The 576,716-nt window shown below is 41.8% G+C and overlaps 4 protein-coding genes, 2 long non-coding RNA genes and 1 pseudogene across 10 annotated transcripts in view; 1 reads left to right on the top strand and 6 right to left on the bottom strand.

Annotated features, from left to right (window-relative positions):
* Positions 1-7,060, bottom strand: part of LOC116659764 — an 18,758-nt gene extending 11,698 nt beyond the window's left edge. Inside the window, exon 1 of the long non-coding RNA XR_004315103.1 lies at positions 6,955-7,060. This is a non-coding gene — a long non-coding RNA (uncharacterized LOC116659764). The remainder of the gene's footprint in view (positions 1-6,954) is intronic.
* A 20,489-nt stretch (positions 7,061-27,549) lies between these two features.
* F2R (coagulation factor II thrombin receptor) lies at positions 27,550-41,137 on the bottom strand. 2 transcript variants are annotated; one of them, XM_032474558.1, is made up of 2 exons: positions 40,781-41,137; positions 27,550-30,729 (listed from the first exon to the last, which is right to left on the bottom strand). In XM_032474558.1, exon 2 carries the CDS (start codon positions 30,680-30,682, stop codon positions 29,534-29,536), a length of 1,149 nt encoding a protein of 382 aa, XP_032330449.1. In that variant the 5' UTR covers positions 30,683-30,729; positions 40,781-41,137; the 3' UTR covers positions 27,550-29,533. The 2 variants fall into 2 exon arrangements, with proteins under 2 accessions (XP_032330449.1, XP_032330440.1); XM_032474549.1 differs by having other exon boundaries at positions 40,777-41,002.
* A 10,484-nt stretch (positions 41,138-51,621) lies between these two features.
* Positions 51,622-315,643, bottom strand: IQGAP2 (IQ motif containing GTPase activating protein 2). The gene is made up of 36 exons (XM_006186715.3): positions 315,298-315,643; positions 271,749-271,848; positions 182,113-182,269; positions 174,513-174,590; positions 170,893-170,969; positions 158,546-158,613; positions 157,814-157,927; positions 156,977-157,155; positions 154,789-154,876; positions 147,461-147,624; positions 144,210-144,370; positions 139,024-139,148; positions 131,121-131,284; positions 116,390-116,480; positions 111,234-111,401; positions 108,764-108,906; positions 106,798-106,968; positions 101,037-101,120; positions 99,822-99,893; positions 99,098-99,167; positions 95,279-95,487; positions 87,322-87,471; positions 84,286-84,449; positions 82,154-82,378; positions 80,548-80,688; positions 80,112-80,196; positions 79,456-79,688; positions 77,235-77,367; positions 73,085-73,187; positions 72,385-72,526; positions 63,572-63,659; positions 60,953-61,165; positions 59,002-59,162; positions 57,327-57,464; positions 56,145-56,253; positions 51,622-52,570 (listed from the first exon to the last, which is right to left on the bottom strand). The coding sequence occupies exons 1-36, from the start codon at positions 315,341-315,343 to the stop codon at positions 52,457-52,459; spliced, it is 4,728 nt and encodes a 1,575-aa protein (XP_006186777.2). The 5' UTR covers positions 315,344-315,643; the 3' UTR covers positions 51,622-52,456.
* F2RL2 (coagulation factor II thrombin receptor like 2) lies at positions 119,788-154,441 on the top strand. 3 transcript variants are annotated; one of them, XM_032474523.1, is made up of 4 exons: positions 119,788-120,039; positions 124,059-124,897; positions 130,042-130,162; positions 149,176-149,477. In XM_032474523.1, exons 1-4 carry the CDS (start codon positions 119,976-119,978, stop codon positions 149,460-149,462), a joined length of 1,311 nt encoding a protein of 436 aa, XP_032330414.1. In that variant the 5' UTR covers positions 119,788-119,975; the 3' UTR covers positions 149,463-149,477. The 3 variants fall into 3 exon arrangements, with proteins under 3 accessions (XP_032330414.1, XP_032330422.1, XP_006186776.2); XM_032474531.1 differs by lacking the exon at positions 149,176-149,477 and adding an exon at positions 130,408-130,780 and having other exon boundaries at positions 119,790-120,039; XM_006186714.3 differs by lacking the exon at positions 149,176-149,477 and adding an exon at positions 154,189-154,441 and having other exon boundaries at positions 119,792-120,039.
* An 11,769-nt stretch (positions 315,644-327,412) lies between the features above and the next one.
* Positions 327,413-549,565, bottom strand: SV2C (synaptic vesicle glycoprotein 2C). Of its 2 annotated transcripts, none has more exons than XM_032474507.1 (13): positions 549,179-549,565; positions 502,962-503,643; positions 459,236-459,416; positions 445,437-445,588; positions 391,804-391,937; positions 391,236-391,325; positions 387,210-387,320; positions 386,672-386,760; positions 383,565-383,714; positions 380,556-380,689; positions 378,816-379,019; positions 378,199-378,358; positions 327,413-327,512 (listed from the first exon to the last, which is right to left on the bottom strand). In XM_032474507.1, the coding sequence occupies exons 2-13, from the start codon at positions 503,539-503,541 to the stop codon at positions 327,497-327,499; spliced, it is 2,001 nt and encodes a 666-aa protein (XP_032330398.1). In that variant the 5' UTR covers positions 503,542-503,643; positions 549,179-549,565; the 3' UTR covers positions 327,413-327,496. The 2 variants fall into 2 exon arrangements, with proteins under 2 accessions (XP_032330398.1, XP_032330387.1); XM_032474496.1 differs by lacking the exon at positions 327,413-327,512 and adding an exon at positions 352,947-360,993.
* Positions 470,942-489,643, bottom strand: LOC116661832. The gene is made up of 3 exons (XR_004317817.1): positions 489,633-489,643; positions 481,182-481,185; positions 470,942-471,036 (listed from the first exon to the last, which is right to left on the bottom strand). It is a non-coding gene; the product is annotated as an uncharacterized LOC116661832 (long non-coding RNA).
* A 4,028-nt stretch (positions 549,566-553,593) lies between the features above and the next one.
* LOC116659985 lies at positions 553,594-564,122 on the bottom strand (annotated as a pseudogene).
* Between the last annotated feature and the right edge of the window lie 12,594 nt (positions 564,123-576,716).

Raw genomic sequence — 576,716 nt, 5'->3', positions numbered from 1 at the left:
TCTCACTATGTCACATCTGTGTAGGTGACTTCAAGGTGCACTCAAGACCCCACAATGTCACCCGTTTCCTTATGGGAAGTCATAAAGACTTCAAAGCAAAATTTAATTTTATTCCATTAAAAAGCCAGCATAAGCTATGCATGTGATTTGGTGATTTTCATAACTGTGCTGTGAAATCAAATAAACAAAAAACTATAATTCATTGAGCTAAATAATTAAAGATAATGACCGTAATAACTTCAAAGATGGATTAACAAGTCAAATTGCCTGTAGTTAGCCATAACTCAACCATTACATACAAATTTTTAAAATATCAAAGCAGGGTGGGGTGTAGATGGAGTAGGACGACCCCCGAGGTGAGTAGGGGCTCACCTCCTCCCAGGAGCACACCAAAATTATAACTACTTACAGAGCAACTATCTGTAAGAATGACCTGAAGTCTAGCAGAAAAGATTTTCCGCAACTAAAGATATAATGAAAGCACACGATGAGAGGGTAGGAGGGGCAGAGACGCAGCAGAGTCAGGATCCATCCCCCTGGGGTAGACAACCCACAAACGGGAGGGAAATCACAACTGCAGAAGTGCTCCCCCAGGAGTGAGGGGTCCAGTCCCCACACAGGGCTCCCCAGCATGGGGGCCCTGCATTGGAAAGATGAACCCCTACGATGCCTGGCTTTGAAGGCCAGTGGGGCTTCCATACAAGAGAGCCAGAGGACTGTAGGAAACACTGTACTCTTGAAGGGCATGTGCAAAATCTCACACACTCCCAGTCCCAGTGCAGAGGCAATAATTTGAAAGGAAACTGAACCAGACTCACTTGCTGATCTTGGAGCGCCCCCCAGAGAGACAGGAGGCAACAGGGACTCATCACGGGGACATAAATGCTGCCGGCAGCAATTTGGGGGCGCTTGTTCTACCAAGAGGACATAGAGCTGGCAGGCACCATGTTGGAGTCCTCCCTCTAAACTATTAGTGCCAGGAGCTTCCCTGCTCACCAGTGGGCTGGCACTAACCCTGGGGCCCCCATGGACCACTCAGCCATCCATCCTGGGACCTAGTATGGTGGCTGCTTGCTCACTGGCGCAGCCCACCAGCAAGCCAGCAGCCAGCATACTAGGAGGGCCACACAGCCAAATGGCTAGGGGCCAGCCCCACCTACCAGCACCCCCACTGGAGTCACCCCTGCACAACAGAAGGGCCCCTACGGCCCACATGGGGTACTCCTGGAGCATACAGCTCTGGTGACCAGAGGGGCTGTGCTGCTAGGCCTCTAGGATGCTTCCTACATAAGGCCACCTCTCCAAGTGCTTATATCTCCAGGAAACATAACCTAATACATAAAACCTAATATATAACCTAATACATAAAAATAAACATAGTGAATTAGGCAAAATGAGGAGACAGAAGAATATGCTCCAAACAATGGAACAAGACAAAATTCCAGAAGAACTAAGTGAAGATAAGGAATATACCTGATAAAGAGCTCAAGATAATGGTCACAAAGATGCTCAGTGAACTTGGGAGAAGAATGAATGAACACAGTAAGAATTTTAACAAAGAGAAAATATAAAGAAGAACAAAACACAGCTGAAAAATACAATAACTGAAATTCAAAATGCACTAGAAGGAATCAACAGTAGATGAGATGATACAGAGGAATGGATAAGCAAACTGGAAGACAGAATAGTGGAAATCACTGAAGCTGAACAGGAAAAAGAAAAAAGAATTTAAAAAAGTGAGGATAGTTTAAGAGAGCTCTGAGATGACAGCAAGCATACTCACATTCACATTATGGGGGTCCCAGAAGGAGAAGAGAGAGAAAAAGGGGCAGAGAACTTATCTGAAGATAGAGTAACTGAAAACTTCCCTAACCTGAAGAAGGAAACAGACACTAGATCCAAGAAGTAGAGTTCCAAACAAGATAAACCCGGAGTTCCAAACAAGATAATCCCAAAGTCCACACCAAGACACAATATATTTAAAATGGCAAGAATCAAAGATAAACATATGGTTCAAGATAGGACCATATAATTTAATTTCCCTCATGTTAGGATTATTCATTTCTTGCACAGATTTTTTTTTTTTTTTTTGGAGTTTCTAACTGCATCTCTAAATGAAAGAAAAAAACATGCCTTTGCCACTGGTTTTTTGCCCTCCCACCCCCCCCAGCCCCGCCGCCCCTGCGGCTTATTATGCTGCCTACAATCCAGCCTTTTTTTCTTGATGGTGTTCTTCTTGCAGTCCAAAGACTTTCTTAAGAATCTGCATAGCTCTCATTCTGGCTTGGTTCCTCCACTGCTTGTAGCTCATATCTACTTTCCCTTTGGGTTTCTCTCCTTTTTACCGGAGTACATCCTCAAGTAACCTCTTACAAAAGGGTATGTAGCAAACAAACTTTATCTGCATTCTGAAAGTGTCTTTATTTGCCTTAATTTTTGACAGATGTTTTGGATGAAAGGGAATTCTAGATCCTAAATGATTCTCCTACGGCATTTGGAAAATCTTGCCTTTTGGGATTCTGTTTTCAGCCTCTTTCTCAATTTCCTCCTTCCCAAGTGCAGACTCCAGTCCAAAACCTTTCTGGACAACTGTCAGGCAGAGAAAATTGACCCCCAGCTGCCCGGAGCCCCTCGTGCACAGAACCCTGCATTCTGTTCTGTCCGCATGTTCATGGCCTCTTACTATCGCCCAGAAATTTATTGAACTCTCTCAGTTGCAGATGCCCAACCCATCCCTCATTTTGACTATAAATTTACACTCAATTCTTTATCACTTAAATAGAATCTCAGGAAAGAAGGATGACAAAGAGTACATACTCAGATCACCTTCTTGAATCAGAACTTCACATAAATTTGTTTCTTTCTTGCCCTTTTCATCCTCAAAAAAATGATCAGAGCTGTACTTATCTCTGATTTGCTAAATACACAGAAACTAATGACACCATGTTTATATAGCAGTTTTGCAAACTTAGCTAGGTCCTTGAGATTTCAGAATTACTGAATAATTATCTGATGATTAAGGCTGTAAAAGAAGTATACGAGGAGGGAGTGCCTCCCACAAGTCAGAGGACACAGCCCTGATTATTTTTCAGAACAAGCATTTATTAATCTGCAAGCTTCCTGTAAACTGCACTCGTTATAGAAAAACCATTGTTCCCGTTTCTGATAAATTCATAATTCCCAAGAGGAAAACAGATACCAGCATTTATATTTACCACCAACCAAAGTGCAAAGCCAGTGAGGAATAAATAATGCCAATTAGCCAAGTCTTTATGATTCACAGGACCCTTTCATCGTCAATTCTGATGATTTGTTCGTCTGGACAAAAGTTTTGTCTCAGTAAGCGTGGTCATCGTGACTATAAAAGGATGGCAATGTTTAGTCCCCCCCAGAGGGTACTTTGGACTTACCTTTTTTGCAGAACTGAGGATTGTTCCAATTTTTATATTATTTCAGCATGGAATCTTATTTGAGATCAATGATGTTGGCCACCATGTAACAGCTACAAATAATATTATAAGGACTACACATATTATAAAAGGTAATGAGTAACAGTACTCTGAACCTAACATTAGCAAGGTCCACAGATGATTTAGCAGAGGTTTGCTGCTTTTCTGTAAGAATACCTGAATATCATGTTTTCATATTGATAATAACATTTTAAGAACAATATAATATATGCATATTGTGGCTGATTGGATGACCACATTAAAAATTTTTTTGGTGGGGGAGGTAACTTGGCTTTTATTTTGAGGAGGGGAGCATGGAGGAAGTAATTAGGCTTATTTATTTATTTTAATGGAGGTACTGGGGATTGAACCCAGGACCTCGTGCATGCTGCACATTTTGTACCACTGAGCTATCCCCTCCCCTCCTTACATTTTAATTGAGTTCTGCCCAGAGGCTGCTGAGTCCACATTTCTCTTTGTGTTTGGATTTTGGGCTCCAAACTGTGTTTGGAATGAATAAGAGAAGAGCCAAGGGGAACTTAATAAGGTGATGATGAGATTACGCCAAATGATGCCAGGGCAGGCTGCATGAATGAAGGCTTGGATGTGGTTCCAATAGAGGGAAAAGGGTGAGAGAGAATGGTCACCACATGGCCCTTTGTGGTACCGATGTGCTGAACTCAAACAAGAACCTGCACCATGGCAGCCAATACCCAGAACATTACCTCTTGTCAGGAATAGAGGCCCTGGGTCAGACTCCCAGGTTCAAAGCTTGGCTCTGTCCTCCCTCAGATGAACTTCCTCAGGAAATTTATTTAACCCCCCTGGGCCCACTGCCTTTCTTAGTGATATGGGAATAATAGTAGTACTTACCGCTAGAGCTATTTTGGGGTTAAATAAAGTCATTTCAATTGCTCTGGCTAGGAACTCAGAAAATATATCAGCAACTATTATACTTAGTACTCAAAGTGGAAATTCAGTGTCAGTTAAAATCCATCTCATCTGACATGTTACATCAACATTGTTAAATTGAATTAGGCCGGGTTATTTTAGTTTTGTTTGTGTTTAATTTGTGCGTTTGTTTTTATAGTTGGATAAGCATAAGATATTTATACTTACTTTTGTGAAAGTACCATTGTAATAAAAATAATTCCAGCAAACATTTTAGGTGCCTTTCTCAAGATTTTCTAGAAACTCTGATCTTTATATATATATTTTAGATTATTTTTTAAAATTGAAGTATGACTCAGTTACAATGTGTCAATTTCAGGTGTGCAGCATAATGTTTCAGTCATATACAGACACACGTATATTCGTTTTCATATTCTTTCTCATTATAGGTTACTGCAAGCTAGTGAATATAGTTCCCTGTGCTATACAGAAGAAACTTGTTTTTTTGTGGTCTATATTTATAACATGTGTTTTGTAAGAAGAGATCTTGTTATTCTTTTCCTTTAAAGTTGTTTTTTTTTTTTTTTTTAGGAAGAAATTAGCCATTGCTGGGTTGTTATTTAGGGGAGTGGACTGTGAGCTTGTTTAGGGGATCTGGAAGTGGAGGGCTGGTTCTGGGCCTGGTGGGCAGCAGATGCTTGAAGCTCCTCTGATCCTGCCCCTCAGTGCATACAGTGGGGAGCTAGGAGACCAGTGGGGAAGGGGGCTTTTGGTACAAAACCAGACTTCGCATTGACAATGACTGGTGCTGACCCCTTAGGACTGAGGGGGCACCCCTGGAATTCCTGGACCTATCCAGGAGAGGGATCTGGAAAGACAGACTTTCTCATTCCAAGTAGGGTGGGACCACCAGGTCATATTAGTTAATTATTAAATAAATACAGTGAAGCTGGAAATATACATTGTGCATCCACTAAATTTTCTGTTGATGACCCTTCTTCCTTAGGAAGCTGAGTTGGGGACAGGAAGTGGATTTGTCCAGGAGTAGCTGGGCCACTACTGCAAGGACCCCTTTTGCACATGGTGCTGCCTCCTGGTGGTGAAGGCAAGACTCATCCCATCCACGAGTTCAGAGGTGGCAATGCAGCCCCAGCCCTGCCTTGTCACAGCAGGGAATCTCACCTTCTGTTATTCTTGTTAGACCCTTGTAACCATTAACAGCCTCACTATAAATTAATTAGGAGGGTTCAGATGAAGTGGAAAAGCTCATTGCTTCTTTGGGACCGTGAGTATTGCATTGTTAAGAGAGGGTGGAAAAAAGTGGGCTGAGTGACAAGGAAATTCTTTGAATTGTCTGGGGGAAAGACTATTTTTTGTTTGTTTGTTTTAAATCAGTGAAAGGTACAAGTGCTGTCAGACACCAGTCAAGGAACACAGCTGATATAAGCTTTGCTGGGCTCAGTGTGGAAAAACTGAAAATCTGAAAATGGCCTGCGGTACCCAGGTTGTAATACCCCTGGGACACGTGCATGTCTTTCTCCTTTGGAGAATTCTCCTCTGTGAGTGGGAAGGCTGATCTTCAGACAGTCATTCTGCTACTTTGCTCATTTGTGTGGCATCTTGGGTACTGTTCAGGGTCTCAATACCAGAATGCGTGGCACATTTTAAAGCCTGTGTTCACTACAGCAGTCCTCAGACAAGAATCCCCCCTCCACGCACACCTCACGTGGCTCCGGACCAACTCTAGCAAGGTCCTTTGTACTAGGAAAGACAACCAAGTAGGTGAAGGTGAATCTCTCCCTCACCCTCCACCCACTAAACGAATAAACCTTGGTTCTGGCTAGTTGCCAACAGTTGCAAATTCCCCAGTTGGGAATCTTTTGCCAAGAATCTTGTCTCCTGTCATTTCAACCGGGGGTGGGGGTGCAAGGGACTTGCATGTCAGTAGCTTTCAACAGCAGGGTGTGCAGGGAGACAGAGGGAGACCCAGGCCCCTGTGCGTCCTCCCTGAGAACCTGACAGAGGTTAGTCTGACACCCAGACTAACCTCTGGGGCGTTCAGCCACAGAAGTCCAGGCCAGACCAGAGGCCAAGGGCAGACCACTGGCCCTCCAGGGAAGCCAGCTCATTCAAATGCTATGTAAATGTTCCCTAAAAGAAACTGACCCCAGGCATGAGATTCTTTCCTAAGTCAGGGGATCTGCAAAGTGGTTTAGAGCAAGCCAAGTAGCGTCAGACTTGAATAGATGACCTTTTGAAGAACTGCAATTTGGGGGACAGAAACTCATTGCTTTGAAAACAAATCTTAGCAGAATTTTCCATGTCAGAGCCATCTTCCCTGGGCCCAAGTCCATCAGATGTGTAACTTGAAACACTGTCCCCATCCTAACACAGATCAGGTGGGGAGTGACTAACAGCTCGGGCCATCAGTTTCAGCACAAGCTGCACAATAGCATGGTGCAAGCTCTTTGTGGACATCCCCTAGTAGATGGGATGCTGGATTCTTTAGGGTCTTTGTCATTTGTTTCCCAGAGGAACAGACAACTTGGGAGTTGACCAAGTGCAAAGCGTGTGAAGTGTTCTGTAAAATAAACCCTCCAAACCCAGGACTCACCTGTCAGGAGCTTGGCCCCACCTCACAGAAGTTGCTGTCCTTCTCGCTTCCTCTCTCCCTTCCTGCCGTCCTTGTTTCCTTCCTGCCTCCCTTCCTTCTTTCCAGGTGGTTTAAGAAAGTCTTAGAGGAAACACAAAGGAGGATGAAATAAGTCACATCCTTTAGCAGGTGCTTCTTGATCTGACCCTAAACCCTCTGCCTCTGAACGGGAGTGAGATGCAGCTGACTTCTAGGTCATTCTGACACCAGTCACCCCCGACGGCCTCAGTCAGGGGCCTCTTCAGAGAACACTCTAACTTAGTGGGCATATATGTGCTCCTCCGGTTCCCTAAGCAGGAGGTAGTCTCCTTATTATGGGGTCTCAAAAAATCAAGTCACTCAGCAGTATCTGAAAACATAAAAATGTGTACACCCAGGAATATTACATTGGCTCAAATTTTTACATTCTTTTAATGTTGAAAGTGTAGTTTTAAAATCCATTTTAAAAAAGGCTTTGCAAAGGCAATTCTAGGGGAGCTCCTGCTGTCGATGGGAAGGTGGCTTAGCTTCCTTGAAAACGGGCCCAATTCTGTTTACAGGACAAGTGTGAAACAGAGCAAACACTGGACCCGTCACGCTGGCATATCTGTCACTGATTGGTTACAGGAGGCCTTGAATTGTCAAAGCTCCCTGTTAAAGGGGACTCTGCTCTTGTGGATGTGTGAAGTCAGGGCTCCCTCCATCCTGTAAGTGTACCCAGCAGGATCTGGGGAGAGGCTGACCTCTCGCCATCTGGTGGACACTCGTTAATTCCACTGTCCCTGCTGCTGGGAAGAGTGAAGAGAGCAGGGACCGTGGTGCTCACCTCTGGACGCCCACGGAGATGTTCACATTTGTGCTCATGTCTACATGGTGCTCAACCCCGGACACCTCTGGACACCCATGATCCTCATCCAACCTTGGCCCTCACCCCTCGCCCTCTCTTTCTGTTTGAGATGAATGGACATACCTGCTTGTGTAGGCATTCAACATAGCGCTGGTCTCTCTCCTTGGGTTTTGGTGGCAGTAGGATCCGGAAATCCTTGGCTTTTTTGTGCATCTTTGAAGCTACAAGGCTTAAAGACAATCATGACAGAAGTTGGATTCAGTCTTTCAAAGATGAAACTGGAAGAAAGCTACAAAAGTACAGCCTTTACATCTACTCCGTGCACCATCTGGAGGAAGAGAGGATGTCTCTTCCTTTCAAATCCAGGAAACTTCTTTCTCAGTGGTTTCTAGGATACCCTCCCTTGTGCATCACTGGCCCAACTCAGGGCACGTGCCCATTCCTGAATAACCCCTGGGTCCAGCGGATGGCATGACTTTTAGACTTCTCAGGCCCACTCCAGGGTCTGGGGGTGGGGTCAGCCTTCTTTGAATCACACAGGCTGCATGGGGTGGACATAGCTTCATGAAACTTGGTAAAAATCAGGGGCCTGTTAGGAACAGAAAAAAGAAGAATGCATGTTGGGCTGTGACTGGAGTTATCCACCATAATCTTAGATCTCCTTTCCAGAAAAATTTTTCTGGTGTTTCTTATCCTACTGGGCACTGACAATACTGACGGGAATATTTATTGTATCTTACTGTCTGCCCAGGCTGCATTTTACAGATACCTTCTCATTTTAATCCTGAAAACAGTGTGGTGAGTGCCTGTATTACGGTCCCCACCTTATGAATCAGGATGCCAAGGCTCAACGGACTTCAGTGACTTGCCGAAAAAGGCAGGACTAGTCAAGGTGGAGACGAACTTCAAAGTCTGGTTCCTGGGGATGTGAAGAACATCGAACCACTGCTCACCTCATGCCAGCAGAGCCTCGCAGCTCATCGATTCTTCCTGGCTGTTGACCTTATACCTCAATTCCTCTTCGACAACCCCCCATGGCCACAGTGCCACCTTGCCATGTCCCCAGACAGCTTCACCTCTGGAACTTGGGATTCTTTCTTATTTTAATTTTTACTTTATTTTACTTGGGGGGGAGTAATTAGGTTTTTATTTACTTGCTTCATTTTTTTAATGGAGTTCCTGGGGCCTGAACCCAGCACCTTGGGCATGCTGAGCATGTGCTCTGCCACTGAGCTGTCTCCTCCCCTCTTTTGTGACTCTTTCTTTTGCCTTCTTTGTTCACACCCTCTGGTGTTTGGCTTTGTCCTTTCCTGCTCCCCCATGAAAGCTCCTCTTGACCCGCTTTACTGCCCGTGTCCCTTGTCTCCCACCCATCTTCCTAACCTGCCAGCCCCCCTGCTTCTTTTCCTTCTCTAACTTGCTCGGACTCCATGGCAACCACTTCACTTACGTGCTCATCAACCCTTCCATTTCCTCACACTCAGTACCCCGGGACTGCCCCTAGCCTTGCTAATTCCCACCCAGGAATCCATCCTACCCAAAATTCCCACGCTGGGGTTTCTTTCTTAATGCCTGGGGAGAAAAGTCTTAATTCCTGTTTCTAGCCCAGCTGGACACCTGGGGCTCTTGTCAACCATGCCTGGTACCCAGGCTCTCCATGAACCCCTCCCACAGTAGATGACTGGACTACAGAAGGGTCCTCCTGTCTTACTGATGAAGGGGCCCTCAGGGAGAAGCCATCACTGAGTAGAGGTCCCCCTTTTACCCACACACTCACCAGGCAGGAGCTGGGGGCAGGGCAGGCTTGGCTGAGGAAAGGCCTGAGGCCGTGATGATGGCAGATTGCCCACTGAGGAACACGGCAAGCAGATTCTGTGGTGGAGTGAGGGTGGAATTTCCAGGAGAAATGACAAAAATTAACACCAGGAGAGAAACTCCTACATGAGGTCACTAATCTTGTGGCTGAGTTGGTGGTGAAAGCTGTGAGGCTTGGGGCCAAAATGGGGCCCTGGGAGAGGTCAGAAAACCAGAACAGCCAAGAATGAGGAAGACTGGAAGGGGAGAGAGGTGATGGAGGCTCAGAGAAATTCTGGAAGCAGAGTGAGGAAGCCTGCGGCATCTTCCCAGGCCTGGGCCTGTGCGGGCAGTTCCATTCAAGGGCAGGAGCAGACAGTGGTCCATCCTAAAGTCCCCTCTGGACGACCCTCAGTGTTTACCTTTCCTCCCACAGTCTTCCCGATTTCTCACTTCTTCAAAGCTCCTCCTTTCCCGGGTTTTCATTCCTTTTCTTTTCACAAAACTGTTCGGAGCTTTTTTTGTCCTAAAATACATTATAAACTAAATTCAACTCGGTCTCATTTTCCAGCACCTCTGATCCTTCCCTTCAGGGTGGGGAACCTCCTTCTCTCGACCCTCCCCTTTCTGTTCCTACCTCCCACGCCGCTGGGGACATCACACCCTAGTCCCCTGGCCCAATCCGCTGCCTTTTTCTGGATGGCATGGTGCCCGGGCCCTTAAAGCTTTTGGCACCCTCTCTTGGAAACCTGTCCCCCTCAGTCTTTATCACACCACTGTCTTCTGGTTTGCCTCCTTCCTCATTGGTTACTAGTCTCCTTTACGAAGTCTCCTCTTCCTTCTCCTGGCCCTTAAATGTGAATGTCCCCCCACCCCCAGTTCTGGCCTGTTATTCTCTCTTTTCGCTCCACATTCTCCCCCAGTGCCATCCCACCCACGTCTGTGGTTTTAACTCTCCCATATGCTAATGGCTCCCTAAATCTATGAGCTTTGGCCCTGGAGTTGGGATCAGTATGCAAAATTTAAAGGAACTGAGTGATCATGATAAACACTATGTCTGTAAACATATCATAAAAAAGTAAAATTATGCATAAAAATTCATGATGAATAAAATATCAGAATTTAAATAAAGACAGGATCAAGTATATGGAGCCACACTGGAACCTGAAACAAAAGGAAAAATCCATAATAATGATCTCCAAACACACTGTTAGTCCCTCCCCTAGATTAGTGGGTCTCAATCATGGCTGTGGGTTAGGATCCCCCCTTTTTTCCAGTTTTATTTTTTTTGAGATAAAATTCACCATTTTCAAGAGTACAATTCACTGGTTTTTAGTATATTCATACTGTTGCACAACCAGCACTGCTAATTTCAGAATATTTCTGTCACCCCAGAAAGAAACTCCATGCCCATTACCCTCTCGCTCCACTGATTTACTCTCTGTCTCTGTGGATTTACCTATTCTGGGTATTTCATGTAAATGGAATTACAAAAAACGTCACTCAGCATAATGTTTTCAAGGTTTGGCCATGTGGCAGTATAAATGAGCACTTCATTCCTTTTTATTGCTAAATATGGTCCATTACATGGATATATTGGGGAGATTTTTAAAAAATAGTGATGCCTGAGCTCTGTCCTCAGTGATTCTGATTCCATTCATCTGAGGTGGGGCCCAGACACCTTTTTGTTTTTCTTTTAAAAGATCTACTGCTCCCCCAGGCCAGCCAGTGTGGAGGACCACCGCCCTGGACGGTGATCCAAGACTTTCGTCCTCAGAACTCCTATGGGAACTGTCATATACCTCTCTACAATCACATTTGTCACTTATTGGGAAGATGACTTATGTGCCTTTCTTTCCCACTAGACACTGAGTTTTCAAGTGTGCCAGACATCATGTCTTATCCTTTCCTGTCTCTCTCCAGGGCTTTGGTCTGTGCCTGGTCCGTGGTAGGTGAACAAATAAACTCACTGAATAAAAAGAGTGGATGAATGATGAACTGTGGACTTCACTGCCTTGCTAAATGGTACGCTGAGTGTGTAACATTTCCTGTGTGACCAAGAATCATGATGACAAACATATACTGTACAGATTGTGATGTGCTAACGCCCCCCACGGGCCACCCAAGTTAAGAGCAATATTTATTATCTATCTTCTGCCACCATTGTAACCTGCTGGTGGCATCAGCTAGGAAGAACAGAAGATTTCCAGTGAGAACCAGATAAGCAAGATTGAAAAACTTAAACAGATAAACAAGGACCTACTATATAGCACAGGAAATTATATCCAATAGCTTATAATAACCTATAATGAAAAGAATATGAAAAAGAATATATATATGTATAACTGAATCACTACTCCAGAAACTAACACAACATTATGAATCAACTATACTTCAATTAGAAAAAAATAAGGTACACTGGAATTTGACACAACATTGTAAAATTATTATAAATCAATAAAAAATGTTAAAAAAAAAGTAAAAAAAAACTATACTTCAATTAAAAAAAATAAGGTACACTGGAATTTGACACAACATTGTAAAATTATTATAAATCAAGAAAAAAATGTTTAAAAAAAAGGAACAAAAGCCATGAGAAACACACACACACATAAAAGGAAAAGCTGAGTTATATGCAATGAAATCTAAGTGACCAGACTGTTCTAAAGATGATTCCTACCTTTTTTCTCAAGTGAAGGGCTTTGTAAGAGCTATGGAAGTTATTTGGGTTTGACGGATGGCAGAATTCTTTGTATTTTTCTTAGGTTTCATTTTAGAAATCTGACTAGAGGGTAAAAACGAACAAGCTGCCCATCTGTTGATCTTGTACACATCCCATCATTTGAAAGACGCTGCCTCGGATGGTGAGCTGGGTGTGAAGCCGTGGCTGAGGAGTCTCCCGGTTGCCCCATGACTAACCGTGCCTTCTACCCTGTCCTCAGAGCAGGCTGACTCTGGGTTAGTGGCCGAGCTGCCGCGTGCAGCGTTGACTCTTCATCTTCAATATGACTCATGACTTTGTTCCAAAACAAAATAGCCACCTCAGTCCTGCAGAAGAACACCGCATACCCTTATTCCGTTACTATGAAATTAAATCCTCCTCTGCTCTATCTCAATTCCTTCTAATAAAATTTGAGCTCCTCATACTTGCTTTTCCTTATAAGTTAGTCTAATGATCTTCTGCAACCTCAACTTGAAACTGTCAAGTCTTCTTAATTAACCACTAGACCAAAAAAAAAAAAAGGGGGGCGGAGTCTCAGAAAGATAAGAATGAGATATTACTCTTCCTCACAGCTGCAAGAGAGACACCAATTCAATATCTCCAAACTAATACTAAGACCATTATCCCCAAAATGTCAAACTGACACCATTCACAGAGGACCAGTCTTGCTCCCCTGTTCCCTGTAAAGATGTAGTGACTATTTGTAAGTGTTACCAATGAGGGAGTCTTATGAAATAGTCTGACTTCAGAAATTTTTGCCAGGGCTTATGAAAGAAATCATTAATCTCTAAATAGAGGTTTGTAATTGGTTGTCTTACTTGGTAATTTGCTGCCCTGGGAATGATGTTGTAATTGATGCCTCTGTTTTCTAAATGGTCTAAAGATGCCTGTAAGATCTATTTGCCAAATTTGAGTAGTCTCACTCCCATGTCCCTCTCCTTCCACATGAGTGGAGGTAACAGAAACCTGTGACTCTGCTACATTTCTTACGTGACTAGAGTGTGAGGGTCTAGGTCTCATTTAAGTGAATTCTTGTGGCTGCCTGTGGAGTCTGATCCCGTGAATTCCCAGAAGCCCACAGCTCCACCTCTTGCTTTTCAGAGTTAACTCTAGTGATTATCTAACATGCATCTTCACAACTTAGGTGTGTCCTTCCTGCTTTGCCTTTGATAAAGCCAGGCTCTCTTTAGGTGGCCTCTTTGGCTCCCTCACAAGTTTCTGCAGGGACTGTGTGAGGTGGCAGTTCCTGCCTGTGTCTCCGTCAAGAAGGCAAACGTATCCTGTATGAGGAATCCCTTTGCCACATCAGAAGTAAGACCTCATACTTGTCCCAAAGTCACTTGTCCAACAGCACAATGATCAGCCAAGTTTCAAGGAAGAGGCAGAAACGGCTTAGGAGGAGCCAGGTGACACAAAGCCTTTCAGAACCTTCATAGGACATCCCTTGGCTGTTTTGGCATCTTTTTCCTTTTATGATCATAATTCCAACAAACTTGATTATCTGTCTGATTTCCAGCTCCCAGCAGACTAGAGTCTGTTGGGGAGAAGGAACGGAGCTGCAGGAGGCAGGCACACCACCATGCCCGCCTACAGGTAAAGGGGAAGAGACAATAGAAAGGCAGAGGAGAGGGCACAGCTCAGTGGTAGAGCACGTGTTTCACATGCACAAGGTCCTGGGTTCAATCCCAGTACTTCCATCAAAATAAACAAGTAAATAAATAAGCCTAATTACCCCCCAAGATAAAGACCTCAAAATAAGATATTTTTTAAAAAGAACTATAATAAGAAGCACATGCAAAAGCTCAGAAGTTCCAAAAGCCGACAAGCTTGCTGTTGAAAGCAAATCACTCTACCACCCCCATAACAGCTGTAACAGAGAAGGTTAAAATAACTGACACTCTTATGATGCCGCTTAGCCATGAGGACAGGATTAAATTATGTTCTATGCACTGTGTCAAAATATTTCAGGAGGGCTAAAGTGAGTTTGGGGATTCATAAAATGCAGCAGATGGTGTCAGTGCCCTGCTCACATTTTCTGAGCCTCACTGAGTCATTATCTTCTGGCTGACTTCCAACTGTCCATGTGGTCCTGCTCAGAAGTTGAAAAGTGACAGGGAATTAACTCCCCCTCACCCCAGGAGCTGCAGTCAAACAGTAATGCTCAGATGCTGGTGTATAAATATATCAGCTCCCTTGCCCTTCAAGCAGAATCATTTACACCATCTCCCAGAGTTTCCCCACTGGTTTAAGCTCCAGGAACCCTCTGGAGTAACTAGGTTCCTAGTGTACCCTTTGGTGGTTCCCATCTCCCTCCTCCATCATTTCCCCACTTCCCTGGAAGTGCTCCCCGGACTTTCCGGATAAACTGTTTGTACTCACACGCAGTCTCAGGCTCTGTTTCCAGAAAAATCTACACTAACATAGAAAGTTAGGCTTCAATTATGTGAATGTTCATGAATTTGAAACAAGATTTTTTTTCTCCAATGTTGCACAAAAATGAAGTGTATGTAAAAAGACCACCCACTTTTTCCCTGCTTGTTTGCATTCTCTATTTCTTCCTTAATATATGCATGTATTTTACCCTCTTCCCTCTTTCCTCCCCTCTGTCTTCCAGCAATTCAGCTCAGATTACCTAGGGACAACCAGGCATTTTCCTTTCAGTTCTCCCAGGCCTCGTATCAAACAGTAATTTTTAAAAACCAGCCAGGTCCACTGCATTCAGGTGTCTCCTAAAGTTTAGCAAAATGGCCCCCAAACCTCAAGCCCCCTTCACAAGAAAGACTGAACAAACCTTCCCTGGGCAGACTTTTCCTCTCTTGTCTGTGAGAATCTTGGTTTTCGGGTGTCGGCTGGATGGAGATCAGAGCCCTGAGGCTCCTGGTGCTGAGCTGCAGGCCATCCATCCCCCTGGGGGATGCAGGAAAGCAGGAGGCCACCGGGGGTGCACACCCTTTGGTCCTGGGCCCAGTTCTGTGCAGCAGAAGCCTCGGTGGGCCCACTCGTCCCATCTCGGGCTCGCAAAGCCAAGTAAAAGCCGTGGTCATCACCCCGGAGAGAGAGGCTCAGGCTTCCGCTGTGCTGTATGCCTCTTCTCCTTCTCAGGGCAGCAGCCACAGTCGCCAGCAGAGCACACAGTCTTCATGGCATCTCCAGCTTGCTCGGTACTGAGAATCACCTGGAGCACTTCTCGGCACACAGCTTCCAGATGCTGCTCATTCAGCATCTCGAGAGAAGCCCGGGCATCGCTGTGCTTCACAAGACCCACAGGTGATCCATATGGGCAGGCTCACTAAGGAAACAACGGGGAGCAGAGAGGCAGGAGCAGCTTCCAGGTAGACAGCACCCAGCTGGTCAGCTCTGTTCCCTCTCACTGACAGCCCTTATACCCAGAATGTAGAGAAGGGAAGGCATTCCTAGCATGGGGGCTTGCCACAGCCTGTGATGGTTCTGAGACCCCAAGGAGGCTCTAATCCAAACAAGATGTGTCTAAAATGACCCTCACAGCCCAGGCAGACCTTGTAAGTGGCATTTCCTCTTGGGTTTGCTATAGAGCAATGGTTCCCAGTTGAGCAGAGAGTAGGAGTGAGGAGGCAGAGGACTGGAAAAAGTAGAATTTAAGAACTCTTCTTCATTAGGAATTTCTTTGATTTGTTTTTCATCAAAGAGAACTTATTTAGACATTTCTGGAATGTTAAAAGGGTGTGAGATCTTAATGTTTCTCAAAATGGCATACAAGGGTGAAATGTTTGCAGCTGACTGGGATAAACCAAGTCCGACTGGCTGAGGGCAGTTCTGGAAGAGCGGGACCTCCTGACACCCAAGCCCTGCACTCTGCTCCTGACTCACCTTCTCCAGCCCATTTCCTTCCACCATCTTTCTAAAACTCAGATCATGTAAGTCAACACTCTGCTCAGAGTCACTGAATGGCTCACTGCTGCCCCTGAGATAAATTCCGATGACTATAAATCTCAAGATCCCTCTTTGGCCTCAGCCCAGCTTTACCTCCTGACTGCTCACCATGAGCCCTTTGTTTTTGCACAGGAGTCAGGCTACTGGAGTTCTCAGAACACAGTAGATATGATCCCACCTCTGAACCTGTGCCCTTGCTGTGCCTTTCCACCATTTCTGTCCCTGGAGAGCCCCAACTCATCCTTTGAATACCTTTCCATTAAGTCCCGCTCATCTGCCTGGCAGAATACACTGTTTTTGAAATGAGACATGTTTGTTGAGAAGTCCGTGCATAGTCTTGGTGAGAGGCGGTGGGGTCTGAGAGCCAGCAGAACCTTGGCCTGTTCCTGCCCCTGGATGGGCACAACTGGTTGGGGCATCCTTTTTTTTTTTTTTTTTCCTTCCTTCTTTCCTTTCTTCCTATTAAGGTAAAATATACAAAACATAAATTTTATCATTTAAAATGTTTAGTTCAGTGGCAATAAGTACATTCACATTGTTGTGCAACCATCACCACCAACCATCCACAGAACTTTTTCATCTTGCAAAACTGAAACTCGATACCCATGAAACAATAACTTCTCATTCCTCCATCCCCTATCCCCAGCCCCTGGCAGCCACTGCTCTGCTTTTTGTCTCTATGAATTTGACTATTCTAGGTACGTCACATTAATGGAATCACATGGTATTTGTCATTTATGTCTGGCTTATTCCTCTTAGAATAACATTTTCCATGTTGTAACATAAATTAGAATTTCATTTCTTTTCTAGGCTGCATAATATTCTACTGTCTGTATATGCTGCATTTTGTTTTTCTGTTCACTTGCTGATGGATGTTTAGTTGTTTCCACGTTTTGGCTACTGTGGCTAATGCTGCCATAGACATAGGTCATACAAATACCTGTTTGAGCCCCTGCTTTCAGTTCTTTTGGGTATTATAGTCCCACCAAGGAGTGGAATTGCTGGATCATACAGTACTTCTCTGTATGATTTTTTGAGGACCCACCATACTGTTTTCTATAGCTGCTATACATTCCCACCAACAATGCACTAGGGTTTTCATACCTCCATGTCCTTGCATTTTAATTTTGTTATTGTGTTATTTTAAATAACATTTGCTTTCTCTTTTTTTGATTACAGCTATTCTAATGGGTATGAAGTAATATCTCGTCATGTTTAGATTTGAATTTTCCTATTGATTAATGATGTCAAATCTTTCTTTTTTGAAATATCCATTTTATTGAGGTATATTTTATTTTATTTTATTTTTTAATACTTTATTTTTTGCCTTTTTTGGGGGTATGTCTGGTAATTAGGCTTATTTATTTATTTATTCATTTTTAACATAGGTACTGGGGATTGGATCCAGGACCTCATGCACACTAAGCATGTTCTCTACCACAGAGCTATACCCTCCCCCAGAAGGAAGTTATGTTTTAAAGCAAGCCTTCTCTTCTTGAAATGCTTTCAACACTTTCAGTGTAAATCACTAGAATTTTGGCCAAGAAACACATACCATAAGGGTTTCTCACCGTTTACTGTTCCTAAGAAATCACTAAAGGTACTTTTTTTTGTTTTGAGGGATAAAACTGTTTTAAAATTTATGTATATGTAGTGTTCATTTTTCTAAGAACAGTTTAGAGCTTTAGATCTTTAAACTTATATAATTATCAAAGGAGTAAAGCCAACCACAAAATAAGAATCAACAGAATATACAGTAATCCAGTCATAAAGGACAGTCAAATGTGCTTACACATATTCAAGAAATCAATCATCTAAGCTGTAAGTAATAAGTAGTTCACTGAGGTGTAATTTATGTACACTAGATGGTACCCATATTAAGTGAACAGTTCAATGGATTTTGACAAATATATACACACCCACGTAACTACCACCATAATCAAAACACATAACATTGCTATCACCCTCTCTTGACCCTTTACTCCACTTCCAATTCCAGGCAACCTCTGTCACTATATATTAGTTTCATTTCCTAGAATTCCATATAAATGGAGTCATTCAACATACACTTTTCTGTATCTGGCTTCTTCCACTCCACATAGTATGTCTGCGATTCATTCACGTTGATGAGTATATCACTAGCGTATTCCTTCTTATTGCCAAGTGGCATTCCGTTGGATGGATACATCACAGCTTGTTTTTCCATTCATCTATTGATAGACATTTGGGTTGTTTCTAGTTTTAAGGCTGTTATGAAAGAAGCTATTATAAACATTCTTGTATAAGTCTATGTGTGGAATATGCTTTCATTTTTCTCAAGCAAATACCTAGGAGTAGAATTGCAAGATCATCAGGCAGGTGTGCATTTAACGTTATAAGAAACTGTGGAACTTTTTTCCAAAGAGACGGTGCCATTTTATATACACGTGCCAGCAGCAAAATGGAGGAGAGTTTCAATCGCTGCGCGTCCTTGTCAGGGCATCCTTCCTTCCATCTGAAAATCCCTCTGACTTCCTCTGGCTGAGCTCAGAGGGTCACCCACGATGGGTCCTCAACTATGTCTATGGGCACCAGTGGCAAATATAAAGGGAAAGGACAAAGTGGGGAAGAAAATGTGTGCAGCATTATATGTGTAAGTTTGTATGTGTCTCAGAACACGGAGAGGGCTGGTAGCCCCAATCTGATGTCAGCGGGCAACAATTTACACAAAAGAGACCTGTCCCATCAAGTACTAGGATATGGCAAAATCTTATCTCCAAACCTATAAAACAGGTTTCAACCTGTTAAGTGCATTTCTAGACTCAACGATCTATGGCTGGTCACTAAATATCACTAAGTCCTACCTCTTACTTCCTAGAGAAGAGAAATGCTCCATTCTTCTGGCTACAACATGCCAACCAGGAGGACTAAATGGGGTTGGGCCAAGAAATGTTAAATGTCTGAACAATTCCATATGCATATTAAAGTATTTGAAAATTCTAGTTAAAACTTTTTTTTTTTTTAAATCTGAATGAGGCTACTGAGAGCATCCGAGACAGAAATATCCTAAGGAAACAATTTCAGTTACTAAAGTAAGCAAAATAGCAACTGAAATTAAATTAAACGGGAAGCAGAAACCAGTATCACCCCTGACATTTGTTTCCTAAACCTTTCTTAAAGGTCACTTGGCAAGCATGACTCCTTGGATTTTAAAAATCCAAAGATTAGACTCAGTACTGAAACACTACAAATAATCTCAAAAAAACATGTGGACACAGAAGGGTGAAAACCATCCTTAATCACACCACTTTTCCCGAAGTGGCCTGTTAGTACATCAGCACCTTTGTTGGAGGAAGTCAGATACTGAAGAGCAAATTTTCAATTAAAATAATGCTCTTCTTTGGTAGCACTTGAAGTGTTGTATTTCACATTTCCTTAAATATTCCCCTGGGGTCCCCTCATGGCACAGATGACAGCGGTAAGGCAAGGCACGTGCTGACTGAGCAGAGTCTAGGATCCAGGCCTTTGAGACGTTTTTATAATCCCTTCTGTTGACGTTAAAAAATAAACAGCTGAGAGGGGAGGGTATAGCTCAGTGGTGGAGTGGGTGCTTAGCATGCATGAGGTCCTGGGTTCACTCCCCAGTACCTCCATTAAAATAAATAAATAAGCCTAATTACTCCCCCCAAAAAAGAAAATTAAAAAAAAAAAAGCAACTGAAAGATCTTCAGAAATCATGGCTATGTTGTTATAAAAGTACAATACTCAGAGGCTAAGCTGTTTCTTTAAAGATCATTATTACACTGTGCTTTTGGACACTCAGTGCAGTAGATTTCAGTGGCCTCTATTCTATGTCACTCCCTGAGCCACACCTCTGCCCTGTGAGGCTGAAATTCCTCTCACTAAAGAGGCAGTGCCTATTTCTCCATCTCCTAGAGTCTGGGCTGGCCTTGTGTCTTGCTTTGAATGTGACTATCGAGTGGATGTGCCATTTCCGATCCTTGACCTCATGATATCCTGTGTGTTTCCTCTTTTCTTGCTCCTCTGCTTTTGCAGCGAGAAGGTACCAGGACCAGCATGCTTGAAGGGGGAGACACCTCCGGAGCACATTATGTCACCCCAGTCATCCCAGCCGAGGCTTTTCTAAATCAGCTAAGAGATGCCCAGATAGGTCAGCAGAATGACCTAGTTGACTACCCCAGAGCATGAAAAATAAATGCTTGTTATTATGCACCTCTGAGGTTTAGTGTGGTTTTGTTATGTACCAATACCTGGCTGATATTTCTACATCACAGGAGTTCTTAAAAATCACAGATACAGTTTAAAAATAAAATGGCCTATTGTGCACTCTCCTTTTGTCCCCTAAAACTGAAAATGGGTTTCTAGATTTTTCTAGAAAATATACCTAACACCATACTCAGGAGGCTGCTAAGTGTGGTTACCTCTGAGGAGAGGTCAGGGGTTGAGGGGAATTTTCACCGTACATCCTTTTGTTCTTTGGAAATTTGAAACATATGATTATTACCTATTCAAAAAATGCATTAAAAATCCTACTTGAATACAGAGCATTAAGTTGTATCTCTAAAGGAGAAGGCACACATTTCTAAACACAAAGGGCATAGTTAGTGATAGAGACAACTATTTGTAAGGTGAAATCTTTCAGTGGATATATCAGATCTTTAGAGTCAATATCTAGGGGAAACATATCTACAGAATCTTAATACTCCAATAACTTTGCAGATAGACATGCTAATCTACAGTAAAATTCTGAAGAACTTCAGCATCTTAACAGATAAACTGTGGTTTCCTGCTTGCTAACCACAAAATGAGCTGGGTTAGAGATTTCTTTTAAATGCTATTTCTCTGGTTCTCAAAGTTTTGTGTGCATAAGAATCATCCAGCCTCCTGTTCAAAATGTAGGTGGTTTAAATCCCTACAGAGATTGACTGTAGGTGTGGGGTAGGGCCGAGAAATCTGCTTTATAACAAGCAGCTCAGAAAATTTGGCAGAGACTTCATTTTGAGAAACATTCAACATAGTCACTACTGTGTGTTTCTACCAAGTACTCATGCTGCCTTCATTGTACAGAAGTAACAGGTGTGTGAGTGCCTGATTCGTTCTCCCCAAATAGGAGATCATTTAATTTGATAACTATATTTAAAAAAGGAATAAGTGAGATTAAGGAACCAGCAACTTGGATCAAGGAAGGCAGAAGTAAGGGAAAGAAATAAAGCCCCAGTATTTTTTTTACAGGAGCTTGTGGAAGAATTAATCAGATTGTTCAAATATTAGATAATAATATGTGGGTTACAGACATAAATTAATTTTAAGGATAAAAGGACTAACAGTTATTCAACGAAATCAGTCAAAATTAAGTTTTCTGCTTTGTTATGAACAGATGACAATGAGCAGTCCTTTTGATAGAAGTATAAAGTCAATCAGAGGAAAAAATCCAGCTCTGGTTATAAGTCTTAACAAAATGCTGTACTGAACATTCTGGTAGCAGATGGGGGCAAATAAAGACATTTTTGTAGATTCACCGACATAGAAAACACTCTGTGGTTACCAGAGGGGAAAGAGGGGAAGGGATAGATTATAAGATTGGGATTAACAGACACGCACTACTGTATATAAAATGGATAAACAACAAGGACCTACTGCATAGCGTAGGGAACTATATTCAATAACTTGTAGTGAGTTGTAATGAAAAGAATCTGAAAAAAAATATATCTGTATAACTGAATCGCTTTGCTGTACACCTGAGACTAACACTGTGAACAGACCACACTTCAATAGAAAATAAGAATTAAAGGTAAAAAAAAAAAAAAAAAGAGGGAGAGAGAGAGAGACATTTCTGGCTTCAGAGTCTGGCTAGTTAAAAATGTTTTTATGTTTTCAAGTTTTAGAGAATTACAGGGTTCCTCGAGATGATTTAGGAAGAATCTTGAACAGGGCAAATGTAGGCAGAGAATCTGAGAATTTTCTAACACTTTCATCTCCTGCTTGAATAACACATTGAGGCATGAAATACAAATTGTGGCTAGGAGGTGCTCAAGGTGCCTGTTCAAAAATGAGAGCAGAGGTAGGCTGTGCACCTTCGCATCTTGGGAAGAGAATAAAGAATGTGGTGTCAGAACTTGTTTGTTTTTCTATTTGAATATTTGATTTTTGTTTTGTTTTAATGTGGATAGCTTTTTTGTTAGAGAAGTAGTCATACTCAGGAAAGAGGAAATACGTAAAAGGGAACCAGCTGCCCTACACTCCAGGTTAAATGCTTGTATTTTCTCCACTAGCCTTTGCTAATGAACCTCAGATGAGTCCTTTCTCCTCCCATATTGCTGGTTTCATACTACGTGCACATAATTGTGTCTTACTTTTAAAAAAATTAAGTATGATAAACACTTATCAGTGCCATTATGTATACTTAATACAGATCATTTAAAATGAGTGGAAAAGTCTTTGGAAGCAGTCCTCCAGGGTAGATCATCTAGGTGGTTTCCAGTCTTTAACTAACACACAAATAAGGATGCTATTAAAAAACTAGAAGTCTATTGCTTTTTTGTTATTTGAAATTATTTCTTGAAAATAGATTCCCAGAAGTCATACAACTGGGTCCAAGGTCGTGTGCATTTTAAGGGTGATGACACTTTGTCAAATTGCTCTCCTAAAAGGGGGAGGGTATAACTCAATGGTAGAGCGCATGCTTAGTGTGCATGAGGTCCTGGGTTCAATCCCCAAAACTTCGGTTAAAATAAATAAACAAATAAACCTAATTACCTCCCCCCACCAACAAAACAAACAAACAAAACTGCTCCCCTAAAGCTTGTCCACCAGAATTCTCTCACCCTTGCTGGTACTTAGACTTTCTTTCCATCCTTCCTTATATGGCTGTTTATAGCTGCAACAGAAAGAAATCACTGCTAATTAGATGGATGCCAGTGCTATCTTGTTCCAAACTGCAGCTATCTAGTTACTGCTGAGATGCAACGCTTTAGCCATACAAATTGTAGTTCCTCTGTCACCATTTAGTAGTTTTGTAAAAAATCAACTTGTAGGAGGGCGTCTGTAATGAAGACTTTACTCCAGGTTGACTGTATGTGCTGCAAATAGGCGTCCCCAGAGCTGACTTCCTAAATCTTTGTTTTCTCCCAGGCACAAGCGGAGTCATGACTCCCCTCAGGATGACCCCTCGGCTGACTCACTTCCCTGAGGATTTCCAAGGCGGCTCATTCCAGCACCATCAAGATCCAGACTCCTGATGCTGACTGGCAGCCCAAGCATGTCCCCGAGGTCACCATTTTTCAGCCAGAGCCAGACCCAGACCCAGACACAAGAAACACATCACAGCTGCTCTCTGGTAGCCAGGCCCTGCTGCTGTCTGCCGGGCACTATCTTTACAAAGGAGAGTCGGGAGTCGCCACTCTAAACCCCCAGCCTCTTGTGAGCCAGTTTTATGTACGAGATTAGAGCCTTTTAAGCTATCTTTCCCCTTAGAAAAGAACCCACATACTGTATAGCGCAGAAATATATACAAGATCTTGTGGTAGTTCACAGCAAAAAAAAGAATGTGACAATGAATATATGTATGTTCATGTATAACTGAAAAATTGTGCTCTACACTGGAATTTGACACAACATTGTAAAATGACTATGACTCAATAAAAAATGTGAAAATAAATAAATAAATAAAATAAACACACACACACACACACACACAAATGAATAAACATCAAAAAAAAAAAAAAACCCACAAGGGGAGAAAATACACAGCGAGATAGAGATCACCTAAAACAAATTTTGATTAAGCACTTATGCTTCTGCTACATTAAGAAAATGCCCCGGAAAATGATTTTAAGGATATGAGAATCGAAACTCTGAGTTTCTGGACCTCTGAGCTGGCCCAGTTTTGCCTCAGGGCCATCTCTGAGGGCCCTGCTACTCAAAGTGTGGTCCGAGCATCCGCACTGTCAACATGGCCTGGGGACTTGACAGACTTGCAGCCCTGGCCCCAGACCTACTGCACGAGTCTGCAGTCGACCAAGACCCCCCAGATAATCTGAATGCTTGTTAAATTTGAGAGGCGCTCTCTTAAAGCAGTGGTATCAGCTCTGCCTTGTACATTCGAATCTCCTGAGGAGCTTGAATACAATGTGGATGTCCGGGCCCCGCCTCAAAGAATCTGAGTCAGAGGGCCAGGACTGGGCACCAGACTTGTTTAGAAGCTCCCCAGAGCTTCTTTGTGCAGTCAGAGATGAGGACTGACACTAAAGTTTCTAAAACTTCCTTCTAACAAGGCAGAGTTGATAAAACTCTAAAATTTGAGGTCTTCAAATTCTATGTTTCTTAAGTATTACAAATTATGATTAAACCCCACAACCAGTTGGCTCCTGGAAGAGAAAACATTAAATATATATACACACACGCACACGTGCACACACTCACACACACATTGGAACTGGCCAGTTTCAAGAGCAACTAGATATCTCGAGATAAGAAAGTAAGCATCAAACCCACACAGAACAATCGAGGTCTTGCTGTCAAATGCTTCTCAGTATTGGCAATCCCCGCCTTGGTCGTGTTTTCATTCCCCAGCATTGGTCACACAGCAGCACGCTGAGATGACCTAATTTTGCGGTTGTTAAGATGGGCACAACGGCCGCACTGGCGCGGCCACCACCCGATGTGTTCAGGCTGCATAAATGCAGCTCTCTCTCCAGTGTTCCTGAGTCATTTCTTGAAGTGATGACCAGCCAGCTGGGTAGAAACACACTGTGTTATCTGAATTCCAAGATGCTGCTGAATCTGACCTCTGGTTTTCTGTTTCCAGAAGACCAGTGGGCAGCCCCCATGACAAGAAGCATGGAGTTTACTGTTCTCTTTATAGAGACGCCGCCACGGGTGTGTCACAGCAGCTGGCTGGAACCCCGCCCTCACACAAAGCTTCCCGACCGCTAGGCCACCCTGGACTCAGCCGTGAGGCTGCCAGAAGCCGTAGGTGGTGGCCTGTAGCTGTGAACCAACTGTTTACCTTTGTGCCTTATAATTATGGCCCATTTCCATGTCTCTTTGAAGGCAACAAAGTTGGGAAATCTTGCCTAAGGGCAGAGTTCTCAAACTTTGAGACCTTAATACACTTAAAAATTATGAGGACCCCAAAGAGGTTTTGTTTATGTTGGTTATATCCAGTGATGTGCTGGCATCACCTTGCACCAGCTCATGAGAATTCAGTATTCAGGAATTTTTCAAGCCAACTGTTCAACCGTTAGAAGCTTGAAACTGGCAACAGAGGGAATATTACACTACGGAAATCGGCAAATGCTATACATCAGAGCCTTTTTTCTTTCTCTGGAGGTTAAGTTTAGCAGCAAACCCCTGATTATATTTACCATATTAAACATTAAAATGGAGAATTTTTGAAAATATTTCTTCCATTAAAAATAAGAATAAACCAGGGGGGAGGGTATAGCTCTGTGGTAGAGTGCGTATTTAGCATGCACAGGTCCTCGGTTCAATCTCCAGTACCTCCATTTTTTAAAAAATGAAGAAATAAAAAACCTAATTATCCCCCCAAAATAAAAATAAGAACCACATATATATACACACACACACACACCCCCATACACCAAATACGGTTTACCATATTTGTCACACAAAGAATTTTTCCCCCAAACAAGAATTTAATAGAAAGTTGCCTTAGTCTTTATTTCTGCAAATCTCTTTAATAGCTGGCTTAATAGGAGAGTCAGATTTTCGTTACCTACTTCTGTGTTTAATTTGTTGTGCTATCACATGTCACCCAGCCTCTGGAAGATGTAACTACATGAATCAGACCAAAAAAGGGCAAACTATCTTACTGTTTTAAGATGGTTCTGATCTCATACATCTCCGGAAAGGGTCTCAAGGACTCTGAGACCCACTGAATTGGAGCATTTCTCCTCTCCACCTGATTGCAGCTTGCTTAACTGAACCTCCTTCATAAAACACACTCAGATCACCCCGTGGTTAATTGTTGTCCACATACGTTTGGTCTAGTAATTGTGAAAGGAGTAGCCACACAGCAATGCCAGTTCTGCTAGGAAACTACTGTTGATGACTATTTTCCCAGTTCATTTCCCTATGGCACCAAGGGGAAGAGAAGCCACTGTGGAAGGCTGAGGCCTCAGAAAAAAGCTTGGTCATAAACACTGCTTCATTTTTTCCATTTACTCTCAGAACTCAAGACTCCCTGAAGGACATACCAAAATTTTTCTTAATTTTTTAAATTCAGAAGTTATAACCTAAAATTTTCCATATGTATATTTAACAATCAAGCATTCCATTTCCTTTTAAAATCCTGTTTTTCACTTGGTGGAAAAAAAATCAAACTTTTTTGTGTTAAGAGAATTCAAGCGTTTTTTTTGATTTCAAATATATTTTGAAAAATAACAAGAGAAGAGCTTAAAGGTCACTTTCTGGTAAGAGTGGGGATCCTATTCGTGGTGGCCATATGCTAGGTTGACTTCATTCAGTATTTCTAGTCTTGAAACACTGGGGAGAGTCCAGGCCTCAGAAACTTAGGCTTATGTATTAACTTTAAAATTCTGTGTGCTAACAGAATTCTTGTTTAATTGAAATAACGTCTCTATTGATTATGAATCTAAAAATACGTTACCAGAATTTTTTATTGATTTTCATCTCTCAGAGGTAATTTTGCTTTTAATCCTCTTCCCCAGGGAGTGTTAGATGGCAAAGGACTGTCACTCAAAGGCAGCCCTTCCTTGAGTTTCAACATTTGTGTCTTCCTGGCTCAGACATTTGTTTCTCTCCTCACTAGGGAAAAGCTGCAGAGTCTATCCACGATGCTTATCACCCAGGAATCTGAACATTTTCTCAGTGATAGAATCTTGAATTTTCCTAAGAAGGGATTAAAAAAAAAAAACAAACCTGAAAGACACAGAAAGCTAACTACCCACTGCCTTTGGTAGAAATTGTGATTTTTCCCCTACATCTGTTCTTCCAGTTCCATTCTCCACACCCCAAGCAGCTAACCATCATGAACTACATCACCCAGGTTCCCCTGACCGCTGCGTGGTGGTTAAAATCAGGAGCAACAGGAGGCAAGAGATCAGAGGGTGGGAGGAGAGGAGGTCTGTATTCCTTCCCCCACCAGCTCGGAGCCTGGGGTGGTAACAGCTTCCCCTAATTGCTAGACCCTGGGGCGCATCACCAGTTCTAGTTGGTTCCCTTAACCCTGGCCACCCTTCTGCAAGTGCTCTTCAGCTAAATCCTTAAACTGGCCTTCCTGCTATGCTCTAAAGATACAATACAATTTTATTCCCAAAAGATACCAAGCAGACTTTCAGGTTTATTAATACAGGTTACATACATTTTTTAAAAAAGAACGTTAAAAACAGTGACATAATATTTTGTAAGTACATACTGATAATATAGTAATGATAGTCTTATTAAGTCAGAGGTATTTTAATATAAAAGAATGAATAAACAGTGACAGTATATTTCCACTGAGTTGGATAAAATGAATACAGTAACTAAATTAATGCAGTCAATGTTAGCTTCTACTTATAACACATACATAGATGTAAATTATTCCATGGCTGTTGGAAACAGTTTGCTCTTTTCAATAGGTAAGTATTTGCCTTTTTGTCTGTTTAAAATGCCAACATTTTTTCATAAGGAAAAAAGATCTATTTCAACCTAATTTTCAAATTATTTTGTCAAATACATGAGGGTATTCTGTACTTGACACTCATCATGGGGTTGAAAAATGCTTTTAAAATCATCTCATTAAATCTTAAGAAAAGTGGATGGGAAATACCGAGTAAGTTTCCTGGATTTCAAAGCCAACTCCATTTTCTTCTATCATTTCTAATCAGACTGATGTAATCGATTCGCCTTTAAAAATTTGATTTGAGCAATGTATTGATAAAGCATTTGTAAGTAAATAGTGTCCAACTAAGACAGATTTTCTTAAAAGTCCAATTAGGACTTATTTTTAAAAACACACTTCCTGTACTGTATTATGTTCTCAACTCAAGTTATAACCATAGGAAGCAGTAACCCAAATATTCAAACATCTTCACCTGCCAGGCCTTGATTATGTGCAACTTGCTTGGTGACATCTGGCTGAAAACTCTTCTTTACATAATGACGTGTTTCCTTTACACGTATCACACTCTAAGTATCTATCTACTTTGTTCTTCTGAAGAGCAGGTTTCAGTTTTACTCAATTCCACTCGCCCAGCACCCATCCGAGTGCCCAGAGCACAGGAGGGGTGTGTTTGCTGCAGGGGTGTTTCCATCTGAGAACGGTCTTTGTAGCATAACTCCTGGAAGTGAACAGGGCCTTCTTTCTCCATTCTTAAAACAGGCAGAGAAATCTTTTATAGTCATTATCTCTTGACATAGCACATCCTACTTCGCCAGCTTCTAATGAGCATGATAAGTTCATGGCCAGCCTTTGAGGGAATCCCAGGAGGAGACAGCGAACATGTGGTCCTGATCCCTCTGCTCTCTGAACTGGCCCAGTCTTGTCCCTACCGCTTGGAGTCCTCCATCCAGGGGCAGGTTGCTTTGAAAGCCAACCTAAGGTCACTGGTGAGACCTCTGCTCATTCTTGGTTTACACATATGGTGTGTAAAACAGGAAAATGCTACCCACAGCATATGTTTTCATCTGTTTTAATATTTTTAGGTTTCAAACTTTGATATGTTTCAAATGAAAAACAGCAAAACTTCTACACACAGACAGGACTAAGTCTCAGCCCTCAATAACTTAAACATCGCCGTTGAACAATTTCAAAATACACTTATTTGCAAAAGCTATGTAAGTCCATACGACAGAACACCTCACTATTGACGGACATCTGCAGAATTTCAGGGCTAAACTTCACCAAACTAAACTTTGCATATTAAATCAGAAAGCCAGAGTTTATTTCCATTATCTCTGGTGGAAAAAAAAGAGGGTTTCAAAGTGCCTATTCTATACTGCACTGCAAACAATACAAGTGTGTATACACACACACACACACACACACACACACACACCCCTATAATAAGGCATCTAAATACATCAAAAAGCAACATTCAGTTCTTGTTGTAGCACTGGCAATGTTCTCTCGGAACATTCCTGTTATGTTTTCCTGTAACTAACAAATATGTATGCTTAATGGCTCTAGTAAGGAGGCATGCAAATCATACATCCGTTGTTTTAGATGGTACAGTAAATACTTTTTTTTGGCAGGGACTAAATAGAATCCTCAGGTTATTTGCTTTTTTCACCTTTTCTTTTTAACTCACTGTCGGTCCCCTTTCCTAAGTTAGCAGCTTCTTGTACATGCTGCTATTCAGGTTACTAGAGCAGGTATCCACTTTACTTGCCATCAGCTGACCGCTGCTGTTGTAACTGCTGGGATCCGAACTTTCTTTGCAGCATAAGATGCTGTAGAGGTACCTCTGGCACTCGGAGGAAGCGTAATAGTAAATCAAGGGGTCAATGCAGCAGCTGATGCTGCTGACACAGACACAGAGGAGGTAGGCGAAGTAGGCAGCCTCCGTCATGGAGTTACGGGAAAGGAATGCATAATGGAGAATCAGAAGGATGTTGGTGGGTCCGAAGCAAATGATGAAGATGCAGAAAACGGCAGCCGACAAGAACAATGCCCGGGACTTCTTGGTCTGGTTGGCCACCGTGGAAGAGCTAAGACAGTGAATGATGGACACGTAACAGACTGTGGAAATGGTCAACGGCACGAAAAAGAAGACAGCAGAGAAGGCGGAGAAGTAATAGGCGTAGAAGCCCTCGAGCAGCGTTTCGTTGAGCACGTCGTGACACGTGGTGATGTTGAGCCCCGGCACCTGGCTGGTCTGCTCCTTGAGCAGCAGAGGCACCACTCCCGCGATGGCCATGGCCCAGATGGCCAGACACGTGAAGGAAGCCCGCCCCAGAGTACGCCAGGACAGCGACTGGATGGGATACACCACAGCCAGAAACCGGTCAATGCTGATGACCGTCATGAGCATGATGGAGGCATACATGTTACAGTAGAACGCTGCAGTGACGAAGCGACACATCGCAGACCCAAAACTCCAGTCACTTCCGGAAAAGTAGTAGCTGATCTTAAATGGGAGCACAGACACGAAGAGCACGTCTGCTGTGGCCAAGTGCAGCATGTACACCACAGCCGGCTTCTTGACCTTCATCTTCAAGACGAACACGACAATGGCCATGATGTTTAGAGGAAGGCTTACTACGAACACGCCGGTGTAGACGGAGGGGATGAAGAGAGTCAGCCAGGTGCTGGTCAGATAGCCCAAGGCATCATTTGAGATGAACACGTGGGGTAATTTTTGAGGAGGATTGCTTTGATTGACGGAGCTTGATCTCCCTTCAGTGAACTCACTCTCATTTCTTTCCTCCTCATCCCTCAGTGGGATTGGTTCGAATCCACTGGGTAAATTCATGAGAAAAAATGACCGGACACGGAAAGTACTATTTGTTGTTTCTGGCTCTGAAAAATAAAATTAAAAACATGAATGAAAATGGCAAAAGGGACAAGGAGAGAGTACATTTTACTTTTGCTTTCTGTTTTCTTCCTAGGAGAGCAGATGGTAAAGAGCAGGAGATGTGCAAAGGATTACAGACTTTGTCAGGGGATTAGCTAACTCGGAGTTTTGTTTTGGCACAAGCAAATATTTTTCAAACTCTGCTCCCTGGAGGGACAGAGGTGAATGACATACTTTCCAAGTTCAACCCTGCAGACATCAGGACAGGCTGATGCAGAGGAAAAAAAGCCGTGACGTCTTTTCTATATGAGCCACTGTCTCTATACACAAACCACTCCTAGGCTATTTGACGTCTCTGTCCTCCATAGGCCTTCATGCATACATTTTCTCCATTTAGTTTGTGGCCATCCCTTGAAACTCATCCTTCCCAGTGGAAAAACCCACATAGACAGTTGAGGGGACTTCATTTATGTTATAAAGCTAGAGGCAAAATCGTGTGGGACCAGGGGTCCCATTTCCATGACCATTATGCATGTGACAGGAGCTTTCCTTACTATCTTTAGGGTGTTTACACAGGAGAATGACCCAAATCTCTCATCATATTTGGGTCCAAACTGCAGTCCCTCTGGTTATCTTCTAAATATAACTGCTAGGTACCTACCACTTTAGTCATCTTCCTGTTCCTTCCCCAGCAGGTCAGTGGAGAAGCAGATGCTCTAGGCCAGTGGCCTTCTTCAGCTCAGCTCCAAAGTGCTACGTGCATTGAGGGAGATGCCAGGCCAACCAAGCTCTTTTGAGTAGCAACCCAGGAGTTTAAAATAAAGGCTCAGAGGCAAAAGAGTCCTTCTTTTCTCACCCTCCTCCACCAAAAACACACATTTGTAATGTTCATCAAAGAAAGGCAACACTGAGCCACTGGAACTCAACCAGCTTTCCTTTCCCGGGAGTTTTGCTAACGTTCTGTCACGGAGGAGACTTGGACAAAGAGCCTTCACTGGGCCTCGGGAATTGGAGGAACCAGGGGAGAAGCCACAGGGGGAAAAGGATGAGGTTTCTATCACTGGGGGTGTTGACCACAAACGCTGGACCCACAGGCCACTCAGAAGTGGTGCTGTAAGTGGTGTAGTGAATGCTGGCTGGAAATTGGGTCAGTATAGTGCATTTTTAAGGCCTTTGGTTTTATTTTTCAGTAGTGAAGGCTTTCTGCAAACAAAAACTGACCCAAAGAAGCATTACACGATAAGAGAGAGATTTCTGATTCCATAAGGTCCTACCAGACCTGACCACCCTCTCGACAGAAATCACAAACTCTGGGTCCCTTTCCTCCCCCAAATCAATGACCTAAAGGCATTTAGGTTCACAGGGTGGTACTGGGGAGGGGAGGGATGGATCGTGAAAGAAAGGATGGCAACTGATAGGTTTCTTGTTTTCAGTGGCTTTTAGCTTAAGGCCAAAGTCAGTGCCACAAAAGATGGCTGAAACTCAGATCGAAAACCAGTCTCAGGGGCCTGAAGGATCAACCAGAGGGCCGAGGTCAGGGCCACCGACGTCCCTGGAAGGCGAGGAGAGGATCCCAGGAAAGAAGAAGAGAGGGAGAGGGAGCCCTGAATTCCAGCGTAAGCTCTGCCCCTGGCTCTGCCGATGCTAGGCCTGGCTAGGGCCTGCGTGCTTAGGGAGGGTGCGGAGCAGCTCTGCTAAACTTAAAAGAACTGAAGGGATAACTGAGCTTTTTGCTCAGAGAGGGAGAGGTTGCAGTTTCAGTTTGAGTCCAACCAAATTAGCTGCCTGCTAAAGCAATAACACCAAAATTCAAAATCACCCAATATAGAAAGAATCAGGCAAGTATGATCCATCTCAAGAAAAAAGGACAGTCAATGGAAACCAATCCCAAGAGGACCCGGATGTCAGAATTAACAGATAAGCATTTTAAAAGATGTGGTGCAACTATACTCCTGCGAAGTGAAGAAAATATTTCATTGAAATGAATGAAAAAAATAGAAAAAAAGCAATGAAACAAACCAATGGAAATTCTAGCTAGAAAATAAAATGCATTTTTCCAAAATGAAGAGCAACGCTAGGGAAGCACCAATGAGAGATGATAGAAGGCTCGGATGACCTCAGCAAGGTCATGAGTGGGTCCCCTGAGGTGAAGGGGTGGCCCGACAGACCCGTCACAGGACAAGGACAAACATGTGCAGTGGTGAGCCTCTGAGTGCACATACACACATCTAGACTGTTTCCCAGGGTGAGGAAGCGTTTCTGCTTCATCTTGGAGTCTCCAGTACCTCGCCCTGCACTTAAATTGGCTTTTCATCACAGATTTGCATTCTAATCCTGGCTCTACCAGGAGTCACTTAACCCCTCTGAACTCAGTCTCAGCATCATTAAAATGGGATCCCAGTGTCTGTCTGGCCTACAAATCTGGCAACTGGGAGCATCACATGTGAAATAGGACATATGTTCACTTTGTAAACTTCAAAAATCAATCAGTGTAAGAAATGATTATCCTTCCCCTCCCACTTCAATGTAGCTTGCTTTTTGCTCACTCTCAATGATTTTCTTTTATTTTTTAAATTTTAAAAGTTTTTTTCTAATTTTTTTCTTTTTCGGGGGAGGGGTTAGGTTTATTTATTTATTTATTTTTAATAGAGGTACTGGGGATTGAACCCAGGACCTTGTACATGCTAAGCAGGCACTCTACCACTGAGCTATAACCTTCCTGCCCTGTTATTTTAAATTAAAATGGAATCTGTATTCCTCTTCCCTCCCTAAACATTTAGCAATGTTTAGTTTTCCAGAGTGACACGGGACATGAGGGGCCTGTAAGGTACCTAGTCCCAGTGTTCAGAGCCGTAAATCAAATTTCACATTCACAGCCTTTTCTGCAAGTATTGCTTCCTTCCCCTTGCGACGCATCTAATTCACTCTGCATCGTGACCCTGGCACGTGGAGGCCCAACACTGGTACAGCGGCCCCAGTGGGAGGTGAGGCTACCCTTGAGGTCATGATGAATGTGTGGGAGCCGAAGAAGAGAATGAATGGGTTCTGGCATTTTCAGACCACAGAGATATGCATCCTCGAAAGCGCTGACCCACAGGAACCTTAAAATAATGCCCAACTCTCTGCTGCAGCTTTGGGAACCTGGTCAGATTAAGGACTCCCATCATGCACGGAGGGGAGAAAAGCACACGCGCACACACACGTGTTCACACAGTGGGGCGTCAAGACATTCCTGAGAGGAGTGACACCACTTGAAAACTACTGAACATTCATCACTAAGCTCTCAGAGGCTATCACTTGATCTGAAAGGCTTGACTCTAGTTAGTACTTTGGGAATAAGTATTTGTTTTCCAAAATTTCCTCCCTGGCTAGGCCTTCTTGGGCAGTACGGTGTTTAAGGTCAGAAGCGCTATACCCACTGGAATAGGAAATTTTTCTAGGCTGGAGCCCAGGAAGAATGCATAATCCCGTGATTAAATGTCATCGCCTAAGGTGTCACCTTTTCTTGCCACCACAGGTTTGGTATTTTGGCTTTTAAGAAATTAAAGAACAACAGTAAATTTTGTTTGTTTATTTAAATATATACCAGCATCAAAGAAAGAACAAAACCAATTCCAGGTGATTAAATGTATCTAACTAGCTCAAGCCCCTCAGGCTGAAATTTGAGTTTGGGTATCTTGCTTTTCCTCTGGTCCGAGCACAACTCATAGGTCAAGGAGAATGTGTACAAAAGGCTCTTGTAACTCATCTTCTGTGTTTTTATTGTTAAGCTGTGGTTTCAAAAAAAAAAAAAAAAAAAAGCTCAGGTCCTAAAATTGGTTCTTATGCTTCTTGTTAAGTTTCACCTAATTTAGGTATCTCCAAATGGCTTTAGAGTACTTCTGTTATTGAATATACCACATGGCTAATGAGTTTAAATGTGGACTAACTCTGGAGATTTTTAAAAATTAGTACGTCAGGCACAGTGCTTTCTCTGACGTTGATGAGATCTGGTCTGGAAGCAGAGTGGTGACCAGATGGTCTTTCCAGGTCCCACGTGATCCTGGGATACATACCATGTCAGCGTCCCACCACTTGCCAGCCTTGTTTCTGACTCAGAGGTCTGCCCTAGAGGACTCATGCTTTTGGGGAATTAATAAACTGGAAGTCCTAGGACCTTGTCCACATTCACACACCCAGCAGGATAGCTGTACCCTGCACTTCGCCGTGAGTGAATCAGCATTAGGGGCTAAAGAGAAATAAAGAAGAGGATGGTGGGAAGATGATACATACCAACTCCATCAAGTGGAAAACAGTAGCGTTACTGGAATCCACTGCTTCAAATGCAAATGCTTGCCACGGAAAGAAATGTTCTTTAAAGAAATGGCTGGTTACAGATTGCAGGGTGGGGGAGGAAATACACCAGATGGGCCTTGAATGTCTTTAAAGAACATTAGGGTCAGTTCGCAAACACTCTGAAGTCAATCCAAAGGGGCTCCCCATTGGCCGAAGATCATTAAAAGAACAATGATGGGAATGAATGGAAACACTAGAAACATGTCATAAATGTTAAGATCCACGAGTTCATAATGACGCTCAAAGGAAAGTAAAACTTTTTTGTCACCTTTAGAGGAAATGTAGGGTCTGAAAATCAGTAAATAAAGGAAAGATTCAAGCATTTATCTTGCCTTTTCTAGTACATATTTCAGGGAAACCAGTCAATGAGGGAAGTTTCTTTAGAAAGCAATTCCAGGTTATAAGCACAGGAACACTAACAGATTTAGAAACACCTCTTAAAGCTCTTAGTGAAAGAATGAATTTAGCTCAATGATCATCAGTGGCTGTGAAAACCATTGGGTGAAAGGATGGGTGATGGGGAACTTTCTAATGGCTGGATGAAGCTGACAACACGCGAGTCCGCTGAGTAACCTTAAGATCTCAAAAATAGAGACAACTGGAGGTGATGGAACAGGAAGAACATAGCAGCACTGCTGAGGAAGTCTTGCAAAAAAAACCCAAATTTGAATCAGGGTTAGCTCCCATGATGTACCACAGTACAGTAAACGCAGAGGAAAGAAGGGCATGGTGGGCACCCTACAAGATGCAGCTGGCCAGGCCCAGGATGCAGGGAAGTCTAGAAGACCAATGACAGAGTTTCTTTGATAAACAGACTTTAAAAAAGAGAAGGGAAGCCATTACAGATTAAAAGAGATTTAAGAGCTATAGCAGCCTGATGCAATGGTGGGCGTTGTTTGATTCTGATTCAAATAAACCGACTGTAAAAAGCATTAAGAGACAGTGAAATGTGAACACTGACTGAATAGTACATGGCACTAAGAAATTGTTCAGGTGTTCATCATGGTATTGTGGTTGTGTGAAAAAAAGAGTTCTTATCTCTAAGGATATGTACCAATGTATTTATGGATGAAATGATATAGTGTCTGGGATTTGCTCTAAAACTGTCCATTTGGGGAGGAGGAAAGTGAGGGCATAGATAAAACAGGCTATAAAGGGTAACTGTACTGTTCACTTTTGGATATGTTTGAAAATCTCCATAATGAAAAGTGAAAAAAAAAAAGAACAAATATTTTATGCACATTTACTTGCCACTAGAAACAAAGGACAATGGTTTTTGTTTTGTCTTAGTTTTGAAGGGGAAAAAGTTCTTGAACATTTGTGTCAACATAGTTTTACACTGAGAGAATTGATTTGATACCAAATCCTCAAAGGCTTTTCTGGAATATGGAAGAGTTGGTGTTTAAAGAACACTTAACATTTGTTGAGCACCTACTATGTGCCAGCTACTTCGCTTACCTTACCTCCTGTAACTCTAACATTTTTACGAGATAGGCCCCTCATTTTATGGACAACATGGAAGCACAGAGAGGCTAAGTAAGTAATCCACAGTCACCCAGCTAGAAAGTGGAGGAAGCAGGACCTGAACCCAGATCTGCCTGGGTCTAAAACTCATACCCTTTGAAACACATACCACATAACCCTGTCTCTTTAAAAAAACTTGTGAATTCAGGACCTAAAAGAGTACTTTTTTTTCCTCTGAGTATTTCACTTAACAATGAATCTGCCCACCCTTTTTAACTAGAGCAGGCAGCACACGGCCACACGGACACACAAGTGAAGCTGATGACCGGCACAGCTGTTGCTTGGGAACTCAGGAGTCCTGCTGACCTTGGCTTCACACCCACCACATGCCAGCAACCCAGTCCTCACAGACAGGACGGATGTACTAGAGACACATTCAAGGACAAAACCGAGAAAAAAATCTTCAAAATACTGTTGGAGATGAGGCAGAAGCAAGAGCAAGTGAACAAAAATCTATGTTGTGGAAAAGCCAGAATTAAAGATAAAATAAATACAGAATTAAGAAGAGGTTGCCAGTGTCTAAGGCTCCTCTCCCATCCCATGGCCTGGAGCAGGGACTCAGCAGAAGGCGCAGGAAGGCAAGTCTGGGAGGAGGCGAGGAGAGGGCAGGTTACAGGAAGTAAAGACAATCAGAAAATCTAAATGTCGGTGCACCTGAGGCCAGAGCAGGCACTGAGAAGTGTGTGGGCCCCTCCTGAAGGCAGGGCCTGACGCGTGGGGTCGGAACACTGACGCGAGGGCCTCTCTGGGGAGGACTCTGAGTCCCCCCTGTGCTCCAGGCCTGTTCTCCACCACGTTCCCAGCCCAGGCCCCAGCTCCCTGCAAATGCTGCCGTCTACTCTCCCAGACCCTAAGTTAAAAGGAAAACTAACTCACAGTAAAGGGTTTTAATAATCACCAACCCCTCTGGAACCAAGCTGTCTCCATCCCCAACCCCACCCAAGTCCTACTGCAGATTGTAACGTGAACTCAAACAAAGTCTGTTTTAGATATAATACAAACCATCACAAACAGCACTTCCTGGAAAGCAGGACTCTTCCCGTAAAGCCAATAAGGCCCTCAGGTCTGCTGCCTGCGGAGCAATGCACTGCACCTGCTGTACTAGGTTTTAAATGATGGCAGAGACTTGACAGTGGTTATGAAATCAACGTACAGGACTGTGAGGAGCATTAAAAAAATGGAATGTGCAGAAAACATTGGTGCGCATAGCACGCGGTAAAGGTGAGCACTGGTTGATGAAACCTGTTTCTGTACACTGCAGACCAGGCGTATTTACCGCACACACATTCACTATTGTGTCGTCATGTAAAGCGCATCTCTTACAGGTCCTACTGCTGGTTAGCAAAGAAGAAAATACTGGAAACATCCCTTTACAAGACCATAATACCTGATTTCTAACCCACCATAGACTTGAAGTATAAATAGATTAGATTAGATTACATCCTTCCCTAAAGTTCAATAAATGTGTTTTGAAGTGCAAATTATAGATTATTCCTGTTATTTCCAACAGCAAGTTCTTTTGATAGCAAATAAATGTATAAAGGCCTGTAGAGCCTTTCAAGTGGTGAGACATCATTGGATGCCTTGGGATGGAGGAAAAGGAGGTGTAACTTCATGGGTTTTTCTAAGTACCGTCACAGGGTCAGTGTGGGAGAGGGTGTTTGGGGGAAGCTCAGCCTAGAAAGAAAGAGAGAAAGAGCTATATATTCTGACAGTTTCAGGCATAAGCAAGAGAGGGTGGAAGGCAGAATGAAAGAAACCACAAAACAAGGAAACAGAAAATTCTCATCGTTGAAACTGAATCCTCGATACTAGCATCGTAGTCAAAATAAACCAAGGCCGGGTTCCTAGTGAGGCTCCTGGGGTATCTTGGGGAGTATCCTGTAGCAAACCCAGGGTCCTGGTGACTCCATGGTCTCAGTGGAATTCCAGAGCAGGCTCAGCTGAGTTCCAGTTTGCCAGGGTGACAAGGATTGGGGTGACCTGACTGAGGGAGGAGAGAAGGGGCAGAAAAGAGCACAGGGCAGACAACCAGCCAGAAGCACTTTGGAAAAGGAGCCAACTCAGAGCTGCTGAGAAACACTGGTCCACGCAGACATGAAGGGCTGGGAAATGCTGAGCCAGAGAGATGGAGGGAGGGCTGGAATGGCCACTAGCAGAGACGCCATGGGAAGACTCCTGAGAAATGGCAAATGCCTCAAAAACTGCCCTCAAAAAGAGGAGCAATGGTCACATTGGCAGAGAGCTGACCATCATGATATGTCCTATAAAGATAAAGAGCCACATCCACTAAGGAAGGAAGGAAGGAAGGAATGAAATAATGAGTGGATGAGAAAGAGAGAGAAGCAAGAAAGGAAAGGTGGAAGGAATTCAGATAGAGACTGCAGTAGAAAATTACTTGCTGACTCATAAGAAATTTGACTTCCAGGGGTTTCTGGTGGCCTTAAAGCAGCATCACTGTCCAGTTTTGTGTCTTCTGTTGGGCTTCAGACCACAGTCTCCCAGTAACAGCCAATTAATTGGCTCGGGCTTTGACACAGACTATGACACTTGACACGCATTCCTTTTCTTCTCTCCCTCCCAAAGTGGTCCCAGCATCCAGCATAGATAAATCAGCCAATGTTATTCAGCTATCTTTCTGTCTACACCAGTGCTGTACATCTTAGGATGCACCATTCAGGTTGATGAGGCAGTAAGAAGTGTGGCAGAAACAAGTCTTCACTTGCTAAAAGAGGCCAAAAATCTTTCCCGGGGGGGCCACTGTGAGGAAAGGTGATGACCATAGATGCCACATTTGTATAAACCTATTCTCTACCCCACCATCCAAATTGCAACCAAAAGTTTGTGTTCTTAAGAGCTTGTCCCACAATAAAATTACTAAGTGATATCTGACATCAGTGTCACCATACACTGATGGAGTTCTCCATGCATCCCCAGACACCCCAGGAGATAAGGCTCACATTATCCAGACACAGGCCAGCAGTTGCTGCAGAACTCTGGGCTCCTGTGTGGGGCTCTGAATTTTCCCAGAAGCATCACCTCAAAACTCACCCTGAGCAAAGACAGAGAATAGAGAAAAGGATGTCTCTATCACCTCTTAATTTCCATGCGCCCACACTCTGGTGTGAAAACAACAGTGTACACACTCTTTCACAGATGAGAAAAACACCTAGAATTTGTTTGTGTGAAAAAAAGGGGGTGCTGAAAGCTTAAAAAGTACGATCGCTATAAAGAAATAAAAACATTTTCTCCCTCACTTTCTAAATAGCATCTTTAAAAACAACCTCTCTGCTCTGCTTTTCTTAGGGAGGTTGGAAAATACATTTATTTATTTGCTCAAATAGCCGGATACTTAAAAATACTACACTATTAGTAATAACTGTATTCTAGGTGAGCAACCTCTTCCTGGCACCAGATCAAAAACTGAAATGCTGAAATTCCATAGGGTCTGAGAGAGTTCTGAGGCAGGGATCTCTTAACTCACTGGGAAGACGAGGGTCCAGATAACAAACAAACAAAGCCTCCCAGCCGCCACGACTGCCTCGTGGCCACCCGGTTATCGCCCTGCGCCCGGCTCCATGAGCAGCTCCCGCACACAAGGCCCGTGCCAGGGGCCGCTGCTGCTGATTTTCTACTAAACGTGCCAAGCAACCAAGCTTTTCGCTACACCACTTTTTTCGCCTGTAAAACGTGCAAGAAAAACAATTCAAACAAAACAAAACTTAAGCGGGAGCTCGGTTCCCCACCTCATCTTGAAAAGACCGGAACGTTTGTTGGTGGAGCAACGTGAAACCCTTTCTTTTTGGGGTAGTTCTGGAAGAAACAGGCCACACAGTGACAACAAATGCAACGAGGAACCTCAGGCTTCGCCCAAGAAAATCCGACCCACTCCTCCTCCATATCCAGCACTGCCACAGGCCGGCTGCATCCTCCAAAACCGAGCGCAAAGGGACATCAGCTGGGCCCCAAGTCGGGTGGGACGGGCACCCCACCTGGATATGAATGGGGGAGGCTCTGATCTCAGCCCAAACGTCTGTCTGGCTCCCAGACGACGCGGTGGCAGAAGGTGCGGTTAGGGGCACCCACTGGGTCCCCGCGCGTTGTCCCTTATCCTCCAGCTTCCCCATTCTGGCCGGGGCCCCTGCTGCGGGCTCGAGGGAAGGCTGGGAGGAAATGCCGGCGGCAGCTCTTACCTGCCTTTTGGCCTGGGGTGCGGGCCGACAGCAGAGGGCCGCAAAGACTGAGCCCCGCGGCGACCACCAGCAGCCACCGCGGCCCCATTGTCCGGGGGCTCGGCGCGCTCGGCGCGGCGCTGCTGCGGGAGTCTGGCCGCGCCGCCGGGAGGCTCGGGCTGCAAGCTGTCCCTCCTCGCGCGGGGTCCAGCGAGGGGCCGGGCCGGGCCGGGCGGGCAGAGAGCTCGCTGCCGCTGGGCAGGAAGAGACGGCTCGGTGTCGCCCGGCGGCTCGGCGAGTCTGGCGGCGCTGCGCAGGACAAGGGGCGCTGGGCGCGGGGCGCGGGCGGGGGCGGGGCGCGCGGGCGCCGGGCCGGAAAGGGCGCCCCCCAGCGCCAAGGTGCGCCTCCACACGGCCGCCGCCCGCCAGTCCCGTCGCTAGGCTGACCTCCCGGCTCCGCCACCTGGCCGCCCGCCCAGCGCCCCAGTTGAAGGCCACTGCCCCGCGGGGGAACCCAAGAAAGACGTTGTTTCCTTGGTCTTCGCCTTTGATCTGCGAAGCTATCAGTAACTGATTCTGGTGTGGTCCTTGGAACGGGCCGCTCGGCCTCTCCTTATTCTCCCGGGGAGCAAAGACGTTAGCAGAGAACCTTGGATCAGGGATGCGCCCCAGGAGCCCTCCCTGCCCCCAGGGCCAGGCACTGGACCTCAGGCCCAGCGCTGCGGCCCTTTATCTTTGAAAGTGACTTCTGTTTTGTCATTTGAGAATAGTGGATTGAAACGTTTACACTGTAGCGACAGAGTTGTCCGCTGATGAGAAGGGGCTTCCAGGTTTGAGCAGAATTCTTAGTATTTCTCATTCGCTTCTCTTTATTTCGCCACTTCGATATTTCATACGTGGAGCACATATTTCATCGACAAGCTGACTGCGAGTGGAACTAATCATCTGGTACCAAGAGCAGCTGCTTCTCCCTCGTGCTCCGGCACGGCTGCAACTTTTTCCCTTTAACAAGAGCTCTCAGCTCAGCCGCGCGCTGGAACTACCTGCGCGGCTTTGTCCAGGAGGTGAGCGGACTAGGTGTTCCCTACGCCCCGCGCAGTACTGGGCGCCTCCTGCGAAAGGGATGCCCGGAGAGCGAAGTGCCCAGGTTAACTCGTAAGGGCGCTCACACTTCCCCGTACCTGTTAACAGAGTGGCCGAATTCAAGTCAGGCCAGGGAACACTCGAGCCTGTGGCTAAGGGCCCCCTGGAGGGCAGCGGCGCTGAAGCTCCGCAAGGAGGCTGATTATTTTGCTTAGAGAGCATTATCTAGTGAGCACGTCTTTCAGACCGCAAAGGGAAATAGGTCCCCTCAACTGAACATTTCTGGGAAAGTTTACCCGCAGCCCCTTCTCCTCCCAGATGTGGGGGTGTGTCCTGCACCCTGTGGCTGATAAACTGTTACTGAGAGTCACTGGTCATGGAATTGAGACGAACACGGACGATGTCATTCCCTTCAACCAGTGGAGAAAATACAGAAGAGACCATTTCCTTCTTATTTCCCTCATTATCGTCAGAGCACAGAAGTTGCTCATTTACAGAATAATCCAATTAAATGACTGCTATTAAAAAAATTTCCCTCTTCATTCTCCAAGGAAAACATAACCAAGAGTAGATGTGAACTATTAAGATTATTTATTTCTCCACTCTCTATTAACATTCTATTTATATTTTATCAACCCTAAGATGCCTCTGATTTTAAAACATTATTTGAATTTATGTACCACGAACAAGAAAAAAATGCTGCCAATTAAATCATTGCTTGTAAGAAACATCTCAATTTCAGGATTGTTTAAACATGAGGAAAGGACACCTTGAGACAGGAGGGAAGGGGGCAGGGCACAGCCACTCGAGGAATGACAGCAATTTAACACCAAAATAGTAGAAGATTCACCAAAATGGTGGAAGATTCAACTCCTAGTTGGCTTTGAGGATTAAGAGGTTTGACTTCTAGGAGAACTTGAGCTTCATTATATGCTCATTGTAACAGCGTGATAAGTAACATGTCCACAGGCGCGTGACAGTCCCAAGGATAACCGCAAAAGGCCAAAGAATGGGCAGTGGCCCAGTTCCTGGGAATCCCAGCCTCCTCCCCAGAGTAGTTGAAATGGTCCCACTTGTAGGCGTGTGAAGCTGCTGAGCCCATAAAAACTGACACCACCACTCCTAGCGCCCTTTTCTTCACTCCCTCCTCTTTGGAGATGACCCACACTCTGTCTATGGAGTGTGTACCTACTTTTATTTTAACCTAAGCACCCAATTCCCACACCTCTTTCCTTGCCTTTCTCTTGCCTTACACTCTATGCAGTATGTTTCTCTCTAAATAAATCTGCCTTTACTCAACTGTGGCTCAAGCTTGAATTCTTTCCTGTGTGAAGCCAGGGACCCACACGTGGCGGGCATGTCCCAGGGGCTAAACCTAGACCCCCTCCTCAAGCCTGACATCCATTTTCCTGCATCATCTCAGAATCAATGAAATAGAGTGTAAAGTATAAAAGTAATTAATACATGTGGCAAAATATTATAATGGTTCAAGAATACAAAATGAAAAGTAAAAGCCTTCCCTTCTAAGAACCCCATCTCCATAATGACCACTGTTAAAAGTTTCTATCCATCATTCAAGAAATTGTAATCACATACAAGTATATACATATATATAGCCTTAAGATAAAAAATGGAATAATACTCTGACCACATTTTTAAATTTTGTGTTTCATTGGTGGAAAATGTTTTTTAACCATTTTATAAAACTAAAGTTTAAAAGGATTTTTTTTTTTTGCTTAGTTCTTAAAACAGAATGTACCTCTATTGATGGAAAGAGGCTGCTGAAAAAATGCAATGCTTAAATTCTTTTTGCATATTACCTAAAGTACCCTTTAGAGTGGGGCTGAAATACAATGAGCAAGTGAGGAGAATGGAACAGAATGAGGTATTTCTTCTTCACTTCAGTGTTTTCTAAAGATTGTGGATTGCTAACTGAACAGCCACCAAAAACTGAACTTACCTTCAAAAACTTTAGCATGCTCAAGTGCAGATTCCTGGACCCCATCTCAGACCTATGAAATCAGATTCTACATTTTTACAAGCACCCTCAGGTGATGGTAGTGTCTGAGGGTTTCCAGACCAAAGTTTTGAGTAACAACGTTCTAAGACGGGGTTCTCAAACTTTAGCATAGACCAGAATGATCTGGGAGACTTGTTAAACCCCAGTGCTAAGCTTCATCGCCAGAGTTCTACATTCGGTCAATCTGGGATACAGGCTGAAAATTAGCATTTTAAACCAGTTCCCAGATGACGCGCTGAGGCCACTGTGGACACACTTTGAAAACCACTGCCCTGAGAGGGAAAAAGAGCTGAACAAGATTCCATATAGTTTGTATTACTTTCTTTAATTTACACAATGTTTCAAACACAGAAAACTCCAGGGCCTAATACAACACCTATGGCATTACAAAAAAAAAAATTTATTTATATATATATCTTATATAGTCTAAGCTTTCTTGCTACCCTTTTTAGATTCCATTCTTTTTTCCTGTCTGAAAGAGTAACGTTCTCATCCACATTTTTGCACTTTTAGTACATTTGTGTTTCCTCCCAATTTGTTTTATTTTTAGTATTGCTTTGTATGTTTTAATATTTACACAAAGTAACATACTCTAGGAATACTTCTGCAGTTTACATTTTTTTAAGATTTACCTGTTTGATACATGTATATCTATTTTTTAAACTATAATATTTCCTTGTAATATATATCACATTTTATTCTTCTCAAGCTATTTTATCTAAGTTTTATCCCCACTTTTATTACCAACATAACTTATTTTTGCTTTATTTTCCCTTAATGAATCTGACCAAAGGTTGGAAATGATCATTTCCATATGTACATCTTTTTGTTTTGTTGCTTTTATCATTAATTTTTAATTTTTATTTTTTAACATTTTTTATTGATTTATAATCATTTTACAATGCTGTGTCAAATTATCATTTATTTTTAATGTCTTTAATTTTCATACAGGCTTTTGATTATTTCCTTCCACTTTCTTAGAATTTACTCTTAATTCCCCTAACCATTTGAACTGATTGCTTAGCTTGTTAATTTTCATTTTTTCTCCCTGAAATGACCACTTCAGCTGCATTTTATAAATTTTGAAATGTACATATATGCAATTCTGGTCTAAATATTTTGTCAACTTCATTCTATCTTTTTCAATACCTAAGTTATTTAAATTTTTGACTGGCTTTTTGTGTGTGTGTGATTAATGTCTAATTTTGTGTTAGAGTCTATTGGTGCTCTGTTTTCTCTACATAAGTTTTTTATAATTTTTGTGTGCTCTTTAGAGTTTGTTGAAAAAGATAACAATGTCTCTACTTCATTTGTTCCATGTCACCCATACCTAAACCTTTTTGTTGACAGTTTTAGAGCATATTACCTAAAGTACCCTTTAGAGTGGGGCAGGTTCCCTGGAGTAGAAAATCCACCTAACCGGCGATGGCTACCCAACATGTTAATATTCCTCAGAAATGAAATCTCATGATTGCAGCATCATTCATACTGGAACCACTCGATACTGGCTCCCATCTTTCATTCTCTCTGTTTGAACTTGTCTGGCACCAACAGTATGAGCCATTAGCTATCCTCTCATAGTGTTGGTGGTATTTAGTAGTATTTTAAAGCAAATGCATTATCCAAATTGGTGAAAGTTTTAATCCCTAGATCCCCTGAAAGCAGTTTCAATTTAAACCCGTTAGATGACCTGCCTGCTTTCGCTCTTCCGTTACCACTCCTCTGTTTGAAGCCCTCCAAAGACAACACTATACCCCAAGAACTTGCTTTAATAATTTCCTTTCGGAAATTATATGAAATGAAATCAAGTTGTATTCGAATCCAACAGATTCTGTGCAGATATCTCCACATTTGTTTTTTTCAGCAAACAGCAGGTCTGTAATCAAGTTACAGGCTAACCAACAGGAGTTCTGTTTCCGCCTTTTGTTGATAAAAACCTGCGTTGGTATTTTGGGTTTAGAAGTAAAGTTAATCTTTTGTAATGGTTCAACAATCCATTTCCACTAATTATACCATGGACAAAATGGGAGAGTATCCCTGTGGTTTGGGGTGCTAAGAAAAGGTCAAATTCAGTACCTGTTAAAAAGAAAACAAAAACTTGTTTAAGTTACATAAGGTAAACCCAGTATCTTTCACTTCTCATATTTGTTCATTTCTTTCTGTGTTAGTCAGGGTTCTCTGGAGAAACAGAACCAATAGGATACACACACACACACACACACACTCTCTCACATATATAAGAATAGATTTTGGGTGGAGGGTATAGCTTAGTGGTAGACTGCATGCTTAGCATGCATGAGGTTCTGGGTTCAATCCCCAGCAGTTCCTCAATAAGAAATAAACCTAATTATCCCCGCCCCCCAAAACGCTAAAAATGAAAAAGAAGATTTATTGTAAGAATTGGCTTACTTGCTTACGGAGGCCAAGAAGTCCCACCATCTGCTGTTTGAAAGCTGGAGAATAGGAAAGCAGTGGTATAATTAATTAATTGAGTCCAAAGGCCTGAGAACCAGGGGAACTGATGGTGTAGCTCCCAGTCCAAGGACCCCTGAGAATTGGGGAGCTGATGGTGGAAGTCCCAGAGTCTGAAGGCTTGAGAACCAGGAACTCTGGTGTCCCATGAAAGGGGAAGATAAATAAATGTTCCAGCTCAAGGAGAGAGAATTCCCCTTTCCTGCATCTTTGTTCTATTTGGGCCCTCAACACATTCGATGATGCTTGCTCACGTTGGTAAGGGTGATCTTCTTTACTCATTTTGCAGGTTCAAATGATTATCTTTTCTGGAAATACCCTCACAGATATACCCAAAAATAATGTCATACTGGTTTCTGGGCATCCCTTAGCCAGGTCAAGTTGACACATAAAATTAACCTTCATACCTTCCAGTATATTTTACCTAAGAGATTTTATACTCTAAGGAAACAACAGTGAGGCACTCTAGAAAATCAATGTGAGCTATTTGGAGAGAGCATATGCATTGTTAAACTGAGAAAATCAGCAACTGTCCCAATCATACAAAGGCCAACCTAAAGTCATTACTGGGATTCCTGAGAGGCAGAGGTGGTGAAACAGAGCAGGACCCTGTGGGGGTCCTCCCTGGGACAAATCCCTTCTGTGTCCCCTGTTTCTTGTTTGTAGGAAATAGGCTTCATTCAGCCTGCTTGACCTTCCCTGAGTTCCAAAGGGCAGATTCAAACAGTTGCTAATCAGGGAAGGGAGGGAATGCAGAGACAAGGGAGAAACAGTCAAGAAAAAACAGTGCAGCCTTGGGGCAGAGTCCTGGTTCCTCCTCAAGGGATACACATAAAATATCTGTGAGTTCTTCTGCAGGAACCAAGGCTCCCACCTAGGTGGGGGATGGTAACTTCAGGCTGAGCACAAGATTCCTGAGCACCGCCCTCTTACCTCAGCACCAGCCAATCAGAAGAACGTCACACACCCGGCAGCCCCCACCCCACATTTTGTCTATAAAAACTTTCCCCGAAAACCATAGGGAGTTTGGAGTTTCTGAACGTGAGCTTCCCGTTCTCCTTGCTTGGTCTTGCAGTAAACTTTTCTCTGCTCCATACTCTAACATTTCGATTTGTTTGGCCTCACTGGGCCTCGAGCACATGAACTTGTGTTCAGAAAGAGTGGGGTCTGTCCCCTCAACCCACTGCCGGACCCCCCGTGGGGCCACCACCTCCACACCATTAACAAGGCACTGGCGGGCTCTACACCTACAGCAGTCTGTCCTTGCAGCTCAGAGGGCTCTAGCGTCACCTGTTACTAAGTCCTAGTTTCTGTAACAGAGGTGATGGATTTTTCTAAGTGCTGATCAGCAGTTAGACCACCCAATACTCACCAGAACCTCTCAAAATATAGACAACTTTCACCATTCAGAGTTGTGTGGTTTGCCTCTCGGAATGTGTGAGGACTACCACAAATCCTTACTTAACCACAGCCCAAGTCATAAAAATTACATCATGAACCTCTAATTAGGGCCCAACCACACACAGATATACCAACATACACATTACGGTTCTGGTCTTTCAGTGACAGAAGGGAGATGTGTATTAAACATCAAAATTCAAATGAGTAAATTTGAGATCTAATTGGCCTTATTCAAAGATTCAGGAATTAGGCAGCATCTCACTAACCATTAGGAGGGCACTCCAAGAGGGTTTTTCCAGGTAAGAGGAGGGTGGGGGCAAGAAGTTATTGGCAAAAGAAAAGAAAGGATTGTTTCAAGTCAGGTCATCTTTTTTTAGGGGAAGGGAGCCACAGTGGCCTTTGTCAGGCAGGTTACCTCAGGGTGGATCAGGAAATTTAAGACTATCTTAAAGGTTACATTTTGGGGAGGGGTTAAAACTGCTATATCAAGTCTTGGTTGCTGTCGGGGGAGGGGAGGCGTGGGGCGGGGGATGAATCCATTTTGGGCGTGTAATTTTTTTTTCAACATGTGTCATGCCAGACAAAGACCTCAGTGATTTGGTCTTTTCTCTACAGCACAAACTTCTAGAATACTAAAGTACGCACAGGCTTTCCCTCTCTTGGAGACCACTAGAGCACATCCTTTGAGAGTTGCCTGAGTCCTGTTAAGTACTTTTTGCCTTTTGTAAGTTCCAGGCACCAAAAAAGTGGAGTTTGGGGGAGCTTGGTTCCTCTCAACTTTCCAGAACGAAGACCATTTTTATAACGGTGGAAACATGATCAAACATATATCAAAGTACAGGAGTCAGCGATGCAAAAATCAAGTTATCCTTTCAATTGCTAAGTCTTTTAAAAGCAAAAAGAAATTTTTTTTTCTTATTCATGAGTGGGAAAGCAGCCCCGGGGAGGGAGCTGATGAAGGGGGGCAGTGTGTGCCACCCCAGACTGGCCTCTTTGGCGAAGCCTTATTCTGAGGAATTGCAGACCTAGGAGCAGCTCTGAGAACAGAAACCAAGTTACCCTTTGTGAGGGAAATTCACGTGAGAAAGGGGGCTTGGCAGGAAGAGCACTCTTTCTAAAGACCACTTTTTTTTTTTTCACTCCCTGAGAACTGCCCGCACCCCAACCCCTCAGCATCTTTGTCTTCAGCTGAAGGTAGTGTTTAAGGTAGTGGCTTGGGCCACGTGGGGGAGTTTTACTCAGTTTTCCTGGGCATCGCCTGTGTGTACATGCAGCATCCCTGTTAAGCAACTATTTGTTTTTTCCTCCTGTTAATCTTTAATTCCAGGGGGCCTCGATCAAGAACTCAAAGGTACGGGGAAAATTAAATTATTCTGCCTTTCCTACTACAGTGGCTCAGGGTTATAAAGAACAACTGTCCTCTGGCTTGGGTGAGGGGGTGGTTCAGTCCTCCAGGGAGAGGCACAGGCCTTGGCTGCAGCAATCTTTGTGCCCAGGCCCCCGCTGGCTTCTGGTCCAAGCTCCTTGTCCTCCTTACGTGGCTTCTTCTCAGGATCACTCATTCATGTCCCTTAAAGAGCTCAGACCAGTAGGGATTGGCAGTATCTTCAACAATAACCTTGTCCTGTGGGCCAACAGAGAGGAAGGACTGACAGCTTTCCTTGGGGGTGCTGGCGTGGTATAAAGACCTTTATCCATGCAAGTAACACTCACGCCTTCACTCAGTGTGGGAATTAGTTAAGACAAGCCCCTTTTAGAGACACTGAGAAAGGCTGGTTTTTGCCTCCAAACATCTTTCCCTAATTTTGGCTCCTCCTGTACATTTCCACTAAAAGCCTTTTCTGGACCACGAAGAGGGAAGCTTAACTTACCTCCTACCGCCTGTCGGTTCCTGTTGCTCGCCTAGTGCTAGCTGTAGGGAAGTGGGAGGTTTATTCTCAAGGTGAAGCTTAACTGTATGTTAATTTGATTCCTTTCCCAGAAATCTGTAGTAAGGGGAATGCATTTAAAAAAAAAAATCACATCTATAAACTGTTGAGACAACAAGCATTGTTTCAAGGTATTTACCTCTGTCAAAAATATGTATAGCCTGAAATAATCATGAGCCGATTCTACTTTTTAAACTTTGAATTTTCCAAATTCTGTCAGTCTTACCTTAAAGTTCATTGTGCCCGAAGAGCACAAGCTAACACAGCTTACTAGTACTTGGTAATCCCCATGGAAAATATAAGTCTGTTGAATGAACAGAATACAAAGTGCTGGGTTCGGGGGGTCCCTAGCCTGAGAGTTTGGATCACACTGTTAAGGTAGAGACAGCTGATCGGTCCCCAAGAACCATTGCTTCCTTTCTTTAGGTAATAGAACCACCCCCCTCTCTACCCCACGGTTTAACCAGGCACAGGACTGCCTAGTTAGGGATCTTACTTCCCCTGCCTCTCTTGATGCTAGTTGTGGCCGCATAAGTTTTGACTAAGGGGATGGAAATAGAAATGACATAAGGAACTTGAAACAAGATGACTTGCTCTGGACTTCTTTCCCTCTTCCTGCTGGCCAGGAATCAGTGACAAGGACAGAGCAACTGGCCAGCTGGGATCCCTGGATAACCCTGTGGGACTGCTCACTTACCTCTGAGAAAACAACCTTCTCCCTTGTTTCAGCAACAGGGTTTTGGATCTTTTGGTCACAGCAGCTGCCTCTTGAAGGGAGCAGAATTTGCCACCCCCAAACTATGCCTCTCTGGTATAAGGATTACTGCGAGCTGGTTATTTCTGACAAATAGCAGACATAGCAGAAGCTCAGAAAAGCAAGTAAAGTTACCCTTTTGTAAAAAAAAGACATCGACATTTGTAAGGGAAATCTCCAACTGTTCAGGGTATATCTCTCTCTGTACCAGGAAGAGAAGGATGACTAAATCCCTACAAAATTATCAGTGGAGAAGTCAGAGACTTCCATCTGCATAACCATATCCGCATTTACTGTGCTTTGCCTGATTACCTCCTACAACTGCTCCCCCAGCCCCCCACATCTTTTGTCTTTAGCTGGAGATATTACTTAGGGTGGTATCTTGGGCCATTTAGGGGAGTTACTAAGTTTTTCCTGTGTGTCTCCCATGGATATACGAGATATATGAGTTATTAAGCCTCTCTCTGTTTTTCTCCTGTTAATCTTTTATTATGGGGGTGGGAGCACTCAGTCAAGAACCTAGAAAGGTAGAGGGAAAATTATTTTTCCTCCCCATAAACTCTATACCTTAACCAGTACAGCTACAGATGTATTACAGTCAACCCTTGAACAATGGGGTTGGGGGGTGTGGTGGGGGGACGGAGTTAGAAGCACCACCCCCGACCTTCTGCACAAAAATCTTGAGTATAACTTTTGACTCCCCTAAAATTTAACTATTAATAGCCTACTGTTGACCTGAAGTCTTAACAATAACAGACACACTTGATTAATACATATTTTGTGTATCATATATTATATACTGTATTCTTACAATAAAGTAAGCTAGAGAAAAGGATTATTAAGAAAATCATACGGAAAAGACATTTATAGTACTGCACTGTATTTATCAATACTGTAAATTTATTGTCTGTTTACAAAATAATTCATGTCTGTCAGTACTGACTTCAGTATTGTCTTACATGATACAAAACACTGTAGGTGTTATACATATTATTAAAACTAGCTATCAAAAGTGAAAAGATGTAAAAAAAGAAATTCATGTTTCTTCACAGTTATTTATTAAAAAAAAAAATCCACATATAAGTGGACCTGCACAGCCCAAACCCGCGTTGGTCAAGGGTCAACTGCACTTCTTTTCCCCAAAAGCCCCACCAAGAACCTTCTCTCCACTAAATGATTCGGATTTATTCAGACAACTTAAAAGTCAATTGAACGTAATTCAGTAACATTTATTTTACATAAAACAAATTTTTCAAAGAATACATTTAAAAAGCATCCAGATACTGATTTTATTGCATTACAAAAAAATTGAGAGGCACAATTGAAATATTCCAATAAATTGTGAGGGGTGGAAGTGGGGGCCTATGATCACTATCCACATTGTTCCTTAGTCACTTAAAGGCTCTGGGGACAAGAGTCTCTTTCATGAGGCAGTAGTGCACTTTATTTAGTAGGAATAAATCACATAAAATATATACTTTTATACAGAAAATGTTACTGTTTTGTCATTTTCAATTACTTATAAAAACTTCATTTTGAATTGCACAAAAGCTCTCTTTAAAATCGATAACTCCCAGAAGGCAGGGCTTAGAACCAAGTGTCTATCTAAATAATTCATTACAAATAATTCAGTTTCCATTTCTCCACAGATTAAAAAAAAAAATCTATGAAGAGTTACATTATTCAAATGGGACATTTAAAATTTTTTTCATAGGAAAATAGGTTTACACATTTGTCCCTAGTCAGCTAAAAGTTATTTTCTCCCTACTTTAAAACCAATCACGGAATGTCCAACGTTTTAAATCAGAGTACCTATACCAGAGTATAACGCGGCCATGTTTACATTAATTCATCTTGTGTTTCATTCTACTGCAGTATCAGATTATCAAAAAGGCACATGGGTACATTCTTCAGAACAGTTTTGGTCTTTAAAAAAAAACACACGTTTATAAGCAGTGATTTCAATCATGTTTAAAAACAAAAATACTAAACAGATTCAATTCCTAATCCACGTGATAGAGAATCCATGATTGTGCAGGCACTTCACTTCCCATAGAATTTCTTATTCAGCAGGTATATGAGAAGGTTTACATTCACTTTAACCTTGTCAAACATTTTCATTACAGCTACTCCTTCATATTGCATCTGAAGTAAATCCTGAAATTGTAAGGAACATCAATCAAATCTCCAATCTGGCATTTTGCCCATTTAAAACACACTCTAGAAGAATCTGTTCACAAAAATACGGTTCAACTGATCCAACGAGGTGGGGGGGTTCTTAAATTTCAGTATGCCCCAGAATCACCTTGTTTGAAAAAACAGGCTAGTTAAAAGAGATTGCTGGGCCCCACCCCCGGGAAGCTCTGATTTTGTCTCCCTAGGGTAGGGCCCAAGAGTCTGCATTTTAACAAGTTCCCAAGTGATGGTGCTATTGTTGGTCTGGATGCCGTACTTGGAGAATTATCTACCTCGATGAAAGAAAAAAGATTTTTAGAATTGATAAGGACTGTATGGAAGAGAATCATTACCATTAAGTTAATATTAGATATAGAATTCTAAGTTTAATTTTTAATTGAAAAACTCAGAACATACATGTCACAGCAAGATGAGGTATATCCTTTAGAATACCCAGTGTTTAGTTCTAAAGTGAAGCAAGACAATTCATTGGGGAGCAAAAAGAGTATGAGAGCTCCTATTTATTTTTATTTTTTCCTCACTCCTTACACATTTACATTTTGTATATATTTTATAACGTACATTTTGAATAAAGTGGTAAGAGCATGTATACTTTATAAATTAAAAAGTACATACAAATTGGGTGACATGATCTGCTATTCACTGATAAAACTGTGAGATCGAAATTTGGAGACCACTGTGCAAAGCACCCCCTTCTGATCTAGACTACTTCCGTTCCGGTATCGAGAACAAGCCCTCATTCTCAAGTAAGTTTATCATTCTGTGTTTCATTGCTGCTGTATAAACAGAAGGAAATAAACTCTCCTGCTAAAATTAATAACTGGGTCACACTAGCCATACTTAAGAGACTAAGTAGCAACATTTTACAATAACATGGGACAGGAGGCCTTTCCCAAAGACATCATTTCTGAACTGCCCTAGACTAATGTCCAGGTTTCATTTTCCCGTTTCTAGCTCTGGAAACTTCTTGCTTCTTTTTTGCCCCTTGCTTCTTAATGACTATGCCTTGTGTCTATAGTAAGCAAGGCCGTCTGCAGAAGCTGGAGTCATCTTTGAGGGAAATTTGGCTCTTGCCAGATTCTTCCTCCTCCTCCTCGATTATCTCCAATTGCTCTCAACTAAACCCCTACATTATTTAGATATGCTTCTGGGATGGAAATTCCAAGGGAATTGAAGATATTTCATCAAGAATGCTTTTGCCTATTAAAGTGTAATGGAGATTCACTTTGCCTTTGAGAAAGGCAACATCCGTAAAGTCTCTTGGAAAAGAACAAAGCCAATATGGTTTAAGCTGAGAAGGAATGGTGTATAGAAGGGAATTAGCTGGGCCCCCAATGTGGGGGACAGAGGAACTAATGCACTTGGGGTTGGAAGACCAGATTTGAGCCTCCGCTCCACCATTTGCTATCTTACAACCTTGCAACATCATGTAACTTCTCTGAAGTTCTGTTTTCTTCTGTGTAAATTGGGGCTAACATGGCCAAGAGCATAGGAGATCAAGGAAAATGCAAACCCTTTGTAAGCCATCCTTGTCTTGTCAAGACCAACTGGAATCCCGTGAGAGAGGCAGTGGAGTAGAGTGATGAAGGGTTTGGACTCCAGCTGCCCCTTCTATAATGTGCTCTCTGAACCCCAGCTTTTCCTCTGGGACAGGAAGAATGCCAAGCCTGAAGCCCTTGATAAACACTGGCCATTATTTGTACAAGCAGAACATCTTCAGGTAAGTTACACCTTCCTGTTGTGCATATGCTATAGGATAGAATTAGGATGTCATCTGCAGGAACTGAGGAAAGAGTAGGCTGAGGAAAACCTAGAAATATAATGTCAGAAGGAAGGAATCTCCCTTTGTCCTGTTAGAAACAGAATCCTTGACTCACCCTAAGACCTGGCCATCACATTTCTCTTTGGTAATTCACTCCATAATATAATTATCTGAAAGCCGTGTGTGTAAACAGAAGTCTGACTTGGTGTCTAACAGCTACTATATGCAGGGCTGGCTCAGTGGGCATTCGACCTGCACTTAGTTCAATGCTCTTGAAATTTTCACCAATTTCAAACAAGGGGCCCTGCATTTTCATTTTGCACTGAGCCCTGCAAATTATGTAGCTGGTCCTAATGATACGTTAATGGCGTAAAAAGTCTGGAGCATATGAGCCACCTGCATACAGTTAAGGAGTAATATTTCACAATTGTGAGTCTAAATGAATGGTGTGAATAGCTAATCCTACTGCCAATCTTGAACAAAGGAGCAAGTGAAGCTTGGTATTTGCACGAGGGTTAAAAGAAGTCCGATGGAATTCCTGATGCCTCTCTAAACAGGTGTCTCCTGGTCCCTGTGACTCATCTCTTCAGTTGATGTTGATTGGCCTTGGCTCATTTCCTTCCTGGCAGTCACATGATATGTCTTTGCTGGAGAAGAACAACTAACCGAAGTGTATCACCACAAGCACATTCTCTTCTCTGCCCATATTTATCTAAGTGTTATAAAAGGTAACTCAAGACTTTCAGTTAAGTTTTTAGATGGATACACTTAGTGATATTTAAAATAAGTTAGGAAACAATACTGTTTACTTAAGTATACTTTTCATAATTACATACATGGTATCTTCAGTTTTCTCTCTGAACTCTAATTTAGGTTCATTTAGCTCCTTTTTTTTTTTTTTTGAAGCTGACAAGGAATGCTAGACAGAAAAGAAGGGCCTTGCTATTTTATCCCAGGGGGTGGGGGTGTAACTTCAGAAGTCTCAGCCACAGGCTAAGCAGGAAGTGAGGCTAGAACTTACATCACGCCCAGAGCCTTATCATGATGATTCATGCAGACACATGCAGAGGCCATTTTACAAGTAGTTTGGGGCCCAGGAAAATAGGTGTTATTTCCATTTAAAACCTTTTTTTTCTCTTTTTTAAAATGGAGGTACTGGGGATTGAACCTAGGACTTTATGCATGCTAAACATATGCTCTACCACTGAGCTATACCCTCCCCACAAAAAACCACATAAAACAGAAAGACTCAGTTACTTCTCTAAATTGATCTTGCGCTAAGGATTAAAAAATTGAGTGTAGGTAAACATTTGCTTGCACCTTCTATTTTTTTTTTTTTTGGTGGCACATAAACTGTTTTCCCAATTTTTGTTTAAGTATATTTGGCTTAAATGTAGTTCTTATGAGAAAATAGCAATAATTCAGACTGCAAACACCATTTTTTCTATTTACTGATATCTGTGATCCCAAATATTTAACAAATGAAGTTAAGAAACTGATGTAAAAGTAATTCTAGGAAGGAAGAAAGAAAGCAGGAGAAATGAAATCAGGAAAGTTCCAATTCTGGGCACATGCTGTCTTAGAAAGAAATGCAATTTCCTAATAAAAGGAAACTTTCTGGCTTTTACTTAATAGCTCTGAATACTTTTTATGTATATGATTCTTTAAGCTTCAAAATGGAAACATGGCTTAGAAAAACTGAGTGCTATGGTTTACCATCTAAAATGTCTCCTATTATAAAAGTCGCCCCAATTCGCAGAAATCCCAGTTTACCTGAATATTGAGCTGCACCTTTTCCATCTCAACACCCAGGAATTTTGATCTGACGTCGAAGATGCCCACATCTTCAGTAGATATGATATCAAATGTAACATTTTTAAACCTAGTGAAGAAAGGAACACTTACACATGCAGAACTGCAAATACAGACTTAAAGCTGAAACATATTAATGGAATCCTAAGTTACCATTCTTAGTGAACAGCCTGCTAGGAAAATCCTAAGGAAGTTACCCAAAACCTCCATCATCTTTCCCCGACTGGACTCACTGGAGCATGGTTTAATGCCTTCTACTGAGATCTGTAGCTCACAGAGCACTGAATTAGGTGCTTTATTACCAAAGAAAAGCAAACTATGGTCCTTGCTCTTGAACAGCATAGCATATAGTTGGAAATATATGAGATTCACAGACTGTGAGAATTAAATATTGAACCTATACTGCTGATGGGCCAGTTAAGTATTTTCGATGATTACTTTTACAGAAACTTCAAAGAGGAAGGAGCATTTTCTCTGAGTCGGTGTAAGGCAAGAGAAGGTTTAAAGGGATAAACGGAAGAGAAGCCAGGCCCTGGGGGAAGCAGGGGTTACAGAGGAGACACACCGTGACTCCGGCTTCCATGAAAGACAAGGGAGTGATGGGGCACAGGGCTGATGGTCCCTTTAAAACAGAGAACCCATTAGTGCCTGGTGTGAGTCTCGGGAGGAGGGTTGCTCCTTCACCTTAAATGCATGTGGTCAGAGCACAGTGCCGGAGTGGCCCTGAGCCAGGCATTGGCACAGTCTGTGGCCTTCCAATTAGAAGGGTACTGTTGTGCAGTTGTAAATAACTCTCATCTAGCGAGACCAAAAGGCAGCCTTTCATTCTCACAGCTATGACTCAGTTCTTCTGGAGGGAGAGGGGAGGCCGGCAAATCCAAACACACTGGATGAGCCACACTGAAACACCATCCCTTGATCAGCACGTCACACGACCAGCAGCAGCAGATTCTCAAGGCCTGATGGGAAGACTAGAGATCATACTTCACGTGTTCTCCCCTGTCATCCGTGACCAAGGGGAAGCCCTGAGAGGCCAAATGAAGCTCTCTTCAAAGGCCACAGGGCACTGAAGACATGTGAGTCAGATCTGATGTGAGCGACCAGAGGGCGCGGGGGTTTGTGCAGATCCCGGGTGGCACTCACTGGTTTGTCTGGAGGTCGTCTATATCCAGGAGGACACCCTTCTCATGCAGCTTTGCTGCCGTGTACCTCACCGGCTTCGCTCGCTTCGCCCCTTTGGGTTCTCCTTTCCCATCGAGTTTGATTGATCTCCGAGTGTTTCTGACAAAATATGAACAAACCATCTGTCGTGATGACGGCAAACCCCGATGTTCCTGGCGGTGCGATAACCATGCCCAGAGGGCACAGCACCGGCACAACTGGCCCCCACTGCATCAAACGTGCAACTTTTTACTGTGTGACAGATGGTGACAACTTTCCCTATGCAGTGGAACCTCACTCCTGAACTGTTTAAGGAAAAGCTATTTTGAATGTGACTCAACTTTGAATTATAGACTAGTATTTTTCATAAAACTTGAACTCCGTTTTCTCAGGTATATTGAACCATGTGGTTCTACTAAGTCATTTTCCAAGCAGCTTTGGTGCAGTGACATGAACTGTGCACATACTCCTAAGTAAAGGTATCACTAGGAGCGCTCTAATTTAACAAATACTATGTGGCCATCCCTGCCCTAAGTGCTTTTGAAATACTGCCTTGCATTTACAAAATTAACATTTCCATAGTGTTTTTTAAAAATTATTTTTGGTTTTTATTTTGGGGGGGTAATTGGGTTCACTTATTTATTCATTTATTATTATTTTTTTTTAATGGAGGCACTGAGGATTGAATCCAGGACCTCGTGCATGCTAAGTATGCACTCTAAGCTATACCCTCCCCCATTCACACAGTGATGTGAAATAAATTTCTTTCTTCTGTACTATTTCATTTAGCTCTCGTAACAACAGTTGTGAGGCTGATACTCCTAATTCCCTTTTAAAGATTGAGGCTTCAGACAAGTTCACTGGACTGGTTCAAGATCACACAACAAAACAAAGACTCGAAATCCAGCTCACCTGACGGCAGCATTTGTAAAGTGCCTTGAAGTTCTTGCAATAAATATGTAAAGAGAGCCCCTAACAACCTTACTTCTACTAACTATTAGCTCGATCGACTTCTTTGCTCCCAGGGATAGCGTAAAAATAATTCACAAGGCTGCAAGCAAATGAATTAAAATTCAGAACTAGTGGGGTCCAGATAAATGAGGTTTAAATTTGGTTATTTTCCTTATCAAATCTTCTATGATTAATGCAGTTGATTTTTCCACACAGCACCATTTCCTGTTGTCAATTGGACTACAGGGATTACATGAAAATATTGCATTACATATTTAAATAGGTAATTAAATTTTGATCAGTATTGACCTTAGTCTAGTGATAAGAATAATTATGAACAAAGAATACTCATTAAAAGTGGCTATACTGTGTATAAAAAATATCTGTAATATGTATGCTAATGGATAATAGAGTACTGAAAACATTTTGTCTTTTGCATCAATAATGATTCTTAAAAACCACTAAGCAATTTAAAATGATTAAGCCGCACTGTGCAATAGCAAATATCTGGCATTATGTAACATTATCAAGTATATAAAATATTTGTTTATTGTAAACATCCCCAAGGGTAGCTGATTCTAGTTTTTGGTTATATAATGAAGCAAAAAATTTGCCACCAAATCCAACCTGACAGCCCAGGACTGTAAAAGGTTTGATACCCCATATAAATCATGACATTACAAAAGAACATATGATTTTAACTTACTTTCTTTTTAAGTTGTCTAAACAAGTCTTTATGTAGGTGTCATAATAATTAATTTGCTCCTCAAAAAATGCTGCCTTCTTGTTAAGTGCATTCAGGGTCTGCTGCAGTTTGGCCAATTCAGCTTTTCGAAGCTTTCGATGGATTCTTTGATTTCGAATATCCTAAAACAACAAGTAAAGGCCATGGTGTGAGATTTAACCAGGAGTTTGTTTTATAATATGGTCCATTTGGGACAAGAAGAATATCTAGTGTTAAATCACTGTTTGTGACTGTTAACGTGTAGTTTATTTTAGTCACTTCACTTTAATCTCTCAACACCAAAGTGTCCCCTTCCTTTTTACTTCAGAGGTGGGAGTGTCCCTATTTCACTTCAAGAGAGGTGCTAAGGTTTACTGTTTTCTTGATGGAAAAGCAAAGAAGCAATTTTAGAGTACCATTCAATTCATTTAAAGAGAAACAGGGTTTTAAAGGAGGGTAATAACTCAGTAGCAGAGTGCATGCTTAGCATGCACGAGGTCTTGGGTTCAATCCCCAGTACCTCCATTAAAAAATTAAAAAAAAAAAAAAAAAAAGAGAAAGTGTTTTAAAAAGGGCACAAGGAAGACAATTTTGTCTGAATATTCTGAACATTCTACTTTGAAGAATACTTTATCCTGAGAAGGTTTACATTTCATCACTGCATTTTAGAAATAAATTAAAAAAAATACATGTTTTAATCTGAAAAATATTTCTCAAGATTTACGAAAAATAACTGGGGTCTCAAGACTGATGGAAAAAATTCAACACTGATAACTAATACTTGGATTTAAATGACGTTCCTTGAACATGAGGTTAACCAAATTGCTTAAAGCTTACAAGAGACATGTTATATTTAAACTTCCAGACATATGATTCTTTTTCTGTAATTTGAATTGTAAATTACGAAAAGGTTTAATTTAAGAAAATGGTGCCTATTTAATATTATTTTTCTCTGTGAAGAAATTAAAAACTATTCCTCTAGGAATCTAAAGACAGATAGACACACCCTTCTTAAATAAAAATTCTTCATTAAGTAGAATCTTTTGGGCGGATACTTTCATAATAGCTTTTTTCTCTTTCTGAAACAAAAGCATCAATTTCTCTACTACATATTCCCAAAGAGAAATATTTTCCACCCGAGAGCTATAGAAAGAAATGCTACTTCCCTTGAGTCACGCAGGCCGGGAGGAACAAACCTCCTGCCGGAGCTGACCCTAACTTTCCATGGAAGAATGAAGCTGTGTACATTTCTCTCCCAGAAGGTGAGAAAATTTATTTTTTTCTGGTCACATAACTGCCCTTAACCTCCAGATCCATTTAAATTTGCATGTTTGGATGAAAAGAATGAATTTTTTTTTAACCCAAAATATATACTTCCTTATCCTTGGCAAGCAGATCTAGCCTTTTCCTGTGATGCTTCCTTGCACTAATGTGATATTCTTTTCTCAGGAAGTTTCTCAACTGTAAAAATACCAGATGAGAAAACAGAAACTAACTTTAAGTCTGAGCTGTATTCAAGCTAAACTGCTTAGAGGCAAATTCAGGGAAATAGAGTTACCATCTCAGCGGCATGCCCTGTGGGCGACTGGACAATATGACAACTAACAACTCAAGACAGAACTCTCCTAAAAGTGTCATCTTTAAAACTAGTAGGTATTGCTTCAAGCAACAGACGCAACTCCTCTATTCCATTTCCTAAGCATTGATGTCTGGTGCATTTCAACTCTCCTAATGACTTGTGGGAGTTGTGATTATTTTCTATTAAAAGTCATCAACTGCTGTGAAACCTTAAAAAAATCTGTAATATTGAGGAAGGCAGGAATCATGCGTCTCCAACTATGAATCTCTCATGCCACCTCGTGAGTCCCAGCGCGTGACCAATGATTAGAACACCTCTGCTAAGCGAAAAAGAAAGAATCCTCTTTCCAACAACCTTGGCAATCTCATTGAGAATGTCCTGGTATTTATTTTTGGATGACACGTGTCCAGTCTGTTCCAATGTCCGAAGATTCCTCTGGATTTTCCTCTTCTTCTGCTCGAGGGGCAGCTGCGCATCTTCAGCCATGGACTGGCTATGGTTCGCGTCTTCAGGAGTCCTTGAATCGATAATGGCGCGGCTTACCATGTCTGCGGCATGATCTATCTCCTGGAAAGGGAATATTGAGATGTTCATTCGTCTCTGATTTCCTGTCCTCTATTCAGAAGCTGCACAAGGCAAGTTAATGTCAAAATGAAAGGAGTCCTCGAGCCAAAGTTCAGAGCCCAGAATCACAATACGTTCTTCTTGGGTTTTGAAGTAGGTCTTTGGTAAGGAATTACTTCGTCTTTCAGATAAATACAGCAGTGGGGGCAGGCATTGCTCAAAGTATGAGCAAAATTCTAAATAGCTACTTTATTCCTAGGGTGACAAGTCACCGTAGTAACAGACATATTACAAGGAATAACTGCTATCTTATAATTCCCAGGAAAGGAAGGATTTCAGCTTTGGAGAGGATAGTCCAGCTGAGAAGATTAAAACTAGATTATCCACTAAAACATGGCCATGACCGTCCTGAGCATCCAGACCCAACTACACTCTCACACATCAGCCATATTTGCGGAGCTCCGTAAGCTATGAAAGCAGTCCTTTTGGGTAGTCCTTTTGTTCCCACAAGGGAATCATTCTCATACTACCAACTCTGAAAAACCTGCGAGGTTTCTTTGAACCAAAAGGAATAAAGTGTATTCTAGCACATAATAAGTTTTCCAAAAAAATGATGAGTAAATGAATGAATCGACAGTTTGGACAGCTTGTTCAAAGCTGTCTAGACTGGACTAAATCGTACTAGACGATTGATACCACAAAGTCTAAGGACACACATATGATTAGACACAGGACAGACAGACCAACATTATGGACATGGGAACAGTTTACCAGGTCAGTAGTAAACACTAACAATAGCAGCCAATGTTACTGAGCACTTAATACGTATCAGATATTATTCTACCTATTTAACATGTTTTAACTCAGTTATTCTTTTTTTTTTTAACTCAGTTATTCTTGAGTTGGGTACTATTACTATTATTCCCACTTTACAGCTGAGGAAACTGAGGCACAGACATATTTCTAAGTGCCTAGAGTTAGAGAACTAGGAGGTACAGCGCTATACTTGATCTCTGAAGTCTGTACTCTTAGGGATTATGCTACATTTGGGGGAAAATAAAATATTCAATAAGGACTAAAATTTCCCTACTCAATTAGTACAAGTCACTTAAAAATATTCAAACTGTACAATGGAATACTATTCAGCCATAAAAACCGACAACATAACGCTATTTGCAGCAACATGGATGTTCCTGGAGAATGTAAATTCTAAGTGAAGTAAGCCAGAAAGAGAAACAAAAATACCATATGAGATCGCTCATATGTGGAATCTAAAACAAACCAAATGAAACCAAAACAAAACATAAATACAAAACAGAAACAGACTCATAGACATAGAATACAAATTTGTGGTTGCCAAGGGGGACGGGGGGTGGGAAGGGACAGACTGGGATTTTAAAATGCAGAATAGATAAACAAGATTATACTGTATAGCACAGGGAAATATATACAAGATCTTGTGGTAGCTCACAGTGAAAAAAAATGTGACAATGAATATATGTATGTTCATGTATAACTGAAAAATTGTGCTCTACACTGGAATTTGACACAAATTGTAAAATGACTATAACTCATTTAAAAATGTTAAAAAATATTCAAACATTAACAAACTTCAGATAACCTGACATTTTATACAGAATTTTAAAAAAATTAAACACCATGACAGGATGATTTCTTGGCAAACAATTAAATTAAGAATGATTCAGGAAAATTATGTGTAGGCCTGGTATGAAGTAACTAAATAGATAATTTCGTTAGCATTTGTCTAGGCAGTGGCAGTTATTGAAACTGAAGCAAAACACTGAAATTAATTCAGAACAAACGACGTAATGATTCATTTTAAAGGATGCTGGTAAGAAATTTAATGGAAGACTGTTAGAAAACTTTACTTACACCAGGATAATGGTGCTCTGACCTAATGGACTCCAGATGGTAGCTTCTAAAGCACTTGGAAACAGTTTTAACATGTGAGACATTTCTTCATTTCTTCAAATTAGCAAATACATAAAATATGGAAGGTATTTTTCTACATCCTGTCGACCACAACGATCTCTTATGTGACTTATCTGCCCAACCACTGGGCAATATGTACAGTCTCCATTTTTAGGTCATCCATTCTTTTCATCCCTTATTTCCTAACTCAGTGTTCAAAGCTTATGATGAACATTCAGAACTTTGAAAGACCCAGAACAATCTAGCTAGTCTAGGACAAAATCATTCAGCATAAACTCAGTGCTGCATTTCTCTATTTCATTCCTGGTGACAGTCCATGGATTTTATGTATAGCTGAACTCGGGTGAATTCCTTACGTCCAAACTGAGATAACAGTAAATATCTGGCATGAAGGTTCATTAATAAAATCCACTCATACCTAAGGGGCTTATTATTTTACACTCTAAGGCCAACTACCTGTTTTGTAGTTGCTGGTGTCTCCAAGATGTCCATCAACGTGCTCCCTGGTTGATTCCGGATCACATCAATGATCAGCTTTTTGGTTCTTACAAAATGGAGAAAGAAGAGACAGGCTTTCAGACAGCAGTCTTGATGCACAAAGATCTGTTTCTCCCGAGAGGGTGCACAAACACATACAAAGATGAAACTTCAAAGAGAACCCCTTAAAATTAAACTGTCTCGCAGAATGTCTGCTGTAAGGCTCCTGAAAGTTTGTGAATGCTTGATAATCAAATTCTGGGTTTTATATACTTGGTGTTGTCAGGTTATACCATCAGTAACATGGACACAAGTACATGTCGTAAGATTCCTTACCTAAGCACCTTTTCTTGTTTTTCGACTGAGAGCACTTTTTGACCAGCAGGAGGGACTGTATCACCTGAGACTGTGGAGGATGCAGGAATGATATCTAATGTCCCCTTTTCCTGACTTCAAAAACATTTAAACTTCTGAGCCTATTTAAAACATCATAAGCCTTTCCTGCTCTGAGAAAGCTAGGGAACACTGTGAGGGCCACTGGGGAGTACAAGTCCCGTGTGGGCTGTGGAGTTTTGGCTGCTGCCTGACACAGCAGCCAGGAGGATGGGCGTTCAGGAACCTCAGGTCTGGTGGAGAGACTGACCCATCGGCATGGGTCCTTGTCTTCAGATGGGAGCGAACAGGAGAGCTGCTCAGGAACAAGAGCTGGAAACCCGCCCCCGTTAGTGCTAAAACCACCCATTTTTTCATATGTGTTCTTTACGGTAATCAGCCACCCCTTCCTATTCAAAGATCAGGTTACGTAACTATGTGAGAAGATTTTAACATAAAAGGCAAAGAAAGGGTCAAGTGTGCTCACTTTTACATAAGAGGGAACATTATTGGACATTGCATCCCTTCCTGAAAAAGGGAAACATACACAGAAGTTGCCTTAAATTACAAACAGGTCTAACCAACGTCTGAAGTTTCACTCTCATTGTGTTTAACCTCGGTTCTTTCCAAGGTATTATGTGACATCACTGGATGATGAATTTCTTCCTCAACTCCAGCAGGAAATGTTCACATGGCACGAAAATTGGAAAATTGAAACAAACCATCGTTCGTGTTTTGAAGCATCAGGGCAACTGCTCCCTCATGACAAAAGGAAACTGTCAAAGTTATGCCAAATATATTATTTTTGAAAATAAGATACGATCCAGTAAACCATGTGTAAACATTGTTTTTCTCCTTACTTGCTGCATGTCTGTATGAGAAGAATGATCACAACCATTTCCTCTGACCCTGACCCTTCCCTGCCAGGGGCTTATGGGCTGTCTGGGAACGCACAGAGAAATGCTCCCCCGAGAGTCAAAGGTGGGCACTACGGCTCAGTACAGCCACGTGGGAGATGGCACTGTTTCCCGAGACGGCTGCGGCTTAGACAGCCAAGTATGGTTTCCTTCCCACACAACTCCCTCCTCCAGTCATCACTACAAATGCATTAAACAGGAACAGTGAGTTAAAAATAAAAAGCTTTGGGTGATTAAAAAAGATGTAAACACAGTGACTGTCTCTTATTTGCAACAATATTCTAGAAACAACTTAACGATACATGCTTCCAGGAAACTCCCAGCTGGACTCTTTAAGCGAAGCTATCTGATGACCGAAATGACCAGGGTCACGAAAGTGTGTCCTGTCAGGGACAGAGAATGTCCGTTTGTTCAGGGGTGGCTAGGGACCAACTGCTCATAAAGCCTTTCTCTTGAATTTCGACTTTATGTCAGGCATCCACCTGGAATCCACTGCCAAAGTTCCACCTGAGACGTCTTACATGTAAGTAAGCATCCAGCCTCAAGGCAGGGAATTCACCACCTCGTCCTGCAGGATGCCTGATGGTTGAGGACAGTGGGGTCAGAAAGATCTAAGGTAGAATCGGGGCTCCCGTTATTACTGAGTGTGTGGACTGGTACAAATTACATAGTCCCTACAGGTCGTTTTTTTTTTTTTTTTTCCATTTATATAATGGGAAGCTCTCAGAAGACTGATGTGACGACTGAATAAAAGGTGCACATAAAGCCTCTCACTAGGGCCTGACACGTGGTCGGCACTCTCGTGGTCACTAAAGCTGTGCTGCCCAAGATGGCAGCCACTGGACACAGGTGGCCAGCGAGCACTCAAGACACCGCTGGTCCAAACTGAGATGCGCTGGAAGTGCAAAACACACAGCACGTTTGGAAGGCTTAGTACGAACAAATGAATGTACAATATACCCAATATATCACTAACAAGTTTTTATACTGATTACATTTCACAATGACAACATTTTGGATATACAGGGGTAAATAAATCTATTAGAATTAAGTTCACCTGTTTCTCTTTAAAACATGGCTTCTAGAGAATTTAAAGTGACTCGTGTGGCTCACATTAAATCTCTTTTGGAGAGCGCAGCATTGGAAAGTCCAATTTTAAATGGGAAGCTCACTCTGAGAGGCCAGCCTTCCATCCAAGGGCAGTCCACTCACGGGACCTGCTGAGCCACAGGACTTCAGCACTGAGGGGGACCTTTGGGAAACATTCCCATCTCTGGTTTTCCAAACGAGGCAACTACAACCTAAGAGGTTCAATGGTTACACAAGGTCACACTCTATTTTCTAGACTTGCAGAAAGCATGCTGACTTCCCTTTCCACGTCATCAGCCTCCCATGAACCTACAGAGAGTGCTACAGTTGTGTCTCCAGTCCGTCTTCTATTACCCTTCTTTCTTCCAAGTGAAACCCCTCAGTTCCTTAAATGTCTTCACAATAGGATTTATTTTAATTAAAAAAATTTTTTTAATGGACGTACTAGGGATTGAACCCAGGACCTTGTACATGCTAAACACACGCTCTACCACTGAGCTATACCCTCCCTGCAACAATAGGATTTAAACAGAGTTTCTAGTCCTCCTCACATATCAGTTTTCCAAAGACTTTAAGACATGTCCCTTCCCCACCACAATGCAAACACAATATTCTAGGTATGATCTGACCAGCATAGATCAACTGGTTGGAATTTTGGCTCTGTGGCTGAATCTGTTAAGACAGACTGATCAAACCAAGGACTCTGCCACCTTCCCTCAATGAGGAAAGTTAAGGGGGGAAAAAAAAAGAACTACACCAGGGAGTTTATTCATCATAGTTGTGCTCAAATCCCACTGTCAGTAAATGAGATCACATGGTGCTTGTAAACTGGTGTAGCCCCTTAGGTTTGGCCATTTCACTCACAGGGTGTCTGTTATCACACTCTGAGGAGGGTCATTCCTGAGTCTCCCCCTCTGCCACCTGCCTTCCGTACAGTGTGCTCGAGGCTGAAAAGGAATTAGTGTTTGTGGAAGCTAAAACATACTTCCAATTGTTTAAAATTCGAATAACACGATTACGCATTTTTATCACCAGACCTCAAATATCCCCTTAGCTATGAATGCTCATTCCAGTCTGGATGAAAAGCAAAGAAATCTTCCAGATGGGATGATGGATGCCTAAACTGAATTATGTGCTACAAAAAAATTCTTAAGAGATGATGACTTAAGCACTCAGGCAGCTAAATACGATTAAAAACCACAAATATGACCTTCTACCTACACACATACTTCTGTAGAAAAACAAGCTTAATTAAGGCCATACGGATCACATATTTTACGCTGAATCATAAATTACAATGAGAGAGACTAATGGTTGTATAGTTCTTTATAATTTATCAGGTGTCACTGTGAGAGTTCATTTACTCATCATGGTCCTCCCTCCCCTTTCTCTCTCCCCTCTTCTCCGGGGGATGGATGAGGAAGCTAATGGATAAATGATTTGCTTAGAGTTCAGTGGCTAAGGTGTGAGATTGGGGCTGTAATCCCAGGTCTTCCTAGGACGCCTCCATCAGGCTTTATTTTGTTTGTTCTTTTAATACCACCATGCTTGGTAGTATTGGCAAAATAGCAATAGCCCAGACTGAGGCTCTCTAGCCCATGAACCTAGCGAAATGACACAAAGAAAATGTTTCTTCCCTATTCCAGGATGTGACTTCACATCCCTCACCTCTCTAAGTCATCCCTTCTCTTTGGTCTGGAAAGATGCCCCAGCATCAGTTATGCAGTAACTGCTCTATCGTTCCCATTGTTTATTCTAAGACTCCTAAGGGTACAAAGAGCACTGACCTTGCCCCCAAGTTGTAAAACCTTGTGATCAAGAGTGTAGACCCAGAAAGATTTAAGATGCTCTGGGTTTGAATCTGGGCCCCACTTCCTAACTGTACTACCAGGAGAGGGTTTTTGTCTGCTCTGTGCCCAGTTTCCTCATACGTAAAATGGAGGTGATAACCTCTACCTCTTGGAGTTGCTGAGAGTATTACATGACCTACATGTTACTATATTTGTTAGCTATACTATTATCTACATCCACATCTGTATCTTTATCTTCGTGTATAGCTGTGTCTATAGGACAGGCCCTGGCACATGGTAAGCACTACACAGGTGTTGGCTAGAGTTATCATCTTCATCCTCATCTAATTATGAATTTCATAAGAATTATGAAACTAGCATGGAATCGAATTTACAAGCATAAGGGTTAACAGTGCCCCAAATTCTGCTCCTGCAGGAACCCTCATGAAGATGAATTAGTCATCATTAGAAAGCTAGTGATTTTGTAATTAATAAGAGGTGGGCATTTCTCAAAGTTAAAAACACAATCTCTTTAACAAGGAGGTGAAACAGTTTGACAGAGAAAAGTCAGGTATTTTCATGTCTCAATAACTCTGCATCCCATGATTGTCTACTTCATAGTAACTTCTGAAAAGCACTGTCAGTTTGGTTCTCTAGAACCAAAGAGTCTCAAAAACTATATTGCATGTTTTAGTTAGGAATTGGGTGTATTAGTTTGGAAGAAAGTCATCCCTAGTCAACCTGAGTTTTCAAATCAGTATTTCTAAGGGTGTATTAATGGATATCAATGGCATTGTGGATTTAAAGCATGTCAGTAACTAGGTACTTGCTTCCCCTAATTTTAGACTTTAATTTTCTCACCCAAAGATAGAGACTTAGTCTAGACAGCCTCCAAGCTCTCTGTCAATGACACATTTTATAATTTTCTGTTAGCATCAAGATTTTGAAATATATATTTAAGGTGTACTGTATCTGGAAGTAAGTCTTGCCTCACATCATGGAGCAAACTCTACTGACTCTTTGGGCGACACCCAAATTCCACTTTCAGGAAAGGCTACTTGGTCAATCTTCATTTCAAGTTGTTATCCACAATGATCACTGGGCTGCTTGGGGAAGGAGTCTGCCAACAGCAGGATCTCAAAGTATGCCCAGAGGAAGCTTTCTAGGCCTCAGAGGCCTATGAAAGCAGTGAATTATCAAATCTATTAAAACCGTGGCTCCAAAGCCTTTTTTGTGTAAATGGAAAAGTTGATCCTCCAGTTCACGTGGAATGGCAAGGAACGCAAGGAGCCAAAAGTATTGTGAAAAAGAACAAGTTGGAGGGCTCATACTTCCTAATTTCAAAACTTGCTGCAAAGCTATAGCGATAAATACGGTGTGGTACTAGTGTAAGGACAGATCAGTGCAATAGAATTGACAGTCTAGGAAATTACACGTGTATGGCAAATTGGCTTTTGACAAGCGTGCCTCGACCATTTAATAGAGAAAGAATAGTCTCTTTAAGGAACAGTAAGTGGACAACTGGACACCCACTCGCAAAAGAGTGTTGTTGGGCCGTGACCTTACACTATACACAAAAATCAGCTCAAAAGGGATCATGGACCTAAATGTAAAAGTGGAAACTACAGAACACTTAGAAAAAACAGAGGAGTAAATCCTCATGATCTTGGATTGGGCAATGAATTCTTACATATGACACCAAAAGCACAAGAAACAACAAAAAATAGGTAAACTGGACTTCACTAAGTTAAAAAATGTTTCTACAGAAAAGGATATTCCCAAGAAAATAAAAAGACAACCCAGAAAACGGGTGAAAATATCTGCAAATCATCTAACATGTTTGACATCATGTGTCAAAACACATAAAGAACTCTTACAACTCTGCAACAAAAAGACAAACAACCCAATTAAAACATGGGCTAAAGCCTTGAATAAACATTTCTACAAAGAAGATATGCAGATGGCTAACAAGCACATGGAAAGACACTCAACATCATTAATCATCAGGAAGATGCAAATCAAAACCAGTGAGACACTACTTCATACCTACTAGGATGGCTGTAACAAAAAAACAAAACAGAAAATAAATTTTGGTAAATCATGGAAAAATTGAAACTCTCATACCTTGTTGGTAGGAGAAGCCAAACTCAAAAGGCCACATACTGTATGATTCCAATTATATGAAATTTCCAGAATAGGCAAGTTCATGGAGACACAAAGCAGGTGACTGATTGCCAGGACTGGGGAGCGGGGCCTGAAAAGATGCCCCAGGGGCATTGAGGAATGACAGCTTAATGGGTATGGGGTTACTTTTGGGGTGCTGAAAATGTTCTGGAACTAGGCAGTAGTGACACTTGCACAACATTCTGGAGATACTAAATGCCACTATATTGTATACGTTAAAAGGTCAGAATGGTACATTTTATATTGTGTGCATTTTACCACAAAATACAAAAGTAAATAGATAAACAAAATCCCTGGCTGGCTCGGGATGGTATGCTGATGAAAGAAGGAGACAGTGTTTGCTTCCAGCACACAGCTGGGGGGAGATGGGGGACAGACACAGAGGGTCTGAAGCAGATAGGACAAGGTACCAGGTCTCCCTGGCTAAGACACATTGCTGCCCAACATGTCTGACCTTCATGGTGTTGCTTTTAAAATGTGAATTCCAACAATCTGCAGAACCATAGAGAACATGAGACTTGCTCACATTCAGAAGTAAGTATAAATACATATGATGTTCAGACTACTTGGTATTTTAGACTACTCAATTGTGATCTTCATTATTTAAAAAATTTTTTTTTTGTGGGAGGGGAAGGTAATTAGATTTATTTGTTTATTATTTTTTATCAAACGGAGTGACTGGGATCGAACCCATGATGTGCATGTTAAGCATGTGTTCTACCACTGAGCTATACCCTCCCCACCTTCATTCATTATTAATGCAGACATTTGACTTGGCTGCATTTCGAAAATGGTGTTCAAATAACAGACAAAACGAATTATGAAAAAAATTTCTTCCCATTACCTCTAAAGGACAAAGCTTATGAGATCATAGGACACTCAGCCTAATTTAATTTGCATGGTGGAACCACACAATCTGTATTTCCAGTTACTTTGGTAATTGGCACACGCTCTGAAGAACCCAGGGAGCTGCTTTTACAGTTTCCCCCCTTTTCTCTGCTGCCCTGCCCTGGGTTGGCGCTCTGCAAGTTCAATCTGGCTTGGTCATCAGTTGTCTAAACGAACTGCCTGAACTCTTATGAGGCCAAGGTTGTGTAGGAGTCCTGCAGGCTGTTCTGGGTCCCACAGGTGAGCTCTGCTCTCCATCAGACTCCAGACCTCTGGAAGGTGGGGACCATTAATGGCTTGCCCAGTGCTGTATCCCCAGCCTCAAGCGCAGTGCCCTAGACACAGAGTAGATACTCAAATATTTGGCTACATGAACGAAGGAGCCTTAGAGATCATCTGAGTACAAAATAAACAAGCCTAATAGAAGAAGCACATATTGCAACACAGCACACTAAGTCCCCCTCCACATTTTTTTTTTTTTTAACCATTTTTCAAGAGTGAATATGTCGAAACGTGGGGAAAAAATCAACGAGAAATGAGTGCCATCTGAAGCATGTCAGTGGCAGAACAGAAAGCTCCTGTCACAAATGAAAACAGCCTCAGAACTCAGGACATGCAGCTTGGAAGTCATGTGTCAAGTATGATGTAAATACTTATTTCCTTTTGTCCGCATTTCCCACCTCACCCCAACATGCAGCTGTCCTAATGTGCTAATGCACATCCTTTTGTTTATGTTAGTCCTTAAAACCTGTATTGTTTGGTGAGCAGCTGTTTTTGGTTCATGGGGTTTTGATTTACTGGTGACGGATCATTTTTTCCTTACTCTGTGTATAAAGGACTGACTGTGGAATATCTGGAGGCCTTGACAAAAAAGAATACAGTATTGATTAAAAGTGTGAATGCTTCATTTGAAATCTTTGAGGGCAGGAAGTAGGGTATAAATAAAGTCAAACTTGGTCAAGATATCCAGGCTTAGTTTAATAGGAAAGAAGTCTAATAAATTAGATAACAGCATTACGTCTTACCATGTGTGCCTTTTGTACCAGAAAATAAATTTGGTTCAAGGTATTTCCCTCACTAACCTTTGGACCACTCTGAAACAAATATTTCCCTTCAGTTACCTGAGGACTTTCACAGGCTGAGTCAGTCACTTCATTTCTTTCTTTCTTTCCTTTTTTTTTTTTTTTTGCAGGGTATGGGGCTGTTACGTTTGTTTGTTTGTTTGTTTGGGGTTGAAAGCAGGACCTCCTGCATGCTAAGCACGTGCTCTACCACTGAGCTGTACCCTCCCCCCACCATCACTTCACTTCTTAAAGGAATCAAATTACTACAAGGAAAACAAAAACAAGACAAGCTTTAGGAAGTATGATAATATTTAGTTCCTTCTTAAATTATAAAGAGTCTATTATCCTTTGGTTAGATGTCTGATGGATAAATATATTTCAATGTTTAGATATTTTTAAATGAAGCATTTCAGGATGTAGCCTTATCTGAATTTGCATGGTTTAAGACGCAGGATTAGAGACATGCGTTCTCTAAACCCCCAACTTACTTGATCATGAGGCTCTGGCCGTCTATCGCTTCACCATCCCCTAAGTCGTACTTGCTTGTCAAGAAAAGGGAAATCTCTGTCTTGGCAAGTTGATTTAGTGTGTTTACCTTGTCAGGGTCATTGGGGTCCACAGCTCCTTCCCCTGTAGAAAACAATACATGTTATTCTTCTTCCAATTCACTGATTGTGATGGTGGCATCAACCATGGAAGATAAAGGTTCTGAAGGAAATACAGGCTCAGCAGTTGAACAGGAGATCATGGTCTTCAGAAGACACTACATTCCAATATACTTAAAGTGGTTTTAAAATCTCTGATTTACATGTGAAAATCACATGGGGCACAGGTATTCAAAATTTGAAAAAATTACTAAAAGAGAGAAATGCTAATAAAAGAAAACTTTGGAGAACATAGCAAGGAACTTCTAATAAATTTTGCTCTTTTTCTTTCTTTATGATTGACAAATCCTTTATGATCTATCAAGAGCTTCAAGAATATCAAATTGTTGTATAATCCACGAAACTAAGAATTACAGAACCCTTCCTGTAGGAAGAGGCTAGTGTAGTTATTAGCCTTTAAATAAGCCTAAGTATTAAAATAAAGAAATTTTTTTTGCTCTAGGATAGGAAAACCAACCAAGCAGTCAAGCAACCAACCAACCAAATACAAACCAGAGGGTAAGCAGAAGGAAGAAGCCCTTACCAAGAAAAGACTCCACATTAGGTACCTCTCCCAGCAATTCCAACAGTTCATTCAGTAAGTCATTCTTTTCAGGTGCAATGGCATCCTGGTGTTCCAACAGGAGCTTTATATAGAGAGCAACACACATAAAAAGAAATCAATCCACATAGGCTACCATGTTTAAATAGTGAATGTTTATTGAACAAATACTGTTTCTGATATGTTTTTATTTTTAATTGTAGTAAAATACACATAACAAAATCTACCATATTAACCATTAAAAATTTTTTTAAACTTTTTTTTGAGGGGGAGGTAATTAGGTTTACTTATTTATTTAATGGAGGCACCAGGGACTGAACCAAGGACCTTGTGCATCCTAAGCACACACTCTTACCACTGAGCTATACCCTCCCCCCCATCTTAACCATTTTTAAGTGCAAAATTCAGTAGTGTTGTACATTAACATTGTTATGCAACCAGTCCACGTAACTCATTTATCTTGCAAAACTGAAACTCTATATCCACTAAACAACTCCCCATTCCACCATTCTATTTTTTTCTCTTGAAATGTGGCTACTCCAGATATACCATATAAGTGGAATCATACAGTATTTGTCTTTTTGTATCTGGTTTATTCACTTGACATAGTGTCCTCAAGGTTCATCCTTTTGTAGCTTATGTAAGGATTTCACTTCTTTTTAAGGCTGAATAGTATTCCATCGTATGTATATGCCACATGTTGTTTATCCATTCATCTGTCAACTCGGGTTGTTTCCACCTTTTGACTACTGTACAATGCTGCAATGCACATGAGGATACAAATATCTCTTTGACTGCTTGTTCTTTTGAGTATATACCGAGAACTGGATCTGCTTTAATTTTTTTGAGAAACTATCATACTATTTTCCAGAGCAGCTGTACCATTTAACATTCCCATAGTATAAAAAGGGTTTTAATTTCTCTGTATCTTTGCCAACAGATTTTCTGGTTTTTGCTTTTATAGCAGCCACCATAATGGGTGTGAGGTGGTATCTCGTGTTTTTTCTTCCCCGTCTAAATCAAATGGTAGATTTATTGGCTGTCTCTGTTATACAATGAGGAACAATCATTATGGTTTTGATTTGGATTTCTCTAGTCATTAGTGATGCTGAGCATCTTTTCATATGCTTGACAGCCATTTCTACATCTTCTTAGGAGAAACATCTATTCAAGTCTCTAGTTCATTTTAAAATTGTTGCTGATGTTGAATTGTGGTAGTTCTTTACATATTCTGGATATTAACCCCTTATCACAATATGATTTGCAAATATTCCTCCTATTCCATAGGCTGTCACTATGTTGATTATGTCCTTTGATGTACAGCTGTTCATTTTAAAATCAGATTATTTATCTTATCATTAAATTGTAGGTTTTCTTTATATAGTCTGGATACAGGTCCTTTAACAGATATATTATTTGCAGTTATTTTCTCCCATTCCCTTGGTTGTCTTTTCAATTTCTTGACGGCAATGTTTACAGCACAAAAGTTTTTAATTTTGATGAGGTCCAATGTATCTGTTTTTCTTTTGCTGCTTGTACATTTGGTGTCATATCTAAGAAACTAATGCCTAATCCAGAGTCAAAAATATTTACTCCTTTATTTTCTTCTAAGAGTTTTGTAGTTTGAGCTCTTTCATTTAGGTCTCTGATCCATTTCGAGTTTATTTCTGCATAGGGTGGAAGGAAGAGGTCCATCTTTATTCTTGGCCATGTGGATTTCCAGTTGTCCCAACACAGTTTGCTGAAAAGACTATTCTTTTCCTATTGAACTGTTCTAGTACTTGTCAAAAACGAACTGACCATGTATTTGAAGATTCCTCAATTCTCAGTTCTATCCCAGTATGTATATCCTTACACCAGAACCACACTGCCTTGATTAGTTCCTTCTCCATTCTCTTCTGATTTTAAGATTAGTGAAGGAGACAGTATCTGTTTAATGTTGAATTTCCCTTAACATTTGCTGATACTTACTAAGGATTTTAAGAAAAAAGGAGGAAACCTCAGACGCATAGCTTTAAGGAAGCAATTCTATTCAATTACTGTTTCTATTATATTTACTTTAAATGTTTCTGTCCATTGTAAAGCATGCTAGTTTTGTTTTTCTACTGTGGTTAGAAGTATTTTTTTTTAAAGCAAAGATATCACACACTTTTTTTTTTTTAAAGGAAAGGTGATTTAAAGAAAGATGTTACATAAATAATAGAGACGATACAAAGACACAGTGAAATCTAGTCCACAGGTTATTTTGGGTGAAGGTAAGTTAGAGACAAGAAAGCAAGATGGATGAATTTATGTTCCTGTTCTCTGCAGAGATGGGACAGCTGACTTGACTGTTGTCCTGGAAAGGGCTGACTCAGGCAGCCAGCTTCTCCTTTGACATGTTCCTTAGAGGACAAGGGACAAGCATGTGGCCATGGGCTTGGCAGGTCGTGCTGTGGCCAGACTTGTGTCTGCATGTGAACGCCTCCTTGCTTGAGACAGACAATAAACAGGGCAGTCTTTCCCTGCAATTGCATTTCTCCCGTGTTATTACATCTGCTTCCAACCTAACACATGAAGGAATTCCAAATCGGTTACAAGTTATGTTTCCCAGGGCTGGATTCTGTTTTCAATTCTTGTTAACAAAAGGAACAGACCATTTCTCCTTAAAGAGTAATAGCCTAATTTAATACAGTCACACTGTCTCTCTGCTCTCCTTGGGAAAGATTCTCTTTCTAGAAGAGAACTTACCACAGCTTTTCCTGCACGAGGCTGTTGCCCTCAGCACATGTGTGGCCAACATGGGGACATTTTTTTGAGACGGATAATTTGCCATAAAAATAGATAAATGGGTTGTTGCTCAAAGATGAAGGAGTCTACTTGTTCATTAGAAAATTATTTTTGCAAATAGTGCAATGCTATGATTTTGATTGTTTATACAGACAGAAAACAAATACAGCCTCTTTATTTAACCAACCAACTCATCCCCTCAGCTGGTCACTCAGACCTGCCTTCGTTTCGGGTCACTCAAAATACTGATAGAGAGCTTGTTGCAAATGTTACGAAGGTTACCTGTCCCAACCCTGAAAGAGGGAAATCAAAAGCAGATCCAATCTTTCTTCCAAACCCATATTCAAGCTTTAGTTTCTTAGAAGAGCTTAATAATGAAGCTGGAAATTTTGAGCAGCCTATTTGCTACATGTTCGTATACCTGATTTGGTGGGAGCAGGAGCAGGGCAGGACCTTTGAGAGGTGTGTATTTGTTACGCTTTCCCCTAGTTGTGTGTATAATCGGAAGCTAGGTGTAGCCTTAACCAGGGCTTCTTGACCTTTAGTGTGTATCTGAGTCACCTGGGATCTTGCCAGAATGCAGGTTCTGATTTGGGAGGTCTGGGGCAGACCTCTAACACGTCCTCTTAGTTTAGAGATCCAGAACTATTCTTGAAAAGGTTACATTTTTAAGCACCTAGATGTTTCAGGCAATAAGTTTCAACTGGTCTTAGACAAACAAACAAACAAACAACCTCTCAACGCTGAGAAAACTGCCTGCCCCCCAAACGCACTTAATACAGGCTAATGGTCGGTGGTGGTGATGTGTGAACCGGAGGGAGACGTTATGACACAGCACAGCCTGAAACTGTCAGCGTCTAGGAAACGGGGGTTTCCAGAAAGACAGAAGGAGTTCTTAGCTGGTGACTACTGTTGGGTGCCTTCTTTTCCCCAACCTGGAGCAGACTGTTTATTCCCGCTCTTTATGCCCAGATATTAGAAAAGACAGAACATTCTCATTCCTCCAGAAAATTACTGGAAAAGCAAAGAGAATTCCTGAAAGGGGGAGAACAGACTGTGAGGGTCCGGGCAGGGTGGCCTTGGTGGGTGGGGAAAGTACTGAGGCTCCCTCTGCTCAGGGCTTAAACTGCACATTCACCATCTGACTGTGAGTGGATTATGCAAGAAGTAACCTTTCCTCATTTGGGGAAAGGAGATTTATTAATGCATAAAAGTCAAGGAACAAATCATCAAATTTTGTTTAGGGTTAAAAATATTCATACGAACACATGCTTACAGTAATCCCTGTAGAAACTAAACATTTTCAAAAGCAGATGTCTGGACCCTGGGTCCACTGCCGAGACCCTCCTCCAGCCCCACTTACTGAATGGGTGCTGATGATTTCTTCAATTGAAATATAAATGACCGGCTTGCTGACTGTCACCACATCTGTGTATTTATCCATATTAAACTTTTCTTCTGGTTCAGGGACATCACATGCTTCTTTGAAATATTTCCTAAAAAAGGAGGGGAGAAAAAGTCTTAAGACAGAGTCAAAATTGTGAGTTAAACCGCTTTATCAAAACAGTCAGGGAATCTTCAGTGATGGCCAGTGCTTTGCTCTACCCTACATCTCAGGGGACTTGTTACAGCATCTTCCGGGCTGGCTCCAGACTGCGGAAGCCAAGTCCCCGTTTCCAGATGTTGGACCCAGGTCCTCAGACAGTAAGGGCCTCAGGCCCTGTGACTGACTCAGTGTAATCAAACTATGGGCAGGTCATTGAAAAAAAAAAAAAGAAACTATTTAAAAAAAAATAGCCCCTGAAAGTTAAACAAAAATGTCGACTGATGCTCCTTGATCTAAGAATCCAGTCTTTTCAGAGAAAACAATCCAAAAAGCAATTATCAAGTGTGCTACTTTAATTGGCACAAACTCCTAGGCCTTCAATATCCTAACAACCTTTCAGAGCTTCTGTTACCAATTTGACAAAAATTCAAGTTAAGCCTCTTCTACTCTTAGTTGATCCAGACAACAGTTGCGGGCTGGAAAGACTGTTTAGACTAGACACAAACACATGGAACAACACTTTCCTCCAGTGCTCAGACTCTCAAAAGTCTGCTATTTTCAGCTACAGCAAATTTAGAGATAGAGAAAAGACAGGTATGTTGTGATCACGGCTTAGGGGGAGAATCCTTTGCACAGCCAGAGTAGGTATTTTATTCTATAAATCTGTAAATGTTTCATAAACCTGAAATTATCCTGGGTCTATTACCTAAGGACACCCAAGGCTTGTACACCACAAAGAGCTCTGTCTTCCCACCCTAGGGCTGGGGAAGGTTAAATGGTGGTCATGGTCCCACGTGACAACTAGTCTTCCTGCACTGTTTGGGCTATGATCTTTCTTTTTTCTTTTCTTTGTTTTTTTTTTTTCCTTTGGGCTATGATCTTTCATGGGTTGCTGAGGAACACAAAGGATAAATTTGAGTGGGAAGAGGGAAAAAGAAAGGTAGTATTTAAGAGATGAAGGGGGCTTTTGGTTTTGTTTCCTTTTATGTGAAGAAGACTTGGAAACAGGTGTTGGGTGGGAATAATCTGAGAAAAAAAGAAGTAAAAAGAGCTTCTAATAGCAGATATCTGCAAGAAATGGATGTTACTTTTTTAGTCAGTGAGAAGACCTAAAATGAGCAGCTTGAGGAATCAAAACTTCCCTGAGTGAGAGGATTGGGGGAAATTTTCTCACAAGAGATCACAAATTCCAAACAGAGATTCATGATCATGAACTACATTCGTCAGGAGATAAATCACTCATCCAGAGGAAAACTGACGAATGGGAAATTATCATTTCCGGGGTGGCGTGAAAAGGGCCACACTGATGTCACACTTGTATGACTTACTGACTGAAGTGGGAAAGAGAATACAACTGGCAAGGTGACTGTGCCCCCTCAGGGTGCCTCAGGGTGAGAGAATCCCCCTGTGAGACTGCCTCCCCCCATGTCCCCGTGGAATGATCAGTTGACACAATTCAGAAAACATATGACGTCAACAGACTTACTTTACATGTCTATTTAAGAGATGTTTGAGAATAAAACAGAACATACTCATACCCAATCCTCAACAAATATAAAAGCTGGATTTTCCCAGCCTCTCAAAACCAAATACTCAGTTTCCTAGTACCGTCTGATGCAGATCAGGCAAGCTTTTCCTCAGTGGACAAGTGCTTAAAAACCAAACCAAACCCTCTTTTTAAGTTCAGAAAGCAGAAGCTAGCTATTTTGATATTGTAATTCTAAGTACTATACGCCTATAGCACAGCAAAAAGAATAAATATTTCATTTTGTCAACAGTAGAAATCACACATATGGGGATGACTCAATGGAACAGGGGCACTGGGGGCAGGGGTGGAGGAGGGGACAGGGAACACCAGACAGAAGTAACCTAGCCTCCTCCTCCCTCCCCCTTCCTCTTTGGTGCCAACCAGTAGGAGAAACGCATGCAACCCCCCGAGATTCCTGCCCGCACCCCCAGCTCCAGCTCTCGACACAGAACACACATCATTCGCGCCCGCCATCTTGTACATTTCTCCAAAGGGAATGAGCCCTCGCACCTGAACTTCTGATACGTCTCTGATAAATAACTGTTCATAGATGAGAGATGCTCGTTTTCTCCTTCGAAGAGCTTGTTGGAGGCTGCGTGCTGAAGAACCTTGGCCACGGATCCCAAGTTTCTCCTCTGGTCAGAATTCACCTGCCCCCCGGCCGTCATGTCGATGATATCAAAGCCGTCTGGGGCTACGATGGCTGGGTTCATGTACCGGTAGTACAGGAGGTTTCCAACAATCTGGAGTGACGCAGAAGAAAAGACTATTTTTAAGAGAGAAAACTCAAGACTTTGGAGGGTTTTTAAAACGTGAATATTAATTGACGTTTCCCAAGAAAGCAAATTATTTTCTGATTCCTAACAAGGAGTTAAGTAAAGTCAGTGAATATAATCATACATGACTAACATAGTTAATAAAATTATTTTTGATAAAAATATGCCATTGCCCCCAAAATGCTCTAATATAAAGAATCTCAATAATGGGTACGATCTCCAAATTAACCTCAGGATAATCAACAATCTTGATAGCCATTAGAAACAGAAGACCTGTAGCTTAGTATAAACAGTCATACAAGGGGAAACATTTTACAAAATCGGTGTGCTGGTAATTTTGGCTCATACCCCCAAAAGAAGCTACGGTGAGATTCACCCTTTAAAATCTACCTTTAATAGCTCATCTTCTGTTGCATCGGGAAATTTCTCATGGATCGAATTCTTCAGTACTTTGGCTATATACCTCAATCCATAACTACATGGAAAACAGATGACAAAAGAAAATAATGGAAAAGGCTAAGTGAGGAAGAAACACGCAGCAACTGTTGCAGTCAACTAAAGCCGAGCAGTTTCCCTAAAAACCAAACACAAAATGAGATGGTAACGGAATCACAGGACCGCCATGGATGACAGTAACTGAGTACTGTTTTATACTGTTCCCTCCCCGGAGAACAGTCATGAATTAAAAATGCCAAAGTCAGCAAATTTTCAAACTAATAAGTGCAATATAAGGGAGAACTCCTATCTTCACTACCGGGGTTTATTTTACATAACATTTCAAGAGCTTTCAGCAAAGAATGTTACAGTTGTGACATGTACGACTTACGGCAGTAGATCCAGGGAGGAAATGATAGAATTCAGGACTTTGTCTGTGACCCTTCTCAGGTTCTCGGTGGATGCCTCCAGTTTGTTTCTCACTTCTGGGTAAGTCAGAGCTTGCTCTGTGGTCACGTCGTAAGGCAGCTTGCTGAAAACACAACACACAGGGGCTTCCAGTGAATTGGGGGCTTAGGTACAAGAATCTGTATCCTTGCCAAGCTGGTTCTATGGTCAAGCTCTGTATTGTGAACGGGACTTTGCCCACCGACTCCAATGATAAAATATTAGCTGGGGGTGTGAGGGGTGGAGACCCTGCATGCCCACATGGAATCCTCTGGCACCAGTGAAGCCAGGAGACTCCAGTCTCCATCTGGGCTCTTCTGGCAAAATAACAGGCAGACCCAGGTAACGTAGACCCAGCTAACTTTCTCTCCCTTTTTTTAATTATAAAAAGCAATATGATTTGCAGATACTAACTACTATCTATAAAATAGATAAACAACAAGCTTCTATTGTATAGCACAGGGAACTATATTCAATATCTTGTAGTAACCTATAATGAAAAGGAATATATGTATGTATATGTATGACTGAACTATAATGCTGTATGCCAAAAATTGATATAACATTGTAAATGGACTATACTTCAATTAAAAAAGAGCAATATGTTCTTTACTATAAAAGTTGCATAGAAACAAACAAGAAAACAACACTGACCCAGATAGAACCACTTTCCCTATCTTACTGCATTATACCTTTCTAGGTCCTTCTCTATGCATGTCTGCATATTCAGGCCTCACACATTCCTGGGTGTAATGCAGTTTGTATATATACACATCCCATACAGATCTTACGTGTATGTGTGTATATATGCTCAATTTTTTAAAAATAGAAAATAAGTTACTGTACCAAACTAAAACTGAAACCTATACCATAATATTTTCCCCAGGCCAACGAATATATTTCTATACCACCATTCCAAATAGCTGCTTACTACTCAAATATGTGTTATACAAACATTTATTTAACAGATTCCCCAAAGCTAAATATTTTGACTTTCCCCAGTGTTTGCTATTACAAACAGCACTGTGACAACCACCCATGCAATTCTCTGTGCATATCTTAATTACTTCACAAGGCATCCTTTTGCAGGAACTGAAAAGCTGGGATGGCTTAGATCTACAAACCACCACCCAGAAGAAGTCAGTCCCATCTGGCTTGTGTATGCTCACATGTTCAAGTTAATCACTTGGTAAAATGTGAACAAGTAGGTATTATCAGGTGAAGAGAAAGTGTGTACTATTTCTAGGTCTAGGGTTAGGAACACACAAAGAAAAACCATGGGAGAGGACTCTGGAAGTTATGGCTTTGGGAATCAACTGGTACCAAAATTTGAAAACACTAAGTACTGTCAAGATGAGCAGGAGTCCAAGAACGTGGTCTGCGTGGATAAGTTAGAGGGAGGGAAAGATATCTTGGATTGAAAGCTGACTTCATAGAGTCAATTCTGTTCTTTTAACAGAGCTTAACAGAGTTTAAGAGTATGTATAAATACACACGTGTAAAAAAGATCATGAAACGACTGAAAACCAGCGTCTCCCTGGCTTTGCTACCTTGCTTCTCCAGTCTGTGTTTCTAGCTGATTCACCCAGGCCTTGTACACCTCCACAGGGCTCGTGTTGATGATCAGGGCCTTGTCATCGATGGTCTCCTTCAGCACCGGAGCCAGGAGCTGGCGCAGCGTGTTCTGCCCACGGGCACCTCTGTTGAAGCTGACCACCATCTTGATGACTGTCGGGTTCCCAGTAACTATGTCCTGGACCTGGTCCACCTTTGATCTAGAAAAAGCCCAAACCAAATCAAATGGTTTGACTCTATGTATAGAGTTTTCAACAGTGTATATTCTCTCTGGCTGGCGAAGGCTTTGTGGGGCTGTATTTTTCTCCAAAGGAGATTTCAAAGATGGTGTGTTTTAAAAGGAAGCTGTCATTTGTAAGATGAATGGTTCTTATTCAAGAAACTGAAGGATCTAAAAACAAGTTCTCAGCTTTAATTTCAATCAAGAAGGCAGAAATGAACTAAAAATGGATCAAGACTAAAGATAATACTGGGTGACATGGTATAAGTTTCGCGCCCCCTCTTGTTACCAGATTTCAAAATAACTTTCTTGATTGAACGAATTCTTTCAAGTCCCACTTCAAATTCACTGCAGTGTGACGTCTAGCGACATCACGTCGCCGGGAGAGCTCTCCTTGGCTTCCGATTGCCAACTCTGTGACCTTCCCTCCGCTCCTCCTGTCCTCTCCATGCAAACTCTCACCCTCCTCCAGCTGGACCGCCCTCTCCCTTACCCACCTCCTTTCCCGTTAGGGTCTGACAGTGCTGTATTCTCGTCCTTGTCTGATCTGGTCATCCTTTTGTTCCCTTCACTGGCCTCAATCCCAACATTTTAATTGTTTTCCTTCACTTCCTCCTACATGCTCTCCCCTCAGATTTCATTCACACACACAGCTTCAACTACCAACTTTCAGGAATCTATCCTCTGATCTCAATGTCTAATTCCTGTCTCCTTCCTGGGAGTTAGTCTTGAATTTCCAATGTTCTGCTGGAGAGATCCACACAGTCTATACCTGTAACTCAAACTCAGTGTGCTGGAAATCTAAATCTCAGTCTCTGAACTGTCGCTCCAATTTATGCTGTTCATACACAGCCAGCAGATCAGCTTTCTCAAAACGTGGAGTGGTCGTGTCAGTAAACCCTCCTCAAATCCCCTTCACCACTTCCCAGGAAGCAACGGGAACCTCAGCACTTGGGCCCGGACGCAGTGTCTCCCATGATCCGGCCCAACCCATCTTTCCAGCCTCACTTCCGGGGGTGCCGCTAGTTAAGTCACTCTTGGCTGGACTAATCTACCTTCTTTCTCGCACCCAGGCCCATGCTGTTTCTATCACCATTCTGCTTAATTTCTCTTTTCTGTTTCTTTTTATAAAAACGGTAGATATTCTTCAAGGTGTTGGGTCAATTGCCTTCTTTTCCATAAAATCTTTATCGACTGACCTCGTTGGAACTTTTCTTTCCATCCCTCTGATCTGTTCCACTGTGCACATCATTCCTTTAGCACTTACCTTGTTCTACTGCATAGCATTGCTGTTTCTCATGCTGCCTTATACACACCCTGAAGGCAGAGCTAATATTAGCCTGGCTAACAGCTTGAGACCCATAGGACTAGCATCGCTTAAGGTATGAGGAAGTCAGGAAGGTGGTTAAGATCCATCTGGTTGGCTAAGGGCATCTTCTCATGTCCCCCTCACCTCCCCACATTCATTATAACTACTGACACATTTTTTTATATTAACTGAGTCAGAAAATAAATTAGCAAAAAGCAGCGTAAGTTCCAGGGAGAAGGAAAGACTACGTAGCAGAAATCATTACCCTTATCTGTTTATGGCTTTATTTCCCACATAAGTCTACTTAAGTCAAATTTTCTCACTGACTTTCAAAAAGCTTTGTATACCTGCAAAATCAGAAGTGAATTTAGCAGTAGAAAAGGTATCACTGGCGGGAGAAAGCTGTACCTGAATATTTTTATATTGATGTAGAAGGTTCTCAAGAAATTTTATGTATTTCGGTACATACAAATAACTTCAAAGGATAATTTTTAAATTATTTTAGTAAATCGGAGATAGCCACCACTAACAAAAGGATCTACTCATTGGTAGCCTTGCATATGTACTGACGTACGTACTTTATTTCTTCCTCCAGAGCAGTTTGAAAAAGCTTGAGGAGTAGATACTCTTCTCGCTGATTGGATGCATAGTTGTACAGTGTGAAAATCACAGTGTCCATAAATTTGGTTGACTTGTTCTGTGGCATCTGGAAGATCAGCTTAGCCAGGTACAACGGGTTGGTCTAAAGGAAAGAGGGAAGAAGAACCACCCCCCAAACTGTATGTTAATAAATTATTAAAGCAGAGAAGAGCACCCAGTTCCCCGCTCTTCAAGGACTCACTGTGTACAAAGCATATAGTATCTGGCACACACTAAGACTGTAGAAGGTAGCAGCTAATATGAGTACCATACCACAGGAAGTTGTATTAGAAAGTTATGGTAAGATTTACATTTTATATACTATATAATGACACATGAGATGAAGTATGTACACTTTACACCAGTCACCATTTGGAGCCACATGTTAAAATTTATCGTAGAGACACAGAAGAGAGAGGGGGTGGCCGAGAGATCTGGTATCCGAAGAGACAGGTAAGAATAGACCAAGGGCCCAGCTACATAGACTGCTCAAAGAGGATCAATGAGTGAAGAGAAGGAAACACATCCCATAGTCTGAGAGTAGAAAGGAAAAGAAAAGGACACATTTACACTTGGAGACAGTAGATGGCCATGATGTTTTAGAAGTAGTGAGCTGGGGAGATGAAGAGAGGGGTGAAGGTCAGGCTAACTGATGAGGGAAATGCTAACTGATAAGAAAAAAAAAAAAAGGACAATTTAATACTAACTACTATATGTAAAGTAGATAACCAACAAGTTTCTTCTGTACAGCACAGGGAACTATGTTCAATAGCTTGTAGTAACCTATAATGAAAAAGATATGAAAAGGAATATATGTATGTCTATGTATGACTGAAACATTATGCTGTACACCAGAAACTGACACATTATAACTGACTATATTTCAATTAAAAAAAATAAAAGGACAATTTAAAAGCCTTGAGAGCTCTGCTGAGGATGGTCGAAGAGAGGTAGCACCAGGCTTCGTGGGAATGTGGTTTTTCTCCAATAGCTACACCAAGCAGATGGAGATGAGAAGAGAAAGAACAGTATTTACATTACAGAGAAATTTCACAGTCTGGCTCTTCATTTTCTGATGAGGAAAAAAAAATTTCCTTACATGGAAACCGGTATTTATCTAATATACTCAAGCAGTTTGGCTTTAAAGTTTTTAAGAAAACCCAAATTCTAGTTTCATTTACCACTTGGATTTACTTTCAAGTTCGTAATGAATGGCTGAAATTTTATGATGCAGCAGCTCAGGACAACTTTTTCCTTAGACTTCCGGGGTGATTCCTTCCCCACACTAAGCATGTGGGATTATGAGAAAGGAAAATTACCCTAAAGCTGAAGAAGCCCACTCCTTATTCCTCTCAGATGACCATTTTAGGCTCATCCTGAAGAGACAAGCCCACAACAAAATCTACACTAGCTGACCTGCTGCTTCGGCTAACATTTCCAAGGGCGAGAGGGCTCCACACTGTTTCCTCACTGGTCTTGGGTTAACGTCATCAAAGAAGAGAGAAGAAAAGGTGAAGAAAAATACATGATTTCCTGACACTTCACTCGGTACAATGGTCATGCCCTGGTTCTATCCGTTTTGGATTGCTGAGGGACTAAAACTTGGTGGAATTACTCTAAGCACACCCTTGTGCTTTTTCTCCTTTCCGTTAGTGAGCCTCCACTTACATAACAGGGTAAACAATAGAAATCTGAGGCTGATGACTAAATTTTCACTTTCCCAAGTGACACAAATTCAATCAAAATGCAACACTAGAATACTAAATCCTAAGAAGCTTCATATAGTCAGAAGTTCATGGAAATCAAAAATGATAAATGCTGAAGATTAAACTTCCAACTGGTGGATGACTACTAACCTCATTTCAGCGGGGGAAAAAAAAAGCCTTCCCTGCCTAGCGGGAGCCCCCTTTCTTTCTGGAAAAGTAGCTGTTGTTAAGCAGCGGATTCAACAGACAAGTCTAAGTTTCAACATTTTTCCTTCTATGCTGCCACATCGTGGACATCTGGGGCACTACACCTGTTTTCCAATCTATTCCAAGTAGAGAATTCTCACGTCTACCAAAATTAATGTCTCTTCTCCCAGCGGGACTTAGCCACATCTCGTTTGTGGTTTGGGTAACGTGTTCTCTGTGCACCTAATGCCAGTGATGTCCTCAAGCAAGGATTCAAGCATCTCCAGGCTTTCATGAAATCACTGACAGCAAGGGGGGGGGGGGGAACGATGCCTGACTTTCAAAAAAGAACTGCTGATCCAGCTCTTTTGGGAAAGTTTTCCTGCTGAAGGGGAAACTTTGTTTCTACCTCTCACTATCGCTTCCTCTGTCTCCGTTGGGACTCATTGTCTGGGCTGGTAGGGCAGATGAGGTCAGTCAGTAATCAAACAAAACACAAACCGATCAGAGTCCAGCTGTAACCAGTTCAACTTAGTTCTCACTCACACTCTGGAAGCAGTGGAAAATTACTGTTCATTTGGATCATAGTGATGCCACGGAAATAATGAAATAAAAAAATAAATCATATTTCCCTAATTCAAACTCTTTTCAAAAGAAGGGCAGGCTGGTTCTGGTACAGACCTGTTTTTCATATACTTTAATTTTTTCATGGGTGACAGCTCACGTTCCTATTAGATTTATACTGTTTTTGCAGATAATTGTAGTATAATGTAGTCACGAAGGGCATGAATAAAGTCAGAAGTCAAACCACCGGGCTTCCTTGCTTTGCCATTTACTGGCTGTCTCTCAGTTTTCTCATATGTGATATGGGAATAACAGTAAGAATTATTTTCTGATGGTTCCCAAGTAGTAAGAATTAAATGAGATACTGTATGTAAAGCATCTAGACTAGCACTTGGTACTTAGTAGATGCTCAGAACACGTAAACTATTATAGCTTTAGCCTGGGAGAAGATCCTTTGTAAACCACGGACATGGAACACAGCATTTACCCAACACTCACAGTGAAAGAAATTGTTCTCACCTGTAAAAGATAGAAAAGCTGCTGATACGTTTCCAGTGTTTTTCTCCTCTCCTTACTCAAACTTTTGATCCCCTGGTTGTCAGTGTTATTCAGTATTTCCATTTCTCCACCTTTTTTCTTATTCAGTTTCGTTCTGTGTGAAATTACATCCTGGAAAAAATTTTATGAAATTACTACTTTTAACTCTAGTACTCAACTTCCTCCCCTCACAGACACCCTGAGACACACATTGTTGGAAAGACTGATTTTCCACATTTCCCTCATGAAAAAACAGAGGGGAGGACATCAAACAAATTAAGGAAATCCAGCTTGCAGGTGAATATTGTGTTCTCCAAAGCTGCGCACACTTGCCCTTAAGATGTAACAGAGGTCCCAAGACAATTCAATAGGGAGAGGATAGTCTTCTCAGCAAATGATTCTAGGACCACTGGATATCCAGGTTCAATGGAAAGAGGTCAGGCCCCTACCTCAACCCATAAACAAAAATTAACTCAAAAGAGATCAAAGAACCAAATGTAAAAGCTAAAACTGTAAAAGTCTTGAAAGGAAACCTAGGCAAAAATAGTTGTGATCCTGGATTAAGCAACGGCTACTTTTGGGGGTGTGTTTCATAGTCTATTTAATCACATTCCTCTTGATGGACAATTAGTTTCTTTACATTTTATTACTATTTCAAAGAGCGTGTAGTGAACCTTCTTGTATATGCATCTTTGTGCATGTGGGCACTGGTTTCTTAGATAAGACACCAAAAGCTCTCGTGACAAAAGAAAAAAATAGATAAGGAGGATTTCATAAAATTAAAACCTTTGTGCTTCAAAGAACATTATCAATAAAGTGAAAGACAGCCCACAGAATGAGAGAAAACATTTGCAAATCATTTATTGGATAAGAGGTTCGTATCCACAATGTACTTTAAAGAACTTCTACATCTCAAAAATAAAAAGACAAACCACCCAATAAAAAATGAGCAAAGAATTAAAAAAAATTTTGTATCTAAGTGAGTGAGTCTGAATGTCTCACTCACCTCATCCTATTCAGGCTTTATTTCATTTTTTCTTTTTTGGGGGGAGAAGGCTAATTAGGTTTACTTATTTTACTCATTTATTTTTCAACAGAGGTACTGGGGATTGAACCCAGGACCTCATACATGCTAAGCATGCGCTCTACCACTGAGCTATATCTTCCCCACCTAGGCAAAGGATTTGAATAGACATTTTTCCACAGAGGATCTACAAATGGCTAATAAACACATGAAGAGACACTCAACACTATTAGTTATTTGGCAGTTCCTCAAAAGTTAAACACCAGTTACTATATGACCCAGCAATTTTGCTCTTAGGTATATACCCAAGAGAACTGAAAACATGTGTCCACACAAAAACATGTGCATGAACGCTCACTGCAGAATTACTCATACTAGCTGAAAAGAGGAAACAACTCAAATGTCCATCAACTGATAAATGGACAAAAAAAAGTGGTATATCCACATAATGGAATGCTATTTCTCAATAAACAGGAATAAAGATGACTGGATAAAGATGTGGTATATTTATACAATGGAATACTATTCAGCCATAAAAATCAACAACATAACGCCATTTGCAGCTACGTGGATGTTCCTGGAGAATGTCATTCTAAGTGAAATAAGCCAGAAAGAGAAAGAAAAATACCACGAGATGGCTCATATGTGCTAAAACAAAACAAAGCAAAACAAAACATAAATACAAAACATAAACAGACTCATAGACATAGAATACAAACTCGTGGTTGCCAAGGGAGTGGGGGGTGGGAAGGGACAGACTGGAACTTTCAAAATGTAGAATAGATAAACAAGATTATACTGTATAGCACAGGGAAATGTATACAAGACCTTGTGGTAGCTCACAGCAGAAAAAAAAATGTGGCAATGAATATGTGTATGTTCACGTATAACTGAAAAATTGTGCTCTACACTGGAATTTGACATAACATTGTAAAATGACTATAACTCAATAAAAAATGTTACAAAAAAATGAACAAAGTCTAAAATAGCCTGCATGGAAAGCAGTGTCTTCCAGGCATAGCCAAGTATTGCTTTAAAAAAGACATGAACCTTGGAGAAGAATTTGAGAATATGTGGAGAGTGTACTGATGATAGACGGTAACTGACAGAAAGTGGAAGAGTAGATTCAAATTATGGTATGCTCAGTGAAGTATGTGGTTAAACTTCTGTACAATCACCACGTATTAGTTATGTCCTTGGGCAATGTACTTAACCTACCTGTGTCTTAAAATCCTCATTGCAAAATTAGGATAAAGAGAGCTGCTTTGTAAAAAAAAAAGAATAAAGTACTAATTCATGCTACAGCTTGGGTGAACCTCAGAAACACTATGCTAAGTATAAGAAGCTGGTCACAGCAGACCACATACTGTGTGATTTTATCGAGACGAAATATCCAGAAGAGGCAAATCTACAAAGACAGAAAGGAGATTAAAGTTTGCTGTGACTGGGAGTTGGAGTGGATGGGCAGTGACTATTAATTAATATGGGTGTTTTTTCTTTAGTTTTTAAAATTGAAGTGTTATTCACATACTATAAAATTCATCCTTTTAAAGAATACAATTCAGTGCTGTCCAGTATAGTCACGAGGTTGTGCAACCATCACCACGATCTCATTCCGGAACACTGTCTTTGGGGTTTCTTTTTTGGGATGAATGCTCTGGAGTCAGAGAGAAGTGATGGTTGCACAATTTTGGGAATATATTCAACACCACTAAGTTGTAACCTTTAAGAGATGAATCATATCTTTTCAACTGATAAAAGCAATCGCAAAAAAAATCTGCAGTGTAGAAATTAATTAGAGATGGATTATTTAACAAAATTAAGTTTTGCTTCCTGCCCCTCCCCCATCATGCCCCTTTAACCATTTATAGGGAATCTTGGAAAATGGGTGGCTGAAAACATTGTCAAGGGGTTACCTCAGGCTACTGTGTCCCCTTCAGGGGCTTAAAGGGTCATGAACAAGAGTAGGTCCTTTACGAGGACATGTCTACCAAACATTTTTATGGAGACCCACAGTAAAAAATATAGTTGAGGTCTTTATTTGATACACACTCCCCCACACACTTACTGCTGGGACACACTCGTATTTTCAGTTGGCTTTCATTCTATTCCTTTTGTTGTTGTTGTTGTTGTTTTGGTGGGGGGAGGAGGTAATTCGGTTTATTAACTTATTAATTTTAATGGAGGTACTAGGGATTGAACCCAGGACTTCACCCATGTTAAGCACACACTCTACCACCGAGCTGTACCCTCCCCACCCCCTATTCTATTCCATTTTTAAAGACTGCCGACGTGACACACTAAACTGGCTTCATGACCCGCTAATGGTACATGACTGACATGAAAGCCACGGCTTTAGAATGCCTCCTCTGCTCCTTAACACTGGGACACTGCCCCACAGAGCAGGTGCAAGAAAGTGGTTTTTCCTACAGCTTCTTCCATCTGCTTCCCTGAGCTCTTAGCCCGCCCTGTTTGCAGCCAGTATCAGGATGCTCTACCACTGCTCCTGACTGGGGGCCTGCCAGGCACTGCAGGCAACACACGCTTTGCTGTCCATGTACTGTTGGCCATCGGGCATCCCCGCCCCCTGTCCACCAAATGCCAGCGGGGTTCTCCTAGTCATTTTCACAACAAAAAAGGTGCCTGTCCCCATTTCTAACTATCCCCGGGGCTGAGAACTGCTGTATAGGACAAGCTCGAAATCTGCCTGCCTCCAGCAGCCCCTTCTCCTATAGCTGGGGTCAGCCCATGCGTAGGGGAAAAACCCCTGGAGCCCCGAGGTTAGACAGTTCCACGTGGTTGCTTATATCCATTGCCTTCTGGGTCTATGACTTCATTCTCTCTCATTCTCAGCTTAGAGAGGCAACCTTGACTTCATTGACTTCTGTTCCCCTGTTTATTGAGATGAAGAGGGGAATCTGATTTGCCTTTCTATAGAAATTTTTAAAAGGTGACATTTCCCCCCTTATTTCACAAGTATGTAAAGTACATTCAAGATGAAGAAAGGAAGTGTAGTTATCTCCAGATGGAGTTGAAGGAGAAGCCTAGGCAGCCAGTGGCCTGACAGCCTTAGCTACAAGAAGTCCGAAGCTATCACTAGACTACCCAGCTTACAGTTCCACTGAACCCAGGTGTCTCCTCTTCAAATAACTGGTGACATGGAGATCATTCAGTTCCCTCAAATGCATGGAATACATTGATTATCTTGATATTAAATATATAGAGGAAAAAACTTGGTATTTTCAACCTCCCCATCAGTGCTCCTCTGCCTAACTATTTTCAATGGAAGTTGCTCTGGAAACTGGAGACTTTTCCTTCGTTTTGCTGTAGACTTCATCTTTAGGATAATGCTTTGTGACATACACAGAAGACGAGAACATGGGGTGCCAAGAAAGCTCTGGCGCAGAACAAAATTCCTTTGCATTATTAATAGATTTGGTGAAGACGGGACAGGAAGGGTCATGGAGGAAAGGAAATAGCAGAGTCAAATGCTGAGCCCTGGAGGGGAAGGCGGGAGGGGAAAGCGAGCAGCTGTGCAGAGGGAACAGTCTGTCTACTGGAGATCTGAGGGCAGAGCCACGCACTTGAACGTGCTAAGTCTGTCTTCCCTCTTTCCCGTGAAAGGACACCTGGCTCACAGAAGCTCTGGTGTGAACGGAGGTTTGCTTTGGGAGTCTTGAAAGGGACAAAGGCCAACCCACACAGGGGTTCCAAAGAGAGGCACATGCTTTTTATTAATAGAAATTTAGTGTCCTCTATTTTTATCTATAAATTTTGAACATTTGAGGAATACCGGTTTGAAGGAGCAACAGTATTTAACTTGTTCATAATATTCCCGCATCTCGATGTTGCCCTAATTGCCACCATCTTTCCCCACCCAGGGTAACAGGGTATCTGCATGCAGGTAGTATGCTACAGTATACACACTTTTGGAGAAGGTGTGGACTGGTACAAATGGCTTGGGCTTTGGGGTCATAAAAGTATGGGTATCTGCAAAGCATGATAAGCTTTTGACCTTGCTCTCCAAGACTCAGCTTCCTTAAAACCTATAAAGTGGGCTAAAGAATAGCATTCACTGAGTTGCTGTGAAGATTAAAAACAATCCATGAAAAACACTAGCACATTTTCCAGCAAGAAAACAAGGCTCAGAGAGGTTAAGGAGCATGCCCAAGGAACATGCTAATATAAGCAGTGAAGTGGTGAAATTAAGAAAATTACATGAATTTCAGTTCTGGGTTTCGGGCAGCGCCAGCCTGCAAGTCTGCACTTACATGACACGTCACACTCATCAGTGGGAATTTTAGCAATTCAAGATTAACTTCAATTTCTACTTAGGTTTTCCCTCAAGCTAGTTTGCGTCTATACCTTTCTTCCTCCCTAGTCCTCCAAGAAACTTCGACTTCAACTACTGTCTCTGTTTCTAAACCTTTCCTTTTGCCTAAAACCAGCATTAGCCACCTCACTCGCCCCCTAACTGTCTGAGGTCTCTAGAAGGAATGCCAGCTTTAAAGAACTGTAAGACACACAGTTACTAGAGAGACCTAGATTTGCGAAGAACTAAGATACTTCTTTTTAAAATCTTTTTATTCATTTAACTTTTTAAAGGGGGGAGGTAATTAGGCTTGTTTGTTTGTTTGTTTATTTAAATGGAGGTACTGGGGATTGAATCCAGGACCTCAAGAGTGCTAAGCAGGCACTCTCCCCCTGAGCTATACCCTCCCCTCAATAATCTTTTTTTCCCACTTAACACATGCTGGTTGTTTAAAACATAAGTTTCCAGAAGATTAATTCTATCATGCAAAGAAAAATCACTTAATTTTTTTTCCTTTTAGCTTAAGAGTATCTATTTTTTATAATAAAGGAACTCAAACTGTTTTACTTACTATTTTCTTCTCCATTATACTGCAAACCTTTCCCCGTTCTTAAATATTCTTCAGAAAAGTTATTTTTAGTGGCTGTGTAACATAGACATTAGGCTGTTCTACTGTCCTCTGTTGTTTTTTGGGTTTGGGTTGTTTCCCATTATTTCACTACTATAAATAAAGCTTCATCTGCACTGTTCTTATCATCAAACCAAAAATGCTGCTATCAATGATAAGACCAAAGAGTACACATTTGATAATCATTAGTTTAACTTCTAATCAGTGTTTGATAAATACTTGGTGCTTGAAAATATGAGTTAAAAAATTAACTTTGTTTCACAAAGCTCTCAGTAATGCTTTAAAAACATCTTTAACATTCATAAAGATCTGAAAATCTGCCACAAACTATATATTTCTACTATTTACTCTTTTGCAACTAAGCCTTTATTTTAAAAGGCAAGGCATTTCCTGTTTACAACTTTATGGAAGGAGGGCAAAACAGCTGTTTAAGGCTATAAAAGGCATTCTCTGAAGGACCTTCTGGAATACGTTATACTTTAAATGTTTTCATGTGTGTCAAAGAATACAAATGCTTATTCTTTTTCGGTTAATGGAGGTACTGGGGATTGAACCCAGGACCTCATGCATGCTAACCATACAGTCTACCACTGAGCTATATTCCCAACCCCCTACAAACACATTTATTTAAAAAAAGACTGAAGTACTATTGTTTTTTTGGATTAAAAAAAAATGAAAGTAAGGTTAAATGCAGAACATTCAAATTGTAGTTTTATTTCTTAATGTTTAGAAAAGATGATCATTTCCTCGGCAAGGAAATAATGACTCCTTATTTTCTCTGCATTGTTTGCTGGTATCTGTGTGAGGACTGGAGACAAGGGTCTCTTAGCTGGTAGCCTCCCATGCCTGCCCATCTCCTAGTTTTCCAGAACCTCACCGGAAGTTGGCTTTCTACCTCTGACCCAGGGAGGTCTTCTCCAAATATCCAGAAGGTCAGCTTCCCCCACCCTGACCTATCAGTTCTCTGAAAGTTGACGTGGCATAGGAACAGAGACGTAGAGAGAGGTTTTACCCTAGAAATCTCCCCTTCTTGGGTAAAAATGACTTTTCACGTGGTTTTAGGGACCTCTGACATCGGCAGGTTTCTCATAATATAAAACTACTGCATTATTTATTTAGGGGCTGTTATTTGGGAAACGCCACCCTGTAGGGGTCATTCTGGAAATGTGTGTGGGGAGGTTAACATCTTATTGATTGGAGGGAGTGGGGGATGAGAGATGCTCTACTGTCCTGCTGTTTGTAGGATGGTCCTGTGTACATAATTGTCTACATCTTGCATGGCTGGATTTCTTAATGTCCTGCTGGTCATTTATGCAGGTCAAAATTCTGTATGTAATTGCTTGAGCCTAGAATCTAACCATTTTACACATAAGCACAATATATATCCCTTACAATTTTAGTATAAACTTAATTTCCTAGGACAGCAGTTCCATGTCAAGTGGCAGGGGTGGGGGGAAGACCACACTTGGCTTATTCTGAATGTCACAAAGAGCTGGTCTTCACTTTGGAAAATGAACTTGTGGGCAGTTCCACCATCCACCTGACTGGGCTCACCTGAAACTCCGTCAGCGGGTATTCTGTGAAGAGGCCCAAATCTCGGGTGACTTCATCACACCCTCTTACCGTTGTGGGCCCATGTATTTTCATATTGAAATAGGCATTTTTTACTACAAATTAATTTCTTTTTATTTCTCTTTTCTATTTATAGAAGGGCTTTAGTCTTGTTATGAAGATACAGATGTAAGTAGGTTTTATTTCATGTAAATTTCCCTTCTGGATGGTACCAAACGTTATAAAAGGGGGGCATAGAATTTTGCAGCTCTTAGAACCATTCAGTGGTAATAAAAATGGTAAACAGACTTTGGACCACTCCTTCTGGACTCCAGGTGAGCTGAGCTGAGCCCAGGATATTGTGGGCAAATAGATGAGCATCTTCTCTGTTCTAAGAGCCAAGAGTCCCACGAACCCCACTGACCTCCAGCGTGATCCTGTTCTTCACCAGGAGCCCAATCTTAATGTCCATCAGGTTCAGGTCTTTCTCAAGCTGCTGATTGCCCCTGATCTTGGTCACCACCTCTTCCCTTAATCGTGCTACCTCCAGCTCCTCCTGGAAATCCAAGTCACTTTGGTCCAACAGGTGTACAAATTTGCGGATTACTGTTAATGGTGGGTTTTCGGAGCCAACTGCAAGGAAAGGAAAGGCATGCTTTAACTGGATATGTTTGAAATGATCATCAATAGGAAAGAAACCAGGTCTTTCAATAAAGCATCGCCAGAAAAATATAGCAATGGAAGTACCTGGTCTCCAGGGTGAATCATTGTGACTCATGTAAAATCTGGACAAGGAAACTGATCATATAAATAAATGCACGCCTCTGATAACGTCTGGCCTCACTATTTCCCCAGTATCTAACACTCGTTTATCAGCTCTCTCTTTCACTGCTCCCAGGACGCACGCACCGAGGAGATAGTTCTATCTGTCTGTGACTTATGGATGAGGAACCTGGGAAAGAATGCTAATGTGAGTTGTCTTGGCTCTGAGAGCTTGTGGCCGAGCCAGATAAGAGATTTCTGTTCTTGTTGCAGGAAGCAGAAAGTGTTTTTTCTCAGCTCAAAAACCTTGGGGAAGGAGCAGGAACTAGGTGAAAGGTGAATTAGAAAAGGTCAGTGAGGGGAGAACTATGAGGCCCAAGAGGAGCCAACGGAATGACCACTGGAACACATGTTCTACTTGGCAGAAATAAAGCACGTTTAGAAATTGAAACTAGGTCACTGTCCTTTCATCATGGACAAGGAAGGCACTCAAGAGCCAAGAGACCAGGCTCAGTGGCTGTAGAAGTGTATCCGTATCAATTCTACAAGGGCTTTCCCTAGTGCTTTCAACTCTAATGATGCTTTAATCCCCTGGCACTCTGACTTGGGGGGAAAATTTTTTTTAAGGTGTTTAGTGAGATCTACTCTGGGTAAACTCTAAAAATAAACTATCTGAACCTTCAGTGATGAATGATTAGATACAGTGATACAAAGATGACTTGAGAGAGCCCAGTCCAGTGGTGGTAACCTCAATAACCATCCTCTCCTTTACCTCGAAGGCCCTACTCAAGCTTCCTTTTACTTCCAGTTTGGCTCTGCGGTGTTCTGACTCTCCAGGAATAAAGAGTTCAGCTGACAACACAGACAATGAACAGCATGAAGCCAGCAGGAACAACCAAATCTAGAGTCATCGGTAGTACTGATGTGCCACTTCTGATGGTCTTTCTTGGCAGTGGTCAAGGAAAAGCCTTAGGAAGCTTCAGAGATTCAGTTCTGCCTCCAGGCTGCAGAATCTATGAGATAATAATACCTCATTTCCACTAGATTCCAAGTTATCTTGGGTCACACATGGACCATTTGTTTCCTGATCCATGGAGCATGTGTGAATTTATTTTCCTTCTACTTCAGCAAGGATATTGCTGGTGACATAACCACTTCAGAAACAGCCTAAGCCACACACCGTTCCTGTAGCTCATTCATGCAGCACAGCTGAGACCATCTCATCTGTGTCTAAAGTTCTCTCCCCTGCTCCTAAGGACTGTGTATCCTTTTATGTGCTAGTAGGCCTGGTAGAAACAAATTAATATTTTAGCTTTACTAATCATTCTGACTCCAATTTAGTCGTTCCTCTATCAACAGTCAGCTTTTTGACATCTTTGTGATACCTTCGCACCACTTTGTGGTCCTTTCATTTCAGGGAATTGCACGACTTTACAGTCAGCCCTTAAAAGCAGCCACGTTACAGCTCCAGCAACTTCCAAACCTGAATACGTTCAATGCCCTTCCAGAAGGAATGGGTGAAAATGGATGACGACAGACTAAGAAAAGTGATCTATTTTTCAGCTTAAATAAATGCCTTAGTTTTATGACTCCATGTCTTAGTTTTATGCTTAGTTTTCTCAGTTCAGCTTAAAGATGCTGAACTGAGAACGAGGTGAGAATTTACAGCTCGGTCACCACAAAGCCACCCTATTTGCTAAAGCCCAGAGCAGCTCTGATCAAACTTATTCACTAACATAGTTTCCATCTGCCTTTTACGTTTTAACAGGGAATCACCTAGATTTCTTAATTGGAATTTCTTTTATCTTTGTAACTAAATACATTTCTAAAAAAAGTAAGCGAGTGACAAGCATCACCACAGGTAACCACAAAAACACGCCTCCTGGAAGGAAATGAAAAGCAGCCCTGTGTTCATCCGGAAGATTTACCCTTAAATTACCTATTTTAGTAATGTTAGGGCTCAGAAAACAAACCCTCTATTCAGCCTCCTTGCAAAATATTGAAGACATCTGCACCTGACAGATGAAGCCCATCAATTCCAAAGTGGAGCCGCGTGGCCTTGAAAGACCAGTGACCTTTCCTCAGTTTGTGTGCTGAATTCTGGAATCTAGTGGAACGAGGTGTGTCCAGTGGATTCCACAGGCTCAAGGCAGAACCTGGCCTCTGAGGCTTCCTGAGACTTTTCTTTACCAAGTAGCAGGGAAGAGGTTTCCTGGGCCATACACTTCACCCTATAACTCAGACAGGGTTTAGAAAATAAAGGGTGTGGGCAGAACTACTTACGAGGCACTGTGCTAGGAATAGTACTAAACAGTTCTTATTTCTTCCAAGGAATAAAAATATGAAACAAGGCAGTCAGAGAGAACATAATGCCACTTTCATCACGAAAATACACAATGTGTGTGTGGTTTTTTTTTGCCCTCTCAAAACTAATCTTGAATGATCTAAATACGTTAAGAATTTGAGCAGTACTAATAAACCTATCAGCAAGCTCTGCTACACTTAATCTAGGACACACCCTTTATCACACATTCATGTGATAATTAGAATATTAAAAATCAAGCATATAAAGAATGATCTTCACTACGCAATAAAAAAAAAAAATAACAAACATATGCAGAGTTGGGACTGAAAAAGAGCACAAAATGTGAATGCTATTTCTGGGTGATTTTTCTTTTATTTTGCTGTTTTCAAACTTTCTATAAGTGGCATATACTAGTATTATAAGAAAGAAAAATTTAAAAACCATAGGTACTGTGAGAAGTCCAGAGTGAAATTACAGGAAGATGTCTGTAAGTTATCTTTACGAGATGAAATGATGTGCTTTTCCCCTTCTTACTCGTATTTCCAAATTTCTTATATGACTGTTTTATTCTTAAAACGAGAGGAAAAAATCATCGGCCACTAATACATTAAACAGTATTCAAATACATGTTTATTTTCTAGCTAACTCTTAGGGGTTAGATTCCTGAGTTTAGCTCAAATTTAATATAAAAATATCAGCATTTATGCTGACTCCATTTTTTTCTAATTGAGGTAGTCAATTTACAATGTTGTGTTAGTTTCAGGTGTATGACAAAGTGGTTTGGTTATATATATGTATGTGATATACATACTCTTTTTCAGATTCCTTTCCATTATAGGTTTATTACAAGATAGTTTCCTTTGCTATATAGTAGGACCTTGTTGGTCCATTTTATATATAGTAGTGTGTCTCTGTTAATCCCAAACTCCTAATTTATCCCCCTCCCAAGTCCATTCTTTTTGAAGAAGTCCTATCTACTCCACTTAGACAGAAAGGCCCATCTCCTGTCATCCCGTTGTGTACTGGTTCAGAACCTGAGGCCTGAGATGGTCAAAACCTATTGGAAATCATGGGCATCTTCTATCCTTGGAGCAGCCACTGAAGTGACTCAGATGGAGAGAACGTGTCCTTGCCGGGTTTATAAGGGCTACTTTGTTTCAGAATGCTCCCACTTACCCAGTGTTTTGTAGTCATCTCTAGCTTTGTTTGCTCTCAACAGAGACTGTATTTTCACAATTTCATTGCTCTGCAAAAGAATAAGACCAGTCATGACCTTCCAGAGTTCCATCTACTCCACTACTTTAAAATTTAGACCTATTGAAGAACAGACACTATTTAGAACTGACAGTATTTAGAAATGGCGTTTTCAATGTTTATTTTTGCATTCCCTTTGAAGAAAGGGTCAGATAAGTTAGCTAAAAGTATAACCAGGATTGCAAAGGGACTGTTTAAATAAAGACGTCTAAAAAGGGAACAGAATTTTACCACCAAACATAGATGGTCCAATCTATGTCCACATATCTGTTCTTTAAAGATCTTGAAAAAATTCCTCTTTTGGGCTTCTATTTAAATTACTCAGTTAGCAACAATAAAAACTTTATGAGCCAGTTTTGGAACAGCCTTCATTAGAATCTTTTCTCTTTGGCATCACTAGGCTCACACCACTTTTCCCTCATGCCTTTCCTATCCAGTCTTGGATGGTACAATCTCACTCTGAATATAAGTTATGAATAAAAAAATGCGAGAAGCCTCCAAAAATTACCGTATTGAGTTTTACAACCTGTACTTTCCTCCTAGTGTTCGATTCTACCATTTAAAAATCATTTGATGCTAACATTCAACAAAGTATTCATTTAGTTCATTCTCAGTCAGGAGAAAAATCCACACATGTGTCTCTTACATGATCTCTGAAATACTGCAGTCGTGAGAGGTAATTCTTTCGTGCTGTTACCATCCGGAACCAGGACTGAATCTAAAAACCAGTCACACAGAGAAATCAGAGCTAATTATCAAACAACTTTTAATATCACTTTATGCAGTCTTTCTAAAAAAAATAGCATTATTTTATTTGATTGAAAAAAGTAAAAATTAGCAGCCTACCTGAATAGTAAACATCTAACGCCCAATATTCATCTCCTACTTCTTTCCTTGCTTTTTCTCCTAGGGGTTCAGAACTTTTTACATGCAATGGTGGGGAAGGTAATATGGCTCTTTGTACCATTTTGCTTTAATCTTAATAAGTAGAAGCCAAGCAGGTAAAGCATTTTGCTAAGAGTTGCAATGGGTCAGGGATCAAACTAAACTAAGACCAGGGTTGCTCTCAACATCCCTTAAATGCACCCAATATTCTTCAGGTCTTTCCAGGAAAATATTTCAAGAGGTCTCATGAGGGACCAACTGTGACCCACAGTTTTCTGAGAGAAGAGGCATGTGTTTCATGGTGAGCACAGGACATCTTTTCATTCAGGAGCTAATAATGCACAATGGGGTCTAGACCATGTCATCTCGGTCTTCACAGTTTCAAGTCTTAATGAATCTCATCTATTCCCATCTCTCTTCAGCCCTCCTCTTCTTTCATCTGGATTTCCAAGTTGTTACAAGTTCACAGCTGTACAGTCCTTTGGATTTCGGCTCTGGGAGCGTGGGCACCACAGTGCCTGTTCTTTCTCTAAGCTCGGAGCAGCCCGCCTCAGGGGAAGCTGGGTCAGACGGCCCACCACCCACATACAGCCCCTAACTGTCTCCACCTCCTCTTGTCACCTGGTTTGCATTTGCCTTACAACTAAGGTTTGCACTGTTGAATTTGAGCATTCTAAATATTATTAGCGAATATGACAGGAGGAACATAAAATAAAGCTGGGTTTCCCCTAGATTTTAACTAATCAACTGGGACTTTTTAGAGAAAGGTCATTTATTATAAAGGACCAGAGATAATACATATGTTTTAATGGACTTGTTGAAAGATGATCAGTTAAGTGCGTAGTGGAGGTAAAACTCAAACCCAGGACTTGCTTCTGACTTCAAGGCTCATACAGAGTCTGTCTTCCAGAAGCAAAATGAAAATGAAGGGAAAAGTTTATGTCAAGCACTTGCTCAGGTAAGAAAGGGTGTTTACCTTCACGACAGAAGGAGTATTATCAATGAACATTTGTCGCCTGCGCATGTATGACGCCCGTTGTTTATGTCCTTTCCAAAAAGCCTGTGGAAAATAGAGTTATGGAATTACTTACGTGCAGCTGTTTGTTTTAGAAAGTGCAAGGACAGAGAGACACTGAGCTGGCACACTGTCGGGGACCCTCCCCTTCCAAATCTCATCACCTCTTGGGGGTGGACATTAAACTGGGCAGAACGCACTAGCTCACGGGTGAGGCTTCTCCCAAGTTGGGGAAAGGAATTACCAGGTGGAAGCCCAGTTTCTGGTTCAGAAGCTTAATTTTACCAAGGCCCTGGGTGATAAAGAAGTAATAATAAAATGGAATTGCCCTGAAACATACCAAGAGATGAGCAGGGTAATGATGGAACTGGGTAACAATATGCTTCAAAATAATGACTAATAAGTAAGTATCTTTACTCCACCAAGGGGCCCACTGTGAGCCCACCTAAAAATGAAGATGCTCTACTGACTTGTGACCCTCACAGGAGTGCTGTGATTGAGCTTTTATTATTTCATCTATTTTACATAAAATTTAATGATGCTTCATCCAACAGAGCTTTACTAGATTATCACCATTAAAGAGAGTACTGATAGGAAACATTTGGAAAACGTGGACACAAACTGATATCTTTAGAATGATCAAATCCATAGTTATGTTTATTCCAATTCACTTTTGAGAACTTTTTATTGAAACATAGCTTTGTAACTCACTCTAATCCCCTGATTTTGTCTTTCAAGTTAGAAAAGAAATGCAAGTTCTATGTTAAAAAGGACAAACATGAAATTTAGTTATTTTTATAAATTAAAAAATTATAAATTTCTTTTTATGTCTGCATCTATCAATCTGCCTCAATCCTTCTTCTTAAAAAAATCTGTGGAATTTTATTACCATTTGAAAAATTATACACTTTTTAGTAATGATTCAAAATAGTCAGGTTGGAATAAAAGTGATCAACTGAGCACTTGCTCCAGAGTTCCCCTCTCAATTTAAATCCCTAGAAATGACAAAAATGCTTTAAAAAAAACCCCTTAGTTTTGAGATAATTACAAACTCCCAGTAAGCTGCAAAAAAATAACACACTGAGTTCCATGTACCCTTCACCCAGCTTTCCCCAGTGAAAACATCTTAACGAATATGCTTCTAAAGCAATCCATCATAGTGCTGGAAAATCAGAAGGCGTATGGGCCCAAAACTATGAGGGATCCTGGAAGAGAGAAGGCAGGTTGAAAACCAGCTTAGATGGGGAGTGGGGTTTGGAAAAATTACAAACAAGTACAGCCTGTTTTTTGAGGGCATTTAGTAGCATCAAGGTGGAAATTATTTAGCCTTTCATCCAGTGTTTCTAATTTTCAACATATTTAGCCTAAGGAGATACAAGCACCTGTGTAGAAAAACAATATATAAGGATTTTTCTTGCAGCATTGTTTGTAATAACAAAAATGTGTAGAGAACAGAATATTTACAAATAGAGCAACAGTGATAAACTGAGATTGCACTCATACTGATGGCAATTTAACTAGTGCCGTATTTGTCCTGTTGGGTCTCGATGGCGATTCACGTGTTTCTGTGGCTGACACTGTTTTAAAGCACAGAGGTGCACATGTGCAAATAGTATTATACACCCCATTTCTCAATCCAAACTGAAAGGCAAACCAGGAATTAGGACTAACCCAGGTTCTCATTCCACTTTTTTGGAATTATCTCAATTCCAGAAACGCTATTAATCTCTATTAGCTGAGAGTCACAAAGACTCCAGACAAGTAGTCTGTCACAGTAACACACGATGCAATGCTGAAGCAGTTTTGCACTGGTAGAAAGAAGCCTCCCGTCTATTCTGTACTGTTTTCAATGTACTAAGGATTTAGGGCTCACCAACAGCCAATGGTACTTTCGTGAAGATTACACTTTATGTTCCATCTCTTTATCGATTATGTAGATTTTTCTGGAATCTACACATATTTTATTGTTACCTTTCCAAACTAAGGCAACTTGGCTGGGTTTAGGTTTTTGGTCTACAGAAGCAGAATATTACATGCTTATTTTATTTGTCAAAATTTAACATTCTTGTTAGAAACTAAGTTTTAATTCCATCAGGACTGGCTTTTCTTATTCTGAGCTAACAACTGAACTCCTGTGCAAGGCCCAGAGATTGCAGGCTCTTCTAATTAGAGGCTCTTTATTAATACCAATTATAGGTATAAAGTTGGGAGGAAGGAGCAATTGATAAAATGCAAAAGGAGACAAACTTCTAAACCATAAAGCCATTTAGAAGTAACATTTTATAGCTAATTACAGACAGAAGGCATTTACAAAAACATCAGTCTCTTGACTGGTATGAGAACCTGACAGAAAATTTATAATAGCCATCTTTTTGTTTTGTTTTTTGTTACCATAAATTACCGTTTTCTGTGTAATGCACCTACAACAAAGGAGAACTGGGGGAACATATCTCAAAATTACGAACGTTATTTATGACAAACCCACAGCCAACATAACACTCAGCAGTGAAAAGCTGAAAGCTTTCCCACTAAAATCTGGAACAAGACAAGGATGCTAATTCTCATCACTCCTATACGATATGGTATTGGAAGTCCTAGCCGCAGCAGTCAGACAAGAAAAAAGAAATAAAAGGGATCTAGGAAATGCGGCTTGCTAAACTGGTTGCTTTGCTTGAAAATTGGGCACCCAGGCTAGTAATATTCAAATTACTATCTTTTGAAGCACAAATTCTTCTATGATCTCTGTTAGCCAAGAAAACCCTAAGCATTTATCTCTTTTCCCTCTCTGCTTAAAGGTACAATCTCACGACCTGCAAGAGCAGTCAGCTACGCTGTGATGAAGAACTGTCACATAAAGTCACCCCTTCCTCCCAGCCCCAGACTACGCTGGGGCTCCCAGCAATATGCCCTTGCTTCAGAGAAGCGCGTTTCTTTTTCTTTGCCCAGATGCTTGTGGCACTCTTTAATTCGGAGTTCAATAATTTAGTAATTCCCAGGGCTAAGTTTGGGTGTTTATCACTACTATGTTTTTTCCTACCAAGTGGCATTTCAGCTTTCTTCAGTTCAAGAAGAAGAAAAAATACTGTAGCTAACTATTTTTTCCTATTTTGATTTTTCTGATCTCTTTCTGTGCCATACCAACCACCTCAAGGTTGGCTCCCCGCTACCTGCGCTCTGAGTCACCGTCTCTATCACCTCATCATTTCTAACACGTGTTGGGCACTTACTAATAGCTGCGTATTGGGCAAAGGCTGTTAGGTGAATTACCCCATTTAACCCCAACCACCCTGCAATAAAATAGGCATTATCATTTTCAGATGAGAAAATGTATTTTCAATCATCTATTCTTTTCCTTTGTTATCTGTGTGATTTTTCTCAAGTTCTCCATGTGTTTCAATTACTTTCGGTGTCTGTTCTGCATTCTGCAGTTACAAGTTCACTGACATTCTATGATGTCATTATTTCTCTTCCTCTCTTTAGCTGTCAGTCATCTTTTCATTTTATTGTGCTGTCTTGTTTCATTAAGTTCACGTGTCTTGTTAGATTTCTTAAAAGCACAAAGCAGTTTCAGTATAAAATTTTCTTCTGTCTTCTGGAATAAGAGTTTTTTTTTTTAATTTCTATTTTTTGGAGAGAGGAGGTAAGGGGTACTGGGGATTGAACCCCAGGACTTTGTGCATGCTAAGCATGTACTCTACCACTGAGCTATAGCCTCCCCTCCTGGAATGAGGGTATTATTAAGTGTTTACTTCATTTATATTTTATAACTTATATCCACTTTTTTGATATAAAATTTTCTTTTTTTGCTGAGATTTCTTTTCTGGCTTACTTCTTAAATGTAGGCCATTTTATCAGGGCCTTCTTACTGTTCAGAAGCAATCCGGCTATACAGATTCTCTTTGACATCCTTCCGTGTTTACTTGGGAAGCTTTTGAATTGTCCCCTAAGCACCTGAGACAGAGTATTGGTTGCTGATGACTATTTTCTATGGACCATATCCAATTTCTTGGGAGGAGACCGAGGGTGGGAACCTGGTGGAGCTGGGGTGTGGATGCCCTCAGCCTGGGAGCTTTCTCTCTGAATCTGCTAAGACTACTGTGTCTGGGGCTGGTCAGCCAGCTAAGAAGTTTGAGTTGTTCCATGGAGGGGAACAGCTGTGAAATCTTCAGATTTCATGTCATTCTCTTAATTCAGAGTGAGCCAGCCACTTTGGCAAAAACTGAGATTAGCCTGATTCCCTTCGGCTGATGGTCTTTCGGTTTTCTGGGTCAGCCCACATTCACCTTCAGGCTACAGCCTGCCTTTAGACCCCATGCCCTCCTTGTTAGAAACCTGTCAGAAGACTGGGAAAAAGAAGGCATCACAGGGTGACTTCAGAGTGCGATGGCTTCCTCTTCAATCCTGCTTCGTCCACGGAGGTGGGGGAAAAAGGCTCCATGTCACTGTTTCTGTCCTTACCCCAGCTCTCTTGTGACCTCAGCCCTGGGTCCTAATATCAGGCAGATTTTATGCTGGTGGGCCCTTCGGAGGATCCCAACTCTAACACCGCTCTGGGCAGACTGGAGAGCTTGAGGTTGGTCCACGTTGTGTCTCACTGGCTGACACTCTCCAGATTTTGTGCAAAAGTAGAGCCTTTGCATCAGGGTAGAAGACTATTTTTAGGATTTTGTTCACTTCCTGTGTGTTCTGCCTACCATCTATTTAAGGAAGGAATAAACTGGAAAACTTACTGGTTCACCTAGAAAAATCCTTTGACTGTCAGGTTTATAGAAGAAATTCCTTTTATAAAATTAATCATTCCTGCCTTATAACATTTTAAGCTCTGAGCAAATTTAGACACTTGAGCACCTATCATATGCAGGACACAAGAATACAAAAGTTTAAAAAACTCATTTTCTGCCCTGCACAAAATTAGTTAGGTGGGGAAGCAGGTAAGTACACCAATGGTCACAAAAGAGAAGCTCTTCAACTTAAAGACTTTCTATTTAGGAGATTTCATGGTTCCTGGCCAAAGCAGAAACCCATCGAATTCTGCTCATCAAACAGTATCTCTTTGGAAGCACAGAAAAGGACAAACACCTGGCCTTTTGCAAACCAACAACTGGTTGGTAGAGATGTTGGAAGGAAAACAGAAGAGAGACATCTACAGTTTGGCAAGTTCCCTTCCTGCCAACCGGAACATCTGGACAAGCCATGTAAGCTGCAGAACAACTCACAACAAAAAGGATGGGAATGAGGATGTCTCTTGCAGGCCTGAATGAAGAATGAGAGATTTTATAAGGGAGAAGGTACTCTTGGAGATGCTACATCTATTTCATTAACTCTTCTGTTCTTTAGAAACTCAGACACCCTTCAACATTGATTAAGTGCTAAAAAAACACAATTTGTAAAGCACCTGAGGTCAGAGAGTACATGACACAAGGATCTCAAGCTTTTTAGAGAAACATGATTTCAACTCTGATCTCAGATGTTCCTCCAGCTCCAGCTATTCACAGTGCCCTGAATACTTTCCAAAAGACCACAGGTAAAAAAAAAAATCATTTAGCATCTTGCCCATCTCACAGTCTTTACTTAAAGCAGACTTCAGGGGCACTGATTAAGGACAAAATCTGCAGTCAGATTTGTTTCTTAGAATGCTGGTAGCTGAATGTCCTATTATCAAATAATACAATTTCGGGGAACATGACAGTTTTCTGTAAAGAGTGGTAGGTGATTCACATACCTGTATTTTGACCACATGTTCCTCTTGTTCATACAAAAATGATTTCCTAGCTTCAAACTCTTTCCTAAGGAGGGGTCCTGAGCTTGTGGCTTGAAAGCGAAGAAGCGTATCTTCGGTTGCAGACCACATCTTCTCACGGATGTAATCTGTTGTGACTTCCTCAATAATGTCCTGGCAAGAGATATTTCTTATGTTACACTTCACACAACGGGCGAAAGGAGCGTATAGAACAGCTTCTGGAAATGTTATCTTTCAGGAAATGACATGGAGAGCTCATTCTGGCCTGCTGTACAAACAGATCTGACCAGAGCAGAGGGATGAATGGGCTTAGCTTCTTTCTAGCGACATGGTTTTGGAATCCTCTGAGCTCTGTGCTGAGATGGTTTGAGAATGCAATTGAATGGTCTCCGGATGTGGAAGCGGAGGGGATGGATAATGCTGGCAGGGACCAGGAGTGAGGAATGCGAAAGGGACAAGGATGGTTACAGTTAAGAATAGGCACCGCCTCCTCCCTGTCCCACAGTGCCCCTGAAGATCTCAGGCTTCTCTGCCCCCTTTCTTGCCGTGGACAGAGGAGGCAGACCCCTGCACCGAGTTGAGGAAAACTCAAATTTAGGGGAAAATAAAAGACTTGGAGCAGAAGAAAGGGGGTGGGAGAGGAAAGACAAGCGCTATTGTAGGCAGACAGGGAAACCTAGATGAAAGGGGGAAGAAAAAGGAAGAAAGGGGATTGTGAGACGTCTTCATGTAGATAATGAACTGGGTTTATTTTTACGTTCTGTGAGAGATGCAAGCAAAGACTGGACTCACTGCTATGGCTGATGCCTCTTATTTAGTGCGATTGGATTCAAAGGATGGGTAATTTAAACAATCGAAAGTGAAATCATATAAAAGATGCATAAATATCATTAAGAGAAGACATATGTACATTCTCAAAATCAGTAATTTTAGACTGTGTGGAATATATATGTATTTTTTTTTAACAGCATAGACTCTCCACTTTTTATTAATCCTGATCCTCCATTTCACAAAGTTATACCGAGGGCATCTTTAGATGTCACGTGAGCAATTTTTGGCTCTGAATTTTAACTCTTCAATGCTGCTTCTTCATAGTTTCAGAAATCTTTGCAACAACAGGATATGCTTTTTAAATATTGGCCATAATTTTATTTTTCAACAAAGAAGCACTAATAGTTCATTGCCACAATGCCACTTTCCTGTAAGATGTGGGAACTTTGAATCTGTGAAATTAGTTAATAAATATGTTTTTCACTATCTTCTTGTCATTCAGGATGTCTGTGGTATTGTCAGCCCCAAGCCACAGTTTTTCCTCCGAGTTTTAGCACTGGTGATTCTGTCTCTTTGATGCTGGTGACTTTGAATGGTTCTATAAGATCTACATTTGTGTGTTCTGTTTTTTTCAAAACAGAACTCAATTATTAGAAGTATCTTTTCTTTAAACACACTACAAAGCCTGGATCCATTTTCACATCTTCTGGGTACAACTTCTGGTCTCAAGTCCAAAGCAATCTAGGCGAACATTCCTTCAAGAGTATTTCTCCCTGGGAAGCATTATTCACTTTTAAAGGATCTACATATCTTTGTTGTAGGCTGAGGTGGGGAGAAAGAAATGACATTTTGAATATTGATAACCAAGGAATCAACACTAAGTGAGCTTTTGTGTCAGGGAAAACCTAAAGATTGATTTCTCAGGATAATCTGCTATTTAAATAAGCTGCAAAAGCTTTCCTCCCCTCTTTCTGTTTGGTGTTGCTACATTATATGGAAAACATTCTAGAAGTTAGTAACCAGGCAGCTGCCTCCAAATGTAGTTCCTCAAGACTTGACTCCATATCCAATCTTTAAGCAAATTAGTTCTTCCCATCAATTCCCTGATTCAAAAACAGAAGAGCAATCACACTTATCTTCATATAGTACACTTTTCCATCAAACACCAACCTCCTACCTCAATTTCTTTCCCCATGAGCCATGATTCTTTCGGCAAGTAGGATTCAGGTGCGACCCAGGAACCCTCTTTTGCATCGATGTTGTAGTAGTAATCATATTTCTCCCGCATGGTGAATTTGAGCCATGAACCTTCAGTAGACACTGAAGAAAAAATTTGTTCAATTCTAGAGAGGAACATTGATCTCTTTGACATTAATGTAGTTTCTTCAATATAAAATAACTGAATGAATATGTTTTTTACCAGGCATTCAGAGAGTCTAAGTTAAAATAATCAGAAATGACTCATTAAAATGGAATGAGTTCTATGTATTCAGTGGCATGTCTCTGCTAAGCCAAAGAAAAAGGAAGAGAGAGTCATGTCTAATGTTAGCTCTGGATCTCAAACTTTTCAGGATAGGAATCACAAATGGTCAACAAGAAGGAAAAGCAGACAAGGAATGGATATCCCAGGTAGATATGAACAGCACCACAAGTAGAAGAGAGCAATGAGGAAGAACCCTCTAGAAATACTAGTCTACTAGAAAATATACTGCATAGTCAAATTAGGATGATCACAAGTAATCATTTTATTTTTAATCACCAGTAGTTGTCATATTCACAAAGGCTTTCAGAAGAATGAACACCCTTTTTAAGGCAGCTCTCTCACTGGGAAGGAAAAAAGGCAAATAAAATGGTATTGGCTGTACACATTTGTGAGTATACTCCAAACGTCTGACTGGCACACCTTAAAAGAGTAAATTTTATACTTTTTCTCAATAAGAAAATCAACTGTATTTCCCTGTTAGCAAACAAAAACAAAAACAAAAACAAAAACAAAAACCAAAAAACAAAAAACAACCAACTCCAAAATGAAATTCAGAAAACAGTATTTACAATGGCATCAAAAACCATAAAACACTTAGGAAGAAATTCAACTAATGAAATGCAAGCTCTATACACTGAAAACTACAAAACATTGTTGACCGAGAATTAAAGAAGACCTAATTATAAGGAAAGACATGCCATGTACATGGATCAGAAGACTTAATACTGCGAGGTGGGGTAGAGCTCAGTGGTAGAGCTAAGATGGCAGTATGCCTCAAATTGAGCTAAAGATTCAACACAATCCTTAACAAAGTCCCAGCTGACTTAAAAAAAAAAAAGAATCTAAGGTATCTCTCTGGTTTCTGAATTGGGTATCTAGGGACAGTTTTACGCCACTGACAAAACAGGGCACACAGGAAGAAAAGGAGACAAATTTAGGGAAGAGAAGATAAACTAAGTTTCAGCCAGGATGGATTTGAAATCATGATGGGTTGTCTCTAGGAAGTCGCTCCCTGCATTAACACAGGTATGCAATTCTTTACTCATAACGGATGAGATGTGAGGGAGCAAACAGGGCCTTGAGGGTGACCAGATGCCAAGTAAGAGAGAATGGCCAGTAGCCTTGTTTGCGTACATTAACAGGAAATCTGCTGACTTGAGGGGTGGAATTCCCAAGTTAGAAATACATCAGACTAATTGAAAAATAAATACATAGGGTACTTTTGGACAAATTTCCAATTGAACCAAAAAAAGATTTTTTTCTTTCATTCCACTTCTAAGGCTCTATACCGTCAAAGCAGTTTCTTAAAGATGAAAAGTACTATGTAAATGACCTATGACACAAACACACATCAGCCTAGCAGTCAGGAGACACCTTGATCCCTGACACTAGGGCATAGCAAGTGCTCAATAAAAATCTGTTAAAGAAATGATGGATTGTCTCTGCCAAAAATTCATCCTTTTGGGTTTGTTATTTTCTCCCTCTGTCCAAAATCTCATAAATGTAAGTTTCTAAGTCTGAAAAAAAGGGGGGGGGATGCAGGAGTTTAAACTCATAATCTAAAAGATACTCTATAGAGCTAACATTTCATGATCTGCCATTGGATTGAGTACTTGCCAAGATTATTGAGCTAATCCCTAGGAGGCCAATTCATGGCACTTTATTTTGTATTTTCAAAATTATTCTTTACTCCTACTTAATATTTTACAATCATGTATCATTTGTTTCAAAAAGGATTGAGAGAAATATTAGTGTAAAAATCAGGGGAAGGGTATAGCTCAGTGATAGAGTGTGTGCTTAGCATGCCCAAGGTCCTGGGTTTAATTCCCAGTACCTCCACTGAAAAAAATTTAAAAATTAAAAAATCAGTTCTTATCACTGGAGGTATGGATCAACAGCAAGACCTACGGAAAGCACAGTGTTCTTTATTGTTGTATTTTCTCAAGTCTATGCCACCCACACAAAGCCACCAAGTGAATCATAGCTTTTAAAAACAAATAAAAGAGGCATCTAAAAAAATTTCCTTTGCTACAGAAGATAAAACATATTTCAGAAATGTTCATTTAAAAGCAATATTTGTCTTAAAATTAAGAAAATACAATGCCACAGAAACCATCATATTCAAAATTATATTTAGTTGGTGTTAAATGATGAAGGAGCTTACCACTTTCAGATTTTTGCTTTTTTGCCTTCACAAGGGCATCATAGTACCTGTCAGCACATTCAGGGATTATGTCATTTGGATTATCAACGGCAGGCTTCAAAACAGACAAAATATCACTTTGTTTTTCCTTCTCCAAAAACTGATTAACATCAACGACCAGTGTAACCCCTGGGTAACGAAAAAGAAATGTTTCTGTTTATGGTTATCTTGTGCTCACCCTAGAGGCATGCAAAGATATAAGTCAACCTTTTAGGAACGCACTGGTATTAAACCTGTTGACCCTTTGAGAGTATGTACTACATATGCCCGAGACAGTCACCAAGTGTTCAGGCTGTGGGAAAAATGTATTTCCTCAGAAGTATAGTTTATCCAAAATCGCATTATTTCCTGGTGACCCTTGTGTGGTATCAAGGCAGTAGGACTTGCCTACTACAGTGATCTGTGAAATGGGGTGGACACACACTGACAACAGATATGCAGCCCTTATGCAAGTCACTAATCAGTACTGGAAAACCAGCTTTACAAAGACATGTATTTATTTTAGAACAAGTGCAATGCTATCTAAGCCATGGAAATGCTGGCATTCTCTTGTATAGTGCTAGTATACTTTGCAAGATTGTCGTTAGCAACCCAAACGAATGTTCTAGAAAGACAACAGGCACAGCTGGTGGAACTGTGCAGTGGAGTCCAGAAACTTAATTCTGGAGCCAATTTAGACACAGAAAGCATGTTATCCTATTTCAGATCTCTGCGTCTCCTCATAAATAAAACCGCATTGGACTCTTGGTTGCCTGTGGTCAATTTTTTATTATCTACTTTTCCAGGTAAGAATATTCTGGCCCAACCAATGGAACCTACTGTCTACACAACCTGTAAATGTACTGAGTTCAAAAGGTAGAACAAAAAATGGAAGAAACCAGGTTAAAGTACTTTTGAGATGAAAAAAAATCTCGATGAAGAGAGATGGGTATTTTTCTTTCTTTTTTTTTTTCTTGAACAGACACGTCATACTCTACCATACAAATGCTAAATAGTATATTATTATCATCCAATTATGTTCACACATGCATAGAACTGTGAAGGCTGATGTGTTAAGTAAAAGAGAGTTTGACTTTCAACAGCCATGAGCCCAAGTCATGTAAATCTGGAGGATCACGTAAAGACTTTCCGTGGCCAACTCCAGGTGCTGCTGAACAAGTTACAGTGCTAAGTTCTTTCATTTATAGAAGTTACTAGGAATGAGTGAGCTGCCCCCCTTTTCCTCTTCTCCAGGAAAGCTTTGCAGAGTGAGAAAAATACAGTACTGACGTTTGAGAAGTCTGTGGTCTGAGAGAAGTGGAAGAACATGCAAACAACAAAGAATTCTCACATCGATTACATCTGATAGCTTCATCTAACCCAGTTAAATGCTATTTTCCTTAAAAGATGGGTATTATAAAAGCATGCGTTTCTTGCAAACGTATGTGTCAATGTGCAAGGAGTGGGTCCACGGGTTAATTTTCCAGATAGCTGAAGTTTACTCCTTTATGTACCAGCCTTCATCTTAATAGAATCATGTTCCAGGAAAATCTAAAGCCCTGGAAAGACCCCTAACAGAACAGTTTACATCCTACTCATCATTTTACCCACAGTCCCTGGTACGTAATAGGTGCTTAATGTTTGCTGAGAGCTGCCAGAAGAGTACTTCATGTCATGAAAATTAACTGTGCTCTAAGACAGTGAGTGATCATTTAAGGACTATGGAGGTGTTTGGGCTACTTGGCTCCTGCACTAAATGGTCTCAAATTCCTCTTTTTAGTTTTCCTCTAATGTCATTGTCAGCTACCAATTCTTGCTCCTGTTTGAGTGCCTGCATGGGGCAACCCAAACATCTAACTTCTTTGCTAAATCATAGCTTCTGATGGACTCTGAGTTGGGAAGAGACACAACCAACAGATTAGCCTTAGGCCTAAAACAAGAATAAAGGGGCTCAAAGCATCTGTCCAAGAGGTCTGCAATGAGCTGAGAAAACCAGTTCCGTGGACAGGCTTTGAGACATCTATTTTGATGGCTTTTCTGCTTAATCTATGGGTTGTGATTAAGTTCCAGACAATGGAGGATATCAGACAAATGATATCCAGAAAGTTTCTGCTAAGGAGCAAATTAAGAAACCTATCCCAAATCTCCTAAGAGGCCCTGCAAAATGTATGCTTTACATCTTAATCCACATACCAGCAGGGTTTCTCTAAGGCATGCATCCTCTAAAGAGGTGACATAAGCCCCAGTAGGGCAAAACCTGGTTCTCAGGAGGAGAGAGTAAAAAAATCTTTCTGCATATAAAAGCTCAGATCTACACATGGCACATAAACTGGTCCACGATATATCTGTGGTATTAAGATTTCATGGTGAAGATCAATTAGGGGAAAAAAAACCAAAAAGATTCCTCAGGGTGCAATAGTGAAAAATGGTTGAAAAACATTGCTCTAAGGAGTCAACTGTGGAGACAAACCTACTTTAAGAAAGTAAGATGCTTCAGTGAAAATGGACATTGGGCCAAAATGAAGGAGTCTTGAGTTACTCTGCCCTTCTAAATCTTGCCTCTAGTAAAATATATGAGCCAACACATTTTCTTTTATCAACTTATCTGGGAGTGGGTTTGATACTTGCAACATGTGACCAGAATCTGTTTTCAAGTCTTCATACAAAGGATGAAGAATGCTTTTAAAAGGAAGACTCAATTCCTTGTTGCAAAAACTGGAAGAGTCTCATCTCAGTTTAAGAATATAGGGTTTTACCTTTAGAGCATCTTTTTGTTGTTATATATCATAGAAGATAGTGTATCAACTCTTTCCAGGGAGAGGACAGAGGTAGAAGAAAGGATCTTTAATGCTCAAGTGTGGAGTACAAAATCACATATATTTGAAAAAATCTCTTATATTCATAGTAAATAGAACTGTGAGTCTCAACACAATCAACTTAACATTCACAGGCCAAATATGAAAAGAACACAGAATAAAAGGAATAAAATAACATCTAAACTGGTTTGAGCTCTAAGAGAAAAAGTTGTAAACATTTTAGGCTATTCAAGTGTCTATATAACAATCTAATTTCTTAAAAGAGTTTCTTCAAACTATGGCTGTCTTCAGTTTTACATATAAATTTAAATCTCTTGTGCACACAGCTCAATTTTACTTTATTTTTTCTTAAGGATTAGAATGTTACAACAGAAAGACTTCAAAAATCCTAAGGGTATAAAAAATCAGGTTGGAGAAATACACATATTTTTCCAGGCTAAGGAAATCAAAACCAGATGTTCCTCACAGATGCCTCCAACATTTAAAAGCACAGCTTTGGAGCAAGACTAGGCATCTCAACAGCATTCTATGACCTGATACAACAGGATCGATAATAATGACATCATGAATGGACAGGTTAATGAACTATGCTTTTAGGAATCTTGTTTTAATTTATGTAGGTTATTTCTACATGTAGGGTGTTAGCATATCCATCTTGAAGCTATTTTAGATTGCCCTGGGAAGTTTCTTATTATTCCTCTATGAAAACAGATGCTTAAAAAAAAAAAACCAGAACTATTTCAGCCAACGTGGGGATTCTGCCAATTGCTGAGTGTGTCTATTCCATTTATGGGTTCTGGACCTGGGGAAATAATCTTAGGGTGAGTTTGAGGACCCACTAGACCTATGGTGAGATGGATCTGAGCAACACCTCATTGATTGCCTGATCTTCATAAGCCCTCACTCTGACTGGTGGACCACAGCGAAGTTTTGGGTCTCCTGGAATTAGTGTCAGTTCAGAGCCAGTGCCCAGTAATCTCTGAAAAGTCAGATTATGTCCTTTCCCCCAAGCACAGTCACCAGAGTAAACAGTCACAGGTCTCTTTGGGGGAAGCCTGGGAGAAAGATGAAGAGTGTAAATGTTGGTCATGTAGCAGAGTCCTATCCCAGTGGGACTCAGCTCAGCGCTCTCTTCATTTAAGGGGTTCTGGGTCTGCAAACAGCTGAAGTCTGGGAATTGATGGAGGGGCCATGATTTTCTGTTCTTTATGATTCAAGATATACTTCTATTCACTTGACCTCAAACTCTTCTTCCATGTGTACAAATCAAGTAGCAATTTAGTAGACTATTTATTTCACTCCTAGGAAAATCAGGATCAATCAGCAAATTCCACAGGACTCTGTGAGTCAGATTATTCTGATAACTGCTTTGACTCTGCTGTCCATTACAGGAACCATACCCACTTGTCTTTGGTGATTAAGTGCTGCCACCTGCCCTCCACCAGCCTGCCCTACAGACTTTGGACTTGCTAGCCTCTCCACAATTGAATGAGTCAATTCCTTAAAATAAATCTTCACCTTTCTTTCTTCATATATATGTGTGTATAGATAGATACTACATATGGTCTATATTTTCCAGAGAAACAGAAAATACATATATATATATATATACACACATACATAAAGCTACATACGTAATTCCGGTTTTTTTTTTTAAGAGAAAAATATGTATGTAGTTCTTTTTCTCTGGAAAACTCTGACTATCATAATGGAAGGCATAGAGGAGAACACAGGCATTTATTAAGCAGAATAATCTAGTTTTCTAAGAATCAAGACAAAAAAAAACTTGATCAAATTATACATTAAGAGTTTGGAAATTATTTTTTGCTTTCTGGATTTTGTTCAGCAATCATCTTGATTTTGAGATCTCAGCAAAAATCTCAGATTTTTGAACTGCAAAAAGTAGTGAAACTAGTAAATCTAATTTTTGTATAAATACGCATTCAAAAACAAGGTCATAGTGTATAGCACAGGGAACAACATTCAATATCTTATGATAACATAAATTGAAAAATATGAAAAGGAATATATATATATATATTCATGTGTGTGTGTGTATAAAACTGAATCACTATGCTTTACATCAGAAACTAACACAAGATTGTAAACTGAATATACTTCAATAAAATTAAATAAATAAATAAAAAGCAAAATGGAAAAAATATGCATTCAAGAAGTAAAGTTGGTAAGAGGCTCCCTATCTTTTCAGAAGTTGAAAACTGCATACTTTTCAAAGGTTATGAATTCAAATAAATATTCAGACATAACCAGATACAAGCAAGGCAAGTTGGAGCACAGCCAGCAAGGGGGGCAGGGGCTTACATTGTTTTGCTTTGTCCTTGTCCTTGTTGGCCTCATTGACCGCATGTTGTATCTCATCCAGCCAAAGAATTTTAGAAGCACTTTGAGGGTCCTGAGAATATTGTCATGAAATAAGAGAAAAAATAGTGAATGATGACGAAACAAAATTGATAACTGCTTTTCAGCAGCCATTTTACTATAATTTTCCCAAAGTCTTATTAGCAACTACCAAGCACTGCCACATATAGAACAAGCTACTGATGAAACAGACTCCAAGTCGGACCACTTCTCCCTTCTCCAGCGCCACCCCATCAGTCCAGCCCACCAGCGTCTCTCACTAGACAGCTGCATCCAGCTCCTATTTCCTTTTGTTGCTTCCAAGTTTGCCTCCTACCATGGTGGTCCTCTAAGAGAACCAGGTGATCTCTTCAAGATGGACATCTCATCACATCACTCCTTGGCTTCAACTCCTTCAAAGGTTTTCCCCTAGAGTTGGAAGGAAACAACACTCCCTTCCCATGGACTGTGGGGATCCAATGATCTAGCCCTGTTGAGCCTTCTGCCTTTACCTCAGTCTTTTGCACTCCCTGTCCCAGACCTTCACACCAGCCTCCTTCAGATCAAAACATTCTACCCGAGCTGTGTGGCCGCTATTTTTTTTCTTTTGTCACCTCCTCCAAAAAAAGCCTTCCCTGCTACCCTGGTCAATCAAATACTCTCTCCCCCAACCACTCAGTAACTGTGGTTCCCAAGATGGCCCAGTGTTCCACAGAATACTTTCAACCTGTGGGAAACAATGCTACTTGACATGGATTAGACACTGGGACGAAAATAAAAACAAAAACATCTGAACAGAAACATGGTGATTACCCTCAAGGAGCTAACATTTTATTAGAAGAGACAGATGCATTAAAACATAATTATTATACAATGTGATCAGAGCAATATTAGTTGTAGATACATGATCTAGAAATAGCCAAGAAGGGATTAATTTATAGTTAGGGGTATTGAGTTGCAGGGGGAGAAAAGACTAGCTAAGGATAGCTTCAGAAAGGAAGTGATAGCAGCAATCAAAAGATACTGAATTATCTTTACTATTTTTGACTTTTGTGTTGATTCTGATAATCTTACTCCAAATGTGGTACTGGCATATAATGTAATTAAAAAGGACTTCCAGACAACTCCATTTCATATAAACTTGCCTCAGATTATAAGTAGAATTTTTTATCAGTAGAAATTCAGTATATTTAGAGAAGATGAAATAGTCCATTAAAAAAAGGAAACATTCACATATTTGTAGGAATAAGTGTTATGTACGATAGCCCAAAGCAAGACTATGATGAACAGAAGGTAGGTCACTGGAGCCCTGGAGAATCAGCTCCATCATTTAGCACTCAATATGGATGGGGGGCAGGAAGGAGAAACAGCACTCCCCAGCTTCCCCGGCAGGCTTCAACTTTATTTCCCTCAGAGCCTATCAGGAGATGGTATACAAAAAAGGCTCTGAAAATGAGATAAAATATCTTCCTGTAAACTCTGGGCTCACAGAGACCATTGGGGAAGGCTTGGCTCCTGCTTCCACAATCACCTCTAGCTAGATCTGCCACATGGGAACCACCAGCTGTTAGTACGATTCTCCATTTCTTGGGAGAATGAATACGGAAGGTTCAAAGAGGAAGCAAGATGGGAAACTGAAGACAAGAGGAGGAAAGAAGAGACAAGGGAGCAGGAAGTCTATTTCCTCTGTTCCTAAGCCAAAGAGAACCCAAACACTCCCCAAGGGACAGCCTAAAAATCACGCTCCACACAAGTTCATGTCTGTCTTTCTCAGTTTTTTTGAAGGGTATATACCAGATTCCTTCATAACTTATCACTGGAGAAGATGCACCCTATAAACTTTCACCCAGATGAGAAGAAAGTTACAATCCCACCTCAAAGCAGAAAGTATCCGTTTTGTAAGCCAAACCCAAGAGAGGCTTTGCAAATCAAATGAATTTAAGTCAAGAGTTTAAATCATGACTCACTGAGCTGAAGGTTGCTAGAGGTATACGCCAAACCAAGGGTAAAAATCAAGTCCTACCAGTGTGTAAGGTCCCCCTTTCAGTTGCTCTCTAAAAGCCTGGGAATAGTACATTTATGGGATGGCCACGGCTATACCGCCAGCTAAACATGAATTACAAACAGGCCAAGGCAACGAACTAGGCATTCTGTAAATCAAGTAAGAAATTCCTGAATTTAGATGATTCCTTGAAAATTTTAACTGAAAAAAGTACACTCTCTTCAGTATTTTGTGTTTTTTTGGGGTTACTATTTCTATAATAAAATAACATTCTATCTCAGTTTGTCCTACCATGTATTATTTGGCTGAAGTATTAAACAGTGACTTTTGATTGTGAAACTCTTGGTGTGATGAAATTTAATCAAGATGTGAAAAGTTCACACATCAATTCCTTCCAGCCTTATTCCTTATTCTTAAATCTTGTGAAATTTGCATTTTCTGATTCTTGCTGCATTTTATAGTCAACAGGCTATTGGGTGTTCTGGCTTAGTGTTTGTTTTGTTAATTACAGGAAAATTTGTTACAATGCAGTTTTTTAAACTACATTATTAAATTATATTCTCCAGAATATAACTACTTTTAAAAGCTTATATGCTACATGACAAAGTGAATGTGCTTACCATTACTGAGTTGTACACTTAATAATAGTTAACACAGTAAATTTTATGTTATATATATTTTGCTACAATTAAGAAAAAAAGCTTATGGTAAACCTGCTCACCAAAACCCATGGGATAAAGGGAATCACCTGCGTTTTAATGTTGTTTTATGATTTTAGTTTAATCAAATAGTGTTTTTTTTGCAGGAGGTGATTCTGACTCTATAGGATTGTTGAATGGCTCAGAATATATTGAGCTGTGGCAAAACAAAACACTATGAAATCAAGTTTTGGTCAAGCACTGATGACAAATTTAGACCAATGTGACACTGATAGAGAATATTCAAAGTAATCAAGTGCTTAAAATAATTTTAACTTTAAAAAAAAGTTTCCTTTCCATGATTCACTGAATCTACAATTATGTAATGAGTTTAGGAATTAAGATTTGAAATAGCTGGGAGGATAAAGGGAAGGGTAATTTCTGACAGCTCAGTTACTAAATAGAAATTATACTCTGGAACTTCATTTTTAAAACGGGTGAAAATGAGATATGGGACAGACTCAAATCGAACCGCAGCTCAGCGTCTGTTCCCAGCTTACTTCTGTAAAGGACTATTCTGGGCATTCATCCAACACACGTAAATATAGTGGGTGGGAATTACAGCATCAACCCAGAATGGACTACGAGGGCTGGGTAAGAGTTAAGTGACTTTTTCCGGGGCTAATTTAACATGCTCAGAGGCTCAGCCTGAGTCATGCGCACTGAAACATGAGTGCTGTCACACCCTTTCCCTGCAGAGGACGCGGGCAAGTTTCCTGTCTGCAGAGCACACAGGAGAACACACTTGTCCAGAGGGAACCAGGTTTCCATTTGGTGCCAACACATGAACTGAGGTGAAACCGTACTTCCTAATTTTATACATTTGAGAAACAGGACTCAGATCATCAAGATGAAAGCTGTCATCTTCGCAGCAGTTGGAACACTGCTCCTGTCGTGCACTTCTTTTCAAAGCGGTAAGCTCTTGTCTCACGGGGCAGAATGGGGGTGCTGGTGTGTGTCACAGGAGTCACCTGAACATTTCACACAGGCTGCACCCTAACAGGCAGAGTCTGATTCTAGTTATTAAAAGGTGGACTCCTGGAAGTGAACAGATATAGTTTGTCCATTCTGTTCAAATCTTGTCAGAGACGGAGTGTTCTCTGCTGATATTTAAACATTTGTGGCAGAGTCAAGACTTCAGGGCTCTACAATTAGGCCACGAATCCATTTTCTTTATAAGGTTTTGATTTTCTGAAAATTTCCTCTGATTTGGCCAAGATAACATTTTTTCAAGAGATTAAAAAAAAAATCCTCTGTTTATACCTCCTGGTGAGGCACACATGGGGGAAACAAGAGTACTTCCCAAAAGACAGAGGAGTCTGCTTTCAATAATAGTGATGCTAATGAATTAATAATTCCCCAAAGAACTATGTGTTTCCTGTCACTCAATAAAATGTTAGCCTGGGGGTAGGGGGTGGTATAGCTCAAGTGGTAGAACACATGCCTAGCATGCACAAGGTCCTGGGTTCAATGCCCAGTACCTCCTCTTAAAAAAAGAAAGTTAGCCTGTAACTTTGTGCTTGCTCCAAAATTAACCAATTTGGGACAGGGGTGTCCACAAACCTGGGGTTCTACTCCAGCCAACTTTGTTAGGAGCTGGAGAGAAGGGACGAGAGAACAATGGATGGGGTGAGGGGATCAAAATTAAACAAAAAACAACCTCTACACAGGAACGCTGTTTACACTGCTAGTTGGAATTGTGGAGGTGACACTAAGAGTAGTGTAACTCGTGTGGGATTTACCGGTAGTATAAAAGAGTGCTCTTTCTGGGAGCGGATGAACCAAAATGAAGCAGAAAAGCAAAAGAAAAGAGGGTTGCGGAGGCAGTTCCTTTAAGGTGCTGGTGGGGTCTGGGGAAGTGAAAAAGGTGGGGACGGGTTTAAAGGTGGCAAAGTGAAAGGTGGTGAATTTGCTCTCTTTGAGAGGGTTTGGGGAGAAATGTGAACAAGAACCCATTATCTAGGGGCTGAAGGCTGTACCCTCTGGATTAGTCCCTCTCCAAGGCCTTTTCCCAGGCTGGAAAACATTTCAGAAACATCATGTAAAATGGAACTCTGTATAAAAAAATTCAAATAAATAAGTTATATATATATATATATATAAAATTTAACAATGAGTACTATTGGAGGAAAACCAGCCTCTAAGGAATAAAAGACTTATTCAAGCTGACTCACATCCAGAATTCTCATGAAAATGGAATCAAGCCTTGTTCACAGTCACTATGTAGCATGTTTGGAGGCATGATGTCTTGCTCAACCACTTGGATTTTCGGAAAACTGACAAACATCTGGTTTCAACAGCTCTCTTACCAGATCTTGAAGGGAAATAGCATGTTCTTCAGTCGCTGTTTTCCAGCTTTGTGCCTGTCTGTAAAGGCACTTCTCTGGGTGATGTCAGATGCAAGAATTTTCCAAAATGCAAAAGTGAACAGAAGGATTTGTGTGGCTGAACTCAAATGTCACACAACACGCCTTCCAAGTTCACACTGAAACACAGGCACAGGGGAGTATCACTTCCCAGACTTTTCTTTCCTTTTCTTTAATCTTTCCTCCCTTAAACGACACTGCAACACCTCCTCATCCTGGCTTGTTCAGGGAACACTCTCCCTCTGTGTTACACCCCGAATTCAGCTTTGCAACATCAAGGTTATGAGGGAGGCTTCGATTTCACCTGGGGGCGAACTGGGAGAGATTAAAGCAGGAAGAGAAACTGGCTTTGAATAGAAGAACCCTGCTACTAAACATTAACCTCAAGTATTCACTTGAATACTTGAGGAACTCAGAGGTCACACAGAAAGCCGTAACTGGCAGACGGCAGCATTTTAAATCCTTAACTACTGGGTTTGTATTCAACGCAAAAGCCTATCTCAAGGTAACATTAGAAATTTGAGAGAATCTGCTTTCTCTCCACATCAAGGATTAATTTATGGAAAATTACGTAAAGATCAACAGGTTTGAGTATTAAGGTTTATCTTGTTTTTGAAACTGATCTTTCAAGAATTAGGATTATTAGTGTCAACATGCCACGTGATGCCAAATACTTATGGCGTGTAGTTGTGTTTCTATCCTTTTTAAAAGATTTCCAACTTATTAGATCACTTTATTGGTTTCTTCTTCTGATTTTTCTTCCTTTGTCCCCTTTCCCCTTAAAATCTGGCATTTCCCCTCAAGCCTGCGTATGAGTTCTTTGTCTCACATCTCTCCAAGGCCATTCAACTACTCCCACTAAATTAAACTCCGGTCTCTCCACAGACTAAAAAATCCCTACCTCTCATTTGGGTTCCTGACATGCTGGTCTCCTTATTTAAGTCTTCTAACCCATCATGGGACATTTTACATACTAGTAGCTCACCAGCAACTCGAGCTCAGGAGCACTCAAAACTGAGACCTTTAGCTTCTCCCTATGTGGCCCCCCCAACCCCCTGCCCCGTCCTCCTCTCCCCCAAGTCATCTAGAGCACAGCCCTCCAAGTCACTTTGGCTTCCTGTTTCTCCCGCACCGTCTCCATAGCCAGTTGGATGCCAAGTCCCTTTGAGTCTCCATTACAGAGTCTCATGTGTTCCTCTTCACCTCTCCACAGCCACTGCTCTAGCAACTTGAGTTTAAATGATACGGTAGCTTCCAAATCAGGTCCCCTTGCCTCTTAATTTCTTATCTGTTTAGTCTCTTCTCTATACCATCACCCAAGTCATCTCAAACACAAGTCAAATCATAGTTATATTAGTTTCCTATTGCTGCTGTAACAAATTTCCACAAATGTAGTGGCTTGAAACACAGATTTATTATATTTCTGGAAATAACAAATCCTAAAGTCAAGGGGTCACCAGGGTGGCGCTCATCCTGGAGGTTCCACGGGATAACCTGTTTCCTGGCTTTCATCAGCCTCAAGAGGCATGGGCATTCCTTGGCTCATGGTTCCTCTTTCACCTTCAACGCCAGCACCATAGCATTTCCCACTATCTCCAACTTTGATCCTCTTGCCTCCTCTTGTGAGGAGTCTTAAGATTACATTTGGCCCACCGGCCAACCCAGGATATTCATTCTATCTCAAGACTCTGAAGCACATTTGCAAGGTTTCGCCATATAAAGTAACGTATTTTCTGGTTCCAGACATTTAATGGATGGACTCTTTGGGGAGCCATCATGCGGTCTACCCCAACAGCCATCCCTCTATTCACAATTTTGTCTGTGTGTAACCCAGCATCATGAATAGGCACATGATTTCTCAGTACAGTTTAGGAGGCCTTCAGAGATTTGGCTGTAACTTACTCTTTCAAATTCATCTCTCAGATGCACCTTATTTGCACAAGACAATGTATTTCTGTGCATCTTCCCCATTAGTCTCAGAGTTGAAGACAGGGATGGTGTTTATTTAAAACTGTATCACTGGCATTTAGGTGTGCAATAAACATTTGCTAAATTAACATATCTGACATTGCCAGATGTCATGTCGGCCTACACAATGCCTTTGCCCATTTGTCACCTACCAGAATCTTTTTCTTCTATTAAATTCTCTCTCCTTATAAACCTTGCTCATCTTTGTTCATGCCCATCTCTTCCTCGACATTCTGCTCAAACATCTAATCTATTAACTATCGTCTGGATGCCTATACAGTTTATAATCAATGCGTTAGCCTCTAAGGGTCTGATGTGCTATTTTTGTTTCCTCTGGCAGTGCTATAAACTCCTTACATGCAAGGAGTTGTCATCTAGTCTGTGCTCCTGTGTGGGTGAGTATGGTGCTGGCACATAAGGTAGACCTTAAGGGCATTCCTGTTGATTACCTGATCTGTAACCATTTTTTTAAATAAAAATGACCCTCAACTCTACAAACACTGAAACTTTGTAGCATAAAACATTTAGTTTTATTGTCTCCTGAACCACAGATATGGTTCAGCAACAAATCATATGTTAATACTTCCTTTCAATTACAGGGATAGAATATGAAGCAGACAACTCGGCAGAGCCAACCTTACCTATTAAGACTTTCCGTGGAGCTCCTCCAAATTCTTTTGAAGAGTTCCCCCTTTCTGCCATAGAAGGCTGGACAGGAACCACCACAAGCATAAAAATTAAGTGCCCTGAAGAAAGTGTTTCAAATCTTCACGTGAATAATGCTACCATGGAGTACCTGAGCAGCTCCTTAAGTACCAGACTGATACCCGCCATCTACATCCTGGTGTTTGCAGTAGGTGTGCCGGCCAACGTGGTGACCCTGTGGATGCTCTTCTTCAGGACCAGAACCATCCATATGACCATCTTCTACACCAACCTGGCTGTGGCAGACTTTCTCTTTTGTGTTACACTGCCCTTTAAAATAGCTTATCATCTCAATGGGAACAACTGGGTATTTGGAGAGGTCCTGTGCCGGACGACCACAGTCATCTTCTACGGCAACATGTACTGCTCCATTCTGCTCCTCGCCTGCATCAGTATCAGCCGCTACCTAGCCATTGTCCACCCTTTCACTTACCGGGGTCTGCCCAAGCGCACCTATGCCTTGCTAACGTGTGGGCTGGTGTGGGCAACGGTTTCCCTATATATGCTGCCACTTTTCTTTCTGAAGCAGGAGTACTACCTTGTGCAGCAGGACATCACCACCTGCCATGATGTCCACAACACATGCGAGTCCTCATCGTCTTTCCAACTCTACTACTTCATCTCCTTGGCATTCTTTGGATTCTTAATTCCATTTTTGGTCATTGTCTACTGCTATACAGCCATCATTCGGACTCTTAATGCATATGACCGTAGATGGTTGTGGAATGTTAGGGTGAGTCTCCTCATTCTTGCAATTTTTACCATTTGCTTTGCTCCGAGCAACATTATACTTATCATTCACCATGCAAACTACTACTACAACAACACCGACGGCTTATACTTCATCTATCTCATAGTTTTGTGCCTCGGTAGCTTCAATAGTTGCCTAGATCCATTCCTTTACTTTCTCATGTCGAAAATCACAGATCACTCCACTGCGTACCTTATGATGGTGAAATCATCTTAGGGAGCATGGAAAAGGTATTTGTGAAAACATACATTCTTGGGCTAATATATGCATAGCGCAAGGAGCTCTACTCTCTAACTCCATTTTTGAGCTCCTAAGAAGTAGTCCCTCCAAATAAAACATGACACAAGCACTAACTTGCAAAAAAAAACCAAAACCCCAAAACAAAAACCCACTATCAGTATTTTAAGAATGTCAATGCAAGAGAAAACATACCACTGCTTTCTTTACGGCAACACACACATTTGCCTGAGTGGTCCTTCAGGCTCTCTAAATCTCCATCTTTCCTACTTCTAAGCGGTTTCTACTCTAGATGATGTGGAGGAGGAGGAGGAGGATGGAATAAGGGGGAAGGGCGCAGCATGGGGAGAAGCTAAGATCTCAGCTTTTGGTATCTGGTCTCATTTTTAATTCTTCTGCCTCCTTCACTCTCATGCTGGTGGCTGCCTCATCAGCTGATTCTATGTGTGTAATGTCTCTCCCTAGGGTCCGTTATCCTGGTCCCATCTTTGCCTCCTAACCATTCTCATCATTGCCAGTCTATCCTCCATTTACGGGGCCACTGCCAGATTAACCTTCCTCAAACATCAGACTGAACACATCACTCAAAATCTCCAGTTCAGAAACCTCCACTGAATCTCCACTGCTGTGGACAAGTGATAAATGTCTAGCTCGGCATTCAGGGCTGAAGTTCTAACTTGATTTCCCAATAAACCTTGCATGTGACTCAGGCACCAGCCGAGCTGCTTGCTTTGCTGTGATCTTGATTTCACCTCTCTCTGCCCCTGCCTCTAACTGGAAAGCTTTTTCTAACATGTTTGCTTTAATTCTTTCCATCTCTTGAAGTCCTCAAAGGACCATCCTTCTCTGACTCTCAGTCTAGAAGTTCATTTTTCTCATCTCAACCTTCAAAGCATTTTGTGGTATTTTTATTATGGCATTTATAGATAGGTCATTTATAAACAAATATTAATTCCATAAACACTTATTAAGCATCAGGGGTAGTAGAGGGGCTTGTCCTCTCCCTCCCCTATGCTCCTTTCTGCTACACTTCATGTAGCAATGCTAGGCCCAAGTCTTCTCAGGGTCTCTGGAGCCCAGCTCCATGCTGTGCTCATCATGTGGTGGAATGAATGAAAGACTAAAATCCCAAAGCATCTAAACAGCATGGAAGCCAATTAAGTTCATACTGAGAAGGCATATTCTTTATGACATGAGATGACATCATTTTTGGTTGGTCACGTTAGAAAAAAAAAAGAAGAAGAAGGCTAAGAATATGCTCAGGAGGTCATTTAGAAATTTAAGATAATGGCTCCATTATTTTGGTTCCTTATACATAGTTTTTAATGGAGAAATAATACTCTGTTATAAACACCCAGTATATTCCTATAGGTAAATGACTATATTTCCCTTAGTTTGGAGATTAAACAGGAGGTGGGATATTAGTGGTTAAGGGCATGCAGGATTCCTGAGATGAATTTTCAAGTCTGCAGGAATGTGCATTGACCATATACTTTGTAGTGACCACCAAAACAATAAAAAGCATATTAAATGCACATTTTTGAGTTTGTAGAGTTTCCTATTTCTTTGGACTTAGGTTAAAAAAATGTACATGATGACCACTTACTCTGTGTGTGTGTGTGTGTGTGCGTGTGGTTATGTGAAGGGTAAAAATCAGGTAAACACTAAAGTCAGCAAGAACAAATCTAAAGCAAGTTTCAAGCTGACAAAATGTTCAACAGGAGAAATTGGTTTCTGCAAAGTCATCAATTATAATATAGTTTTACCTACAGAAAAATTCAGCAATATTCATTTGTTAAAAGCACACTTAATTTTTATGCAGTAAATATGCATATAGCAAAATCTAACTTTCGTGGGGGGTATAATTCATACATTCTCAAGCAAGGCCTTCCATTTAAAAATAGCTCACAATTCACTGCCTCCAATGAACAGACCTAGGAGGTGTGTTCTCTGGTAAGTATATGTCAATATGCCCACTACTCAGTCCTTCCCCAAAAGAGACAGAAGGAATTTGGTGCCTAGACAAGGTTACGCGTGAAACACTATTAACCAAGGACCAAGAATTCTCACCAACTTACATCACTGTTCTCAGTCTTTGATCAAACTGAGCATCCATTCTATTAAGATGTTATCCACTGTGACTTTCAATGGCTGTACACTTTGGCACATGCTTTACCTCGTCTTGAAAACACCAGTAATGTAATTTTCCTCTATTTTTCCGAGGCTAGACCTCTGGTAAGCAAGGCACAGAAATAGCCCCATAAAAAAACAATGGAAAAATTCCAGATATTAAAGCAACAGAGGTTAAAAAACAGAAACCCCACCAAATAATAAAATCAGATTTTTTCCCCCCTAGGGAAAGAGAATGGGCTGGGGAAAGAGAATGGGCTGAGAAAAGAAAGTTTCAAAATTAATGGGAAGAGAAAGAAACATGTGTTTAAAAGTAGCAGTGTAACCAAATCAGATTCACTGCTTGGAATAGTAGCAGTTTTAGTCTCTTAATTACTGCCAATGTAGTTCAAGCCCCTAATTTATAGGTCAGAAGTAGTTTAATGCCTGAGCTCTAATCCAGATCCCTTGGCTCTTATTAAATGCTCTAATTACACTATTAAAGCAGTGCTTTCACACTTAGGATGGATGCCCCACAGAGAGCTGGCAGAGCACAGACACCCAGGGGAGATTCCAAGTGCCCTGGACAGGTGCTGTGGAATTCCATCTTATCTAGAGCCCTTGGCCTGGGGTGCTCAGGAGGGGACCGTCCCTGCCTGCCTATGAAAGGTTTGTGAAGTCCAGCTCACCTCAAGGACAAACCCCCATGTGGCTGTGGGTAGAGAGAAATCCAGATCTATGTCTGTCTTTCCCCATAGGTCAGTCTTTCCGCAAAAGACCCAGAAGGAATTTGGTGCCTACACAAGGCTATACTTGAAATATCATTAACCAAGGACCAAGAATTCTCACCAACTCACATCACTGCCCTCAGTCTCCATGTGATGTCTATGTCCTGTACCCAGCAGATCCCAGTTTGTGGACAGAACAGACCGTCTGTCTACGTGGCAGCCAGCGGTGCCCAACAATAACACCAGCTACATTAATTAAGCACTTATTTTGGGTGAGCTGCTTCATTTTAATGCATTTCACTTACACACACACATACATCTTCATAATTAACTGTACAATTATATGTTAATTGATACAATATTTAAAAAATTACTACATAACCATTTAAGCCTATCCTAAATCCTAGAAGGTAGGCACTATTAGTCTCAGTTTGCACATGTGAAAATCAAAGCATAGAGAATTTTGGTGACTTGACAAAAATCTCTAGCTAATTTGTGCCAAAGCCAAGACCAGAATGGTGCCTGTCTGTCTCCCAAGCTAGTAACTTCAGCTTCCAGCGCTGTGCCACGTGCTACGGCCTCAGCTGCAGCAGTGGGAACAGAGGGGGCAGCTCAGGCGTCCTAGCTGACAGGGTCCTCTCTCCTCCCCATGGGGCGCGGGGACACGAGGCCTGGCCGGAGTCTCACGCTCCCTCCCACTCACTGGCCTGGCACCGAACCTGAGCCTCAGGTCCCTTCACGCCAGCTGAGAGGGCACCCACCCCCACAGTGGCTGCGGGGCTCAAATGAGCATGACTTAGGTGAGGGTATCCATGAAGCACAGAGATAATGCTGCTGCCACCCCTGGCGGAGGGCAAGGAGCACAGAAGGTCCCACCTTGGGGGATATTTCCTTCAGCTCTGATGAGGCCATTTCGTAATGTGGAATGAACAGGATTTATATGGTTTTGTTTTTTCACTGTTATTGAATTTTAATTAATTAATTAATTGGTTGTAGGTAATTAGGTTGTTCATTTTTAAAATTTTTTGGGGGGGGAGAATTAGGTTTGTTTGTTTTAATGGAGGTACTGGGGACTGAACCCAGGATCTCACGCATGCTAAGCGCATGCTCTACCACTGAGCCATGCCCTCCACCCCGAATTTTTATTGGGGAGAATTTTCTTTTTCCTTAGGTAATACATCACAGGCAATGGTTCAAAATTAAAAAGATTCAAAAACACATCTTCTTCTTCCCTAGCCACTCAATTCTCCTCTCCAGAGGCAACCACTTCTCTGTATTCCTAGAGGCTGGATGGTGTCAAAATATTTCTAATGACGCGAGGTGAAGTCAGTTCCTGTGAAGGGAACACCTGTATTAGGGCAGTAGGTCTTGTTTCAGAAACTAGAGAAGTTACTGGGGGAACTGGCCTTTTGTGAGTTGTTTACATTGTTCTTTGAAAATCTAAGAACACTGAGTAATATATGCACTCCATAAAAAATAAAAAATCCAAGCAGTATGAAAACAGAGTGAAAAGGAAGTCCCATCGACACCAGCCTTCTAGTTCATCTTCCAGAAATATTTTATGCACAAAAACCATATATACATGGACCCATTTCTACACATGTGGAAGCCTGCTTTTTATATTTAACAATATCCACTTATTCTTTCTGATGGCCACACAGTATTTCACTGTATGGATGTACTGCAATTTATGTAACCAGTCCCCTCTTGATGGACACTCAGGCTCTTTTTGGTTTTTCACTATTATAAATAATGCGGCAATAAACATGTTTTTCCAGCTGCCTTAATGCTCCACAATACAGGTCTCTGAATCAGACCAGGGCATAGTCCAGAACTAATTACTTTATGGATAGCTTTGGATAATTTACTTCGTTTCATTATCTGTAAGATAATGATAATGATGCTTCACTTATAGAGCTGTTACAAATTATTATGTGGACTGTATGAGATAATATATATATATAAAGTACCTAATATCATGTTATATCATGTTGCAAATAGCAGGTGCTCAGTAAATGATTGCTCTAACCAAAGATGTTCTTCCTATTCCAGATGAGGCAGTTCCTGGGTTCTAAAGACCTATACAAACGAGACACCCACTTCTCTCTGATGGGGTTTGCACCGGGGAAACGGCAACTACAAGTGGCTAGGTCCCAGGTGGCATCAGTGACAGGTGAGAAAAGCCTCTCCACTCAGCCCAGTAGTCTTGCAAAGTGGCCACTATCTGTAGCATGTCTCATAACAGCAGTACAAACTGTGCATCCACATAAAACCCTCTGCTCTTCCATGGGACCTGGCCAGGTCAGCTTCCTCCCATGCCTAGAGAAAACCAAGCTGGTACCCACCTCGCTCTGCCATTAGCTGCCTGCATCATCCTGCCTCCCACCCACACCTAACCAACTCTCTCTTACCTTTCAGGAACAGCTCCTGTTCCTTCTCCACACCTCTTAGGATTCCAGTCCCCAGAAATTCCAACCATCTCTGACACTTTGAGCATTTCTTGTTACGACACTGCCACATATTTACCTCTATTGCTATTTAACTATTCTCTACGAGAATCCCTCATAGAGCCTCAGTAATTTCTAAGCATCTTGAAGATAAAGATAGAGCATTCAAACGGTATCACATGTTCCTTGTATCTCCCTTTCCCCTACCGTATGCTACATACCGCACTATGACTACAGTATGTGCTCAGTAAATATCCAGTGACTTGGACTGCGACAAGAGCTCACCCACAGCTGAGTTTTTAGTCAAAGAGTGGAAGCAGTCATCATCTCTGAAGCTGGTTTGCCCTTCACGTTTGACACCAGGAAAGTACCAGCCCTATTAACTTCCAATCTGATCCAATCAAATAGCATGTCTGCTATTTGCAGACACGATATTAGGTACTTTATGTACATGTATATTATCTCATACAGTCCGCATAATAATTTGTATCAGCTCTATCAATTAAGTATCATTATCGTCATCTTACAGATAATGATAACGAAATGAAGTCTAAGTAAATTATCCAGACAGACATAGACAAGCAGCTCATGAGCTTTAGGAAAAATGGGGTAAAAAACCTTCTCTTACCCCCTCTCCCTGACTGGGTCTGTAAATTTAGAAGAAACACACCTACTAAGACTTACCATGACCTTCTGAGTTTTAGCATGGTACAAAACATCCTGGTAGTGCTGGGCAGAGTCTGGGTCCACATCTTTAATCTTGGCAGTGGGTAACAGCAGACTGTCTAAGGTTTTCAAAGGATTTCCTTCATCAATGGTTTCATTGATGTACCCTACAGCTACAATTCCTAGAAAATGAAGAAAAAATTTCCTTTCAAGTCGCAGTACATTGTAAGTTTTCTAAAATCACCTACAGCAAAGATTGAGTTAGAAGGGGGCGGGGAACCACACACACAAACTGTGAGAACTAACCAACAAGAGTGGCTAAGGTGTACACAGCAGGTCAACGAACAGAACTCAGCTGTGTCTCTACACACTTGCAATGAGCAATCTGAAAATGAAATTAAGGGAGAATTTCATTTATAACATATTCCAATGACAAATACAATTACAAAAAGAATGAACACTTGGGAATAAATTTAACAAAACAAACACAAGACATACACTCAAAATTACAAAACACCACTGGAAAAAAAACCTTAAATAAAAAACCATCTCACATTCATGGATAAAGGCTTAATATCGTCAAGATGGAAATAACCCTCAAACTGATCTGCACATACAGTGTAACCCTATCAAAATCCCAGCTGGCCTTTTTTTTTTTCAAAAACACGAATTGACCAGCTGATTCTAAAAGTCATGTGGAGATGCAAGGGAGCAAGAAATAACCAATACAATGTTGGAAGAAAAATATAGTTGGAGGCCTCTTTCCATTTTCAAAACTTACTGCAAAGCTAAAGTTAATACCACTTGATACTGACATAAAGACAGACATACAGATTAATGAAAATAGAATTTAGGGTTCAGAAATAAACCCTTACATTTATGGTCAATTGATTTTTGACCAAGGGTGCCAAGACAATGCAAGAGGTATAAGTAATAATCTTCATAACAAATGGCACAGACAACTGAATGTCCACATGCACAAGAATGAAGGTGAACTCCCTACATCATATCATACACAAAAATTAACTCAAAATGGATCACAGACCTAGACATAAAAGTTTCAGTTATAAGTTTTTAACCTCTTAGAGGAAAATAAGAGTAAATCTTTGTGGTCTTGTGTTAAGGCCATACTTTTCAGCTATGAACACCAAAAATATAAACAAAACAAAAAGTGAATACATGAGATGATGTAAAAATTAAAACTTTCAGAGGTACAAAACTATTATGTATAAAATAAACTATATATACAACACAGGGAAGATAGCCAATATTTTAAGGTAACTATAAATGGAGTATAACCTTTAAATATTGTACATCTGTAACTGATATAATACTACACACCACCTATTTAAAGAAATTACAGCTTTCATGCTTCTAAGGACACCATCAAAGAAAGTGAAGACAATGTACAAAATGGGAGAAAAAACCTGCAAGTCCTGTATCTGATAAAAAACTGTATACCTGATATACGAGCATACCAGACATACAAGGAATTAACACAACTTAATAAAAAAGAAAACCAATTTAAAATGAGTAAAGGACTTGATCAGATATTTCTTTAAAAAGGATATACAAACTGTTAATAAGCACATGAAAAGATGCTCAATATCATTAGTTAATAGGAAAATGCAAATCCAAATCACAGTGAATACCACTTCATACCCACTAGGAGGGCTATAGCAAGAAAGACAAACAATAACAAGCCTTGTAAAGATGTGGTAAAACTGGAACTTTCATACAACGCTGGAGGGAATGGAAAATGGTACTCACCTTGGTAAACAGGTGGTTCCTTAAAATATTAAACACAGAACTGCCATATGATCCAGCAATTCCATTCCTAGGTATATACTCAAGGGAACTGGAACCATATGGTCACACAAAAGCTTATACATGAATGTTTACAGAAGTAGTATTTATAATAGCTAAAAAGCAGAAACAACCCAACACCCATCAACTGATGAATGGATAAACAAAATGTCTATCTACAGAATGGAATGTTACTTGACCTAGAAATGAATGTGAAATACACTGACACGTGATTCAGCAGAGATGAACCCTGAAAACATTATGCTAAATAAAAGAAGCTAGACACAAAAGGCCACGTATTACATGATTCTATTTATATGAAATATCCAGAATAGGAAAATCAATAGAAACTAAGTATATTAAAGTTTGCTAGGGGATGGGAGGAGGGGGGAAAAGAGAGTGACTGCTAATGGGTATGAAGTTTCTTTTTGGAGTGATGAAAACGTTCTGAATTTAGATAGAAGTGATGGTTGTACAACTTTTTAAACACATAAAAAATGAAAACACAATAAAAGGGTAAATATTATGGTATATGAATTATATCTCAATAAAGCTGTTATAAAAAGGGGAGATAACTTGACATACACGTAGCAACAGAGATGCTCCTTTCTAGTGTAACCTTCACTAGACAATAATGCCAAGGTATTGGATGATGGGACTATAGAATATCAGAGCTGGAAAAATGTACTACAGAGATGTACAAAAAGAAAACTGAAGTGCAAAGAGAATTGGATATACAGTCTATTATTTGGATTATTCTACTTCACCACTCCGTAAAGAATGCCAAAACAGAGACAGTTCAAAATCAAACAATTCCCTACAGTGTTAAGTGTTAGCACAGTGAATCTCCAGGACAAGATAGTTCAATGCTATACAATGGAATGTTCTGTGATGATGAAAATGCTCTGCACCTCGGCTGTCCAATATGGTAGCCATTAGCCACGTGTAGTGAATGAGCATTTACATGTGGCTAGTATGAAGGAAAAACTTAATTTTAAATTTTATTTAATTTTACTTAGTTAAAATGGTCACATGTGGCTGGGAAGTGTAGGCAGGTTCCATAGAAATTAACAAAGTCCTACACGTTTGGGGATATTTTTTAAGGTTCAAGTATGGCTAATTAACATCATGAATCGTTTCTCTAATGCCAGCTGGTAAAATAACATCTGGAGCCCTAATTCATGGCTGTACTAAATGATGAATAAGTACAGCCACCAGTTAACTTTCTACCATCTCTACTACACCACAGGGTCTTAGGACAGAAACTATATGGTCTAGAAATGAAAAGCACAGAAGCCAAGCTATGGAATTGGAAGTTTTTGAAACTCTAGCAAAAGGGATCTGTGTGGAGGCCACTTCTCAATACCACTTTCTTCTTCTTCTTTCTTCTTTCTTCTTTCTTCTTCTTCTTCTTCTCCTTCTTCTCCTTCTCCTTCTCCTCCTTCTTCTTCTTCTTCTTTTTTTTTTTTTTTTTACCATTTTTTAATTGAGTTATAGTCATTTCACAATGTTGTGTCAAATTCCAGTGTAGAGCACAATTTTTCAGTTATACATGAACATACATATATTCATTGCCACATTTTTTTCCACTGTGAGCTACCACAAGATCTTGTATATATTTCCCTGTGCTATATAGTATAATCTTGTTTATCTGTTCTGCATACGCCTGTCAGTATCTACAGATTTTGAAATCCCAGTCTGTCCCTTCCCACCCCCTGCCCTCTTGGCAACCACAAGTTTATATTCTACATCTATGAGTCTGTTTCTGTTTTGTATTTATGTTCTTTTTTTTTTAAGATTCCACATACGAGTGATCTCACATGGTGTTTTTCTTTCTCTTTCTGGCTTACTTCACTTAGAATGACATTCTCCAGGGACATCCATATTGCTTCAAATGGCATTATGCTGTCTTTTTTTATGGCTGAATAATACCACCTTATTCTTAAAAATAAACTATCAACCAGTCATAAAATACTATAGTGCATTTATGTATGAGCGCATGATACTTGAATATATGTACCCAAATGTACACATAAACACATAGTCACACACTAACAGGGGGCTTCTGCTTCCCAGGTTAGTGTGATGGACAAGAATTAGTAAGGAAACTAAACATTAACAAGCACAAAGCTTACAAAATAAACATTCTTAAAGCCAAACATTATCTCATTTTGTCAGTTATTTTTCATCAAAAACCATCATAAGCCACTTACAAATGTGATATGCCATGAAATAGAATACATACTTAATAAAAATTTTAATAATTTTTAAGAAGCATCTTTATCTTGACATTCAAATTAAGGTAAAATATTTAGCTAAATATCTTCTGAATAAATGACCCCATAAAGACCATTGCTAAGAATGAAAAGATTTATCTGTAGGAAGAAAGGGACCATCTAACATGCCTCAAAATTATTCCAGATTATAACACTCCAATACATATGAAGAAAAAGCAAAAATATTTCTCTAACATGCAAGTTACGTCATCTCAAAACACTGGAAGATCAGGAAAGTCTAAGGACTATCTACGTACACGGTACTATCATTTTACCCTGCAATATTTATAAACTGGAGAACACAGAACACTTATGTCATTCTCAGGACACTCCTTTGGGTAGACTGTTCTAAGTACTTTTAAACATCCCATCCAAAAATGATCTTTACCGAACTACATCTGAGAAAGAGAACGTGTTCCTAACAGTCGATCACCTGGGAATGAGTGCATGCCAGCTGACTTGACTGAAATCATCTGCTTAAGTTTTCGGGGCGTTTCTAAGAACACAAGCTGCTGATGTCATAGTAAATGACCTCACAGGAGCTGAAAAGCCTTCCCAGAAGCCCTCTGGGCACATCTGCATCACTTTCTCTGTTCACAAGTAAAGAGAAAATCCCATGTGAGCAAAGACTGCTGAGCCTCAGTCCATGGCCCACTTCTTTAAATCACCACGTGATACTAGAATATTCTAGTCCAATGAGAGAGTGGACATTCCCTTTCTGAGACAGCTGATAAGGTAATCAACAAAGAATGGTACCTACTAAATTTCGAAAGCAATAATTAGAAGGAAGAAAACCTCCTTGTTTAAGCTACGTGGTTAAAATAATACTCCTCTATGGCTCAACTGGGAGAAGTGAACTCTCCATTAAGAAATCAACAAAGCATCCAAGTCTGAGGAAATGCATTTAGCAGCTCCTCCATTCAATTCACCCTCCATATCTACCATTTCCTATTAGCTGCATGCCTCACCCGCACCACAATTCAGGCACAGGAATATACCTTGGAGTGTGTGGCAGGGATGGGGTGGGGAGAGTAATGCACTTTCAAGATGTCCATGAAAAATTCTCAGTTCCTTCAGATGATTTAATTTCTATATTGCACAATTCATGCCTGCTTGCAATGCTATACATTTTTATTTAGATTTTAAAGCAATTAACTAAATATATGGTATCAAAGTCAATACTTCAAGAAATGTAAACAAAAATACTCTATTTTCACAAAACAACAATCCAAAAGACAGAGAAATTAAATCTTTTGTATTAAGGCCCCCCTATTCTGGAAAGGATATATTAGTCTCTAAAATAATTACTCTGGTGATGACACATGCTCTTCATGCCAAGATGCTTAAAAGAAATATGATAATGTCCCATGTGTTGTATGTCCCATGGAGAATAACTTACTAGTACAGTCACCTAGATAAATGTCATGCAAATCCAGAATTTTTTGCTTAAAAATATCCACCTACAAAAGACCACTTTCCTTTTAAGTTATACTTATGTTACTGTTTCTCTTTTCCTGGTGAAAGCAAAGGCACTATATCACAATCTGGGACAAGATGGCACCTCCCCCACCCCCTCTCTTTTAATCAATGTCAAGAATGAGAGTAAAACTACACTTGTTCAGCACTGAGAACTCACACCTTCACCTGTATAAGCAGGACATACAGAAACCACCAAAGCAAACCTGGTCTGTGGGTATTGCCAGAAAGAATTGGGAAAAAGTTAGAAAACAAAGATGGAACGTGATCCTGTGTTTTGCCTACCCAAAGAGAGGCGTCCTACCCTTGCGTGGTACCCAAACCGCTGCTGCAGAAGACTGGGAGTGTGGAGCTGGGGGTCAAGGAGCAAAGCAGAAGGGTAGGAGGCTGGGGGACTGAGTTTTGTAACGGGACACACACACCAGTGCTGTCCGCCATTTCCCCTTCCTCCTCGTCACTAATGATGCTGAACATCTGCTTAAGTTAGTGCTTCCCTCTTAACTAACATCTGGCAAGCCACCAGCTCCCAATGTGTCAGGAAAGAGCTAAGTGGCTGGTGTGGAAGCCACCTGACTGCAGGGATTTCAAAATGATTCACTGAAAGGAAAGGCAGAGAGGCAGCAGAAAGTCATGAGATCACAAAAGAGGACATTCAGATCTGCACACAACTTGAAAAGGACAAAGTGAAAAAAGCGTTCAGGAATCAGTCTAACAGTGGCATCTCTGGTACACCACGTCAAGGCAGCACACCTGGACCCTGTTTTCTATTAGCAGCTGAGAATGAGATGTTCAACAAAAAAATCAAACCCAGCGTTGATGTTGGGAACAGTGCTCATAGGATAAATAGTCAAGAAAGAGAAGGAAACTATTCAAATACAATTAACTAACAAAGTCAACAAATACCTTTTATCTCAAGAGTGATTCTAGTATAACAAAATATGATACAATATTAGAAGATCAGAGTTAAGACCTTACCAAGACAAAGTACAGCAAAACACCATAAACTTTTTTTACATTTATAAAGAATAAGCGTAGAGCTTAAGCAGTTTATGAATCTTTTTTTTAATACAATTTTTAAAAGTTGCTTTCCAGTTACAACAGTATTAAAAATACTGGCTATATTCCTCACGTTGTACAATACATCCTTGAGCCTACTTTACACCCAGTAGGTTGTACCTCCCACTCCTCCACCCCTATATTATCCCTCCCTCCTCCCCAGTGGTAACCACAAGTTTGTTCTCTCTGTGAGTCTGCTTCTTTCATATTATATTCACTAGGTTGTTGTATTTTTTAGATTCCACATACAAGTGATATCATACAGTATTTGTCTGTCTCTGTCTGACTTATTTCACTTAGCATAATGCCCTCCAAGTCCATCCATGCTACTGCAAATGCAAAATTTCATTCTTTTTTATGGCTGAGTAGTATTCCATTGTACTTATATACCACATCTTTATCCATTCATCTGTTGATGGACACTTAGGTTGTAAGACCATACCAAAACAAACTAGAACAAACCATCGTAAACTTTTAAGGAAGGATCTGCCTATTCTACTGCAAACTTGGAGCTAGTGAGTTAGAAAGCTAAGTCAAAGCTGGACAGTAGAATGAAGGTCATTAGGACACTAGTAACCCTACTCCAGTGTCAAATTGCTCAGAGAAAGCCAAAGAAGATAGCGGTGGTTTGGTTTGCTTTCATGATGAAAAAGGCAGCTTGAAGCTTGAATTTGGTAATTTACATTACAGAAAAGGAGCAAATATACTGATTGCCTAAGTTACACAGCTCCTCATTCTTCAGTCTATTTATAAGTAAGAGGCAAATAACAAGGAAGTGAGCTGACATTTAAGAAAGCACGTCTCAGGGCAATTTGTCTTGGGATTATCCACTTTCATGCTGGGAGCTCACAAGTTCTAGAAACACAGCAAATCACCATGACTTGTGATCATAAAACCACAGTTAGAGTGTGTTGCCATGTCTTCTGAGGGCAGGAACTTGTGTTGTATTTCAGAAAAATGCTCAAATCAAAGATCAAAATAAAGCTAAGTGCTTAAAAAGCTGAGTTATTGAGAGCAGTCATCTCTCAAGTATCAATAAATAAGAAAATATTAGGACCTGTATTTATGTGTTTTTATTCTATCCTTTTATGTCTTTTTATGTTTGCTTTGTAACATTTATGATATGTTGAGACAGAAATTGTTGTACAGAAATAACATTTAAACATAAATGCACACATACATGTTAGGGGAGTGTGTTCAACCAGGGCTCCATGAGCACAAATTTACAGCCCTAATTCAGAGAACTATGTTGTGCAGATACCTTACTCTCCCGCTGTAACTAGAGAAGGGAAGTGTTCCATACTTACGGTCATTTTCTTCTTGAATTTCAATATTAACCATATCAATACAATTCTGAATTTCATTCCAGCTTAAGTTATCTTGCCCTTGGGATAAGGCTTCCTTTTTAATGGAGAGTAGTGCATTTCCGTAACTGTAGGAGAGAAACAGGCGTGATACTCATCAGGGACGTTCACTCTTTGTTCAAGTCACGCACCTTAAATTTGACACAGGTGGCCAAATGGGATGTGCTGAGGTTAGACACCATGTCAAATTGTCTTGTGCAGCTTTGCCACCATACACTGAGCTCATTGCTATTAATGCTGTTTTTTCAAAAAAATATTTATGTACAAATGCCGTTTAATGAAAATTCCTTAAATTCCAACCTCATACGTAACTCAAGTTTTCAATTCTGTGAAATTTCTTGTTTTTTAGTTACTAATTTTCCTTCCCTTTGCATGTCTTGGCTCTGCTCAGTCTTCAGATGACTGGATGATAAAATTCAGAATTACCATGGTTCTCAATCTTTCCATTGAGGGTCTTCTTTTCCTTTCTTTCCTCCCCTCCCCTCCTCTCCCCTCTCTCTTTCTTTCTTTTCTTTCCTTCCTTCCTTCTTTCCTTCCTTTTTTCTTATTCCTTCTGCAAATTCAAGCCTTGAGAGATCTTTTCCGTGGTAACCCTAACATAGCTGGGTTACCTTGTGGCTTAATAGGTTCAATGACACATCAAGTAAGATGCAAATGCAGTTCCAGAAACCTTGCTGAATAACACACAACTTCCCTGTACGTTTTCTTGAAGAGATGGTGCAGGAGTTGAACCAGAATATTCTAGAATTCCTCTTCACCTGCCCATTGCTCCTCAGGCTTTCAGGTAGCTACTCACAACCTCTCCTCTGCGTCTGCTCACTGTCACCTCATTTCTGACCCCTGACCTCCGTCCTCTGCACAGCCCTCTGGAAAACAGAGTTTGCTCAACACTCCGATTATTGTTCTTGTCTTGAGAAATTTTAGGAATAAAGGTTATCCATCCTGACATATTACTAAGAACTTTTCATTTCTCCATCATCAATTCTCCCATTCAAAAGTGATAGAACTTTTGTCATAACCATAAGCTAACCAGAGTGAGCTCTTCCAGGCCCAAGTACAGAAGCTCAATAGTTTAGTTTGCTTTTCATCTTTTTTTTTTTTTTTTTTGGAGGCAGTGGGGGAGGTCATTAGGTTTATTTCTTTATTCATTCATTCATTCATTCATTCATTCCAGTGGAGGTACTGGGGATTGAACCCAGGACCTCATGCATGCTAAGCACACACTCTACCACTGAGCTATCGCCTCCCCGCTGCTTTTGCATCTTTACACCAGGGCAGTAATGACCCATCCTCTATGGACATATTGTATCGCTATGCAGTCTGACCTCTGAATAGAACCTATGGAGATGCTAATAGTAGACGTTTAAAAGAAGTAACATCACACGGAGTCTAAAACTGTTTTCCTGGTTATGACAAATTTTCTTGAAGTTCTGCCCACTCCAAGATGGCACTGAGGTGCCTTCCACTGAGTGCAGCTTGAAAGAGAAAAACATCATTCAAAGTAGGAAGCAGTGGTGATGACTCATTTTCTGTGGCTGAACAAGGCATCATCAAACACAGGCTCAAAACTGTCTCAATGTCCCGTGTGAGAATTTCATCTTATCAAGAGTATGGAACCTAAGAAAATACTCTGCTCTACTTACTAGTAGCAATATATAATAAATAGCACTAAGCACAGTAACAGCATGGGTGAACGGCAACTCGCACCGGTTCGCATCCCTTAGAGGCGGGGACCATCCTGTAAGAAAGCCCAAAATCCTTACGGGCATTTCACATGCTTGACATCTAACGATGAGCCCATGGGGATAAAATGAAAAAGCTTAAGAATGAAAAGAGAAATTAAGGAAAACCCACAACCACCCATCATTTCTTTAGAAATGAACAAACACCAGCCAAAGGGAAACGATTTAAGGAGTAACACAACTGAGATCCACAGGCTTTCCATACAAGTGTTGGTCTCCAGTACAAAAGGGATCCACTTGGGAAAATATTCTGTAGTTTACCCAGACAGGTCTAGGTCTCTTTCTCCCCATCTCTCTCAGAGCTCTCCTGGCCATCTGCTACAGACGGACTAGTAAGGGTATCTTTCTAACAGACTTGGGAAGCTTTGAGAGGATTAAAATTCCACTTTCATTCCACAGACACTTATTAAGCACTAATTATGTGCAACACCTGTGGCAGGCAATATAGGGCGATTAGGAGGAGAAAGATGCAGCCTTTACTTCAAGGAGCTTTCAGTCCATTAGGCGGGATGACAAAAACTCAGAAAGTGTATAAAAGCAAAGTGCAAGAAAGGCCATAAAAGTAGAGACAGTCTGTCAGAGTAGAGGTAACGGGAGTTCCAAGGAAGAAGTGAAAGGAAATGCTTAGTGGTGGAGGACCTTGCCTGGGACAGGAAGTGAACCACACAATTCATTCTCAAAACTGTTATGCCGATGCAGAGTAGGTGTTTCTGTTGTGGGGGCTTGTTTTTGTGCTTTATAGATGAGGAGAAAGGGGCTTGGCTAGGAAGAGTCAAACTTAGATATCCTGGGCTCCAAGACTATTTTCCTCTAATCACATCCTGCTAGTTCTCAGAAGAGATGCCATTAGCTGGGGTGGGAGAAGCATGGAAACTGTTCATGGAAGCATCATCTTTGGCAGGGAGGCCTTGAAAGCCCAATGCCATGCCAGGCAGAGATGGGTGGCAGGCACCGTGTTCCCAGTGGGGAGAGGAGAATGCAGAGGAGCAGATTAGCCAGAATGAACACAGTGTATCCAGATCCAGCTTGTCTGGAGTGCAAAATAGGAGGAGGGATGTAGCTGGAGCAAAGGGCAGAACACGCTCAGAGAAGGAATCTGTTCTTAATTCAGATAAGAACAGGAGACAATCAAACAGAGGTGCATTATAAACATAGTTACATTTTAGGACAATTAACCTGGGAACTATGTATGCCTAGAGCCAATGCCAACCCTACGTTACTCTTGTGAGAATTGGACAAGAGAACCTCTCTGTGAAAACGCAGCCCCAAGGGTGGATGCCATGGTAAATTCGTAGAGACTCTGTAAGAGCTCATCAAGGTGGCCCTGCCTAGTACCCATACACTATGAAAAACTTGTACAACCATAAGGGAGAAGCCCAGTGTTCCTTAAACTTGAAAACCTGCCAACTTGGGCTCCCAAGAACTGGGTTAAAAGCTGACATGGAAACTGAAATGTTGAGGCTCTGGAAGATGACTTGGAGCCAATGTAACGGTCAATAGAAGAACCAAAGGGGACCCTGGAATTTCAAGTCAGCATTGGGTCATCCAGGTGACCCAGAAAGTGCTTAAATCAAATTTTTAAAAGATTATTTAAACACAAATTTTTAAAGTTTTTCATACAGAATACTTGAACTCTGAAGCTGTATTTGTGGCCCTAGTTGAAAAACCACAGGAATAAAAGTGGTTCTCAAATAGGGCATAGGACCATTACCTTAATGCACTATTTGCAAACTGGCACGGGAGCAGAGAGGAGTTCTAATAATCCAAATAGATGACCTGGAGAGAGACGGTACCATCATTTAGAGGGCAATGGCCAAGGATGCTCAGTCTGTGGGACAGTCTTGATAATTATCTCATCAACATGCCCTATGTCACTGTGAGGCTTCATTAGGGAGTGACCAACTCTGTCTTCTCTAGCACTGAGAGGCAGCAGCAAAGCCTTGTTAAGTAAGAACCAATGAGGACAGAAAAGACATAGGAAGACCAGTTGGAGGTTATTACGGAAGCAAAGGTCTAAATGAGGTGGGCACTGAGAAATGGAAACATTATGCAGAGTTATCATGCACAGGGATTGGCTACTGTCTGGGAGAAAAGTGAGCAGGCTATTCACAGCACTAGGGTGCCCCACAGAGGACAGAGGAAAACTCAAGTCAACATGAGGTTTCTAAGCTTGGAGGAGAGGATGTACCATTAAATATAAACAGTGGAGGTAGAAATAAATTACTTTGGAAATAGACTTACAGAAGTTATAGGAAACAGGTGGTCAAATTTAAGACATGTAAGAGCACTTACATGACTTTTTTACATGCTTTTAGACGACTAAAAACAAGGAAAATCTGTCCTCCTACTTTTGGGCCATTCTCTACATAGACAAGCGGTCAAAACCATTTTTTAAAAATTGAAGTCTCTTTTATTTTTCCTGTACAACTGTACATGACCCCAGAGAATCACTCAACCTATCTCTTTCAGAAGTTCCAGAACAAGTATCTGAAAAGTTCTTTTGTCAAAATCTGTGAAGACATCTCCCCCTGGTGGTCACAAGAATCCAGGATGGAAATTCACTTCTTTTAACTTGGGCTTTTGTCTTAATCTCTAGTTGGGCTCCTTATTCCTGCCCCTTAATTTTCTCTCTAGATCTGCTATAGTGTTTTAAAACTCTATCAACTATACTATCGAGTAGCCTATTTCAGGAACATGAAATGAAAGACACTAAATTGTTACCCACTGCCATGATCCACTGTGGTCTCAGTATTCCTTTGGTTTAGCCATCAGAAGAATAGGGTTTTGGGCGCAAATGCCCAACTTTGGGTCCATAAATTCAGATTTAATTTCCTCAACAGTAAAATAAGAAAACTGGACTGAACGATTATTAAGGTTGCTCCCCACTCTTCTATACTCTGTTGTCTCCAAAAGAAGCCCAAGAGAAAACTATACTTTCAACTTTTATTTTTAGCCTATCAAATTCTTTTTGCTAATGACAAAGTCAGTCAGTAATTGCCACAGGATGATCCTCCTTAGACTTTTTGTTCCTCTACAAGGAATACTGCAGAGAAGAGCTCTAATATTAGAAGGACTCTTAGAACAAAGCAGACTAGCTCTCAAGAAAATAAGCATGGATATATGGATTTCTTCAGCAAGAACAAATCCTTCGGGGGAGAGTGTACTCAGTGGTAGAATGCATGCTTAGAATGCACAAGGTTCTGAGTTTAATCCCCAGCACCTCTGTTAAAATAAAACAACAACAACAACAACAACAAAATAAAATAAACCTAATTACACCCCCCCTTAAAAAAAACCCCAAAACAAAAAACAAGAACAAATCCTTAATTTGTGAGATCTGCCAAACACACATTTCTGCACTGAAAGGTTTGGAAAATGTTCCCTTACCGATCCACACATGTCTCGTCCAGATTGTTGAAACCCATTGTTGGGCTTCTGAGTTGATTTTGCACAGACACAAGATCGTTGCTTTCCAAGGCCTGGTTTAGTAAAGCAACAGCAGACAGCATTTCCACTGCAATCAAGAGCTCCTCATGGGCCAAGTAGTTCTGTTGGAAAACACATGGCAATATAAACTCTACCAATCACACACCTCGTGTATGTGGTGGGGGCTCAGAATGCACACTTCAAAGAACAATGAAAAGTCAAAGGTTATGAGAACAGAGAGGGCTTTCTGGCCACCTATCTTTCACTGGCTTTAAAGAACAGGTAAATGAGCTTATTTGTATCAAGGGTCGGGGAGGGATAAATTAGGAGGCTACAGTTAGCAGATACAAACTAGTGTATATAAAATAGATATACGACAAGGTTATACTGTATAGTGCAGGGAACTATATAAGATACCTTATAATACCCTAAAATAGGGAAGAATCAGAAGAAGAAAAAAAGTAAGTCTAACTGAATCACTTTGTTATATACCAGAAACGAACACAACATTATAAATCAACTACTTCAATCAATCAAAAAAAAAAAAAAAACCAGTAAATGGCTTCCTTTGATCATTTCAGGGACTGAGTTAACTACAACCCTTAGTTATGATTCCACAAACATCTGCATTGCCATGGCTGACTCCTACTCCCAGCTATATTGGCTGCTTACAAGCTCACTCTTACCAAATTATTAAGTCAAGGATTAGATAACATTGTTACTGCCCTAGAGTGAGGTAAGATTTTAGCATAGCTAACAGTTTTCAGTTTGAATTATGAATAAGGAAAAGAGGGGAGACTTTCAACTAAAGGTTATAATCCCAGAAAAGTAAATCAAATTTTTAAGCCAAGAATATTAATTCTATTCTTAAAAAGTTAATCTAAGTCACATTTTTATAATTGGGTAGAAAAATTTAAATGTACCCTAAGGTATAGATATTTGAAGAAATGTGAGGTAAAGCTTTAAGTAAAGCAAGTGAGGATTTGGCTTATTTTAAAAGTACATCTCAAATTTCAGAACATCTTCCTTCTTCAACATTCTCTTCCATTTAACTAGTTTATATTGACTTGGCTCAACTTCAAAAGGGTTATTTCTTCCATCACACTGAAGGAACAGAAAGGGAGCATGGGAAAAAAAAAACAAGCCTGATATCTATCTTTACATTTAGGATATTATAGATATAGTTAATATATATAATGTAACATTTATATTAAAATGCATTATAGCTTTCTAAGAAAGCACAGAAATCTCTCAGCAAATCGATTTTAGCTTAACAAAGTATAATTTTACCTTCCAAAGTAAATGGGAAGAAGGATTTTTTTACAGGAAACACGTAAGTTTTACCTAAATATCTTACATTAATGCATAAGGAAGGTATCAAATTACAAGTAAAGAGCAGAATGGAATCATTTGAGATTTACCACAGATATCTGAAGTGGTACACAGCCGAAGGGATAAGGACACACAGAGAAGAAATGGTGCGCTGGACCACTGTGGGCTGAGTACTGATTATTTGGGGATGAATGACCATGCTGGAGCCGAGGCAGCCTGGGACCTCACAGCTAGAGAGGTGGGGGACAATTATTAATAATTAATAATTAATTTCACCTAAGTGGAATTTTAAAAAATAACTTATTTTTCTTTTATTACAAAATACAGTTGACCATTGAATGACACCGAGATTAGGGGCATCGACACTCCATGCAGTTGAAAATATGCATATAATTTATCCTCTGTATAAGTGGTTTTTCCATATACTGGTTCCTCCATATCCAAGGTTCTGCATCCTTGGATTCAACCAACTGCAGATGGTGTCGTACTATAGAATTTACTATAGAAGAAAATCCACACATAAGGGGCCTGCACAGTTCATACCCCTGTTGTTTAAGGATCAGCTGTAGTATCTTTCTATTTATAAAACATAGTAAGTCTTCATAAGCAGGGATAAGAAAACAAATCCTACTGCCCAAGTTCTTTAATAATGTAATAAAATAATAATAATAAAAGTGATACACACTTTCATTAACTTTTAATTTGTGTAAACATTCATAGAGATTTTGGGGTTTTTAAAACTATTTTTCTTTTATTATTGTTAAAAACAAGATAATGCTGTATATTTTAATCTCATTTTTCCACCTGATAGTAGGAAGTGCGATCTGTTATCAGTTAAACATGTGGTTTGTTTCTTGCTTCCCTGTATCACAGACAATGCTGGGAAACATCCCTTTGTGGCTACAACTTCCTGATCATCTTCTTTAGGCTTATTTCCTGGCAATGTAATTGTTAGGATAACGGGTAACAGCCTCTGATAAATGCATTACTAAGATCACCCTCCAGAAAGGTTGCATCTTTCTGGATGCATGTTCCAATCACTGTGTGGGGGACGCCCACTGCCCCAAACTTATACCTGCACTAGGTAAGAGCTCTCTACTAATCTTGATCTCTGAAAATAACTGTATTTTGCTTTACTTTCTTGGTGGAGCAGTATTGCTTCTGATTTTTAAGATACAATGTCCTTCCATCTTTCCTTAGAACTTTAATTTTTAAATTATTTGCTGCATTTAACCTTTTATGTGAGAAATTTATTCTGATATGTATAGTGAGGTAATGTTTTCTTTCCCAAATGATTAAACACTTGTAAGATTTCACTCCTTTTCCTACCTTTTCGAAACCCTAGCTCTTTCATATACTAAATTCTTGGCTCTGCTTCTAGCACTTTTCATCCTATACTAGGATAGAGCTCTTACTTACTATAACCTTATATGCTTATTACTGTTAGCATAGTAAGGGGCATACATTTACAAACATCAAGGCCACAGTGCTAATGTTCTTGGTTGCAGATTTCTAGAAATGCAGATTCAGAGCTTATTTCTATATCAAAAAGCATTACATATTTTTTTTAAAAAAAATTTCACTATAGTTATTAAATTATCCAAAGTTTTCCAAAAATCACCCAGAGAATAAGAACAACCAGTTTTCAACACGTATTTGTCAGAGCGTGGCCACATTTCCTAACTGAGCTCAGATTCCAGTAGATGAAAAGCAGGAGTTAAAGAGGAAGGTGGCCGTGGAACTGGCACAAGGAGGCCAGTGAGACCAGGGACTGGCACAAGTTAAAGACTCTACACTCCCACTCACCTTTCCTAAACAGCCTTCCTCACTGCTTGGACTCAGAATTCACATCTCTGTACCCAGAGCCTCCTGTGACTTACCATGGCGTTCTGTTTCTGGAGGTTGAAGAGCTCGGTCTGATACATCGCAGCAGCAAAGGGATACACAGCAGGCAGCTGGGCCTCGGGTTTCTCCAGTGCGAGCAGCGTATTCTCAGGGTCGCCTTCTGGAATGACAGCGTTGATGTGGTCCACCGCAGCCAGCCCTGAGGGTGGGGACACATCCGTCAGATGTTTGCTTTTCCCACTGCAGCCTGACCCAACCAGCCCATCTTTCCAAGGATTAGAACCTAAGTAGTCACTTACTGTGAACTCTGAAAAGCTGCAGTTGAATAGTAGGCAAAGGCTTGGAAATGGCAGCTTGTATTTGGAAGTCAGCCCAATCCTTGAAGCTGGTCCCCACAAAAACCTCACTACTGAGGGAGCTGGAGGTATGCGGTCATTCCTGTCTCGTGTGACTTCCCTACCAAATCCTTCCCTTCGGGACCAGCTTTGGTCCCATCTTTTCCATGGAGCCTTCACATTGTTCCAGTTCCTGAGGACTTCACACCTTGGGACTCCCCACAGTATTTAGAGCTGGGCCATGTACATCCAGCAGGCATTGTTCTTTAATGCTCTTGGTGTGTTCGTACTGCCTCCTCGAGGAGACTAAAGCGATGTGAAGACTAGAGCAAGACTTGCCCTACTGCTGTACCCTCCCTCTGAATCAGCACCGTGGAAAACCCCCAGGGGACGCCCAGACACACTGCTGCTTAATATGGATGGTATTAGCTCTCCAAAAATCCTCCCTCATCTCTTGTGCTCTGTAAAGTGTGATTCTTAAGGAAAAATAATTTCAGATATTTTTAAGAAAAATTACAGCCAAAATTCGTATGATTAAATAATTCTGTGTTAGTATGTTAGTTCTCCCTTATTCTTAGGGGATATGTTCCAAGAATCCTAGTGGGTGCCTGAAACCATGGATAGTACTGAACATTTTATATACATTTTTTTCCTATCCATACATGTCTAAGATAAAATTAAATTTATAAGTTAGGCATAGTAAGAAATTAACAACAATAACTAATAATAAAATAGAAAAATTGTAACAGTGTACTATAACAAAAGTGGTCTTTCAAAATGCTTTTTTTCTTCTTTCATTGAGGTATAGTTGACTTACAATATTATATTATTTATAAGTGTACAACATAGTGATTCAGTAGTTTTACAGATTATATGCCACAGTTATTACCATATGATTAACTATACTTCCTGCACAGTACATTACCTCCTTGTGACTTCTTCATTTGATAGTTGGTAGTTTGTATCTTTTAATCCCCTTCACCATTTCTCCCATCCCATCCACCTCCCCTCTGGCAACCACTATTTTATTCTCTTTATCTATGACTCTTACGGTTTTACCTGTCATGTGTTTTGTTTTTTAGATTCCACACATAAATGAAAACATACAGCATTTCTCTTTTTTGGTATGACTTATTTCACTCAGCATACACTTTGGAGTATAGCTTGAAGTCAGGGAGCATGGTATCTCCAGCTTTATTCTTTTTCTAATGATTGCTTTGGCAATTTGGGGTCTTTGGTAGGTCCATACAAATTTTAAGATTATTCTGGTCCAGTGGAAAATGCCACAGGAATTTTGATAGGGATTGCATTGACTCTATACATTAGTTTGGGTAGAATGGACATTTTAACAATATAAATTCTTCTAATCCATGAAAATAAAATATCTTACCATTTATGTGTGTCTTTGGTTCTAGGACGCACTGTGGATACCAAAATCTGCAGACTCTCAAGTTCCACAGTCAGCCCTCTATACCCGCAGTTCCACATCTGTGCATTCAAAACCAACCTCAGACCATGTAGTACTGCTATGTATTTACCGAAAAAAAAAAAATTCGTGTATAAGTGGACCCACACAGTTCAAACCTGTGTTGTTGAAGGGTCAACTGTATTTGCCTTTACTAGTGAGATATCCTCTTCATATATTTTCTTATTTCTTGTTATTGCCCTTTTTTTGGGGGGGTGCTTAAAGAAGAGCCTTTAACAGTTCTTGCAAAGTCAGTTTAATGGTGATAAACTCTTAGGATTTGCTTGTCTGGGCAATTCTTTCTCTTTCAGTTCTGAAGGGTAACATTGCCTGGTAGAGTATCCTTGGTTGCAGGTGTTTTTTCCTTCAAGCAGTTAAATATATCATGCAACTCCATTCTAGACTGTAAAGTTTCTGCTGAAAACTCAGCTGATAGCCTTACAGGGTTCCTTTGAATATGACTCCTTCTCTCTTGCTGCCCTTACATTTCTCTCTTTAACGTTTGCCATTTTAGTTGCGATATATTTTGATGTGGATCTCTTTGGGTTCATCTTGTTTGGGACTCTTTGTGCTTCCGGGACCTGGATATCTGTTTCTTTTCCCAGGTTAGGGAAGTTTTCAGCCATTATTTCATCAAATACGTTTTCTGCCCCTTTCTTTCCTCCTTCTAGGACCCCTATAAATGCTAATGTTAGTACAATGATGCTGTCCCAAAGGTCCCCTAAACAATTTCTATTTTTAAAATTTGTTTCTTCTTGCTGTTCTGGTTGGGTGATTCCCACTATTCTGCCTTCCAGGGTGCTTATGTGTTCTTCTCTATCATCTAATCTGCTGTTGATTCTTCTAGCATATTTTTCATTTCAGTCATTATACTCTTCAGTTCTGACTGGTTCTTTTTTATTTTCTAATCTTTTTTCCTCTATTCTCCCAAATTCAGTGAGGATTTTTATTTTTATTTTGGATTCTTTATTGGGTAAGTTACTGATCTCCACTTCATCAGGTTTTTTTTTTTTTTCACCTCCCCATAGAGTTTTATCTTGTTCTTTCATTTAGAACATATTCCTCTGTCTTCTCATTTTGTTTGACTTTATGCGTTTGTCTCTATGAATTATGCAAAACAAATCTCTCTCCCGGTCTTGATGGTGTGCCCTCATACAGAAACGTCCCTATGCAGTCTGCATGTGTTGGAGCCAAAGGCGGGCTGGGAGGCATGCTTGTGAGGTCTTGGCAGGCTGGAAAGAACACTAGGCGCTTTCCAATCTTCTGTCTCCGTGCTGGGACTCGGAGCAAGTAAGTATGTGTGTGAGCCCTTTAAGAGCAGAGTTTTGGTTTCCAACAGCCCTCTGGCTCTCCTGGTAGCAAGGTCCACTGGTTTTCAAAATCAGTTAACAGGGCTCATCTTCCTCGTGTTTGTCCCCAAGGCTGGAGCACCCAATGTGGGGTTTGAACCCCTTGCTCATTAGAGAAGACCTCTGCGTTTGTGACACCACTTTCCACTTGTGGGTCACCTGCTGGGGGTGTGGGTCCTGCCTAGATCACTTCTCTTCCCCTTCTATGGTCTTAATGTGATTTCTCCTCTATATCCTTAATTGCAGAAGAGCTGTTCTAGTCTTCAAGTCATTCTCAGAGAGACTTGTTCTATATGTAATTGTAGTTTTGGTGTGGCTGTTGGAGGAAGCGAGCTCAGGGTCTTCCTACTCTGCCTTCTTGATCTTGTCTCCTTAAAATGTTTTATTGTACAAATTGAATGCCATTTCCATCTTAACTAAGCACTTATCATGACAGTGGCTGGAATTTTACAGTTTGAGGTGAATCAGTAAGATACTAACTAATATACATAAAATAGATAAACAACAAGTTTCTACTATATAGCACAGGGAACTATATTCAATATCTTATAGTAACTTATGGTGAAAAAAATATGAACACAAATATATGTATGTTCATGTATGATTGAAGCATTATGCTATATATCAGAAATTGACACAACACTGTAAACTGATGATATTTCTCTAAAATATATATATATACAATAAAAACAAACAAAAACAAACTAGCACGAATTTCTTTTTCCTTCTTCACAATTTCACGGATAGATGATTTATTCTTACCATAGATCTTAGTAACCTCACCAAACAATTTTTGTGTCTTTCCTTATTAAGTCAAGAACTTTCACCTTTTCACTTAAAGAAAACACTTTACAGTTTCTCTTTGGCATATTCAGATTGCCAGCATCACTACTCTTGCGCTTTGGGGGCTATTATTAAATAAAGTAAGGGTGATGAACACAAGCATTGCAATACCATGATGACTGATATGATAACTGAAATGGCTACTAAGTGACTAACAGGCAGGATACACTGGACAAAAGGATGATCCATATTCCAGGTGTGATGGTGCAAGATTTTATTATGCTACTCAAAATGGCATGCAATTTAAAAGTTATGAATTGTTTATTTTTGGAATTTTCCATCTAATATTTTCAGACCACAGTTGACTATAAGTAACTGAAACTGCAGAAAACAAAACTGTGAATGTGGAGGAGGGAGCACTGTAGCATTTAAGCTAAAAAAAAAAAAAAAAAAAAAGGGCCCTGATCACAGAAATACCTTGGTTTACATTATCTGACCCAACCAGAAGCGCTGTGACGTCTCTACCAGTTTTATTGTTCAGATTACAACGACCTGAACTTTAGTGACCAAACTGAGGGTGCTCAGAACAGTAGATGCAGCATAGTTTCCAGAAAACAGAAATAGAGCTGCTGACCAAATGGAAGAATGAATGATGAACTTTGCCACTAAGCAGCAGCAAACTGAACAGAACCAGCAGGATTTTTCCCTACCATGAAGGCTTCAGGGTAGTAGAAATAATACAGACTCACACATTTCTACAGCCTTTCGAGGATTAGTCTGCTCCCTAAAACATGACTAGACTACAGCTAAGATTATTCTAACCCTTTCTAACGTGACAATCTACTGTTGCTACATTCACAAGGAGCTACGCTCAATGACCTTTCTACTGAAACACATCATTCAATAGCAGGAAATACTTACAACTAATGCAATTTTTCATGCCCACGCCTACAAAACTTATACTAATTCTAAAGGACCCCAAAACTTTTTTCTATTCTTAGAATTAGTACAATAAATGAAAGAATTCCAGAAGGCAAGGTCAGTGGTCATTTGTCATGTCTGCTGTTCTGTTAAAGTCATCCAAGGCCTTTCAGCTGTGTCTCCGATTACTCTGAAAAGGATTTTGCTTCACCTTTGAAAACTCTGTTATATGACAACAGGATGGTAAAATATTACCAGAAAATCATATCCTTTAAAAGTACTCTTAATTAACCACTCTTCTACACTCTCTGCATTTAACAAAGTCTCAAGCATATATGTAATGAATGGAATGCATGTACCAAACCCTAAAGTTAAATGGCTGCAGTTCAAACAAAGCTGAAGCCTCTGACAACAGATGTGACATTACCACCAAAGTTGTCACTACTGTCATTACTATAGCTGCTATGAATGCAGACACTTTAACATTTTAATAAGCTATATGGTTGAGGGAACACTTGTCAAGTAGTTATACTGACATTTTAAAGCATACAGTTGTCTCGTCATGTCACTCAAATATGCTTTAGAGAATGTTCTCAAGACTACTTTTAGTTCTACCAGACTATCAGTTTTCCAACTGGGAGAGATGAAAAACTTCAGAATAATTCTAGTCTACGTATTTAAAGCCATCAAACATTGCAATGACCTTCAGAATTTCAGCTGGTTATGTATTAGTATAGATCACCTCATGCCATTTGTTTAAAAGTGGGGAAAAAAAAAGTATAGCCAATTTGCCATCAGGAAATTATGTCACCGAGTAAAGTATTAAACCATTTATATAAGACATTTTATTTAACATGAAAAAGAAATCAATTTTAGTGGTTATAAACATTTCAAAAATAAAGGATGGCAGAAAGCTCAGCAGCTATTTCCTCACTAAGTTCGTGCACCTCAGATGTGTTATGGGCAATATTAACGTCTTCCCGTAATTCACTTCCGTCAAGCATAATGAAATTCTCAGTTTTCAAATAGAGCAGAAAGAGAAACCTGAAATTGTGCTTCAATGCATCATCACTAACATGCTCAAAATTTAACAAAAACAAAAGAATAGGAACTTCCATCTCAAAATTGTAAAATGTTCCCTTAAAAAAAAGAAAGACTTACCCCATGCCAGTGGAGGGAAAGTGCTTAATGTGTAAGAGGTTTACTTTTGGGTGATGGAAATGTTTTGGAACTATATAAAAGCAGTGTTTGCACAACATTGTGAATGCACTGAATGCCACTGAATTGTTCTTTTTTAAATGGTTAATTTCTAGACTGTGAATTTCACCTCAGTAAATTATTTAAATGAAAAAGTTAAAAAAAATCTTTTTAAATTTAAAAAAAGTTACCCCAGAGCTCTCAGCAGTTGTATGTGGAGGTAAGTTCTCAAGCCCACTCAGTTGTTAACTCCTAGACATTTATATCAATTTTCTCTGGGCATCCCTGATTCCTGTTTGAAACCTTTAGACTATGTCTCTACCAGCAACTTAGGAGCAAACTCGTGGGCAACACCTATAGATGTGCATTTCCTTGAAGGTGGTGAGAGCAATAAAGAACTCGCAAAGCTCATCTAGGTGGTTGCACTGAGGGCAGAGTTTAGGACTATTGAAATTAGTGGGCACTCCAAGTTCAAGGCTGGCAGACAATTTACATGCTTTATTAAATAGGCTAACGGGTCTTTGATGTATTGGTTTTCTGGGTATATATGGTTATTTTGGTTAACCTGGGGATATAAATGTCAAATAGAATTCCTTACTGCCTCAAGTAAAAATAAAATTTTATTAGAGAGAGAAAAATAATTAATAAAGAGATTAATGTACCTAAACTTGCATATGCTTATTTTAATTACCCGATCTTGCTGTTCTTTACAGTCACACAACTAAACTAGGTACCAAGAAGCATTGTCCTGTGTGAGTCCATAGAGTCTCAGGGATATGGGATTCAAACCTGCCACCAGGTGATTTCAAAGGCCTGTCAAGTCTTACTTACTTGCACCAAAGTTACACAAGCTGTAAGAAAACAATTCTTACAAATTGCTGACTAATGACTGGGAAGTAATGAAAAGCAGAGTTGTCAATAATAGCTTTTACGGTTTCAGTCGAACGCCATCACATCATCACGGGCAAGGAACAGCAATCTTTAAGTCATTATCTTTACTAAATAGCCTTCAAGATTGGCTCAGTCAGGACAAATACGACATACGCTGTACCTGTGATGAAACAGGAAGGTCCAGTCAACTAGCTTCAAGACACTTGGGGATACTTTGCATGGACTAGGGCCAAGATCACCAGAAAAGCTCCGAGGGAACTCAGATGATGCACCAGAATTAAGAGCAACAGTGACATTTGGTGGATTTTTCACCACATAAGGCAGTTTTACAAGAATACAAGTTGAGAGTTTTGCTGAGTTTCAGACAAGGAAAACTTGCACCTTCAACAAGCATGGTTTCCCTCGTACAGTCTGTTACTTACTGTTGACTTTATTGACATTGTCTTGGATTTCTGCTTGTGTCAGCAATTCTTCATATGCGTCTCTTTCTTCTTCTGAAATACAGTTGTTCTGCAAAACAAAGTCTTCACTGATTCCTGAGGTTCAGTGTTTTCCAAAGCTCAATATTCAAAAGCAAAAACTTAAAGAGTGATAAAAAACCATCCACTAATATTCATGTGAACTCAGTACAAGCTTTAAGAGTGCCTGCTTTGTGCGGGGCACTAGGGCTAGACATGCCAGCAAGGATTACAAAGATGAACAACAGACCCAGCGACTCTCTAAAAAAGCCTAACTGTCTGATGTGGAAAACGTTAGATTGTACCACTTGATTCTGGCATTTTTTGAAGATCAAAACCAGTTGAATATTGGCAGGGGGGAGGGTATAGCTCTGTGGCAGAGTACATGCTTAGCATGCACAAGGGCCTGGATTCAATCCCCAGTATCTCTGATAAAAAAATAAATAAATAAAACTAATTACCTCTCACCCCAAAAAATGAAAAAAAAAATTAATAAAAAAGAATGATTAAAAAAACTAGTCTATGTGAAGCTTTAAAATAAACAGTTGAATATTGGCAATTTCGTTTGATTCAGTTTAACAAAATCAAGAACATAAATAACAAATAGACACAGTAGAAAAGAATATATTCTAGAAAAGTACATACTTGCTTGGAAAGAAAAATCTAAAGAGACAACAATGGAGGAGGGCCTAGAGGAATGGAGTAATGCTCAAGGCAGAGAGGAGAGGCAGGCTGTAGACAGAAGGGTTTGGCCACAAAGGCGGGAAAGCTTGGCACGTTGGGCTATAGCACAGAGTGTGTGTCCAGGGTTAGCTAAAAAGATGGGGAGGTAGGCTGGGTATCCTGGACGGCTTTTAAAGTCAACTGAAGGACCTGTACTTAACTCGGTAGGCAGCAGGGAATTGGGGGAGGTTTCTGGGGGGGTGACATCCGATCTATAACTAAAGATGAATTTTGCAACCTGTCGTCCTGAGAAGCGTTGGCTTGGAGAGTGACAGGAAGCAGGGAGATCCATGGGGAGGGGCTGCAGGAGTCCTGAGACCAGGTCAGGAGGGGTAGGGCTGAGGCAAGAGTAGTGAAATAAGAAGGTGGGTGATGGAGGTAAGCCTGGCAAGGAAAGGCAACAGAACACAGTGATGGATAGGGCTGAGGGGACGTAAAGAGAACTCCGAAACAACGTGGGAGCCATTCCAAAGGGAAGTCAGCATGGGGCACATGTGTGAGCAGGGCCGGGGATAGATGAGCACCCTTCTGATGTGACGGGGGGGGGCAAAGCCAGGGGAACCCAGAGACGAAGGCATCTGGAGGAGCTTTAGTGGGGCCTGGGACCAAGATGGCAGCTCACTTCTTCACCACCACCTCCATGGAGGAAGAACAGAGACAGGAGTGATTCAACGTCAGACTTGGGAGAACCTCCATCTTTTGAGGGAGGAAGAAGAGACATTGAGAGATGCCGAGGAGAAGCATGTAAGGCGAGGGGCGGACAGTGGAAGGTGGGCGGGGCAGGGAGGGGCAAGTGTGTCCGATTCAGGCAGAAGCCACCCACTGAGAAAAGATTAAGATCAAGTGGTTACTCTGGGTAATGGGGCTGAAGCTGACAGGGCAGGAGTTTCAGGAGAGGCAGGTTGGCGAGGAAGTGGCATCTCTGACTGCAAACTTTTCAGTAAGACAGGAAAGCAGGAAATGAAGTCAGGGTCAGGACCAGCTTGCCTTGTCAAGGAGGGAAACCACCTCCTCAAATACGAAGGTAAACTACGGGACAAGCACGAGGAGAGGGGATTCCAAGACACCTTCTCTAAACATCACCATACCCAATTATCAGCCTTCACCAATAGACCTGAAGGTAAGTTGGCTAATACAAGGTCTGCTGGCGGATGATGCCCAACGAGAGAACTTTAGCTGCTGCTTCTACACCTTCCAGGTTAAATTTACAACATCCTCGCCACCTGTCATAGTCATCATAAAAGGAAACCTCATTTCCCTACAGAGTGCCTGGTGGTCTCTCATTCCACCCAAACCAACTGCCTGTGGCTACAGAGACCGCAGCCAGTTGATTTAAAAATATCCCTTCGTAACATTAAAGCTTTTCCAAACTGGCAACGCATCACCAAATTTATTCCTGTATTTATCACTCAGAATCGAATTAAATTACCTTCAGCCTTGCATTTTCCTCTTTTCTCTTTTTGGCTTCCCAGAGTTCCTTCTGATACTCCTGCGCGAGGTTGTCATCCACTAACGTTAACATTGCATTTGGGTTTCTTAGCGTTATAATGGTCTGCTCTGCTATTCCTTTTTCAATAGCTTCATTTATGGCTATAACAGCAGCATGTACTGCAGAGCACAGAGAAAAAAAGAATTTTATTGGCAAAAGACAACATGGACAGGTGTACTGACCCTGTGTAACTTAGGCGGTTTTGCTTTCTTCCTTGGGGCCCCAAAAAGCATGCTAACGAAGAGACTTCAGACACATCACAGAACATCCCTCTGACAACCTCTCCACCCGCCTGTCCATCCTGGGTCCCATCTCAGCATCTTCATGTAATCCTTATTCATTTATTCAACTTGCACTCACTGTCTAAAATGGAACAAGCACTATGGCAACCACTGGGGGCTTGAAGGGTGACATGGACACTTTGAAGGTACCACATTGCTTCTAAGAGATGCCTGTAATTTAACTTGTAACATGGAAACTGTACGTTGCCATTGAAATCTACGGACATAGAAAGCAGAGCAATGCTTTGGAGAATGAAGATAATTCTGGAACCTCTTAAATCCCATTGCACAAGTGCACGTCTAGAGTCCAAAGTCAATTACTTGGTTATGTTCTGATGTGCTCAAATTAACCATCTACAATACATAAAATAAAAACTTCTAGGGTGCTGAGAGTATCTTCTAAGTGTTCTATTTCTTATAACCAAAATCTTGTCACCAAAATAAAGAAGAGGTCTAAGTCATGCCATTGGCACGTTTGGATCTTAAGTAGACTTACGTGCAGCCTCATCCACCGACAGTTCATTAGCCAGAATACCACCTATTTTGCTGAAAGCTGGCATCTGTATTCCATATTTCTCGAGCTCCTTTCTCATATTACTGATTTCCTCCTCTGAAAAAAGAGCAACGACAACAAAAATCACCGAAAGCCATAGAGATGGAGGCAGGAATAAGTATATTCATGTTAAGAAATGTCTTCATCAAGAGGACAGGGTTGACACAGGAAACAAATTTACGGTTACCAGTGGGGAAGGGGGTTGGAAGGGATAAATTGGGAGTTCAAGATTTACAGACACTACCATATATAAAATAGATAAGTTTCTACTGTATAGCACAGGAAACTATATTCAGTGTTTTGTAGTACCCTATAATGAAAAAGAATATGAAAAGGAATATATGTATGTTCATGTATAACTGAAACACTATGCTGTACAACAGAAATGGACACAACATTGTAAACTGACTATACTTCAATGAAAAAATATAAAAAAATTTACAAAAAGATGAGGTCATTTCTAAACAAGAATCTTAGGAAGAAGCCAGACTCAGTTTCTCATTCCATAAACATGGAAAAAAGGAAACCCAGTAGAGTACGAGCAAGATAACAAGTTTTGTCCTTTGATCAATATAAAGGAAAAAAAGAGAATCAATAATACGAGAATTAAAAAAACTATTGCTACATTTTCTTCAAAACCACATTGTAAAAAATTACCAAGATAAAGAATAGTACCTGTAAAGTCTACTTTGCCCAACAAATCCTGGATCTGGGGTGCTATTCCTAGTTTGAACAGATATAAGCTGAAAGAGAAAACATGAAATTATCAGAAATTTTATCATCATAAATCTTAGTGTTAGAACTCACATAAGTCTTAAGGGCTTTTTCAGTTGAGAAACACCCAAGAGATCATCTCATTCAATCCATTCATTTTACAGATGAAGAAACTGAGTTCCGAGGTAACACAGTCCCTAGTGAGACCAGGACTAGAATCCCAGTCAATGTCCCAAAGACTGGTCCTCTGTAATACACAGTGCTTCCACTGGGTCAACTAACCTAACCATCAAATTGCAGGGAGAATAAGGGACACAATTAACACAAAATAGCAAGTAACAAATGCAATAAACATTTCTTTGGATATTGCTTACATGATTTTATTTTGTTTACACTTTAGCTCAAATTATGTTTTCCTTTTCATTCCTATATATGCCTCCAAGTACCATATACCTCTTGAGGAAATATTGGTTTTATACACTCTGAACCAATAAATTGAGTAAAAAGACTATTAGTGGATGGAATGATGTTAAAGACAGACCAGGATGTGGGCTTATTACTAAGTGGAAGATGCAGAGGAAAGTGTGTATGTTTTTAAATTTAAAACATTTAATTTAAAAATTGTTAGGAAGTAATGATGGTACCCCAGTAACCTGCCCATAACCTCACCCAAGGAGCTGAAGTCTGACCCCTAAATTCAGCCAAAGAAGATGAAAATATATGGTATGTGATTTCTCACTTTGTCATTGAGTCATAGTTTCTGTTCCATATTTACCTTAGCTTCAAGGTCCCAAGACTAATTCTACAGCACAACTGAAAAATTCTGTATTTACTTAGTATCAGTTTTGATAGATTTATAATTTATGAGATTTTAATTAGAACTCAGAAATTACACATAACATATATGGGAAAATGAACTGAGAATGATTTTGATGGCTTAAAATATTTCAAGATTGTCACCTGAGATAATGATGTAAGATGAATCTCACGGGTTTATAAAATACAAAATTTCATTAAAGGAGTTCAAGATCAAGCCTCCTCAATGGTATTAAAACAAACTCCTAAAATGTGTGATTAATCAATGTAAGCAGCATGTATTAAAATTGGATTTTTGGGGATCATTTCTGTAAAACTCTATTAAAAAATCATTTAGAAAAGCAATAGATGATCAAAGTTAAAAATCAGTGAGGAAGGAGAGGGTTCAGCTCAAGTGGCAGAGTGCATGCTTAGCATGAACAAGGTCCTGGGTTCAATCCCCAGTACCTCCTCTAAAAGTAAATAAAGAGATAAACCTAATTACCTCCCTCCCTCCCCCCCCAAAAGTAAGTAAATAAATTAAAAAAAATTAGTTATCAATGGTTTAAAAAAAAACACAGAAAATCACCACCCAGAGTTAAACACTAAACATTTTGATATAAATCCTTTTAATGTTTCTGGAAATACCTATTCCATAAACTCACACACCATTCTATAAAATGAATGCACTGTATTAACTTAGCCAATGGTTGAGCATTTGGATGGTCACTAATTATACACTGTAATATATGATGTTGCAGTGAGCCTACATATAGAGATATATCTTTGTACATATATCTTATTTGTCACATAAATCACTAAAAACAAAACTCAAAACTGAAAGGGCATACACATAAAGCTTTCAGTATATTTTATCCAATTGTCTTCTTAAAAATAGATTATACTCATTTACTCTCTGTGACTGAAGGGTTAACAAAACCCCTTCCCCTTCTGCAAAAGAATGTGATCTTTAGTTAACTTCCTAGCTCTGTTCCCCCAGGAACCCAATAAAAATACACAGACAACCATATTATGAAGCATCATTGCTTAGGAGAAGAATAACCCCTGATTGATAAATTGCATCTTGACTGGAAGGAATTATAAATACCTAAGAAGCATTATATCTATCACATGTTCTTGAGTTTAATGACTCTTATAACTGGCACACTTCTTGCAGGAAACTGGGAAGCCACGCTATGGAGCTGTTACAATAGATACTGGCTTCTGGGGGCTGAAGTTCTAAGCCAGGGAGCCTTCTGCAACTACCGATATGAGTCTCACTCCTTAGCACTGAAGTTATCACCTGGAGTGCCAAAGAGAACAGCTTCTTAATGGCCTTGTGGACAACTACATGGTGTGTCGTAAAGCCACCCACTGAAGAGCAAACACTTGATGCTGTCTTGCTGGCAGGCTGTAGGTCCTGGATGGTTCTCGCCTTCTGAGCAAGCACTACCCAACATGGCATATGGCAGGCAGTCGTCAGAGTCTGAATGCTTAATCCAACCTAAGAACCAGGTGATGGGCATGGCCCCACTCTATCACCAACGCAGGAAAATGCCATTTTCTTTGTCCCCCTAACAGCACAGGATTCTAGCAATGAAAACCTTACCAATCGATAGCCAAAACACGTTATTTAAGTCTGCATTTCCTCTTATTCACGTGAGGGTAAACATTTTTCACACAAATTGGCCATTTCCATTTCTTCCAGAAAATGCATACTAATGAATTTTTGAATTTTAAAGATCGTTTTTTGGGGAGATTTATCTTTCTCTGGTTTCCCCTTCTATTCCCTTTAAACCACAACCAAAGGACAAAGACCAAATGACATTTTAATGATATGGTAATTTTAATTTTACTACTGAATTCTAATATGATATGCTTATCTTATTCCCAAGGGAAAAACATACTAGACTCTGAATGTTGTTCAATGTAAAACAGACATTATATATTCGTAATTCAAAGCTAGAAAGACAGGCTACATTCCTTAGTTTAAATTCTAGGTCTTTAGAGATTATCAGGGATATAAAACTATTTATACAGCTCCTGAAGACTTTACTACCAAAGGTTCATGGCAAACAAGTGTCATTATAATTAAAACTAGTATGATGACATTTCCAAAACCATGATATTTTATGAACCACTTCTCGTACCATTACATGGGAAAAATATTTCAGTTAAAAGGGAGCTTATATCATGTGGAACAAAATAAAACATCAGCCTACTCACTTGCTACTTTCTATTAACAGGGACAACAAAATTCAATAGAATTAAACAACTTGGTATGGTAACGCTACAAAAGAACCTAGGAAAATAAAATCAAGCCATACTTGAAGAAATGAAAAGAGATCCATAAATGTTTAAAAAAGTACCACTGTTATCACTTCAGTTCTTTCACGGTACCTGATGCATATTTTCCTCTTCCCTTTTACAACTAAATAAAAAATACACCTGAACTAGTTGACAAAAAAAAAAAAAACTAAAAAAAACCCTACAAAATAATTCAGTGGGAGAAACTTTGAAAACGTGACAGTAAAATTTAAGTAGGAAATACCCATAAAAATGTCTTCTAACAAATTTTCTATAATTATTTCAATATTTAATCTGTTGTATTTATCATGTGTAGTACTTAAACCAATATTCTGCTAAAGTTTTAACAGACTTTAAACTTACATTCTTGCATCAAAGCCTAAGCTAATGAATATCTATTATCCTTAATATATTTCCACTTCTACTTCCCCACCTATATAATGATGAGATAACCTAGAATTTTAGATACATTCTTTTATTTTCATATTATACACCCAAAATTTAGATAACTAAATTTTATTAGTTTCTTTTGTATTATACTCTATATTCCATTTTCCTCTTTTTAAATTTTATCTTTGGTTTTGTTATGTATAAGAACACCTGCTAAATACACTGAATGAGTGCACATATTTTATTATTTATTTATACTATTTATTATTATTATTTATTTTATTTATTTTATTATTTTCACTTGTTCCTTGGGTGTTGGTTCTGTTTGTTGAATCTAATTCCTCTTTCATAGTGTTGGTTTCCCTTAAATGTCTGGCATTTCCTGATTTGGGGCTCACCTCGAGGTCTGAGACTTGCTGTTTGTCACGGTCGACCACAGGTCCCCATGACAGGAGCCAGCCTGGTGGGGGAACAATGGGGCTGATGCCCGGAAAGTACCTGGTGTCTTGTTTTCTTAGATGGGGCTCCCTGGGCCTTCCTGCAGTCATCAGCTACCTGGGATACTGGAATGCCACCCTGCCATCAGTGTCTACACCTGCTACTTTAGACAAGGATCAGAAGGCTTAGCGGGTCTAAGCCCCATCATGCTGGCTTCGGGGCTCTCCTTTCCCGTCTCTGCTTGGAGCAAGCCCCACAGTCTCCCTGAGCTCCGCTGAGTCCCTCAGTGGTTTCTGGGCTGTGGTCTTCTTCTGCCTTGTTTCTCAGTCAATCCAGTCCTCTCTGTTTGCTTTCTGTCCCGAGTTACTTAAATTTCTGGTTAATGGATGGCATTCTTTCTTATTGCAGATAATTTTAAAAAACCTATTATGTTAGCAATGTCATGTAAGTTTTGTAATGAGAGTAAGACAACTGTGCTCAAAGATCTTGAAGCAACTGTTTTCATTGTATCTCCTTTCTTTATCAGGTCATTCATTTAATACTATTTATGGACTACCGACTATACAGAAATAGTTTTCTCTACTACCCTGCCCCTAAAATAAAGGTAATGGAGGCTTCCGCAAAACATAGGTTTGTTGGTAATATGAACCAAAATAATCACACTAAACAAAAGTGTTAATTTCTCCCTATGGAACTAAAGAAATTGGACGACTATTTCTGATTATACTTTTTACTTTTCCACTGTACGCTGTAATTCTAACACAAACCTCACAATGAGCAAACATCCTGGCTTAACTAAAAGTTACCACAAGGTGGTGCTGAGAAGTTAGTTACTTTTTGGATAGAATGATCTTCAAATTTAGATTTATCTTAAATCAGAGATTTTCCTAAACTCGTCACGATCAGTTATAAATCTCATTTGCATTAACATCCTTTCACCAAAAATGTTTTCTTTTTTAACACTAATGTTTATTTTTTATTTGGCTTCAATTTTCAACATTGACTTGATCTCTGACGTAGAAGTTTAAACCATTAGCTTTGAAAAGATGACTTTTCATAGCATGGGAGCTACATACCAAATCTCTGTGTGGGAGATACTTCCAAGCAGATTATACAAAGGTGCAAACGTTTACTAGGAAACTGTATTTATCCAGTATTCCCATGCTGAAAAGAATCAGCAAGAGCAGCCCACTCCTTCCCAAGTATTTAAATTCAAATGAGGGCATTCATCACCTGCAGTATATAGCAAATCTAGAGTCTTAGACTTAAGAGGGAGGAAAAAAAGCAAGCCTGTCCAATCACCAATTTCTTGGAGCTCTTCAACATTGAATTTATTAACCATCTTTAGTGCCTAACAGGGAACACAAAGAGCTGAGCTGAGCGCATTCTCAAGGAAGCTGAGGAATTAATGTCACCATCATGTCCCACTCTAAGAAAGCACTCGGTGTGAAACAGCTAGCCTTTTATCCCATCAAAAGTTATAGCCAACTTGTGTTGCTGACAGAGGCTGGCTACAGAGGAGTTGCCCTAAGGTAGCTAAAGCCTCCCTGACCTACGGGCTCCCATTTGTACAAACAATATCCGTTCAAGTACAGGAAGCAATAAAGAAAGTTAAAAAAAATACATTGGGTTTTTCCTACTACTTTCAATATGCACATGAAGAGGTGCTACAGTAATGAAATGCAAACTCAAAAGGCAGAGGCTGAATTCATTTCAGCGTCTCTGGAACACATCACGTGCAGTTCATTTTACGCTCTAACGTGGGAGATGAATGTTTATAAATCAAAGCCTCATGGCTGACCAGAGAGAATACAGAACTGGAGTCAGAAGCCCCGGATCCTTGCCCCAGACGGGCAACATCTCGATATGTGACCGAGCAAGTCACATAACCTGATCCTTCAGTCCCCTCATCTGTGAAATGAAGGATCTGGACTGAAATAACTTCCCAAGATTCCTCCAGTTCTGAAGTTCCATGCTTTTTCATTTTGAAACATCCTAACTATAACAGCCTAGACGCCTGTGCTCAAGTTCAAGTCTGATGCCACTGTTCTTTTAGTTTTCTTAGTGGTATGGAAATATCTGACTTCTTTCTGAGGCCAATGACTGGCTGCCTTGGTAACAGTGGAGGTTCTGGTGCCACACAGCCTGGTTCTGACCCCAGCTCTGCCCTTACCAGCTGTGTGACCTTGGCCAGCCTCTCTGTGCCTCAATTGCCTTGATTATAAAATAAGACTAATAACAGTACGTACAGAATAGGGATTACTGTGAGAATTAAATGAGATTATATCTGTAAAGTACTTGAAACAGTGCCAGGCATGTAATTAGGACATTATGCTGTACACCAGAAATTGACACATTGTAACTGACTAGATTTCAATTAAAAAAAAAAAAGAAAAAAGAAAATTATGAAACTCAGAGAAAAACAGAACATTAAAAAAATCTTTAAAAAAAGTTCAGTAGGTGTTCATCTTCATTTTTATTATATTATCCTATTAAAAACATGTTCTATGTAAACACTTATCAAGAACCTACCACAGTGGTTTCCCCACTTTCAACACTAAGAATCTTCTACTGTTTCCCCTTACTGACTCCACGTTTGAAATGGTTTTACCTACGGAACCAAATTATGTTCCCATCTTAGATGCTTGCATCGCTATCAATATCATGTCCAAATCCAGTGTTCTCTACCTCATTTTCAATAAAAAGCAAATGGAATCCTGAGGCAATCTTATCATCAGGAAATTAGTTCATTTAAACTAACTGAAAGGTTAAAAACACAAACTCCAGAGATTTCACATTGGAATCAATGGTATACATGCTGTGTGAGGTGACAAGACATGGTTCACAGCCTCAAAGAGCTTAGACTTTAGTAGGGCAGAAAAGTAGAGCCATTATACTAATTTGTGACAGGAAGAAGGGGAGGAGCGATGGGACGAAGAGTGGAGAGAATTTTGAAAGATATGGCAGGTGCAACTGCCCTCCTTCACCTTAATCTCAAATCCTGTCACCTCTAGATATCCCTCCTGAGAACCCCGGATTACAGTCTGTCCTTCGGGTTAAGGAAATATCTCCAGGAAGCTTAGTTATAAATGCAAAGGTGTTCTCTGTCAGAGATGCCATCAATCTGGAATAAGGCATCAATTGGTTTCTTAAGAGGAAAAGGGTCCTGAGGGAAGGAAGTATAAGAAAACACACGAGTTAATTTTGAACCTGAAGAACCGGTTCAAAGGCAACCTGGTTGGCAGAGCAGCTGCCTGACCTTGCAGGAGAGCTGGGAGAGGAGCCTCTCTTCACAAAGCAGTCAGGGTACTGAGAACAGCCGGAAAACCGGAATTGGGTCTGGGACAGCCGTTTTCATAAATCCAAGCCCCGAACGTGCACTATTTTGGCATCATCACTGCGTCTGAGCACAGGGCTGCGGCACAGCAGCAGCAGGAGTCCTTCCAGAGGGGACGCAGACACATCTTTAGCTGTTTGTCGTCAGCGTAGTAAAATCTTAACAGTCAAATGAACTTTATTCAGGAAGAAATGCAGAATTCAGAACCCTCATCTGTTAAGCTAGAAAAATTCTTAACAAACACATGACTTTAAAAGGACTCCCTGGAGGGTAGTTGATTCCACACCTTAAAGAGGGAATAATCGCCTTAAGTAATCAGGACAGGATCGGAACGTCCTGTTGTGATCACCAAGCCAGGATTTTTCAAAGAAATTTCAGGGCCGTGCTACAAGGACAAAGAAGCTGGTTGGAAAGAGCCCCCAGTACCAAACTGCAGCAATCTGGTCCACTGAGAAAGAAGACACTAGTCTTGGTTAGAGCTGAGAAAGGCCTGGAGTTCAAAGGAGAATGGGATAAAGTATACCAAAAGGAAGTTGTAATATAGAGATAAAACAAGACACACATAATATTTGTGTTCATTTTAACACTGGGAAGTGTCATTAAAATATAGGTGCTTTGTTTCTTCTATGTCTGTCAATCCTGCATAAATATATACTTGTTTTTGTACTATTTATACCACAAGAAAGAATAAAGACCAGGAACTCTGAGTGAGCCAAACAGTCCTAGAAAACCAAGGAAGTGTCCCCAGGTAAGGATGGACGGAGGAGCACAGGTGGTGACACAAACAGCCAGGTGAAAAGCGGGCTCAGCACTGATGGTCACACTCAACGGTCAAGCCGAGAGAGGATCCAGAAATGTGAAATGGTATCAGCTAAATGGCCCAAGAAGCATTAGGAAGAGTCCATCCCTCATCTCCAGAATGCCCAACTAATTTCAAGGAAATATTCAAAAGGCATACATATGCTTCTTAATAATGTTAACAGACCAAGCCAAAGCATCATGACAACAGGACAATGAGTTACGTGACAACGGCCAAGTGTGACATGGGAGTACATCATTTCTGGTGATGGGGGTGGGGACAGGATGGCAAGTAAAAATCTGCTTGAAAACCATATACAGAAAAATGACCAGGTTTGGCTGATTTCACAAATCAAGTGCAGCCTGATGTCCGGTGGCCAAGGTTAGACTCACCTTAGAAAAAACCCAAACCGCACCAGGACACCGACAACTGATTAGTCAGAAACCAGATCTGTAACCTGGGCAGGTTTGAGGAGATATTGTTTCTGGTAACTATGTGAACTCTGGGTAGGTAACAAAATATTATAGCCCTGGGATGGGTCAAAATTAGTGAGTAAATAATGAAGAAATGAATGAAGCTTGTAGTGCGGATCTTCTAGAATAGGTTTAAGTGTGGTAAGTTTGTAATAATGTATCTGGGCATTTTGTTTGTGTTTTAAGGTATCTGGCATGTTCAAAAAATTAGTCTGCTAAATTTAATTGTTTGAAGGAATTTAATTTTATAACTAATGCCTAAACATTAACAGTTGCTTAATATACTGAGCAATAAACAAGCAAAAAAATGCTCTTCCTCCAGACAGGAAAAAAAATTAGGAGCAGTAGCTCATTGGCAAGGCTCTCATTTTTGAAGTGGTTTTTATTGCACAGGCTTTAAATATTCCAAACAAAGCCACAAAAGGAAAACATGTCATATACACATTTTACGTCTGAAACACCAAGATAGTTACCGTCACTGTCACTTTGGTGCTGAGATAATGGACACTTAAGCTTTTCCTTGATATTCTTTCTCAATTTGTTGTTGAACCCAAGTTTGTGTGCCTGATGGATACACAGGGAGGTCAAATAAACTGAAACATCAAAGTTTGGAGCAGAGAAAGGCTTACTGCAAGGTCCAAGCAAGAAGAACGAGCGGCTCGTGCTCAAAAGACCTGAATTCCCCGATGGCTTTCAGGCAAGGGTTTTTAAAGACAGGGCTAGGGGGCAGGGTCATGGGATGCATGGTCAGCTTGGATTGGTTGGTGGTGAGGTAACAAGGTGAAATTTCACGAATCTCAACCTTGTGCTTCCAGTCTGGGGTCTACGTGCTTGTGGTCAGCACACAGTCATCAACCTCCACCTGGGCGGGGGTCTTAGTTTCTACAGACCAACTCACAGATGTGGGTCAGACTGTTGTCTACATTCCTTCAGGAGGAATCAGGGGTCCTGTGTCTCTATTGTCTAATCATTAACCGCTTGAGCCTGCTCTTTGGAATGTGAGAAGACCTAGGAGATGAAAGCTTTTTTTTTCTACCAAAAAGAAATGGGGGACATGGAGGGGCTTCTGTACCCAGGAAGGTCCCGCAGGGTCCTACTTGGTTTCATACCCCCCAATTTTCTTTGATGCTCCTCAATCTTGAGGGGGAGCAGGTGCAGGACAAGAATGGAAATAAGAGAGGTTTGGATAAGGAGGTTATCATAAACGTGTCACAGGAATTCGGTTTAGGGGACTCAGTTTCAAATTTTCCAATGTTTTCCACAAGGAGCATATTTTTCATTTTAAAAAATGAAAAAATAATCAGCATTTCTTTGAAAAACAGCACGAGGCCACCCGTTCCCGAGGTGAGTCTGTACACGAGGCAGAGCCTCAGGCTTCCCTGTGGAGCTGCTGTGTCAGCCTCGGCTGGAGTCTGGGCTTGGGAACACGCAGCTGACCTGACCGAGGGCGTGGTGAGTGGTGCCAGGGCCCTAGGGTGGGAAAGCACGTGAAAAGGCAAGGCTGGCAGGAAAAGGGAAAAGTAGGCGCAAGCAAGAAGCAAAGGGCAAGGACCCAGGGCATCTTAATGAGGTTGTTAAGCCCAAATCAAGAAGATAGGGAACAGAAGACACGTTGGCAGGGCCAGGGATGAACTTTGTAGATCAAATCAGGTCCTTGGGCTGGAGCAGGATGAAGGCGGTGCCTGGGCACCTGGGGGATCTCCCTGCTGGCTCCTGACCTATAATCAGAAATTCGGACCTGCTTCATTCCCTGTCAGGTACTGACCACTCTCTACCCCAGCCACGCTGCTGCATCCGCAGCCAGGGTATAATAGCTGAGGACGTATTTGTTCACATTCAGCATCACTTCTAATCATGCAACCAGGGCAAACTCACTGTACTTTTTAAAGGGCTCCGCTACCCAGCTTCCAAACGTGTCTGGCACAAGTGGGCAGAATATTAGCCTCGTTTGAGTAACCACCTCATTCTAAACCATAGCAGGAAAACTTTTTGATAGAAAAAACTTTACATACACCTGAGACTTCTCAGCTCTCTATCAAGGAGCAGGCATATAGTAAGTCAAGAACCGAGAAAAGTGACGGAGATTCTCCAAGGGAACACTGTTTATTAGGTCAATATTGTTTTTCAAGATCCTACTTTGAAAGGTCCTACTGAAGGTCAGATCTAGTGAAGGACACTCAGCAGGAATCTGGACAGTCCGAGAAAATACCACACCAACATTTTCACACAATGGGCAGTGATAAGCAAGAAGCTGTCTCTCCTTTGTTTACCGAGCTATTCAAGCCTTTGTTAAAACTACAGCTAGCTTACATTTGAATGCCTCAGCGCAGTTCTGCATAACGTCTCTAGAACAGTGACATCACCAGAAAGGAACTTAGCGCACCACTTCTTCATAAGCTGCTTAACGTGAACACCCCAGGTGTCCACTCCAGGCAGTCGATTTAAGCTTATACAAGATACCCACGAGCAGGCTCCAGATTTGGAGATCAGCACTCTGATGCATGGATGCGATACTGATGAACTAATGGCTCACTTAGCAGGTCACAAAGTGCTAAGAATCATTCTAAGCACTGAAAAGTATTTGAGAACCAATGTTGGTCAACACATTTGATAATATTCCTCAAAATGAGCACTTGTGCACCAAAGGCTTTTAGAAAACCTGCTGAAATAATGATACAGTAACAACATATGAGGGGGCAGGCACAGAAGTGGTTTTGTTCCCCAGTTGATCTAAATTACTAGAATAAAAAGAAGTCACAGAGTAGGCACCTACATTTGGTCTGTATTTCTACCAACTGTCATCATCCAAAGACACCTCGTAAATACTGACAGGGTGGGGGTCAAGTTATCTGATATAATCAAAATTCTTCTTTAGTAAGCCAGCATTACAATGAATTATTATAAAAACCTTTGGAGACAAAAAAAAGCCAGGAGGAAGTTAATAGAAACCTCTAGGCTGAAGACTGCCCACAAAAATCATTGCTAGTGATATAAACACAAAGCAGATGTTCTAAAAGAAATTAAAATTTAATTATATGTGAAGTCTTCCAGCCATTACCTGTTTGCACGCAAGACAACAGCCATAAGCTGGATGTTTAGAATCATTTTTGTTATCATCTAAAAATCACATTTCTTCTAGGCCAATAAGGCAAAAAAAAAAAATGATCTGTGAGCTAGTAGAATTTCAACATCAAAAAAAAATTAAGATATCAAACAATCGCTTTACAACAATGAATGTATCTTGATTTGATTTATTTAAAGCAACTTCTAGGCTTCTTTAAACTTATAAGTTCTAAGGAACGAAAAGTCAAAAGACTTTTTATAGTGAATGTATTAGTCTATGCTAAGAAGTGAGCCATGTTAATAATTCTGAGTATCAAAAACAAAATGATGTCCATTAAAGCTGCACATTTGATCTATTTTGGTTATATTTGTAAAGCAGATTATAACTCAAGACTATGGAAGCACATTCCTATTAGAATCCTGGAAATTTCAGTTGACATTTTCTGGTTATTATACTTATAGATCTTTCACTCATTTTCTGGTTTTCTATTTTAAATTAGGTTAAAAAATATTTTTCAAGTTCAAGGATTTGTTTTTATGGGACAATTATTTTAATTTTATACCAGTAAATTTAGAACAACTCAATCTTAAAAAAAAGTTCTTCAGATTGTTAAAAACAAACAAACTTAAGAGACCCCTTTTAAAACTGAAATTGTGATTTTGTGTAAATTTACTTCCTAGACTTTAGTTGTATTTTGTTTCCTACCTCAGTGCATGAATACAATATATCATCCTTGGTATGTTTTTCCGGTCATAGACATCTGTTGTTTCTGGGTAAAATATCTGGAAAACAAAAGGGAAAAATCTGTTTATCATACGTTGCTTTTCACTATTACTTTAACTCCCTCAAACGACCTTACGCTGATGAAAAGGAAACTCTCAGTTGTACCTTATCCTGTTCTCCCTGTGGACCAGTCACTGCATCTGGTCCCCTGCCTGCCAGCGCCTCCTAGTGGCTCAGAAGAGTAGGGGGGTCACAGTCAGTCACTTCAAGAAGGCTTTGTCCACAGGGCTGGGTGGCAGTTTCACTCCACAAGGCTTGAGTCAGTGTAGGCTTTGCTTTCTGTATCAGAATCACTCCTGTGACTGCCCCGAGGTCCCCGGGCCTGAGAAGGGTGTCCCTTTGATAGTATTTTATTATATTGTCAAGAACTTGGCTACACAGTTCTATAAACGTGTGTATACACACGTACACATGTATTACTTTAAGCAGAAAAAAAATCCATTTTCAGTAAATAAAATCTGGAAAGTAGATAAAGTATGAAAGAAAAATACCTATACTCCTACCTCCAGACTGTCACTATTAATATTTTGGTATATTTTCTTCCAGCCTTTTTCCCATATGTCTCTGATTTTTTATGTTTATGTATGTGTGTACTTGAAAACCAAATTGTATATATTGTCAACCTGTTTAAAACACTTAATAGAACTGGACTGTTTCCCATCCCTTCCATTTGTCTACAAGAACATTATTTATAATGGATATACATGATTCTTTCATATTTTCAAACCATAATTTAATCAGTTCTCCATGGTTGAACATTTTGTCCAGTTTTGTCCCTATTATGAGTCACTGCCATAAACATGCTTGCATTTTCTGAGCACCTGATTACCTCTTTTGGATAAAAATCTATGTATGGAGTTAGTAGGCTGAAAAGTCTGGACACTAAAGCTTTTAATACATACTTATACTATTCTTGAGTTTGAAACTAAAACCTTAATAAGAAACAGATTTTAGATAGGGTACCAAAAATGAATAATTAGGATCGAAGCTTCTAAGATTAAGATAGGCATATTGGAATTACTTGCTTTCGGTAAGTATTTTATAAAATTTGATACAAAAACTAAAATTAAATCATGGACCATATGGTAGTAGTTGATACTCAAGCACAATTTTCTCCTGGACATTGAAAAAAGCTAAGAAACGAGAAAAGCAAAGTTTCTTGAGCTACAAATGTATACTCACTGAGGACTTAAATGTCTGTAGCTTATGAAATTTCAAAGGTCTTTCTAACTCGCTTTTAACCCATTTGCTGTTAAAGTTTCAATGAGAAGAGGATTCTTAATTCAGAAGAAATGTGATGAGATTTAAAGTTCTATTACGTATACAGAGGATGACTGTAACTCCCCTTCTCCTCTTTAAACGGAAGCCTTTTACATTGATATGTCTCCTGGAAAGTCATTATGAATGTGTCTTCTATTATCAAGGAGATGGGATCAATTTATAGTTCACTAAGACATTTTCTTCAACTTTGTAACCCCAGTGCCTAACATGATGCTGAACACAGAGCAGGCACTTCATATTGATACATGATGGAATTAATTAATACATCTAAGTCAATTCAGTCCACTGCTGTTTTCTCATCCCAGCAATGTAATGTATCACCAACTTGATAATAAACATTGGTATTAAAATAGAAACTGCTACATGGATCACTTGTTTGGCTTATAATCAAAATAAATATGGCCCAACAGACATACAATTTGAGAAGGTTTAAATCAAACCTTTCAAACATAATAAAATTATCCTAATTTAACATATCTTAAAATAGAAAAATATAGAAAAATAGCATGTGAACTTCTTTATTAATTTATAATTTTACTTTATTTATATTTATATATTACTTTCTTTATTAATCTGTTTACCACCCAGCCCATCAGTACTTGCTAAATGGCAATTTAGAAGTGAATTCTATTTTATAACTATTGCCCAGCAGGGAATAGCACTCAATGTTCTCAGCATTTTAGAAGGGAAAAAAAAGGCGAAATAAAATAGTTCAGCACTGACTACTGCAAGATAAAATGAACTGAGTTAAAACAGATATGAGCACAAATATATTAAAAATTGGCATTCATAACTTACCTTTACATTAAAGAATCCTTTGTTTTTGTTGGAGGGTGTTTTTTTTCACAGTGATTTTACCATTTTATATGCCAACCAGCAATATACGATAATTCCAGTAGCTGCAAATTCTCACCAGCATTTGGTAGTATCATTTTTTTTTCAAGTTGAAGTATAATTGATTTACAGTATTGTGTTAGTTTCAGGTGTACAGCTAAGTGATTCAGTTACTCATTTTTTTTCAGATTATTTTCCATTATAGGTTATTCCATGATACTGAATATTGTTCCCTGTGTTACACACTAAATTGGGGTATTTTAAATTGCAAACCTGGATTAATAAGAACAACAGGTCTAAATAAGTCAGCAGTCTATCTTCTTGCTGGATCACCCTTTTTTTTTTTTAAATGGAGTTACTGGGGAATGAACCCAGAACCTTGTGCATGCTAAGCATGCACTCTACCACTGAGCTATACTCACCCCCTGGACCATTCGTAAATCATTTCTTTAAAATAGCTGTACATACTATTCAAAAAGTTCAAAATCACAAAACTATGGAGATGGAGAACAGATTAGTGGCTGCCAGGGGACAGGGCTGGGAAAAGGATGCTATATAAAGGTCAGCCTCCCTGTGGTACCTGTATCTTGATTGAGTGGCAGTCACTCAAATCTATTCATGCATAAAACCACACACACACACACACAAATAAATGCATATACAAATGGTGAACAGTGAATAACGTCTGGAGCCTAGTTAACACTGACACATCAATGTCAATTTAATGCTGTACTACAGTTATGAGCTTCCCCATTGAGGAAGCTGAATGAAGTTTACACAAAGATGCACTATTGTTGCAACTTCCTGAGATTCTAAAATTACTTCAGAATAAGAAGTTTAAGAGATAGTTCTACAATTTCTACCACATGTAATTATTTCCTCATTTCCTCCACTTGTCTACGTGTCTCAGAGGCGTAAGGGTGCATGCTCTTTGAATTTAACAAGCTCTGAACGATTGCTGAATGAGTTTTATTTGGAAGATCTATTTAAGGAGTACGAGTTATAATCACCTAGCCATTAAAATTTAAAGTGATACTATGATTTAGAATACTTAATCAAAAAATTTATAATTATAATTTATAATGATACAAAATATCCTGATACAATGAGACATGGAATCCTCAGTATGAATACCAACACCAACAAGGGAGGTGGCTATTCTAAATCAACTACCTACCAGCCAGAGCTTGTTCTGACCTTGCTTACTTTGTGCACACTTTGACCTGATTGCTCTCAATCCCTACACAGACTTCATTCTGAATTCTGGCCATATATTACTTCGAATAGGCTTTCCATATTTCTGTTCTCACGTTTCTCATTCCTGGGGCAGTAAGGACATCTGTTGCTTTAATAAAGCTCAGTCTGCTAAATCACTTTCCACAATAAGGTGTTTGCACTTCCCCTTCTGTCTTCCCAGTTCAGCTTACCTTGGGTAGACCAATAGACTCCATCGCTCTTAACCACTGGACCGTGTTATCTGTGTGTCGAAAATGAAGGCCGGACTTCTAATGTGCGGATGGGTGGCAGTTAGTGGGGTGGGAGAGGGAAAGAAGCGAACACACAAAAAGTGAGTCAAAACAGTACTAACTTTTTTCATCAGTAGGATGCTTTCAATTGTATTTCTCCTAGAATACCGTTATTAAAGCTCACATAAATCCACCAGAGACATGATGAAGCAGACCAGACTATCTCAGTGACACTCCAACCATGTGGGATGGACCAGTTTCCAGAATTCACATGCTTGAGGTAATTCTGAGCTGGAATCTCAAAGACCATTTACCAGGACGTCTTACGATGTTTTATGGGACATGTGTGCACATGCATGAGCAGGTGTGCACACGGTGTCAAGACGGTGGCAACCATGGCTGAGAAGCCTAGTGACTTCAGGAAAAATAGGATTTTTAGAGGACTAAGTGCCATTTTGTGTGGTTTCTGGTTCTGACAAAACATTTTTTCTGACCATGAATATAGTATGATTTCTGTAAAAAGCCTAAAAAATGTAGAAAAACACAAAATGAAAACAAAAAACACTCCACGATTCAGAGCTAATTTTAGTGTTTATTCCTTCCACAATTTAATCCTCATTGCAGCCTTAGACAAGAAGTAAGCCTTCAGCAGAAATACTTTTTATAAGACCTTTATCTACCCATAGAATTAAAACAGGCTATGCTATCCCTGCCCTACAGGCCTCATCAGCCAGCCGCTATTTCCTGCACAGTCTGTAGATATAGTATCCTTGTCACTATCCCATGAAGTCTGAACCATTGAGAGCTTTAAAATGATCTTATATATTTAATTAGTTAAATGTGTACCACAATGCTACGTATTTCATTTTTCTTTTTAAATAAATGTCCAAAAAAGTAACTACAGCAAGCGTCATCACATAACTAGCATCCAGTGGTAGATCATCACATTCAGGAAGTCCAGCCCTTCCCATCTTCTGCGACCTTCTACAAACGAACGGCTGATGTAACAAAACGTATTTTTGTTGTTGTTAGAATAAAGTATAAGCAAACTAATATCTGACAAATATCTACACGTTTTTGATAGTGGCCACTATTTATTGAGATTGATCTGTGTGTGTCAAGCACTTTACATAAATTATCTCTGATTTTCAAAATATCCTGCAAGGTAATTACCATTCCCATTTTTTTTTTTTTAAAAGATGAGGGTAAACCTGGCCAAAAAGATGAAGTGATTTGCTTAAAGTCAAACAGCTGTTAAGGGGCTGAGCTAGGATTCAACACTAGGTCCCTCTGGATCTGAAAACATCCCCTGTGCTAACACTCCCCAGGGAAGAACACAGGACCCAGTGGTCATGGGATTATTCATCAGAGGGAAGAAATTAGCTAATTACTATGAGGTAACTAGAGGGTGGGGGAGAGGAGTGGAAATAGGAAGGACGGAAGGCGATGAAGAAAGAGAGAGTGCAGACAGTTAACAGCCGGGCTGTAGTGTCTGAGGGTAACTTGGCATCACAACTTCTGCAGAACACAATTTTCAGATGTGGACACTCTGTGACCATCAAGGGACAAAACAGAGGCAATCCCCAACCACATCAGGACAAAGAGGACCCTCGACACCACAAAGTAACTCAATGTCCCCTCTTCCAACCCAAGATGGGTGGGTTATTTCTTGACTGAAGACAATTTAGTTCCTATTCAATATTCTCACCTCCTGGATAAAAATTACCAAGCCACCAAAATGATCCTGCTTCATGACAATGCCCCAAAGATAACTGGTCCTTGCTTCCCTAAATCCTTATTAGAATCACTCAGTACAAGGTCAAATCTACACTCAATTCCTGTTTTCTCTTCCTCATAGCTCCATGGGTATGCACTTTTTCTCGGCACAATGAGTTTAAATAAATGCGATTTTGATTGCCCCCAGGTGGGTTTCTGGGGATCTTTTGGCTGGTCACCTTCAACAATCCAAATTGTGTAACAAAAAAAGCCCGTCCATTCAGTGGTTTCATTTAGCTAGGTAACCCCAGCAAAGTTATAAATCTCTTGGTTCCTCAACCACAAAATGGAAATTGTATACTTCTTTGAGTTGCAGAGATTAAATGGGGATATACATAGAGCACTTGGTTGCAAAGTGCACCAAATAAATCAATAAACATCAGCCATTATAATTATTATGCTGTAAGACTGGGCTTGAAACTTTTATTCACCTTTAAGTTCAGAAAAAAATGTTTAGTGCTTCATGCAAGAAGCACTGAAGAAAAGGGAAGTTATCTTGGTTGTTATTTCTATGGTAAGTGAATCGGCAGATTTCAAACTGTTTATCCGTTTTAAACACTTGAGGAATGCTGACTTCAGAATGCTTTGGTCCACATCTGCATATGTTCAGTGAGCGAATTACAGTCACAGCTCCAATCTACCAGGTTTACTTCAATTAGAACAAAATAGATCTTCTAAACAGGCTCAAAATAATCTTAGTCCATTATAACCATTTTTAGCTTATTTTTTTTTTTACCAGTCCTATACTAAATATTATTAATGTATTAGACTGGATGGTAGACCATAGTCATACTTAGCCGAAGGCTGTTACTGTCCATTTATCTAATTTCTTTCAAGTATTAGATTAGAAACTATATGCTGATTTTCTACTGCTGAGCTATTCCAGCACCAGCAAACAAGATTATTGTAGTTTAAATTGAATAGATGAGGTATTATGGAAGTCTTCTTTGGATGGTAAATTCTTACATATTAAGATAAAGCGTTTTAGAACTATGAGGTAGTTTAAAACCAATAATTATTTTAATTTGCTTGTCTTAAAGACGAGGAAAGTGAGGGCTCAAGTATTCAAGACACTGGAGTGGACCTAACTTGTTGAGCTCAGGGTTAAGACTAGCTTGTAGGATTCCCCGATTCCAAGCCCAAATACCCTGGTCAATTTACTGCTCCCAGAGCCTCAGAACAAACCTCATCTCTAACACTTACAGTGTGCTTCCCTCTGCCAAGCGCTATGCAGAGATGATCGCATTTGTTCCTCGCAGTACCTCTGTAAAGGGTGATACTCTTAACTACTTTCCCACTTCACCTCGGAAGAAACTGAAGCTCACAGAGGCAGTGAGTGCTGAAGCCAGAGAGTTCTGGTTCCACAGCTCATACTACTAACCACTATGTATATGCCTTCCCCATCTCAGGCTCACCCAAAAACTCATCAACTGTTCATTTTAAGTCTCCCACTGCCAATGCACTGTCTGGAACGATAGTGTTTTTGGTCTTTGAACTTCCTCAGGCTGAGTCCTCTACAAGGAATGCCCTTCCTTCTTCTCCTCTTTCTCCTGGTCATCCGAGTTGGCTTGGGAACATTCATCCTTCAAACCCCACCATGGAAACCTTCCAGGCTTCTTCACCACCCCACCCTCTTTAGAAAGGATCACACTCTTCTGGCTTGTCCCCCACTGTCCACCAGTCATCTTTTCACTGCTCTCTACCCACTTCCTGTCCCTTTCCAGGATTCCCTCTTCATTTTCTCTCTTGAATCCATTCTCTTCTTGTGTCTGCAGGCCACTGTCACCTGTCACCTGTCACCTGGACTAATTCCCTCTTTGCACTCTGCCTCCACCTTCATCCCCTTCCAACGTATTCTCCACACAGCGGCAGCGATCTTTCTAAAGCACAAACTGTACCACGATGCCTCTGTCAACAATCAACAGGTCCCCACCATAATTAGGTCCTCCCTGTGTGACTGAGTCATCTGTCTCTGCTCCCCCCAGTCACATTTCCCACCACTGTCCCTCACCAGAGCCTTTCAGCCACTCACCCTGGCCAAGCTCTTTTCTTCCTTGAGCCTCTCACAAATGAGCCCCTTCTCTCTGGACCATCCTCCCCTCTCCCCTCTGTTAACTCTGCACATAGATGAGTGTCTTCTCATTCTTCCAGCCTCAGAGTAAGCGCCTCCTCAGAGAAGCCCACTGCTATCTGTCAATCACACTGGCTTTAATTGTGTCCTTTATACACTCATCACAATTCCCAACTGTCTGCTTCACTCAGTCTGTCTCTTCAACTGTAAGTGCCGTGAAATCACGTCCACCCTGCTCCCCACTCTGCCTTTATTGCCCCGAACAGTGGCTGCTGGCACATGGTAGGTGCTGGTAAGCACTGTGTGGAGAAGTTAGTTCTACCCTGTCTGTATTTCTATCTTAGTACAACTTTATCTTCTTTCCTTATAACTTTATTAAAATTTATTATATTAATGTCTACCTGTTTATCAGCACAGCACTTTTCAAACCTTCGTACTATACAAGAGAAAAATCACCTGGGGCGATTATTAAGAGTGCAGCTTCCTGGGTCCCTGGCTAAGATCCTGCCTGACTCAGTAGTCTAGAGTGGGGCCCAAAAGTTCACAGTTTTACACTCATGATGTGGTCCCAGAGGAATTTTCAGCATCACATTTAGAGGAAGAGTTTCAGTCTCGAAGTACCTTGAATCAGTATCAAATAAAGCACAGAAGACAAGAAAGAGAGCCCTGTGACTCATTAGAAACTACTGTCTTTCATTCCTTCACCGACAGCTATTTCTCTAGCACCCACTGTGAAGCATTCACCAGGTATATGGCTGAGGAGACACGCACAGTTCTTGCCTTCCTGACAACACAGTCATCGCAGCATGCTGTGGTGTGTCCACGAGGGACACTGTCAGGTACCACAGCACACATGGCATAAGCACGCAGTGCAGCCCTGGAGCGGGAGGTGGAGATGGTCAGGGGAAGAGTGTGCATCATTGGAAGGCCTAACTCTCACACTGAGGGCATCTTCCTAACCCTACATCAATGAGGGACCAGGGCTGGGCAGAAGCTGGCAGACAAAGAGGAGCAGCACGGAAGCTCCCATCTGCCTAACTCAAAGCCATCAGCATCAACACTGAGGCCTTGAGATTTGGGCCAGAGCTCTCCCCTCGGGGACACACTGCCTAACAGGCGGGTCGCATTTCACGGCTGCAGCCCAGGCTAACCCTGCAGTACAAGCCAGGCTCACTGGACGCATGGTTTCCAGATGGTGAGCGTTCCATTGGGTTTCTGCATCTTTGCTGCAGTCCCGAGATCTAGTGCTCTCTGGGAAGGACCACGTGACGGGCTTTAGCCCGGGAGGAAACAAGAACTGGAAGCTAAGTCTCCTGTCCACTGTTATTTGCCTCCTTTCATTTCTGTAAGAGACGAAATGGCCTTAAAATAAAAATTTATGATTTACATGGCACATTGGTAAAAAATTCCCATTCTAGGACATGAGGAGGTGCTTTCAGGGATTTAATAAAAGAAAAGACAAAAGGAAAAAAAAAAAGGAAAGCCTCTTTTCTCCAGTGAATTAACAGAGGGGTGGTTCCCAGTTGTCCCGTGTCTTCTCCCATGTCACAGATGGCATCAGCCCCCCTCCACCTGCCACCTCCCTTCTTTCCAGCCCTCTCCCAGCAGCCTTTCCTTCGTGCACCCCAGCTGGGGCCTGATGGGATGGGGGACGGCAATACAGAACACTTCCCCCTCTCACCATGTTTTGCTCAGCGGTGTCATCATCTGCCTAGACTCTACGGTTATCTTATTTTGTAACAGGAGATTGGAAATCCTTCCCCCATCTCCATTCCAAAGAGAAGCAGCTATTTCTTCAAATAATAGGATCTCCGATGCCAGGAGGAAATTGTACCTGTTGAAATTGCCATGAGGGGTCCACAGCTGAACTGAAAAGAGACACCTATATTCAAGGTTTATCATGTGCCAGGAGGGGAAAGAATTAGCCCACCCTCTGCTCTGAGCTTCGTCTTCCCTGAAGGTCTGTCTTTCCGGTCTGATCCTCACTGTCCACAACATCAAAGCAAAATACCCACAATTCCTTTTTGAGGAGGGCTGGAGTCAACTACACTTTAGCCCTACCATCAAGTCTACACAGCTGTTAGTGCTCGCAGCCCTAGACTCACAACGACCATTACAGAAGCAATGAAAATAAAAGAAAAATCGTGCTCTAAAGTGTAGACAAAAGTCAATTTATTTTGTGACATAGGGACACAAGTAATTTTTTCTGTGCTCTTCTACACTTTTGAAATAAGTCTCAAAATTAAAAAACAATACAAAACAAAACAAATTTTGGCTTGCTAAGTCATTTGTGTCACTGAAGTTTTGCAAAAGGCTGAAACTCACTCCAGGGAGAAACCCCTAGAGTTAAGAAACACAGGACTTAATAAACTCAAACTTATTTTAACATATGCAAACACTTTTACTCATAACATTATTCAAGGCAGAAACTTTTGCTCAGTTACCTTTTAGACTAGATCATAAAAAGAGACTCATCAAAAAAGATGTCAATTCATTTGGTCTACTGTTAGCCTAAATAATTACTCAAACATTTGCTCTGAATTCAATACACATATTTTAAAGATAAATTTGTCTCAGTAACAATGGAACGGTAGTGTGACTCATGCAGCAAATGGAAAATTATTCCATTTTCAACTATACTTAACATTGTCCTTAAAATAACTTTTAAGGATACTTGAAAATGTGCAGATAAAAAATACTGATATAAAAAAACCAAATACAATATATTAAGAAAATAAAGAATCAAGTTTCAGAGAAGCTTTAAAATCCCTGGTCTGAAATGGACAAGAGATTAGATGTTCCAGGAGGCAACAGCACACATTTTAAAATTCCCTTTTGAAGACCCCCATAAGGAAGGGACTTTTTAGGCTGGTGTTTACCTTTTCCTCCTTCACTTTTTAATGGAAAATTTCAAACATGGAAAAGCAGACGAAATAGTGTAATGAACTCATTTGTACCCATCATCTAATCTCAGTGATTATGAGCTCATAATTGAGTCTTGAATCATCTGTCCACCCTCCTCTCAATTATTTAGAAGCAAATCATAGATGTATCACTTCCTCTGTAAATAAACATGTATTTGTAAAATATCATAATTTCTCAAATTAATACAAGATGGGTGTTTATTTTGGTTAGGTCTGCTCCCCCATATGCCTTCCCAAATTAGCCATGAAATAATTCTTGAAACTAGTTGCAAACAAGATTAGTCATATTTTGTTTTAAACACCAAATGGAAAGGAGTTCTTGACTACTTGGTGTTAGTACTTCTCTTTATTTTTCTTTTTTCTTTTTTTTAAATCACATTGGCCCTAACTCTTTAGGGCCACAAGTTCAAGCCCCAGTGGGTACTTTCTTCCTTGATGAGAACAAGCGGGTAATAAACTGTGCTGGTGGTGAAAAAAGGAAGGGGAGAGGGCCCCCACTTTTACATTTACTGGCACTAATAAAATAACCTCCATGAAGGAATAATGGGGATGGGGGCTGGGAAGCCCCACAAATCAGAGGTCTCTCAGCCTCAGCCCAGGAACAGAAAAATGCTTTGCTTTTAAAACTGCTGCTGCCTCAGGAATGATTATTAACAGGCTTCAAAGACCAAGGATACCCCCCACCCTACCCCCAACAAAGTTCTATAGAAACACTAGAAGAAAGGAAAGGACAGTAAATACTGAGCTTTCACTTTTAGTTGGAAGCCCAAACCAATTAGATCTCACTTACCTTATAACGTGTTTGTTCCACATCATAGATCTTTTTCTCCGATACCATTTTGGGTGCAAAGAACTTGGCTAACTTGGCAAGGTAAACTCCATTCCGGAGCCCTTCTTCCAGTTCAGTGGTTGGTGGCAGTTCCTCAACTAAGCAGACTTCCATCCACCTAAAGAAATGAAAAAAATCTTAAAGTGACTCCAGTTGGGTAACTTTCCATAAACGAGGAGCTGCGGTATCTCACTACCTGTGATGGAGGCATTAACAAAGGGAGCAGGACCCGAAACATCTTTAGGTGCCACAGATGGGAAGAGAGGACTTTCTGGGTGGGACAAGGATTCGGAACAGAGATGCACTGGGGGACTACAAGCCCAGAGGCACTGAACCCACCACCGTGCCAGAGCTCGTCAATTCACCTTTGTCTGAGTCTCTGTCAATTCTCTTTTGTGCCAAAGAGGAAAAAAGCCAGCCCATTTTTGTATGTGTGGAATTCATCTTGCTGACATTACAGAAAACACAGCTCCAAGTTTATGAGCCCTTAGTGGAGGACATTCTTGGAGGGGTTAGGCTGGGGGGAGAGCATGGTCCAGGGTGTGGTAAAATCTGCAGTTGCCTCACTCTGGAAATGACTACCAGGAAAGGTAGGAAGGCATGGGAAAGGGACATCAAAATTCAGAAAGCAGACACAGTCTTCGTTAAATAAGAGACATTCCTGTTTTCCAATACCAGGAACTTATTACAACATGCTTACCTTTTTGGGAAGTTATGTACTCGGTTCTGGAAAAGTATTTCAGAAAAAGATCAGATTAAATCTTCAGACATTGTGCCAGTATTGGGGAACGGAGAGTACCAAGTTCATTACCGGCTCAAGGACACACAGGGGGAGGGGAGCTAGGCCAGTTCACATTTCACGCGGGTGTGCTGAGACTGCCTGGGTTAAGAGGATACTGCTGTTCCTATCCATCTCGGGGAACTCTACCTACTCTACGCCCCAAGAGGCAGGAGTGCAAGCTCTCACCTCCGTGCCACTGACCCACCACCAGATCATCAGCATTAGTGTGCGCACCACTCCCATACAGCCACTCCCCTTGGAGGGTCACTGACGCGACCGCGGCTGATCCCGTCAACACCTGGCAGTCCGTGGAGTGCTGTTCTGCAGTGTTAACAACTGATCCTGATCCAAGCAGTGAACACTGTAACACACCTGACTTGCTTGTAGCTCTGGGTACCTTTTAGAAGCTCAAAGGGTCCCTAATCAGCAAGGACTATTTACTGACCACTTATTAGGCAAAATAAAACACAGAGTATATGAGAAAAACAAACATAAGCCCTGACTTCAAAGAGAATTAAATATAATTGAGAAGGCAATACCAGGGCAAGGAAAACCCAGAGGGCCACGTGAGGAAGGCTGTTGTGCCCAGTGCCATGTGTTAGTGTGTAGGAAGAAAAGGTTTGGGAAGAAAGGAGGGTCACAGGGTTATCGCTGGAGCAATGGGGAAAACAATGAGAAGGTGGTGGGGCCTGGATTTGGTCTAGAAAAAGGGAGTATTTGGACAGGCCAGGGGAACAGGACAGACCAAAGCCAGAAGGGAAATGTGGGCGACTCACAGGGGAAAGCCAGAGATGGCTTTGGGCCTTTGGGGTTCATGGGGAGAATGGGAACAAGGCCGAGATACACAGGGAAGTCAGGCTCCAGAGGACGAAGCCCAGGAGGAGACGTGATGGTACTTGTTGCCACAAGAAGCAGGGAGCTCTTGGCAGCTTCACAGCAGAGGAATGACAGGCTGACAGAGCTAAAGAGGGAAAATCAGTCTTGTGTGATGACTGCCCCAAAGACAAAGCACTCTGTCAGGCCTTTCCCGTCACAAGTTGCTGAGGGGCTAAGTTAGACAGGAACAGGTGGCAAGGGACGAAACCCAGAGACATTTCAAGAAAATGGTAACAAGACTGGGGGACAGCTTAGAAAGGGGGTGAGGAGGGGGTCAAAGAAAAGAGAACATCACCAGCCAGGGAGAGAGGCCCCATGTGGAGGGAGCCCTCGGCACCAGGACTCAGCCCCTCGCCCGTTTTGTGACCCCAGGCACGTCCCCCAGCCTCTCTGGGCCTCAGTTTTCTCTTCTGCTAAAGGCGCTGGAGGTGGGAAGGATGGGATTTAGGGTCCCTCCCTGCTTGAACATCTTAGGGGGACTGGGGAGACTGGGAGAACAAGGAACCATAAAACAAGATGATGAACATGGCTTTCACGTATCATACACAAGGCAAGTGAGGGTTACTTGGTTATACAAGCTTTGCTTCAAATGAACTCAAGTAAGAGTACCACAGGCTTCATACATTTCCAACAAGAAATTAATAACAACATTGTCTTTTGGTAAAAATCTGGTCAAGTTAAAAGCCACTGCACTAGACCAAGTCTCTAATCTAAACAAACTACCAATTACAGCATACATGAAATAATGTTAAAATACAACCTGTTTTCAAAAGGGAAAAAAGAAAAAAGCCACAATCTGTTTTCAAATACTTATCTTGCAAAAATTTAAGAAATTGTTTTTTGAATGACAATATGTAATTGCTTTATAATAATCCCATAATTGGGGGTAGATGTGTCAAGGATAGGGGAGAGAGAAACTGACAATTTGTCACAGAAGTGCAGGGAGATACACTGACATGTGGGACCAAGGAGCAGGAGGCTAAAATAAAAACAACTCGGAAGTGTGATATTTTATACTTGGGCTTTTTTTTTTTTAATGATAATCACATTAATTTTTGTCTGTATTAGAATATGTGTGCAGTTGGCTCAAAACACTAATTTTTACAAAAACTTAGGTTAACTATAGCCTACTTAAGAGGTAGTCACTGCTAATGCTTAAGCCATCATGAAGGGCTCGAAGACAAAGGCCACCTCTTCTTCCTTTCTATAATCTCTTTGTCCTGGAAATATGGTTCCAGATAGTGGGTATCCAACAGATTGTTATGACATTAAAGATTCTGACTGCTTAAGAAAGGTTTTCCAAGCATCACAGTTACATCACAAAATCTTTTAGAAAATGGCCAAAGACCTGTAAACGTACCATTTTTGCAACATCAGGCATCCATGGAGCTATGTCCTTTTCACTATCTTGAGAGTCAAAAGAAGACACTGCCATCATCAGTGCTGACAGTGTTTATTAAACACTATTTTGTTCTAGAACCTGGATTTAATACTTCATGTGGATTATAATTTAATCCTCAAAGTCAACCCAGAAGGAAAGGTGCTGTTAGGACCACCATTTGCAGATGCTAATCGGAGGCTCAGAACAGCCCAGGCCATACAGCTTCTAACGGAAAGACATCCAAAAGCTGCTCTAATTCCAACTTTTAACTCTCACGACTCACCAAACAGAAGAGCGCAGTCCCACAGCCTTGTGTAAAATAAAAGTGGTAACAGGATACCCCAGGCTCCTTCCAGAGTCAGAGTCAGGGCCGCAGGTGTGGAGATGCACACACTGTCACTCTTCAGTGTAAGGTCAGGGGAGAGCATATTCACCGTCAAAGTTGAGCAAATGCCCTGGGGTTACATTTATTCTTTTAGAACTCCCTGTCAGTCACCTACCTCACAACAGTAACTGATAAGCGGCCTGGGCGGTGCGTCTTGAGGGTGCTGTTGCAAGTGGGTGTGGGCTTTGGGAAGCTTTGAGCCCTTCCACATGGGGTCACCTCTTGGAGATCTCAGGCAAGCCCAGATAGGATCTCAAAGGGTCTCCTCATAGTACACTGCCTGGAAACTTATTATTAGTCAGTATATGATCAATACACATTGACTGAGAGCAAGACCATTCTTCTGGAACAGCCTGGCTCCTTAACACTGCCCTCATGGTATTAAAGCAATGTTAAGGAAGTAGGACTCTGAGATGCCAACTTTTAAACTAGAACACGGTCATCGTGTGGGCTGAATATCCTTTGGATCTCCTTTTCAAAAGCGTATGGGAAGAGAACTTGGAGCACGGGTACCAAATGGTTCGTCACAGGGTCTAGGAGAGCTGGAGGTGGCTGCTGGCCAGGGTCTGCATCTCCCAGCCCCACGGTATTAGTGTGGGGCAGAGTGGCTGGGCTGGGAGCACAGAACGTGAGAGGAAATGGTGTGCTTCACCCCGAGTCATGCTCCAGAAAAGCCTCCCAAGGCTGGGCCCCCAGTCTCACCTCCCCCGTCTGCTAGCTGGATATGAAGGCCCAAGGCCCACAACAACCTTGAAAGAGAAGAGGAAGAACTTACACCAGCCTGGGTCCTCTGTGTATCCCCTAATCCTCGCCTTCTGCTACTGAACCTTACATGAAGAAGAATTAAACTCCTACTGTCAACCTCAGTGGCCTATCTGTCATATAAGCCACTATGACCCAACCAAACCAATAGCATTCGCTGTGTGATTTTTATGGTCTGTTGGGGTCAAACTTCCTGTAACTATCACAACACAGAAGCAACTGGCCTGATGTTCAAGAAGTCTGGCTCTGCGATCACTAGCTGGATGCATCGGAGCAAGTCACTTAAAACTCTGAGCTGCATTTCAGTCCATGAGTCTAAAATTATAAATGGAATTCTATGTGACACTAATTATGCAATATGATTTTGTTTTGTTTAACAGCAGCTTTACTGAGAGACAATTCACACACCATACACTTACTCATTTAAGATGCACAAAGCAATGCTTTTTAGTATAGGCACAGGACTGTGAAACCACCACTTAATCAATTTTAGAATATTTTCATCACTCCAAAAAGAAACTCATTAACAGTCACTCCCCATTTACTCTCAAATTCCCAACCCTCTAAACTACTTTCTGTCTACAGATCTGCTTATTTAAGGACATCTCGTATAAATGGAATTATACAACATGTGACTGCCGGTGATAGCTTCCTTCACGTACCATGTTTCCAGGTTCATCTATTGTATAGAATGTATTAGTGCTTCATTCCTTTTTATTGCCAAATAATTTCTACTATATAGATATAGATCATATTTTATTTATCAGTATATGGACATTGGGTCTTTTCCAAAAAGGGGCTATTATGACTAATCCTGCTATAAACATTAGTGTCCAAGTTTTTGCATGGACATATGTTCTCATTTCTCTTGGGTATATACATAGGAATAGAATTGCTAGGTCATAAGGTAACTATGTTTAATCTTTTTAGGAATGTCCAGACTATTCTCCAAAGCAGCTGCAACATTTTACATTCCCCCCGGCCATGTGTGAGGATTCTAATCTCCCCACCTCCTTGCCAACACGCAGCTATCTTTTTGATTACAACCATCCTAGTAAACACAAAGTGGGATCTCATCTTGGTTGTGATTTTAATTTCTCTGATGGTTAATATTGAGTATTTTTTATGTGCTTATTGCCCATTTGCATTATCTTCTTTAGAGAAATGTCTTTGCAAATCCATCACCCATGTTTTAGTCACATTTTTGATAATTGAGTTATAAGAGTTCTTTATATATTTGGTATGCAAATCTTTTATCAGACACGATTTGAAAATATTTCCCCATTCAGTGGGTTGTCTTTTCACTTTCTTGATGCTCTTTTTGGAAGCACAAGAAATTTTGTGTTTTTTAATTTTTAATTTTGACAAAGTCCCATTTATCTGTTGCTTGTACTTTGGTGTCATATCTAAGAAACCGTTGCCTAACTGAAGGTCACAAGTATCTACCTATGTTTTCTTCTAAGAGCCTTAGAGTTTTAACTCTTACAGTTAGATCTTTTATCCATTTTGAGTTATTTTTTTTGTATATGGTTTGACATAAGGGTCCAAATTCATTCATTCTTTGGAATGTGGCTATCCAGTTGTCCAAGCACAATTTGTTGAAAAGACTGTACTTTACCCCATTAAATTGTCCTGGCACTCGTGTTGAAAAACAATTGACTATAAATATGAAAAATTATTTCTAGACTCTCAATTATACTCCAATGGTCCATACATCTAAGATTTATGTACAGACAGTACATCAAGTATGTACACATGAAATAAAGCTAGAATGACCTCCTATGTTATTGAAAGCCTGTCTTCAAATTTGACCTAAAACCCACCAGAAATGAAAACCAGAACTGGCCTGTGTCTCCTCCTGCTGCCCCTGGATTTACTGCTTCTTCCCCGTTCCTTTTATTGGTTATTCCCACTGAACCACAACGCCTATCATGAACATATCATCCCAAACCAAAGGTGAAGCTATTCCTTATGAGCATCTTCAAGGTCCTCAGAGCACTTCATTTTCCTTTCCAGGGTGGAGGACTCTTTCCTATGGGTATCACTGGCTTTCTCTTTTCTCTGCAGGGAAAACCTGGATCGTTTACCAGGCACAGAGAAACAAAATAGAGGTAAAAGGACTTTCCTTTCTACTGTTCAAGCAGATTCTTCAACTTTTTTTTTTTTTTTTTGAGTTGAGATGGTTTGTATAAGAAGCTCTGTGTGTAAATGTACAAGGTCTGATCCAAGTGAGACTGGGAGAAGAAGAGGAACGTTGGGGGAGGATGCTGGGAGAAGGATGAAGGAGAGAGAAAGGTGAAATTTCTCCAATTCTAGGTTAAAGCTAAGGAGAAAAATAAAATGTCATTTTGTCTTGCAAGAGACCAAAAAAAATTTTTTTAAACCACTTCATAAAAATCCCAAGACAAACGCTCCATTCTGTTGTGCTATTTTGTGCCTTGCAGAGCATGCGAAAGCTGTTTCGTCGAGGCATTTGCTATCTGAGTTGTTATTCAGGAAATCACCAGCTATAAATCCTGGTCTCTATCATACAGCACTGTATGGAATAAATGTCCCGAAAGGAGAACTGCTGGCCAAAAACCAGAAAGTGTGTTTTTTCTGCACAAACTCTGTTTTAATGCAGTGCCCTGATCCACAAACTCTCAAGTAGTACAAGTCAATTTCTCTCCCTTAATGTTTTGAAAATCAGCATAGGAAATATTTCATGAAAGACTGAAAACAAAGACCAGATATTTTCATGGGTAAAGTATAACTGGTTATCTTTTGTGCCAACAAGAAGTTAACATTGCAAGTTTGGACTAGATTAAGTTCTCAAGGTAAACCTTTTCATTTACTGGCAGCTGATGCAAAACTGTTACCACAATTCCATTAGCCTTATTAGCTCAAGGGACCAGAGATGCAGACAAACACATGCTGCACGACTGAGGCAGGCATCCATGGGCCCCCACCCCTCTCTCCTATAAAGCTTACTTGGTTCACTATGAGAAAATGATGTGGGGGGGAAAAAAAAGAAAAGAAAATGACATGAAATGTTAAATAATGCTAATTATTTTCTTTAGAACACAGACTTACTATGAAAAAATCAATGCATGACTCAAAGACCTAAGAGGAATGGAGAAGGCTTCTGAGGACGTCTTTCTCATTCTCCTCTTTAGGAGGGAGGTTATATAACAGAATCCATAGCGTTTGGCAAGGGTTCCATGAATACTGGCTCAGTGAGATGCTAATAGTGTCCCGGGAGGACAAGGGGGACACATGAATTTAGAAAATGTTGCATTCTATGATCTCTCTTAAGGATTCATAAGTTGCGTTTGCATCCTGACAGCTCAGAGAATTCCTGAGGCTGGGAATCAAGTTTACTTTCTTTTAACCCAGTGCCTCCCCAATTTTTTTGACCATGGAACTCCTTTTTCCAGAATACTTGGTAACATTCATATGATGAGATGAAAAGAAACTGAGAGAAGAAGTACAGTTTGGTGACTAAAATCATGGCATTTGGGGGGTCACACGTTCTGAGTTCAAATCCTATTTCTAGCACAATACCAGTGATTTCTCTGTAAAAAGAAGGTTTTTAACAGTATCTAACCTTGGAAGGCTATTGTAAGGAGTAAGTAAGAATAAAATGTTTAGCACTGTCCCCGGCACATAGTAAGAGTCCAGCAAACATTAACCACAATTGTTATTAGCATGTCCCCCCAAGTTTGAATCTGTCCTATTCCCTCACCAGATGTGTAACCTTGACAGATTAATTAATCCAATTAATATTTTTGAGCATCAAGTATTTTCCAGACCCATTTCCAAGCGGTGCATCAGGCAAAGCCCCTCAGTTTACTGGGCAATAAGTCTTAGATTCTCACCAGAATTAGGATGGCATTAGTTCAAAGTGGTTTTGAGGATTAAATGAAACAGCGCCAGCTTCCTAGCAGACAGCTGGCGCCCAGAGGTCACTCATATAGTTTCCTTCTCTTTAAACCAACCAATTTTTCAAAGAATATCTTGGGCAATTTATTTCCTAGAAAATAATACTTAATACATGATTGTTACCCTTCTTCCTCTCTGTTCCCTTAGACATAGGATAAGGAAAAAAGAATTAAGTGGAATGGCTTGAGGCATTGATGGATATAAGAAAGGCTGCAAACCTTGTAGCCCATTTGTAATAGGTGTGATTAACTTTTGAAAATCATTTTGAAATTTTGAAAAGAATTGTTAATTACTTCATACAATACAGTGTTACACAAATATATGCTTTATTCCTAATTCTTCCAAACTCCAGTCACCAGCCAGAAAGTTACCGTACTTCTGATTAGGTTTGGCCCAATTACTCATCTACCTAGGATGTATAATACTGATATTAGAACATGCCTGGAGAGAGAGCTGGTCTGGCATATACAAATGCACAAACACAAAAAAGACACATACATGTGCTAAACTTCCAAGATCGGCAGACATTTTATAAAGCTTATAAAATAAAACCTTTAAAACCCCAAACAGGTACTTATCTTTAATTTTACTGTGCATTAAGCAAAAGGCTGGTCCTAAGCTTCCACATTTGGTTGGGAGGGGAGAGACAGTGAGAGAGAGAGACAAACCTCAGTAGGTTCAGTGTCATGGCTTTTGGCTGATACCTTAGTTCAAGTGGTTCCAGTGTTAAATATTTAACAGTGTTTTAATAATACTTTGACAATTTTTTTTTATACACTGGAAAAAAACAAAAAGCTAAGTGTACTCAGGATAGCCAGCACCTAAGTGGGGATTACAGAAACATGTATGCTCTAAAAGAAATGTTTAAGCAGGAAAATATAGAGCTTGGAGCCTTTGGTGTCCAAGGACCCAGGGTGAGCATGAGGTTAAGTCACACCTCCCTGGGATCCTCCACTGCTCTGTGCCCTCTACTGGTGTCCAGTATATGGTAGGTTCTCAGCTATACAACCTTCTCCCAAATATGTATGAACAGTTATCAAGTATTGGTAAAAACTTTATGGAAAGAAACCTGATAATATAATAGTAAATAATTACTGCACACCTGTTAAGTTTAGGGCATGGAGTTTTATCAGCTTTTATTTATTCTTCCCATAAACCAATGAGTTATCACCTTTCTTTAAAAAATTGAGTCAGACATTAAGAAAGATGAAATATTTTGCCCAGGATCACATATAAGTGGAAAAACCAAAATTTGAACCCAAATTTCACCCTGAAAGCTGCACATTAACCGACACACTATACTACTTCTTGAAAGAATACATCAGGAAACTTAAAACACAGGCCAGAAATTTTACTCTGTGAATATAACTTAATAAATACAGCTACGGTCCATGACTTTTAGGCAATGCAAAAACTGTACACAGCTGAAGTATCTAACAAAAAGAATGTTCATCCATTGCATACAATGTTACACAGCCACTTATTTTCATAGAGTATTTTAAAAAATGGAAAAATACTGATGGTAAATGAACAGAAAAGGAGAAGATGCAAAATTACACAGTAAGATAACTTTATTTCTAAAGTTACATACATTTAAATAAATATATACAAACTGGAAACATATAGCAAAATATTAACAGTGGTTTTCCCCACTCATTGGCAAGGTTCTTCATCTTTTCCTGTAACAATTTTTATCATAAACATGTATTTTCAGTAATAGAAAATAATGAAATCCAGTATGTTTTAAAGTCCAGTGTATAAAAATCATGAGCTTGTCTGCCGATTACATCTAACACTTGAGCCAAAATGGAGTCTTGTGGCAGCAAACATTAAAAGAACACGAATAAGGATGGGGTGATGGGTGTAATACAGGGGGAAAGGTAGTTTGTCATGAGGGGTGGAAGCAGGAGAAGACAAAAAGACACTCTAAAACTTCTTTTTTAAGCCTACTGGTTGAGACATGTAACTAATTAAATTCCCTCTTAAGGAAAATGTTAAGTACATCTATTTTTTTCACGTATCTCTAACCATGTTAACAGCCTGGTTTTCAGGCTTGGAAAGTAAAGGAGGAATCACCATGAATGAAAACACAAAACAAATAAAACATTAACAAATCAAGAGTTCAGGCTGGATCATCTGTGCCGCTGATAGTAATATACAAATGCAGAGAGAGAAATTGAAGAAGAAATTGTTGAACAAAAAGGAACCAGAACTTAAAGATTTGAAAAATTCTCAACCTATCAATATTGCAAAAAATGAGAAACCACATTCTGCGGAGAACACATGGGGTGTAGCTGGACAATCACTACATGAAGAATGTGACGCATGGATTTCATCAGTCATCTTAGTAAAAGCCAGGAATAGAGATGGGGTTATACTAGCAGAGACACTGCCCATTTAGACTAAAGGGGACAGAGGCAGGGCAACAATGAAGGAAGGAGGTCAGATCCCTGGGACTCCAAGGTATGGGACAAGAGCTGTGTTATCTACCCTGAAGGTGATTCAGAGACTGAGGGCTGTCACTGCTACCCGAGGCCCAGACTAGTCTCCTCCTTGGTTTCAAAGGGCAATGCTGTTTCTTTCTGGGTTTTGGTGAGCTAGGCCACTGCCTCTGTGGGTCTGGAAGGCAGGGCCATCACCCCGGTGGGCCCAAGAGGCAGAGCACCAAGCAGATTATTCTGGAGCCTTAAAATCGAATGGAATTTGCCCTGCTAAGTCTTAGGACTTGCTTGGGATCCATCACTCCCTTTCTTCTTTGCAATACCTCCCTTTTAGAATGGGGATGTGTATTGTATGGCTGTCCCCACCTTATATCTTAGAAGCACAAAACTGGCCTAGTTTCAAAGGTTCACAGCTAGAGAGGAATTCTTGCCTCAGGATGAATCATATCTCAAGTTTCACCCACACCTGATTTAGATGATTTTTTGGTGAGATTGGGGACTTAGAGTTGATGCCAGAATGGGTTAAGATTTGAGGGCTTCTGGGACATAGATGAATGCATCTTGTATATGAGAAATACAGGAATTTGGGGGGTGGTCCAAGGGGCAGAGCATTATGGTCAAAATTGTGTCCCCTCCAAATTCATATATTGAAGTCCTAACCCCCAGTACATGAGAATGTGACGGTATTCAGAGGGGGATAAAAAGAGGTGATTAACTTTAAATGAGGCCATTTGGGTTGGCCCTAATCCAATGACTAGCGTATTTAGAAGAAGAGGAGATTAGGACACACACACACACCACACACACACACACACACACACACACACACACACACACACACACACACACACACACCAGGGCTGTGTATGCACAGGTGGAAACCCAGTGAGGACACAGCAAGAAGGCAGCCACTGACAAGTCAAGGAGAGAGGCTTCAAAAGCAACTAATCCCACAGACACCTTGATCTTGGAGCTCCAGCCTCCAGAACTATGAGAAAAGAACTTCTTGTTGTTGAAGCTACTCAGTCTGTGCTATTTTGTTACGGCAGTCCAAGTAAACAATATACTGGCTGAAACAGCAACTCCCTGCATCCTCTAAAACCTCTCACCCAATTTTCTTTCTCTTTATTGCATTGATTACTACCTGGCAGATTATATCATATTTATCAGTTTGACAGAGTCACCTACTTAGAATGTAAACTCTGTAAGGGCAAGGACCTTGTCTGTCATTTGAGAGGCATACAGCACAATGATTAAAAACACCCACTCTAAAGGCAGATGCTTGAGATTGCACCCAAGCTCTGCCACTTATGAGCCGTGTGCCTTGGGGAATTGACTGAACTTGTCTGTGTCTCCGCTTCCTAATCTGTATGTTGGGGACAGTCACAGTACTGCTATAGAGGGCTGCTGTGAACTGATGGAAGCAAAGCACAAAGAACGGTGCCTGGTACATAATAAGCACCTGTAGCGGGAGCCGTCGTAGCTTTCATGGCTCAGTGCTGTAATCCAGGACCACTCTGCCTAACTGCTAATTTAAGTCACTCTTCACATCTGTCCTTCAGTACTATCTGTCTGCCACACGCACTTCCATGGGGCAGCAACCAAGCCAGCACTTTGCTGTGTCAAACACACCTTCTCCTCTCGTCACAGTCGGTCTCATCCCCTTGGCCAATCCAAGCCGCCCCCACTGCCCCCAGTCGGTTAACACACACATCCGCTGTTGTTGCCTTACACAAGTTATAGGCTTGCATGGTACTTAGTAGCGGCTACACAGATATTTATACTTGTTCACAAGCCAGGTTTCCACTATATGTTATATTTCCATATGTCATATATTTATATACGTTAGGGGCTCCCACGACACTGATAATGCCAACCACAAATGATGACAGCTCAGCACTGAGCAGGTACTTGGCACCTTCATGAATGTATTCTCACATTAACCTGGTAAGATCAGTATTATTTCCCTCCAAGAAAGAAGGAAAGAGGCTCAGACACTTAGGAAACTTGCACATAGTTATACAGCTAGTAGGCTGAGATTCCAGTCCAGATTGTCACCTCCACAGCACACGTGCCTGTCACACCCCACTCTGCCCTGACAAATCATCTAAGAGGAAGGTGGTGAACAGGGCTTTAGCTCACTGCCCAGGAAGGTTCACCTCTTAAGCAGAAATTCACAGTGAAGCTGTCGCTAAACTAAAACAAACCAATTTGTATTTTCATAGACTGTTTTCCCAAAGCAAGCTGTCCCTATGTTTTCATACAGGATGACAGTAAACTCTCTCTTGGGACTGGCTGGAGAGGCTGCTGTCACTTTCAGAGGCGTCTGTGGGGTGGAGCTGTGCACTGGATGCTGGGTTCCCCAAAATCTGGCTTCAAATTTGGTTCTGCAATTTGTTAGGTCATGATTACCTTGGTGTGCAACCATCTCCCTGGATCACAGTTTCCCCTTTCAGAGAACTAGACACAACACCAGCTACCTCATGGAGAAGTCATGAGAACTAAAAGAGATGCCATCTGTGGAGTTACCCAGTAAAAAAGTACCCAGCATACAATAGGTGTTCAAGAAACAACTGTTGATAAAAAGGGAGAAACAGGAGGCAGGCAGGTGAACATCAGTTTAAAGAATGATGTCCCCAAGGAGCCACCAGATAGCACATGTTCTCCAAGGAGCATCTTCCCTACGCACCTGAGCAGCCTGGCACACTGAGCTGAACATGTAAGATGCAAAGTCCTCTGGGGCATACGACACCCACAGCAAAGCCAGTGGGCCAAAGTCCCTTGGGGAACTGAACTCAAAAACTGGACTCTGTCTACCTGGCTTCCTTGGAACTCGCAGCGGGGTGAGATGAGGCTGTAATGTTGTTCATAGGCAGTGCAAAGAAAGCACCTCACATTTTGCAAGATAAGCACAAGCTGGGAGCAGAGGAAAAGCAAAGAAGAAAGAACCAAAAGTACTGGGCCACAGTTTCCTAGTAAATCAACACTCATCTGAGGCTTCCGCACAAATTCTGGCCAAAGTAACAACTGAAGACTTGATGAAGCAGATTCTCCTTCCTGGGTTTGGCAGCCTTGTGCACATGATCTAACCACAAAATAATCACTGTTCTTGCACTTTTAGACATTTCTTTGCCCCAATGTAGGCAGGAAAATGAAAGGGGCAGGCTAAATAAGATGACTGTAAACTTAGCTGATTTGCCACACTCCGTCATACGCTCAACTCTCCTTTTTACAGCCCTTTCCTACTTCCTAGCCAAATATTCAATGCGGGATGGTTAAATAATGGACATTCTGGAACACCAAGAGAAGCCCATAACAAAAAGCCAGGCCAAATTTCAAAACAGAAGACGTATCACGGGCCAAAAGTGCATCCAGGAAGGATTTCCTTCCCTCTCTTCTTCCCCTTAAACTACAGGTCTCTTGTGCTCAAAGTTAACCCTTGGTGGGGAAGGTATAGCTCAGTGGTACAGTGCACGCTTAGCATGCACGAGGTCCTGGGTTCAATCTCCAGAACTTCCATTGAAGCAAATAAAAATAATAAATAAACAAATAAATCTAATTACCTCCCCTCCCCAACAATGGGGGCAAAAAGCAAAGTTAATACTTTTCTGGCGATGGGGAGTAAGACAGAGAGATGAAGAAATGAGGACTGGTTCTTCTGCAGTCTAAAAGATCAAAAAAGAGTGGCTCTTAGTAGGTAGCAGTCAAGTACAGGACAAGAAGACACGACTGGTAAGTTGAACTGTGAGAAATGTCATTTCGGTACCCGTCATATCACAAGCCCCGTCCTCCCTTAGTGGCACCCTGTGCCCAGCCCCTATTGATTTCCCCCACCTCCACCCCCAGTTGTACCATGGAAGTGACAAACGGGGACTCACTAGATGCCATCCATCATCGTCACTAGGAGGAGAATGAAAAGAATCCAACATATGTTCTTGCAAATGCCTCCCTGTCCCCACTCCCACACCTCCTCCTCCTCACCGGTGCACGATCTTTACAAGCAGCAAGCCACTGTTTCACAGCCCTTCAGTGGAAATGGACGGGGAGCATTGGGGACCTGTTCTCTTTCAGATGTGTGTCTGCATTTCCAGGTCACAGGCTCCCCAGGCCAGACTGAAGCAGGGCTTCACACCAACTGGCTACTGACAATCCAGACCACAGACAGCAGAGGGACCGATGACTAAAGCAACACTGCGCTCGTGCCAGGAGGGATGGTGGAAGAGAAAGGATGCACAATTACAGGTGGCAGATGGCCCTCTCCCCAAGATGTTCTCAAGACAGAGGACCTGGAGTTCCTTATTTCTCTGTTGACCATCATGACACTTGATAAATCAATTCCTATGGCAACAGCTCTAAGTATAACGCTCCAAAAATAAAAGGATGTTTTAAATGGAAGACAGATACTTGCATTCATTCCTGGGAATAGAGGGAGAGGCAGAAGATGGCAACTTGCATCATAAGCCATAGAACAGTTTTACTCTTTGACGCTGTAATCCCCCACTATGCATCTATTCCGGCTAAAAGAAGAGAACAAAAGCAACAACAGAAAACCAACCATACGCATGAAGCTACGAGTTGCAGTGATATTCAAAAATAAAGAACTGAAAAGCGGTTTCCCAGAAGAGACTGAGAAGTCATGGTCCATAATATAGATGAAATATGTAGCCATTAAAATTTATGATGACGACTTAGCAAAATGGAGGGATGCTGATGTAGTCAAGTGAGTAAGACAATGGATACAAGTATACATGTGCTTTTTGTTATAACTAAGCTGGGTGTGCCTGCATTTGAAACATTTAGAGAAATTGATATACTAGTTTGGTGGAATTCTAAGATTTCCTGATTTGGGAGCAGGGGGAAGGGGGAATGTCTGTCATAAACAAAAATTAAGACAAAAAAAATTGGGGTAAAAGTCACCACACTTGCTTCAACTAGTTTTCAAATCTCAGTTCTGCCACACGAGAATAGGTAGCAACAACACATCGCACATCGCGCAACAAGGATGCAACTTTCAGAACTTACGGGGGAAAGCTAAGAAACAGAAAGAGATAGCCAGACTATTTGCATGACTTAAAAATACTTGCATGCAAGATGCGGTACATTACCAGAAAACATGCAGGCCTAAATGATGTATTTTATACATACCTGAATGGATGCCTACGTGAGGGAGGGGAATAGGGAAAAAAGGAAGTAACTCTTAGGGGCTCAGCACAAACCCGTGGCCACCATGTGACCAGCGAGACCACGTGTCATACCCCTGAGAAGTGGGACTGGCTCAACCTCTGCACCTGAGGTCAAGGAGGGCCAATCACGGTTTGGAGATTTTGGAGTCAACTGCTACAATTTCAGGCTACTAGACATTTCCTCTCCAGGACATGTCCCACACTCCCAAACAGTGGTGCTTTATATGACAGCCATTCTTTTTCGTCCCAGGTTCTAATTTTCCTTCTATTTAAAACAAGATTAAAAGACCGAGGAAATCGTCATTACTGAAAAATACTCAACCATGTTGCCAATCGTGTCCACAATTTTGTCACACAATTACATAACAACTGTATAGTAATATGTGTGTATAATTATAAACTTAGTAATATAACCATATGTAACTACTCCGAAATGACCCCTTATAGGCTACAAAAGAAACAAACAGCAAGAGTGGCTACATCTGGGGAGGGGAACCGGGTAAAAAGGAGACATAATTTTCACTGTGTATTCTCTTTTTGGACCTTTTAAAATTTTGTATTATGTGTATGTATGAGCAAATAACACTTTTAAAACACCTTCTTAAGCAAGCACTCTCCTGATACGAGTAATACTACAAAATAAGCTTAAGGAGTAAAATGTTCCAGTTACACCAGAACCAGCAAGAAGCCCACCTAGCTCTCCTCTCGAAGCTGCACCCGGTTCCCAGACGAGAGCCCTAGAGACCTTTCCTCCCAGATCCTGCTCACCGGCTGAACCAGCCGCAGCTCACCAGGTGGCAGCACTCGCTGCGGTGCCCGCTGTCTGCCTTGATTCTCTATGCAGGTTAATAATTAATGAGAGCCCTGCCACCCCGGGTATCTTCCCAGGACCAACGGCAGCCGGGGACTGCAGTTTTTGTCAAACTGTCCCCACCCTTGAGTCTCTCTACATTTCTTGCATCCGGGAAGTATAGATGCCCCTGTGATCCAAAGGCAGGAGTCCCTGGGGGCTTCAGAATCCTTCGCCAACGAGGCATGTCAAAAAGCTGTCTTTTCTTAGAAGTCAGTTTCTTTACCGTCTGCTAGCTTCTGAGTCAGAGCAGCAGCTCCCTGGGGGCAGAGCGGACTTCGAAGCAGGACGTGGGAGGAGGGGCGGCCAGGCCAGCACTGCCTTGGACCTACTAGAAGCAGTTCCTGTGGGACCCACCCCCACAGCATGTTCGGGATCTGGGCACCCTAAGTGCCATCCACAGTGAAAGCCTTTGAGATGGGTAAGAATTTCCAGACAGATAATTAAGTACCATTTTGCTTGTCTAACAATTTTGTCATTGTTCGGTATTGAAGCTGACATCTGAAATAGAGAAGATTTTTTTTTTCTGTGGGGAGCCCTTACGGAGAGGGGAAATGTACGTTCACAGGAATAACAAGCAGTCTTCTCCCACCCACCTTGGGGAAAAAGTAGAGCTTTTAAGGGCAAAGGGCAAGAAGAAGCCAGAAAACGAATTTCTGTGTAGTAAGAAAATCAGAATTCAAATTCTATAGCTGAATATGATGTCAAGGTAGAAAAAAGTAGACAGACAGTAAAAGAGTGATGGACACAAAGCGAAAATGATGAAAAACAGAAGACACACACACCATGGGTTCCCCTTCTGATAGGGAGCGCAAACCATTGGGACTAACAGTGAACAAAAAGGTTTCCAGCTCTGTTGCCAGAAATGACAAGAGAGCGTCAGGAAAGGAACTTAGAGAACGGAGGCTGGGAGGCAGGTCAGCCTAAAGCACCCAGACACATCATCGCATTCTTCTTCTACCGCCACCAGCAAGTTCACGTAAAAGGTTCACCTCCAATGAAGTCATCAGCGACCACACGGAGAGACAGGCTGAAAACCACAAGGAGAATCATGCGAAGGTTTTAGGGAACAGGAGCTGGTTATAAGAGAACACTGTTACACCCTGGCATTCTTAGGTTTCAGGAAATGTGGCTTGACGGACAGTATAGCCAGGTCTGTGCAATAACAAATCATGCAGCGAGGGCGTTCTGGGGCCGGCTTGGGTTTCACAATGCCTCCATTTCATGCTGCAGCAGCCTCACCTAGCACCTCCTAGTACTGATTATCTGTGAGACACAGGATCTGAAGCCGACTGGTTACCACCTTTACAATCTAATATCTATAGACATTGCTTAACTGTATTTTCAGACCATGGACATAAACTATGTTTATGTCTTCAGCCATAACTCCAGCATATCACAGAATATTAAATGGATGGGAACACACACACACACACAAATATAAAGCAAGCCCCTGCATAGGTGTAAAGCAGGTTTCTTGATAGGATCCCTGGTGAGCAGGAACAAGTAGCAGGGACTCAGAATTAGGTGGCAACACTCGGAAGAAGAGTCAGTGTGCCTGATGCACATCTAGAAACACAATCTCAAACAGTCCCAGCTAAGAAGAATTCTCAAATGTAGAGAGATGGTGAACCAGTCAGGACCAATCTATTGGCAGGACCTAACCTCACGGGGCTTGAGGCATCAAGGATAGATAACAAGGAGACGGCAGAATTTATCCGGAGAGAAGGCATCAGTGGAGGTATTAAGTAGCTAGGTAGAGCAGAGGTATTAGCCACTTCTAATCACCTAAATTATTAACATAAATTGGAATAAATCCAGACTAACTTTAGCCTCTGAAAATCCACTCCAGCAGGGCTTGCAAACAGATGACTGTAAAGATGAGGCAGGTTCCAGCAAAGGACGAAGTCAGCAGGGAGGGGGCTGCAGGCTCCTCCACTCCAGCCCACCCTCTGCCCTGTGTGAACACGGGCCACTGGGGCCCCACCTGCAGGATTTCTTTAGAAATGGGAAATCCAGGTTTTTAACGAGCTCTTCTGATTTTTAAAGGCTCAGAGATAATTAAAAAATAAACACTGTATGTCTAATGAAACACATCTTCAACATTCATAACATTTCAAAGGGAAGTGAAAATATGACCCTTGAGTGTGTTTCAGATAGGTTACGGTTGGCCAGGAGTTTACAGGATTAACAGCTGTTCCTTCTCAGTGTGTTCTTGAAAAGCAGAACTAAAAATGAAAAGGCAAGGCATTATATTGACATAATGATTAAATTTAGGATAAAAATACATTAGAAGAAGAACATAAAAGGGATATTAGGGAAATGCCAATCAAAATCACAGTGATATATCACCTCACACCCATTGGAGTGGTGATTTTTTAAAAAAAATCACAGAAAATAACACATGTTGGTGAAAACCTAGATAAACTGAAACCCTCACGTGTGACTGGTAGAAATGTAAAATGGTGCAGCCACTGTGGAAATCAGCTGTGTGGTTCCTCAGAAAGTTAAACATAGAATTACATATGATCCAATGATTTTACTTTTGGATGTACACCCAAAAGAATGGAAAACAGGGACTCAAACAGATACTTGTCTACCAAGGTTCACAGCAGCATTACCCACAACAGCCAAAAGGTAGAAACAACCTAGGTGTCCATCAACAGATGAGTAAATAAAATGTGGTATATCCAAACAATGGATTGTTATTATTCAGCCTTAAAAATGCAATTCTGACATACTCTACAACACGGATGAACCTTGAAGACATTATGCTAAGTGAAATAATCCAGACATGAAAGGGCAAATACTGTATCATTCCACCTACAGGAGGTGCCTAGAACACTCAAATTCATAGAGACAGAAAGTAGAAGGGTGGCTGCCAGGGGCTGGGTGCAGCAGGAAAGGGGAGTTAGTGTTCCATGGGGAGAGTTTCAGTATTGCGAGATAAAATGGTTCTGGAGGCGAAAGACAGTGATAGGGGAACAACACTGTAAATGGGCTTAATGCTTGTGAACTGAACATTTAAACATGGTTAAAATGATAAGTTTTCTGTTATGTATATTTTACCACAATTAAAAAAAAAAAAAAAGAGTAACAGGAATATACTTAGAGAAGATAGCCAAAAGGGGCCTTTCTTATCTGTAGGCTTTCTAGGCAACCAATATAGGAACAAGGATCTCCCTCCTTCCCCAAACCACCCCTCAGAGCTCACAGCCTGGCTATGGCTCAGAGGAAGTGTTGTGACCATCAGAATCTTGCTGCCTTTCAAGGATCTTCCCCAGGGCCATTGTGTATGGTTATACAGGTGGCACGCTGTGCAAAGGATCCTGGCTCGGGGACCAGCCTGTGTTCCACTGACCAGACCATGAGTCTGGAGGAGGGGACGCCTTTTCATTCTCACACAGGCACCCGAGGCTATTGGTGGCCCCGATCTTCCCTAACCTCAAGCTGGAAGGTCTTCCCTTCTAGCTCCCTATCAGGGTGCCTGATACACCCTCTCTTCTCACTGATCCCAGACTGAAACCGCAGCGTCCCTTTCTGTTCTCATTCCAATCAACTATGAGCACCCTTCACCTCTGTGCTTCTGCCTCACTCCAGCTCTCCTCTCCACTCCCACCGCCACTTACCCTATTCAGGCCCTTTGACCTCTGGTCTGGACTTTGACCTCTGACCTGGTGCTCCATACCTCCAGCACCCAACCCCTAGATGATCCAGTTTCCACACCGGTGCCAGATTAATGTTCCCCAATCGGGGGCTCACCATTTCACTCACACACCTCCAGTGGTGTCTCTTTTCTCTCTTGTATGTGTTGAATAAAAGAATGTAGAAGTAGCTTACTCACCCTCATTGTCAGCTTCTACTATTCAAAGTGAGAATGTCAGTTTATTTCACTTGTCCCATTGTTGGGTGCATGTGAAGCAGCAGCTGCGATTCAAACAGTCTCTCCAGGGGGCTGGGGGATATAGCTCAGTGGTAGATGCAGGCTTAGCCTGCATGAGTCCTAGGTTCAATCCCCAGTACCTCCAGTAACAAAAATAAAAAATAAAAAATGAAACAGTCTCTCTAGTGGAACACACCCTAATATATTCAAGTTACTAGCAAGGAGTCAGAAGATTGAAATTGAAGAAAACTTGAAGAACCTTGAACCTCCCATCCCCATAACTAGCTAAATGGTGTATGTCTTAGTGTCCTAGTTTCAGAGGCTGGAAAGTCTAAAACCAGAGCACAGCGTGGTCAGGTGAGCTGGCACACAGCTGGCAACTTCTTGTTGTGTCCCCACATGGCAGAAGGGGCTAGGGAGCTCTGTGGGGTCTCTTGCGGAACAACACTAATCCCCCTTGCATAAGGGTCTCCTAACAGCATCACCTCGGGCAGCAGGATTCCAACATATGAATTTGGGGAGGACACCCTAGCAATGTCCCCCAGAGACCCCTACAGCACCTTCTTCAAGTGAGATATACTGAAGTCCATGACTCAAATCCTCGACCAGTACCAGTAAGTGTGAACCTGGTTCTGCAGGAGAGGATGCATGGGAAGAAAATCCCAGGCACTAGATGGTAGGTATTTCCACAAGGAGAACATAATTTAAAGATACAGCTGAGCAGGATTTCCCCCTTATTCTCAGACAGCCAAGGTCCCACAGCTGAGGACAATGGGGTGAAGTACCCCACTTAGAAAGCCATGAACACTCTGTACACTGTCCTTGTTACCAAGAGGTCACAGGACCAGTCCTTCTAGCTGGCATGGCCCTTCCCTCCAACCAGCCTCCAGGGGAAGGGAGAATAACTGATGAGGAGGGCACTTTCAACGGCAGGTTACTAACCCTGACAAGTTAGGAGGATGGACGGGGTTCTAAGAGAATCTCTAGGAGAGACTGAAGTCCCTGCAAGAAAAAGAAATAGGCACCCTGTTCCTTATCTGGCTGCTTGTGGAGTTGCCAAAGAACCCACAGGCTCACCCTGGGCTGGCGCTGCAGCAGCACGGAGACATTAGAGAGTGGGCAGAACTTGGCATCCACAACCTGGACTAGGGGGGACGCCCAAAAACACAGAGACTGGCACTCATTCCTGAGCCAGAGATCAGGAAGATGGGAGGACCACTGGAGGAGCTCCATGCGAGCACAGCTTAAAGGAATCCAGGTACTGCACACCAGGAAGGAAGATGGGGCTCCTCCCACTCCATTCCGTTCTTTAAGATACCTGAACAAGTGGGTGGTGACCCTCATAGTTTGCATAGTTTCTTCTGAAGGAGTGTTGAGGTTGGCAGGACAGGAGCCTTAGGGCTGCCAGGCAGCTGCTGGGCCAGCCAGCAGGACACTTGACTCCAAGGAAGAGCTGGGAGGATGAACGGGGCATAAGCACATAGCAATGGCAAACGGGTGAATGAAACCAGATCCTGTGCCGAGGAGGCTGGGGTGAAGCTAAGCACAGCCCAGAAGAGCCACACACCTATCCACACAGAGACTCCTCACCCCAGAATGAACCAGAGGGGACACACCTTCTCCACACCCGAGTACAACTACTAGACCCTTGCTCCCTGTTTCCTGCCACACAGGGAGGAGCTGGAGCTCAGAAGAGAGCAGAGAGCTTAAATTGGGCAGGAGATGTGGAGGCTTAGAAAGACTAAGAGTTATAGAATAAACCCAGTATCTCATCCAGAGGCTAGAATGGGGGATGTGACAGAGTCAAGTAATAAGCAGTGCCTGGAAAAAATTAAAGCCATTTCATGCTGTTGGCCTCAATGAATTGAGAGCGAAGCTCCTTAAGGCACCAGCCATACTAACAGTAGGGTTAAATACATACAAATTACAAGCTGTCCCTAAATGAATTGTGCATAGTTGAAAACCAGTACAGTAGGATTGCACTCTAACTGGGGGCAGGCAGGCGTCAGCCACGGGATCCTCCTTGTCATTCTCCAGGTGATGGGCTTTGGCTAAAGGCCTCTGCCGACCCCTGCTGCCCTGGAAAGAGAAGGGCTTGGACCAGCACTCAAACCTTACCCCTTCCTCCCAGGTGTTGTACCAGGTGAATTCTCGTGTATGCAACAACCAGTATGCAACCAGCAACAGGCCCTGCCAGGTAGTGGTGGGACGCCCATATTACAACAGTTACTTCACTCGAGTGTTACGTCCACGGTCTAGGTGATGGGACCAGGATTCAAACTAAGCATGATGCTAAAAAGACTCAGGCTGGTCCTGCCCCGCTACACCAAAGCGCAAAGGAGCATGAAATGAACTGGGAGGAAAGCTGCAAATGTCCAACCGCAGCAGCTCACCAGCAGCTCAAACATGCAAACATTTTAACTCACGTTTTCAAATCTATAAAATCTGATGTTGTGACAGCTTATTACACATATAAACATGAAGTCAGTATGTCCACCTCCTTCCCTATTAAGTCTCACAAAGGAACACCAGTGCTGAACAAGTGCAGTCTGACCTTTAGTAGAAAGACAAAAGCACTATTGAAAAAAAAAAAAAACCTAGTTCTGAACAGAATACACCAGAACTCTCAAACTTGCCAAGCTGCCTGCACTTTGGAATTTTGCAGTGTTTAATGTCAACCGTCCAGAACTGGCCTTGTGGGTCTCTCTGAGAGAATACGTTAATACCATCATTAATACCCAGCTCTACAGGTAGCATTTGAGATCCTCAAAAGTCCTTGGAAACCCACTGTACTGTACACTACTCAGGAAAGGCCTTTATTAACCTTTGAAAAGCATTAACCAGAGGACTTATCTGAACCAAATTATCTCAGTGTCCAATCTCCTTGCTGGTTGAAGTCACTATGCAAATATCAGGGCTCTGAGTCACTAAAAATTGCCGAAAGGAACTCGGTTTAGTCCGTACAATATCTTTTTCCTAGAAATGTAGGCTATCTTTTAAACGTGTTGTCAAACTTTGCCCTCCAGATAAGTCCAGTACCCAGCCCACCAAGTCAACTTAACACAAACAAAAATGGCTGTGTCCAATTCCAGAATATCTCAAATTATCAAATTCCACAGCCAGTATTCCTCCCTCTGTGTTATTAGCAGATAAAATTCATAAGTATGCATTATGCTTTCAGTTTTCATAGTTAAAAAAACTCTAGTAAAATTTTGATACTTCTAATGAAAAGCTTAGCTAGCTTTTAAAACCATTTTCTAGATGTACATAACAAATGGAGAAGGATCCTAACATTTCAAATCGACATGAAAAGCTGTGTCACATCAATTCCTAACATTAAAAAAATTTTTAAATTTTTTTTAAATCCACAATTTGACAGGAAACTTTTTGCCCAAACCAGTGGTCCTCAAAACTATTCAGGAGAAGGCTAGTTAGGAAAATAGTATAAAGATTCCTTAAAAAACTGAAAATGATCCACCAATCCCACTCCTGGGCATATATCCAGAGGACACACTAATTTGAAAAGATACATGCACCCCAATGTTCATAGTAGCACTATTTACAATAGCCAAGACATTGAAACAAACTAACTGTCCACCCATAGATGACTGGATAAAGAAATTGTGGTATATATACACAATGGAATACTACTCAGCCATAAAGAAGAATAAAATAATGCCATATGTGGCAACATGGATGAACCTGGAGATCGTCATTCTATGTGATGTTAGCCAAAAAGAGAAAGAAAAATACCATATGACATCACTTATATGTGGAATCCAAAAAAAAAAAAAAAAAAGACACAAACTTATCTATAAAACAGAGACACACTCACAGATATAGAAAACAAACTTACAGTTACCGGCGAGGAAAGGGAGTGGGGAGGGATAAATTGGGAGTTCAGGATTTGCAGATATTAACTACTATATATAAAATACACAAATAGCAAGGGTCTGCTATATTGCATAGGGAACTATAGTCAATACCTTGTAATGGCCTATAATGAAAAAGAATGTATGTGTATATATGTGTATATATATATATATATATGAATCACAAAGCTTTACAACAGAAATTAACACAACATTGTAAATCAACTATACTTAAATTTAAAAAAAGTTTAAAAAAAAAAAAGAAAGAGAACGCCAGTTAAACGGGTACTATTTATCATCCATTTGTCTTCCAACCCTCTCTGCAATTTATCAGTCACAACTAGCTAGGTCGGCGAGGGCTGTGAGCCACACAAGCGCCACTGTGCCTGTACCACAGGAGTCCCCAGACTCCTCTGGAACAGGCGGAGAGGAGAGTCCTGGGCACTGACTCCAGCCATACTACCTCACAGACCCAAGGTAGTCAAAAGGCAAGGACCCCATATTCTGTTTAATCCTCAGCTGTCACCAATTTCAAATTCTTCATTTCTGAACAAAGGGTCCATGTGATCATTCTGCAGTGGGCCCTGATCCTGCACAGATCTAATTTTTTATTTTAAATGGTACTGAGGTTTGAACAATAAAAAGTCTTTATCTGTCCTTTATGACTGGAGTACCACATTCTGTTGATTCTTATTTTGTAGTTGGCTTTATTCCTTTGACAAGTATGTAAGTTTAAAAAAGCTAAAGATCTAATCTGTTCTTAGAAACAAAAATTAGTACACATATGTAAACTAAAAAAAAGGTGCAGTATACTGTATATATGTATTTAAATGCAATATAATGTGTATGTAGAGTCAAACTGTAATAAGAAAAAGTAAATAAAAAAGTCTTATTTTCTATCATACTTGTAGCTTACAGGGCTTTTATTCTACTTTAAAAAACAAAGATGCCAATATTTTTATACTTCTGAATCCAATAAAAGATCAAGTATCCTTCGCCTGTATCACTGCAAAAGGTTCCTCAACGATTTCTTTCTGGGTCCATTCTTGCCTACCACTCCTCTGTCTCCACGGCCAAAACTCTCGTCTAGGACAAGCCTGATCTTGTCACTGTGCTTAAGTGGCATCCACTCTCTAGAGCACCAGGCCCAGAGCCTTCCCGTGGCCACACGGCTCTGAGCTCCAGGCTGACTCCTTGGCCTCACCCTGTTCTATGCCTCCTGCATCCCTGTCTCACAGGCCTTCTTTCAGCTTCCAGCATGTCCCAGCCTCCATTCCTTCTCATAACCTTTGCACCTGCCGTCCTCTCTGCCCTGGAGACAAATATTCCAATCTTTCTCTGTCCAAAGATTTAGATAAAATCAGGCAAAAATTCTGGATTCAAGCCAACAATCATTGGCTTTGATATTGTGAAAGAAACACAAGAGGAGTTTACAAAGGCTTAGAGTTCTTAGTAAATACGTTTTTCACTCACAGTGTGCTTTGGGCCACTTTCTTAATGCTGAGGACAATGAACCTCAATCTCACTATGAAACCCGGGACAATCATGGGGAGATCCAGGGAAGATCAGTTTTAAAGTTCTTCCTATCAGATTAATCGTGCCTTAAAGGCATCTTTATGATCTCCTCTGGCCTCTTAAACACAATGTTCACAAACACCTTGGAAGGGTTTTGCGAAAACAAACTACAAAGTATTAACGGGACATCATCAAAGAAGACATACAGATAGCAAATAAACATATGAAAAGATGCTCCACACACGTCACCAAGGAAATGCTAGTTAAACCAACAGCAAGTACCATTGCACAGGTATTAGAATGGCCCAAATCTAGAATGCTGCCAACTACAAAGATGTGGAGCAGTAGGAACTCACATTCTTTCTTGGTGGGAATGCAAAACGGTACAGCCTCTCTGGGAGACAGTTTGGTGGTTTCTTACAAAACTAAACACATTCTTACCATGTAGTCAGCAAGTGCACCCCCTTGGTCTGTACCCAAAGGAGCTGAAAACTTATGCCCACACAAAAGCCTATACACAGATATTTACAGCAGTTTTGTTCATAATTGCCCAAACTTGGAAGCAACCAAGATATCTTTCAGGAGGTCAACGGATAAACAGTCTGTGGTACATCCAGACAATGGAATATTATTCAGTGCTAAAAAGACATGACTCTCAAGTCATGAGAAGACATAGAGGAAACTTAACCTCACAGTGCAAAGTGAAAGGAAGCCAATCTGAAAGGGCCGCCTACTGCATGTTTCCCACTATAAGATATGCTGGGAAAGGCAAAACTATGGGGACAGTAAAAAGACTGGTGGTTGCCAAGGGGGTGGAGGTGGCAGTGAGGGGGGTCATGAAGAGGTGGAGCGCAGGGGCGTTTTAAAGCTGTGAAACTTCCCTGCATGACACTCTGATACGAGTGCCCAGGACTCATATAACAATGGACACATGTCATTATATACTCGTCCAAACCCATACCATGTGCAACACCAAGCATGAATTATAGTGTAAACTTTAGACTTTGGGTGATCACGACGAGTCACTGTAGGCTCACAAATTGTCACAAATGTACCACGCTGGGAGGGGGGTGTTGATAATGGGGCAGGCTGTGTATGTGCGGGAGCAGGGGGTACACGGGAAGTCTCTGCCTTCTGCTCAGTTTTGCTGTCCATCCCAAACTGCTCTAAAAAAAATAAAGCCTTAATTTTAAAAAAAAGTATTAACGGGATGAATTAAGGGCTCATCTGGAAAAAGAATATCTAATACACATTCTTTGAAGACATTTTAACTATTAGAGCTGATAAAAGATTCCTACAACAAATGTTTAAGTAAAAATTCCCCTTGCTGGAAAGAGACAGTTACAAATAAGTTGCTACAACTGTTTTCTCAGGAGCTTTAAACGTCCGAAGACTCTCAGATTTTAGTTCTGCCTTTATTTAAATGCTCTGACAGTACACTAATCACAAGATCTTGGGTGTCCATTGCTACAAAGAGCTTTTCCAGAAGAGCAGCATCTTCTAGACAGAGAAGTCACCTAATCCTGACTTTTAGAATGTTTAGCAAGAACCTGTGTTTCTCCTCCACCCCATTCAACTTTAACTAGTTCTTTGAATACTGTTAATTCCAGTGGCCACAGAATGTGCTGCTGGCTTTTCACAACAGTGTTGAGGGAAGTGTCTCTCCGTTTGAGGAAAAAAGAAAATTAAGTTAGAGTCTTACTGTTCACAAAAATATTCCAGATGGATTAAGGTTCTAAACGTTAAAAAATTTCAACTATGAAAGCATTAGGAGAATATATAGGGGACTATGTTTACAACCTCGGAGAAGGAAGGGCTTCTTAAGCCAGACACAACAAGAAGTCTTACAGACGAAAATTACTTATGGTGCCTTTGATGTACTCCAATTTCCCAAAGTTAAAAGACAAGGCCAGGCTGAGAGAAAATGTTTGCCACAGAACAAAGGATTACTATTAAGAAAATACAAAGAACTATCAATCAATTTTAAAAAGACATGTTTTTCAATTGAGCCAAGGATACTAAGAAGCATTTCATAAAATAGGAAACGAAAAATGCCTAATAAACTTAAGAAGAGCTGCCTTAAGTAAAGAAAAAAATTAAAATAGTGAAACAGGTTTTTCCTTTAATAGATGGTGAAAAAATTTCAGCATCAACGTGATGAAGTATTGGCAAGTGTGTGGCCTGTATCTGAGACCCTGTGGGTGAGCAATTTGACAGTCTACTATCACACAGCCACTATGGGCAAATGACTGCCCTCCTTTCTAGGGAAGAGACAAATCCATGTAATCCATGTAATTCGGACACTACATCGGAAGTTTGGACTATAACCCAAGATACTGAAAATATCAGACAGCAAAGTGATGGACTATAAAACAGTTCATCTTGGAAAATGGGCCAAAGGGAAATAACAAGAAACTAGACTTGAGTCTCTCTCCCATAAGGGCGACCCAGAGGAAGATCTCAGGGAGGATTTCTTTGGAAAGACCTGCTGTGAGATCGCCACACAGCTCCCTCTCCCTATTAGGAGAAGGGTAGAAATATCACCTTCCAGCCTCACAAGAAGCCTTTCAATGAGACCAGCTGCGGAGTTTCACAGGAGTCGTCCACAGTTAAGGAAGCACATGCATCTGGTGTCCGACTCCTACCCTGGAGACCGAGAACGTGCCAGCCAAGGGGGCTGGGACCTGGGAGTGGAGGAGAGCTGTGCCTGCTTTGGGCCTGGCCCATCCTTCTCGGAGTCTGTTGGAGCAAAGAGTGTTAGACATTTCCATGGGCCAGGCGTGGTCCACAGGCAAGAAAGCCAGTTCAGGGCTTGTCTGGATCCAGATCTCAAGGGCTGTCAAGGGGCAACATGACCTCAGGAGGCAGAACCGGTTGGTGGACCACTAGGCTCCCAGGGGCAGAGAGGGAGTAAAGGATGGGGCCTTTGAAGAGCACCCCATGAGAGAGTCAGCATTAACCCTCTACCAGGCTTAAGGAATGGAGGTCATCTCACCCCAATATCAGTCACATAGACGTTCCTGTCCCTTTGGCCATCTTCCCACCCCCATCCTCAGGAAAGCACGGCAAAAGAAAGATGCTGATCTGTGTTCTCCAAGATGTATTAAATTTTTTTAAAAAGGCAATTTTCATTAAAACCCACGTGGATTTAGTGCATTAAGAAACACTTTATGAATTTTATATACATAAACACATACAAAATAGTATAGAAAGACATAAAAACTGTTAACCATGGTTACCTCTGGGGAAAGAAGGTAGTGAGTGATGGGGGAGGGGCGATGTCAGATGGGAAATTGAATTCATCCATATTACTTTAAAAGACAAAATGTTCATATATTCCTTGAATAATTAAATGCATTAAAAAAATATATTGTTCCCAAGAATAGAGTCCATATGTCGCTCTTAACGTACTAACACTGGATCAGCAATAGTTCTAGTCATTAGGACACAAGCAAACCCTTGGGCTCTATTATAAATGTCCGGATGCCTGGATTTGGCTTTCTTGACCACGTGCTCCCATTCAAATGAATTCTGCACCTGAGGCTTGCGTGTCAACTGTGGACCTCAAACTCCGATTCTTCTCAAAGAAAACAAGATTCACAGCTGAAGTGCCATTGTTTTCTTAATTTTATTTTAACAAATCCCTTTTGTGGTTTCCTCTGTCAGCAAGAATAGGAAGAAATAGAGCTTGACCAGAAAACACGAAGCAAACTAAGGTGCACATCCAGAAATAAACTGACACCTGGAGAATGAAGAACCCCTCAGTGGTGAATGAAAAGGGAAATGAGAGGAACTTGAAGTTGTTAAGGTCAAGAACCCTCCTGTGGGTGTGGGTGTGTGTGTGTGTGCAAATACACACATTTGTGTAACACAATTTGTTCTGAAACAGAAGAAACCTAGTACTAAACCACAGTTTGTGAAATCCCCTGACAAAAACAGTACTTTTAACCAAACACCAAATATAGACCAAACCATTATAGACCAAATACCTTAGCAAAGCTGATAATCAGTGTGAAGAAACCAGCTAAGAAAATTATGGGTTTTGAAAAAGACTTTTGGAAATGAATGGTGTAAGAACTATCAGTTGCCAGGAAAAGGGTGGATGAAGTTCCCTTTCACACTGTTGCAAACCTATAGCAGCCTGTTGTTTGTACCGTATTTCTCCTACACCCATATTCTATGTTACACACCAGGAACTGGTACCTTTCAGCCTATGGGTCAAGGATATTTTTCATATTTTCAAATGGTTGGAAAACCTTGAACAAAGAATAGTATTTCCTGATCCATAGTTTATATGACAATCAAATTTCAGTGTCCCTAAAAAAAGTATGGTCGGAACTCTGCCACACGCATTTGTTTTCGTATTGTCTGCAGCTGCTTTCATGCTATAGGGCAGAGCTGAGTCATTTCAACAGACTCAATGGCCCTCAAAACCATCTGACCCTAGGGGGAGGGTACAGCTTAGTGGTAGAGCATGTGCTTAGCATGCACAATGTCCTGGGTTCAACCCCAGTACCTCCATTAAAATTTAAAAAAAAAATTAATAAAAAAAAAACCCTCATCTGATCCTTTACAAAAAAGGTATGCCAGTCTCTGTTCTAGACCAGCTGAATACTCTACACTCCCATTTGCACTAGGCAAACATTACTGATGGTTGCAGAAAGCTACCATTCAGCTTCTTTTATACGTATTAGTGATTACCAGTTGCTCAGAGATGGCAAGCTCTTCTGTATCTGCCTATCAACTAGTGTTTATTCAACGAGACATCTCAGGCTCATGCCACTTCAAAACATCCTTGATATTTTCCATGGGACAAAGAAGCTCCAAATAAACACACAGCTCTAAGCTCATAAAAGTACTCATTGATGTTAAAAGGACAACAAGCAGTATCCTGGGAATCAGTCCCCCACAGCTTCTACCGGTTTCGTGTGTTATGAATTTCATATTAAAGCATACTTTAAAAACAATCAGTTTATGCCTACCTATATTATTCTGTATACTCTGCAGTTCCACCTAAAAATTATTCAGTTAATTTATTTGAAGATTACTCATGCGCAACAACCCTCATTCATATGTTAATTACCAGCCAAATCAGCTTCAAGAAAAACAAAATAAAGAAACTAAACAGACATCAGTCATCCTTCCCTTTCAGCATTCTGATTTCCTCTCAGCATCACCCCACACTCCCATCTGCCACCTCAAAACTACCCTCTCCTTCGTTCTCAGAATCACACATGCCCTCACCCAGTCATGCTATTCGCCTGATCCACGGAGCTCACTGACTCACACTCCTGGCTCCATCTTGGGCAATTCTACTCCAAAGCCTCTTGATGGTGCTTTGCTCGTGTCTAAATTACCTTCTCGTCCCTCCTTCCGCAATCAAATCTGGCCTTCAGAACGTCACTGACCAGGTCTATAGATCAGCCCTTCAATTCCTAGAAGCAAAGAGTCTGCCAGGAGGAAGACAGGAAACTGAAAACCAAGAGCATGGGACTGCGTTCCTGGAGTCTAGACAACACACACCAGGTCTCGGAGCTGCTTCGACCCCATCACCCTGGCCCCCCGCGGCCCTACAGCAACCTCCTGGAAAACTTGCCACAGGAAAAGGATGCGCTGAGCAGCTGCCACAGACTCTCCAGTTGTCCAGAAGTTAGTGTTCTCATTGTGAACAAATCACTACCCTGAATTTGGTTTTTATGAAATCAGTTCCCTGAGCCTGGAACAGTGCTGAATGAAGCAGGGGAACACTGAGTTTCTGGTTCTGTAAAACAGATACACAATGCCAGTGACCACATCAACACTCTATCGCCTCCCACAGGATGTCTTAACTTGTGGCACCTCTTGCCTGCTTCTAAATATTTAATGAACCCTTCCTGTGTGCTGTGATTTGCTAGGGGTTGTAATATATAAAATAAACAGAGCAGAGTCCACTCTACTGAGGGGCTTTAACTTGCTGGGGAAACAAGCTGTATGTGAAAAAACACAAGACCAATATAAAACCCAATCTACCAAATAACCAAAATGGGTGGGAGAGGTCGTGCGAGAGGGATGCAAGGCTGCTGGCGAAGCCGTGTGGGCCAAGACCTCGTGGCTCCAGGAAGGAAGAACAAAACCAGAACTAAGTCTGGGAGAATGGACAGGATTTGGCTGAGAGAAAACCCCCCAAGTGAAAGGACAGAAGGGCACAAGGGGCATCTGACAATTAAAATTAAAAAAGAAAGAAAACCGCCTTAATGAGGCCAAAGATCCACACTGGTGACCAGAGAACAAGGTGGCTAAGATACAAGGACATCACCTGAGGGCCTGATGGCCAGTGATGCTGAGACTTGACAGGGAAGCAAAGGGAAGCGTCTTCAACAAGAGGAGGATATCATGAAAGCAGCATCTGGGGAAATGTATCATCTTCCTTCTGACTGGACAGGTTGGATCAGAAGAAAGAAAACTATAAGACGCGGGGGTGAGTTAGCAGGTTACTACTGGATAAAGCACGAGCTTAGGTACTTTGAAGTTTAGAGCAGTGCAAGAAAAGAGTCAAAAAGTACAAGCAGCCAAGATATGACTTGTGATGAATACAGATCAGCCGTCTTCTCCCTTTCCCTGCCCAGAACGCTCACCATCCACAAGCAGTCAGGAAATGGGTTAGTAACAATTAATGATCACCACAATGGCCCATGCCCAGGGGCCCCCCAAGGTCCTAGTTACACCTTCAGGGAGTCACATGACACTCAGGGTCTTCACCCTGGTGATTTAATACATCACTGAATGTTGAAAATCAGTCATCACTTGCATGGCGTATCTGCCAATTCTCTACAAACTGCACCACCCTGTTTTTCTCATCTTACCAGGCAGCAGTTTGCTGTCCTTGCTCTTCGCTCCTCACTCCCGCTGCACGTCAGCAGAGTCACAGAGAAGCAGGTGAGGTCTACGGTGGGCACCACGTGCCAGAGGGCTGGGCTGATGGAGGGTCCCTGGTGGGGGTGAGGAAGGCCTCAGTCCCCGCAGCTCTCCAGATCTGAACAGCCCTTGGGAGGCAGGACACGCCCCTGAGACAAGAAAGCGCACACCTTCTCGAAGCTGTTTAGACACCGTCTCCATCTGTTCCCTTTAACAGCTTCTTTCTGCCGACGCGAAGCTCTCCCCCTCTTATCTGGCTTGAGTTACTGCCAGTTTGTTTTCCTAAAGATCACTATCTTGGCCAGACGCTGGGAAATAAGTGAGACGACAAATCTGGTTTTGATGAAAAGGAGCCATTAGATGGGGTGTTAGTGTTACTCAAGGGACGGGGAAAGGCAAACGGCCTGGCCTCACGGACCTCACGCCCCAGCCAATGGGAAGGATCAAACGCCACAGTCTCCTGCCTTTAAAAGCCGCCAGAGAAAAGGATGCTTGCCTGGCACCGTGCACGGACCCGCTCGCGGCCTGCCAGAAAAAGAACTCATCCTTGTGCCCTAGAGGTACTGCTGCTTAAGAAAAGAGTCAGGCAAAACTAGGATTACCACGCTTCTGAGTTTCCCCTTAAGTCAAGTAATAAAGCTAGACCATGCCTCATGTATGAAACCAGTCTAACAGAGTAACCAGACTTTGGGGGGCTCTGTAGCATAGGTGTGAGCCAAGAAGACAGTAGACCCCCGCCTTCTAGAAGCAGCCAAGACATGCGCATACCCTTAGCACATCACCCGGGGACCTACTGGTGCCCAATGGGCAGGAGGAGGGCCAGGCCACTTCTGGTTAAAATCTTTACAACAAGCAAAAAGCTATCTCTTTGCAAGCAAAGGCTTCGGATCATAAGGCAAAGAGAAATAATTCCAAACAGAATCCTTTTCAAGTATTTTAAAATGCTTTCTCCCCTTCATATGATACCACGATGCACCCCTGACACCCCTGAAGGGTGAACAACCCTTAAGAAACTCTAAAGGTAAAAGGAGTTTTCTGTTCTCGGCATCTGTGTTTCTAGCTACCTTCCCTAGTGGAAAGTCTGCCCCAGCTGTCAGCAGGTATAGTGAGCATCATTTTATCCTATAACTGCTCAAAGAAAGCCAGCCAGAGGACCCAGCGTGCCTCAGGCCACCACCTTGACACAAGCTGTTGGGCTAGGATGCTCTTCCGATGCCTTCCAATGTCTCTACAAAGTAGGTACTTCACCCACCCCCTACAGATGGAGAAACCCACTGTGTGATGTTAACTTGGCCAAGGTCACAGGGCCAGTAAACAGCCAAATTAATATTTGAGCCAAGTTTCTCTAACCAGGGGGATCTTAATTTGAGATCCACGAGCTTCTTGTCTGAGGACTGGGATGCGAAAAGAATTACATTGTACTTTCCATTCCCCTCTACCTGAATTTAGCCCTTTCCTTCAATTATGAATTTAAGCAACTAACAACAGTAGTTATTGGGAGTATATATTTTCAAGAAATACATTTTCGTATCACTTCATAGTTGCTATCAATTTTAAAATACTGTTTATGCACAACTTAAGAGTTAGAGTACTCAGTAGATCCACCACTAGAGTTTCCTGGTACATTAATAAAGAATCACATACCACTCTACCATGCATTTGTTTCCTTAACTATTGTGGTAACTGTTTCTCAATACGATTGGTTTCCTTTGTAGTCCTATTTATGTTACATAAAACATAATTCCCAGAGGAGTTCTGCAGACTTCTCTGACTGCTAAAGGAGCTCCCAGCATACGGAAAACCTAAGAACATCTCTTTTCATTTCCCCACCCAGCCTGCCTCTTGCCTAGTTCTCTCCTTTCCCAGACTGTCTTAAAATGGTTCCCCACACAGAATTTTTTTTTCAAAGCTATCACTGAAGATTCAACCACTAAATCAACGAACGCACTGTCTGCTATTAAGTAGTACTTATAAATTTGCATGGCTCCAGATTTTTAGTCTCAAATTAGTTAAGTATGACAGGCCCAAACCCAGCTTATCATCATTTTGCAGACATGAATAATGACACAGGTGCTCCATCTAGCAGAAATCCTAGAACTGCTTCATAATCGCCTGCCAGCATGAAACAATCTCCATCAGCAAATAATGGAACAATTGGTTAGAAACAAAACAAAAAAAAAGCACTATGATAAAACAACAGTAAATCAACCCAGAGATGGCTGTTAGACTGCCGCCAAGATTCTCTGGGTATCGAGTAACATCTCTCTCATACGGGAAAATGGGAAGAAAGACAGCTCTCCCCTAAATCCAAACTTCACGGCAGTCTCACGGGGCGGTACTGCAACAAGACGCCAGATTCACATGCGTGATGGACAGGCGTGCGTTTCCTCAATGAAAATGAGGCAGAGGAAAAGAGAGCTTCCTCGCTGAGTAGGTTGGCCCAAGGCGTACATTCGTGATAGGCTACAGTGCAATCACGGGGGGTCACTGCCCTGATGTTACCATCGACGTGTGGAAGATGAGTAAGCAAGAACAGCATATTTCAGATTTCTACCAGCAAGTCCTTCGTTGCAAAATTTCCCCCTCAGTCTCGAAGGAGGCCACTTGTGTTAACTTTTTTTTCAAATCTTCCATTCATAACACATAAGAATGTGCATGCCAGGGTTATGAGGGACAAGGATTTCTTTAAAATAAAAGTATTTCTTAGTCGATTCAACTGAGCCGTGATATCATTTCTTCCTCTGGCTTGTTGAACTGTGTTTTCTTGATTCTCAACAAAGAAATTCTTTGTGGTTCCATGTTAGAAGCGAAGTAAGAAATCGCGGCCTCCAGTTATGCCCAGACACGTGGTCCTGACGGGTCAACACTGCCTTCAGTTCTGCTTTCCCACAATCACAGTTTTAGATTGTGCGTCATGGGGTCGGTATTAGCTGATTCTCAAAAACAGGGTGCCTTTGGAGAACGGCAGCAACAGAAGCCCTCGCAGGGTCTCCAGAGTTGGGAAAAGATTGTCAAATGGCTTCTCCGTGCTACAGCAGTTAGCCCCGGTTTTGTGGGTTCTGAAAAGTCAGACGTTGGGTCCACGTCGCATAGATAATAAAGTCACGGCACACAGAAGTCGGGTGGAGGCCGGGAGGCAGGACTTCAGCTAAGGTGCTGCAGTTCCCTCAGCCCCACAGGCTGTTTGATCCCCTGTGTTATCAAGACCAGAGATCTGCTGGACCCCACAGTGAATCTGCAAGTGGGCTGTCCTATGCCCAACAGGGTGGCCTCCTCTCAGTGCGGGGCCCAGCCGGGCTCACACCCGCCTCTGAGCAGGTGCCCCAGACTTACAGATTCCTAGAGAGATGGTGTGGTGTGTAGGCGCCTGCTTGAGCTTAAGATTTCTTAGATCTATAGGTTAAAAAAAAAATTACTGGGCAAAGGGCACTTGGGATCTATCTCATCTTGTTTGCCTCAAAAAGCAGGTAAATAGGCCCAGTGTAGGTATAGCCACCTGAATCAGGATGTACGTAACAAGTCTCTAACATCCTGAACCCTTGCCTCACCTTTGTTTTCTCCTAATCATCCAATTTAAGCCAATTAAAAGAGATGCAATTATTAATCAGGACCTCTTCATTACTTAGTAGATGAAAATTTTTCTCTTCAAAGCACTTAGAAAAGTAAGTTCCAGAATAGACTTCTGATGATTCTCCCATTCAATTCAGGACTGGATGATGAAAGCTGAGCTATTACTGTAGAGCTGATTGGACAGAAAGTGATTAGAAACTCCCCTGACGTATTATACTTGCAAGCTACATTTTTGTCTCCTGTTCAGCTGGGCCTTGTCTGTCTGACATCTGCAGACAAAAGTGGATGCCTTTTAGAAAGATGTGAAAAGTCTCTGTTTGAACACAGGTAGCAAGAATTCGATACGGCAAGGTCTCTAATGAACAGAGCGTACAGTATGGTTCAAATACCTCTTCCTTTGAAAATTAATACTGAAAGGAAATGCCTGAGGTTGCTAATTACATTTCTTCTCCTTTTCACATCAGGGTATTACATGCTTCTCAGAAAGGCATTCCATTTATAATGGAGATGGATGGTGGTGACAAGAAAAAAAAATCATCTATTTAGTTGGAAGTAAATAGAAATATCAAAACATAAAATCTCAAGGCCAGAAAGGAACTTAAAAGATCATCTATTCCCAAAACTCATGTTTCCTGACCAAATCAAGACTCAAATAAATTAAATGACTTACCCAAGCCTGCTGCATTGATGTCCAAGGCACGCAAGAACCCAGATTTCCTTGGTTAATGACTGATCTTCCCAGTCTACCCTACTGTCAACTCTCTATCAAGGTACACAGTAGACAACCTTGCAGTCAATGATAAACATTTGAGAATGAATCAGAGTCACTTTGCAAATTCCTTTTGCAGACTGCTTAATTCCTCTCCCTGCATCTCAACCAAGTCTGCTTCCAACCTACAAAATTTAGCATGAAATTCTTTGACTAAGTCAAAGAAACAAATTCGAACATCTTTTACTTCTACAGGCAAGAGCACCTGAGACCCAAACTCATGGTACTAAGCTGTTAAATTTCTAGGGAACTATGCTAACCTAGTTTGACAGAAGGAGAGAGCAGAAAGCAGTAGGACTCAGCTTTCTTTCCTCTCTCCACGTCTGCAATAGATGCAGCTACAGAGTGGAGGAGTTACTGTTCCCATTCAACAACCCGAGATGCCTGAGAACAAATCCATGCCATCACTTGGGAGAATGATTTCACTGTAAACATGTTAGGGAGGTTCAGTAGATGCATTTTAAAAAATTATCAAATTTTTTGGTGACTCAGACAAATAAACCAGAGGAATGGATCTCAAAGCGGTCCCCAAACCAGCAGCTTTCATGACTCCTGAAACTTGTTAGAGAATGTAAATTCTCGGGCTACCCCAGATCTACTGAATCAGAAACTCTGGGGGTTGGACACCACACTCTGTTTTAATAAGCTCTCCAGGTGATTCTGAAGCAAGCCAACGTCTGAGACAAACTAAATTAGAACATTCCAAAGGCTCCATTGACTTGTGCTGATGGACTGATAACCCTGGCACACAGACATGCACATGATGGTCTCTAGTTCCTAATGCTTTCTCTGCTGGGGCCCTGAAACTTGTGCAAAGCATCAAGCTCATCCAAGTTAGATCACTTTCTGGCAACTGCCTATGGCAGACGCTGCCTAAAAATGAGTCATTTTCCAAAAGTATGGAGGAGTTTTATGAAGACAGAATTTATGACTCAGTTTTCTATTGTTTAAGTGGACAACTAGTCCTAACCATCACAAATTAGATTTTGCCTGCTTTCCCCCAAAGATAGAAACTATAATTTTACTGAAGAGGAGAGAAATAGGAAATAGTGACATGGGAACACTCTCTGCTCTGTTGTAACTTACGAGAAGCTGGCTTGACGATGCGATTGGCACACATGGTCTCTGTCCTATCAAGGGGGACAGTCTATAATTAAAGGCCCAGGTCCAGCACTAAATAAGATGGAAATATGGACTAATGATTGAGTTTCCTGGTGTTCCTATTGCAGTAAAGGAAAATCAGATTTTTAAAAAACATTTTTTATTAGTAAGAAAAATAAAAAATGCTTGAAAAGAAGGCATTGGAATCAACATATGTTTCTACTTTAAAAATAGGTAAGAACTGCAAAACACTGACAGAAGAACCCAAAGATGATCTAGATAAATGTAGAGGGACCTACCATGTTTACTTAATATAATTAAGATGTCAACTCTCAAATTGATCTATTATTGCTCCAACACAACCCCAGTCAAAATCCTAGTATTTTTTTCAAGTATAGACAAGCAATAATGAACTTTACATGGAAAGGCAAACAGGTTCAAATCGCTAAACAACTGTGAAAAAAAGGAAAGCTAAGGGACTCAGACTACCCACCTTTAAGACTTAACTGTAGTCTCGGCAAAAGGAGAGACACATAGATAAGGGGAACTGAGTCCAGAAATAAAGGCATGCAGATATGATCAACTGAGTTTGGACAAAAGCACAAAGGCAGTTGAGGGGGAAAGGGCAGCCTTTTCAACAAATTGTGCTGCAACAATGGGAAATCCATAAGCAAACAAATGCGCCTCCATCTGTACTTCACATCTTATGCAGACATTAACTCAAAATGTATCACAGACCTAAATGTAAAACATCCAAGTATAAAACTATTAGAGGAAAAAAAAAAAACACAGAGAGAATCTTTGTGACCTTAGTTAGGTGAAGAGCTTCTAGATAGGACACCAAAAACACAAATCGTAAAAGAGAAAACTGATAAGCTGGACTTCAACAAAATTAAAAACTTTTAGTCTATGAATGACTCTGTTAAAGATAGTGAAAAGATAAGCCACTGACTCAAAAAAAAATTTGCTAATCATATGTCTAACATAGGACTGGTCTCAAAATGTATAAAGAAGTCACAAAACTCAGCAATAAAAAGCCTAATTGGGGGCAATGGGGGTGGGGAGGGATAAACTGGGAGTTCGACATTTGCAGATACTACTATATATAAAATAGATAAACTACAAGTTTCTACTGTAGAGCACAGGGAATTATATTCAATATCTTGTAGTAACCCATAATGGAAAAGAAAACGATAAGGAATATATGTATGTATATGTATGACTGAAACATTATGCTGTACACCAGAAATTGATACTCTGTAAACTAACTATACTTCCATTGTAAAAAAAAAAATTGCCTAATTTTAAAAATGCACAAAAGATATGAGCAGATACTGTACCAAATAAGCACATGATAAGATGAGCCATTAGGAAAATGTCAAATAATAAGTCACACTGATACACTACCACTCACCTATTAGAATGGCTAAAACAAAAACAAAAACAAAAAATCCAAAAAAACTGACAATATCAAGTGCTGAGGAAGATGCAGAACAGCTAGAATTCTCATACTTTGCTGGTGAGGATGCAAAATTGTACAGCCACTCTGGAAAATTATTTGGCAGCACCTTATAAAGTTAGGCACAAGCTTTGTCCATATAACCCAGCAATCCCATTTCAAGATACTAATACTAAAGAAATGACAACCTACATTCACATGAAACTCTGTACATTAATGTTGATAGCAGCTCTATTCATAGCTATCAACAACCAAAAATATCCCACATCTTCTCCAAATTACAGTACCTCCCTATGATGGACTACTACTCACATTACACGCAACAGCATGAATGAATCTCAAATACAGTATGCCAACTAAAAGAAAATAAAAGCTAGTCTCCAAAGGTTACTCCTTAATGATTCAAATCATATGATATCCTAGAAAAAGCAAAACTATGATTAAGTGATTGCCAACGGTTAGGAACAAGGGGAGGGTTTGATCACAAAGGAGCAGTACAAGGGAGGATGTAACGCTCTGTACCTTTATTGCGGCGGTGGCTACTGAATACAAACAACTGTGAAAACATGTAGAACTTTGCACCAAAACCAGTGAACTTTAATGTATGTAAATTTAAGATATAATAAAAATGGGTTTCTTAGGATAGTAGACTTAGTATCTTATGTCCTCTGCTATGTGAGTAGATCTTAGTTTTAAAAATAATAAATTTCTAACAGGAATTTCCCACTTCATGAAGTTTTAAATATGTGTATACCAAAAACTTGAAACTCAATCATTTTAATTGACCAAAATTAACACTGAACCCCAATGTCATTTTTGGTTAGCTAAATTCAAATCAACAATTTAAAAACTCTCCCAAAGAACTTTCACTACTCTCCTAAAAACTGAGAATCAGATGAGAATATTCCGAATGAATCTTTTCTGTGTTCTACCAATTCCATCAACAGTTTTTGGAGCAGACAAATTCAAGGTGACTTTGAGCAAATAATCTCTGTTCAGTGGCTACTGAGTATCAGCAGGCAGAATTGCCTCGTGTGAACGTAAGTTCAAGTCGAGATTCCAAGCTCTCCCCACTTATACCCTTTCTCCCACTTGTACGGCACCACCACCATTTTAGTGAGTTCTTACTATAAACTAGAAACTTTCAATAGGTTTTCACTCTAATCCTTACAAAAGCTCATTTTCCAGTTGAGGAACAATTTGACGATCACACAAATTCAGTAAGCGATAGATCTAACTTCTGGTTATTGCTACCCAACTCTCTTCCCCAATCCTCAGCTCCTCCAGTGGAAATAAAAAGGAATGAAAACCTCCAAACTGTCCTCTTTACAACAGATTAGAATGTAAAACCAAGTAAATACATCACTGTTATTTGCAAGTTATATCTTCTAATTAGGAAATGAAGAGTTGACTCCAGTTAGAGGGAAGTAAATTTGGGGCAACAGTGAGCAAGTTCAAAAGGGATGTGTGTGGGCGTATCCTCACCTCCCTGAAAGTCCACTGCATGGTTGATGAATATCTGTCAATGCATCCAGTGATACATAAAATCAAAGAATATTCTAGAATAAAGGTATGCAAGATCCCTAACATATTTCCTGTATCCTTTAAGAATTAACTGCCTTATGGGGGAAAAAAACTTATTCTATCTTCCTTGGTTTAACAGACCACTGAAATGACTACTGACCACCACTACTTGGTCTCTGGCCGATATTTTCTTCACCAGCCGTCTTACCAACTGTTTCCTCCATCTTCAGCTGCTTATGAAATGCACATTCACAGAGAAGAGGGCCACTATCTGGCCTTCCATATGCTTTTTTTTTTTAAACAAGCACTTACCAATGGAAGCATCTTTGTCTATTTTTAAAATATAATGTTTTCCAGCACTGGGAATAAAATTTCAAGGTAAGACAGCAACTCTTCTTGGGAAAGCAACCAGACAAACAAAAGTGACTACATAATTTTCTTCTCTATAGAGAGCACCACAACTTGCAAAGGAGGTCTATTCGTAAATGTTCTAAGATCTAAAACACAAATGTCAAACACTCACTTAACATCTTCTGTGATTATTTTCTGCTCTACTTTAAAGCACTAAGAATGCTTTGGACAACTTTCCATCTCTGCCTACCAGCACCTTTAATATCATTAATGTTTCTACCATCCTAGAGAATTAAGAAATAACTTTTAATTTAACTATAATCCAATCTAGACCTGAAATTTGATGAGAGACATCAAGTTTGATGGGAGAAATATCTTAAGTCTTTTTTAAAAAATAAGTTATGATTTTTGTATGTCAAATACAAAACCTAAAAAATATGGACATTTATCTTTCCTCTAAACAATAAAACACATATTAAGACAACCTAATATTTTAGTAACTTTTTTGATAGTCAAATTGCATTATTGATTAATACTGAGTTTACAGTCAACTAAAATCTTAAGCCCATCTCCTACATCCGACTATTAAACTGTACCTTCTTTAGAAAAGATCACCCCCTTGTTCCTCAGTGAGAACATTTACATCTCTAAATCCATTTCTGTTCTGATTTTCCTGCTGATATCTCTCTTGACCTTTATTTTTAAAGAAACAAAGGAAAACAACACAAAACAAGACTCTGATTTTTCTCAAAGCACAGCACATTCACTATTGGAGTCCTGCCATTTACCATGTGGACATCTCTCAAGTTGAAATGCAACTTGGTGAGATGTGCTTTGCTTAAACAATCAATTCTGAAAGCAAATAAGAATCAAATCTGGTTGTACAGGTGCATAATTCTTTATCTTCTTCTCACTTCTGCCCTCAAGCTGTCTTCTTTCAAGTCAACTATTGTTCTTCAAGCTGAACTCTTAAATGTTGGAGGTGAAAACCGAGCTACTAAGTGTTTCTAGCTCACCCCACCTTTGACTTGGGATAAAGAAAAAGACCTGGGAGATAAATACAAATCATTTTTACTCAGTTGAAAGTCTTTTACTGGACTTACGCCGCAAAAGTTTAAAAAAAATTAATTGTAGAAGAATCACTTGGCAAATAGTCACAAGATTCCCCAATCCTCAAAGAATGTGAACAGTTATCAAAGCCACAGTAACATTTAAATATCATTTGCAATCTTCTACTAGGAAAGATGGCAAAGGCACTCATGTATTATGCAACAAGGATTTCTTTTGGAAATGCATGTAGATAGATTTTTGATTGGTTCAAAATGTACTGATAAAAAATTGTGAATGCCAATCTAAATTCTTAATTCAAGACACAGTAGGGCAGCCAATAAGTGGCAACAGACCCCAAATAAATGTGTCAGTAATCTAATACCAATATATTACAACACTTGTATCAGAAACACCTCAGCTGCTGTCCCTGTGTATCACATGGCCTGACACTCTGGACATGGGTTTCTCTTTCATGTCACCTAACAGCAGGGTCTGGATACAGAGACTGGGAATGCATTCTCCTAGGACCTGCCATATTCAAAGCACTCCAGTGACTCACCAACAGTGGTGAAGGAAAAACACAAGTCTTTACCATCAAATTATGTAGTCCAGCTGCGTGGAGGGGGAGGCAAGTACAACGCAGTGTTTAACACAAGATCATTTGAACAAATGTCAACAAAAAGTTATCAACAATGTGCTGATAGAGATCACTTTTGATTTCAAGAGACAATTGCTTCTAACAAGATTTCACGGAGTACAGACCACCTGATACAGATGTTAGAGAAACTGAGGTGGGAGAGGGGAACAGACAACAGTTTGAGGCCGGGGAAGTGACACCATCAGGGTGACATTTCAGGGAGATTCATCTGATGGCGTCATGGAGGACAGGCTGAGAGTAGGTAGACCAAATGTAAGCAGCCAGCATTCTGGCACCGAGACAAAGACAGAGAAAGCATCTATGGAAAAGTTCATCAACAGAGCTAGCAGAAGGTCAGGTGCAAGGTGAAGGGTAGTGGAATTTTAAATGTGACTGACGTTTTAGAACTTGGGTCAGTAATTTAAAAAATGAAGGAAATCCTGAAATTGGAGAGGAAGGCTTGAGGATTAGCTTTTGGGGGAAAAAAAAAGACTTTTTTGGAGCAGTTTCAGGTTTAGAGAAAAATTAAGGTAACAGTACAGAGATATCCGACCTCATCTCCTAGTTTCCCCTATATTACCATTTGCATGAGAGGGGCACACTTAATACACTTGATGAGCCAATCCTGAGACATTACTAACTAAAGTCCATAGTTTACACTAGGGTTCACTCTCGGTGTTGTACATTTCATGGTTTTGACAAATGTCTAATGACATATATCCTCTATTAACAGTATCATACAGAATAGTTTCACTGCCCTAAAAATCTTCTCTCCCTCCTCGGAGGCCCTGGCAACATTGATCATTCTACTGTCTCCAAAGTTTTGCCTTTTCCAGAATGTCATGTAGTTGGAATACATAGCCTTTTCAGGCTTAGCTTTTTGCCAACTGGCCCAAGAGCTTCCACTAACTCATCCACCATGCTGATAATACTTCTGTGGCTCACTTGAAAGATGGCAAGTTAGTGATCTTCAGTATCACAAATGCATTTCATAAGGAATTCTTAGACTTCCCACATTACCCAGACCCACCAATTTAAATGCTTTAATATGCTAGATTTTACCTCTGCCCCAGACCATTATCCTCATTACAAGTGATGCTTTGATGACAGACAGACCTGGGCAGCAGAGCTTTCTCTGTCTGCTCTGACCTTGAGCAAGCTAATCTCTGGCAACTCAGGGGCTTTTTGAAATGTACTTTGGGAACAATACCATGTTCCTCAAAGGAGTGCTATAAGGACTAAGATAATACACCTAAAATATTTAACACAGTGCCTGGTACAGAGGATGCACCCAATGAACAGTAACTATTAATTATTTCATGATCTCTGTAACTTTTCTACCAATGAAGGAGCATTGAAACTAGCTAAGGTGATGAGAGTTCAAAGGTCACATTTTATAACTCATATACATAGTAAATAGCTATTAGAGGTAAAACCTTGCAATCATTAGAAAAAAACATTCTTTTAATGAAAATTATGATATATAGACTCTTTGTGAGTCTAAAAATTTGTGAATAACCACAACTTCAGTTCAGGCTCCAACATTTGAGAAGCACCCCAGTCTCACTATAGTTCTAATTAGTTTTTTTCCCTGCCTAATTCAACAGATGGTATCACACACCTTCGAGTTTGGTTTCCTTAGAGACTGACACCAAGAAGCCCCAGTTATGTCTTAAAGGTCACCAATAAAGCAAGCAATTAAAAAAATTCAATTTCATCCATCAACAGATGACTGGATAAAGAAGATGTGGTATATTTATACGATGAAATACTATTCAGCCATAACCACCGACAACATAACGCCATTTGCAGCAACATGGATGCTCCTGGAGAATGTCATTCTAAGTGAAGTAAGCCAGAAAGAGAAAGAAAAATACCATATGAGATCACTCATATGTGGAGTCTTAAAAAAAGAAACAAAACGTAAATACAAAACAGAAACAGACTCAGACATAGAATACAAACTTGTGGTTGCCAAGGGGGTGGGGGGTGGGAAGGGACAGACTAGGATTTCAAAATGTAGAATAGATAAACGTGACTATACTGTATAGCACAGGGAAATACATACAAGATCTTATGGTAGCTCACAGAGAATAAAAATGTGACAATGAATATATGTTCATGTATAATTGAAAATTTGTGCTCTACACTGGAATTTGACACAACATTGTAAAATTATTATAAATCAATAAAAAATGTTAAAAAAAATTTCAATTTCATGTAATGGAAAGTGAGCTTCTACAGCAAAAAGATTAGCATGTGTCCACTTGACAGGAGGAGAGGTCGGGAAGCCCCAGGGTTGCCTAGTGGTTTTTAAGTTTTGCCTCTGACTATACAAAAGCCTTGTGCAAAGTGTGACTTCCATACTTGGAGCCTGCCTTACACTCTCTGGGTGGTGGATATCCCAGCAGCTATCTTGGGATATAATTCAAGACTGTCTGCTTTAACAGCAAATTTTATCTTTTGGTGAAGGGTCAAGTTCCACTAAAATTTCTGTCTTCAAATAGTTTGTCTTTCCAACTCTGACAGACAATGGAAATGAGAATAGAAGAACGCATCTCCAATGTACCCTAGAGATTCTCTGAAATGTAGTATGCTCTTGCCCTAAGCATTTCTATAAAAGAACCCTGTGCCAAACATCTCTCTACATTTATTTAAGGCAGACACTGTACTGCAGTTACCAATACTACATCGGAAAGAAAAATCTTTTTTAAATCAATGATTTCATTTAACATTCAGTCAGGTAAAGATGTTTAATTAATCATTTAAATCGATTCAGTGTAAAAAAAAGGAGCTCTCTAAATACCTTTCCTCATAATTTTAAGACATGAAAAATTGTTAGCAGCCCTTAGTGGGGAAAAAGTTAACTCTTTATTCTGCACTGAGCGTCTACCGTGGGCAAAGCATGGTGGATACAGTTCTCATGTACTGTAGTATGAAATACCCCATCTCTGCCCTCAGCATCCCCAAGTTTAGGCAGAAGGACAGTCAAGTAAGGACGAGGAATTCCAACACAAGGTGACAAGTACTATAATAGAGGTAGTCTATAAGGTGCAATTGTGTCTTGTTTTTCTCACTCAGCATATATTCGTAAACACTTTCTGGGGTTATTATACAGTCTTTCTAACCACCCTTTGTAATGTCTGCCTCGCTAGATTAAATACGGGCAACATTTGTGTCATTTCTAATTCTGCACTAGAATAAGTGATGCTATGACAGGCACGCGGCATTCACTGAGTCTGGGATTGCTTCCTGTAAGAGTGCAAAGAGAGTTTAAAGAGAAACATCAAGGCATTTTACATATGTGTGTATGTATCATATATTTTTAAAATATACATACACACACGACTGTTTACCAAAGGAGTTCCCCATAACTGCAGGGGGATCAGGATACTTAAAGCAGAGGTGCAGGTGGGGGCTTTATCCTTGTTGTGCTTTGTTTTGTTAAATTAACAGGTACAAAAGGAATCTTACTGGTTTGATGTCATTTTGTAGAACTGAGCATGTTGGAAGCCAATTAATCTTCTGTGAACTGGCCTTTCCTTTGCCCACTTAACAGTAAGCTCTTGCGTTTTTTCATATAAATTTGTATGCATCCCAGCTAATCTTTACTCAGTTCCAGGACGTGGTCTTTAGCTGTTGGAGGGGCTGTGAAGTCCATCCCTGTATCAGCACACCATGCAGTCTTCCATTTCTTCAACTCTTGCCCTGCTTCCAGCCTAGTACAAGCTGGTGCTAAGTTTAGGCAATCATGAATAAAGCTCTGTAAATATCTGTGTGCAGGTTTTTGAGTAGACGTAAGTTGTTAACTCCTTTCGGTAAATACCAAGGAGCAGAATGGCTGGACCGTATGGTAAAAGTACGTTTAGTTTTGTTAAAACCTGCCAAACTGTCTTCCAAAGTGGCTGTACACTTTTGACTTCCCAGAAGCAATTGAATGAGAGTTCCTGTTGCTCCGCATCCTTGCCAGCATTTGGTATTGTCAGTGTTCTCGATGTTGGCCATTCTAATAGGTACTTAGTGTTATTTCCTTGTTTTAATTTATAATTCCCTGATGACAATATGATATGGAATATTGATTCATATGTTTATTTACTATCTATGTATCTTCTTTGATGAGGTATCTGTTAAGGTCTTTGGCCTGTTTTTTACAGGGGTATTTTCTTATTCTGGGTTTTAAGAGTTTTGGGTATATTTTGGATGACTGTCTTCTATCAGATTGGTATTTTGCGAACATTCTCTTCCGGTCTATGGCTTGTTTCCTCACTCTTTTGCCATTGTCTTTTGCAAAGTAGAAACTTCTAGTGTTAATGAAGTCCAGCTTATTATTTTTTCATGGATCATGACTTTGGTGTTGTATCTAAAATGTTACCACACAAACCCCAGGTCATCTAGATTTTCTCCCGTTAACTTCCAGGAGTTTTGTAATTTTATATGTTACATGTGAGTGTGATGCACTGGAGTTAACTTCTGTGAAGAGTGTAAGGTCTGTGTTTAGATTCATTTTTTTGCACGTGGATGTCTAACTGTTTCAGCACCATTTGTTAAAAAGATCACCTTTGCTCCGTTGCATTGCAGCTCTTCCATCAGAGATCAGTTGGGGTGGTCCACGTCTGGGCTCTCTGTTCTAGCTCCGCTGCTCTGTCTGTCTGCTCCTTCACCAGTGCCCCGCTGCCTTGATTACTGTAGCTTTACAGTGTGTGAAGTTGGGTAGTGTCAGTCTTCCAACTTTGTTCTTCTTCAAGATTGTGTTATGGCTAATTCGAGGTCTTTTGCTTCTCTGTATACACTTTAGAATACGGCAAGCAATAGCCACAAAACAACTTTCTGGGATTTTTGATGGGGACTGCACTGGTAAAGCCGGGAAGAACTGACATCTTGACAGTATTGAGTCTTTCTGTCCATGAACATGAAATACTTCTCCTTTTATTTAGTTCTTTTATTTAGCTCATCAGAGTTTTGTGGTTTTCCTCATACAGATCTTGGACTTACTGTTAGATTTATACCTAAGTACTACATTTGAGGGGGGGGGGTGCTAATGTAAATGGTACTGTATTTTTAATTTCAAATTCCAGTTGTTCATTGCTGGTATATAAGGAAAGCAATTGACTTTTGTATATTAACCTCGTATGCCACAGTTTTGCTATAATCATTTATCAGTTCCAAAATATTATCTACATTTTTGTATAAAACAAAGAAAATTTGAAGAGACAATAAATTTTTTAAAAAGATGTTTTAATATTTTCTTTTCACTTCCTATTCTGGAGACCACTGTTTTTGTCTATTGTAGCGTCCAGCAGTCTTAGCTATTGGGTAAAATTCAAATAGGACAAACAGACGTGTGCTTGATGGTCAATATTTTTTCCATTAACTTCATGCTTGAGATAAATACACGCCACTACCTTCTGGGAAGAGACAGCAGCAATTATAAATCACTGACTAAGTGCTAAATGTTTTCCCATGTTGGGAGCAAGGAATTTACTGGCAGTGAACTAGATGTACTTAGATAAGGGGTGAGGACAAGAGTGAAAAAGTGATTGAGAAAGAGTTAATAAACTAGTCCTTAATCCTGTTCAACCACTAGGTCTCTTAGTTTACTTTCCCAGGGGCAAGAACGGATGAAGAGCTGAGAGGGGTCCAGGAACGTGAAAACCTGCAGTGCTTTCATGGATCACAGAATACTTTGGACACTTCCTGACTTCACACTAGTTATCTGCCCATTCCTGCTCTGGTGCTTGTAGTATAAACAGACTGCAAGGCACTGAATGTGTCTATTCTTAAACTTCAAAGGCTAGTGCAGTGCCTGGTACATGTAAGGTGCTCACTTTATGTTTAACTAAATAATAAGGATCTGCACATGTGTATAGTCAAGACCTCATTACACAACTAATGACAGGTCCTGTTCAAAGTGCAGGGGTTGCTGAGCAGGAGGGGCAAGGGAGAGGAAATGTTCACAAGAGATAGGCATAAAGTTGGGTTCCACCCAGCATATTGCTTGAAACATAACAGGTGGTCCATTTCTCGGGTGAATCAAAAGGGTCTAAAAAGCTAAAAACTCAAACGACAGGAAAGAAATTGAAAGCAGGTTGATTAAAAGCTACAAGCCCAGAGATGGGGGTAAACCTGTGTGGCTCTGGAGGACAGATCATCCCAGGAAACAGTGGAAGGTGGACTTGGAATGTCACTTAGAGGTTTGGCAGCAACATATGTTGATCCAATTCTCCAGTTCCCCAAGCTTATTATTTAAAAGGAATTTTGTAAAAAAGAAACGACCCTAAAGAAATCAGCACCTATAAAATGTAAATCTCTTCAAATCCTTTTTGAATTTCCCTGAGGAGAAAAAGCCCTGCTCCTTTCTCCTTTTACCATCACAAATTTATTACTAATAAAATCTAACAGCAGCAGCTACCATTTCCTCCTCAGGAGAGTCAGTGGTGGGAGCACAAAGAGCTTGTACTTGGGGGACTCGCCAGCCATGGGGTGACTCCCCACTGTGCCTGGCTTCCAGAGTGGCCTTGACAAGCTCCTTAAGCTATCTGAGCACTGTTTTGAAGATCAAATGAGATGACGTATGTAAATTACTTGGCCCAGTGCCTGGCCTTCATTCATTCACTCAACAAGTAATTGACAAGTGCTTACCTTGCACGGGGCCCTGCTCTAGGCACTGCACATGTGCTGTGAGCAAGGACACAGTCCTTATTCTTATGGGAGCAAATCTCTCCCAAGGGAGCCATACAGACCCTAAGAACTTACACTATGGAAACGGACCTCATCTGAGCGTCAAAGGAAGGTTCCTCTAAGGACATGGCCCTTATGTGAAATCAGAAGCATGCTAGGCAGCAGCCAGGAAGAGGGCACTTTAGCAACTGAGGCCTTGTGCGAGGGCTCTCAGGTGGGAAGGGTCCACCTAAGGGACAGATAGAGGACCAGTACGGCTGGGGCGGGGCACTGCTGGAGATGAGCCAGGGAGACAAGGATCAGATTACGATGGGCCTTTAGAGCCACATGAAGGATAGAGATTTAAGAGTCACAACTGACAGAACATGAGCACTACTAAACAGAGTGTGAGGGAGAGATGGTGGTGGGGACGCCCAGGCTGCAAAGTGGAGTGGATGATGGTGCTTTTCACGTGAAGATGACACAGAGGAGCCCAAATCTGTGATTCTGTGGTTGAGCGAAAGATTTTAGTTGGCAGGGGCTGTTACAAAGTCATGAGTTTAGATCTGAACATTCCAAGTTTGAATCAGTGCAGAGAAGTACAGAATGCTGACTGTTCAGTGACAGATCTGGGGCTGAGGAGTGGCCTGGGCTGGAGACAGACATTCAGGATTAATCAGGAACATCTATCTAAACCACAAAGAAAAGGTACAGACTGAGGAGAGAAGCAAGCCGAGCACTGAGACTTGAGAACTTCAACATGTAAACGCTGATTACACAGTAGCACACGAAGGTGGGGAGAGTGGCAGTAGAATAGTGGTAATAACAAGAATTAGGGTATAACATAGGGAACCATATTCAACATCTTGTAATAACCTTTAATGAAAAAGAATATGAAAACAAATGTATGTATGTATATGCGTGACTGGGACATTATGCTGTACACCAAAAACTGACACATTGTAACTGACTATACTTCAATTTAAAAAAAAAAAAGCCAAAACAAGAATTAGGAAAGCAAAAAAGACCATACAAGGGGATAACCCAAGCAGTGCAGAGGCATAGTAACTAGCTCCCATACCGTGGCTCACTTCAAAGGTGCTCACCTAAGCCTGCCCCCCACCCCACCAAGACAAGACTAGTCAAACGGAAGACAGTGGCAGAAGGCTGAGGAAAGGCAAGGGAGGGAAGGACAGGGTGGGGGAACATACTCACAGCCTGATGCCCAAACATTATCCTGATGTTGTTTTGGAGAGCACACTGCTCTGTCAGCACATGACCTCCAAAAGTCAAGGCCACTGCCAAAGTCTGTGCCAGCTTGGATTGTTCAGGTTAGGAGGGCATTTGGAAAGAACCTAGCAATCGGATCACATCTTTGGGATGAAAGAGTCTAGGCAGACATCTCCAAAAAGCACCCAACAGGAGAACTCCTGCCCCCACGAAATAATACCAGTCTAGCTGCAAAGAAAAGCAACCTTGGAGACCTCCTTGTTTACTAAGACTCCACGCCAACATAGGAAGGCAGGGCATCAGAAGTCAATCTGTACCACAATAAAGTGAACTTATAAAATTAAAACAATGATGCAAATGAACTTATTTACACAACAGAAAGAGACTCACAGACATAGAAAATAAATTTAAGGTTACCAAAAAGGAAAGCGCAGGGAGGGATAAATTAGGAGTTTGGGATTAACAGATATACACTACCATACATAAAATAGATCAACAACAAGGTCCTACTGTATAGCACAGGGAACTACATTCAATATCTTGTAATAACCTATAATGAAAAAGAATATATATATATATACACACATAACTGAATCACTATCCTGTACACCAGAAACTAACACATTGTAAATCAACTATACTTTAATTTTTTTAAAGATTAAAATTTTTTAAAATAAGAAAATAAATATTTAACAATAAAAGAAGAAATAAAAGTCAATCTGAACGTCACATTAGGTTTATCATATTTGAGTGACCTCTCAGAAGAAAGTGTTCTGAGATTCTCCAACTTTTAATAATAAATTATCTTTTATTAAACACATTAAACTATTTGTATGTTGCATTATTCCCACAATCAAAGTTTTGAAAATCCTATTTTATTTCAAGCACGATTAACTGAACTGAAAATGATGACAGCATCACTTAGGCTGGACACCTGCAGTGCAAGAACTCAAACATATATCCAAGTGGTGCTCACCTTCCTCCACTCCTTCTATCATCCCCAGCACGTGGTGGTGGCCGTTAGCATTTAACAGCCATTTGAAAAGACCCTAATAGTGTTTTGCTATTCGCCAGTCCCAGCAGTGAATTTCCATACCTCAAAAAGACACTGCAGAGAACCCAAAGGTGATGTTTATCTAAATGACCACTTTGTTGAGCTGAACCACAGCTGCCTCACTAAATGTAATGAGAGGTACACTGCAACACATAAGAACTAAAAATTATTTACAGGAAAAATGCTTTTGGACCTATACACACAGCCTTTTATTTACACCCTACTTCTACATACATCTTCGAGTTCAGTGGATATAACCAAGGATGCCACGGCAACCGTACCTGCAGAATACATTGAGCTACTGCATCTCTGCAAACTGAGGCTCTGCTCTCTCTACACACAAGCAGCATGACTTGCGACTTTCGAGTCAACTTTGAGCTTGACATTGTCGCTGCCAGCAACCATAGCAACCATTTCATTCTTCAGGAGACTCGATAGGGCAAAGTCTCCATGGGGAAAGCAAAGGAGGAGAGCAGCTCCCTCCCAGGTGGCGCCATCATTACAGATGCACACCTGGAGAAAACAGAGCATAAAAGCTCAGACTTCACTCCGTTGCAGCTGGGGGTGGCCAGGGGGAGGGGGGCGAGAGCCAGACAACCCAACACAATAGACACCAAAGAAAAGCACGTACTACTGTTCAGACTGTCAAGTAACTCTCCTCTTTTTCCACATTTCTTATTGAAGTTTGCCTTGGTTTGGATTTTTTCTGGCCCCAGCACCATCTAAGAACTACCACCTAGTCATCTGTGCTATTCTTGCTTAGAATTAAGCAGAAATACTGCATGTAATGGCCAATTCCTTAAATGTGTATTGCACTTCCAATATGTAGCCCACAAGGCAGCCTGGCAGGGGTAGGAATGGCAATAAACTTGGAAACAGACCTGGGCCCCAATTTCAGTTCTGTTGATTAGATTGCCTTGGGATCTACTTAAATGTGCTGAAACTCAGTTTCCCCCATCAGTAACACGAGGCACTACTGCAGCTCAGAGGGTGTTGTAAAAGGAAATAAGATGAATATTTAAGGGGGTGCTGGCATGTATGAGGTTACCAGGAGCAATTATCATCAAGTAAGGCTAGTCCATGATCTGTGATTACCTGAAGCTCTGAAGAAAGCAGCCTTAAACGATAATATGGGGAAAATGCTTATGAAAAAGTAAGAACAAGAACACAATATGAAAGTCCATAAATAGAACTTACTTGATTTTAGAAAATGAGATAAATGAGCAGTCAGGCTCAGAGGGGTTCATAGACACTGGCAATGTTCTAGCTCTTCAAACAGGTGATGGGTACCCACATATTTAGTATCCCTTAAGCTGTGTATATATGTTCTATGTATTTTTGTGGGCAAGATATGTTTAACACACAAGAATATCAAGTTAAAAAAAAAAGAGGAGGCAAAGACATCAAAATGTCATAATTTCTATAAGGTTGTAAACAAAATGTATTTTCTGTTGTATTCATTTCTCCATTTTGTAAGCTTTGTATAATAAGAACAAAATACTTTGTATGACAGTGCGACGCTGACAAGTCCTTAGCTAGACACACAGTCCAGCTGCGGGAAGAAGGCACTGTATTTCCCCAGGTGCTGCCTCCACTGGAGAGCAAAGGCAGCCACTCTAACCAGTGTCTGCAGTCACCTTCAATTAATTAGGAGCTGTCCACACTTAGGAAGTGGGGGCAGGCAACGGAAGACAGTAAAACAAGTGCTTCTAGGTTAAAAAAAGAGAAAGAGAGGAAATGAACATTTGAGTTGTTACTGTGAGCTTTGGTCTCAGTATGCTCAGGTGAACAACAAGGGTATACTGTACAGCTTGGGGAACGATAGCCATTATTTTTTAATGACTTCAAATGGAGTATAATCTATAAAAATATTAAATCACTGTGCTGTACACTCAAAACTAACCTATGATTATAAATTAACTATACTTCAGTTTTAAAAAAGCCACCTTCCTCCTCTTCTATTATCCTCTGCTCATCCTCCTGCCTTCAGAGTTTCTCATCCCATACTGCAGCAACTCTCCTGGTTGGGGGTATGACCTCAGAGATCAGGCATCTTCCAGTGTAACCATCAGGATGCACCAGCATTCTCTCTTCCACTGATTCTGGATTTCAGGTCTAGACTTTCAGACACCCAGATCCAATGGGCTTGAAGGAGATACACCAGGTGAGCACAACAAACATCAAAGCTGTGAGAATAAGAGGCGTGTCAGGTCCAACATAAATTATATCAATAGTTGCCACTGAGTGCTTACCAGATTTAGGGACTACGCATAAGTTGTCATTTAACCCTAACAAACCTATGAGAAGGTGGCCTCCTACCTTCCTGAGAAAACTGAGGCTTTGAAGTTCAGTAAAAGCCCAAGGTCACAAAGCCAGAATGTGGAAGAGCCAGGATTCAAACTGACTCCCTGCTCATTCATAAAAGACGTCTGAGGTTTGGAACAAGGAGGTCTTGGCTCTATTTCTGTGTAACACAATCATGGCAGGTTAAGACCATGAGCTTTCATTTCCTTATTTGCCAAATGGATCTAACACCATCTGCTTCATCTCCACAACTTTGATGCATTCATTCAATCAAGAAGAGATGTGAAAACACTCCAAAAAGTTATGAAGCCCTCTGCAAATACATGGCATTAAGAACAATGGGAAAGTGTACATACGTGTTTATCCAACCCAGTGTTCTGGCAAACAGTTCGCCCAAGAGAACACTGAAGCACCTCCTCGTTCTGAACTAGAATCTGTCCATCATACACAATCAGAATGTGCACGGTGAGGACTACATGATCTCTTCTGTGAGAGTTGGGAGGTTTGGTTTTCCTTCATACAGGAGTTCCACACTGTGGGATGGCCCAGGACCTAACAATGTCTTGCTAAGTTTGGTCAGCTGGCCACTTAGGATATGCTGAGTAAGTGGAAGTTATAAAGCACTCCAGAGTCTCCAACCTGCAGCCCCTAGAAGTACTATAACGTAATGGTCTATTCACAGTAAGAGAAAGTTCCGTTATTCATCAGGGCTTCTTAACTCTTGGTCAGGGGTGTCATCAATCACCCTTCCTTGTCTCCTGGATTACTGACGTACCTCCAAAACATTACAATTTTGCATTTGAGTACACTCATCTCAAACAGCAATCTCATTAGCATTAGGGCTTTTATGATACTCATAAAATTCTTAGCATTATTCATCAACATTTTTCTGCACAGGGAAGAGTTGACTAATCATCTGAGTAAGGAGGGGGGCCCAGCAGAGGACACAGAGTGCCACACTTCTCATTTGGGAACGCCAAGTTAAAAGCAAAACAAATGGCTTTTTTCCACCTAGAGAACAAATGAAAGTTTAAAGCTTAGCAGTGAATCTGGGTGAGACAAAGCAATGTTTAGAACTTCTTATAAAGACAGCTCAAAAAATAAAAGAAAGAAGTGCCACATTTAAGAAAAGATGAAAAAAATTCACCTTTGAAGCGATGGTTCCATTACCCACTACTTACACAATAGTGAGTCTTCAGTCCCCGAAAAGCTCCCTGGGTTGGAAGATCTCAGATAACCAGGTTTTTCAAGGAAGAGAGCTGTGTCCTCAAGCTCCAACCACAGAAGGAGGCACTACTAGCCTTTAACAGTTAATATTAAACAAGCAGAGTGTGGCCTCATCTTACTTTCCAATCAATGTTATTAAGATATAAGCCAAATCACTTCCTAAAACAGAACCCTGGCTTCTTAGTATGAAACACAACACATGTGAATGTGAATACCATTTGCAGCAAACAGTCCCTGCCACAGGATCCCCCCTTACAGTGTTAATACTTTGTATTATTCATAATCTCCTCCCCGTGAGTGCAAGCAGGACCTGCGATTTGCTTCTAACCGACAGAATGTGACAAAGGTGACATACCGTCATCCCTATGATTACAGTGCCTTATATAGGACTGTATCTTGCTAGTGGACTTGTTGTTATCGTTCTTTCTCTCCCCACATGCTTTGAGGAAGGCAACTGCCATGAATCTTACAACCCCAGGAAACTGAACACTGCCAGCCACCACCTGAACAGGGAAGTAGGTGCTTCCCTTGTTGAACCTTCAGATGAGAACCCAGCTCCAGTCATCACCTTGATGGCAGCCTCCAGAGACCCTAAGTAGAGGGGCCAGGTAAGCCACGGCCAGACTTGAGACCCACAGAAACTATCAGATGATAAATGAGTGTTATTTTAAGCAGCTAAATTTAAGTAACAGAAAATAATCATTCTTTCTACAGTGAGTAAGCACTTCCTAATCAACAGTTTTCAAACTTGATTCTCTTGAAAGAAACGCTGTCCTCCTAAGAGGTTTCTCGTCATAAGAAGAGCCCCGTGTTCACTGAGTCACATACTGCGCTCAGTGCTCCACACACACTACCTTCACTGCTCCCACGACAGTCCTACGAGGACAGCGACAGCTGAGAAAACCACAGGTCCAACACCCAAGGCCCCCCAGCTACAGCCACGATCCCAATCCAGGACCATCTAACTGAGACATCTATCTCCTACTGTTCCACACTGTCTCTATTTGTTTCTGTTTTAATAACCTGTAAAATAGTATATATTTACACTAAAGACATTTCATCAAATTACTTTCCCTTGTTTAATCACTGGGGAAGGACCTGTAAAAGAAAAGTCATCATTAAGGCACTATAGGAATGGGTATTCTATTAAGTACCTAAGAATTGCTCTCACTTCTACATACTATGCTTTGTATTATTATTTGTATTATATTTTTTCCTGATTATGGACATGATATCAACTTATTATAAAACCTCAGGAAATTCTTTAAAGTTATCAAGGAGAATTATAATTTTTGAACCAGCAATAAATGTAATTAATATTAAAAAATTCATACACTTTTCCAAATACAGCACATGTGCTGAAGAAATTATTTGGCATGATTCTGTTTCAGTTACACAGTATCATTAGACTTCACAAACTTAATTTTTAATGACCCCAAATCCAAAAATCCATCATTTGTGCTTACAACATTTAATTAAAGGGTCACTTATTCCTAGTCATGCAGTTTGCTTATAATTTCTTTCTCACTTCTGTAAATAATGTGGGAATAAACATTCTTGTGGAGGAATCTGCTGAGTCATAAAAATGTTTGTTGCCAAATCACCCTCCCAAAAGATTATGTATTACTTATACTCCCACACAAGACGTGTGAAAGCGTTTCCCTTAACCCTAACAGTGGCGATCATGTTTCAGTCTTTGTCAAATTTGATAGGTAAATGGGATGTTTTTATAATTTGCCTTTCTTTGATTAAGGAGTTGGGGAAATGGTTCATATGCTTACTTTTTTTAGAATGTGAAATATCTATTAAAGTAGGCACAAAAAAAAGCTTCAACTGAATGTTCTTCCCTTACATACTTATTCGAAAAAGGCTCTTTATATATTAAGATTAATCTTTGTCTTACATGCTGCAATTTTCTCTTTCTCTTTTCTTTCCTAATTGATGCTCAGAAATTTTTGTAAAAACTTTTTCTTAAAAAGTAACCTGATAAATATCAAGGTACAGAACTAAAGTCTAACATAAGAACTCTCCTGACCTGAGATAAAATAGAAGTTCATGGCATTTGCCTTTGGTGATCTTCAAATTTTCAGGATTACCAATCACCTCTTCCAAGTACAAGGCCACTTGAGAGGTCACAAAATTCCCTGAAAAATTCCCTGTACTAAGTGCTGAGAAGACAGAGATGAAGATAATTGTCTCTTCCCTCAAGGTTCTTACAATAATCAGTTCCACGAGAGAGACCGTTTGAGCTGTCAACGCCATCTCTGAGACAAAGTCTGGGCAAACTTTTCCTTTCTTGATGTGAAGCCATTAAACAAGCTTTAAGAGGATAACCTTTAAAATTCTCTGTCCAAGCAGATACTGAAAGGACCCCTAGCGGAAAATCTTCAGTGATGATGACCGAGGTCAATTACTCAAGTCTCCCATCAGGCAGGTGAAGCCTCAGGAGGCCTACCTTCCCCTCCAGAGTTGTGTTCACAGGCAATTCTGACCACAGTCCTCAGAGAAGTGGCCTCGGGAAGTTCCTAAGGCACAAGCAGCTATGTCCCGATCATGTGTGGCACCTACCCGTTCCCACTGAGGGCTGACCCAGCAGCTGACCCGGGATGGCCTATCTGTGTGGCCAGAGGGCTGTCCCGCCGGCCGCTGCGTTCAGCTCTGCTCAATGAGGATGCAGGACTTCGCTGCCTAGAGTCTCTCCCAGGACTTTGAAATGGAAATGGGGAGAACACTGGTGAGTTAGAAGGGACTAAAATAAAGTAGGAAGAATCCCAAGAGATCAGCGGGAGCTGAATTAATGGCAGAGACCCAGAGTCAAAAATAAAGAACACGCTGCTTCTAGGGGAGGTCACTTCCACATTCTCAAACTCTGCTCCTGCCTGCTGTCTGGGACCCCAGCAATTCTTTCACTTAGCCCTCCAGGATCCAAGGCGACCTGAGGAATTCTGTCCCTTCAACCATAAAGAGCCTGACAGAGCAACTGGCCCCTTGGGTGGAGCTCACTGCTCAACCATCAGACTTCCCCACCCCTGCACCCCATGCAAAAGCATCAAGGTCCGGAACAGACCATTCACACCCTAGGCTGGCGCCTCTGAAGACAGGTTAGATCAGCGGTGCACAACCATATTTTCATGGCTGCACCCACCCCTAGGAGTCTTTTTAGATTTTTTTTCCTCCTCATTGCCTCCCGATTAAATTTTAATACCATAGTTATATTGCCTATTTATTTATGCACTGCATGTATATCTATCTGTTAAATGTGAAAAAAAATTTTGACCTCCCAAGAACCAATGTTTGCCCCTGGGTGTACATAATCCTATTGAGAAACAAAGAGTTATACAATACAAAGGTATAAAAAACAGCACTTAGAAAAAAGGAGTGTTCTCATTTATAGAGGGGAAAAAACCCAAACCTCTCTCGCAGTCTTCAGCTAGGAATCTAAAGAGGTCCCAACTCAGCTTTGGAAGTGACCTGTAAGATGGCAGCCTATCTAATTAAAAGATATCCAACTTCTCCATTATGATTTCTTGAATTTCCTTCAACAGCTTTTTTTTTTTTTGATGGAGGAGGAGGGTGAGTTTGTATGAGTGCATCAGTGTGTGTGTGCATAAGAGAAAAACAGGTAACAAAAACAAACAAAAAACTCTCAAACTCTTGTGGTCCTTTTACTCAATTATTTCTGCAATTATTCTTTCCTCATCTTGTATCCTATTACATGTTTGTTTATTTTTTATTGTTATTGGAGGGGGGCAGGAAGGTGTGTATGTGTTTAGTTCCAGAATTAATGAAATGAGTGGGAAGGGGCATATACAATTGTGGGGGTCACTGAAACATTCCCCAAGGCGTTACGAAGGAGAACTCACCACTGCTGTCAGGAATAACTGAAATGCAACCAGAGAAGTAAGCCAGAGGGCAGGCGCTTATTTGCTAGCCCTGGTGGACAATTACAGTGAAGTTCACTTCAGCCTGGCTGATCACAAATCCTCTGTGGTACCATATGAACAGACCCTTTTGCTGGGTAAAATGTCTTTTACTTGAAATTTTCTTCTCTAATTATTGTACATATTTCATTAAACTCTGCTCTAAAAATCTCATAGAAAACAGGTCATGTGAAGACAAACAAAAATTAGGTAAAACATCGAGAGAATTTAGACCGTGACAGTATTAGCTCCATGACCAAAACCCATTTATCAAGGGAAAAAAGTCAACTAGGCCTTATGAGTAATAGCAGATAAAGCACAAATCATTCAACAAATATTTACTAGCTACTACTTATCGGACTACTTGGTACCACTGTTCCAAGCATTTGTGATCTCAGTCAACGAAAGAGATGACGATTCCTGCCTTCAAAGAGGGGCGGAGGAGCGTGGAAGGGTCTGACGAGAAACAATAATAAATGATGTATTGTGTTTGAAGGCAATTAGTGTCACGGACAGAAAAGGTACAGTGGAGTCGGGGATGGAGAGAGCCAAGGGTGGCGGGCTTGGGGACAGGTTGCAATTTTCAATAGGGTGGTTTGGTGACATCTGAGCAGACTTCAGGGAGGTGAGAGGTCAGCCTTGGAGACATGCAGGGATGAGCATCGAGGTGGATCTAAGAAACAGCAAGGAGACCAGAGGGGGATGAGCAGCACTGGGGAGAAAGGACCACACAAGATAAGGGGTGGGGTGCCTCACAGACCACCATGAGGACTTCGGCTTTTATCTGAGTGGGATGGGAGCCCCTGTGTGTTTGTGGGAAGAGAGTAACATGATCTGACTTGTGATTGAAAAGGATCAGCCCGGCTGCCAGGTGGAGAACAGAGGGTGGCGGGGTCAAGAGAAGAAGCAGAGAAACCAGCTAAAAGACAGACCAGACAAAAGGGACTGCAGCCGATACCATCAGGAAGACTTTGAGCAGAAGCTACTCAGGCAGCACACAGAGGGTATTATTCATGTCACAGTGAACAAAGGCCAAACCTTCAATCTGGGACCTTAGCATCCTGCAACCTTGCTGGCGATCATCTCACTTAACTAATACCCTACAGCCACCCACACATTGTGCTTTGGGCTGTCATTTTCTCAGGATCCACATGATACTTTCCGGGGAAGGGACCCTACTTTACTCAGCTTTGAATCCTCACTGTCCGCCCCACAGGACTCAGTCTTGTGGACTGAGTGGAGAGTGGACTAGTGTCTTCTTAGGCTGGGCTGCCTCCTGCCTAGGATATTTTAAAGGCCTCCTTCTCTGCCCACAGTCTCCCTCCCCTCTCATCATTAAAACTGTTGGCTGCTTTTACTTTGCAACTCCAAGACCATCACACACACCCCTGCACGTCAGAATAGCAGGGACATGTCTTACCTAGCTGGCAAGGCTTCCAGGATGGGCTTCTCCCCTACCTCGCCACCTTCCCTCCCACTGCTAATTCTGGAACAGGAAATCTCTGCTCCAACCTTTTGCCCAAATACCTTGCCCTTTCCCAAGGCTAATCTTTTCCTTGTGCTCCTCCCCCTCCTCCCCCCACAGCTTAAAAAAATCCTATTCATCCAAGGCAATATCTCAGTATCACCCTTTCACTCAGACCTCTGCCACCCAGGTGACTGCTCCCACCCTGCCCTCTGGGGACAGGAGGCATGAGCCACTCCCTCACATTCAGGTGAGAGCACGTCTGAACACAGTCCACGGGGTCACGTTGCCCTGACTCACTTTACAGCCCCACTGGCCACCTGCACAGCAACCTTCCCCCAGGAAAGGCCTTATTCACAAACCTGAGAAAGAACCTCTGGGGCCAAACTCATTTCAATCTTCTCTGAAATCCCTTTGCACAGCCTCAGCAGATTCCCATGGTAGATACTCACTGACCACCCGCTCTTACGACGTTATTATGATGGTGATGAACAGGGCTGTGTCTTATTGCAGACTTTGCTCTGCGTGTGTTTCAGGGGCCATGGGAGTGGCAAAGGATGGCCAGGGAACAAGACAACAGTGACTTCCCAGGGCAGAAAAGCACATCGGGTGTTCTAGGAGTCGAAGAGGAGGCAGGAAGTGAAAACCAGGGTGAGCTTCTGGAGGCAAGGGTCCAACTCAAATGTCCTAAGGGACATGTCAGAGTCAGTGTTACAAGAAGGGAGAGGAGGGACGTTCCAAGCAGAGAGAACAGAGCGTTCAGAGGCATACAAATCAGGCAGAGAACACAAGGAGCTCACTTTGCCTGAAGGTGGGAGGCACAGAGACAGTAGGAAAGGGATGGCCGAGACTCATGTTTATTGCTGAAAGTCAAAGGCTCGAGTGCTCATCAGGATACAAAGAGCAAAGTGAGGGAAAGATAGCAAATCATAAGACAGGGTCATGCACATCCTCTCAAACAGATGGCAAGCTCTGTCAATTCTAACATTCTTACCAACGCTATTTCATACAAGTCACAGAAACTGTATCGTTTCCAATTTTTTCACAAAGGAAATACGAGGGGAAAAATGCATCTTCCTCCGTCTCTCCCATTATATTCCATCTAATAAGACTTTTCAAGGTTTAGCAAGCAATAATGAGACAGGAGGGAAGGGGGCAGGGTGCAATCATTAAAGGAATGACATAGCAATTGAAATTAGGTCAAAAACTGGTTAAAACCTGACTTGGCCCAAGATGGCAGGAGAGTTGGCTTGCAGTAGACCTTAAGCCTCATTATCTGCTCGCTGTGATACATTAGCGTACTAAGTGACACGCCCGCAAGTCCCATGACAGGTCCTAGGCTGACCTTAAAAAGCCAAAAGTGGGTGGGGCCCAATTCCTAGGCATCCCCGCCCCTTCCCCAAAGAAGCTGGAATAATCCTCCCACTGGTTAGCATGTGAAGTTACCAAGCCCATAAAAACTAACCATCCAGCACCCCAGGGGCCTCTCTCTCTCCTGCCTTCTGAGACAGCTCACATTCTGTCTATGGAGCGTGTGTTTCCTAAGCTGCTCCCACTTTCCAAGACAACCCCATCTCTCAGGGCCACCACTTTGCCTTCTGAGATGCCTGTACTCTGTCTATGGACTGTGCACATCCCTGAATAAACTCGCTTTCGCTTTCCTGGGATTTGCTCTTGAAGTCCTTCCTACGAGAAGCCAGGGACCCTCACTTGGCAGGGTGCATTCTGGGGGCTCGTCTGAGACCTGGGACATGGCCATCCTCTTGCACCCCATTTTCCTGCAACAATTAAAACACACATACATATTCAGGGCTGATCTTCCAGGAAGCAGCAAAAGAACATGAATAGTTTCCTCATGTCTATACAAACATGACACACAACATGGCAAGAACAACACACAAGAGAGAAAGCAAAGTTTGCAAAAGGAGAGGAAGTAAAACCATTATAAACCATAAACTAATCACGTCACACTCACTACTATATAAATATGTGATAATGCCATCAGAAGCTTCCAACTGATAAACCCAAGGTCTTAAAAAATAAAAGATAAAATTCTTAAATGCTATGTATTCTAAATGTCATATTCATTTCACTGGATTTTTTCATTTTACTAGACTTTTTCCATTCAGGGGTGCTAAGGAATATACTTTTAAGCTCATATATTCAAAGAAAAATGCTCAAAACTATTCAGCCCTTCGGTCCCAGAGCCTTCTTAATTTAATCCGTGCATCTTAAATATGTTCGGCCAAACAGATATGATATTATTTTAAAAATGGAAGAGTCTGTTTGAAAGTCAGAATAGGAATAAAGTAGTATTTAGAAAGAACATCTTAAAAGGATCTAAAGTATATACAGTGCCTGCTGGCTATTATAACAACAACAAAACAGCTTTTATCTTTTATGCTTGAAGCCTCTTTTATGCCTGAGGCCAGATTTCTGGCCAGTTGAGCGGTACTTTGAGGTCTTACGCAGTTATTACTGAATCTTTCATTCCCTTCATGTCCACCTCATCGCTTACAAATCCTAATGCTTTCTAAAAGCACTCCACACACAGGACATTAAGTTCCACAGTGTTTTATTTTTAGATTTAAAACATTCATCAAATAGTGGCTTAACGTAATTCACAGGTAGATACTGAAAAGAAAATTGGCATTCCAGGGTGATAGTAGCTTATTATTTCAGAAATTAAAAGCTAGATACAAAGTCATCGTTTCTCTCTCACATTACTAACAATCCCATAATGATAAAATTTCTGGTAACATTTTATATTGTTAGAGAGATAAAGTTCTATAGTGGACCAGAGCAGCCTAAGTGAATCATCTTCAATCTTTCTGCATATTTTAAAAAGATGTGGGGAGAAATTTTTTTCTCTTCAATGCTTGTAACATAAAACCTGTCTTCTTCCTGGGAATTCCACAAGAAAAAGGGTGTGTGGAAATTTGCATTTCAATGAAAACCGCTGCTTGGACTAGTGAATTGTTATTTCCAAGCAGCATGCTCAAGTTTGAGGCGTGCAGCTGAAAGACCAAGGGGGAAAACAAGTTTCTTCTGTATAGCAAAGACTATATTCAATATCTTGTAACAACCTTTAATGAAAAAGAATATTAAAATGAATATATGTATGTATATGCATGACTGAGACATTGTGCTGTACACCAGAAACTGACACACTGTAACTGACTGTACTTCAATTAAAAAAAAAAAGAAAAGACTCTGTGGGCCGCCAACAGAGCCGATTTCACACTGAACGTGAGAGCTAAGAAATGTCTTTGCAGCCCAGTGAACCAAGTCTCATTTTACAGTGACTCATCCAGAAGGTGAGTGGTGCAGAATGTTGTGTGCATGTGTGGCGTGTCTGTGGAGTGTGTGCGTGCAGGGGTGATAAGAGATGCAAGAGGTAGGACTCAGAAATCATCCTCCTGGAAACCATAGCTTAATTCAAGCTCTAACAGGCTCAACCAAATCTTACCAAGGTAGAGTATTATTTTCAAAAACAGTACATGGAAGAGGTTGGGGAGAAAGGTAAAAGGGCATCTTAACTGGCAAAAGATATTCCTACAAAACGTGACTTCTTGACCTGGGAAGAGGCAGAAATAAGAGTGAGGTCTAGAAGACAACACTGTAGACCTTAAAGCAGGAAACAGATGCAGGGGCCACTCCCAGGGAGAACCGTGTGTGGTGTGCGGAACCAAGGTGGCCTCTCTGCTCCCACACGGCCTTTCTTCTCCAGAACAGCTTACCCAGAGCTCAGACAGTTCAGACGTGGATTTCTTGCAAGGCTGCCGCTAAGAGGCACGGAAGGGAGGGGGGGGGGGTGAAGTGGTATCAGTCAAGCGCAAGCTGCAAAGGAGCTTAGGACACCGTGGAAGGCTGGCCTCACATCTCGGGGTCACTCTTGTCCTGACATTGGCCTTGAATGATTGCAGAACCTCTTATCATTGGTTTCCTAAGTAGTGGTGAATAACGCCTGCGTCACAGGACTGCTGTAGGACTGGATGTAAGAATGGATGTGAAAACCTAGCTGGGGGCCTGGCTTTTCAAGGTATGTGATATTTATTAGCTCCCCGTCCGTTCTTCTCAAACCTACACACCAAGGGAATCTGGAAACAGAGATTTTGGCCTCTGGCTTTGAAGCTAACAGATGGCTAATCTTCCTAATACAACATAGGCTGCTGGATTAGTCTGGCTTTACAGGGAAAGGGCAAACCCACAGCCTCTTCCTCTGAGGCAACCCGTACCTTGTACCTTCACACCTCCCTCACTGAGGCAAAACGTCAGCAAACTATTCCCAAAAATGACCTTAATAGAAACAGGATGGATGCCAGAAAGATGAATTACTGACTCTCACTCTCTCTTCCCATTCCTTAAACAGGAATGTTTTCAGAACAGCCAAATTTTATTTCAGCAAGCTGACCTTTTAGTTTATTGTTATTCAGAATCAGAGACTCCTTGGTAGGACAATTAGCAAGTTAGATCCTACCCTACTACCTTAGGGCAATCTTAAAAGATAGGTGCTCATTGAGATTTCCCTCCCCACCCCAAAGGTTATCAACCATTAATTCAGTCTGTAAAAGAGTAAAGGTTTGACTTTACCTGTGATTAATAGACACAAACAACCAGTGTCACGGAGGGTCAGATACTAAAGAGTAAACTAATTACCCACTAGCAAAAATTCCTCCTTCCTTTCACCTTAATTTTTAGTAATTTAAACAGGATAAGGAACTGACAAGCACTAGACACCAAGTCCCTCAGGAAACCGTGAGCAAATTGCTGAAAACAGTTTTTACATCCATTGTTACTTCCAGCCCTCAGAGCAGTCCCGTGACATAGGCGTTGCTCCACACTAAGTTAGGAAGCTGGTAAGTGGTTCCATCATCACTCAAGGTCAGGGGCTAGAGAAGGGTGACCCCTAGACATGAGGCTGGGTTCCCACCTCCTTGTAACTCCACAGAGCCCTGAATTCCTGATACAGTGTCCTCCCCTCTCAACTCAGGACTTCCGAGTAGGGCTCTTTCATTTTGACTTGTGAAAGCACAGGACATGCTCCAGATGTTTGAGTGTACTCTAACCACTGTTGCCGCTCAGCTTTGGGTTTTCTGTTCTTGAGGAAGTCGCACTGTGAGGCCTCCTCACCGGGACCCAGTAGAGAACAGACTCAGTGACTGGCAAACGTGCCCCCTCCCCAACCCCAACCCAACCCACAGGGGAACGTTCTCCATTCCCAGCCCTCATTCACAAGGAACAATCCTGAACGTTCTGAGAGCTGCAAGTCAATACAGTTAATTCCTGAAAAGTAAGGAACCAAGAGCAACTAAGATCTTTGTGGCCACATCACTCGAGTGCACGAGTGTCGTCTCTTCTGTCTCCCTCTTACAGGATACTTGTGATGGCATCTGGGGCCGACTCAGACAACCCAGGAAAATCTCTCATCTCAAGATCCTTAATTTCATCACATCAGCCAAGACACTTTTTTTTTTTAAAATAATGTAACATTTATAGGTTCCAGAAATTAGGACCTAAGGTCTTTGGGAGCCATTATTCAGCCTACTACTGATCAATAATTTATAACACTGTTCAAAATGTTTTGTTTTGTTTAAAGTTGCTTTTAAAAAATATTTTTGGTGTTTTTTTTTGGGGGGGGGAGTAATTAGGTTTAGTTAGTTAGATAGTTTATTTAATGGAGGTACTGGGGATTGAACCAGGACCTCACACATGCTAGGTACGTGCTCTACCACTGAGCTACACCTTCCCGCCTTAAATGTTTTGTTTTTAACATATAAAAGTAAAATTCACCCAAAAGATACACAGTGCAAGTTAAGAAGCAGTTGTAAACTGTATTCTCATCTACAGTACACATCTTCCCCAAATTCTCTATCTTCCCAATAATTCCATGAAGGCAAAGTTTATGCTTACTTCAGAGATCAGCAACTGAGTGCACGTGGAAGATGCGGGGATAGCACACTCTTATGTCTACACATCCAGCTGACGACTGTTCCAATTGACATGTTTGACAGAACTATGAGAAGGCTGGGTTGGTAATACTTTACAGAGAACAAAATCAGGCACAGAAACCAACAGCGGGGAGTCAGACGATCTCTGTTTTGTTGTAACAACATAAACCAACTGAAGAATCACTTGAATGACCTCACAGGGTTCTCTGAGGACTAAATGAACCATAAAGCTCTTTACAACCAGCAGTTACTGCATCCAAGTGACCCGGGCTTGCTCTGTTTTTCCACTACAAGGAAGCCAGCTGTGAGGGAGGCTGAAACTAGGCAAGTAGCTGGGTTAACAAGCATCTCACTGGCTTGCCTCTTTGTCAGTCACATGAATCGCACGCCCTTACCAACCTTCAATTTTTAAACTAGCAAGGACTAGTCAGATTTCACAAACACACTTCTCGATGAAAGCACACTGTTCTTGTCTTCAGACTAGTTTAGGTCTCCCTTTGATATGCACTTAGCATCCTCAGCCTTCCCTTCATGTAAGTCATCTGGACAGTTGTTCACAGTGAGAGCCACAAGGGTAAGTAAGGATGGCAGAAAACCCAGCGTCTGCCCTGGTACATGGTGGCCTACCCAATATCTATCTGTCCCCCTTCTTCTAGTTAATACGCCAGTTTTTTTTTTTTTTTTTTTTTTTTTAACGGAGGTACTAGGGATTGAACCCAGGACCTCGTGCTTGCTAAGCATGTGCGCTACCACTGAGCTATATCCCTCCCCTAACAATGCGCTAGTTTTTAGATGAGCAAGATGCTACTCAGAATCAAGGCATTTTCCAGGCAAGACAGCTGTTAGTTTTCCAGCCATCACAGGCACATACTACATATAATTACATAACATACATTATTGTAAAAATATCCTCACTGCCCAGGCCATGTTAAGCTGCTTCCTTGCCTCTTGGCTTACCTCAACAAAATTCACAAGGAGGAGGGAATCAGGATTTTAATTTCCCTCCAGCTAGTCTGCAACCTTAGAACACGAGATTATTTCTGACACTACAGAAGGAAGAGATCCTGCCCTCCGCTGTCTAACCCCACTGCACAGAAGGCACACCTTGCCCAAGGGCCATGTGGGGACCTGTGTGGAGGGATGGAGCTGTGTGTGGAGAAGTGGGAGGGGGGCTGTCACGTGATGGATGCTAGCAATTCTGACCCTTCAGCAGCCAGTTCACAGCATCCTCACGTTCAGACTTACATGAGCATAGAAATAAAAGCCAACTCTAGGTAATAAATGATATTAAAAGGTGAAACTTTCAGTCTTCGAGTGGCACTAATTGCCCTGTCTTCAAAGTGACAATATTAGATACTACTAAACACACACACACTCACCCCAGTCACGGTGAGTAAAAGCAGCACCACGGTACTCGTGGTGCCTCGAACCGGGTTTGGCAAGGAGTAAGCACTCAGCTAAGATAAAAGCTGGTGACTAGTTAAAAACTTAACCATCTTCTATTCCAGATCGTTTCCAGGTTAAATGATTACTAACCTGATGGTGACGGAATGTTCTTAGAATAGGTATGAGAAGGAAAAACAATGGAGAGAAGGAACAGCTCTTATCTCTTATAACTGCACTTGTAATGGTGGCTACAGGGGCAAAATGGTAAATTACTTCGGAGGAAGTTTAAATGCAGTCATCCCTTATATGATGTTCAAATGTATCATCAGCTTCTTTTAGATGGGTCTTGGTCACTTTTGAGGGTGTGGTAACATTCGTTCTATGAAGGGAACGCTTTGTTAAAAAAAAAAAAGTCACTAAACTAGAATGCCCCTCTGCACTGCCAAGACCAGTGATACATCAAAAGTCCAGATAATTGGCAAAATATTCATTTAGGAAACTTCCACCTCATCACTCGATAGGTGTTCAGCAATACTTGGTCAAAGATAAACAGAAGCATCTAATAGTCTGAAAATTGAGCCACAGGGGCTAAAATTGATGTTTCAGGGGGAAAATATGAGTTTATTTCAACACAAAGCAGTATATTAATATAAGCCTGAAACATAACTAAGGAAAGCTAATTAATCTTCTATGGTTAAAATCACACAGAGGGAGGGAGATAAACTGGGCAGAATTGTAAATCCATGTTTTACAGACCCAAGCAGAATTTAAACTGATACTATTCCTGTATAGGACGAACATGCTGTAACCATAGGAGAGTTACTTTATTCAAAAGATGGCTAAAAATTCCCATGATAAGCTATTCAAACTATAGACCTTTTGTACTTTCAGTTCTTGTCAACTTTTTCCATGAAGATTCAGCTGAACATCTTTCTCCCAAAGCTAATTATTTCTCTACATTTTAAAAGCAACCTACAGTTCAAGTATATTGGCCTTTGCCTAAGTACAAATTCTCAATTTCTCTGAAGTTACTATAGCAACTCTGGCTAATTTGGCCTTGGCTGCATTTTTAGGGGCAGAAGAAGGTGAATCTAAACATTAAGGGCTAAGTTTACGCAAAAGTATTGTACCAGCAAAGCGGAGAACCAGGAGAAGGGTCTATCCTGGGAGAATCACTGCAAATCTTCCTGCTAGGCTGTGAGAAACTCAAGGTTAAGATCCAAGGTTAAAATGTACTTTATGTCAAATATCTAAAATATAATTGGTTAGGATCAGCCTTCCCCCACCCCCAGTCCAGCAGCTACAGAGAACAGGAGGCGCCTGACAGCGTACACCTGCTGTTGCACTGGAGTCACGTCCAGGGCTGAGCAGGAGGAGTGCCTGGCCAAGAACAGGGAGGAGGCTCAGGGCTGAGAACCACCCACAGCTGCTCTGACACCCAGCTCTGGACATTTCTTCCATGACCACAGAGACATTCAACCCCCGATAGGCACTTGTACTACACAGAGAAGCGATTTCTATAAAAACCCCAAACACTAGGACCCCACTTCGGACTTTCAGAACTAACTCACGTAAATGCAAATACCAGTAGTTTTCACTTAGGAAAAAAAAAAAAAAAGCAAGGAAAACTCTAAGACTTGTTTACTCCCGAATGCAACTAAAATGCAGCAAAGGAAATACTCTTTCCTTACCACACCAGAGGGAATCAGAACCTACCACTAATGCAAAGCTATTACAGGTAGTGTTTTGTTGTACGTGTCTATCTGCGTGTGTTATTGAATAATCTTTACACATCCAAAGGGCTCAAAATATTCCACAGAAGGATACTTACACAGAAAGCATCATTATTTGGAAAACTGGGTTCTGAACTCAGCTCTGAAAATTACTTTAGTTTTCTTGCCCCTTTGACCATAGCACCCTATCTTAGAGTGTGAAAGGGAAAGTAGAGATAAAAACAATTTTTAAAAATTAAGAGCCCTTTATAAGCCTGTTTTACTGAGCCGCTGCTTCACAGGGTGGAGCAGAGGGAACTCCCTCCATATTCTGATGCCTACCAATGGAGTTGGGGGAATATTCTGGAAAGAAATGAATGTGCAGTACTTAAGAGTTGAGAAGGAAAGCATCAAGCAGAAGGAGAGACTCCAGACACCGCTCCCCACCTGAGGGGCTCTCCAGAGTCTCCCGCACACCTGCCCCTCCCACATCTGCAATGGCAGCTGGACTAGATTATTCCTATAAGACCCAAGGGCAATGCGGGCACTTGGGTGATGCATCCCCCATAAGCCTTTATAGCACATGAAACTATATGGTCTATTTGGGGTTTTTTGAAGTTTCAGTTTGCTCTTTCTTTGGGGCATAACTGAAATTTAGGTTTTAAACCAAGAAACCAACCAATGGAACATCTGGAGTCCGAGCTGGAAGTCATTTTTACCAGGACACCTTTGACAAGGACTTGCTGGAAACCAGGTGTCCAATGGAGTGACAGGAGAAGAGACTATGACCAATGGACAGTCTCTGGGCCCCAAGCACTTGCACTCCTGACACCCAGGAGTCAGGCAGGCTCCTCCCCTCCACCCACGCTGCAACCCCCCGTTACCTGAATAAAATAACCACAACGCCTACTTCTAGAAGGTTTCTCAGGCGGGTAGAAAAGCTCTGATGATTATTCCTCTGATTCCTGCCCACCCTGTGCCTCCTCCTGGTGGGCCTCTGAGGGGCTAAGGAGTTGTCTACTTGGAGTCCTCTCTCTGACCCCCAATTCTGCTTGGCTGGTAGGGGGTGGGGGTGGTGGGTGGAGAGAAGAGGAATCAGGACCAGCATACAGGGACACAATTTTAAGACTGGGGCTTGGGAAGAGAGGTGCACACCTGTGCTTGACCTACAAGGGAGGTGGGGAGCTGAGGTGAGCCTACACGGGCTTGCTTTCAGATGAGGCACTGTCCTGCTACAGTGCTCTGAATGGCCAGGAGAAAACACGCAGCCTTTCATATGCACCTGACTTAGAGAAGGTCAGCTTCCCCGCTGCCCAAGATGGCAGGTCAAAGGCTCAACACTTTTTAATCACCTTACTTTTCCAGCTGAAGGAGGTGATATTTCTGATAAGAATGATATTTAAAAACTAGATTTGCTCTGCCAACACTGGTCAAAGTATTTCTTCTTTGGATGCTTTACTTCAGAAGGGTTTAATTCACCACATGTGCATTTCCAGGTTTAAAAAGAAGTTTCAAAATACAGGTAACCTCCTTGGTTAAGTTTATTTCCAGGTATTTTGTTGTTTTTGATGCAATGGAAATGTTTATGCCCGTTACAAAATTCTGGTTTCTGAAGTGAAAAAAAGGAAAGCGAATGCAGGGCCACAAATGGCAAGGTGTCATTTTCTGTGGGTGAGTTGTATTCCATCACATATATATGCCGCATCTTCTTTATCCATTCATCTATTGATGTGCACTTACGATGCTTCCATATCTTGGCAATTATAAATAATTTTGGTGTTAATAGTGGGGTGTATCTATCTTTTTTAATTAATTCTTATTTTGTGGTTGGCTTTATTCCTTTGATAACTATGTAAGTTTAAAAAGCTAAAGCTCTAAAAGTTCTTAGAAACAATGAACAGTACACACATACAAATTTTAAAAATATGTGCAGTATATTGTATATATGTATTTACATGCCAATATATTGCATATGTGCAGCCAAAATGTAACAATTCTACCTAATAAAACTGAAAAAGGAAAAGGAAAAAAAGCAATTTCCTACTCTCCTAATGCTATAGAAGAGTGGCCTGTATCTGGTACTGAAAATACTATTTACCAAAGGAAGTTTCCACTGCTAGGCTGTCTAGATATACTCATTCTCCCCCATGTAAACCTGTTCCACCTCTATTTATGCTAGACAGGAAGTAAACGTGCAAGCAGTATCAATAAAAAGCAGCTGAAGGCACACATTCTTGGACTAATTAAGTTGGGACGCCTGATTCACAGCTGTTCCTACTCCTGAAAATGTTTTTGGAATAAACAATGGCGTTTAAGACGTATTTTGTTCCACGTTTCAACGCCTTATAATTTACACCGACATAGTGCTTGACTCTCAGTCTGCTTTTCCCATCATAGCACTATGATGTAGATGTGAACGGTATTCCGGACCCATTTCACAAATAAGGAGGCTGAGACATTGACACTGTGCTTTACTTATAGTCACTCAGACGCTAAGAGAACCAGGACCAGGGGAAAGCAATCAACTCTAGTTCACACACCGTCTGAGAAGGACAAAGTCAGCAGGTCATCTCCACACGTGACCTTCAGTTGAAGCCAAATCATAACACCAAGCCTGCTAATTTTATTAAGATAATGCTGCTCTGATAACCAAGACTTTCTATTGCTTCTGCAGCTGTTCACAAGGAAACTTCCTGTAAAAGAAAAACTTAGAAAATGTTTGCCTGGATAGAAAGAGAGCATCCTTAACTAAAGTGAGGCAGCTAAGCATAAAGGCAAAACTTCTAAAAGAAAAAAAGGACCAGCAGGGTGATGGGGTTCAGGGCATGCTACCCCCAAATAAGGCCCCTTGGCATATTGAATATTTTAAGCTGAAGGAGTTTGAGAAAACAGCAGAAGCAAGAAGGTCACTCTGCCTTTCCCCCTATCCTTCTTCCCTGAAAGAGGACATAAAACTCCCATGTGACAGTTGCCCTCTCCATAGCCAGAGGAAAGGAACACCCTCCTCTCCAAAGACAAAAGGATGCCAAGAAGAATCTGAACACACAGGCCTTGCTAAGTTTTCCCCAGTTTACTGCACTTATACTTCTTAACCTATCATATTTCTACACAACTGCACACTCTTCAACAAACTTAGTGTAAAAATACACAAGAATAACTGTTTCTGTATGTCTTCAGTTCCTTAGGAAGGTTCTCGTATCATGGAAAACTTATATTAAATGTGTATGAGTTTCCCTCTGAAAATTAAAAACGAAAGAAAGAGAGAGAGCACCCTTCCTGGCCTGTTAACAGCAGACACTTTGTTTTTAGCCCCAGTTATCAAAATGTTGATATCAGACCGACTCCCTTCTTCCGCAAGTTTGTACCACCTCCACCTCCTCCATCACCACCCTTATAATATTAAGCACTGTGGACAGGTCTTAATTTAACTCTGGAGTCTAAAAATAGAGCAGCCAATTTTGTTACAGTCCATCATTAAGTCCTTTATTAAATAAGAGACAAGGACTAAAGAACCATGAATTTGCTGCCCACAGAGAGGCTTGTTGACCAGTAACTGACTTTCTTATCATGACCTTACCAGAGTCCATACTTAGATTCCTATAAGTATCTTGGGAGTTCATTTCTGTTCTAAATGTGAATATGGGAAGGAAATCAAGGGAGAAGAAAATTAAGTTCACTTCTTAGTGAATTCTCAACTTCTACCCTCTTAAAGCTTCCCGTGTACACCAAACACATCTCTGCATCCTGGCTCGTCTTCACTTGGCAGAGTCAGCAGTTCCTTCCGAGGCTCCCCCGTAGACTAAAGCATCAAGTGAACAGAGCCGGTCCTGTTCAATATGCTAGCCCCCAGTCCATGAGTCTACTGAACACGTGAGGTTTAGCTAGTCTGAACTGAGATGTGGAGAAATAAGACAGTTATCTATCTCATGAATAGTTTGTACACTGATTATGTCCTGAAAAGATATTTTGGATACACTGGCTTAAATAAGTACCTTAAAGTAACTTTCACCCGTTTCATGTGGCAACTAGAAACCCTGTCACTCCTGCCCCCCGACTGAGCCTGACCATGGCACCTTTGTTCTGTCTAAATCCAGCCTGGGGGGCACATCAGGAACATGAAGGTAACACTCCTTATTTCATCTATCAGTTTCTCAAAACCGACACACCCAGGTCTACACCACATAAATGAATTTATTTTATTGTCCGACTTAGCCGCTGGACTTCTGAGCATCCCCGTTTACCATTTATGTTTGCCAAACCTTTGCTAATTCATCCTCGAATCTGCCTTGTTGGTGTGTTTTAGACTGTAGGTACTTCTGATCCACAGAAAGCCAATTTCAATCTATTTGTGCAGAATGCATTGTCAGGAGTGGGGGCTCCATCTGCAAAGAGGTCCTTTAAAACTCCTGTTCCATTATGTCACAGACACAGCAGCAGCTAGACAAACTACCCCGTGGAAACAGAAGGATGCCAGTCCTGCAGAATCCATGGGTAACAGAGCATCTATTGAATATGAGTGCCACAGTTTGGGGACCACCATTCCCATAATAAATTGCCCAAGCACAGTCAGCTGGTCTCCATTCCCCCAAAGGAACCCATACAATTCTGAAGTGAAAAATCTTCAATTATCAGCAAGAGCTACTTAATGGAGAGAATCGGCACCCCTCACAAGGCTCCTCTAGGCCAAACCACACTGGACAAGAAAGCTAAGGCAGGACTCCTGAGATCACCACATCACTCACGCAGGTATCTGGGGTCATGATATAAAACAGTATTACTCTGGGTGACAAGATTTTAAAGTCATTTCTTTAAAGTGTGTGTCACAAGCCATGAATTATTAATAAATTAGTAACAGGAGATCTCTAATAGGCCCCTATCAGAGTTAAATAAATCTCAACTTCTTACTGTCGTGGTTCTGGTCTCCGAATAACTCCAACAGCAACACTGACCCATAAGCTCTCTTCCAGCTCAGTCATCTGTCTCACTCAGTCCTACTAAGCAGTCCTCATACACACCCCCAAATCTACTAACTTCTTATGGAACTCTTGACCTGTTATAAAAATATAATTCTCCTATATTCTCAGTTTTTTGTGTACACTTGCACCACCAGTTGTCTTTATGACACTCTGGCTTTTCCTTCATAATATCACTCCCATAAACCAGGGATGGTGGGTGGTTCCCCAAATTTCCTTAACTCGTAGGACTGAAGAAGGGAGGGTCATTCATCACTAGTCAAACTTTCTTCCAGGCCATGTCCTATCACCTCCATTCCAAGACCTCTCCCTCCACCTCCCTCCTGTCTCATTCCCCAGCCTCCTGCCACTCTTCTCCTGACCTCCAGGACTTTCCTTTTTGCTATAATATAATCACTGGGGACCTCCCACACTCGCCTCTGCTGGGAGGCTTCAAGAAGGTGGATGGTCTTGGAAACACCCCAAGGCACAGTTCAGAGACTTCCTCCTCTACCTAAAGATTTCACCTCCATTCTACTTAAACCGCACACAAGCTCTGCCACACCTTGGACCTTATCACTACCCAGAAAGACTCCACCTTTAAGATCGAGGCTTCCAAATCTCTAATTGTAGCTTTCTGTTTACTTGCTTCTCCACTTCCTTATTCTTTTAGGTCCTGCCCTTCGTTCTCATCATAGGTGGTTCCTATGGCCCTGCATCCTGGCTTCATGAGCCTCCTTGTGGGCCTCAAGGCCACCCAGTGTCTGCAATGCTCACATTAACACCCTGGGGTCCCTGTCTCTGGGACTTTCTCAGAGCCAACGTGCCTAGTTACCCTGTTCATTTTCTCTCATCTCGGAAAAATGGATAGGAACATGCTGATGGGCCCCATGAGGAAAACTGAGAACTCCAGTTGTCTCTTCAAAACTGCCCCAAACTTCACAGTCAGGCGGTTCTTCTAACCCGTCCTGGCTCCTGCCCCATCAGTTTCTCTACAGCAGCTCTTTTCATTTCTCCATTTCCCCACCTTCTCACTAAAGCAGATGACGACCCTCAATACCCTTCCTCTCCCCATCTTGTCACAGAGGAAGCGGTGTCTGTGTTCTTTTCCTCTTTTCCTCTGAGCTGGGGTAGGAAAGCGGGAGCTGCTAAGACAGCATCAGTCAGAGACGCCGGTCTCTTCTTCCCGGAGAGCACAACCCACACACCACCGTGTGCAGAAACCTTTACCTGAGGGATCTGCTAACATGCAGACTCCAGGGCCCCACTTCCTAGAGATGGATTTGCAGGGTCCAGGGTGACCCCAGAGCCTGCATGTACACAAGGACCTCTGTAACCCTAATGCAGGTGGTAAATGAATTTGAGAATCACTGTTCAACGTCACTCTCACTCAGGTGATGGAGCTGCCTCAACTTCTGCCCCCCGTGAAAGACAAGAGGCAGAACAGCCGTGTACTACAAATTATTTGAAGAAAAAAATCAACGAATATTTAAGCCAAGCAAGACTGAACGAGGGGAATATGAAAATGACAAGAACTGTGAAATCCTGAATTCTCATTCTAGCACCTAAAATGGGTTCAAATTTCTCAGAGAAAGGTAAAGATATATGACAAAAATGTACAAATGGCTAACTTCTCTACACTAAGAATTCAGTATTTCACTAAGAGCAAAGTTAAGCTAAATGTACTAAAGAACATAAGTTTAATATTCATTTTTATTTTTGTATATTTCACCACTGAGCTTTCTACCAAAACTTTTTTTTTTTTAAATCAACATGACAGAGGATCATGAGATGAAAGAACAGTTGTCAACAGTCAGGAGATCTTTGTCCTAATCCCAAACCTACAACCACTGCCACCATCGATTAGTTGACGAACTTCTCTATGCCTCAGTGTCCCCAGATAAGAAATGGGGATTTGCACTCTTAGAGGAAAACAAAAATGTCAGACCAAAAAAAAAAAAAAAAAAAAGCAATGGAAGACCATTCCACAAATGGAAGACAGATACAATTCATTCTGTAACAAGCTTCTACCAGTATTTCCCCCCTACCAGCCTTCCTTGGAGTCCCTCTACACCTTGAATAATGACACTGTTTTATGACTTCCAAGCATCACAGTATGAGGCAGCATCTGGTGGGGATGTTCACAGAGGAAGGAAGAGACCTCAGCGGTATTTGCTATTCATACCTTTTGATGTTTCAACAAAAAAGCAAAGCGTTCTTTCAAACCAGTCATAATAGTGGCAGAACCAAAAAGACAATCGGTGAATTCAGTGAAGAATCCAGACCTAATAAAGAAGAAAGATGCTCCAAAACGATCTTGGGTGAGAAGAGAATAAAGTCTACATCACTGACAAGTGCAAATTCCTACTGCAGCTTTAAGAAGAGTGATAGAAAAGAGACAGACAGAAAACAGGGAAGAAGGGAGGGAGAACACAAGGTAAATTCTTCCCAGAACAAACTACTACTAGTAGTTGTAGGCAAAAACAAGCAAGTGACAGACAAGAGAAAAAGAGAAAGAAACAGAAAAATAAAAAAAAAAAAAGACAATGGATGGCAATATTGTGCTAATTCCACCAAAACTCAAGTGGTGAGAACTGATCAAGGGCCAGAACAAAGCCAGTCCACAAAGAACCTAAAAACCAAGACCACCAAAACCAAAGTTTTGAACTTTATTGAAGACATGATCAAAATATGTTAAGAAATAAAGAAGTGAGACAGTGTTAGTTTTCCGCACACAGGTGTGGAAGTCAGACAGACCTGAGCTGGAATACAGTTTATATCTCTTGTGGACTGTGACCCTAGACAAATTACCTAAGTTTTTCCAGGACTCAGTTTCTCCATCTATTAAATGGGGATAACTCCTTATAAGTTGAGTCCTTCAGGCACCAGAGCCAGTGAGCAGACACTCAATGTGATAAGATAACCCCTGTAGTAAAGTGTGTTTGAGACCATGAAAAATCCCCAACACCTCCCAGCTCTCTCCAACTTCAAACAGCCTGAGAAAAACAAATGTGAATTCTGAGACCAAATGTCAGTTGCTCAGCTTCTCTTCGGCTGGTGAACATGAATATTGATTATTTGTACTCACTTGAGAACTGATGCTTTCATCTGTCAGATCACACCTGACTGGCTGGCCCCTGTCCAACATAAACCCAAGGCTAGAACACAAAGTATATGAAATTAAAAACAAAACAGGCTCCCAACTGTGTGTCCCCACCCCAGGGGGCTGACAGGGGCCACACCAAGCGTCCTGCTGAGTGCTATCAGATAAGCCAAGCCTAGATCTGCCCCAAAGCATTAGACCTCCCAGCATCCTCTATTCCCTAAATCCAGTCCCACGTTGAACCCTGCGGCTTCTCCCTTTACAACCTTAATGTCTGTCCCTTCCACTCCAGCTCCACAATCCCTGGCCACCACCAAGCTGAACCTCAGCCCCTGAGGCTCCAGCCGAAAGCACCACACCCTGTTAGGCAGGGCTGGCTGGTGCCTCTTATTCCAAGGAGACATCCTAGGAGTACCCCCTTGCCCAGGCGACCCCTGCTGACCCCCTCTTCTGGCAGGTTACTCCCTCTCCCTACAGTCAGGATGTGCCTTGGGGTGATGAGTCCCAGCCTCCTGTCAAAAAGGTCCTGAGCCCCTTGCACGTGACCCCCGAGGTCAGCTGGTTAGAAAGCAGCCCCAATCAGGCCAGTCCCCAGAGGCAGGCCCTCCCTCTCAGGAGCCAGACCCTGAGAAGGGCCCCTGTTCTCAACTCAGCTGCGCCCCCCGCCCCACCAGCCCACCAGGGGCTGCACCAGGCAATCCTGCACTTCACCTTGTCCCCCTGGGCAGCAAGAGGTGAGGGCCGACCCAGGGAGAGAACAAGGGGGAAGGAGGAAATGAAGAATTACCATAGAAACACGAAAGTTGTTTATGGCTTGAAAATGCAATTAAGAATTCCTTAAAATTTCATTAACATTTTATAACGAGCAACAACATGTCTCTTAATAAGTTGATTACCAAGAAAGATGTTTCCCTCTCAAGTCCAAGTTTCTATGAGCTTTGTTTTTGAACACAGCCAGGGAGCATCCTTCGGAATCAAGACAGTGAAGTCCAAATGTGTAGAGGAAATCCAGTGGATTCTCCAAAGCATTCCTGGGTCAAAAGTTTCCTTTTCCTTGAGTACGGAATCCCAAGTAGTTAGCGTTAAGCAATCCCACACTCGTGGCTCTCCCTTGCTTAAACCTTTGAAGCATTTCTCCTTTCAAACCTGATTCTCTAACTCACTACTAGGTAAGGCCAGAGCTTAAGACTTGATCTAATCAATGAGGCGTCCTTTTGGTGCCTGAGTTGTAAGCACTGACACAAAAGGAATCACACCCGTGTTTTGCTTCCTTCCCGGGGCACATACAAAACTGTCCCAGACTCGCTAATACAAAGAACAGCTTGGCTCACGTCGAGGATGCTTTGAAGATAGTATTTCTAAACAAGCCCATCACCAAAGGAAGGCTTTTCCGCTTTGTTTATTTTCAGAGGTGAGACCGAAGAAGCAAGCACAGCAAACGATTTGTATGCATTTTAAAAAAGGAATATTCTATTTCAGGAACTTTCCTTGGGAAACACAATAGCAGCCCCATTCATAACTACTTGCTTAACTGCGATTTGCAAACTCCCTGTCCATTTCTTACCAAGATTCCCTCTCCCATTCCCTGACCTTCCTAACAGCTCCAGTTGGGTTTCCTTCCTCAATCCATCCTCAGTTCCCAAAGAGAACCTACCACTTTCAATTTTGCATAGTTGTCCTAAAAAACTAAAGAACTGAAATTCTTAAAATAGGTTTATTTTCATCATTCAAATATATTTTGCAGAGATTAATATGAAATCTACTCAGCAGTATTAATTCTTTTGGAAAAGTAACTCCTGCAATTTAAACAGTGTGATATCTGGCATCAGAGAAAAACTTCCAAAAAATTTTTAAGACTTTTTTTTGGGTGAGTGGGGCAATTAGGTTTATTTTTTTTTAATGGAGGTACTGGGGATCGAACCCAGGAACTCTCGCATGCTAAGCACTTGCTATCGCTGAGCTATATCCTTCCCCAGAGAAAACCTTTCAAAGCCTGTATGAGTAGCAGTCTCACCTGCACAACCCCATTTCAGCAAAACTTGCACAGCAAAGAAGCCATCAAGTTAGCTGTCAGGGCCTACCTGAAAAGAGAACTTAGAAGTCCATTTAGAATTATTTAATATGGTAGAGAAATGAAAGGCTTAAAATAGTTTAAAATAGCTCACAATTCAAAAGCATCAAGGCATAAATAACTTTGGTTATCATCAGCATTTAGACCAAGACATCACTTAATTCCTGATGTGGTTTCCAACAGTTATAAAGTCTGTTTTTCCCCCTCAAAGTACCCTTTCTAGGGTCAATTTCAAAAGGATGCATACACATCCTGCAGAAGTCAGCTCCTCAGATGGCCCCCGTGATCCTCACCTTCCTGAATTCATCTCTTTGTGTAATCTTCTTCCCCTGAGCACAGGACAGACTTAGTAACTTGATTCTAATGAATAAAATACAGTCAGCTAGGGGATGTCACTCCTGAGAACAGGTTACAAAAAGGCTGGTTTCCTTTCCTACTTGGAAGTAATGTGCTCTGGGGCTTGTTCACACACTCTGATGGAAGCCAGCGCCATGCTGTGAGCTGCCCCGCGGAGGCCCATCTGTCAAGGGAAGACTGGCCAACAGCAGTGGAGAACTGAGGTCTGCAGTCCCAAGGTCTGTCAAGAACTGAATCCCGCCAACATCACTGAGTGGGTCTGCAAGCGGATCTGCCCTGAATCTTGAGATGACTGCAGCTTTGTGAGTGACCGAGAGCCAAGGGACCCAGGAAGCTCTATACCCATTTCTGACCCTCAAAAATTGTGACGTAAATATCTGTTGTTTTAAGCCACTAACTTTGAGAGTCATTTGTTACACAGTCATGAATAACTAATAAAAATGCCAAACAGCCTCTGCCTCCAGACACAATTATAATTAGCTCTCCATGACATCATCTAAACCCTTTAACCCATTTAGAGAAACACCCCCTCAGGTGAAGAGCTACTTTGTAAAGCAATTATCTATCTTTTTTAGCACTAAAAATAAGTGTTTTTCATTTTCCCTTCATTGCCATTAATATTAGTATTTTGAGAATTAATTATGGAGTCTATATGTGCAGACTTCCTAATTTTATAAACCATAAGCAATAATTTCAGCCTTAAGTCATCTTAATACTCAAGCGACCACTTCCTCTCTTCATTCACTCATACATTGAAATATACCCTAAGCCCTTTCCTGGCTATCTTCTAGTTTACTGTGGTGTCATTAAGTTGTCTGGAATTGCTAGTTTCATAACTCATTGCGTCATGACGAACCTTACCATCTAATTGTAATAGAGAATTTTCCATTGAGACAAATATCAAATTTTATCTTGAGGTTGGCAGAGTAGCCAAATCGTCTAGAATCCTGTCTACCATGAATCTAATTTATATCCTACTTTTTAACTCCAGGAGAACCAAAACATACAGGAAATAGAATGCAATCAATCCCTATTAGCAAGGAACAATAATAATTCAATGCTGGGCATTAAGTAATTCATTCAAATATGGGGGAGATATGATGTCACTGATACCTTATAATAGGGGGATCTGACTTAGATGGAGATGTCAGAGAAGGACTCTCTGAAAAAGTGAGCTGTGATCTGAAGACAGAGCAGAGCCTCACTCCATAAAGAACAGGAAAAGGGAAGAGCACTTGCAAACATCCCATGTAGGAGGGAACTTGGAAATGAAAAGGAGTCAATGTGGCTGAAAAATAGGGCAAAAGGGAACAGGACACACAATGAGACCACTGAGGCTGTAAGGACCGGACTGTGCAGAACCTATGAGTCCCTAAAGGAGTTTGCTTTTTAACTTAGAGCATTGAGAAACCACCGGTGGGTTTTAAACATCATTGGCCACACCAGATCAGAATTTTGAAAAGATTCATCTCTGTTGAAGGACTGAAAGGGACCAGAGGAGTGCGGAAACCAATTAGAGACCACTAGGGTAATCTAGCAAGTGACATTGGAAGCCTGCAGTAGGTTGAGGGTGGGACAGAGAGGTGAACACAGCAGAGAGATTTAGGAGGATAGTAGGTTAGACACAGGAAGATACTCAGGCACACACATACAGAGACATTAATACAGCAAATGTAAGTGAAGAAAAGGATTTTAAACCCAAGAGTAAAAAGTTTTAACTACATAGTAGTGAGCGTTTTGAGCACAGAATTATTAGTTGCTTGAGCTCCATCTCCCAAAGTGGCCCTGTTGTGCCTGTCTGCACACTGTGGATGCTCAAAACAAAACCTGTAAAATGAATGGTGTTTATACATCTCATATATGTTTAGATTATCTTCTATATGCACTTTTCCTGCTAAATATCATTTAATCGTATTTAACAGCTTTCCTGGGAGCCTCTCTAAGCCAGGCCCAGCAAAGGAACTTTTCTTTACTAACATCTTTAATGAGATATAATTTATATACCACACAATTGGCCCTTTTAAAGTGTACAATTCAGTGGTTTTCAGTACACTCAGAGAGTTGTGCAACCATCACCACAATCAAGTTTAGAAGATTTTTGTCCCTGCAAAAAGAAACTAATATCCATTAGCATCACTCGCCGCCTCCCTTCCCACCAGCCCTAGGCAACCACGGATCTACTGTCTGTCTCTCTGGATTTGCCTATTCCGGTCCTTTCATATAATGTAATCACAACAAAACATATGGCCTTTTGTGTCTAGCTTCTTTCACTCAGCAGATATTCAAGGTCCATCCATGCTATAAGTACGTATCAGTACTTCATTGTTTTCTTAAGATTTTTTTTTTTTTGACGGTAGTTTTAAGTTCACAGCAAAATTGATGGGAAGATACAAAGATTTCCCATATATCCCCTGCCCTCACACATCCCCCACCAGCATGGAGCATTTATTTTAATTGATGAATCTACATTAACACATCATAGTCACCCAAAGTCCACAGTCACAGCACAGTTCACTCTTGCTTCTACACATTCTGTGGGTTTGGATAAATGTATAAAGACATGCATCTATCACTGTGGTAGCTTAAAGAGTATTTTTACTGCCCTAAAAAATCCTCCATGCCTCTCCAGTCATTCTTCTCCCCTCAACCACTGATATTTGTACTGTCTCCATAGTTCTGCCTCCTCCAGAATATCATATACTTGGAACCATATAATACGTAGCCTTTTCAGATAAGCTTTTTTCCACATCCTATATGCATTTAAGATTCCTCCATATCTTTTCATGGCTAGATAGTTTATATCTTTTTAGTGCTGACTAATATGCCATTGTCTGGATGCACCAAAGTTCATTTATCTATTCACCTACTAAAGGACATCTTGGTTGCTTCCAAGTTTGGGCTATTATGAAAAATGCTTCTTTCTATAAACATCCATGTATAGCTTTTTGTGTGGACAGAGCCTTCACTCCATTGGGTAACATAGAAACAGCACAATTGCTAGATCATATGGAAAGAATATTTTTAGTTTTGTAAGAAACTGTCACACTGTCTTCTGAAGTGACTGTATCATTTTGCATTTCCACAAGCAACAAATGAGAGTTCCTGTTGCTCCACATCCTTGCCAACATTTGGCGTTGGGAGTGTTCAGATTTTGGCCTTTCTGATAGGTGTGTAGTGGTGTCTTGCTACTGTTTTAGTTTGCATTTCCCTGATGACATATAATATGGAGCATTCTTTCCTATGCTTGTTTGCCATCTGTATATCTTCTTTGGTGAGGTTCTGTTAAGATTTTTGGTCCATTTATTAATTGGGTTATTTTCTTTTTGTTGGGTTTTAAGAGCTCTTTATGTATCTTGGATAACATTCCCTTATCAGTGTGCCTTGGCAAATATTTTCTCCCAGTCTGTGCCTTGTCTTCTCATTCTCTTGACATTGTCTTTCACAGAGTAGAAATTTTAAAGTGTAATGAAGTCCAGCTCACTGATTCTTTCTTTCATGGATCATGACATTGGTGCTGCATCTTAAAAGCCATTGCCATACTCAAGTTCATCTAGGTTTTCTCCTTTTTCATCCTCTAGAGTGTTACAGTCTTGCATTTCAGACATAGATTTAATCCATGGGAGTCAATTTTTGTGAAAGGTGTAAGGTCAGTGTCCAGATTCACTTTCTGCATGTGGATGTGCAGGGGCTCCAGCAGCATTTGTTAAAAAGACCATCTTTGCTCCATTGCATTGCTTTGCTCCTTTGTCAAAGATCAACTGACTATACTTAGAGGGGCCTATTTCAGGGCTCTCTATTCTGTTCCATTGATCTATTTATCCTTTTTTTTTTTTAACCAGTACCACACTGTCTTGATTACTATACTTTTATTAAGTTTGAAGTTGGGTAGTGTCATTCCTCCATCTTTATTCTCCTTCAATATTGTGTTGGCTACTCTAGGTTTTTCACTTCTCCATATTAACTTTTTTTTTTTAAACTGACTCTTAACAAGTCTTTTTTTTTTAATTTTTAATTTTATTTATTTTTGGAGAGATCATTAGGTCTATTTACTTATTTATTATTAGTTTTTTTGTTTTTTTTTAATGGAGGTACTGGGGATTGAACCCAGGATCTAGTGCATGCTAAGCATGTGCTCTACCACTGAGCTACACCCTCCCCCTTCCATATTAACTTTTGAATCACATTGTTGATATCCACAAAATAACTTTCTGGGATTTGGATTTGGATTGCATTGAATCTATAGATCAAGTTGGGAAGAACAATCTTGACAATACTGTCTTCCTAGCCATCAATATGGTATATCTCTGTTTATTTAGTCTTCTTTAATTTCATTCAACAAAATTTTATAGTTATCCTCATATAGACCTTGTATATATTTTATTAAATTTATACCTAAGTATGTCATTTTGGAGGCTACTAATGTAAATGATGTTGTGTTTTAATTTTAAATGTCACTTGTCCATTGCCAGTTTATAGGAAAGCAACTGACTTGTATGTGAACCTTGTATCTTGGAAGCTTGCTGTAACTGCTTATTAGGTCCAGGCTTTTTTCTTCTTCTTCTTTTTTTAATTCTTTCAGGTTTTCTACATTGTCAATCAAGTCATCTGCAAACAAAGATAGTTTTTATCTCTATTTCCAATCTGTATGCCTTTTATTTCCTTTTCTTGTTTTAGTGCATTAGCTAGAACTTCCACCACAACATTGAAAAGGAGTGGTGAGGGGAACTATCTTTGCCTTGTACCTGATTTTAGTGGGAAAGCTTCAAGTTTACCACTAAGTATGAGGTCAGCTATATGGTTTTTGTAAACAGTCTTTCTCAAGTTGAAGATGTTCCCCTACATTCCTAGTTTCCTAAGAATTTTTAACATGTTGGATTTTGTCAAATGTCTTTTTTGCATCTGTTGATATAATCATATGGTCTTTCTTATTTAGACTGTTGATATGATGATTTTCAAATGTTGTGCCAGCTTTGCATATATGGGGTAAACCCCACTTGGTTGTGATTATAAACTTCTTTTTACACATTGTCGAGTCGGATTTGCTAATATTTTTTACAGCTGAATAATGTGTATTTCTTTATATGGGAATATTACACACTGTTTATCCATTCATCAGTTGATGGACATTTGAGTTGTTCCCATTTTTTGCTCTAATGAATAATGCTTTAGTACACAAAACCTGTGTGCAGGTTTTTGTGTAGTCATAAGTTTCAATTTTCCTGGGGATATACCTAGAGGTGGGACTACTGGATCATATGGTAACTCTGTATTTAACTTTCTGAGGAGTTTCCAGACTATGCTACAAAGTAGCTTCACCATTTTATAATCCAAACAGCAATGTATAAGGATTCCAGTTTCTCTACATCCTTGCAAACACTTGTTATTATCAGTCTTTTTGATTATAGCTATCCTAGTATGAAATGGTATCTCATTTTGGTTTTAATTTGCATTTCCCTAATGACTGACATTAAGCATCCTGCCCTGTTCTTATGGTCCATTTGTATAACTAATTTGGAAAAATGTCTATTCAGAAACTTTGTCCATTTTTTAATCAAAGTTTTTAAAAGTTTAAATTATTTACTTTTTATGCTGAGTTGTAAGAGTTTTTTATATATTCTGGATACAAGTCTCTTATCAAATATATGATTTGCAAATATTTTCTCCAATTCCGTGGGTTGTCTTTTCAATTTCTTGATGGTATCCCCTTGAATCAAAAACGGTTTAATTTGTATGATGTCTAATTTATCTGTTTTTCTTTTTTTGCTTTTGCTTTTTGTGTCTCAGAAACCATTGCCTAACCCAAGGTCACAAAGATATACTCCTGTATTTTCTTCTAAGAGATTTATAGTTGTGGTTCTCACATTTAGAGTAACAAACCATTTTAAGATTTTTAAAAATACGGTGTGAGGTAGGGATCCAAAGTCATTTTCATGCATGTGTATATCCAGTTGTCTCAGCAACACTTATTGAAAAGACTGGGTTTTTCCCCCATTGAATTGTCTTAATGGGATGATTTTTAGGTTAAATTAAGCTTGCATCCCAGGGATAAATCCCACTTGGTGGTATACAGTCCTTTTTATATGTTGCTGGACTCAGTTTGCTTGTGTTTCATTGAAGATTTTTGTATTTATATTCATAAGGGATTTTGGTCTATGGTTTTCTTAAGGTGTCTTTGTCTGGTTTTGGTATCAGAGCAATATTGGTCTCAAAAGAAAGAGTTAGGAAGTGTTCCCTCCTCTTATATTTTTTGGAAGAGTGAGAAGGGTTTCGAGTAACAATCTTTTTACTTGTGAGTCTATTCGGATTTTATTTCTTCCTGAGTCAGTCTTAGTAGTTTATGTCTTTCTAGGAAACTGTAGATTTCCTTTAGGTTATCTAATTTGCTGGTGTACAATTGTTCACAGCATTTCCTCAACATCTTTTAAATTTCTATAACATTGGTAGTGATATCCCCCTCTGAATAAAGGAACTTTTAAATGGTCTGAGACAAATGATCACAGCATTTTAAAATTAAGAAAACCAAAATTAAAGGTATGCTAGACTACAACAATTCTGAATTTTTTAAAATTCTGAGTTACAGGACATATAAGCTAGATATCCTTCCAATTCTCACCTCTGGAAGTAAAAAATTAGAGGCACAAAGACAGAACCCAAGATGTTTCTGGCTAAAATGCACTAAAATCAGTTCAACTGAAACAAACAAGAAATAGTTCCCAGCTAAACTTACACATTCTAAGTGTACCATTTAATAGAAACTCAATATTCTAGAGAAACTACACTCACATGAACACATGCACATGCATGCACTATAGGCAAACCCAATATGATGAATTCCTAAGGCATTAACACTGTAAAACAATCAGGCAATATACCCTCTCAAATCAGTAACTTTTTGAACAGAGACTGATTCACCCCTTCATTTATTTCTTGAGCTCGGGACCATCAGAATTCTGTATACTATGCTTTCTGAAATCACAGCACACATCTCTATTAACAGCCATAAATTTTTTACATACTCTATGACCAAAAATCAGCTTCCCTGAAAGTCACAAGAAATGTTCAGATCTTAATAAAAGTTTCATAAATACATATTATATCTAATCTCTTCTTGGAAAATAAATTTATGAAAACCATCTAAGAGAAAAAAAAACAACTGTCTATTTTGCAGTCTATTCTTTCAATGAAACTATTCCTGAGATTCCTAAGGAAGCTTTCTTCCAAGAGCATGGGTTAATTGTTATGCTGACTCTTTGTTTTTGTTTTTCCTTCAAAATTCTGTGACAAGTTTCTATTATTCCTTTTTAAATTTTTTTTTATTTGTATATACATATTTTATTAAAGTATAGTCAGTTTACAATGTTGTGTCATGTTGACTCTCTTAAAACAAAATTCAACTACAGAATTTTGACAACACCAAAGAAGATGACAAGCTCCCAAGCTATCTTGATACAACTTTCATCCATTCAGAAGAAACCTATGCTTAGGTTATCACCATACACTTGATCAGCATTATAGTCTACAGAACACTTGTACCTTTTTTATTGTAGTTGATTTAAAATTGTTTTTTAAAAAGCCATGAAGTAAGTAGGGCAGGTAGTGGTAACATCTTTCTCATCCCATTACAGAGGAGACAAAACTGCAGTTTTCCTACAGGTTAGATGACCTGTCCAAGGTCACAGAGCTCACAAGTGGTGGAGCTGAGATCAGGAAATTCACCCCAGTGACTCCCCATCTCACACCCTCTCCTCTGTGTGAAGCTGCTCCCCGCTTCTAAAAACCAGGAGGCAAAAAACTTAATACGTAAAGTCTGTGTCGGGAGGAAGTCTGCACTAACTTTGCTTAAACGTTTTCATTGGAAGCATGCTTGTTTTGGATGTCTATGAATCACTCCCCTTAACTAACTTTAGCAACAATTTGACTAAAAGCATGTTTTTAAACATCTTAGACCGATAGTCAATCTTCAGTGACCTGCCACCTATCGACTTCACAGCCATGTTAAATAACCTTTAAAACTTAGCCTTTAGAGCTTAGAGTTACAAGACACTGTTAAAATGTTAAACAACCCTGGAAAACCCTCTTTTAAGCAATTTTGAGGCCAAATTAGTGCATGTGTCACTGAATGTTCTAAAAAACACTGATTAAAACCCTCATTCTTCTAGCTCTGTAGGTCACTACCAGAAATCGGAGATAATTAACACCAATGACTATTAACTCAATGTTTGCTTTCTGTATAGATAAGAGAGCTAATGTACCTCTCCACGGAACAGTACTGTTGCTTGATCACAGCACAAAGCATTAAATCAGAATCTAACTCATGGCATAAGGGTGCTGAAGTACTAACCCGCCGAAGGGCAAAGTTCTGATTTCCCTGATACCGAAGAGGCCTAAGAGCAAATACTTTCTTTACCTTCACTTTCTCCTTGGAGAATGTAAACTTACTTGTAATATAAAAAACCTAAAAGGATCAATGTGATTTTAGAGACAAGTATCTGAAGTGGACACACACCCATGGGTTAAAAAAGAGATTGCTGTCATAAACCCACTCTCCAGCTTAGTGAACGATGGACGTCAGTCCAAAAAGCTATTTTTCTACTGAGCATTTAGGAATATATAATTGTATATTAACTTAAAATAATAGTAATAATTATAATCATTGGGGGAGGATTGGGAGAAAGATATGAGGAAGCTCAGGAGGAAAAGGAAGTTGTGTTTAAGTCGCTGCTGCTCCCCCACATCCAAGCCAGTGAGATGAGAAATTTTGAAATAATCTGCCGTTTGCCTCGAGATTTCCTGGGAGGCTGGGGGAAGAAAAAGGAACAGCTGCCTCCTTAGTGCTTTGACCTTGGCTGTGGTAGCAACGTTTTCTCAATTCTGCCATTTACAAAGTACAGGTGGTTCTTCTCCCTTACTCTCAACAAGACTGCACACGAGTTATTAACAATATAAAACCCCAAATCTCATCTCCAAGAGAAGGTACACAAATAGGCTAAGTCTGAGTCTTACCTTTTGGCCTCCTCCAGGTGGCACAAATATTCATAAGCAATATTCTGCCGCCTCCTCTCATCCATCTCCTCTGCAGAGAGTCTTTCATCGTCCACAATAGCTAGAAATAGAGGATAACATCACATCACTTATAAAGGCTGTGTCCATCAAATAGTGAGACAATCAGCTAGGAAAAACTCATAGACAGCTCAACACCAAGCACTGAGAGATCGGGGTGTTGAGACACCCAGCACAGGAAGAGATTTGCCTTTCTATTTGACAATGTTATACTATTTCTAGCAAAAAAAAAAAATGCAATATTGGAGTATACGATGACATTAAATAATAGGAGAATAGCAATCAGATTTAAACAAATTTGTAGGGGAGGTAACTAGATTCGTCTGTCTGTCTGTCTGTCTCTTTTAATGGAGGTACTGGGGGTTGAACTCACGACCTTGTGCATGTGAGCAGGCACTCTACCACTGAGCTGTACCCACTTCCCCTGCGATCAGATTTCATAGACATGATGCCATAGGATTTAGACAGACTCAAACTAATTAGAGCATAATCTATGGCAACAATTTTCCTCAACAAGCCTGCAGAACTGGTCCAATGGCTCTGCTTGGACCAGCCCAGAAATTCTGGGGTTGAACGAAGAATCTATAAGTACCCGTGCTTTCCCATTCCTCGAGGGAATGAAGGCGTCTCACCCAACCCAAATCCTATTTTACAGATGACAAAGTCACTAAAATTCATCCCTTGCTTATTTCCTGGCCTTTACAAGGCTAACTTTCCTGGTCCACAGGTATCCAAAAGAAAAAAGCCATGAAAACAGCTAGTGAGCAGAGTTTTCAAGCCCACACTTTTTACTCCAACACAAGCCTGATTTATAAACTGCCACACTTCAGCCCTGCCTTTCTGTAGAGAACGCGGGGCCTCCCCATTTCCTGACTGCACTTCCTCCGCCCGCGGCCTCAAGTACCCCACAGCAGCCAAGGATCACACCAGCCAACTCTTCGCTGTCTATTTACATGACAATACTCCTTGCTCATAAAAAGGACCCCTTTTCCCTCTACAGTCCTGAACTTTATTTCTGATGGTCATAAAACAAATTTGGTTTCTCATTTGGCAGACTACTCGTCTAATGAAGACAATGTGTGCGAACAGCAAGGCTCTGATCACATGAGGCAGGCATGTCAGTCCCCAGTCAGCGTTTCCTAAAGGAGAACCCTGGTCCCAAGCAGAAGAGATAAGGATGTGAAGGTCACCCCTCCATCCCTAAGAAAGGCCCATCTCATGCCTACTGGTGAGGCATCCAAAATATCAATTTGGCAGACAAAAGGAATTAAGATCTCAATCTAAACTCTTACTGGGCAAGGACCATGCTAAATGCTTCAGACCTAAAAATAAGACCAGGGGAGGGTATAGCTCAAGTGGTAGAGCGCATGCCTAGCACCCACAAGGTCATGGGTTCAGTCCCAGTACCTCTTCCAAAATCAAAAAAACCTAATTACCTCCCCCCACCAACCAACCGACCAACCAATCAAGCAATCAGTCAAAATAATACCAAACCCTCAAAGAACTCAAAAGAAAGGGAAAATTACATTTACATCAATATAAAAATGACAGTACCATAAGCATGGAAATACGTACCAGATGCTTATTTATTGAGCACTTATTTTTCTTCAAGGCCATAGGCAGCGTCTCCTATGCAGTGTTTCATTGAAGTCTCATGACTCTCTATGGCAGGGACACAGTCTATCCCACTTTACCTTTGAGCAAACGGGCTGAGAGGCCATTTGCCCAGGTGAAGAGCAGAAACCTCAGGGCTAGAAATATTTGGATGGGATGGAGGAAACAGGTCCAGAAGAACTTGGGGAAATGTCTTTGTTAATGGATGATGAAGAAAAAGAACCAGCAGCAGAGGCCGGAAGAGTGCTGGGACAGGCTGGTCTTCAACAAAAGGAGGGCCAAAGGAGCAGGAGTTCCCATACCCTGTCCTTTTCCGCATACCCCCATCCTACGACTCCCAAGTTTGCCTTGTGGCTTTATTCCTTAGAACAGAGAGATGGCATCCCAGACCACCAACAGGGGTCAACCAAGATTTGTATTTGTCAAAATCATCTTCTTTTTCTTAACAAGTTGAATCTGATCTCAACTTTAGAAGAGAGGACTCAGATTTAGGACAAGTACCAAAGCTGTCAAACAACTCTCCTCTACACGTCCACTCCAAGAGTCCAGGCCTTTGACATATCTCCCCTTGAATTCTTGCAACAGCCCTCAAACGGCCCCCTAGTCACCACTCCTCCTCCAGCCATTCTCCTCACTGTCACCAGAAGCATCTTCCTAACACAGAGTCCTGCTGACAGTAGTCTCTCCAAAGCTTTCATGGAGCCCCCATTTCCTACAGAACAAAGTTCTAAAATAGAACATACTCCCTCTCCTCCACTATCTGAAGCCTCCATTTCCCTGTGGCACCACATCCCAGGCTCACACCCCTCCCTTTCAAGTTTGAGTTCTTCTGTTCTCCACCATCTCTCTGCCTGGAAAGCCATTCTCCCAGCTGTGTGTGACATTTCTGCATCCCCTCAAGCAAAATTCTGTGGATCTCGAAGTCAGAATCCATCCCCTCCCCTCAGCACATTGGTCCACGTTTTAGCACATCACTCGTCATGGTGGCCCCCACTGTAACTGGGTCACATCTCCCTCTCCAAACTGGGGATTTTTTAGAGGAAACAAGTCTGTTGCTTAATCTTTATGTCTCCTTCACGTCTAGCGTGGTTCCCTGCACAGAGTGCACTCAAATATTTGCCAAACAATTACCTTTTAGTGAATCTTCACTAAGTGACCTAACAGTCATCCCACAGTGAATATACTTCATAGGTTATGATTTTCTCATCTTGGGTTTTCTTAGGACATACCTGGCATGCCCACATAGCATCGCCTAATCCTCCATCTCCACTGTTCCTAACAGTTAATCTCCAGGACACCCCATGACTACCAATTTCTCATTGGAATTTCAGTCTAAAGACAACCTCCCATTTTTATGGTATCTTCAGACATGTTAAAAGCCTGAAAGCAATACAAAACTCCCAGTGGAGTCCACTTGCTCATTCTACCCTCCCCAACTTGTCAGTGTGAATGTTGGGCTCACATTCAAAAGAAGGCATTCTCACTGCACCCTTCCCTCTTGGCTGCTGCTTCCTTCCAGCCTCAGCCAGCCCACCCAGGAAGAGGCAGACGTGCCAGCAGCACTGGTCCCCAGGCCTCTATAAGCCATGCAAGATTCTGGCAACCCAGAGCCACTGAGGAGTATCAAACTCTGACATCACCCTGTCCAAAGAGAAGATCTGATTTAACATTTGAATTAAAACACACACACACACCCCACAAAGCTTTAAATTGCAACTGTAACATATCGGCCATGGCTGATGGAATTCTGACCATCTTTGAGGCTCAACTCAAAAGCCACTTCCTTCACAAAGTCTCCCCTGATTCCTGTTTACAGTCCTTTCTCCTGGTGCTTCCTATACTGCTCAGTTTACTAGTAAATTCCTAGAAGACATATGTGTGTCCTCATGGTGTCCAGCAAGCTCCCCTGCACAGGCTGTATGCTCCATAAAAATATCTGATGAACCAATAATCTTTTATCAGGGTATGTTAATAAACAGGCTTTAAACTATCTATGTGGGGTAGTTTCATTTGCCTACTGACCCTGAGTAAAATAAGAGTGTAGTCACCGATGGAGCAAATACAGTACCATTCCATAGACTTCACTTGGCTAATGTTCAATTCATAGATTCTATGGACAAGGCATGAGTCAAAGCACCAGGGACAGGGCAGTGAGCAAAACAAAAACTTTCTGTCCTCATACACCTTCTTTTAATACATCTCTTCCTTCCCTCCTGACCACATACCTGGCCACTGCCCATCCAACCACACACACTTCAACCTCACCTTCCTTCCTTCCTGACCTATCGTCAAAGCATATGGCAAGATTACAAGGGAGATAATGTCTCCATCACCACAAAAGCAGATCCCTCTGGGCCAGAGGGGTGGCCTGCAAATATTTCTGCATTAGTCAACATTTACTAAGTAGCAACTTCTGATAAGAGCCACTGGCTTGGATGAGAATCCTGCCATTTAAAGAGCCATCATGCAGCAGAAAAAACAACTCGCTTAAGCCTGACTCTGCCCTCTATAAAGCACTTTTCCATGTTATTGTGTGGTTTTCATAATCTCCCCGAAAGACAGGCATTATCTCTGTCTTACAAACCAGGAGATGGAGTCATGCAAAGGAAAGGGACCACCTCTGGTTACTCGCTGGGTCAACAGCAGAGCCAAGGCTGAGTCTGAGGTCCCTCAGCACCTCAATCCCCACTCTTTGCCCAGAGCCACACTACTGCTACATCTGAGTGAGCCACGAAAGGCGCTCACCACCAGTAAACCCAACGGAAGATCGCTTAAGACTGCCTTTGGAATTGCTTTTATTTTAAAGCAGACTGATTAACTGAGACTTCTTCTAAAGTCCATCTTTACTTGCTGCCTTGAAACTTAAGAAATAGGAGAACATTGTGGGGAACAACTTCCTAAAGTCTGAGCAACGCACGAATTCCCTTTGTAATGTCAGCTGACGTTGGCTAAAGACGGTCAGGCAAGAACATTCTAGGGAAATCACAACACAGGGCTTATTCAGAGGTTTAAGCAACAGAATGAGTTGGTAGGAAAGGTTTTGAAATAGAATTATAAAATTAGAGACAGGAGGAACCTTAGGGAGTTCATTTCTCAAAGAACATCCAAGAAATCCACTGTAAAAATAGCCCGAGACCAACCTTGTACATTAAGGAGTTGGTATGGTCGCTTGGTCCCCTGGGCCACTCTACTTGCTCCCTTCACACACTCACACCAAGGCCACCATCTCCTTTGTATTAAAATATATCCATTCGTTCAACAAATATTAGAGGGGCTGCTTTGTGCCAGTCTCTCCTAGGGACTGGACACAAGTGACAAGTATGACACACAAAGTCCCACATGAAGTTTTCATTAAACTTAAACAATTAAAACTTTGGCATAATTACAGGATGCTTAGGTAAATGGGGATATCCTGGAAGGAGGGTGGGCAGGAATCACAAAACCAGGGTTGGGAATCTCCATTTTATAAAAATTAAAGGACAAGTGGATTAAGAATATGATAGGAGTCATCAGTTCATAGAAACATACCACAGCTGAGCATTTTATGTACACATTGTTATTCGGTGTGACTTAAAACTGCTGTAAGGAATCCTGAATATCCTCAGGTATGTCATTCAATTCAAACATGTACTGAACCATCCTGGGAGAGTTCAGACTGCCCTTTACCTGGGAGAGTACACCTCCCAGTACACCTGGGAGTCTGGCTATCTCCAGACTCTCAGAACATATAGGATGGCTAGCAGATATAGGATATCTGATATAGGATGTATACCCCAAGGAAGTGAATTGATTCTGAGACCCTAAAACTGGGGCAGGGTACAAGGGCGGGAATTAAAAATGAGAGAACCCCAAGTCCAAGATTTCCAGTAAGCTGATACTGAGTCAACTGACCCGTGATATATTTTGGCTTCATACCAGCTCCCTGAAGTATTTCACAGCTATTTAATCTTATGCTTTAAAAGGACCACATGATCAGACTTCCCTAAACTGAATTTTCTTTTGAAAAATAGGCAGACCTGGGGTTGAAGTTACTAGCAACCTGATACATATTCCCAGGCACCCAAAAGAATCTGAGTCAATAATAGATATGGCCACCCCATCTGTTAGAACACCGAAGGTTACATGAAGCCGTGACAATTATGAGACGCAGAGTGCAGGGGCTCACATCTCATCCATCTCCACATCCCTACCAAGTGCCAGGTGAACGGTAGGTGTGCAGTAAAGTCTGCTAACTGGTGTGCTCAGCCTTGCGCTTACTGAAGGGCAGAGATGCTATGTCCTCCACAAGTCTGGTCCTACCAGTCCAAGCCCTGATGGTAACAGCCACACTGTCCAGATCCCCAGGGAAGGTGAACTGTATTTGAAGCCTGCCCTCCACACCTTTCCTGGAACTTCTCCTCCATCATACATTTCTAAGAACTCTGTTAAAAATCAACACACAACTTTAGGGGATATTCAGGTTACACATGGCTGAAAAGGACTGTGGCCACCTCCTCTAATCAGACAAAGCCCTAAATCTTCAAGTTCAGCATTAGACGAATTTCCTAGGAAGGCAAAGAAGGGTAACCAACAAACTACACATTTCCTTACAAGAGTTAGAGTCTCTGGCTACTGATGTCATGTTTCCAGTAAGGCCCAGAACAGTTAGTTTCTTTGTTAGAATTACTCAGAAAAATGAGAAACATTTGAGGCTTTGGGAAAGTTGATCCCTTCCTGCAACTATGTTTTTAAATGTACATAGCTTTAAGATCGACATATGAAAAAGAGTTCTTTGATCCTACTTTGATACAAAAGGTCCCAAACTTTTTTTCCCCCAAGAATGTGATCAAACTTGAGCACCTAAGATGCCACCTGTTTCTAGCAAGCCTAGATCTCAAAACCCAGGACACCTTTTTAGAACAGGATCTCATTTCTAAAACTTGCACATGGGAGTAAAATTACTTTTGGTCCACTGTGCAAACTTGAACAAGATTGTTTTGTTTTTGTTTTTAAGTAATCTAGAAACTCAAAGCAGACCATGAAGATGTTAAGTTCCACATACAGAGGTGGACCAACCTGTAGTCTTGGAGGGGAGGGAAGGGCCTATCTAGGACTTTGCTCAAATTGGGAGAAGAATTAAAAGCAATGATTCTTAGATTTGGGATTTCTTAATTATAATTGCAAAAACATTTGGGGGGAAAAAACACCTCTTTTGCTACTAAGTAGGCACAGGGAAAATTCCATTTGTTCACTGCCTTCTCCTACACACTTCGTCACCCCCACACAGATCTCAGTGAGGAAGAATGGAGTATCAAGTTTCCAAGACCAATTTAAGAATTTTTAACCCCAACAGTTAAAATTACAGAAGGAATTGTAAAATCTTTAGTCTGGATAAGCTTCTACTAATTTTAAAGGGAGGGAAAGGAATTAAACTCATCTCAATTGAATGTGAACTTTTTATGCTTAAGATGGTCAGTGCAAAAATGCTCCAAATTTTTAAGAACCAGCCCTAAAATGATTCCTCCCTGTTTTCTACATCTAATGAATATTTTAAGGACATAGATGATTACCTAAACTTAAATACCCCGTGGGAACGATGATAGTTTGCAACTATTAAACAGACTTAGCAGGTTATGTAATGACAGTTCCTTGGGCTGCTCTCAAGGAGTAACAAGTCACTGCCCCTATCCTCTCAAAAAACGACTCCAAATAACCCAGAATATGAGAGGGTATCTCCACAAAGCTAGGTGTCTTAGAAGACTTAGAATGGGGAGGCTTGGCCTAAGGTTTCCTTGACCATTAGGAGAAAAACAATAAATCACAAATGGTTCAAAAGTAAGTGCAAGAAAACAAAACAGCCTGTTGGTTGTGAGCAGAGCTTTTTCCCATGTTTCAAGTGCATGGGTTCTATTTCTCTCATCCGTATGAGCCCTTCGTGATACACGTGTGAAAAGTAGCAGACAGAAGGGATTAACATATAATGAGCAGTTGCCATGTGCCAGATACTCTACATACATTATCGTTTATCCCCCTTTAAGATACGGATTTGAATCTCTACTATGCTGGTGGGAAACAAACCCACAGAGGCTGGGTCATTTAGGTTTAGGTAATTCTAACGATCCTCATGAAAGTTCAGTGGCAGAACTGGTATCTGAAACCACTCTGATTCCCCAGTTCTGATCTTTCTGCTTTACTGGAGTGCCGCTGCTTCCCTGCATAAAAATGTTCGATGACTGGGCTGGTGGTGGTCAGGCCCTCCTGAGGGTGTTGTTAATGGTGTTACTGATCTCTCACTAATGCAGATAAATCAACGTGGCTTTCTTTTTCCTGCTGGAAACCATGTCAATTAATGCTATTCTCTTGAGAAAGTACAGACAGTAAAATTATAGGCTTATTTCTCAGAAATGCACAAACCTCAAAAGTAGTCCAACAAAGGAAAAAAAAATCAAGATAACATTCAGCACTGTGACGTTAGACTGCATCAGGAATGCAAGACGTACAAGGCCAAAATAAAAACACACAAAACTAAACGACGCTACTTACAAGATACATCACATCATAAGCCAAGTCATGTGGCCAATAAATGCTGAGAACACATTTGAGAAAATCTACCTCTTTTTCTCATCTGAGGCACCCTCCTCCATTCCACTCTTCTTCTCCTGCAAAGAGTGAATTTCTGCCTACGCTGACAAAGAAGCATGATTTAAAAAGGGGTGCGGCTGACAGGAAAGAGCAGTGGCTTTGGGCGCCTGTAACACTGTCACACCCGGTTACCAAAGAGCTAACTCGACACTCAGTTGCCTCAGCTGTACAAAGAGAGTAATTCCACCTACCCTCATGAAGCTGGTGTAGTATTTTTTTTTAATATTTTAAAGTCACAGATATTTCAAATTATTTAAGCTATATTCAAATATAATCAATTATTAAATAAGTTATAAGATTAAAAAAACTTAGAGACATGAATGATAAAGACAACAGATCATCAGCTCGTCTTTCACGGATAATTGATTACACTCAATCTTCCCCTCACTCTGCAGCTGTAGCATCTATCTCCCAGGTAACTTGCAAATTGAATGTATTTGAAGCCATATAAGTTTTAAAAAGCACCACAATTTTAATTCCACACACACGTACACATAGTGTATATATGTATTTGTGTGTATATACTGCTATAATGATTATATAAGATGTTACTATATGCACTATAATCAAAAAGAAAAAAGCCTAAAAGGAAATACTAACATGTTAGAGCATTTGTTTCCAAAAGGAGGGCTTTGGGGGTGTTCCCTTAACTTTTTAAAAATTATTATTATTGTAGTATAGTCAGTTTACGATGTTGTGTCAATTTCTGGTGTCCAGCATAATGTTTCAGTCATAATATACATAGATATATTCGTTTTCATATTCTTTTCCATTATAGGTTTCTACAAGATAGTGAATATAGTTCCCTGTGCTATACAGAAGAAGCTTGTCGTTTACCTATTCTATATACAATAGTTAATATTAGCAAATCTTGAACTCCCAATTTATCCCTTCCCAACCTCTTTCCCCCTGGTAACCAAAAGTTTGTTTACTATGTCTACACAGAAGAAATTTGTTGTTTCTTAACTTTTTTGACTCTTAGACATTTTCCCATGGCTCCACACCATTGACATGTATAGATTTAATTATCTAGATCAGAAGTAACAAAGGATTAAGTGTGTTTTAATATACAGTTACAGAAAAAAATTTAAAACATGACAGGGAATAAATCTTAATGCCAAATCCACTGAAGAAACATGCCTCTCATGCACCTATGACCCATTTAAACTTCTGGAAAATGATCACAGACATTGAAAATTTATGATAACTATTCAGTCAGCTTTACTGTGTAAAACCCACACACACAAGTTCAAAGACAGCAGAGAGGAAGACAACCAAGGGCACGATATTCTGTTGGAAGGTCTAATTGCCCATCTAGCTTGGGTATGGTCAGCTACTGAGAGAGAATGGGGGGAAGAGGTAAATGAAAGGGAACGAACAGAAGGGGACCTAACCTGGAGGAAGAAGAGAAGGCGAGCCTATGCGATACGAAACCTGACAAGTCTTAAGGAGAAGAAAAACACGGGTGTGCTTTGCAAGCACACAATTTGGCAACAGAACGAACAGGATGAAGAAGAGCACGGTACGGGGGAAGAAAAAGGAAGCCAACAAAGAGCAGCCAACTCATTTTGTGACTTCAGATGTTGGAGGTGGAAACTGCACGTGGCACAGCACCAGAAAGTCACCCTGATGCGCCGATTTCCAGAAAGACAGGTTTGTGTAATTCAAGGGGAACAACACGAAGGCGTCCCACTGTCGCAGGGATACACAAAGGAGCCGGCGTTAAACCTCAACCTAAACATTTAGAAGAGAAGTGTAATAAAACAGACTCAATTAAAGGCGAGGACATAGAACAGAAGGGTCCTATTAATGCAAGCATATGCTGTTTGTTAGTGACTGTGAATTAACACACGATTCAGGACAGTCGATTTTTAAAGAGTGCCAGAAATTCAGCTCTCAGATGGATCATACTATGCAAATGGAGGTATGTTGGCAATACAGTCAAGGAGAGAGAATACAGTCCAAGTTAATTTTGGACAAAAGCAGTTCAGGCTAGTTTTAATGAACAGGGAGCTTCTCTGGCTTTTAAGCAGGACATGAAAACCAGTGTCCACTCGCACATTTAGGGTTTGTGGGAGACTGGAGGACGCCAGCATCAAAGAACAGGACTTCTACCAAATATGTTGCGCTCTTTGGTTTCACAGAAGTCATCTGTATTTATATATCAAGTGCTACCACTTCAGTTAGCTCATATGACTGTCACAGCTCCATCAGATAGAGGGCCAGTGTTATTACATCCACTTAACTAAAACTAAGATGCAGTAAGTGCTTTGCTCAAGATCCCAGGCTAGTAGATGACAGAGCTGGTTTGTATTTCAATCCAACTCTTGGCTTTGGTTTAGTTTTTACTGAACTTTCGGAGGTACCCTATTATATAAAGGCAAACATATTTTTATTCTTTAAGGTCAACAATACAGGGAGCAGTAGGAGGAAATGGAATGGCCGATGTGGGAAGGGAGTTGAGTTGGCAACAGTGGGTGAAGCTAAAGTCGTGTTTGCAGGCTGAGGAGAATGTATACAAACCACGATTTTGTAAACTACTTGGAAAGTGTAGAAAATACCCTGGGAACGGCGCTCTTGTGGGAAAGAATTTACCCCACTTGGGCAACAAAGCTGAAAACATTTTGGTTTTGGCTTGTTGTGCACTTTTTGTTCTAACATGCTCACAGAAAGGACAAGATCCCAAGTTGAGAAAAATGGATGTTCTGAGAAACACAATGAAAGACACCAAAGTCTTCAGAAATTAAAACTCTTTGGTCCAAAGCTCAAAAAACTTTATACAGCAGCCAGGAGAGCAACCACCTTAAATACAATTCACATTCTTCTGCTTCAGACTTCAATTAATAACTGATCTCCTTCCGGCATTTCTTTTCTGGCTGGCGACTGTGCCATGGTACTATACGTAAACCCCTGTGCAGCCTGGTCTCCTGCAGATCAGAGGAGATAGCCAAATTGTGTGTCAGCACAGGTTCCTTAGAGGATTCGAATACACTTTCAGAATTAAGTCATTGTTTCTACTCCAGACATGAGAGCCCTGCTAGCATTTGTGCAGAAAATATCCACATTTATGAAGCTAAGTGAGGATGGAAATTTATTCTTATGACAGGTCCACTAGGTGCAAAATGCTGGCAGAGAATTATGGACATGCAGAGTCCTAAAATGCCTTCCAAGTGGCTTATAATTAAGACCAATAAATACAACAACAACAGAATGTGTTTCTTCTAGTAAGTGGCAAAGTCTCTAACTAGCGGTTAAGTTGTCACAGTACATATCAAGGGTGGAGAGAAGGGATGAGATGAGGTGGAAGAAGGGACTCCGTGCCCCTCACAGTCTACAGTCTAACAGAAAACACATTTAACATTGGAGAAAAGTCTGGAGAATCTCTGAAGAAAAGACAAACTAACAATAGGACAAAGAGCAGAAAAGCCAGTGGGAAGAGAAGAGATTATTCAATGACAGGATTAATTGGAGCCAGTTTTCCAGATTAAGAGAGTTTGAAGGCAGGTGTTGGAGGAGGGGGGAGAAAGCTGAGAAATGCAGCCAGAGAGGACAAGAAAGATGAGAAAGTTGCACGTGCACTTCAAGATGCACCTCTGTGCTTTGTCTCCTGTCCCATCCCTCAGCCCTCAAGGTCTCCCCTCCTCCCCTCCGCACCGTTCCATAAGTCTCAACTTCTGGAACAGGGAGACGGTCCCGGATGTTGTACAGCTGTCCCTCAGCAGGGCAGCCGAAGGGAGTACAGGTTGTGTGGTAACAGTGGGAAAATCAGATGACAGCTCATCGTCAAGGAGTGGGGCAGAGTTTCATCTGTGGACAAGAGCTCTTGCAACAAAGGTAGCCTGGCACGTCTAACAACCCACTTCACTTCCTGTGCAGTTCCATAGAAAGTGCAGTGGGCATCAGTTGTAACAGCAGTGACATCAACTACTGTCATCACTGTTAAATGCTCAAACCAAGTTTCTCACTTTACCAGTCCACCTGTATCCAGAGTCAACAACACTGCTTTTTCTTGGAACATGCGCAAAGTGGCATCCATTGGGAGTGGGGATGGAGGTGGAAGGAACAGCCCTAGGTCTGCTCTTCAAAATCCCTGGTTCCCTGTCTCCTCTCCCAGTGCTCCGTCCACTGCCATCCTGATGCTCTGCCCGTCAGAGCCCGGCGGAGCACACCCAGCGCTTTTGTGCTCTCTGAGGTGGGCTCCTCTGGAACGGTCTCGGGCAGCTCCAGACCCTCTCCTAACTCAGCCTTCCCTCCCCCTTGACATCACTTTGAGAAAAAAAAAAAAGAGGCATCTTGAGGTTGAGGGGTAGGGAGAGAGATAAAGAGTAGAGAAAAGAAGTCGAGAAAAAACAAAGAAGCCTGCGAATCACAGCGTGTAGAATGACGTAGGAGAGGACTAGCAGAGAGGCTGGTAGAAACAGCTGGTGAGGCTTTGGCTCTTTGACAGCCACACTTCCACAGCCCCCAGAGTATTTCCATGACTCGGTTTTTCCCAGCACTAGTGTTCCCGCATTTAACCTGCAACAATCCTGTGACGCTGGTATTCTTCCCATTTTACAGATGTGCAAACGGAGACTTGGGACAGCTTAATCATTTTTCCAAGATCACAGCCAACAGGTGGAGAGCACAGCCTAGCAGTAGTCCACTCTTAACCGGCAAGCTGCCTTCAGGAGAGGCAAACCTGCCTTTCTGAGCCCTCTCTGGACCTCCACACAAACTGAAGCTTCCCACAGTGCGTATTAATGAGTTCTTCTGTAGGAAAATAACCCTAAATGCAGAAGAGAGTAAACACACAGAAACAACTGGAGGTGAAAGTGTGTCGGTGCACAGCTCAAAGCCCAATAAGTATGAATTGTCTAATTTCAGTCTCACTCTTAAAAACAATCATCCATTTTGCATTCTACTCCACAACTGATCTGTGATTCAGTATTTAAAATATAAGGAGTTCCCGCCTCCAAACTTAGTAAAATCGGCATTCGAGGCCGATGCGCTGTGTGGACCATGCTGGCACTGGGGTGCACCCCACCAGGACCGGGTGTCACAGCATGGAGAGCTCAGGCAGCAGCCAGTGTCCCGTGTACCCGGTGCTGATGCCAGCTCGGCTCACGCTTGGCTGCATGTGTGCAGGCGGCTTAGAGAACCAGCTGGGAGGTGTCGTTCCTGGGGAGCATCTCGTCCAAGGCACTCCACCCACCATCCCCGCAGTCTGGCTCTGCCCCTGATTACCACCCCTTGCTGTGATCCACAGTGATGTGACCCCCCTTAACGCATCGGTGCCTGCAGCATCCCTGAGACCGTGCTCACCAAGTAGGGGAGCACATCAAGAGGAAAAAATGCGGGGCAAAGAGAAACCAGAACTTTCTCATTCCATCTGGTTTCCCACATCTTTTTTCAGGGATGGGCTAGTTTTCAGCTGGATGTTCCAAGTCTGTTCCACATTCAAGTTGGACAGTGCTCTTGGAAGGTAGGTTTCCACCAATTTAGCAGATAAAGCAGAACAAACTCATTCTGTACACGTTCCAGCATATAAACCCGAAAGTTCCTCGGTTCTAAATAAGTACTTGGCATGAGCCAAGGTATCCAGAGTAGTCAACAGTCATGGGTGGATGGACCTAGGGATTCTCACACTAAGTGAAGTAAGCCGAAGACATATCATACGATATCACTTATATGTGCAATCTAAAATAGTGACACAAATGAACTTATTTACAAAACAGAAACAGACTCACAGACATAGAAAACAAACATAGTTACCAAAGTGGGGGGAAGATGATGCAGGGGATAAATTAGGAGTTTGAGATTAGCAGATGCAAACTACTATATATAAAATAGATAAACAAGGACCTACTTTATAGCAGAAGGAACTATATTCAGTATCTTGTAATGACCTATAATGCGAAAAAAGTAATAAAGAATTTATATATACGTATAACTGAATCACTATACTGGACACCAGAAACTAATACAACATTGTAAATCGATTATACTTCAATCAACAACAACAAAAAACCCATAGTGACAGGAAGCAGAATGGTGCTTTTCAGGGCCTGCAGAGAGGGGAGAAAGCATAGTTAGTGTTAAATGGGGGCAGTGCCATTTTGGGAACGTGAAAAAGTTCTGGAGATGGACAGTGGCAATGGTTGTACAACAATATGAATGTACTTAATGCCACAGAACTGTCCACTCAAAAATGGTTAAAACGGTAGATCTGTATATGTATATTTTACTACAATCAAAAAAAAAAAAAAACTGCTTATACAGCACTTTCCATATACCACACATAGTTCCAACTTCTCTGCAAATGTTAACTCATTTCATCTTCACAACCCTACGAGGTAGGTTCTGTTATCAAGATTATCATCTTCATCATTCTCCTTGCCCAGTGTCCACAGCCGGCAAGAGGCAGAGCTGAGACACACAGGCTGGCATTCCAGCTCCATCACCTCATCCTGGACCACGGCTCTGCTGCTCCTCAGCGAGACAGACAGCTGGGCTGGTGGGACTCACCCATCAGTTCACACAGGCACAGAACAGCAGATCCCAGTGCTTATATACCACTGGGAGAGTCCTAAAGACACCCGACCCCTTAAGCCTCACTGTGATGAATTCAGGAATATCCCCAGGGCTCACCAGAAACAGATCTCAAATCGAATTTAGCCTCTTTAACCAATTTCATGGAACCACAGAATTTCAGAATAGGAAGAATTTCATACGAGCATCTCTCTGGTCTCATTTTCTTTTCCAGAGAAAGCTACTGCTAAACTATACAAGAGAAGCTATGTTTTCTTTCTCATATTTCTTCTATTTATACTTTCTTTTATTTCCAGAGAGAACATAGAACTGATTGGTCTGTGAAAGAACACAATTCCAGGAAGCCACAAAGATGACGGTTCAAGGTCTGGGAGAAACCACCTTGAGCACATCACTTAATCCTCTCTGGGTTTTACTGCCTCACTTGCCAAATGGGAGTACTTCTAACTCTGTCTTCCCCTGAGCTTAATTTATCAAAAATACTTTCAAAAATTTAAAATGTGATTCTATTTCTATCCACTTGCAGGCGGTAGAAAAAAAAAAAAAGACCTAAATAACATACTTCATAGACAGATCCATAACCATCACACCCAGGTCTCAAACATTGCTCCTAGAGTTCTCACTAATTCTTTACACATGGTTACTCATCCAACCAAAGGTAATGATGAGATGTTCACAACTTACATCGTATTTCACCTCTGCTCAAGGAAAACATCTTTTCCTTACTGTCAGCATTCTGCATACCTCTCCCGACTTCACAGTGGGACAAGAGTAAAGCAGACCAGACAGGAGAGGACATAATGCTGAATGTGAACTTTTCTAGCCTAGGACTACAGTTTCTCCACTTTCCTTCTCAGTATATTCTAGTTTGTGTGTATTTCTTAAGAACAAGGGCATGTTATTACATGAACTCAGTGTAATTATCCCAATCAGGAAATTTAACATTGATACAACACTACTGTCCGATCCACGGTCTATATTCAAGTCTCACCGCTTGTTCCAATAATGTCTTTTATAGCTTTCCCTACGTTCCATGCATTTCACTGCCTTGTCTCACTTGCTTTCTTTAATCTCCAACTGTTATCAGCCCTTGTCTGTTGATATTACGTTTTCAAGGATTACAGACCTTTAATTCTGTGGAATGTCCACCCATTTAGCTTTGTCTGACGTTTTCTCATGATTCAGCCTGGCTTATGCACCTTCTGCACTTAAATACATAACAAAACTCAAGCTGTAGGCTTTTCACAGACTCAAATCAGGAGGCATGTGAGGTTGGCTTGACTTAATACGGGTAACGTTAACTTCACTGGTTAAGACGACGTTATGCCAGGTTTCACCACTAAACGCTATTTTTTCCTTTGTAATAAGTAAGTGACTTGACAGGAGGGAGACACTTTGTGACTATGTGAATATCCTTTTCCTCATAAAACTTCCGCCACTAAAGTTAGCATCCATCGAAGATTTTCTAACTCTATCATTCCTTCTATTTTGAGGTCTTCTACTGCAAGGAAGAGCCTCCTTTCTCATTTGTTTACATCTGTTTGTGGATTTTATATTCAATCCCATACCTATATTTAAAAAATCAATATAAGGGAAAAAAGCACCAAAATGACCTTAAAATTTTTTTAAAAAGTGTCAGGAAAGTATTAAAATTTTATACATGCATCTCATAAAACTGAATTGGCCCAATAAATGTGCTAAAACTTCAGCCATGAAGTCTACAGCTGATTCCCTGCTCTGTGACCAATACCTGGGTGTATTTCAGATGCGGGATGCTGTGTCCCACAGCAGGTGCCATGTGTTAATTCACCAGGCTTTGTGCTAGTGGTCTGACATGTAATTACTGATCTTTCCAGCAACCAGCTAGACAGATGACCTAATTTACACGTGGGAAAATATGTCTCAGGGAGCCAAGGACTCGCCCACAGCCCTGGGGCCAGGCAGGCTGGACTCAGGTATGTGGGTTCCAGAACTCATGCTCTTCCACATACGGTTCTGTCCCCTGGGACAAAGCTGAACTTTAAAGTTCATTTACCATAAAAACCTTTGCTTCCAGTCACGTAACTATTATATTGAAATAAGGTTCTGTAGTGAGCAGGTGATTTAAAACTAGAAATTATTAACTTGGGGATGTTTTCTCACTATCCACGGTGGCACTCCCACGGTACAACTTTCCAGAAAAAGTGGGCAACCAGGATATGGTGTATTTAGGCTTCCACTGTTTAAAGCAGAATGAATTTGGTCTTTAGTTCTGTTAGCATATTGTCAGACAACAATCGGCTACAGCTGAGCAGTGACTCAGGTAGGGAGATGTTTACACACACTCCCCGTTGAAACTCTTCATCGTGAAAGAAGGTAGCATGAGTGGCCAGGTGCCTTTTCATACCCACCCTGTGGCTCTAAAACTGCACCACACAGTCAGTGCACTTTGTGTGACAAAGGACTCATCTCCCTTCCCCTCCCCACTGCACACACAGTGTGCACACAGCTTACGTGTTCAATACTAGAGCTCTTCGGCGGGTTCGGTCAACCCATAAGCCTGTACCATGACAAAGACTATCAATGTTATAACCCAGTTTTACTGTTGTACCATTTTCATTCAAGGAAAAGAAATCAGACTGTTGGAAGTTAAGGAAGGCTTTGGAGAAAGGGGAACCCTCCTACACTGCTGGTGGGAATGCAGTTTGGTGCAGCCACTGTGGAAAACAGTATGGAGATTCCTCAAAAGACTAGGAATAGACTTACCATATGACCCAGGAATCCCGCTCCTGGGCATATATCCAGAAGGAACCCTACTTCAGGATGACACCTGCACCCCAATGTTCATAGCAGCACTATTTACAATAGCCAAGACATGGAGACAGCCTAAATGTCCATCAACAGATGATTGGATAAAGAAGATGTGGTATATTTATACAATGGAATACTACTCAGCCATAAAAACTGACAACATAATGCCATTTGCAGCAACATGGATGCTCCTGGAGAATGTCATACTAAGTGAAGTAAGCCAGAAAGAGAAAGAAAAATACCATATAAGATCACTCATATGTGGAATCTTAAAAAAAAAAAACACAAACAAAGCATAAATACAAAACAGAAATAGACTCATAGACATAGAATACAAACTTGTGGTTGCCCAGGGGGTGGAGGGTGGGTAGGAAGAGACTGGGACTTCAAAATTGTAGAATAGATAAACAAGATTATACTGTATAGCACAGGGAAATATATACAAGATCTTATGGTAGCTCACGGAGAAAAACATGTGACAATGAATATATATATATGTTCATCTATAACTGAAAAATTGTGGTCTACACTGGAATTTGATACAACATTGTAAAATGATTATAAATCAATAAAAAAATGTTAAAAATAAATAAATAAATAAATCATACCATGGGTTTTTATTTTTAACTGGAAGGGTGGGAAGAAGACAATTACAACATCTCCTACTGAAAATCTGAGAAACAGAGTAGATCAAAGAAGGTCTTACAGCCCAGTCCCTTTTTAATAGCTCCCTTAATCTTCTCCATTGGCTTTAGCCAACTGTGTGTTAATGTTTCAGCTGGAGGGGCTCAGATCACGCAGACAAGAATTCAGCCTCATCTACTGAGTAATGCAGGCTTTGGATCCCAGTTTTTTGTTTTTTTTGTTTTGTTTTGTTTTTTTTTTTTGCCAGTTCCTTTCCTTCCTCCCATGGACAATTCCCTAGCCAACGGGTAGGGTTTTTCTGCTCCCCATTTCATGGGCAAAACAGCTCTTCCTGATTCCTGGAGTTAATGCCAGGAGAGCTCAGTACCATTTCCCTACTCCACATATGCCTGAACTTCATGCCATGTGTACCATCCTGGAGCAACTCCTACTCAGCAAAACTCGGGCTTTGAATGCCCTCCGTCTTTAGGACACATGGGGATCTCTTTCTTGCTTTCTTGAGTGAGGTGCAAGAGGGATGCTTGTCTGCAGCAGTGTGACCAAGTTAACCAGAAGGCAGGGAAACAACAAGCAGGAACAACATTTTGCAAGTGAAGACACAGAGGCACAAAAGGTAGTGCCTGAAAGGCAAAGGGTGTCTAGCTAGTTAACAACAGAACCAGGAGAAACCAGCCCAGACGTGTATCTGAGACCCACCAGATCCTCAGTATTGGCTTTGGAAGACACAGCATTTTTAGAGCAGCACCTTCTCCTCCCAGCAAGCTCCTTTCCCACCAGGGCTTTAATCCCTTCTCCTTCCTTTGGCTCTTTTCCTCATACTCCATGACTTGGACACGACCTCTTCAAAAGTAGGTACTTCAGGAGTTAATTTCCACATTCTTTCCAGGGAAAAAAGTTCCCTGAAATGTGATGACCAAGACACACAGGGGAATGATGGATCACAGACAGGGAGGAAGAATCAATGGGAGTCCCAGGATGTGAAGATGATGGTGATGCTCACAGGGATAAAAACATACTAACCGCGACTGAGCTCATATCATCGTACTAGACATCACCCCCAAGTGCTTTACAGAATTAATTTAATCTTCACAAAAGCCGTGGGAGGTAGGGACTATCATTTCCAGTTACCAATGAGAAAACCAAGGCATAGACAGAGTGGTAGTTCTTGGAGCCTGGATTGGCACCAATGAGTCTGGCTCTTAACCATTAGGCTGTGTTGTCTTACAGACAGCTCTGGTTGTAAGGCAATAAAGTGTGGCATGCCCTGGAGTCTGGTCACCCGAGTCAGCCCCGAGGTCCTCTTCAAGTCACGAAAATGAATAGAGTCAGGACCCACTCAGATGAGACTCAGGTAATGCGATTAAGTTCTGGCACTTATAAATCAAGAGATCACACACAGAATAAATATTCTGTCCTTCAAAATAGTCAACCCGAGAAGTTCTATGTTCACTCCAACTACTGAGCACATTTTACATGCCTCTTTTGGAGTGTCCTTCAACTCAATTACGTATTTCTTTGACATGTCCTGAAATTTGGTCCTTAAAGATGTTTGCCAACCACCTGTAGTCAACTTGAGTCAAGCCAAGGAAATAAGGTGGCAAACTGAAGGTTTATTGCTTCTATTAATTATTTTTCCTTCCTAGATGATAAAATGATTCTAATGGCATTCCAAAGGAAAGTAATGAAAAATTGAACTTTTGGAGTCAATTTGAAAGATGTCATTTATTTAAATATATAAGAACTAGATTTTTAACCTCATAACTCTATAGTTAGATCTAACAGGTAAAAAACTTGTTTCCCTTGAGTTTCTTCTCAATTTGAAGATGACAGTGAAAATCTCCCAGCCACCTATTGTATAGCACAGGAATATAGTTGTACAGCAGTTGAATATAGGAACTATATTTGACTTCTTGTAATGAGTTGTAATGGAAAAGAATCTGAAAAAAAATACATATACACACATACATAAATGTGCGTATCTGTATAACTGAATCACTTTGCTGTACATCTGCAACTAACACTTTAAATCTACTACACTTCAATAAAAAATAAGAATTAAAAAAAAAAAGACTCTCCCAGTCACTAAAGGCAAATAGTAAACCACTGAGTTTAAGAATTAGGCTTTGACATAAGATAGGCTGGATTCTAATCTCAGTTCTGATATTCTCTGATCTCTAAGTTCCAACTTCCTCATTTGTCAAGAGAGATATTATCTCATTAGTCAGGGAACAGAAAGGAAGGCATGGTACTCAAACAGGGGGTTAAAAAGAGTTTAATGAAAGCACTACTGGCAAAGGCATAGACAAGATATGGGAAATTATCAAGGATCATGGGGTACCTGGGAGCTAGCAACAGCAGAGGCCCATCACCTCCCCTAGGTCTGAAGGGACAAGAAGAGGGAGTAGTTGCAGCAAGAATTCAGCTGCAAGAACAGGAGCGGGAGGAGGGCCACCCAATAGGAACGGTGGCTCTCAGCAGAGGAGCCCAGCACCACCCCCAACCCACAGCCTGGGGGAGGAGAGAGTGCAAGGCAGATAAATACACTAACTTATCTCCACAAAGCCAGAGGGCAAGGGAGCCCATATGTTGTCCATAGTGGTTGGCCTCCAAGGGCACTGAGCACGATGGATCAAAGAGGTGAACACAACATTCAGCCCACTGTCTCTTACAAAAGTGTTGTGAGCCAGGCCCTCCTAATCACTTTCTCGATGTCTCTGTCAGTAGATGGTAAATGCCGTAAGGACAGGAAGTACCCATCTAGTTCACTGCCAGGCCAGAGGACAGCACAGCTCCTGGCACAGGGTAAGTCACTCCTACTAGTTTTCATTATGATACTCTTTGAAATAACATCGTTGAGATATAACTAGGTTGCTGTACAACCCAGGAAATAAGTAGAGGGCTGATACCTTTAAAAATACAGACCCGGATCTCCATCCTAGCTTCTACCTCGTTCTCTTGAGAGGTATGGGATGCTCCGAAAACACCCACTCCAGAATATTAGCTCAGATATATAGATTGTTTTAAACCTTATTAAAGCCATAATCTTTTCTAATTCTCCTGAATTTCCCCAATTTGATTATAGGGATAGAGTTAATTCCATTGGGGAGATAATAGAAGCTGAAACGTTTCAAGCCAACATGAGTATGTCCACTCTTAATTTCTACTAAAGCCATTACACAAAGGTCACTTGGAATCACCACACATCTCAGGAACTGCCCTGTCACCGAGAGGGAGGCTTCTCAGTAAAGAGAAACAAGGCAAAAATTGACAACAAAAAGACTGGTCTTAAACATTTCTGGTAACTACGGTGCAGGCCAAGCAGACTCGTGCTGACTTGTGCAAACTCCACACCTGCTGGAGTTCTACATACAATAAAATACAAGGAAGGTAAGATGCAGTAACAGACCCAGAAAGAAAGCCATTCCCTCTCCTAACTTACAGCAGATTACCAAATGAACTTTGATAGAGTTTAAAAGTTAAAGTCTCACACAACAACTCCTAAAAGCAATACAGGAATATGTAATTTCTTAAAAAATTTAAACAGCATAGAACTATAGAGAGTAACATGTGAGTTCTCGTTCATACTAACACCCACCCAAGCTCTCCTCTCATCCGCGTTAGAAACCCCCATTAACGGTTTCACGCAACTCCCGTAAGAGTGCTCTCTAAATTTGTATGTATATATGTCACATTAAAATAAAACATTAATGGATCAGTGAGTATGTTTTTCTGTAAATAATTTTCACATAATAGATGGGACATATTCCCATGTCAGTACATATAGAGATAGAGCTAACTTGTTCTTGTTTTTTTTTTTTTTAAACGGAGGACTGAACCCAGGACCTCATGTATGCTAAGCATGCACTCTATCACTGAGCTACATCCTTCCCCCAACCTTGTTCTTTTTAAAGGCTGCACAGTATTCCTAATATAAATATTTTTTACTTTGTTTAAGCCACTCCCCAATTGCCAGGTACTTAGGTTAATTTCGATTTTTCTACTCATTTCAATTATTTTCATTAATTCTTTACAATATATACAGCTCACCCTTTTTTCCCCCACTTACAATGAACTTATTTTTTAATACAGCTTTGTTGACTACTACTCAAGTTAATTTTCTATTAAATCAGTACCACAGTGTAGTGTGGGCTAAATAGTTTATGTGGTTTTTTTTAATCGACTATAAATTCTGGTTCCTTCTATTAGGAGGTAGGGTCTATGTCCCATCCCCTTGAGTCTGGGCAGACTCATGATGGCTTTGAGTAATAGAGGGGGCCAGAAGTGATGCTGTCCGACTTCTGAAGCTAGATTATTAAGAAGTCCACGCAGTTTCCTCTTAATCTCACGGAACCCTCCCTCTTGGAAGCCAGCCACCATTCTGGAGGAAGCTCAAACCACAAGGACAGTGTACCCGTAGGCGCTGTGAGTCTAGCCTCTGAATTGCCAAATCAGAGAATCTGTAAGCATAATAAGATGGCAGTGGTTTTATTCTACAAAGTTTCAGGGCGATTTATTTAGCACTATATAAATGAATCAGTCTACACAGGTCTGCCTGCCTAACTGAGGCAGGTGACCTTTCTCTCATCCCAAATCTTATTACTTCTATGACTTCTTGCTGTAAAGACAAATCCAAAGGTCTGGACTAGGGCCTCAAATTAGTCTTTAAATCATTGAATCAGCTCTCCTGTCCTCATCTATAAACAAGACAAAGTTACATTCTTCCTAGAGGGATGTGGTGAAAGAACCAAAAAAAAAGTGTTGAAACCCTATACAATCAAAATAGTCTGTGTGTGTGTGTGTGTGTGTGTGTGTGTGACTTTTCATTCAGCTAGCGCAACGATATTCAAATGCAAATCCCCAGTAAACTTGGGATTTAAAATTTAGTCAGGATCTCTGGACTTCTGCACGGAGAGTGTAAGCAGTGATTTATTTCAATTTTCCCAAAAGACTTCCATAGTTTGGCATTCTTCTACTTTTGAAAAATTATGAATAGCACATATTTACTTTAACACCCTCCATCAGGGTGATTCTGTGTTAACTAACTTTAACATCACATCAAGTAACCTATTTTTTAACAAATAAGAAATCAATTAAAGACAGATACAGAAGGGAATTAAAAACTAGAAATACGACTAAATGCTCTCACAATGGTTATATCTGGGTAATGGAATTAAAGAGTCTTGCATTTTTCTTTACCTTTTAGGGTCTTTTGCTGGGATGATAATTTATCACTTCAATACTTTCTGTTAATTAAGCTGGTTCAGTAAGCAATATAAAGACAGCACCGTACTTGCAGACTGGTAGCCAAACCCCACCCCCAGCACAGAACAGCGGGTGGCCTGGGCCCTGCACCTTCCTTGGCATCACCAGTTTGAAATGCTGTGCTCACTTCCCACAGGGCCCAATACCACCTCCCACTTCCTTCCCCGGTACCAGCAGACCTGCAGAAACAATGGTTTCAAGATAAGACAGCACCAACTGCTCTTCAATCCCCAGCAAAAGCCTCCCATGCTGGGAGGGTGCAGGCCAGGCCTCCTGCCCTCCCTGCAGAGTTGAGCACCTGTAAAGTTATGCCAAAGCCCTTCGGAGGGGCTGCTGCTCCTGTGCGACTGTCCGCTCAAACCAAACCCAGGGAGCCAGCAACCAGCGCAGAGTCCAACACGGTCCCACCTGCCGCCTCTCTGGAGCTGGCTTGTCCCTTCAGTGCCCAGTCAGGGGGTGCAGCCATCTGTCTCGGGCCGTCCTGTTAGATTGCTTCTCACAGGTAAGTGGCCACAAGCGCTGGTCCTCCTGCTGCCTGACGGCCTGCAAGGCTACAGACGGGCTCAGGCCATCACGTCCCTCACACAGAAAGGTCTGTGGGCAGCCCCAGGATGACAGATTGCCACAAGCCTCACACTGCCCCCACTCAGAACGTTCTGTCATCCTCCTGGACCTATCTGCCAATTTTTCTTTAACTGTCAAGAGCTGGTGTTTAATCGAGGCTCACGACTCAAAGTGTGGTCTCCAGACCAGCCGTGCGGGCATCACCTGGGAACTCGTCGGTCTGCAGGATCTCAGGTCCAGCACTGCCCCCTTGCATCCTCAGTTTACTCCGATCCTCAGATGATGCAACTGCACGGTCAGGTGTAAGAAGTGCTATGCGGGAGAGCCCTCATTTAAAACGTAACATTTTTCTCAGGATAAAACCTGTTACCCTAGTCATGGTAGAAATTTTGCAAAAAGAGTTTTCCCTGGTGGGAAAAAGCATAATCCCATTTCCAGCAGAAAGACCTCATTATTCATGAACTCGTGAAAGGGGAGGGGGAGAGAGCGCAGCTCACTTTATTTCAGAGCCAAATCCAGGAGCATGAGAGTGAGGCTATTTCATTTTAAATCACCACCCACGGCTGCAAACCCTAATTGGGCCAGTAAATGGGATACAGAAGCCGACGGTGGGAGCTGGGCCAGAGCAAAGCACAGCAACACAGAACGAAGCGTCTACTTCTGTTTCTTTGCCTGTAGCAAGGAATCTCAACAGGGGACATCTGGCCACGTCTGGAGACACTTTGGGTTGTCACCAAAGGGGGCATGACTGGCAACTAGTGTGCTGGGGAGGTCGCTGAACATCCGACAAGGCACAGAACTGCTCCCCACAACCAAGAATTATCCAGTCAACAATGTCCCAAGTATCAAGGTTGAGAAACCCCGACCCAGAGAATTATCTGTTTAGTTGTTTTCTCTTCGCTCTTGGTGCCCCATCACCTACTGCTCACCCTGCCAAGAAACCCACTCCCAGTCCAAGGCCCGCACGCCCCTCGCTTAATGGCTTTCCACCCTTGGCTCAGAGAGGAGCTGGCCCCTGAGTGTGTGACAGCCCGGGACTGCGGAGCCTGTCCTTTCAGGAGGAAGGGCCCCGCATGTCCCTTGCTCATTAGCCATGCAGCGCAGGCCTTTGGTTACCCATTATACAATCCTGGGTTGCGGGGGGGGGGGGGGGACACTCAGCCATCCTCTCGCCCAGCTCCTCGGTGTATTAAAGGGGTTGCATCCTAGACGACTCGGCACACAGACCCGTTCCTTTATACCACGGAGGAAAAGGAGACAGGACTCACGAGGAATGCAGAGGAGAGAAACAATGGCACAGACCCCAGCGTCTGAAGCCCCCAGCAACTGTTGAATGGCAGTGCTCTATTTTTAGCTCAACTTTCCTGAAAAGGCTCTCTGCTTTCCCTTTTCTCCAATGCCCTGGCATCTTCTCCAACGGTTTTGGCTTCCCCTCTCCTCCAAAGGTTGCTGTAAAGACTCTGTCTAGGAAAGGGAAGCTCATTTCACAGAACAGAGAAAGACCCATCTATGGGCAGGGGACCATCCATCCCAGTTTGCCCAGAACTGGCCCAGCTGACATGCCTGCCTTGACATAATTACTAGAACCCCCTGCTCCCCATAAAGGTGTCTAGGTTTGGACGACGACTTACACTGTAAGCTTTCTTCTGGGGCATGCTATTCCCAGGGAGAACAAAGCTCCAGGCCTGGCATGCTTCTGCAGAGCACAGTAAGCCACAGACCTGAAAGTTAAGCTCGTGTGCAATTATGTCTAGTTTGGCCCTTGCTGGTGACGCGCCAGCTGACCGACATTCTGCCCACTGGAAACGACTGGACGCCAATCAAGGGAAACCCAGAACTGGGCACGTGGCTCTCATCTTGTGACTCGACGGTCTCAATAGCCAGGTTACTGGCTCAGACCATGGGAAAACCTGCTCTCAACCCACCCCATGAAGTGAGTTACACAGCAATTTCCAATTCGAATTCTGTCCATCCTCCAGTTCCTGACACCAGCACACATGAAAAGCTATTTCCATGTGGTGCACAGCACCGATGGAGCCCCTAGGCTCAGGGAGAAGGTAGCAGAAAAGCCAGGCCAGCGAGATGATTGACAGGCAATCCACTTTCACACCAGCAACTTCTACCCCAGACTATATCATCCAAAGTGAGCCAAGTCCAGATGGGCAAGGACTTACCTCACAATCAGAAGGAATAACACGAAAACTCCTGTGGGTGCCCCCCTCCCCGTGTTTAATGATGACAGGTCTCTCTAGGACAAATAAAGACTACAAAGCAGGACACACGGTTGTATCTAAAACAATTGTTAACAATGGGATCCTTTCTCCCAGAGGATTTAAGTTCTAACTTTCCCACAGTGTACTCTGCCTTCTCACTTTATTACACAAGTATTTCTCCACATCATTCAAAATCCATCAGTTCACTTGAAGTTGTCTGTGGTTCTCCACTGGCAACATGAGCAGCAGTCTGCTATTCAGACTTCAAAAGGTTATGTGTAACAGAAGGTAGTAAATAAAGATGAAGAAGAAAAAGGAAACTAAAGCAATAAAACTTTAATGAAGACTCCACTTCCCAAAACAGTCTTGGTCACGGGTGTGATGAGTTTCAAACCCCTCCTTGAATCCTGCTGGTGTAAGTCAAGAGGGCAAGACTTAACCAAGTGAGGACAAGCTCCAGACGGATCGCACACAGGGGAAGAAACAGCAAGGCAGGCAGGGCCTTGGCGTCACTGCAGACAGCAAGGCAAGCTGAGGAGGAAGGAGCAGAAATGGTCCAACCACTGGTGCCTCTCCTGTGTCTAAGAATCTGTGCCTTAATGGACACCAAGACCCTCCCTCCGCCCAGCTCTCCTTCCCTCTCACCAGTCCCGCCGGCAGGGGATGAAGGCCTATCACTCTGGGCCTCAGCTCACTGTCTCCTCATCTGGAATGCTCCTTTTTCTACCTGCCAGGGACAGTGCTAAGTGCTTCACATGTGCCATCCCATTTTGTCCCAATGATGCCATCAGCTAGGCACCATGATGTCATTATTTCATTCTGCAGGAGGGGAAGCCAGAGCTGAATGGTAGTAAGTGACAGAGCGAGGGCTCTGAGACTCGGTGCCAGCTCCCCAGTCAGAAGGTTGGCTCTGGGAGGGGGAGAGTATATAGCTCAGTGGTAGAGTGCCTGCTTAGCATGCACAAGGTCCTGGGTTCAATCCCCAGTACCTCCGCTTAAAAAAATTAAAAATTTTAAAAAAAAGAGCCTAATTACCTCACCCCTCCACCCCTCCCCCCAAAAAGAAGAAGGAGGTCAGTTCTCTAAGGGCAGAGATCAACCCAAGAGACTCCTTTGTTGAATGAGCAGTTCCCTTACATCTCACCTCCTTCCTGGAAGTATTTGAGCAGGTTAACAAAGGTAGGTATGTTAGGGAAAACGTATAAATACAGACAAATGAAATTAAATAAAGGAAAAACAAAAGCAGACAAGAACGATGAAGGCAGAGGTATATAAATACACCAAAACAACACATAAGCCCTTCACTAATTCTACAGATAAGCTCCAGATTTGGTCCTGTGCTTTCTGTCAGCCAAAGCAAAAAAACAGAGAGTGGATATTCATACACTCGAGTTACGGATTTATATCAGAAAGTCCTGTTGCCATAGAAATTATGTTGGAAACAATGTACGTGTCAGCCATCCAGCCTGACCAAAGGGCTTCTAAATGGGCCTATTTTCTGCTTAACTATTAGCTAAACCTGCAGGCACTGCAAAGTAAACTTGACAGAAGCATCTCTAGAAAGAACCACACACTTCCCAGTTCTCTTATTCAGAGTGTGCTGGGTAGATTTTAAGTCACTGAGAGAGGGTTTAAATTCTCATCACGGTGTTCTCGCTCCTAAACACTGCTGCGATTACAGCTCTTTCTCTCCCACTAGGTTAGTGCTCATCCTGGCACCACTGCCTTCTGACACTTCCAAATCCCTTCTTTGATCTCCACTGCTTCTGCACTTTTCCTTCCTTCATCTGTTTTTGTGATGACGTCTCAGCTTTGGTGATGACCAAGCACTGACTTGATAGCAGGCACCAGTCAACCCCACTAACTCACTGCCTCTCCCTGGCCAGACACATCACTGTTCATGATTGGCCGAAGACACTGTGCTAAAAAAAAAAACTCTGATATTCTTCGTTGTCCCAAATGTAATGGCTATAATGGGTTGAACAGTATCCCCCGCAAAATTCATGCGTGCCAGGAATCTCACAACACGAACTTATTTGGAAATGGGGTCTTTGCAGATGCAGTAAATTACAATGAGGTCACACCTGCTTTAGAATTAGAGGGAGGCCCTAACCCAATGACGGTGTCTTAGAAGAAGAAAAAAGAGACACTCAGGGAGAACACCGTGTGACCGTGGAGCCAAAGATTGGAGTGATGCACCTAAAAGCCGGGGAACCCTAAGGATTGTTGGCAACCACAAGAAGCCAGGAAGAGGCCAGGAAGGAGCCCCAGGAGAGCCGTCAGACAGGGTAGCCCTGCCAGTACCTTCATTTTGGACGTCCAGCTTTGAGAACTGTGAGAGAATAACTTTGTTATATTAAGACACACAGTTTGTGTTAATTTGTTACAAAAGGAAACGAATACAATGGCTAAAATGCTTTACCCAGGAGACATAGTACCAAGTCCACAAAACTGACTTTCTAACTTGGATCCCACTGGTACAGGAAAGCACAAAGCCTGGGGTCCCACTGCCTGGGTTCAAGCCTTGACTCTGCCACTTACTAGTCCAGGGCCCTTGGGCAAGTTACTTAACCTCTCTGTACCTCAGTTTTCCCATCTAGAAAATTGGGATAATGTTACCAACCTCAGAGAGTTATTATGAGGATTAAATTGGGCGGTTGACACCAAATGCCGAGATCGGGCCTGGCACATATAAGCACTAAATGTCTTTGTTATAATCAGCGTCACTGGAGGTGAAACTGACAGGAGAAGGGAGAAGCCAGTCCCTTCTTCTTAGAACTGTATACGCAAGGCCTGCCTCTCGTGGTCCTGTCCCCTCACAGCAGGCACGAGAAACCATGGGATGTCTGTCCCGGGGCTGTGCCCGGCAACCAGAGACCAGGGTTAAAATCAGGCTCTTCCACTGACACAGGATTGTTCAAGTGTCAATACTTCCAAGCTATTCTGCTGAGCCAACATCTTCTCCTGTTAAGTAACCCTAGGAACTCTACAAACCACCCTGACCACGCATTCCAAATTCATCATTAAGAGACAACGACCTGGCTACACAGAATTAGACTGCTGATCTTGTCATTCTCAGCTCATTTCTGACCAGGGAGCAGAAGAATGGCCAGCCTTCCAGAACAGCAAGCTGCCTGGTCCCGGCCCCACCTTCGCCAGGCACAATGAAGCCGGAATCCCCCCAACACACTTGCTTCACCTGGACTCCACGGCCCCAGCAGTGTATGAAAATGACCAACACAAAGGCAATTTTAAAAATTTAAAAAGAAATGACCAACACTCACCCTTCGGAAACAGCTTTCCCTTACCTTCAGTCCTTGCTTGTTCTAGAGTCTTAGCTCCTGCCACCTTTCACTCTGGTTACGAATCAGCACGATACAAGCCTTGGGCTGCCAGTCACAACACAGCCAAACGGAGCCGCCAAGTCTAGTAAAACAGTAGTAACTCATTCCAAATGAACTTACTTACAAAACAGAAAGAGACTCACAGACATAGAAAACAAACTTATGGTTACAAGGGGAGGGGAGCAGGGGAAGCGGGGAGGGAGGTAAACCAGGAGTTTGGGATTAGCAGATACAAACTACTACATATAAAATAAACATCAAAGTACTACTGTATAGCACAGGGAATTGTATTCAATAGCTTGTAATAGCCTATAATGAGAAAGAATACAAAAAATATATATATAACTGAATCACTATGCTGTACACCAGAAACTAACACAACATTGTAAATCAACCATACTTAAATAGAAAATAAATAAATTTTATCCACTAAGACCTTGAAAAAAATAAAAATACTAGCATTCCAAATATGACTTCCAAGCATGACTGGGATTATCTAAATAACACCATTGAAATTGGTGGGAAATATTACATTAATAGCTTGCACTGAACATGTGTCTTCTTGGTACCAGACACCAAGCATTTTCACATAGATTAATTCATTCAATTCTGACTACTATTATTATCTCCATTTTACAGCTGAACAGCATCAATCAGGGAAGTGAAGACTTTGCCCCAGGTCACAGAGCTAACACAATTGACCCTTTAACAACACAGGGGTCAGGGGCATCGACCTTCTGCACCGTGGAAAATCCACATATAATTTACAGTCAGTCCCTCCATATCCATGGATTCAACTAACCATGGACAGTGTAGGATTGTAATACTATCAAAAAACATCCACATGTAAGTGGATCTGACCAGTTCAAACCCGTGTTGTTCAAGGGTTAACTGTATTTGGAGGAGCCAGGTGAACAAACTAAAACAATATTCTATTTTTAAAACTCTATACACCCCAGAGAGGCAACCAGTTACCTCCCTCTGCACTACTCACAGAGCCCCAGGGCAACTTTTTGTGGATGGACTCATACTATTTAAATTACCAACCACAAATTAAACTCTCTTAAAAGTGACGCATAACGTAAACGAAGTACCACATGCTGGCCCTCTCCTGCACACCAACTGAGGTTGCAAAGAAGTAAATCTGGCTGCAATTAGACATTGGTCTTTATCCTCTATGCAGAAGAGGAGGGTGTACACACGCCCTTGCAGTGGTCATCTGGAAGCCTAGCAGCCTGCATTCTGAGTTCTCCCTTGCACTCAAAGGTATTTTACCCTTCCAAGGCTCCTTCAATTCACTTAATTGAAAAGTAAGAGGTGTGTGGTAGATCCCCCAAAATTAAACACAGAATTATCACATGATCCAGCAACCCCATTTCTGGGTATATATGCCAAAGAGGTGAAAGCAGGGACTCAGACAGATAAATGTACACCTATGTTCATAGCAGCATTACTCATAACAACCAAACGGTGGAAACAACCCAAGTATCTATCCATCAGTAGATGAACAGATAAACAAAATACGGTATATACATACAATGGTATGTTATTCAGCCTTAAAAAGGAAGAAAATTCTAATATATGATACAATGTGGATGAATCTTGAGGACATTCAGCTAAGTGAAACAAGCCAGTCACTAAGAGACAGATACTGTGTGATTCTACTCACAGGAGGTACCTAGGGTAGTCAAAATCAAAGAGAGAGAAAGAAGGGTGGGTTCCAGGCAATGTGGGGAGGGGAGAATGGGGAGTTATTGTTTAATAGGAACAGAGCATCAGTTTGAGAAGATGAAAAAGTTCTGGATGTGGATGGTGGTGATGGTTGCACAGAAATGTGATTGCACTTAATGTCACTGAGCTTACACTTAAAAATGGTTAAAATAGGCAATTTTATGTTGTGTATTTTATGATAAACACATACACACAGAATAAGGGGTTTTAATTACTTCCATGAATTTCAAAACTTGGCCGCACACTGGAATCTCCTCTGGAGATTTTTTTTAATGTCTTTAATATTTTTTACATTTTAATATTCTAAAAAATATTCAGTAGTAAGAGGTTGGACACAGAAAACCCCCAGTGGGATGCACTGGGACCATCACTCATGAGACAATCATACCAGGAAATGCACCTGGTCTTCTTGGGGAATTCAATGTCATTGAACTGGTAGGGAGGTGGCAGCCCTGTTCCAGCCTGAGCAAGACAATACGAGAAACCTGACCAGACCCTGGACCCAAAAAATGGCTAGAAATACAGTTGAGAATCTTAGTGTAGAATTTAAAAGTGGATGGTGGACTTGAATGCAGGGTACTGGTGGCACTGACGATGTGGTCATGGAGGACAAGGTCCTTGTAGTTGGCACGTAAGATGGATGCAGTATTTAGGGATAAGCTGTCACAGTGTCTACAGGTGGAACAGTATGGCAAGATATTAACACAGTGAAGCTGAGTGAAAGGGACGGATGTGCAAAGTATGGTTCTTTGTGGTTTTGAGGGTTCAAAAAATTTTTAAATAAAAAATATCAAAACCAAACAAAATAAAAATATCTGTGCCAGAACTTTACCCCAAAACAAGTGAACAGAACACCTGAGGGATGAGATGCAGGGAACCAGTGTTTCCCTTGTGAAGCTCCCCTGGAGATTTTAATGAGCAGCCAGGTTGACAGCTATGAATTAGAAGAGCTCCTAACAGAGATGTGATATTATGGCAAGTGTAACAGTCAAAGATGTGCAGTTACCCAAAGAGGGTGGCCTGCCACTGATACCCAGCAGCCCTGGGAAGTCCCAAATGATCCCAGATGCCCTGCCTTCCATCCTTCCTTTTCTTGAAAATAAGCCACAACATCTCAACTCTGTAAAACCATGAGCTTTATCAACAGACTAGAAACAGCTACCTCCCCAAGCCTCATCTCCCTCTGCCCCATCGTTAAAAACAGATTTACCCTGTTTCATAATACAGTTTCCCTTTATGAAACATTCTCTTACAGCAGGGGCCTCAAAGACACTACTCTTGAAAAGTCTTTTCAATCTTGAGGCACCTACTATTCACTTGTGTTTTCATGACTTACACTTCCTAGTAAGACAAATGCTCAGACAGACCTGGAAGAATCTGGCCAAGGATTATATACTAGGATTCAGAAAATCGACATCTTGAAGATGTTGCAACTGAGAGCCAGAATTTTGCCTTCCAAGCTGGAGGAAGGGAAAAAAGAAAAAGGAAAAAAAAAGAAAGAAGAAAAAAAAAAAAGGCTCACTTCAAACATGAGTCCCAAAACAGCCTGTGTCACAAAACTGAATCGGCACTGCCTTTGAGGTAGATGATTAAGTGATGAGCCCTCTTCAACACTAACAAGACTACACCAAAGAGCTACTCAAATAAGTGACTAAATTACCTCACCCCACACATATATACATACATTAGAACAGTTTTCAGCACAATCTCCTGTACCTCACACCCCTTTTGAGGTCAACACAAACCCATTTTTCAGATATAGGCGGAAGCTCAGAGAAGTCACCTACCATGTCACACAGTAAGTGGCACTTCCATCTAGGCCCTCAGATGCTAGATGCTGCCCTGGCCATTACTGCACCCTGGTCCCTCATCTTTCCAGGGTGACAATACTTCCATCACACCGCCTCAGTTTTACCAGCTAACACAGGGGCCAGTAAGCCCACAGACTAATCTTGCTTTGCCTGTGCACTGGTCACAAATGTTTTCTTCCCAGTTTGAGTGGCTAAGGGAGCAAATGCCATCTCCAGTTGAAGGACACTCCAAAGCTTCTTGATTTTATATAAGGCTCTGGTCACACTTGACCCTGAAGGCATCTGGTCTGCAAATCCTGGGTAACTTCCATCACATACACAGGACCGAGGACTCAGAACTTCTTGTTGAATTAAAAATAATAATAATAATGAGTGGTCTACCTCCATAAGGCTCTTGAGAGTTCCCCTTCTCAGTCAAGAGAATAATCCCCTACTTTTAAGTCAACTACTTTTACTTCACTGTGGACACTACTTTTTGATTCATCGCCTTTTACAAGTCAGTTTCCCACACACTTTCCCTTTACCAATTGTGAAAATTTGGACCAGCTACTGCCCACCTGGGATTTTTTTTTCTGTCACCACTCCCTACTTCACCTTGTGTATTCTTAGGGTTTTTATCCCGTCTCTCCCCATCTTTATCTCAACTACAACAGCTAAACAATTATGTAGTCCTGGACCTCTCAACACTGTCTGTCAATCTCTGTCTCTTAATCTGTCTCTCACACAAGCATGTGTGTGTGTACTCACTTACACACACACACACACACACACACCTGGAAAATTAGATCTCCACTGAATTCTTCCAATAATAACATTTGTTTTTCAGACTCTAATTTTCTCACATCAAAGCTTATAACTAGCGATAACATTGGATCTTGGACAACAAAGGGTAATTATTAGAGCTTTTCTCAGTATAAAAACATTTTTAGAGTAGAAAATTCATAGGAAAAAAACTTTTTTTGGGGGGGTTTACCCATTATCTCATTACCTAGAAAGAACTACTGTTGACATGTTGAATGATTTATATGCCAGACACTGGGGATACAGCAGTGACCAAAAGACAGTTGCAACACAGAAGGATCTTAATGCTATTCTAATGTTATCCATATTATTCTCAGAGTAATCAATGTAGTGTACTATTTTTCAAAACACATTTGCTGTAGTTTATCTGAAAGATAACACAAGGTAAAAACAGTTTCAAGAATATTCCCACCTTTGCCCTCAGTCTCTCTCCCCAAAAGCAACCTCTAAAAAGATGTTTGCATAACCTTCTAGAGATATTCATGAGGACACAGGTTAAGTCCACCGTCCCCGTTGGGCTGCTGGATCTTGTTTGTCCTACTCAACAGATCAAAGGTACACATTTTCAGAGATTTCAAAACTACTACAAAGAAGCCCATTGTTAAGTCCCAGTTCTTTCTCAGAGTTCACTTAATCAAATGTGAAAAGTTACAACGAGAACCTACTTTGAAAAGTAAGAGGTAAGCACAATCCCCTAACGTGCTGGTCAAGTCCAACTGACAACAGCAAATATCACACTGGAGAACTGACGAAGCAAGCTCTGGCACTGTCGCCAGAGTCAGTACCAAGGCAAGGAAAGGACTCACATGCCCCTGGTTCTCATGGATGGGTAACTGTATCTTTATATGTTCTTTTTAAATTTTTTTCCTTTGGAAAATAAATTAGTAGATACAGAACAAAAGTGAGAGCCTATTTGTATTAGCTGTGGAATGACCATTTCTTAGAAAAACTTGCTGAGAGTTCCGTAAGAGCACGTCTCTGGGAAGCCGCCTTCCTGGATTTGAGAGGGGAAGAGCAGAGCTCAGAGGGTGGGTGAGTGGAGAACTCAGATCCCATGAGGCTGGATGACGAGGTACTGACATGTCGGCAGGCCCCTCACGCCAACCCTGCGAAGCCTGCCTGGGCAGCCCAGGGCAGAGGCGGAGGACGTGAATGTGACAGACATACCCCGGACCAAGGCAGGAACCAGCCAAGCCTGACTGGTCCCAGGGCTCCTTTTTGGGGGAAGTGAGGTGAAGAGGGGTCGATAAGAACTATTTGCAAGAAATTTGCCCAAATTAAAAAAAAAAAAAATCTAGTAGAAAGAGGGGGAGACAGAATGAATGAGTAATTTGAACATGGGGACAAGAGAAGCAGCCTAGACTCATTTCCAACGGCTCCAACATTCCAGTTATTCCTATAAATTGAGGTTCACTGGCCCATGAACCTGAAGTTTCACAATCTTTCTAGTGGCAATTAGGACTGAGGGCTGTCAAATGAACCCAGCATATTTCCTCCTCTTCCTCAACCTCCTTCTAAATCATCACAGCACTAGGTTGACCAGATGTTTGGAGGACCCAAGCACCCAAGCCAAACGCCTCAGTCTGAACCAGGCGTAAAGATAAACGCTTATTTCAAGTAGCTCCTTCCCGTATGGATAGTATCATGAACCCCTGGGCTTTCAAATGCACAGCAGTACCAACTTAATACTGAATGAGACAACATGATGCTTAGTGACTGCAGAGTGACAATTCCTCACCCAGGTATACTCACGACAACTCCACAAACACTCCTAAGATGACAAAAAATGCAGCGCAGAAATCCAACCCCCCATCCAGCTTTATTTGTTAACAATGAGCAACAGAATATGTTAGGCTTCTCTTTTTAAGTGTGTATGAACAAGGATTAATTTTATCTCCACCCAAATTGATAGATGGTCTCCACCTACATATAGATAACTGTGTTCCCTGAACATAGTTGAATACATGCGCTCAAGACAGCCTGGGATGTTTATGTCAATTGTATCTCGATTTTTTAAAAAATGTATATGGGGCCAGGATTTTGAATTCATTTTCTATTAAAAATGAGAAAAGGGTAAAGAGGTGGGGAGACAGGCAAGGGGCAGGAGTGATGAGGGTGATACCACTGTCGCCGCCCCCCTCCCCCATTCAAGGGCTGACTCTATGGGGACACATTCTGAACATGCATTGAAACATTTAACCCTCTGAGCATGCGCCTTGCCACCTACATTTTACAGGTGAGGAAACTGAGGCAGAGAGAAATTAAAATAGCTTGCCGAGGTTCCACAGACGATGAAAGCAAATCCAAGCTCAACGTGAAATGTCTGCCTGGCAGTCAGACTCTGGCGATTACTTTTAACTTAACAGATAACAGAAATAAGTTCCTCATTGAGACAAACAGTATGGTGCAGGCACGTGAAGCCCTGTACTGTAACGACATCAAACATCTACTGAGTGTCTTCTAGGTACCAGGGCTCCAGGTTACCGGCTAGGCACAGAACCTAGCATCACTTAAGTATTTCAGACATGTTGCTTCAATCACATGTACATCAAGTCCATTGACATGGAGATGATAAGGAACTACATTAACACTACATAAGATTGAATTCAGACTGGTAATAAAATAAGAGCAGTGAGACAAAATTATCAGGAACGAATCTGCCTTAACTTGTGAAAAATGGTGTAAAAATGTCTTCAGAGATTTAGTAGTAATGGAGAAAAGAGAACAAATAAAAGTCATCCTCTTGAGGGATCGGAAGCAAAAAAATCATGGGACTGTCCTCCTATCTTTAATCAATAGAAAAATAAACAGATCTATAGTTTCCTGTAACGTGGGGATGACCTGAGTGCACTTAATCCTATCAAATAATATCTCTGCTAACATATTCAACTGTTCTAAAAATCGAGACTGAACAAACTTTAAGTTGCCCTGGAGGGAAAAAATGAGGGGAGAAGACATCTTTCAACCCTTACTGTCCAGGAACCCCTTGCAAGGATCAGAGTCCAGCGTGGCCAGGACTGGGACCCTCCCTTTCACACAAACAGGTTCCCCAGCTCACTCAGCCTGAGCTGAGCACCACCTGCCCCTAGAAGTCCTTGAGGAGTTGATGTCACTTAATCCCTAGTTAGTGGAGATTTGGGACTTTATCTTGTAAGTCACAGTTGTTTCCCAGAAAGGAAAAAAGCAACCTTACAGCCATACCAAAACAAATCCTATAAAATAAACACAAGCCTGTAGCAAAATCAATGTCGGGGTTTGTATGCAGTACATGTGTGTGCCCAAGTCAAACACAGAAGGAATTCTGTAAATAAAGCCATCGGTAACGCACCCACATGTTTTCACTTACCGACCTACAAGCACTGTGGAGAGGGTAATCAAATACTAGGGACGTGTTTTCACCCTTGCACTAGAGTGGTACATCGGAGTTGCCTGGACGGCTTATGGAAACTTTGCTCGGCCTTGTCCCCTCCAACCCCCCACGCTAGTTTCTGATTCCGAAGATCTGAGTGGGGCAGGGAATTTGCCTTTCCAGCAAGTTCTCAGGTGATGCTCTGCTGCCACTGCAGCCCCAGGAACTGCTCCAGGAAAACCACCGCACTGGCTGGAGAAACAGCTGTCAGCGCCTCTGGGCCCCCTGGCAAGAAGGGCCCTGCCCAATCCATGATTGGAAAATGAAGGGAGAGTCCAGTTAGAGTGAAGTCAAACCTGAGAGCCTGCTAAGAACTGGAAACATGGCATTAGCCACTTTCAACAAAACTGGGATGTCTGTCATGTGATGGCACTAAATCTCCAGTGAAATCTGAGAGGGAAAAATTGCCATTAAGTAGAGATTATGAGGAAAAGAGGGTAGAAGAAATCCGACCTCCTGCATAATGTAGTTAATATCCTTGCCCTGCTGTAACTACATCCTTTCTGATCTGTTCTTGAAGAACTTACCTTATGAAATGGCCTGGAGATAGCTGTCTGTCTCCCTGGCTGGAGTCAGCTTCAGCTCCACTGAGGCTCCATTCCTGCCTCTCTTTGTATTTGCCAGTTGCCATCAGTTCCATGATCTTCACCATTGTTTAGTAACTTCCAGCCTATCCTAAGCGAAATTACCTGACAAACCTACCCTTTCAAAATAATTCCCAAACCTACAGGCCTAGTGAAGGGGCCTCTGCACACCACACACGTCCCCAGACCTCACCCATCCTCCTACTGTCTCCAGCACCAAGCATTCCAACACACCCACCCTTCCACCAGCCCGCAATGCACTGCACCACTTGCTGATAAAATCTAATGACAAGTTAAAAAAAAAAAAGAAAAAGAAAAAGGGCCTCTCGAAGAACCAGGTGCTTCAGTGAGAGACTAGATTAAACCACTCTCCTCAAGACAGCTCTAAGTGCCTTTTGTTGCCTACAAATAAAGGATTTCATGATAAATTCCTCTTTAGCGTCACTTCCCTTCCACAGCACTGACCCATACATCAGCCCCACCAAAACACCCACACAACAAATATGCTGGAATGCCTTGCAGGTTCTCCTCTGACTTCCCTCAAGGTCATGGTCACAACCTTCATGAAGTCTTCCCATGTGCCCGTTCAAATGCATTGCTCCCATGTCTTCACTTCCGCAGAACTTGGAAGTGCCCTAATAGAAGTGTAAGCATTATTCATCATCTTCCAGGTTCTCTTATAAGCTGTAATCATCTTAGTCATCTTAGTCATTTTTCCTCCATCCGTGATGTGTCTGTTGTACGCGTTAGGTGCTCAGTCAATTGAAATAGCTGCAATGTGTTTAGTGCAATGTGTTTAGCACAGGAGAAAACCCCAAAGCTACTCAGGCCATTAATGGCCAAGTCAGGATTTAAACCCACATCTACTCAACACCAAAGCTTTCGCCACTTCACTGACACCATTCTGCCTTTCCAAGGAGAAAAATAAAATAGAACTGTCAAACGAAAAAGTTTCAGCTCACTGGTCGGTCAACCCACTGCAAACTTCTGCCTGATTTCTCATCAACCCCAGACTTGAAGGGCATGGTCAGTATATGTAATAACGTGTATTTTGCAAATTATCCTATTTGGAATCACTGGAGCATGCTGCTCTATTATGGAAAAGCCTTTCTTTCATTTCGGTGCCTCACAGTGCAAGGGGATGTCTCTATACACACAAAAAATGTTTGGACGGAGCCTGGATGTACTCTATAAAAAGCCCATGTGTTCTTCAATGCTTTTCCTTGGGGGTAAAAAAACAAAATAACCTTTGGAGGATACCATGCATCTGCTTTCAAAAGAGACACCCTCCAATCAGCTCCCGGTTTCCAAAGTTTGATAAAAATCAAGACCAGCACTTGAAACAGACAGAAAATCAGGGCGAAACCCCTATGATGAGGCAGGGGAGTCAACAGCCGGTGAGAACAGGCTTCGGGGTCTGACACCACGGGCTTCCACCTCTGTCACCAGCCAGCTGTGTGGACTTCAGACAGTATTGTGGCTTTCAGCCTCATTGTGATAAGGGAAAACCACTGGCCCTCTCGAAGGTAGTAATGAGCAGATGACAACATCCAGCACTTGATAAATTCACAAACTCAAATTCCACACCCTAAGCCGAGCCCCTAACCTGCAGGACTTAGCTGACTCAGATCAGAAGTGGGGTGGCCTTTGTTTCTCTTTTAGTTACCGTGAAGACTTCATAAGCCCTCGATCTGCCTTTTCAATAAAATAAGCTGTTAAAAAGCTTATGGAATGGGGAGCTGAGGGGCAAACCAATGGTTCCCTAGAGAAAAGGCAGTTTGCTAACACCTTCAACAACACTAAGGTCTACAACAAACCCAGTATTACAAGCTTAGACTCTCCCAAACAAGTCATTTTGGCTAAAGGCATGTGTAATTACAGTAAAAGCCTACCAAAATAACACTTAAGCTGCTGACCTTAAAGATCGTTCTGAAAAGCTCCACCAAAACATTAGCACATGAAGGAGGGACTTGACTTTTTGCCTCCTGCAGACTGCATCACAGGGCAACGCTGCAGACATCCCTCTGCCTTCAAAGGAAAGCACTGATAGACTGTTAGAGCCAAGCGGTCCTCAACACAGATGGATTCAATCCTGTTTCATGCACCCAAGTTTAACTACTTCAGAACTTCAGTGCCTGGTACTGGAAAAGGGCTAAGAGGTTTAGTTGTGTTGATCCCCACCCAACACTCCAGCTACCAGGTGATTTAGAAATCTCACCATTCAGACAAGAGCATTTATCCAAAGCTCAGAGCATCGGCCAGAACCTCCCTCCCCCCACCACAACACACACATACACACACTCACTCTGGGCTTACGTTGCACTTTTTAAGAGAAACAGTGAAACATTAATCGAAATGAGTTTTACATCTCTTATGAAAGGAAAGAAGTTCTGCAGAGGGTAGAAAACCACAATTCCTGCCACAGGCACACTGATGACTGACCCACAGGAGGCACTTAAATGTGGATTGGACCATCAGGGATGAGTGAAGTCATCTTAGGCACAAAGCCCCTCTTTGCTGTCAGTGGTCTTTTTAACTCTCAAGTAACTGGAACAAAACTTGTGACAGATCATGGTGGGAATGTGTTTTCAGAATTACTTTGGCAAATACATCACAGTCTGTTACAACAGCACCAAAGCTATTGGCAAAACATCCCTAAGCATAAGCTTCATTTAAATTTCAATTTGATGGTAGAAAGATACTCTGGTTGTAATATAATATTCTATTTATGTCTTCACCCTTTTCCTTTTTCCAGATCTTCCCTGAAGAACTGTGTCAGTGAGCTTTGTTCTTTATAACGTCTCACACAATAACTTCACAGGTTGCCAGAGGATGTGGCCAACATGGAAGGAGCAAGGATTAAATGGAAACGGTCTATTTAAATTTAATTCAGCCCTCCAGGGTGTCCATCAGGAAGACTTCAGCTGCCTCTCACATCCAAAATCTGAGAAGGGAGCCTTCGTGGAGAACTCATCGAGAAATCCCTCAAGAACAACTGACTATGTAGTAATTACAGACACTCAGCCTCGTGGAGAGGAGAGCCATCACATCAGCCCCAGGCTGAGTTAATTTACTTTGTACAAGGATGTCTGACATCAATGGCAATTCGAGGAGAAGAGAGACGGCAGACTATAAGACCAGACCAAAAACAAGCTTAAGACAAACTACCAAAAAAAAAAAAAAAAATGGTTTTAAAGTTCAGTCTCAAATACACTTTACTCAGAATGTATGCCACTGGAACGGAAATTACCACCAAGTATAGGGACTCTGGTTATCTTTACATGTTGGGAATAAAGCCTGCTTGGTATAGTTCAGGGTTTTATTGAACCTGTATTTATCAAACCCACAAACAAAAAAAAGCTCAGCTCTACAGTGTAACACAGCAAGTACAATCCTGCGTCCTTCTTCCTTGGCCTTCCTATGAAGAGCTCAAAGCACTATTTTCAGTCTTGTGTTAATAGAAGGCCCAGAAAACCAACCACCACCAGAAATTATACATTCTAATATATCATACTGTCTGCTTTTGCATTTAGAATCAGTTAGGTGGTATCTATTAACACAAAGGTGTATTCTACTAGATATCATTTTAAAAATAAACTATGAACATATATCATTCGTGAATGTGGTATCAAAATCACAGACATGTTTATTTTAAAGACATAACAGGTTACTGTATTAAAGCCTTAATATTTCAGGGTGGCCATAAACTGCAGGAATCAACAAATGCTTTCCTTTTTTTTTTTTCTTTATGATAGGTGACCAAAGAATTCCAGCACTTCATGAACTGGGGGAAGGTAAATGGGAGTGATTCCAACAAGATGGAGCATCACCCATTACACCAGACTCGTGAGAAAAGCTGGACGATGATTTCCAAAGACAGTGGTCGTGAGGAGTGCTCTTCATGCTTGTGGACCTGAACTCAACTGCTGCTTCTAGCGCTCTCTAAAACCACAGATGCATTCCATGAAAACCAAGCGCCATCACAGATGCCCAAGTGGGACCCGTGGAAATTTGGAATTAAGGCACTGCATTCACTGCAACTTTGCCCAGCACACTGAACCAGGGAAGGACAACACACTTAACAGATCGTGGTTTACAACGGGATATTCAAACCCATTTTTTAAATGCATACTAAACTAGTTTCCACACTTTGTGGTCATCTTATAAATTGACACAGTGAAGCTACCACATGACCTGGAAATTTGACACATAAAAGACTTTTACCAACCTGAGGATGGTTGACACCACCCTGGATGAGCACATCCCAACCCAGGGAGCTTTGCCATCTGTGTGGTTTAGCAACGTGCAAACTAAGGCCGCAAAGGGCTGCACCGGGTTAACTGTTAAATGCATTTCCCTAGAGTGCAGAGGCTGCAGCTGACTCCTCACTGCATGACACAGTAAAGGTCATATGGGAAAAAGAACTTCCCATCTCCGGTGCTCCATTCCAAGACTTGCGGGAGGAAGGGAAGGGTAACCAAGTTGACCACTAACCTTTCTTTATCAGAGAAGACTGCGGCCCTCACAACCAGCCAGAAGCACAAAACATAACCCTGCATCAGGTTATCACCACCTTAACCCAAACCTGGTACCCTCGCCACCAAAGCCAGCCTGGGCAAAAGATTAACCTATGATCCTCGACCATGGGTCCAATGACAGCGCCGACTCTGTTGAAAGAAAGGGCGCCAAGTTTCTGTTTGTTTTAAAGGAAATACTTCCTGGCGCATGTTTGGTAAAGACTCTGAACTCTGTACACGAAGCCACGTGGTTGGTGCTAATCTGGTTCTATCCACTCAGGATCCGCCAAAGCAACCTCTTTCCGAGGGCAGTCCCCGGCTGGATAAACGACACCATCTCGTTCAAGTCACGCGGGCTCCAACCGGATCCCGGAGAGCCCAGCGCCGCGTCGCGTTCTCGTCACAATCCTCCTGCGCGCCGCACAGACCCCGTGGGGCTAGAGTGGGGCGGGGAGGGGAGAGACTGGGGCCGGCGATGTCTCTTTCGGCTGCAAGAGGAAAGGACTCCCACCTGTGGGGCCCAAACTGGTTCTTGCGGCCCAGGTGAAGTCCGAGGGAGCGGGGTAGGAGGAGACGCCAGCCCTTCCAGGGAAGCCGACGTTGCCACTAGCAGAGTGCGCGGGCACACTACTCAAGAGCCCACCTGTAGCCACAGCAAACAAACGTTCCTCCCCTTCTGAGTTGGAAGAGTCAGATCCCTTACGCCACCCCCTGGCCCGAGCCAGCAACGGCCAGGAGCTCCGCGGGCTCCTCACCTGATACCCCGAAACCCCCAACTTGGTGTGTCCCCGGGTACAGACCCAGCGCTGCCTCGCGCCACGGTGGGGTGTGCGGGGTAGAAGACGGTGGTGCCAGCCAGGGATTAGGAATTCGTGGGGAGAGGGAAGGACGCCGCTCACTAGTTTTTGCAACTCTAGCTCCCAACTTTGCCAGCCACCCAGCTGCCCTCCAGTCCCCTCCGCGGCGCGCACCCAGCTCCCTCGGCTTCTCCAACGCCTTCCTTGGGGAGAAAGTTCCCCAAAGCCGGCGGAGCCCCGCGAGCCCGCTGCACTTACAGCCGTAGCGGGGTCTCTGCAGGGACGGCTGCTCCTCGTGAGGCATCCTGCGCGGCTCCGGGGGCACGCCCGGGGCGCGCCCCCCGCGGCTCCCCTCGCTGGCCAGGCTCGCCGCTCCGCGCCCCGCCGGCGCGCTCGTATCCGGCCTCTCTCTGTCCTCCCCCAGCGGCCCCCGATTTGGCGCCCCGCTCGCTCCGTGCTCCCTCGTCAGCGCCCGCTGCTGCCTCCGCGCGCTGACACCCGAGCAAAAGTGAACTCTCCTCCCTCGCTCGCTCCGGGCCGCCGCCGCCTCCCAGGCAGGTTTCCTTTCTCCTCCAACCCGGCCCCGTTATCCACCGTGGTGGGAGCCCGCGCCGCGGCGCAGCGACCTCTACCGCGCGCGGGGCGCAGCGCCCTGCCGCCTGGACCCGCCCCTGCCCGGCCCGTGGCTGCAGGAAGGCGCCGAGCGGGCCCTGGGCCGGGATCCCCTGCAGTTGGGGCTGGCGGCCACCCCGCCTAATTTTTCACTTGTGGAGCGTTTAGAGGGTGGAAGTGAACCTCCGCGGACAAGAGCAAGAAAAACCGCAGAAGACACAGGCAGTCGCAGCCGCCCAGGCTGTTGCTCAGTTACAGAAGGACAAACAGCGTGGTTCCTTTTCCTTTGGGGAGATGGCGCGCTGACTTTTTTCTTTCTTTCTTTCTTTCTTTCTTTCTTTTTTCCCTTCTAACGTTGCTTCTGTGACTCCTTGTCTACAAAATACAGGGTTCCCCTTTCATGACAAGAAACTGAGAGCGTGTGTTTGCCAAAGAGACGAGATAAACACTTCTCGTGCAACCACTCAACTCTGAGTCTTCTCCGCTCACCTTTGGCCCGCTCCCCTCCCCCAAGTACAGAACTACCGCCCTGCCCAGCTGGGGTCGCACACCACAAAAACCTTTTCCGGCTAAGTTTTTAAGGAAATTAAACTGCATGTGGCAGTTTTAAAAGGTGGCTTTTTTTTTTAATGCAGTCACCTGGAGCTATTTTTCCCTTTGTGCCTCAGAGTGATAAGATCTGTAGGAATGTGTGACTTTTCTCTACCTGTGTCCTCATCTGCTCATCAAATGTGGCATGTGTGGGAAACCAGATGGCTGGCCAAAATAAAATAATTGGGGTAGAGTTATGAGATTATTTCGCTGGAGAAAGGGTGGTATAATGACACTAACCATTTCTAAGTCTGCCAAGATACAGAGAGAGGCCAGCTGTTTTCCATTTCATATGGGAGATGCAGTTCTCTTACCTGCTGAAACTCAGATTCTAGCCCCCACCTCGGTTTCCAGTTCCGTTGCTCTGGGCCGGGCTGAGAATCTGCATTACGAACACGCTGCCCGGTGATACTGACACTGCAGATCTGTTAGAAGGTAGGGACAAAGGATCTCAGTTGGACTCAGGGCTCAGTTTTCTGATGGGAGGGCAAGGGGATTCTCTCCCAACCTCCTCTCCCTCCACCCCATTAGATTCTTATTTGGTTGGATGGGATGGGGGGGTCTTCTCCCTTAAAAAGCCTCGTATTATAAGAGCAATTCAAAAGTGAAATGTCCACATTTCGAGGCACAGCACCCTGTCAGTGTTCACCCAGACCGGGTCATGTTCAAGGGGAGTTTCCTGTGTTTCCGTACATGCTGAATCGGTTATCTCAAGTTCATTTCATCTCAATGATTCCATGAATTAAGTACTAACAGTTAAGCCCTTACTCACACGTATCACTTTTCAGTATGAGTGTATGAGACTTAGGACCCAGAAAAGTGGTAGTCTTTAGTATTTAGAGGTAGGAGGAAAATCAGTGTAAACAAGAATGGTCAAGGAAGGTGATAGCGTTTGAACGTATGGCTTGCGGTAGACCTCCAATAATGGGTAACAGTTGGATAGAGAATGTCTGCTCCTGGAAGATAGGCAAGGACAAGGGACAATGGGGTGGGGCATGAAGTTGGAAGAGGGTGGAAGCCTCAAAGTTGGTATCAGATCATGGAGGACACTGAATATCAAGCTAAGAGAACTGGCTATTATAGAAGCATTTGAGAGCTCTTAAAGGTTTGGGCATAGGAGCTGCATGGTGCAAGGGAATTTAGGGAAGGGAAATCTTGCAGCAGGTTATAGGATGGATTCCAGGGGGGCAGCTGGGGGGTGCTGACACCTGATGGAACAGGCTGTGGCAGGGGTAGAAATAGTAAGGAGAGCTTCAGTGAGGTTGACACCAGTAAGAGTGAGAAACGGGGAATTTTAATATGAACAAGTTGGCACCATCAACATTTATATCGATATCACAAATTGTAATAAGTAAATATCTGTTAACAGTAGGAAGTGAAGATTAGAGCCTAAATAGGCGGTCTGCAGAAGAGCAGCTCTAAGTTCATGTTCCAGCTGGTCAGCTCTTCTTTGAAGGCTCTGGGGAGGTTTCAGAGCTCTGTCATGGCTAATGTTTCTATGGAGAACTTAACGCTAAGAAGAAATTATAAAAGCAAATGTTACTGGTTTTTTTGTGGTTTTTTTGTTTTTTTTTTTTTTTGCACATCCTGAAATTAATCTTTGGGATTTCAGTCTGCATTCACTGGGTATCAGTACTATCTCACAGATCACTTCTCTGCAGAACCTCAGAAAAAAACATGTCTGCAGAATTCTGGGCTATTTTCTCTTAGGGTTTGACATTGGAAAGTGATTCAGATAAATACAAGGCAATGTGCCAGCTTACTTTGCCATCTCACTGTGCTTGCAAAAATATTAAAACAAAAAGTGAGGCCATCTAGTGAAAAAATGTTTTTTTAATAAAGCAAGAAGGGTTTTTTTCTTTAGAATAAAAGATGACATTGGAAAACTAGTAGACTCGGTAAAACAATTTTTAAAGCAATATTATTTTAAAAACGATTGTTTTCTGAGACCCACCTCTCTCCTTCTGATTAGTTGAAAGAAGGTATTTGGAAAAAAATGCATCTTTGTTTTTAAATAACAGATTATTTTTATCAAGACCATCAAACAGGATTTTAAAAGTATGAGTAAAGATCTTGGCATGCAACTTTAACATTCCATTCACCTTTGAAATGATTTGGTTATTGTCCAATAATATCATGTTATTGATCATTTTAACATATTTACCAGAAGAGTGACCCATGTGCTTTCAAAGCATCACCCAAAGAAGTGAGGCATGAAAAAATGACAGGAAAGAAATCATTCCAGCCTTTTTCAAAGTCCTAGGAGACTTTGGGTTGTTAAAATTCTCTAATTCATTCCCTGTCCCAGAAAAAGAGAGATTCTGAGAAGGAGCAAGAACTACACTTTAGTGCAAAGGAGACCTCTATATCCCGAAAGGGAATTGTTACAGTCCAACGTCAGATTCAAAAAAATAAAAAAATAAAATAAGAACAGAAATAAACCTAACAGTCAGTGTTTCAGTTCTCAAAAACAAAAGTCCCGTAGTAGTGTCAGGGTAGAAAATAACTGTAGAACTGATGGTCTCTGCATTGTTTTATGGTCAAGGAAACAGAAACAGAGAAGTTGCAGGATTTCCATGGTGATAGAATAATAGAGCCATAGTGACATTCCGGGTCTCTGCCCATTGCCTTTTCTACTGTTCATGTTTTTGTTTAATATATACATATTTTCTTTCGATGAAGTCCTTTTTCACTTCACTAAAGCCTATAGTTCTGGACAACTTTCAAACATTTTGTCAATGTTAAATCGGCAAGCCTTCTTGGCAATCTTGCCCTTTTCTCTTTGCTTTTAAAGTTCCAAAGAAATCAAAGCAGGGAGAGACTAAACTTTAATATTGGTAATCAGTCAATCAATCAGTCCACACACAGTTCCATTGTCATTTTTCCTATTTCACAGTTTCTGAAAGTTAGAATTCCAGGGACTCTGAGAAGGTGATCCCCAGGGTAGCCTAGAATGGAAATGAGGAGGAGGGAAAAGCAACATTAATTCTAGGTGGCCCCCTTCACTGTTTATCCTCTTTACCCTGCATTAACTTTCTCAATTGCATTGATCATCTGACATAGCATAGAATGGATTATTTGTCTATTGTCATCTCCCACTAAAACGTGAGCTTCTTGAGAGCTGGGACTTCATCTTATTTTGCACTGCTGTGTGCCCAGGACTTGTGGCAATGCCTGGAATGTAGTAGCTGCTCAATTATTTTGTTACAATCATGAATTTACTAAATCCTGGTATGTACCAGGCACCATACTAGAAATAGTTGTAACTTTCAACCTGTTAACAACTCTGTGAAGATCTGATTATCCTTATCCAACAGTGAAGAAACAGACTCGGACTCTCATAGGTAGTACAGTAAATGGCAGCGCTGAGTTTACCTGAATCCAAGCTTTTTCCCCAGCACAAAAACACATCTCCTATTCTTCAGACTAATAAATTGAACTGCAAATTTTAACAGGCTCACCTTCTACGAAACACATGTTCCCTTTTCCCAAGTGAATGCTAAAGATATTGCTATAAATGCCCCCAAATTACCATCATCTATTTGCCATCACAGAGAACTAGGGATCTGGGGTCCCATTGTGTCCAGGCACTAGTTCTGACTAAAGTTTTACTAATACGCCTCTGCATGTCCCTGTTGGTTTTATACGTATATAATGAGATAAGATCTGAAAGGTGCTTAGCTAAGGGCTCTACACGTACTTGTAAAATTGTCCTGAATCCATTTCTTTAAAATTATTTGTGATTTCCCATTAACTATAACTTCAAGTGTGCTTTATTCTCATCTCAGATTGATCTATCTTTGGCAGTAGCTCTTGGTCTCAGCTTTAATTTTCTCTGCCTGATGCTTATACTCCCCTTCTGGAACATTCTGTCTTCATTGGTAGATGAGAGGCAAACGAACTTCCAGCCAACCAAGGAGAGCTTGGATATTTTGAAAGAAGTTTCACTGTTTATCAGAGAACGAAAATTAAAGCACTCATTATGTTACCGACCTGGGCTCTTAGGCTCTTATAATCAACAGAAATTGATAAGAAGCCAGAGGAGAAATTCAGGCAAGGCTTTGTTGGGGCTCGTGCTGCAGTAGGGAGTGAGAACATGAAACAGGTGCCCTCCTGGCTCCCTGAGGAGGGCAGGCTGGTCCCTTAAATGGGGTGAGGGTCGGGGCGGATTGGTGTGTGGAGCCTAAGGGCTGGCTTGGGTGGTCTGCCCACCCCAACTGGCTTGGTGGTACTGTGTGCAGGGATCATGCACAATACCCCGATTTTGCTTAGGACATCTCTGAGATGGCAGCTGATTCATGGCCTTTTTGTGTCCTATTGTTTGTAATTGCCCTGACCGTGCATGCACACAGTTATCTATAGTCTCATATAGCTTCTCTGTATTCTGTTGCTCGATCAGACGTCTGTCCAGGTGCAAGTACTCCAGTGAAGGGTCCCAGGTCCCAGCCTAACTCAATTCGGCTGACAAAAATGAAAATGTTGAACAAGCATGGGGAATTAGGAGTTCTCATACAGTGCCGGGAGGTGTCCTTTCAGCAGTCATTTCCAGGCATAAGTTGGCCATCTCTGGTTAAGATAAAGACGTACATTTCCTGAAATCCAGCAATTCCACTTCTACTAAGATCCTTTAGAGAAGCTCCCGCATACAGGGAAGCACGTACAAAAATGTTCACTTCAAGGAAAAACTGGAAACAACCCATCATTTAGTGGCAGAATAAATGCATTGTGATATATAAAAATATGATAGTGATTGATAAATACATGATGCTATTTATGAACAATTACAAACATACAAGATAATATGACATGATAAATATAGAGACACATGCATGTGGTAGAAGAATTTAAAGAACCATGCACAGGACGAACAATACCAATCTCAGAGTAGCAACAACCTCTGAGAAACGAGGGAAGGGAATGGAAGTCGAAAAGGTAGACAAGGAATATCAAATATATCCATAACTTTTAATTTCCATTTTAAACATGAAGCAAATAAGGCATTTGTTGTATCCAGTTGGTTTGTACATAAGTAATTTTTTATCCTCTATTTCTCTCTCTCTGTTCAGAATGTTTTTCAAAATATCTTTTAAAAAGAAACATACATTCTGTTAGTATAGTCAAAATGAAATGATGTCTTAGTTTGTTGGTTTACCAGTTTTTAAGCTCAGATTCATTTGATTTGGTGGGGAGGAGGGAGATAACCAGGTTTATTGATTTATTTATTTTTAGAGGAGGTACTGGGGATTGAACTCAGGACTTTGTGCATTCTAAGCATGTGCTCTTAAGCTATACCCTCCCCCCTCATTTAATTTTCTTGATTAAGGCAAATCTGTAAGTCTCATTGAGATAAACATTGATGGTGGCAATTTGAATATGCAAACATACATATTTTCTAGAAAGGTGCTTCTTGTCTGGTGTTGGGGTTGTGGCTTCTACCCTAAAACTCAGCTGCCCCCTAAGGGGCCAGTGGAGCCCACTTCATGATGACCAGCTTCTCCATTTAGGGCCTGGTTAGTGACTCCTGGTCTTCCTGGTAAAACTCAATAAGGGATAGCTCTTCACTTCATGAACAGGTGGAGAGTTGACCGTAGGACTGGTCTATTGTCTAATTAGAAATTGCCGCTTTCACAAAGCGCTACTTAAACATTTAGGAAGGGCTCCCTTCATTTTAAAGCCTTTTTTTTTTTTTCTTTTTTTGGTAGCTAACCAGCTGCTAAAGCTCAGTTACTCAGCTTGTTAAGAGTTAACGTCACATCTGGATCCGGTCAGCCTGAGGCCAAGTGTAAAAGCCAATAGTGAACCAAGGAACACCATAGCAAGGGAGGCAGATGTCACCAATGCCTGCCTTTTGTCATACTATAAATACAACTGTCACCTCAAACTCAACAGGTAAAAAAATCAGAATCAACCAGTTCCACATCTCCCCCCATCTACCAAAGAATCTTTCCTCCGATCACCATACCCTGTTAATACAAACATTTCTAGTCACTTAGATTTTTGAGGTTTTGAAATCAATCTTTTTGGATTCCTCTAGGATCACTCCTCAGCATCCAGTCAGCCTGGATGGTTTTTTGTGAATCTCTCTCTTGTTTGTTAATGTTTCTTATTTCTTCTTTATTCTTATCATTACCACAACCACTAGGTTCAAGCTCCTACTGCGGGCTTTGCCAAGGGCTAGTCCAGTGTTTTTGGGTTTTTTTGCACCCTCCTTTGAGTAGCAAATGCTACTCTAGTTGCTATTTATGTTTCTATTGTTTTCCTGATACAAAAAAAAAATTGTTAGTACTTGGAGTATCCAGATTTCACCTTTACTTCCCAAACAGTAAATAAAAGAAATAACCCCAGAGGGTCCAAGATAGCAGTGTGGAAAGTTACAGCTGTTGAAAGTCTGCTCATCTTCTGTGTGTTGAATTCCAAACTAGAATTTTCTTCCTACAGAATGAGAGAAAATTGAGAGCTTTCATGGAATTGGAATTTGACCTTTGTCTCACATATAGTAGGTGTTCACTAAAGACAATCGTAGAATCTATCTGGGTCTGGGCAAGTGATGACTTCAATAACCAGGGACTGCCTACGACAGACAAAGATTGTCACGTGGTCTCTACAGTTTCTAAGCCATGTCAGTAAAGCCAGCTGGCTTGTGAAGGCTTCTGTCTCGGCCAGCTCTGGCTGCTATAACATAGACTGGGAGTTTAAACAACAGACATTGTTTCTCACGGTTCTGGGGGCTGGAAAATTCAAGATCAAGGTGCCAGCTGATTCGGTTCCTGATAAAATTCCTCTTCCTGGTTTGCAGATGGCCATCTTCTCCTTAGGTCCTCACGTGGCCCTTCCTTGGTGCATGCATGCTGGGGAGGGGAGGAGAAGGGGGAGACGGGGAGAGGGAGAGAGAGAAAGGAAGAGAGAGCAGGGAAGAGGAAGGGGGAGGAGGAGAGAGGGAGGGCAGGAGTAATAGTATATATATATATATAGTGTGTATGTAAAGTATAGTAAAAGTATATATATATATACACATTTTTTCTAATAGTTGTGCATTTATTTTCATATATAACTAGCACATGAACATGGGACGGCATGGATATATGGCTTAGCACAAGAGCAAATTAGTAAGCGAGTAAAAAAAAATATGCTGAGTTAAAGAAAATATTAAGGAAATAAGAGAATAGGAAGTCCTTGTACGATAAAATTGTGGGGGTACATAAATGCCTGGATTCTGAGACTCCCTGCTCGTAGCTTTAGACAAGAAGCTGTGCCTTGCTCTGAAGTCCTAAAGAGTCCCTACAGAGAAACTCTCCTGGTACTCGAGCCTGAGGCATCCTCATAGGAGCACACGGCATGAGACGCCCCCAGGCAGGAAAGCACATTTTGTTCAATGTCTTCATGCCCTACACAATGTCTTACAAGTTATAATGCAACAAAAGTGATTTTCTTTAAAAGGGAGAAAGAATCTGCTAGGTGTGACCTTGGGGAGGCAGTGTCACAGTGTAGCCTCGAAGGCCACTGAAGATGCTTTAGAACCAGAATGTGAGTCACTGGCCAGAAAAAAAGGAGAGAGAGACAGACAGAGACAGAGAGGAAATCTCCTGTGGCTTTCCTTTTTTTTTTCAAGTTTATTATTATTGAAGTATAGTCAGTTTACAGTGTTGTGTCAGTTTCTGGTTCCTGTGGCTTTAAGTGCTTGAATCCCATCACAAGAGCCCCGTCTAATCTAACCCTAATTTCCTCCTAAGGCCTCGACTCCAAATACTATCACACTGGGGGATTAGAGTCCAATGTATAAATCTGGGGTGTGTGTTGGGGGGAAACATTCAGTCCATAGCAGCTTCTTTTCATCTTCCTAACAAGTCTGTATTCTAAGCCTATTGGAGTGTGACAGTTATTTTACCAACTCACAACTTCTATAGTTTAGGGGGAATTTACTGTGAACAAAGACCACTTCTGCAGAGTAAGGATGGTGTTGTTGAAGCAGGAACCTCCCGCTGATCAGCCCCAAGGTCCAGTCGGGGAGGGGAGGCCCGACAGCCACCACAGACACCCTGCTTCAGGGTCTGTCATTTTAAACCCTTAATGTTTATTGTTAGATTTCACAAAACCCTCAACCCTTCTTCCCACTCTGTGACACATTGTCTAGTAGTGTTTATTTAAATTATCTTAAAGTGAATTTAAATTGTTTTCACTTTGAGAGTGAATTCTACAATCTCTTGAAAGAATTGAAGACATTCCAGGAGATAAAATTAAACAAAATAGACAGAGTTAGGAATTTATCTTTGGCAAACTATAATGTTAACTTCAAGTGTCCTTTAAAATGTGGTGAATAAAGCTCTTCTGAATGTCTGGAGTTTATAACTTCTCAGAAAACCTGTTAATTAGTATAAACTTGTGCCTTAAAACAATGTTTTGTTGAAATTATATGAGGTGCTCTTTCAAAAAAGAAAGAAAGCATTTAGCTGGAAATGCTGTAGAGATGATCTGTCCCATTAGGTGAAGAGTCCTTTTCTATATGTAATAAAACTTTGACCAAAATTTTGAAAATCTGGCCCCAATTCACATGCAAATCCATTTCAAGATTACCAAAGATGTACCCAGAATTCTAAACTTCCCACGGGCCAGAAGATCCGAGCTCATTTTGATTTTACCTCTGATTTTTACACTAATTGATCTGTAAACAATTTAACAAATAACACTTTTAAATCTAAATGACTTTTTCAGTCTTCAATCTATTTTAACATTATTAGATTTTTTCCTAGCTCCTCCACTTAAGTTAGTGCTTCTCTGCAATAATGCAGATTTCAGTAGAATTCAGGTCACCCTGGATATCCACACTGTGGCAGGGTCTTAGTTTTGTAGTACTTAGCCTCAGAACTTAGGTTTGGAATTTTTCTCTCATTGACTTCCCTTGATTAAGTTGTTTAGTCCCTTTAAAAAATCCCCAGGACCTAGTGGCCACGGGCCCACAAAGGGGAGAGGTCACACTTCGCTCTCCTTTTCCTCTGTCGTCTTACACCAGGAGGGCACAGATTCTCCTCCTGTGATGCCTCTATTAGGCTTCATTGATGCCTCTGATGAGAGCCCTATTTCAGAACATTAAAAAAAAAAAAAAAAGGAAAGAGAAGTGCTGATATATAAAATTACTATTTCCAGGTAATTTTCATTTCTTTCTCAAAGAGTACTTGGGTCTCCATGACTTGGAGCGCTTATAAAATCATCTCTTGTGCTAGCTGAACAACTCTCCAATTTTATTCACTGTTTGTACCCCCAGCGCTTTGCATACAGTAGGAACCCCAAAAATATTTGTCATATCAATGGATGAGTAACTTCAATCTCAATTGTCTCAAAAATTAATTTTTCAGTGCATCCTCATTATTTGCCTCCCTCAGACTGGGGTCCTTGAATCAATTTCTTGCCTCTCTGTAGGTCTTTGATGCCAACAAACCTTGTTGTGAAAGGGAAGTTTAATAAAATCCCGTATTTGGCGAATGATCACACACTTAAACAGCACCTGGTTGTGGGAGAGAGCTAAATCTTGGTAGATGACCTGTATATAAATTAGCAAGTACCTGCATTGCAGTATCTCCCGCCCAGAGCAGCAGCATCGCAGAATTATATAAAATACTAGCAGGGAATTCAGAGAGAGAAAGGGGCAATGGTGACATCTCTGGGAAGGAAAAAACACTGTGGAGCCTCTTGGCTTTCAATGCAAGACCATTCATTCAACCAGCCAACCAGTTCAGCTGCCAGAAATAGTCTCGTGAAACAAGACGAAATTATGGATTTGTCTTTCCTAAGAGCTGCCCATTGTGGACAGGCCCCTGTGGTGAGAATGAATCCAGCTGGAGAAGAGCCCTGTGGTAACAGCAGGTCATCCTGCAGAGGCTCCAGCCCCAGAACTACAACAGGGAGCAAAAGTTACAGCAACACGTTCTAATCGCTCCAGTGTCTAGGGACCAGGGCAAAAGAGAGGGGTCAGGAAAAACCCAAGCTGCATAAACAGAGGTAGAAGAATGATGGGTTATGCCTAAGAATAGAAAAGGAAAAACCATAGGGGTCATGGGAGGCTTTGAGATGAGTGTAGCATCGACAAAACCGTCTCCTGGGGCGGGATGTGATGCTGGTTTCCTCCCTGGCATAGAAGACAAGAGAATTCACTGTGCCGTGTCCTTCCTCCAGCAGCAGCTTCGAAATGATTACAGCAAAGCTGTAAGGATTAGGGGAGAATCCAAAGGGAAGTCATCAACATGGTTACTTGCTTGGGGGAAAAGAAGCCAGGAGAGGGTTTAAGAGAATCATTCTGCCTCTTAGCATGGGAGCGGGAGAGCCTGATACTCACTATGAGAGGGGAAGATGAGCTGGAAACCATGGCAAAACTGTGCCCTGAATAGTGTCCGCAAAAGGAGCTCTAACGCAAGGAATGAAACCTGGATGAGAGGCAGGCTGGACAGGCTGCACCCCTGCCCAGGGCTGGACTAGCAGGAGTGCTTAGCCTGCAGGCAGCTGGTCAGCCCACCTGTTGTTTGGTTCTAATTCTCATGCATCCTGTACTTAAGCAGTGGCTTCTCTCTTGTTCAGTCCCCCTGCGTATTCAACAATCTTCCTGACATCCCCTTTGTGGGGATACCAAGCTAAAAGTCGCCGAGGGATAGAAAGAAAGGAGTAGAAACCGTGTGCTGTGTGCTACAGCTCCATTTTGGTTCCATGTTGCTCTTGGCCTAATTTTTATGCAAATCTATCTCAGTCTGAAAGGCCGGCTAGGTCTAAATAACCTAGGCAAAGGAGTCAGAGTGGGATCGGGTAAAGTTACTCTATTCAACTAGTCAATGTTGGGATATTCATAAAAACACTATTTATATGCTTAGCGTCACAAAACAGTGGTTCAAGACTAGAGCTGAATGAAGATGCCAACAGAAGGGAATTTTAGGCAAAAAGAAAGGCTCATTTTTATCATCTAAATATATTGTGTATATTATTAGCTAAAGTTCATTTTCTTTCTATTGCTGAGCTCCTGTACAGCTAGAATTTTCTGAGATAGCAAAGGGGTATTCAGAACAGAGAAATATGTCTTATTGTCCTAAAAGTTGTCTGTCCAGTCTTGCTGCTTTTAAAAGTTGCAGAGAATCACACTCTGTGAGTTCAAATACTTCCTTTTAGGCTGAATAAATAAACTTGCTTCCAAGTCAGGATGAGCAGACAGTTCCAAACACTAACCACGTAATGGCGTTCAGCATGAAGTCCTGGCTGTGATCTGTGAAGTCAGCGGTTAGTACATTCTGAACCTTTAAAAAAAGACAAAAGGGCACAATTCAACCTGTAGCTTCCGGTATAAGTGATGTTTATTTGTACATAATATTCTCTATTGTTTATGTGTATATCCACATACCTTGCTGTATCACTTAGTAAAATATCAGGAATTTTACTCAATTAAGTGTCCCTGGGCATTGAGACAGCTATGGGGCGTCAGGTAATCAGAGGTGGGATGAAGCTTGAAGAATTCAAGTGTCATTTTACACTGTTGCCAGAGGGCCTGTCTGTGTTCCACCGAGGGAAGCGCTCTAAGGAGAAGGCTGTTAGAGACCCTTGGTCCCCAAGGACCTGAAGCCTGGTCCACTAACTTTATGGAGGAAAAACAAGGCATAAGGCTTCTGGAAGATGAATGATGATCTGACACTCTTGGTTTTGTGCTTTTCCCCTGTATAATCGTTTTTCTTCATGAGCAGAAGAAGGAAATCAAATAGGCTAAATACCTTGCCCAAGGTCATTCAGGGCTTTTGTCCAAGTTCAAAACATTGCTGGCTTGGGGATCCACCTGCAACATTCCTGACTAATAACCAGGAGGCAAAGGTCTCCTCCAGAATTAAGAGTTGCCTCTCCAGAGGAACTTTCTTGGGGCAGCTTTATGTTTTAGTTTTGTTTGAGCTGGAAGAAGAAAAAGGAAAGTGTGCATCGAACTGTTTTCAGGGTCAAGCTATGGATCTGAGATACAAAAGGCTGACAGTATTATGCCTGACTCTAGGCTTAAAGGGTTTGATTAACTGTTAAGAAAGATCTCCTGCTTAACAGACACACTACTATATATAAAATAGATAAACAAGGACCTACTGGATAGCACAGGGAACTAAATTCAATTTCTTATAATAAGCTGTAATGGAAAATAATCTGAAAATATATGTATGTATATATATGTATAACTGAATAGCTTTGCTGTACACCTGAAACTAATATTGTAAATCAACTACACTGCAATTAAAAAAAACAAAAGTCCTCTTGCTGGTTAAACAATATGTGGTAGAGCTGGGAAGTGTGTCTTAGCTCCCCTGGAAGCAGGTACGGCGCTGGGCAGTCCCTTCCCTCACTGCTCCTAGTAGCCAAACGGGGCCCACAGATGTTTCACTTGGCTTGCATTGTCCAGGGCCACAGAGTGTTTGAAAATAGGATTAAATTAGTTGCTAACTTGTATAAAAGCCAGGCGGTTTCTCCCTTCTGCTAAAAAAAGAAAATTCAAAAAATAAAAAACAAAAACTTGGCAAGTGGGGCCCATATTCCCATGCAGAGGCCACAGGCCGGGCACAGTCAGCCACTGCTGTTTTACGTGGGACACAAACCCCCAGCTGAGCCAGAGCTCCTGCCCTGGGCTACCTGCCCTGTCTGTTCCAGCCTCGCCACCTTTTCCCTCCCCTACTTCTTTCTTCCTGCCCCAAAGCCATGACACCTGGTGGTTCAGACTCTCCCGACACAGCTCTGCATTCCCACCCACCCTGCTGATGCTGCTGTATCTCAAAGCCCTGCCTTCTCCCGGTGGCATCAGCAAACTGGACCATCTTACAGGCCAATTAATGCAGTGCTTAAATCTTACGCTCTCAAAAGGCACTCCTTCATTTCCTCCTGGTCTTTTTTCCTGGACCTATTGGAAAGAGTACAGTAGTGTGAATTTCAGGCCAGGGGACTGGCCAGGTGGAGAGATTTGGGTACAGGTGAGCCGCCCATTGTGCCAGCCCTGGGGGTTGCTGCCCTTTCTTGAGATGGAGACCCACCCAAGATTGGAGCTCTGTAATTGGTGGGGTGGTGGAGCAGTTACACCTTTCCCCAGAGCCTCCCTAGGAACGGAGAGAAGGCCTCCCACCCCCACCCCCACCGCCACCTCTCGAGGTTCCCTCCAAGGAACCTCCCTCCAGGCCAGCCTTGACTGAGGATCAACATCTAAGGAGCCTGTCAGAGCCACCTGTGATGCCAACCGAGGCATCCTGGCCAAGGGCCAGGCACTGCTTAGGGAAACACACAGCTCCTCCCTTGTCCTGCAGTTACAGATCCAAGGTCATACCGGGCTGGAGGGTGGCTGAGGTGAGGACGGGCATGGGCTCCCGCAGCCCAGGGAGGAAGGGCGCTCATTTATTACAGCCTTTCTCCCTCCCCAACAGCTGGCCCTGATCTGTACTGTGAGCATCAGTTGGACAGCTGGTTTAGTTCCGACAGCTCTTCCTTCTCCTTCTCCCAACTTCTAGCTTTAGGAAGTACTTAACAAGTCTTGTGTTTAAACGAGACCAGGGCAGGGGCCTGGGAACACTAAGGAACAATAGGCAGGGGCAGTGACCTCCCTCATAGTCCCCTAGACTTTGTTCACAGCCCAGAAGGCACTGTATGAACTTGGAGAAATCATCCTGTGATGTGAGAGACGGCAAGAGAAGGAAGTGAGAGAGAGAAAGAAATGAACATAGTTTGGAAACAAGTTCCTAAAGCTAATGTGTTCTTGGCAAACATTTATAATTTCCCTAGGTTTACAGGAATAGGAGAATTAAAGAGCTTAATTTCAAGTTATATCATTTATTATCACTCTATACACATGGATTCACAGTCCAGATTTAGATCCAAAAGAAAAAAAAGTGACAGGAAAACTGAGAGCAGGCAATTCAATGCTTAAAAATAAAATGGCTAATTTGCTTAAGGGTGAACATTTTGATTCTATAGGGAAATTACTAGGTGTCAGAAATGATTTGCACGATGTCAGAGCATATTTTGAGTGGCTGATAAGTGCAGAGCCTCTGCTTTCAAAGAGTTTGTCATCTAACTGGGTTAAGAAGTCATGGGTAGTGGAAAGGACTGATAACAAAATTACTGTTTGCCAAACACTATCAAAAGTTTGTAGGAATAAGGACATTTCTTAGCAAAAAGCAGTGCTATGAGTTTTTAGGACAAAGAGAAAATGAAATCCATCAGGGAAGGTTTTGCTGAATTTGGCATTGACAATGGTTTACCTTCTACACAACAGTGATCTAGGGTTTGGCCAGACAGGAATGGTATTTTATTTCTAGCATCTAGCAGATACTCAGTGTGAGTGCTCAATTCACGCTTTTTGAATGAATGAGTGAATGATTGAATTCAGGTAAAGAAAGCAGATAGGTTTTACTGTTTTAAGGCCTTCCTTTTAGGCACATTTCCCAGCCGAGGCAGATGCTTATCAGAGTCACAAGCCTTCCCCACATTTGCCAAGACACCCCTCTTGGTGAGACTCCTTTGGTAGCACAAGCTTGGAAAAGCAATTATGCGACTTACAGCCATGTGACCCTGGACAAGTCCCTGCACCACTGAGCCCTGGACCATCATGCGTCCAGCAAAAGCCATTTCACAGGGTTGCAGGAACATCACAGGAGATGGTGCAGGCAAAGCTCTGAAGACATGAATCTGCTTTTGTACAACTTCCTGATTTGCATATAAGAAAATTGCACATCGACCTGCGCAAGAAGGCTTCTCTAAGTACTTTGTTAAAAATTTTATTTGGTACTTCTCTTCCCAACTGTAAAAAAGTTTGTTCATGGGAAAAAGGAATTTTCTGGGGAAGCACCCACTGGCATGACAAACAGGAGAAGCATCACAGAGGACTTCCCGCTCCGGGCAAGGGGCCCTCGGTAAGTGGCTCCCGCCACCCCACGACGACGTCAGGGCGGAGAGGGTGAAGTCCTGCCGTGGATGTCGTGAACGTCGCGCCCCATTCCTCTAGCAGCCGCCCTGCTCACTACGGTGCCCCACGAGCCCAGCTCCCCCCACCTTCTGCTTTGCTGGAAGCAGGCCATGGGGTGGCTTGTTTGAGTGCATGAGCTTATCAGTAAAAAGAGATTTAAGTGCACAGGTTCGAAATAGGACTGTACACAGTCTGGGTAACTGGTCACAGACACATCTCTCTCCTCCGTGGTCGCCACCATCAAACCAGTTTGTTCCACCATGAAGCCGGGGGGCTTAGAAACTCTGCAGCCACGGAAGACAACATTGCTCACTGGAAGGGACCCAGAGGGTGTGACTTCCAGGAAGTTCTCACAGCCTGAGGGGCAGGGCTGCCTCTTGCCTTGCAGAAGGAGGCAGGGAGCCGAGGGGGATCCATGAGGCAGGCCGAGTAGAGCCCTGGGGCGCGCTCTGTGTGTGTGTGTGTGTGTGTCTGTGTCTTTGAGGGGTGGTCGGTCTGAGGAATGCTGTCAGACGCTACTGTCCCCAGTCCTTCCCCTGAAAGCTCCTGGGAACCAGAAGATGCAAATCAGATGATACAAAAAAGCAAAGCAGACCACCCACCACTCAAATCCCTCTGTTTACAAATCAAACACGTGAAATAAGTGAATACACATGCTTCTGTTATTTTGGGGTGGGGGGTGGAAGAGAACACGTATTAGACATTCAGTCCTCAGTAGAGAGGTAGGCAGGGTGGTGGTTAAACTTCAAACTGTGGTTCCACCCTTTGCTAACTGAGTAATTTCAGTCTAAATGTCAGTTCTCTCACTGTACACGGGGGATAATAGTAGTACCAGCTCATAAAGTCATGATGGAATGAAATGCGATAATGTGCAGTAAACCATAGCAGGGTGGGTGGCCCGCTGTGAGCGCTCGACAAACAGGAGCAATTATTATTAATGATATATGTTAGAAAATAATAATAATGTATGTTAGAAAATCCTTATTTGCCACGTATAACCGTTATGGTAGGAGACTCTGGAAAACCATCTCCCTAGGGGCTTCTGAGGGCTCAGTCATCAAATCCCACCTGGGCTGGCAGCTCCCAGGTCAGAGCACAAGGAGGCCATCGTCCATCCCCCCCATGGCACACTGTCACCTTCCCCAGGCTTCACCCTATGCCAGCTTATTTGATCTTTACAGTAACTCTATGAACAGGTGTTCCTTTTCTCATTTTGTGGAAGAGGAAATGAAAGATCAGAGAGATCCCCAAGCTCACCCCCTTAAATGCAGAGCCAGGACTAAAAATCCAGTTCTACTCGTTATAAATACTGTGCTCTTTTCATCAGCCAGTGTTAAAAATACCAACTCCCTGGCCCTAAATCCCTAATTCCCAGAGATTCTGATCACTGGCCAGGACTTTTTTTTTTTTTAAGGGCTGAGCAGCTTGGAGAATTCCCACTCTTGATCACACAGCTTCTTCATTATCTTGGATTTTGCAAATAAATGAATAGAAAGTTGGACATAGGAATTTAATAGACAGCTGAAAAACGGAGTTCCAGCTTTGAGAGGGGAGGAAACAGGAAGCTGGGCACTGGCAGGAGGATCCCTGGAGGACTCCAGGTGAGCCCAGTGGCGGTCAGCACGCGTCCGCAGCCTGCGAAGACTCGCTTCCACTGCGGCGAGCACCCTGTGGGCTGGGCACTGTTCCAAGTACATTCACACACAGTTTCGTGTCATCCCCACGACTGCCCTCTGAGATCATCCAGCTCCATTTTAAAGACGAGAAATGTGAGGCACAGAAACTCATGTATGTGAGGCTATTTATTTTTGGTCCCACACACACAATGAATTCACCAACTTGCTGAGAGACACAATGAGGACCAGTAGGTGGGTCAGAGACCAGTGGGCGAGGGGAAGGGCAGGACTCCCAGGGGCCTGGAGCACACCTGTGGCTGTCTCCTCCCTTCCATCCCAAGAGCCGAGGTGGGCTTCACTCCTGTGTCAGGCCCCTCCTCCCACCATGCTGGGGGTTGCATGCCTTTTGGTCTCTTCCAGAGCCTTCTGGAAGCACTGATCACTGGCCCCTTTTCTTCTCTGTCCTTAACCTCTTCCACTATTAGTTCTTTCTCAGTGACCTGTGAATAGGGTCACGGTAAGCCCCACTTTTAACCTTTCTTCTAAAACTGATTTCATCGCTCACCCAACCCCAAATCTGCCTCTTCTCCCCTGTGTCCACCATCTCAGTTAATGACATCAGAATCCATTTGGGTGCCCAGGCCAGACATCTGGGCATCATTCTCAATACCTCCCCCTCCATCACTCTGTCACCCAACTCACAGCCACGTTGTAGCTGGTACCCTGTAAGCATCTCTCACATTCCCTCCCCCATCCCTCCACTGTCTCCACCTTCAGTCACCACCATGTTGCATCAGCACAGTGCTGTCTGGACTGCTCTCTCCTTCTCTAGTTGTGCCAGCCTCCCCCACCTCTCGCTCATCAGTTCTCCACACGACAGTCAGAGTGATCTTGACAAACATAAAGCTGATCCCCTGCCGTTCCCCTGCTTAAAAACCCGCAGCACCTCTGTTAAGTCCCAGGTTAAAGACTAAAGTCCACATAGTGGGACACAGGCCTTCGGTGATATAACCCTGCTCACTTCTCCAGACTTACTTCCCTCTCCCCCCAGGATCCTCGCCCCTGCCCACCACCCAGCTGGGCTAGTTCTCCTTACCCTTCAGTGTGGTTGTCCCCGGGCCCAGAAATTCTCCTCCGAACTCTCCTGTGTGCTTGGTCCCTGGTACATTTACTCATCACATGATAGTTGCCAGTTTTTCTATATCCTCAACTAAAGCACACCCTGCTCCTTGAGGACAGGGACTGAGTCTTAATTATCAGTACTTATTCTCCACACCATACCTGGCCTCAGTTAAAGCTCAGTAAATACAGGTTGAAGGAGTGAGTGACCCAGCAAGGCCATGAGGAGTAACCAGAAGCTCATAGAGGACTTCAGGGTTCAGAGTACACAGTGTTCTCCTCATTTAGGGGCCAACGTGGAAGCAGAGATGGACTGAAATGGTCCAGAGGAAGCCCCTGAGAGCTCATACTTGCTGAACCAGCTTTTCTGCTAAACACTTGCTGTTAATTATTTTCTCTTAATTCCCATAATAATCCTTTAAGGTAGATACTGTTCCTCTCATTTTACTGATGAGGAAACTGAGGCTCAGAGAAGACAAATAATTTGCTGAAACATGAATGGACCTAGAGATTATCGTACTAAGTGAAGGAAGTCAGGCAGAGAAAAACAAATTATCATACGATATCACTTATATGTGGAATCCAAAATATGACATGAATAAACTTAGTTATGAAACAGAAACAGACTCATAGGCATAGAAAATAAACTGACAGTTACCAAAGGGGAAAGAAGAGGGGAGGGATAAATTGGGAGTTTAGGATTAGCAGATACAAACTACTGTATATAAAATATATAAATAACAAGGTCCTACTGTATAGTATGGGGAACTATATTCAATATCCTGTGATAAACCATAATGGAAAAGAATCTGAAAAAGAACGTGTATATGTATGTATAACTGAATCACTGTGCTATAGATCTGAAACTAACACAATATTGTAAATCAACTATACCTCAATAAAAACAATAATAATAATTTGCTGACAGTCACACAGTGGTGATGCCAAGATTCAAACCCTTGTCTATGTACCCTTCTCTATGTTACAATTTAGTTCTACAGTTTCCGTCTGCAGTACAGGGATCTGTCACTCACACGGAATCTTTAGGGAGTTCCTATGACTCCACATGCAGGGCTAAAACCAGGGAACAGCTTATAAGGGAGGACAGTTTCCCACCAGATATGGTGTGCTCGAGCTAGAAGTCTGGATATCTTTGCTTAGCATCTAGACAAACTTAGATTCTGTGATCTTGGAATTTGAGAGCTGGAAAGGACCTTAAAAATTATCTAATCTGGTTCCCTCCTTAGACACATGAAGGGACCAGTTACCTGCCCAAGGACATTCACTGATTGTCCCAACCCTGTGGTCAAGCCGTGCGTGCCTTGCCATGTTGGTGCTTGATTTTGTGTGTTTAAGTCTTTTAATAAAACAGCCCTCTTAAAACTTTAAACTGTATTTTGTTTTGTCAGAGGAAGGATTTCAACTTCCTTGATGGCCAGATGTCATTACAACAGTGGGCCTGGACCAGCTGGAAGCAGGAAGTTCAGGGGAAGTAGGGGCTTGGGTGAGATGGTTTCGATGGTGAGGGAAGCCCAGGGAGGGGGAGGTTGGAACTCTTCCCCAGCTCGGCCTTCCTCTCACAAACATCAGGGAAAAACACAATGGGACTTCAGACAGTTTTGTTTAACACATACCTTGTAGTAGGAACAGAAGGAATTGTCCTCAAGCGCTTACAATCCAGAGAGATACATAGGTGAGTGCAGTGATTAGACGCGATGAAAATCTAAGGGGAAAATTCTCAGAGGAGAGTTCCAAGGACTTTGCCTTGGGAAGTCAGGGAAGGTTTCCAGCAGTAAGTGGTTCCAAGCTGAGCTTTGAAGGAAAAACAGAAGAGGAGGCAGGCCATCTAGGACAGAGGGAAGGGCAAGGGGGAAATTGGAGGGTCTGAGAGTAAGGAGAGCGTAACTGAGAGCAGTGCGGCTCCAAGTGTGGGACACAGGCCAGCAGCAAGAGCATTTCCTGGGAAAGTGTTAAAAATGTGGTTACTGGGCCCCACGCCCAGACTGGCTAAATCAGAACCGCTGGGGGTGGCCCCCATGATCTGAATGGCTTAACAAGCCCTCCAGGTGATTCTGATGCACCCTAAAGGTTAAGGCCACTGAATTCGATTATTCTTAATTGAAGTCCACAGCATCCTTGCTGCCTTGGTGAGGCTTTGGGACGGCAGGGATGGGTGCAGACAGAGCATGGGTGCCAGTAGTTCTGAAACACCCCCTGGGCTCTGGTCCTTCTTGGACTCAATCGGGCATCATATATCACATCATGTACCTTATGGAGGCTTCACCCTCTTGTCTGGGAGGCCCTAGAGGGCCTGGCTTCCCCATGATTCTAGGTGCTGACCGTGCCAGTACCAAGTGTCACAGTCACGTCTCAAGAAGCCTTGTCACACCTGCCATGTCAGTGCCCCAGGAGGGTTCCTTCCTGGAATTCTCACTTTGTGTTCTTAATGAGGCAAACGTCACTCTGTCACATGGACCCTCCCAACCACCTGATTTGAAATCCACACAGACACACCTGCTCCAGGCACTCCCTGTACCCTATCTTACTTTGGTTTTTCTCTATCATATTAATCAACATCTACCCTCTGCTTTTTCATTCGTTTCTTTCCAGTCCTCCCAGCCTCCAATAAAATGTGTGGTTCATGAAGGCAGAGGCTTGTGTTGTTTTTATTTTACTGCTGTAGTCTCCAGCTAAGACAGCCTGGCACATAAGAGGTGCCCTATTCGCCCAATGAATGAATGGTTTACACCATGTGATTTGGCACATGTGACTTCAGTTACAATTGATTAAGCCAGGAATTGGTCCCTAATCCAGTTGCAGCTTCCCATTGGTCAGCCAATGGGCTTGGAGGGGGTCTGGCCTGAGAATTTTGTCATGGTGACAGGCTGAACCCATCAGATCCCACTGTCGGGGAGCTAGTGAGACACAGAGAGGGATGCTGACAGTCAGATGGGATGAAGAGAGGGGCCACAGAGAAAGGGCAGCAGAAGCTCAAGGCAGAGAAGCAAGGGAAGTGGAGATAGAGAAGAGCTGAGTCATTCTGAACCGTAGAGAAACCCCAGCCTGATAATCCCAGTGGAGAGCTCTGGAGCCAGCGGTTAAGATAGGAGAGCTGCTGGGGGGCGGCCGGAACTGCTCTTCTTTCCCAGATGATGCCTGGGTGGCCTCGCGGCCCAACTGTGAGCCTTCACCCTTAGTTCTCTGCACATCCTTAAAACAGCTTTCCATCAGCTAAGATAACCAGAGGGAGGGGTCCCTGGTCCCTTGAACAAAGGCACCTGGGCACCAGCCCCGCCCCTTGCCCAGTGGCTGGTCTGGGCGGCCCCTCGCTCCCCGCTAAGGGTGGGGCTTCGGCGGGTCTGCTCCCATTGTGGGCAGCAGTGCTCAGCTGAGCTGGTCCCTTTAAAGCATGGCCATGTGGAGGGGAAACTTGGGCAATTCCACTTTAAACAGGCCCTTTCCCTTTATGACTATGCAGGGAGAAGGTCAGGGAGAGGCCTTGTTGCTAAGCCAAGTGTGCAAACAAAATCCCATGTTTGCTGTTCCAATGCGGCCTTGGAGCGGCTCCTCTGAGGCAGGCTGGGGGTGAGGCGGGAGTCAGAAGGTGGATGGTGCCTGAGGGGAGGAGCATCACCCCAGCTTCCCACCCCCTCACTCGTTTGTTACTTGATCCACCTCTGGGCCTGGCACCCCCTACCCCTGCCATTTACTGTCTTGTGTCATTTCCCAAGGACAAACATGGAAAGCTTCCCACCTGCCCAGATGTAAGACCAATTGTTCTAGAAACTCTAAAACATTTTATTTTGGCTCTGCTCAACATTGGGATTGTTGGGGATCATATATTTTTCTTAAAAAATTTTTTCTTCTATTTCATTTTTTTTTGATGGAGGTACTGGAGATTGAACCCAGGACCCCGTGCATGCTAAGCATGTGCTCTACCACTGAGCTGTACTCACCACCCCCATATATTTTTCTTAAGTGAAAAGCATTCTATCCAGATGACATGATAACAAAAGCTCGTTTATTCCGTGAATATTTATTAAGTTCCGCTAAATATTAACATCTAGACTGGATGTTGAAGAAATAGCAGTGATGAAACAGAAATTCCTGCCCTCACTGAGCTTCTGTCAACAAGAAAGGCAGCGAGTAAACAAATACTTATAAATGTGAGGAATATTATAAAAGAAGTATGAGCTACTATGAAGAAATCTTACTGAGGAATGAGTAGGTATTTTAACCTACTAAAGAGTGTGGAGAAAGCGTTCCACACAGTGGAAACTACGTATCAGTAGGTCCAGGGGAGAAACAGGGATGGAGGTAGAGAGAGAGAGATTGGTGCTTAAAAAAAAAAAAATAGAAGTCCAGTATGGCTGAACTGAACAGAGGGAACTGAAGAGACATCAAATACATTTTGAGGAGAAATAGAACAAGCTTTGTTCTTTATACTTTCCAAAATCTGGCATTTGACAGACAAATGACATTCTCTTCCCCGAACCCCAAACCCTGCATGACGTATGGTTTTACCAGTTCAAAGCAAACAGAAAACACACGATCATACTGAGTGTCTTTCGTTGTCCGCAGTCCATTTAGAAAAGTTGGCCACGTAGCCTGTCACCTGAGCCAGTTCCATTGGTCCAAGGCGGGGTGCCTGACCCCAGAGAAGCCAATCTGTAAGTTGGTCAGTGGCCTGTGAAGTGGCCTGTTACGAAAGATTTGTGGAACAGAGGCAGCCTATGCTACATGGTGATGGGTGAACCAGTAAGAATTTGAATTCTTATTTACACGGGCCTTTGAATATGAAACATCAGATAAAGTCAGTCAGTAACCGTACGAGCAGGAGAAACACACGCAGCGAGTTGCCGAGACTACATAATGGTGAAATCCTTGAGTAGGAAGCTCCAAAGCCTGTTGCTGAGGGTCTTCTGGTCCCCAAAGCACAGCTCCATCCTCCATGAGGCTTGGCTGTGGAGTCGAGGGTCCTGTCTTTCTATCTGTGCACGTGCCCCCACCACAAATCTCACTCACCTCCCGGCTCCGGCTTCTTACCCTGGACAGCCCAGCCCCATGAAGTGCGCAACGATGTGCAAGTGAAAAAGCTGGCTGATTCTTCACTTTTATCCCAGTTATTTAGGTAAGAGCCTGAGAATCAAAGTTTTCCTGGCTTTCCCCATTTCCTACCAGTTTTCTCTTTACTTATGTTTTCAGTATTAAAAATAGATCCATGGTTAAGCAAATATAATGCATTTTTTCAATATGGAGAAAAGAAAGCTGTATTTGAAGGAATATAGCCCTCGCTTTCCCTAAGTGAGTGTTCACTCTCCTATTTGCTGAGAAGCAGGGTCTCCTGGGCCCCAGGTTTGGGTCTTCTCAGCACTTCTCATTGCCGAGCTGGGAAGGTCATCAGTGCTGACATTGATGTTTCCCGTGAAACATCTCGACCCTCCAATAACAGTACAAGGTGGAGGGGAAAATGATCCTAATACTGCTGAGTACCTACTACATGCAGGCAGCACATCAGTTGTCTTTAGAACAATGCTAAGAGGAAGGCACCACTGACTTCATTCTACAGGTAGCAGAAGACAGAATCAACATTCAAACCCAAGTCTCTCTCCCACTTTCCTGATCCTTTTTGCTGCACTGTGCTGCCTCATTCATTCAAATATATATCATCCAGTCCCTCCTGGCTGGGGGGTATATAACTTTAAAGTTGCTTGTTTGTTTTATTTAATTTATTTTTGAGGGGATGTAATTAGGCTTATTTATTCATTTGTTTCAGTGGAGGTACTGGGGATTGAACCCAGGACCTCGTGCATGCTAAGCATACACTCTACCCCTGAGCTATACCCTCCCCTAAAGTTGAAATTGTTCTCAAGAGGTTTGTGATGGAGGCGAGGAATCAGACAGAGCATTCGTGATGAAAAAACTGAGTGACAAGTGCTATTCTAGATGTGTGCCCTGGTGCCCTAAGAGCTCAGAGGAGGGGCAGCTCCATCAGCCTTCAGGGGCTGCGTGGTGTTGGTCAAGGACAATGTCTTAGAAAAGATCATCTTTGACCTGAATTTGAAGGATAAGTTGGCATTAAGCAGATAAAAGAGCAGGGAAAGGCTTTTGAGGTCAAGGGACCAGCACAGGGCTGAGAAGGCATGACCTGTTCAGGGAATCACAGACATGCTTTTTTCATTATGACTAAAGTACTTCTGAACGTTGTGTAGGGTTGCCAGATAAAAATCCAGGTCGCCGGGTTAATTTGAATTTCAGATAAACAATAAATCATTTCTGAGTAGAAGTATGTGCCTTGCAGATTTCACCGGTATCTGTTTTTCTTTGCAGACTCTGGCAGCCCTAAAGTTAGGGAACAGTAGAAAATAAGGCCAAGCTGGTAGGCAAAGGCCAGCTTGTGCTTTTAGCAAAGGACTTGAACTTTTTCCTGAAGGCCATCCAGTGCTATCCAGGAACTTGACAGAGGGGAGTGTTATGGTCAGACTTGCATTTTAAAGAAGTGCGGAGACTAGATTGGAATGGGCTAGGTAGGAGGCAGGAGACCGGTTAGATGGTATGGAAGCATGCTAGTTTTCCTGTAAACACATTTCCCCTTCTTTCCTAGTGAGAGAGTTCTAGCTAAACCCTGGCTTCCCAGCTAAAGACCACTATAACAGTCTCCTTTGCTGCCATGTGTGCCCAGTAGTTCTGAACCCAAGTGTCATGTGCTACTTCTGAGTTTGGCCATTAAAATGATTGGGTGTGTGCCCTCTTCTCTCTCCTTCCCTCAAGCTAGAACTTGGATATGTAGGAAGTCAGCCCCACCAGGGGGGCAGGGACCATGCCCTAGGGTCTAGGGGATGGTAGAGCAAGGAGGTAAAAGGAATCTGGGTCCCCGAGTGATGCTGAGAAGCCCAACTGCCATTCCACACTGGACCACCCCCCTCCTCTGCACTGTCATCTGAGAGAGAATAGACTTCTACCTAATTTGAATCTCTTCAGTTTTTTTTAAGTAATATTTATTTTTGTTACTTTTCTTTTTTTATTGAAGTGTAGTTTATGTACAATGTTGTGTTAGTTCCAAGTGTACAGCAAAGTGATTCAGTTATACATTCTTTTTCAGAGTCTTTTCCATTATAGGTTATTATAAGATATTGAATATAGTTCCCTGTGCTCTACAGTAGGTCCTTATTGTTTATCTGTTTTATATACGGTAGTGTCTATCTGTTAATCCCAAATTCCTAATGGAATAGAATACAGAGCTCAGACATAAACCCACACACACACGGTCAATTAATTTATGACAAAGGAGCCAAGAATATACAGTGGGGGAAAATGGTGTTGGGGAAAGCAGACAGCCATGTATAAAAGAATGAATCTGGACCACAATCTTACACCACACACAAAAATTAACTCAAAATGAGTTAAAGACTTGAATGTAAGACTGAAAACCATAAAACTCCTAGAAGAAAACATAGATGGTAAGCTCCTTGACATCTGTCTTGGTGATGATTTTTTGTATTTGACACCAAAAGCAAAGGCAATAAAAGCAAAAATAAGCAAGGGGACTACATCAAACTAAAAAGCTTCTACACAGGAAAGGAAACCTATCAATAAAATAAAAAGGCAACCTACCAAATAGGTGAAAATATTTGCAAATCATATATCTGATATCAGATAAGGGGTTAATATCCAAAATATATTAAGAATTCATACAACTCAATAGCAAAAGAACAAACAACCTGATTAAAAAATAAGCAGAGGCTCTGAATAGACATCCATCTTCCAAAGAAGATACACAAATGGTTAACAAGTACATAAAAAGGTGCCCAACACCACTAATCATCAGGGAAATGCAAAACTGAAACTACTATGAGTTGTCGTCTCATACCTGTTAAAATGTCTGTTATCAAAAAGAAATAACAAGTGTTGGAGAGGATGTGGAGAAAAGGGAACCCTTGTACACTGTTGATGGGAATATAAATTGGTGCAGCCACTATGGAAAACAGTATGGAGATTCTTCAAAAAATTAAAAACTACTATATGATTCAGCAATTCCACTTCTGGGTATTTATCTGAAGAAAACTAAAACACTAACTCAAAAAGATACCTGCACTCCCATGTTCATTGCAGCATTATTTACAACAGCCAAGAATGGAAATAACCTAAGTGTCTACCAATCAATGAATAGATAAAAAAAAATGTGATATATACATCTTTTTATGGCTGAATAATGTTCCATTATATTTTACATATATGTATAAAATGGAATGTTATTCAGCCATAAAAAGAAGGAAATCTTGTCATCTGCAACATGGATGGATTTGGAGGGCATTATGCTAAGTGAAACAAATCAAACAGAGAAAGATAAATACCACATGATCTCACTTATATGTGGAATCTACAACAAAAAAACAAAACTCAAACAAACAATAACAGCTAAGCTCATAGATACGGAGAAGAGATTAGTAGTTGCCTGAGTCGAGAGTTGGTGAAATGGGTGAATGGGATCAAGAGTTACAGACTTACAGTTATGAAATAAGTAACTTGTGAGGATGTAGTGTACAACACGGTGACTGTAGTTAACAATAATATACTGCATTTTTGAAAGTGGCTAAGAGAATGAATCTTAAAAATTCTCATCACAAGAAAAAAACTTTTGTAACTATATATGGTGACAGATGTTAACTGGACTTACTGTGGTGATCATTTTTCAGTGCATACAAACATCAAATCATTATATTGTACACCTAAAACTGATATAATGGTATAGTCAATTATACCTAAATAAAAAGCAAACAAAAATTGCTACAAAAATTTAAAGCATTTGTTTATATATAAAGAAAAATATATCATTTTCACATATCCATAATGCAGAAATGAGTGTCACATTGGAAATGGTAAAGAATGGTTTTTTGTACCAATTTTTAATTAAACATAACTGCCTACTCACCAAAAATGGCTTTTGGTCTTCTTGACAAACTTTTAGTTGCTTTAATTAGCATTATACTCAGCTGAAAATGACAAAACTTTATCACAGTTAGGAACTCAAGCACTTTCTATTTTCTTGCTTTGCTATCCTCAATTTGGCTTCCACCCCATGGTCTGAAATGACTGCTTGAGATCCAGCCATCATGTCACTGTTCCAGGTAGCCTGTGATTGCTTGAGATCCAGCCATCATGTCACTGTTTCCAGGTAGCCTGACCTTTCTGGAAGTTATACATGACACTTCTGCTTACATCTTGACTAGAACTTAGACACATGGCTACTTCTGTCTACAAGGGAAGTTGGGAAATGTGGTATTTATTCTGTGCCTATGTATCTAGCTAAAAGCAGGATGTCTATTGCTAAAAAAGAAGAAAACGGATTGCTACTAGAAGTGGCAGTTAGGGACCTCAGGGGCTGGATGATATAAATATTCAAAAAGAAATGCTTTTTAAAATTATGCTGTAATAATGATAATGACTTTCCTAAAAAGGTCAAGTGACTTTCATTCATTACTACAGGGCACAACATGCCAATGGTCTTAATGGGGAATAATTTCCCCAAGAGAAGCTTAGTGGGAGACAGAGAGGAATAGACTCTCAGAACAGAATAGGGGCTCCTGTCCAGCCTGATTAGCGTCAGTGGGCAGACGGAAGAAAGGCAGCCTCCTCTACAGCAGTTCCCAGCACCAGTTGCTCAGGTCACCTGATTCTTATCTCTTGGAATCAGGACAAACCATGAGTTTTGATGACTTGAAATTTGAGCTGTGGGGAATTTAAAGGAACCTGCCGTGTTTGAAATCAAATGAACACACTGGGATAATGAAACACATTTGCATCCTTCAGATACTGACCGTCTAACCCCTACTCAGTTTGCTGGGCTCCAGCCTCACGTGGTGGGCTAGAGCTCTGTATTTCTTACACTAGAATTTATTCCATTGAAAATAAAGATGAGCGGTCAGAAATAAAATGATGCCTTTGGTTGTTAGCAGCAAGTGGCTTTTAAATGAAGCTTCTGTTTCCCCAGATTAAACTATAATCTGAAAACTGATTCATTCATTTGCTCATTCATTCACTAGGTCAAGCATTGCTTGGAAGTCTCTGAGCACTTGGCAGGTCTACAGAGATGACCTTGAAAAGCCTGGTCTAAGTTGGTAGGTTTGCAAGCATCCATGATTTCTATCAACTTTGTATGTTTCGTGGCTTTTCATTCAACCGAGAAAAAGCACTGAGTTAGGAAGTTGGCATTCATGTCAGCCCCCATGCACCCTTGGGCAAGTCTCAAACATTTTGGGGTCTAGGTTCCTTAACTGTATGCTGATGCTAGATAAGGGGTCTCAGGTCAAATTCCTGTTGTGGTTAGGCATGTGACATTAGTAACAGAAGTGGACCCGGCTTAAGAAAGATAGAGGCAGAGGTCTGTTTTTCTTTCCTCTTAACTCAGGTTCAAGAAAAATGACAGTGTGAGGCCAGTGATCAGTGGTCCCCAACACTCAGCTTCAAGACCAGAGAAGCTACAGGGAGCAGTGGGGACTGGGGTAAACTGCAGAGGACAGGCCCCTCCCAGGTGGGGCTGCCATCACTGACCTTCAGTGAGGAATGTAAACCAAGTGCTGCCAGGTCTTTGGAATTTTCAAGAGAATTGAGAAATAAGGATTTTTTTCCTTTTTCTATTTTCTGATTTGGGGGCAACTAATTCAAACCTTTAAAAAGCCCTGTGCCAGGCAATCGTGTGCTGGTCAAACTAAACAAATTTGGTTTGTTGGGCTGCCCAGTTACGGTTTTTGGGTTACACTGTAGTCCCTGGAGCAGTAATTCTAAAGCTGAGATTTCTGGACCCACCCACTAAGTGCTTCAACAGGTCAAAATCCCCAGAAATTACTCATGAAGTTTTGTGAGTGTACAGTTTTGGCAGGGAGAGGATTTATAAGTTTCAGCAAAGTGAAGAAACCATGACTAGCAAACTTAGAAGATCCACCAATCAGCACAGGTTTCCAGCCCTTATTTTCCAAATGCCAAACAATTCATGATAATGTAATCAGACACTCAGTTCACTCATTCATTCAACATAAGTTACTGACATTTACTACGTAACAGGCACCTCGTAGGCCCTGGGAATAGAGAAGCGATTAAAAGAGACCAAGTCTTTGTTCTCATGAAATGTACATTCTAGTTGAGGGACAAAGATAATATCCGTAAAAGCAAAATGGTGCCTCTTGTGTCAGGTGGTGATGAGGTTCATGCGAGTCAAAAGGAGGGAGAGTGGCAGGGTGGGACGGAGGGGCATTCTAGGCGGAATGAAGTGGGAAGGGCTCTCTGTTAAGATTCTACCTGAGCAGAGACCTGGCTGACATAAAAGAGCAAGCCGTGCACTTTTCCAGAAGAGCATTTCATAGGAGGGTGAGGTGAAGACAAGACCCGAGGCAGGTGCAAACAGCAGTCTGTTGCTGGAGCAGCAGGGTTAAATATACGTACTAGTGGGGTTAAAGAAAAGACTTTGAGAATTTTTAAAAAATAAAACAAAGAATTCCTTCAAACAACTGGCAGTAGTTTTCTCTCTTTATACTAATGAAGCCCAATTTTAAAGCAGATCTAGAAAACACACACCCACTCCTAGCCAGACTGCTAGGCACACACCCACTACTGGCTGGTGCTATAAACTGGCTCCAACTTTCCTGAGAGCTGTCTAGTAAATTTAACTAGAGCTGTAAAACTGTTCACACCCATGACTTGGTCACTTCACTCTGGGGAACATTTCTAGAAGGCAAAAGGGAAAGAAAAAACAAAACTCCAAATCTACTAAAATGTCCTTAGCAGCACCCTGTATAATACACGTGAAAAATTTCAAACCATCTTAATCCTCAAAAATGGGATGAAAGTAAGCAAGAATAAACAAATAGTGAATTTCACCATGCTCATTCTATAAAGCTGCTAAATGACACATGGGGACAGTATTAATGAGTGGAAAGGTACTATCTGAAAAATGGAAAGCGGGAAAAAAAACGAGCTGTGTACTTATGCTCATCAGAATTATGGAAAAGGTATTGCTACACAGTAACCAAGACCAAATGAGAATCTGGAGGGCTACAAAAAATCTCTTGTTCAGTCAGATCTCTTTCTGGATGGAGTTGCTCATGTTCATAATGATCTTTAATTTTTCTTCTGCTGTTGGGTAACACGTCAGATTTTTTTAAGCTGAGGTTTACCACCTGTGAAGTACCATCCCTTTATGATGCCGCTGGAAGGGACAGGGCTGTTCCGCAGGCGCTGAACTCACCGTGTGATGGTGAGAAATATGCAAGGCGGGGTCCACAGGGGCACAGCCCGCCTTGCACCGTAACTGGAGCTCTACGACAAAAGGTCATGGCTTTAGTATCTGCTCTACGGAGAGACCCACTGAAAAGGACAGAAAACCGACACAGCTCCCGGGAAGGCAGCTCGAACTGTAAGCTGCTGTTTCAACTGTGGTAAGGGTGCAGAAGAGCAGAAAGTTCTCTTTGCTGTGACAGTTCCCACACCCTTCCTGGTGTAGCCCAGCATCTAATTTTGTAGTTATCTCCTTGTGGGCAGAGAGGGTGCCCAGCTTACAGAGTTCCAAAGAAAAGCTCTTGCCTGGTCCACGATGAGCTTTGAGACGTGTTCTTGTCATTCAGGTCAATGGTCATCTCTTCAGGGAGGGCTTCCCCGGCCCCCTGATCCAAAGGAGCTCCTGTCCAGTGATGGGGGACACATCACCCTGTGTTACGTTCTGGGTATTAGTCCTGTACACAGTCTTACAGAATCTTGTTAACTTACTTGTGTGCTTCTTTATTGTCTCTCTTTTCTCCCCATTGTAATTGTAGGCTCCAGGGAGGACCATGTCTGTCTTATTTCCTATTGGTGCCTATAGTGATCTCTGGTTCACAGTAGTTCTTCCGTATTTATTTTTTTAGTGAATTAATAAACAGACTTGAAACAATCAGCAATGTGGGGTCTCTGGACCTCTGCAACTCATCTGGATATCATTTCTCAAGCCACCCTGAATGAAGGGGTTGACACTGGAAAAGGAGATAAACCTTGGCTGCCGTGTTCATTAGCAACCCAGCAGGAGTGGTACATTGTCTGGGGCCCCAGGAAAAGAGCTGCTCTGGGGAGTAAGGGGTGCCTGTTTCACTTCCCTCCTTGAGAAGCTCCCTGTATTCCCACATCCCCTTTCTTCCTTATTCCTTTCCCTCCCTTTGCTTCTTCTAGAAGATAAAGGCTAGCAGTCAGGTAAGCGATAGTGGACAGGAGGGAAATCTCTCTCCGTATCTTTTCCTTCAGCAGCTGCAGGGCCCTTAGAGAGGAGAAGGGCACCCATGGAGGCTGGAATGTGGGAAGTGGTCACTCAGGACATGCAGATTTGTGGTTAATTCTTGCATCATTTTAAACAAATGGCTTGCAAAATAGCCCAAGGGGATAACATGTCTCCTTCATTCCACAAAATGGAAACCTAGAATGTCAGGGGAAATAAAGGTTATCGCGTGGCCATCATCAATGGAAAGCTGATTTCTGTTGGGTGGGCGTGGAAATGCTGTCTTACTAGCACACTCGAAAGCAAAGCTTCAATAGGCTACGTGGGGTTACTGTCCTGCAATGTCTGATACCCTGCTTCACAGTGTGTGAAGAAGGAAAAAACGTGGCGATTGAAATGAAGGCTAAAAATCCTTCTCTTTCTACATATTCTTATCAAGAGACAAGACTTACAATGCTTTTTTTTCTGACAATTTAAACTGGATTGTTGAAAATGTGCGTCCCTCTGATAATCATCGCTCACGTTTATTGAAAACTTAGTGTGTGCCTGGCATAGTTCTAAGTGCTTTATACGAACTCACAATCCTAAGCGGTAGTTACTATTCTCTTTTATTGATGAAACCACTGAGGCACAGAGCAGTTAAGCAACTTGTTTGAGGTCATCCAGTTAGACGTGACAGAGCCAGGAAATAGATCCAGAAAATCTGACTCCAGCATCTATGCTTTTAACCTTTAGAGAGAGGGCTTTAGAGGGAGAATCCAATTTTCAATTATGTTGACTTTTTATAAAGCTCGACTTATGTAAGAGTGCAATAAAAGTTTGCAACCAAGAAAAAAAATAAAAATAATTACATAAAGCACCAACCACCACAGAGTGGTACAGTGTTGGTGTCCAGACACGTGTCACCATTGACTTGCCATGGTGTCTCGCCATGTGCTTTCTCCCTGTAAATTACTCATTTCCTCCAGCAGTTACGTTAGCTTGATCTGCTGGGAACTGCTGCTCCTGGGTCTTTTTCTCAGTTCCAAGGAAGCAAGACTCCTCTGGGTGTGGTTCATCACAGCTGCACTTGGGGAAGACCTGGACAGCCATTCTGTGTCTAGGCATCTCTCCTCCAGCAGGACAAACGGCAGAGCCCTTTGTAACAGAGGAAGAGGCTCTAGTTGGGTAGTTCCAGGACCGCCAAGCCTCACCCTGTGTACTCAGGGACAGCGGGGGTCAGTAAGGCCCCAGCATCCTGGTTTGTGCCCCACTGCTTCTGCCCCCTTCCCTTCCTGGCTGCCAGAGGCCCTCCCATGGAGCTGGGCATCTGGGGACTCACGCAAGGCGCTGTGCAGGCTGCCTTTACGGGAAGCAGAAGCAGAGCCGAGTTTGGGGGCCGTGGGTGAGTCACTCAGAGTTGCTACCAGGGTCACCACACACCCAGGTACCTGCTATGCATGCCAATGACAATAGAAAATAGAGATCGCCTTATGAGGAGTCCTGTGAGACTTAGGCAATGCCGGGACTCCACCCCATCTGAGCACGCCCAGGACATCCGGCTCCCGTGACCATGGCCCCTCAACAGCCTCCGGTGAAGGGAAATGCAGACCTGCCTCCAGCAGCAGGTTTGAGCCAATCATGCTCATCACAGTGGTACCATTTACGGAGGATTTATGGGCCGGGCACTTTGCATATACATTTTCTCAATACTTACAGGCTTCAGCGAAGTACAATCAATCATCATGTCCAATGTGTAGCTGTAGAAATGAACACCCAGAAAGACTAATTTCACTTCCACCGTGCACTCATAGCTGCAAAGTGGCAGAGTCAGGATTCAAACCCACATCTGTGTAAGGTCAAAACTCAGAGGATGTCACAGACAAGACGTTATACAGAAGCCACGATGCACACGAGTACACACTGCCTGCTTTCTCTTACGTGAAGTTCAACAAGCAAAACTTGTCTAAGACTTGAGAGAAGTCTGAATAGTGGTTACATCACTAGTGGGGTGGTACTTGACTGAATGCAGGAACTCTCTGGCTTGATGGTTATGTTTTATATCCTTATCTGTGTGATGGTTGTGTGGGTGTATACGTATGTAAAAATGATCAAGCTGTATACTTGAGAATTACTCACTTTACCATGTGTATGTTATACATCAATTTTTAAAGTGTATAAACACGGACTCAAAAGTTCAAAGAAAATAAATGCAAGACTTTTGAGGGTACAAAAAACCCTCAGAGGAGTGTTTCCCATAAGCTAATGAAGATTCAGCCTCAGAGCCCCCTGTTTGCATGGGTCCCATCTAAGGAACTTGGAGGGCCATAGCAATGTGCTCACCCGGTTATATGCTATACAAAAATTTGCAAAACAAAAACCAAATTGCAAAATTAATAGATTATGTCCTCAGTTACCATTTCCTTCTACTTCGTCTTCGCTCCCTCAGACTTGCCCGGGTGTGGGGTGGAGCTGGGCAGTGCAAGGACCTGGCTGAGAGGAACCTGAGTTGGGCTGCATTGACCTGGGGTTCGGTGGGTCACACTGATGTGGCTCACAACCACGTCTATGGCTGTTCGGTTGCCCCTGGCTGTCCCACTGAAGGAACAGCTTCTAGGAATACGACCGCCCACTGTGCCCGCTCACCTGGCCCTGTGACTCCAGCATACCAAGCCAGAGACTGGACTGCAGCTATAAATGTGGCCTGTGTCTTCAGCACCGGAAGTATGTGGAAATGGAGACGAGATATGAAACTTTCAAAAAAAATCATTAGTAATCAAAACTAACTTTTATCTTTCTGTTCTCTCTATAATGATATCACAAAACTGTCATCATATATAAAGAAGCAATCAAACAGCATGCAGCCAAAAAATATAAAAAATTATAGAGGTGTGTCAGGCAGTGAATTAATAAAAAAAATTATAAAATTTTTCTGGGTTTTGTTACAGTCTGTGATATTTATCAGTTTAAAAAATTTTATAACTTGTGGGGGGTTTCTTTTCTCCTGCTGAACAGTTACTTTTGTAGCTAATTTTTTGTTTAAAATTTCGCATCATTTTTCCTAAAGAGGACTCCCCAAACCTGGAACTGATTGTGCCCAAACTCATAAGGCTCTTAGCATCAGAAGGCCCCCCAGTCCTTAGTGTGGACAGAGAAATGGGGCTTGGAGGCCTGGAAAAGCCTGAGCTCCCAGCACTTGAGAAAGTGCACAGGTGTCCTCTGACATAGATGGGAGGCTGCAGGGGCCCTTGAAGGCAGGCAGGAGGCCGAAGAGGGTGCAACTGCGCAGCGAAGCTCCCAGGAGAGGCCAGCCACCAGCGTGCAGTGGGAAACTTCCAATGTTTTCAAAGAGCAAAAAAGGGCTGAGGGAACCTTACGTACCACTTAGCCTTTTGTGCTGTGCAGTGTGTTTCTATACAGCCCCATCCAAAACTGAATTTGCAGATGAGATTTCCTTGGACATCTTGGTCCAAACGGAATCTTGGTACCACCTTAGGAGCAAGCAAGCAGAGGTGAGCAGGTGGGAGGAGCGGGGCTGCCACACACATGGTCTGCTCTCCCTCCCCATGGGCTTTTGGGCAGTGGACACAGACATATAACCGAAGGCAGGTGGCTGCCGGTGCACTCGGAGTCAGGGTAGGATCATACTGTGTCCTCTACGATCCCAGGTCACACCAGCTCATTCACTCTGGCCCCAGGGCTGGAGCTTGTGTTTGCTTCAGGAATTTGTCTCCTTTGATTTTCACTTCTCCACCTGGTGTCTGGACTGCAGATTACAGGAGATGACGAGGCATCTGCTCTCCCCCACTGAACAAAGAGACCGTGGTGAGCATAGGCTGACGTGGGCTACCCCAGCTCCGGGATTGCTTCTCCTTCTAGCTCCCCTCACAGCCAACCAGGGCACAGGCCGCTGGAAGCTTCACGGGGATAGGCCCACAGAGGCCGCGGTGCAGGGCGGGAACGATGCACCCATGGACTCCAGGATTAGAGAAAACGATTGCACAGAGAGAGCGAGGTCTCATTTGGAATTCTAATAAGCAGAGAGGCTGAAGGAGGCGGAGTCACTGGTCTAAGGACAGCCTGACACCGGCCTCGCAGCCTGGCTAGCCTGTGCTGGGGTGTCCCCCAGCGTTCTCTGTTTCTGGCTTATGAGTGTGGGGATCAAGGATTATTCCTCAACTCTCTCTTTATGTCCCTCCACTGAATGAAGAGCCCACAAAAGAGTAAATATAGACACACAGCCTGCACCACTCTGTGACCACAGGCACAGTGACCTTCTGTGTCCGCATATACACACAATACAATTCTACACACAATATACACACACACTAAAATCAGTAGCATTTGGGATAGAGTTATGGGCTGAATTGTGTCCCCCACCTGCCCCCGAATTTTATATTTTGAAGTCCTAGCCCCCAGTACCTTAGAATGCAACTGCATCTTTAAGGAGAGGTAACTAAGTTAAATGAGGGTATGAGGGTGAGCCCTAACCCAAAATGACTGATGCCCTTCTTAGAAGAGGAGATTAAGACACACAAGTACAAAGAGAAGACCATGTGATGACACAGAAAGTCAGCCATCTAAAACCAAGAGCGAAGCTTCAGAAGAAACCAGTCCTGTCTACACCTTGATCTTAGACTTCCAGCCTGAAACATTGTGAGAAAATTGATTTATGTTGTGTAAGCCTGCACTCGTTTGTGACACTTAGTTATGGCAACACAGCTTTCAGTGATGATAAAATCTGTGCTGTCCAGTATGGCAGCCGCTAGTCCTGTGGTCACTGAGCTCCTGAAACGTGGCTAAGTGTGACCGAGGAACTTAATTCTTAATTTTAGTCATTTTAAGTTTAAGTATAAATGGCTGTGTGGGGCTGTGGTGTTAGACAGTATGAGTCTAGAGTTCATGGCCCTGGTGTTTGCTTACCCGATGGCTGCCTTCCCTCGTCCTTGCTCACTAAGCCCCAGCTTTGTTCAGGCAATCAGAAGCCACGTGCGTCGGGGGAGTGAGCTCCTTCCAAGCTCCCTGGGGGGGAAGTAAATCTGACTCGTCTAAGCCAGGTATGGTCATTATATTCCCTTTGCTAGCGATTAGTTTAGGAGCAGGCGAATGATGCAAATCCAACCAAGGAGACAGAGGGGAAAGTCTGCTGGAGAATTCTGAGAATGTTCTCCTTGATCTTAGACAGGATTGCAAAGAGGGGAGGGTCCCTCTTCTGACCCTTGGATTTTTGTGTGAAGATCTGACGTTTAGAATTGCTGGAACCACTTCACGCCCACAAGGGGACAAAAACCAGTATGCTGAGAACGGCTGACCTCAAAGACGGAAAGAACCTGGGTCTTCAGTGATGGTGTTGCCAAGCCACATCACAACAAACCTTGGGATGGTCCTCCCTCCTTTGTTATGTGGAATAACAATTCCTTTTATTAGTAAAGATATTTGAAGCCGGGTCTTCTGCTAGATGCAGTCAAAAGTATTCTTTGGGGATTAGCAAATCCATGGCAAGCAGTTCATGTTTTTGCCTCCAATGCCAATGCTACAAAATATAGCACTTTTCCTCATCATTCTTCTCAAACTAATGTTCCAAACAGACACTACCGATCAGCTGGAGTTAACACACTAGATAAAAATCGGTTTGCCATTCCGGCTCTGGGGCAGAAGGACACAGCATATGTTCTGCCGCAAACTCCCCCGCAGACGTTTTCTTCCCACGGGTCCTGGCTAACAATTAGAAAGTATTCCTGTAAAATCGAACAAGGCACCAAGACCCACGACATCAGCCCATAGAAACAATTCAAACAAGCCTGAATCAAGGGAAACAGGTTTTCTTTATGCCCAAGAACATCAAAAACAGTACTTATTTTTTTAAGGGTCAATTCATGCTTGGAAGGGAAGTCAGTCACACGGCAATCTTTATTTGAATATAATGGAGCAAAAAATGCTCTTTTATTACTCTGATGTCCGTTAAATATCTTTGCAGCTGTTACATGAATGTTAGGTGCCTGGCACACAAATGTATACACACTTCCACAGTTGAGAGATTTACGGGGTGCACGAGTCATCCCACATGAAGCATGCCCTCACACAAGGATATGCATGGCCGTCTCGGGCATTTGTTAAAACACACTTGGTCAAACATTTTGGCAATATGGCAGGAAAATGACACAGAGGAGCATACCAGAAAGATGAGTTCACAACAGGACCAGCTGTACTGAAGATGAAAACTCCAGAAACCTGAAACAGAATCTATTGGGGTTCACACATGCAGCACGTATATACAGTACACTTAGGGTAATGGGAACGTTCATCGCAGAAGGGCTTACAGAGCAGTAAAAACAGCAAAGAAAAGAGACAAAATGAAACACCCAAACACCAAAATCAAGGAGAGGGCCACTGCCCAGGTCTCATTGCAAAGGAGAGTGAATGGTTCGTTTAGCGTGTGTCCAAAATGGAGGTTCACCTGAAAGAAAAACACTCCTAGGATTTTATTTACAGTATCTAGACATTAGTGAAGGACATACGGTCTGTTCAATATGTTCCTGCTTCAGGACAAGGATACATAACTGCATTTTGGTTGCTGTGAAAGCACTGGTCAAAAAGAACAATTTTTTTTTTCCTGTTTGATTTAGGACACAGATTCAGTACAATTAATGTATAACAATAACACAGGAAATGAGATGAAGGCAATCTGTCCAGTTCTATCCAGGCAGGCCTGGTGAATGTCAAAAGCAAGGAGATTCCTTCTTCAATGCCTGCTTGGGTATGGGGGCGGGGGGAAAATACTGTAACTTCAAACAAATTTATTTTTGTTCGCACAGCGTAAAATAGCCAATTTGCTGTACATCCTTCCCGAAAGAACAATACACATAGAGAGTGGTGGACTCTCTGCACTGCGGGTCTTACTCTGAATCGGAACAAATACAGGAAGAAACCCTTTGTGAACCGACACGAGTCTGAACTTGCTAAGTCTTTTCTTTGCATTTGTGGACAGTGCTGGCCTGCAAACCAAACCCATAGGACTCGATCTGGCGTGACCTGGGGCTGTGCGGTGGGGGGCCAAGTACTGGTCAGGACTTTAGGTGGTGGTGTGCAGGCAAACCACTGTCTAGGGGGAGGAGTCTGATTTCTAGCCTTTGTCACTATCCATGGAGTACATTCTCCCACCGTGGCCGATTTCAAGCTACCATGGTGACGTTACTGAACCTGCAGTTGGAAAGACATGTTCAGTAGCCCAGCATCACACAGTATTTCTACCAGACAGACACAATAGGTGTAGACTACCTCAAGGACATAGCTATGTAGTAAATGCAGTAAAATAATTAGAAAGTTTTGAATGCTTATTACCTTTGTTTTTAAATATCATTTAATTGTAAGTTTACATAGTTTAGTTTTTAATAATGACTGTTTCTCAACTGGCTCACAAAATTCCTGAAACAAAGGGCTCTGAGGAACTGGTCTGTGTCTGCTCCTGCACACCATGGGCTTTCAATGACTTGGCCCCCGTGAGAAGACACTCCAGGCACCTGCAAGCTGCTTAGGACTCAGCACCCCAGCTTCTAGCCGGGGCACTAGCTCGGTGTTAAACCCTGTCTGAGTCTGAACAGAGGGCTGAGGGCTGCTTTCTCCTCCTCCTGGTTCTGGGCCCCCTTGGCTTGAAGGGAGCACCAGGGTGGTGGGGTGGGCAGAGAGGGGACGACCTCTGCAATTTCAGCATTGAAATCTGAGTGGAGTACTCAGCCCTCAGCACCAAGTAGGACCGTCGTAGGCATGGAGAGCTGTGTCTACCTCCCCCAGGTCAATGAATTCTGGAGACCTCGCTGCAAGCCTCCTCCATTTCAGGAGTCAAGTGTCGAGCTCTAAGACTTCTGCCCCAGACATGGGCCTCTTTCAGATTTCAGGCCAGTAGTGCCCATCCCATCAGGCACAGGAGTTGGGAAGCAGTTGGAAAGCTCGCCCAGCCCAGGGAGCTGCGTCAAAGCCAAGTCTAGAGCTCACAGCCCTGCACCGAGTCCTGCTCTCCCCGTTCTCCATCCCCTGGGCCTCTGCAGCACGTACGGGGTGGCACAGCCCTTAGTCCCAAGGGCCCCGGTAAAGCCTGGCCTCGCTCTCCAACACAGCTGGAGTCAAGAGGTGACAGAGGAAAGGGGGAGGAACAGAAGGGAGAGGAAGGAAGTTAGTGTGCCCTGCCTGCAGGAGGTAAGGACGAGAAAGCTAGTGGGTGACAAAGGAAATTGGGACTCTGGGAGGGGACAGTAGGGGCCACAGACAACCACCCTCTCTCTGCTCTGCCCTCTCGGGCCCCAGACCCCGAAGGTCCTTTGCAGCTTCAGGACACTTTTCAACACCAAGCACTGGTTTTAAACAGAAATCTGAAAATCGCTACTGATGGTCAGAACTTGTTCTCCGGGTGGGTTATCTGCTGAAAGGAGGGAGGGGAAAAGCCGCTCTAGGTTATCTGCAGACCACTGACTTTGTCACAAGCCTTCAAAGTCAGAAAGGAAACCCCCTCGGAAGCTGAGGCCAGGGACATGGCAGGATTTGCTGACTCTGCTCTGGAGAGAAAGTCCCAGCACTGCTGGCTCTGGAACACACTTCCCAGCCCACACCTCTAGTTTCAGGCCATGAAAAGATGCCCCAGAAGCACTTTAACAATGAACACCTCTACAAAGTTGGGACTAGCTTTGCTGATGGTTCTTTTCCTTGAATAATACCTTAGCGTGGTTTCCTGCCAGGACATTTAAAGACGTGGCACTTGGACAGCTCCATTTTTCTCCTTTTCCAAGTACAAACTAGACAGGAGTTCTTCCAACAAAGGCCAAGCAACCGAGGGCCTTTCTCCTCCTGTCAGAGACACTCCCAGCTTGAGTAGTTCCTGCAGTGTCCACGGTAGGTTATTACTTCTTTCAAATATGGAAAAACAACGCTCTGTGTTATGGGGAGGGTGTCGATATGAGACCCCCGATTACAGGTTCTTCTCCTTCATCCCCGTTTCCCTGCCCTTATTCAAGTCCCACCAAGGGCTAACCACCTGCGCACAGCACAGCACCTCCACCTAGCACGTGCCAGTTGCTCAATAAATATTCAGAGTAATCACACAAGATGACAAGAGGTCAGGGAATGTTCTGCCCAGCTCCTTCCCCCACCCAGAGCTGCTAGCCTGAAACTAAGGCCCACGAACTATCTCCTTGTAACTTGCAATCCTGGGACTACTAAACTGGATTGAGCTCTTGTTTGAGAAAGACCGAAGTCAGCCCTGCCAATGGTTGTGTCTGGTTGGTGAGACACTATTTACATTGTATTGATTGAGGAATGGTCAAGATTCAGAGCAAAAGAACATCATATGGAGAATTGTCATATCCATATCTGAAACACTGGACACATGATACACCTAGAAGGTATGATTTTGTCCATGTTACACAGATTCCAAGAGAAGCGTTCCTCAAAACACACTTTGCTTGGCAGAAACAAAAGTATAAAAAATGTATATATAGTCCATTTCAGAGTGCCCTGTGGTGTAGTTTTCTCTTTATTGTTGCAACCTGACTGATGTTTCTGTAGGTTAGATATCTGGAATAAGTTCAGCATGATATGGGGTTTAATGGAAAACCAAACATACAGCCAACATGCACCTTAACAATCAACCAACTGTCTTTTTACGATGTCAGGTGAAGGCCAAATTCTTACACTTCTGACTTCAGAGCCTTTAATGCATAAACAAGTGAGGTGCTTTACTGAAGAAATAGTTAAAGGCCATTTTGATATTCAACAGAAAAAAATTGGAGAGTATCACATTCTGTTTTGGTTGGCAGAGGGAATCAGAAACTATTTCCACGGAGTGCTTTTGAAATGATCCCAGGGTTAGGAAGGTCTCAACTGTGCCCTAATCCCTTCACTGGAACATTCTCAGTAACTTAGACTGTCCCTTCTGGTCACTACGTTTCTTTTCTCGCCTCTCCCTTGATCTCTCAAGACATACAGAAAAGCATCTAAGCAGTTTTGGTGACAAACCTGAACTTAGATTTGGTGAGGTCGGTAAATGAAGGAGCATTTGCCAATTCAGGTGAAGTCACTTAAAAACTCTGTTTCTGAAGGCCCAGGTCTACGTAAGACCGTATTTCAAGAAGAAGATGGAGTAGTCAGGAGAGCTCTAGGATGCAGCCCCTGTGATAGTACTGTGATCAGAGTGTCTTCTAACCGTCTACATCCGGCAGGGTGGGTCCCTTTCCTGGGCAGGCACTGATAACTGTCAAACCAGCAGTGAATGGAGATAAGGCTCAGGACCCTGAGAAGCTGACGGCACAAACAACATGGGAACCATGTTCCCGCCTATTCCACAGGGGCTTCCCAAACAGCTTCCTGAGTTCTTGTATGCTTGCCTATTTCCTAATTTTTCAGTTTCTAAACTAAACCCATTTGGAGCTTGTAAAGATGAGCTCAGCATCAGAAGACGGTAGAGAGTAAGATAAAGCTACTTCCCCGAAGATCCTTTAGAATCTCAAACAAGTCCCAATAGCAAACTGGTCCCAACCCTTTACTCTCTAGATGCGGAAACTGAGGACCAGAGATGTTCAATGACCTACATTCTCCTCAGCAAGATCTGGGTCTCACTGTTGGTTAGTGGTGGAGCTTGGGCTTGGACCCATCTACTTATCCCCCAGGGTCAGTCTTCCGGGTAGAAGATGAGCCCTGCTGCCGGGTCTGGCTTCCAAGGCGGCAAGATTAAACGTGCGCAGGGTAAGATCCCCTGCTTGGGGTGTTATGTGGTACAGGACTTACAGTTTGGAGCAGATGAGTTTTTTCCCTACTGAGAGGGCCTAGCAATGATAATAGGATTCAGGAGCATTCTGGGTTGATTCAAAAGGCTATAAAGACATTTTAGAAAGAAAAGGAGTTAGAAATAGAGGAGCAAGTGGAATGTTTCCTAGGCTTTCCTTCGCGCACCTACTCTCATTTTCTTTCACCAGCAGGTGAAATGAGATGCTGGTTGCATGTCTGTGAGCCAACGGCCTGCTGCACTGATGGAACTGAGAGTTTCTGAATAATCTCGCAGCTGTATCTCAATCGCGCTAACCCCAGAACAAGCCCGACAGGCCACACCGCATACTTGGGGAAGAACTTGAGCTCTCTCGTACAAAATCAAGGTGACAGGAATGTGGGAGGGGGGCAGGGAAAACCACATGAAAGGGAGAAAAGGTGGTGGCCAAGAAGGTTTGTGACCACAGACTGTCCAGAAGGTTAGAAGAGATCCCTCTTGGGCCACCAGGGAGGCTTGGATTAGGTGACAAGGTCAAGGAAGGTCATTCTGAAGGGGATGCATGTGGCAGAACCCCACTCATCGAGTGGGGTTCTGCTGGCTTCTCCTATTCTGACCCCAGCCGGGGCTCAAATAAAACTCTACGTAAACCCTGCTCTGGGTATTTTATGTGTTTAGAACTACAACAGACATGTGAGACATTTGTAAAAGTAAAAACAGTCCAGTAAGTAAAGTTAACTGTTAGGGGAGACTAGAACAGTGACATTCACGCACGTTTCCAGTTTTCTTTCGAGTAGGTCGGCGGAGACACACACGTTACTTTTGCTGTTATTTCTGCACCTGCCGCATTCAAGTAAAAATCTTGCTCAGGTCCCCACGTAGGTCTTTTTTAAAAAGATAAATCAAGGGGTAGGTAGGTGGGGAAACACATACATATGGAAGACAAACGTACAGGGTACTGGCGTGGGCTATTTGACTGTTACCTTTCTCCTCCAATAATATTCCAGGAGGCAGACGTGAGAGCGAGTTCTGTTTCTCTAGCTGCTCTGCTGAGACGGTTCTAATAGATCTCGCCTCATCTTGATCGATTTTCCTTCCTCCTGCCGCCTGTGCAGTTTTTGGTTTGAGTTTTCCTGATGTTCTAGCCCTGAGCCCACATCCCCAGGGAACTCTCCTCTCTCTTCCTACCGGCCCCCCACACCACTGCCCCCCTCCACAGGCCTGAATTACATCAAGGGAGAGTCGATTAATGGCTTATGTTAATGAAAGAAGCTGTTCACAGAGTCTGAACTCTGCAGTCTGGAGCTTTAGGGGGATGTTAGGAAGGGGAGAGAGAGGCAGAGTGGCCTCTGGGGTTAAGACATCTTTGAATGTAATGACTCCTGGAAACAAAGGCTCTCCCTTCTTGGAGGCCTCCAGGCTGCCCTGTTGGAAATGCCTATAATAAGCAACAAGGATAACCTTTTAACAAGACAGAAGAGTTTTAAAAAGGAATATTGTTTTAATATGGGATTTATTCCTGGTGGCTGGTCGTCACTGCAAGTCTACACGGAGGCTTCAGATTTCAAAGAAGATGAGTAAAAAGGACCAGCGTGGAGGAAGGGCAGCCCCGAGGGGTGAGAAGGTCACATAGCTGACAGCCCGTGGGAATGTCTTGCTGACCTCTCTCTTTCAGGCCCAGGCAGATTCCGGAGGTAAAATGAGCAGCCAAAACCCACCAGGAGACGCTGCCCTTGTCTGCCGGAGGGGCCCCTCGGAACACAGCAGGCTGTGATTTCACACAGAGGCGGCAGCCAAGAGCACGCTGATCAGCGCCCCAGCCCAGAGAAGATCTAGCGGAATGGGACCCACTTGGGTGATGCTGATTAGGCCAATGTCAATTCCCCGGGGGCACCAGCCCTCTGGAAATTGGTACCCAACCCTGAGGTATCCTTTGACATTGACACATGGCTTTAGGTGTGAATTTCTTCCTCATCTGCAATTTACAACAACTTAGATGACTGACGATCTTTAGACTAGAGAGTCTGGATGAAGGGCAGACTCAGGTGGGCAGACCCCGTTTTGAGAAAGTGGCTTTTTTCCTCTGTGACTCCGCTACCTGGCAAGATCAGTGGCAGCTGGGAGTGGGGCGGGGGCGGGGGTGAACGGAGGCGGAAGATCCCTCTGAGCTCTGACTTTTCTGACATTCTGAACCACATGCCACAATCACAGACACGATTACGATCACTTTTTCTCCTGTTTTTCAGAAGCTTCACTGGGCTCTCTGGCAGAAATCTTGCTTCTGCAGCTCACTCAGAGCTTTGCTGCTAATGGCAGTGCCTCTGTTTTTCTTGTCAGCAGAGTCACCTTCATTGTCATGCCTGAAAAGAGCCCCACCCAGCTCTGTTTGGTACCACATGGCTTTTTTTTGAAAGGCTCTGCTGTAACAGCAAAAATTGCTGGGTGTCCTTTTCTAAGTAAACAGGAAATATCACTCTGTTTGAAAAAAAAAAAAAGAAACCCTCTCCTCAGCACAAACGCAATAATAATAAAATGCCAGCTTATCTTCCCTGTGAATGCTGAGTTAGGGGCAGGATCTGCTTCTTACAGCAGCCCAGTCCTCTTCTTAGCTTCTAAATTTTCAGCGAGCAGAATCTCAGGACGACCTGGTAGACTGGGGCATCTGAAAAATGCTTCCCCTGATTTTGGGGAGGCAGTAGCATCCTAGCTAGGAAAGACAACAATGCATGGAAAAAAAAAACTGTGCAAAATCACATTTAAGGAGCAAGATGGTATACAGCTGAATTTTAGTCACAGCAAGAGTTCGTGTTCTGGTACTTGACCACCTTCCCCGATCTGAAAAATCTGGAGCCTTGAGTCATTCAGGAGCGTTGACACGGGGCAGGAGACAGAAACACAGGACGGATGGCTTTTTTCCCATTACATCAGGACCTGGGTTCGTGTGTCAGGAAGGCGCAAACCCACCAGTCCTCCACACACGAGCACAGTGGAGGCCAGCAGAATGGGGATTGCTTTGGTGATGCTGACCAGGGAGCCGAATATTAAGTTTCCAAGGACGGCCGCTGCTTTGCATAGTGCATTCAAGAAGCCAAAGCCTGTCGCCCTGCAGAGGAAAGAGACATGGACAAGGTTGAGAAAGTGGCTTCCAAGAGTCCAACTTGAGACACAAATGTCTTCCAGGGTTATTTTCAATGAGCTTCAAGTAGACTGTTTTGTACATCCTTAGAGCAAGGAATCAAATGCTTGTCAGCACATTTGGAAGCAGAGAACCCCAGCTGTTGGTATTGTTCCTTCAGCCCTCTGTTGACTTTCTTACCACCTCCAGCTGATCCTTATTCTGCCCATGAGCTGATTGTGAAAGAGAAAGGACATTTCAGGGAGTAAGAAACATTTCTTCTCTCTTCCAGAATTAAATTAAAATGTATGGCAATGTATTTCTCTAGGTTTTTTTTTTTTTTTTACTCTCCATTTCCTCTTAGCCTAATTCACATGTGAGGTTTTAAATAATTGAAGCACATGGAATTTTCAGAGAAAATCAAGGGTGCCTGCGTTGCCCTCTGCATCTTTCTAGTTCCATGGAGGTGAACTCTCATGCTCTCGTCCCAGAGGTTTTTGGAGTAGGCAGAAACTGAACACAGAGCTGGGGGGCCACCAATGAGCTAGTGACACATTCCTGCAACCTCGGCAGAGTTTTATGTGGGAAATCAAGCCCAAGAAAATATTACAGGGGAGAATCAGATTGTTGGCCTAGAGAAGATCTTGCTTACTCCGCTGATATGTAAGATGAGCAGCTGGTATATAAATAAGACACATCCCACCTCTTAAGACCTTCTTTGGAAAAGAAAAACTTTACTATCTATGTGTGTTGAATGTACTTTTACTGTCATCTTCTTAGCGAGAAATTTAATTTTGTTCATGGGCGTACTGATACAACTGACGTCATGAGATAACATGGATCTCCTCGGCCTTTATGCCAGCCTCCTTCTTTTGTCTGTCACTGTGTGTGTGATGAAGGCACACTGAACGCAGGGCAGGTGTCGGGCACACTTCTCCCTCCGGAGGGAAATGCACTTTATATGCTGTAAATGCAGCACTTACTACATGGCTTTCTTTGGTTGACTTGCAAATTTATAAGTGTGGGTTTTCCTTTGGCCAGAACAGCAGCTCCTCACCCTGATTTGTGCCACCCCCAGTGATGCTCTCTACAGTGTGTACATATTTCCTGTGGGTACCGCCCAACCACGGCCCCTCCCACACCGCAGGAGAAGAATAAGCACCCCTCTTGTGCAAAGGAACCGAGCCACTGACTTCACTGGCCAGAACCGAACTTTAAAAGTGTAGCAAGCACTGACTTTCCTTTTTGGCCAAGACACCTCGAAAGTCAAGTAAGCAGGCCCCTGCAGTGTGGCAAAGCTGCCAACTGCTGGACTCCTGGAAGGGGTGTAACGAAATCTCTGATGGAGAAAAACAGGAACTTCTTGAGAGGAGGGTAAGCTAATTTTGTATTCTTCTTCTTTTTGGTTTGTTTTTAAAGAAAGAGATTAGTAATAGCAACCACCACCAGAAAGAGAAGAAGATTGAATATACTGATAACTATTTTCAAATGAAATTGCTTGAGGCTACACATTGGGGACCACAGAAAACGTAAGTAGAATACATCAGAACACATCGTTATCTACGGCCTCCTCATCTCCATGGAGACGCCATGAGGCCAAACTGGCTTTTTTTTTTTAGTTAATAAACTTTTTTGAGTGGTTTTAGGTTTTTTTTTAAAAAAATACTGAGTGAAAAGTAAAGAGAGTTTCCGTACACTCTCTCACCTCCTACCCCTATTATTAACATCTTAGTGTGGCACATTTGTTACAACTGATGAGCCAATCTTAATCTATTATTATTAACCAAAGTCCATAGCCTACATTACAGTTCACTGTGTTGTGTATTCTATGGGCTTTGACAAATGTATAATGACGTGTATCCACTGTTACAGCATTGTATAGAATAACCGTTTCGCTGCCCTAAAAGTCCCCGCAATCACTGAACTTTTTACTATCCCATAGTTTTCCCTTTTCCAGAATGCCATCTAATTCAAATTATATAGAATGTAATCTTTGCAGACTGGCTTCTCTTACTTTTTTAAAACTACATTTTAGTTTCTAGATTTTAGAGTCATAAATTTTCAAACACATCTCATGGCAGTGAGATGAGCTGTGTTGTTCCAGGGGAAAATGGCCAGGGTGTATGTTGCTGATAAGAGAAAAGAAAACCTTGTATGAAGAAGTCTCGATGCTAAAATTGCAGAATGAGCCACGCAAAATTTACATCTGTGTTAAAATAAGCACATTTTTTACACCAGAAATTAACACATCATTGTAAATCGTCTATACTTCAATAAAAGACAAACAAACAAAAAATGACCACATTTTCCCTAGCTCTGAATCTCTGGTATAACTCAGAACAGGGTATAAAACACAGGCAGCGACCTCCTTACATTGCTGAAACTCTAACAGAAGAACAGGTGACTTCCTGAGATCTCCAGACGGCACCAAGAGAGACGCATTAGGAGCAACCTGCATCTGAAGCTTCTAAAAAGACAACCAAATCCTTATTTCCTGAGTCTCCATTTTCATTTACCAAGCAGAGGTAGTTCTTCAGACGAAAATCCGGTCCACACAGAGGCACACAGCCTCCAGAAGTTAGTGTTGGCATTAGAGAAAATGTGACTGTCCTTTCCTTGGGTAAGTAAACGATTTCCTCAAATAATTTCAGCAGGAGGGTATGATTTTCTGAGCACGGAGGCATAGTTGTATTTGAAAAATCATTCTCAAAGTGGTTCTCCCTTGGGGGTTATCTGTTTGTAAGTAAATCAGCTTTTAGTTCATTCAGTCTCTTGTTCTTATTTAAAGGAAGGCCACTCACTTCTGCAGACACCCTCAACACGAGTCACTTTGTGCTCGTAACATCCTTGGAGGGTGGGGAGCTCAGAGCTGGCAGAGCCCCAACCTGACTTGCTGGCTTCTTAGCAGCAGGACAAGCTTTGTGTGAGTTTAAGATGTACCCAGGGCTGAGAATCCTGCAGTTCTCTCAGAGAAAGCCACGCTTCTGAATTTGTTTAGATTTACTGTCATATACTGAAAGAAATGACAAAAGGAGACATCTACTCGACCCCTCCAGCAAACGGTTTTCATTTCTGAATTCCCTTCAGCGTGCTTCCAACCATATCTAATTTTTGCAAATCACAGGATTTATATAACTTTGTTTTCTGCTTTTTTCCCAGTCATTCATAAAACTGTCCCACATTGTTTACGCTTTGTTTAAAATGAAATGACTGAGCACAGAACCATCATTTCCGTAACCACATCGCTGGATAAGGAGGAGATTTCCAGAGTTGGTGAGACTGCAGTGAACACCTTCATAGAGAGGACCACCTGCCTTTGGATGTGTTCACTAGGGAGTTCCCAGTGGTCCAGCACAGCCAAGGGACAATGATCACGATGTGCCATGGAGGGACTGAAGACCACAAGGCACACTGTGCCTCAGATGAGAGGAATCCATCCAAAGGCTTCACCCAGCCTCTTTTCCCTGCTCCTGCTGTCTTATTTACTCAGCTTTGCACAGCTACCTGCTCCAGGGGCCACCAGCTTCTCACCCAACCTGCATCATTTCCTTTTCTTCCAACTCTCGGTTTGACCCTGGAGAGCCAAGAAAGCTCTCCCTGCTCCCCTCCTAAGGGCTGGCTTGTACCAACCTCAGGGCTCTTCTGCTGGGGTTTAGCCTTATTAGGTCCCTAACACATCTCTGGGGTGGGGCTGTGTGGCCTTTTACATTCATTACTCATCACAACTTCCTCCAGGACTAGCACACGGAGGCCTAGGCCTAGACATGAACTAAGGCATTTCCTGAGATCTTCAAAATATGTTAGAAGTACATTTCTGTAATGAGCATCTTAATGGATGTTTGTTGGCCCATATTTGTTTACTGATGCCAGACTATCATCTTGCTTTTGTGGAGGAAAACCCCCTAATTTCACATTCTTAAATCATGAAAGACTGAATGCAGTTGCTCTCTGATCTCAAAAGGAAGAGGAAATTTGCCTCATTTAAGTAAGTAGTGAGCACATGTGTGTTCTGTGCGTGTCCTCCTTAACCTGGGCAGACGGCATCCGATGCCACTGCTGGCACAGCTTTCCCTACTCACACACAAGTGGACAAGGACTTCCCTGAGAGCTGTGAGCCCACAGGAGTCCCTGGCCCCAAAGTAGCACCCCCCCCCCCAAATCTCCTCCCAGCCCCACAACCATCAAGCCTCATCCTATTGCAAATTTCTATTGAAATGCAAATACATTCATGGGCAGGTAATAATAGAAGCCTTTGTATCTTATCATCTATGTGATAAACCTAGCTAGGAAGTGAGTTCCTGGGCCAGGGTAAATAATGACAGGATGAAAATGAGCCCTGACTGGAGAGGGTATAGCTCAGTGGTAGAGTGCATGCTTAGCATGCATGAGGTCCTGGGTTCAATTCTCAGTGCCACGGTTAAAAAAAAAAAAAAAAGAAATGAAACAAGAAGGTGAGCCCTGAGAGGCTACCCGGAGTTCATCTAAGGCCATGGTTGATGAGCATGGCCGTATACCCCAAATACCAGGAGAGCTTCTTAGAAACTGATTCCCAGAGCCCCACCCCAGACCTGCTGGGAGGGGTCTGTGTGTCACTGACTAGGTATGCCCATGCTGGGAGCGGCACTGCAGAGTCACACACCTGGGTTTGAGGCTAAGGGACCCAGGAGAAGTTACTGTCCCTCTCTGTGCCTCCTCTTCCTCCCCTGAAAATGGAGTGAGACTACCCACTCTGGTAGGGGTGGAGTGGGGACTGAATAAGGTTAAATGAGATGACCTGAATACTCAGCACTGTACTGGACCCACCCTTCATTTCTCAGATGAGAAAACCAAGCCCGTAAAGGTTCAAGGACTCATCTAAAGTCCCTCAGCTGTGTTCTGGCAGCATCTGCACCTGAATTCAGGTTTCCTCCACATTGTTGATGGAGAAGGGGGAGTAAAGGAGGAAGAAACTTCCGATAGGCAGTGCTGTCTGGGGCACAGGGAGCTGACGGCTACAGGATTGGGAGGGCACAGGCTGGGGATGGACAAAAGGGAAGAGCAACACAGAAAGGCAGCCAGAGAGAACCAAAGAGGAATGCGACCTCATTCACGGCTGTTCCAATGAGCTTACCGTGGAGAGTGGGGAGCAAGAACCCATATTGCCCTTAACCAGCTGGATTTTAAAAAGCATCTTTCTTGGCTTCTTTCTATCATTCATTCATTCATTCATTCATTCACGTGGAGTCATGGTAGTAAATAATGAAAACAAAGTCCTGCTTTCAGGAAGCTCACATTCTAGTGGGTGACAGATAGTAAAAAGATGTCCACCCTAACATCCTATCATCATGTGATCTGGGAGGTAATTTGCCTTAAAAGTACTTCAGTATAATTTACAATAGCCAAGACATGGAAGCAACCTAAACGTCCACTGACAGATGATTGGATAAGGAGATGCGGTACATATATACAATGGAATACTACTCAGCCATAAAAAGAAGGAAATAATGCCATTTGCAACAACAAAAAAAAGGAGGGCAAAGAGACATGAATGGAGTGTAGTTTGGTTAGGTACGATGATTGAATGAATGCTCGCTTCATCTCAAAGTCTTTAAAAATGAAGTGAGGTCTTTATCTTTGTGACCACAGGTGTAGAGTCACCTCATTTTATGTCTCAAACAATGGAGGCACAGTTATGCTGAGTGGTCTCCCTAAGGTCACACAGCTGGCCAGTAAGAGATCCAGGACGAGAGAACTTCATACTAAGTAAGTCAGAGAAAGACAACTGATATGGTACCACTTATATGTGAAATCTTAAAAAATGAGACAAATGAACTTATTTACAAAACAGAAAGAGACTCACAGACATAGAAAACAAACTTATGGTTACCAAAGGGGAAAGCTGGAGGGAGGGATAAATAGGGAGTTTGGGTTTGGCAGATATAAATCACTATATATAAAATACGGTAAACAGCAAAGTCCTATTGTATAGCACAAGGAACTATATTCAATAGCTTATAATAACCTACAATGAAAAAGAATATATGTATGTATAACTGAATCACTACACTGTACATCAGAAACTAATACAAAATCGTAAATCAACTAACGTTAATTAAAAAAAAAAAGCACTTCAGTATAGAGAGGTTGTCTCTTAACCCACAGAATTTAAAACATGTTCATCAGGAATCAACAGGCCAGAGGTCATGACTTAGGGCTTTAACTGTCATTTTAGAAATCTGGATGAGAAGGTTTGTAAATGAACACGGGGCTGAATTTTCAGGGTGATATGAGTGCTTGATATGCAGTTAAGTGGGAAGAAGATTCTGCCCGTAGCACAAGGGGTGGACAAGCATCCTCCAAGCTCAGCAGCCTCCAACTGGTGAAATGATAGCCTTGATCCAGACTCCAAACTCTAGGGCCCACCAGCCCCTGGCCTTGACACTTACAAGGCACTCTGCTTCCTGCCTAGCCCCAAGTCTGATGGTCTTGCTGTCAGCATGTCCTAATATCCGTGGCCCTTTCATGCAAGGGCAGAGAAATGGACTTCCCTGGGGTCAAGGACAGGCTGTAGGACTGTTTCTGTGTCCATCTGCACATGTGGCAGGATTTGCTACCATTGTGATACACCACTGGGAGGCCAGGTGATGGGTGAAGGGGACATATACTGTCTACCTCCTTACCCTCTACTTCTAACTGCCAGAGACAAAAAGGGTCTGACATTTGCTGAACAGCCAAAGTGACTCAGGTCACATAGAAATTAAACATACACAATGATAAAGGTTATTTAAAAAAAAAAGGAAGGCAAAGAGACATGGATGGAGTGAATGATTACATACAATGGTTGAATGAATGATCGCTTCATCTCAAAGTCTTTGAAAATGAAGTGAGATCTTTATCTTTGTGACCACAGATGCAGAGTCACCTCATTTGATGTCTCAAACAATGGAGGCACAGTTATGCTGAGTGGTCTCCCTAAGGTCACACAGCTGGCCAGTAAGAGATCCAGGACTAGTGAACTTCAGGTCTGAGCTCCAGGAGGGAGTAGGGAACTTCTCTGTCTAAACCAACATAGTCCTAAAGGGACGGACTTAGGTTGGTGAATTCTGGGCAGATGTGTTGATTTTGGCTCATCACGGAAGAGGCCCGTCCCACAGTGCTGGTGACAGCAGCAGCTGCCCAGAGGGAGCAGCGAATTGCAGGTGGGAACAACCAGGGGTTTACTTTCACATCCTTTCTGCGGTCATGTCTGAAACTGGGCATGTGTAAAGGGGAAGGAAAAAGGAGACCAGAGCCCAGAGAGTGGCGGGAGAAGGCTGCTGAGAAAATCCCCGGGAGACAGGCTGCTGGCCTGAGGGATTCTGTGTGGAGCTGGAGGCCAGCAGGGAGAGCCTGGGTTTCATCACTTACAAGGTGGAAGTTCCTTGCCCTGAGCTCCGCGGAGGAGTTGGGTGAGAATGGCTCTGGGCCACGAGGGCATAGGAAGTGTGGGCAAGGGAGCTCCACCACAGGGTGGCAGCAAGAAGTCACTGCATGGATGCAGGATACTTGGGCCAGAAATGAGAATCAAAATGAGCAGAGCATGTGCTCTGCAGATCTTCCTCCACGTACGAAGGGGTTATATGCCCCCAAAGCCCATCACAAGCTGCAAGCATCATAAGTTGGAAATGCACTTAATACACCTAGCGAACATCATAGCTTAATGACGTGCTCAGAACACGTGCATTAGCCTGCAGTTGGGCAAAATCATCTAACACAAAGTCTATTTCATCATACATTGTTGAATATCTCATGTAACTTATTGAATACTGTACTGAAAGTGAAAAACAGAACGGTCGTATGGGTGCAGAACGGCTGTAGGTGTATGGGTGGTTTACCCCGTGAGCCTGTGGCTGACGGAGCTGCGACTCCCCGACCAGCATCACAAGGGAGTATCACACTGCACATTGCCAGCTCGGGAAAAGATCACAATTCAAAACGCCGAGTACCGTTTCTACTGAATTCGTACTGATTTTGCCCTATCATACAGTCAAAAAATTGTATGTTGGGAACTTTTTGTGCTTTCCTAGGCCAGGTCTGTGGAAACTCTAGATCTTCTTACCTGAATGGACTCACCCACCCAGACTCGACCTCCTGCCTTCTTAGACCATTATTCCTCTGTGGGCCCCTGCATTCTGTTTTCTCTGACTTGAACTACCCCCAGGCCTCTCTAACCTACTGCTTGAGCTCCGCACAGTGTCCCCAGCCTGGTTACCAGGAGAGTCACCACCATAAGCGCTAAAGAACACAGGGATGGCTGGTTGTCTCCAACATACATACGCACACCCGTCTTGACTGTCCCGATGGTTCCCCTCTCTTTATAGGTGGGGCCATTCATCTCCCACCTGAAGATTCAGCCCTGCTTGGGGCTCAGAAGTCAACTGAACCCCAAGACAGCATCAAACCTGGGCCTGTCTCAGGATCAGCTGCTGTCTTGGATATGAGTCTGGCCACTGGGCTTTTGCCTTGATGCCAGTGAGCAGGGCCCTCTCATTACCTTTGTGCCAGTGATTTAATTGTGGCCGTAACCTCGAGCACTAGAAATAAATTTCCCTCATTGTTTGAAACAGCAGCAGCACCTGCCACAGCTGATCACTCCCTCCTCCTTGAACAGCTTTCTCCACTTGCCTTCCAGGACCTCACGAAAGCCTGGACTTAGCGCTTACCTTCAGCTCTGAACACCTGATGCTCCTTCTCAATCTCCCTTCCTGGCTTCTCCTCATCAGCTTGACTTCTGATTTTTGTAGTGTCTCAGGACTGAGTCCTCAGAATTCCCTTTTTGTCATTTGGTGGTCTCATCCACCGTGACTTTAAGTTGCATCTATATAATGAAAGGGCTCAAACTTTTATCTCCCACTTAGACTTCCCTCTGAACTCTGGTCTCATGTACTACTTGGCATCTCCACTTCCATGTTTAATAGCATCTCAAACTTAACAAAACTGAACTCCTGAGTCTTCCTCCTTCACTTCTGCCTCCCACAATCTTCCCCCATGTTAGTAAAGGCAATTCCAGCCTTTCAGTGGCTCTGGTCAAAATCCTTGAAGTCATTCTGAGTATCTTTTCCCCTTCAACCTTCACATTCAAACTTTTGGCAATCCCCATTGGTCTTCAACTTATTTTCAGAATCTAACCAATTCTAACCACTTCCACTGGCACCATTATATCTTGCTACAGTTATTGTAGTGGGCTCCTAACTGGTCTTTCTGATTCCACCTCAGAGCCTCAAAAAAAAAAAAAAAAAAAATATATATATATATATATATATATATATATATATATAGGTATGCTTGATTTATAATATTGTGTTAGTTTCAAGTGTACAGCAAAGTGATTCAGTTACACATATACATATATATACATACATATATATTTATTTCTTTTTCAGGTTCCTTTCCATTCTACATTATTCCAAGATACTGAATATACTTCCCTGTACTATACAGTAAATCCTGTTGTTTATCTATTTTATATACAGTAGTGTCTGTTAATCCAAAACTCCTAATTTATTCCCACTCCCTGCTTTTCCCTTTGGTAGCCGTAAGTTTATTTTCTATGTTTATAAGTCAGTTTCTGTTTTGTAAACAAGTTTATTTGTATAATTTTTCAGATCCCATATGTAACTGATATCATATAATATTTGTCTTTCTGTATCTGTCTTACTTTACTTAGTATGACAATCTCTAGGTCCCTCTATTAGACTATATTTCAAACACAAAGCCAGTTCTCCTTTTAAATATAAATCAGATCACATCACTCCTTAGCCTGAACCCCTCCAATGGATTTTCATTTCACTCAGCATGAAGATCAAAGCCTTTTTAGTGTCCACCATGACCTTATCACCTCTAATCCCTCCACCTTCCTATGCTATTCCATTCTGACAAGCTTATTTGCCCCTCTTCCAACTGGTCTCCTACATTTACACCTCAGGACCTTTGCACCTACTATTGCCTCTGCTGAGAATATTCTCTTCTCAAGTATCTTCCTGGATCTTTGCTCAAATTTCACCTTTACAGCCACATATTCTTAGACCATTCTATTAACAACTGCAATTGAAATTCTATTAACAATAAAAATCTCCCTTGACCCCACCACCCTCTATGCCCCTCTGTAGCTTAATGTTTCTTTATAGAATTTAGCACCATCTGATAGATCTATTTTACTTATCTAATTTTTATTGACTGTCTCCCTCAAACTAGAATGTAAGCTCTGTTTTGTTCACTGGTGTATCTCAAGAACCAGAACAACTCCTGCCACATGATACCTGTCTTGAAAAGCACTGTTTAATGAATTAGTGAGTGAATGTTCAACCCACAACTCAGGAGTCTTTCTGGCATCTAAATGTAAATAAATATTCAAATGCCTGTCAGCCCCATGTTGACATGAAAACCCAACACGTCCAAAGTGGAGCTGATTATCTACCCCACCCCAGCCCAAATCTGTTCTTTCTCCTGTGTCCCAGGCTCAGAACTGCCATGGCCATCCATTCAGTCTTGTGGGACTGAGATTTTTAACTGTGGGATCTGATGCTAACTCCAGGTAAGATAGTGTCAGAGTGGAGAACTGATTGGTGTTGGAAAAGACACTTCATATATGGTGTCAGAGAGTCTCTGACATGAAAAAGCTTCCCTAAGCTTTTGTTCCAAGAAACTGATTCCCCCACATGGCCATAAACAAATTGCATCTTCAAGGATCCCACTAAAATAATACAGTGGGGATTGCTATCAACCCCAAGTTCTCACAAATCTGTAAAGTAGATAAGCTGATGGTTAGGGTCCTTCTGTAAGCAGATAGGGTAAGGGGTTCCTGAAGAAAGAAAACAGGCATGGCTTTCTTGACATCAGAGAAGCCATTTTTAAAAAATCAACTGTACTTCCGTTAAACAAACAAACAAACAACCCATTTAAAATATGAGCAGAAGAACTGAATAGACATTTTTCCGAAAGAGGAGATGCAGATGGCCAACAGGAACATGAAAATCTACTCAACATCACCAATATTAGGGAAATGCTAATCAAAACCACAGTGAGACACAATCTCACACCTGTCAGAATGGCCATCATCAAAAAGAACACAAATAACAAATGTCGGCAAGGATGTGGAGAAAAGGGAACCCCTGTACACTGCCAGTGGGAATGTAAATTGGTGCAGCCACTATAGAAAACAATATGGTGGTTTCTCAAAAACCCCAAAACAGAATCACCATATGGCCCAGCAATTCCACTCCTGGGCATATACCTGAGAAAAACAAAAACATTAATTAAAAAAGATACATACACCCTGCTATTAACAGCAGCACTTTTTATAATTGCCAAGACACGGAAGCATCCTAAGTGCACACCAACAGATGAATGGATAAAGAAGATGTATCATATATACGCAATGAATACGATTCACCTATAAAAAAGAAGGCTATTTTGCCATTTGAGACCCTTCATTCACTTTTTTTATTTTTGCACTTCAAAAACCAGAATTTTCTAACTGGCATAAATATTTCCATTGCATCAAAAACAACAAAATACCCAGAAATTAACTTAGCCAAGGAGGTTACCTGTACTCTGAAAACTGTAAAACACTGATGAAGAAAATTGAAGATGATACAAAGAAATGGAAAGGTAGCTTGTTCTCTTGGATTGGAAGAACTCTGTCAAAAACTCAAGACATTTTTTAGAGGACTAGAACAAACAATTCAAAAATTTATATGGAACCATAAAAGACCCCGAATTGCCAAAGCAATCTTTTGTAGGACTTTTTAAAAATGTTTCTCTCTCTTTTGTTCAGAGAAGCCATTTGGCCTAAGCCATTGTGTGATCTAAGTCTGGCCTAGAACAGGTCTCAGTAATCTTAACAGAACAAAAAACAAACTGTTATCAGGTAAGAGAAGTAACAATAGCAAAGATAACAAATCAGTTGTAAAGACTTCCAGTTCTGTTTCAAAGGTAAAACCCAGCCTGAAACCTTTGAGCTATTTTGCAGAATTTAAACCCCCCTTAGGCGCGGACTCACCAGATCACCTGGAGCCTAAGGGATGTTGATGTTGACCTTTTCTAACCCTCAGTGACTTCAATCAACTAAAGCTCAGACTCTGCCCATGCCCCTTCATGAATATGCATATACCTATAGCTTAAAGCTTTTCCAGCTTTGCAGCTTTGGGGAAAAGCTTCTTTGGGAGAGATGCCCAGTGTTCTCGCTTGCTGCAAGTAACAAATCCTTCCTTCTCCCCATTTTTGGCTTGGTTGTGTCTTTTGGCTCTTGATGCCCACCAAGAGGCAAACTCAGTTTTGGGGGACACTTCTACCCCTTTCTCTGCCCCTTAAATTGTCGTGTGCCAATCAGTGTCCATGACCTTTCTAACCTGGGGAAATGGCTAAAATGTCATTGGGCATCTGTTTAAAACTCTGTAATCATTATGTTATGCTTGTCTCTGATACCAAGGTTTTGAGGAGCGAAGAATGGTATTGATATTTACACAACGGAAAAGTGTAGTAAGAAATATATTTGATATTTGTCCCTGGTTTCTAGCACAGAGCTCCTGAAACCTGAGTGATAGGAGTGTCTTCAGTTACTCATAAGAAGCCCCTTTCATCACCTCAGAGTTTATGCTAATGAGTGATTTAGGGAGGGGTGGGTTACTAGAAAGAGTGATTAGAGGTTGGAATTGGGGGAAGGGCGAGAAGGGCTGGAGATTAGGTTCTATGAAAACTCTTGAACAACAAGATTTGATGAACTTTCAAGTTGGTGAACTCTACCTAGAAGTACTGAGAGGGTGGTGCGCCCGGACAGGGCACAGGAGCTCCATGCTACTTCCCTCATTACGTTGCCCTGTGCATCTCTTGTGTCTGGCTGTCACTGAGTTCTAACCTCTTATAATAAATAGGTAAACATAAGTAAATGTTTCCCTGAGTTCTACAAGCCATTCTGGCAAATTATCGAACCCAAGAAGGGGGTTGTGAGAACTCCAATTTATAGCTGGTTGGTCAGAGGTACAGGCGATAACCTGGCTTGTGTTTGGTGTGTGACGAGGGGGCACTCTTGCAGGAATTGAGTCCTTACTCTGTGGGATCTGATGCTAACTCCAGGTAGGCAGTGTCAGAACTGAGTTAAATTTTAGGACATCCAGTTAGTGTCCACTGTGAGTTAGAGAACTGCCTAGTGTGGGGAAAACCTCACATATTTGTTGGTCAGAAGTGAAGAATTGAGAATAGATGGGAAAAAATAGAGCTTTTCCTACAACAAGTGTTTGCAGTTGCTGTTTTGTTCTAATCTGCAGGCACAGAAAAGTGCTGGTCAATAAGTAAAGATAATTTTAATTTCAAAATTTCCTGCCTTTTAATGAAGTGATTTACGGTCTGTGAAATAAAATTCATATTTTATGGCCAGACAAGAAAAATTTAAACATAAAACATCCTTCTCCGCCTTCTGGCCTCCTCTCTCCCCGCCCTGGGCATTGTGTATCTGCATTACACGTGGACTAAACCTCCCCCATGGGCGGAAAACCTGCTTAACCACGAAGAGCAAGGTCCTAGGATCAACAAGACAGCTCCTTAAAAGATGACATTCCTCTTTGATCTTGTCAGGGGTCACATGACCCACCAGGATGCCACTTAGATCTGGATTATGCAAACTGTCAATAACGCGTCATTTGACGGACAGCCCTCTGTTTCCGAAAACTTACGTAACTGTGCCTTGACTTCTAACCAGTGGGACAGTTTTCAGAGCTTTCTGAGATGCTCTTCTCAGGTTATAATCCTCAAATCTGGCTTGAATAAAATTTCCTATTTGTTTCTTAGATCAACTGATTAATTTTTCATGGACAGGTAGCTCATAAAAGACACAAAATTAATACAAGAGGAATACAGGAGGCAAATCAGGATGAGGAGAAGAGCAAACATCTGGACCATGCAGATGTGACCTTGATGCAGTCTCTCCACCTCCTGACTGCACAACAGAGCAGGAAATGTGAAGAATGACTGGCTTTTATCATAGGAAGCGAGGAGACAGAGCTGCTCCCCAGAGCGGGTCCTGCAACTCCCTGCAGACTGAGCGGTGGGCTCTGCATACAGGAATGGTGCACTGCGGTGGGAAATGTCGTGTTCTCACTGGTGCCTTCACAGTAAATGCAAAAGTAACCCCGACTGAGAGTCAGAGGTTTAACATTAAAGGTCACATCCGTACAGTGGTTGACAAGTGTGGCTTTCAAGTGCTACAACTTTCATGGCACTTAGACTATATCCTAAATCATGTTTTCCCACCGGGATGTGGATAGGAGTTGTCTGCTAAATGGCTTAAGAGGTTATTTTTTAGTTTAGGGCCTGGAATCAGAGTGTCCCATTCTGATTATTAAGGACAGATTCTAGAAACTGGGCAAGGAGTTGGCAATGTTTTCAAGTTCTAGCTTGAAAAATCGCAGCCTCTAACCAGAATTCTCGCCAGGAGGCATCCTATTCTGCTTCCACAGGGAGGAGAGGCTACAGAGGACCTGCACACAGAGCAGCTGGGGTTTTCCTCTAGCAGCTGAGCCACAGATCAGCGGAGGCCACATTATGTGACTGGGAGGAACACAGCAGAGGTGGAAGAGAAGGTTTTAGCCTGAAACAGAGCAGAGGTGCTGGCTAGTTCACCATGGCCCTGGGATGCAGCTCTGGAGGACAAGCGATCTCTCCATCACTTAAGGAAGCAACTTCCTGCACATGATCTGATAACATCAGCTTAAATGCTGGAGAAGGTCTGCTAGCAGGTGTGGCTACAGTGAGACTGCACCTTGCTGATTTCTGAGTCCTAGCCCAGCTGCTGTGCTCCAAACACATCCCTGTATTTTGCCGCTCCGGTAACTGAATGCAACAGGAATACGATGGCTGACTGGTGCCCAGGACAGGCAGGACTCCCCTGAAGGTGACAGTCACAGCCTTGCTGAACTTCCTTAGACAGCTTGCCAGTGGTCTGGGATGGTTCGGCCCACCTGGTCTTCCATCCTTGCTCTGCCATGGGGCTTGCCTTGTGGCTCTCCCAGCTTTCACCTCCCTCCCCGTTGTCTCTCACACAGGCGTTTTCCCTGACAAAACCTGTGCGTGTTTAATCCCGTCTTGTGCTCTGCTTCTCAGAGGACCTGAGCTAAGACACAGAGCCATCTCTGTTTTTATCCTGGTTGACGTTTAACCTTTCCGACAACAGAAATACAGCAGGTCCACATTTCTCATAGACAAACCTGCCCGGTTCGTGGTGTTTGTTTTATAGCCAGGTTTTTGCCACAGAATACTCACCCTTCCTACGTTCCATTCCTACGGCAGAGGGATCAGCAGCTAATCCATTTAAAGCAGTATCACACACTTTCACAACATAAAACAAAAAGTTCGCAGGCTGTGACACAGCCTTGCTTTATCCATTGAGGGGCTTTTTTTAAACATCTAGTTTAATCCACATCTGGGCCCAGTTTGAAGGATGAGAAAGAAAGCAGACTGCAGAGTCTTAACCTGGTTTTGGCAGCACCCTCATCCCGAGACCTGCGGCATCCATCCCAGGAGCTTGCCCACGAAAGAGGGTTAGCGTTTGTTGAACAAATGCTGGACACACACGGTGTGTACAGTTCCCTTCTGAGACTAAGTGGTCAATAGAAGGTTACTGATTAGAGTATTTGATAAGCAGACATTCCTAATTGTTTCAGATGCTCTGCAGAGACATGGATACAGGAGTACCTATCAGCTCAGTGACAGATGTTCCAGAAAAAGAAATACAAGTTAGAGAGGATGGGCAGGAAGAGAATGTACCCCACTGGGGACGATAAGTAAAAGGAGGGACTCAGGATTGGTAGAAAAGTGGTGTCCCAAGTGTCTCTGTATCATCCTAGGAAAAAACCCTCCTCCATTTCAGAGTCCAGAGAATCCTGAGTCCACCCTCTAGCAGAGAGGGCCTCCAAGGTGACAAAGCATGCACGGAAGAAAAGAAGGCAAAGGCCATTTGTCCTCGCTCATGTCAAATGCCAAAACAGGGCTTCTATGCTTTTAATGGCTCAGCTGCTGAAGCTCTACCCCGAAGCCCTCCCTTCTAGCCCTTTTTCTGATATGAGGCGCAGAGTCTCTGTTTTGGGAACAGATGTATAATTTTCTTCTCTTAGCAATCTTTTTTCATTAACTGGAAATGTGTCAGGCTTTCCTGCAGCAGATCAGGAAGGGCAAGAGGTATGTTCTAGAGACCTCTTTGTGGTGCCTTAATGCAGAGCTCATGCAGACACTTGCAAATGGAAGATAAGGACCCTCTTAGGACTGATAAGCGGCCCCGAGAGCCTCTTAGATGCTCTCCCTCACTGCTTCATTATAGCCTTCTCATATTAGTAGCCAGAAAACTAAAGCATGCACACAATTAAATTCTTTCATTGCTTTCACCGCCCTATTAACTCCTGCTAGCAACTATATTCCCCTACATTTTCTTTTTAAAAGATACAAGTAGATGTAGAAAATAAATAAGCTACAAGGACATACTGTACATATTGTTTTGTAACTATAAATGGACTATATCCTTTGAAAACTGTGAATCACTATGTTGTACACCTGAAACTTATATAATATTGTACATCAATTATACCTAAAAAAAAACAAGTAAAAAAAACTTCAAAGCTTCACCTTGTCTAATAACTTACCTACAAATACCCATATATATATATACTCAAAAGCCTTCCTAGGCAAACTTACTTTTGATTTTCTCATACCGCATTACAGTCAAATATATATATATTTAATATTAATATTGAATATATATATATTTAACCACATAATACACGCATACATTGCTAAATATAATCTAGCTGTAAAAATTGGGGACAATTCAAATACTTTTCCTATAATTGTTCCAATGCAATTATTTAGCATTTCATTTATGATTATCCATGGTCAGCAATCATTATGTATCTCCAGGAATATTTGCAAGTTGAGAAACTAATCTCCAAACTGTTTTCAAAGTCATAACATTTTTATGGCACCAAAGGTAATACTCAGTGAAGAAGTAACAATGTTTTGCCTCATAAAAAAAAAAAAATAAGATACAGGTAGAACCTACAACTTTGCAAGCCAGATGTCTTTTGGATTTTTGCTTTCTTGGAAAAATGACAGTTTGGCTTATTTTCTCTGACTTTTCTGGGATCCTGTGGGGCTCAGAGTGCCCCTTCCTAGACGTCCAATTCAACATACCTTCGGTCTGTGGGGTACAGTTCCACGGTGACCACATCAAGAGAGTTCCAGGCTGAGATGGTCAATCCATTGTACAGACACAGCATGCCTATCATCATGGATTGGCTGGTGCCAAACCAAAGGAAGAAACAGCTGATCCCCGAGAGCACCATGGAGCCACCTGCAGACAAAAGGCCAGGAAGTTTCCCGTCACCATAGTAGAGCCAGGATGCCTTGGGTCTTTGAGATCTTGCAGCAAAACTGAATCCCAAGAGGAAGCTGCGGGCTGGGTTCAGGTACCAGTGTGTTCACCTGTATGTAAGGTTTGCCTCTACCTACCTTCTGAAATCAGCAAGCATGAAATGTGTATCATCAATTACTCAGCTTTGTAAGCAGAAAAATACACATTAGTCATGCATAATTAGCTTTGCAGTCTGTTAACTCCCAGAAGCCACTCCAATGAGATGTAATTACACATAATTTTTACTAAAATTTAGTCCTAATGGAAGGTCTTAAGGGATTTCTCCTCACCTCTGTGGGATGCAAATCCTCAGCGGGGTGGGAGACTACAATGAGAGGCAGACTCCCTCTAGATTGTAGGGGCAGCTCTTGTATTTTACATGAAACCAGGCACATACCTAGCATCGTCAAGCGCCCGATTCTGTCCATCAGGAGAGCAGACACTATGTTCCCTGGCAACACAGCCAGTGTCCCCAGGAAGTTGACAAAATAAATCCAGTAGGCACTATAGTCATCATCAAAGGTAATCTGGCATCCTGTCTTGTTGTGAGCAAATGAGCAGTTCTGAAATTCGCTGTCGATGAATTTATATGGCTCAAAATCTGCGGATACAAAAGAAAGACAATTCATCAAGCTCTCCACAGTTGTGCACCAGTATAAGAAAGTCTGTCGAGAATTCAGAAACGCATCATGGTACTGTAAATTCCTTGAGGGCTTCAGGGCCTGGCCAAAGCACAGGGTCTAGTCTAGGACCTCACATTACAGAGCAGCTGAAGGAAGGAATACCTTTGTTGAATAAAGGGATAAGGAGTCCAGTTATCTTCTGATTTCTTATGGTTGGTCGTTGCTAGTTACATGACTTGCTTACTCCATTATGATGTGACTTTGTCATGTTACACAAGGACTACTGATCATTATAGTACTAATAGCTTCCATACTATAATTACAGAAATAATTTGTTTTCAAAATGTGTATCAATCAGCCTTAGCATTGCCATTTTATGGGGCTCTGAGGCAGTGAGAAGGAACAGGATTTTCCTGGGGTTCCTTGAGGCTGAATTGATAACTGAGGGTCTAAGTGGAGGGATCCACCAAAAAACAAGAGTCAGCCTCACTGGAAGATCACTAGCATTCACCGCCGACTTTTTTTTCTCGAACTTGGGTCTGCCCAAAAGGGGTTGCGGATGATGCTGAGTTCTGCTAAAAGGCAGTGAGAGTCAAAATTGCTGTTGTCTTTGCTGATCAAGATCTGCCTAAAAAGCTGGTCTTCTGAGGTTGAATGGGTTGGAAGACAGGGAGAGCACTGTTTAAACACATCCCAAGGTGCCTGGCTCCTTTCTCACTTAGAGTGAGACAGAGCTGACTCCTGTCTGAGCACCAAGAAGGCAAGGCTGGCAACAGGGTGGCCCTGATACTCCTGCCAGGGTCAGGCTGTAATTTTGGTCTCATGGGACAGACAGACCAACCAATGTATGGGGGTGGAGATGCCTGGGCTTGACAATAAGATAAGCCTGGGCTCGACAATCAGATAAGCCTGGGCTCAAATGTCAGCTACGTTCTATGACTGTGGCCAAATTACTTTATTTTTCTAAGCCTCAGATATTGTGAAAATGAAAGGAGACAATGAGTGTCTAATAACCTGGGGTAGGAACCAGCATACAGTAGGTGCTCAATCAATGTTTGTTTCCCCTCTTTTTTCCCCGTGGGTAGTTTTCCAGACTCCATTAAATGGACTGGATAAAAAAGACTATCCGACTGAGCAGAGCCATGTGTCGTCCATCTCCGCAGACAGTGGTTCGGGCATGCTCACTTAAGTAAACATCAGATTTTGAAACCAGGGTTATCAAAACTAACAAAGTACAGGTGAATTCTCTGCTTTAAAAATGATTCATCACAGGATTTCCCCACCGACCCCCCAACTTGAAACTCAGGAAGTTCCAGCTGCATTAAATTTGACAAAGACAAACAATACAAGCTCAATTTCGATCCATCCTGATGGAGGGAGTCCATTCATTCGCACTTCAACCTCCATTTCTCCCATGAGCCTCTGCCCACACCTATCACCACACAGGTGTTACATTTCTGCCAAAAACTAGGCCCTCTGAAGAGGCCCCAGGGATGGCTAAGTAGCACACCTACCTGTGTTGTTAAAAGAAGAATTAATAAATGTGCAGTTCTTGAAGTAGATGTCAGCTGAAGTCACATCCTCAAAGACACAGGACTTAAAATCCGAATCTTTGAAAGTTACAGATTTGAGCTTGATCCCTTGGAATCTGTCCAACACACAAAAAGATTCACATCAATAACTGTATCCATCAGGGTTCAAGGCTAAGTCAAACAAATTCAGTGATGTGACGTCCCACTATGGACTTTCTTAATTAGAAAGGACATTGGTTTTTGGATTTTCTAAGCTCTTAGCATTTCCTCTCTTTTCCTCATGCATCCTGTCCTTTGGCTATCTCATTGCTCACCAATAAGATTTTCTACCAGAAGAAGAGATGGCATTCAAAATAACTTCATTTAGCTTTTGGCAATGTTGGTAAAAGGTTTTGTGGAGTATGCAGTTGAAAGGATTGAGTTTGAAGATTACCTGTGGCTATTGATTCTTTATTTTTCAACCCTATCCTCTTGTTCCTTCATATATGCCTTTATTTAAAAATTCTCTACTTGGGATTAATAGCTCTAACTGAGGATGTGCTCCCATGCTAAGTTTTAGTGAAAGTCTGTTTCCCAGGCTGAAAACTTAAGGCTTCTTCATTTCAGTGTAGGGATTTCCAATTATCTTGAAGAGAGGATGGGAGAATTCTGCTTTATTTATGTGAGGAATGATTAACTCAGGGGTCAAGAAACTCATGGCTCACATACACATTTCCAAGAATAGTTTTCTTCTCACAGCCAAGAAGTATTCCTCGAACCAAGTAGAATGGCCGTGGCTTTGCTTATTTTTGGAAATGTATAGAATTATGAAAGCTCAGATACATTTTTGGGTGATGCAAGGAGAAAGGTAGAGATGCCAGTAGTCCTAATGATCCTAATATCTAAGAAGAGTCTATGGTTCAGACCTATCCACGTTGACAAGGATGCCCAGGAGACATGGATAAATATTCATCAGGGTGCCTGGGTAATTTGTTAAGAGACTATGGATGTATACTTAGCCAGTCACTGAAAGGAAAATGCTAGTTCAAATGGAAAGAAGTTATATAAAATACCACTCTTACTAGAGCAGAAAGGGACTGATGGTCCTAGGCAAGTGACCTCACTGACTTAAAAGCAATCCACTATTGAGTACTTTCAGAATTGTTCCCACCCTAATGCCAGACGGCATTTGTCAGCTCAAAGTGTGCTAAGTGCCTAAGTGACAGACTACCTTAAAAAACAATCTTACTTCAACCCCTACTCCAGGGGTCCAGAGGAAAACCATCTAACCATCTAAGTCATAACTCTATCCACTAAAGGAGGGGAAATAATGACACATTTTAAGAGGATCACTAATTTCTTGAAATGGAACTGAATTTAGAAAAGGGAAACTTTTTATTTTTGGAATGGATACTATACACACAAAGAACACAGGGTACAAAATTCAAAAGGTGGAAAAAGGAAAAAGTAAGTCTTTTCCCGCCATCCTCAGGCCACCCAGTTCTTTCTCCCAGAGATAACCACTGTTGTCAGTTTCTTGTATGCGCTTCCGGGAGCATCCTGTACACAGGCTCCTGGCAAATGAGATGCTATTCTACACTTTGTTCTCCTGATAGTCTACCTGGGAGGTCATTCCCTATCAGCACATAAAGAACTGACATTTTACGATGTTGAATAGGAAAATTGCTTTTTAAAAAATGAGTTTTACTAGTGGTATTTCAAATTTCCTTGAAAGACACACAAAAAAATCTATCACCTTCTAAAATAAACATATATTTCACAAGGATTTTAATGCTATTAAAATTATTAATCATTACATTACTAAAATTATTAATAATTATATTGCTAAAGCAAAAAATTTCTCCGTAATGACTGAATATCCAGCTTAGAACTGCTTATTAAAATTAGGACCATCAGAGACACACACACACTAGAAATTTCTAATGGAGTAACAATACTTTTTAAATAAATGAAATAAATTTTCACCCTAGAATTACAAAGCGCTTGACCCCAATGTTTCTGCTGAAAAACAAGTACAGATTCAAGTCAGTATTTTATGTGGGAGAGTGAAGGGGAAACCATACGGCTTGGATAAGGATTCGGCCAGTCACTGAATTGCCCATCCAAACAATGAGCTCCAAGCTGGTGACTCTGCTCTTCATTATACAAGCCACAAGCATCCCACAGAATTATTTTTCATCCTTCCAAACTGGTTTTTGCCTTGGGAAACTTGGGTCAATTATTTTAGATTTTCACTTTTATCACTTTTGAAATTGGGACAAATTCCTAAGAATGATATAAACCAACAGGAACTCCTGCCAGCAATTATCTGCTCAGACAGCAAATCGTGGGTAGAAACAAGAACCTGGTCCATCCCATTCCTTCTCTGAAAGAATGAACCAGAACCACCTTTTTGAGTTCGTTCTCTCTCCTCCAGATTCCATACTAAAAAAACGTCCTTTGCTAATTTATTCTGTATTTTCCAAGGCCCTAACTTTGGGGAATCATTCCTGTTCTCTAATCGAAAACTCTTCCTAATACAAATTAACCCCGATTCATGACTCAGTAGAGCAGAAAAGGCAGGCATATCCAGAGACAGAAAACACGTCATCAAACTACACGTCAGATTTCTTCTCTGAATTAAATAACATATAACCTATCTTATTTTCTCATAATCTTCATGTTTCTCTTCCATTGACTTATTTTGCTTGCTTTCCAAGGCCTCTCTGAATGTTCTTTTCATTACCAGTCAATGATCCACTCCTTTATAAACGTGAAGCAGTTCAGTTTCAGAATCAGTTGTAAGTGAAGTAACTGATAAACATTCACCTTTTCTTTAAAGGCCATTTGAAGTACTCACATTCAGTCTGAAAATGATTACATGTACAAACTAAAACAAACAAACAAACAACCAACACCAAAAAACTATGCATGATTTAGTGCCATGAAAGCTAATAAGAAATACATGTTTGAGACTAGGTAGAAAATTAAATTATTTAAAAGTTTCTGGACCTGACATTGTAGTATTCCATTCCAGAATTAATCTGATTTGCCATTGTAAAGTTAATAGTGACATTCGAAACAAGTTTCTGGCTATTTCTCAACACGTTCAACTGCAGATGTTTAATGACATCTGGGAACCAAACAGATAATCCGTAGTACCTGAAAGACAAAGAAATGTGAGTTTGTAAAGGTGCCGGAACACCAGTAGCTATGACCATCTCCCTGACATTTTCAGAGAGGTGGTGGCTCCCGGAGAAGCACTTCTGATTAGGACTGGCCCCCTCTAGCATTATGAATCATCAAATAGTTATCTGCACTGTGCCTCCCCACCACAATTAAGTCTGCAAAAATCAAGCAAGAGGAGTGGCCTGGGTTTACCTGGAGAACCCCAGGTCTGTAATTCCTGAAGCCCTCTTTTGGGAAGAGACACTCATAAGAAGCCCATCCTGTACCAGCACGTGGCATCTTGCCCTGATGTTTTTCTCATCACCTCAGGCTGCACTGAAGAACCCCATCCCCTAGTCTGGTGCTACAAACTCTTGGGGTCCAAAAACTGTGAGGGCCCTTAAAGAACAACCTCTTTATTACTGGAAATCTTTCTCAGTTCCTACATTACTGTGGTACTCCTAGCCTAGGGGCAGAGCCCCATGCTCGAAGAGTTTCAAGGCTGGGAAAAGGGCCCTTTAAGTTATTCATCAGAAAAGCCAGGTTATTTCCTTCTTTCTGCCTCTCAACTCTAATGTGTTATTCTAACAGGTTACAGCTCAGTCTCTTCAGAACGGCAACTACTAACCACACGTGGTTACCGAGCAGTTAAATGTAAGTATAAAATATCAAATTTGAATATTTACAAAAAAAATATAAAATTAAGTCATTCATCATTTCAGATTGATTAAATGTTAAAATGATAATATTCTGGACACAAATGAGTGAAATAAAATACATTATTAAAATTAATTTCACTTGTTGCCTTTTTCTTTTTTTTAAAATGTGACTGCCAGAAAATTTAAAATGACACACGCATGTGGCTGACATAATCTTTTCACTGGACAATGCTGCTCTGAACTGGTGGTTCCCAAAGCAGCGTCCCTGGACCACCAGCAGCAGCATCTGAGAATGTATTAGAAATGCAGATTCCCAGGCTCCATCCAGACCTGCTGAATCAGAAATTGGAGGGTGGAGTTTTCCAAGAGATTCTCCTGATGCACATTCAAGTTTGAGAACCATTGCTCTAGTTTATCCCCAGTTACACTGAGTTCCAAAGGGGAACAAGTGCTTATGAGCATAGCTTTTGCAGACAGACACGCTAGGTTTGAATCCTGGCCTTACCACTTACCAGTGGTGTGATCTTGGGTAAATTATCTAAGCCTCAGTTACCTTCCTGTCTCTAATATCAGAATGATGGTGGTACCCACCTTCCTGGGTAGTTCTCACATTAAATGGAATGCAAAGTACGTAGCACACAGTGAGTGCTCAAAAGATTAAGTATAAGACTAAGTTTGTATCATCACTGCTGTCATCAGGATTCTGAAATATCTCTGCCCCAGGATTCCATAGACTCCAACCCTTTTTCTTCACAGATCATGAAATAATTACTGCAGGGGTGTGAGTGGTGTCCACTGAGTAAGAAATGACTTGGGATTAGCAGGGCTCTCTAGTCACATTTAGAGGAGAAAAATCTTTAAAACCAGCAACAAGGAGGGAAGCATGATAACCTAGAACACCCATCATCGATAACATGAAGGGGTTTCAGCTAATTTTTCATTTATTCAGCAAATGTTTACTGAATAGCCACCGAAGGCTAAGCACTGTTTGAGGTTTCAGGGGCATGATAAGGAAATCACAAAGCTTAAAATGTGGTCCGTAATAAGTAAACAAAGTAAACAAACCGTAACTTTTGCCCTGTAACTCTTCACTTTTGTCTTGCTTATCTTTGCATGCAGCCAATGTGTAGCACACAGTAGGCATTTAATACTTGTTATTTTTCAGCCTTCTCTTCCTTCAGAGATGAATGGGTTTTTTAGAACCTGAGTGGGAGTTACTTTACATCTTCTAAATCAACCCTCTCAATTTAGAAATAAGGAACTAAAACTTGGTCATGTCCCCAAGTCACAAGAGAACACCCCCCACTTTCTTTGTCTCTTCCTTTCTTACAACGCACAGCACTGGGAAAGGCTGGTCATCCATGATGACTTGCTGTTTTAATTTAGGGATGTTAAGAAATGGAACTTACAGCATCAATACTGGGCTCTACCAGGCACTGAGAGCCTACTGACCTGAAAGTACAGGGTGCCTACCTACCTGCCTTTTTAAAACAGTAACTTAGGCAAAAATTGAGTTGCATGGAAATTCTAAAGTGTATATGTCAACCATTAGCAAATAAAATTCTGAAATGTTCTCCCAACCGCCTCTTTTCCTAGAGCATAGATATGGTGATTTTACCCATTCGACAACAACTGTTTATTGGGTGCTTATTATGTGCCAGGGTCATGTAACAGTGAGCCAACCAGTTTAAAATCCCTCTTCTCACAGACCTTCCAAAGGGGGAAGACCGAGCTTTCTTTATTCTTTATAGAATAAAAAAAGCTCTTTGTCAATTAGAAGATGGAAGTTGCGAGGGGAAATAATAAAGCTGAGAAGGGGACAGGGAGCCCCGAGGGGCTGCAGTTTTTAAAAAGGTGCTTCAAGGAGGTATAACTGAGAAGGTGACATCTGAGGAAAGACTGGAAGGAGGCACCGAAATGAGCCAGGCCACAGCTGGAGGCCGAGCAAAGGCCCGAGGTGGGACGTGTTCAAGGAAGTTCTGGCACGTTCCAGGAAGAGCAAAGAGCCTAGTGCGGTTGGGGTCAAGTAAAAGGAGAGGAGGGTGGAGGAGTCACGGGGACAAATCATTCACGGTCTCAGCGGACTTCCTAAACACTGCTGGTTAGCTTTACAACAAAATAAAGAAAATGACTGGCTTATGAAAACTGTAATTGTCAGCAAATCTAAGCTGAAAAAAAAAATTCTTTCCTAGAGGTTAACAGCATCAGGCTAAGAAAAGAAAGCAGTGTGATTGGGAGTTACAGTGTGGAAATGGAAAGATGTCACTCACCAAGGACTTAAACACCACTTACCCAAAGGACAGGGTGAACCAAACAATGGTGAGCTTTATGGTGTTGTCCCGGACTGGGTAGGTGAAACATCTCATGAAAGTCAACCAAATCTGTGAAATAGTAGAGAGTCAGTTTTCTTCTGCAGTAACCCAGTCAATCCCACTCTTCAATCCCCTCCAACAAATTAGTACAAATGTTGAGTTTTCTTTGGGCTGGATTATTTTAAATTTAAAATGTAAAAGCTAAAGGCTGTAGGAAACCAAATACTGGAATTTTCATTTGTTAGTTTCCCGGAGGCCAATGGACAAAGTAACTTAAGATTTCAGCACATCCTGTCACTGCCAAGAATCCTCGTCTAACACCTTCCCTTCTAAGATGGAGAATCTTGGCTACCCCACTGATCGCAAGGGGATCCTATTACCCGGTCCCATTCCAGGAGTTAGGTGTCCTGAGCAGAAGTGGGAAGAACCCCATTCATGGGACTGGTTCAGTCATCCCTGATTCTGACTAACCTCAAGCAACAAGTTGGCCCCCAAGTCAATTCGGGCTTGTTACTTACTCCATACAGTTCTGTGCGGATCCGAACAAAACACCTCCTGTACCATGTTCCTGTGTCACTCTCAATTTCAATCAGCTCATCTATTTGTCTTGGGGTTTTGATTCTGTTTACCTGTAAAGAGCAACAGAGGGCAAAGTGATGAGCCGTCTTCTCTGAAGTTGCAGAGTTTAAGCTTATAATTTGTTTTTAAAGGAGCAAAAGCTGACTCCAGCAGAAAGGAAGCAGGTATTTGATACAGAAGCAGGTATTTGAACATATATGAGACCACTGCTGTTAGTATACAGACTCAAATGGCACCTAAAAGAACTGAATAAAGGATGAATGGGAGGGAATACCATAGAGAAATGGGGGAGGAACAAGTAGTAATGGAATAATATGAAGCCAAAATACCCTTCTCTGAATTATTACTAAGAAGGCATTCATTAGCAGATAAAACATCTAGATAGATTTGATTTTGGATTAAGAATTACTTTGCTTGACTTAGCATGCATAAGTTCCTGGGTTCAATCCCGGTACCTCCAGTAAAATAAATACATAAAATAAACCTAATTCCCACCCCCACAAAAAATACAAAAACAAACAAAAGAAGAATTATTTTGCTTGAAGTAAAGTGACTGTACACACTTTTCTTTGGAATCTGTCTATTTGATGAATTTGGCTGCTAAATTTGGAATCTACAAATTTGCCTTAAAGCTTTCCAATCAAACTTTTATTCCTAGAGCATCCCTGTGACCTTTTCTTCTTCCTCCCACACCGAATCCACAGTGACTGGTCATCAAATACCCACAGGTGACCATGAGGCGAGGTCCAGTGAATGAGCTTTGACTACAAGCATCAACACTGACTCTTCAGTGATAGATGAAGAAATGATGGAGGTTCAGCCTGAGAAGCTGTATACATGAACTAGTCTCCCTTTGCTAAGGACAAGAACCAAGAGTCAGGAGAAGCAATGCTTTCAACACAGAGAATGAAGCCTGAAAATAGACAGGAAAAAAATGGAGAATGGTTCCTTTGTGGACCTTTCTCATCTGAACCTGTTAGTCAACACCCACCTGCTTTTGATACACCTGAGAGCGGACACAGAAATGTGTACACATGTTACCCCTACCAGAGATAACTTCCAAACAGATCTTTTGGAGAGTCTGCCAACATCTGAAGCAGGACTTCTATTGTAAGAATCCAAGAGTGGCTTCTGACAGATGCAATTTGGGGACCCTTGGTATTTTCAAATTATACCAGGTGGGCAATAGCCTCTTCCTGACTATGTAAACAGAGATGTCTGCATTTAATGAAAATTATGTCTGAGTTAAATATGGGATTCCAAATAGAGTCAGTTCCAAATCAACCATGTAGGCATTATTTTGTGACACTACAAAAGTTTTGGGTTTTTTTTTAACCACAAGGTATTTTTTCAATTGAATAAAAGATTCTTTAAATTCTATAGTGCCTAACAATTTTCAAAAGTTTCACACAGATGATTTCATATAATCCCATAATAACTCAGTTTTTTTCTCCTACCCGTATATTGCCCCTCCCCACTGGTAACCACCAGTTTGTTCTCTACGAGTTCGCTTCTTTATTTTATTCATTAGTTTGTTGTATTTTTTTTAGATTCCACATGTAAGTATTTTTGTCTTTCTCTGACTTATTTCACTTAGCATAATACCCTCAGTCCATCCATGTTGCTGTAAATGGCAAAATTTCATTGTTTTTTTATGTCTGAGTAGTATTCCCTTGTGTATGTATGTATATGTGTATATATATCTCTATATATCACATACATTCTTTACCCATTCATCTGTTGATGGATACTTAAGACTGCTTCTACACCTTGAAAATTATAACAAATGATGTTATGAACATTGGAGTGCACCTATCTTTTTGAATTAGTGTTTTTGTTTTTTCAGCTATATACCCAGGAGTGGAATTGCTGGATCATATGGCAGTTCTATTTTTAGTTTTTTGAGACACCTCCATACTGTTTTCCATGGTGGATGCACTAATTTACATTTCCACCAGCACTGTACGTGGGCTTCCTTTCCTCCACACACTTGCCAGCATTTGTTCTTTGTGTTCTTTTTGATAATAGTCATTCTGACTCAACATACTGCTTTTGGGAGCTTTTCTCTTCTCCACTCATCAGGGTTTGTGCAGTCTTTCATTGGCACCCACGGGGAGCCAGGCCTGGCACTAGACCCCAGAGACACAAACATAGAACATCACACCCTCCAAGCAATGACCTCCAAGCAAATAGAAAGTATTCCAATAGAATCCCTGTCAGATGGGAGAGACGTATTATACAGGAACACCCAAGCTGAACTGAGAGTGAGAAATAAGGCCTTGTGGACTGTGGAATTTGAGCTGGAGCTTATGGAGAAGTACGTCAGCTGCCATGTGTGTAAACTATTTGAAGGGCATTCCAAGTGGGAAGAGTACCATGTACAAATGTGCCGAGGTGTGAGAGAAAAGAGGGTGTTGGAATCTACAAAGAGTTTGGGATTCCTGAAGAACAGTCCAAAGGCAGAGAGCAGTGAGTAATGAGGGCTGGACCAAATCAGTGGCAACAGGGTAGAAATTAAGGGACAATGATGAGAGATATTTAGGATGGAGGATAATAGGACACAGTAATTTCTTAGATATGATGGAGATAAAGAAAAAAAGAAAGAATAGTTTTCAGCATTCTGATTTGGATGGTACTGGTAGTACTTGCTGTTGAATTTGGAAAAAGAAGTTTGGAAACTCTCAAGATGAGAAATTCAGATTTTGAAATTCAGAATTTGAAGGGCTTATTCAGTACATAGGAGTATGCCCACAAAGCCTTCCAACATGCACGTCCGATGCACAGCAGATTTGCCCAGTAGGAGCTAGAGATCCAGGAGGTAGCTGAGATCAGCTGGGCGAACGTGTAGGCTTAAAAGAGAGGTTAGATGCAAATAAAGCCCTGAAAAACAATATTTAAAGTAGGCACACAAAAAGAAGAGCTTAAAAAGGAGACCTTGCAGGAATGCATGTAAATTCACTGTATTGTAGATATAGCAAGGAAAAAGACATATGTCATGGCAGAATCACGTAATGACTTCGAAAGTCACATATAAATGACTTGAGATTACCCTTCCTTTTAGAGTGTTCCCACCTTATTCCCGCCTAACCTTTGTATAGTCATATCAACATGGTTGGCCATGAGTGAACTTGGTAACTCAGAACTTCTGGAAGGAAAAAGCAGGTTAGCAGGGCAATGAGGCCCTACAGAGATGCCTTCTCAGAAGTCTTGGGTAAAGGGTTTATACTCATCTGCCTGAGAAGGAGTAAGAGACACTGAGTATCTAAATGATGTCTCAAGACTTCCCTTGCCTTATGATCCTTTAATTTTAAAATACTCCTCCTCCACTGGGCATCTACCGAAAACAAGAGCCTGCTCAAAGGCTTCCAGAACCTCAATGGAGGACATGTGTTACTCATCCTCATTTCTCCATTACACAGCATAAAAAATTTTGCTAATTAAGAATCCGTGATAATTTGGATAGAGGCCGGAATGAAGTCTATCTTTACATGATGAAAAATTCATTTCTTATTAAAAAATGAAATAAATAAGATGTCAGCGGACTGTTTCAACAGGAACCATTTCACATATTTTATGAACTATGATTGATATTATTTAGAAGACACTGAAGATCTTACATATATCCCCATTAAACTTATTTTAGACAAGAACTTTTTTGTTTAACTGTACCATGTCAAAGGATTTAAAAATCCAATGTTCTTTCCAAAACATTCCATGCATCCAATTTTCATTCATTTAGACTAGCTATACATTGAGAATAAATTTTGCGTCTAGAAGATGGGAGAACATTCCATACGGAGGGAGCAGCACACACAACAGCAGAGCAGGAGGCTTAGGTAAAACGGCAGCAGGAGGCACCGAGGATGCGTGTGGCTGGTGCAGCCAGAGAAGAAATTACAGTCAGGCCTTTTCAGAAGAAGTTGCTGGGCCCCTGGCCTAGACGATCACTGAGAAGTCAGACTCACCGTGAAGACCTTCTCAGGCTGACCCCGTGCTCTCATGTTTGTGTCATGAATTAACTTCAGAATCATCCAGGCTTCATCATGTTTTCCAACCTAAGAAATATGAGTAGACACGAAGTACCAGGACATGAAATGCACATACTCACTGATTTCCCATAGCCACGTGGTATTGTCAGATCAAGGCGGGTGTCAGAGCGCAAATGCATTTAAGTTCATCCCATTGGAACATACAGACTACCTGGACATCCCTGAGGGCATCAGCAGGTCAAGGCATGTGCCTCTAACTAGAAATAGCACCCGTGGATAGTGACTTTCATTTATAAAACAATAAGCCGTGTTCTCTTCCTTGAGGGAAATGACTTGATTGAGGAGGAACTTTGGTGCTTTCTGGCCACGAGGCAGCTTTTTCACATGTTGGTTGTTGAAATAGTGTCTCCATGACACCAAACCCTCCATAGTTTCATAATAGGAAGGGAAAATGTACCTCCCAAAGAGGAAAATGTACTACAATTAAAGGGAACTTGTTCCAAGGTACAAGGCTTCCTTGAGTATTTGTAATAATGACTGTTACCTCCAGCAAGAACCGTGGGCTTTCAGGCATGAAGGTCAGGGCCACCACTGAGAAGACGCAGGGGAGGGCACAGACGATGACGAACACACGCCAGCTGTGGAACTGGTAGGCCGACCCCATGCTGAAGCTCCATCCTGGAAAAGGAAGAGGGGAGGAGTGAGGGAGGGCGCCCCCCCAGACCACCCGCGGGCAGAGCCAGGCCTCCGCCCACACTGTGGGTGTCCACACCTCCATTTATTAGTCCCATCCTACCACCCACCGGAGAATGAGCTGATCTGGGCTTTAGCCACAGCGACCAGCTCAACGTGGACCGCCAACAGCAGTGCTGAGGAGAATGGTGCTTGGAATTAAAGAGGTCTGGGCCCAGGGATGGGGGTGCATGTGTATTTTGGTACCACCAAACTCCAAAGGCCAAGGTGATTGAACTGGGGACAGTACTTTTTCCAACAGGCCCCTGTGCTGGATGTCTTCTGTTTGCTCCTCCAGCCCATGCTCCACTCTCGTCCATCCCCATGTGCCAGGAGATGGCCCCTGCTCGGCTATACCAACTGGCTCTCTTGCCCTCTGGCTTCCAGTTGGGTTTGAATAAAGGAGTCCTGTCCTGGCAGGAGAACAGAGGGCGGGAGCCGGGTTCGGGATATTTATTCCCCTTGCTTCCCTCCCTGCTGTGCCCAGCTGCACGGAGGTGTGACAGTGGGTGTGCTCATCCCCTGGCACCTTCTCCCGAAACCACAGTTCTTGTCAGTTTCTGGAAATCCCTCTCTGCTCTCACCCTCTGAGGCATAAATAGTGCAAGGAACTTTTTTTTTGGATAGAAAAATTCTTTCATCAAAACAAGTTTACATGTTGACACTTATGCCTTAACAAGAATAAATCTGTCCAAATTTAAACTGTATTAAGGACCAAACAGATACAATGTAATAGCAAGCGTTCCCTCAGAACAGTGGGTCCTGGTTCCACTGTAAGATCTCTGAAAAGCAGAACTCCAGCTACTGAACTAATTCAAACTTTTCAGCTATAGGTAAAAACAATTACCCGTGAGATCAAAGCTTACAGTGCTTGTCACGTGCAGACACTGGTCTTAAGCCTTTTTCCCATATTCATAGTTTCCAGACATGAAAAGTGTCTGAGCTACTGCAAACCACCTACTGATCTAATATTCAAAATATTTTAGAAATGCTATCTGTAAATTACCCTTAAATTCTGTGTTAACTTTGGTTCACTCTGATTCAATAGCTGGTAATAACGTATAATGAAAAAGAATATGGAAAGGAAAATATACATGTATAACTGAACCACTATGCTGTACACCACAAACTAACACGACATTATAAATCAATTATACTTCAATTAAAAAAAAAAGGGGGTACAGGACGCCCTTCTGCTACTAGCCCCAAGGTGCTTTATTATTCCGAACTCTTTTCCATGACCCCTCTCTGAGGGTGTCATTGGTTTCCTGCTGGCACACTGACCAGCACGATTATTAAGAACTGGCATGTGCCAACCTTTCCATGCGCATGTGTCATACACTAGATCAAGAGAATTTTAAATTTCTAAATAGTATTTGACTATAAAATAATAAAAACAAGCCTAATAGGATACCAACAGAAATCTCATCTCTTCAAGAACTAAAAGGAAACCAATATTTGAATGGATTTAAAATTGTGGAAAGCAAGAGCCAACCATGATTCTAAATGAGAAATAATGAAGCATATCAAATCTAATTGAAAACAGAGAGATTTATAGAGGCAAAGATGAATTATGTGAGGCAAAATTCTGTTTTGTTTTTTTTTTTTTTGCAATGCTTGGTATTTAGAAGGCTGCTGTGAGCAGAAATCAGATAGTCTGTGTTTCATGCCCGGGAGAGTGGTGTAATTCTTCTCTGTTCACTCAGGAGTCAAGTGAGATTCTGGAGGTCACATGAGTTCCTCAAGGCTGCCCAGCTGAAGTTATATACCAGGCTCTTCCCCACCAGGATTTGAGGCAGAAGCTTCCACCACACATGTCCTCATGTCTATGCTTACATTCAAACAGAATTTGTTGATGAATGGGGTAAACACCAATGACATGCTACATCAGTCTTAGATTAATAAACATTTTCTGGGAATTTAATACATAAGGATTATGTGGATTACTAAATTAACTACATCATAAATCTACAAGGGGATGTCTACTCTCAATGTTTTATGTAGCAGAAGTTCAAACGTCTCAAATATCTAAAACACAGAAGAAATTCTGATGGAACAGGAAAAAAACACACCTTGTTCACTTCGTACTTGATCTTAGAGCTTCATAGAAAGGACTTTTTTTTTTAAACGCTCTATATCCTATTCTTTTATATACTGCATGAAAACGAAAAAGCTTTGGATGGCTGAGTTCAGCAAAGGTAATGTTTTAAATTCCAGGCTATAGCACGGTCCATGAGGAAAGAGTGAAGACGAAAGAGAAAAGCTTTCTGGTGCCTCTGCAATTAAAATAATTGCAGCCAGAAGATGCAGTTTTATTTAAAAAATAGGGTAAGTTATTTACTCAAGGAGAAAGTCACACTAGTGGGTGGAGCAGGAACCTTCTTGTGGTAGACAGGATAATGCCCCCACCGCCCTCCCCAAAGATGTCCTCTCCTAACACCCAGAACCTGTGATTATGTTACCTTACACGGCTAACATATTTTGCAGGTATGATTTACATAAGGATCCTGAGACAAAGTTATTATCCCATATTATATGGCTGGGCCCAACCTAAGTACACAGGTCTTTATAAGGGCAAGAGAGAGGCAGGGGAGTCAGAGTGAGAGGAGAAGATGTGATGAGGGGAGCAGACGTCAGACTGGAGAGAGTTTTGACGATGTTACAGCACGGTTTTGAGGATAGAGGAAGGGGCCACAAGCCAAGGAATGTCGATGGTTTGTAGAAGCTGGGAAAGGCAAGGACATGTAACTGCCCTCGAGCTTCCAAAAGGAGCCTCCAGAAGCCCTGCCAACCCATTCAGACTTCTGACCTCCAGAATCATAAGATAATAAACTTGTGTTGCTTAAAACCAGTAAGTTTGTGGTGATTTGTCATAGCAGCGATAGGAAAGCAACGCACTTCTCTTTGTAGTTAGAGTGCTGCCATTAACTGGATCAACATACATTACATTGGAGAATCTTAGCTCTCTTCTCTATGAAAGCTCAGGCTCCCTGCTTTTGCTTGGACTTCTCCAGGTGCCTCTCCAAGGACTTCAGGCTTCCTGACAGCAGGTCTTAGAAAGATTACCCTTCATTCTCACTGCTCCTGAGTATCACATCAGTGGGAGAGACACCAACAGCAATGTCATTCCATTTAGCAGTTTTCAGCCTATAGAGGAAATGATCATGACCAGCTACACTCAGAAGAGAAGAAGCTGGTCCAGAGTCCAGCTCTCAGCCTAGAATGTAGTTTCTTCAGGTGTAGATTCTTCTGTCCACAGCAGCTGAAGTTCAGCCTGCTCATTGCTGTTCAAGTCCTTCTCTACTTTATTAGCCATGAAGTCTGCCTTCTGGTCCCTTGCTGTGTGTGTGTGTGTGTGCGCGTGTGCGTGTGCGTGTGTGTGTTTTCACACCTCTAGAGCCAACAGAAACTGATGCCCACCTAGGTTTCTGAGCTCGTCTTCTGCAGGTCCCCTCGCTCACTTGGTCCATCACACCGACCTGCTGCCAATTCTCTGAATATACGAAGCTTAATTTCATCTTAAGGGCTCTGCCTTATTTCCTAGGAAGTCTAGTCATGCACTGAGAGGATGGTGGTAGACTTGAGCCAACATTTCTATGGGTTCTGAAGTGAGAGGGCTTTTTTAGTACCTCTTTTTCTCCATGAAGTCCCCTCGGAGTCTTGCTTTTGATGTTTTCCCTGCCCGGCCTGCTCTGTGTGAGCATCTGCACACATGAATGCTTCCTTCACACCTTCCATGTCTCAGTTTAAGGTAATCACCTCATAGAGGGCTGAATACCCAATCCCACTCGTATCACCAAGGCCCGTTTTATTGTCACCATAGCACTCATCGCTAACTAAAGCTGTGTGTTCATTGATTTTTTTCAAATTTACGATCTGTCCCTCTCCCCACCATGAGAGCAGGAACACTGTTTTTGTTACTTACCAGTACACCCCCCAGTGCCTATAGCAAGTCCTGGTCCATGGCAAGTGCTCTTTAAATGTTTGTTAAATGAATGTGTACACACACACACACACACACACACACACACGCACACTCCTTTATGTGTTTACATGTTCATGAACATCTGCAGAATCACTGCAGGCTACTAAGACATTAGTTACTCAGGTTTTCTTTTGACTTTTTTCCCCCTGAATTCACACTAAACAGCAAAACAACTTTGATCTACTTTTTCAAATAAAACTTGTATACAATAAAATTTATTACTTTTTAACTTGCATTGTTCTTTGAGGTTGATAAATGCATACAGTCACGTAACCACCATCATAATCAGGATACAGATTGTTCCATCTCCCCAAAACATCCCTTTCTTCTGCCCCTTTGGAGTTAACTCTTCCTCCATTCCTAACCCCTGGCAACCACTGGTATGTTCTCTGTCCCACAGTTTTGCCTTTTCCCCAACATCATATAAATGGATTCGTACTGTACACAGTTTTAAATTCTGGCTTTCCACACTTAGTATAAAACACTCATGCAGACTGTTACACATATCAACAGTGGGTTTCTTTTCATTGCTGAGTAGTATTCCATCATGTGGATAGATATGTTTGTTACCACTCATCAGCTGAAGGACAGTTGGAATTTTTCCACTTTTAGGGGATTATAAGTAAAGCTTTTATCAATATTTCAGACAGGTATTTTTGTGTCCCAAAGTTGTCCCTTTCTCTCTTGGGCAAATACCTAGGAGTGGGTGAATTGAGTCATATACTAAGTATATGTTTAGCTTTATAAGAAATTGCCAAACTATTTTCCACAGTGGCTGTACCATTTTGCCTTCCTATCAGTAGTGTATGAGCGTTCTATCTACTTCACCCCTTCCCATCATTTTTTGGTCAATTTTTTTTTTGGTTAAATTTTGCCCATCATGGTTTTAATTCGCACTTCCCTCACACCTAGTGATATCTTGATTTACTTTCTGTTCATTCATTCATACTTTTCATTGCCAGTCACAATGCTGTGATATGCAGGCTGATAAGATTTATTCTCTGCCCTCAAGGAGTCAGAGTCCAGAGAAGAGGCAGATTTGTTACCATACACAATGAACAGTATGACTCATGCTAGAACAGGTTCTAAAGAAACGGAGCAGAGCAGTGGCAGAGATGTCTACCCCAGGGAGTCTTCTTTCAAGAGCTGTAGCCAGATTTCTTGTCTGATTTGGGCCCATGAACAAAGAGAGTGAATTCTTACATTTCTAACACTCAAGTTACAATTGAAATCAGTACTTAAGAAGTAGAGGAGATCAGCCAGGACTGACTGTGCCATGCCTGATCCCCAACCTTTTCCTGCTGTAGTACAACCATCTGACCGGAGGAGAGGGAAAGAGGAGAGCCCTAGAGGTAGGAGGGAGTCTGAGAAAAGGAGTTCCCTTGCAAGGATATGCCCTGGGGGTCGGGGTCGGGGAGGCTGATGGATGATATCCTGTGGCCTGAATGAGGGATAGGCACAGTGAGGATCTTGAGAAATGGCCCTGCAGATGCTTTGTAAAATGAAAATACCCCATTATCTGGATTAAAAGTGAATGAAAGAATGAAGGAGTGAAACACTGACTGTCATAACTACTCAGCCATGAATTCTTGGGACCCCTCCCTGGCTCCATTTCAAGATGGCTTAAATTTGAATACGAGAGTGACACCAAACCCAAACCACAAGTCTGCAAGTATGGAGACAGCAGGAAGTGAAGGACTAGAAGGTGATACAAGCCACAAGCAACTGGGAAAGCGGCTGTTGCTGTAAGATACTCATCTGCACTTAGTAAAATGGATTCTCTTAACTGAGCTCTTTATTTTGGCACCATGCCTTTTTTGTCTTAGAAAAAAAAAAAGATTCCTGCATAGATGTGGTTCTATTGTCCTTTTGACTTTGTTTAAAGTACCCATAAAAATGTCATACTGAGCGATTTATCTATATATAATGTAAATTCCATGCAAGGAAGGACCTCAATTAAGGCATCACCGAAAGCAGTTACTGCATCACGCTAATCAGCCCAGCGCTAATAAGAGCGTTGGGTGTCCTGCATGATAATCAAGGCCATTCACTAGGCTCAAGCTCATGTGCTCTGTGACTGCGGAAACCAGCTGCCTCCCCAGCTGCCTGACTAGCTGCAGTCTCTCAAGGTGCCAAGGCAGAAGTGTGGGATGTGTGTAGAAGAATGCTGCTTTCATGTTCTTTTCTGGGCTCTGTCCCTGAAGTGCTGCTGAATTAGCACCTACTCTACTGATCTGTATTTGGTTGTTAGTTATGTGATTATTAACAATCACACAATCTTTGGTAAGAAGACAGATTTTAGGTGCAAGACACAGATCCAATGTTCTAACACATTAGTATTAATTAATTAATATTAATAAAAAATAAATTATAGGTGAGATCAGTTTTCAATAGGTAAGAAGTAAGTCACCTATATCTATCTGTCGGTGGCCTTCACTCGCCAGGCACAGAGCCAATTAAATTCTCTTCGGAAAAGCAACTCAAAATCCATTTTCTCAAGTGGCCAACGGGCTTAGGATGGGAACAATGACCAGACGACTTTCTGACTTTCTTCCTACAGAAATAAAACTTTACCCCCTCAACTTGGTTTAAAATACAAACACTGTCTAATCAGCATGAAATGTTAATCCTCAGCTAGAAACTCAGGGTGTCGTGCACCTATATCAGCTGTGACTCCGTAAGATTTAACCAGATGCAGCTAGACAGTCCCTGTGGCTGATATCAGCAGAGATTTTTCACCTTCTTCTCATTTGTTAAAAAAAAGTGGGGGGGGGGAGGTGAGAATGAGGGGAATAGTTAAATAAACTATGGTACAGCCATGTAGTGCAAGACCATATAATAACCAGAGATTTTTCTGAACTGATTTGGAAACTTTCCAAGTTATACTGCTCAGTGAGGGGGGGAAAAAAAAAAACACTTCCCCAAACAGTGTACACAGCAGTGGTTTCATTTTTATACACATATAAACTGTATCATCCACATCTAGAAAGCAAGAGGGAGAAACAGACACGCAACTGGTTTACATGGCTACTCAAGGTGGGAGGAGGAGCTGTCAGCAGACTTTCACTTCGGCATTACTTCTTTAATTTTTGAGCTTTGTATCACTTTTTACTCAAAGAGGGGGAAAAACTTTTTCAAACAGCTGAACGCCTTTGCTTTTTCTGAACTGTAAGGTCTGGTGGGAAAAGAGAGACGATAAGGAACTGGCATGGTGATGTTGACACTATTCAGCACGTATATGACTTTCAGAACTAAACTAGTGTTATTCATTCCAATTGAGGCAAATCTAAGCATTGACACTACAGGGTTCATTTACGGAGAGCAGTGCAAAAGGGCCCTGGCATCTCTGGGTGGGAAGGAAAATGACACTCACAGACCTCTTATCTTTAAATCTGTAACTCTGGTCAGATTCTGATTTTGGCTTCTCAGGCCAAGGCCATTGCAGCTTGAGCTGTGACGGCATGAGCGCTATTGCCAACAGTGATACACAAAGCAATCACACACACACACACACAGTTCTGTAGCACATAATCCCTCCCTCAAGAAGTGAGAACCAATTCAGCTGGAGTTATACGGCCCGGGGAGAGGGTCCAACTAACGGCGGCGGCCATCTGTCTCTAAGAGCAGGCCCAGGCAAGAAGCTGACCTTTCTTGCTACTTTCTCTGTTTCTGTTTTCGAGCCCTGGTCCTACCATTTGGGATGCACAGAGCCAGCAGTCAAGCGCAGAAGGAAGTCACATTATGCCTCTGGTTCCCAAGTCTGACTTGCCATCCTCATCACGCTTTTGAAGAAGCAAACTTCCTGGTGGCTTTTGAAATGCAGAAATTCATGGGCTTATTTTTCAGGGTATATCTGCTGTGAGTTCTTCAAATATGAAAAGAAAGAAGAAGAACTTCCCAGAAAGAGTTACTGGTAAAAGCATCTACGACTCATTCAAGCATGGTCCTTTCCAAGCTTTAGTGAGAAAAGTATTGAGTCCAAGGGTTTGAAAGAAGCTGATGACATAAAATGTGTGTACATGTGTGTGTTTTAAACAAAGGTCTTTTGGAATTCTCTTTTGTAGACAGACAATAATATAGTATTAGTATTATGATAATGTAGGTCAATTAAAATTTTAACTAAGATTTTTATGTAAATATATACCACAATAGCCTTTAGCATAGTCAAATTTTGACCATACACAAATGAAGCTTATATCATAAATGCATATAAAGACAGCTCATTACTCTATAAATACACATTGAATATATTTATTATCATATAGCATTTATAGGCACACACTAACTTTCCTTCTCTATTTTACTCACATATTTATTTAAAATGAGCTGTATATGTTTGCAGACTTATATTAACATATAAACTCTTGCATAAACTGGTATCTATGAATAAATAATGATAACTCACTATGTTCACCTTGTGAACAGGCATAGTCTTAAGAAACTGAAAAGCAAACAAAAATAAATATTGGGAATGCTCATGTTAGGTAGAAAGTTGGACAGACTCTAAAGCCCGTTCCAGGGCTAAGGGTCTCTCTGAATCTAAGATCTTGTGCTTGGACCAGATGAAGGCACAGGAAAATCTCCCTTGAGTATATAGACCCATGGTAAGAAATGGAACACTTTCAAAATTGAACCAAACAAAACAAACTTGTAAACCACAGTGTGCACTGACATAAGTACTCAAATGTTGGTAGAGGACTTGCAGTAAAATGATTCTTCTCCGTATTAGCAAATCAGTCAGCTGTCCTTAAAATACTTTGTTTGTTTCCTAAACAGTGCTCCATACAACCTCATGGTCCCTATTCTCTTTGAAATCAAGATTTCTATTTGTTCTTTGCACACAGTGGCTGCAACAGCTTGCTTGTGGTCAACAAAAACTCTCTCCATTCCCAGAGTTTTAATGAGAGGACAAAAAGGCTAATGGAATCCATTCTTGGGTCAAAGTCTTTCTCCTCAGGGGGGGGATAAAGAAGGGGCCATAATATTTCGTGTTAGGACAACAGAGGTCAGCCTGAGAGTTCTTTGTTGCTGATGCCAAAGGTCACGCTCGTATGTCTCCTCTAACTGTTGACCTCTCTACCTGTTCCTGTTTTTCCAGCCCCATTTCTTGCCTTGTAGCTTCTGATCCAGAACAAATAACATTTGACAAGTGAAACAGCTGCTTAACTCATGATGCAGGCTCAAGATGGCCCTTAGAGTTCTGTTGTTTATGTCAAAGAAATTCTGTTCTAATGGGCTGGGAAATAGATGTGACCACAATGACCTGGGAGCTCAAGGAAGGGAACATCACACTCTGCTCCCAGGTACAGTGGATGGAAATCTGACTCTGGAGAGGTCAAAGCTATTAGCCCCATAGCCAGATACTGCTCATGGAAATCCAATTTAACTCTGCTCAGAGAACAGCCTTCTGATCATCTCCAGTCCCTGACATTGACTGTCATCGGATGCTTCCTGAGAGGCCCCAGCCCAAGTGGAGACGCTCAACCTTCCTTCGTTGACCTTCCAGACCAGAAGCAGGGAGCCAGCCTCTACTCTCCTCCCTCCCTGTGTCCAGTCAGTCACTGAGAAATACGATTCTGTTTGCTGAATTTCTCCCAAACTTGTTCCTTTCTCTCCATCATTGCTTTAGTCCAGGCCCTTATTCCTCAGCTGGGTCACCCTAATAGGTCTGGTTTGCAGCTGGCACACACTAATACAGTACTGGAGTGTGCGTGTCATGGTTACTGCCCTGCATCCTGAGCCTTGGATCTCTCCATGGTCCGGCCACAGAAGGGTGTGCCCTGGCCCAGCATGGGCTCAGGACCTAGCTCCAGGCGCTCTGCTTTCCTCCCCTCCGACTGGCCAAACCCTGTGGTTAAATAATTTTAATACCACCTCTCTCTTTTTTCCTTTGCGAACACTGTGTATTAATTTTTTATTAGGTGTAGTTGATGTACAATATTACATAGGTTTCAGGTGTACAGCATAGTGAATCACAATTTTTAAAGGTTCTACTCCATTTATAATTATTATAAAATACTGGCTACATTCCCTGTACTGTACAATGTATCCCTGTAGCTTATTTATTTTATAAATAGTGGTTTGTATCTAACAATCCATTATCCCATCTTGCCCCTCCCCCCTTCCATCTCCCCACTGGTAACCACTAGTTTGTTCTCTGTACCTGTGAGTCTGATTCTGTTTTGTTATATTCACCAATTTGTTCTATTTTTTTAGACTCAACATATAAGTGATATAATACAGTATCTGTCTTTCTCTGATGTACTTCACTAAGGATAATGTCCTCTGAGTCATCCATGTTGTTGCAAATGGCAAAATTTCATTCTTTTTTTATGACTGAGTAGTAGTCCATTGTATATGGTATATATATGTATATGTATATGTGTGTGTGTATACACACACACACACACACACATCTTCAGTATCCATCACCTATTGATGGACACATAGGTTGCTTCCATGTCTTAGCTATTATATACAGTACTGCTACGAACATTGGGGTGCATGTATCTTTTCAAATTCGTTGTGTTGTTTTCCTTGTTTTATTTTTTGGATATATACCCAGGAGTGGAATTGCTTGGTCATAAGGTAGTTCTATTTTTAGTTTTCTGAGAAACCTCCATACTGTTTTCCGTAGTGGCTGCACCAACTTACATTCCCACCAACAGCATACAAGGGTTTCCCTAATCTCCACATCCTCACCAACATTTGTTATCTGAATACCACCTCTTTTTAATAGTTTCCAACCTGCCCAGTCTAGTCTATCTTCCACGGACCTTCAAGAGATCTTTCCATGAGAAAAATCGGATCACATCACTCACTTGCTTAAAATCTTTCAGTGGTTCTCCACTGGCCCTTCAGAATAAAGTCCAGATTTTTTCGTATGGCCACAGGGCCCCCCAAGACCTGGCTTCTGCCCATCTCTCCAGACTCATTCCTCAGAAATCCCTCCTTGCACCCTCTGCTACCTGATGGGTAATATCCTTGCATCTTTACCCCTCCCTCCCCTTGTCAATTTGGACAACTCCTAAACTTCAGTCTTCTATTAACCAAGTACAGAGGAACATCTTCTATAAATTCTTCCAGACAGATGAAAAGGTATTCACTTCCCCCACTGATCTATCCTGGGATCCACTGAATTCCCACAGCCCTTTGCACAATGCCTGACACTGAGAAAAGCCACAGTAGAGAGTGATCATTCATCAGCAAGTCTGTTCCTGGAGGGCAGAGACCATGTCTTATTCATCTTTAGTATAAAACGTGGTAAAGACTAGTCACTCAACAAATGCTTACTCAATTAATCAGTAAAAAACTTGTCCTTGGATTCCTTTAAAATCAGAGTTTGCCTAACTACCTTCCAAAGTGAGTTTTTTGAAACTTATTTATTATATTTCCTAATTTCCAAATATATGGAATTTTGTTTTGTTTTGGTAACTGATTTCTAGCTTACTTTCCTTGCAGTAAGAGCTCATGCTTGGTAGTTTTTTGAAATATGTTGGAACTGCTTTACAATACAGGGTATGGTCCATTTCTGTTTTTTCCAGCTTTATTGAGGTATGATGGACAGATAAAATATGTATATGTTTAAGGTGTACAATGTGATGATTTGATATACGTATAGCTTGTGAAATGATTAACATAATTAAGTTAATACACATATACCTCATGTCACTTTTTTTGGGGTGTAGTGTAAACACTTAAGATCTACTCTCAGCAAATTTCAAGTATACAATACAGAATTATTATCTATTGTCACTATGACACACATAGAGCCCCAGAACATCTTATAACTGAAAACTTGTACACTTTGACCAATATCTCTCCATTTCCCCCAGTTTCTAATGTTATAACCTGTCAACAGCCAGTTGGAAAGGGGCCTTTCCCTTAGAGCAATGAGTGTATTTTCTTGAGGACAAACTTAATACCTCCTTGACACATACCAGACTTCCTTTCGGAAAAATAAAACTCTCAAGAGTTAATAAGCTAATATGTAACGCAAAGGGTCCCTTCTTACAGCACATCTTTAAAGCAGGTTTCATACAGCTTATTTGAAGATAAACCATAGGAACCCACATCAGTCAACTGCTGGCAGAAACCCAATTTAGTCTTGCCCATCCGTGATTGATGACCCTGCATGAGACAGACAAATACTGTTTCTCCTCACCGCCCCCCATACCCTTCGCCTTTGTTTCAAAATGTCAGGCATCCACCCAGAGTTAAATTTCACCTTTGCTCCCTGGAAAGGCTGACTGCTTGGGTCATTAATCTTGGCCCCAAAAAGAAGTTCCTCGCTGCTACCGACTGTGGAAATGATTGGTCCTGGTGCATCGCAGGGAAAGGCTGTCTAGGGCTATGGCGCCAGAGAAATCAAACGCAGAGTGACTGAGTCTGGGGTGAATGCAGCAGTTTTTCATTCAACATCACCTTCTCTGGCTGCTGCTTGGGAGAAATGATGTAATAAGACAGGGCGCCGCAGTGACAAAGCACTGGGAGCACAAGCAGACTGCCGCCCCAGCAGAGCGGCTATCAAGCCAGCTGTGACCGGAATGCAAGCTCCAGCACATACAGACTCACACGTGGACTCTCTCTTCTAATGACAGCACACCCACTCCGGTTATAGCTGTGATGAAGGATGGAAGCTTTGAGTACCAACGTACATCATTTTGTTTATTAATACACCAACAATCCTGCTTTCCCTGCTATGGCCCGCCCACCCCAGCCCACCCAGGGTGGCCAGATAAGACACAGGTCACCAGTCAAATTTGATCTAAATTTTTTTTTCTATAAGTATGTCCCACAACAATATTTGGGACATACTTATACTAAAAATTATTTTTTGTTGTCTGAAATTCATATTTATCTAGGCACCCTATTTGCATTCCTACTTGCTAAATCTGGTAATCATACTTCAGGAGATGTTTGGCAATGTCTGGAGACTTTTTAAAAACTTTTTTTTAAATTGAAGTATAGTTGATTTACAATGTTGTGTTAGTTTCGGGTGTACAGCATAGTGATTCAGTTATATATATATATATTTTTCATTACAGGCTGCTACAAGCCATTGAACAGGGTTTCCTGTGCTATACAATAGGACCTTGTTGTTTATCAATTCTGTACATAGTATAGTAGTTTGTATCTGCCAATCCCAAACTCCCAATTTATTCCTCCTTCTTCCCTTTCCCCCCCTGGTAACCATGAGTTTTTTTTTCTCTGCCTGTGAGTGGATATCTTTTTGATCACCGTCTGCCTGGGGGAGGAGGGTTACTGCTGGCACCTAGTGGACAGAGGCCAGGGATGTTCACAGCGCACAGGACAGCTCCTCCACCCGCAAAGGGCAACAGTGCCCAGGATGGGATCCTGCCGTAAACGAGTCACTGCGCCTGTTTATGCCACAAGTACTCAAAGTTAGTAGAGCCAAGAAGGGTATTTTAAAGCTTGTTTTCAAACAGAGGTTCGGAAACAGACTTTAGAAGACTTTAGATTTCAGGCCTGTATGAATGCATTTTGTTTTTGTGTTAGTTTTTTGTTATTAATTTATAAGCTCTTTTGATTTTTTTGCTATAAAATTGATCAACAGGAGTTGTCATTTTTCTCCTTATAGACTTTCAAACGCACCCTAAAGAACAAGTAAAGGTGGCATATGATAAGAAGAACAAAGAAATGCTCTTTCCCTGGGGTTTGCTAGAGAGTAGTATTTCTCATCAAAGGCTTTCTGATAACACCCACAGCTTATAAATGGTTATTACCACAAAAAGAAAAGGTAATAACCATCTATTTCCTATAGCATTTGTATTCTTGTTTCTTAGGGTGGGAAAGTTTGCTCTTAAAATTCCCTGCTAATCCTCAGGAATGGGGAAACAGCATCCTTAGTAAAAGCACCTGGCTTCAACCACACGCCCCGACAAGGTAACTGCCACAGAGTCGGGGCCGCTCAGTGGGAGGGGCACACACTGGGTTCCAAAGACCTGCACTCAGACCGTTGGGAAGCTTGTATTCTCTTTGGGTCCCACGCAGCTCCTGCCTCTTGGGGTCCACCTCTCCGTTCCTGTCCATCATGGTGTTCCATGATGTCATGGTCACCAAAGTCACTGCCTTCCCTCAGCACTCCCACCCACCAGCCACAACCACTCACCTCTCCTTCCCTCCTGCAAGATCTCTTCCCTGACCCTGCTGGCTAATTATCCAGTCTCCAGAGGATAGCTCAGTAAAACCACAGCAACAATCAAATGCTTTCCTGCAGCCTCAACCTTTCCTCCCTCCCCATCGTTTCTAGAATTTGCCCATTAGTGTCTACCTGCTGAATAAATAGTGTCAAGGTTCCCTCTTCCCTAACTTGAGCTCCATTAGGGTCAAACAATCCCTTCAAAGAACCTCTGTTTTAGTTTACTTGCAGTTCTTTCTCACAGATGTTTGTACTAAAGAAGGATGAGCTAAAACTGGAGGGAACAGCATTACCTCCCATGGTCCCTCTCTCCTGTGACTGGCCCCTGGGCCAGGCTCATCTCTCTGGTGCTCTTTTCCTCAATCTCCTTCCATCCCAGGTGACTTCCCTCCTGTAAGCAATCAGAGTCCTCATGACAATGACCACCTTTCAGATGTGCTCAGATAATACACTCAGCTTAGGCTCCACTGGGACATGGCTACATCCCCCTTTGTAGACTTAAAAAGTGAAGATTTAAAAAATCTGCCTTAACACCGAATTACCATTGTTCAAACTCATCCATTTTCAGGGTGATGCAAATTAAAACCACGAGATACCATTCCACACCCACTCCATGCCCACCTCGTGTTGGCCAGGATGTGGGACAACCAGAACTTTCAGACGTAACTGGTGGGAGTGTAAAATGGTGCAACTTTAGCGAACCAGCAGTTTCTTATAAAGTTAAACATACATCTACCATGTGATCCAGAAATCCTGCTCCTGGGTACTTACCCAAGAGAAATAAAAATGTACTCAGAGCTGAAGCTGCTCAAAATACTTGTAAAAGAATGGCCAGGAAGCAGCCTTCAGGAAAATTAAAATTAATCCCTCCTCTCCCCTCATAAAAATCCTACATAAACCAGGAGTCAACTCAGGGGACTGGAGGAACACATGATGTGAATCTATATAATAGGAGACTATTTTACAATAAAAAGGAACGAACTACAGACACACGACACAGTACGAATTTTTAAATATTGTGCTGACTGAAAGACACCAGAAGGTTCCATACTTCATTTCTACAAAGTTCAAGAACGGGCAGAACGAATCTTGGACTACAGAGATCCGAACAGTGGTTGTTTCTCGGGTGGGAGTGTAGAGACTGACTGAAAATGGACGTGAGGAAACTTTTGGGGGAGATGGAAGTGTTCTATTATCTTGATTTGGGTGGTGGTAACATGGATGCATACAACCGACAAAATCCACTGAACGGTACAATTAGGATTCTGCACCTTTTTGTATGTGAATTATAACCTCAGTTCACAAAGAGTGGCCAGGTGACGGCAGTGGCAGCAAGGTTACATGCTCCAGGAAGAAGACTAGTGACTGCTCTGACTTGGAAGCATTCAAATTGCACAGCTTTGGGCTTGGCACCATGTCAACTGCTTGCATCTGAACAGACAACATTCTTGTCGCTCTTCACAGCACAGGTGACCAAAGGCCAGGCAGGGCTCAGGTTCCATACTGAAGCTCCTTCCACTCTGTTGGCCAAGCTCTCCTGGATGCAGGTAACTCCTGGAGGGGGAGTTCTGAACCCTGGGGACTAAGGAAGCTGGGGCCACTCCTCCTTGCCAAAGGGAGATTTCCTAAGGCTATTGCCCTTCTGACCGTGACCAGGCTGCCCAGAATGGTCCCCAGCAGCCATCCAGACGAATCACATACAAACCCCAGCCTGCTTAACAAACCACGCACAGTCCAGAGTTAGTTCCTAAGGGTTCAAGCCACAGAGCAGGCAGTCCGACTTTTGTGACCTCAGCAAGTACTTCCCCTCCCATCATATCCCTCGGTGCCAAACTCCACCCCTCCACACACAAGCTATAGAGAATATTTAGCCCCAGAGGCAGCAATAATTATGAGATTATTGAATGAGATTACATGTTCATTAAGAAGATTAATAAATAAGAAGGCAAAGCAAGGGATTTCTTTGCTTAACTCAGTGGCTCTCGAAGTTTGGTGCCCATAGAACACTTGTGGAGGTTTCTAAACAGCACGGATGCCTGGAGGTGGGGGTGCTATGAAGTCTGCCATCTGACTTGGATAAACAAAGGGGACGAGTGCTTTGATACAGAGGTAGATTAAGGGAGTTTGGTTTTTTTTTTTCTTTTAAAGGTTTTCAGAAGTCTAGCAGTTATTTTCATTTGGCAGGGGGCAGGTTGAAGTCCAAGTGAAATTTTGGAGACTTACAAGACTGGTAACAAGGAGGGACTTGGTCAAGTCTGCTTTATAAATGCTTTTGCCTTCTGAGAGCAAAGTGAAGATGTGAGCTGGCCAGTTCTTGTTAGTTTTAGGAAGGTCTTCAAAAGATCGACACAATGACATTTTTAAAAGAGAGGCAGATTAAAAAAATATTTAGGAATGGGCGGGATTCTGGCTGGGAAACGAATTTCTGTGGTAACTGCTCTCCTTCAGTCAGAGTCCGATGTGCACAAAGGCAAACCAAAGTGGGTTTTAAAAAAATACCTCATGAGCCCTCTGATAGAGTTTGCAAAGGCAACAAAGGAAGGAAAAGCATCTGGCATTAAATCAGGACTGGTGTGAATTGCAGAGCTAAAACGCATTATTTTAACTAACAGTGAACTGTGATAAACCCTAACCGACACTGGGGGGCGCTCTGGGTTCACAAGATACACAGAGACAAGGCGCTTCTAAAACCTCTTCCGTGGTGGCTTTTACCTGCAAATCAGAGGGGCAGCTGGCATCAGTTCAGTCAGCTGGGGCCACGAAACCTGTTGTGCTTTTTCTTTCCTGCAGGGGTCTTGGGCACGTGCATTTGAAGTCAACTGCCGCATTCATAAGTGCAACCTGGCAAGGTAGCCACCTGGGGGGATACATACATCAACTGGAAAGGCAGGTGTCCTCCAGCTCTGTGGGCCAGAGACCCAGCGAGGGGGGCCAAAGCACAAAGCAGCCTCCATGAGGGTTGGGATACAAGGTGGAGCCCTGAAGGGCTGGAGGTCAGAACTGTTAAACATGGAAATCCTTGCTCACTATTTCATAAGATCCCACACATATTCTGTTTCCCCACCTCTTTGCAGGTTTTGAGTTTTTGAAAAGGGATCAGGAAAAACAACCCGACAGGCTCCTTTGTTTCTCTGAGGGGGCTGAAGTGACATAGTCTCTCCTCTGGTGGCCCAGGGCTCAGAAGAACCCAGGGAATGGGCTGGGGGTAGCCTGGGGTGACGGTGCTGATGGACCTCACCAGGTGCGGGTGTTTGGTTTTCGTGGGCACAGGAGTGGTGCTGCAGATGGAAGGGTTATTTGAAACCAACCCACAACCTGGGATGTAGGTAGGCAGGGTCTCATAGAGCAGAGGAATGCCTACCTACCTGGATGCAGATGCAAGCAGGGACAGTGGGGCCTGAGGGCAACTCTGGGGTCACAGTGAAGAAAGAAGTGTAAGTCTGTGGGGACCAGTATGAGAAAAAGACTCTAAAGCCCAGACTGAGGGAAAGAAACACCATGTTGGGGCAGAGGACAGGGACAGTGCATGGGAGAAATGGACAACATGAGAAGATGCTCTTAGGACCCACGGGTCTGGTATCCAAACTGCTTGATATAATTACAACAGAGAACTGCAGAATACATTCATGAATCCATATCTGGAAAAACAGACTAAACAGAAACGATTGAGCTAGAAACATATCTTCAGAGTTAAAGCATTATGGTTCTGACAATTCCTGGCAGGAAAAAAGCTTTCTTTTATCTGAAAAAAAAAAATCTTTTGTCACCTTGCCTTATTAGAAATTAGCGAGGGGAGCCACAGAATTTAATAATGGTCTTGAATCATATTAAGAGTGACTATTAGTATTACCTTGAATCGCTGTTTTTCCTCTTTCCACGGAATAGGGAAAAGCTCAAAATCTCTGGTTAGCAGAGCATTTCCTGTCAGTGAGTACTAAAAAATTGTAGAGAAACTAAAATCCACTGGGTGGGAAGGGGGGCTTATAAAAGCAAATAAAAATCAACCCTGAGAGCCTCGTTTGTCTGGTAAGACGTGGAAGAGGGTGGACTTGATTCAAAAGGGTTCTTTTGATCATTTTCCTTTATCCCGAAATAGCTTTTGTTGTTTCCTAGTTATAAAAATAATACATGCTTATGTGGCAAATTCAAGCAATACAGAATATAAAGGAAAACAAATCACCCCAAGTTTCATCAGCCAAAGATAAACATGATTAACATTTTGGATTTAGCACAATTATTAGCATTTAATTAAGCCATGAGATTTAGTCAGAGTCTTGGTAAAAGTAGAAGCTTCATTCGCTAAGAGTTTTGAAATATGAATCTTGGGTCACAACACACTGGGGGCAATCTGCGTATGTCACACTGACTATTCACATCTGCACCGGACAATGCCTTTGTTAAAGAGGAGACAACGGCACTAAAATGGAGTCACTTGTGCTAAGTGGCACTGATACCAAGCCCAACTGCAGTCTCAACCTCCCCCAAGAAAGTAATCTAAACCATTCAGTCTGGAATTTCCTGGTCGCACTAGCAAGGTAACCCCTTCCGTCCCTCAAAGGAGGGTGACCTAAGCTGGAACTATCCACTCCTTGCAGAAATGTCCCTTTCCTGCCCATTCTCTGTCTATAAAAACCTTCCCTTTTCTGCAGCTCGGCGGAGCTCTCTCAGAGGCCAGTGCCCGACTCATGAATCATTGAGTAAAGCCAATTCCATCTTCAAAGTCACTCAGCTGAATACTTGTCATTTAACACCTTGTGTACCTGAAAACTTCCGTAGAACACAGGCAGTTCATAAGGACTGAAAGAGTGAGATCACCGTAAAGCTAAGTATGGAGTTTGCAGGCACGCTTGTGTTAGGTCTCACTCCACCTGGGTTCTCAGAGCCCACTTCCACCAACTCCCTCAGGCATTTAAGAAAAAGGAGTGAGGAACTAATACTGTTTGTTATTCTGCTGCGCTGGCTGGCTAGATTTGTAGACGCATTACATTTCTACCTCCTGCCGAGTCTGATGGGGAAGACAGTCCAGATTAAAAAAAAAATCAATGAGAATATTCTGCAGTAGTTTTTCATTTTACATTGGAAGAAAGTAGTTTTTCCTTTTTACAATAAATGGGAATAATTGTTTCTAAATTAAGTTATGCCTTAAGCACCATCTGTGTGTTCTACAATTCAACTCAGTTCTATCGGCTCAAGATAGCATCAGATTCCACAGGCTGGGGGAGGGTATAGCTCAGTAGTAGAGCGCATGCTTACCACGCACAAGGTCCTAGGTTCAATCCCCAGTACCTCTGTTAAAAAAATAAAAATAAGTAAATAAAAATAAATGTAATCCTCCCTCCCTTCAAAAAAAAAACCAAAAAAACAAAAAGACAGCATCAGATTCCACAAGTTAAGGGCTCAGTTCCACAAGACTGCCCTCCACCTATCCCCTCCCAACTTCAGGTGCCAAGCCCAAGCCCAGATTGTCACCAGTGCTTCTGAGCAACTGGCTATAGACTGAAGGACCCTCTCCTCAGGTTCAAATATCACAGAACCCAGAGAAACATTCTACCTATCAGATGACCGGTTTATAATGAGGCATGACTCAAGGACTGCTAGATGGAAGGGATGCAGAGGGCAGGGATGGGCAAAGGGCTCAGTTTTCATGCTGTCTCCCAACATGCCACTCTCCCCAAATCTCCATGTGTTCACCAACCCAGAAACTCTCCGAACCACATCCTTTTTAGGTTTTTAAGGGGGCTTCATTACATAGGCATGATTAAGTCACTGGCTACTAGTGACTAAACTCAGTCCTCAGCTCCTCTCCCTCCTCTGCCCACCCGAGAGGGGGCATCAGGATTGAAAGTTCTAATCAGAAGGTTGGCTGTACTGGCAACCGGCCCCCACCCATCCTTAGGTGCTGTCCAGTCTCCTCATTAACTTAACAAAAGACACCTTGATCACTCTCATGACTTAAGAAATTCCAAGGGTTTTAAGAACTCTGTGCCTGAAAGGCGTCAAACACCAAATACATATATATATTTCTTTTTTTTTTTTTTAATATTTCTCATTATGGAGTCACAATATCATAGTGATAATGAGTAACATTTATTTCACATGGATTAAAATCCTCATGCTAAGAACAGTAATATTTTGGGGGCCTAAGAGGAGACGTGGTGGGGAAAGGAAGAAAGCAGTTGCAGACACTCAACTCTGCACTGTCTGCACTCATTCTCTTCCAGGGAAACAGAGATGGATGTGGAATCAAACAAACTCTACGATCATCTAATCCCCAAAAGGCTGAGAAACTATTCCCCTCTCATATTTCTAAACTGACATTTACATTTTCATCACAGCTCTGGATATATCTGGTGCTGAGGGTAAATTTTCTGCCATATTGTAAATAATGGCAACGTGAAATAAGGCCATGATGTCATTCTTAAAAACAAAGCCAATGGAAATCTAAATACCACAGCAATTTGGAACGGTCTCCAGCCACTTAATAACCACAAGGACAAGCTCTTGATTAAAAGGAAAGTTTACACGATTCCCCTTTCTCCTTGAACTTGAAATTCCACTCCACTTTTCCCACAGGATTCTAACCTAATGAAGTATATTGTTATGCGTGAATCATGCAGTTATGATTTTATTGATCAGCCTATTATACTTTTCTGCAACACACGTTCCAAGTTTAAAATGTCAAATAATATCTTGTGGCTGCAAGTTCTCTTAAGTGGATAAAAAAACACAACATTGACTTGGCTTTTATTACAATTATTACACATATGATCAACATAACAAAATGTATTAGTTTTTAAGTTTTTGCCAATTTTTAAACTAAAAAAAAAGAAAGTTTTGTTGGGAATGTATCTTTTGGTAACATGAAATGAAGCTTTTTTCTCCCCAAACTAGTTCATGTATCCCTGGGTATTGCTCATTGCTAAAATGAGACAGTTTATCACTAATTCTTATGTAAATAAATTAATGTGAATGGAGAGTTCTACTTACAGCTGTATCATTCAGTTCTGTAAACTCTTGAGTTTTCTTAGTTATCTATTGTTCATCTACCAGCTTACTTGATTAGATCTTTCAATTTTGTTAAAAGCAAAGGATTAGAAACCACCTGCCTGCAAAAATATTTTTATTATTTGCTCATTAGAATCACTTTCTCACCTCTTACACCAACATTCTGAAGGGCCCCTTATTCCGAATCTAGAGGTTACCAGCTGGGGACGCTAGTGAGCATTGCTCTTCTCTTGCAGAGCAGAAGGGTGTGTTCTCAGGTAGAACAAATTAAGGAAAGACTGCTCATGGAAGTGGAGTTTAAAAATTTTTTTTAATTTAATTTTATTATTATTTTTTAATGGAGGTACTGGGGATTGAACCCAGGATCTTATGCATGCTAAATATGCATTCTACCACTGAGCTATGCCCACCTTACCCCTCAACCCCCAGAAGTGAAGCTTCTTACAATTATCAACATATGTCCTCCTTGTACAGTGAGTTTGCATATCTTAGCATGAAGAGCAAAAGGCTATGGAGTTAGTCTGGTAACAGTCTTAATTCTACTGCCTCACTGACCTTAAACAACGTACTCACTCTTTCTGAAGCTCAGTTTTCAATAACAATAATGATGATGATGATGATCATAAAACAACAACCTTGGGTGAGTCTGGAGACTTGAATGAGGTAACGGAAGTGAAAATGCTTTGTATACTGTAAAATTCTGTATCAATGTTAGATACTGTTGTTTTCATTACTGTTTTTGATACCAGTGAGCCAAGTGTAACAGCTAAGACCAGGACTCATGTACACAAGTGATACCAATTCCTGAAATAAGAAAACCTTCTTAAGAAATTCAAAACACTAGTCTCCTGAACCTCTAACAATAACATAATGAGCAGGTGTGTGGCTAGTTCTAGCACTGGATAGCACTGGTTCTCAAAGTGTGGTCTCTGAGCCAACAGCCTGAGTACCACTTGGGAACGTGACAGAGGTGCACGTTCTCTGGCTCCACCCAGATCGATGGAGTCAGAAGCCCTGGGAGTGGGAGTCAGAAACCCTGGCGGTGGGACCCAGCACCCTGCATTTTAACAAGTCCTCCCGGTGACTCGGTTACATGCCAAAGTCTGCTGTGCAGGATGCTTCGATTGTGGGGACCCTACTGCATTTCTCAGCATAGTGGGTGGCATAAGAATACAGACGGAAGTACTTAAAGTGAATTAGTTCTGCATCAACACGCCACCGAATCCCCCAGAGATGGCAAGTTCTCTCATTTTATAGCTGAGTCATATGCTGCAATCATATGCAATTGGTCAGGGTAAACAACAGGACCTCAGGGAAGGGGGTGTGAGGTCGACTCAGGAGTTTTCAGAGTATAACCTAGGAGCTCTTACGATACACAAGCTAATGGCTGCTCTTCTTATGGGTGAGAATGAGAAGTCCTTTTGGCCTCTGCTTTTATAAAGGAAGAAACAGGATCAGAGGAAGAAAAACATCCACTGAGATTTCACGGGAGATTTAGCTGCGCCCACCTGGCTACAAAGAACTGGGTTTTGCTCCTGACGGTACGGTTTTCTGTTTTAGTGCTGTGCCAGGGTAGCCTGGTCCTCCTCCATCAGTTCCCAGGCTCCTAATACGGATCCGGGAAGGCTGTCTGCTCAGACAACCTCAATCATATGCAGAAGAGTCTGCCTTCAGTGGGGCAGGGATGGACCCTAATCCATTACAGCTCATATAAAAAGAAGGAAGCCGGTTTTCCAGGTGGACAAATAGCTCCTTTTCCCCCATACAATCTATTTAATACATCAAGGAAACAAGTGGAAAGGAGTGGTTCAGAAATACTGAATGTTAATGAGGTCTGGATGCTGTTTCCACAGGATGCTTATTTAGTACCAAGGAAATACAGTAAAATGACAGGCACAATCCTACACCAGCACTCTTGGGAAGAGAAGCAAGCTTTCAGACAGAGCCTCTCTGATGGGCTGACTTCAGTATAGCTTTTAAAAATATTAAGAGTTTTCAGTTAGCAACATACATAAGAAACAAAAATCAGGTTAAGTAATAGCACATTAGGCACCTTATTTTTAACCTAGGTTTGGACTTTTCTTGATCAAATTTGATCAAACAAAAAGCCAAAATAACAGAGTGGAGAGTGGGGCCAAGATTGGGCATCTGTTGACATTTCTTTATCAAGGAGGTAACCTTTGCAGCGTGGGAACACAAAGAAGAATTACAGTCACCATTTTATTTTCACACCAATTTCTGCTTCTTGGAGGAAGTGACTTTGGAAGAGAACTGAAAGGTCTCTCTGCAAGCCAAGTGCTCCAAATAGAATGTTCCAGTGGTGCAGCAAAGGCCACAGTGGCCCACTGAGGGTTAACATTAAGTCGATACCACTGGGGAAAAAATCTCATTACGAAGATTGTGGCACAGAATTGAGCTGCCGTATGGCTGACTGAGCGAGACTCGGGAGATTTATACACCCTGGGCTCTGCAGAAGCTTCGATCGGGTCTGGCTCGGTGCCACCGCTGACACCACACAGAAGCACAGCCGTGTGCGTCAGTGACAAAGCCACCCATCATCGCTTCACAACAGCGGAGGGAGGCAGTGATGTCCAAGCCCTGCCTTATCAGACAGAGAGCAGTACAAACGCATGTTTTAAGAACCAGATAAATCTATTTCCAGTGTATTTGTGGTAAAGTGAGAAAATTAGTCATCTTGCTAATCAAATAAAAGCAGCTGCTGGTATTAATACGATTATTCAAAGCCTGGGATATTAAAATGCCACTCAAATTGGCTTTAAATGATAAGGTTACACTATTTTTCAGAGTCCACGTTGAACATTGAATGGATAATGGGACTGCATCATGCATCTTTCTAGCTTACTTCTCATGGTGTTCTGGGTTTTTTTTTAAAACACTTGGTAAATAAGAGGGAAATGTAAAATTAATAAATGTTTTGCATCTGGCATAGGATATTTACTGTTTATACGAGTGCATAAAAAAAAGAATGGACTCTAGAGTAAACAAAACCTACAGGCACTTCCAACCTAATGATTTTATAAACTCGGAACACCTGTTAATTGCTCCATCCGCTTTGAATCATAATACACGGTAATTAGGTTTATTTATTTATTTACTTATTTCTAATGGAGGTGCTGGGGATTGAACCCAGGACCTTGTGCATGCTAAGCACATGCTCTACCACTGAGCTATACCCTGCCCCTCAAAGTATATGGTAGAAGCGATCTTGCAAACCACCTGCAAGTGTGGTTTTATTTGCGTCCATTAAAAAGAGACCATCCAAGTCCTTTCTCCTTGTGTCTTTATAGCTGATCTAGAACTTTATTTTCCTTCAGGCTAAATAGTGATGGAGCTCTTTTTTAAAAAGGTTGCTATTTTCCCCGAGTGGCCCAGTTGCAGTCACAGTATCGCCGCACTTTTGTTCCTAATACCTGCTCTTTCTTCCCAGCATGGAGCTCCGGGTTAACACCTCTTCATTCGGTCATTCAACAATTATTTACTGAACGCCTACTATGTGCAGGGCCCTGGGCTGGAAAGGTGGCTGCTGTTATGGGCTTAACTGTGTCTCCTCAAAATCCATAGGTTGAAGCCCTGACCCCCAGTACCCCAGAATGTGACTGTATTTGGAGAGAGGGCCTTTAAAGAGGAAATTAAGTTAAAATGGGGTTGTTAGGGTGGGCCCTAATCCAGTATCACTCGTGTCCTTATACAAAGAGGAGATTCAGACACAGATGGCACAGACGGAGAGAGAACGTAGCAGGAAGGCAGCCGTCTACAAGTGAAGGAGGGAGGCCTCAGAAACCAAACCTGCCAACACCTTGCACTCGAAGGACTTTTAGATTCCAGAATTGTGAGAAAATACATTTCTCTAATCCAAGGCCCCCAACCTGTGGTACTTCGTCGTGGCTGCCCTAGGAAAGGAGCTCAGCTGCCTGATGCACACCCAGGACCTATGCGTCAGAATGACTGCAGGTGGTGGCTGATAACGGAGGAGCGGGGAGGCCAGGGCTCTCCCTGAAGAGAGGCACCAGCCCTGCAGCATCTTAAAGGCAGAACTTTGCCGTCAGTAGCTCTGAACCCAGAGCTCTCCAGGCTTTGGACAGCTCATTTCCCACCTTCAGTCTGGCCTTGCCTCTCTTTTTCCAGGCACATCGTTGTCACCGTCAGCAGATGTCTCCTCAGATGTGGAGGGACCGGCTGAGATCCACCTTGAATTTCATGCTCTACTGTCTATGGATTTATAAAGCGCCAACATGCACATCGTCTTTGATTTTCAAGTTTAATACGAGAAGCTGATGATAGTAGCATGGTGGGGCTGCTAGGTGGTTTAACTGTTTTCAGTTTTAGTGTAAAAAGAAAAACTACTTTTGGCCCACAGGTTTTCAAAATTCTGACTTAATTCCAAATCAAGGGTACCGACTGACTACTTTCCTTCTCAACAGTTTGTGAGACTCATTCTAGTTTCCAGACGTTGTCACTGTCCTCCTCTTGGTTTGTAGCAGTCTATTCTGTCACCTTCTGTGTGCCATTGGGTAGTAACTGGAGAAGAAACAGGCGCCACCAGCAGTGATAACTCATAATCAGAAATAATCCCTCCCAGGAGAAAATGAGCTGTACTCATCGCAGCATTTTTTCCCTACTTCTCTTCCACAATTCATGGCATCCAATTCCATCCCTAGTTGTGGAAAGGAAAGGTGGTATTAAGTGAGTGACAATGACTGATTGCTAAGGAGCAAACGTGGTGAGTGAATAATGTTCACACAAACAATCTCACCACATGCCATGGGAAACATGACTGCATCATAATACTTACCTGCAAAATTTTAGGCTCACATCTGTTGCACGTGGCAGGTCATGAGACACAATCATTGTTCTGACTTGGTTGCTTCCTCTTGTCTTTAGCATGTTCTTAGGTCACTCGGCACTCTGATTATTAGAGAATCCTTCTTCAAGGTGTGCCAGCATCACTGGCCTCTGTTTTGCCAGTAAGGAAACGAGGCCAATGGCGCTTAAAAGATTCTGCGTTTCTGATTTTTAAGGTCTGGTTCTTCAGTTTCCATCCTGGAAATGTGACTGGGGTCAATATACTGCTCAGCAGATGAATCACTGCTAATCATTTCCTTGCTGGATCATTTCAAAGGAAAGGGAAGGACGTCACTTGATTCTCTTTGTAGCCTCCATCCTTACCATCCATCCACCAGTCCTAATTCTGTGGTGTTTCACCAACTCGGGCTCTAATTTTTAAAATCATTTTGCTGACACGAGCCGGTGGTGATAGAGTAAAAAAATACCAGCATGCTGTGTGTGTGCACCGGGATGGAGAGAGGCAACGACGGTGGGATGCTGAGTTTTTGTGCCTATGGGGTGGGGGGGGGCAGCACCACTCTGTCTTGCTTACTTCGCCATAAACGAGTCTCTATCGAGTACTTCAGAGCACTCCCTCACCCACTCTACCCCTCTGCCCTGATTTTCCAAGAAGACCATCCCTTCTGCAGTCTGGAATTCTTTCCATTCTGCCACAGCTGCAGGTCAGGTGCAGAAGGGGTGTGTGTGTGTGTGTGTGTGTGTGTGTGTGTGTGTGTGTGTGTGTTGCTACTTAGGATTATCAGAGCATGCACCCAGAAGATGCCTATTTACAGTGTGTGTGTGTTGTGTGTGTGTGTTGCTACTTAGGATTGTCAGAGAATGCACCCAGAAGATGCCTATTTACAGTCTCAAACGAGTCAGATTTTTCTCCTGAAGGGACTGAACTTGGCCGGTTGTTCTGACACTCTGTTGCAACTGAAAAAATATATCTAGGTGCCTGTCAGAGTGAGGTATTCAACAATAAATAAGAGAGTCCCCTGGGTAGGAGAAACACAAGTCTCGCTTCAGTCTGATGGCACAAACCAACCATGTAAAACAAATATTTATGTTATTGATGGTCATTTTTCTATTTAGATCAATACTAGGATATTTTGACTTGCCTCCTGGTTTCCTGTGCCAATAATTTTGGCCAAAAAACCACAGGTCTTACACAGTGACAAGCGAAGGAATCCTCAGGGAAACAGAAAGGCTTAGACTCACATTGGGGTCTGGAATATAAATAACAGGAATTGCTTTGTTTTTGTTTTTCTCTTGTGGTTATTCCCCAAACACCCAGGAGCTCTCAGGATGCAATCATGGACTTAGGAACTTGACATTTGCTGATGGCGGTGGACAGAGTGTACATTTAAAGCAAACTCTAAAGGTAAATAAATGCCTTTGAAACCGCTCCTAACCACCATCTCTAAATGCTGGAAAACATCATTTTATGTTTTGTGTGTACAGTTTATTTTAAACATACACACACCTAACTTTCCACTTTCCCCCTTCCCTGCCTGCCCCCACCTTGTCTTGTAAATGGAACTAAGGTCCTTTTTTCAGTTTTTGCTGCAGTGTTTTAGTGAGCCCTTTAGTAAATTGTCTTCTCTGATTAATCACATGTCTCTTCCTGGCTCCAATACTTCCATCCTTTAAGTATCTTTAGATCAGATGCCCATAAATCACACAGCGCCCCAAGCCAGCTATGAATCGCTCACAATTTCAATCAGCATACAGACTTACCAGCTGTCGTTAGCAGAGACTACAGGAACTGGAAGGACCACAGCTGACCAAACACGTAAGACTGAGCTATGGTCCTGGAACCCCGTCTACTCACAACACTTAAAATATCTATTCCTCTTAAATCAGGGATGTCAGTGAATTTATGGAGAAGAGTGCTGAGCTTACTGTGTCTGAATGTCTCTACACTCCCATAAAAATGGTCTCCTGGTTACTAATCCTGACTGCTCTTCTTAGCTCTCATCCACTTTGATCCTCCAGAAGCACCTGACAAGGGGACCCAGCACCCTGCAGGAACTGAACTTCTCTTCTTGCCTGGTTACCGCACTGTCCCGGTTCCCCATTCACACCCTGGCTTCTCTGTTATAACAGAGTTAGTCCTTTCCCACCAAGGTTTGGCTATTAATTCATTCATAATTTATTTATTTATCCCAGGAGTATGTACTGAGGGCCAGACACTGGAGAATCAACAATGAGAGCTTTCTGACCACATGGAATTTACAAATTAATTTACAAATTTCCACATGGAAACACAAATATAAATAGTTAGATAGGAATCAGAACATAGCACAACAGGTTGAAGATGGAAGACACATAGGGTGCTCTGAGAGCTTCCAGTTGAGGGGACCTAACCCAATCTGGGGGGACCAGGGAAGGCCTCCTGGAAAAGCTGACATATAAGGTGGGTTCTAAAGAAATATGTGTTTTCTTATCAGGAAAAGGATGCATGGAATGGCACTGTTCAGACCCTGGGTCTTTTATTTACATGAACTCTTCGTGAGTGTGTGCACTTCTGTGACTATATGCCTCACCTATCCCGCTAGACCTAGGCTGTCCAAGGTGGTAGCCACCAACCACAGGTAGCTACTGAGCCCTTGAACATGGCTAGTGTGACTAAGGAACTGTATTAAAACTTAAATTCATTAAAATTCAATAAAACTGATGCTTGATTCAGTTATTAGAAAACTGGTAAGTATGTTTGGAACAACTTGGGTGCAAATCTACGATTTCAGCTGTAAACTTGATAAGATATGAAATACAAAGCAAGCATATTCAACGAAAACTTGCATCCAAATTGAGATTTGCTGTATATGTAAACTACATCCCAGATTTAAAGACTGGGTAGCAAAAAAAGAATGTAAAATAGTTCATCTTTGTATGCAAAGATGTTACATGGTGAAATCAGATTTTTTGGATATTAGGACAAATAAATTTTATTAAATTAAAATTAATTGTATGTTTACTTTTTAATGTGGTTACTAGAAAATTTAAGATTCCAATAGATAAACAGCAAGGCCCTACTGTATTCAATACCTTGTAATAGCCTACAATGAAAAAGAATATGAAAAGGAATATATATAACTGAATCACTGTGCTGTATACCAGAAACCAACGCAACATTGTAAACTATACTTCAACAACAAAAAAACAAACAAAGTAAAAAGATGAGGAAAAAACAGACAAACAAAAAGGTTCCCTATGTGGCCCACATTATATTTCTGTTGGATAGAGCTGGGTAGACTTTGACCATTTGAAAGTAGGGACTGGGTCCCACTGAGCTTTCACGTTGGCACTATGTTTTGTGTATAAATATCTGTCAAATGAGTAAGACATTCTACATGTGGGTAAGTCCGCATCTACAAACACTTCTTGTGACATTCATTCCACAAGTATTTTTGGAGAGCCTACCATGCCAGTCCTGTTCTAGACCCAGGGGGACATGTACCCTGTACGTGACAGGGTGCTCACCCCCACGGAGTTCCATTCTCACTAGAGATGCCACAATGAATGTACATTATACATCAGTGTAGGGGACAGAGGCGTGGGCTGGGAAGGAGTTTGCTGCTTTAGGTCAGGTGGTCAGGGATGGCTGCTCCAAACGGCAGAGACCTGAATGTGCAAATACAGTGAGGATGAACCATGCTCTGCACGCACACAGCCCAGAAAGGCCAGTGCGGCTGGAGTCCCACGAGTGAGAGAGAGCAGCAGGCTGTGAGGTAAGCCAGGGACCCAATGAGGTAGAGCCGTGGAGGCCAAGGCAAGGACTCGGACTGTACTTCCAGGTGTGATGGGAAGATACAGCAGCCGGAGAGCAGGAAGTGCCTGGATGAACCTACATTTTCAGGATCACCCTGGTTGCCTGGCTGAGAATAAAGTGGAGGCCACAAAGGGGGATCAGAGGGCTCACTTAGGGGGCTTCGGCGCTACTCAACAGCCATTTATTGAACATCCCAGGGTACGTGCAGCAGAGAACAAGGACGAGCGAAATCTGTAACCCTGCTGTGCATCTTACTACATCTTTAAAAAAAGTCACTCTTCACAGTGACAAGCATTACAGTGAGCCCACAAGGTATCCACACAGACTGTCCCTGTTCCCAGTCCTTGTCGTGGCCAGAGAAGCCTTAGCGGGAAGTCTTTCGGCTACATCAGGCAATCGTATCCCTCCAGTAAGTATCTGTTGACTGTAGAAACTGACTCAAGAGCCCTGGTGGAGTCCTCCACTGGAGGTTTGCAGGTGGCTAACAGACTAATTACGGTTTTAGAAAACACACATTTTCTAGATACAGTTCATTCCTATCGCGTAAATGTACCACAGCTATACACACACACTGCTACCATTTACTGAGCACTTGTACGGTGCCTCAGTCTGCATTAAGCACTTCATGTGGGTCATCTTACACAATTCTAGTAATGGCCCAATGAGCAGGTCCCACCGTCTTCATTTTCTTGATGAACAAAATGCTCCAAGGTCGTGTAGATGGTTGTTGTGGAGTGTGGCTTCAAGTCAGTCACATCTGGGTTTCAGTTCCATTATCTGCATGACCTTGGAGCTTTTTGTTTCATCAGTAAAACAAAAAGCTTTGTGTCCATCCTGAAGCCACAAAGCCAGTGTTTCTCAAAGTGTGATCCATGGACCAGCTACCTAAGAATCACCAGGGTTCCCGGCCTGGGGTCTGAGGGTCTGCATTTTTAATAAGCAGTGAAGACATTTAATAAATATTTATTTGGCATCCATTTGTAGGGTCAAAACTAGGATTAGTATAATTGTTTAAAAGTTTGGTCATTTTACATTTATATGTTACTTCTCTGAGGTACTTGGAGCTCAACAAAATCCTTCATTTAGAGGCAGTGTCATAGTTTGGTTTCCCCTGAAAAGAGCCTGAGACCAGGAGTTGAATGCAGGTAGTTTATTTGGGAGGTGAGCTCCGAACCAGGTGTGAGGGAGCAGGCAACATGAGAGAAGGAGGGGAAATATATAAAGAGTTCACGACTGAACTGGTTACTGCTACAGGCAACAGCAGCTCAGTCCCACCAGGGACCTAAGGAACCACACAGAATGTGTCACAGAATAGTCCCTCCATAGGAAGCGAGGCTAAGGCAATTATTCACCACCTCCTGTTGTCTATTAGTTGAGAGTTGGCTCTTAGGAAGTAACGTCCTTGCATTTTATGGCTGAATCTGTGTGGGGCTGAGAGGTCTTTGGAGAGAGCTTCGAGGTAAAAATTAGAGAGACCCTCAGTGGGAGCTTGAGTTGGAAAACCAGTGATGTGCACTGTACTGTCCACGCTGCACTTATGTCAGGGGATCAGGGATATGGACCACGAGATAAAACACATCTGCTTCCGGCAGAACTCACACAACTGCTGCTTAATTTAATTGCTTAGTTTGGGGTAAGGGATCCGGGAATGCAGTCTTTGGCTGGCAGAGAACCAACTGTGTATTCGTTCCCACACATGCCACACTTTCATGCTGTGGTGGAGCTAACACAGCATCTCTGCAGAAAATGAGGAGTCTTCAAGAAAAAGGAATAGACGCTGACATTTAGCAGGAGGGGTCTTTTGATGAAAGAGACTATCTATTGCGAGAACATATTGCTCTGAGCCACCCCTACTCTCCACCCCTGGTCAACAAGCTCCTTTTAGTCACAGAATTTTCTGTCACATTTCTGGTGCCTCACTCTTAAATACCAGTAGATAGCTGAAAACGTCCAGATGCCTACGGGAAGTGTCCAACATGAAGAAAACCGCAAGAGAAAAAAGAAACTCAGAAGAAAAGGCAATGCAGGAAGAAAACATTGCTCACCACTGCCCCCTCTCTCCCATAGTCAATAGCCTCAGAGCTGTGAGAGGACATAACACAGCCATGAAACAAGAAACAGCGACAAAAAGGCAAAGAACACACACACACAGATCTTAGTAATTCAAAAAAAAAAATTAGTAAGAGAAGATTCAATAGAATGGTTGGAAGATAAAGAAAGCTCCTAGACAGAGCAAAAAATAAACACATGAGCAGTAGGAAAGAGGTGATCAAAATATTAGAAAATCAATCCAGGTAATTTAACACCCAATAGACAGACATTCCGGAAAATGAGAACAAAAAAGTGGTGAGAGGTAATCGCTGAAAAGAAAAATTATATAAGGGAATTCCTCAGGAATGAAGTACACAAGCCTTCAAATTAAAATGGCTTGGTAAGTCCTGGGAAAGTGAGAAAAAAAAGAGACACATGAAGGCATACTACCATCATGACACCATGGATAAAAAGATAAGAACTGACAGACAGAAAATACAGATCATATATAGAGTAAAGGGACTGACAAAGGGATCAGATTTATCAGCGATACTGCATGCTGGGTGGTAGTAGAGCAGTGTCCTCAAACACTCTGAGGCAAAGTGACTTTCAACCTAGAATTCTATACCCATCCATACCGTCAATCTAGAATATGGTATAATTAGGACCAAAAAAGTAAAGGTCAAAAGGTTAATGGGGCCTGAGAACCTGGAATTAACTCAGGAGAGTAGTGAAGTTCCAGGATGACAAGTATGCAGAAGACCCAAGAAACAGAATGACCAGGAACTCCAGGAGAAATGTCTTCAGTAAAAAAGTGGTGGACACGATTGAGTCATCTAATACATTTTATCAGGCTGAACAATATATCGAAAGGCTGTAGATGTGGCAAGAATCCATTAAACATATACAAAGCCAGGCCAATGAAAATATAATATAGTCATTAACTCCAAGAAAGGCAAAAATTATATAAGAAATCATACTCCAAACACCACTTGGCTCAGCAGGAATCAGATCGATGTAAATTCTGCTTATGTATTTAACCAAATATTATGAGTTAACTGTATTGAGAGCATAGAAGGAGAATTTCAGGGTGGGGTTGGAGTAGAAGAACACTAACTCTCAATTTCCATGCAAGTCAACAGTTAATATGTAACACAGACGTATCAAGGGAACAACAATACATCTACATAATTTAGAAAAAGCTAGGCAAACACAGAGGAAACAACTAACAACTGAAAGAAGTTGCCCCTAAGGAGAAGGAATGGAGGGAAGGGAAGGGCAGGTCAGAGAAATGCTTTTTGTTGTTGTTGTTATAATCTTAGTGGTGTCTGCTTTTTAGGATGATGGACAAATGCTATTTTGATTAAAAAAAAAAGTGTATTCTGAAGCTCAGAAGTAACTTTTTCATGCTATCTGTTGTGCCAGAAAGCCTGTTTAATTTGATACAGTCGTCCCTTGGTATCTTTAGGGGACTGGTTCCAGGATGCCCTGAGGGTATCCAATTCCAGGGATGTTCAAGTCCTTTATATAAAATGGTGGAGGATTTGCATACAACCTAGGCGCAGCCTCCCATATCTTTAAATCATCTCTAGATTACTTATAATATCTAATACAATGTAAGTGCTATGTAAATAGTTGCTGGTACGTGGCAAATTCAAGTTTTGGTTTTTGGAACTTTCTAGAGTTATATTAAAAAGTCTTTGGGCGTGCCGCTGACATGGTGAGTGGGACATCTGCCACCTAAAAAGTGATGTCATTTCAACCCAGAGGAAAAATGGATCAGTTCAGACGAGGGATTTGTTCCTCTGTAAGAAAACACAGGCCTTGCTACAGAACTCTGCAGCACATAGTTTGTAGGCTGAGATCATTCTGTCTTCTAAAACACACACATCTTTTCATTTCGTGTAGGATGGCCTGAGGGAGACAGCTCATGTCACCGTTTCTTTTCCGCTTTAATCAATTTAGATGCGAGAGGCATCATGCTTGTCTGTAGGATACACAATTAATGAAATATACCAAATGCATCTGTGAGCTACCTAGAAAATAAATGCGGATTTGTAAAATTATGTTTCTCTCTCAATCTGAAAATGGGTTAACAGATGTTTTATTATGTTTATACATATTTTTAATCTTAATTCATCTTTTGCAGTAAGCAAATGCCATGTGAAATTGATAGCCTGAGATTTTCAGTATAAGCATTCATAATACACCTCAATGACAAGATTTTGTGTCCTGAGTTTGTCATATTACAAATTGTCACACTGTGATACTGTTTGTATTTTTTCAATATTGATTGGATTTTTATTTTTCTTTGTAACTTTAATCTTTCCCTCCATAGATATGTTTAACATCATGTTACAACGGTCCCGACTTAGACATGTTCTCTCTCAGCACTGTGATGCAGAAAGCTCTGCTGTGTGTCCTTTTACACATTACCAACTGCTGCATATCGTGTCTTAGGGAAACCCGTAACAGGAAAAAAGTCTAACGAAGCCTGGCTTATTTTGTCAAAATATTTTATGGCATCCTGGCATTTTGCTAAGGATATCCACTTCTTTGACGTTGTGCCTTTAAGATATTGTAACATGCCTCATCACTATTCTTTTTGTTTTCATTTTTTACTGAAGTATAGTTGATTTACAATATTAGTTTCAGGTGTATAGCAAAGCAATTCAGTTATATACATACATACATACATATATATTTCAGATTATTTTCCATTACAGCTCCATTTTCTAAATTTACTTTTTTTTTTTTTTTTTGCCCTTTTCTCCATGGATAACTCTCCCCTTTGTTTTGTCTTTTTTCTGATTTCTTTGTGGAAAAACAGCACTTTAAATCAAAGGGCACTTAAGTGATTTGATCCTGAAAAGCCAACTTACTAACCACAGAAAAATTACAACATGAGCTGGCTTTAAAAGTAAAGTAAAACGTGAATGCATTGCCATTTACCTGTGTAAGTTCTTCCATCTAAACTGATCAAACACCCCCGCCTTAGGAAATACAGTAAATAATTCTGAAGTCGGGCCAGCACGTGTAGCTGCTCAGGCTTTTATCTCGTGATTACAGTCACTGCAGGAGGAGCAGTGTGAAATCACTCACCTGGGTCACCTTTCATTATACATCAGGTCAGCAGAGGCTGCCCTTTTGATTGGCTATAATACACTGCAGGAAGGAAGCTTCAATTTCCTACTAAAGTCTGCACCAGAGGGAGAAGGGAAAATGAGCAAATCAATAACCTTTCCCCTATAACGAAACTATGATTTATAATGCTCCTAAAGAATGCCAAGACGCTTGTTTTTGTTTTGTTTTGTTTTTAGGACAGTGGCAGTGATACTGTGGGCAAACAATAAAAACAGAAGCCTGAAATCAGGCAGTAATTTGCTGCTCACACCACTGCTTTATTGAGGAAGCAGAACAGTATGTTAAAATAAAACACCATCCAACATTCCCCATCAATTGGTATTCCACCAACACCCCCATAAGCCAGTGTGCTTCAACTGTGGATTATAATTTCAATAAAACCCTTGTAAAATAAATAACGTGTCTGTCACCTAGATAATGGCAACATCCTAGGGTCCTCAGCTTTCTTATTCTTTCCCCTCAGCATTGTTTTATGATCTACAGTGTTGCCGTCATTGTTTCTCCTTGACACAAAGTATTCTACCACCTTTGGCATATCCAGTCCCCTAGCGATGGACAGACCGCTCCAGCTACCTTCTTTCACAAACAACATGGCTGTGAACAGTCTTCCATATGACCCCTTACTGACATGAATTTCTCTGGGCATACAGCAGGGATGGAGTCTGCTGGGCCACAGTGTATATATTTACACATTTGGAAAAGCATCATCTGACTGTTTTTTAGAATGACTGCACCAGCGTATACTTTCCCACACACTTCAAAAAAATCTCAGTCGAAGGCCCCCCAACTCTAAACCTCCTCCTCTTCCTCACTTTCAGTTTTTAGTCATCAAGGCCCCAGCCTCAGCATGGCTTCAAAGAGAGGGAGGGCTTTGTCTCCTGCCATTTGACCCTCAAGGGATACAGGCACTGTGTACACGCTCACCACTCAACACATATCCTCTCCTCTGCTGGGCACTGTCTTGCCCTCTCTAAACAGGACAAGGTAGGAGGTAACTGCACAGTAGACTTGGAACTTTAAGGCTCAGAACTGGAAAAAAAGGGATTTGCATGCAGATGCGTAGGAAAAGTGGAGAGAGTCTTAAAGGTGAGAAGGTCACTTGACATGGCTCCTGGTAACTAACCCCCTGGAAGATTTGCATCCCAAGGCCAAGTGGAAGTAAGAAGAGTCAGGCTGACTGCCTCACAATAATGTAAATCAACTACACTTCAACCAAGACAGACTCAGTCATCTTTATAACCTCCAAGGTACCAGTGACGATGCATGACCCAGATTGGTCCATAATGAGTGTTTTAATGAGTTGAGTCACAAAGCCACGTAATAAACAGCCTGGTCAGTGATGTTTGACTCCTCCACATGTCTGATCCAAGACAACTGTTCCCAGTTCTAATTAGTCTCATTAAATAAGCTTGTGATGTGAGGTTATTTTCTTCTGTTGTGAATCAGCATTTTTAGGAATGGGTTCTCATCTTGGTGACAGTTGTAGCTGATGGGGTTTGAAGGGGACTAACTCATTTGTTCCAACACGTTTCACTTAGCTCAAACTTCTGCAGGAGCTATTGTTCAAAACTGCAGAATTGCAAAGAGCCAACCTGTTGTCCCAGGTTTTGTGATTGCTAAACTAATGCTTCGTTGTTGTAATTTAAAGTGGTTCTCAAACCTCTCTCCCTCTCTGTCCCTCTCTCCTGTTTTTCTGGCCTGTTCCAAAGCATCTTCAGTGTCCTTTGTAGGCTCTCCTAGGGATCCAGATTGCTACAATTATTTGAAGTGTCAGCCATTCATTAGGCACTGAATGCTCAGGGAGACTTTCTCACTATTGAGACTCAATTCCAGCCAAATCAGATCTACTTGGGCGTCTCTGAAAGAAAAGCTTGTCAACGTGGTAATGGTTTGAAGAGGGCTAAGATGCCCAGTGGAAGAGAGACAGAGCAGAAGGTGGGCTGCAGTGACCTGGGAGTTTGTGACTCACAGCAAGGGAACCCCACAGTGGAGAGGATGCAGAAATCAAAGGTGACTGTCATGCTGGGGAGTTCTGCCTCATGGTGCACTCAAGACGACGTGGCAGAGTGGGGAGGGTGGGAAAATCCAGAACGTTAATGCAAGAGGACTGCGATTGCCCACCAGACTCGGTGATTTTGAGTTTGAGGCTGAGGTCGCCCTGTCAGCAGGGATGGGAGGAACTGAGAGGCGGAAGTTGGAGGAAACACCCCTACTCACCTCCTGGAAAAAAGGTTTGGGGTCAGTCTCTTTACTAAGATATAATGAACATTTATTACGTGCCATACACTGTTCTGAGAAAAGAACATATGTTAATCCTTTAATTTTCACAACTATCCCATGTAGAGGCACTATTATTACAGACATTTTACAGATGAAGAAACTGAGACCTGGGGAAGTTAAGTGACTTGCCCAAGATCACCCAGCTAGTAAAGTGGAAGAGCAGGAATTCAGAACCATGCGGCATGCCTCCAGGCCCACACTCTTAGGGCTTCACTGTATGGTCTCCCATTCTGCTGGGCCGACACCCACTCTGGAAGCTGCTTGGACCCACTCTGGTTTACATCCAGCTTTCCATCAAAGTTCAACAGTTTGTCATTAAGCTATACATACTTACCAAGCAACCCAGCAATTCTCCTCCTAGATATTAATCCAAGAGAAATGAAATATCATTCACACAAGGACTTGTACTCAAATGTTCACAGCAGTGTTATTCTTAACAACCCAACTGAAAATAATCAAAAAGGTCCATCAGTTGGTGATTGGATCAACATACTGTGTTCCATGCACAATGGATGCTACTCAGCAACAAAGAGGAATGAACCACTGAAATAGACTCTCCAAATTCAGAGGCAATGTCCTTCCTCCTCCTCCTTCCAGGACGAATCTTCCAAATGTCCTCACCAGGAAAGCAGGGAAATGTCTAGAACCAGCATGTGTATAAACTGGTTGAAAACAGGGACCCCAATGATACCTGCCCTCCTCACCCCATGTCTGCCAGGCTGAGGACCCCCATCCTGTTAGGACAAGGCAGTTTGACTGCTCAGAGCTCTCCCCTTCCCACAGCTCTTCCCATCTATGGCTCTGTGACTCAGTTCATCAAAACATTCATTATGGGCTAATTTGGATCAGGCATTCTGATTGGTACCACGGAGGTTACAAAGATGACTAAATCCTTTTTTATTGAAATATAGTTGATTCACAATACTGTCTTACTTTGTAGTTTGTATCTGTTAATCTTATACCCCTAATTTGTCCCCTGCATTTCCTCTCCTCTTTTGTAATCACAAGCTTCCTGTATCAGTGAGTCAGTTTCTGTTTCGCGTATACACTTATTTGTGCTATTTTTTTAGATTCTACATATAAGTCCTGTCATATAGTATTTGTCTTTCTCTGTTCTACTTGTTCCACCTAGCATAACATTCTCTAGTTCCATCCATGTTGCTGCAAATGACAGTATTTCCCTCTTTTTTTTATAGCTGAGTAATATTCCATGGTGTGTGTGTGTGTTTATGTATGTGTATATATATTTTATATATATCTTTGCTTACCAGGCATCAGGAACGGTGTGAAGGACTTGACTGCAAAGGGGCAGGAGGTAACATTTTGGTGATGGAATGTGCTCTCTATCTTGATTGAGGTTGTAGTTACGAAATTGTATCCCTTTGCCAAATCTCATCACTTAAAGTGATGGATTTTATTCTATGTCGTAATTGTTTCCTATTGCTCTGTAACCAATTATTGCACACTTAGGGGCTTAAAAACCACACAAATTTATTACCTTCGGTTCTGGAGAAGTCCAAAATGGACCTTACAGCACTAAAAGCAAGGTATCGGCAGGGCTGCACTCCTTACGAAGACTCCAGAGGAGAATACATTTCCTTACCTTTTCCAGCCTCTTGAGGCTGCCCATAGTCCTTGGCTCAGGGCCCTGTTCCTCTATCTGTAAAGCCCAACATCACCAAGCTGAATCTTGGCTGTGCTACCACTTCTCTGGTTCTCTCTTCCTGCTCTGTGAATCCACCAGAAATCCATGGTAATCTCCCTATTTTAACATCAGCTGATTAGCAACCTTAATTCCATCTGAAACTTTAATTTCATTTTGCCCTGTAATCTCACACATGCACAGGTTCTGGGGGTTAGGATGTGGACATCACTGGGGACTATCATTCTGCCACATAAGTATATTCTATCTCTGTAAGGATATATTTTTTAATTGGTAGAATGAGAATTGGAGAGGCTTCATATAAATAACCAGAATTCTGCTTTCTGGTAAATCAGATCTGGCCACACCAGGCTCCTATAGCTGCATGGCTAAATCTGTTGCAGCTGAGTAGCTGCCAACCCTCTAGAGAGGGCACAGACTCTCCCACTTGCTTTGGTCCTTTCTTGCCAGCTTCACCCATTTACATCACCTGCTTGGTTACAAAGATAATGACGTTGACCATCTCAGTCTTCGACGGTAAGTCAAATGAAACCAAGACTCTCCTGAATCTTCACACCTCATCTTCTCTTCTTGCCCCAACCCTCCACCAAACCCATCAGGCTGATCTATTAACGTGTAACATCATTTGTATGTTGAAGAACACAGTGGAATTCAAAGTGGCCCCAGCAAGGCTGAACTCCCAAATCTGTCACAGTATTTGAGAAAGGGATGTTGTGACCCCACAGGCTGAAACAGGGAAGATGAGAAGCAAAGCTTGGATTCAGGATTCTCCATTGTTACCCAAGAACAGATGGTTCCCTACACTCCCACCTTGGCCTAGAAGCATCCCTGGCTTCCAGCATGGGGCCAGGCACAGCGTAGATGCACAAAAAAAATTTGCCACCCTCAAAGGGCAGTGTTCCAGTTCATCAAGTAATTTAACTGGAAGCTAAATTTCAGTCTGTTTAGTGGTGTGATGGGGGCAAAGTCCTGGGATCCATTTCTTTGTAGAAAAACTTAGACTTACACACACACACAAATGCATTGGTTCCATGCTCCTCAACTGATTTCCTAACCCTTGTCAATCATCTCATGAAGATATGGTTTGAATTGGTGATAAGACAGGACAAGGGAATATACAGATGGCTGAAACAGCTCATTCTCTTACTACTACTGGAATGAACAACCAGCAAGAGTGTTTCCTAGTTAGGAAGCTTATTTGGTTAAGATCTATAGTAACAATCCCACCCTGCTTTAGCCCACACTATTTTCTTTCACCAGATCTTGCCCCTTTAATTTTGCCAGATTTAGAATCTGACCACTCCATGTCCCCATCACACAGTTCTCAGGCTGCTTTCCAGCCTCTTTGCAAGTGTCTTCCCAAAGCCCCAGGGTTGCTTTTCGTCCTATACACTCCACACTATTATGGGCAGCACAGCTCAAGAGTCTGCTGAGGAATAAGCGTAAGAATGAGGAATCAGTGGACAACACAACTCAGTCTGGCATCATCTGTAGAAACCTGCTCCAGTGTTACATAAAAGATCAGGCACTTCCTAAAGAAGAAGCATCTTCCAAACTTGAGAAGAATCCCTTTAGGAATTATTTAGAGTCCCCGATTGTGCCTTCAACATCAAACTGTCCTCTTAACAAGCTATTCTTCTAACAAGCTATTCTAGGCAATAATTGTGTATCTTACAGAATTAGTTACATAGGCATAAGCTCACTGTGGTCCAGTTGTGCTGAATGGCCACATTTGCTAAGATGCTACAACTGTGTCTTTAACTGGGATTGCCTTGAGACCCTCTGAAAGCAACTCAGAGCAAATCTAAGCTCGATTTTCACAGAGAGACAGCTGCATACAATATAAATACCAAATCAGCCCATAAGAGAATAGAAACTTCCAGGTCATTCAGCCCCAGTGCCTCTTCTGGGAGGTTACGTAAAAATCAAAGTTAGGCTTATTCCCTACAAATGAAAGAATATTGCACTTGTAGGAAACAGATGGGCAGCTCTACAGCCTTTCACCTTAACAATCTGAGCAAGTGAAGGGAGTATGCCTTCTGGGGACCCCAAAATGCAGATGGCAGGAAAATGATGTCCAGGTTCTGCCGCTTGTACCCTAAGAGATCAGGGTAGCCTTCTCTATCTTTTCACAGAACTGTAAACATCTCTTGCCCTCGAAGCCATTTCAATATTATTGATGGAAATCTGGGGAATGATCATAGGCTCAAAGAAGGAACATTTTAATGATGAGGACAATGTTTATGTCCCTCCAGGTGAAGGTTAATTTAGAAGCACAGCAGTTAGTTACCAAGACTTGGTAATGGTGCTAATTGAAAGCCTTGGATAAAAGACCTAATTAGGTTAATAGCAAATTGAGCCCAGTAAGGATATTTTCAGGACAGCTCTTTTCAAAGACACACACACATGCATGCATTTTGTCTGGTTCAGAATATAGAAACCTGCAGAGAAGTGGGGGGGGGGGGGTTGGAATTCTTACGGAGCCATAAGGCTATCATTAAGATCTTATTTTAGAGAAAAAAGATCAGTGTTCCACAGTTAAGTTTTGTGGTAGGTAATTAATAAAAAAAAAAATAAGAAAAAAAAAAAACCCAATGCCTTCAAGGGGAGGGTGCTTTTGGTAGCTGGAAGGCCCTTTTTTTGCTAAGACCACAATGGGTACCGCTATGAACTGAACTGTCTCCCCCAAATGCATGTTACAGCCCTCGCCCCTAGTGTGACTGGATCTGGAGACAGGGCCTTTAGGGCATAACTGAGGTTACAGGAGGTCGTAAGGGTAGGGCTCCAGTTGGATATAAGAAGAGGAAGACAGAGAGATCCTCCTCTCTCTCTTCCATGTGAGAACACAGCAAGAAGACAGCCAGGAAGAGAGTCCTCAACTAGAAACTGAATCAACTGGCACCTTGATCTTGGACTTCCCAGCTTTCAGAACTCTGAGAAAATTTCTGTACTTATCGATGGTATTTTCTCATGGCAGCCTGAGCAGAGCAACACTGGTAAAGCAGCCAAGCCTGGAGCTGGAAGCTGGGCAGAGCTGGATTCCTCTGCTTAAGAAGAGAGAGTGGGGTGGGCAACGCAGTTAGATTCCTGGAGGAGGGAGACAGAAGCCAGTGAAGTCGAATGCTGTGTGGGGAGGGAGAGAGAGAAGACATAATGTAGCCTTTGCAGGAAACATGAAGGTCAAATGAGGATTTATGAAGTTGTAGGATAAAAGGTATGTGGTGTAAAAACCTCTTCTGTCTCTATGACATTTTCAGTAAGATAATTTTTAAAATAACAGAATTCTGAGTGTGATTGGTTTTTCTTATGGCAAATAATGGAGGCTTAGGGCTTTAGAATGATTGGCAAGGGGAGGTGGTGACACCATCACTTGGATAGATGTGGGGATGGATGGTTGCCATATGGGCCACATATGCACGCTGCAGAGACCTTAAACACAATTCCAAATAACCCTCTGGGTTGCTCCTTGAGAATGCTTCAGAGCTTTGTCACGTCTGGAGAACATTTTGAAGAAATGAGAATCAGAAGACTGGTTCTAATCTCCAATCTTCCATTTTCTGCATGACTTTGGGAAATGACCACGTTTCTATGCAACAGGCTCTCCATTCCAAAAATGGGAATAACACTTACTGTTGCTTTTGTGCCCAAGATTATTAGAATCAGGAAGATATATGTGAAAATGCCCTTCAAAAAAGTAGTACTAATTTTGTTTTCTGCTTTTTATTTTGAAATAGAGTCACAAGAAGTTGCAAAGATAGTACAGAGAGATCCCAGGTGCCAAGATCCTCAGTGCTTAGAAATGATGAGGTCTTACATAACTGCAGTACACCACCCAGAGCAGGAAAATGACAGGGGTGCAATGTGTGTGTTTAGTCTTTTGTCATTTTATCACGTGTGGATTTACTGTAACCACCTGCAATCCAGGCACTGTTCCACCAACACAGTGGTCTCTGGGGGCAACTCCACCATAGTCATCCTTGCTTCTCTTCTCCTCCACCCCGAACCCCCGCCAGCCATCAATCTGCTCTCTATTGCTATCTCTGTCGTTTCCAGAATGTTCTATCTGTATACCTCTTGAGATGGGCTTTTTCACTCAGTAAAGTGCCCTTGAGGTCTATACAAGCTGTTGTATCGAACGTTCATTTCCTTTTATTGCTGAGTAGAATTCTATGGCAGACAATTTAGTTATTTCCGGTTTGGGGCTATTACAGATAAAAGTGTTATTAAGAACCACATACGAGTTTCTGTGTGGACATAAATCTTCATTTCTCTGGGATGAATGCTCAGGAGTGCAACTGTAGGTTGTATGTTAGGTATGTCTTTTTTTTTTTTTTAAATAAGAAACCACCAAATTATTTTCCAGAGTGGTGACACTATTTTGTGTTCCCACCAGCAATACATGAGACATACAGTGCCTCTTAATCCTCACCAGCATTTGGTATTGCTATTAATTTTTTAAGCTAATTTTTATACTATAAAATGTATTCACTATTCCTTTTCAAGACAAACCTTAACATCAACAGCTCTTGGAGGAGGAACTATCTATAGTAAATGAAACCAATTTTTCTGTTTTTATTTGTTGTACATATAGGCACCACTATCTCTACTGGATATCAGGTTTTCCAGGATTTGTGGAAGACACAGTCTGCTAGTCAGGCTGGGATTCACGTTTGCTTTGGGGAGGACGCAGGGGTCTGGTCACCTGTGATCTAAGGACTGGGGGAGTCTGGATCGCTGAAATGCTGCTGTGAGCTGGTGTTGAGATGAGTTAAGGCCGTGGGAACCAAGGCCACGATCGGAGCATTGAGATGAGTTATAGCCGTGGGACCCAAGGCCACGATCAGAGTATGTTTGTAGTATGCGGTAAATAATTGCTCCACGCATGCGTCAATTATATAAGATTTAGAACAAAGAAAATAGAAGTACGCATGTGCTAGAGATATTCTGTAAGCCTGATGAACAAAGAAACTCAGACCGCGCATGTGCTGACAGAAAACAGATAAAAGCAGGACAGGTGCATCATAGGGTGCACCTCCCTGTGGCAATAAAGTGTTGTTAACCCCATGGTGTCTCCGGTTGAAGTCTGTCCAGCAGTATGGCAACTCCTCGTGCATTTTTTCGTTTGGGCCGCTCACCTCCTAGAACCCCACATCAGCCTCCCTCGGCTGACAGCTGCACAAGACTCACCTGTCCACAGCTCTCTAGAGCCTTGTACCTACATTTTCTGGTAACCAACATTTAAAGGCCACACACTAGACCTAGAGATTATCATGCTAAGTGAAGTCAGATAGAGGAAGACAAATACATATGATATCACTTATATGTGGACTCTTAAAAAAAATGGCCCAAGTCAACTCATTTACAAAACAGAAACAGATTCACATACATAGAAAACATATTTAAGGTTACCAGGGGAGGAAGGCTGGGGCGAGGGGGAAGGATAAATTAAAAGTTTGGGATTTGCAGATATATGCTACTATATATAAAACAGATAAACAACAAGGTCCTACTGTTTAACACAGGAAACTATATTCAGTATCTTGTAAAAACCTATAATGATAAAGATTATATATATATATATATGTGTGTATATATGTGTGTGTGTGTATATATATATATATATATATATATATATATATATAAATCACTATGCTGCACACCAGAAACTAACACAACATTGTAAATCAACTATACTTCAATAAAAACACAGAATTAAAATTTTAAATAAAGGCTACACACTAGACCAAACTATACCCACCTTCATATGGCCCCAGATTCTCCTCCTGACAAACATTACATGTGTGCCAAGCACCTTACCTGAGTGAGGGCCTGGGATACCTTGTCTGTCACATGTTGGTAATTACGATTTACTAACAGCAGGTGGTACCACTAAAGATTGCATCTTGCAAAGAAAACACATCCCTCCCATGACTTTTGAAGAATAATCAAACCAATACCAAAGCTCCCTGGTGCACCGGAAGCTGAAGCTGTGTACTTTGAGCTAATTTTTCTTAGATTGTAAGTGTTCTCTTTGGGTCCAAGTGCTCGAATTTTGAGTTTGCTGACGGCCCTGCCAACCACTAGAGGAAGGGATTCCCTTGGTTCCTGCTCTTTTCTAAGCTCCATTCTCCAGCTTTCCCAACCATTCTATGAGCTACTCACTGGCCTTTCAATAAACTCCTGCTCTGGTTAAGTTAGCTGGAGTTGCTTTCTATTACCTGCATCCAAAAACTAATATAAAAGGGCCAGATTTAAACTTCAGGTTATAAAATCCATGAATATCCTTGCAAGATTTTCCAGAGGAAGAGTGAAATGATGCAGTGGAGATGGCTAGTTGTCCTGCAGTATCCACTCTATCCTGAATTGTATTCCTGCTGTTTGGAATAGGAGATGCTATCCATTTCCAAGATGTTCTTGCAGCCAGGTGAGGTCATGTGCTGATGTTCTGGCCAATGAGATTTGAGCAGATTTGTGTGGGACTTCCAGGGAGATTCCTCATGGGAGTACAGACATAACCTTTTTCACCCTTCCTGGTTTGTGCTGCCAAGATTGTGGCCCTCCTGGTTCGAATGTGCTAAGAATGGTGGACTGTGAGATAAAAGGAATTGGGACCTCTGATGATGACCATGGAGCTACCATCTCCACCCCAGACTGCCTCCATCCAGGCTTCTTTTATGTGATAGAAAACAAATTTCTATCTTATTTATGCCTGTTTTTTTTTTCTTTTCTATCCAGTCAATCCTAATCTTAACTCATACAGATGGTAAAGAAATGGAAGGTGAGATTCTGGGAAGAACCTAGGGTCTACTGGTTTCCTAGGATTCAGAAGAAAGCATTCATTGATTTCCAGCTTCTAGGCTCACACCTACTTCAAAATTATGGTAGCTACTAGACCTGTCAATAGGTGGTGTGACTTACTATGCTAATACGGAGTGATAAGTGTATTTTGAAACAACTGGTTTCATTTATCCTATTTATTTCATTTTTTGCATTTAAAAGCATTATTCTGAAAGGAGGTCTGTAGGCTTCACCTGACTACCTGATGGATAGATGGCAAACCCCAGCTCTGCTGTGTCATCCAGCAGCCTTAGCAGCACAGAAGCCTCAGTTCTTCACATCTTCACAAGTAGGAAAACTGCCATATATTTAAAGCCCATTTCTCCACTTCCAAGATCATGTGTGTAAGATGTGAAAGTTAGTAAGGAAAACCTCAACTAAAATTAGAGTCAGGAAGGCGTGTAAAGGGAGCTCTCACACATTATCACTTCCCATCATTTGCTTGCGCTTGCCTCCATTTGCACGCCCCTTCCTTTTTGGTAATACAAGGAAGAAGGGTACCTTGTATCACCAAACAGGAAGAAGCCTACTTTACTATCCAGAGGGAAGATTTTCCTCGCCTAGCAACAGCCCAGCCAATGAGAAGGGCCACAGCTCAACCAATAAGAAGCCATCATCACCCTGAACTCTCACTTTCTTCCAATAAACTTTCCTTTGGAACAGCCCCTCCCAACTCCCCTCTTTTGTCCATAAAAATACTCCCCTCCTTTGTCCTCTGGATTTGCCAGTGGTCTGCCAGAGTTTGCATTTCCCCAATTGCAATCCCTCTGGCAATAACCGAATTTTCCTAGTAAGATAGTTATTTTTATTATGAAAGCTGACAAAAATAATGTGCCTGGTACAATGACTTGGACATAGAAGGGTCTCAACAGATAACTGATACGCCTTCCTTTCCTGGAAGTGTTAAGACTTTAGCCCCATGGTGACAGGCTTGATGCACAATAGGAGAAGCAGGACCTCTGAGTTCACTATACGGACCACAAAGGTCAGCGTGAGAATGTCAAAAAGCACTTCCCAGAACCGTGCAGAACTCTCGATCCGTCAAGGAAGTAGACACTCAAGGAAGTAGACACGTCTTTTGGGTCAGTGGCAGTGGGCAGGTGTGTTGGGGGTGGAGGGGCTATTTGCACCCAAGCTGATAAACATGTTTTCCCCAGGTGATGCACCTAGGATGAGGAGAGAGACGGGAGGGCTGGGGGTGGGACAGCTGGTTTGTGGCTAAATTTAAGAATTCAAGACTTCTGAAATACTTGCTTCTGGGTACCATGAACAACAAAACACACTCACTACAAGAAATGGTCACTTACACTATGATAATGCCTTTTTTGATCACACATCCATTTCTGAAGCCCTTAAAGACTTTATCATTACTATTATTATTTTTTGGCTGATGTATTTTATGACTACATGGGAAAACCGAGCCATGGAGTGGAGGAAATCTGAGCCCAAGGGTCATTTTGTTAAAATGAAAGATGGATTGAGCCTCAAATGGACAAATTAAGAAATCATATTGGTGTACACTGAGGTACCAAAGTGATTCCCTTTGCAATGTCTTACTCAGACACCTGAGCACAAAATCATCAGGGCCTGTGACATTCAGTGAAGTATGGCAAAGCTGGCCAGCACAGTTGGGGCCGCCTGGTGCCTGCCTGCCTGTCCTGGCTGGGCTGGTGCGTGGGCCCCAGCTCTCATTTCAGCACCCCTCCCCCGCCATCCTGGAGAGGGCGCAGAACCCTGTGGCATGCCTTACAAGTTCCATGCCTGTGCCTTTCCCCCTTTTAGCCATCTCCAACACCTTCAAATGATAAGTGAACAGTTAAGAAAACATAGTTAGGAAAAGGTGAGTAAAATCTTTTTAATATTATAGTTCCTTCTTCCTTCCCCCAACCTCAACTTAGTCCCACCTGTGGAAAGAAGACTATACATAATGAATACTCGTGTCGGGCACTGAGCTGAATAACTGCTTTATGTGTATAGTCCTTTAGTACAGCAACCTGTTATGGGTATTATGCCCATTTTATAGATGAGGAAACTGAGGGCCAGAGAGCCTAAGTAACTGTTTCAAAGGTGACAAAGCTAGAGAATGGCAGAGCTGGCTTGGAACAGGGCCTGTCATATCTAAGCCCATGCCGTTAACCACTCCACTGACTGCCCGTGTCCAGACTGTGGGACAGCTTGCTGCTGACACCGAGCTTGGCTCTGGGGATGTCCATGTAACCTGCAGGTCAGCTGGTGATGTATGCCAGCAGGTTAGGGCCATCAGACTCCTGTTCTTTCTATCTAGGGAGAGGCACCATGGCTTTTAAAATGGGACTTTATATAGGATGTGCCATTTGATTATTAATTCATCCAACAAATAAGTGAATGGAAGACTGATTCACTGGGTTGCAAGTAATCAAGGTTTTATGATATTATTTTTTCCTTGATTCTCTCTTATTATCTTACTTTTTTTTCCCCCTGTTTTTCATTTCTCTGATTCCTCTGACCTCACCCTCTAGGTGAGGGTTACGCATTTTACGCATTTTAGCTCATTCTACCTCTTTTTCTGTAGCTGAGCTCACACTGGGCTGCCCTGACAGAGTCCTGGCATCCCACGAGGGATACGAACCTGAAAGCAAAAACAGCTCCCAGTTTTGAGCACTAATTATGAACTAGGAGCTCTAACATGATCATTACATTAAATCCCAAATGCTGACGTAGGAAATGCAGCTGGGGGAGAGGAACGGTCCTGAAAAGCTCGAGAAAGCTCACGCACCCAGAAGCAGTAGGGCTGAGACTCACAGTCAGCCATCACTGGCGCCTCCTGCCTTGGCCACAGTGTCTTCCTTCTTGTGAGCAAAATGTACATAGTCTTCCCTGTTTCCTTCTTCCACCAGACAGCTATCTGACCATCCCCTCCTCCCTTCATCCCAGTTTCACCATCAGGGAGAAGAAATGCATTAGCTTCGCACATCTTGTAACTAAAGGAAGTAGAAGACATCTGATAATTCGGACAGCCTGGGGCAAATGTCTGTTTTTAAGCCCAGACATCACACTGTTGCTGGAGAGAGATGGGGATGGGATGGGCTCGGGTTTCATGGGCACCTCCAGCTTGGCCCGGAGAGGTCTGCAGCGAAGGGTGGGAGATGGAGGTGGTAGGGCTACTCTAACGCTGAGCCTGGCCCCGTGTGCTGCGGGCTTTAAGAGCTGAGGCATTTGTGCTGCACCAAGAGCCTTCCCACGTGGCTAACTGAACCTCCCCGCTGCACGCTGTCGTGCACAGGGCAACACCTCATCTGAAGCACAGAAGAATTTAAAAGAAAATGACGACAGAGGGTTTAATGGAGCAGAGAGCACTGTAATCTGGCAGCAGTGCCAAAGCCTGGGGCTAAATGAAAGCTCTCAGCCAAGGAGGAAAGTGCCTGTGATTCAGCTCCCGGTCGCAGTTTCCCCTTAAGGCACTGTGGCTTCCATTAAACTCGGAAGTGTCCTGATTAAAAGAGGGTGTGGGGGAGGGGAGAAAGGCTGAAGGTCAACCTTTGCAGCTGTGCCATCTGTTCCCAGACACGGTGCTTGTTCTTTTGTGAACTGGAAGCGAGTCTCCATGCTGGGTCAGAAGTCACAGGCTTGAGAAGAGGTGTGGGGTCAAGAGGAAGCACACTTTCAAGCACCTGCTCTCAGGTGCTGCAGGCACCTGAGCTTTGAGGCAAGGGCGTGTTCTGGGTGGGCTTCTCTCCTGCCCTCCCTCGCTTTGGGGGGACTGCTGTTTGCCACAGGGTTGAAAAACAGTCCAGAAGCTCCTGGCTAGAAGGATCTGGTCACAAAGGAGGTGATGGCGAGGGACGGTGCCTGGTCTGGTGACATCTGCTTCCTAAGGTCTTGTTGGAGTGGGAACCTTCAGATGTTGCTGGCCATCTGTCTCCAGGGAAGGGTTCAGCCCCAAGAGCAGTAATGTGAAATTAAAGCACATTGCTCCTGGATGCTGGTGTGGGCAGGCAGGCAGGCAGGCCAGGTGCATCCAAGGTCCATCAGGAACTCCTGGCACAGTCCACGTCTTCATTCGCCAGCCCCTGCAGCAATCCAAACACCTTTTCTGGAAATTGTATCTAACTTCCTAATCCTTCCAGGTTTCTTTTCAATATCCTCAGTGACCGGTGCAAGGTCTATTTTGCATCAGAAGACTGTCTGGAGCCAGAATTCAGGTCTCATGGTGTCAGGCTCAGGCTTTGGGCACTGGCTGCGCAGCTACAAATGCAGAAAGGTGATGCCCAGAAACACACAAGAGCACTTGCTTTCCCCACAACTATATGGATCATTTATCCCTTTACTTTCTTGCCATGTGGGTGCCAATTATTGATTCCTTCCCTCCAGAGAAAATCCTACTATCAGTGTGAGAAGGGCCAGTAACTGGCTCTGAGCCACTTTATTAAGCCCTGAATTCCTTCCCTGCTGGGTGAAAATTCAATACACTGTATAGGAGGCAGAGCTCAGAGGTTTCCTGAACGAAAGAGGATGGGGAGGCAAGGACCTGCATGCTCCTACTGTTTCTGTGGGCTGTGGCATCCTTTATACCCTGCAAAATTTCAGAGGGAAAAGAGAGAGCTTCTCATTTTTTTAGGGGCTGTAGGGCAAGTGGACGGACTTTTAACTCTTCATCTAGTTTAAGTCAAGTAAAAAAGATGTGTCATTGGAAAGAAGAGATATTTAGATGGCCACGTTACTTTTTAAGTGTGATTCTGAACTGGATGAACAGAAAAGCCATTTAGCCTAGTTGAAACCAGTAATACTGAAACTCACACACTGACTGAGTAAGTCAGCCGTGCAGGTCAGGTTTGTGCTTTGCTCCCGTTCACAGCTGCCCTGTATCTGTACGATGAAGTCCCAGGGCTTCGGGGGTCACCCACTGGGAGAAGTACAGATCTGACACATCTCAATCCAGGCTGCACATGAGAACCACTGGAGAGCTTTAAAAATGATTGACGCTGAGTCCACAGCACAGAGAAACTGATTCAACTGACCTAGGGTAGGACCCAGGCATGGCTATGTTCAGGGGGTGGGGGAAGTGGTAAACTCCTATTAGCAAGTGCTTATGAAAAAGTGTAACTTCCACACAGTGACATGCACAAATCTTGAGCGCCCAGCTAAAGGAATTTTTATGCATAAACACTCCTGAAACCCATCCCCTTCTGACTACCAAACAGAATGTCATCATCCCCCAGGAGTGTCAGCACAAGACTTTTTCAATTAAACTCTTTAATTTTAAAAATCTTCAAGTTGCAAGAGTATAACAATGAACTCAGCATGGGTATTTTAAAACTCTGCCCTGTGATTCTAACATGCAGGCAGACTGACAGCAGTAATTTGCTGTTTTTGTCACGCTTCTGGCCATGGAAAGCCTTCAGGAAAGCATGGGCATAAGGTTTTAATTTTCTGTTACTGATTTCTTAACCAGGTCATTACTGCTTCCTTCGAGATAGAAATTAATGTCAGCCCCAGACACACTTAATTTTGTTGCACTTGGATTGTCTTTATAACTTTTCATCCATTGCTTATGATTCATAACCTCTCTCTTTCTGGCTATATATGATTTCAGTGGCTCTTTCTGCTATAAATAAGAATATCTTGTATGTGCTTGGGAAAAACAAAGGTAGAGATCATGCTAATATTTTGTGGGTTGGCCGCTGACTGTTGGTGGGCAGGGCCACAGACAAAACCTGGTGTCCTGCACAGGGTTCCTCGTGGTTCGAGGGCAGGGATATGAGAAAGGCAGGGGACTGAGAAGCCGAATACCGACCGAGGAAACAAAAACAAAAGGAATCATGTCCAGATCTGGTGGAAATGCGCAGAGGCCAACCTGAGTTATGAGTTAAGGGGGGCCTGCGGGAGATTCTGAGATATGATGGGAAGGGAGGACCAGGGAGGGGATGGTAATAAAGCCAGGAGCCACGAAGCTGTGCTTTCACCAGAGGCTGAGACACAGAACACAGCAGCCTCAGAAAGAACCCAGCTGCCCAGGACAGCTGCCAGGGTCTTCCCTGTGTGAGGACCTGGAAGGGATGGCTGGGGGCGAACTTGCAACTGTGACCACCTGGAAGAGGTACCTTATTTTAAGTTGCACAAAAGCTGCCTACGGACTCGCAGAGGCTCTGGGGGCCAGTCCTGGGTACAGCTGGGCTCTGCCAAGACCCTGCATCTCCTTTTTGTCTCCCGATACACAGTTCCAAGAAGCAATTCCTTACATGGCAGCTAAGTGACTTTTCCCCCCAGAACAGTGAGTGGAATGGAGCAGCAGTTAGACGCCGCCATACAGGGGAAGGTTCTGACGGTGGCTGAGATCCTCAGGTCCCAGACAGAGGAGGAGAATCTCCTTCAATTCCTTGGATTTGGGCAGAAGACAGGACTCATGGTGGATATAGGTAACTGCCTGTAGGGAGGGCATCTCTAGCCCAGAAGTGACCAAAGAATCTAACATGGGGAACCCATCACACTCAAATGTTTGGCAAAGACAAGTTCTCTTCAGGTCCAGTAGCCCATTTCTTATGTCTTGTGGGGTTTTTTTTTTTTTTTTTTGGTTGTTGTGGTTAAATACAATTTTGGTTTGCATAGGAATTTTTAAGTTTATTAAAAGAAAGAGTGTGACAACATGAATTTTGTAGCTCAGCATGTAAAAGAAACCACAATGCATCAGCACGCTGCAGTCTGCCTCGTCTTTGATTTTAGCAATGAGTTAAATTCACCGAAAGTTGTTTTCTAACAGAACTATGCTTTATAATGAAAAGTTGCTCTGTTCTTTAAAAAGAAAAAAGCAGGAAGATAGAAAATGAGCAAAGTGAAGTTGTGAAATCTAATTTTTTAAATTGATCAGATTTTAGCTAGAACAAAGAGTGAGTTTTTGAAGTCATGGTGGTTTTAATTTATATAGTATTCATACTTTGCCAACTTCAGCCTGTTTGTGTACACACACACACACACACACACATACACAAATATAACCAGAACACACCCCCACCTTCCTTCTATATTGATTTCAATTCCTAGATTCTGTTAACTAATCCCAGCATCTCATTGTTTGTGGGTAAAGCAAGTAGGAGCTTGTAGCTTCTGAGAGGACGAGTACTGCCCAGAACATGAAACCTTCAAGTATCTGAACAGTAAGTGCTTGGGAGAAACTGAGGGCATCTGCAGAGCAAGGACGGTAGAGTCACCTCTTAAGTTCTGCAAACTGATGGTCCATGACAAGTCAGGATTCTTCCTGCTCCCATCCCAGTTCTGAGCTGCCAGAACAAGTGGGGCTGACATGGGCTGAGCCTTGGACTAAGCCAGAGCAGACAACTAAAGGCACCCGTGTGTGTGCCTGATGCGTATGAGTTAAATTCACTCAAGGTTTTAAGAACAACTGTAAGTCATGTTGTCTTATATGCTGCTTATGATCTGCGTATCCTCTGACCTCCACTTACATGGAGACCCCAGAGCTGACAGCACAAAGGAAACAAATGAAAGCAATGGCTTTAAAAACAGCAAAATGCAACAGTATCTGGCAAGGATCTGGCACACTCTTATCTTCCACAAATCTCCGTATGGGGGACGGTACGGGAGAAGGTCCTAGACATTACAAAAAGGAGAAACAGACGATGACAGTGTTGTTCTCAAATCAGCATTTATGAGAGAGGGAAGGGATGCGAACGGAGGCTGAAATAAAACAAGGTGACCGCGCGGCTGGCGCGAGGCCAGCCTCTTACCATAGTGCGGGATGATGGCCCAGGCCATGGCGGAGGCGTAGATGCCGCCGATCATCCAGAACATGCATAGCCAGCTCAGATGCTCGCCCCGCTTCTCTCGGGCCAGCACTTCCGCAAAGTAGGAGAACACGGTGGGAATGGCTCCTCCAATCCTGCCAAGATGTACAGAGGATACATGAAATCAGGGCCTGTACAGCCTGAACCACAAAGCACAGAGCAAAAGCAAGTTCTAGGCACCCACGCTCGCCTTCTATCCCAGTGTATCAAGGAATACGTATTTTCTATCATTTAGTAACTTTAATCTTAGAGCCTCCAGGTTGGTTTGTTTGTTTGTTTGTTTGTTTTTGTAAACAAAGTTTATCCTAGGAAGAGCAACTAACTGAGAGATAAAATCATTTTAAAATTTACATGCATGTACTGCACTTGAACCTGCAATTAAGCTATGTTACCAAACGGTGGCAGTAGTGCCCTACTCATGTGCTTTATAGAGCTTTGCTTAAGATCTCCATGGACTTTATGTTCCTTGTTAAATGCTCTACATATTTATAAAAAATTGTAATATTGGGTATAATCTAGGAATATTTTAATTAACACATTTTTGAAAAAGAGATACTATGATTATGCCCTGTCCATGACATGGGAACTTTGGAGGGCTGTCTGCAACTTATACTTCCTACCCCACAGCATTGGTCCTGGAGCCCAATGTGGCTGATGTGTTCGCAAACACAAGACCAACAGGGTTGCTTCCCAGACTTGCGCAGGTCCCACCCCATCCAGCAGATACTGCTGAATGAGTACATGTGGAAAAGGCACTGGGAGAATCAGATAAAGAGCTGTTGGTTTGGATACCAATACTATAATGCTTCCTTCCAGGCAGGATGATTGTAAGAAATACTGACTGATCTCTGGATAGAGGATATGAACAGTAACCTCTATTCAGGTTAAGGGTTCTCAAATGATGGCCTGTGGAATCCAAATTTTGTTCATTCTAGGGAGATGGGCTATGGATCGCATCAGAATTTCAAATTTGTCTTGACCACCCAGTTTTAAGAGCCACTGCCTAAGAAAGTAAGGTAGTATGAGGGAAAATTACTATCATCCCAAACAATATGTGATTTCTTAAAATATACATTTTAAAAAATGTGCAACAATATAAGTGAGTTGCAAAGACAACATCTAGTGAAACAGTTTTTAAAATATGTACTGATTCCTTTATGTCCCAATTTCTGTAAGGAAAATTGCAATTGACATTTCATGTAAATTTGAGGTCAAGGAGCAACGCATATACTTCTCCATTTAGCAATAACTGATTTCCTTAGAGCCTTTGATATGATAAAGAAGTACTGGCAGAGACTTTAGCAAATGCAGTTAAGAGAAAGGCCGTATTTGTAGCAAACTAGATGCACCAAATGAACAACATCACTGCATCTACTCGTAAGTCGCAGCACAGCACCGTTTCATGAGTTTGCCCCAGTTTATAGAGATGCGGTAGTTACCTTCTGCTGGATCTGGGCAGACCACTTAGACCAGTGTATTTTAATCTGTAGGCTATGAATTAATTTCTTTACTGTAAACAGCATTTTAAACAGCATTTCCCAATTGAAATGGGATGGACCTAGAGATTATCTACTAAGTGAAGTAAGCCAGACAAAGAAAGGCATATATCCCATGATATCACTTACATGTGGAATATTTAAACAATGAGACAAATGAACTTATTTACAAAACAGAAAGAGACTCAATGACATAGAAAACAAACTTATGGTTACTAGAGGCAAAGTAGGGGAGGGATAAATTAGAAGTTCGGGATTAGAGGATACAAAGTACTATATGTAAAATAGATAACAACGTTCTATTGTATAGCACAGGGAACTGTATTCAATAGAGTTGTAAAACTTATAATAGGTTATTACAGGTTAATAGCCTATATTGAAACCTATAATGAAAAGTTAACCTTATAATAACCTATAATGAAAAAATATGAAAAAGACTATGTGCATATATATATATATGTATAACTGAATCATTGTGTTCTACACCAAAACTAACGTATTGTAAATCAACTATACTTCAATTAAAAAAACTGAAATAGAGATGAAAATATCTGAGTGACACTCAAGTAATAAAGATAAGTATCATGTCATGAAACTTTTCTGTTATAAACATATTTATAATGTATATTTGCACATGTATATATGTGAGCATAGATATATAATTATTATGTAAATACATATGTATGTAAAAATGTATTGTGTTTCTTAGTAAGAGCTGCTATTCAAAGAGTTTTAAAAAATAACTAACTTAAAGCACCTCTATCTGTTCCTCTGGGCTATGAACGCAACGGTTCTTCCTAAAATCCCTGTAAGTATGACTCCACACAACTTCAGATGCAGCACATGGGAATTCAGCACCATCACACCAGGGGTAGCCAGCCAGGTCCAAGTCCATCAACCAGACCCTCAAACAGGAAACAGACGTGTGTGGTGGGCAGTTAGAGCTGGTGCTACAGCACAGCACATCAGCTCACAGTTCTCTGCCTGGCTTCTTGAGGACCCCATACCATGCATGGGCAGCTAGCTGAATTTAAAAATTCAACAAAGTTTTGAACAGACTTGAAATGGTCTCATTACAATACAGTTTTAATGGGAAGGAAAGCCTCTCTGTCATAAATCATTTAACGCTTCTCCTTTTGTCATTTCATGTGAAGAATCTGTTTCTCTGCACCATAAAGTCCCAGATCCCTAATCTGTGCCTTCATTTCTCAATGCATAGAAAGAGTCTCAGTTTCTCCTGATTTTTCACATCCTAATTAATGTTTCATCAGGATATTGGACATCTTGCATGTAAGAGCTATAACTCATACATCGTGAAGGCACAATTGTGTGTCAAGATATGCCAGGCCGCTCTGAACCAAGATGAATGTACTCCAGGGTGGCTAAAATGGCAAGTGGGAGATTGTAGATTTGCTTGTTCGTTTTAAACAAATCACTGTTGCATAAAAGAACTCCAACTTTCAGGGGCTTTTAAGCAATCCAGCTGGTTTTGATTCAATGCTTCTTTTTTAAAGTGGTTATTTTTGCATGGATGCCTCTCAATATCTATAAAGCGGACTACAAGGAACTCTAAAATCAAGGGATAAATGAAGAAAGAGGGAGGGAGTCTATTTAAATCCCTTGCAAAGTCCTTCAGACTCAGAGACTTAAAAAACAATCCAAGCATTCACATTTCTCATTGTAGGCTCATCGTCTATTTTGGGGAAAATATTACTCCTCAACTTACTGTGATGTCCTTCAAGCAGAGAAAAAACATTATGGCGTGCTATATAATATTACGAGTATTTCATGCCCCATCAGAGTGCTTAGACACTGTTTACACTAGAACAAAGGCTCTTTGAAGCTGAAGACTACATTGTATTCATCTTTGAACCTCCTTTACCTGGCCCTGGGCATGCACTAAGTGTTTACTCAGAGGAACTGAGTTTTACGAAGACTCTCCAGTGATGGAGGTGGGATTCCAAGCCTCCTGAAGTAATCTGCTCTGATGACCTAAACATCTCCAGTGAATGGAAACATACATCTTACATCCTCGGCAAACGTGACCTGAAGTGTTGGAGACGCTGGAATGGCAGTTCTGAGAGCAACAGAGCCCCCAGAGAGTTCTTGAATTGCTCTGTGTCTCAGCTGTCCCTCTCCATCACCAAATCTTATTTTTAAAGTTTCCTGTTACTGCTCTACCTCCATATTTTGTGTGAGGGGCTAATTCATTTCCTTATTTGTTTTACTGTACTGAGATACAGTTTCTGAGAATACTTGAAGAGATAAAAATATTTAAATGGCTGTTCTCAAATTCCCATGTATCAGTGGTTATTAAATAGGGCTGATTTTGCTTCCCCTCTCAGCAGACATGTGACAATGTCTGGAGACATTTTTAGTTGTCACAACTCAGAGGATGCCATTGGCAAATAGTGGGTAGAGGCCAGCCAGGCACACTGCTGAAAATCCTACAGTATTCAAGGCAGCACCTCCCAACAAAGAATCATCCAGCCCCAAATATTAATAGTGCTCAGGCTGAGCAACTCTTGCAATGGAGACTTACTATGGAAAATATAACACTTTATATTTAAAAGTTAGAATACAAGTCATAAAATGGTTATCTTTTATATTACCTGATAGGTAACACATGCCTAAATGCAGTTGACATGGAGACCTTTTTATGGTTCATTACATAATGATGTTAGCTACTGCTGAAATTTGCTCAAGTTCATCTTTGATGGAATATTTACATAGATGAAGCAATTAGATCAGGGTGGTTTATAAAAATTTTTTCTCACAATCAGATATTAAGTCTATCTTCTTAGCTGCCATAAAGGATCAGATCTTAATTATCCAGGGTAATAGCAGACTCAAAGGCAATAATAATTGAAATCCATGCCCTATTATAGGTAGAAAGTAACTAAATTGACACAAATGAAATAGAATGTTGATATCTGGAATTTCAGAGTTGGAGCTATTCCCTAAGTAATATTAAGTTTTTACAACTTTAACTATAGATATATTAAAAAAGTAAAAAAAAAAAAATCTGTATTAAAACACACTACTAGAATAAGTTGGGACCCCTCCACCACCCAGTGCATGTGTGTGTGCACATGTATGGGGACACACACAATACATACCTCAAAAGGTCTGCAGTACTTTTTGCAATACTCAATTCTAGGCATCGAGTAAATAGCATGAAACATATTTAGTTTCCTCAATAATAGACAAATTCATGAATGAGATGTTGCATACGGCAAAAAGCATATCGGCTTTTACAGACAAAATTTCTCCACTGTTGGGAACATGGGACACATACGTTGAATCAGTTTAGCACAGCGGATGAAGCACAATGCCAAACATGACTGCACAAACCTCGCTGGAAAACTGGGAGGCCCGACTGTCTTAGGTCTGCAAATTTCACAGCCACACCTCATGTTCCCCGAGTCCCGATGCAGCTCAGTGGTGGACGGTGTTTGCACCTCATCACACTGATGCGTGCTGACTGAGGCAAAGGTGGGGAGAGGTTTAGGTTTCTTCAGTGAAGGAGGGAGGTTGTAGATAAAAGGGCTAATCCTACTTAAAATGGATCGACTGATGTATGACATTTAGGGGAGAAATTACAGAATGACAACTTCTTGTCCTAAGGAGGGATTCTACTGAATAATTCTGTTCTGCTTTAATTTTCCAGTGAGCAGGTAAAGAAGAGTAATCTCCTTGTAACTTATTTCACCATGTGATTGTCAGCTAGTCCATTACCTCAGCCTTCCATTTCCACTGGGAAATGGGGTATTAGGTGAGACTATAATTAAGGAGGAAGTTGAATAACCACTGTAAATACATGTTTCATACAGATAGTAAGCAGGGGGCAGAGTCCACAAGAGCTGACTCTGGTGGGTTTATTACAACAAGTATTAAGCATTTATAAAGAGACTAGTGAATGGTGTAATCTATGTTGGAAATCACAATTACAAATAACTTGCATGAAAAATATCCTTTTAATCCTTACTCAGAATCAAAGAGGAAGGAAGACATCAACTGCCAGACAAGTTGGACACCAATTCAGAGCCAACTCATTATGATACAAATTGGACCCAGGAATGAACAATCAAAGCAGCAGCCCCAAAGATGGAACTTTTTGGTGACTTCCTTTTCATGGAAATAAACAGACTATCACAGGGGAGATTGCTCAGAGGCTTAGATGAAAGAAACAGATCTAACTGTCACTGAATGGGCTCACTGAATGGGCTGGGGCTGGGTTGGCACAGAAAATAAGATTGCTGTATGGATTAGAAGGCACATGATTATTATGAGTAATCAAGAAAGAAACAGGAGAAGAACGCTTCCTCGTAACAAACCAATCATCAAATCAGAAATGGGAATCCGCTATGCCCAGCGGTGATACTAAAGGATGGGTGATTAAGGTAGCTTTAAGAGTCTCAGTTTAAACTTGACTGTCTTCAGAAAATTAAGACATAATCATAAAATTTTGGTAAAAGCTGTGTTTCAGTCCAACTCCCTTAGCCCTTGTTTGCAATCAGGTCGGCGCCCTAAGTCCACCAAACCTATACAAGTCTGCGTATCCAGAGCAGCAGACCTGGTGCCACTGACGGAGAAGGTGTATTCATAGAGCAGGATTCTAATGCTGTCTTGAAAATAAAAATTAATCTTGCTATTGAGAGAGCTGGAAGCATGCATTCCCACAGCACCTAAATGGTGTCATGAATAAAGATGGTGATGATCATTATGATTTGTAAGAAACGATGGCAAAATGTATGCAGACTTTTCCAGCCACTTGCTGTATGCATCTACTCATCCATTCCTCCACTCACCCTCCCACCCCCCTGCCATTTACTTGTTCACCCCTCATCCTCCCATCCAGCCCCCCACCTAACCAAACTCTGAGCCAGGCACATGAGCCATTGCTGGAGGTACAGGCACAGAGACCACAAGTTCCTGCCCTTAAGGTGCTCACAGAGTCAATTTTAAAAAGTGCATGTGCCTAATTTCTCACAATTACACATTGTGAGTCTGGGAGATCTTTTGCTGTTACTCCTTTCTTAGGATCAACAGTACCTTTGCCAAAGGGTGGACTAGGAAATAAAGTTTGTCCAAAAGGTCAACCACTGTTGGAAATTCTCATAAAGGGCATTGTCTTAAGACAGTGCTTTCCACTAGAAATACCATGTGAACCACATATATAATTTCCAATTTTCTAGAAAAGATATTAAAACAAAGTGAAAAATCAGATGCAGTTACTTTTAATATATATTCATTTAACCCAATATATTCAAGTATTATCATTTTAACATGTAATCAACATTAACATTATTAATGAGATATTCTGCATTCTTCTGTATGTGTTAAGTCTTTGAGACCAGTGCTATGTATGTTGGCACTTACAGCACATCTCAGTTTAGCCACATTTCAACTGCGTGGTGGCTCTGTGATGACCTGCTGGACGACACAGGCCTAAGGAAACAGACCCACTGTTTACAACTTGGGTTTGTGATTATTTTTGGATTAAAGATAATTTAGTCAGTTGCCTTATCTTCCATATTGGAAAAAGGTCTTTGCATTCTGGTTCTTGGGGACCTTCTTGAACTGATCTGTTCAAATTGTTCATTTAGTGTCTGTCATGTATCAGGCATTGTGTCGTATAAAATCACAGACATTTCTCATTGAATCTGAGACAGCACAGCCTGGTGGTTATGAGCATGGAGCCAGACTGCCCGGGTATGGTTACAGCACTTACAATGTAACTGTGGACAGTTACTTAACCTCTCCGTGCCTCAATTTCCTCATCTCATCTATAAAGTGGGTAGGAAAAATAGTATCTTCCTCATAGGGTCACCGTGAGGTTTAAATGAGTCAATATTTTTAAAGTGCTTAACACAGCATCTCTCACGGAGCAAATACTATACAGGTGTTTGATAAAACACATTTTAAAAGTTGCAAAGTTTTAAATGAGTCTGCATTTTTCCAACTAGATAAGGAAGTAAAGCCTTATAGTTTAGAATTAGACTAAATCAGAAGACCTGGAGGGTCTAGTGAACGTTTGAAAGTCACTTAATCTATCTGTACCTCAAGTTTCTAATTTAAAAAAGGCAGAATATTTTTGCACACCTAATTATTAAAAAAATACTGTGGATATAAATGAGATTCTACAGGCAAAACACTTCGAAGAGTTCCAGTTAGTGGTGATCATCTCTACGAAGCCAAGGTATTCTGGTTCTCATAATTTTATAGTTAATGGATGGGTACTGCAAATAGCTATGAAGAATGCATCTGTGAGGCTCCATCTGCAGAAGGAGAAATGACTCTTCATTCTCCTACCATTTACACATGCTGACATTTCGTTTTAATTTCTGTTGCTGGTCTATTTTTCTCCTGACCTTTATGCTTAGCAGTGCCAGGCCCCCAGTGAGAAGCTCCCAACTCTGACATTGCCTGGCATCTGAAGCATTATCACTCCCATAATTAACAGTGACTGGAAACAAATAATTTAATTCTGGGCAAGTGAAAATGAATCAATGGTGTCAACTCCATTTCCCATCTTCCTAATTTTCTGTAACAAAAGAGGAGAGGGAAATGTCTGTTCTCTGGCATGAGATTCACTTAGGAAAGTGAGAGACAGCTGAATAACTGGTGATGCCCCACTCCTCATTCCCACAAAACACTGCTGTCCCGGCAGGAAAATCATTCTTTGTGCTGAATAAATAAAGTCACACAGAATATGGTAGCTGGACATATTTATGTTTCTAAGAAAATATACTCATGACTTAGTGTGTTGAATTAAGAGGAAAGCACATTCAGAGGGATGCCCATCTATCACAAAGCCAGGTACACCTCAGGCTAAAACAAGAGCTCCTTTCAGCCTCCTTTACATGCATGAACAGGAATACAACACAGCGCTGCTAATGATGCTTCAGCAAGGTTAAAGCAAAAGCCTGTGGCATTTGCAATAAAATCAACACAAAGGCGTCTTAACCTTGCATTCAGAATGCACAGTTTACTTCTTTACAGAGTGGCTAGTTCGAAAGGACTTCATTGCAACTGAAGTCCACGCTGTGTCATCCCTGGTTCCATCACTGAACCTTCATCTGTAAAACGAAGGGTCTGGACTGTGACCCACAATTTCTCTTCCTCCTCTGAAATCCTCAGTGTGTGGAACTGGTGGACAGGCACCATACCGATGTGGAGATTCTGTCATTTGCTATGTCAGTTTCAATTATGCATTCTGGAACTGGAATCCACAAGGTAGATTCAGGGACCCATTGGACCCACTGTGAGATGTATCTGAGCTACAGCTCCACTGATCACCTGACCTCATTAAGTCTCTAGTCTGACTGGTGGAACACAGTGACATTTTGGGTCTCCTGGAATTAGTGTCAGTTCAGAGCCAGTGTCTAGTAAGCCCTGAAAAGTCTGATTATTTCCTTTTCCCTCATTCAGTTACCCTGGTAAAAGGCTATAGGTCCTTTCGGGGAAGGATGGACAGTATAAAAATTCAGCAATGTACCAGAGTCCTTCCACCAGAAGACCTGGTCTCCCCTTCCTTCAAGGGGTTCTGGGTCTGTAAACTGGCTCAAATATGGGATTTGATTGAGGGGCCATGACTCTGCTTTTATGATGCAAGTTAAACTTCTGGTCACTTGACTTAGAATGCTTCCCCTTATGCAGATCAAGTAAGACTTTACTAAACTTCCCATCTATTTCTCTTCCGGGAACACCATCGGGGAAGGTCCACGCTGCTCAGACTGTCGCACTGCTGCTGTGACTAGTGTCCTTTACAGTAACCCCGCCCACCTTGCCTTGAGCGATTAAGCAGCAAAGAGCAGGCGGACATACCATGTCAATCTCTGCCCTCTTGGAATTCACGTGCAGGTGGAAAAAAGAAGTAAACACATAAGAAGCAAGTGTTTTCAGACATCGGTCAGTGCAACCAAGAAGACAAGACAGGGGTCTGTGGTGAGAGTCCCCGGGAGGGGTGGTCTCAGGATGGTCCATCTGAGTTTGCCAGAGCTGAGGGCTCTGGGAGAAGCTCCTGCAAAGGAGAAAGGATGGCAAGAGCGCGGCTCCCGGGAAACACGTGGAGCACTGGAGTGTCTGAGCACCACAGGCCCATGACAGAAGCATTCCCAACATTCTGAACCTTACTTCCTTGGTCAGCTAGATTTCCTCAATTTAAAAACCAGACGGCGGGGAGGGCATAGCTCAGCGGTAGAGCACATGCTTAGCATGCACGAGGTCCTGGGTTCATCCCCAGTACCCTTAAAAAAAAAAAAAATATATATATATATATACACACACACACCTAATTGCCTCCCTCTAAAAAATAAAGAAAAAGAAAAAGAAAAACCATGTCAGATGTAGGTGAGGGGAGCTGTCTAGTAAGGAGGAACAACAAGATCTCTTATTTAAGGTCTCTATGGTCAAAGTCTTAACCCTTTGGCTTAAGTTTTCTTTTTCTTTTTAATTGAAGTATAGTTGATTTACAATGTTTTGTGATTCAGTTATACATACACGTATATATATGTATTCCTTTTCATATTCTTTTTCATTATAGGTTATTACAAGATACTGAATATAGTTGCCTGTGCTATACAGTAAGATGGCTTAAATTTTAATTAAGAAAGTTTAAATAAACACAACATTGTAAACTGATTATACTTCAATTAAAAAAAAGAGAGACAGAAAATGAAGTTTAAATAAAAAGAGACCATGTCAAACTGTCAGCTGCTAATGTGCTGAGGTCAGAAGTAATGGGCATGAGAGAAGGGTTTCAATATTATATGCCTTTAAAGCGAGAAGAAGCTTCCAGTGGAAACCGGTCTCTCGTTCACAGTTCTCACTGTTTTCGCCTCCTTCTGTGAGCCTCCCACGCCCCTTGCTGTTACCTCTCTTCGGGGACTGACTAGTTCTTAGTAGGTGGAGCTGCCTGAGTGTCTTTCCTCTACGACCAGTTGGGAAGCACCTGGGGGCCAGGGCTCATCTATATCCATGAAAGGTCTCTCATGGTTTCAGGGATAGAGCAGATGCAAAAGTGTTTGTTTCTGTTGCTTTTTGACCTGAACTGGAATGGAATTGGAGAAAACTAGAGACTCGGCTGAGACCACTCCAAGATCCAGAAACAGGGTGCCTGGATGAACCCTAGAGCTGCTGAGAAGCTCTCTGTCACAGAGGCCACACTCCACATGTGACATGTAGGTAACATGGACCAGAAACTCAGCCGAGGGTGACAGATCACCTTCTTCATTTCCCTTAACAACCGCATTTCTCAGGTCCCCTCAGCTGCTGGACCCCACAAAGTTCCGGGTGTTTCGCCACCTGGGCCCAGGCGAGTCAGCCCACACTCCTCCCCCAGCCCCGCCCCCGGCCTTGAGAATCTCCATCTATCCCAGAGAGCAGGGATGCGTCCTTTTATGCGCCTGTTTTCTCCCAAGTCTTTGCCCGTGATTTCTGTTTCATTCCTGGGCAAGACTTGAAATTTCAAAGTCAGAAAGGAGCTTCCTTTCCCCTCCCTCTGCGGTCACTCTGAGACCACGAGCACAGGATAGCTTAGCTGAATGAGCAGGAGGAAGAGCAAAGAGAGAACAGGGAATGCCAAACAGGAGGTGTGTGTGTGTGGGGGGAGGTGTTTCTAGATATTACACTGCATTTCCTTCCCTACTGTGTACTCTTAACACATTACCTCACTTGATCCTCAGACTCCAAGGTAGGAATATCAAGTACTGTTATTTCCCTTTTACAACAGATGAAGCAGGTTGGAGAGCCTGAGGAACGTTCTCGAGGTCTTGTAGGGAAGGGCAGGGGTGGCACGGACTTGGGTTTCTGGGCTCCCAGTCCTATGCCAACTTTGCAAAGGCACACAGCGGATAAGCCTCCGGTACCACAATTTATAGAACCTGGCTGAGTTAGCAATGCACAGTAAACTGTATTATTTAGAAGTCTGCAGCCCTGAGCTGCTAGCTGAAGAATGATTTCTCTGCCATCGGGAAGAGGACGATGTCATGAATATACCCAAGCAGTCTGTCTCTGTATTGCCCTTGAATTAGCTTCCAGGCAGTCCCTTATTTTGGAGTATTTTGCAGCCACCAGAATGGCCCTTTTCTCTGCAGTCAGTTGGGCTGACCATGTCATCATCCAAACTGGCACGTAAAATTGCCGTAATAATTTGACCACAGTCAGGTACTTTTGAGTCTGGCATTTCCTGGATAAGGCTGCAAATGGAAAGGACAGGAAATTTCAGAACTTAGGTGATTAGCCTTCTCCTGACAGGCTAGTGGTATTACATTGATAAAAGAAAGCAGAAGGAAGCTTTCCTGGTGGCAAGAATGTCTTATCCCATGGACCCTGAGAAGGTTCTTTAACAAACAGACCCAAATAACACCTGTTCATCCTGAGGGATGTCAATTCACTCAGCACTAGGTCTGCTGTAGTCCCTTGAATCTATGAGCCAAATTACCTCCCCAAGGACGGCGGATGTAGCTAGTCTCACACAGAGCTCTGAGCACCAAGGGTCCCCTCCGCTGAAGAAAAGTCCCCTTTCCCCATCATTACAAAGCAAATTATTGGTTCTGATCATTCTTTTCCAAGGAAAAAATATTTTCACACTTTCCCAAACTTTCTAACTCTCCTGGTTTACTGGAACAGTTTACTGGAGTGTCTTCACTTTAATAAAGGAAAGCTTGTGAGATCTGTGCAACTTAGTAACGTGTCTGCAGTGCCCACTGTATGCAGTGGGCATCAGATGGAGAGGCCATAAAAAGATAAAAAAAGAAATCAGAAAAATCTGCGGATAATCCAACAATCTCAATATGTGCACAAATCTTGTGGTAGCAAGTGATATAAAATTTTTTCAATGTTTTGAATGAATTATAAAGGTGACCCATTAGTCTGCATGGAGAAATCTTCATACTCTTAAGTAGCCCACTTATACAGTCTTTCTCTCTGAAGCCTTATATTCCTATTAATGTTAGCTCTGGTTTTAAAGTACTGCTGAATGTAATTAAGAGACATGGGATGCAGCTTGCTGAACTTCTCTTTTGGCAAAACTGTGCTTTGCTGTGTGGGTACCACGATCATCAACCACTACAGCTGATCTGCTTCTCAAATTCATAACCCAGCACTGTCTCTTGCCCTTTCTTCATTCATTTTTATTTTATTTTGTATTATTCCTGTAGATTCATCTTATGCTAAGAAAGAATGTCTCTAATGAATGTCTCTAATGAAAACAAAGTTCTCAAGCATGAATCTGAAATTTTCTATTTTCACTATTTGTTTTCTTGGACTCTCATAATTGAGCTGTTGGATTTTCCTAAGCTGTGTGATTCACTTTGTCTAGGAGTAAGTGCTTCAAGATCTTTAAAGAAGACGATTACACTATTGGCTATACTACGCCACTGCACTTGGTTAATAGGGTAACTCCTGTTAATTCAACAGAAACTTCCGAAAAGAACGTACTGAATCTCAAGAAGCAGGCTTCCCAACTAGTTAAATATGCTGTTAAGATAGATAAATAAAACAACATTTACTTGAGATATTCTCATCGTGTATTTAAGAGCATGCTTGAGTGGTTCAAATCTTTAATTAGTTCATAATAGGTAGGACCAGAGCTGTTTCTTGCTTAAATTCTCAGAAGAAAAAAACCTTTATGATTGCACACTGCCAAAGAAACAGCATTCCGTTAAGAACAATCCCCATTTCCGATATCTCATTTTATTGTGTTTTGCTTTACTGTGCTTTGCAGGTATTGCGTTGTTCACAAATCGAAGGTCTGTGGCAACCCTGCATTGGGCAAGTCTGTCAGCACCGTTTTTCCAACAGCATTTGCTCACTTCAAGTCATTATGTCACATTTTGGTAATTCTCCAAATTGGTGGTGTTTCAAACTTTTTCATTATTATTATGTTGTTATGGTGATCTGTGATCAGTGGTCTTTGATGTCATCATGACAACTCTCTGAAGGCTCAGATGAAGGTTAGCACTTTTTAGTAATAAAACATTTTTAAATTAGAAAAAAACAATACTCACTTCCTAGACGTAAAACACTAAAAGAATCGGCCATGAGAATACAGATGTGTGTTCCCTTCTCTTCGGGATTTAAAGGTTGATAATTATATTTTTAACCAGCATTATGGCTCCTAAGGAAATGCATTAAGGGATACTTTCTTGGTAACGAGGATCTCTAGAGTAGAAAACATGTACATTATGCTTTTATGTAGAATAAATACATTAGTATAAAATATGAAGGAGAAAACCTTACCCGAATCCAGAAAGTAAGCGACAGAAGAGAAAGAAGCCATAACCTTGGACAAATGACGAAAGGAAGGCAAAGAATCCGTTGATAGACATGCAAATCAGAAGAGACTGCTTCCTTCCCGCTTTGTCCGCCAGTCCTCCCCAGAAGAATGCCCCCACCATCATCCCGAGGTACACTATGCTGCCTGCAACACACAGAAAACAAAGAAACACGTCAGAGATTGGGAGTAAACAACACATGTAACAGCAAATGAACAAGGGACAAAGTGCATTCCAGAATTCTGCGTAGGAAAACCTGCCTTTAAAAATAGACCCTTTCAGACACACGAATCAGATTTCAGCTTGGAAAGCAAGCCCTGTGGGCTACCTTTGGGTGCCATGGCCGATGGCAAGGGCAAAAGACAAAACAGTCACATGCTCACCAGCCTTGTGGGGATGGGTGCCCAGTGGGCAGGCATAAGGACTCTCCATACAGAACAGTTCTGCAGTTTGACTTACGGCTGTGTCACCTTTGGTCCAAATGCCCAGCTTAGTACCATGACAAGGCCAGGATTAGAGACTGAGTCAAAATGGATCCTCCAGACTGCTTCAAATCTCCACTGTAGCAGGTGACCTGGGCCAAGGCCAGACCCTTAGGGAACCTCTAAAAGATTCCATGGGTTCTTTCTCTCCAATCCTTCCTGAAAGCCCTGGCCCTTCCTTGGGAAGGAAAGGAAGTTAGGGAAGGTAAGATGACAAGAGTTCATCTTAAAATAGTCTCAAATCCTCTCAAGAGAAAGCTTTTTCTTGGAGTCAGGAATTTAATGAGCCTAAGGAGAACGGAAGTCACTGTTAGTAGTCTGGGAATTGTCTTTTGTGTTAGGTTTTTGGTCTTTTGTTTTTATTGAAGTATAGCTGCTTTACAATGTTGTGTTAGTTTCTGGTGTGCAGCAAAGTGATTCAGTTTTATATATATATATTCTTTTTTCATATTTTTTTCCATTATGGCTGATTATAAACTATTGAATATAGTTCCCTGTGCTAAACAGGACATTGTTGTTTATTTTATCTATAGTAGTGTGTACCTGCTAATCCCAAACCCTAATTTATCCCTCCCCCACTCCATTCTCTAGTAACTATAAGTTTGTTTTCTATGTCTGAGTCTGTTTCCATTTTATGAATAAGTTTATTTATATCATATTTTAGATTCCACGTATAAGTGATATTATGTGATATTTGCCCTTTTTTCTGACTTACTTCACTTAGTATGATAATCTCTAGGGCCACCCATGCTGCTGCAAATAGCATTATTTTATTATTTTTCACGGCTGAGTAGTATTCCAGTGTGTGTGTGTGTGTGTGTGTGTGTGTGTGTGTGTGTGTGTGCGCGCGCACACGCACACACACGGGCATGCACTTTTTTTTTTATTCATCTGTTGATGGACATTTAGGTTGCTTCCATGTCTTGGTTATTGTAAACAGTGCTATGAACAATGGGGTGTATATATCTTTTTGAGTTTAGAGTTTTCTACAGATATATGCTCAGGAGTGGGATTGCTAGATCATATGGTAACTCTGTTTTTAGTTTCTTAAGGAACTTCCATACTGTTTTCCAATACAACTGCACCAATTTACATTCCCACTAATAGAAGAGGAGGGCTCTCTTTTCTCCACACCCTCTCCAGCATTTATTATTCATAGACTTTTTGATGGTGGTCATTCTGACTGGTGTGAGGTGATATCTCATTGTGGTTTTGATTTGCATTTCTCTAATAATTAGCAACATGGAGCATCTTTTCATGTGCCTATTGGCCATTGGTATGTCTTCTTTGGAGAAATGTCTATTTAGGTCTTCTGTCCATTTCTTGATATATTTTTTATTCCCTTTTTTCTTCTCCTTCTGGGATCCCCATTATGTATAGCTAGGCATGCTTTATGTTATCCTATAGGTTGTGTATACTGCTTTTTTTTTTTTAATTTGTCTTTCTGTCTGCTGTTCTGATTGGGTGATTCCCATAATTCTATCTTCCAGATCATTTGTTATTTCTTCCGCATTATTCCATTTGCTATTTATTGCCTTTAGTTCAGCTTTCATGTCAGCAAATGGGTTTTCTAATTTTATTTGGTTACTCTATAGTTTGTAGTTCTTTTTTATAGTAATCTTCATCTCTATTGATAGCCTTTCTTAATTCCATCAGCATTTCTATTACCTCTCTTTTGAACTCAAGTTTATTGGATTGGAGAGGTCTCTTTTATTATTTGTTCTTTCAGAGGAATTCTCTTGATCTTTTAATTGGGAATGGTTCCTCAGTGTCTTCATTTTACTTACATATCTCTGACTCTGGAAGAAACAGTTATCTATTGTGGTCTTGAAGGACTGTTTTTATGTGGGAGCATCCCTGTGTAGCCGACATGAGTCTAATATTTATGTTGCAAAGGCTGTTTTTAGTATGGATATCTACTACATCTTTCCTCAGTGTGTGCTCACCACTACCCCCTTAATAGTGGTTTTGCAATGACCAGAGACTGCACTGGATATTAAGCAGGGCCTCCTCTTTGCTCTGTGGTTGTCACAGCCCTGATGGGGGCTTGGAACAATTTGGGAACTGTTAAATGCATCATAGTTGGCTTTGCTTTCATAAGGGGAACACATGGAAAATCAAGAGTTAGATAAATGTCCCTCTCGGCATCACTAAGTTCACACTTGAATTTCCTAATTCTCTTGCTTCTTCTGAAAAACCAAGCCCCCACAGGGTCTGTCCAGAATCTTTTACAGGATGCAGTAATATTAGGTATGGCAAATGTTACCCACAGGGGGTTATCTAAAAGGCTGTGCAATGTTTAGGGGAAATGGCATGATTAATAAATGAATATTTGGCTTTAAAAAAGTTGCCTACTACGTCTTTAATCCATTTCTGCTTTTTCCTTTGCGTCACCAGAGCACCATTTGACCAGTTCCTTCTCAAAGGCATGTTCAAGATACTCAGCAGCATCTAAATTACAAGCTAAAAAAAATACTGCTTTAGATTTTTGAGAAATATCCTATTTAAACATTCACCCCAAATTCATTTGCTTAACACACAGTTAATGAATCAATATGAGACCCAGAAGGAGACCATTTGGCCAAGTTTGGTGACCCCACATCAATGATATGCAGCTGCTGCTTTGCAGATAGCTGAGTACAGACAGCTACAGTGAATTATGAATGTTGGAGCAATTACACAATAAAACAAAACAGAAGCTGTTTTTATTTAGACCAGGTACTGCAAAGAGGTGGGTGGTCACCCTTTTCCTGGGTTGGGGTGGCATATTTTTCTCTGTACTACTGGGCTGACATCATCCTTCTCAATAAAGAGATTATTCATATCATGAGGCCCAATGCACATCAAGAAGAAAGAATATATCCGCACAAGGCAAAAGCACCCCAAAAGCAGACAGATTCACCCAGGGAAACGCATATGCAGCATCTCTCTTATTTATGGCCTAAGAGGCTCAAGCTTGCCACTCACACCTCTCAGAAGAATGGTAGTAATTATGCTTCTTCTTACTAATGTCTGTCTTTAAAAATGCCTACAAATCAGAAAGTGAGCTTCCATACATTAGGAGTGGCCCGTGGCTGCTGCAATCTAAAGACCTGGAAATCTTTCTTGTAGTTCCAGCCCCAGGAAGAACAACAACAAAATGGTTACTAGCAATTGCAGAACCCTCACCAGTTCTAAATGTTTGCATGAACTAACTTATTTAATCCCCAAAACCACCCTTTGAGGTTGATACTGTGGAAGTGTGGTTCATTGGTGGGGAACCTGAGGTACAGGGAAGTTAATGATTTGACCACAGAAAAGGGGTAGCGGGGACTACATCCCCATCTGTCAGCAGTTCTTTGCACAATATCATGATTCCTTTAACAACCCTGACTGCCCTCCTGTGAAAACATCCCTGTTTGTCCAGTTTCCCGTGTGACGGGTACCACCTAAAGTTGAAAGCGGTACCTCAAATGTCTCTGAGGTGCCTTCTCCCTGAGGACCACCCTCATAGAATTAGAGTTAAGCCTGCTTAGTGGAAAATTAGATGGGAAGCTAGGGGGAAATGGTGCTTTGTCTTACCAAAGCATGTGACAAGGGATGTACAACCTGTTCTCGTTGCACACGTCCCCAGTCCCTGAGAGTAAGGGAGTCGATGCTGAAAACAGCTGGGTGGTGCCAGAGCAAAGATGAAGACTTAATCACTTGTTCAAAAGAGAAGCTCTTATATAAGATATCTTAAAGAGACAAACTTACAGAAGCAGAGAGTAGAATGGTGGTTAACAGATAATGAAGGGAGGGAGAAACAGGAGGTTTTAGTCAACAGGCACAAAGTTTCTACGCAGGATGAATACGTCCTAGAGATCCAGTGTATGGTATACTGCCTGTACTTAACAATACTATATCTGGATACTTAAAATTTTGCTAAGATTATAGATCTTATGTTAAATGCTTTTATCACAAGAAAATTAAAAAAGAATTTGTTCAAAGATAATATTTGTTTTATGTTTAAAATAAAATATATAATTTATATTTTTATTAATAAAAATTAAATAGTAAAACTATTAAAATTGAAAATTCATTTGATTATCCCAATGAATATAGAATAGTTGATAAAATTTAAAATTTATTATCAATTAAACTCTTAAAAAACTAAAAAAAAAAAAAAAAAAAAAGAGAGAGAGAGAGAAAGAAGGCTCTTGCACAATATTCCAAAGAAGAAGTTGTAACTCCCTTGCTTTCCTGGGGCAGGAGGGATGATGCCCCTATAGGGTGGGTCTCCATATTCCATTGTCCCCTTCTTCTGGGCAGTCACCTGCAGCCACCTCTTCGCTAAGCCAGATCAGAGCTTTATGAAGTGATGCTTCCAGTACTCTAAGTGTTCATAACTGGATGCTAGATTTCTCCCACCCAACAGTAGCATGAGGACACAACCTTACCCTGGGAACTTCTCAAACCTCAGAAGTAGTCAAGTCTGAGAGACCCGAGCTTGCCCTTGACTCTTGTGATCGAGACAGCTTAGTGACTTGACAAGGGTCAGAACACCTTCATTTACTATTATTAGTATCTTGTACTTACACTACTTGAAAATAAAACTTAAAAATAATCCTTATTAGGGGCCTTAATATATAAAAGAGTAAAATTAGAATAAAAATGGTCCATCCTTCAAGTCCCCCAGATATCCACATATGTATATATAAATCCAGATAGGCTTACATGACCAATAAGTCAAACCACATAGAAATGTATAAAATGAAAAGTTGTCTTCTCGCCCACCTTTGATCCTCTTCCCAAAGGTAACTATTATCACTTCCTTTTCTAATTCTTACAGAACGTTTATACATATAAATATATAAAAAATGAATACCCTATGGGAATTGCCTATGAAATACATGTTTTCCCCCTGTGCAGTGTTTTATCTTTTCTCAGCTTGTATTTAGGATTTCTAAACTAAGCAAACCAGAAATAAATCTGTCAGGATTTTAATAACTTCTTCAAAATATATTTCATATATTTCAGAAAAGCATTCATTATCAGCTAATATAGGAAAAATCAAATGGTTATTTTTCCATCTCCATTATTTCTATGCCTAACGTAAATACACCCTCATCTTCTTAAAAGAGAGGCTATTAAATTCAATTTTAAAGAATTTTTTGAGCACCCACCATGCCTGACTTTTTCTGAAGTGCTAGAAATATAAGGATTTATAAGTCATGATCCCTGACCTCAGAGGAGGGAAAACTTAGCAAACTTTCTCCCAACCCTTATTCTAAGCCAGGAGAGAAGGGAGACACTTTCACAGACACTAGTTTTTAATTTTTAAAAAATTTTTATGTAATATTTAAAGGTTATTTCCATTTACAGTTATTACAAAATACTGGCTATATTCCCCATGCTGTACGATACATCCTTGAGCCTGTCTTACACCCAGTAGTTTGTACCTCCCATACCCTGCCATGTTGCCCCTCCCCCGTCTCCCCACTGGTAACCACTAGCTTGTTCTCTGTATCTGTCACACCCATTATTTCACACAACCCTCCCAACAACCCCACTGATCAGGGCCACCACAGAGAGGGGCATCCAGGCCATAACCTGGCACAGCCTCCTAGGGGCATATGACCAGGACAGAACAGTGCTAAAGTGTGCACTTAGGTACCTGGGCTCAGGGTCCCTGAACTCCCTTTCTATTCCATCAAGATAGCTTAAGAAGCTCATAATTCAGTGAGGGAGACACAGGTACATAACTGAATGAGCCCAGTCATGAGGAGTGCACACTGATGGAGGCGTAGCTGGGAGCAGAGGGGCGGGAGGTGGCTACTAATTCTGACTGTAGCCTCCAAAGAGGTTTTGCTGAGACGGGAACACCTGAGAGGATTCTGAAGGATAAAAAAATTTCAAGATAGCATGAAATTCCTCCATAACTGACAGGTTTAGAAAAATATATATATAGATTCAAGCTGTATCTCACTTCTATTCTGGCTAAAAATATGTTTCAGATCCAAAGGTAATAATCTGTGCCTACATTGGATTACTATTGATAATCAGACTGTTCCATTGGGCGTGCTATGCACAGAATTAAGCCTACCCAATAGCTTATTTGAGACGAACAGCACAATTAGAAGACATATTTTTGATCATGTGATCTAATTAAACTTCTGACTGTCAGCAAAGGCATGATGCAAATAAAAGTGGAAACACCCTGGACCCCTCCCTTGTTTGTTTGCATGTTTCCATTTTGTCCTCATGATGTCCTGACAGTCAGTCCTTGAAAACTCAGGGCAGGGATGAACTCTTGACATGGACCAGCCATCTCTGCTCTCCATTCCTCAAGATGCTGCTGACGGTCAGAAGTTAAAACTTTTTCAGTTCAAAGTCCCTTAGTCTACAAGTGGGAAAACTGAGGCTGAGAGAAGCCAGTACTTGAAACCAGGTGTTCCAGACCCTTGTTCCTCAGAGTATGACCATTGGACCAACAGCACTGGCACCCTGGGGGGAACTGGCTAGAAATGCAGACTCTAAGGCTCCACTCCAGACCTACAGAGCAAGAGTCTGTGTTTGAACAAGGTTCCCACAGGATCTGTGTGCACTTTAGAATTTGAAAACACTTCTTAGGCCAGTGTGCTTTCCATTAATACACATAACCTCAGGGGAGGGTATAGCTCACTGTTTGAGTGTGTACTTAGCATGTACGAGGCCCTGGGTTCAATTCCCAATCTCTCCACTAAAAAATATTTTTTTAAACTAATAAGTAAACCTAATTACCCTCCTCAAAAAAATTTTTTTAATTTAAAAAACACAAAGCAACAATAACTTCTCTAATACATTTTTAAAAAATGAATGTTTCTTTTTCATTAAAGTATAGCTGATTTACAATGTTGTGTTAATTTATTTGGGGGGAGGTAATTAGGTCTGTCTGTCTCTCTGTCTGTCTATCTATCTAATCTATCTATCTATTTTTTTAATGGAGGTACTGGGGATTGACCCCAGGACCTCGTGCATGCTAAGCACATGTTCTACGACTGATCTACTTTTTTTTAAACTTTAGTTTGTATTTGTCTAATATATTTGAGGGGAGGAGATGCAGGCTACAGAATATTTAAACTCCAAAGATCAGAATAAGCAAGGTCTCCCTGCATGAGCTAGAGATCTCCAAAGGGCAAGGAGAAACTCTGTGCCTCCGAGGATCTGCCCTCCTTAGGACTAGTAGAGGCAGACTGCCAAAGTGGAGAGAGGCCAGGCTGTGATTCTCAGATCCTTTCATGAGTCGAATGATGACCTTAATTCAAGCCCTCCTGGGCTTCCAGGAGGTTGAACCTAGCCTGAGAAATAAATGTGACCTGAGGCTCACTCGCCCCTCCCACCAGAGCTCAGGCTCTGGCCATTCGTGGCCAGCCAGCTCTGGGTTCAGGTCTGTCAGAAGACAGAAAGAGGCCCCAAGCATGACCTCCCCATTAAAGGTCTTTTCTAACATGGGGACTGATTCTACTTTATTTAATCATACCCTCATTTCCCCTGACAAATATCACATTTCCATTTCTGTCTCTCTGCTGTGCTGTTTTTGATTCTTTCTGACAGTCCCTAAGGGGGCACAAATTTTCCCCCCAGCACCACTTTAAACCACATTTAAACTAAACAGAACCATTTTAAGAAATGGAACAGTGTTTTTCTCATAATAATTTTAGCCAATAGTTTTCTAAAAATTGTTTTAACCACTTCCGTTATCCATGGCTGATGTATTACCCTATAATTCATTACACCATTTATCTACAGATTGATTTTCAATTTAAAGCATTCTCTGGTGGTGTTCTGAATCCAGTGATAAATAATCTCTACGAGGCAATGCTCATACTCACTCACCTTTTAGACGAGGATTTTTCTTAGGTTAAAACAAAATTTTAAATCAAAGTAAAATAATATACTATGATCTATTGTATTCACAGGATAAGAAAAAAATGCTTTATTCCTTCAATTATGCTCATTATTTTTTAGATATCACGCAAGAGGTGGATGCATTTATTTCCCCAAAGGTAGGGTTTTCTCCCACAAACTTGTGTTATACCTGTAGTAGAAGCCCACTTAGCCCATTCTTACTTAACCCACTTGATGGATTAACCAACCTACCTACAAACACACTAAGAATTACTCCCTATCTTCCTTCTGCTTCCACCAGCCGTGCTTTAGGCTGTGTTTATACCCAGCCTGCTTTGTGAGTTCTGCTGTTTTTAGTTACATACCTAATTAAACAGGAGTCACAGAAATCACGAGACATGAGTGTGAGAGGAACAGGAGCTACTCCTAGGAAGATCAACTTAAAAAAGACTTGGGGAAGGTTGAGTTGCAAAAGTAAATATCTAATACATTTATTAGATTAATATATGAAATAAATATCCTTGTATTAAATAAATATTTATTAAATAACTATTAAAATTTATTAAATTATATAAAATAAAATTGTATTAAATAAATGTGAGCAATCCAACTCTAAAAGACCGAGAAAAATCATAAAAAATGAAAGATTCTGTGCTTCAGTTGCGGCACATTAAAGAAGTTAAAACTGAAAAATCAAAGCCACATGATGGAGATGCAAGAAATATGACGGGGTGCTTCATTTCAAAGCTCCCCACTCAAAGGGTGTCTTTGCTTCTGCACGGGAAGACGGTCGAAGGGATGCAAGACCCTGTGTTAAAACACAGCGCTGAAGTCCTTACATTTATATTGCTGCATAATTTCCTGCTTTAACCAACTTTTCCATGAACTGATCAATTACCAGTCTGGATTTAATTAGATAATGGGGTTTCTACCTTGCCTCAGAGGACCCCTGAAAACATGCTTTGCTTTTAAAGAAATCAGGTTTGCCGAGCCATTTGAAGAGTCACAATTACCCACTGAGTGGTTTATCTCATCACTGAAGGCAACACAAAAACAGCATCCCCTTAAGGTCAGTTCCAGGGCTCACAACCTTCCTTTCCCCTACTTCCTCAAAGATTCCTTTCTTTTCACTGTGTACTGGAAAAATCCCTGGAAAGAGGGCCAAGACATCCAGGACTAGTTCCGGTCTCCCTCTGACTAGCTGTACGCCGTCAGGCTGGCCTTTCAGCTTCCTCCTGTCAAATGGTGGGTGATGGTCAGCTCCGCAAAGCTAGACCAGCCTTTCTCTTCTGTCTGTCTGGGGGACAGAGGAACCTGTCTTCCTTCCTGGCCCCTTATGGGTCCTCCCCACCTACTCACTGATGTGGAAGCTTTCACAGCCGCTGCCCAGGAGTGCTTACTGCTCCTGGACCCTCAAAATGATGGGCAGCGAGTGTAGCCATCCCTCAGCCACACCCCACTGCAGTCTGTAACAGGCTGATTCCAGGGACCCCTGTGCCTCCCCTGCTGCCCTTGCACCCACTCAGTTCAAAGAAGGCTGCAGCATCCTCTTTATCTACAATTTGTTATCTCTCATTATTACTGGTTTTTAAATTCTGTGCTTGAATCAGAAATAATAACATAAAATCTCAAGTTCAGTACTTATTCTGTTGGATTCTTCCGTTGAAAGTGCTAAGAAGTGGACTCATTATTAAAGCAATGGGAGTTGAGACGGGGAAAGCAGAACTGGTCTTTTGCTGGTTTTTAACCAAATGCAGTATCTTTCACTTTCATTCACTACTCTTTACCACACTGAGCTTTGTGTCAGGCAGCAAGTCGTTAAGAGCCCAGGCTCTTGAAACACATGGACTAAATCTGAATTTTTGCTCTCCCATTGACTAACTGTTTGATTCTGGGTAAGTTACATTATTTTTTTGTGCCTCAATTTTCTCCTCTGTCTAGTGGGGTTAATAATGGCACCCACCCCACAGAGTTTTTAAGGGATTAAATGGGTTAAAGACTAAGCACTGTGTGAAACAGGCTGTTCAATAAACAGCAACAACTAATATAACTATTAGTGTGAGGGAAAAGGGGAGAACAGAATGGTGACAGAAAAGAGACAACAGGAAAAAAGGAGGGGCCCTGGAGTGGTGTGCAAAGTGAAATTACAGCTTTTGGCCTCCCTCAGCTCAAGCTCTGAAAAGAAGCCACCTGAAACAGCTCTGGAAGAGAAATCTAATTATTTACATCTCAAAGACTTATTCTTTTGCAACTTGAACCTATTTAAATAATCAACAGGTTTCTCCTAAAACCAATGCTTCACTTTTTCCAATTACTGCTATTTTTAGTGGCCACAGGTAAGGGTCCTCGTGTGTAAAAATGCGTCTGTAGACTTCAGGAAAATCAAATAAAAGTAAAGAAAGTAATAATATCAAAGGCATATTTCACAAATGAAAAAAATAAAAAACCCTTTCTACTTTGCAATGGAGAACATTTTCAACAAAAGTCTGTTCACCTTTGCCAGAAAGCACTGTAAATGTCAGGCGGTCTACAGCACATCTCTGACTTTACATCTGGAAAGTTTGACGTTTAAGTCCATTGGTCCAGGCAGAGACGGATGTAGCTGCTTGTTTAGGGAGAGGGAGGCAAAGCCACATCAGGCATCATTACCACTTGTTACTTCAGTCCACCTGGGTGGTGGCCCAAAGGCACTTCTTCCACTGCCTTCAGGGAGCCAAATGCAGAAGGAGAGTCTTGATAAGAAAGCCCAATCTATTCTCTAACATCTTTCCTCAAATGGCCAGTATACAGCATGCCCACTGGATAGGGAGAGACATATTTAAACATTTTTGCATGAAAAAAGTATCTTTGCGTCTATGGCTCTGCAGGCCCCCCAAAAGGGCAATTACAGCCCATTTGGTGTTTAAAACAATAAAGAAACAAGTCCTAAGAATCAAGAGCATTAGAGTGTTGCTGGCAATTAGGTTCTTGTCGCAGAAAGAATTCAGAGAGGAGACATGGAGGTTAAGAAAGTAAACTGAGGATTTATTAAGGGACAGATAACACACTCTCAAGGGGAGAGTGGGCAAGCTCGGGTGAGCAGCTGTGCTGAGTTTCTTTGGCAAGCTGATTACACAGGGTGTAAAAATGAATGGGCAGAATATAATTTGGGGAGGGAAGGGTCTGGGGTCATATTCCCCGATCTCTATCCCCCCTCCACCTTCCCAAGCGAAGGAGGGATTTTTGTCCTTATTTAGTTTGGGTCCAAAGTGTCATGGCATCAGTGCATGATGGGTACTTCTAATCTGCAAGGCTAATTTTATTGTAATGAGGGCATAATGAGCAAAAGATTAGATCTGAACACTGGAGATTCCTGCCTTTCCCCACCTTTCTTTGCCTCTAGGACACCTGTCACCCCAATCCAGAGGTTCCTGCTTTTCTGTCTGCCCAAAGACCCCTGTTGGTTACATGAGGTATGGTTTCCTGCATTTGGCCCATGCCCTTCCTTTTTTTTTTTTTTTTTTCACCCAATTCCTGCCATTTGGCCTGCGTCCTCCTTTCTCTTGCTCATCTCTAGCTATCTGCCTGTTCTAACAACAGTGAGTCACTTTGTGGTGCATCACAGATACCACACATCAATTCCACACCAGTGGGATCCCTGTCTCCACAAGCTTCCCCCACTCCTAGGCCTGTGCCGGGGCAGAGAGGTGGTAACTGACTGAGCCCTTTCTTCAATACCCCATCCCTGAGCCAACCAACAAGGCCGGTAATCGTTAACTCCACACCTCTTAGCTGAGCTCTGCGGTGAGCCAGGCATCTTGCATGGTACAAGGAAAGGGGAGAGGGGAGACCGTGGAGCAGTCAGGAGAGGTCCACAACAGGAAACAAGCCAGGCCCTCACTCTTGACAGCGCCCAGCCTAGGGCAGTGGTTTCAGACAATGGCTGCGCATCAGACTCTCCAGGAGCATTAAGGAAAAGAACACTGGTGCCCAGGTCACAGCCAGAGATTCTGGTTCTGCAGCAGGACTTAGGCAATGGTACTTTTAAAGGGCTTCCCAAACTATTCTAATACAAAGCCTGGGCTTGGAACCTTTAGTTTCCTGGGAGATTTAAAACATGGAAAAAACGAATTACCACTAAATGAAACATATTATATAATTAAAGTGAGTGTGTTATGCTTAAGAGGAAAAGAGAGAAGCGACTTTGTTAGTTCCAGGGAATCAGAAAACCTTCCCATAGAATGTACTCATGGATCATGCGGAGTTTTGAATGGTGAATAAAAATTCTCCAAGTAAGAAGGGAAAGTTCCAGGGAAGGAAAGAGGCTTAAGTTCAAAGATTTGCGGGGCTGTCAGAGCACAGCACACTAAGGGGACTCTAGATAGTTCAGAACGGGTGGGATGCACAGTTCATGTGCAGGGGAGAGAGTGGCGAGGGATGAGGCTGGTGGATGAGATGGCAGCTGGCCTTTATCCTTTGGGAAACTAAAAACCCGACTGGACATCATCCATGCCTGAAAAGATCATTTCTGCAGTCCTGTGAAGGATAAACTTGCAGGGTGGGGAGATGGAGCAGGGAGAGGAAGGGAGAAGGGTCCCAACCGTGGTGAGGCAACCAAGTTCTGAGGTGCCCTGAGCACAAAATTTAAGGAAGCGCTCACTCTGAAGCGCCAGCTCTGCACTTGCATGACCCTGAGGGTGACTGCTTCCTTAAGTTTGTGCACCAGGCACCTCACTCTCCTCACCCTGATCCCAGCCCTGAAAAGAAGACCAGTGGAAGGAGTATTACTGAGAAGCAGCAGGGGGAGAATGAAGGCAGCCTGATCTAAGGCTGGGGCGGTAGGCTTGCAGAAGATGGACAAGGCTGGACGTACTTTTCATCGTCAGAGTCCACGGTTCTTGTAAACTGAGGGGTGAGGCAAGGAAGAGTGGGACTTGACACTGCGGAGTCTGGCTTGGGACAGATCACAACAAAATCAACAAAGAGAGGGAGTACAAGAGGAGGCAGGCCTGACACGGCCAACGTCTCAAACAAGTGAGGACGTTCACATCGGTAACCATCACTATACTGTGTGTAACAGGGCAGCACAGGAGATACATGCAAGTCCACATCAGTAGAGCCGATCGTCAGGAAACACTTCATGAAGGAAGCAGGGCTTGAGCTGAGCCTCAAGGAAACAAGAAGGATATGACTGAGGAGGCAGGCAGGATGACGTGCTGACACGCAGACGTGCACAGCAGAGCTGGGAGAGGTCTGCAGTGGGAGCGCGCCAGAAGGTTGGCAGGTTAGCAGAGTAAGCGGTGACGCAGAGTGGCTGGCTTGAGCGTGAACAATTAAGCTGGAGAAGTTAGAGAAAATCCGTAAGTAACAAGCCAAAAAAAGTTTAATTCATTACATAGACAAGGAGAGCCACTGATGGGTTAGTTCCTGAGTAAGGAATTAACACCATCAAAGTACTAGTGTGAAATGACCAGGACACTTTAGAGTACGATGGGCCAACTCTTTCTCTAAAGGGCCAGACTGTAAATATTTTAGACTTTGTACGTGCTTCGTTAGGACAACTACTCAACTTGGCTGTTACAGCGTGAAAGCAGCCATAGACAATATAAAGCAAACAGGCAGGGCTGAGAGAGGTAGTTAGGCAGGCTTACTGACGCTGGCTGATTACCCACAAGGGAAGGAAAGTGCCAGGCTGTTAAGAAACGGATTGTTTCTCTTATCCCACAGCTGGCTCCTTGGTTCCAAGGTCATGGCCATACAACAAGACATTTTATGCTCCACAACTGCTACATCAATCCAAGGACCCCAGTATCTTTTTTCTTCTTTTTCCCACTGTAGTTTCTGTTTTAGGGCTGAGCTCCACAGGAGGAAAGAGCCAGTAACAGAAATGATTCGCACCGCTGGAATGAAGATATCAGTGGCAGAGCTTTCCAGTAAAGACACCATGGCCTAGCTGGGGGCTGGAGCGCTCTCGATCAGTTACCTGGCTGATAGCTCCCCGCTCCACTGTCTTCTTTTTTGCTTTCCCCCTACTTCTCTCTCTGAGCAATAAAGCAGCTCTTTCTTTCACTTTGTCCCTCTGCCTCTCCTGAGAATTCTTTGTCATTCAGGGGAGCAAGGACCCACAGGTTTGGAGGGCTTTCTAATTTGGGGTCCCTCTATCTACTAACAGGACCATGTTCCAGAAAAAAACTCTTGACAAAAACAGGCAGAGAGAGGGCCAGATTCAGCCTGTGGGCTGTAGTGGGCAGACCCCTGCTTTAAGGAAAAGTTAGCCTGAAGCTGTGCTGAGGGCTGGTGTGTAATGAACGAACAGGAGCGTGGAAGGATCTGAGAGGCAGCACAAAGCTTAGCGCCACAGCTGGGGTGACAGAGAAGAAACGTGCTTGGGAGGTGGCAGCTCAGAGCTTGTGGAATAAGGGGTTTCTCTGCAAGGACAGAGACCCAAGGATCAACCCTTGAGAACCAGCCACACTGAGTGCAGGAAAAGAAGTTAGAGAGAAGAATGTGCGGGCAGGGACGTTAAGAAGAGGGGGCCGATGGAGGAGAAGGGGGACGGCTGCTCCATGGGGCCCAGAGCCCAGGAACTCAGAAAGGACTCGGGCTCGTCTTGGAAGAGGGCACCAGTGGTCACGGAAGTGGCAGTGTCAGCGCAGCAGTAATGATGGAAGCAGCGGACAGGAGACTACCTCAGGGTGGTGAGGACGTGGAGGCAGGGGAGAAGCCAAGCACAAGTGCAGCTCACGGGAGCAAAGGGGCACGACGCTGCTGGACTGGGAGGAAAACTGGAAGAAGCGCTCCAGCACAGGAGGGCAGTGAAAGAGACAGAGGAAGAGCCTCAGCGCGTTAACACGGACACGACTGCTCTGAGACCACAGCCACAAGCGTAACAGAGACTAGCAAAGGGCCTGTGCTACCAGGAGTGGGCTGTTTTGGAAGAACAGTGCTGTCATGTGTCTTATTTCCAGAAAATCCATGAAAAACAGGCTCGTGAGAAGTTTATTAACCTCAAGTTTAAACCTAGCTGCCAGCAATAAAAGGACTTTTTTCAGAGATGTCTCTTTTATATTAGCACTGTGAACAAACAAAGCAGAAAGATCCAAAAGGAATTGTAGAGGAACAGAATAAGAAAATAATTTCTGAATGATGTCCATGTTACATCTTTTGATATTTTAAAGCAATAGGAAGGCCTGGAGGGGAAGGACTTCTGTAGCTAATTTCAGGCCATTTCTAGACCCTGAGGGTGTGACTGCATGGCAGGAAAACAGGTCTGAAAATGGGCTCAAAGATCACACCGTGCTTGATCAGTACTGATGCAACTGATGACACGAGTCCTCCAAGAGTCTCTCTTAGAAAATTACATGTACGTTTCTTTGCTGCTTGTTTACGTTTAGGTGGCAGATACTACAATAAAAACCAGACTAGATCACAATCGATTCCAGTAAAGATCTAAAGAAAAAATTCAGTAGTCCATTTCTCATGCTCCGACATGACATTTTCTTCCTCAGAGAGGCAGGTTCCTAAGCTGTCAGCCCAGAGCGGTGAGTGAATAAATACTGGGACTGGCCTTGGACTCATGGATATTGGTCCTAATCCATTACTGCTGAGAAGCGGAGGTGAATTCAGGGCAGCATTTCTTGACACCTGAGGTTTGTTTTGTCATTAGGGATGAAACATCACACGAGGGTTCCTCAATCCCAAACTGTCAGAAGTACACGTGGGTATTTCAGGGAAGGTCACCCAAATATTCAGGTGTTGATCTACAGTACTGAGCTGCTATTTGCTGGATGGTTATTCTTATTAGAATTATAAATGATTTGTGTCTAGCATGAGCAGTTTAGCCATCTGCTTCTCAGACTAGGAAGGGAAAAAATGAGGTCACTTTGAGAGTAAGAAAAAAGTAGGAATTTTAGTCAATTATACATTATGGCTCAAAAACAAACCAAAAGAATGTTTAATTGATTTTATTTTCTTCTCTAAGACAAGGCATATTAAAAATCGACCCTCCCCACATCCCCCAATGTCCCTTAAACTCACCATAGTCATTTTTATCTTTGAACTCTTGGACCTTATGCAATTAACCTTACCTGAACTATCTTTCTCTTGCCTTTCATTCAAATCCTGTACCTTGAACTTCACCTCCACATTCTTTATGAGGATGCCCCAAAATACTTGAGTTTTCATGAGTAACTCTGACATAGTCTTACCCACATTTGGATTTGTATTCTTTGTTAGTATATTATGTGCATCAGTCTTACCTCTAGAACTAATTTGCAGTGTGATCCCTGGCAGGTACCAAATCTTATAGCATCTTATTCTGACACTCCATGAGACTATGCTGTTTAAGGCACATTTCAAATAATCAGTAAAACCTAGCTAATTTCATTTGAATTTAACATAGGAGGTTTAACTGCTTTCCTGCAGTACTTTTCCACAAACTGACACCACCATTCTATGAGCCTAGTCTTCATAGCCAGCCAAATTATCTCACTACCTGGCAAGCTGATTTACCTAGTACTGCCTTTCTCAAGCCCCTCAAATTCCATGTACTATTGTTGATAGGACAGGTTTCCAAGCAGCATCAGCAGTGTCTGGGGTTAAGTGGGTTCACATAAAGGAACCAGTTAAGACACTAACTATTATACGTAAAATAGATGAACAACAAGTTTCTACTGTATAGCACAGGGATCTATATTCAATATCTTGTAGTAACCTATCACAAAAAAGAATACAAAAAGGAATACATGCGTGTCTATGTATAACTGCAGCATTATGCTGTACACCAGAAATTGACAAATTGTAAACTGACTATACTTCTGTTAAAAAAAAAAAAAAAGAAAGAAAAACATTATTATTTCCAACCTTCAGTCCACACAGGATTTACCCAAACCTTGGCTAATCGGGTAATGGTTTGATACAGACAGTGGATTCCCTTGGTGCTACTGGGACTTAACAGTTTTGTTCTGTCTTCCTTGATCCAGTAGTTCTCTCAGCTTTAGAAACAAAATCCTAACTGACAAGCCTGAGATAAAATACATCGACTTAAGTTTTTGCAACACCCCTAATTCCTACTTTTTCACCACCCTGCCACGGTTTTCAGCCAACAACTAAGGAGCTTCCTCAGAAAATTATATCCCGTTTAGAGGCTAAGTACAGTGCACTAGTCACAGAGATCTGGGCCAATCTTGTCACACCAGTAAATTGAAGTGACAACCATCATATGACCACAGTAATTCTGGGGGTAGGAATGCTTCTAAATGGAGCCACTAACCAAATGTCACCATCTACTAACCAGCCAATGTTCCCACATTAATTCATTTTTAACACCCATTCAGAATTCTCCCTCAAAGGGCCTGATGGGACAACTGCTCATTCTTCCTCTACCTCATCCAAAAAAATGTATTTTATGCCTTTATTTTGTGATGTTTTTCTTTCACACTGTTAGTAGAACTGTCTGACAGGGGAACCCTGTTAAGTCAGCAATACTTGAAATAACAGTTTATTTAAATTAATAGTGAAAATAGGGGGAAGCTTGCGAGGGTACTTACCACAGCTACAGCAGCACCAAACGAGTTCCTCAAGATTTTGTTACAGCAGAAGAATGAACAAAGCAATGAAGTCTGTAGCGCAGCCCCAGCAGCGCGGCCCCAGCGACAAGCAGGCCGAGGCAGGGAGCGAGCGGGATGCTCCTCCGCAGAGTTAGATGCGTCCCTGGAGCAGCCCTGCAGCGCCCTTTCAGAGCTACCCAAACTCCCAAAGCCTTCCTATTTTCAGAACAGGTAGACTGTTTTATGTTTATGAGAAAGTATCACGAGAGCCTTGGTTCTCTGAACTATATAGTGCTTTATTTATTAGAACGTAATTTAGGGGAGAGAGGTGGCGGCTGACAAGGAAGGGAAGATGTATTCACCTAGGACACCAGAAAAGCAAGCAGAGGGGTTCAGACAGCGAGATGGCTTAAGAAGGTGGTGCAGACAGAACTAGTCACCTCCTAGGGCCGACGAGCTGGATAGATGCCAGGCATTTGGTCACACGGCTCCATTAGCCTCCATGACACCATCTCCAAAAGGAGATTAGGAATTTAGTGAATACTTTTTCCCTTAATTAATCCCTATGGATCTGTCACATAAACATTTCTAAAATGTTATGGAATCTTCTTACACTCTCTGCTTTTCTGCTTGCCTGCTTTGGTTTTGGGCCCATGTGATTACAGGAGTTTTACCCACTGTTGCTGACCTGGATCCCAGGGGAGAATGGAACCCAGTATGAGGGGGTCTGGCAGTTACTGAAGCTGGGTGAGCAAGGGGGTGAGTCACCTAAAGCAGGGATAGGGCCATGGGGTGCAGAGTCCTGGAGGTCAGGGGGCCAGCAAGGGCGGCCCTGGTGGGAACCCTCCAGCAAAGAACAGTCAGAACCTGGAGCAGGTAACTGAGCTCACGGATTTCGGTTCTGCCCAAAAGAAGTCCATGATTCAAGCGCAGGGTCAAGAGGCCCAGAGGCATTTGAAGCATGTATGCAGGAAACGCAGGGACCCTTTCATCATCGTCCTAACCAGGACTCACAAACGACTGCCTTTCACTGCAAGGAGAAAGCAATTAGAACAGGCGTACACATATCCTGTGCCTGGATACCATGAATGTGGATTCCAGGAATTCCACCTCAAACGTAAAAGCAGTTTTCTCTGCCCACATACTGATTTCCCATTTTTCCTGTATCATTTTAGGACCCAAAAGTGGTGTGAAGTGCATGCTCTAGGTTGGGATTTTTTTTTTTTTAAGTTAGGAAAACTTACTTGGCAAAGATTCTGACTCCAACTCCTGGGTCTAAAGACTTCACCATCAGCCACTCAGTGGAGGAAGACTGCATGCCTTCCAGCTGGACTCTGACACTTGTTAGCCATGTGACCCTGGACAGACTAATGAACCTCCCTGGGTACCAGTTTCATTGTATGTAAAATAGGACTAATAATAGTACCTTCCTCATTGGGTTATTAATAAGATAAAATGAGTGAAATCTTGTAAAGTGCTCAGAACCATTTCTGGCACATAGTAAAACCTATGTAAGCGTTTGCCACTATTACTATCCTGGGCTTCCCCGCTCGTAAAGACAAGCTAAAGCTATCTTCCTTTAGCTCAGAGAAATAAGATGAATGCACGCATTCAATGCAAAGAGTCATGGCAACTTGGGGCTTTTCCCTTCACACGAATCAGTCACATTCAAGGCCACAAAGACTCAAGGCCTAGGAGGATAGAGGTAAAAGGGGCATGAGATATTAAGTCAACCTACTCATTTTACAGATGAAAAACTTAAAGCTAAAACTGGCTATGGTCCTAGAGTTAAGTTTCACAACAGAATCAGGAACAGAATTCCATGAAGTGCATTTGCCACGGTCCGAAGGTGTAGGTTCACATACTAATATTAGGCGCCTATCAGATCAGCGTTACTGTTGTTTATTGTCAGTCCCGTCTGTTTTACTTTTCAGTACAATGATCAAATGTGAAAATGTCTTAAGCTCTGCAGAATAGCTCACATACAATTGCGGAGGGGTTGGCTAAGGGTGAGGCACAACTTTGATGCACAACTCATTCAAATAAAATTCACATGACTTGACTTCCTTTCAGTGTTCTAATTCTGTATCATGTATATCAAGTAGAGAGACTGTCTGTGTCACAGATAGCCATGCCCAAGCACTCCCTCTTATAAGACCCCTTTAACTGGTCAACTTGACCTTGAATGCTGAAGTCTATTTAAATGGGCAAAGAGCTCTGCTGTAGAAAGCTTGGCCAGTGGTGTTGAAAACAGTGAGGTTTGTGGATACCTAAGTAAGGGCTCTGCTCTTGGTCAACACAAATTAAATCATTTCTGCCACTTTGTGGAAGGAGTATAAATGGGGCGCATACACTGCTATGTTTCCGAACTTGAAAGTGAAGGCGGAATAACCAGTGAAGCATTTTTGGAGGCAGCATTTAATAAGTGCAGCTGTCCACTGGTCTGATCCCAGCTCATGGAGACCTGCAGGATTTATTTACCCCAATATCAAATGATGACTCCTACAAAGGCGTCTTTATTTGAATTTGTTGCAAGTCCCACTCCTTCTATCACTTTACAGTCGGGTCTGGGCTAAGCAATGCTACTGAACTGCTCAAATAGGGGTTTGTTGATTCTAATTACAAACCTGGAGAGAAGATGTCCAATTTCTACTCCTTCCCTCCTCCCGGCCTTCAAAAGCCTTTGGAATTTGAGCCAAATCACCTCAGATGCCACACTGCCGGGATGTGGAATGCTGCTGTGCTGTGTGCCAGGTCAAATGACAAAAATCTCATTTACTTTAAAAAAATGCTCAAAAATCTTACCCATGAGGGTGTTCCCACCCCTACCCCTTATCTTCATGTCTATTCTGGGCATGAAATGAACACAAGATACTGCAGGGCAGAAACTGTATCAGGAGACGCAGGAAGAATAGCGGGCTTGAAGCCCTGGGGTTAGCCAGGGACAGGTGGAGGAGACGTAGGCACCTACTCCCCACCACCCCCTCCCATCTTCTTTCTGGCCACACCCATTCTAGACTCTCACCTGTGCTGCAGCTATCATGATCCTGGTCTGGGCTCCGCAGCCTGGCCCTCTACCTCTCACTCCAGATCTGGACTCTGCTTTCCGGCCAGTCTGCCCTACTCCCTTTCTCCCTCCCCTGGGCCTCAACTTATTCATTCCCAGTTCCTGAATCTACTCAGCCACTGGTTTGGTCTTTTTGAATTTGGTCTTAACCCAACAAAAAACAAACAAACAAAACCCCCCCCCAGCTCAAGCGACACTACTCATACTATTCAGTAATAAGTAGGAATAAATGATTAAAACATGATACCACTGATGGGTGTCCAGGGCATTATGCTGAGGGGGAAAAAAAGCCAATCTCAAAAGGTTACCTGTGGTATAATTCCATTTCTATAACATTCTTGAAATGGCAAAACTGCAGAGATGGAGAATAGAACAGTGGTTGCCAGGGGTTAAGGCTGGGGAGATGGTGCGGCTATAAAGGAATAATGCACACAAATAACAACAACAACAACAAAACCCAAAAGATTGACAATACATCAAGGTTCTGTAAGATGTTGTCCTTGAAGAAAGCTGGGTGAAGGGTACTAAGACAGCCTGCACTCTGCCTGTAGAGGGTGTATCTCCCTGAATAAATCTACTTTCACTTTACTATGGCTCACTCTTGAATTCTTTCCTGTGTGAAGCCAAGAACCCTCACCTGGCAGGGCGCATCACAGGGACTGCCCCGAGACCTGGGACATGACCATCCCTTCACGCCCCGTTTTCCTGCAACAACAGCACTCTAAAAAACTAGTTGTTCTCACGTGACTTGAATGCTTCAAGGACTTTAAGAAAGGAGGTAGCTGGATCATTTAACTTGGCAACTAAGTTAAGGCACAGACAATCCCATCCTGGTCTGCTGAGGGAAAGGCAAATATGAGTGGACACATCTTCCCAATTCTCAGAAGACAGGAGAGTAAAAGTCGTTATGGCATACTTACCGACTAGAAGAAAAAGGAAGTGCATGTGCTACTCAGTTCTCTGGCATCCACAGCTCTCCTGCTGGACCTGACTCAAGGGCTTCAAAGATATTTTGCCCTTTGCATTTGCAAAGGTTTATTTCCTATGTATTGAGGGTGAGTTTATAGAAAATCAAAATGAATACATGACAGTTCATTCCTCCTTCCTCATACAGGGAAGAAAGCATGAGGTTCTAAAGGTCAAAGAAGGTGTTGGACTTGCAGCAGGACATTGATCATGATGGTCACCATAGGTCTAAGTTAGTCTTCACTGGGAAAAACGCTTAGCTTTTGATCTGTGTGAGAAAAAGAAGAGGAGATCTGCTTGTGAGGGTGGAACCACAGGGCTATTGAAGAGCCAAGACAGAGCTGGGGCAGGGTCAGGCCAACAACACTAGTAAAGTACATGGTACCATTAAAGAGGGTTGTACACCAGCTGGGCGACAGCACTCTTCAGACCTCAACCTGAAACTCATGGGGAAAATTATTAACAAGCAGAGCTCATTTATAATATTCAACATATGCATAAATATTGATTAGAAGAGAGAATAGTTGGGTATAGTCCACCATGGACACATGCACTTGTTCATTCAATCACCAATTCCACAAACATGTCTTGAGTAGTAACTATGTGCCAGGCACTGATGACCCAAGGATGAATAAACACAGAGCAACCAAAGAACATTTCCTGGAGACAGTGAACTTTGACACTGGTTCTGAAGTGTCTAAGCCAGAGGCCTCCACACTGGGTTCTTCTGAACTCTAGTTCAGTGAAGTGTTAATATAGGTGCAATGAAGTATTTACATTACCTTCTATGAAACAAAGGGTTTTACGGTCAAATCACTTTAGAAATGTTGTCCTGATTGTCTCAAATTTGTATGTTAATGGCTCTGAGAAGTCCTGTAGTAAAGACTTTAATACCTCACAGGATCCAGTTTGGGAAACATTCCTCTAGAGACTACAGACTGATAAAGAAGTGGGGGGGTTACAGACATCCAAAGTGAAAAGACAGGATCAAGCAAGTCATATTTCTTGTCTCATGAGACACTTCCAATGGCTCAATCCACGTAAGCCAGTACATCTCCAGAAATGTCACTGTTGTCCAATTAACTGATAACAATGCCATATGACATGTATTTTTACCAACTTTCTTCTGCTTAAGACATGCAGAGATGGCTCATGTTTCATAGAATCTCTGCATCATGGAGGGCTGATCCTGAAAGGACTGTTGGGAACCCTCTGATACCATCCTCTCGTTCTGCAGATGAGTCTGGACAAGGCTAATCAGTGACCCTACCCTGAAGAGACTCTGGGCTCTGGTTTCCAGCTGAAAGGCCCCCCTGAAAGATTACCTGCCTTTTATGTGCTCTATAGAGCATTTATTGTACTGTGGACGCTAAATGATAATTACTAAGTTATTAAAGGAAAATAAAGTATTTCTAACATTACTATGTAAAAATAAGAACAATAATAAAATGTACAGCCATTTGCTTGGAAGCATTCATTGAACATTTCAGGCCAAAAAATAAGGGTGTACTAGGGGAAAAGACTTTGCATGGCCTCAAGAATATTACTATCTGACAGTACCTCTTTGCATCACCTTGTCAGTGAGACGTTTTTATATCTTTGCTGTTAATCTTATTAACCTACTGGCACAGAGCTTATTACCCTGAAAATAGCTTTTTTTCCCCTTCTAAGCCAAACTTATCCAAGAGCATCAGTCTAAAGACTATAAATAGTCCAAGTAAAACAATGTGACATGAAAATGTAGGCTACGGCCAGCAGAACTAAGTAATAGGTTTCATTAAAATCAGAGAACTAGGTGATAAGATCCCACCACTTTGTCCTGGATTTTACACAGTCATTAAAGTGACACTGCACACAAGGAATATATACAAATACACTTGGTCTAACTTTATAAAGCAAGCCAGTCAATTTTCCAAGCAACCTTACATGTTTTTTCTTTTTAAAAGTAGCTTTATTGAGATATAATTCATATATTATCCAATCTCTCATTTAAAGTATAAAATTCAGAGAGGAGGGAGATAGCTTAGTTTTAGAGTGCATGCTTAGCATGCATGAGGTTCTGGGTTCAATCCCCAGCACCTCCATTAAATAAAGAAACCTAATTTTAAAAAAATCCCAAAAGCACAAAAGCAGATTAAAAATGGGTTGAAGACTTGAATAGACATTTCTTCAAAAAGACATACAAATGGCCAACAGGCACACGAAAAGGTGCTTAACATCACTAATCATCAGGGCAAGGTAAATCAAAACCATACTCAGATATCATCTCACACCTGTTAGGATGGCTATTTAAAAAAAACACATACATACACATAAAAGATAACAAAGGCTGGTGAGAATGTAAAGAAAAGAGAACCCTATAGTCATTATGGAAAATATAATGGAAGTTCCTCAAAAAATTAAAAATAGGACTACTATATGTTCCAGCAACCCCACTTCTGGGTATAAACCCCAAAGAATCGAAAGCAGTGTCTCTAAGGTATATCTGCACTCCCAGGTCCAGTGATGGGGAATGGAGTTTTTAAAATGTGGTATTTACATACAGTGGACTATTATTCAGCCTTAAAAAGGAAGAAAAGCCTGTCATTTGCTACAACAGGGATGAACTTGAAAGACATTATGCTAAGTGAAATAAGCCAGACCCAGAAGAATAAACATTACATGATCCCACGTATACCGGGAACAAAGCAGCCAAACTCATAGAAGTCGAGAGTAGACTAGTAGTTACGAACAGCTGGGGGGTAAGGAACTGGGGAGGTACTGATAAAAAGTCACATAGTTTCACTTACACAAGATAAATAAATCCTAGAGATCTCCTGTCCAGCATGGTGCATACAGTTAATAATATTGTACTGCATACTTTAAAACTTGCTACGGCAGAGGTTGTCAGTGATGGGGAGAGAAATTTACCAGTACTGTTTAAGTGCTAGGTGCTTCTCATACATTGTCTCTAACCCTCACAGCAACTCTCTAGGATGACATTTCGTACTAATAACCGGCTGTAAGCTGTTTGCAGTTGGCTGGTACAAGGACAGAAGAAACGTTTCAGGGCACCTGAGGTCAGCTTTAAGTAGTCCACGACTACTAGCAGGTCACTAAAACAGTCTGAAAGGCTTCGCCTCACTTAATTCTTATCTGCCTGCTAACACCCACAGATCAAGAACAGAGGATAAGAGGCTCTGGAAAAGTGATGATCTCAGTCAAAAAGGAAAAATAAAAGAATCTACAAGATAAAGATACTGTTTACTTTCCCTTTCCAGATTAGTAAACTGAAGCACAGAGAGTTTAAGAAACACACCCAAAGTCACACAACTCCTAAACATCATGTCTAAGATTCACATCCAGCTCTGCCTCCGAGTCTTTGTTCATTCTGTGCTTCTTTCCATCACATCCTAATGGAAATGTATAACCAGACATTTTAGATTAGGTGTATAGAAATCATCAGAAAGTCTAGGGTTGCCTCTATTAAATCTTTCCAGCCCTGCCCTTCAGAGCACCAGGTGTTACTTCTGTTCAATCTCCCTGCTACAGCATCTGTAACTAATTAGGTGCCCTTATCCGACATACATCTGTCTCCACCTCTGGCCTGTAAGTGACCAAAAGCAAGGATCCTGTCTTTGCAATTCCAGGACCTAGTCTGGAATCTGGCACAGAGAAGGCATTAAGTAAGCATTTGCCAGATGAGTAAGAAAGGTAATTTGCATCACAAACACACACAGACAACAAAGCCCCAAGAGCTAACTAAGTCTTGGGGAAAATCTCTTTAGGGGGCAAAGAACGCAGGAGGAGTTTTAGGGAAGTTGAGACATCCAGGACAGCCCAGGGTTACCGGGCTCAGTTTCCCAATGACTTCCCACCAAACAAAGCAATCCACAGGATGAGAAGAAGCTTAGGGAACGAGGCCACTCCCAGGAACTCCTTTCAGGCTCCGAGCTGAAGTGCTGGGGGTCTGTACCTAACAGGAGCAGCTCAGAACGCCCCAGGGGATCAGAGGAAGTACCTCCCCCAAATGGGGAGAACCTGGAAACCCTCTGGCCTTTCCCATGGGCTTCCAAGTGGTCCATCCAGGATGCATTCCCATGTCACAACTATAGAATTTATTTCTCTCTAAGCGGGGAAATGGCATCTCTGGGGGAACAATGCATTGCCTTGTGACTCTGAGAAAATATGACCTGTGATCTCACACACCGTATGATGTGCAGTAGAAATCTGCAGGGGCCACTATCACATGACTATCAACTGCATCTCTGCCTAGGTCCCTACACTGTGAAAGTCGTGTGCCCAGTGGGGGAGGGAGGCAGGGGACACGAAACTTCTTTACCGATGTAGCAGGAACCCAGTGAGTAAAGCTGTGTGGTGTGTGGTCTTAGCGGATCCTCTAACTTATTCATTTTACCACAAGGGAGTGGTCGACTGGTAGCTAACTTTCCCCCTCCACACACCTGCCCTGAGCAATTCGGTACCACTGTTACCATTGCTACTTGACTGCTTAAATATGAACATTACAGCAAGTTCATTTTACTGCTGAATCCAGAGGTACCAGTAACTGACACAGTTTTCAATTTGGAAAAATAAATAAAATGAGACAGCAGCAGCTGACCCAGTCCATTCCCGGTTTGCCAATTTATCTCCTATAGATATTCCGGATGTGATTATTGGCACGTGATGACGCAGAAGGACTAGCTAATGGCTACAAACCTGCAATTATTTCCTTGCAGAAGATGATTAATATTTTTTCAGCTGCTCCAGTCTATGGTATAATTATGTTATTAGAAGTATTATCCGAAACAAATATACCACAGTACCTTATGACCAATTTCTAAACCCTGATTTGTTTCTTTCCCTTTAAAAATATACATTAAGATTCCATTTAGCAGTGAATCTGATGTCTGTCCTTTCCATTCTCAGAACAGTTTTCTCATTGCCACGGCCAATGTCCTTTTCTCAGTTATGACCACCTCCTCCGTCCTAAAACCCCTTCTGCTCTTGGCCTCCAGGCAAGAGACTTCCTGCCTTTCAAACCATTTATTTTATGACTTTTCTCCTCTCACCTCCCAAGCGTTCACTAAAAGTCTGTGTTAGCCTCTCCCCCACCCTCTCCTGCTCTCCCCTCCAACACGCCCTCTTCTCCTGTGGGCTCTGCATTGCTATCCAAAGATGTCTCCAGTGCCCACCTCTAGGGCTAGTTTCCCCATCAAGCTTCAGAACCCTCTTCTAAATGCCTTCTTGGACAGTTTCTCCTGAGCAGCCTGGTTGGCATTTCAAACTCACCAGAGTTCACTGGGTACCACTTACCTCCCAGGCACTGTGCTATGTGCTAAGGCTAGTCTGTGAATTACACACTCAGTTCTTGTGCTTACAATACAAGTAACTAAACTCATTTCCCCTCCTATGCATGGGTTCTCCCTGCCCCCACCCCTGCCCCCAACCAATCCCAGAACTCCAATTTCTGTTTAAGGCACTGGCACCCAACAGAACACGTGGGCATGAAGCCTCAGTACCATATGCCATGTTCCTCTCCCCGGCTCCCATGGCTGGTCAGTTGTGAAGGCTCAGGAATTCTCTCGGAAACACCCTCTCTCCCCTCTAGTCCTTCTGCCATCACCCACCGTCAGACCCTTGACCTACTGTCCAGACAGCTGAAATGCATCTCAACTGCCCCTCACTTCGCTCCTCTCCAATCCAGTTCAAACTCCCAGTCTCCTAAAGGAGGGTGCACACCATGTCCTTGCTCTGCTAACACATCAACCGCTCCCCACTCGCACCAGAATAAACTCCTGTAAAACTCTTCCTGAACAGGTAGGTCCCCACCCATCTTTCCAATTGCTCCCCTCTGTATATGTTCCACTTCAACAAAACTGAACCAATTCGATTCACAATACACAATCCAAGATCTCCATGCTTTTGTTTGCTCAGCCTAGTCTCTCTCTCAGAAACATCCTTTTTCCACCCATATCTCTGTAAGCACAATTTCTACCCACCGTTCAAAGCATTGCTCTAATACCACAGGCTCCTGAAGCCTTTTTAAAATCCATGCCCCCCGAAACAGAATTCATCTCTCTGTCCTCTGGTTCCCATATCATTCTGACGACAAGTGTCTTGTGCCTCGGGTTTTGTCTGGTTGACCTTTGTGTTTGCATGATACAGAGTGCAGCCCAGTGTCCCGAGACTCAGTGAGAATTCGATAAATGAATGGACAAGCCCCTGCTAGTGTTCTTTCTGTGTGAGAACTGCTAAATTTTGACAAGCGGCATTAGACAAAGTCATCTCTAATCTATTCACTGGAAACATAAACAGATAGTTAAATAAACAGTCAGAGGGCACTGAGGAGCCAACCACCTCACATATATATCTGCCTCCACTCTCGTGTGTATGTTCGCGGATGAACTGATTCCCACAGCAGGACTTCCTTTTGTCCCCGTTAGCAGTTTGGCTCACTCTTTCAGCTTCCAATCAGTTCTTCTGACACAGTAGTATTTTTAATATTTCTGACTTAACTAGATTTTGCTGAGGAAACTAAGCTACTCTCAGAAAAGCCATTAAATTTCATGTTGATAGGAGAGGGAAAAAATCTGCAGTCACATTATAATTTTATCACCATGACTCTGGCACTGAGGAACTATTTCCACAAAGCAGAGTCACACTGTGCCCTGCACATCTGGGGTCCATTCTGGGCTGCAGAGCTGTAAATGTGGTTAGGGGCTGTGACGCACCCCCCACTGTGTAGGAGAAAGACCAGCTTAAAGAAGCCAACATCCATCTCAGTGGAGGAAAAAACAACTGTGCATCCTTCAGCTGTGGATAAGGTATTTACTTTCTGGAAAAAGCTTTCCCTCAAAAGTGGCACATAAAACTCCCTTGTCCATGGATATTACTGTATGTTAATGAATAAAGAAATCAGTTCCATTTACAACACGACTCCCCCTTCCCACTGTTTGAAATCGTAGCATCATTTATAACCTCTGCTATCACCACTGCTGGGGACTGCTGCTGCTTCTCCGCTGGGGGGCCGAAGACAGGGCTGCTCAGCGTGGAGTTCACAGCCAGCAGTCAGCATCAGCTGGAGACTGCTAGCACAAAGAATCGCAGACCCCGCTCCATGGGTGCTGCACCAAAACCTGCCTCCTCAGGGGACTTGCCTGCACTTTCATGTCTGAGAAGCGCTGGCCAAGGTCACGGTGTTTCTGAAACTTCCCTTTGAGTAGGCATGGCTTGGAATGCTTCTGAAACCTATACAGTTTCAGAGAGTCAGCCCCTAGAACTGATTCAGAAAGTCTGGGATCAGATGTAATTTTGCTTAAATGAGATACTGAGATTGTTATGATGTATACAATGCCTGACACACAGAAGGCAGAGAACAAACTTTAAGCCCTCCACCCACTGCTGCCATCACCACTACTAGTAGGGTTACTGGATCTAGCAAATAAAAACACATAATGATGGCTATTGTTAAAAAGCCTACACATAATAAATGCTGGAGAAGGTGTGGAGAAAAGGAAACCCTCCTACACCATTGGTGAGAATGTAAATTGGTGCAGCCACCGTGGAGAACACTATGGAGGTTCCTAAAAACACTAAAAATAGAGCTACCCTATGATTCAGCAATCCCAGATGGGAGAAAACTCTAATATGAAAACATATATGCACCCCAATATTCATAGTAGCACTTGTACAACAGCCAAGACATGGAAGCAACTTAAATGTCCATCAACAGATGACTGGAGAAAGAAGATGTGGCGTGTGTGTGTGTGTGTGTGTGTGTGTGTGTGTGTGTGTGTAAATGATGGAATGTTACTCAGCCATACAAAAGAATGAAATAATGCCTTTTGCAGCAACATGGAAGGACCTAGAGATTATCATTCTAAGTGAAGTAAGTCAGACAGAGAAAGACAAATATCATGATATCATTTATATGTGGAATGTAAAAGAATGATATAAATGAACTTATTTACAGAACAGAAACAGATTCATAGACATAAAAAACAAATTTATGGTTACAAAAGGGGAAGGGGGATAAATTAGGAATATGTACAACTGAATTATGTTGTACACCAGAAACCAACACAATATTGTAAATTAACTAGACTTCAATAAAAAAGAATAAAGTATAAGAAAACATGAAAAAAAATGACTCCCAGTTAAATTTGAATTTCAGATAAACAAATAATTTATAAATATATCTCAAATATTGAATGAGACATACTAATAATGTTGAAATATTATTCCTCTGTCATTTATCTCAAATTCAAATTTAATTGGGCATCCTGTATTTTATCTGGCAACCCTCACCATCTCTGACTTTGGAATATCTGGGGGAAGGAAGTAAGTAGTAGATAAGACTGGAAAAATAGATTAGGTCCAAATTGTGGAGGGCTTGAATGCCATTCTAAGGAGTTTAAATCGGTCTGTTCTCAACATTTTTGAGCAAGGACATGATGTGACCAGAGCCCTCCTCCTCTTACTCCCAGGAACGATCAGAAGAGCAATGGCAATACAGAGGCTGCAGGGACAGGAGTCTCCATCCCAAAGACCCTTGAGGAAGGGAGACCAGAGGATCGTAGTCATGGCCAGTGACTATGTCACAAGGAATAAAAAAATTAAAATTTCAAAATCTTGTATTTTGTATTAATACTTCACTCTTAAATTATTTATTTATGCCCTAAACCATAAAAATCATTTAAACCATCTATTTGACTTTCTAAAGGAATAGCTGGTGCACAAGAGAGCTTCCTGCACTTGGAGAAAAAAGATACCTAGTAACACACCAAAAGCCAAATTTCCAACGTCCCTGGTGAATGAAAAACGTTACAGCCACTTCTGCTGCCGGGATGGTGAGCCTGAGGGAATTCAAGATGGAAACAAACACAGTGCCGGCTATCAAGCCCTCAGCATTTCCCCCAACAGTGTCCCTGAGGGGATTCGGAATTGGAAAGAACAGGACACTGGCCCTAGACAGCTAAGGTGCATCTTAAAGGAAAGATTTCAATAAGCCCAGACTTTTGCACCTTCCCATACATAGAAAAGCATTTAACTTAACTTTCATTAACTTGAGATGTCTGTTTTTCTTTAACTAACAGTAATCTTCTGATGTTCTGACTACCCAGTCTTTGTTGCAAAACTCCTATGTCTCCTGGCTCCTCCCTTACCTCTTTGGAGCCATCCCTCAGAGCTATGGGAGAGGTTGCCTCCCAGGCTTGAAGTCCTCAGCAAGTCCGGCAAATAAAACATAACTCTCAACTATAAGGCGGTGCAAATTTTTTTCTTCAGTCAACACGTGTATCAGAACTTAATTTTCTTCTTTTAAAAATCTCTTTTTTGATTTATTTTTCACTTGGTTTTTCTTGTTTTGTTTCCTATTGTCCAATTTCTTTGTCATCCTTCCAATTTTTGACGTCACCAAGCACCACAGGCTTGCCATTTCCCTCTTTAACTCAACAAGGGAGAGAGGCTGACCCCAACTCGAGGTGGAGTCTTCCTTACACACTAGCTCAGTGACTGTCAGGAAGCATCGGGCTGGAGAGTGCAGCCTCGCTTATCACAGAGTGGACTATACTGTGTTCCCTTGTCCCACCTGAATCCCTAGAGGAAGACTTCTCTGTGCGGTAGAAGTGAGACCAGAGGGAAGGGGGCGGGGCACGACCAGTGAAGGACTGACACAGCAGTTGAGGACGGGACAGACTGGTTACAACCAAGATGGGGGAAGATTTGACTTCCAGTAGACCTTGAGCCTCATGCTCACCCACAGGCATCATGATAGGTCCCAGGCTGACCTTAAAAGGCCAAAGGCAGGCAGTGCCCAGTTCCTGGAAATCCCTGCCCATTCCCCAAAATAGTTGGAATAATCCTCCTAGTTAGCATATGAAATTACCAAGCCCATAAAAACGAACAACCCTGCACCTTATGGTGTCTTTCTTTCTCTCTCTCCCTCTCCCTCTCCTTCGGAGATGGCTTGCACCTGTCTATGAGTCTGTATCTCCCTGAATAGACTTACTTTCACTCCACTATGCCTCACTTTTGAATTCCTTCCTGTGCCAGACAAGAACCTATTCTCCAGCAACAGAAGTATCTTTGCTACACCAACCTGAATGAACCTACATAAGCCAATGATGACAACATAATAGGTCCCTGAGTGTTGGGAGGGAAGTTGAAATTGAAGGCCACAAAGGTAAACTGGATTCTCAAATCTGGAGGCAAAAATATCCTCCCCAAATCTCTCCCAAATATGCCCCACCTCTTGCTCTCTCCCGCCTGACAGCGGTACCACATCTCTCAGGAGAAGAGGAGAGGTCTCTCGGGTAGATTTGGTTTGATGTAGTCATTGAACACAGTGAAAGGACCCTGTGCTAAAATCTTGACTGGGAACTGAAACTTGACCTCTCACCATCAGTTCTCTTTCTCTGATGGGCGTTATGTTCATATTAACTGTGCTATCACGTCACATGACTCCCGCCTCTGCAGAAAAGGAGGGGTTTCCTTCTCACTTTGGTTCATGTAAATCCCTCCCAAGGGCCAAGATATTCTTGATAATGATTTTACTTAAAATTTTTTCTCGTCTCTTTGGACATTAAATACCCAAATTTAAATACCAAAAGCCATCAGGAATATCATTTATTTGTGTATTGATCTTTGGTTTTCAAACACTACCAAAATAGTCCCCAAATGTTCGTTTCTCTGAAAAACAACAATAAATATTCGTCTCTTAGAAGAAAGCTATCTCCAGCACTTACCTGAAGGTGCCTTGCTAACATCTGCACTAAGTAGAGCAACGTCCAGCTTTCACATCTTGTCCTCTCGACTTCACCAAGCGCGCACTGAATGTTAAGCAGCACCTTTAACTTCTCTGCGAGCTGGATCTTATACCAGGTACCTGAATAGAACTCCTCTCCCAGGCACTAACTGAGGGTGGTGTGGGAAGCAATGTGGATCCAAGCAGTCTTCCCTGCAAAAGTGCCCATGGTGAGGTTCAGTCCTGCTCTCCGTGAGCGCTTCCCTGGGTGTCTGGAGAGAAGCCAGTCTCCTTCCCTTCCCTCCCTTTCTGTGATGTTGAGACAGGATGGAAGGGGGCAGGGCACAGCCATTCAAGAAATGTTACAGCAATTAACATCAAAATGGTGAAAGATTCAACCCCCAGTCGGCCTTGAGGCTCAAGATGATGAGAGATTTAACTTCTAGTAGATCTTGAGTTTTATTATACGCTCATTGTAATATATTAACATGGTAAGTAACACGCCCACAGGCACCATGGCAGTCCCAAGGCTAGCCACAAAAGGTCAGAGTGTGAAACGGCCAGCTTCCTGGGAATCCCAGCCCCTTCCCCAGGCTACTTAGACTGGTCCTTCCACTTATTAGCATATGTAGCCCATAAAAACTAGCAACACGGTGCCTCGTGGCCACCTCTCTCTCTCCATTCGGAGACGGCCCCGCACTCCATCTATGGAGTGTGTACCTACTTTTAATCTGAGCACCCAACCCCCACATCTCGTGGCCTTTCTCCTGCCTTTCAATGTATCTCTCTGAATAAATCTACCTTTACTCAACTGTGGCTCGCTCTTGAATTCTTTCCTGAGCGAAGCCAAGGACCCACATTTGGCGGGGCACGTCCCAGGGGCTCAACTGAAGCCTGGGACACAGCCCTTCTCACGCCCCACATCTGTTTTCCTGCATCAATGTGGCTAGGAGGGTGTGATGTACAGATGGGCGCTGACCATTCCACCAAGACCCAGCCTGGCCACAGTGCGGGTGGTGGGGTCTTTTTTAAAAATTGTGATTATTATTCCAATTTTTTAAAAACTGAGGTACAATGTTGTGTTAGTGTGAAGGAAAAGCCCAGATGGGCTAATGAGCTAAGTCACAAATCTAAGTGTGATAAGTGTCGGTTTACTGATACAAGTTCTGCCGGGCTAACTCGTAAATCTGAAGTTTAGTGTCAGTTTACTGGGCTAACAAGCTAACTCGTAAATCCAAGCTCAACAAGTGTCAGTAATGTGATCTGTTCCGAATTGATAAGCTTCAGTGTACTGAGTCCTTGCTTTTTGTTGTTTGAACCTTATTGGCTAATAGCCCCATACTTGTAATTAACCCTATAAAACCTCATGCGCACGTCCTGGAGGTGCTCAGAGCTTCGGAGCAGAAGCCCCTCTGAGCCCGCCAGCGTAATAAATCTGAGTACTCCAACCTCCCGAGTGGTGCTTGTTTCTTGGCTGGCCTGTCATTTCCGTAACATTAGTTTCATATTCTTTTTCATTATAGACTATAACAAGGTGTAAATCTAGTTCCCTGTGCTATACAGTTGGATCTTATTGTTTATCTATTTTATATACAATAGTATCTGCAAATCCCAAACTCTTAATTTATTTGCCCCACCCCTCGTAACCATAAGTTTGTTTTCTACGTCTGTTAGTCTGTCTTTGTTTTGTAAATAAGATCACTTGTGTCCTTTTTTAGATTCAGGGTGGGGATCTTCTGTGTGGGTGAGAACTCCCTCATCAGTAACTATCAGTCTGTTGTCCTAAAGCAGAGCCTTCTCTCTCCCTTTTTAAATGGTAATTATATTGATGTCAATTGCTGAGGACAACAGTGCAAAGTTTCTAGAGAAGGCAGCTTACTCAGAACGCAAGACTAAGATAGGCAGATGAGGTGGGAAAAGCCTGAAGCCCACCACCCAAGGGCACCCATCCTGCCCTCCACCCAGAGACTCTCCTTCAGGGGCTGAAGGACAGCACTGCTTTGATATGCCCACTCCTCTGATTTTAGATTTGGCTCCAATTCTTGCCTTTGAGATGCCAGACACACAGGTTAGTGTTGGAAGGAAAACCCACGTCTAATCATGATCAGATCCGGAAATCCACCCCCCCGCCCCCCACATGTCCTGGGGCTCTGGGCCTCGCATCATCCAAATTCTCCACCCGGAGTCTCTGGAGCAGCAGCCTGCCTCCAAAGGACACAAAGAGGAGGCTATGCTCTCACACTCAGCCCTAGACAGAGGGCAGAGTGGTGCCTCTGCAAAAGCCAAGCGACCGCCAGTCCTGCTGAGCCAGACACCAGCCCCAGGTGGAAGGGACTTGATCACTCTGATGACTGGGTTTCCATCCCATTCCTGGGAAAGAAACTTCCTGGTGTCAGATTTTGGAATGAGTAAAATAAGAGCCTTAAGACAATGAAACCAATGATTGATGGAAGTTGTAAATATCATTTCCTGTTTTCCCCACCACCACCGAAAAAAACCTCATCAAACCTCATGTGCTCCCTGGTTAGGAATGGGATTGAAGAACCCTGACTGAAGCATTTTTCAAAGGCTCAGAGTCCCTTTTAGGTCTAGTCTCCCCAGTTCTATTGCTCTGAGTCATTAAAAGGCAGTCCCTCATTTCTCAACATTTCCTGAATATTTTAAGCTAGTCTGACACATGATGTGCTAAAATAAACCTCATACTAATCTCACTGTACTTCAAATCCATCAACTGTAACTGTTCTGAATGTTTAGAGCTATAGTGGCACTTTATAGTTACACTTTTCCCTTTTATCTTTTTTCCTCTTTTGAATATTCTGAATCTGCCCTAAATTCTTGGAAGAGTAAGATCATGGTTTCTTATCTCCCGTCTCCTTTTGAATCCCCTCGGGTTCCTCACTATCTGATGTAGATTCCCAATTCTAGGTACAAAAGGCACCTCTATGTGACTGGGAGAAGGCTCATCTGGGTGGATGAAGGACAAAAAGGAACCACTTTGGAATAGAAGAATTAGCAAGTCTCCCCCTCCTCTACGCTGGTGGAAGCAGCCCCCAGCCAAGGTGAATGGCTTGGTGAGTAGGAGGGCTGGATCCCAGGCCCTTCACCACCAGCCAGGTGCCTTTGTGCAGGTCCCAACCTGCACAACTGTACATGGCAGCCCCACAATGTAAGTTGGCTATGGAAAGTACTTTCATTAGGGTTTTTAGCAGTTTCTCAGCTGTCAGCTTCTCTTGTTTTCAGGCTCTGTCTTGAGAGTGAAAAAATAAATTTAATGGCAGAAAATAAGCATATTCCAATATTTAAAACTATTTGCTCATTCTTAATATGCACAGGAAGACTGAGTTTTTTTCACTGTGGTAAAATACACATAACATAAAATTTATCAACCTAACCATTTTTAACAGAGAGATGTGAAAATAACTTAAAGATCATTATGTTTTATTTTTAAGCAAATTCCTTACATTTAAAATTTTTAATTGGAAGAAGTCATTGTTTCCCTCATCATTTTGTATTTGATTAAAGACCTCAGTTCTGAAACTGAAGGTAAGAACTATACCCAAGGACCTCTTTTACTATTCCTCTCACAGTCTTAAAGGCTGATAAGAAATTTCAAAGTTTATGGTAAGAATGTCAGTTTGCAAATACGTGAGTTGGGAATACTTACATCAGCAATTTATCAGACTAATCCTTTAACAGGAATGTAATCAAACGGTTTCCTACACTCTGAAATGTTCTGTAGGAAACTTAGGTCCTATAAAAGCTCTTTTTATGTGAGAATATTGAGACGTTAGATTTACCATGAAAAGGGGCAACTGTGTCTTGATGTTTGGAATTAAAATCTATGTCTGTATTGTTTGTATTTGGCTTGATCCAGGTACTGGGTGATTAACAATTCAGATTGCCTTATTTAAACTAAAGCCCACAATTAACAAATTCCCTAAGCCAAGTTCTCCAGGGACTTCAGGGTGAGTCCCAGGCTAAACAGGGATGTGTAAATCCAATACTTCCAGTGGATCAGAATCCTCATCCAGGAGCAATTTAGTACGTAGGAATATAGCAATTCAGGATGCAAGAATCAGCCTTCAGGTTCAAAGCTATATTGTGGGAAATCCGTCAGGGACCATCTGAGTGACAGAAGGGCATTTCCTGTCACACTTTCACAGTCCCAGAATGCTATTTATTGGCAAGTTTCAGAAAAGTAACTTGGAGCTTCTGTTCACTTCTGTTCTATAAAAATGGATCACAGACTCTTTGGATGGAGGGATCTTTTCAGGCTACTTGGTCCAACTCCATTCCAGTGTCAGAAACCTCTCTTCTCTCAGGAGGATGTGAAAGACCTGAGCAAATAAGACCCAGGAATATAACGGCAATGAGTTATTGAGTCTTCTTTTCCAATTTGGCAATAATGAATCCAAATAAGATTTTGCTAGTGTTGGTAGACAGGATGTTCTCTAGGAGCCAGTAAATTTTTAATTTAAAAAATCACTATGACAGCGAGAGGCTAAACAGAGCCAGGGGGAGCGCCCACAACAGAGATCGAACCTCCCTCCAAGATGCAGAGGAAGACGGAGAGGACAAAGGGATTGGGCAGCCTACGAGCTGCTGATCCTGAAACCTGCAACATACACTGTTAGGGTACAAAGCTTTGGATCTTAAAATTTAGAGCACACCCAGATGCCAAATGATCAAAATTTTGGAATAAAGCTAAAAGAGGAAAAACTCTGCATCACTCTTTGTTATCAGCTTGGATATGCTGCTCTACCTGGTGGCACTGGGCAGGGGGGCTGCACACCCTGAAAAGACTGGCTCCACACACAGGGAGCCAGTCACTGAACTCTGCTTGCAGTCTAGTGGCAAACAGCATCAATGGGACTAAAAAAAGAGGATCTTGGAAAATTGAAGCTGTCTTTCCCCCCCCCCCAAAAAAAAACACAGACATCTAGATAGAAAGCAGCTAGAAATTCCAGTAGAATATTTCTTCTTCTGCTAATACCTAAAGGAAGAGGAGAGCATATAGAGGGATGGAGAAAGAGAAATAAGGTATGAATTCAAGTCATATACATCCAAGTGGCCTTCAAGGAGAAACTAGCCCTTCTATAAGTGGCAAAGAAAATTAAGAGAAAGAGAGAGAATGAAAGAGAAAGAGAATACTGTGCATTCCAAGGAATTCCACTCCATCCAGGTAAACACTGTAGAAGACAGGTTAAAAGACATGCTTAAGGTTACTAGAGATTTTCTTCTGTTCTATTTACTATTGTGTCTCTAGAGTTTAAAACAGTGCTTGTCACATGGTAGGTGCACCATATATTTTTGTTGAATGAGCATGATAGTTGTCAGTGGAAGATACAGGAATGGCAAATACTCTGACTTGATATGATTAACAGCAAAGTATTGAGTAAAATGAAAATCACTGCTCCATTTCTAGCCAAAACTATACCCTAAACTCACAAAAATCTGTATTTATTCTAGAATTATTCAGAAATATTTTAAAAGCTTTAAAGAGGATCTAGAAATGAAAAAAAGTCAAGTAATATTCCATTCCTACATACAAATATATTTTTCTTAATGCTTTAATGTTCTTGGTCTATCCATGTTTTTGTCCAACATGCCAATCAAATCTAGCCAATATTGTAGATGGAGAACTAGTATGTACTGAAGATGGGCAATTTCTCTGCGAAACCCAGAAGTTGACCCTAGCAGCCCTTCCAAGGCGATAGCTACCTCCTCCCAGTCCTGGTATGGACCTTGGTCCTTGGTCCTACATGTTAACAAACTGGACATGTCAGCACACCAAGGACAGAGCTATCTCTCAGAAGTAGCCTCCCAGTAGTCAACCTCACCATAGGTTGGTGGAAAAAGCCTCGTTAATTAAAATAGAAAACAGAACTGCCAAGAAGACTGGAATCCTTTGGGAAGCACATTCCTGATGGGCAAATTCTACAGAGCTGAATTTGAAATCTTCATGTTGCTTTAGAGCATGCAGTTAGAACAAGAGATCTTAGCTGTAGGATTCATGTCTTCACAAACTCCAGGGCAAGACTGCCTAATACAGCCTTTACTGCAGTAGAAATAGATGTGGCCCTCAAACCAGATAGGTTAATCCTCAGGTCAGGGCACCCCCAACCCTGAGCAGCATTTAGAAGAGCGCTGGCAACATCCACATCCATTACTTCCCCTTCTGTGTTCCTCCGATACCAATGAATTCCCATTCAAATAACACATTCCTACTTTACATATGTCTTCACTGGGGTCTCAAAGTGTAAATGATTTCAGAGATATCATTCATTCATTCAACAAATATTTGCTGAGATCCTACTATGTATCAGGCACTGATCCGGGCAGAGGGATACAGCAGTGAACAACGTTGCCAAAAACTCCTGATCCCAAAGGGCTTACATTCCTTCTCTTTATTTTAACTTCTGCCATTCCGCCTCTTTAAGAGGGGGACATTATCACCTGGTGTACCTTGCTAGGTATTTAGCTCACAGCTGGTGCTCAACTAATGCTTACTTAATGAAATAGTCTTGCTAGCTCCATTTTTCTTAACTTGATTCACTTTTTATCCTATAGTAATCTGGCTTTGTCCCAACTACACCACTAAAACTCCTGTCCTGAAAATCACCCAGGCATGTGGAAACTGGTAAAAGATAGAAGAAACACATAGTGGATGTTTAGTTATCATTTAGTTCTGGTTTGGTTATCAGGTATATTTTGGTTTAGACTATATTATTCTCCATCTATTCTGTCCATGTCAACACTTGGCCATGATAATGTTTTAGTTCGTAAAAATTACTAAGCTTTGTAACCCCCAGCAAGAAAGCAGTTGGACCAATAACGATTGGGCTCTGGATCTATTTGGTGGGTCTTACGAGCAAACAGGGCCCTGAGAGAGAAACCAGCCTCTCTGAAGGGAGGAGGGGTCAGTGAGGTGCTTGCTTTGCTCTGATGGCCGAGAGCTGGGCTGGGGCTGGGGCTGAGCTTTAGGCTGAAATGGACCCGCATCTTTCCTGTCTAGGGTTTTCTTAGAACCCCACCTGCCCCCTTCTACAACCCTTGGACAGGACCTAAGATGTGCTGGGAAAGGCTCACTCACACAGCATCCTCTGTAAGGCACAGCACTGCGGGGTCGGGGCGGGGGGGGGGTGCTTTACATCTGTGCTCCCCTGTGACGGGGGCTGGGAATCTGGAGGACATGTTTTCACTTCACTCAACACACAGACTCCTCCTGTAAAAGAAACTTCCTGGCCTTGCACATTTGTTTTGAGAACCAGTAGCAGCAGGCAAAAACTTCTTATAATGCTAGACCGGAGAGGCCCATTTCAACCTTTACTACAAGACCCTGCAGCACCTAAGAGTCACACACCCCTTCCCTCTTGCAGCAAATTCCAGATCCCCCCTCTCCGGGATGCTTCTCCTTCTCAATCTCCTTAATGACATCTTCCTCACCGTCACTCCCACAAATAGTACTGGGCAGGAATCCACCCTCTCCCTGGTTAAGGTCCTTGGCAGTTTCATCTTATATGAGATGGCTCTCAAAACGCTCAGCACTTCAGCCCAAATCGGCAGCAGCCCACAGGGTTCTCCTTTTAGGACATCCCCCCAAATCTCAAAGTGGTAAGTCTAAAACTACACCCTTCCTCTTTCTCCCCTGTCCTAAAACCTGTACTCTGTGTTACCTGACTAGATGAACTGCCTTCCTTTCATCAACTGCCCTCTTCCTCCTGCTTCCAAACTAATCAACAACAAAATCTCTGCTGACTCTACTCCAGGAACAAGCACCTTCCTTCTACTGCCTTAGTCAGTCCTTATTCCTTATGTGGTCAACCAGCCTGAAGTCTCTTTATCTACACTTCTCTTCTGGCTATTGATACTTGCTTCCTTGTCCCGGAAGCATGCAGACATCTGTCATTTCTCCATACTAGAGTACAACTTCCTTGGATACACAGACCTTGTCCTTTTTTTTTTTTGGTCCTATTATCCCCTTGGTAACATTGTGCTTTGCACATAATAAATGCTCAATTAATGGACTTTGTCGATTGAAAATGGATTATCTTAAAGTGATGGTACTTATTCCTTTAAAGAACAGCTCATCAGATAATGAATTAAATATTTACCCTAACCTCTTCCCAGCCCAAATGAAGCTGTTCTATATGCACACAGACCAAATGCACAGACACACACACGGTGTGCCCTTAGCGGCCTGGAAGTCAATCTTCAAGCAAACACAAAGAGAGGCTCTATCTTCCAAATAATTCAAACATAAATTGGTTAATGCTTCTCGTTTCTGGTCTTCCTTGAGGGAAATGACACAATGCTGAGTAGCAAATGAGAAATTACTTTGCAAATCTATCCCCTCCAAAGGCCACCAAACAAGGGTCATGCAACTTTCTGCCTCACCTTTTGATCCCACTGCAATGACTTAGTGTGGTAATTATATTACAAAGCCATTACTCAATGAAATGAAAATGGCAAAACAATTTACATGCTTGTCTTAAAAAGATGCTGTTAGAATGCAATTAAAGTGAAATTGCAATGGCAAAATAATTGAAATGTGGGACTGGAAGGCACAGTTGTGGGACTGTAATAGAAAAGAGCAAATCTGACTCCATATTAGATCTGTTCCTTTGACTTTAACCATGTGCTCTGTTTCCCAGGCTTAGTCTTGCTGGCTCTGCACCTTCTGTAAAAGGATGTTGCCTGTAGCCTGAAATATAGGACAGCCTATTCTCAAGGCTCTGACCTTTAAGGATATTAAAATTTTTCCATTCATATAAAGTTGCAGAATAGAAAATAATGTTCGTTTTGTTGGAGGTTTACAGGGACACTATGATCTGACCCACGTGGACAGCGGCAAGAACAAAAGATTCCTACACTTAGAAATACATCTCCACAGACACCAAGAAGTTTGCAACAACCAAGCATACCCACTTCCTTTTCTAGTATAAAAGGAGCCTGAATTCTGACTTGGGGAAGATGGTTCTCCAGAACATTAGTCTGCCAGCTTCTGGGTCTGCCAGCTTTCTGAGTAAAGTCACTACTCTTTGCTCTAACACCTCATCTCCTGATTTATTGGCCTACCGTGTGGCGAGCAGAATGAGTCTGTACTCAGTAAGGACAATTAAAATGCTTCTGTGGGGGACTCACAACATGGAGTGAAGCGGCACACTCCTGGGGACACATTTTTAATTCACTAAAGCAGGCATCGTTTATGGAGGGATGAAAATATCCGTGCTCAGCTGTCCCACAGCATTATCTACACTGGTGTATGCCACCTAGGGGTGTGTAACATCATCAGGGTTTACGGGTTTATGGGACAGACTGATAAGAGCATCACGTGTAACACTGCGCTTCCATTCAGCACCGAGAAGATGAAGGCACGAGGGTAAGCTTAGCTCAGGTCTTTCTGAAATGATTCCAATACAAAAGCTAGGCGCATGACATGAAAAGACTGTTATTCTAAATTTAAGCCTGCAATTATTAAATGTCTGTGGAGATGCATTTCTAAGGCTCTATCTTCTTAAAACATGCTACTGATATATTTCGTTAGCAAAATCTTGATAAGTATTTTGATGCCCAGGCTTACAGTGGGAATTCTTGCTCACCAAAGGAAAAAAACAAAAACAAAATACAGTGCTACATATGAAAGCGATTTGCCTAAACGACTGATCTGACCAATAACTGAGGACTCTCCTCGGAACCGTGTTCTGCATTTTGATGGTTGAACACGCAAATGAGTCTACTAGCAAAAAGCACACACTCTCTGCCCCCTGGCCCCTCCCCTTCGCCCCTCCCTTGGACCCATGTCTTCTAGTTAGGCAATGAAAGAAGCAAATGCTAGGAGTGGGTCATATAAAAGAAACAAGGGTTAAAGGAATAAGCTGTCAATTCTTCTCTCATGCATGTTTCTCTCTTGTGTTGTCACAGAGCAGATTAGTAGATGGTATTTAATTGTTTTTTATGCATCAATGATGATAGCATTACTGAGTAAGAGTTATTCACTAAACGACAAAAGAGCTGTACACTTCTGTTTGTCAAGCTTTAGCTTTAAAAAGTCCCTTGGAAATAGAGATGCCAATATTTTTTCTCTCTTTCACAGACTGTGAAACACAGAAAGATTTAATATGCACACAAACATATTCTCTGAGGTAAGCTCAGCCGAAGGGGTTTGGAAAGCCTACCAAGTGTTTGCCATGGGCCTTAAGTTTCTGGGATAGCCTGCCGTGTGCATGGTTCTTGGCCTTCCGATCTTCCCTCCCACAGGGAGGTAAGTGGGGGTGTTAACTACAGCTCTGCAACAACATGAACCTTCAGTGCATGGTAACTGTAACACAAAAATCAAACCTGCTCTCCAGATATTTAATAGAGAGGTCATGTTATTTTAACACATATAATTTAAATACTAATATGATTTGAAGTAGATTTTTAAGTCCTCTGAGGAGAGGAAGTTTTGCCAGTGTAGGCATAAAGGCACAAACTTTGAAAAAGAAAAAGTCATTTAGAGAAACTTCTACAAATAAGGGTAGTTGAAAAAAACAAGGAAGCAAACATACACACAGATTACAGAAAAAATAAAAATCGGCAGGATCCCAAAAGTATTTAAACCATAGTATTATACTTAAAATTTGAAATCTGGAATTTGAAATCACATTTGTCAGAGCTTTGTAGAATTAACCTCTGTAATTAGACAAGTATCAGACAAGTTTCATGTCATGGCTTTATTAACTTCCAAGGGCATATCTTTGGAAGTAAACAAAGGAGAAATAAATGCAACGTTCTAATAGTGTAAGTTAAAATATACTGCTCTAAGTTACTTTAAAATGCATAAAAATAAAAGTGGGATAGATGAATAGATAGATGGTTAGGTGATAAAGAAATCGAGTAAACGTTAACTAAAGAACCTAGGTGCTGGGTGTATATGGCATCACTGTACCATTTTTTGATTCCTTTGCATGTTTAAAATTGTTCAAGTGTTGGGAAAAATGCAGGGCTTCACATGGAAAGTACTTATTCTACATGTTAACAGTGTTCGACAAATAAAGCAGTTTCCGAATGCATCTCTGACGTGTCACACTCACCCAGCCACCCGGATCCGGAGTCTGGTATGCACAGGTCTGTCTCAGCGCTGGGCAACACGAAGCCCACGACAAACACCTCCACGCCGTCCGCCATCAGGGCCATGCCCAGGACAAAGAAAAGGGTCCACTGAAAGCGGCCGTGGCCACACTCTTGGATTATCAGCTCATACTGCTGGGCTAGTTCTTCCTCGTCAGCTCTCCTCTCGGACTCCAGCTCCCGGCGGTCCTTGTACTCATCACCCTTGGGCTGCCCCACTGACACGATGCTGTCTTTCCCTTGGTTCATGCTGGGGATGCCCTGATACTCCCCTTCGTAGATTTCATCATCTTCGTCGTGACCCTCAGTAGCTTCACTGGAGCCTTCGTCATCGTTGGCCTCCCCATTATAGGTTTCTCCCGGTGGGTAATAGTCATCTTCCTCTTCCTCGTCCTGGAACCGACTATAGGACCTCTGGGTGTATTCGTCCTGGGCCCGGTCCACTGCTTGATTCACTTTCTTTACCGTCTGTTTCTTCACCTCTCTGGCAATGTCCTTGGCACCCTTCATCAGGGAAGTCCTATCCTTGTAGGAGTCTTCCATCTTATCTCAACAGATTGGCCAATGAGAAGACGGGAATTTTTCACAGCCTCAGGTCAGTGGTTCAGTCGTGACAGCATCATCCACTTTGGGTTCAAAACGGAACTGCAAGAGAAGACAAAGCACAGGAGAGATTTATTACTTCTTTCTATGTCTTTTCCATCATCTATTTCTTGGTCTCATTTCACTTGCCCCACAGACTAAGACACAGAATTAGCTTTTCCTTTCTTTTGAGCACACTGCTGGTTCTCTGCTCAAGTGTGATCAGCACTTGGAGTACCTAGGGTTTTTGCTATTATTTTTGTTTTGTTTTTAAGGAACTCTGTCTCCTGGGTAACTTTGCATAGAATACACAAGCACTCCCCTGAAGATACAATGAGACACGTTGCATCTTTATAAGTACAGCCAACATATTTCAAAAGTGCTAGAAACATAGACCTTGATTGAGAAAAACAGTATTGCTCACAGATATGTACACACTCTGCAAAGGCAAACCCAGAATAACAGAAGAATCCTGCTGACCTCATTTCCCCACAATGAAGAAAACAAAGCAAGCAAGCACCGCTATATGCAAGGCTATCAAATCATACACAAGCACACCTCATTTTACTGCATTCCGCTTTACTGCACCTTGCAGATACTGCAATTTTAACAAGTTGAAGATTTGTGGCAACCCTGGGTCCAGCAAGTTTATTGATGTCATTTTTGCAAAAACATTTGCTCATTTTGTTTCCCTGTCATATTTTGGAAATTCTTGTAATATTTAAAATGTTTCCATTATTATCATATTTGTTACATGATCTGTGATCAGTGATCTTTGATGTAACTATTATGACTTGCTGAAGGCTCAGATAGATAATTGTTAGCAATTTTTTAGCAATAAAGTATTTTTTAATTAAGGTACTATACTTTTTTTTTTTAGATATAAAGCTACTGCACACTTAACTAACTACAGTATAGTGTAAATATAACTTTAATAAGCACTGGGAAACCAAAAATTTGTGTGACTTGGTTTATTGCAATATTCACTTTATTGCAGTGGTCTGGAACCCAACCTGCAATATCTCTGAAGTATGTTGTAAATATTTATAAAATACACTTCCGTCCTACCTTCCTTGTATCTCCTTCCAATAAATGATAAGAGACTCACGCGGCACCCAAAGCTGACAGTGAGTATTTTCCCCTAGTACGGCAGTCATATCCATAGAAATTGGCAGTGTTCATCAAATGATTTCACAGACACTTTGGATAATCACTGAATTATAACATGGGGCTTGTCCAGTGATGGGGGTGCCCCTTCAGAAACCACCCACAGGCCAGCAGAGACAGGTCAGCCACATGCAGTGTCCCTTCACAACTGACCCTGTAAGAACCCCAGGCTTTGTCCCTGCCTTCTCCATCTCTAGACACTCCCCAACACACACTCCCTCCCTTGACTCCTCTGACTGCCACTCCAGTTAGCTGCTGTCCTGGAGACCGAGTCAGCAGCCTCCCATGACCCATCACTAGGTTTTCTTTCTCATGGGTAGCCCCTTACGTCTTGACTTACTACACTCTGGCTGACTTCTTTCACTTGTCCACTGGGCTGTCTCCTCCGGTGGCCCAAGTAAGCCATTGTCAGGCCACCTTGTACATAGATGACATGAAGGTGAAAAAATCATTCTCCCCCCATCATTAATTCCCCAAGCCCTGCACTGCAGCAGCATCCCAAACACTGGTTTATGTAAAGGTCAATTCTACTTCGTTCTTTTGCACTCAGAGTAAAACACTTGTAAGCAGCTATTATAAACATATACTAAAACTGCTCGTTCAGACATCACAAACAAACCCAGCAATAAAGACAATAGGATGTTTGTTTATAAACGAACTGTACATCATTACCATGGAAAACCAACAAATGCCCAGTGGGCAGAACAGAAGCACGGCCCTGCTCAGGCCTGTGTTTTAGAAAATGACAAAATGAAATGAAAACAAACACGATTACAAGGCTTTCGGTGGAATGTCTTGATGAAGGGTGTTTCTGTTTGTTCTTCTTCTCCTTTCTTTTTTGGAGAGCTGAGGGATCCAGAGGAGAGTTAGATGGGAAGGCAGCAAGAAGAGTGATTGAGGATGGAGCGCTCAGAAAGTTAAGAAGGAGGCAGGAAAAGAGAGAAGGGAAGAAGGGAGAATAATGGATAAGTGATGCTGCAGATGGAGAGATGTTCCCTAGTTTAAAAATGAAAAGTGAAATTAAAACATTTCACACAATAAATAAAGCCAACTCCTCTACTACCCAGAAATTGATGATCACATCAGACACTGCACACCAGCTGCTGCTTGGGCACAACAGCACACAAATGCCCTTAAAGGGGGTCCAAAGACTGGAGAGCGAGGACAGACCCTGAACCACTGTAACACGCCGCCGCGAACCGTGCCTGTTGGCAATGGGAAGCTTCTGCAGTTGCTCTTCCTAAGAAACAGTAACTAAACTGACTGCGTTTGGCTTTCCTGCTTTTGTTCCTGGCTGCAGTCTCATCACATGCTTCAAGGGCTCACACCCCCTCAAATGGTCCTTGAGTGGGAGCCATCTCTATGACAGAAAGCAGGACTGGAGTCCTAGAAAATGGATGACTCTAACTCCCTAAGTGATCTAATCACATGCGCAATGAAAACAATTTTTTAAAAAATTTACAATTAAACGGTTTGTTTTTGGAAAAGAAAAATGCTTCTTGTACAAGTCTCTTTGACTCTGAGGCAAAACAAAGACCATGTGTATGTAAGTTCTTCAGGTTCCTCAGGCCAAAAGTGAGGCTCCACTTGATTTTCAGATCTTAATGGAAGAGACTGGGTCTTACAGTTTGCAGTCTCACTAAAACAAAGAAGATTTTTCAGTGCTTTTGCATAAACAAGGACAAATACGAATACTTATTAAAAAATTCTGTTTAAATCCAGATGTTTGTAGATGATGCCACGGGGGAAACTCGGTGAAGGGCAGGTGTAGGGCATCTCTCTCTATTACTTCTTACAACTGCATGTGAATCTAGGGCCCCAAAACAAAATGATAAACAAAAAATAAGCTTGTACCATCTACACTATGCAATCTTGGAAAATGCGCAAGATGTTTGGCTAGTGCACTGGAAGGTTATTCAGGGGGCAGAGTTGTATTCTACGGATATTTCCCTTTCTGGTAAGTGGAAAAATGCAAAAAGCTAGGCTCATCCCAAAGGTCACCAGGAAGATGGCAGACCGGGATTTGTGTCAGAAGGCAACACTTGCATGTGAAGCAGCAGCTCACAGGTGTGGCCCGTGCACCAGGCGTGGCCCACGAGGACATCCATGCAGGCTGCTTCTCACATTAAAATCAGTGTCTGCAAACACCGTTCCTCCATTTGGGATGAATCACCTGTTAACACCACGTACACGTGCCAAACACTGATTTAATGAAAATTGGGCTGAATGAGTGCTTACTCTGTGCCAAGCATTGTGCTAAGAACTTTGTACACACTCTTGTATTCTTTTATTTAATCCTTACTCAATCCTACGAAACAGATATTATAGGGCCCATTTTACAGGTGAGAAAATTGAGGCTTAGCAAGATTAAATAAGTAGCCCAAGGTAACAAAGCTTGTCAAAGGCAGTGCCGAGACTCAAGCTCAGAGGTTTGACCCCAGAGGCCTACCCCTTCTCCCCATCCGCCTCACACCGTGCGCCCCTGAGGTCTTAGTAAATGCAGCAGCGTTCTTCCTAGTCATTCCAGTAACTTGTCTATCCCATATAAAAATGGTTTCATAGCCTCTTTGCTAATCATCCTATAGGTTCTGAAACAAGAATTACTGTGATAAGTTTCACCAGTGATGGGCTTTCTATGGATAATAACCTTAATATATGGTCTTGTTTGTTCAGATAAGCTAGCCCAAGATGTTGGTTCAACTTCAAAAGATAATATAATCGTGCTAAATAAGATGCCAGCAGGCCAGGAGGGCAGGAAAGAAAACAGCAATGAAGCTCTTACCCTCAGAGAAGCTGCCCCTTCTTTATTCAGGCCAGTACCTCGCCAGGAAATAAGGACGATGATGTACCTTACACTGTGCTGAGGATTAGATGAGACGGTGTTCACACTGTGTCCAGGACAGAATTTGACACACATTAAGTGTTTTTAACTTGGGTTCCCCAGACAGAGGCTGTGATGAGGAGTTGGGTGTGAATCATTTATTGCAGACAAGCTGGTAAGGGAGTGGGAGAAGCAGGGTGGAGTGGGAAGGGGACAATCGATGCAGGGCTGCAATTTTGGGCAGTATCCTGGGGGGGCAAGCTTCAGCTTGAATCTGCAGAGTAATTCAGGAATGTTGTGTCTCAGAGTTCTTCCCACTCAAGGCAAAAATGCTGGGCTTTCCTGCTCCCACACCTGCCCACTGTTGGCTAAGCGCCCCCCGGCCCCGGGGCAAGGATGGACACAGGCGCTTCCAGCTCGCTGCATCAAAGGCAAAGTGCTTCCAGTAGCTCAAAGGTGGGCCTCTGAAGAGATACAGGTGCTGGCTGATGGACGCAAAGACACACTGAAGCCAGGAGGAGAGCTCCAAGACAATGAAAGGAATCCGAGAGTATTTGGTCAGAATATTAACAGTATCTCCTACAATTAGCATTTAATAAATGCTTGCTTAGATGCCCTGCTAATGATGCTAAGTGGCAGGACCCACAGGTAATTAAAAACTACATTTAAAAAAATAAATTTTTTAAACTTTTTTTTAACAGGGGGAGAGGTAATTTAGGTTTTATTTATTATTTATTTTTTCAAACAGAGATACTGGGGATTGAACCCAGGACCTTGTGCATGCTAGGCACACATGCTACCACTGAGCCCAAAAACTACATTTACAGAAGCAGCTGTTACAAATGAATAATATTTACAGGAAAGCTTATCTGATACATTAATGACAGGCACAGTCACTGTGTGTGACAATCATTTTGCACAAATAATAGCTCACACACATAAATGAGCGTTATTCTGGTAAAAAAAAAAAAAAAAGAGTTTTAGTTTTCTTTCTTTGACAGTTCATGCCAAATAGCACATAGCCCCGACCACCAACTATTTCAAAACCATCCTACACATGTTCCCAGGATGCACAGACTCCACGCACTCAAACATGTTCTCCAGTCTCCCCACACTGGGCCCAAACCTCCAGTCCTTTCTTCGCTTTTCTTCCCTCATCACCACCATGACAAAAGATCGCAGCACCACAGCAAAAGATCTTGGGGAGCTCCTCCTCCCCCATACTTTCTAGAATCCTCTGGATGCTGGACAAGTCCCTCATTTTAGTAACTCTATTCAGGCACCTTTAAAGCCACAGTGCACTCAGAGCAGTGACAGCAATAGTAACAGCTCACCTGTCAGGTGCACCACGTGTTAAGGACTTCAGAAGTATTATCGCACAACAGCAATCCTCACAACAGTCATATATGGTAGGAACTCTTACACCCCCATTTTACAGATGGGGAAACTGAAACCCGCCCAAGAATTCAAACCCAGACTAATGCTACTCCAGAGCCCAACCACTTATCCAATATATATATCACGTCTTAGTGGAAATGGGAGCCTGTGATGGAAACAGAGGTCTGAAGCAGCAGAGCTGCAACAGAAGACAGCCCCCAGCTCCCACGTCTAGATATATACATGCTGATCTCTGGTGTGTTGGCATCTGGGGGTGGGGCATATTAGATAACAATCCTCTTCCCCTCTTAAATTTGGATCAAATGGAGACATTCAACACAGCAGACAAATAGTGATCACCTGCTGCTGATGGAGAACTGAGCTGACACTTCATCCCTAAAGTCACGCCTTCTCCCCAGGTGGTCCAGGACGCTGGACTGAGCAGGGCTCCTTCGGGGGTGGGGTGTTTGGGGAGCTTCCCAGCGCTGCAGGCCTGCAGAGACAGCACCTCCCACAGGGCTGATGCCCACAGGCCAAGGTCATCCCCTCAGTTCCCCAGAGAAATCGCTCCTTCTTTCCTGGGGAGGAGGGAGGGTACCTATGGGCGGGGGGGGGGGGTGTTGTAAGCTGTTTGTCCCACATCTGTCTCTCCTGGGGAGCACTGGACATTCCTGTACCTAAGTGGAAACCCGAGAAGTGGGGAGTAGCGTTTCACGTTAGCTCTGTGCTGTATGATAACAGAGCGCACCAGCCACCCTGATGAGGGCCGTGTCACTTTCCATCTCTTACGGACATAAGACCAACCACATGTTGGATTAGCGCAATGCCACAAAATATTAAAATATTAAAAAGACAAGGACATGAACATCTGAAAGTTGCCATAAGTTCTGATATATTTTGAGGGATACTATAATGCATCACTCCAAACTAATAAACATTTTAATTTATGATGAATGTCAGAAAGAAAGGCAATATTTACTATTCATAACCACCCACACTGCAAGTAGGGCTGATTATAAACAACCAGATACTTCTTCATTAAGGCCATCTCATGTATGTCTGAAAATGGTGATTTTTTTTTAAAGGCTCAAAATCAATTTTATCGAGGAATAAATTAAATTCAATAAAATACTCTGTTTTTTCATGATTAAAAGAGCATAGTTCAAGAGATTTGGTGCAGTATACCATCTAGATTATGAATATGCTTATTCTAGAAGAAATGTTTGTTGAAAGGCTTATTCAGCACAGGTTTGGAACCTCTGGGGTTTATATAAACTGTCCAAAAAAAGATCAGCATGCTGAGCTCTGGATTTTAATGGTCTGGAGCCAGGCTCTGGAGACAGCAGGAAGATTAGAAGATGGGCATGGCCTTGTAGGAGCTCTAAATACTATGTAAAAACATCCACATCGCTACTTTATATAGCCTAACCTTGTGAAATAGTAATGAGAGTTGAAGGTGATCAGCATTAAAATGCAGAATCCCGTAACTGCAGTGAGACAGCATTCTGAAAAGAAGCTTTGGGGAAAGAGGAGAACGCATTTTGAGATGAAGGAATAGATACTGATGCATCATCCCAGCCTGCTCAAATCTTTGACAGCAGACTTTGGTCATTTAAGGATGCCTCTGGCCCTCCAACCTCTGAACTGAAGTGTAAGTATGTGTAAATTACCATTCTTCAAGGGGCAGTTCAAAGCCACCTCTTTCATGAAGTGATCTCCTTTCACTATTGCTCAGTCTCTCACCTCCTCCCTGTTATGCATAGTTGGTCCCGTCCTGACATTCAATCATGTCTTCCCTTTTGGTTAAGTGCCATGGTCTTCCCTCTTGGAGTGGAACCTCCTTGAAAATAGGAACCCAGTAAAATGAAAGAGTATAAAGCAATGTTATTAAATGAGGACATAAGCACTGTATGGGGCTGACTCTCTGGTTTCCCCCTTTCTCCAGGAGGGAGCTGTCTGATCAGCACGTCCCCAGTGTGCATTCTGCAACATGTGGCTCTACTCCATGCACTGAAAGGAAAAAGATCTATGGTCAAATCAGTTGGGAAGTTTCTATCTCATATTTTATAGATCCTTCTCTAGGAGAGCCACAGTGCAGCTTGTTATAAAGAACCTTGTTTAAATATGTTACTCAACTATTCCCCAAACTTTCCTAATAATAGCACGCCCCGACCCTCAACATGACACCGATAAGCAGTCTTCATTATACACTATGGGAAACACTGTGTTATGATAAATGCCAAGATCCTTTCTAAGGTCTCTGTTATAAAATACCATAAACTCACTAATTAGAATTAATTGAGGGAAGCAGGATGAAAAACAAAGTCTACATTAAGATAATATTTCTAAAATGAAATACAGTATTTCTTTCAAGCCTATCAAAAACTGAAATTAAGCTTTTAAAAAGTAATCTATGATTTTTAAACAAACTGGCTACAAAAATTAAGGGTATTTAGCATATCTGCATATTTTAAAGGAATAAGTCATTCAAAGAGCCAGGAAATGTTAAGTATGTTAGCATTCCTTTAATGCAATTTTGACACAATAAATTTGCTCTATGAGGAACAGCTCTCCTAAGCCAGGATAAACTGGCCTCAACAGTTGTCTAAATCTCTACAAATTCCACATTATTGAAATCTAAAGGCCTTACCCAAACAACAAACCTGTTTATATATATATATGAACTTTTCTGAAGGTCCTAGACCTCCTGGTAGAAAGAATATTCTCAAATGAGTCAAAGTAAGCAACAGTCTTTTGAGGAAGTATCTGAATTCAATTTAGTACAGCAATATTCATTCTGCTTACAAAACCAAAACATGATTAAGAAATAACTGGAAAATTCAGAAAATCACAAAAAATAAAATAAAATCATATGTATTTCTACCACCCAGAGATCCTCACTTCCAATCTTTAGGCTACACAGATGCTTGAGCTTATGATTAATTTAGATCTTACTGTATATTTGGATGTAAAGCCCTTCTCAGGTTACTCTGTCATCTCTAACTCTTCAGGTGTGAATATGCCCATTCACTGGATTAGCAGTCTAACTCAAATAGTGCAGGACTTCATTCCATGTTTAGTGAGCATATTTTCTATAGCAGTGGTTCTCAAAGTGCAGTCTGTGGATCCCCAGGGAACCCCCAAAACCATTTAAGGAAACTGTGAGGTCAAAATAATTTTTGTAACAATTGAGAGATGTTATCTAACTTTTTCACTTTCATTTTTTCCTGAGAGTATATAGCAGCATCTCCCAAAGGCAACATGATATGTGGTGACATCTCTGATGCTCTGATGGTTAATGGATTGTGCGCTTGTCGTTTCTTGTGTTTTAAAAGTTTTAGTTGGTAAATATCAATAGATACAACTTATAAAAATGAAAGCTCTTTTTGTCCATAATAATGTTTTAAGAGTGAAAAGAGAGTCCTGAGGCCAGATCAACAACTCAGAACTACTGTATTTGTTCTAATCCATTTTAGTTTCATTGTTTAATGTTTAGTTCTGGAATTTCTTTTTGTTATATGGTGTGAGGAAGGGACTTTTAAAAATGAATAATCAGGGGGAGGGATAAATTAGGAGTTTGGAATTGGCAGATGCAAAATACTATTTACAGAATAGATAAACAACAAAGTCCTACTGTATAGCACAGAGAACTATATTCAATAGCTTTTATAACCTATAATGAAAAAGAATATGAGACAGAATATATATATATATATATATATAACTGAATCACTTTGCTCTACACCTGAAATTAACACAATTTTGTAAATCAACTATACTTCAATTTTAAAAAATGAATGACCAAATATCTCAGAAACATTTATTAAAATGCCCCTTTTACTTTATAAAGACAAAATTCCTATATGTATTAGTATCTCTCCAGTTTTTAATTCTGCTCCATTGGTAGTTTATCTACTGTTGCCCTCATACCATTTGGACCATTTGGCTTTAATTTTTATAGCTTTGTTAAAAGTTTAATATCTATCAGTAAATGGACCCTTCATGACTCATTCTTGGCAAATATTTATTTGTATTTCATCTACTTTCTCCTCCAAATGAACTTTAGAATTACTTAGTCATTTTTGAAGAAAATTTTCATTAGAATTTTCACTGGAATTGTACTAAGTTTGTAAATTAATTTCAAGGTAATTAAAAGTCTTAAAATATGTTTCTTTCTGTTTATTCAAGTCTTTTATGTAACTGAAACTTGGGCATTTTCTTCTTATTGTGCCAGTTATTTAATGCACAAGATGCATATACACACACATAAACATATACAGTTGAATTTTTAAAATTCATTTATTTATCTGTTCATTGGTTTCTCAGTCTGGCCACACACTTCAGTTTCTGTCAGATCATTTGGTGGGCCAGGAAGTGTGCTGTCTCCTCCACTAAAACATCAGCCTCAGTGGGAAACAAATCCACTGCATTTCAATCGTGGAGCAGAGCAGATGAGCTGCAGGTGGTGGGTCAGATTTGCTTGAGAAGGATTCAGAAAGGGAAGGCTCTGAACCCTGCTGATAGTCCTAACTCAGCTTTCCCAGCGCCACCCTTCTGTAGACCTGGGTGCTTTTCCCGCAAGTGTTACAAGGAGCAACTCTGCAGGGGAATTGGCAAGCGGACTAGGGTGTCTGCAGGGGAGCCCAGGAAGGGTGCAGTGCTCCTGGATTCCTGTCCCCAAGTAGCTACCAGGATCCTATCACCCCGAAACCAGATATCTGAGGAGCATCAAAACAATCTGCACTAAGCATAATCAGTTACAAAACTGTCATACACAATCCCTACTCTTATATAACTGGGAAACATTCGCTTCCATTAAATGATGAAAGACATTCTGGCAGGTGACTTCCCTGGCATGACCCAGGGCCATCAGATCTGAAAGGGACCATCTGTGATTGTGGTAATAAGCACTCAGAGTGAATGTGGTCAGTTCTACTTCTTTCACCAGGACAAATACATCATGCGAGGGAAACTCAAACACAAACATAGCCAGGAACTGAATTTCTTCCTGGAAGCACATGGGTTAACACAAAGGCTCTCCAGGGCAGGGAAGTGCAGGACAAAAGAGACTTCCCTCAACAAGTCTGCTTATCTCCTCTGGGATTAAAAGGAGACCCAAAAAGAGCCAATCATTCATTCAACAAGTATTTTTTATGCCTCTATTTTATGCCTGTCACTCTTTGAGGAGCTAAAAATAAGAGACTGAACAAAACACACAAAGTCCCTGACTGTATGGAGCTTTCTTTCCAGTGAGGAGCCAGATAACAAAACAAACAAATACATACTTGCATGCAGTGGTGAGTGCTACAAATAAAAACAAAGCAAGGTAAGGGGTGAGGGCAGCCCTGTCCCACGGAACTCCCTCTGATGATGAAGATGTTCTGTATCTGCGCTGCCCAACACAACTAGGGTGAAAATTCACATCTGAGTCACTAGGGCTGGCTAGCAGCTGTCGCACAGGACAATATGGGCTTAGAGAGTGCGGCAGGGGCTGCTAGTCTAGGAGTGGCCCGGGTGGGAGCCTCTGAGCAGAGGAAATCTGAATAGAAGCCTAAGGCCAAGGTATAAGCCATGCTGCTTGCCAGGGGCTCAGAGCCTTACAGACACACAGACCTGTAACAGCAAAGGCCTCAGGTGGAGGATGGCAAGGAGACCAGGTGCTGAGCAGAGCTGGGAGGAGTGACACGAGAAGCTGGGGACAGATCAAGGCTTTGAGGCCAGGGAAGGAGCCTCAGGCTTTACTCTAAGTGGGATGGGTCTAGAGCAGAGGATCTAGAAGAATGTAGCTTAATAAAGCCCTGTTTACCTGAACACTGGAAATGTCTCTTTTCTTTTACTGTATCTCATTAGCCCTGTTCTTTCACATCTGTTGTCATCTTTATTCTGACTACAATCAGCTGATAATGAATATGACAACTTCAAAATAAAGGCAGCATTTATTAAATGTCTTTAAAGATGGGTTTGAGGAAGGAGGACAGCTGGAAGAAAAGTCCCTCAGGGCAGACAGAGCAATCAAAGAGAAAAACCCAGGTCTTAGATGTTCCCAGTAGGTGCAGAATAAGGACCTGTGATCATATATCCCTCTCCACGTTCACTCAATCTCTCATCAGAGCTATTACAAAATGAAACGAGTTTCAGTTTCCTCTGCTTGTCGATCACTGGAATTAGAAGAAAAAGAAATAGGCTTGGGCAATTTATAAATTAGTCATATCTTGCATATTTTAAATTTGGCTACAGAGCCAATCAAATACTTACGTTGGCTAATTATTTAGACCCAAAGATGGAAAACTAAGAGTCACTTAATCCATATTCCATCTCAGTGGAACAAATACTTGCTCATTCCTGACTTTATATAGAAACTCCACCACATCCCTTGAGCAAACAGGTGTCCTTGGCATATTAGAATGACCTAAATGATTAGACATAAACAGTGATCTTGTTGGCGTCAAACACATATCTGGCTTCCAATACTGCTTTTGCAACACTAAGCATGTTATCTATGGTCTCTAATCCCCAACTGCATTATCTGTAAAATGGGAAATAAAAGTGCTTTTGGGAGGATTAAACAAAATCACAACAAAAGGCAACACTTGGCACATGGTAGTTTACCTGAAATTAAATAAAAGAATGTCATTTATAAATATAATTCATCATCCAGCAGCAACAATGCTTGCAATTTCCTGTTTTGAAAAGAAAAATGACCATTAAAAGTAGGTTGGCTGTGCTCTTCTCCAGCCAGCAGCACAGGCTGGGGCCTCAGGACATGGCAGAAGCCGTTTCAGAAAAGACTCACCCTGGGAGTTTACAGTTGTTGCTGAGATACACACGGAGGTTTAGCTGCAAGGAAAGCTCCAAGAAGAATGATCACTGGTCAGCTTGTCTTCTCTGGGCAAGCCAGGCAATGTGATTAGCATACTTGCAGGAATGTAATGCAATTTAACAGCAAGTTGGTCTCATTCATATTACATTAATAACAGCAAAACACTGTCTCCTGGACTTCAGTTAACCCCCTTGGATGTCACTAGGAGGAGGGAACAGACATCCCCCCACCACCACTCCACAGGCTTGCACTGTTCTCCCCTTAATGCCTGGAAATGACGCGTGTGCTCTTTCTGCTTTCCCCATTTTACTTAGTAAACATTTCATTTGCCAGGTTCCTAGGATATGGCTACAAAAGCAGCAGCCTTTGTTTACTTCAGCACTTCCCTCCGAGCTTGTGATAAAACCCCCAGAGCATTACCCCCACAGGACGCTCTACTCCTTGTTCTATTGCTTGATGCCTCCAGAAGTGGGGAACGACACTCCCTCCCCGCCTCCACCAGCGCTCTGTGGGTAAATGCAGGTGCGGCTTTGAGAGCAGGTGTCTCAGTGGTGCTCGAGTTCCCGCAGCGTGATCCCTGAAGCAAGAGGACTGGAGGTTCATCGACTCCGTGTTCCACATTCTGCCCAGGATTCTCTTGGTACGAGATACTTCTGCATGGTCAAGACAGCCTCGGAGAATGGGTGCTCTCGCCTCTTTTCCAACAAAACCTGCTCCTTTACTGTCATTGGGGAAAAGACCTGCTCAACTAATCTTGCGACATATCAATAAATGGCTAAGGAGTTCCTGAAGTACTCCTCCCTTCTTTGAGGTACTTCTCTTCGAATGCCTTAGTCCAAGGAACTGCATAAACTGTGGAATTTCAAGCTCAGTAACCGGGGGGGTGGGGGTGGGATAAATCAGACACTGGGAGACAGGAGTATTTCTTGACTTAATCCTCCCAAGTGGCTACTGAATATTCTACAAACGTAGAAGAACAGATCTGGGCCCAAAGAAATAGTCACAAGTGAAGTCAGAATTCATCTATCCACCCATCAGACTACTAGTTCTTTAAAGAAAGAGTCTGTGTTTTGGTTCCTCTCATATTCTTGGTGCCTAAGGCAATACTGGACACTCACTCAGATCTAGATAAAAAAGAGTCAGTGAAGGAACTTATCATTCAAAAGGCCATTAAAGAAATAACTCCTGGGCCATGGTAACATTAATCTAGTACATTTTTTTAAGTGTACTCAGTTACAATGTGCCAATTTCTAGTGTACAGCATAATGTTTCAGTTAGTACATATTTATGAGTGCCTGCGGCACACAGAAGCTGAGGGGTGGCAGAATGTGGTAGGAGAGGGGAGACATGTGAGACCCGTGAGGAGGAGGTGTAGCCTCTTCCTTCTGAAGCAGTCCTCTGCTGGGACTCCAACCTGTTCCAAAAAGCTGGAATCCACGGCATGCTGTGGGGCATGTTGTCCACACAAAGGACCAGGACAGAAGGAGGAGGGAAGGACCATTCCACTAGTCTGTTAGAAGGCAGAGTGTGGACTCTTATAGTGGATTACATTTTGTTTTTTTCTGATAGATTTTTTTTTTAATTGAAGTATAGTTGCTTGACAATGTTGTGTTAGTTTCAGGTGTACAGCAAACTGATTTAGTTTATACACACACACACACACACACACACACACACATATATATATATATTCTTTTTCAGGTTCTTTTCCATTATATATTATTACAAGATACTAAATATTGTTCCCTGTGCTATACAGTAGGTCCTTGTTGCTTATCTATTTTATATATAGTAGTTTGTATCTACTAATTCCAAATTCCTAATTTATACCCCCCCCTTTCCTTTTTGGTAACCACAGTTTGTTTTCTATGTCTCTGAGTCTATTTCTGTTTTGTAAATAAGTTCATTTGTATCATTTTTTAGATTTCACATATAAGTGATATATGATATTTGTCTTTCTCTGACTTACTTCATTTAGAATGATCATCTCTAGATCCATCCATGTTGCTGCAGATGGCATTTTTATGGCTGAGTAATATTCCATTGTGTATATATATATTCCATTGTGCATATATATGGAATGTATTTTAAAGCAATGTCAGTAAGTGTGTGAACCAGACTTTGAAAGACTCATAATGAAAGTGACAAGTGACTTGACTTTAACAGAGTATTTGGGATATCTGGGCTCTGAGGACCAGCCCAATACATCTGGAAGGAAACATACAAATAAATGCATTAAGTGAATCATTTTTCTTCTAAGTGGAAATGGTTTCATTTGTTCTAAATCGAATTTTTTATATAACTGAGAGCTTTTTGTCCTAATGATTTAAAAGATCCTACAAGGTTTCTAAATATAAGCAGAATCAATCAGGCTCATCTGCTCCCTTCACCCCTTCCCAAAGTTTCCTCACTTGGTGCTTAATATGGAAACTTCAATACAGGCACGTTCAACTCCCAGCCCTTACCTTCAGGAAGATGCATTTTGACCTGTCATCTGTCTAGTAGAGCAACGTTTATAAAGTAATTTCACATACATTATCTCATTTGATCCTTGTTTATACTTAAGAGTGGATTCTACAGATAAAGAAATTGAAGATGAGGGAGATATAGGGGCTGGCCTGGAGTCACAAAGAGCCAGTTCCAATGTAAAGCCAACTCTAAGCTTCTGGCTCTGAATCCTGTTCTTTTAGCTGTAAAGCCACACTGAACTTCCAACACTCATGACCTTAGCACTGTTACGGCAAGCAGGCAAACTGTGCCTGCTTTCTCATGTGTTTCATCCCATCCTGGCTTCCCAAATTCAGTGTTCAATTTCTCTATAAAATGCATATAAGGAGGCAAACTGAGATCAACAGAGTTCCAAGTTGATGTTGGGGCTGGCAGGTTCCTAGGCTGGCTTGCACCCCATAGCTCACTTCTGCACACCAGCCTGAGCCCGGTGACCCATCAGCACAAGGTACTACAAGTCAGAGGCCATGGGACTAGTCTTGACTGTCCAGTCCCAAATGTTACCTCCACAAACCCTGATGCTCTGTTGAATTAGATTAATGGCACCACCAGGAACATGCCTTTGTTTGAGAGAATACCCTGCCTACTAACCTTACCTGTAAGCACAGCAATTCCACCCAAGTGCATTCCTGTTGGTTCTGTACTGCCAAGGATATTCATGCCCACATCCCGCAGTCACAGAGGATGCCTACGAGTGATATTCCGTGCCCTTGACTTCAAGCAGAGGGGACTTTTGTGACACTCATGCTAGAAAATGTTTCACTATTTGGTAGAGAGACACCACTTAGACTTGTTAGGTGATTAAAAATGCTGTGGGTGGTTGTTCCTCCAAACAACAGTTGGTAAATGCAAAAAATTCCTAATTATTATTCTATTTCTATGGAAAATCAGAGCTGACTTAAGTCATTGTGTCTTGAAATATCTTTTCTGGGCACAAACCATTGTGTTGGTTTCCTAATACAATACATCTGAAATAGAGACAATCCTAGGGACTCCACTGAAAAGACTGAGGCTAATAAACAAGTTCAGAAGTATATTAGTTTCCTGGGGCTGTCAGAACAAAGTCCTGCAAACTAAGTGGCCTAAGACAACAGAAATTGATTATCTCACAATTCTGGAGGCTAAACGTGTGAAATCAAGGTGTCAGCAAGGCCATGCTTCCTCTCAAATCTGTAGGAGAGAATTGCTCCCTGCCTCTTCCTAGCTTTTCATGGTGGCCAGCAATCCTTGGCTCGTAGCTGCATCACTCCAATCTCTGCCCCTGTCACATGGTGTTCTCCTTGTGCGTCTGTGTCCAAATTTCCCTCAGCCCTATTAGGGTCTACCCTGATGACCTTCACTTGATTACATCTGTAAAGACCCCATTTCCAAACAAGGTTACATTCACACACAGCTAGTACAGCTTTGGGCTTCAACATATCTTTTGGGGGGATGCACAATAGAACTCACATTCTATTAGAAAACTGACTGTATATGAAATGAACCCGTATTTGAATATACTTAAGCTTGAAAACAAAAGATGGTCTTTTATGTCCTAAAAGGTTGAATGATTTTAAGGTTACCCAATGAAAATAAATTTTTCAAGCTGCAGGATACAAAATCAATATACAGAAATCAGTTGCATTTCTATATACTAACAATGAAATAGCAGAAGGGAAATTAAGGAAACAATTCCATTCACCATCACTCCAAAAAGAGTAAAGTACCTAGGAATAAACCTACCTAAGGAGGCAAAGGACCTGTACTCCAAAAACTATAAGACAGTGATGAAAGAAATTGAAGACAACACAAACAGATGGAAAAATATACCATGTTCTTGGATTTGAAGAATCAATATTGTTAAATGGCCATACAACCCAAGTCAATATACAGATTCAATGCAATCCCTATCAAATTACCAATGACATTTTTTCAGAGAGCTAGAACAAAAAAATGTTAAAATTTGTGTGTAAACACAAAAGACCCGGAATAGCTGAAACAGTCTTGAAAAAGGAGAGTGGAGCTGGGGGAAATCATGCTCCTTGATCTCAGACTATTCTACAAAGGTACAGTAATCAAAACAGTATGGTACTGGCACAAAAACAGACACATGGGTCAATGGAACAGGATAGAAAGTTCAGAAATAAACCCATGCACTTATGGTCACTTAATCTACAAGAAAGGAGGCAAGAATATACAATGGAGAAAAGACAGTCTCTTCAATAAGTGGTGCTGGGAAAACTGGACAGCTACCTGTAAAAGAATGAAATTAGAGCATTCTCTAACACCATATACAAAAATAAAGTCAAAATAGATTAAAGACTTAAATGTAAGACCAGATACTATAAAACTCTTAGAGGAAAACACAGGCAGAACACTCTTTGACATAAATCAAAGCAATATTTTTTTTCAAACCAGCTCCTGGAGCAATGGAAATAAAAACAAAAATAAACAAATGAGACCTAATTGAACTTAAGAGCTTTTGCACAGCTAAGGATACCATCAGCAAAACAAAAAGATAACCTACAGAATGGGAGAAAATATTTGCAAATAATGCAACTGACTTGGGACTAATTTCCAAAATATACCAACAGCTCATACAGCTTAATATAAAAAAAAAAAAAAAACAAGCAACCCAATCAGAAAATGGGCAGAAGATCTAAATAGACATCTCTCTAAAGAAGACATCCAGATGGTCAACAAGCACATGAAAAGATGCTCAACATCACTAATTGTTAGAGAAATCCAAATCAAAATTACAATGAAGTATCACCTCACACCAGTCAGAATGGCCATCATTAAAAAGTCCACAAATGACAAATGCTGGAGAGAGTGTGGAGAAAAGGTAACTCTCCTACACTGTTGGTAAGAATGTAGTTTCATGCAGCCGTTATGGAAAACACTATGGAGATTTCTAAAAAAAACCAAAAATTGACTTACCATCTGATCCAGCAATCCCACTCGTGGACATATATCCAGAGGAAAATATAATTTGAACAGACACATGTACCCCAATGTTCACAGCAGCACTATTTACAATAGCCAAGACATGGAAACAACCTAAATGTCCACTGACAGATAAAGAAGATGTGGAACATATATACAATGGAATACTACTCAGCTACCAAAAGGAATAAAATAATGCCATTTGCAGCAACATGGATGGATGTGGAGGTTGTCATTCTAAGTGAAGTAAGACAGAAAGAGAAAGAAAAATACCATATGATATTGCTTATATGTGGAATCTAAAAAAAAAAAAAAGACACAATTGAACTTATTTACAAACAGAAACAGTCTCACAGACATAGAGAACAGCCTTATGATTATTAGGGGTAAATGGGATGTGAAGGGATAAACTGGGAGTTAGAAATTTGCACCTCCTGAGGAGGGACAGAAATGTTAGCTATTTTGATTGTGGTGGTGGTTTCATAGCTGTATATATCTATCAAAATTCATCAAATTTTATATCTGAAATGTGTTGCTTACTGTACAGAAATTATACTATAATAAAGTTGTTTTAAAAAAAACAAAATTATTTTAGCCAAGACATGAAAGCAATCTAAGTGTCCATTGACAGATGAATGGATAAAGAAGATGTAGTGTGTGTGTGCCTATATGTGTATAGACACACAGTGAAATACTGCTCAACTATAAAAAAGAATGAGATAATGCCATCTGCAGCAACATGGACGGACCTGGAGATTATCATACTAAGTGAAGTAAGTTAGACAGAGAAAAACAAATACCATATGATATCACTTATATGTGGAATCTAAAAAAAAATGACACAAGTGAATTTATTTACAAAAGAGAAATAGACTCACAGACATAAAAAACAAACTTACAGTCACCAAAGGGGAAAGGGGGTGGGGGAGGGATAAATTAGGATTTTGGGATTAGCAGATACACACTACCATATGTAAAATAGATAAACAAGTTCCTACTATATATCACAGGGAACTATATTAAGTATCTTGTAATAAACCATAATGAAAAGAAAATGAAAAAGAATATATATATATATATGTGTATAACTGGATCACTTTGCTGTACACCAAAAACTAACACATTGTAAATTAACTACACTTAAGTTAAAAAAATAAATTCATATCATGTCATATTCAGACAAAAAAGATTTTTCCTCTATAGAATATAGATATATAATTTTTATAGAACAGAAAGATTCTTCCCCCTTTAATACAGTGATGCACAGAATTTCAAGAACCCCTGTGCTTAGAAATATATTTAAATATTTCTTTAGAGCAAGTTCTGTAAATGTTGCCAAAGTGTCTCACTTGCTGAACTGGAGACTCTCTGCTCCCATACTGCTATCAGTGCCTCTCACTGTGACTCTTCCCAGTTTCTTTTTCTCAGTCCCTCTCTTCATGTCCTCCTCTATCCCCACATAGGGGACATCACTCCCTTTTAACTGACCACCTTTTAGAACAGAAGTTATTTTAGCATTTTCACATTATTGCTTAGTTGTATGTCTTTGTTATTACTTTTTAAAAAGCACATTTTTTTATTGAAGTACAGTCAGTTTACAATGTATTAATTTCTGGTGTACAGCATAGTGATTCAGTTTTATATATATATTCAGTTATATATATATATATATATATATATATATATATATATATATATATATATATATATATATATATATATATATTCCTTTTCATATTCTTTTTCATTATAGGCTATTACAAGATATTGAATATAGTTCCCTGTGCTGTGTAGGACCTTGTTGTTTATCTATTTTATACATAGTAGTGTGTACCTACAAATCTCGAACTCCTGATTTATCCCTCCAACCCTTCCCTTTTCCCTGCTGGTAACTAAAGTTTGTTTTTTATGTCTGTGAGTCTGTTTCTGTTTTATAAATTTGTATCATTTTTTTAGATTTCTACATATAAGTGATATCATATGGTATTTTTCTTTTTCTTTCTGTAAAAAGCAATTTTTTTTTAATGCTTTCTAAATTCTTTTAAAAAGATCCTCAAGTTGCTTTCACATCACATGATTTGCTGTTGATTCCCTACCCTCTGCCAATTATGGGTCAGTGGCCTTAAAAAAAGTTCCCTATGCCCAGTATAGACAAACACTTTCAAAAAAGAATCCTGTAAAACAAATATCTTCAGCATTTGCCTACTGTGTTGCATAGACTAAATATAAGTGATCTTTTCTTGAAATGTGGTTTTTGAATATTTAGGTATAATGTAAAGTTTAAAAGGATCTGTAGATATTTTACTGATTCAATAATTCAATATTATTTTTAAATGGTTGATCTTAACAAAACACTGTAAAAAAGTAGTTTTTTTGGGAAAATTGCTCCTTTATGGGTCTTTAAATACTCCTCATATATCTTATGTAACCAATTCTTAACCACCAAATACAATATCAAATGAAAATGCCATTAAAAATAATCTGAAAACTATAAGGCATTATTTGTATGTTACATCTACACTACATATGTGCAAAATCTGACATTTGTGCCAGCTCATTATTTTATGGCAGTATTCCTAAGAGTGTTCAGTGGGTCAGAGAAATATTAATAGGTGTTATTGTATATTAGACATATACAATTCACAAAAGCAACAATGTCTCATTGTTGGAATTCAGCAAGAAGTTTAATCTTCACATTTTGCAACACCCGGTTGCTCTTGAGTTAGAATATTTCAAAATTTGTTACTGATGTCATTTTGGGATCACTTACTGATTTTCTTAAGAAGCCTAACATTCAAAGTATCTATTTTTCCATTGGCTTACTTGGTCATTTTTGGCAGTATTTAATCTTTTTGTGTTCTCATTTTTGTGGTCTACTTTAACCCAGGGTGTAGCATACTTCTTGAAGTTCTACTGGTGATCTGTGAATACATTCATTCTTTTAATATTCTGCAGATATTCCCTGCCTTTCTGCTGTGTGTCAGGCACTATTCTAGGCACTCGGGATGCAACAGTGACAAGCAAGATCCCTGCCTTGAGGAATTTTCATGCTAGTATGCGGAGAAGCACTTAAACATACTAAAACAAGTCACATAGTTTATTGGAACATAATCTATGTTATGAAAAATAAAGAGTAAGGTAAGGGGGATTGAGAATGGGGAGGGAGTAGGTTGCAGTGTTAATTAGGGAATTTGGAGTTGGCCTTATTGAGATGAGACTTGGGCAATGAATTAAGTGAGGTAAGACTCATCCAAGAGAGTATCTGGAGAAAGAATGTTCATGGCAGAGAAGACAGAATGAAATTCCCAAGTTAGGATCATGTTTTGTGTATCAGAGGAACAGCAAGGAGGCCAGTGTGACTAAAACAGAGTGAGAGAGAAGAACGGGGGATGAACTCAGAAAAATAACAAGGGTCAGATGATGTAAAGCCTTGTGGATGTTTGTAAACACTTTGGCTTTTACTCTTGAGTATGATAAGGACCACTGTAGTGATTTGAGCCGAGAAGAGAAATGATCTGACTTCCTTTTAAGAGAATTCTCTGGGTGCCATGCTAAGAGAATGGGTTTTACAGGACAAGAGTAAAAGCAGAGACCAGGTAGGAAGCACCCTCAGTGACTCAGATGGTTGAGACAGGGATTGGAGGGCGGGCAGCAGCAGAGGTATTAAGAAACGGTCAGATTCTGGATATAATTTGAAAGTAGAGACACAGAGTCTTTCTGATGTGGTGAGTGAGAGGAAAGAAAGGAAGAGGAAGGACGGATTTTCCATATACTATGATGGAGTAGGCTGCAGAAGCAGCAGGTTTTGGTGGGGGGTAGGGAGAAGGGATCAAGAATTCAGCTTTTGGACAAACTAAATTTAATGCATTGATTAGACATCCAATGAAGATGCTGAGAGTGTGGTTGAAGCTCAGGGACAGAGGTCTGGACCAAAATTGGATACACTGGGGAGTCAATAGCACTTAGGTGGGTTTTAAGGGCCTAGGAATGGATGAAATCACTACCAAGAGAGTTAGTGTAGGTAGAGAAGAGGGGAGAAGAGAGGGAAAGACTGTACCCTGGATCATTAGAAGGTTATGAGGTTTGAAAGAAGAGGATCAACAAGCAGAGTAGATTGAGGAGTAAACCATGTGGCAGGAGGAGTGTAATTTCATTGGAAATTAATGATGAGAGTATCAGGGAGGTGTGTATCATCCAGGATCCAGTCAGGAGACTGCACTGAGAGAGTTATACGTAAAAAATTATTAAGTATGAAATTGCTAACCAGGTAACAGAGAGGGTGAAAGAGAACTCTAAGGTATCATGAAGGTAGAAATTGCAAGAAAAACCTACCACCTCTAGGGCTGGAGGAACAAAGAATGAGGTTTGAATTATTAAATAAGCTGAAGGGAAGGGCCCTGCAGAGCGGAGCTCAGTCCCCTGAGAAGCAGGCACTGTTCAGCTGGTGCTGGTGTTTCTGAGCTCAAAAGAGGGACCCCGTGGGTCTGGGAACCCTTTTCTAAAAAGAAGCTGTCAGCCTTCTGGTGCTTACAACTGTGAGAAGACTGTGAAGGGGTGGGGCATTAGTTTTTCAGGGCTGCCACACGAATTACCACAAACCTGGTGGCTTAAGACAACAGAAATTTATCCTCTCGCTGTCTGGAGGCTTGAAATCTTAAATCAAGGTGTCTGCAGGGCCATGCTTCCTCTTAAGTCTCCAAGAGGGAATCTGTTGCATGCCTCTGGCAACTCTGGTGGTTGCCAGCAACCCTTGCTGCTCCTTGGCTTGAGAACACATCATTCCAATCTCTCCCTCTGTCTTCACGTGGCCTTCTTATAAGGACATCAGTCGTCAGGTTTAGGGCCTGCTCTAATCCAGTATAACCTCATCTTAACTAATTACATCTGCAAAAACTCTGTTTCTAAATCAAGTCACATTCTGAGGTTCTTGGGAGACATGAATTTTGAAGGGATACTGTTCAATCCAGTACAGCCAGGTTTTTCAAGCACTGGAAAAAACTGCAATCTGCAATCATATGCAGCAACAGGAAGGAACTGTCACTTCTGGGCTGAAGATGGTTTCTAAGCCATGACACTCAGAAGAACCACAGGCAGACAGGAAGGCCATGGGAAGTAAATGAGAAGGAGCAAGCCCCTTCTTCCTCCACTAGTCTCTCAGGCTCCCTCTAGTATCTTCTACTGCAGAGCCTAACAAGGAGCCATCTCAGAAATCTAGTTTGCAGTCTCATCTCCAGCAGTTCAAACACAATTACAGAAAGGTAGGCGTGGGGCCCAGAGACAACACCTCAACAATATCTTAGCACACAGAGGGAATGGTCAACTGGGTCAAAAGTTGCTGATAGGTAAAGAAAAATGAGAATTAATAATTGTCCACTAGATTTAGCTTCAGTTGTCCCATGATCAAATAAGTTCAGAAAATGCTGTTCTAGGACTTTTTGTTGGACTGGCCAGGCATTTCAGCACGTTGGCCAGCTCCCTTCCAAAAGGGCTCAGCCAATTCTGACATTAGAACAGTTAACAGCCATCATACACATGAGCTCATCTACCAAATACTCACAGTGCTACCCATAGCCACCACATATGCTGTCACTGCCTCTGCTGAATTTTACTTTGATGTTTGCAAATGAGTTAAAAATCACCTTGGAAATGAACATATTCCTAGGGCCATCCATAGACTACATAGACTAGAGGCTACCAATGAAAATCAAATAACAGGCCTAGAATAACATGAAAATTCAGTTCCCTTCCTCTTTCCTCCACTTCTGTAATTTCAGTAAGAAGTCCATGGATGATTGAAAGCAAATGCTTATGTTTTCTTAGTCTACCTCTTTGGAGGGTGACAGAAGCAAGTAAAAGTATTAGAAATTGTTTTGGTAAATCTAGAGCAAACTCAATGTACATTTCTGAGCCCTAGATGCATCCTCAATATCTCGTTGATTTTGTGGGAAATATTTTCTGCTCTTCCTTAAAGTAAAATTCATAAAACATGCTACTTTCCTGATTACTTAAAAATACATAATACAAAATAAAAACAAAGAGAAGATAATATAAAAATAGCATTCAACTATGAATGAAGAAGCTTGTATCATTTTGGGTCATTTGTTTTTTTGTTTTGAGCAATCAAGACCATCTTTGTAACTAGTTGTATAGCTTTGGGCAAGGGTTTTAGCAGCTTTTGGCTGTTTTCTTCAGCTATTATTGAGAAAACTGGTATAAAGGATCTCAGAAAAGCTCTCAGCTTTTGCCTTGTATTACCTAACTACTAAAACTAGCATGTATGGTTATCAGTGTTATAATGTGGTTACAATGAATTTTGATAGTGGAAATTAGTTGAGGATTTTACTTCAATATGTAAATTGTTACTTTTTTGTACTTTTCACAGAAAAATGACAGTATTCAACCAATGTATAAGTTAATAAAAAACCAAAATACTGAAAGTCACTTTTGAAAGAAAATGCCTTAGTTGTCTATCACTGTTACTTGTTGTTTATTTAACATCGATAACTTTATTTTCTTTCTTAGAAATTAACCAGTTGTCTAAAATAGAGTCCTCACTTCTTTGTATTATTTCTATGACTAGAAACAGAAATATCATTTTTTTTACATTTGTAATACATCTCTCAGTGTCCAAAATCATCCAGAAGAGATTTTGCTAAATGCAGAAGGTGTGGGGAAATTCATCTAACAAGAATTCCACTAGAACATATAACTGGTCAAACAAAACTGATAGAGAAACAGTAACCATGGGTATTACTTAAATATCTTAATTTGGAATGGTATGTTGCTTGCTGATTAATATCACAAAAGAAAATCAGTAAATTTGCTGAAACCTGAAAATAATCTAAAAAAGTGGGGGGGGGGTACTTCTGCCAGATTCTCTTTGGGGTGTGTGTGTGTGTGTGTTTAGTAACCATTTCCATTTGGTGATGGGTTATCAACCTTCAATGTAAGGTTACAATAGGGATAATAATCTCATTTAATATATGAAGCAGAAAATTTAAAATTACTTTGAGACAGTTTGCAACAATCCATTCATTTTATTTTTCGTGCAGAATACACCTATTTCTTACACTAAAGAAAGGCAATGAATAGTCTTATCTGCCTATGGCTGCATAGATCTCGTCAAGAAATGCAGAGTGAATTTTTTCCCACTATTTTTTTTTTTTTGGACCAGAACAATTAATTGCTATCAACCTACAGATCTCCACTTTAGTGTCTCATTACTTGAGTGTCCAGCAATCAGGTGCTTTGTGTCACCAACACTCCAATTTCCTAAACTGACCTGGGACCTTTAAAGGTTTCTCGAAGACTGGTCTTTGGACCAGCAGTACTGACACTACCTGGGAACTTGTTAGAAAAGCAGAATATTAGGTCCTACCCAGACCTACTCAGTGAATACGAATCAGAACTATAACAAATGATTTGTATGCACAGTAAAATTTGAGAAGCACTACCCCAAAGTATCAACACTCATATTTGTTTCCATCCTGATAAGAGTTCCTTGAGTAGGAAAAAATGAATTATAGGTATCAACCAGGAATTGTAGCTCAGTCTGCCCACAGCAGTGTGCCATGAAATTCATAAATTAAAATGGATGAAGAACTGTTTATATAGCCACTTTTAACTTAACCATCTTAAGTGAATACAAATACCTACTGAACATCTATACAGAATATCTGTGCCAGGTAATTAGGGTCATCATATATCCCAGATTCCTGGGACAGTCCCAGATTATACCTGTTATCCTGGAATAATTATTAATAGTACCCCAGCACCTTTTAAACTAAAAAAGTCCCCTTTTGGACAATAAATTATATATATATATATATATATATATATATAGTCACCCTAATTAAAATCTGCTACAAAACACATCCATTACAACCTCCCCAAAAGATTTAATTATAAGAATATACAACATTTCCGCCTCTCTAGTCACCAAATTCTGTTCCCATTTAACACTAATAAGCTGAAGAGAGACACTCCACTGCTGAAATAGCATGGCAACCATTTTCTGTTTCACAAACAAAAAAGTAGTGGTTGTAATCTTCTCATTTTAACTTATTAATTTTTTCTTATACCACTAGGATTTGATATGGCTTATCTTTAGTAGAATCTGGTTACAATCTGACTTAGAACACACCTACATTTTTTCTAAGTTTAATATACGCTTTTGGTGTTGCAGAAAGGGAACTCTCAGAACTATCAGAACTGTTAAGAGCATCTCTGTCCCCATGAATGAAAACACCATTCAATAAATTTCCTACCTGTATGTGCTCAATGGTCAATAGGCTCACTGTGTACCCTAGAAACCTAGATGAAGATCAAGAAAACTGGACACTATCATTCAGTGGCTTGGGTGAGCACGTGGAAGCAAACAAACACCAAGGAGAAAGATGGAAGGACTCCATGGGATTCTAGGTCGACAGGTAAAGAGCATGAAACCACCATTCACTGGCTGCAGGGCAGAGTGTCATGAGATCAAAACACAGGTTTTCTAGGAATGAGCTCTGGGGAAGTCAATTCTGCCCTATTGATAAGAGAAGAGCAGTGCCTGGAGGAGCCGAGGTCAATGAGCAGGAGCTCAAGTCTATCCAGAGGGCAATGGGGCCAGGGGGAGGAGTGCCAGGAGACAGGAGGAGGCTACTGAAGACAAGGATTGGAGGTGCCAAGGGCAGAGAAACCAAGTCAGAAACAAATGTAGAAATCTAGATTATGTGGAAGAGCAACCTGGAGAGGAAACATTCAATTGTTTTAAAGTCTTTTGTTAAGGTATAATTTATATGCAACAAAATTCACCCTTTTTGGTATATAGTTCTGCATGTGTTAACAAACGTGCCACACATCACAATCAAGACATAGAACAATTCTACCACTCCTAAAATTCCCCAAGCCCATCTGTAGCTAACCTTTCCCCTAAATGCTGCCCCGGCAACCTTTTTTTTCTGCCATTTCCAGAATGTCATATAAATCTAATCATATAGTATGCAGCTTCTGTATCTAGCTGCTTCCACTTAGCATAATGCATTTGAGATCCATTCTTGTTGCATTTACCAGTAGTTTGTTCCTTTTTTAAATTAGTGAGTAATATTCTATTATACAAATGAATCACAATTTGCTTATCATTCACCAGCTAAAAGACATTTGGGTCATTTCTAACTCTTGGAGATATGGATAACGTCCATATAAACATTCACATACAGCTTTTTGTGTGAACATAGGTTTTTATTTCAGTTGGGCAAACATGAAGGATGGGGACCAAAGGATCATACAGAGAATAGACGTTAAATTTTATAAGAAACTGCCAAACGTTTTTCCAAAGTAACTGTTGCCTTTCCATCAGCAATGTTGTAAGAGTTCCAATGTTCTTCATTTTTGCCAGCGCTTGGTATTTCCAGTTTGTCTTTTTTTGTCTTAGTAATTCTGAAGTAGGTATGAACCTTGACACGTACCTGTTCTAATCTCCCAGGAATGAAAATACAGTACAGTAAGTTCCCATTAGTGTATATGAAATGAAAAACAGGCATACGTGTAGTTTTAATTTGCATTCCCCTAATGAGAAATGATGTTGAACATCTTTCCCTGTGCTTGTTTGCCAGCAATACATCTTCTTTGGTGAAGTGTCTGTTGAAGTATCTTGTTCATTTTTTTTACTGGGTTGTTTTCTAATTTCTAAGTTTTGAGAGCTATTTTCATGTTATACATACATGTCCCTTACTGGATAAAAGTTTTGCAAATATTTTCACCCGGTCTATGGCTTCTCTTTTCATTTTCTTAATACTGTCTGAACAGAAGTTCTTAATTTTGATAAAGTCAAATTTATCAAGTTTTATTTTAAACACACCATGCTTTTGATTTCATATCTAAGAAATGCTTTCCAACCCTAATTCACAAGTATTTTTTCTTATGTTTTCTTGCTGAAGATTTATAATTTTATGTTTTACAATTACGTACATGATCAGTTTGGAATTAAGTTTTGCATATAGTGTAAGGGATGGATCAAGGGTTTGGAGGTGGTGGCTGTTGTTGTGTTTGCACTTAAATACTCACATATTTGAAATTCTCCATTGAATTGCCTCTGCACCTTTTGCAAAAATTAACTGACCATGTATGTGGTCTATTTCTAGACTCTTATTCTTCTGTCACTCATGTATGTCTGTGTGACACTGTGCTGACTTCTGTAGCTTTAAAGTCTCAAAGTCAGGAAATGTGACTCCTCCAGCTTTGTTCTTTTCTCAAAGTTGTTTTGGCTATTCTAGTTCCTTCATCTTTCCATACACATTTTAGAATCAGCTTGTTGATTTATATATTTTTTTAAAAATCCCAGCTGGGATTTTGATTGGGATGGATGACAGTTTGGGGGAAATTAGTATCTTTACTCTACTACTCTACTGAGTGTTCCCATCCATGAACACAGTACAGCCTTCCATTCAGATCTTTGATTTCCTTCTTCAGTACTTTGTAGTTTTCAGCATAAAGATATTGTACATATTTTGCTAGATTTAGAACTAAGTATTTCTTTTTGTGTGCTATTATAAATGGTGCTGTTTTCTTAAATTTGAATTTTCAACTGTTTGTTGCTGGTACCTAAGAAGAGTATGACTGACTTTTGTACATTAGTTTTGGTAGCTTTTTGTGTAGGTTTTCTGGTACGTTTCATGTAGTACTATCTATAACATTAACGGCACCATGTGTTAACAGGCAGTTCTATTTCTTCCTTTCCTATATTGCATGCCTTTTCTTTCTTTCTCTTACTTTTTGCACTGGCTATGGCTTCTAATATAATTTTGACTAGAAGTGGTTAAAGCAAACATCTTTGCCCAGTTCCCAGAATTAAGGGAAAAGCATTTAGCCTTCTATCATTAAGGATTATCTTAGCTGTGAGTCTTTGTAGATGCCTTCTATAAGGAAGTTCCCTTTTATTCTGAGTCTGCTGAGAATATTTTTTAAAAAATCATAAATGGATGCTAAATTTTGTCAAATACTTTTCCCAGGTCTATTCTGTTGATATAATAATTTACATTGACTGATTTTCAAATGTTGAAACAGCGCTGCATTCCCAAGATAACCACGGTCGTATGATACATTATTCTTTTCATAAAATTCTTGATTTAATTTGCTAGTGTTTTGTTGAAGGTACTTTTGTCTATGTCCGTGAAGATGCTGGTCTGTAGCTTCCTCTTCCTCCCTTTCTCCTTCTCCTTCTTTTTGGTAATGGCTTTGTCTAGTTTTAGGAGGAGGGTAATCCTGGCCTCACAAAATGAGTATATCCACCTTTGCTATATTCTGGAAGAGCTTATGTACAATTGATATTATTTCTTCCTTAAATGTTTAGTAGAATTCACCAGAAAACACATTAAAATTTAGTTGTACCAGTTTCATAGAACTGTGAGGATTAAATGAGAATGTGTATGAAAATAGCCCAGGTCCCATAACAAAAAGCACCCAGACAATAATAAATGTTTGCTATTATTACTAGTCTATGAATCCAACTTAACATAAGTAGTTAGCATAGTGTTAGAACAACAGGCCTGCCCAGTGAGGAAGCCATAGGCTGACATGCACCCATCTAGGTTGGCCAGAAGCAGTTATGGTAAAAACCCTAGAGATTAGTCAAGATCTGAAGAAAAAGGCCTTAAGGTTTCTTTGCTACAATCATTATACATCCATTTAAGATACATTGTGAAGGAGCGTTAATTTTTAAAAAGAATTTCAGCATTATACAATTTGAAACATATTTTATTTTGTAACCATTCTCTAAATTTCTATACGTCCAAGAAAAATTTGTTGCTATTTACTAGAGTCATAAAATTATAAATGAGCTTAGAGGCAGGTGAATAATATAACCAAATTCCTCTCTACTTTGCATTTTAGTGACTACAAAAAGGCATGAGGACTAGACAAAGAATGGTAAATAATGAATTAAAGGTGCCATAATTTTAGAAATCTTAGTGGTTTCCATTACACATTATTACACACTCCGTAGCTTCCTCATACCTCCTTATATGGTTTTGCAGACTGACATTGTAACAGAATTGGAGGAGGGGGCAGTGAAGCACACCAGGTGCTCTAACAAAAAGCACCTGTGTAAATGCCTATTAGAATATTAATGAGTCAAAAATGAAAAACAGAATCTAGCTCTTCCAAATGCTAAGGCTCCACTGGCTATGAACAGAGAGGACTCAAGCCCTGGCAGTCCCAGGCTGGTGATAATCACAGAAGCACATCAATGAAAGACGCTGCTGAAGTCAAGGTCTTGTTTCCTGTTTGATTAATAATGAACATTTATTGAACACTGCTCAGCAAGGCTACAAGTAAACCATCTAAGCCAAAAGAGTCTCTATAATGCTCTTACAGAGCTACACAGAATTCACAGATTCCCTTGTTGTGGGGAGAGAACCTGAATTTTGAAGCCTCACAGGTAGAAATCCATTATCTATAGTTGTGACCTCGAGCAAGTAGCACATGCTCTCTGGGCTTCAGTCTTTTCATTTCTAGATGCATTACCCTCTACTGATTTATCCTACAAATATTTCTTGATTGTGCCAGGCTCTGTGTCACCTGCTAGGTCCACAAGGATGAAACTTCAAGACTCAAGATGAGGAAATGAGCATTCACAAAACAGTAGCAAGTGTTGTCACTGGATAAGGAGAAGGTGGTTCAGCTGCACGTTGGAAGGGCACCTAAACTGGACCTGGGAAGATCAGGTTAAGATTTTCCTAAGGAACCTACCTTTAGGTGAGCCCTGAAGGATGCATAGGAGTTAGGTGAGCTGTGGGGTGAAGGGTGAGGGTGAGAGCATCCAGGCAGGTGAAAGGCTCAGAGGAGGCAGATGGAGAGCATGGTGCCACTGGGACCTACAGAGCTCACCGTGGCCCTAGTAAGGAATTGCTAACTGAACTCAAGGCAGTGAGGAGTCATTGGTGACTTTTAACATGAAGTGCACATGGTGGTCCGTGTTTTACAGATAACTCTGGTAGAACAATGGATTGAAAAGGGACAAAACTAAGGCCAAGGGGCTTAGGAAGCTATTGCTTTATTCCAAGTGAGAGATGATGGCAGCTGGGACTTAGGGTATGACAGAAACTAAATAGCGGGTGCCTAGAAGCATGACTGTTATGTGCTAGGAAACCAGCAAATGTCAGTTGTCTTCTTTCTTCTTCTTATAATCTGTCCATTGTTTTAAAAGGAATTGTCCAATGTTCCAGTAGCCATCCAAGTAAGACCCCTTTCCAAAGAATAAATTACGAATAAATATTCTTCATAACAGATAGTTTCATATGTCATTAGGGAAGAAATACATTCTATTTTATGTCTATTTTTAGGCACCTCAGGATGAGATTTCTAATAAATGCTGATGTAAATGTAATTTCTTTGCAACAAAATTGTTAGCACATCTTAGTTATGTGTAATAGTAAGTTTTATCGCTAATATTAGCAGACTCTCCAATCACTGATGATCACATCATCTGTGTAATGTCTTCATAGAGTTTTTAAGTAGCATTTTCAAATTATTTTTATAGTTTGGTAGTTTCGTTTTCTATTTGTCTCCTTCCCTCTAGAATGTAAGTTCCAAGAGAATAAGGACTTTGTTCTCTGTTCTACCTCCAGGAGCTGGAACAGGGCCCAGCACTTAACACAGGTGAAAAAAAAAAAAGACCTACAGGCTAGCTCTTTCACAGAACGAATGAAAAACAGGGGTTCATCTGTCTGAAGTAACTGAAATTGCCCACTCCTAACTGGCACGTCTACCTCAAGGCTCTCCCTACTCTAAGTCACAGCTACGCCTGATTTCAAATTCATCTTTTTAAACGTATAGTTCTAATAAACATCATTCCCTGCTCAAATTGAGCCCAAACTGCTGCCTCTGACCTTCAAGGAGTCCTACCCACCCTTGGAGCTCAACCTCCCAGCACTGCCCAAATTCCAGTCCCCACAAGCCTCTCTCCCAGATCAATAGGACCACTTGCCTCCCCAGCTGCCCCCAGGACATGCCACCTCTCCCTCAAACACCCTGCATTTCCCTCTCTGCCCAGTAAGATCCTGCCTGCCATTCAAGTTTTGACTGAAAAATGATTGTTTTTGAAGTTTTTCCTTATTCCTTAAGTCCACAGGTCTCAACTAGGGTGCTTTCGCACACCCTCTGCTCCTACCCTGAGATACCTGACAACGTCTGGAGACATTTTTGGTTGTGACAGCTGGAGGGGAAAATATTACCGGCATCTAGTGAGTAGAAGCCAGGGGTGCTGGTAACCATCCTATAATGCACACCACCACCCCTACAATTACTTGGCCCAAACATCAATAGTGCGGAGACTGAGAAACCCTGCCTCAAGCAAACCTTCACGGAGCTTGGGACCGCTTTCACTGAACTCCCATTCTTTGTTCTATGGAACGTCTCCGTGCCTTGTCAGAACCAACCCTCCCAAGTCTGCGTGTCTGAGATCACAACTCATTTTCCCTAATGAGCACGGCATATCCCTTGCACAAGGGAGATGATCGATTTGTTGACCAAAATTGAATTGAAACTTCTATTTCATTCAATTTTCCACTCATCTATTTTCTCCTGCTCCCTGTTAAGAAAAGGTAAGCATTGTCTTTTGTGCATTTAATCTTTTAAATAGTTAAAGGCTGCTGTTAAATAACTTACCTGTTTTCTTACCTCCAGATAAACTCTAGTACCCTTTATGATCTCATAGGAAAGAGTGCCCTTTAAGGGCAATAACTGGGGCTAAATTACTGAATGTAGTTTTGATACTAGTTTTCATTACATACTGTGAATTTATTTCATTTAGCATAGCTGTGGCTTTAGAGCTAATAAACAAGTAAATAAATAGCTAAGCTTGATCTCCAGCTGAGTTAAAACGTAGCTTTCCTAAAATCAGGACTAAATAGTAAACGCCATGATTTATCTAAAGCACCTCCTTTTCAAATTATCCTAATATTTAACAAAGCTAATAAACATTTGCTGATTTTATAGTTAACTGACATTAAAAATATTTGCTGAGCACTTTACAAATAAAATATTATGGCCAGTGTGCTAAAAGAGTTGTACATTTTGAGATGTTTGGTACATTTTAAATCTGATCACCACCTTCCAGTCTTATCTCTTCTGAGACTTGAAAAATCTATTAAGCTAAGGAACACACACAGACACACCCTGCTTCTTAGAATTGCACTTGGAATTTTGAACAAAAAATTCAGCTTGGGTAAAAAGAAGGATGATCCAACATGATCAGAAAAGATCATCATAAATTCCTTTTACTATTACTAGAAGGTAAGCTGAACTCTCTTGAACATAAACCCAAATGGCCCTCAGGCTGGCGTGAGAAGCTGTCACACTGAGAAGCTGGACATCCCAATTCTCAACGCTATCAGTCAAAGAGACAGTGAAAACCGCTATGAAAGAGCATTTCGTGCTGTCATATGTCAGCCAGATTGAAAATCAGCAATTAGTTATCCTTTGAGGGAAGGAGGAAACCCCTCCAAGCAGAAAAGCACAATGCGATCAGAAGACCCTGGGAAGGCACTTAGCATTGTCATGGTTTCCTGAGTGAAGATGTCACAACCCATCACCACCATCAGAGGAAATGAAGACACACACACTCTGCCAAAGGACACGCACACACCAGCTAATATGGCCAGCGGAAGGTGCAGAAGTAACTTCAGAAGCACCACAGGGAGCCCCAAGAGCTCAGATACACACTTTATCGCACTTTAATCTTAGGCAAAGGTAGGCAAAATCTGATTTTTAAAATTGTGCAATACCCAATTTCAAACCCATCTACTAAATGAAAAAAAACCTAAACCAACAATCAAATATAGCATGAACTATTATTTTCCATCCTATTTAGGAGCTTTACTAAATAGAACACAATGGTACATCAACCGTCTGCTGTGGTAATGAACACAACACTGTGTAATACGGTAATAAGAAGGGAGTGCGTGACGCCAAGAAGTCGGGAGTGAATGAATTTATAATCCATCACAAATGTCCTTTTAGTCTTACTCAGGCCCCGTCATTGTGCAGTTCCGGTGGAGCTCCAGTGCCTCCAAATTTTCCACAGCCAGTAGGTTTCACTGGTATCAGCCCTTAAGAAGAATCACGTCATTATCCTGGTGTTAAATAAAGCTGCGTGTATAAGATGGCCTGTGTCTTAAGTCTCATATTCAATCATGTGAGTCACTGGTTTTTTCCTCAGACTTGCTGAGAAGTGGATGTCATCCCTCACTGGTTTGGGTTTTATTTTGTTTTGTTTGTGCTCACTGCCTTTGAATGTAATCAAACCTTCTTGTGCACACACATCTGTATCCCAAAAGACAGGCACGATCATTACCTATTGAGGGGCGCAGTAATGAGTGTTTGGGGAAACAATTAGCTATAATGTATTTATCAATAACTGAAGCAAGCTCTGCCCCAACAACACGTCCTCTGTGCGCCATGGATGAAGAGTGGGATGCCATTATCAATACTCCAACTTCAGATTAAAATGCACACAGAGTGGCAGATATTATGCAATCCTGGGTCACTTTTTCAATGTCTTGTGATTTATTCCTTCTGAATTACCCTTATGTCAACTTCATTTGATAGGAAAATATTCATGTCTTTGAACTATGGACTGATATAGGTCACCAAGCTTTCACTCCCTCTTTTGTCAGTCTCTTCTGGAAGCAATTCAGAGGCCTCCCACTCTCATACACAGAAGACTCTGGCAGGGCAATCCCACAGGATACATCGTCTGGCAGTGACCTCAGAAAATAACAGTATTTTTAAAACAGAGTTAGAAAGAAACCAGCAGATTGCTATGGGCATCCCGCACGGTTGTTGGAGCAGCCATCTTTGAACACGTCTGTTTCTTCTCTCCCCTAAGCCTCCCCTGTTCTTTCTCATCACTAATCAAGATTAGAGTAACAGAGCAAGACTCAGTGCCTTCACAGCCCAAATCCTCAGACTGCTTGAATTTAGGGTAAACCTCAAAAGCGAACTATGATAAAGGCTTGTATATTCTCTGCAGACACACCATTTCCGTAAGCAGGTCCAGCTCACACTCGATCCCTTCATAATAGCCACTAAAAAGAGTAAGGTGGTAGTTGTCACAGAAGGAGCATGTTCCCGTCAGACACAACGCTAAGATGGGAGAGCCCTCCCTGTGTTACACCCTGCCCCTTCCCACCCCAGAATATAAATCAGTTTATTACACACAGTGCTAAAATAGAATTTAGGGCAGTCCAACAGCACCTACTAATAATGTATATTTTGCAATGCCTTATTAAATAATTTTCATAGATGAAATAACCTACCTGTACACATAATACCCTAATAGGAGAAATATAAGAAATTATAAATTATATTTTAAAATACGTCAGTGTCCCAGTAGCTCTAGAATACATAATGAAGACAAGATGCTTGCTTCTAAACGTAGAATTACCATGAATGCAAAAAACCCCCAATGTAGACAAACAGAGGTGAGCTTATTAGCAAATTAAATATCACAACTAGTGTTTGTTACCACCGGTGATGTGATTTTGGAAATGATGAACAACTCACAGTAAGATTTTACATAAATAAAATAGAATCTTCTCTTGATTTATAAGTAGCTTCACTCCTGGAAAATATACTATATATACTATATATAAAGACTATATAATAATACTTGTGTTTATATCTAAAACAGAAAAAGATCTAGGCTTAAATTATTAGAAATAAAATTTTCACATAAACGGATCTCTACTAAGACACTGGAAAGCTGTGCAGTAAGTGAGGCAATGACTTGTTATGTGGAACTGTCCTATGTGCGGGGTCTTTGGTCAATGGAATGTGGTCTGAAGTGACCAGTTCTGAGCCTAGACTTAAGAGGCATCACATTTCCATTCAACTGTCTTGTACTTCTGCCATCTCCATGCAAAAATAAAATGAACTAGATAGCCAATTATTCCAAGTAGGATTAAAAATCTGAACCTAACCTGCAACTTAGAGAAAAGCCAGGAAAGCCAGCTCCCAGCCAATCCATAGAAGCATGGGTGAAAAGAAATGATTATTATTTTAAGTTACTAACTTTTAGAGTGACTGGTAAGGCAGCATGATGTAGTAATAAATGTCTGGCAAATACTTTCCCACTCAACACAGGGGAGATAATCACGGTTAAAGGAGAAATGGAAAAGTCAATGAGAAATTCATGATGTTGGACAGGGAATGAGTGGACACTGGGAAAAAATGGGTGGGATCCAGGGAAAGGGTAGAAGTTAGCCAGTGGTATATAAATACACAATGCTGAGTCACTAGCCGTATGAGTCGCTCGATATTAGGAGAACCCTCCAACAAACCACACCAAGCGTATCTCCTGAGCTCACTCCCCAACAATCACCTTGAAGGACAGAACAGGCAAAGCTGGCCAGAGCCATAGATTCACATAAAGGCAGACAGAGATGTAACAAGGATTGAATAAGACCCATGGTTGTTGCAAAATAAAACCTCTGTCATCAAAGTTCAAATCACGGTTCATTTATCCTTTGAGATTATAAACACTGATAGCATTAAATAACCAATAGGCCTGCAGCAAGCCCATGAGTATTTCATTTTTAGCAATATTTTTCCCTTAAAAGAACTGGTATCTTCTACAAACCTGGCTTCTATCACTTTGATATTTTTTTAATTAATTAAGTGTACCTGGCATTCCATCTTGTTACTAATGTTCTGATACTTTTATGGTTGTTATTCAATGATAAATAAAAGAAATAATGAGTTTAACTAAAATGCATACAACCACAGCAATGATTCCGGGTTCAAATGAGATAGGAAATGCTTTTTAAATAATTCATATATGTTTTTGAATTCAGATAATGCCACATGACTCTGTAAAGTTCCTAGAATCTATACAAAAAAATTAACTGAGCTTCTAACTAGATAAAGCAATGAATAAAATACAATTATATACAAGAATCACAGAGTTCACAAAACAAAAACAAAGCAGTGCTTATAAGTAACAATGCAATAAATTTGACAATCTGGATGAAATTGACAAAAAAAATTTTTTAATGCAGTTTACCAAAACTGACACAAAAAGAAACGGAAGCTCTAGGGCCTTTATCTATTAAGAAGAAATGATTTTCCAATTAACCAGAGGCTTAAAAGCATTGATGAAATTCTATATATATTCATGCAAAATTTTAGCAAATTAGAAATAGAAGGAACCTCATCCAATCTGGTGAAAGTGCAGGTCAAATGACAAAACAGCTCCTGAGAGACTCAGGCTCAGGTCACAGACAGAGCTGTGCTGCAGCCAAGAGCGTGGACCAAAGCAGAGACAATTCTCTGCCTCTGGCACCTTGTGGACTGGAAGTTTGGACATTTAGAGACGGCACCCTGGCATAGCCATGATATTCCCATGTCCATCGGCACTAGTAAGGCTCTGCTAAGCAGTTTCCCAGATGGTGCGCATGGAAATACAAAAAAAAAAGGACAGGACAGGGAAAGCTGTGTTAGGCACTTCCCCGAAGATTAAAGTCAGGATAGCAGAAGAGGGTTATGTGTGGAAGGGGCATGCAGGGGGCTGCTGGGGCACTGGGAAGAATCCGTCATGATCTAGGTGCTGGTTAAAGAGAAGTACCCAGTCTGTAAAAATCAATTCAGCTATACCCTTTTAATACACACATTTAATATACCCTTTTCCTTCTGAATATTACACTTCAGTAAAAAAAAAGTTTTAAAATATTTTCAGCCCCTACGTGTCCAGCGCCAGGAGTTACAAAGATCCCAATGACTTGGCCTCTTTCCTTGAAGTTCAAGGCCCTCAGAGTCTAAGGATTCCTGAGTCGAAGGACTCAGGAAAGCTCATACAGAGAGGCCATGATGACACAGTGTGAAAAGCACTCCTACAGTGTGGCCAGCATGGGACTGGAGAGTCAGAGAAAGGGACCCGAATTCTGCTGTGGAGAGTCATGAAAAGTGACTTCTAAGCTGAGGCTTGGAGGACAGGGAGAAGCCTTTTTCATGGACCAATGTGCAGATGTTGGGGGTGGGAGGAGGATGGATGGTGGGAGGGAGGACATTCCAGGTCTATGGGAAGAGAAGATTAAAGAACTGCTCATCTCCAGTCTCCTCAAATACACAGTCACAGTAGAATGAATAATGTCTCTCAAAGCAAAACATGCTGCATATGAATACAGGCGTATGACAGCTGTTGGACACATAAGATTCATTGAGAACAGAGGTGGGGAAAGGGGGAGGTCCTCAGCTTTCACAGTCTAGCTTAGCAACGAGCAGTCCTTCACAAGGGGCACTGTATTGTGTATTGAACATTTATAGGTATGTGCCTTTCTTCGTTCAAAAAGAAGATAGTTTTATTGAGTACCAAAGTAATTTATGTTTTCACAACTATGACTACCTTACTGATATTACGGACTAGAAGAGTATCGATGGGAAAAACTGGCACTGCTTTTTACCACTGGAACATTAATTGAGACATATTTATATTTGTTTAGACACATTGGAGAAATAGCATCATGAGGTCATCTTGAAATTAACTTTTACCACCTTTACTAATGCCTTAGTGATAAAACCAGTACGTGCTTATGTTGAAAACACAAATGATTCAGAAATATATCAAGTAGAAAGTGTCAGGTTATCTCCAGCTTTTCCTCCAAAGATAATAGTTTGGTCTTTATCTTTCTAGACTTCTAATATACCTTAATTTTTAAAATAGCGATGTACCGTATATTCTGGTCAATAAATTGCTAAATTTTTAACTAATAACATATCTTCAAGACAGTTCCATGTTAGCACATATAGGTTCACCTCATTCATTTCAATGGCTTTGTAATAATTCATTATTTAAATGAACCATAATTGATCTGATTACCCTCTGGTGAACATTGAGGTTGTTTCTAATTTTTCACTACTGCAAATAATGATACCATGGACATCTTACAAAATTCTGATGATTTGTGAATATTCTGGTACCTCTGAGCATGTCTGAAAGGGAGAGACTAAGATGTCTCCCAGGCGAGGACTCATCTCAAGAGAAAGGCAATTTCAGACCCACTATTTATAAGCCTAGGACAACGGGCCAGTGTCAGAAGGGACAAGTGATTGTGAATACAGGAGACCATGTCACTTGAAGTGTCCTCTCACCAGCCCCCATGCATTCACACAGTCTCTAAACTCCCCAGGGATGTGAAGAGCCCATGGTGGTATCAGCAGATTCTATAATGCTGGACCCAGGGCGTCCTGGGCGGTGGGCGGCAGGTCTGGCAGCACTGTAGCAATGCTGCTGCAGGGAACTAGGGGCAAGAACTGCAGGAGTCACTTCTGAAGACTCAAAGCAACAGAAAGGAGTCTTTAAAGAAGGCTGGGAATCCCCAACCAGGGTAGGAATAGAACCAGAGAGATGACTGTAGAAGCTACTGTGGGTCTATGCTTCCACCTCCACACTGATGTGGCCAATAGGAAACCCAGGCTGCAGATTGAATTGGGTACTTTAAAAAATAATAATCTTTTTACTTAAATTACTTTTGTGTTTACTGCAGCTCATACTGTGTTTAATGCGCATGAACTGAGGCATGCTGACACATGGTGAAAAAAATAATAGTACGAGGTCAAAGGTGAGAACGGCCCCACAGAATCATCTGACCATCACTTCCTAAATACAAACCCACATGAGCACAAAAATGGAATTCGGGGGTAGGGGAAATGGTGTGCTTAGGACTATTAAAAAGAAATATTAAAATGAGCATATTTTAAAGCAGGCTAGTCAGAGTTTGAAATGACAAAGTGGGTCAGCTGCTCTACCCACAGCCAGAACGCAGGGCTGTTCCCTGCTGCAGAGGCTCGGGCGCTGTGTGACTCATCAGAGGGACTGTGAGCAAAGAACAAACATCTTAGATATTTCTCTTAGGAAAATTTCAGCCCCCAAGATCGCTATTTACCTTGTGTGAATCTGCAGATTTTACAACCTGAATTTTGGAGGAAACGGTGTCTGCAACAAACTGCTGCTGTTCCCGGTTTTCCTACGAAGGCTGACAGGGAAGTTCAAGGTCCTGGTTCAGCAACCACAGGAGCTGTGATGGGGAGGGAAGGTCCACGGAGGTGACCAAAGAAAGGAGAACTAAGGCTAGTTCTTCCAAAGCTCCGGATGCTCAGTCAGAGGTGTGGACACACTGGGTGGTTGCAGTCAGGTGATGACAGTCACGGTGTAGCGCAAAGGACACTAAACTTGGTTCAGTCAATTATAAGCCATGTATCTGGAGAAAATCACAAGTTCCCTGAGTAATGAGAGGCCCCAGGGTGATTATGAAGACTAAATATAATGCTCCCCATGCACATGCTATACACAAATGCGCGCAGGCTACCAGAGTCTGCTACATAGCTGGCAAGGTCCAACGCGAAAGGAAAGCATGGGGGTCTCTTGACCACAGAATTTCAAAAGGTGATGGCAGAGCATAAACCTAACACAGAGCCCTTCTTAGTATGAGACCCCGTGTGACTGCACAGGCCACAGGTCCATGTAGCCAGCCCCAGGTGTCACCATTCCACAGTTGAGTGCCAAGAGCTGTAACTGCAGAGCTGAATACCCTCGCATTGGGTAAAATGCCGGAAACATTCAGGATTGCATTATAATAAAAAGGAAGCAGGATTTCATACATTGAAAAGGAATCCTTTCATTTTACAAGACAAACATTGGAGGAAGAGAAAAGACACTGTTAGTGTACAGTACCTACAAAGTAACATGCTTGGAGCTTTATGTATATTTTTCCTATTTAAACTTCACACACAATCCTAAAAAGTAGATAGTAAAAACTACCTTTTTACAGCTGAAGAAATTAAGGCTCTGAGGGGTTAAGAAACTTGTCTATGGTTACACTATTTTTCTCCAACCGCTCATTAATTCTCTGGTAATATTTACTGAGCTCCTTAGACACCAGGGAGAAAACAGCAAGACAAGACAACAACCTTCCCTAATCCTGTCCTTCACCTCCTGGAATTTAACAGTTCAGTCAGGAGAGATAGGTATTAATGAAAGAATCTCATTTTTGTTTAAAGGGAAATGGTAAGATTGATGAGCTTTATAAACAGAGTCGCCAGATTTACCAAATAAAAATACAGGATGCCCAGACAAATTTAAATTTCACAGCAACAAAAAATAAAGTTTTAATATAAGTATGTTTCATGTAATATTTGAGACATTTATGTTAAAAATGAATTCAAATTTAACTGAGCATCCTCTTTGTCTCTGACAACCTTATTTACGAGGAAAAGTACACTGTGAGAGGGAGAGGGAACTTTAACCTCACAAAAGAGGTTTAGGAGGCTTCCCCAGAAAGAGAAGACTGGACTAGAATCTGAATAACGTAAGGCATCAACGTGACAAAGGCAGGCTGGAGCAGGTGGTACGGCTGCCATAGCAAGAGGGGACTGATGTTTAAAGATTGCCTGGATGGGAGAGGTTTGGGGGCTATGCAAAATGAGGTTACGGAAGTGAGCAGGGGCCAGACCATCCAGAAGGCCTTAAAGGCTAAAGTTTTCAGTCTTTATGCCGCTAGACTGAGCAGTCACATGTGATGACCCTTCTGCCTATGCCCGTCCTTCTTTGATACCATCTACATAACTGTCTCCACAGAGTCCTTCCCAACCACCTACCTTACTCACTCCGCCTCTGACCCTTACCAATGAAGTTCGTCATCCTGAAGTCTGTCTTGCCGGCTAGGATGTGATTTCTCTGAGAGCTTCAAGTAGATAGTCAATAAATATTGAGAACAATATAACCTAGAAAGTCCATGTCGCACTGCCTGCTACTAGTTCATGTGTTCATGCAACTGTGGTCCCCAGACGACAGCATCCAACCCACTTGGCAGAGCCTGATGAGCAGTACACTCTGGGCCCACCCATGAATTCACCCATTCAGAACGTCTAGGATGGGGCTCAGAAATCTTCACTGAAACAAGATCCCCAGGAGAGTTTAACACATGACTATTTGAGCACCCTGATCTATTAGGCTAGTCTAGGATTCTAGTTCAAAGGATTTTCAAATAGTGGCAAAAAACAGGAGAGGCACTCAGTCTAACTTGTTACAAATCTCATTGTGTTCTTGAACTGTAAGAGGATCCAAGTGCTATGAGAAGACTAACGCCCATCAATATAGATCTTAGTGTCTGGTCTTAATCATTTGTATTGCAAACTGTACACGGGAAAAGATACAGCAGGCATTGTGTGCATTAGGTGGTCATCAGAAAACATTGAAAATGTTGTCTTGTTAAGCTGATCAACATATCTGCTTTACAGTAAGCTGAAATGATTATTTTTCAAATTTAGTCTTTTTAAAATGCTTTAATTCATACTCCTCATGGCATAATACAAAATCTAATATACCAATTACTTTACAAAAACAGAGCCAGCCCATAGCTCCATGTAGAATTTCAACACAAGTTAACCAAAACACTTCTTATATTCTATTTATAAGAACAGTTCAAATTTAAAATAACTCATCATATTTTTTTGTATTTCACACAGAGAAAGACAATTATAACCAGAAAGGACCAAACCATCCACTCCACCCCTCTCCACTCATTTCACTGTGTTCACTTCTTCCCAATAAGGGAAGCCATTGTTACAAGAGGTGCTTGTGATAAAACTGAATGGTGTCCTCATACCCCCTGCAACATATTTTTGGCAAGAATTAAAATGGTAATTTTGTCCCGCACTGTTATTTCCATGGTGTCAAATAAAGAAGCTTCAAATTCTATCCATTGCAACATTTTATTCTGGCTGCTCAATAGAGCTGGAATTGAAAAAGCAAAAACAAAAATAATTTAGCAATGTTGTACCAAAATTGTACCAATGCATGAAGCTGGGGTAGGGGGACTACCTCTCCTAGGTTTGCAAACAGACTTCATTTAAATGACGAAGTTTGTGTTAAACGAGCAATGATATACATGCTGTAAACCAGGGATCAGACAGAACCCCCAGCAACGTGGAACCAAGACGCACTAGTGAATTGTAGGTTTTCCCCTGGTGCAGCCACACAGAATTAAAAAGGGCATTTTAACTTTTAGTATTCACAGAGATCTACCATTATGCATGAGTAATATGAATAACAACACAGTGATCTGGTGAGGAAGACAATTTGACACATCAATTTGATGAAATATGTCATCAACAAGTTTACTTCAGAATAAGACCTAATATCTCTAATTATAGGAAATGGATTTTCTGGTAATTGTGGTCACATAATATACTGTGTATTTTGATGCCTTTTGTGGTAATCTTGAGGGTGGAAATTGCATCCTTCTCTGAGGCACCTTTGACATTTATGGAATAGGGCAGCATTAATAATGAGTAGGATTTTTACCTAAAAGCTTGTAGGCTAGTCTGCTGCTCAGACCAGAGAAGCTACTTTTAACTGTCATTGGGTCATGAAAAATAAATTTGATTTCTCTACTGCATCATCAAAACACTCAGATGTAATCGGAGCTTTTTTTTCTTTCTTTCTTTCTTTTTTTTTTTTTTTTCTTTTCCTTCTCCAGACAGGCAGCAGCTAATGGCATTTGATCCTACATTAGACTGCTAGGAAAAGTCTACTGTCTGCATCTGCTGACATTGAAGGCCAAATTTCATTAAAGGAACAGTGCCTGGGGAAGTCTCCAGACTTTTTAAAAAGACAAGTGTTTTCCTTTTCCTTAAAGGGATTTTTTCCATAATATTTTCCTTTCATAAAGAATTTGTATGTCTAAAACTCTCTGAGACTCTCTTTTGTCCTCAAAACAATTCTGGAATAAGAGCTAGTCTCAGCTATTTTTCACATTTCTCGAATATGGAGGATGAACTCAAGAGGGTAAGTAACTTGTCCAACGTGACGTCACACAATGCTTGGGAAAATGAGACTAGGATCTTTGTCTCTGGGCTCTTTAATAACTGCTTTTATCCCTTCCTCCCTCCTTTCAACATCCCCTACCCCACTCCACCCCACCCTCTCCATCCCTTTTGCCACATATAATGCAGATTTGGTGTCATTCTGGAAAGCCAACAGAAAAACCTTTCCCATTAGGATTTCAGAAAGTGAGGTCCTTTTTTTGTTTGTTTTTTAAATACATTGAATGAAACGTGGATTAGGCTTTTTATTTTCTACCAGGGAATGCATTTGTAGCACTGGGTGTTTTTTCTTTTTAAAAAACATATTTTTATGTTATAAAAGAGGCATGAGGCACACTGTTTAGTAAGCCTTCCTGAAACCCCACTCAGAGGCCAGGCCTCCTGACAGAACTCCTGACGAATGGTGAAGGAATGGATGAGCACTACAGACTGAGGAACAGAATCATTGACGCTTTCACATGAAAACTTGACACGAGCACGAGGTCCTTCAGAATTTGCCACTGAAAATGAGTGGCTGTCAAAGAGATTAATGCCAAATGCTCCTCCAGGATTAAGGATCAGAATTAAACCGAGACAACTTTCTCGCGTTGTCAGTTAAGAATGAAAGGAGGAGGCGAGAGAGGAGACCATCAGGGTATCCCTGTCGTGGCGCCTTAGAAGACGCCCCATCTTTTCGGTCCCCCGGGGAGCGCTCGGGCGCTGCGGCGCCTTCCCGGCACTGCGGCTCACTGCGGAGCCGCCCGCCAGCCCGCAGCCTCGGCCCTGCGGGGCTTTCCGGCCGCCGGGCGCCGCCGCCCGCCCCCGCCTCAGTCTGCCCACCCCCCTACCCCCCACCCCCGGCCGGGTGGCCTCGCCCGCTCGCGGCTGTCCGCGCCGGCTGCGCTGCACGGCATCCATCACCCGAGAGCCTTTTGACGCACAGTCGCGCGCTCCCAGACGGAGAATCCGCCGCCTCCCCCATCCCCCACTCCCACCCACCCCTCGCGGGTCTGCATTTGCATCACTCGCACACGTAGCTGGTGACGCGAGAGCCCCAACCCCGGGCCGTCTGGGCAGCACCTCCAGCCCCTGTGACTCAGCCCCTCCCCCACCGCCCCCGCGCGCTGGGCGCCTGAGGTCCCCGTACAAATGCTCTGGGTTGGGCATCTGCGGCGGGGTGCCCGCTGCCCCCCTGCCAAGTTCATCACCAAATTCCGCAGTCCTAGTCGGCCCAGACCCGGGTGGCCCCCTCTGCACGCTGGAGAAGTCTTCCCAGTTCTAGAACAGAGGCGGAGGGGAAAGAGCCCGCCAACAGAAACGGGTAAAGTGGGTGATCGCCTCCACCAGCCTTCATTACCACCTGAAATTACCTCACTAATTAGTCTGTTTACGCGTCATAGCCCCTCTCCCAGCTGAGCCTAACCGGTGGGTCTATTTTGCGGCGCCTGGCGCACAGTAGGCGCTCAATAGGTTTTTGGTGGATGGAGGCATAATGTAGTGAAGTACAAACACTTACAAACAGCCCTGCAGGTTTTCGTGCTCTCCACCCCTCGCTTGTTCTTGCGAAGACACTAAACAGGGGCTTCGGGGATTTATGTGGAATAGTTTTTAAATCTCCGATGTTTCTTTCAGGCTCCGGCAGCGCCTACTGCGGCTGCCTCTGCTCTCCCGCCACTTGCACGTCTGCAGAGGGATCCCCGCCTAAAAGTTGAGCCCAAGGCTGGGTTGGGGGCCAGGGTTTCGGAGCTGCTCCTTTTTGAATCAACCTCCCCCTGCCCGTCGAACCACGCAAGCAAAGGACCGTGGAGGTCCCCGCAGAAGGCGGGCACGGTCCCCGCAACCAGGCGGCTGCCCACCTGCCTCCCCAAGGAATCTGGGATAAAGCGCGCCCGCATACCCTGACCCACCCCGGGCAAACCGGGCTCACTGCATCTGCTCTACCCTTACTTCCAAGGTCCCGCTACAGAAAAGGCGCCCGGCCAGACCGGGCAGCACCTGGCACCTGCAACCACTTCCCTGGGGGCAAGTGGGGCAAAGTTGCTCTTCTAAAAGGCTACAAAAAGTTCCCCAGGCTGCTGCGCCCGGCGTCCGGGTCGGGAAGGGAAATCCCTCCACCGCTGCCGGGGTCCCTCACTCACCGCTCCAGCCGCCGGGGACCCCCTGCCCTCGCAGCTTCTGCCGCGGCCGCGCGGGCGTCGCTCGGGCTCGCTCCCCGGGGCCGCCTACGTCTGCCACTCTCTCCTGCGGCGCACGGAGTGGTGACTCCTCCGAGCGTGTCAGCGGCGAAAGGAGGGGCGCGAAAGTGGCTTCTGGCTTGCACGCTGCGGTCCTCCGCCGCCGCCGCCTCGCCGCCTCCCCCCGGCGCTGCAGTGCCGGGCGGCGGCGTGGCGAGAGTACGAGCCGCGCGCAGGGAGGGAGTCACGGCGCGCGGGGGAGGCGGGAGCCGCGCACGACTCCGTGCGGGGCGGGCTGACGTCCGGGAAGTCGGGGTGCGAGGCGCGGCTGTGGTGCGGGATGGGGGCAGCTGGGGCCACCCTCAAGTCGCAGGTACTTCTGGAGAAGTCAGGGCTCCGAGTTCGCAGCAGGAGGAAGGATGGGGCCGCAGTCCTTAATTAGTCACAGGGTGTGACTCTGCGTTGCGCACCTGGGGGCGGCGCCCGGGTCTGGTCCCGCGGGACAGCAAGGAATTCTGAATGGTGGACCCGGCTTGCGCCAGGGGAATAAGAATTTGTCTCCTATTTCTGGGCTTGGGACTGACCTATTAACTTTGATTTGGCTTCCAGGGAGCCGCCAGGCCGGGCTAGGAAGCCCATTCCCCCATGGCCACCCCAACGCTGACTTACAAGTCAAGGCGAAGCTTGGGGCGCAGCAGGAGTAAACAGGAGGAAACTTTGCCGGGCGCCGGGGGTCACCCCAACGGCAGATAGGGCCAGACAACAGGACTCACAGGCAGACGTTGGAAATGGCCTTTTGCGGGGGAAACCTCTCTCTCTCTCAAAATACGCTAATTTTGTTTGTATTTTCAGAAACACTTAGCCCCTTGGCGTACTGGAGACCCCAGCTCGAGCTTCCTCGTTTCAAAGCAGCGGGGTCCGGTGGCTCGGGAGAAACCTGCCCCGGCGAGGCCACACCCAAAGCTGGCGCAGCCACCCTACAGCGGCGAGGGAGAGCGTCGTCTCTCGCCGGCCTCCGGCCTCCACCCCTTCCCCCTCCCCAACCTCACCCCACACCTCCTGTGCTGCCACCTAGACGCTGCGGAAAGGTGGGCTTCCCTTAGTCCCGGACCCACTCGTCTCCGCGCTCACAAGGAACCAATGCAGGGTTGGAAGCCCCGCAGAGGCAGGTGTCTTCCCCCATCACTGCTCTGGTGATGGGTGACCCGAAGCGAGACAAAGCACAGCGCCTATGCAGGCTGCTGGGGGTGGAAATTTCTCACACACACACACACACACACAATTTGCCAATGTGTTCATGTAAATATCCCTGGACGATTGATTGAATGGATGGATGTATGGATATAAATGTAATGTACATGTGCCAGGAAGGGGAGACAGCTAGCACCCCAGGCAGCCTCCTGCCCAGAGAGACTCGTGGGGATGAGGCGGCTCACCCGGAGCAGTGCTGTAACGCAAGCTTTCCAGCTTGATTGGTGCCACTATGCCTGATACTGTGGAGGGAAGAAAACAGAGACAAGTCTTGGCCTGTAACTTTCCCTTCTCTCCACTTCAGGCGCTCTAGAATGTAAATTATGATCCCCGAGTCCCACTGAACCTACACTGGCTGCACTGGTATTTGAAAACCGGCCTGGGTCTTGTTCAAAAAGGCTTTGCAGTTTGCAACCATATGTGGTGCTAAAAAGTGGTCAGGAAATATGAAAATCAGGGAACATGCTCATTTGCATTTCCTGGAGCCTTCTACATTAACAAATTATTCAAATTAAATATGTAGGCTAAAATTATTTTGTTGTTACCATGAGAAGGAAAACACACCCCATGGGAATACCTATAAATCCAGCATTGGAAATGAAATTGTGAAACTTTAAAAAGTCATAAATTTTATCCAGATTGCTTACGTATTACATATAAAATTTTGAGCTCTCAATTGCAAAATGTGCTAGTAATTCATTGGGTTCCCAGGTGGATACCCTCTTGAGAACTTCCCCCCGAATGTCACAATGTAATGGATTGTTTCTCCAGTGATTTAAGTTCAGAAAACCAAGTAACAAACCTTAAAAATGATCCACGTGCTCTGTACTATGCTCTCTGTCCCTTAAATCATTCCCCTGTGCTGTCCATGGAAGATGTTTAGAGAAGTATATAAATTTTTCTTGCTGCTGAGTTTCCATGTCTTGATGCACTTGAAGATAGCAGCTCCTAGAGGAAAATTCCTGCTTATGTGTTGCAGGAAATGTCCGATTTAAGACCAGGCAGTGTTGAGGAGGGTGTTTAAAGGTTGTGACTCTGGCGCTCAGCACACATTTCCTCACGGTGATGTTATTAGGCATAGGCTCCTCGGCTTGCCCTCCAGAACCTCTCTCATTCTAGGGCCCCACCTGGTGCCCTCCTTGGGCCCCCTGCCTATTGGATCCAGCATTCAGAACAGTCTTCTTCATACCTTCAGTATAAGACATGTTTCTCCCCTAAAACACTTGTCTTGTGGGAGCTGATGGAGGGTAAAGGGGACACCTGCCCTGTCCCCATAAAATCCCAGTGTTCTAAAGTCCCTACCCACCTATAAATCAGGAATTTACTCCCCAGTGCAGTGTGTGCTTGTGATGCCAGAAAGCATGCCATTAAAGACACCAAAGGAATATCCAAGATCTGTCCTCACATCCACAAAGTGGTTTCAATAAAAATAATCCACACGAAGTACAGATGCCATGGTGATTAAATTTGATAACATACTCAAGAAGCACAGAGCCTAGCACATAGCACAGAATGAACATTAGTTCCCCTTCCCCTTTTAGGAGCCAGAATGAGGTTTTTCTAAAGGCTGTGCCATGGAGCGGTAGTCCTGTAAGATAGGTCTACAAGCTCAGAGTAACAACCAGCTTCAGAACAGGGGTCGAGAGAGAGCCTCATACACTTGGACCAAGGCCACACCTCTCCAGTTCTCCCTACTTCTGTCATCCAGGATCCAGAGCGAGGCACCACCACCCCACCTTTCTCACCCCCAATGCTCACAGCTTTCCCAACACTCTTGTGTCTTGACTCCAATATTAACCTCATTAAGCCCTTAATGCCTATTTGTATCAGTTACCACAAGCAGCCCTGGAATCTCAAGTGACTTTCTCACCCCTACATTCTAATGCTCATAAGGCTCAGCACATAGTACATTTTGTCCCTTTCTCCCTATGCAAGTCCTGAAACCCTAGGTCTAGGCCTTCTGGGATGCACAATCCACCGTTAGCAAAATGCCCTTTATCCTCAGCCTCTTCTCTGAGTGTTCCTTTCACGTCCTGCTCTCTTGGAAGCCTGGTTCTCCCCACAGGAGGCTGCTCCCCCACAGCCCTCTCAAGCGACGGCTGTTTTCCCTCTCCAGTTCTCCTGTCACTGTCAGGAGGTAGAAAGGTGATATCCTTCTTGTTCCTCATTGCATCTTCCAGAACATTCTTCATCTCTTCTCCCTCAAACCTGCAGCTTTGAATCTCACCCCATCACGTTATTTCAACCACAACTTTAAAAGGTTACTGTCATGCTCTGAACTCCAGGTCACTCTGCACCTTTCCTGACAATTTTAGCTCCTGACTCCAGCTCACACCTTAAACACTAATCCAGCCTTAATCCTTCCAAATTTAATACACACACAGATGTTCATTCCAGCCAGTACTACTCTGAGTCCTGAGCAAGCAAGGACCCTGTGCTTTAGAATGCTTTACTTCAAAGTAAAAAACTTCCAAATTTTCACTAAACTACGAAGTCAGTTTAATAATGGGCTGGTTATTTTCCAGGGCACTGGCAGAAGGAAGTGCACGTACTTTGTGGAGGAGCCCTCCTTCCTCCTAGACTTCAAAAAAAATTCCCTCAAATAAGTTTTTAATGAAGCTTAGAAGCACACAACTGAACACACAAGGAAGGATGACACCATGAGGGAGAGCCAGCAGATGTAACAGAAGAAACTTCAGTCCTTCTTTAAGAAAAGATTTCACATGTTGTAATTATTGGTCACAATTCTTATTTTACTTGAAGAAAAATAAAAGAGAAGCTTAAAAATAGTGGCAATCAATACGAAGCTATAAGGAATCACCAATCCTATTTGAAAAGGCACCAAATTGACCTTCTATTTAACTCTGCTGGTTGCCTTACCAACATCCAATCCAACTTTCACACACATATACACATCTTACTCCCTCCTTAGAGAACCCTGATTTTATTGAGGGATCGGCCATTTTTTAATTGCACATATATTTAACAACACAGTTTTATGCAGAATACTAAGCACTTTTTTCATATTTTACAGAAGGGCTTAAAATAATATGGATCTTCTAGTAAAATTCATACTTTTCCACAACCAGTTCTAACTCCTAAATAGGTGGATTGTAATTATTTTATTTTTAATTGAAGAATATGAAAAGGTGGATTATAATTTGTGTAGAGTTTAAAGCCTTAATGGCAGTAGTCATTATTATGATTAATAATAAGACTGAAAAATGAATCCAAGAAACAATAAATAAAATTTTATATGGTCTCATGCGTCCTGAAGGAGGTGGTACCCGAGTTGGAGGACTTTTTGCTATGTCCAAACAACCAAGTACATGGAACTTCGGTGACTACAGATTCATGAATCCTAAGTCCCCTTCCTGCTAGAAATATGGTACCAATCTTCACTTGATGGCCAGGTCTTTTAAGATCTCTAAAAACTATTACAAAATTGAAGTATATGCCTCTCTTTCTAGCTTCTGGGTAAACTTCTTTTACTAAACTAGTCAATACTTTCACGGCTACATGCATTCAAGTATAGATCTGCAGCTTGCTGGACCTCAGAAGAATGCACTCAGTCCACTCTGCAATTATTGGTGGTGAAGTCCTGAAGGGGCAGAGGCCAGCGTGTCTTCCACAGGTGACTCCACCACCTTCTTCCTCCTGCTGCCAGCAAGATGCTCCCTCTGACCTCTGACCCCTGCAGTAAGCCATCATCTACCATTTATCACATGGCCACATGCTTTAGGGATTGGCCTCAGTACATCTTAATTGGTCCAAACCAGTCATGTAATCCCATTCCAGTGATTGGTATGGGGGCATAGACATGTTACACAGTTCTGGCCAATAACGTGTGAAGGGAACACTTCTAAAGAGCTTTTGGGAATGGTTTCCTCATTTCTGAAAATACAAATGAAGAACAAAAGACTCATTTCTGTTTTTAGATATTATCATGACAAATTGTGACATTTAAAACTTCTACAAGTGTCCTGTAGTCATGCAGGGGTGGTCATCCAATGACAAAACACATGAAAGATGTTAAGAGCCAAGTGAATTTCAGAGAAGTTGAGCCAGAGCCCTGTACCACACCTGGAACAGCCCTACCTCTGTTGTGCGGTAATAAATTTCCTTATTTTTAAGAAAGCACTTCAAGTTACAATCTTTTCCTCGCAGCTGAAAGCATGCTTATGCTTATACTCTGCCCAACTCTTTTAAAAGAGTACCTGGCGCATGGTAGATTCTCCACAAATGCCTACTGATTTAAATTGAGCTGGGTGTCAAGTTCATTTCTATTGAGAAAACAAGAAGGATGTCTCCATCTGTTGGTCCCTCAGTCATAGATTGTGTTTGGCAAACATTTGCTTAAAGCCAGAATGGCTTCAGGATCTTAACAAGCAAAATGGAAACTTTAGGAGTCCAGATGGAAGGCTGAAAATGAAAAAAAATTAGTTCAATTAAAGCTCAGATCTGGAAGAATCTTCTGTTCAGATTGCCAGGGAAGGAGCTGCCCCAGGCAGGGCCAGAAAGAGAAGAGCTGAAGAGGTCTCTAGACTCCTCTGGTGGCTCAGAGGGGTAGGCAGCGTGTCACTTAGGCATCTCGGGGAGGGTGCAGATGGGGAAGGGAGTGGAAATGCCCACAAGAGACTTCCCTTGGTAAAAATAGGCAGAATTTAATGTCTGAAAAACTTTCCTGCTAAGGAGGAGGGAGAAAAATTAAAGGAAGCTGTAAGCTGTTCAGAGCTGTACCCTGGGTATCCTCTGTGGGCCAGTGACCCCGCTAAGCAGTTTGTCCCCATATGTATCCCATATGTATCATCTAGAATAAAGATTTGTCACTCAGAAAATGTCTAGCCTCATTGTATGTGACTACTGATAAGACATAGTGGGGAGGTTGTGTTCCTGATGTCTCAGTCCCAGGAAGAGGATCCTCTGATACCCAAACAGGGGTAGAGAAAATGGGGGCCACCTCACACAACACTGTGGCGTCCCAGCCATTGATTTGGAGACACCCAGCAGAAGCACTGCTGTAAGTAGGCAACTTGCCTGCCCCAAATTGCTCTCAATGACTGCATAGTGCCTTGGAATGAAGTGAAAATGTCTCAACTTGTCCCTTTGTCTCCTGTCAATTCCCACCAGAGAGCCTTCAGCACGGAGCAGGCATGGAATGACAAGGCGGCCAGGATGACTCGGCCAGTCTCTGACCTCAGCCACGCCAGTGCTTGCACAATGGGCCTGTGAACCCTCAGCCAATGAGGGGTGGGAATCAAGGGGTGTATATTTCAATTGTCTTGCCTCATGAGGAACAATTCTGAGGACTGTTCTGTACGGTAGGATAGCGCCCAGGTACCCAGAGTGGTACCCAACAATTTACTGACTTTCTTCCCTTCTTTATCTGACTTCCCCACCTGCTCACTGTATTTTATGGGATCACCTCTTCTGTAAACCACACGTACTTACGCCCTAACCCCACACTAAGACAATGGGCTATGCAAAGCCAGCCATAATCAACCCCACACTCTGTCAGCTGTTAGGTTCAACTGCACTGATGGCCATCATCACTTACCAGTGTAACCGAGCAGGACACTTACGGGGCCTTCCTGGGACAGACCACTCCCCCATACCCTCTGCTATAGCTCCTCTCTGAAGGACCCAGATAAAAGTACCTCGTGCATATATCCTGAGTTTTTCAGGTACTGAAAACTACCACCAAATGTAAGAAATTAACTGCTTTATGATTGTAAGCATGTGGTCCCAGACTTTTGCCTAAAGATTGATAGTGTTGACTGCCTTGTTACCTCAACATCAACCAATCAGAGAACTGCATGAGCTGACCACATACATGGGAAGTTTGGGGTTTTCTTGGGCATGACTCCCCCTCCCAGCCCCTACTCCCTGTTCTCCTTGCTCAGACCTGAAATAAAGCTTTCTCTGCTGCAAACTCTGACATTTCAGTTTGTTTGGCCTCACGTGTGCGTCCGGCACATGAACTTGCCTTCAGGTAACACCAGCTTGGTTGTCAGTAATTCTGCCTCATTTCCTACAGCACCACAAACTTTAGAAAGCCCACAAACTCCCAACACAATGCTTCTACATGAGAGGTGCCAAATACAAATGTTGAATAGCTGTTCAAACATTTCATTAACCTTTTACATTTCTTCTTGAACTACTCTTTCCAAAGTGAGACTTATACAGGGTCTTTTCAGATGAGGGAATGACAGCTTCAAATTCTGCAATGCCTTCTTTGGAGGGGTAAGAACACCACCATACCCTGAGAAACATCTAGCATCCCTACAGTTTTCATGTGATTTAAAATTGAAAAAAAAAAAAACCACAGCTGCCCACTTTGTGGCAAAAGTAATCTCTCTGAATATTTTTCTTTCAATGACTTCTGTTGCTGCTCTGAGCTCTACAGCAAGGATTCTGGATCATCTCTATCCAAGTGATTTATAGCTCAAATATGAATATTCCCATTGGGTCTTTCTCATTATCACTGGCTGGATTTTCCTTTTTAACATTTGACCACAAGTTTGTTAATACATTGAACTCTATTAAATTATTTTCCTGCTCAAGGGAGAATTATCGTTTCCACGTTCAGAATTTGTCTTGCATAATCTTCCTGCTCCAAATTCGTGTTCTGACACTCAGCTTTTCCATTTTAATAATAGACATGCTGATTTCCCCATATGATCTAGCTATTAAAAATGCATGCAGTGTGCTTTCAGGAAGTTAGAGTCACTTCTATTTTTAGCATAACCCATAGGTATTGGTGATGACCAACTCTGGGCCACGAAGGACTTTTTATTTTAAGAGGCAGCAACACCATGAATGTTAATGATGGAAAATTTTGGTATTAAGAGTTGATCTATTTCATGTTTTCTCTATCTCTACACTTAGACTAAATCCATTGCTCACTGACAAAAATATTTTTAAAACTATTCATTCTTTTGCTCCATTCCCAGTCCCAAGAAGAGTTTTCTGGGTGCCAAGTTAGCCATTTCCTGCATAAAAGTACATCATATATGAATATTAGATCTCCCCATGATACAGCTTGAACTCATTTCTGTATTCAGTGGCAGCCCAGAACTATAGGTTCTTTAATAACAGGGCCCAAGGGGTCAGGTAAAGCTTAATGTCTGTTCCCACACACTTCCAGCAGTTCTCTGCAAATCCCAGGAAGGTAGCTTCCCACCTTCATGAGTGATGCAAAGTCAAGTTAAGCTCATCCCAGACTATTGTCAATTTCAAGGGAGAGAAGAGGATGTCTCATTTTGGCATTAAGACTAAGTGGTAGTTTATCAAAAGTTCAGTGTTTGGGATTGTGGGGCACTTGCCTGCTCCCGGAAGTGCTGGGGAAGAAGCTTCTTTCCACCCCCTTTCATTTACCTCACAACAGGCAGAGTCAGGTTACTAGTGGGCGCCTTAGAAGTATGGTGGCTCCATCTTGCCCCTCTGACTCGCTACCTCGGATGTCACCTTCATGTTGTGAAATTCCTATTTCCAAAGGGTAGCTCATTTCTGAAGGCTTTCTGGGGATGTAGGCTCAGGTACTCCTTTGAAGAAGACATTTGGCCCAGGATTTCCATTGCAGAGATCTCAAAAATACTTTTCTTTAAGTTATCCCAGAGGCAATGCAGGAGTGGTGCAGTGAGAGAGCGTATTCCAGATCACTGGTTCTCAGAATGCTCAGTGAAGAGATTCCCTTGGCCTATTATCCAGACAGTTTAAGACAAAGAGACCATAATACACAGTTTTTACAAGGTACCAGACAATGGCTGCAACCTAACACACAGGTCAGATCTCATCTTGGTAAAATGCAATTTCCAAGGTCACCTTCCATGAGTCACTTTTCTAGAAGAAGATCAGACCCAGCACCCTGGGACAAAGAGCTTAGACATCAGTGGGAATGGTCAGTGGTCTTCGAGGAGACTGTGCTGAGATGGAATCCTGGAGAAGGCAGGCATTTGTATTCTTATTTGCAAAGGACATCAGGATTCTCATCAGGAAAGAAGAGACTGAAGTACCACCATCACAAGGTGCTATCTGTATCCTTGGTCTCAGGGACAGTAGACACTTGCCTGGCAGAACACGGCTTAGGCATGAGATCAAAGGCAAGGATGCCTCTGTGGTGAGAGGTAAGGGAACCTCCTCTTCCTCTCACCTGGAAATACCTATGCACAAACAGGGCACTTGTTGATGATCCCTAGAGCAAGGGCAGCAAGTTGGCAGGACCCTGCTTAGAACATGGGCAGGTGGGCAGCAGAGATCCAGTAAGAGATTAGGTTGGTGAAGTTTCCCAGGAACTCAGGGCACTATGCCTGGTCTTCTCTGCCAGGATGACAGAAGCCTAGAATCCTGGATGTGGGCTAGGGCCCTGCGGCCTTGGGCTGGCCCTGGATGTTAGGCAAGACTAGATTCCAGGCTGCAGAAAATGAGGGGTGATTTGAGAGGCAGCTCCCAGGAATGCAGCCAAAGTGACAAGACAGCAGACAGTACAACTGAGACAATGCTCCAAAGGGACTGCACAGAGCTAGAATCCAGGTACCAGGCCTATGACAGCACGGGGTCCACAAAACACAGAAAATGAAGCTGAGACTAACTTAGGTTCCCACCCTCACACCAGGCCAAAAAAATAAAGTGCCAGATTGGAAGAAAAATGAGTCAGTCAGAGTTCCAGGAAGAAATGAAGAGCCAGGTCTGGGAAAGACAGGAGCTAGGAGATGGCTGATTTCTGAGAAGCTTCTTTCAAGGGCTCTGTCTTTGCAATGATTCAGCTGCCTCTGCCTTCAGTCCTCTGTGACTAGCCCAGGATTCTTGGGAGAGTCTGAGTGGGCTACTGAAGGACACGCTGACCAGGATCACAGGGAAGGTGAGACTCAACCATTTGGCAAAAGGAAAGTTGAATGCGGCTCTCAAGAGGAACAGAGAGGTGGGGGTTCTGTTCAAGGCAAAACAAGAGATATCTACATTGGGGCATCTGAGTGACCGCCTGGGGCGTCAGAGCTTGAGTGGAAGAGAGTGCAAGGTGGAGAGCCCCGAGGAGGGGTTGTTCCACAGCACTCTCACAGCCCCCGCCAGAGTGAGGACGAGGGGAGCTGCCCAGACACACGGAGCGGCCATCAAGTCAGACAGATGGCCTGTAAGACGGCAGCCCCTTCCTCCTTGGTTCAGTCTCTAAGCATATGGTGTCGATGTAGAAAATCTGCATCCCAGATTCTTGGCAGACAGTGATTATAACTATTTATTTTTTATCAAGAGCTCAATGGTAACAAAAAATATTTATGAAGGGCCTGAAGACCAGGCATTGCATCCATTTGATACTTTGAATGTTATACTTGTATTACGTCAGACCACCTGGGAGAGCTACATACCTGAGATAGATTTTTTCCTTTCTTTTTCTTTTTGTTTTTTTGCACTTTATTTTTTGTTGGACTTTGCCAATTTTGTTCATTGTACTTTGATAATATGCCATCATTCTACATATCAGGATATTATAAGACACAGTCTCATTGGTGTATGGTGGGGATGGTGGTGAGGGCTTCAGTCACTAGGTCAGGCAGCACCGCCTTTAAGTAATCCCAAGGGAAATTTTCTTTCAATTTTTACTATCAATAAAAGTATACTAAAACCTCCTAGACAAATGCTTTATTTTATCCTAGTTATACTTTAGCCTCTTATACAGGTTTGGGAAAAACTCCTCAGTTCTTGGAGTGTTTCAGGATTTAAATAAATAAGAATATATACGAAATTATTTTTCAACCTTTTTAGGTGAGATAATTGCTGTTATGTTAACTATTTTGAAGGCTGAAAAAATTCGAAACTATCTAATAATTAACTATGAAACTAGAAAACTGTGATAAAAAAAACTTCACAACAATAATAACAAAGAGAACAAAAACTACAAACCAACCTCAATCATGAATACAGATACAAAATTCCTAAACAGAGTTTGGCATAATGAAAAAAAAAAAAGGACTAAACTATAACCTCATAGGTCTTACCAAAATGAAAGCACAGTCCAGTATTAAGAAATGTGTTAATAACAATCATATTCACGTAAGAAAATCCTATGATTGTATCTCAATATGTGTTGAAATGTTAATCCTTACAGTTTCACACCCACTCTCGATTCATTAGAAGTCTAGGTGTAGAGAAATATATTCTCAAAAAATATATATATATATCAAACAGACAGCCATATTATTATTGGGGAAATACTGGGACATTCCCATTAAAATCAGGAGTGAAACAAAGAAATCCATCATCATCATCATCATTATTTATCTTGGTTTCATAAGTACTGACCATGGAATAAAAATATGGACCAAAGATTTGAGACATAGCCACATGAAAAAAGGAGGAGGAACTATCATTATATGCAGATGTTAAGACTGAATATGTAGAAATATCAAGAAAAAAGTTTAGTAAAATGGCTGGAAGTCCATAGCTATTCTGTATATTGGCAATAACTGCTATGAAGTATAATGGGAAAAGAGCCTATTCCCAAAAAGCAAGAGAAAGTGTAAAATACTCAAGAGTAAACTTAGCAAGAAAACTGTGGCAACTACATGAATAAAACCAAAGTTTTACTAAAATACTTAAAAGAAAAATTGAATACATGGAGACACATAATCTTGAATGGAAAATCTGAATATTGTAAAGATGTCTGTTCTTCCAAAGTCAATTTATAGATTTAATAAAATAAAAAATTCTTAAGGAATTTTGGAGGATGTTATAAAAACAACTGTAAGTGTGTCCAAATAAAATAGGTAAGAATTACTTAGGCATTTCTGATATACAAATGGCCAATAGGCACATGAAAAATTGCTCAATATAACGAATTATCAGAGAAATGAAAATCAAAACTACAATGAGGTATCACCTCACAGCAGTCAGAATGGCCATCGTTAAAAAGTTCACAGATGATAAATGCTGGAGAGGGTGCGAAGAAAAGGGAACCCTCCTACACTGTTGGTGGAAATGTAGTTTGGTGCAGCCATTATAGAAAACAGTATGGAGATTCCTCAAAACACTAAAAACAGACTTACCATATGATCCAGCAATCCCATTTCTGGGTATATATTCTATATTCTAATTCAAAAAGATACCTGCATCCCAATGTTCATAGCAGCACTATATACAATAGCCAAGACATGGAAGCAACCTAAGTGTCCATCAATAGAATTCTGGACAAAGAAGTTGTGGTATATTTATACAATGGAATACTACTCAGCCACAAAAAGAATAAAATAATACCATTTGCAGCAACATGGATGGACCTGAAAATCATCATTCTAAATGAAGTAAGCCAGAAAGAGAAAGAAAAATACCATATGATACCACTCATATGTGGAATCTAAAAAAGGGGGAAAAAAGACACAAATGAACTCATCTATAAAACAGAAACAGACTCACAGACATAGTAAACAATCTTATGGCTACCAGGGGGAAAGAGGGTGGGAAGGGATAAATTGGGAGTTTGAGATTTACAAATATTAACTACCATATATAAAAATAGATTAAAAAAACAAATTTCTTCTGTATAACACAGGGAACTATATTCAATATCTTGTAGTAACTTATAATAAAAAAGAATATGAAAATGAATATATGTATGAATATGTAGGACTGAAATATTATTCTGTACATTAGAAACTGGCACATTGTAACTGAGTTTACTTCAATTTTTAAAAAAGAATTACTTTGGCATTTTTGGTAAGAGAAGAATGCTGAGCACCTATTCCCCAAATACAGTAAGGTACATTAGTTAACTCAGTTTGACGCTGGCATAGGAGAGTTTGTAAAGTCAGTGGAGTCTAACAAACGGACCCTATCACGTAGGGATTTTAAATAAATCACAAAATAATACTACCAATTCAATGAGTGCTACCAAAGCCTACTGTGGAGATTTGATTAAATAGCAAGGGAACATTTTTTTGGTATGTGTCGTTAAAAACAACACAAATAAAATCAGAAAGAAAACTGGTAAATACTTGCACCAAATATGAAAAAGACTGATAGACTATCTTGATAGACTTCATGTAAAAAACACTTGTACAAATTATTAAGGAAAAAATAAGGAGAGAGTTGGGGGGGTGGGGAATGAGTGAAATAGGTGAGGGAGATTAAGAGGCACAAACTTCCAGTCATAAAATAAATGTCAGGGAGAAGTAAAGCACGGCAGAGGGAATTTGGTCAATAATAGAGTAATACTTTGTGTGGTGACAGACAGAAACTAGACTTATCATGGTGATCATTTTGTACAAAAATGTCGAATCACTATGTTGTACATCTAAACTAATATGACATCACAAGTCAATTATACTTCAATAAAAAAATAAATAAATCCTTGGTAGACAAACGGGAAAAGGAAATAAATTGGAAACCACTTAGCAGCAACTACATGTGGTTAATGAACAAATACTCAACATCACGAACACTCAATACAATATAGTTTAAAGAAACAATATATTTTTCATCATCAAAAATTATAAGTGAAAATTATTTATTAACTATTTTAGATTATATCTACTTTAAAGATTTAAAGCAGTTAAAATATAAATGACATAAAAATTATTTTTAAGGTAAGAAAATCAAATCTAAGCGAAAATAAAGTCAAGCAATACACCTTCTGTAGTACTGGAAAATGAGCCACAGCCTGACTTCTGAAATCTCTGGTGGCCAAATAGAGAAGGAAACACATGGAATTGTTGGGGTCCATTTGATTAGACACACAAGTTATTTAATAGGGACACAGCTTCCCCTGGCAATGAAATCTGAGAGCAATTTCTCTCCTATGTTTTCCTAAAAGGTTAGTAAGTGACAGACCATGTCTTCAACAGCTCTTGTACAAAGAGAGTTGTGTATGGTTTTTCTCTCACAGTACAACTTGATGTGTTATTTTTTAAAAAGGAGGAGCATGTGAAGATGAGACAACACAGAACACTGGTTATAGAACGTCATGAAATGTCCTCTCTGATAAACCCCTGATGGTGGTGCTATTTGAGGATTTAAGGAAACAATTTTCAGTATATGCCAAAAGCTGTAAATGCATTCCTAATATTTTGATGCAGTAATCCCCTTTCAGACTCTATCCTAAGGTGGACCTTAAAAACAGAAAACATCCCAAAGTTGTTCAATGCAGTATTACTTACAATGGTACAAAACTGAAAACAACCTAAATATCTAACAGAAGACTGGCTTAGCATGCTATGGTGTGTACACCATACAAACATTTACAAAATATCACATAATCATTCAAATGATACTAATGAACAGTTTCTAACAACATGGGGAAATCATTAAATTATATGAAGAGAAAAACAGAGGGTATAAAATTGTATATGCAGTATGATCTCAATTACATATACTATATACCTAACAGAATCACTCATTTACTTTATATTTTTCCATACTTGTCATAAAATAAGAGATACTTCTTTTTAATCGGAAGAATGAACTTTAAAGTTCATAGAAGACAGATGGCTTTTAAACAGATGTAATGACTGGGCTTAGTGTACCCACCTTGATACCGTTCGATCTCTATGCCTATGAGCTGGGTTAAGGATTCTATCACGCCTTTGATTTTCAAGATTTCTGGTTTGCTGTCTTCTGACAGATGTTCAGTCCATTGATGTGGAGGTTTTGATGCAGGATATTTAAACATTTTGCTTTAAAAACTATATTCCAGTTCATATTTTTAGTCACAGGTTACTGTTGGGTAATATATTCTAAGAATTTCATCAAGCAAGAGACACTATTATATTTCAAAAACCATAAACGTTTCCACTTGCTGAAGCTACAGACATTGAAGGTTCAGATCAGTATTTTATTCCTCCTTAAAGTCTTGTTTTTGTATTATAAACAATAATTCTGAGGGACCAAAACAGTCAGAGAAGTCTCTTCCTGGTGAAGTTTGAAGTATGATATTAAATAAGACCTATTCACAGCATCAAAACCAACCTTCCACATATCAAAGACTAATAAATTACAGGGTTTGCTTTCCTTTTTAAGTTTCTTTCCAATGTAATTCGAGAAAAAGAAGAGGTGAAAAAGCTTTCCATGTTGTTCCTTTGATTATTTATATTATTCTTAGAATTATGTTGTGTTTGATCTTAAAATCACTTCAACAACAGAAAAATATTAACAGTGAATAGAGCATGGTGATGTTCTCCAATCACTGATATTTAAAGGAGGAAAGGTTTGGGAAAGGTCCATCTCAACCTTCCAACTGTCTCAATCCACTTCCTGCCAAGATATAAACTGGGTTTCTTCTCTGAAGGATCCAGGGAAGGAGGGTAAGGATGAGGGCCTTCCATGAGATCTGAGTTGCAATCTCCTGATAGGCAGGAGCAGTTTCTTCCTGATTTGCTCTAGCAGGACCTGGTGAAATATCCCACAAAGAGGAACATTTAATAAATGCTTTGGGGGATGATGATGGAGAAAGTGACATGCAATATGCAAAACTAAAACAGAGATGCAAGCCAAGGGACCCATTTCATGCAGAAACAACTACTTACATAACAGATGCAATGCACATATTATTGATTCTGTGTCTTGTCTTATTTTTGCTAAGGTCACACTTCAAGGACAGCTCCTGCACCCTGGGAGGAGCCCTGCTGAAGGCAGGACCCCACCTCCTCCCATGTCCAGGGCCTGACCTCCATGGTTCTCTGAAGAAGACCTTTACCTTGAGAGTTATAGTCTGCTTTTTCCTCCAGTCCTTTCTCAGATGTCTATTCCATGCTCTCCTCCCCCATCCTGAAGTCCAGTATTAGCTTTAATCCCTTCTCCACATTGTGTGGTGGTTAGGGCAAATACGGTGGTGATAGAAAATACTAGTGTGGAGTACATGTAGTCATACTTATGCTGCAGCATTCTGCACTTCCCTGTTATTTCCCTGCCTTATCATCTCACTCCTTGATTGTCATTATCCACTTTATCCTTTTTTTTTTATTGTTCATGTGTGTTTTGATTAACAGCGCTCATAGGCATCCAGGGTTACATCTGCCTTTCTGAATCACTCTCAGGATATCACACATAACTGTTTAAAAATTGTTTCTATCTCTTAGAAACACTCAAGAGTTTTGGGTTTGTTTTTTTTTAATCCTTTAAGAATTAAATGCAAATCTCTGGCAGAGGCAAGGTTATAAAATTGTAGTGTTGCATAAAATTGTTATTAAAAAAACCTGTTCATTCCTGTCTCTCTCACAGTTCTTAGCTGTAAACAAAAGGGTATGAGACAATTCAATCAGAAAAGGAGGGTTAGGTAGCTTACAGTATCTCTGAGAGGACCAAAGGATGAAGCTTACAGTCTACACAGTGGGAGTTAATGTCCCAACCGCACTTCGGGATGCTCCAGTGAAGATTTTACGGCCACCAACATGGGTCACTGATCTCATAACACCACTCTGGGTGGAAGGTCAGAACCTGCGACCACCACCTTTGCAGGAAATGGCTCTCCTAGTGCCTGCTTTCCTACTTTCTTTTCTTCTGAATCAAAGCCTTTCATAATGATATCCTGGGGCTGGCAGACCTGAGACACATACCTGCACCTTCGCTGCAAGGGAAGCTGAAAAGAATTTCTAGCTACTCCCTGGGGGGGGGGGGGGGGGAGGACATAAAATATAAGAAATCTCACAAATACAAGGGACAGCAGAACAAGACAAGTCAATAGGTGTAAACAATTCATCAGTTCCAGGAAGGGGAGAAGTCTTGTGGAGGGACAGTCACTTTCTGATTAGATATAGGCAATCACGTCTGATGATGCCTGGACATTTTATCATCCTGTGTAAGGCAGGTCTTTCTAATGGGCTGAAAGAGGAGTTACGGAAACTACGCAGTGTGAAGGAAGCACTTACGTAGCTGGGAGGCAGGGCAACATGGCGGAGAAGTGGGATGACTCGCCTCTCTCCCAGGGTGTATATCTGAATGCCTGCCTCATGGTCAGAAAAGCCCACGCAACTCAAAGGAGATACGGCTTTGTTCTCTGTACCTCTGTAAGAGCTTATTTGGGCGTAATTTAAAGCAACTCCGATAACTTGGCTGACTGCCATGGTAAGAAATGTAATACTGCTTTTGATACTTTCATCTTCAAATTGACAAGCATGTGACGTGGTCCTCAGTAAAGAGCCTTTCCCACATCTCAGGATTTTTTGCCAAGTCACTGGAGTAAAGTGCTATAAAGCAGTAATAGAAGTTGAACACAGGAAAATTACGTTGGTTTGGTTTTTTTTTTTTCAGGTACAAAAAACTCCTGATACCAAACCCAGGTAACCACCTATCAGACCCCTCTGTCCTTCTTTCTTTTCAAAAATTACTCTAAAAATTGCATCACATAAAACACTTGTCCAGTTTTTGTAGACAAAGATGACAGCAGGTTTTATAAATATTTTAAGGGCCATTAAGTTAATTGCCTCAGGGATAAGAAAACTCAGGAACATCTCAACTATTTCAGTTCAACATTCCTTCCTGGTTTCATATACTAAGAGGGTTAAAAAAAGAACCAAAATATATATAATTCCTTAAAAAAAAAAAAAGCATTGTCTTTGTTTTGCATTTGACATGCATATCATTCTGTGGGCTACCTGACCCTTTTTTGCAATTTTCTTGATGTATATATATTTCACAATGTCTGTTTGAGAAAGAGAGTTTCAAGTGAAGGAACACAGCAGTGTAAACTCACAGGTTTCCATGCCTCTGTGTATCCTATATAATCATGCATGTGGCAGGGCCTCAATACATATTAGCTGATGAAGATAATGATGACTGATTCTTTATCTCAAAGATTAGAGCACAGGCGGTATAGTCTATTACTGCACATGTTTAGATAACTCTTACCCAGAATACAATCTGGGGTGAAGGGAGGGCAGTGTTTCATCTCTTTCTTTCTGACACGGCTATTTTCTGAACCAAGCTAAGTTCCCTGCTAGAGTAAAGATGACAAATCTAGGCTTTGAGAAGTTATTAGAAAATAGGAAATAATTTCAGTTATTTGTTTCTGGTGAGAAAAATAATAGAAAACATTTACATAACCCAACATTCCATTATTTAACAAAAGTCAGAATATTTGTGACTATTTACAGAATTCTGAAAGTTATTTATACCTTCATGTCAAAAGCATTCCAAACTTGAACAGATGAACAAGATTACAAAACAATATTATAATCAAGTTTTATAAAATCTACATTTTTTATCTTAGTATTCTGAAGTGATCTTGAAGCATTCTTTTTTATATTTTAAACTGTGATTAGATTTGCTTTGTAATACTAATACCAAATTTCAACTTCTAGTCCCACTCATAAGGCAAATCATTTTCCATTTTATTGTGTTCCAAATTTAATTGTGTAATAATGAAAAAATAGAATATTCAATACTTGTTGGAATACTCTCCTTCAGCTCTTACGAGGTTCCTAGTCTGTGTCTATATTCTATTAGGCACTTAAAAGTATGTCTTTACCAATATTTATCTCTTTTCACTTTAAGCTGTTGCTTCATAGACATGAGAATTTAATTAGCTATGACAGGTGAAACAAATAAACCTGATGTGGTTCTGGGCAGGGTTCGGGTATGTAATAGGACTGGACAGGAGACAATTAGGTTGGAGTTTTCCTGGCAGTAGACCACTCACGTGTCACAATGAGCTCAGGACTGATGGAGGAGATCTGGTGCACCTCAGGACAGATCAAAGATCTGAAATGGGCTCCCTTTGGAAGAGGGCTTAATTTTCACCTCAGTCCGAGAATCACCTGGGTTATTCGTCGTCATGTCACTTGAGGTCACTCAGGGGAAGGGACACCTTCAGGATGTTCCTTGGTACCTTTCTTGTCACCATAGCCAGTTTCCTGTCTGCACTTGCATTTCTGCCATTAATCCAGACATAATGCCTGGCTCATAGCAGATTTATCCAATAAATAAATGCAAACAAGAGGAGAAATCAAATATGCTTTCAATGTAGAAGAAACTTTAACAATACCTTAAAGAAATGTTCTATCTAAAACAAAAATATGATCATTAAACAGTCCCTATAAAGTATTTCTTTAAAAGATACAGCAAAAAAATACTGAATAATTCAAATTACTCATAAGCATTAACCCTGTTTCAAGGGAAAAAATTTGTCATAATTTTCCAAAATGGACCATAAACCTTGATCAAGATTATTAGACCAATTAGTGAGGCTTTAACTTAACCCAGAATAATGACAATAATAATTATAGCCAGTCACATTGCTCTGTAATTTTACATTCATCATAGTCCCTGATAATCATCCAAACCCAAAGTGATAGGAACTCATATTCATTACAGGTGAGGAAACTGAGTCTCAGAGACTATGTAACTTGTCCAAGGTCACATGTCTAGTTAGCAGCAGAACCAGAATTAAAACCTATTACATTTAACCTGTGAGAGAAGGACTGCAGCTCTGGTTATACCATGAAGCTAGGTTTATGTAAAAATGCCTTCAGCCTTTTTCCTTCTCATTAATTATTAATAGTTTCCGTCTCTATAGTATCTTAATATGTAATACTGTGAGTCTTACCACATCCTATGACATTTATAGGGCAGATAGTGGGATCTTCCTTTTTTTAATTAATTAATTAATTTTTAATTGAAGTATAGTCAATTTCCAATGTTGTGTACAGCATAATGTTTCAGTCATACATGCACATACATCTATTTATTTTCATATTCTTTTTCATTATAGGTTACAACAAGATATTGAAGATAGTTCCCTGCTATACAGAAGAAACCTGTATATCTATTTTATATACAGTAGTTAGTATCTGCAAATCTCGAACTCCAATTGATTTCTTCCTATCCCTTTTACCCTCTGGTAACCGTAAGGCTTACGGTTGATGTCATATGCTATTTTTCTTTCTCCTTCTGGCTTACTTCACTTAGAATGATGATCTCCAGGTTCATCCATGTTGCTGCAAATGGCATTATTTTATTTTTTATGGATGAGTAGTATTCCATTGTATAAATATACCACAGCTACTTTATCCAGTCATCTGTCAATGGACATTTAGGTTGTTTCCATGTCTTGGGTATTGTATATAGTGCTGCTATGAACATTGGGGTGCATGTATCTTTTCAAATTAGAGTTCCCTCCAGATATATGCCCAGGAGTGGGATTGCTGGATCAGGTGGGAAGTCTATTTTTAGTGTTTTGAGGAATCTCCATACTGTTTTCCATAATGGCTGCACCAAATTGCATTCCCATCAGCAGTGTAGGAGAATACCCTTTTCTCCATACCCTCTCCAGCATTTATCATTTGTGGATTTCTGAATGATTGCCATTTTGACTGGCGTTAGGTGATACCTCATTGTAGTTTTGATTTTCATTTCTCTGATAATTAGTGATACTGAACATTTTTTCATGTGCCTATTTCCCATCTTCTTTTTATGAACAGGGAAATTGAAGCTCAGAAGTTTTGACTTGCTAGAGTCACAAAGCTGGTATGGACTCAGAATACATTGGTCTTTTTATAATACACACTGCCTCCTTGAAGCACATCTCAAAACTAACAGACAATGGATATCAAAGAGTCACAACTGAATTACTTAAAACAACAACAAAAAAACTAAGTAAAAAACACTGGATATCTGACAAAACAGTAGTTCCAGACCAGAACTAGTGATAGAAACCTGTTTTTTTAGGTTATAAAAGACAAAGTTATTGTAAAATTATTTCCTGCAGAATGATTTCGGACATTGAAAATGTCGCACTTGGTCTTTGACTAGTTTAGCACAGATAAGAACAGATCAACCTCACAACATCACACATCAATCAATTAACTTTCTCCCAGTCCATGACTAAAGACTGAATGATATGTGACCTCTGAACCATAGCATCAAAATATCTGCTATTTGATCTGATGGCTGGTACATTCCAGACTAAAATGCATATTTCTCTCATTTCAATTCCAAAGACTAGCACTGTACCACAGAGCTTATGTCAATCAGGGAGTTTTGTTGAGCAGTGTGACATATATATTCATGACCTCAAGTGTTGAACTGAGAAGACAAATAACACCTGAAACAAAAAAAAGGTCAGCTTTCTTCAGGCACAGATGCTTGTTACAGATTTCAGAATCCACAATAGTTATCTGAAATTCTTGAGTGTTCTACTTTTGGGGGGCCCATATTAAAAGTTAGGAATTAAAATATCTTGTACAGCCTACAGTCTAAAACAGGCTTGTAAGAGTGTGATATGGAACACATGGGAAGTCCTAAAATCTCTCCCCCATTAGTTAATAACAATGCCTGAAATTCCACTGAAGTGTTTTATTTTTCTGGGACTAATACTTTAAAATTAGTGTATTGTTAATACATATGATTATAATGATTCAGTACAGTATCAATACATACTATTATAATAATGTAGTATTATATTATGTATAATATATGATACAATTTATAATCTAAACACTCCAAGAGAGGTTAATAAGCATTATTATGCTAGCCAGAATGTATTTCTTGTATTTTATTTTGAAGTAGTAGCTACTTTAGAATTAGACTCTGTTGGAAGAAAGATTTCCAAGGGAGAAACTGTAGGGACTGAGTTTTAATAAGGACCTTTAGTGGTGATGACAGACCTTGGTTGGAATCCTACTTAGAGAGTCCAAGAAGTCAGCAGCAGAATGTGCTGGGCCAGTGCCCTGGCCATCAGATGGGTTGACAAGGAAGAAACACAATAGACATGTATTCTTTCTGGTCCCAGGTTCCTGGTACCCATAGTACTGGGGCTTCAGAATCTTAGGAGATATTGATACACACAGCCCATCATTCCACTGAAGTCAGCCTAGTGTCTTTTATTATTCAGTTATCAGCCTTTTCTAAGTTTTAACACTACAGTACCTTATTTACCTTCCAGTGATAGCCTGCCCTTGGTAAGGGCAACTCACATAACAAATGAGACAGGAGAATCTTAATGCTTGCCCATAATCCCTGAATATGAATATATTTAAAGCTTTCTCAAGCACAGTGATCTCAAAAAATCAAATGGTACTTAATCAGTAACATAGCTAAAGTCAGATTCAATGTTTTAGAAAAATGAATTTAAAAAATTTCTCAGACTTGATGGGAAGAAAATAAAATTTCCAAGAAAACCAAGCACTAAAAGTTTTTGGGTTTCTTTTTAGTTTTTAAGATGACCTCCAATGGCTTGAAGACTTGATCTTGCAGGCCAAGATGCTATTGCAGGGGGAAACCTTGGCTGGGGGGAAAACCTGAATTTGGCATCTATGCTCCACAAATGGACCAGGTGGCCACAATTCAGAAAAAATAAATTGACCCATTACTCTGCTGACAAAAAAAAAGAAGAAAGTTCCCACTTTTTTTCTCACGTGTTTACTTTTTCAAAGACCAAAAATTTTTTTCAATATAAAAGGTAAATACCCAGAAATAACTATTTAGTTGCTATTTTGGTTTATTTGTCTTTTTGTCTGATGCCTAGATTTTTATACATTTTTTTAAACTTTGTTTTAAACAAGGTATTTAGATAATTGCAATTATGCTATATTTTGTGACCTGCTTCCCTTAACATTTAGACAGAATTCTTTCCCATTATATTACAAATTATGTAAACATCCATTTTCATTGCTGTGTTGAAAACAATGCATAATCAGTTTGCTAATTTTGAGTGATTTTAAATGTTTTACTATCTAAGTAATGTTGTGATGGTCATCTTTGTTGACTAAGCTCTACTAAATTTTTGAACACTTGAAATGAATTTCCAGAAGTGGAACTACTGGATCCAAGGCATAATCATCTATATGACACATGTTGCTAAATTAAATCCTAAAGGATTGTACCAGTTTAGTCTCTGACACATTTACCTCCTCCATCTTTGATAGCTCTGGGTATTATCACGTAAACATTTGCTGCTTTGATAAAGAAAAGTGTTATTTTGTTGTTTTTATTGGAATTTTCAATTAGTAGTGCTGTTGAACTCTTTTTTTGTGTGTCTATTAGCTAAGCAGTTATATGGCATTTTCTGTGAATTTCTTACTTGAATATTGAAGTGTGTATGTCTTCTTAATGGCTTGTGAGAATATTTTAGAAAGATAACTTTTTATTTGTTACATTTGCTGCAGATTTCCATTGTTGAGTTTATCTTTGTGTTGGCGTGCTTTTAATTTTAAAAACTACAAATGTTTTAAATTTGCATGTGGTCATATGTATTTACACTTTGTGATCCAGCTTGCTTATTATTATTTTTAATTTAGACAAGTAGCAGGGAAGTTTAGATACTTTCCTCCCTGTGGCTTTCCCTTAAAGAAGTAATTTACCTAAATTTGATGAGAAAGAAGAGCACATATTTCCAAATTTAAGATTCATCTTGGTTTTACTCTGTCACTTGGTACAAATCTGAATTGTTCCAGGTCACTTTCTTTTGAGGTTTTAATTCCAGTGCATAGAGATGAAAAGCCATCAATGAGAACAGGGGCTTATAACCAGATTTAAATGCCAGAGTTTTAAACGCTCTGGTGGATTTTGATGAGGAATTGGGGGAGGAATACTAAGTGATAAATCCCTTACAGGAAAAATTGAAAAAGAGGAATAAAGGAATGGACAAACGGCTAATGAACAGAAGAGTGGAGAAACACTGCCTTATCTCTGCAGGTTTTAGCATTCTCCAGCCCTCGAGGGTGACCTCCATTTTCACCTGGGATTCATCTTCTTCGGTTCGGGATCCCTCAGGCTCTGACTACGGAGATACCCTAGAGACAACCCCAGGATTTTTTATATATATATATGTATATGTATTTTTTTAAATTTTATAATGTATGTATATTTTTTAATTGAAGTATAGTCAGGATTTCTTTTTGCACATTCTTTCCCACTTGCCAGTGACATCTTTCTGCTAGGTTTGTGTACTCCTCTCTAACCTCCCTACCTCCAAAGGTCCACATGTTTTATCATGAAAGGAAACAACATCACAGTCCTTGTCCTGTGTTGGGATCAAATAAATAACACCCTTCAACCTTCAACATTTTAATGAATATTAATTGGATAAGTTGGGCAGCATTTAACCAGTATCTATAATATGAGCGATGGTACTTATAACAAGAGCAAATACTGAGTGCTTATGTCAAGCATTTATTTCAAGTGCCTTACATATATATATGAATCCCTACGATGACTCGATGAGGTGAGTACCCTTATTGGCCACATTTTACAGACAAGGAAACCAAAGCCCAGAGAGGCTGGATAAATGGCCCCAAATCACAGTTAATGAATGAAGGAACTAGGCAGGATTCAACCTGGGCTGTCTGGCTCCTGAATTTCTGCCCTGTAGGGTTAGGATATACCATTTGCCTGAGAATTCTGCTCTGCCTTGAGTAGAAACAAAAATACCACTAAAGCCATGAGATATGACTATTGAAGCCTTTGTTAGAAAATAAACATGAAAATTAAGGGAAATAAATGTATAGTGAAAGCAGCTTACTGAAACACCTGCCACCTCTGCTGCTCCAGGGAAAGTATTTACAGAAAATGCCCCCAAAAGGAAAACAAAACAAAACAAAAACCTCCACAAAACCCAATAACCTCAACAAAAAATAGAACAATTTGTTTCCTCTGGTCTGACTTACAACCCGAAGTGATATTATTTGTGTAATTACAATATGTTAAATAGAATATTGGTACTTTGGAATTGAGATCATCTAGACCAACCCACCACCAACCCACTACAGAACACCCACACTGACATAAGCTCACCAATTGTAAGACGGCCTCTTTGGTGCATAGTTTTCTTACGTGAAGATGAAATGTGCCTGTTTGTGAAGTTCAGTTATACATTCATCAAATGTTTACTGAACTCCTCTGCATGTCAGCCTCCACCATGAAACATGCTCTGGGAATCCATTAGGAACTAAAATAGACACCTTGTTTTCAAGGAGCTTACTCTCAAGCACAATATTTTTTTAAGTTAGAGTTTTGCTTGTAACCACTGCATTTCCATTAATAGCATAATAATTTTTCTTACCAACCACATACAAGTTTCATAATTTTTTTCCTATTGATGTACAATATTGTGTTAGTTTCAGGAGTACAGCATAGTGATTAGCGAGGGTTTTTTTTTGCAGATTCTTTTCCATTATAGGTTATTATAAGATATTGAATATAGTTCCCTGTGCTATACAGTAAATCCTTGTCAGTTATCTATTTTATGCATAGTAGCTTGTTATCTGTTAATCTCATACTCATAATCTGTCCCTCCTTCCACTTCCCTCTTTGGTAACCATATTTATTTTCTATGTCTGTCACTCTGTTTCTGTTTTGTATATAGGAACATTTGTACTATTTTTTAGATTCCACATATAAGTGATATCATATAGTACTTTTCTTTTTCCATCTGACTTATTTCAGTAAGCATAATATTCTCTAGGTCCATCCATGTTGCTGCAAATGGCAATACTCCATTTTTATGGCCAAGTAGTATTCCATTGTATATATATATATATATATATATACCACAGCTTCTTTATCCAGTCATCTGTCCGTGGACGTTTAGGTTGCTTCCATGTCTTGGCTATGGTAAATAGTGCTGTTATGAACATTGGGGTGCATATATCTTTTTGAATTAAGAGTTTTCTCTGGATATATGCCCAGGAGTGGGATTGCTAGATCATAGAGTAGCTCCATTTTTAGTTTTTTAAAGAAAATTCCATACTGTTTTCCATAGTGGCTGCACCAATGTACATTTCTACCAACAGTGTAGGAGGGTTCCTTTTTTCTACACCTTCTCCAGTGTTAATTATTTGTAGCCTTTTTGATAGCCATTCTGACCTCTGAGAGGTGACACCTCATTGTGGTTTTGATTTGCATTTCTTTAATAATTAGTGATATGGAGCATCTTTTCATGTGTCTGTTGGCCATTTGTATGTGTTCTTTGGAAAAATGTCTGTTTAGGTCTTCTGCCTATTTTATTATTTTAAAGCAATCAGCTAAGTGCTTTCACCCCATGTTGAAATAACCTAAATGCCTTCAACAACAGAATGGGTAGATACAAGGTAGTCTAATCACTCTGCAGCTACACTATGGAATATTGCACAACCTAAGAATGAACAAGCTACAACCACAGGTAACCACATAGATTCACTGCACAGACATAATGTTGAGAAGAAGCAGCTTCACAAGAAAAGAGTGCACACTACATGATTCCATTTACAATTATTCAATGTTCAAATCAGGTAAAACTAATCACAATGATTAGAAATCAGATTGTGGTTACCCTTGGGATAAACAACATCCTTTGGGGGCTAGTGACTGGGAGGGACAGGAGAGGGCTTCGAGGGTGCTGGGAATGTTCTGTTTCTTAATTTAGGTGCTGGTTACTCAAGTGTGGTCACTTTGTGAAAATTTATCAAGCTGTACACTCAAGATTTTTGTACTTTTCTGTATGTACATTGCACTTAAAAGTACATGAAAAGAAAACCATTATTAGAAATATTAAAGCCCATCAGGCTTAAGAAGAGCATAGGTCAGAAAATGGAAAGAATCCAATTCACGTTCTTCATCAGAATGCATATAAGCCCTCATTACAGAAGATGAATTGGAAGAGACCCAAAGCATTACCATTAATAAATATAGTCTTGGAGAAATATAGCCCCAATTTCTGTAATGGGAAAAGTCACCGGCAGAGCTCTGCCACGTAATATGAATGAACAAGGGTAGTCACATTCAGACCTTCCCCAAGCTCTGAGGAGTTCTGCTGCCCAGAGTCCATCTGAGACAGCATCACCAGGGTGGCTTGGGTCCAGGACACCCCCTCTTCACAGGAGGTCTTTCTGGATCATAGCCTCAGGCTTTTTTACTTTAAAAATGATGACTTGGCAGCTCCATTTCTTATTATGAGAGCGCTGCTGTATGTTCTTTGCACTTTATTTGAGTGCTGTAGTATGTAGAGGGCACACTGGCGTTTAGAAAATAAGTTACCATTCAGCAGGAAAAGCTTTTATGGTTTTGTTTGGGATAGCGATTCTTTATACAATCGTATGGATTTGAGCTGAATAGTCAATGTTTTGAAACAGACATACACTCATGTACTCAGAGTTCCCTCAATAGCACACTCTCCCCTCCTCTTTTCTGCTTATTTTTTAAGACCCAACTCAAATGCCACCTCCTCATTAAAGCCTTCCACAAAATCCCTTCAGAATTCACTGAGGTCTCATTTTCTTCTATTGAACTTTGTGTCTTTGTCTTAGCTTTTCTAAAGTGAGATAACATGATACAGCGGTATGGTAGCCTTGAATTA

This window comes from Camelus ferus, chromosome 3, assembly GCF_009834535.1.
Source record: "Camelus ferus isolate YT-003-E chromosome 3, BCGSAC_Cfer_1.0, whole genome shotgun sequence".
Lineage (NCBI taxonomy): Eukaryota > Metazoa > Chordata > Mammalia > Artiodactyla > Camelidae > Camelus > Camelus ferus.
Note: the sequence above shows the minus strand (reverse complement) of the source record. Positions and strands in the feature narration are given on the sequence as shown.

Bases quoted from the DNA above. Each gene is read 5' to 3' on its own strand.
- F2R (XM_032474549.1), bottom strand. From the start codon at position 40,864: ATGGGGCCGCGGTGGCTGCTGGTGGTCGCCGCGGGGCTCAGTCTTTGC. The intron at 30,730-40,776 runs GTAAGAGCTGCC...TTTATTTTTCAG, and splicing joins CACCCCAGGCCAAAAGGCAG to AGCCAGAAACAACAAATAGT.
- F2RL2 (XM_032474523.1), top strand. From the start codon at position 119,976: ATGAAAGCTGTCATCTTCGCAGCAGTTGGAACACTGCTCCTGTCGTGC. The intron at 120,040-124,058 runs GTAAGCTCTTGT...TTTCAATTACAG, and splicing joins GTGCACTTCTTTTCAAAGCG to GGATAGAATATGAAGCAGAC. The intron at 130,163-149,175 runs GTGAGAAAAGCC...CTTTGGTTCTAG, and splicing joins CCAGGTGGCATCAGTGACAG to GACGCACTGTGGATACCAAA.
- IQGAP2 (XM_006186715.3), bottom strand. From the start codon at position 315,343: ATGCCTCACGAGGAGCAGCCGTCCCTGCAGAGACCCCGCTACGGCT. The intron at 158,614-170,892 runs GTAGGAAACAAA...TTTCTCTTTCAG, and splicing joins TATTGTATTCATGCACTGAG to CTTATATCTGTTCAAACTAG. The intron at 108,907-111,233 runs GTAAGCTCCTTC...TTTTTTCTTCAG, and splicing joins AAAGCAAAAATCTGAAAGTG to TGTCTACTGAAGGTTCATGG.
- SV2C (XM_032474496.1), bottom strand. From the start codon at position 503,541: ATGGAAGACTCCTACAAGGATAGGACTTCCCTGATGAAGGGTGCCAAG. The intron at 459,417-502,961 runs GTGAGTGTGACA...TGTGTGTTGCAG, and splicing joins CTCCGGATCCGGGTGGCTGG to GCAGCATAGTGTACCTCGGG. The intron at 380,690-383,564 runs GTCCAGAAACTT...TGTGTTGGACAG, and splicing joins ATGGAATACTACAATGTCAG to ATTCCAAGGGATCAAGCTCA.